Source organism: Columba livia, chromosome 20, assembly GCF_036013475.1.
Source record: "Columba livia isolate bColLiv1 breed racing homer chromosome 20, bColLiv1.pat.W.v2, whole genome shotgun sequence".
Classification (NCBI taxonomy): domain Eukaryota; kingdom Metazoa; phylum Chordata; class Aves; order Columbiformes; family Columbidae; genus Columba; species Columba livia.
This window is the reverse complement of record NC_088621.1, coordinates 46,412-534,811: the sequence shown is the minus strand read 5'-3', so window position 1 is coordinate 534,811 and position 488,400 is coordinate 46,412. Positions and strand designations below refer to the sequence as shown.

Sequence of the window (488,400 nt, the reverse complement as noted above, 5' to 3'; positions counted from 1 at the left end):
TGGTTTTCCGTGCGGTCTGGCCCTCGTTGCCCTGAGTGCTGCTTGTAAGCGGGTCAGGGAGCTGGAAACGTGCGTTTCACGGGTGCAAGGGCGAGGACGGGGCCGTGGCTGTGATGTGGGGCAGCGGAACACGCTGCTGGCAGCCGAGGGCTTGTCCCTGGGAGCAGCGGCAGGCTGGGATGGGCGTCTGCGGGAGATGGACTTTCGTTTGAGAAGAACAATGGAATTGGGTGCTGTGCCGGAGCTGAGGTGCGAGCGGGGTGTCTGGGGGCCAGGCCGGAGCTGTCTCAGGGTGGGGGTTTGGGAGGAAGCCCCGTGCACCCGACAAGTTTGTCGAAGGCAGCGACGAGGGACATGCAAGGCTGGGCAGCTGAGGGGTTTTGTTTTCCCTTCGACTTGACTTGCTGATGGTGCAGCAGGTGCCTTACTGAGAGCAGCTTTCTGAGCGCGGGAATTGAATTCCCAGCAGTTGTTGCCATGTAGCACTGGTAAAACATTTCTCAGCAGAATATGTTGAATATGAAAGAATAGGTTGAATATGGAATTAAGTGTATAGGAATTTTGGCCAGTGTTGGAAGGTGATGTAGTTAGCTGACGGGACTTTGCTCTGAACACTACAAGCACTGAACACAGTTCAGGTTTAACTGGTGGCGTTTTCTTGGAAGGAAGCTGTAGCTTTTATGGTGTGATGTGTGTGATGACATGGAGTGCTGGGATTCCCTGAGTCTGGACAGAACGCAAGGAGGATAAACCCAGTGTATTTCTGTGTGGGGCCTTCAGAATCGCTGGTGTTTCTCATCCTCCCCTGAACTGATGTGCTGCAGTTTTCCTCAGGCAGCAGCAGTTCCCCCGGGAGCAGCCGAGGGCCAGCGCTGCTGCGGGCCTGAGCAGAGGCTGAGCTGCCCCTGGATGGACACGGACAGAGCGAGGGCCTGTCCACGCGGAGCGGTGTGACCTGCGCCGGCTGCACAACCAGGGCCAGGCGCTGTCGGTGCTGGTGAAACCCTGCGGCGTGCGGCCGGTGACGGGCACAGCCGGCAGCACCCGCAGCTGCCGCGGCCCTGCTCCCAACCCCTCGCACCAAACCGTAAAGAAACCAATACATAAAGTACCTAAAATAGTTTAAAAAGCTTTTAATGGACTGAAAGAGACTAGTAAAAGAAGAATCTTGTAGGAAAGATGCACTGTAGTCGTTTATTGATTGCTTTCCAGGAAATTCAGAATTTTTCTAATAGGAGCAAGTTCTTTTGCAGTAAGGACTCCTCCTGCTTTGTCACGGCTCACAACCTGGAGGCTGCTCCCCGCTGTCCCCAGCGAGTTACAGATCCCTGCCATGGCGCACAGGGACAGCTCATTTCTCCCGCAGGTCAGTGAAAGAAGCAACGCGAATTAGCACAGACAGACAACGCGACAGAGGGAGAGACGGTGCCAGCTGCGCACCGGCAGCTCCTCGTTCTACAGCTTGTTCTGCTTGGGAAAAGGACATTCAGCTCTGTCGGCACCCCTGGCCTGGCCCCAACGCCCACCACGGGACCCCGTGACGGGGGGGACACCAGGGTTCATTCAGTGGCATCTGCCATGTCAGTAACGTCCATCACCAGCAATGGAAGCTCCCTGGCAACAACCTCAAAGCCAGTGTGCACAAAGAGTTAAGATACTAGCCACAGGTTTCAGTGCTGTGGGAATTCTTAGTTTTTATTTAAACTCTCTTCCCTCAGCCCAGTAATTTCAGGTTGTGGGAAACTCCTGGCTGAGCTGGCTCAACTTGTCCCTCAGGCTGAAGTCCATCAGCTCGGGGTTACAACTGCTCTTGCCCATGGGATCGAGTCCCTGTTGGTTCTGACTTTCCTCCCCCTCTTTTAACAGGGCCAGGAGTTCCCGCTCAGTATTGCAGGGCAGTTGTGGCGCTCCCAGGCGCTCCCAGGCACTGGGGTTTCCATTGCAATCAAGTTGTGCGCTTTTTAAACAGCAAGCCCTCACTCTTTGGATACAGTATCCTAAGGTACTCTCAGCTGCAAGCAGAGCAGAGAGGTGGAACTGTGAGTATCATTCATATATATATATATATATATATATCTCTATCTATATCTTTACCTTGAAAATTAGAATGTGAACGTTACAAAACCCCACTGAATCACCAAACTGCCAACCAAAAGTAGAAAAATGGTTAAAGGAATCCAATGGCTATATCCTGATGTAGAAAATGCTGTACATCCCCCACTTACACACGGGTTACAGGCTTCAGTCGTCTGAGTGACACAAATATGGCTGCGTGGTTCTCACAAACCGGGATACCGACTGGGGGAAAATCAACCTTTTGGCTTGGAATCCGCATTTCACAAGAACACCGAGCAGTGGATGGGGCTGGTTTTGTACTGTTTTAGCAAAGCAGTGTCCTTAGTCAACATAAAAATGACCTGAGAAATGTTACATACCTCGAGACAGTTCATCTGGAATTCATATGTACAAGGTAGAAATAAGTGATGAGATCGCACGACACGTACACACACACACGCAGGCGCAGCGGCCCCGGTCGCTGCCGCAGCCCGGCCACCTTCCCCTCGCGTGGCACACACAAGCTCAGGCAGACAGATTACATTTCTCAGATTAGTTCTTTGCATTGTGTATTAATTGTACCAGTGCAATAACATTGTCAAAAGAGGAGGAGCTGCTCCAGGGGCACCCGAGGCCCTGGCCCAGGCTCAGAAAAGGGTTTAAACTTTTTTGTTTTTTAAGCGAGGTACACGTTAAGCGGAGCTCTGTGTTAAGGGGATCGCAGCAGAAGGCATGCTTGGCTCAGCCTCTTTCTCCTCCACAGCTTTGTCCTTTGCTTCCAGCTGTTCACCACTTTTTATGCTTTCTTGGAGCTGCTGGCGTCGCTGCACCTCTGCTTTAAGGTTCTCCAAGTCTTTTTGGCTGAAGGGGAAACCAGGAAGGGTAACAAATGTTAGAGCAGCCTGAGGTTGTGTGAAGCACTGGGACAAGGTCGCGTTCAGAAGAACGGGACGTGCTCCCTGAACCAGGCTCGGTGCTTGGTTTGAATCAAGGGGCACCGTGACGTGAGCCAGTGGTGGCCACTGGGGACAGGCAGTGAGGTGACACCGTGTCTGTGGCCAGTCAGCCTCCAGCTGCTGCCGGACAACTTCTACCATCAGGGATTTTTATAGCAAGGGAAGAATACGGTCTCAGCCTCAATAAAATTTTCAACTCTAAGTCTAGGGGCAATTTATAATAAATGAAAAAAATTAAGAGTACTGCTGTTTATAGTGGCCTTGATGATGATCATCAGTGGCTCTTAATGCAATGGGAAGCACAGGGTTATGCTTTCTCAGGAACAAAGGTAATACGAAAAGACTACTTGCTTTCAGGGGCACAGCACACAGGGGTATCACTCTACCTTAGTGGAATGAAGAGAATTCCATTGATAATGTTGAGCTGCTCCAGGACACTGGCCATACTGGGAGCTGTGAACTACAGCACAAGAGAAAACACAGTTCTACAAGTCAAAACCAGAGAGCACAACCCAGAGCTCCGTACCAAATCCAGACACCATATACCAACGGCAGCCACGGGGACACAGCCCGCGGGGACACAGCCCCAGCGCCCGGGCCAGCGCTGCCCCCCTGGCCGTGCCGCTGCCGGGCTGGTGAGATCTGCTGGAGCACAGACCAGAGCAGTGGGGCCGGGCCCAAGAGGTCGCGTCTGCTCCTGCCCCACAGCCGGCAGGGCCGGGCCCCCCCGCGCCGCTCTGCTCCCTGCACACACAATCCTTGGAAGGAGAACAAAGCACCTGGTGCAAGATGATGGCATTTTTTAGTATGAGGAAACTGAAGTACTTTGGGTTGAGCAACCTGCCTGCAGCCAGTGAGTCAGCGGAGCGGCAGGACTGCGCGGGGGTGTCCCCAGCTCCCGCGCCGCCACCTGCCCCCCGCATCCCCACCGCCCTCCCCGGGCCCATTGGCTGCGCTCAACTGCCCGAGCTCAGGAGAAAGAGCCGCCTCCAGAACCGAGGGGAAAACTGTTCAGTCTGCGCCGGGTCAGAGACCTCCTGCATCCCGCACACGCGTGGCCTTCGGGAGCAGCTCGACACAAACCTCCGCCTTCACAGCACACACTCTCCATGGCTCGCGTTGCACAAGGTTACCTTCAGCGGCATGATGTTGGCGTTGGAGCCGTTCTTGTAAATCTCGTTCATTGTGCGTTGAAGAGCGACGGCTTGCTGAGTCAGGTATTTCAAGTACTCAGAGCTCTCTTTGGTCTTTTCATGGTGTTCTCCAAGCTGATTGGAAAAGGAAAGAAAACATGCAACATTACAAAACAGAACAGGACCCAAACCAGGGTGCACTCTGCGTCTCTGCTGGCTCGACATCCCCACTGAAACTCCTCAGAACTGGATTTCACCTGCCTTGGCATCCAAAAAAACAAAGCAAAAAAAAAAATCTCTAAGAGCCTTATTATCAACAGGACACGTTTCCATCAAGTTGGAGCACGTCTGCCGGGTGAGCAGCATCCCCCCAGCAGGCCGTGCGCCCAGCCAGTGCCATGGCTGAATCACCGCGTACGGCGGCAGACGTGCTCAGGCAGAGCCCGGGCCGATGCCGGAGTTTCTCCGTGCGGGAGAACGCATTGCCCACGAACAGCCCAACCGCCAAACTCGTTTGGATCGGGTATTTCACAGACAGGCGGTGGGTGCAAAACGCGGGGAGAAAGAGCAGCTCTCAGTGGCCCGTGGGAACGTGGGGCCACACCACCAACATGAGTTTCTGTCCATGGACAGGAGTCCAGCAAGAACCAACTTTCAGCAAGGCTATTTGAAGACTTTTGGCATAAAATCCAGTCCGTTATTGTACAGGGCAGCAGTTCTGCCCCATCCCTAGAGAGCGGACTCTCCAGCGTCTGCTCGAGCTGTGTGTCACCGCGGCAGCTCCTCACCTGGTTCTTGTAGATGGTGTAGCCCTCCTTCTCGTGCTGCAGCGCCGAGCGGAACTCCGCTTTGCTCTCGTACACTCGGGCTACCAGGTGGTGGCTGAGGGAAGGAAAGGGGTTGAGAGGTACTTGAATGAAGGAGAAACGTTTCTGCACTACAGCAAGCACGACTTCAGCATAACCACGTGTGGGCCGGTGTCTGAGGAGGCGGATCCGGGCTCTGCATACCGCACCCCTATAGCTGCTTCTCCCCACCCCGTTTGGGGATTCATGTCCTACACTGATTTCAGCTGCATTTTTGTTGAAATGCTGAGAAGTGACCTACAGAAATAAAGACTGAACTGGGGATTTTCTCCTCCTGCACCCAGGAAAGCTGAATGGAGCAGCACATCCACGGGCCCATCTTGGGGACAGCTTTGTTAACTGGAGAAGGACACAGCCAGAAACCTTCCCCTTCAAAAAAGGTATTTCTGCTTCTTAGAAAGCAAACGTATGAATTACTTGATTATTCACAGAAAAATTCAAAAGCCTTTCAGCACGGAAACACCCAGCAAACAGTGGCAGAGCGGGGACCCCAGTCGCGCGGGCCCCCTCCAGCTGGGAGAACAGGCTTGGCCTGGGCTTCGCTTCCCTGGTGTTCCTGGAACGGAACGCACGTCTCTGGGGAGGCTGTGAATCTCATCAGGCATCCCAGTGCTGCTAAGGGAAGGCACGATGCTTTCACAGAATGCATATCCATCAAGTGCTGGAAAGCAAATCAGACCCTTGTGGGTGCTTAGTAAGATTTGTTTTCACCCTGCCAAAGCACCGGTGGGTTGCGGTGCGGGAGCAGCGCGGTGCGGGAGCAGCGCTGAGGAGCGAGCCCGGCCTGCAGCGTGTTCGGAGCAGGTCCCACAGGTGCCGACCGCTCCCAGCTCCCTTGGAAACACAAGGGAGCCGCTCAGTATTTTATTCAAATACAAGGCTTTATGGTAAAGGACAAAAGCAAATTATATGCTTCTCAAAGATAGCTCCCTGAGGGCTAGAACAATTACATACGAGTGTTTACATATCGTCCTGGTCTCCCAGTGTAATTACATGGGCCTCACTCTCCAACCTTCGCTTGCCACATGCGTTTTTCACCTGAGAGTCCACAAGAACCAGGGTCACCTTGGTAGATTTTTGGGGCAACCAGCATCACAGCAGATCCCACAATTACCTTTAAGAACAAGGGATCTCTGTCTTTCTTGACTCACACAGCCCAGCAGAGTCCAAGAGCTGGGCCGAGACAGAATCTCTAATGCAACAGGACACAGCTGGACACAGCTGGACGATCCCTCCCAGCGCGGCACTCTGCCCTGCCTCACCTTAGTGCAACTTTCAAAGACTTGGAGCCGTGGTACTTGGAGCTGATGGCCAGCGCGTTCTCCAGGAAGCGCAGGGACAGGTCGTACTCCATCACGCCGTGGAGCACCAAGCCGATGTTGTTCTGCAGGGAGGCGGGCGGTCAGAGAGGCGGGTTCACACCACGCCGTTATGCCGTGTAGCCCCAGGCCCAGGCGGGCGTTCCGGCGGAGGGGCCGCAGCAGCGCTGACGCGGGTCGCGCCGCGGCACACGGCAGGAGCCGGTTCTGCCCCCGCGAGCTCCGCTCAAACGGCCAGACCAGAGAGGGAAGAACTCTCTCCACTTCATGCAAGGGCAACACGAACAGAGTCCGGGAGTTTCTCAGGGATTAGAAACTCTACAAGATTACTCACATCTAAGAGTGCCATTTCTGGGTGATCCTCCCCAAATACCAACAGCATGAGGTAGCGTGCACGGTACAGCAAGTTGAGTGCCGTGGAGAGCTGGCTGTTTGCAAAGCAGTACAGAGCAAGGTGCATCTGTAACAAAAGAAGTAATCCAGCATTAATGGCTTTTACTTGCCACGCTGTAATGCAAACTAATCTCTCCTTTCTACTCTCTTCCTCAGCTTCACACGAATAAAAGGTTTTCCTTTATGGTTAAAAAGGATTTCAGCCCCTCAGGAAACTTCAACTCTGCTGGCTGCTTTACAGCTCCGCCGAGGTATCACACACACACAGTGCTGAGGGAGCTGGTAAGTGTGTCAGTTCAGTTTCTCTCACGCACCTCACGGAACATTTCAAATTCAAACTGTGCTTTTGGAGGGTTTCTTGCTCCTTCATTGTTTTTGACAGGAGCCCATGGCAAAAGCCAGCAAAATTAATTACTATAAATGAACATTCAGCAGACAAACCCCAAAATTCTAAACTAAGGACCAATACTGATCACACAGGATGCTTACAATGCACATGCTTAGGTATCCAGTTCACAAAAATCATGCAATACAGAACCTATGATGTGGAGGATTTTGGGAAGAACGCTGCAGAAGGAAGGAGAGCTGCAACTGTTCTCTAGACGCAGACACGACTCAAAGCTCACAGACTTGGGGTGGACACACGAGGAGCTGCTGCTCCCCAGCACCCTGTACTCACGTATTCTTGAATCGTGTTGGGGTGTTCAATACCCAGGACCCTCTCGCTCATTAGCACCGCTTTCTGCTGATTACTTAAGGCCTAAACAGAACAGAAGACCCAAGAGCAAGTCACACAGTGCTGCACACTTGAGCCAGCAGGCCTGGGGAGGGAACGCAGGGACTCAGCACCTCTGCACGAGCCCCTGCTTACCTCTGAATAATCCCCCATGATGTAGTTGAGACGAGCCAGCAGCCTCAGGCAGGCACAGATTTCTACGTGCATAGCACCATACACATTGTTGAACAAGTTTAAGGCTTCATTGATGAGCTCACAGCCCTCCTTCAAGAAACCTGAAAAAAGTTACATATGTACGTATGTTAAACAGCCCCCAGCGCTACTGGAGAAGCGCGCTGCCTGTGAAGTGTCCAGAGTCGTGGGACACACAGCCACGGTCACTGCCCTGCGTGAGGACAGACGCCCAGGAGCAGGAAAGCGCCGCTCGCACCCAGCCTTGCTCGCGGCTGGGAACAACGGCGGCTGCCGCGGGGTTCTGCCCCGGACCGGGCGGGCGCTGGGCGGGGGGCAGCGGCTGCTGCCACACAACCCGCTCGTCCCTCCGGCAGCGGTCGCCTCGAGAGGCGGAGGCACGCTGGGTCTGTACCTTGCTGAACCTTGGCTTGCCCGCTCTGGAAGAAGTGGAAAGCGTCCGAGGCTTTGGGGTTTACGTGCTTCACCACAGGGAAGATGTTGAGAATATCCTCTTCTGTGAAGGTGGGCTTGTGCCTGCTGTCGAAGTTGTACTCCTTCAGCAGGATCTGGGGAACCAAAAACACCAGAGGTCACGGTCACCACTAGAGCTGCTCCTCTTTGCACAGGAACCGAAGGTGTGAGTTTGGTTCATCACACACAGCAGCCCCCGGGACCTGTCTCGGGCTGGCTGATCTCCCAAGGGAGATGCACAGCAAGTTCACCCTAACAGGGAACTGAGTCGAAATCTCTTTCCCCAGGGTTGGAACCTGTATTCCAACACAAACACCGCCAAGGCCTTTGGGGACTCAGTCCATGGGAAAGGCTGTCCCTGCCAAGCAGTCTGCACTTACTCTTCCTCAGCACAGAACATGACGGGGAAGGGCGGGAAGATGTGGATCTTACCTGGACTCCAGTTTTGAGGGAGATTTCACGAAGCAGAGTGATTTTCTGCAGATTATACTCTTCAGCTGCTTGGTCAGCACTCTCACTGCAAAAAGCACACACAGCTCAGCTCTGGGCGAGGTCTCTGCTCCAGGACAGCCCTGCACGGTTAAGGGTCTCTGCTCCAGGACAGCCCTGCACGGTTAAGGGTCTCTGCTCCAGGACAGCCCTGCACGGTTAAGGGTCTCTGCTCCAGGACAGCCCTGCACGGTTAAGGGTCTCTGCTCCAGGACAGCCCTGCACGGTTAAGGGTCTCTGCTCCAGGACAGCCCTGCACGGTTAAGGGTCTCTGCTCCAGGACAGCCCTGCACGGTTAAGGGTCTCTGCTCCAGGACAGCCCTGCACGGTTAAGCGCCAACCAAGGCCCAGGACCGACATCGCGGTGGTCGCTAACGTGCTAGTAAAGCTCACAGAGATGCACAACAGTACTCGCTACTGAAATGCTGTGTGTTCTCGTCAAAGCTCACTGCAGAGTTTAGGCGAGGGCCTGAATGCCCTCAGCTGTCTCATTTCAGATTTCAGTTGCCCTTCCTCATGCTGCTCTTTGCCTGATTTATTTCCATTATAAGCCTGTAAAACTCCCTCAAGAGTACCAAGTTATATTCAAACAGAAAACAAGTCAAGAACAGCAAGAGCTACAGACACTTGGTGAGTCTGGGTACAAGCGAGGGCAGTTTCCTCCACTTACCATTCAAGACTAAAATCGAAGTAGTTCTTTGCTTCTGAACAAATATTCCTCCAAAGCTCCTGAGGGGTCATGCTGGCCCACGCAGTGTTATCGGCATTCCCAAGGTTCCTGTTTTTCCTTTTCTTGTTCTTTTTCTTGGAGACCAGCTCATCAGCGGGAAGATGGGCAATGGGGTTTGGGAAGGAGCTCAGGAAGCAGTTGAGGAAGTGGCTGATGGCGGCTGACAAACCCGACAGCTCCACGCCCTGCGGCGAGACACCAGCACCAGAGGTGAGACACGGGATCCCACAGGACCGCTCGACCCCCAGCCCCACACAGGTCCAGTCCTGCCAGAAACAGGAAAATCCTCCAGGAGAGGGAGAGGGCGGCAGGATTTGCAAGCGGAACTAGCGCAGACAGATATATAAGTATATACCTACACACATACAAATAGATAGTTCCATTTCGGACAGAGAAACTCGAGAGTGTAAAGAAGATTTTGCCACTGGAATAAAGCCAGGTGTACTGCTATGCTAGGGACGGACAGGTATATGGATACCCTCGTGTTCATGCAATTAAAAAAGCTCCTTAGAAGGGCAAAGGCACATTGCTTAAGAGGAAAAGGTATTACAAGGAAAACAAGCTGTCATTTCACTTTTAAAAGCCTCCAACATAATGAGTGAGAATCTGGGGAAGAAAGGCATGAATGATTACTCCCTGGGAAAGCCGCCTTCAAGTGGGAACTTGTTTTCCCTTACGCACAGGCCTGTACCTATTTTAGCGCTAATGAGATTGTACTTCCTGTTGCTAAGCAACCCCCACGAACTGCTTAATGAGAGAAGAGACTCCAACAGCTCTCCATTTGTGGGAAAAAGTCGTTAGCGAGGACACAAAAGGCAAGAGGTTGGACTGCGGGTCATACCTGGAGGTACGTCTTGAAGATGTGTTTAGCCGATCGAGTGATCAGTTCACTGATTCCTATTTTCTACCCAAAGGAATAAAGAACAGAGAGAGTCAGTTTGCAATAGCAATGAAATACACACTTTGCTTTTGCAACGGGCTTTTCCCAGCCGGGCAGAAGCCGCGTTCTGCGGCCTCGCCCCGCGGCACAGCCCTGGTTTGCGTTTGCCAACGCTCCGGCAGCGCCGTGCGCGGTGCCCGGGGCCACCCGTGCGCCAGCTCGGCTCCAGGGGCTGCCAGCAGCACCAACGCTTCCCAGCTTGACCCAAAGTCCTGACGGATCCTAGAGGCTCAAAAAATGCTTAAAATCCAACTGTGTTGCCTGCTATTACACTTGAGAATCCCTGAAGTGCTTCTCTGTCCCAAAGGACACTCAAACACTATGAAAGCCATTACGGATCTGGGAGCAGAACTCCCCATCCACCACGTACAGGTCCTTTTCCCTTCTCCTCTGTTTTTGAAGCTGTTTATTTTTTACACAAACAGCTGGCCCAGTTGGAAGCCATTCAGGGCGAGCTGTGCCAGAGGCGGTTTTAAGTGACCGTCTGCAGTTAAGCCTGATGCTTACGAAAATGTGATCCAGCTGCGCACGGCCAGGGGTCTTGGCGATGAAGTTGACAACTTTGCCCAGGTAGCGCATGTTGATGCCCCTCTGGTGCATGGCCTCTGCCAGCGTCGCCCCGTCCATGGGCAGCACCGTGTGATCCAGGCAGTCTTTCACCTGCGCAGTACAGACAAATTTCGGTTACTGAGAGCAAGCACGAAAGGAAGAATTAAAGAAAAAACAAGTTATCTGACTGGGGAGGGAAAAGGCGTTGCCTGACGGACACGGCAGTTTCCAGGCATGACGCTGGAGTTACAAGCACAGCAAAAACCGGCACGTACAGAGCCCGGCTCAGGCGGGTAATGAGCTGTAACCCCGAGAGCACCGCGCTGCGCGCAGGGCACACGCACAGTGCGTGCGAGCTCCCGCCATTGTGCTGTTTGGACTCGTGTCTCTGGGGATGAGCAGCACACACCCCCCAACGAGCGCTGGACAGCTGAGGTGCGGGGGGATCAGCCGCCACACCAAACCAGCTCCGGTTCGCCCCATTCCCCGCGCAGAACGAGCAGAGGCCGAGGCCCCACGGAGCAGCGCAGGATTGCGAGCGGGTGCTGAGCGTGCAGCCTCGGGGCCCAGGAGACCAGTGACGGGTTCAGGTAACTCAGCACGACTCTCCATATCTCCACGGACTCCAGCGCTTTGCCAAGGCCGACTCGGGGACTCCTGCGGCTCAACAAGAACCATGTTCCCCTTGGCACGGCTTGTTTAGCGAACGCTTGTGCAACCAGCAGGCTAACCCTTCTCTACGGGCCCCACGGTCACCACTAAAAACATTGCCATTTAAAAGACTACACATAGCTGATAAGGGGAGCTGGGGCTTGCATCTTAAGTTGTGGTGCGGTGCTGATAAAGAGTCACTTAATTCGCGGAGTAACAGCGGTGACTCTCTGATAGGCAGAGCTCGGAGCCCTGCCCGCTCACACAGCTGCTCTGGAACTCGCCCTCGTGTGCTTGCGCAGCATTTGGGTTTATACCCCAGTGTATCACGTACCTTGTAAAACAACAGTCACCAGCTGTAACACATGCGTTGGCGGTCGATTTAGAGCTCTTGCGAAGGGCAAAGCTGGTCTTTCTAATCTAGCCAGGTGCACGGGTAAGCACCAAAATGCTTAAGCCTTACAGAGGGAGTTTTTACAATAGATATTAGTAAGAACAATTTCCCAGTTCGCTCCAAATTGTTAGTCACCAATTGAGTCACAATCAGGGTCAGATAATACAATAAGCTGTGCAGGATGCCCAGGGCTAGGGAGGTGACTTACGTGGTCTTCATTGTCCCAAACTCTTAGCAATAGCTGTTAATTACTAGTGCCACTTTGTTGGAGGTGGGACAATTGCACCATGATGCAAGAAGAGAAACGGAAAAGCCCTCACGCGCTTGCACCAGAGATGCTCACGCTGTTCACCATACGTCCCCTCCGGTGCCAGAGCCCGTCTGGCAGCAGGGGACGCAGCACTGGCGCACCGCGGCACCGCGGCAGCGCAGGCTCAGAGCAGCTCTCTGGGGGACGTTACCGCTGCTCCTCAGTTCCTTACCAAGCCGGGGATCTGGCACGACAGCAGGAACGCGGCCGCATCCTTCAGCAGCTGCTTCTGATCCTGCACCTCCTCTTTGCTGGACTCGGGAAAGCGAACGCCTGGGACAGCGAAAGAGAAAAACATAAAACGTGAACTCAGAGAGAAACAAGGGACGTACAGAAAGGTATAGCAAGAGCACCTAAAACTTTACGGTGATTCTGTCTCCTTGGAATTAAAGATACTTCTTCAAGAAGTCGTGTACGCTACAGCATGTTTCAGTGGGAAGAGCACTGGCTGCTCTGCTTGCTGAGGGGCCGAGCTGCTCCTGCCCGCCCATTCCTTCTCAACGCACAGCTTCACAGTCCAAATGCTGCTCTTCCTCTGGTCCATCCCACCTGCCGCAAAGCGCCGTGCACACTGCCAGTGCAACACGTCCACTGCCTGGGCTGGAGCGGAACGTCTCGGCACACAGACCGGTAAATAACAGTGCTAGAAACTCAGCCTTTTGCTTTGCACACCCAAATTAAGGTTTAACTTCGAGCTGCAAAGTTGGTGCCAAAGCACTAATATTTACCAGCGTTAGGAGATGCTTGGGCGTTTCAAAACTCATTCTCCTTTTGGCACATTTACTCCAAGCTAAATTCAAGTATATGACCATTCCTCTGCAACTTGCACGCATACGGCTTCAGTATTCACCCCCATATACGCTGTGGGAGCTTATTCTGTATTTCCAAATAAAATACAGACTCCAGCCTCAGAAAGCTGCACGCGGTGCCTGTGATGCACACATTTGAAAGGGCACTGTGACCTGCTCACCACGATGTTACTAAAGCAAATCCTGCCCTTCACTGCAGATCCAGCATCAGTTGTTCAACTACAACCGCTGGGCTTGTGTGAACTACTACACCAGGATCTAATTCAATGTTCAAGCGGTCAGGGTGCGGGAGGATCGCAGGCAGACGGTTGGCAGCGGCCTGCAGAGCTCCCCGGGCGCAGCAGCTCGCTGCCGCCTTTGGCATTGCAATCAATTCCGCTTCTTCTGTATCTCTGTGCTTCACAGGGAATCCTGCACCGTGCCCAGCGAGCCAAACGCCAGCAATATTCCTGGCCACAGAACACCATTTTTTGTCCGTAGCTGGCTGGACATGGCGATTCTCTGGAGGAGTAAAACCAGCTCTTTGTACACGTACCTGGTGAGAAAATATCTGGGTTAAACCGAATGTCAAATGATGTGTCACTAATGGAGCCTACAGCCTTGCAAGCGTTCCGAATCACTTCTCTGCTTTTGGGATCCACTGGAGCAGGAAGAAAAACAGAATACAAATGAATGCGGATTTCAGAAAATGACAAGCCTGGCTATTAAATGAAGATAAAAGCTTTGTTACTAAAAGCAGCAATGATGGTACATTCTGCAAAAACCCATTACAAACCCAGTCATTTGGAAGATATCTGGAAAGGAGGATGGCTGCAAAATGCACAGTCTGGACAGGAGCACACGAGACAACCCAGAAAACCCATGGACCACCCTCTGGCCCCCCCGTAGTTAGAAACCCTCCCCTGGGATCCCCGCAGTGCTGCTCCCACTGAGCCGGGCAGCCCGGCCCAGGCTCCGGCTGCTGCGCAGAGCTGCTGGGCTCAGAGCCGCTGGGCTCGCTGCACACACACACACTCACCAGGGTGACTAGTTCATTAGTGTGCAAAGAGCTGAGACAATACCGACAGAGGCAGCTTGTCCTGTTTAACACCAACCGGTCACCCTGAGCCCCCAGTGCCGCAGCCCCAGCCAGGGCAGGCGGCCGGGGCTGCTCCCGGTGCTGCGGACCAAATACCTGCTCCATCATCAGATGCAATGGTCTCAGCCAGCTCCTTCACCTGATCAAGTCCAGTCACGTTATCATCAATTTTACCATCCTCTGACTCGGATTTCTTGCTGTCTGCAGTACCGTTCTCCGGAGAGGAACCATTTTCCAGCACACCTGAGCTCTCCTGCTTGTTGGCTTTCTGCTGCATCAGCTGCAGTGCGGCCAGCTTCATGAATAAGAGATACCTGCAGCAAAGGAGAAGAGGAATTCAGCACAGCAGGAGAATCCAAGAGGATCACCACTGCTCTGCGAGGGAGCACCTCACAGCTAACGTTGTAGACCATACAGTGCACAGGATATCCACAGGGAAAGAGCTTCCAAATGTCTGACAACAGACCTGGAGCCTAAGAAGCAAACCAGCTCTTCCCGCGGCTCCCTGCAGCCCTGTCAGAGTCCCTGCTGCTTTCACCTCTCGTTAATGGAGTTTAATTGCCGCTGCAGGACCAAGCAATGGGGCATCAGCTGCCACTTCTGGGAGCTGTTGGGACGTCCCTGGGACACGGCAGCCTGGTCCTGAGCTGGACCGGTGCCAGAGGCGGGTGGAGGAAGGGGGGAGCTCAGCTCACCTGTGTTCTACAAAGGCATCAACAAGCTCTTGCCGGAGGCAGCAAAGCTTGTGTCTGTGCTGCTTGGGGAACCCCATTTTCTTACATTCCTCTGGCATCTCCTCCCCGTCAACAGGCAGGAAGTTTAGATCTGGAGGGAACGTGCGGAGCAGGTCCAAGATGTAGTGACGCCCGTCGTTGCCAATAATGCCTTTGCACTCCACTGAGGAGCACAGCTCCACCTCCTCGTTCTTGTCGTTGAGGACTTTATGCTTCTGGATCTTGAGCGGCCTGCTGGTCTTCTCCAGCAGCTCCAGGTACTTAGGGTGCGAGACAACTGTCTTGCCAAAGTCTATTGACCCATAGATAACGCTCTGTTCCTGCTCCCGTTCCAAGATGCCAGGAATAATAGACTGAGCTGTCACCCTGTAACCTCTGTAATCCACCACCACGGTCCCCAGCGTGTACAGCCCTTCTACATCCACTGCATTGTAGGTCCGCACACCGTTGAGATCGTTGGTAGGAGCTACATAAGCAGCAACATCTCCACCAAAGTCCTTGTAGTGGTCACGGACGTCAAAGCCCAGGCTGAAGAAGATGTTGTTCCAGATGAACATCTGCATCTTGGTCTCTTCGCTGGGGTTGATGGCCATGACGTTGCCATCAATGACAGCCATGGCACCTCTGGTTGCTGCCGCAGTGAAGTCACTGTGCACCTGGGGGCAGGTGGAGAGAACGCAGGGTAAGGAAGAGTTCCCGCCCTCCCAGCACCTCGCTCCCAAACCTCCCCACAGACGCTTCCTGCCGATGGGACAGCTGGCTTTTACTGTTGTGAGCCCGGCCACCAACTTGGATACAAGCTCCGGGACCCAGAACAGGAGGGCTGAGCACAGCTCAGGCTCCTCAGCTCTCTGCAGAGGCGGGCTCAGGTGTACGCGTGTCCCTCCTCCCCATTCCTCCCACCCGCCGAGGAGGACGGGGTCAGACAGGACAGCGGAGGACGGGGAGGCGGCTGCCGCGGGACTGGGAGCAGGACACGACCCGTTAGCTTACAAATGGGCATCTTCCCCTTGCGCTTGTTAAGGGGTCGCGCAGGTGAAGTGTCCGGATGCGATACAGGCAGCAGAGAAGGGGCTGCAGGGGCTGCCTGCACATCCCGCACTTACCTTGAAAATGGCTCGCTCTCGCAGCAGCCTCTCGGGCAGGTTCTTGCGCGGCAGCTCCCGCGTGGTCTGCAGCTCCTCATTCCAGTCTCTGGTCTGAAAGAGTCAAAGCCTTGTGGGAAGCACCGCACTGAGTAGGAAGGGGCTGGAGAGTCAGCGTTTCTGCTTTACGAGGCATTTTGCGAGAAGGGAGGGGAAGGGGCAAGAACTCGGACTGCCACGGAGTTCAGAGGAAGAGGATTAGCAGCAGGAATGAACACCCCTTGTGAATAGACTTTATTCACCAGTAGCTGGGGACAGATCTTACATTAGCCCAGCTCCTCTCAGACCTTTGTATGCTCAGGGAGCTGCAGCCCGAGCAGCACAGCCCCTGCAGTCAAGGGCACTGACAAGAACAAGGACTCCTGCGAGTCTTCCCTTGACGAGTAAAACCCTTCCAAAGATATCAGAGGTTGCTTGTTACAAGTCACCTGGTTCACAGCACAGCTGGCAGCACAACTCCTGCCAAGCAAGACCAATACCTGTCCAGGTATGTGCTCCTCATAGCCCAGTCTAGAAGTGTACGCGTCTTCTGCCCGAACGCAGTCCATGGCGTGTTCCACCTGTGGAGCCGTCCAGCTGTACACTTGGAAAGGAGTGGCTATCCTTTCAAAAGGGTGTCTCTGAACCCTGGTTTGGGAGTGAAAACAATCAGACATTGTCCAAAGGAAGATTTCTTTCTACACTAAGAGAATTTTCTCTTTGCTGCAACATCAGCTTCTGACAGACAACAGAACAAGACCAGGCCTGAGGAGCAACGCAGTGGACTCTCATTTGGACGCCCCCCCAGCCCTCACACGGCCGTGGGGGCTGCTCCAGACCCAGCACGCACCCCTGGCCACGGGGAACACCAGTCGCACCAAACGGGCTCTCCTGGAACCCGTCTGCTCCCAGCAGCTGCTGCGTCCCAGCTGCACTTCCTTCTGGCCCAAGCGGCAATGCAGTGCATCATTTTCAGGGGCCGACAGCGGCCGTGGGGCTGCAGGCCCCACTGCTCATTTCCAGCCCTGCTCTAGTATCACTTTCATCTTCTTAACAAGAGCAGAAGCAGAGCTCCCAAAAGCCACACAATGTGCCTGTCAACGTGCACCCTGCTGAGCCCCAGCAGTTCATTAAGTGGACTCGAATGAATGACAGGCTTTTACAGAACCTGCTGTCCTGGAGCAGAATAAATGGTCCCTGCAGCAAGGACAGGTGAATAAAACAATACGTTATTTTTTTTGTTGTTATCGGCACTAGAGGAAATTAGAGAAAATGAACATGCACGGACATGTTTAAAATAATTATCCTCTCTGCCACAAGCCTACGCAAAGCCAGGGTGCTGCCGGGACACCATCAGGTGTTCCGTGGTCCCCGCGTGTCCCCGAGCACCGCGCTCCTCACTGCGGCAGCGACCCAGCTCCCCGAACAGCCAAGCACACCACAGACCGCTCAAGGCAACCAGAGCAGAAAAGCGCTGCTACCGTTTCTTCTGCAGAGCGGAGAAGTTTTTTTTGAAGGTAGGGCTGATCTGGTTAAGCAGTTCCACCAAGGAATGACTGAGAAGACTGGGGTTTGCAGGTTTGGGGTTGAAGTTGTAGGCAGTAGACCTGCAAGAAAAAAAGAGACAACAGCTGTTTGTCAGACCTGAGACTTTCCATACCATAGGAACGTGCTATATGAACAAGAGCTTTCCGTATATGTGATGAAAAATCTAGTCCAGTCTGTGCCCAGCTGAGGAAATTCTAACAGGCTGTGCTTTTGCTTTAGGGCAAAGTGAGAGAGCTGCAATGGCCGGGATGGAATTCCCTCCCAACGCAAAATGCTCTAATTAGCTGATGACATTATGTGATGTTTAACTTTCCCTAAAGCATCAGGTATTTATCCACTGCAGAGAAATGGTACCAGGCATAACTAAACAGCCCAATCCAGTAGAGCAAGTCCTACAAACCCATGTGAACAGCCAACTAAAACGGGCTATTTTGCACAAAAAAAAACCCCTGCAGCAATTGCCTGTTGTGGGTTCTTTCCCAGTTGGCTATCACGAGCTCCCCGCTGCGGGGCAGGCAGGAGGACCTCAGTTACTCACTGATTCAAGTAAAATCCTCGAGTGGATGCGGTGATACTGACGTGCCGATCCTCCACCGTGATGACGTACAAATACATGAGGTCTCCGTGCATTTTCCGGTTACCCGGTGGAGGGTTCCAGCCACTCATTGTCAATACCTTTAGGCACTGCAAAGGCTACAGAAGAACACAACAGAAGCAACTCCTGTCAGCAGGAATTAATTCCCTTGAGTTACAGAGCCACCCAATGTACACACCAGACTCCTTCTACCCGCCGCCCTTGGCCGGCTGCAGAACCAGAGCTTCCAAGAAGGGCTGTTCTCAGGAGCACAGCCTTCCTCGGGCCCTTTGCAGCCCACTGGCGCGCCTCAGCCGCTGCCTCTCACACCTAACACACAGGGAACAACAGACACCCCGGGCCTTTGGGCTGCACAAAGCACGGATTTCTTGCTGCACTCTTTTTTTAAACAGCAGCTTCTAAACCAGAATCCAAATGGGACAGTACTGGAAAGCAGAGGGTAATTTGTAGTGATCCTGCCTCCAGGACCTTGCAGAGAAACGCTGCTCTCCCTCCCGGCCACCCCCCAGACCGGCCATTTCACACTCCGCAGACAGCCAGACTGGGTGTCCAGTGGTTTGCACACAAGCTCTTGGACTTTATTCCTTTGGCTAAGCTGTGCTGGTCCCGCACTCATTAAGCATCAAGCAGAGCAAATCCCAAAGTCCACTTCAGCGCAGGTTTCAATCCCTGAACACCAGTTTGCTGCAAGGAATGTGCCGATTGGCGTTGGAATGACCCAGGAGAACTCTACCTTCCAGTCTCTGTTCTGGGGCTGAAGGGCACACAGGGGTCTCTCTTTGCTACCTGGCAGGATATGTTCAGGAGGGGTGCAGTCAATTTGCTCCATTTCAGTACCTTTCTTCTTCCGTTTTCCACTGTCTAGAACAGACAGAGATAGAAAGTCAGTGCTGAGAAATGTAGCATTCCCTCCTTCAGCAGTTACTCGAGGAGGAATGCAGAAGTGCTCCGAGTGTTTCTCTGCACTCCTGAATGATGTGGGACAGCTGATCGTTATGAGGTGCTTTAACGAAGCCGGGAGTCAGGGGAATGAAAACACCAGCCACACCAGAGAGGCCTTTTTGCCCCGTACCTCCCAGGTCTCCTTCGGTGAAGACACTCAGGAAGGACAGGGAATTACAGTCCACACCATTGAAAGCATCTGATGGGTCAAGACTCTTCAGAAGGTCCCGAATGTGACGCACGTGTATCCTGGCTTCTCGCACTGTGTATGGCTCTGATGAGCAAAAAGGGAGGAAAGAAATACGAGTTACATGGTTGCTTACTCCTTTGGCACACAGGTCTCCAAAGGGAGCCACAGGAAAGGGTTGCCAGGTGGCCAAAACCACTCCCTGTGGAAACCCTCCCCATTCCCTCCCAAAGCCTGAGGGAACTTGCCTTCCACCACTTTCAGCAGTGAGCCCTCCTGCAGCCCTTCAATCGTTTTCAGCTCAGCAAAGTTATCGAGGACGTTGCCATCCAGCTGCAGGGAGAAGCAGGTCCGATGGCAGGTATCCTCACGGTCCATCAAAACCTGGTGGATCTCTTGCACCATCTCCTGAGGAGAGACCTTCAGAGGGAAGAACCAGCCAGTCATTCTCAGTCCTCATACGTGTTCTTGCCAAACCCTGTCCCTCTGCTGCAGGATCGAACGCCAGGCTTGCACAGGCAGCTCTGACTGCCCCCCAGATCACCCTGTCCCTGCCGGGAGGGCACTGCCACCCCCGCTGCCCCACGTGTCACCCACGGCACTGCCCCGAGCACTCGGCACGGGACAGAGGAGGCAGTGAAGGAACAGAAGGTGCTGGGGGAACGCGGGGGCTCTTCCCTTATCCATTCACACTGCGCATTTGTGGCGAGGCTTTGAGTGATGCACATGGAAAACAGACTGTTTCCTCCGGCCAAGCTGCCCCGGTACCCGCAGCGCGGCGTGTCCGTGCCAGTGCACATCGCCAGGGCACGTCACCTGCAAGCGCACAGCTCCCGATGCAAAAACTGCCCTGGCTTGCACAGCAGGGCTGTTCCGCTGCCTCCCGCCCCGGCTCCAGCGCCACCGACACTGCGCTCGAGCTGCGAGGACGCAGGGTGGTTTACATAAGCTCCTGTAAACAACATGGCCTGCTATTATTAGCCTATTAAAACTAACAGCCAAGGGGATTTAAAGAAGAAAGCCAGGCTGAGATACAGCTGGTTCCACAGGGGATGCAATTCACTGCACTCCTGGCTGGTCTTGGGGAGATAAGACTTCCCTCTGCATTTATACTCCAGATGCCTCTCCCTGAAATTAGAGATACTTCATTCAAATGGCTTTCAGTGCAGTATCACGCTAAATCAGAGTATCAGCTAGGCATGTCAAAGCCCATCCTGCTCTTGCAGCACATCGCTGTCCACATGACACACGGAGCTCTCTGTGCAGAGGCTGCGCCGTTCCCTGGATCCAGCTGGTGCTGGAGCTCCCTGCGCGGTACCAGCGCCTGTGGCTGGACCCAACCCAGCTTAGCCCGGAGGAGCACCGTGCCGGCACCGCGCGGCCACGGGGCAGGCAGCTCCTCCTGCACCCGCCGTGCTCTGCTGCCTCCTCCCCACTTCACCCCCTCAGGACGGACACGTCGGGGGCCAGGAGCAGCCTGGAGGTGCCGTCCAGAGCGTGGGGGCTCACAGGGGCCTCCCTGGGCACAGTCCCGTCCCTTTATCCCCTTCCCTGCCTGTCTGAAGGGACAGTGCTGTGTGTGCCCTGGCTCAAACGCTTCCACCCCCTCCAGTGCTGTCCCCGTCCCCCCAGCTGGTGACAGAAGGTACCTGCAGGGAAAAGGGCTCTATCCCCGGAGCACAGATCTTGACGGTAAATCCTGTGTCCTGTATGACAATGACCTCCTGGTCGTTCCCGTCTTCTCCTGGCTCAGGCTCCTCGTGGCCATTCTGCCTGGGCTCCTTCTCGCCCTTGAGGCTGTCGTGCGGGCCGCTGCCGTTCATCAGCGCCACGCCAGACGGGTGCTCTGTGCGGGAGGAGAGGGACTGAGACAAGAGCCAGCGGGCGGCCGGGCCCCTCCGCGCGGCTGGACAGGCTGGGCTGGACAACACCAGCGTCCTCTGGCCAACCCACGTGAACCAGGGGTTAAAAGGCAGCCAGCGTTTTATTCTGCACTTGGTATTTACTAGACATAGGTGTGCCAGGCCCTTCCCTCCCTTCACCTCACAGCATGATTAACACGCTCTCACTCGCCTGCAGGGTTTGCATCTTCCACAAACGGTGTGGAGAGGGGAGGGAAGGAAAGCAGGAAGGATAGGCCAGTGTACAACACATCCAACTTTGTCTATGAAGCCTCTTAATTAAAAGGAATGGGTGTGTGGTGCTTTGCGGCCCAGAGGCAGCTGTAACCTCTGCACCAACACGTTACACAGCTCCCAACATCCCTCCCGGTGCGGGGCCGCGCGGGGGGAGGAGACGCAGCGGCACTGCCAAGCCGAGCATCACGTGGCAGCCAGGTTACTGCTCCGGCAGCACACGGCTCCCACGGCCCTGCCTGCGCCGGGCCACCCTCCGCACTGCCAGAACACTCCGCGGAGATGCCATGGTGCCAGGGCGAGGCCTTGCCTGAGCAATTCTATTCAAGAAAAAGGTGATGACATTTTAAGTGCTCTTTTAGACAGATGCGTCACAGGGACGGGAGCTCTGCACCTACTTCACTCCCGCAATGGTTTGTTTTCTTTTCCAGTAAGGCGGATAGTGTCAGAGTGCTGATAAGATCTAGGACGCTGCAGGTCTCCTAGAGCAGCCTGCCCCATCAAACCGGGCTGGGGACCATGCTAAAAGAGGACTGAGGGCAAGCTGGAGTCGTGGAAAGAGCAGCTGACGTCAGGCTTGGAGAGGGAGCAGACCCCGCGTCCCCAGCCCCGCGCTGAGCCCCCAGCCCGGCAGCGAGCGCTGAAGGGAGCGGGTGCCGTGCCCACGGGGCCGGCTCGCAGCTCGGCTGTCCCGTCAGCACAGCGCTGGAGCCAGAGTCACACGCGGCAGCCCCGCTCGCAGGGAGCGCAGACACGGCGGGCTGGGGCACACGGGGTCAGGGGCCCAGCGCCAGGCTGCCGGCCCAGGCTGCCACGCTGCTGTCCCCGCCAGCTCCACCTGGCAGGTCTCCTCCTCCTCACCAGCCCCAAGGCACCAGCCCCAGCTGCACGTCGGGGGAGGCAGCAGCTCAACCTCCATCCCTGCTGCAGCGCAGACCGCCGCTGCGCTCAACACCTACAGCTACCATGGCTGGTTCCTGCCTGGCAGCCCCAGCAGCTCCAGCAGCCCCGAGAAGCCGCCCAGCCTTGGCCGTGGTACGAACAGGGAGGGAAACGCTCTGTCCCCTGCACGCCTCTGGAGCACAACACCAGCGGCAGCAACAAACTGCTCAAGTGTCCCCGGAGCGTCGCACCCTGCTCCAGACTACAGCTGCCAACAGCAGACCGCCCCCCAGACCACTGCCAAGGCTGAACCAGCACGTAGCGAAAGAGCGGGAAGCACAGGGAAGCACACTCGTTCCACACGGCTGCAGGTAACGCAGCTTCCTCGAGCAGCCTCTGCTGCTCTCGGCATTCGGCAGCTGCGGCTCATGTTCCCCGTCACTTCATGGATGTCCCCAACACAAGCCACTCATTTCTTTGACAGACGAACCCAGGGGTGAGCCAGACGAGAGGCCTGGCTCTGGCTCTAGTAGCTGCAGTCATGCTAAAGGCTTGCGCAAGGCTGCTTCCAACCAACCCACTCATCGGCAGCAGCGAGGTGGGCACCAAAGCTACTTCTGTGCCGCAACAGTCGGCAGAACGCTCCCAAAAGGGACATTGTCACCTCTATTTGATTTTGTCTCCTGTATTTTCTCCAAGCTGCTCATCCCCACAGCTCAGACATCTCTTCCCACCCACACGTGGCTGGATGGAGCCAAAGGCTCCGGGCAGACACTGCTCTGGCCCCCTGCTGCAGGCCAGGCCCACAGACCCGCTCCCAGCCGGCACCAGCACCACGTCTGCAGCCACACACAAGAGAAGGACTTGCAGTATCAGTTAAGAAAAAAAAGAAGCAAAACCCCCGTATGTTTGTTTTGCTAACACAGACAAGGCACAGATGGGTCCCTTGCCACATTCCTCCTTTTCCTTCCGCCATTAAGTTAAACATCACCTGCCTCCCCTCTCCCTCGTCCTGCCCCATTCCACGGGCACAGGCGGCCACCCACCCCATTACGGGCAGTGTTTTGGCTACATGAAGCGTGACAGAGCACCGTGCAGCCAGGCACCTGCAAGCGTGAGCTTCTTTTTCTTCCTCCTCTTCTTCTGCTGCTGCTGCTTTGACAGCAGCGCCTGCGCCTGAGAGTCGGGAGCACGGCTGGACCTGCCGCCGGCGCAGGGAGCACGGTCCGTCCCTGCAGAACCACAACCTGCGTCCCGAGCCGCAGGCGACACCTCGCCGGGGCAGAACGGCGGCACAGCTGCCTTTTGGGCCAGCGGGGCTCTCCCTGCGCTCGCTGGCGGAGCTGAGGAGGGGGTCCCAGGGCTCCCTGGGGAGGGAGCAGCGCCTCTACATTTCAGCCCGCTGTCTGGATTTGCTAAGACTGCACCTAAACACAAAGCGGGTTGTCCCTTGCCGTGGCCCTGGCCGGCGGGATGTGCTCCAGGGGCCACATCCTCCCCGTCAGCTGCCGCCACGTGCTCCTGCCGGCGGCAGGATCTGTGGGCTGAGCCGCTGTCCTCAAGTTTCACGCAGCTCTGGCGAGCCCCAAGCGACTGAGCATGATCGAGCAGCCCCGCCAGCCCGGCCCCAAGGTCGGTGGGAAGGACGGTCGCCGCGCGGGATGCCTCTGCCGGCCGCAAACAGCTCTGTGCACACGCCGTCACCAGCCCCTCAGCGCCCTGGGCCTCAGACAGGTCCTGGACGCGTTCCGAGCGTTTCTGCAGGCCTCCAGCCACCGCCTCGCTGGGAACGACGTCTGGGTACGGCCCAGCATGCTGGGCAGCTTCAGGCAGCTCCGGGCACACGGTGCAGCTCGTGGGAGGCTTTGGCAGGAGCGGTGACCTCTCATCGGGAGAGTCAGAGCTGCGCGTCTGGAAGATGAGATCGGTGACATGTCTGCAGCAGTTTGCAAAAAGGCCGTTCCCCATGGTCACAGGCAGCCTGGCTCGTACGGCATCGGGTTAGAAAAGTCAGTTTTGTTTGCAAAGCTCTTGTTTGCGCACATATATAGAAGGCCACACAAGGCAGACTCCCACACAGCAGCCTCGCTCTCCCCAGCTGGGACCTGCTCCCCTTCCCGCACCGCAGCCGCCTTCTCCAGAGAAAATCCCCACTCGGCCCCGGGGCAGCGGGGGCAGCGGGCCGGCAGCTGACTGTGCTGCCCTGCGCGCCCGCGGCTCACGTCCCACGTGCCGCCGGAATCGGACGCCGGGCTCCCAGCGGTTCTCCCAAAGTGCTGCAAAGCGACCTCCGCTCCCCGCACGCCCTGTCCCCAGCCACCACGCTCACGCCACCGTCACATCGCCAAGCCCAAAAGCGGCTCCCGGCAGCTGAAGATCTGCTCTCCCCGCCGCGCCAGAACAGAAGCAGACGTGTATCTAACAGGTTCCTCGGGCGCGTTCGCAGAGGGATGCCGGCCCGATCGCGGTTATAAATAGCCCAATCTCGAGTGCTGCAGCGGTGCAGCCTGGGACGGCTGCTGGAGCGCTCGCGCTGCCAAACCTGCGCGCAAGGGAGATGCATTGAATTACAAGGCGAGGGCAGTTACTATGGCACGCCGGGCCCGGGCACAGCCATCCATACCAAGCAGGCGAGCACAAAACACCCCGGCAGTGAACCAGGGAGTAGTTCCCAGACAAATGTTCTGTCCTGTCTGCCCTGTCGTATCAAACACCAACCACAAAAGCGCACACACAGCCCCCTAACACCACTCTCTCGCCAAGCGTTTAGGAAATCTCAGCCTGAAGCAGGGATTTTGGAGCTGGAGGTCTCTGCAAGCACCAGGGGCCCCGGGGAGGCCGCAGCGTGTCCTACGTGTCCCGGTGAGGCTGCGCTGCCGCCTGCCCCTCGCCTTCCCGGCCACACCAACAGGCGACCTGCGCCGACTGCTTCCCTGGGACACATGACAAGAGCTGCATCTTTCAAACTCACCATGTGATGTGCGAGAGCTGCGGCCCGACCCAACCAGCCCTGGACTCATCTGGGAAAGCTTTTGTGTCTGCTCAGGAAACCTGACAACCCCCCAACCCGGGGCAGCCCGAGCAAGTCTGAGCGCTCAGCACAGCTTCACGCACAGCGAGGGCCCTTCCCACACCGAGCAAACACAAACACGTGCCACAGCCCTAGCACAGACATCCCAAAGCTAGAACAAAGCCTGGAGCACGGAGCTCACGCAATCACTCGCTCAGGGCCAACACACATGTACAGAGGAAGGACAGGGCTGGTGTCAGTATAGCTAATGCAAATTACATTTTAGCTGTATAATAAATTAAACAAAATTAATAGTTTAATGAATGTAAATAAATGGACGAAATGAACACAACATGAGCTCCAGAGGTGGCCCCAGGGGAAATGTTTCTGCAGGACAGCCCGTCCGGGAGGTGCAGGACAGCCGGGAAACCACCGCTTCCCCAAACTGTCAGCGCTCCAGCTGCAACAAGCGCTTCTTTTCATGAGGGCCCACAGTGAAACATCAGAGCTGCTCTCCCGCTGTCATTAAACTCCAGTTGGTTATAACCCACCTGTGGGCAGAGGTACAAGCGCTGTGTTTGTCCCAGCAGCCTCCCCACACAGGGCTGACTGGCGCTGAGTGGCAGCTCGACAAGGCACATCAACCTGCGGCACCAATGATCACGGGCAGCAAGCGGGGAAATTATTCACTCCTGGCTCTTGCGCATCCACACTCAACTCTGGCTGGATAGACCTAAACAACCCAGGCCGCATTCCAGCCTGCTGAGAAGTTTGTGGCTTTTCTGTATTTGTATTGATAGTGGGACACGGGCACTGCAGCTGTGCCCGAGGGCACCCACGGTCCCACAGCTGCCGGCTCAGGCACCGACAGGCCACGGAAATGCCTCGTACTTTGCATTTGGCACCCCGGGCTACCCACACTGTGCTCTCTACACCTGGGAACTACATGGAAGCCCATTTGTAAACTTTCTATCTGGCCAAAACTTTGGAAACTTAGTCCCAAAACTAGCTGGCTGGATGACCCTGCTACAGAATGCAATTCAAACAACACAGAGACCGGGAGCAAAGACTGGGAGCTAAGGCAAAGTGCAAAGAGCAGCACCAACAAAAACATCAACTACGTTAGGAAGAGCGTGTTCCCCAAATCTGAAGGGAAAAGCACTGGATGAAGGAATCACATTTCAAACGGACACTGAGAATCAGTCGATGATTCTCCAAATCCATGTGTTTTACTCTGGCACATACCTTAGTTTCAGAAAGCTACTGAGACAGCGAGAGCCCACGTCAATGACCTCTCCCATTAGACTCCGTGTGCAGAGGGACCAGCGCAACACGAGGCTCGCTCGGCAACAGTCACCATCCTGCGGTCTTCTGTCGTTAGACAGTAACTACATTAAACTCTGAGTCTGCAGCTTCATCAACAGGTTGCAGTAGAGCTTTTCCCTTTAACGTGAAAGAGAATGGCAAACTAAGGAGACACTGTTTCAAAACACGTGCTGTTAATCCTCGGCACCTGTCAAGCGGCTGGTGAGCACCGCGCCAGGTTGAGAACAGAGCTTGCTTCTGCGAGTACAGATCTACTTTTGCACCTGAAGAAGGAAGGTCTGTCACCCGTGTAAGTGCCTCTGCGCCGAATTGTCACGAAAATGCCCAGTAACCACCCGTCCCAGTCTCATCACGCTAGAGGCAGAAGGCAAAAGGAGGCCCAGCTGCCAAACAGGTGCATGCGAGCTCCTCTACATCAGCCACACGCTCACGGGATGCGAGAGCCAAACACTAGCCCTTAGACAGCCTTGTTACTGCTGCTGAGAAACTGACCTGCTCCCGAGGGGCGGCAGCCGCCGCCGCCGCCGCCGCGCTCTGCCTTCCATGTTTCGCGCTGTCCAAGCGCTGCCCCGTGGGCTGGTTTTACTTCTCAAATGCAAATAAAAAAACGCATGGACTTCAGACTTGTAAAGCTTCTAGAAATAACAGCTTTCTAGTACAACCCATAGAGCACGATGCAAGAAAGCTACGCGAGCGCTGGAAAGCTGCGCTGGTGTGGGGTGTGCTGCCAGGTTTAGTCCTTTACAGACAAGGAAGACAAACACAGGACTGCAGCATAATGCTCCTTTTACTGTGCGTGAGGCAGTTCTGCAGGTGGATTTATCCAGGTGCATGTTCCTGACCTACTTACTTTTGCTTCTCAGCTGGGAAACCCATGAGCAAGGCTGTGCCGGCAGAGCAGCGAGCTGCCAGCAGGAGCTCAGCTCCGCGATCCCACCCGCAGAACCACTCCAGATACAACCCCCTCGGGTTCCCAGCCCCAGCCTGCGCACAGATGCTCTGTTATCACACTCCCTTCCTCTTCCTCACCTTGGAGCAGTGATCAGATTTCTCTTGCACTTCTGATTCTCCCCCTGAAGCCTGTTATAACTGCATATTAAAAAACCCTGACTGCCAGCAATTCAGCCCTTTCCCAAACACCAGCAAACCTCCAAGGTCGGGGGACAGACAGCAACAGCAGATCCCAAGATTAAGAATCAGTCTCCTGACGTTGTTACTAATGCACAGCTACGCTTGCTTCCGCAGCAGTTTTCCACTAACACCTGCATCCTCCACTTCTTTAACAGAAGACGTGGCTGAAGATACGAGTGGCCAGGAAGAACAGGGATGCAGAGACCTAGTTAGAAAAAGCAATTCTTTGGGCAAGGCGAGGTTGCAAAGCATTTTATGGTAGCGAGAAGCACTGCTAAACTTGCACCTGAGACAAACTTGTTCGAAGACAGTGGCAACTGTAGGACCAAAAATAATCCAAGAAATGCTGCATGCAACAGCTGTCTCTTCATCTTGTGCTAGCTAACAAGAAAGGTAACTTAACCCGTAACAGCCCCCATCAGAAATCACTGGAAGAACCCCAATTGTTCATGTTTTTGTGTTTCTGCGCTCAGAAGGACAGAGTGGCCCCAACAGTTTTGTCTGGTGTGGAGGCAGACAGAAGCGGTCATCAGCCCTCTCGCACGCAGAGCGGAGCGCAGCAAACAAGCGCCAGGTCCTGATGCCCAGCGCAGCAGAGCGGTGCGATCCTCAGCCAGACACCCGCGTGGCCTGCCCAGCGGTACCGACCGTCTCCCTCGGATGGAGCGGGGTTCACAGCCTGCCCAGCGGTACCGACTGTCTCGCTTGGATGGAGCGGGGTTCACAGCCTGCCCAGCGGTACCGACTGTCTCGCTTGGATGGAGCGGGGTTCACAGCCTGCCCAGCGGTACCGACTGTCTCGCTTGGATGGAGCGGGGTTCACAGCCTGCCCGGTGGTACCCACTGTCTCCCTCGGATGGAGCGGGGTTCACAGCCTGCCCGGCGGTACCGTCTGCCTTGGACAGAGCAGGGTGCCCCGCAAGCGGCACAGGCAGCGGCGGGTACACGCAGCAGAGGCAAATCCTCCCTGGCAGAAGGAGAAGCCTGAGAAGCAGAGCTGCCACGCTGGCAGCGCGGACAGGCTGCCCCGGCCCCGGCCCCGCAGCAGGGAGCCATGCGGGAGGGCACCGCCTCAGCCCCAGGCTGCGGGCAGGACAGGAGCGTCCTCCCCTTCCTCCCCTCCTCCCCAGACCCAGGAGCCACCTGAGCCATTGTGCAGTGCTGAAACCCAGGGAGGATTTTTCCAGCTCCCTGCCTCCCTCAGCAATCAGCCTTCGCCCTGAGAGGCAGGGATTACACGGGGTAACTTTTTAACCCAGTTGCTGGCACTGCCGGCACGACGCCTGCTCCAAAATCCGGCGTGCGGGAGGGAGGGGGAGGCCTTCAGCACCGCGCTCCCCACTCCTGGCCTGCGTCCAGCCTGCTCCAAACCAAACGCTCATGAACTTTGCTTTAGGTGGCAAACTTCAAAAATTCACCTCACCGCCATAAAACCAGGGGAGGGAGGAAGCGGCGGGTCACTCGCTCAGCGGATACAAGTGCCCCAGGACGAAGGCCAGCCACAAACCACGCTGCTCCTGCCCTTCTTCTTGTATGTTAAAGATCAGAGAAAAAGGCTAAAGCCGAGACCAGCGCTCAGGGCTGTAACGTCCTGACGATCCGCAGCACCCAGAGCAGGGGCAGCCCCGCAGGGTCTGTGCCCAGAGCCCTGGAGCAGGCGCTGGGGATGGTCAGGACACGGGACTGCAACACGTCCCTGGCCTGAGCCACCCAGGCTCTAGTTTAAAGCTTGAGCAGCCGGCAAATAACTAGTTAAAACACGTAGTCTTCAGTGGAGAACTCACACAAGCCACCGGCCATTCCCAGGAAAGGCCGGGGTCTCACCTGGAGTATTTCCCATTGTGCCAATGGCTCTCAAAGCCCGAACCTCCAGGGCAGCCCAGCCTCTCTCACCTATCGCGACATGGACAACGCGGGCAGCGCCAGCCCTCCCCGCCCGGACCCTCATGTCCAGCGACCGTGCCCGTGCCCGCCCCCGGAGCGGCCGCTGCAGCGCTCCCGGCAACGGCAGCGGGCTCCTCGCGGCCCGGCACGGGCGGGCCCGGCCCCGCCGCTCCCGCCCCACCCGCCGCTCCGCAGCCCGCGGGCCCGGGCAGAGCGCGGGGCCCCGGAGCGGCCGCTCCCCCCCCGCGGCCGCGCGGTGGTGCGGCCCTGAAGGTGACCTTCACCGGGGCCGGGGCTCCCGCTCCGCCGGGACGGGCCCGCCCTGCCCTGGAGCGCGCACGGCAAGGCCGCTCCCCAGGGCCCCGTCCCCGGGCTCGGCCTCGCCGGCACCGGGCCGAGCGGCGGGAATCGCGCGTCCCGGCCCCGCTGCCAGCGCCTCCCCCGGCCGCGCGGAGCCTCCCCGAGCCGCGGAGCGGGCGGCGGGCCCCGGAACTGCTTCCCACAGGGACCGGGCAGCCCTGGGCCGAGGGGACCCGGGAGCCCGACCCCGCGGCGGGACAGGCGGGCCGAGCCCGGGCCGCTCCGCCGGGCTGTCCCTGCCGGGACCGGCAGCCGAAACTGACAGCGCCGCCCGGCTCCCCGCCGCGGCTCCGCTCCCCCGCCACCTCCCCGGCGGGTCCCGGGCGCCGCGAAGCGGGCAGCGGGCCTGCGCCGCCGGGGCGGGCACCCCGGGACGGGCACCCCGGCCCCGCCGGGCCCGCCCCGCGCTCCCGCCACAGGCCCCGGCCGCGGCGGCCCCCTTACCGGGGCGCTGCTGGGTGTCCGCCGGCCTCCTGCCGCGGGGGCCCGGCTCCTGCTGCTCGCCGCCTTGCGCAGCGGCCGGCACGGCGGCCGGCGGCATCTCGTCCGCTTTACCGACCATGGGCCGCGCCGAGCCCCGCGCCCGCCCGCCCGCCGCGAAGGACAGCGCCGCTCGGCCCCACGTGGTGCCGCGACCCCGCGCCGCTACGGCGCACCGCCTGGGCCCAACCTCCGCGCCCGCCGGCAACGCCTTAAAGGGGCCGCGCCGCGCGGCCGCCTCGGCCCGCGCGATCCGCCCCTGCAGCGGCCCGACGGGGCCGCGTCGTGGGCGCCGCCGCGGGGCTGAGGGGCCGGACTACGGGCTCGGCTCGGCTCGGCTCGGCTCGGCTCGGCTCGGCTCGGCTCGGCTCGGCGCCGGGCGCAGGCACGGCCCGGGGAGGCCCCGCAGGATCCAGCGAAGGTCACCGGCTGCGGGCGACCTTCCCGGAGGCCGCAAGGTCGCCGGCCGGGCCGCACCCGGGGGCGGCAGCGCCTGCTGGGGGACCGGGACGGCCCGGCGGGGAGGGCCCGGCGTGGGGCCTGTGCTGCCCCGGGCCAGCGGGGAACGGTGAGCGCGGACAGAAGCCGTGGGACCCGGCCGCCTGCGCTGAGTGGGGCCCGGGGGCCCAGGAGTCGCAGCCGCACGGGAGCAGCAGCGCGGGCCGGCTCAGGCGTGCGGGGCCGGCTCAGGCGTGCGGGCCGGCTCAGGCGTGCGGGGCCGGCTCAGGCGTGCGGGCCGGCTCAGGCGTGCGGGGCCGGCTCAGGCGTGCGGGCCGGCTCAGGCGTGCGGGGCCGACCGCCCCCGCTCAGGCGCAGCTGGGCACCGCCGCCCCGCCGCTCGCACCGTGCGCCCCGCAGCTCCCAGAACGCAGCACAGGTGGTTCGGGTTGGAATTGGTCACGGTTTGGAGCTGGAGGTCCGGGGGCAGGTCAGGACAGGACAACGCTCTGCAGATTTCAATCTCTTTATTAAGAAAAAGGCGTATTACAACGACTGCTAAAGTACAGCTCCATACTCCAGTCTCTGCGTATTAACACATTTTGAAAAGCACTTGGTTAAAAAGCAAAGTCAACATCATCCTGGCAAATAATGGTGTCATGTTGTAAAATGAACATTCAAATAAAGCAGAGCGCTATCAAACCTTTGGCATCCGTCCCGCCGCAACAGCTCTCCCCAGCACGACGTTATGCTTTTATGTTCCCAGCTGAGCTCCACAAACGCAGCCAAGCAGAGTATTTTTGCTCCAACTAAACCGCAGCTGCTCGGGGAGCGGGGGGGCTGTACCTGGGGCCCTTCGCTCCTGTTCCCCCGCCAGAGCCTCCTCGGTCCCGAGCACAGCTCTGCCCGGGCAGAGGGGGCGTCCCCGCCCCAGCAGGCCTGCCAAAGCCTTGGCGAGGACTGTGGGGACAGTGACCTTCCACGTGACCTTGACGCGCCCAAGCAAATCCCGATGGTGCCCGTGCCCGCAGGGCTGGGGTGCTGAGGCTCAGGTCCTCACCTGCGGCCCAGGGGGAGAAAGGGTTTGGTTTTTGAGACATACAAAGATTTGAGCGATCTCATTCCTCCTGTGATCGCAATGACAGGAAAGGGGATCTCTTCTGGAAGCTACAAGGTGAATGAAATCTCTTGGAAAGAGGCAGGAGGCATTGCCGCACCCCGCGGAGCTCCAGGTGCCCGGGGGGTGCACTGGGTGCCCCTCTCACACCGGCAGCTGTGCGACCCTGTTCCTCCCCAACACCAGGCGGGTCACAACGCCTGTGCTCTGCCTCCGGCACGGCCGCGCTGGGGACAGGCTGTGCCAGCGCCTGCGGCAGCGGGACGGCCCCACAGCCGCCCCAGGGGTCGCGTGGCCGTGCTGCCCCCACCTCGCAGCGGCCCCACGGCGGGATGGGAAGGATGCGGCTGGGAGCACCTGGATTAGCTCCAGCAAACACATTCAGAAAATATGGCTTTTTAATTAACACGGTCAAGAGGGAAAACTTCCCAGCAGTCTGCCCAAGGTTAAAATAAGTCCATGGGAGCGTGCACCAAGCCGTCAGGACGGGCTCCGTCTCCTGCCGCGGCACCGGCACCGCCGCAGTGAGTGGAGCGGGAGCATCTCCCCCGCGTGCCGCTCACCCCGCGCCTGCTGCGAGGCTGTGCAGTTTGAGACGCTGCTTTCTCTGGGAGCATTAGGAGAAATAATGAGGAAAAAGGAAATGAACAAACCCAACTCATCAAATCCATGAGCCGCTGCAGAGGGAAGGGGGTGCGGAGGAGAGTGCCCGGCTGTTAGTGTGTGCACAGAGCTCTCAGCACGTTGTGCTTTATAGACGTAAGACGTTGTTTAACAACCGAGCTTATTGCTATGCATCCATTTCCAGTCTAATCATTAAGCTTTACGAGTCAACATTCAACATTGCCCGTTCCATACAAAGCACGTTGGTGTCTGCGGTGACACTCCCCGGTCTGTGCGTGTCGGGTACACGGCGCAGGGTGACACTGGGCACCCCCGGGTTCCCAGGACTCCAAACACACCTACAGATCCGTGTCACACGGGCCGGGGCTCGTCTGAGCCTGCGCCCGGGGCTGCAGGACCCCGCTCCCTGCGGCGCGCAGCAGCCTGCTCTGTGAAATATAGGAACGCTGTCTGCTTGTTCTTCTTTTTTGAACATTTTGATCTCTTTGATCATTTTATATAAATACAAAGATTAAAATAATTTATCTTGACATAATTCTATTACAATCATACAGTGTTTTCCCTTCAAAACAAGTGCATGTGTGTGTATATATATGTGTATATATATATATATAAGTGTATATATAGCATCTCTAGAGCTTCCCTCCCGCTGAAGAAAAGCAGCAGTGATGGAAGCGGGTACGGTGCGCAGGAGCTGATCCTTCCCGCTCCGAGACAAGGGTGCCCAGGGCAAAGCACAGGGCTCACCCCAACAACTCATCCCGAGCAGGTTACGCTGGCGTGAAGGGGCAGACTGGGGGTCCCGTCCCCGTCCCCTTGGGAGCTCCCCCCTCGCTGAGGACGCTGTCCCAGGGCTGTGGGTCAGGCCTGCCCAGCTGCCCGCAAGCATCGCAAAAGCAGCCGGGGAACTGGAAATCAGATCAACTCCTTCAGCAAGCTGCTAATTAGCGGTGAAGAGGAAAAGATCCTGCAGCTCGACAGGGTTGCTTCATTTACATACTAGGCACTAAAAATGATGATTGCTAGGAAGGTATTTACAGAGAAGAAGGATCATACCTCTTCCTCCCCTTTTCGATGCTCAGGTCAGTCATGAACACCATGATTTTATCAAGGATTTTATGATAAAAATGCAAAATCCTCTGTCCATCAGGATTGTCTGGGAAGGAGAGAGGGAAGAGCTGTGCACCCCACAGCCGAAGGAGCAGCCGCACAGCGCAAACGTGCGCTGCCCTCTCCTGTGTTAGAACAGAGACAAACCCCCAGCAGAACCACTCCGAACCTGAGAGAAACAGCCACTTCCAAAGGCCAAACGGTGCCTCCCCTGCGCGACACCCGGGAACGCCTGCCCGCGACGCTGCGCCTGAGCCACCCTGCTGCCGCTGCAGGGCAGGTGACAGCGGTGACAGCGGTGACAGCAGGGACCTGAGCCCCCTGCCCGCCCAGAGCCAGCACGGGCACAGCCGGCCTGAAACCCCCCGCATGGTGCCGGCCAGGGCTGGGGCTCGGCTGAGCCCGCGGTGCCAAGCCGTGTGCCGCACACACCCCGCCCGGCACATGCCCCTGGCGTTGCACCCTGGGCAGCAGCGGCAGCAGCAGATCTTCTCGTCGCAGAAATCCTATTTTCGTTCATTTTTCTCTCCCTTGGAGGCTCTGCACAGGCACTCAGCAGCTCCCCTCCGCAGCCCCGGCGCTGCGCTGCCCAGCAGCTCAGACCCTGTGAGCCAGGGGATCCTTCCCGGCTGCCCGTGGGCAGGAGTGCGAGCAGGGGACCCACTTTCTGCTGCCCCTTCCCCTCCGAGGGGACGGGGAAAGCCACCTCGGCCGGCGCCCACCCCGGTGCCGCTGGGCTCCAGCCATGCCGGCCGGTCAGGCCGTGCCGTCCCCTCGCCGCCTACTCCCGGGCGCGGGGGGCACTCTGGGGGCCAGGCCCCTGCCGCTTGCTGGGCTCGCCCTTGGTCGACCTGGCCCTGGCTGCTGGCTCCTGCAGGGGCTGCCGGGGCGGCCTCTGTGCCCGGGTGGCCGCGGTGGCACCGGCTGTGCCGTGGGCCAGGGCAGGCGGCTCTGGGCGCTGCGGGCCGTGCGGCCGCACCGTGTAGAGGAACAGGGCCGGGTCAGGCATGGCGTCGTGCTCCTCTGGCGCGGGGTCCCTGGCGCGGGCACCATCCCCGGGTGGGCGCCGGGGATGTGGCCGGTGGCCGCGGCGCCGGGGCCTGCCCTCGGGTGGGGGCTGCTCGGGGGGCGGCCGCCCGCCCGCCCGGGGCCCTGGCAGCCGCTGGGCCGTGGCGTGCAGCTGCAGGGACAGGTAGGCGGCCGCCTCTGTCTGCTTCTGCAGCTCCGTGTCCAGAATGGTGACGCGGTGGCTCCGCCGCTTCAGCTCCTCCAGGAACCGGCGCTCCTTGTTGCGCAGGCTGGAGCGCAGTGCGGCCACCAGCGTCTCCTTGTGCCGCAGCTCCTTGCGCAGCTCCAGGTTGTCCTTCTCCTTCTCCTGCAGCTGGGCCTCCATTGCCCGGCACTTCTCCTCCAGCTCCCGGTCCAGGACGTCTGTGGGGACAAGGCACAGGGGTCAGGGGAGGCAGTGGGGGTTCAGCCTGGCACAACAGACTCAGCCCACAGCTCCCGGGGGTCCCTGCACCATCCCGACATGGCTGTGAGGACACATGGACGCAGCTACTGCCCGCTCCATGGTGCTGCCTTGTTCCAGTGGTGTCACTGAGGCTGCTTGGGTGCTGCTGGGAGCTGGAGCTGCAAGCCCCCTGCCCGTCACCGCGGCCGCAGTGCTGCGGGCACAGCACCGTGTGAGACACCCAAACCGCGGGGCGAGAGCAAAGGCAGTTTCAGCGGAGGATGCCGTTGCCATGGAACCTGCCGCCTCTGCCTCGCTGCAGCCTCGTGCTGCGGTTTTAAGATTTCCCTGGGTAGCTGGTGTTTCACCCTAAAGGTGACCCCGAGTGTACCCAGGGGGCACGGGGGGGACAATACCGCCTGCAAGAGGAAAGGACATGGCAACAGTGAAACTGCCAGGCCAGTTTAGGAGGGGTTGTCAAGCTCAAACCCGAGACCCCACAGCCCAGTTAGCGAGGACAGAGATGCTAATCCTGGATTACAGGGGAGCCAGGCTGTGCACACAGGGAAGGAAGCTCCAGCCCGGGCAGGACGAGTGGACTCAGGGCCACCCCCCACACCCAGACACACGCCCCGGATCTCATCTGGGGTTGTGCCCTTACCTTGCTGGCGGGCTTCCAGCTCCTTCATCTCCAGGTCATGGGTGAGCTCTGGAAGAGAAATCAAAGGGGACTGAAGGAGCATCCCCCGTCCGTCCCACGCTCCCGCCGGGGACACGGGCGCCCAGCACCGCCGCGGCGCTGCCGCTGCCTGCCCTTGGCGTGAGCCACGGGCTGAGACAAAAACACATGATCCTGGCAATTTGTATGTTATTAAGCAGCTTTGAGGTCTGAGATCTGCCACGGCGCTTGCCCCTGCAGTATGGCCAGCGCAGCACCTGCGGGTCCTGCCCAACGGCAAGCGGGACACTCCGTTTCTCTGGCAATGCCATTGCTTGTTCTAAGAGAGTTGCTGAACCATTTTCAGTGCTTTAAATCAGAACAAAGAGCAGAGCAACGGACTGAAAAAAGACCAAAGTGTAAGCTGCCGCCGCAGGTATTTCATAATGTACTGCTTCCAGGCTGATCTCTGCGCGTGACGTGTGTGGACGGGCTCGTCCAGCGCGATGTGCCCACAGAGGGACTTTGTGTTCACTTTAACCTGCGTTCCTTTACACACAATCTCTTCTGAGATAATGATCACAGCCCACCCAACCCCCAGCAGCTCTGAGGGAGGCAGAAAAGGGCAGCAGCAGCGTTCCGCTGTTTTGGGACATTTTTTTCCCTGAAAATGAGTTAAAATGGTTAATCTTTGCCCTACATTTTTCTTTTAATCTGCTTTCATGTTGACTCTAATCCTCACCACTGCCACCCTCCTGAAACGAAACGCTTGGCTCAGGCTTCTCTGCCTGTCTGTCTTGGAGAACAAGCCTGCAGCGAGGAGGCAGAAGTGGCGGAGAACGGACGCAGTCTCTGGAGAGCTGTCAGGCCCCCGGCTGCCCCGCGGGCTGCGGCCGCGGAACCCGGACCTGCACCACGCGGTGCCGCGGGAACGCCGACCGGCCCCGCGCCCCTCTGCACGCACCTTCCACACCGCGGCACCCAGACCGCCTGCAGTCACCTGCACACCAGCCGGCTGCCCCCACCGCTCTGAACGGGCAGGGGCTGCAGAAGCACACACGTCAGCCGAGGCTGCCACCTGTCCCGCCAGGCACGGCTGTCACTCCGCTGCCCTGGGACGGGGAGACCCCTGACCACCAGCCGTGCCCCTGGGACTCCCACCCCCCCGGCTGACTTAGGCACGAGAACTCTGCCATCTCCTATCTGGAGAGGCCACGGATGAAGCCGTTAAAATAACGAAACAGAACAGCAAAAGCTCAGAAAGGATGGAGAGAAACAGACAATTCTACCACTGCAGACGTCTTTGTTTCCCAGGAATCAGGGAGGGCGAGAGGCTGGAAGACAAGGAGTAATTAGCTCTGGCTGAATTATTGATGAGAGCGCTGGCACAAGCGGGAAGGAGGGTTGGTGGCGGGCGGGGGCCGGGGAGCGAGGCTGGCTGAAGGGGAGGGTGACACTGGGTGACACTGGCACCACAGGGCCATGGGCGGGGGGCTGGTGGCTGTGTTTTGAAAGTGGTCTCACATGCCCCCATTGCCTCTTTCCCCTGGCCCACTGGCACCTGAGAGAAATGAAGAACCACTTTCACATCGTAATGATCAAAACACTTTTGTGGGCACAGAATATGGGAGGAAAAGGCAGAGCCATCTTGCTGGCTAATGCCGGGTTTCCCTTGCCTTACACCAGGAACCCCGTGGGGCAGTGACCGCTGCAGCCCAACCCCTGCAAGGGGCAGAACAAGCAGCCGGGAGGGCGCTGAGCCGCCGGGGCTAATCCTGCTTCCGAAGCATGCCCTGAGCATGGCACGCCGGCAAAGGGAGGGCTTTAGTGCTGGATTATCAACACAGACTCCTGTTTTATCACCTGCTTGGCCAGCTGATGCCCGGGAAAAACATCACTCTGGTTCTTCAGAGTTGCAGCTGGAGGAAGCTGCTGGCACCCACCGGCAGAGGAGCGACTCAAGAGGCTTTGTGCCACATTGGACCACGTAGCATGGTCCCGGCAGGGGCTGGTGGCACCTGGCCAGGGGTGCAAGCAGGGGGATGGAAGGGATGGAGATCCCCTGATCCCGCACCGGCAGGATCCCTTGGCTCGATGCTCGCCTCCCCCGCGTCCTGCTGAGCCCCAGCGCCAGCTCCCGTGTGGGCCCGGCCCCGGGTGCCCGCAGGGGCTCGGTGGGCTCGCGGCTCCCCGCGCCGTGGCCGCCCCAGCGCTCACCTGAGCAGTGCTTCTGCAGGCGCAGGATCTCCAGGTGCAGGTCATGGAGCAGCTCCATCTGCTCCTTCTTCAGGAAAGCGATGTGCCGCTGCACGCTCTGGATCTGGTGCTCCAGGGACACGGTCTCCATCGCAACCAAATTCACAGTCCAGGCCTGTGGGGAGCGGAGATGGCTGGTGATCAGATGCACGGCAGCTCAGCGGGCGGGCGAGCCCGGTCCTCGAAGCCTGGCGAGGGGCAGAGGGGGGACTGCTCTCATCTGCCCTTTCCAGGGGCCGTGGCTGTGCGTGATGCAGCTGCACTCAGCAGGTCCCCAGGGAACGGTCCCCAAGCTGCCCCACTGGCCCAGTGCCTCTTGGGACTGGCTCTCGTCCTGCTGCGCTCAGGCTGGAGGCTCATGGGCTGCAGGAGCAGAAAATGCTGCCGCACGGACCCTGACATCAGGATGGCTTGTTTCTATTTTGGATTTGGCCCTAGGACATGTTTTATCGCCAAGCAGGATCGCATCTGGGGCAGGATTGCTCCTGCAGTCCCCAGGTGGGAGTTGCACCAGAGACGATTTTGGCTCTCGCCTGACAAGCCGCATGTTACGAAGCAGTAACTGCAGTGAGAGATCTAACACATGAAAAATACAATATGCTCCGTCTAACCCAATCAGCGTTACATGGCAAGGAGAATCGTGTTGTCTTCCAGAAGAAGAAACATTTTCCCCAGTAATCTGGCCAGCGCAGCAGAGCTGCCGCGAGTCCCGCGCCGGGCAGTGCAGCGCACGTCGGGGTCCCTCACCACGTGAGGCTCCGGCAGAGCAGCGGCGCGAACTGCCCGCCGTGCCAGTGCAACAGGGGAAAAATAACCCTCTGAAAGGACCCGTAATCCTGGGAAATACCATTTCCTGCCAACATGGAATCCATCCTGACTCCCCGCCCGCAGCGCAGGAGGAGGGGCAGCCTCAGCAAACCGCGGTGCCAGCGGGGTGACACCGCACCGGCCAGCAGCGGACACTGTGTGCACTGTCCTGTCCCCGGGGAGCTGCTGCCGTTCCCCCCTTCATTCACAGCTGACTTCAGGTTTCTTTCCATAGAAACTTCAACATGAAGCGAGCACTCTGGCTCACGTCCATGGCACGCACAGCTGGGGAACGCAGCACATTTCAAGACAATTCCTGCAACCTAAATCGAATCAAAGTGCATTTAAGCTCGATTCCACTGTAAGCAATCTTGGCAGTGCCGTGAGTTCAGAGCTTTCCTCTTGCCAAAGCCTCTCCAGATTCATGAAATCCTTAAACTGGGTCTCCTGTTCCATGAGAGGGAGGGGAATTTGTTAAGGGGGGGTAGTTCACTTGTGCCGGTTTCCCGGCACCTGCTGCAGGCTGGAGACACGAACCGCCGCCAGCACGGCCCGTCCTGCCGCCAGCCGCGGGGCTGCAACGCCGGGCCCAGCCGAGCAGCCTCCTGGTGGGAGCCGTGGCACCTCGTTCGGGAACGGCGGAAAGTAGGTTGGACAAAGCCCGGGGGACACATCGTGCTATTTTCAAGCACTTTGTTCTGTCTAGTTGAAACGTCTTTAATAGAAATGGCTGCAAATTTTCCATTGAACTTTCCCTCCTGCCTTTAAGTGGGAAATTACCCTTTTTTACCAATGAAAATGTTTCTCTTTAAAAAGAAATTGTTGATTAAATATCAAGCTGTAAAGAAAGCCAAAGAAAAACAATTCTGGAATTGAGAGCTGTTTGTCATCTCTGATTTGGAAGGTAAAAAGCCTGCATAATTTACGTGACTGTTTTCAGCATTGCTATGAGAAATCCCTAGCGGGTTTGGCTGAGCTGTGTCTGTTCACCCTGACTTTCAGCCATTCCCTTGAGAAACAGCTCTCGGCTCCCGGCAGGAACAGCAGCACTGTTTTCACCGTGCGACTGCAGCCTCTGGGACAGGGCACATGGGGTCCCGATCCCAGCCGGCTGGTCCAGCGCTCGCAGACCTCAGTGAGATTCACAATTCCATGCCAACTTACCAGAACTCGGTTTACAAATCAAAAAGACCGAAGCAACTTCTTGCAGTAGCTACAATGATTTAGCTGCAAGTCTGCTAAGAGCTGCTTTCCATCGCACAGACAGGTTGTTTGAGAATTTGCTTCCAGGGCAAAACTATACTGAAGGCTGTTGTTTCACGCCAATCAGAATCCCAAAACTTCGACCCAAGGGAAAACCTCTGCTCTGATGGTGCATTTGAAAGGCAGATATGGCACATACACATACTCAGCACAACAACTGTCAAACCAAGATCACTTAATCATTTTTCCCCATTAAATGGCAAATCAACCAGGAGTCAGAGGGCGAAAACCAGGTCCGCCAAAACAGGTCGATAATTTATCCTGTTGTGGTTGCCAGCAAACCCCTCTCCATCACATTAAAACATATGCAGAAATAAACACTGATACGTATTAGAAATCTATACTGCTTAGTATTTACGACCTCAAAGAACACAAACGCAAATTAGCAACAATGCCACAGAGCTAGTATGGCTTTAAACGTCAGGAAAACAAGGCAGCAGGAAGCTGAGAAACTTGCAGAAGGTCACAGAGGTAGCAGCAATGCCAGGAATAGAAACTAGAGGTGAAATCCTGGCCTTGTGAAAGTCAGTGGGAAACCTTCCTTGATCTCAGCAGAGGCAGAATTACACTTGGAATCCTATTTGTTATTCACTATCTATCAGTATCTATCTAAAGATAAAATCAATACAAGCGATGGTTATAAATTATTGTGTTTTCTCGCAACTCTCTAAACACCGCTGCGTGACTAACGGCCAAAGCTGAAGCTTGTGATTCAGTTGCAGATGCTGAAAGCAAGGCCGTGTTTTCTCCTGCTGGCTCTGGGGGAATTAACTATGGATTCAGCTCGCTGCCAGGAGCAGAATCTGGCCAACCGTCAACGCTTCGAATCAATCATCACATTAGGTGGGTGATCCCCCCCGTGCCATCCTGCACTTCGGGAATTTCGGAGCGACGCTTTCTGATCCCCAGCGGAGTCCTGCTACGGACACTGAACCGCGCGGCTGCCGGAGCTGAACCCGCTGTGCTCGGAGCTGCCTCCGCAGCGGGTGGGGAACCGGCGGCGGGTCTGGCGGGGCGAAGCAACTTCTAGAACAGGCACAAGCGGGGCTGGAGGCAACTTCTGGAGGGACGGTCCCCACGCCGCGCGTTGACCCTGCCCGGGCCGCTCCCCGCCCGCGGCCCCCGGCTCCCGCGCCCGCATCCCCGCAGCGGCTCCGCGCCGCCGCCGCCCGCCGGGGCCGCTCTCCCCGCCCGGGGCCGACCCCCCGCGCCCAGCCCCGGTCCCTTACCTGGGGGGAACGGCGGGGCCCCGCCGGCCGCCCGCTGGGCGTCATGGGGCGGCGGGGCCGGGGCCGGGGCCGGGCTCCCGCGCTGCCCGCGCTGCCTGCGGCGGCCCCGCCTCGCCCGGCCCGGCCCCGCCGCCAGCCGCGCCGTAAACAGGCGGCAACGTGACCGGAACTGGGGAGCTCCGCCGGGGCGAGGGCGGGGAGCCGGGCCGCGCCGGGAACCGAGGCGGGGGCTCGGGGCGCCGACCCCAGCGCCGGGAACATCCCCTCGCAGCCGGGCCGGGGCTCCGCTCCCCGGGGGGGACGCACTGAGGCCGGGGCTCCGCTCCCCGGGACCCCGCACAGGACCGGGCTCCGCTCCCGGGACGCCCCGCGGCCGCCGGCGGTGCCGCTCCCCGCCGCTGTCCGCGGTGCTGAAGCCGGCGCGTCCCGGAGCCGCCCCCAGCGCAGCCCCGGGGCTGCGGGCGCCAGCGGCAGCGGCCGCGGGCTCGGGGCGGCTGGGAACCCCCAGCGTTCGCGTGTCCTGCGGGGTTTTTAGCGTCAAGGCGACTGAAGGGGGGAATGGAAGTGAGATGTGGGGTGGTCCCCACTCCAGCCGGGAAATCGGTGGGGAGCGCGAGTCAAAAAAGAGCTTCCCAGAAGCTGTGGTCAGAGAGATGGTGAGAAAAGGTGTTTTACTTATGTGGTTACTAATTCTTCATACCCTTTTGTTGTGATATGCAGACCAGCTGGGCTCCACTTTCAAAGATGACTAAATTCATTGTGCCTCTTTTACAGCAGGGGAAGCTCAGATGCAGTGGCCTGTTCCATGTCGCATGGCAGTGAAGGCGCAGAGAAATGGTAGCGTCCTCCCCGTCAGCTGACAGTCTGCTGATTCCCATTCCCTTATTCCCAAATCTGCCACAGAGAGTGCAGTGTTCCTGGTCTGATGCTCAACCAGATTGTGCTGCCATCCTCACATTACAACGGCCACTGTTCTGCGTACTCAGCCTTCAGTGCACTAACAGCATGTGAAGATGTTATAGGGCAGCCCACAGGGTATGGTTTATGGCATCATTTCGTCATCCCACACGTCCTTTCTTCCCCTTGGGTGTTTCAAACCTCTGACCGAGTGCCTGTGCTACACAAAGCAGTCGAGGTTATCCTGTGCTCACTCCTGTGTGGGCCTCCTCTCAACTTGCTTTCTCTGAGAAAAAGAGATCTTCCTGCAATGACAAGTTGTTAAGAGGCGAAGGATTTCTGTGTGAAGAAGGACAGTGCAGACATTCGTACTCAGATAAATGTTGTCTCATCAGGAGCTGCTTATAACCATCAGGCCAGCTCTTGCCAAGGTGTCTTTTGCCCCTCTCTTTGCAGTTTGCTATGTTTAGGGGTGTGTGTGCTGTTTTAATGTCTCACTGTATCTTTCCCTAACTTGTGTGCTAACTTGAGTAGCAGTGAATTACAGATAGGGGGGTTGGAGAAAGAGGGAGGAGTGATTTCTGAGTGCATCATGTTTCACCAGGTTTGTACAATTTTCATTGATTTTCCAGTGAATAAAAGACAAGCCTCCAAACAACCAAGGTCAGGCATTTGGGGAAAGCTGCCTCTGTGAACGAGGTCATGGCTCGGGGACACAGCCGTGCGGGGGAGGCAGCAGGCACAGCGCATCCTCTGACCCAGCGGGGCACGGCGCATCCTCTGGGCTTGCTGGCAGCTTGGATTCAGCCACAGTGCACACAGACTGTCAACATTTCCCATCACCTCTCTTGCTTGTGCTCACCATTCCACAGTGAGCTGGTTTGTGTGGCAGCTTTTTGATCTGAGAGAGCTGCTCTCAGGTTTCTGACTACGACATGGCCTAGCAGCCCCCCAGCTAATGCCTCCTGCAACCACACTGTCCTGCGCTGCAGTTACGCTGCGACTCGCTCCCTGCTCCCACTTTGTTCTGAGAGACAGAAACGGCCTCTCCGATGGGTCTGAGGTGGTTTCTAATCAACACAATGAGTCAAAATTGGCAGGAATGCCTGTTTCAGCCTCAGGAGGAGTTGTGGGGTCCCTGCTGCCAGCCCAGGTGTGTGACAGAGCTCCGCAGGCTGTCGGGCAGAGCCGGGCTGCTCCTGGCCTGCTGGGCACCAGCTGGGAGACGCAGCTGCAGCGCTGCCCGGAGAGGTGCTGGCAGCACCGCTGGCCGGGCCCGTGGGTGGCAGCGGGGCTGGGGGAGCAGCTGCGCAGGGACTCCCCGAGCCCGGGTTTGGCTGCAGAGTCGTGGCTCTGTCCCCCGGCAGCCGCCCTGGAGAGAGGACGCTGGAGGTGGCAGAGCTGCCGGTGCTGCAGCGCCGTGTGGCAGGCGGCAGCTCCGCCGGGCGGGGCCGGCGCTGCCCGCAGCTCCGAACCGACACTGGCCTCTAGCGGCAGCGGCACCGGCAGCGGTGCGGAAAGCGGCGTGGGAAGCTGCAGCGGTGCGGGAAGTGGTGCCGGAAGCGGTGCGGGAAGCGGCAGCGGTGCGGGAAGCAGTGCGAGCAGCGGCGCAGGCTGCCCACGGGTCTGTCTGTGGTGACACACCTTGTGATGGGTGACACCAGTTCCCATCAGAGGTGACAACCAATACGGAGGTAATCCGGCCACTTCCCAAGAGCAGCGCCTGTCTCAGCGTGCACCAAAGTTAAACCCGTGTCCTGTGCCCGGCGGGGCCAGCTGTATGGAGTGCTTTAGAGCACTGCTTTCCCCTCCACACCCCAAGTTATTTATTAGGGGATTTTTTGCATTATTTTAAAAATGAGTTTAACTTTGCCTCAAATATTATTTTGCAACCTAATTGAAAAGTAATGTGTGTATGTCTTCTAATTACTTTGAAGAACCTAATAAGAAGCTCCTTAAAGTGATGGAGGACTAAAAGCTAGAGGGTTTTGATAAATTTAACATTAGCTTAACATTTCCACTGGGATTTGAAAATATCAGACTTGTAAGGATATTTGCTTGAGCTAAGTAATGCAATTTGTCCTTCTTCAAAGCGCTGTTGCTCTGCCCAGCTGACTGCGGGGAGGGCTGCGGTGGTGCTGGGGCAGCGCAGCCGTGCGACACCCGGCTGGACGGGGCACAGCCTGGGGAGAGGAGGCCAAATCTGCCGGGCTGGCTCTGGCGCACCGGCCCAGAGGACGTCCGGCTGGGGTCAGCACTGCGCTGGGGGTGCAGACGGGCACTTGAATTCTGTTGACGTGACCCTGAGGAGGCATTGCCTCTCCAGCTGACCCAGCAAAGCACCGCTCTGCTCCTGACCACTGGGCAGCTGGGGCAGAGCCACTAATGCCTTTCAGATTTGTTGGGGCCCAACAAGACTGGGACTCTAGAGTTGCAAATAACAGGTACTTACTTCAGTAATCAATGTTATTTGATTTAAATGAAGCTGTTGGATTATGGGTGCAGCAGCTGGGGGTGCTGAGTTGGGAAATTATGTTCTTAAAGATTAAAAAAGCAAGGGTTTAGGGCCAGAACATCACTTTTGAGGAGTGGCTTTTAGTGTGATTTGAAGCTTCTTGTGTCCTTGGAGGCTCCGGTGGGCCGGGGCCCCTCACCCGCGCAGCCCCCCCGGGCGCGCTTTGGTTGTCCTGGGGGGAGCGGGCGCTGCACGGGGCTTTACATAACCGAGCTGGGCAATGTGACCCCCCCGCACCTGCCCGGCCCGGTCCCCCGGTGCCGGAGGAGGCGGGAGCGCGCAGAAGCCCGCGCAGCCGCCCCAGCCCCCGCGGGGACGGTGACCGCGCTCCGGCGCTGCAGGAGCGGGGCTTCCCCGGCGGGGTCCCCCCACGTCCCCGGTGGGGCTCCCCCTTCCCGGCGCCCCGCCCGCCCTGCGGCAGCGCTCCGGGCCGGCATGGCCTCGGGCAAGGCGGCGGGGGAGCGGCGCTGGGAGCTGGTGCGCTGGTGAGTGCGGGGGGGCAGCGCAGGGGCCGAGGCAGCTCCGGGCTGGGGGGACCCGGCGGGCGACGGGAGGGGCTCAATTTGCAAGGGGGTCCCGGCTTTACTGTGGGGGGTGCTCCTAGCCCGGGAGAGTCCCGGCTGCTAAGCCAGGTGAATGGGGGAATCCCGGCCGGGGAGGGCTCCGGTGGGGCTGGGGGGGACAGGACGTAGCCCGGGTCCCCGGGGGCACCCCAAGGGTCGCAGTGTAGTCCTGGGTACGGGGCTGTGGTGGGTCCCAGAGGGGCGGTCGCTCCAGCCGGGGGGCACGGGACAGGTCCCCGGACAGGGAGAGGGCAGTGCGGGGCTGCAGCTGCTGCAGGGGGATCTCTGGTGTTTGGACTCCAGTAGAAGAGCTGGATCCCAAAGCAAGAATCCAGTTCTGGGAAATGGCCCTGCCCTGCACGGGATAAGCGTGGTGAGCAGCAGCGTCCTGGTCCCGGGCACGCCTGGGTCCTGTACGTGCAGCGGGAAGTCTCTGGGGCATGCACGGGATGCTTGGGGGATATCTTGGCTGTTGTGGTGGGGGTGAAGGGGTGCTGAGGCTGCTCTGGGCTGGGTGCATGGGGACCTGCTTCTTCCTGCTGGGACTGGGTGATCGCAGTGGCCGGAGCAGCTGGGCTGACATTGGAAACAAGCTTCCTCTGTATTTTTTGATTTTTAATTGTGCGGTTTGTGACGTCCAAAGCTCGTGACTGTTGAGCAGGGCGCTGCAGCGATGCCAGGCTGCGACTGGGGTGACTTCGGTTACAGCGTGGTGCTGCTGATGTAAGAGCTGGAGTGAGCCCAGGGCTCATCCTGCATCCCAGCGCTGGGCTGGGGCTCCCGGCTGTGGGGGGATCCCAGCAAACCTGGGGGAACAGAGTGGAAATTGTCGGATTACTCCACGCTTGTTAAGCTTTTTCTTTCTTTGTCGTAGGACACTATTTCTCTTGCACACTTAGACCCGAACTGTTACAATGACTACTTGGCTGTTCTGCCATCCCCCCTGTCTCACTCCCCTCCCCCTTCCTTCCCAAAAGGCGTCCTGCCTTGCCTGCCGCTACTTTGTGCAATGTTAGCGCATGCAAGAGCCGCAGGGGAACACTGGGACTGTAATGTGCTTGGTTGATTGTACTAAGAAAATCAGCGGGTCAGTCCGTACCGGTGACACTATAAGAACCTCCTGGCTTCCCCTTGGCTGGGAGCAGCAGGTCCCGACCCCCGCGCTGCCGCTGCCCCTGGGCCCGGCAGGACCTCCAGCGCTGCGCTGGGTGAGTGGGGCCGCAGCATCCGCACACGGGGAGGGGCTGCGAGCCCACCCAGCCCGGATGGGCCTTCATGGCTGCCGCAGCTGTGTGTGCATGTGTCTCCAACCAGTACTACAGGGGCTTTAAATAATTAATTGCTTGTTGATGAAATTTCATGTTCAGAGGAGGGTGTGTGAAGTGCAGCTGGTTGTTGGGATGAAAACAGGCAGCAGAATTGGGTTCTAAAATATGGGAACAACTGCGATTACTGACATCTTGCTCATGTAAGAGAGAACCTGTACTTCTCTAATTAAAATAATAAACATCAATTCATCACTTGAATATTATTTAATAAGCCTCAAAATCTGGCCTGACATTTAAAACAATATTAGAAAGCACTGGCTCCCAGACCAGACTAATGCCTGACGCCAGGGCTGGTCGGGAGCTGTGGGAGCAGATGATTCCCCAGGGTGGTGGTGCTGAGCTGGGGGTGCTGTGCTTCTGCCTCCCCGGGTTTTACAGTGAAACATCCCGTTTGGAGATGTTTGCTCTTTTCTGTGCCTGGGGGTCACGGGGGCTCATGGCCTGGCCTGGGGTGTCCCATGTCCTCTGCAAGGCTTTGCACTGCAGCTGCCGGTGCTGGGTGACGGGGACCTCTGCTCTGGTGGCAGTGGTGGTGGGGACACAGTCCCCTCCCCTGGGCACGCCTGGAAGGTATGCCCTGTCCCAGCTGTGGCTTTGTGTCCATGGGAGCATCTGCTGATGGGGACAGTTGGGGCTGTGATGTTTTTGTCCTACCCCCAAAGAGCAGCCGGTGGTGCTGAGCCAGCTGCTCTGCTCGCAGTGTCCTGCCGCTCCCTCACCGCAATCCTGCGCTAATAAATATTTCAGTCTTTCTTGCTGTTATTTTTAGGTACGTGCGAGAGGGCCGCTTTCGGATCGAGGAGAGGACGCTGACGGCTTTCCAGTGGCTGTACTCGCCCCAGCAGCACCGCATCGTCAGCCGGGCGGACCTGGGCTCGCCCAGCAGGTACAGGGGGCCTGGTGGGTGCAGGACTGGGGTCCATGGGGAGTGCTGCTGTGTCCCTGCCGTGCTGCTGACAGCCCGCTGTGCCATGAGCCCTCGTGGCTTTGAGGTGGGTGTCCTGAGCCTCAGCCTGTCTTTGGAGCCCTGTGAATACCTCAGCATCTTGGGCTTCACTTTCAAGTAAGGTTCCAGATGCAGGGGCTGCAGTCGGGAGCTGCAACATCACACAAGTACCCTGGGGTTTACAGTAGGGGGAAGGACAAATCGCTGACTGCCACCCCAAACTTCTGTTTTAAAAGCCTCAGGCTTTTTGTCATCTTTTGGGGACCTGCTTTAAGCATGTAGCACACCTGAGGTTTACTTAGAAAATAAATCAGGAGCCCCGGGCTGCATTATCTCCCAGTCGCAAGCGATCTCTGGAAAGTATTTGTTCTGATCTCCCCGCAAGCAATCTCTGGAAAGTATTTGTTCTGATCTCCCGATTTCACTTGGTGCTTAAACTCCCCCCTTCACAGCTCGTTGAGAACAGTCTGGGAGCCGGGTCCTCGCTGCTGATGCATATGCATCGCTGTCAGTTCGGATCCCAGTGTCTGATGGTAAAACGCTGTTAACATAAAAGCCTCGCGGGCCTCAAGACACACATAGCCCTGTGTCTGTTCTCCTGCCTGTTAAGAGCACTGGAACACCCCGAGCCCCTGGGTGGCTGCACTGCTAAAAGCTTTTCCCTCTTTATTTCAGCAGCAGTTTTGGTCTGAGAGCCCTTAAAGCCCTGAAGTATTTATTTCCCTAGAATCGCCTGTGCCAGAATAACAGTGGGAGGGAGGGGGCGTATATGGAACTTCAATATGTGTAATGCCATTTATAATTAATGTTAAATACCATTGGGGTTAATTCCACTGGATTCATTTGATTTCCAGGTGGGCTTGGGAGTTACCTGGACAAGTCCGGTAGAGCGTGTGGGACATCAGTGAGCACTGGGGGCTGAGCACTCGCTGCTTTTTCTCTGCATAAGGGTGGTGACACAGCTGAGCCAGAGGAGGGCTGATCTGCCGGGAGGTTAATGTAACAGGTGTATTTTATTATTTGCACACATTAATGTACTCATCGGTCCCACCTGAGCGGCACTTACAGAGCGATGAGAGCACAGGTCCTGTTTCCTATGCCTCTTTGCCCGACTGAGTGGCTTTAGCCCTGGATGTCCCCGCAGTGCTGTGTTTGGGAGCAGTTAAACAGGTTTCGGGGCTACCAAAAAAGGGAATTGCATTGGTTTCACTGGGTCTCTTTAGGAAGCAGTGGGACGCAAGCGATGTGGCTTGCAAGGAGCACGCTGAGCTCTGTGCCGCAGGCTGATCCTTGGGGCTCTGCCAGGTGGCAGCAGCGTGGGGCTGGGGGGTGACTGCTGAGCTAGAAAGGATGGGGCCTGTCAGCGGGAATGGAAATTCTGCCTTTGCTCTCAGTGGGTCCAGATTTTGTCCCTGGAAGCTCTTGTTTTGCCTGGTCCAGTCTGTGTCTGTCTCTAGTTTGGCTGTAACACACGAAGGGGCTCACATGCCAGACTGAAGTCAGCTTTCAGAGCTGAATGCGGAAGGAGTAGCTCCATTTCTAGTGATTTTTTCACAAAACAGCCCTTTCACTCTACAAGCCCCTGTCAGGCTTAACAGGCGAGACCCTCAGCTCTCGCTGGTGGCTCCTACTCCAGCAGTGCCCCCGCTGTGACCGGCCCTTGCCCGGGACCGCGGCACATCCCCAGCCCCAAGGGAGCCGGTCCCGATTTCTGGCCGACACGCCAGGGGCGCAACGCTCGCTCCTGTCCCCGCGCGGGGTGCAGCGGGGGCGGCTCTGCCCCGGCAGCCCCCCCGCAGCCCCGCGACCGCCGCCCGGCTCGGAGCCTGCGCGGGGATGCGCTCGCTGCGGGGCGGGGAGCGCGCTGCTCCGCACCCCCGCGGCCGCGGCTGCTGCACCGGGAGCAGCGCAAGCACAGGTAAGGTGCTTTTGAGTCTTGCTAAATCTAAACACCCGTATCTAGCGGTATTTACAGCGCGTGTGGGGACCAGAATATAAATATCCAGGGTAATCCTTCAACAGAAGAGATTTAAGTCCGTATTTGTCCTTGTTTTTACCCTGTATGGGCTTGTCTGAATGCAAATGTAAGGCAGAGCCGAGAGATCTATTGTTGAAATGCTTTGCCATTCTCAGCTTCTCGGTTTGCATTTAAATCTGCGCTAAATACTTCAAGCACGGGGGCTTTGTGTGGGGGCTCGGGGACAGGGAGCTGGGATCTGTGCCCCGGTGTGTCTGCGGTGATTGCCAGCACTTAACTTAAATAATGACAATTCAAAGGAGGCAACTTCAAAAGGGCATTTCAGCGATCTGCTCCCCCGCCTTGGGGGGGTTCTGGCGTCGGAGCCCCCTCGGGTGGCTGCCGGTCACGGTCCAGCCACTCCAGGCGCCTCGTTGCTGAGGAGCCCCAGATTTCTTCCATTTGACAGAAACAGGGCACAGAGATGGTTTTGAGCCTCGCGATGCACCCGGCGCCCTGTTTGCTGGGTGGCACTGCTCCCCTCTCTCTTTGAGCAAGACCACAGCTTATCTCTGCCACAGAAGCAGCGTCATGTCTGCCCGAGGAGAGCAGAGCAGAGCGCTTCTCTGTGTCCCGCTCATCCCCACCGGTGAGCACCGGTGAACCCACCCTGCGAGCATGTCACCTGCATCCCTGGTGCATGTGGGACGCAAGACGGATCCTGCCGGGTCCTGCTGTATTTCCTCATCTTCTGCATACTCCAGGCTTCGCTGTTTTATTTAAGACTGCTTGTTGTTTTAGTAGCACAAGGGACATAATGTCTGTCCACATGGCGCGATTTATTGAAGGTTGGAAACACGCCAAGGAGTCTAAATTCAGATGCAACAAGAAGCGTGACTCCAGGCAGCAGGCTCCCTTTCTGCACACACCAGGTTTAAGAGATATTTCATGCTCCCTCTGCTGCTGATTCCTCCCAAAGGGCAGCTCACAATAACCATAGCAGCAAACCTGTCTTTTTAATTTGCTGATATTTGTTTTAGCATCCTTCCTTCCTCTTCATCCCTGAGCGTATCTGTATGTCAGGGGGTTCTGGGGGCTGCTGGGAGAGTCGCTCTGCTGCCTGTCGTGTACCTGAAGTCAGATACTCGATTGTCATTAGTGGCTGCTGTGGAAACAGGAACAGGACTTCAGTAGCAACAGTAGGAAGAGACATTTTTTCCAGGAGCTAAAAACAGCTTCTTCTCCCCAGACCTCTTTCCAATTTCGTGGGGGTAGATGAATCCCTGCTTAGAGTTAACATCTGCCTCCAAGTTGGATGCCAAACCAGAAAGAGCTGTTTCTCAGTTCTGATTTGAATCTAGCCCAGCTCTTTCAAAAACCTCTTAAAATGGTGGAAAAATACAGGTGACACTGGCAAGATGTAGCAGGGTTTTGAAAAGCTTGAGCCCAAATCCTGCATGTCTTGTTCGCAGTGTTTAGATGGGGCCATGTACAAGTTTGGCCTTGAATCTGAGCCCTGACTGCTGCCTAAATCTAATCCTGCGCCAGCACGTGTTGGCGCTGGGCAGCGACTGGTTCCCATCTGCTGCTGGGGCTGCGAGGGGCGAGGGCAGACGCTGGTCCAGCTCCTGCTTCTGCAGGCACCGTCTCCTGTGGTGTCTCCCTAAACATGGTGAGTGTCAGTTAGGTTTCTATTTTTCCTTCTGTTATTAGGAAACTGTTCCAGAGACTGTTTGTATTAAAGATGAGAAACTTCCTAATTCCCAGCCAAAGCATGTTCAGGTTCACCCATGCTTTCCTTCCTTCTCCACATTTTGCCAGCCCTGTTTTTTAGTTTGAGCAGATCTTTTTCTGTCTCACCACAATTTCTTCATGGGCTGCAGATGCATCCCGCCCGTGTGTGCTGTGTAATCTGGGCCATCTCGGGTTCCTCTGGTCCAGCTCTGTGCCAGCCTGCCCAGCCGGAGCATCCTTCCCTGTGCTGCCCCTGCATGGGAAGGGCTGTGGCTGGGAGAGGTGGGCAAACAGGCACACAAATGTCTGCTTGAACAGGCTCTTCCAAAGGACACAGCCTCCCCTCGCCAGCAAGACAGAGCTCCGAAAGGGGTGGACCTGAGAAAACAGGCGGCTCTGTACATTTAATTCCTACTGGGCTGAGAAGAATTAATGAGCCTGGGAGCCCGCGTGATGACTTTCTGTGCGATCAGACCAGCCCCGTGTCCCTCTGTGGTACAGAGCTGGGTCGTGTCACGCTGGGGAAACCAGTTGCTCACGTGTGTCAGGTTGGGTGCCCAGAGAGCACGTGCGTGTCCAAAACACAAATGCTGGTGATGTTTTTGGTGCCGCAGGGTGCTCAGGAAAGCCGGTTACCCCAGGAGGCCTGAAGGCAGCAGCCGGGGCCCGACGGATTGTGTTGAGCTCCACAATGCTCCGTGCAATGAGTGTGGGAGGGATGGGGAGTCGCTTGCTACGCGTGGCAGGAGTGGGGGATTTGCTTCTGAACATACAGCCTGGATGGGCCTTCCTCACCCTCCCTCTGCACTGCCTGGAAACAACGCAATCAATGCTGCAAAGAAAAGACAAATTAGCATCGATGGACCTCAGACCTAGAAATACTTCAACACATTGATTTCTGTTGGTGTTACCCTCCTGAAGCAGCCCAGGCTTTGCAGTTCAGCCTCACCCGCACAGGGGTCCTGCAAGCGCTGCAGCCCGCGCCGGGCTGGGCACAGCTCTGCTCCCACCCGTGCCAGCATTCCCGGGACAGTGGCTCCGGAACGACCCTCCCTGTGGTCCCAAACCCGGCTGGGTTAGTTTGCCTGTTTCTGCAGGTCCTTGAGCTGCTCCCTGGCTTATGGATGGGTTTGGCCTTAGAGAGCAAGCTGTGTTTTGTGGGAAGCTGCTCTTTAAGGCATGGAGTTACACACTTCTTTTTACTTCAGCAGCACCATGAAGGGGAGAAAATACTGTTAAAAATATTCCATGCACTGAGTCAGAGCTAATTCGGACCCTGCTTTCCTTTGCTTTGTACGTTGAGGCTGATAATATGCACAGCGTGTTCTTCCTGCCAGGACAAAATCTAATATTGCTGGGTGCCCACAACCTTCCTCAGAATCATAATAGCAAGATGAATACCGTCAGCGTGCCGCATGCAATATTAAAGCACTAATGATGCAATCAGTCTCTCTTAGCCTCAGTAACAAAGGAAAGATTACGCTGTCCTTCCTGGGCATAGTTGTGCTCCGTGGCATGGGCTCTGGCTGCCGGGAGACGGCCCGGTGCCCGGCCAGGCACTCCTGTGCCTGTGTCGGCTGCTGGGGTGCGATGGAGCGGCCGAGGCTCGGGCGCTTCTCCTGTGCGCTGCGCCCCGGGATCTGCAGATGCTCCAGGAGAGTTCGGGTTTATTAATGGGCTCGTTAACAGCGTGGCTGCTGCCCCTCTGCTGCTCCCGTCCCGGTGGGGCAGCCCGGTGGGAGCTCCCGGCTCTGGCGGGTGCCCTGAGAACTGTTAATTTTGTCTGGTGCAGATGGTGCCAAGGAGACATCTTCCCCCGGGCCCTTGTTTCTTCACTTTGACTGGTCAGCTGCGCCCGCTCTGAAGGGAGGAGGGTTTATTTTTCCTTTTGTTTCTGAGCCCAACTGTGCAAAATACCCTGAGGGGAAGAGAGAAAGTGAGAAATGTCATTGCAGACAAACTATTTCTGGATGTGCTCCCATGCGGGTGAGGTGGTGCTGAGCGGAGGGAGGCTGGTGGCCTCTGGGAGTTGCAGTTGAGCCCTTGGTGTGTGGTGGGGAGAAGGAGAGCTCCGCTTCAGCCCCCCCAGCCACAGGTGCCCCCGGTGCTGGTCCCACAGGGTGGTGAGGTGGGATTTGTGCTGGGTCTGCCCTGCGCCCCTCCCGGGCGGTGGGACATGGGGACGATGTCCCTATGGCTGAGCAAGGTCCTGCCCTGCTGCGCTCCGAAATCCCAGGGGTGTGTGAATCTGCGCAGTATAGCTGGGCAGAAATCAACTGGTAGAGTGTTAGAAAGATGTGACCTGGGGGCAGATGAAGTGAGAGGATAACGTCACCCTGCTGCTGGTGCAGAGCTTTGACACGGAGCGCGCAGGCCAGAAGCAAATGTTCTCAAAGCAGATGTCTGCTCCAAATATTTCATGGTACCTAAATTATGGCTTTGAAGCCTGCAGCATTTGGGGGATTTTGTTGTTGTTTTTTTTTTTTTTGTTTTTTTTTGTTTTGTTTTTTAAATAATGTCCTTAGGAGCTCTAAACTGCAAAGCATTTCCATCATTTCATGCCTTTCAGGAGAGAGATGGCTGTGGGCCGAAAAGTAGGAGTAGAAATAGCTGGATTTCAATCCAAGCTTTTTCCCTGGAATTGAGTGATTTCTCTCTCCAGCCCCCCGCACCCCCTCCTTCTTTCACACATCAGACAGAATCCAAATGTCTCTCTGTTTGAAGCTGCTGGGTGCTGGGATGGGAGTGTGAGCCCTGCAAGTGCCGCGCGCTGGACTGAGCGCCACCGAGTCCGCGGGGCCGCAGCAGGGGATGTTTGCTGTGTGCACCGGCTGATATTTTCCGTCCTACAGCAGGGGATGTTTGCTGTGTGCACCGGGTGATACTTCAAGTCGCCAGAGCAGGAGGTGAGTGTTGGAGCAGCCAAACCAGTAGGATGGTGGCAGCAGGAGGCTTCCAGCTGATGTGGGAACGGCTGCCACGGGACTCGGTCACTGATGTGAGCTCATACCCAGCTAGAGGTCAGCATTTCCATTTAGATGGGATTGCTGCAGCCCGTCTGTTAAAGGACCGCGGGGTTTTTGCTGTGGTCAGCCGGGGGCAGAGCCACCCCGTGAGGGACACCTCAGCATTGCCACCGGTGACATCTGCACCGGTTGCGGTGGCTGGGCAGATGGGGTGGACGCAGCCCCATGGCACGGTGCTGGTGGGTGGCGCTGTGCCCATGGCTCAGCACGCTGCCCGCACAGCCCGGCCTGTGGCTCCTGCCACTCGCAGAAATACGACATGTGCAGCGCGAGGTTGTGAAAAGCCTCAGGCCACAAAAAAAAGGAAATGACTTTTCTGGTGTTCTATGTGCGTGTGCATGCGCCGGGCGCCGAGCAGGAGGGGCCGGGTCCCCCAGCACAGCGCGGGCAGGAAGCACCCGCCGGGCTGTCCTCGGCACAGCTGGCACGCGGTGCTGCCAGCTCCGTCACCGCGGCTCCCATGGCCGGAGCGCCCTGGCAGCACCGAGCCACCGCCATGTTCCAGAGGAAGCGCAGCGTCTCCTTCGGCGGCTATGGCTGGTGGGTGCCCTTCTTCTCCTCCCTGTCCCCCTCGCTGCGGCACCGCGGTCCTGTGCCAGGAGCTTTTCTGCCCTCCATGGCTCAAAGGAGGAACCACCGCAATGCTGAGCCCTGGTGACTCCTCGTGAGCCCCGGGGGTGCTGAGTTCTGAGGCACCTCCTGGGGCTCGTGGTGGGCTCCCATGGGCACATCCCCTGCGAGAGCATCTTGTGGCTCTGCCCCGACTCCTTTCATTGCTGAGGACCTGCCACCCACTCTCCCTCCGCCCAGGCAGGGATGCTCACAGCCACCTTTGGCACCTTGTGGCATGTGTGGTGAGGTCCCACCTGGTTCATGGCAGGTTCCCGTGCCCATCGGTGCCTCCCTGAGTCAGCCCTGCCCCATCTGTCCTCGGCAGAGCGCTGCGGTGCCGCCGGCACCCTGGGCTCCACGGGACTGTTTGCTGCTGCTGTCCCTGCCCTCCCAGACATGTCCGTCTGTAGGGAAATGGTTTAAGCAAGTGGTACTGTTCTCCCTCTGCCCTTCCTCTGCTTTCCCTCACTCTGAGGTATTTTATGCCCATTCTGAGTCTGTGCTATGTGATTGTGATAAGCTCGTGGGAACTGATGGCCAAATGGGCAATTCTGTACTAATTTTGGCTGTTTGGCACGGGGGCAGAGGGTCCCTGTGCTGTCCCCTCACTGTGTGGCGGGGGCTGGGCAGCCAGGAGCGCTGGGCTTTGGGAAGGGCTTGTGCCCGTGGGCTCGGAGCTGCTTGAAACCTGCTGGGGAAGTGCTGAGTAACCGGGACAGGTGTGGGAGGGCAGCAAACTCATCGAGAGCTTCAGCGAAGTCTCCTGGGAACAGAAGCGCCTCACCGATGCCACGTTTTGTCTGAGCTGGATCTTCTTTCTTTTTGTGAAAATGGGAAGGAAGCACTCTGATAAACTCATGTACATATAAGCTTTGTGAAATATGGGCTCGTTTTGTGGCAGAGAGAGATGGCAGCTCTGGGGCAGCTGCTGTCGGGAGCAGTGGCTCTGGGTCCAAACCGCGCTGGGCACAATCCCGGGAGCTGCGGGTGGGGACAGGAGCGTGGGGCAGGGCTGTCACCCGCCTGCCAGGGGCATTCGGGGCCACCTGGGCTTTGCTCAGTTGTTTTCCTTCTGCACTTCGGCGGTTGCAGGGTAAAGATAACCACGAGCCAGAGTGTTGCGCAGGAAAAGTGTGGTCTGCTGGCTGTTGGGAGGCTGTGCCGCCATTGCAGTCCGGGTGGGGGCTGCGGGCTTCCCTGTAGGTCTGTCAACATGGGCGTCTGCACAGGGAGAGAGACCGGGGTGTGGGGAGGGGAGCCCCGTTCTCCATTCTGTGGGGTAGCTCCCCGGCGGGGCTGCTGCTGGCTGGACAAGTCACCCCTCGCAGTCGTGTGTCACCCAGGGAGCAGTGCACACAGCCAGGAAACGCTTCCCTGGGTGTTTACGGGAAAGGGAGGAACCTGCTGCAGCCCCACACCTGCATCTGCATCTTGTCACAGCCACCCGGCCGCGGTGACACACACCCTTCCTGTGGGGACCGCGCGTGGGGTGCCAGGCACACCCCAGCACCGCCCCGCGCCTGCAGCCGCCGTTCCCAGCCCCGTGCTGGGGTGGACATCGGGTTTTGTTCTGTCTGCCTGCTGCACCTGCTGCCAGCGCGGTCCCAGCAGTGCCCGCTTGTCCCAGGCGCCAGCTGTGGTGCTGCTGCTCTTGGACGTAGGGACACACGTGAGGGTGATGTGGAGGTGTGGGGTGTGCGCCCAGGAGCTGCCCCCCTGCCCGCCCAACGGCTCCGGTGACCGACGTGTGTGCCAGCTGCCCCCTGCCGGGCCATGGGCACCCGGGAGCTGGTGGCGGGGCGGGGTGCCCCCCAGTGCTGTGGGACAGCGCTCAGGAGCCCCAGGGCTGCCCAGGGAGAGGCCGATGGGCGTGGGGTGTTTCACTTCACCCCACCTCGGCAGCGGCTGCAGGGAGGGCCTGACGAAGCGGCTCTAAACTTAGTCATATCGCAGCTGCGGTTTCCCTTGCACAGGGTTTTCTTTCTTGTGTTTCGTTTGTTTGGTTTTTTGTTGTTTGTTTTTTTTTTTTTTTGGTTGTTGTTTTTTTTATTCAATTGCCTCTTTTTTTGATTTTCCCTCCAAGAGGCCAAATAACATCAACGGATTTTTATTCCCTGTGGTTCCAGATGAAGCCACTTCGGTGCCACTCCGCACAGGCAGGAGTGGCCACACCACCCTCTGTCCCTTTGGCTCACTGGCATCTGCCACTGAGCCTGGCAACAGCTATTTACACCAGCACGCTTTAATGTTCAGCTTGATTTAATGATCAACAGGGCCTGTGGACAGGCTTGTTAAGCATTAAGTGACAATAGCAGGTGCCCAGGGTCTATTTTAGGAGCAGCAGCGAGCGGGCGCTCCAGGGGCACAGCACGGAGCTGGTGTTTGGGGCAATGCCTGGGACGGGGCTGCCGGGGCTTTGTGAGCCCATGTCGGTCTGAGGGACCAGGGGCGGGTGATGGCGAGGGCAGAAGGTTGAGCTGGGGACACCCCAGCCATGGGGAGCAGGGACACCCCATGGGGGTTCCTGCCGTGTCTGCCCAGTGCTGGCTCTGCTGGTGGCACGGCGTGCCAGGGATCGTCCCCGCCGTGTCACCGTGAGTACAGCCTGCTCCCGACGGAGAAGTTCAGCCTGGCAGCGTAAAGCTGCGAGTAGAGGGGAAACTGCATTTCTGCAGCCTCGCCGTGGCCTGTGTGATCACGGTGAGAAACAACTCTGTGTGTGGTTTGGGGTTTTTTTGGTATTTGGTTTATTTTTTGAGAGATGTAGCATTTATTCTGTGTGGCAGATAACAGAGCATTTGCAATGACTGCCAAAAGACATAATTTTGTATTTTGAGACATTGCTATGATTTGCATTAATTACATTGATATGACTCTAACCATAATGATTCTGTGGAGGCTGGCACTTATTAATGGTGCCAAATAAACAAGTGAAGTGACTGGGGCTCCTGGCCCCACAGCAGCTGGCCAGCTGAGAGTGATGGGCAGCTCTGTGCTCCCGGTCCAGGGCTCTCGGCACGCGTGTGGGAGCGCATGGTGGGTACGGGGTACGTAACGGGGTAAATCCCTGGTTGCTGCTGCGTGGGGACAGTTTTACTTGCTTCCAGGCTTAAGTTTGGGTTAGATTTTGGTTGGTTTTGTTTTCTGGTCGAGCCTTTCTGTAGCGATCATTGTGTCAGCCAGAGCGACAGCACCTCCGAAGGAGATGCTGGGGGCAGTGCCGGCAGTCCCGGTACCCGTGTTGGGCAGCCAGCCCTCCCGTCTGTGCCCAAGTAACTCGCTCCTCTGCTTCCTCCCCAGGATCGACAAGACAATGCTCGCCAGCCTGAAGATCAAGTGAGTACCCGCACTCTTCTCTCGTTCAGAGCGGTTTCCCCATGAGACGCGAGTGTGAGCGATGGCTCTGTGTGTGTTGGAGTTAGCTGGGCTGTCCCAGTCCCAGCTCCAGCAGCGGTGCTGGGCTGCCCTGAGCTGCTGCCTGTAAATTCTGTGGAGCCTGGGGATTTTCATTTTGGTTTTGAATCTTGCAGTCTGGAAAGGGGGTGGTGTTGGAGGGATAAAGGTGCCTGTGCTGTTACTGAGCTCCTGCTCCCATGCTACACAACCAGGGAACTGATCCCTTCCCTCCCGCACTGGTGGATCCTCCTGCGTCCAGATCAGCTCCCCAGGTCAGAGCTTTTCCACTGCAAACACGTGTGCGGCTCCGGCACTACCAGTGTAAACGTGAGCTAATCTAGAAATATTCTGGCCAAGCCACCCCTGCGCTCAGGTAATGTGCGTGGGTAACGGCTCATGCGCTCTCCCTCTATAATCATCACTTGTGCAAATTATTCATTAATGGAAAAGTATATAGAGAGCCTCAGGGGCACCTGAATGAACCTGCAAGTGCCTGCTGGAAACAGCACAACAGAGACGCTGCTGCTGAGCTCCTTGCTCAGGGTTTTGCTGAACTAATGGGAAGTTTAAATCAACATTTACCACTTTTGGGAGGGGAAGGAAATCTCCATAGACTTTCCTTTTCCTGTGGAGCTGAGAAGGATTTAACTGCTCCTTGTATGCTGCCGTACGCTGTGCCCTGATTTTGTCTCAGGTCCCACGCAGCAATTCTGTGGCAGAAATACCATCTAACCTCCTTTCCCCGCTTTACGGGGCAGTTAGTGCCGCTGCCGTGGGACCCGCTGCCGTGGGACCCGCTGCTGTGGGACCCGCTGCTGTGGGACCTGCTGCCGTGGGACCCGCTGCCGTGGGACCCACTGCTGTGGGTGCGCTGGGGCCAGGATGAGAGTCTGGGGCCGCGTTTCTCGCTCTCCCTCCTGCCTGGCCAGAGGAGGGTTTTGCTCGGGGAGGTCAATGAACATCCACTGGAGCAGCTCCATCCCCACTATTAGCAGCTGATGCTTTCTGCAGCCTCATAACGCTTCTGCTTTGTGGACAGATTGCTTCATTAAATGGTGCTGTAATTGGGGCCCAGCCAGAGCCACATTAGATATTTGTAAAAGCTTTAAAAAAAAAAAAAAGTTTTGGTTTTCTAACACCCTCTTATTATTGCTTATTATTAGCCTTCTGGCTAAGACATCAGGCGTAGGCAATTTACTTTGCCTGTATAACTTGTTAACAAAAAGACAAGCTGCTTTCCTCAAGCCAAAGAGCCCTTCATGAGCCTTGTGCACGCTGCAAACATCAATATTGACTTGCAGAAACATGGCAGGGGAGGAACAGTGCGTGGTGGTGGATGTGGCCCCGAGCTTTTGACTGCACGCGGAGTCCCAGGCACGGGGAGGCTGCAATAGCCCCCACTGGGGTGACCCTTCGTGCCCGGGGCAAGGGCTGTTTGCTGCGGTGGCAGCAAGTGCCCTGTCCCAGGGAGGCGGGAGTGGCGGGCTGTGTGTCCTGGCGGCTGTGTGTCCTGGCGGCTGTGTGTCCTGGCAGGCTGTCTGTCTCGGTGGGCTCTGGGGGGGTGAGAGCAAATACTGGGATCTTGCACAAAGCCGGTGTTTGGGGCGAGCGAGCACGGCAGCCCCAAGGCTGCAGGATGCTCCCCTGCGGCTGCTGCTCTTGTCAGCCTTTGTGATAAACTCACACATGCAGGTGGCACCAGAGGATCAAAGCACTTTTCCCTTTTCTTTTTTAGTTTGGGTTTCATTAGTTCCTATGGTAACCATGAGTGTGTCTGAGGGACTGGGAACCAGGGAGATTGAGTAGATGTTGCAGAGTGGGAGAGTGGCGGGGAGGCGATGGACGGGGAGCCCTGGCATCGCAGCCGGGGTCAGCGCACCCCGTTAGTGAGAGGTGCCCGGGAGGTACCCGGAACGCTGCAGAGGACTGAGCATCCCTGGGCGGCTGCTGCTGCACGGCCGCGTTCTCAGCTCAGTCCCAATGTGCCCAGAAAGCTGCGGTAAGTTTGGGTCGGGCTCTGCCTGTGCCCTGCCTGGCCGGGGAGGCCGAGTTTGGGGTCGTGGGGGTGGCTGTGGGCTGCTTGGGGCGCCGGGGCTGCGCCTGGGGCCTCGCAAAGTGCCCAGAGGCAGCACATAAGGATGGGAAGTTTGTGAGAGGGCTTGGGAATACTCTGCTGACTGTTTTTTGGGGGTGCACGTCCGCAGGGGGGTGGCAGGAGCTGGTGCTGGGGGCTCAGGTGCCAGGAGAGGGGCTGGCGCTGTGACAGGCAGAGAGTCACCTCTCGCTTTAGCCTTATAAAGCAAAACCAGCCATGGAGTGGTCACGTCTCTGTGAAACAGAGGAGCCTTGTACACCAGTTACTGCGAGTCAGTGTGTGTACAGCTAAAACTCGCATGAAAGAGCATGTGATGCTCATCTGATGGTGGGAACGGCGGTGGAAGATAAAGGTGGGAAGAGAAGAGAGAAAAGATTTACTTGACCTTCATAAAATGAGCTGCATCCAGTTTGAGACTCTTTAATATTTGATGGGCCAGAGCTGAGTTAATGGGAAGACGTGGGAATGATTGAGCTTCTTGGCGGCAGCTGCAGGGACTGTTGCAGTAATCTCGGAGGTTTGTGCCGAGGTCCTGTGAAGACAAGGTCCGGAAAGCAGATTGTGTCTAAGTAAATTCCTTTGACTTTATTACCACCTTTTAAAATGGGTAATTACATGCAAATGTGTATTTTGCAGCTATACTTCAGCTGTAGTAGCATATGCGTTGCACTACAAAGAAAACGCTATCAGAAGCGTGGCAGAGCAGCCGCCGGCAGCGTGTGGGGCAGCTGGGCAGGCTTCCCATGGGGTTTGATTCGGAACCGCTTGTCTCGGGGCTGCCGGTGCCCCGCAGCGCCCCAGCCCGTGCTGCTATCCCGGCGCTGGTGTCGCGATGGAAGAGAAGAACTGAGCGTGGGGCCGGGCTGCAAGGGACCCCCGGGGCTTGGAGCAAAGCCCAAAGGTGCCAGCACTCACTGCTCCTGGTGCTGCCGCCGTCCCCCGCCTGGTGCCAGCACCCACCTGCCCCGGGCCGGGGTCACCGTCCCACCGGGGTTTTATTGGTGTGCATGTGGTTCACCTAATCACAGCAAATTCTTCTGTCCTTTTCCTGTGCCGTCTTTCTCTGTCTCCTGGATCTAATATCACCTTATTTTTTTGTGAAGTTCTAATGGGAATTTAGCCTGTCCACGACGGGCCATGAACCAGCTGTCCCCTTGCAGGTGTCAGTGGGTTCCCACAGGGTTTCCCGTGTATCCGTGGCAGTGGGGAGCAAAGGGAACCTTGAAGTGTTACCATCCCTGTAAAACCACAATTCACCTTGTTTAACATCTTCCCTGTAAACCGCTGCTCTGCTTCCTCTCCTGGAGATCCATGTCACGCCGTGTGGGGAGGTGACAACACATGGCTTGACGTGGCATCCCAGGCAGAACCAGTCCTGTGACAGTGGCAGCTCTTGTGCCTGTGTCCCTGCGGTGGCTTGGCCGCTGGCTGGAGTGACAAACCCCTCAGGTGCCGGGAAGGCTGCAGGCGAGTAGCCAGGGACAGTGACAGTCCCTGTTGCTGCTGTGGGCACTGGCTGCCGCCATCCCCGCTCGCCATCTGCTGCCTGAGCGCCACCTCCTGTGGTTGGTGCCAGCACCAGGGAACCGCGGCTGCACAGATGGATATCAGTGCCGGCTTAACGCAGAGCCGAGGTGACAGCTTGGCCTGGCAGGACACTGACAGGGAGGAAGGCAAAGCCCCGGGGCTGTTGCTGCTGCTTGGTACCCGCTGTGCCAGCTGGGACGGGCAGCACCGGCCCCAGCAGCTGCCGGCACACGGTCAGCGGGGGAGCGGGACGGAACGGGGGGGTCAGTCTCTGCTCCCTGGCTCCCAGGGTGCCGGGGAGGGTACTGGACCAAGGGGCCCCCTGAGCAGCATCGCGCGGCTGCTCGCTGTGGGTTGTGTGACAGAACACCCTGCTGCAGGCAGTACTGCTGCAGCCGGGAGGTGACAAACGGGGACACGCTGTGAGCAGAGGGTGGTGGCAGGGATGGGGGTGCAGCCCAGCTGAGGTGCTCACCCGGCAGGGGGCACAGCCAGCCCTGCCTCGGCTGGCCCTGGGGCTGCCAGGGTATTCACCCAGTCCAGCCAGTCCCAACGGCTGCCCCGTATCTCGGGCGCGCAGGCAGGAGCGCGTCCCTCTTCGTGGAAGGGCGGTTACCGCCCCACAGACGCCCAGCCCCGCGCGGTGCCCTGCGGCACGTTCTGCAGCCCGCTGGGACGGAGCTCCCGGGAGGACAAGGTGCTGTGCGGTGAGGACGGGGTGTTCCAGCTGTTCCACCTGGTGAGCCACCACGTTTCGGGGTGGGAACACACACAGCTCCGCTGATGCTCCTGCCACGGGAGGCTTCCCGCACTATTTGGCTGGGCGCTTTCCTCTCCACGGCTTGCTGTGGATATTTGGGGTTATTTGGGGGTTTATTATGGCAGAAGCCCCAGCTACAGAGCGAGGCAGTGGGCTGGGATCCGGCAGTGCAAATGGTGCTTCCTGCTGACACTGGAGGAGCTGCAGCGGCGCTTTCTGCTCCCGTGCTGCCCAGTCCCGTATGTTAAAATGTTGTTGTTGCTGTCAGAACAGCCTTCACATATTTAAAGCTAGATTATCCACAATTACATCTGCCCAGAGGACTTAGCAACCCCACGTGGGTCTATTTTTAGCTCTGTTTCAGAACTAACAAACTGGGCTGGTTTATATATCTCTTTTCTCCTCCCATATTTGTAGCTTGTCAAAATAGGAGCTGTTTGCAGACAATCAGAAGGCAGCTGCTCGGAAGAATAACAGCCTTCTAAAAGCAAATATTGTCATGACAGGGGGAGGGAGCCCTAATGCCTGGTGTGGTGGAGGCACCAGCTGCCAGTGGGTGCCTGCTCCCGAATATTGGGGTGCGCAGGAGGATGGGTTGTGAGCTGGAGCTGGGGCTGTGCTGGGGGCTCAGAGGGGCTGTTTTTGTGCTTGGTTTGCAAACCGCATCAGCACTGAACCTGAGGGGTACCCGAGAGCCCCACGTCTCCCAGGGCCGGAGTGAACCCCCGGCTCGTCCCAGGCTCCCGCCCAGTAGAGCATGTGGGGCCGTGACGGTCCGTGAACGGGTCAGAGCTGTGTCGGGAGGTCTGTGAGAAGACCCAAAGGTCACTTCATGCAGACACCGGCCTGTCTCCTTCCTCTCCAACGTCACGCCAAGGACAGCTCCTTCCTCCAACAAGCAGTTTGGTGCTAATCCTCTTCAATTTGGAGGGCAGAGCTTGATGTTCTCTTCCCTGAGGTGACGCGGGTTCTGTTGCTCAGTGACGAGGGGCCGATAACTGCCCATCCCGCTGCACTAGGGGCCAGAGGGCAGACAGGGCTCCAACCAGGTCTGCACCAGAGCTGCCAAACCCTGCACAGCTGTGTCAGCCCAGCGGTTTATCCTGTGCAGCTGTGTCAGCCCAGCGATTCATCCTGCACAGCTGTGTCAGCCCAGCAGTTCACCTGTGCAGCTGTCTCAGCCCAGCAGTTCATCCTGCACAGCTGTGTCAGCCCAGCTGTTCACCTGCGCAGCTGTTTCAGCCCAGTGGTTCATCCTGCACAGCTGTGTCAGCCCAGCTGTTCACCTGCGCAGCTGTCTCAGCCCAGCGGTTCATCCTGCACAGCTGTGTCAGCCCAGCAGTTTGCCCGCGCTGGCACGTGGAGCTCCAGGGCAGGTTTGCTGCCCGGCAGGAGGGTGAGAACGGCGTGGCAGGAGGACGGGATCAGAGCGGGGATCCGTGTCTGCTCCCTGACCACCAGCGCTCAGGGAAAGACTGAGAAACAGGGTGTGAGTCGTGTCCTTTCATCTCTTGTTCCCCGCTGTTGATGAGGGTGCACAGTGTGAGGTGATTTAATGAGGAAGATGGCAGCTTTCAAGCTAACAACTGCATCATTTTCCATCTTTTTGATCTGGAAGAGGCAAGGAAAAAGCTGTAGAGCAGTAGAAACCCATTTCTGCATGTGATTGACTTCGGCACATTCCATGTTGTAGGGATGTGTCGCTGAGATAATACCTGTGTTTTAGCTCCACAAATTATATGTCTTTACCACTCTCACATCAAACACGGTGTCTGAGGGAGACGGGTGATGGAGGTGGCGGCAGGTCCTGGGGCGCTGCTGGGTCGGGCTGTGCCCCCCACACCGGACGGTTCCTGCGTGAGCTGCCCCTCGGGTTCCCGCCGTCCGGCGCAGGATGTCACTGGGTGCGCTGGGACAGCCGGGCAGGGCTGGCGCTCACAGGGATGGCACTGGAGCGCTGGCTTCCCGCAGCCGCTGGCTTTGGGACATGCCAGCATCGCCTGCTGCTGCAGGAGCAGCACCGGCCCTGTGTCCCTCCAGTGTCCCCTGCCCTCATAAAGCCTGTGATGGGTCGCTGTCTCTAAGGGCTCCTGAGCTGTCCCCAGCAGCCTGATCCTCCTGCCTGACCCACGTGCCCCTGCGTCCCCCGCAGCGTTCTCAGGCAGGGGTAGCACTTAGCTGAGGTTAAGGTTTGGCCAGTTCCTGAGCCACCCAGCTGGATACTGGGGGCGTTTGATTAGAATAACGAGTCCAGGGACGGTGTTTGTTCTGCACGAGGAGCTGGGGAAGGGCCAAGGACTAAGGAGGGTGGCTCTGGAGCGTCAGGAGTGTGGCTGATGTTAGTTTGCTCTGCATCCTGAATCTGACTTTATTAGTGATGTTAATGATAAATGATGGCATTTAGTTCACTGATTTGCTAGTAAAATTCAAAGGATCTGCTCATGCTGTGAAGACTTATTTCCTCTGCTGATTTGATCTAATTTAATTGAATACTGAAATCTTGGAGCTCATCTCTTCAGAAAGCTTGCGTTCACAGGGAAAAATGCCCCCAATTATCAAGAATACAATTTCCATATAATTGTGCTGCTGTCACAGGCACGACTCCCTTGCACTGTGTTTAACCATCAGAAGTGACACAGTCCCCTGGGGGGGCAAACGGAGCAGGGGCTGACGCTGCTGTCCTGCAGGGGTTGTCCTGCCCCCGCTCCCGCCTGCAGCCCCGTTCGGCTCATCCGCTGCCGGGGCCCCGCCACGCGACGGGGAGCCGGAGCCGCTCTGCTGGCGGGGCCGAGCGCTGGGCACCAAAACGCCGCCCTCTGTGCAGTCCTGGGACGTGTGTGATGGGAAGGTACTCGCTGAGAGCTGCTTGGCAAAGCTGTGTCTCTCTAGAGGCTGCTGAAGGAGGAATGGTTCCAAAAATAATATCAGGAGAACCTATAGATAGATGTATAGATGAATGTAGATAGGTGTCTGTGTATCTTCACACATGAAGCAGATCCAGCTCTCTGAGCCCCCTGGGCTATGGCTTTATACAAACACAGGGCAGGGAACTGGGTGTTCTTGTCTGGCCCAGCGTGTTTGATGGGGAAAGGGTTGCAGCAGCAGCCCTGGATGAGCAGCTTTGGCCCCCAGTTATTATTAGATTGTCTTTTCTGATCACTTGACCTACTGAAGTCTCTTCTCTCAAAGCCTCTGACCACAGACGGGGTGCCCACGTGCTCACCCACCACCGCCCAGCCTTGCGGGTGCCGAATCCCCGGCGCCGGAGCCGGGGCTGCTCTGGTGTGGTCGAGCCTGGGCTGCCTTCTGCAGCCAGAGGTCGTTCGCTCCTAATGAGGTTTTGTTCTTTCAGTGCAGCTTTGATTGCTTTCCCCGCTCATTTCCTGGGAAGGCTGATAATTGTGCTGGAGAGATGAAGCTGTGCTCGGCGTGAGGCAGGGAAAAGGTCGATGCTTGTGTGCTCTTGTGACGGGCTCTGGACAGGAACACTGGCTCCCTGTCGAGCCGGGCAGATGGACTCCTTTGTGCACATCACTCCTGGAGCTGTGCGGAGGAGCCCCAGCAGTGGGCATGGGCAGTTGCCGGGTTTGGCACCGCCGCGCGGTGGGGAAGCTGTGCCGGCTGTGCCGGGCCGGCAGCCGGGAAGCTGGGTGTGCCCCGTGCCTCGCACGCACCAGCCCCCTTCCCATCAGCCCAAATTCACGGGTGCTGGGGCTGCTGGTGCCGTATTGCACTTGTCTCGCACTGTTTCAAGAGACAAAACTTGAAATGCCGGGGTGGAGGAGCCGGCTTCGTGCTTTCTTGGTGTTTCGTCTACGTCTTTCTAACTGAAGTCATCAAATAAATCTCTAATCAGACTACTTAGAGCTGGATGTAACAATCTAAAACTCTATTTCTCATGATGCTTCACTTAAAACTGTATGCACTCTTATCCTCTTCCTGCAGCACCGTTTGAAATGCTGTAATCGCTTTCTCCCTGGTTTCCCAGCTCCTAAATCCTTTTCTTTGTATGCCAGGAAAATTGGAATGTGACTGCTCCTTTGCAGAGAACTCGTTACTATTTTTGTCTTTTGGTCGTGCTGCTTCGGCTCCTTTTGTTCCCCTCTGGCTCCTGGTCCCTGGCGCTGGTGCAGCTGCCCCGTCCCAGCGCTCGTGCAGGGCAGCGTGGGCGGGGAAATGCCTGGGGGTCTCTGGGTGAGCTCTGGGGGCGTGGGGAAGGGACCTGGGGCGGTGGGGAAGGTACCCGGGGTGGTGGGGAAGGGACCTGGGGCGGTGGAGAGGGGTCCCGGGCAGAGCTCTGGGCTCCGCACCGGCCGTGGCGGGGACGCGCTGCCCGTGCCCAGCCCGGCCACGGCAGGTGCCCGGCATAGCTGATGTATTTCTGGCTCTGTCCCTCATGAGCCAGGGAACCAGAAATATCTCCTGGAACGGGAGGCACGGGGGGTGCCGGGGATTTATCCTGCACCATCTGACGAGGCTGTGGCTCGAGAGTCCCTGAGTCACCGGAGCCGGGCTCGGCTGCACCCCATGCTCTGGTGTGAGCCGTGGGACCTTCGCGGTGGGAACGTGCCCCCGAGCGGCTCAGGAAGGGCCATGGGCTGCTCTGAGCCCAGGGGTCACTTGATCTCACTGCAGCATTAGCATAAAAGCCAAAGTTATTCCATAAATATATGGCTTCTTAATAATATTAAGTGTCATTCACTCACAGGAGATTCAGTAATATCAGAGATGAAGGCTTGATCTTGTCACAATATGGTATTTTCAGATCCTTCTTCCTTAGCAGAGTGTCCAGAAGAAAATGCCAAGTTTGGCATAAATGAACCAGCCACCCAAGTGATTTATTAATCACGGCGTGTAATTGTCCTAACCTGCTGTGAGCTCTGCCCAGCCCCTCTGGAGCCAGCTTCCTCATGAGCTGCAAAACTCTTCTCTCTGAAGCAAAAACATCAGGGCATTTTTAAAGAGACATTTATTTCTTCATAAAACAGGGGCAGCTGCTTCACTCCTCTGCTCCCCTTGGCATCCCCAGCATCCCGCCCCAGCCCGCCATGGAGCCTTCCTGAGACGGCAGAACGCAGAAATACAGAGCAGCTTTTCCAGTGTCCCGTGGCAGCCGCCAGCAATGTCCTTGGGAGCAGAGTCCCTATGGCCAGCACCCGAGCACCCAGACCCCCAGGAGAGCCCCGGGAAGGTGTCCCCGCCGCCCGATGGAGCTGCCGTGTGCTGGGGACAGGGGGGCTCCGGTGTGTCCCCGCAGCCCGTGCTCTGCGCAGGAGGGACGCGGGTCCTGGCATGGCTGCAGCCTGGGAGCCCAGCTCCCAATCCTGCCCTCCCAGCACCGGCCTCCTGCAGCCGCTCACCATTTATTGTCTTGCCCTTGTCCTATAAATTACACATCAGCTGCTACAGAGTCCAGAAGCAATTGATTACAGTGCAGCCTCATTTGCTGTATTTGGGTGGAGAAGCAAATATGGCTGAGTGTGTCTGCTTAAAGTGATTCTCTATTTCCAAATATGAGAGAATTGAACATCTTTAAAGATCAATACAAAGCCACTTCAGCATAAAACAAGAGGAGATTAATACTTAACTTGTCTGGAAAAGGGGAAGAGAGACAGTGGAAAACGTCTCCAGAGAGAGACTCAATGAAATTTGAAGCTGCCTGTTTAATGTGAGAGGTAAAAGGTTTAAAATTAAAAACTCCTCCCCCTCCGTTAGCTGGAAGCTAATGAGGTGCTGGAGAATTGGTATCACTTGGCATGGAAATAGGCTCGAATTTCTTTCTTTTTTCTCTTTTTCCTATGCCTGAGAAGTTTGTCAGACTGACGATTTCTGTTTGAAAGGAAGCAGACGGTGTTTTCTGCAAGAAAAGAGAGGTTTGTTGGTCCAACAAAAGCTTAGGTAAAAGGCTCCGCGGTGGGAGTTGAGCGCCCGCGATGAAGGCAGCACCCGGTTTAACGCAACTCTTGCCTCTTACCTGCCCGCGTTCTCTCACCACCACGTGTGGTTTGCAATTGTCCGACATCATCCTGAAGAGGCAGAAATGCATTTTGGGGTGTTTTGAGGACGGGTTGGGATTTTCCGTGTGGGGAAGCGGGGCCCTCGACCCTCGTCTGCTGGAATTACTGTACTGGAAAGACCTGCTGCTGCTGCAGCCTTCCCAGGGACCTGCCGGGATCTGCTGAGTTACAACAATACTAATCTTGGGTGTAAGTTCAGGTCTTGACTCTGAAGAGCCACACGTGCTGTGCAGGTCAATACGGATGGTGGCTGAACTGCCATCGGGTTCTTCTGGGGTGAATAATGTGGCATGTTCGCAAAAATAACATTGCACAATTTTTCATCTGACTTACAGTATGATGCGTAAAGAGATTACAGTGATGATGGGTTTTTTGGTTGGATTTCAAGAATAGATCCGATTAGAGATTGTGCTGAAACATTTTGATAGAAACGGAAGAGCTAAGGTCGTGTCAATCACTGTAAGCATGGCACGGAGGCGGCGAGAGCAGCTGCTCCGCGCCAGATGTGATCCACGGCCCGCGCGAGCTGTTCGCTCCTGAGCAAACACATTTATTACGGACTGTGCCGGGAGAGCCCCGAGCACGGTTAATGATTGACCGTCCTGGCCTGGGGTTTCCAGGCCGCTCGCGCTCTGCTGCATGCAAGCCCATGGGCGTTGCTGCTGCCCCGTGTCCCGTTTGGGTGGGATGCTCGTGGTGGGGAGGCCGTGGTTGGCCCTGCAGCCCATGCGTGCCCCCCCAGCCAGCCGCCTGTTTGCAGCGGGGTCCCTGCAGAACCCTGCCCCTTGCAGTGACAATTGCCGCAGGGCCGCTGTGCGGTGCTGCGCGCCGGGAGGCGATGCTCCCTGCTGCCAGGCCAGGCTGGCTGAAGCACACCGGGGGAATGGTTCTGTGGGCTCAGCCAGGCGATGCAGTAGATTTTGATTTCTCTGGGGCTGGCTGTGAAGATGCAGAGCACCAGTGGGGTCTGGACAGACGCTGACGTTTCAGCCCTGTGCATGCTGGAGTTTGGCCTGCGTGTTCTCATACGTGCCTAAAGCACGGACTGCTTGCATCCCTCTAACCAGGAACATGCTCAGAATGCTGTAGCTAGTCCTGTGTCTAATTCCCGTGAAAATTAAACTCGCAGAGGAGGAAGGTGAGATGGGAGGGGTGGGGGGGCAGAGACACCCGGGTGTTTTATCACCATGGCAACAAAGACTTCCAGGGAAAGGTGCTGAGGTTGTGAAGTAGATCATTTACAGTTTGCTTAATTTTATATGTATATATTTCCTGGAACAAGCTGTGTGCCAGCTCCCCTATGGAAGAGCAAGCTGCAGGGCTGGTGCTGTCGCGCTGCTCCCAGTCCTGGCTCCTGCAGCTCTGCAGCGGGAGGAAGGGAGAGCAGGGAGAGAGGGAGAGAGCTCATCTCTGGCACCGGCACAGCGGGCGCCGTGCTCGGCCCGGCTCAGAGCTGTCCTGTACAGGAAGATTTGTGGGTGTCTTGGAAAAGACAGAAGAAAACATTTGCAGGGCAGGAAGAAAACCCTTCCCTCTGTGCAGATTTTAAAGGGGCTGTAATGTAACTTCCCCCATTTAAAGAGCTGGTGTATGGGTGAGGGCACAGGCTGTTTTCATTAAGACGTCGGCATAGTCACCATCCCTGCAGGTATTAAAAAGACGTGTAGATACGGCACTTGGGGACATGGTTTAGTGGCAGTTGGCTGTGCCGGGTCAGTGGTTGGGCTCTTTTCCAACCTAACTGATTCTGTGACCGGGGTAACGCAGCATCAGTGGGGACACCGGAGCTCCGGCACAGCGCATGGGTCCCCGGTCACTCACCATGCCCACGCCGCAGCTCCCTGCGTGACGGACTGCGGGGCACAAGGGACCAGGGGGGCGTCCCCGTTCTCGCGGCCACTTCTGGGGGCTGGCGGCCACGCGCTGCTTCCCGCCTCGCGCATCCCCGCGCATCCCCGCGCGGCGGCGGGAGCGCGCAGGGGGCGCGGGGGCGGGCGCGGCGCGGCCGCAGGTGCGCGGCTTGGGCCGGAGCGGCGGCGGCGATGTCCCGGGCGGGCGGCAGGATGCGGTCCCGGCGGGCGGGGATCCGCGCGGCCGTGGTGCTCATCGGGCTGCTGCACCGCTCCCGCCGGCAGAGCCGGGAGCAGAGGTGAGGCGGCGCCGGTCCCTCTGCCGGACGGGCGGGCAGAGCCCTCCTGCCGCTCGGCAGCCGCGGGGCCGGGGCTGGGGGGAGCCGGCGGGAGCCGGGCTGGGGGTGCGGAGGGTTGGGGCGGGAACGGGGCTGGGGGCTCGGGGAGGGCGGCGGGAGCGGGTTCGCGGCGGCTCTTACCCGGGCGGACCCGGGATGGTCCGAGCCGGCAGCTGCCCCGGGGCCGGAGCGCGGGGTCACCGCGACCCGCGCGGGGTGCGGGGGTGCGGGCAGGGGCTGCTCCTCTGCTCCCCCGGCCGGTCAGCCCCGACCCCCGTTCCTGCTGCTGCAGGGGAGCGAGAAGGACCGTTCTCTGTCAGGGATCGCCTCGCTCACAGGACTGCTTTAACTCAGCTCAACAGCTTTGTCTCTTCGCTCGGGAACAGCTGACAAATGGTTTCATCTTTCATTGACTAAGCCACGGATTGTACTTTATGTTCAACTTTGTGTTTTGAGGAAATAGTGTGTTTGCAATATTGTGTTAGCTGGCATCTGCTCGGCTCCGCTTCCCCCCCATCATTAACAGGAGTTGCTGTTGGCTTCAAAGATTTACCCTGCTCTGATTTATGCTGCGTGTCCTCGGTCAGGGAGTTCTCTCTCCAGAACTGTGCTGCTCTGGCAACTTTGCTGTTAAAAATAGTAAGAAATATGCATCCAAACCTCAGTGGTGTGCACACTTCTGGTTCGAGGTGAAAGCGACATGAGCACTGCTGTGGATTGAGGGTTTGGGGTTTTTTGTTTGTTTGTTTAATTTGTGGATTTGTACCAAAACCATATGAATGAGGAACTGATTGTTTTGAATCTTTATTGTAAAGTATCCCCCAGTCTGTGAGCCTGAAAAATCAAAGTAAGATCAGAGGTCCATATCCTCTCTTTTGGTGCTGCCGCCTTACGTGCTTTGCCTTGAGAGCAGGATTTAGTGATGCTTTTGTGACTTAGTGGTGGCCTTCCTGTACAGTTTGTGTGTTGCTGGTGTTGTTTTGTGACATTTTCTTCTCCTGTGTGGGGTTTTAGGTAGATCGTCAAAGCTGGACAGCTGGTAAAATCAGCCCTCAGGTCCTGATGGTCATGAATTGACGGCAGAGATGGGTGTTCGCGCGGGCTGTGCTGTGGGGTGCAGGGGCTGTGCTGGGGTACCCCAGCAGGCTCTGCCATTCCCATCCCTGCTGTTATCCCTCTGGCTTTTGGCTTGTTGAGCCCAGGCCCATCCCTGCTGTGGCTCTGCCCATGGGCCTGGGCTCCAGCAGGTTTTGGAGGGGCTGGCTGTTTTTTGGGTGGCTGGGTCCCCCATGTTGCCCCAGCGCTCTGTGGTCCTGAGCCTCTTCTCCAGCTCTCGTGTGCTGCGTGTATGGAGCATCCGAGTGCTGGGGGTCTGCGCCACGGGCAGGGGCGTGAATGCCCCTCCGAACATCGTCCCTGCGGAAACTCCTTGGCCATCCCGCGTCCGCTTGCCAGGGAGAGAAGTCCTTCACAGCACACTGAGCAGGGTGTTTCCCAAAGAGTTGTCTTGCCCCTGGGTGCCACATTTCTATGAATGAGCTCTGCGTGACACTTAAGGACTGAGAAGAACGTCTGGCTTTGAACTCTTGCAGAAGTCGAGTCTGCCCGGTGACGTGTGAGTCTGGGTGGGTTTATTTTTTTCCCCACCATCATGTGCTGAGCACAAACCACTCAGTGTGGCTCTTGCTGCAGGGTTTGCTGAGGACAACGAGACCCACACAGCCATCTCAAAGGGAGAACAAGACCCTGAGGAGGGTTTTTCCTGTCTGTTCTGGACTGAGAAGCCTTCATGGGAGTGATTGCAAGAATTCAAGCAGTGCTTTACGATGGCTGCTTCTCCTTACGCAAGCTGCCAGGGCCATCAAAGTGACATAATCTGCAGGAAAAGGAAGGGACTGCTAGCGGCGGCGTCAAAAGGGACTCTGTTCTTCCACCTGCTCCTATTTTCTTTTTTTCCTCCTACATTCGGTCTTTGTTCTGCGTTTGCAGTTGAATTTTGCTTTACATGAGCCATATGCAAGCCTGGCAGGATTGGTGGCAGCTGCGGAGTCCCTGGTGGCCCATGTCCCTTCCTTGTTAGCAACCCAGCAAAGTGCAGCACGACAAACCGACCTCCCCGCGCTCCCCTTGCAGAGCCGGGCGCCACGCGCTCCCCTGCCCGCAGTCGGTCTGTCTGTGCCGGTCCTGTGCGCTGGGGCTGGAGGGGCAGCAGCTGGGGCCTCGGGGGGCTCAGGCTCTTCCTGCCTCTGGTCCCGCTCCAGAAACCTTGGATTTGGAACTGGGTGTTTTCACCTAAATCCATTTTCCTGAATGTCCTGCACACAAGCCAAGTGGTGTGACGGTGGCTGTTGTCTTGGGGGTCAATCTGGTGGGTGCTGTGATGTAGGTACACCCCTCCCTTCGCTTGTTGGTCCCAGCTGTGCTCTGGGCAGTCGGGAATACGGCCAATGTCTGTTGTCACCGCGGTTTGTTCGCTGCTGGGTTCAGTGAGGGGTTCCCACGGATGTCTCCCTGAGCCACCAGTGAAATCTTTGTGCTGTTCAAGTTTTAACCCCCATTGGTTCCAGTTTACCAGAGCAGCATCCTGTGCGTTTTGGGCCTCTCCCCACCTGCCCCCCGCGCGGATGCTCAGGCAGGGACAGTGGCCCCTGGTCGTTCGGAGTCAGTTCTGCCTGTGGCTGGAGCTGCTGGTTTCTGGTTCTCTGCAATTCACACATTACTGAATCAGCTCAGAAGGGGCTGCCGAAGGCTCGCGGGCTCGTGGGCGTCAGGACTTGGATCAGACAAGCTTTTGGTTTTAAAAGGTTCATGAGTGCCCTGGCTGTGTTACCCAAATGCTGTGGGAAATCAGTGTGTCCTCTCTGCTCCTGCAAGGGACATCAGACAACAAAATTTGTAAATGACAAAAATCTCTTTATGCCACTATTTTCATATTGAGCCTCACTTTCCCAGCAGAGCAAGCGGGAGGTCCTTGGCCAGTGGGAAAGAGCCCAGTGTCTGTGGAGGTGCAGGCAAAGCAGGAGCTGCTCCTTGCCATCCCAGAGCAGGATGGGCAACGATCCCCCAGCCAGCACAGGCACCGCTGCCCACATGGGCGCAGGACGCGTCAAACCATTCTCAACAGTACTCTCAGCGCAGAGGAGTAATTAAAGCCAAACTCCTTGGCAGTTAAATGTCACCTTGCTCTGCGCAGGGTCTGGTTCCCGCTGTGGGAGCCGCGTGGCCGGGGAGGCTGTGTGCGCACAGATGTAGGCTGGCAGTTTGCAAACACACAAGTTATTGCAAGGAATCTAGACCGGAAAATGCTGTGCTTGTTCTTCGCTGACTCTCGGGGTTCAGTGCAGGAAAGTGGCACTTCGGGCCGGGCCAGCCTGAGCCCGGGACCTGCCGGTCAGTCAGTCTGTCAGGGAAGCTGCTGCTCAGCAGCTCTGCCCTGCGCCTGGTGGAGCAGCGGCAGCGCTGGGTGTGCATGGCCAGGAGGGTGACGCCGGTCCGTGTGGGGTCTGCGGGGCGCAGGGCTGTGCGGAGGCAGCGGAGCCCTGCGGCAGCGTGTCCTCTGCAGCCTCCTCCGGGACGGCGATGATGCAGCGAGATCTCGCCTGCCTGAGGCCCCGATTGGATGCGGAGCTGTGCAAAGTCAGGGTAAGGTGCCTTGTTCAGGCGCTCGCTGCAGATTTCCAGGTGTAAATTCTCAGCGCGGTGCCCTTGTCTCTGTTGAAAAAAAAAACAACCAAAATGTTTTCGGGCTGTTTTTTTTTTTTTGCAACTTAAGAGCAGCCATCTGGGGGCTCCCGGCGGCCTCGGTGCGGGGTGTCAGCCGGGCTCCCGGCGGCCTCGGTGCGGGGTGTCAGCCGGGCTCCCGGCGGCCTCGGTGCGGGGTGTCAGCCGGGCTCCCGGCGGCCTCGGTGCGGGGTGACAGCTGGGCTCCCGGCGGCCTCGGTGCGGGGTGACAGCTGGGCTCCCGGCGGCCTCGGTGCGGGGTGTCAGCTGGGCTCCTGGTGGCCTCGGTGCGGGGTGTCAGCAGGTCTGGTGTCCAGGGGCTCTGTCCCAGCCCTGAGCCACAGTGTGGGACCTGCCTGTGGGGAGCGGGGATGAGGGACCCCCGGGGGCGGGCGAGCGCCCAGGATCCGATCCCACCGCCCCAGGACTGGGGCTTCACGCGGGCGCTGTGAGGAGGAGCAGCAATACACAGCCCCCCGTGAAAACTTCAGACGCTGGCCATTTAATATTAAATAAACTAAAAAGGGAGCAGCTGGCAAGGTGATGCCCATCAAGGACAAAAAAAATGATGGCTCCAAAAATAGAGGCTGTTAATTTACAGGATAGTCTTTGCTGTCCTTCTCAAGGTTACTGCATCTAGACAGGCAGAACTTGTTGCTGCAGGAGTTTTGCACCTCCTCAGGCCAGGTTGCATCTGCAGAATTAGGTGTAGGCATAAAGGTAACCTGCGATGCTCTGTGTTTAATTTACACAGTGAAACAAAAGGTAGAGCTCACCGCTCACTGCGAAACACTTTGCCGTGTCAGATAATATGTTGACATCTCCCCTTCCCACGCGTAATTTATATGAATGTACCGTGTCAATTTAGAGTCTGTCTGGTAAATCAGACGAATAAAACAAGAAGGTGGGATGCATTACAAGTTTTTCATTAGGCTTTTGACTGAGGAAGCGGGAGGGAGGTGTGTGCCCAGAGGTTTGGCTGGCAAGCTCCGGGCTGCAGGGGTCTTGGTAGCCCTGGCTCTGTGCTGAACAGGGCACTTTAATCACAGTCTCAGTGTGACCGTGGGGTTTGCCAAATTCAGGATATGAATTTCTAGGCGCTTTGGGGATGCTATCAGGGATGCTCTAAAGGCAACAGAATGACTCCACCTGCCCTGGTTGTGTTGGGAACTTGCCAGCATTACAAACCTGGTGCACACACACCCAAATGGGGTAAAGTCTCCATGTGCTCCTTCTTTGGGAGAAGCAGGGAAGCGGCTGCACGGGCTGAGCCTTCCCAGTGCGGAACAGGGTCCCAAGGGCTGATCTCACTGTCTTTGTTAGGAAACCCTGCAGTAGGGCTGCATAACTGCATTAAGGTATTTCCTTAATTAGATTTGCTAAGTGTGTAGGATTCTAATTCTTTCTTTTCCTTCTCTCTTAATTTGCCTAATGAGAAAAACAAAGAAATAGAATTCCGAAAGCGATGCCCGCGTTGCCTTCCGGGAAGGCTGGTGTCCAGCCGCACAGCCCAGGGATGCTCCCGCTCCTGTGTGTCCTGTGGTGCCAGGGAGAGGCGAGTGGGAAGGGACCGCGGAGGCCGTTAATTGGAGCTGTGCCATGCCAAGGCCAGGCTGAAGCTCATCACCCTCTTCCTGCTGTCCCTCCCCACCCCGTCCTCTCCCCTGCTTCCCAGTTACCCTCCTGCACTTCTAATTGCCGTCCTGTACCGCGGCTGCGGTCAGGCTCCTTGGGCAGGAGCCGTGTTTTCTCTCACACCGTCCCGGTGCAGCACGGGGTGGAAGAGCCTTTGTGGAAGCGACTGTGGAGCAGCGGGGCCGTGCCACAGGAGGCCGTCCTGCAGCTGAGCGGTGACACTCACACCCTGCGGGCACCAGCATAACCAGGAAACCCTCGGGGGGCTGAATGTCCCGGGGCTGCTTCTCAGGGTCTCTGCTATGGGTGGGTGCTGGGTCCCAGCACCTCAGGGTGCATCTCCCGCCTGCTGTCCTTGCTGGCGTGACCACCTGGGACCTTTGCTGTGGTTCAGGCTCTGCAGACACTTGTGCCACCGGTGCCGGCCAGGGATGGGGTCTCGGCGTGGGGCTGCTGAGAGCATCTGCTTCTCCGGTGTCATCCTCAGGGAGATCCCCAGGGCTGCCTCTCCATGCAAGCACGCGGTGCGCAGATAACAACGTGCTGATCTTCCTCATGATTCATTTAGCATCCCATGAGGGTAATCTGTTTGGAAATTAGGCTGATGGCCCTTGACCCCCGTAGCTGACGGCAGACTGAATCATCCCAGTTGGTTGTTGCAGTTCAACATAACAGATTTCCAGTGCACGGAGGCTGATTACAAGCGGCGGCTGGTGAATGGATTTGTTTTGCTCTCCCGGAATTGCAGGAGCAGTTCCATCAGTTTGGCCCCAAAGAAGCAATCAGCATGTGACAGAGGAACACGTTGTTAAGTTGTGTGAGTGATTTTATAATACTTAGAATATGATGCTATGGCAACCTGTTACAAATCCCAGATCAAATCATATTATTTGTGCGCATCCCTGTAACTTCAGTCTGATACATTTTGTGCCTTTGAGGCCCCTGTGCAGATCGGTGCCATCAGTCAGCGCTCAGGTTCAGAGCGGGCAGAGCGAAGGGTGAGTGGTTTGCTGCACATCAGGCTGTGCTGCAGGATCCTGGAACGTCAAAGAGCAAACCGTGGAAATCTGTCATCCTCGGCATTTTTTCATCAGGGGAGTCGGGGTGAGTTTGTGAAGAGCAGAAAGGGAAAGAGCCGGGCACACAGAGCAGGTGAGCAGGACGTGAGTTCTGCTATCGCCCATACACAGCCTGAAATGAATTTTAATTAATTTCTTTCACTGGGAAACTGGAAGATACTAAGAGCTTAAATGAGCCGTAATAAAGAAAGGCAAATTTGATGTGCTCTGATTTAAAAAATAGAAAGAAAAAAAAGATGTATATTGGTTTAAAGTCATGTAGGATGTCAGTCCTTGGTCCAGATTCACGTTTGAACACAAACCGCTGGGTGTTTCCCCCAGTGAGTGTGGCCGCGGTTGCGCCGCGCCGTGCCGTCCCAGGGCGGCTGCCATGGGAACCAAACCTCGTTACCGCCAGATAAACAGTTGGGCGTTTTGGCCCGGTTTCTGCAGGACTAACCTGGCAGGGACGGGAGGAAACGAAATTAAATCTCAGATTTTCTGATTCCCAGAGTAGCATCTGGCAGCGCGGCTGCGAGCGGCGGCTTGGTCGTCTGCCCGGGGAGCCGTTGGTGCAGCAGGGATGGGGTATTTTTATCGGGTGGTCGCAGGGGCTGAGGTTGCACCTTTTTGAACCTGTGGGTCTCTTGTGTGATGCTTTCGTGGCCGGGCCATGGCGCGGGGGCCACTCCTGACTTCCTTGGGTTCTCATGTTGTCACGACACCTTTTGCTGCCTCCAAATTCAGCTCCTGTGCCCAGCACCCTGTGGTGGAGGGGCCTTGGCTGCACCCAGCCAAACTGTGCAGAGGTGTCCCTGTGTCCTACAGTGGTGTCCCCAGGCCAGAAGCCTCCTTCACCATCCGTGGCTGCCGGGAGGGCAATTGGCCACAAATCCTGCCCAGACAGGGACTGTGCCAGATGGAGGGAAAGCGTGGGGACAGGTTGTCATGGAAATGAGCCCTGCTGCCCCGCTCCGCTGCCCAGCACCGACAGCACCGCTGGTGCCCGGCCCTGCAGCCGGGAGCCCGGGCGCTCCATGGGGTCCCAGCCTGCCCGGTGCACAGAGCTCCTCAGGTGACTTGTACCGTCTTTTCATGCTGGCTGTCTATTTTATTCTCAGATTCAAGAGACATTATTTTACAGGCAGTCCCACACGCCCGTGGTTTTGCGAAAGGAGATAAGCCCTTATCTGCGCCTGGCGCTCCGCTCAGGGCGCGGGAAGCTGACGTGCCCGCCTTTGGTTTTTCAGGAAGCAGGAGCTGCTGAGCAGCGCAGATGTGCCCGTCGCGGAGCGGCCGCTGTCCCCCCCACTCACTGCCCCGCCGACCATGAAGGTGAGTGCGCGGGGACGCTGTGCCAGCCGTGGACGCGCGCTCTGGCCCAGGGGCCGGTTTTGGGAGCCGAAGCTGGTGAGGAGCGGCGCTGCCAACGCAGTGGCTGCGGGCTGTTCCTGGCAGCAGCCGTGGGTGGTTTCTGGAGCTCAGCCCGCGGTGCGCTCAGAGCCCGTCCTGCGCTGCCGCTCCTGCCGCGCGATGCCGTCAGGGTGCGGAGTCCCAGCGCTGCTCTCCCGCTAATGAACCCCCGGGCACCGCGGCGGGCGGCTGCTGGCCAGCACGGGGCAGACAGCGTGTCCCCACGGGCTGGCGCTGCTGGAGGGGTCTGACCCACTGCTCATACCCCAGGACCACTCTTTGCTGCCTTTGGCCGCACAGGAGCCAGCGTGTCGCAGGACACGACTTCTGCCCCGCTCTGCCCGCGCCAGCCGCCTCTGCAGGGCTCTGCCCCTCTCGGGGTTTTCCCAAACCCAGCGGGAGAGTGTGACGAGTAACCTGGTGAGACCTGGAAGCTGGTCCAGCCTGAGCCAGGGCCAGGGCCGACTGGCCCCTCTGCAGCTGCCAGGTCATTTTTATCTCCCTCAGCCTCCAGCAAGTGGGGAGCGTGCAGCCCTGTGCCACGCAGGGCCGTGCAGAGAGCCGAGGTGGTGACCACGGCAAAGCTTCAGAGCAAGTTCAACTAAACAGGACAAATTGCAACTCAGGTTCACGAAAAGTAACTTCCGTCAGAGTAACCTGAGAAATTTCTGCACTACCAGCTTCCAGGCAGAGGCAGTTGTGGCTCTTCTGCCCAGGTTGCTGCAGAGCGCTCAATATGCTGCCACCTGGGAAATGACTCATTCAGCTGGAGATGAGATGGATGTGAGGATTATGAGGTGGCCAAGAACCTGGTTAAATGGTTGTTAAGAGCAAGGTGGCTTGGAGATAGAGTATTAAGTCGGAGGAGTTTATTAGTGGAGCTTCTGATGTGTTTTGTGTATGACCTGGGCACGGGAAGGAGCTGACACACTTCACTGGTGACACGAGCTGTAGCACCTCGTCAGGCTGCAGAGGAGCAGGTCCTAGGGGGGTTTGTGCATCCCGCCATGGCACTGTGCATCCTGCCGTGGCACTGTGCATCCCGCCGTGGCACTGTGCATCCCGCCGTGGCACTGTGCATCCCACCAGGACACTGTGCATCCCGCCTTGGGGCTGTGCATCCCACTGAGGCACTGTGCATCCCACCGAGGCTCTGTGCACCCCGGCAGGAGCCTGCCCATGCCCTGCACACTGTCACTGGTTCCTGCCCAACCTGTTTCAGGCACTTTGCCTCCTGGGAGCCACCCTGTGCACTAACAAAGCAGCAGCCCTGCCGTGCCCTTGCCTGGAGAAACATTAACACCGGGGTGTGGGGCTGGGAGGGCCGGCGGGGCTGGCGCCCGTGGGACAGTCTGGTGGTGGTGGCTGATCTGTGGGCGACACTGGGGTGACGCCAGGAAGATGGTGGATTTCTTCCGGGGCCTGGTGAGTGCTCGGTGACCCGCGGGGTGCCGGGAGGGGTGCTGGGCAGACCACTGCCCCCCTGTGCTGCCCGAGGCAGCTCCCGCCCGCTGCAGGGTGTTCTCTCTGGGTGTCATTTTCTTTGGAAAGCTCCAAAGCCAGCACTTACCGGCTGTGCTGAAGCCCATGCTCTGGGCACTCCTCATCTGCAGCACCTGCTCGCTAAACTCACCCACGGTGCTGGGATGGCTGAGCAGGAAAGGAGCAGCAACTGCACCATTTCAGGATATTTTGCATTTCAGAGGCCTTCAGGCCAGGCTGGGGGCAGTTTGTCCTGCCGAAGGTGGCTGGGAAGCAGCTGCCCGCTTTGGTGTTGCATTTGAGAAGCAGATGCAGGTTTAGTTTGGAGCAGACAGTCTTGGTGACCCAGGTGTGTGAGTGTCACCCGTCGGGCAGGTGACATCGCTTCCTGCCAGGCAGCACAACGCTGTCATTGTCTCCTCTATAACAACCAAAATATCTGTGGCCCAGTAAAGCTCGGCTTCCCGTGTGCATCAGCCCCGAAGGGCGCAGACGGTCTGCTGGATTCAGCATGCACACGCGCTCGAGCAGGCGGAGCCGGTGCTGCTGTGCTGTTTGCTTCTCTGGTTCTGGTGGCAGCTGGAGTGGGACCTGGAAATCGTTTTAGTTGACTCAAGGAGCATTTGTCTTTCTCAGACACCTGAAGATAAACTGGAATCTAAGCCAAGCTCAAATTAAAGAAGTTTTCTGAAAGAGGTCCCAGCTTAGGGCACAGAGCTCTTCTGAGCCTGGGGTTCATTTTTCCTCCCGTACGTGCAGCAGATAAAAATGGGGCATAGTCTAAAGCTGGAAACGTGGCCAGGGCAGGTTCCGAGCGGGCAGCACGCGAGGGAGCCGACGCGGTCCCTGGCTGCAGGGCTGGGCTGCTCTCCAGAGGAGCCGCACGGGGTTTAATCAGCGCCCAGGCTTCACTAATCTCTTTAGTTCATTTGGCAAGTCGGCTGTTAACCCTGCACGGGCAGCGCAGTGCTGCCAGCAGCGGCATTGCTGCTGTCCCCACAGCACGTGACACGCAGAGCCCAGGGCTCACACCTGGCAAGGTAAGGGACATGGGGAGGCTGCTGCGCGTGTCTCGTTTGCCACAGTATTAATTGCACGGAGAGAGGGTCTGTGCTTCTCGCTCCTGCTACGGGCCCGAGCAGCGTGCCCAGGGCAGGCTGGGGTCCTGTGCCCTGCCTGTGTGTGGCTTGGGCTGGCTCACCTCATCTCTGCTCTAACTGAACAGATTTCCTTCTTTTCTTTTCCAGTCTGCAGAATTCTTCGAAATGCTGGAGAAAATGCAGGTGAGCAGCAGCAGAGCATATGCCGGTAGCGCCGGATGTTCCTGCCCAGCAGCGGCTGCGAGATCCCGCAGCACCGTCTGTGTTTGGCGTGCTGGGTGCTCCCGCACCCAGTGCCAGCAGGGTTTGCCATCTCCGAACTCTGCTGGGCCAGATGCTGTCAGCCGGTGTCACCCAGCCACACGCAGGGCTGTCCCCGCTCCACAGGAAGGCAGCACGGGTATTTCCTTTGGGAGCCCATCCTGGGGAAACTGAGATGAAGCTGGATGGGGATATGGGACGCTTTGTTTGGTGCTGTGCCGGCACCTGGGAAGTGACAGTCCCTGCCTCTCATTTAGACTTCTGCAGTGCGGTGACGCTGTGTCCCAGGTCTTGTCCCACCACACCCCCATCACCCATTTTTGCTGTTACGGTGGAGCCAACAGCTCTGCCTGGCTCGTCCTGGGCACAAACCCCCTCCACTCTCGCCACTCGTGTCGGAGTGATTTCCATGTAGCAAAATACCCTTGTGGTTTCATCTCTGTTGTTGAAAACATCTTAATTTTTCAGTCTACTTGTTTTTTTCTAAACAGGCACCAAAGCTTGAAGAACAGAGGACTGGAAGCCAAAAACATAAGGTTGGTTGAATTTTGTTTCTTGCGTGGCTCTCTTCAAGTGTCCCCCCCTTACCTCAGGGCTTTAATGTGTCTTGTCAAAGGCAGTCACTCAAAGGACTGCAAAGGATTTAAATGTTATCTAAAAACAAGGCACTGATTGAATTGCAAAGATGGAGAGAGTGGTGCCTGTAAATCCCTAATCCAGCTTTATGTCCAAGCCCGTGTGTGTCAGCGGAGCCGTGTGGAGCGGCCGGTTCTGCGCAGAGCTGAGCCCGCGCTGCTGGCAGGGCCCGTTGGGACAGGACCCGCGGTGCTGTGCTGCAGCGCTTCCCTGCAGCCCCAGCGGGATGGTCCGTGCGCCGTGTCCCCAGGCAGTGTGCTGGCACCGCTCCTGGGCCTTGTGCCAGTCACCGCACACGGTGGCCTCATCCAAGAGGAGCATCGGTCCCCGTCACTGCCTGGTGCTTGTGCAGGGCGTGGGGTGGGAAGGGCAGTGCCCGGGCTGGGTGTGCGCGGCTGCAGTCGTAAGGGGTGGCTGGCGGGGAACACATGGTCACGCATGGTGTTTTGGTTCCTTTTTCCAGGAAGACTACATCCCGTACCCCAGCATCGATGAGGTGGGTGCCCTGAGCCGAAAGTGCCTTTCTAGAAGTGCTGATAAAGGGCAGCTGGTGGGGACCCTGCTCAGACACCTTCCCCTCCCACCCCCGCGGCCGTGCTGCTCGCAGGACGTGTCCTTCCAGGGGAGGTTTCGGAGGGGGGCTGGATTTGCCTCCATGGTGTGGGGCAGCACGTGGGGTGGTGAGCCCCTGCCCCCACACCTGCCCCCAGCCCTGCCCGAGCCCTCCCGTGTCCCTGCAGATCCTGGAGAAGGGCAGCCCGTACCCGCTGATCATCCTGCCGCAGTTCGGCGGGTACTGGATTGAGGACCCCGAGAACCTCGGCACACCCACCTCCTCCGACAGCAGCATCTGCGAGGAGGAGGAGGAGAACCTCAGCCCCAGCGCCTACGGCTACCGGCTGGAGTGCAAGGGGGAGGCGCGGGCCTACAGGAAGCATTTTCTGGGGAAGGTGGGTGCCCCCTGTGCGTGTAGCTGGTCAGCTGTGAATTGCACACCCCCTCAAGAAAGAGAGAAGTTCTAAAATTGTGGGCAAGATGGGCAAATTTTACAGCTCCTCTCTTTGCAGGGTGGGGAGGGGACCGGCGGGTGACCAGCCGTGGCAGCAATGGCCATGCACATGGGCTGTGCCCCCATGGCCGCAGGGCCCCCTGGGCCCGATGGGCACAGGGGTGCTGAGCCGGCCCTGTCTGGGCGACCAGCTGTGGCAGCCGCCCGCCCACCCCGTCGCTCACAGCCCGTAATCCTCTTCTCCCTCTCTCAGACCCGGGAGCAGGGTGGTAAAGTCCACGGGCAGAGGGATTAAAGCCTGGTCCCTGCGAGGCGGGGGCGTGGGTGTGTGTCCCTGAGGGGCGGGGGGTGCCGGGGTGGCAGGTGACTCCTGCCATCGTCCTTGCCATCGGCAAGCTGCATCCCCCACTGCTGACACACTGTTTTCTATTTTTAGGATCATTTAAATTTTTATTGTACAGCCAGTAGCCTTGGAAATCTGATCCTTTCTATTAAGTGTGAGGAGACAGATGGCACTGAATATTTGAGGATTATACTCAGGTATGGAAAGAAAAAGCTTTGTTTAACAAAGTGTTTTCTCTTTGGGGGTCCCTTCTCTCGCTCCTGCTGTGGATGTGGGCACCGGGCGGGCAGCGCGGGCTGGCACAGCGGGGGCTCGGGGGGCGGTGGGAACCAGCAGCATCGGCCTCTCACTGGCTGTGCACCGGGACTGCTCGACCTCCCCGATGAACACAATGTTCTACCACTAAACCTGCTGAGAGGAGCGTAAGCCTCTCCGTGCGGCGGGATAACACCAGGCGCATCTGTCACCTTCCCTCTGTGAGCTGACAAGCCCAGCGCATCTGAACCCTTGTAGTCATTTCCATCCAAACTATGAATATTTTAAGAGCTGCAGAGATGAGAAGGCAAACAGAGCCTGTGGTTACTCGGCAGGCCCAACAAGCTCAGCAGAGCGTGGTTTCCCCACAGCCGGCGGAGCGGTGGCTGTGAGCGCGGCTGCAGCCGGCGGCTCTGCCCCGACGCTCCCCAGCGTCTGCTCCTTTCTGCTCCTCTGGCAGGTCCAAAGTGAAGACGCTGCATGAAAGGATCCCCCTGGCAGGGTTCAGCAAGCTCCCCAGCATCCCCCAGATTGCAAAGGTGGGCTGTGACAGTGGCAGCAAAGCCTGTGCTGCTGGTCTCGGGCGGCGTTGGGTGCTGTTGGGCGGCGTTGGGTGCCGTTGGGTGCTGTTGGGTGGCAGAGATATGTGCTGGCCCTGCTGTAGGTTTCCTGCTGTAGGTTTCCTGCTGATCCTGGGCAGGTCACTGGTTGGTGTTGGGCGACAGGTGGGGATGTGGCAAAACCTTTGGCCCAGAGAGGGACCTGGGACTTGTCTTGCTGGGTACCTGCCAGGCCATGGGGCGTCCCAACAAGAGGATGCAAAGAGGGGAGCTCCTGCAGTCAGAGGCTGGAGTCGGCTCCTTGACGGGACATTCACGGCCTCGCTGTGGGGTTTCGGCAGGACAGGGTGTCTGTCCGCGTGCCCAGGGACCTGGCACTGATGGCTCTTTGCCCTTGCCCACAGGCCTTCTGCGATGACGCCTCTGGCCTGAAGTTCAACCCAGTTCTGTACCCCAAGGTGAGGTGACTTACCCCAAGTCGGTCGCATATTCAGCAGAGAGTTCGTTGTGTTTTGAACTACCAAATGAAATAATTCCTATGTTTTTTTACTGTAGGCGTCCCAGATGATAGTGTCTTACGATGAACATGAGGTCAACAACACGTTCAAGTTTGGTGTGATCTACCAGAAGTTCAGGCAGGTGAGTGATCACAAATTCGACCCTGCAGTTCGTGCTGTCACGTACAAGACGCCGTGTTAATGGGTGTCCTCACTAATAATGCGTTTCTTATTGCTCGAATGTTTCCCCGACTCATTAAAAAATGATGTGACTGAAAAAATTCAGTATGGAAATCAGCCCACAAGCCGCTGTGGGGAAAAGCGGATGTGAAAATAGATTTTAGCAGGCATGGTATTTTAATCAGATATATGTTTAGACAGGGAAGCAGTTAGATTTGTCTGGTAGGACTGCGGGCTATGGAGACACACATGTGCTGCAGATGCCGTCATCAGCCAAGGGACTCCGGATGGCGAGCGCGGAGGCAGCCGAGTCCATAACTCACCAAAGATTATTCTGACAGGCGCTCTAATTATCTTTACATATTGCATTTTATTTTGGATTGAGTAACTCATACAAGACCATAATTAAGGTCTCATTGTTTTGAAATGGGATGATTAAGAGTTGGATTTTCCAAGGAGGATTCATTTGTGTTTGGGTATTTCCCATACATTATCCAAAGGTCCCTTGCTGTCAGTCAGAGGTTGGTCTCAGCACCGTCACCTTTGGGTGCCTTGGTGGCCGAATGGCCGTGACTGGCCTGCGCTGGGAGCCGCCTGTGCGGGGTTGTCCCGGCGCGTGGTGGCTGCTGGGGACGGTGGCTTTGGTGACGCTTGGCTCAGGCAGCGCGGGGTCTCTGTGGCTCCGTCAGCCCAGTGCTGTGGTGTCAGGGCCACGGCCGTCCCCAGGGCTGGTGTCCCAGGCACTGGGCTGGCTCTGGGGACAGGCAGGGCTGGGCTCTCCAAAGACGTGCCCCGTGTTTTGTAGACCCAAGAGGAGGAGTTGTTCGGCAATAATGAAGAGAGCGCTGCCTTCAAGAACTTCTTAAGTTTTCTGGGAGACACCATAACACTCCAGGACTTCAAAGGGTAAGCTAAATAAATAGAATGTTTTTACAAATACATTTAACAAGAGACTGTGTCATATGTAAAAATATCTCCCGTGTGAGAACAGAAGTCATCTCGCTCATGAGCGGGATGTACAGACCAGAAGCAAATATAGCTTTGGCTTGTTTCTCAAAACTGGGGGAGTTAAAAAAAAAATGGAGCTGCCAAGAGAGAAAAGGTTCCCTTCCTGGAGTTGGGAGGCTGTGAGAAGATCTGGTTATATTCAACCACAGACGAATAATTTCATAAGGAAACATGCCCTGCCCGCTGTTGCTGGCTCAGCCATGGCACAAGGCGGGACCTGGCTGCAGGGGGCTGGCAGGCGCGGGCAGCGATGCCGCCGGTGCCATGGTGGTGCCATGGTGGTGCCACGGCTGGTGCCACAGCTGCCATCAGCCCCAGCGTCCGGCACCGTTCCGCCACACACGCGGGGTTTCGGAGCGGTGACGGCGATGCTTCGTTACCATACATGACGCACAGTTTGTTCTTTCCAATTTGCTTGCTGCTAGATAAAGATAAATGAGCCGGTTTGCTCTGTCACCATCCCCTGACAGCCGCCGGCAGTCTCTGCTAAGCTTTCAATTAATATTTCTTCCTTTCTGCCTGCCTTTCCCTTCTTCTCCAGTTTTCGAGGAGGTCTGGATGTCAGCCACGGGCAGACGGGGACGGAGTCTGTGTACACGGTGTTCAGGGACAGGGAGATAATGTTTCACGTCTCTACAAAGCTGCCGTTTACTGAAGGAGACACGCAGCAAGTAAGAGATGAGCTCCCTTGTGCAGACGTGTCCGAGGCGGGATGCGCTGCCCTGCTCAGTGCCGCCGGCCCGGCTGGCAGTGACACGGGCAGTGACATGGGTGGTGGCTCCCCGGGCTCCCCGGCACACGCAGGCTCAGTGCCCAGAGCTGGGTTTGCTCCCAGGGAGCAGAGCCACCCGGCTTTACCTACCAAACGTTTCCCTTCCCGCTCAGCTCCAGAGGAAGCGGCACATTGGCAACGACATCGTGGCGATTATCTTCCAAGAAGAGAACACGCCGTTTGTCCCGGACATGATCGCCTCCAACTTCTTGCACGCCTACATCGTGGTGCAGGTGGAGAACCCCGGGGCAGAGAACATCACGTACAAGGTGAGGGACGGACGCTGCCCGTCCGCCCCGTGGTACAGCCAGTGCTACAGCTCACTGGAATGTGTGTGTGTGTGCTAAACATACATATGGATATACGCACATGTATATTTATGTATGCGCTATTACATAGCATGTGTATATACATACATATGTGTATAAAATATGTGCATATGTAATAGCATGCTCATTTGCTAACGATTTTTTATGCTACTCGGTATTTGCATAAACCTCAGAACAGCTCATACCCGTCTAACACATCGCTCAAGTGCAGGTGGCATAAAGCATCTTATCTGTCTGTTTTCTATGATGAGATCCAGTACGACATAATTTTCAAACGAAAAGCTGCTTAGAGCCACAGAGGAACACAGAAATCATAGGAAACAACGTACAAAGCTGCTCTCCCGAGAGCAGGAGAGTGGACCGATGAGGGCTGGGGAGGAGGGGGCTGTGCTGCAGGACGGGGCTTGGGGCGATGCACCTGGGCCCAGGCACTGGGCTGGGCTTTGCTGGGCTGGGCTCTGCTGAGCCGGGCTGGGGAGAGCCTCGCCTGCTCCGTGCCGCTGTCCTGCAGGAGAGGGATGGCTGTGTCGGGGCTGCCCCGCAGCACCTGCAGCAATAACGTTCTCTTGGCTCCACAGGTGTCGGTCACAGCCCGAGAAGATGTTCCCTCCTTCGGCCCCCCCCTGCCCAGCCCGCCCGTGTTCCAGAAGGTAGGGGCTGAGCTGGGAACCACCTTCCCAGCCATAAAAACCATATATCTATGTGTATGTCTGAGATGTTTCTAAGCACGCCTGACTTCTGGAATTTCTGTGCACTTAATTTGATTTGTGGTGCCGCTCCGGGGCTGATGGCGGAGCAGGAGGTGTGCAGCATTGCACAGTGTCACCCTGCAAGGCAGCCGCTGCGGCCCTGCTGCTGCACGCCCGTGTCACTGCGGGGGTGGCGGCTGCTGCAGGAGGGACCCTGAGCCCCACTGGGGTTTTCCACCAGCGCTCCCACCTCTGAAGGGGCTGCAGGTTGCCGGGAGCTTGGGTTGGGTGTGTGCAGCCCCGGTGCCAGAGACAGGCAAAGTCTTTGGCTGGCGTTTGCCACCTGGCCTCTCCCCGCAGAGCCCCGAGTTCCGGGAGTTCCTGCTCACCAAACTCATCAACGCCGAGAACGCCTGCTGCAAGTCAGACAAGTTTGCGAAGCTGGAGGTAACGCGGCCCGCCAGCCCTGCCCGGCACCGCAGCGGGCGCGGGGGAGCTCGGGTTCCCGCTCAGAGCTGCGTGTCCCCAGCCCAGCTTGGTGGCCATGGGGTCCCCTGGAGCCACCGGTGCCCTCAGCGGGGGGACGAGCCAGTGGTCCCCTGGGTCAGCACTGCTGTCCCCTCCCTCGAGGCCGCTGGCTGAGCTCCTCGCTCCCACAGGACCGGACACGGGCAGCCTTGTTGGACAACCTCCACGATGAGCTCCACGGGCACACACAAACCATGCTGGGGCTGGGGCCTGAGGAGGACAAGCTGGAAAACGGGGGTCATGGAGGCTTTCTGGAGTCCTTCAAGGTAAACCCCATTCCTGAGAGGTGTCCCCCGAGAGCAGGGTGGTGGGAGCAAGTGGGGGCTCCCCAGAACCAGCATCCACTCAGCTGGTGGACACCTGAGCTGGTCCCAGCAGGAGCAGCCTGATGTGGTTGTGGTGTTGGCAAGTGCCACCATGGGGGTGACTTCTCCAGAGCCCCTGGGCACCTCCTGTCCCTCCTGCCTGCTCTGGCATCCACTGTGTCCCCAGAGGGTTGTGTTAAATGGGTGACACAACAAGAGCTGCTGGGTGTGGAGAAGGGAGATGGTGCTGGGGCATGGGAGAGAGAAGGGAGAGTGGGTTGGCAGGAAAGAAATGAAATAAAATGATGTGGACGAAACTGAGCAACCAGTGGGGTAGGGACAATGACCAGCTGTGCAGTGGGGGACGTCCCTCAAAATGGAGAGGCAGCCCTTGCGTCTTGGGGGATGAGCGGCTCACAGTCGCTGGTGTCTCCCCTGTGACAACAGCGGGGCGGCTGGAAAGGCTGGCACGTCTGAATCCGGGCTGCACCCGCGAGTGGGTGTTCGATGGAGCCCCCGAGCCAGGGCACTGTGTCCCTGCTGTGGGTGACACCGTGGCCGTGCCTTGGCCCGTGCAGCTCCCCCCACGTCCCGTCCTGCTCTGGCGCGTCAGCTCTGCCCGGCAAAGGCCGGTGCAGCTGCAGCTGAGCAGGCGGGGGTGGCTGTGGGGAGAAAACTGCTGCAGTGACCCTGTGGGCAGAGTTTCCTCTGTGGGGCAGAGAAACAGGCGCTGGAGAGTGAGTCACCTCATCCTGCACCTGGCAGTTGTGGGGGAAGCAGCTCCCTGGCCCCACGGTGGGGGCTGGAGGCTCAGGTGTGCCCTGGTTGGGTACAAGATACGTTGTAGAAATGGAGATGCTGGGCAGTCATATCACAGTGTTCAATTCAGGGTGTGAGACGCGGATGTTGAATGATCAATGTCTGCATGTATTCTGTGCACGAGGGAGCGGACTGTGCTGTCTGGCGTTGCAGGGGGTGCCGGGGCAGGCGGGGAGCTCCGCACTCCGTGTGCCCGGCCGGCTGGTGACCGCGCTGCTGGGCTGTGTCCTGGCGTACGTCCTGCACCACGCGCTGTCACAGTGAGTGGGGACAGGAGAGACGATGAACGAGGGCTGGGGGGACAAGACCTGGTCCCCGCGGTTTCTCTTTGCCCAGTGCCCCTCTCCCAGCACCAGCCCGCAGCCCCCTCCTCCCTGGCCGTGTGATGGGGCCCGGCTGCTCGGAGGGAAGCGGAGCTTGGCTCTGCTGGGCTCTGCGCAAGCCGGTCGTGCCTCCCCCGGCGTGGAGAGGAGCTGCTGGCTGGCCCATGGCAGGGCTGCTGGGGGGCCCTGCAGAGCCCCCCGGGCAGGAGCCCTCCTGCCTGCACAGCACCAGTGCCTGCTGGCGCTGCGGGCAGCGAAGCAAGCAGGCGGTTACTTCTGTTTGCAAACGCTGTCACATTTTGTATAAATTACTGACCCAAATAAATCAGGTCTGATGGACTCTTGCTTGGTGGTTTTTAATGGATGGGCAGTGTGGGGCTGTTGGGGCAGCCATGGTCCCAGCATGGGCTGGGGCTCCATACGGGCTGTGGCTCCCGTGCACCCCAGTGCAACTCTGCCTGCAGCTCTGTGAGCCCTGGAGCCAGCAGCAAAGTAGTGCCCGTGCACCATCGGTACGGTGCTGGACATCTCCGGGCTTGTTGCCTCCAAAATCTCTTTATCTCCAGCTGGGATTCAAAGGTGGAGAGGTAGCCAGACAGGTCACGCTTTGGTGTGTCTGGAGCTGGGAGGGGGGTTGGGGTCAGTGCCCCACAGGGCGGTGATGACCTGCTGTCCCTGTCCCCTCTGGCTGCAGAGAGCCATCCGGGTGCGCAGCCACTCCATGGAGACGATGGTGGGCAGCCAGAAGAAGCACCACGGCGGTGGCATCCCGGGCAGCCTCAGCGGGGGCATCGCACACAACAGCGGCGAGGTGACCAAGACCACCTTCTCGGTGAGCATGGCCGCATGTCCCTCTGTCCAGCTGTCCCTCTGTCCATCCCTCTCCCCAGCCTGGCAGGCACTGCACTGGCACAGTCTGGCTGTTCTGTGCAGGCAGGGACTGGCAGCGTGAGGAGGAGGTTTGGGGAGAGTGTGACTTTATGAGTGCTATTGTGTTCAATTTGGGTGTTTTGTGGAGGAACCAAAGATTATCTTGCTGGAGATTTTCAGCCCCAAAGAACGAAGGAGATATAAAAGAAATTCTGGCATTATGTATTTTCTAGATGCGCAGGCTGAGAATTGCAGGCAGCATAATTCCTCGTAGGATGTTTAGTGTTTTGAGCCTCTAGGAAGGAGCTTTGTTCTCCAACCTGGGCTGTTCTGTGCCCTCAGCCCCCGGTACCAGCAGCTGCCGCCAAGAACCAGTCCCGGAGCCCCATCAAGCGCCGCTCGGGGCTGTTCCCCCGCCTGCACACGGGCTCGGAGAGCCAGGCGGACAGCAGGACGAGGTGGTGAGTTGGACATCGCTCTGGTCACTGTGCTTAAAAGCCCCTGTTGTGCATTGCATGTTAGAGAAGCGGTCGGTGGGTGCTGGAGACCCTGCCCAGGGAGCAGCCCCCCTTTCTACACAAGCCAGCAATGAGCTGCTTTGCTGCATTCAAGGGAATGGTGCCTTGGATGCCTTCCCCCTGATTTAAATCGAAGTGGTAGTATGCAGAGAGCATCTGCTACTCTTAGTTTAGCATTTGCTGTTAGGGAGTATAATTTGACCATCCTTTTTAAGGCTCTTGTGTAATTCATGCAACATGTCTCTTTGTGCCCTCAGTGACAGTGTTTCTGGGGCCCAGAAGACACCGGATTTGGGACATTCGTCTCAGGAAATGAAATCTGAAACCTCGTCCAACCCCAGCTCCCCTGAAATATGCCCCAACAAAGACAGGTGAGCCGGGAGGAGCTCTGTCCCCCCGCCCCCGACCGGAGCTCAAGTCGCCCTGTAGCTGACAGACCATCGGGGACTTCGCCAAACAAAACCGTCTTCAGGTTTTACTATAAATAAGTTTGGTATTAAGGGAGGAAAAAAAAGATTTTGGTGATTCATGAGCACAGCTCCTCTATGGTCTGCAAATAGCTGTCTTTAAAAGGAAGAGCAAAGAGCCGTACTTGACAGAAGTTGCCCAAACCCTCATGGCGGGAGCTGCGGAGGCCCATGGTGTCCGTCTTCCCTCCACCACTGGGCGCTCAGCCTGACCCGGGGGTTTCTGCTGGTGGCCCCGCCAGCTGCTTTGTCCCCTGTTCTTGCACTGGTCACTTATTTAGAGAAACACCCTGCTGGGTCTGTTCTTGCGGCAGCTGCGGGAGGGTTTGTCCCCACTGTCACAGCCCCAAGAACACGGCTTCCCAAGTGACACCGCCTAGCTCTGTTCTGTCTCCTTCCTAGGCCGTTCATTAAGCTGAAAGAAAACGGGAGGTCGAACATCTCCCGCTCCTCCTCCAGCACCAGCAGCTTCAGCAGCACGGCGGGAGAGAGCGAGACGCTGGAGGAATATGACAGTGTGGTGGGTCCCGTGGGCTGGGACCCCTGGCTCCGTGGGGCAGCAGTGTCCTGCTCTCCCAGCCCCGGGGTGGTCTCTACACAGGGGGGACATGTCCTGCAGTCCCCAGGTGCCCCCTCCCACTGACATTGGGGGCTTAATCCCATCCCTGGGTGTGAGGAGGGAGGGGGTGCCTGGTGGGACCCCGTGAGCCGTGGCGTGTCTGGGGACAGCGTGGGGCGCTCCGGCGGAAGGTGGCTCCATGGGGACGCGCTCTCGGGCAGCAGGTGCACCATGGGCTGTGACGAGCAGGACGTCAGCAGGGGCGGGGAGGAGAGCTGGTGGCACCAGAGACAGCCGTGTCCCATCTGTCCCCCGCAGGGCAGCCAGCCATCCACAGCCTCGCCGTTCAAGCAGGACGTGTTTGTCTACGGAGCCTCGCCCGGCAGTGAGAGCCCAAGTGTGGCAGCTGCGGCCACCCCCGTCATCATGAGCAGGAGCCCCACAGGTGGGAGGAGGGGGGCTGGGGGGGTACCAGCTCTCCCTTTGCCCCTGGAAGCCCCCAGGGTCCCTCAGTGGTGGGTCAGGATGGGGTCTGTGGCTTTGGGATGGAGAAGTGCCCGCGGGGTGCGGGACGAGCTCCCACGCTCCCGAAAGCCCTGTCCTGACGGGGCTGCTCTGGAGAGGTGGCCTCGTTTGTTTATTTCTGTATTTCCGTGGGAGTTTATTTCCCTGCCACCTCAGAGGTGGCTTTTGCTGTGGCTTTGTCCCCTGCGCGCGGGCCTGGCAGACATGGGCAGCAGTCGGGGAAACTCGCTGTCTCCACGGACCAGCCGTGACTCACAAATCATTTAATAAACCAGCAGCTTCCCTTGGCCTTGGCTCCACTACCCGGCTGCTAACTCACTCTGCCACCGACCCCGTCCATTGCAGTCAGACAATCTGCAAAGTGAGATGCAATTGAACAGGGGAAAATGGGCAGAAATTGCTCTGTGGTCCATCCAAGGTGACAGCACCAGTGAGGGCGTTGGGGGTGCTGGGCCGGGGTGTCTCTCCCGCAGACCCTGCAGCCGTGACCCCTCATGCAGCAGCTCCATCCCAATGCAAAGGCACATTACGATCTGGGGAGCTGTTGGCAAAACAGCCCCGTCCCGGGAAGGGCTCTGGAGCGGGAGCTGCGGGAGGCCGGGCTGCGGGGCGCGGGCTGGCCGGCGTGTTGCGCCTCAGCGCTGCGCAGGCCCTCCTTATTTCATTAGTGATTTTATGAACTATTAAACCAGCCCCTTTTAACGTTTAAAGTGTTTATTTTGTATTTTTCCTGCCAAGAACATGGAAATCCACCCATACATTATACGGATCAGTCATTCCTTGTAGCCTTTTCAGTGGCATTTCCAGTAGAAAGACTGTGAAATGTAATTAAGCCTCAATTTGTTCCATCAAAAACATTTAATGTACAGATTTTGCCAAACATTTAGCCAAGATAGACTAAATATTGGTAGCACTTGTGGCAGTCTATTGAAGCGGTGCCCGTCAGGCTGGTCGGGCAGCACTCAGCGCTGCAGCTTCAGCAGATATTGTTGCTCACAGGTGATTGTTTTCTCCGTTCTTTTCCCCTCCCTCCAGCAGATGTAAAGAACAGAAACTCTCCAAGGTCAAACCTGAAGTTTCGCTTCGACAAGCTCAGCCACGGCAGCTGCAGCACGGTGGGTGCCGGGGGGTGCTGGGGGTACTGGGGGGTGCCGGTGGGTACTGGGGGATGCTGGTGGGTACCGGGGGGTGCCAAGGGGTGCCGGGGGGTGCCGGCGGCTCTGCCGGCAGAGATGCTGTGTGGGGGCGGAGCGGGGGGCAGAGCCGGGGGCAGCACTGAGGAAGGGGACGGGATTTCACGACTTCTCGCCCTTTATTTGCAACCTAACCCATGTTCTGTTTTTCCTTCAGAGCCACTAGCAGGGAGCAGGGGACATGAACTTGCACACGGTGAGTGTTGGTAATGTGGCAGTGTGCAAAATTACTTGTCTGTGGTTGAGTGTGTGTACCTAACATTGGCTAATTGTGCTGTTTATTATTAAATATGTGCTCAATAATGTATCTTAAAGCATCTCAAATGCTTTTGTAAGATGAAGCAGCACTGAATGAGAACAGCTGCGGAGGTCAGTGTCGGGTCTGTGCCCATCAGTGCCTCTGTAGCTTCACGTGTTCTGTTCTGGAGAACGGGAAATGAGAGGAATTGCCATTTCCGAAAGCTGGATCTCAAAAAGCTGTGATTTGCAGCCCCTCACTGAGTTTCCCCCTCGCTGGGCGCAGGGAGGGCGGGTGGTTCGTGTCCGGAGCACGGGCGCAGCTGCGGCTGCCTCCCTGGGACCGGCCTGTCCAGCCACCGCTGCAGGAGCGGTGACGTTCTCCTTCCGCTCCCTGACACTTCTGTCCTTTGCTTTTGTTGCAGAGAATTTTTATTTCAGCAAAGGGAAACTCTTCAACACCCTGTGGGAAAACGCAGGTCCCGGCCGCGGGCAGCAGGGCGCCCTCCACTCCCGGCAGCACCGCTGCGCCAGGAACAGCTGTCACCTTGTCACCATCGCTGCCCTGGCAGGGACCCAGCCGCCTTCCCCCGGTGACCCCTCGCCAGCCCACACCCCGCACCCCTCCCTCTGCACCGTGGGAGCAGAATGTCCCCAGGCACGCGTGTGGCTGTGGCCACATCCGCTCCATGGTGCCACGTCCCCTCCGTGGTGCCATGTCCCCTCTGCAGTGCTGTGTCACCCATGGGCTGTGGGTGCCGGGGCGGGGGACAGAGGGACAGCAGGACAGGACCCTTGTGCAGTTCGGGTGCCTCCGTGCTTTATCTGGGAAAACAGGGTTTTTGTGTTTGATTTTTGGTAGAGCAGGTGGTCGGTGCAAAACGAGGCGTTTGTCTGGCCCAGGGCAGCTCCCCTGCCCCTCGTTTGCCGTCGCTCTGCTCTGTTTGGAGACAATGGGGCAAAACTCACCCCGCGGAGGGGTGCACAGCTCAGCAGCCGCCCCTGCGCCTCCCCCACCCGCCACCACATCACCAAATTTGTAGGACAGGTGCAGCCTTGTGCTCCGTACTCGGGTTCTGGCACCAGAGGAGGGTGTGTGAACCGGTCCCGGGGGAGCAGAAGCAGCGACTGGGGCCGACCCATCCTTGTCAGCTGTGTCAGAAATGGTTTATAGAGCCTCCCTGCTGTTTCCTTGCCTGAAACTCCAAGCGCAGGCCTGGCAAAGATTAACCAAAGCTGAAGCTGTGGTCTATCTACCTACCAGAGCTGGTGCTTGGACTGAGTTTCCCCTGCAGGCTCAGCTTTACCCAATGGGGTGGATTGCCAGGCAAGCAAATGCATCAAACTCCAGTGATGTGGTTGGCATGAGGCTGCTCCACCCCTTGCAGAATCTGTCCCTCTGCTTTGGAATGTGCTCTTGGTTGTTTTGATGGATGAGGATTATGAATTCTGCAAGGTGACTTCCCTGTAGCGCCCTTTTCCAAAAAATACCTCTCTCACAATGCCAAGAAATCCTTTTGCTCTTTTCTGGAACTTTGTCTGCAGTTTACTCAAGTCTGTCCATGGATTTCGCACTGCTCACAGATTTCCCTTACGAGTTTTTTGCAAGATAGGCTGCAATGCTGCAGAGATGCTCCCTCCCCCTCACCACACGCTGTGACCTTTGCAAACCCCCTGAAATGAGGTTCTCGCTCTCACGTGAAAGCAATTCCTTGAGTTCATTATTCCTATGAAAACAGAACTTTGAGTGCCAAAGTTAACTTTCCGCAGCTGGAGCTGCGAGGGGCACAGAAGTACCTGGGGGCGGTTTGGGGAGCCCCGTGCAGAACCGCTCGCCCAGCGGCCGCGGGGACTCCCGGGGATGCAGCTCTGGGGACCGGCGCTCGCAGCACGAACCGTCGCCCCGTCCCTCCCCGGAGCAGAGCACCCAAACCCACCGCCAAACCCAGCGGCTCCGGCGGCGCCCGCGCTGCTCGGGTCACGCCGGTGCTGCCGCCTGCGCGTGTGATTCACCCACCTGAGCGGAAAAGGCTGCGGCCCTGACGGGAGAGGAACCCGACTGGAGGAGGGAAACGTTGTGGAAAAGGCAGAGAGCAGTTTTGCAGGCGCTGAGCACACTGTAGGACCAGTAAACCCAGTAACCACCAGTGGGGACGATTCCTCCTGCTTGCAGTGAGTTGCATTTAAATAGTTTAAATCTGCAGGTTTTATTTGAGAGAGGAGAAGCACAGTGTGCTCATCCTGCTCCTTAGCTGGCTCTAGATGTCTCAGGTACCACGTACTTTGCTGTTCATCTCTTCTGTCTGACGATGCTTTGGTAGCACTTTCAACCCCCCAGTTCTTTGTAGAAGCTTTTGGTCTATTTTCTTACACCACACGGTGAAACACCGACTGGTGCAACAACGTGCTTGGAGGGTCTGGTCTTGGTTTTGCTTCTTTCCCCCGAGAAATCGCTTGATTCTATAGACGTCGTCAATCGCATGGGTGTTGATCTCCATGAGATCTTGCAGCAGAAGATGCAGTGGCTACTGTCAGCTGGGTTGATCATTTTGTTTCTTTTAACTTGAATCTGTGACTTTCCTTTTTGACCTGGATTGATTTGTGTAATTATTTGAGTGGGACTAGAGGCAGGACAGTGCGAAGGTTCGCGGGGAGAGCTGCGGTGTGCTGGGCTCGTTCCCCTGGGACGGCAGCGGGGCCGGAGCCAGGCTCCGGCGCGAGGTTTGCGGGGGCTCCCGCGTGTTCTGGGACGTTTCCAGCAGCTGGGCTGTAAAACCTGCTGCAACATCCCTAATAGCAACGGGGCTTCCGAAGCTCCTGGCCTCCAAAGCCAGGCTCAGCGTGGGCTCTGCCCGCTGCGCAGCCGCCACCTGCGCTGGGGTCCCTCTGCGCGCCCCCGAATTGTCCCCGACTGTCCCTCAGCAGTGCTGAGGACTTGCCAGCGGTTGTGTTAAACCTCAGAGGCATTTGCACTTCCAGCAGTGGGCGAAGGTGATCCTGTATATATACCGCAAAATGTTTCATGCTTGTAAGCAACACACACACATATACATATATATACAAGGGATTTTTATAGGTAGAAGAGAGAAGCTCCTTAACTGACACTAAAATTGCTGGGCAGTGCATCTTACTTGGCACGTACTTGCACCCTCTTGAAATCCCACAGAGTCAAGCACAGGGTTACACCGAAGCACAACGCGAAAGTGCTTTCATTTCTGAGTGAAAGGGGGAATCCCAAGCACAAACTCCGTTTCTTTCCCAAGTTTTGAGGGTCTTAGGAAGGGCAGGGCAAGGGGCCAGGCTGTGTCGCTGGCACGGATGGGCTCGCTACCCGGGGCGGAGGTTCCTCGGCTCTTTTGGCTTGGCAGCGCGCGGTGCTCAGCGCTGACAGCTGCGTTTGAACCCGGCTGCCGGGCAGGGCCGGGGCCTCCGCACATCCCGCCTCGCGCTCCTGTGGCTTCGCTGACGTTCCAACTCCTGTTCACCAGAGCTGGCAGAGTCCGTCGTTCCCCAGTCCTAGAGCATGCTTTCGTTATGTTTTAATGAATGTAGCACTGCATATATCCTCCAAAGGGAAACGCTGAATTTATATCATTAGAATGTGAAGAGAGTTTATAGAGTGAAAATAAATATTGAAGAAATGTATCTGACAAAGTTTATTTTTTATGTAGAGAAGTGGTGCTTTGTAGTTCCTGGTGGCCTATGTCTGTTGTAAATAATGTACATTTAATTTATTGCTATGGTAGCAGATTGTATTTGTTATGTATAAAACTAAAGGTTCACAAATGTATATTTTGTTGCTTAAATGTGTCTTTGCAAAATTCACAATAAATAACATATTTTGTGTCCATATGTGTACTACGCCGTGTATGTCCGTGATGTGGCTGAGCTTTCAGGAACAGGCGGTGAAGGCTCCGGCATCCCCGTGGAAGCTGCGCAGCGGCACAGCCGGGGCAGAGCTGTCCCTGTGTCACTCTGGGCAATGTCCCCTGAGTCACAGACCCGAGTCGCAGGGATTGGAGCACAAGGAGGTGCAGGTGGGGACACCTCTGCTGCTGTTCCCAGCGCTGGGATGGGGCAGCGGGGGACCCGGCCTCTCTGTTACACAGCACAGCGATTTTAATCAAGCGAACTGCTTGGTTTGAACTAGAATTAGCATCACACAAAGCTCAATGTAAACCGGTCCCTGTGAGCAGCCAGCCCACATGCGGTAAGTAAACAGGCAGCAAGTCAATTTGTCTAAACCAGCTCAGCTTACCTTGGGTCGGCAGCCTCTGGCATCTCGGCTGCCTTTGGGCGTCCTCCGTGCGCTAACTATGAAATTGGATTTTCTCTCTCCAGCTCCTCAGGCTCCTTTCAAATCCCCCTAATTTCCCAGATCTCTTCCTCCCAGGACACTAAGGAAAAAGCTGTTATTGTTTGGAGGCAGCGTGGCTGGTACATTTTCCCCACAGCTCAGGCTGAATGAAGCACAAAGCTATTAGTGTTATTTTTTTAACATTTTGTGACAAGGAGAATGAACCCATTAATTTATACCTGTGAGAATAAAATACTTGCCTTTGCCAGCAAAAATATTCCACCATGAGGAACGTTTTCGCTCTCTATAATGCAGCAGCCCGGCTCAGGTGCCTGGTTCCGGCAGTCCCGGCGTGACCCCCGATCGGCACCGCGGGGAAGCTCTGGCAGGACCGGTCACAGCCCGGGCTGGGGGCTGGGGGCACCTGGGGGCTGTGATGGGTCCCGGGCAGCTGCTGTTCCCCCATGTGCAGCAAAGCCGAGTGCCCCCTGCCCCGGGAAGGCGCTTTGCGGCACCTGCGCTGCTGCCCGTGCCCCCCGAAGAGCCAGGACTGTGCTCCGGCTGCGCCATCCTGCCCCCGAGAGCCCGAGCCACGGGGGCGTGTTCATCGGATACACCGTCACCACCAGGAATGGCAGATGAAGAACAAAACTGAACTGGCAACATTCCATTTCTCCTCATGAATCTTCATTGGTGTAAAAATTCTTCTTGATTACCAAGCCCAGATTCTCCCCTTGTCCACAAGATGATGAGTCAGCACTGAATCTGTGTCACCAAGTCCCATCTCTGGCTAAAGTGAAGTGAGTCAGCCCCAGCTGAAGCCGCGTCCGTCCTCCGGCCACGGTCGGGCGCCGGGTCCCTGAGCACGGCAGAACCCGCCGGGAGCAGCGGCGAGCGCGGCACGGGCGCTGGCACCGCCGGCATGGCTGTCCTGCCGCACAGGGATTAACTGTGGGGCTCTGGCACTCTGCTGGGGATACTGCTCCTCTCTTGGGTTTTTCATTCCTACTTTGCTGTTGTTGTTGTCACAATGAAGCAGAATAAATACATTTGTCTTTGTGTGGCTTTGTTTTTTCTTTGTTGGTTAGAAAAACCATCTGTCACCCCTTTTATACCCAAAGGAGGGTAGAATGGAACAAAACATTAAAATGAACAAACAGCCCCTGGAAAGCCTCCTTCCCAGACTTGGCACCCAATGTTTTTTGCGTACTCTTTGGGGGAGCTCTGCTCCTTGCCTGGCTGGCACCGGCCGTCCCGTCTCTAGGGAGGTTTGGGCTGGAGGGTAAAGCACCAAAGAATTAGCAAAGAGTAGAATGGAAAGCACCAAATGTGCTTCAGGTAATGGAAGATAAACCCCACATCTGACTTGCGGTGCTCCTCACCAGGGTGGGGAAAAGGGAACAAAAAGAGCCCGTGGCTAAATGAAGGCAAAGCACAGCTGCCACCTCCCGTTACCCATCGTGGTGACACGGGTCCTGGGGAGAGGCCACCGCCATGGGGACGGCTGGCACGGCAGAGCCGCCCCAGCCCAGACCTTCCGTCCCCACAGCTGGGGTCGGCACCCGCCATTGTTTTACCTGGTGATGGTACCACAGGGCGCTGGCGAGGATGAGGAGCAGCAGCAGCCAGGGGATGGAGGAGCTTCTGCCCGTGAACAGAAGACCAGCAGCAGAGACATGGGACCCAGCGCTGCTGCCACCGCACAGGGACGGGGACGGAGCCAGAGCCGCTGCTGGCCAGGTCGCTGAAGGGACAGGTGAGACCAGGCCCGGCTGGCAGGAGTGACCCCGCAAACGCCGTGGGGCTGCGGGACGTTTCACTGGAGTCCACTGAGCTAAGGGGCAAATTTAGCTTTGCCCCAAACGCCCTGGCATGAGGTTTCCGCTACACTGGGTCGGAAATGATGTCCTCATTCAATCCCCTCTGCAAAGATTATCTCCTATGCTGCCCAAGACAAAAACCCTCTCACATTTCAAAGCTGTTTTTATGGAGGGGTCTCTGTGACACCGCACGGGCGCTCGGAGCGGAGCAGCAGCTGCGCTGGGGACAGCGGGGACACCAGCGGGGACACCGGGGACCAGCTGCCCTCTAGTGCCCCCAGGCTGAACTGCAGGCCCGAGCGCCCCCGCTCCCACCGCCCCGCCCGGGTCCCCGCGGCCGCCTGCGACACCCGCCACCCGCCCTCCTGGGACAGGCGGAGCAGCTGGTCTTCGGCCGGACAAGGGGACGCTCCGGGACACCTTATCGTGGCCTTTCAATATATAAAGGGAGCTTATGAGAAAGCTGGAGAGAGACTTGTTACCAGGGCCTGAAGTGACAGGAAACGGGGTAATTAAACTGAAAGAGGGGAAATTTAGGTGAGATGTAAGGGATTGTTCCCCAGGAGGGGGAGGCCCTGGCACAGGCTGCCCAGAGCAGCTGGGGATGGACGGGGCTCGGAGCAACCTGGGCTGCTGGGAGGTGTCCCTGCCCATGGTGGGGGAAACGGAATGGTCTTGAAGGTGCTTCTAACCCAAACCAGCCTATAAATCTATAACAGATGTAATAACTTCTTAATAACTCTTATTGCAATAGAAGATTTAATGAAACAGCTTTTCCTTCCCAGCGCACCGAGCGTTGCTTTGGAAGTCATTGCAAACCGGAAAGCTGTGGGGGAACGTGCACAGGCCAAAAGCCTCGGGTGGCAAATTGCACTCAGCTGAGTGGCCCAATTAACCCGCTAACGAGGTGATAAAGGGCAGCTGGAGGGCAGCAGCGAGGTCAGGCAGTGCTGCGTGCACTGGGGCTCAGGGAAGGTATTTAACTTTAAAAAAAGCCTTTCCTGGTTTCTAGGCTGAGTTTTTGCCATATTTTATCTGCTTGGATGTAGTCTGGCTCTACGGTCTCAGTAAAGTGCACCTGAAGCAGTACGTAATCCCTTTAAATCCATTTTCTTTAGGAAGGGATGTGGAGAGGCTGCTGTGGGCCGAGGGGAGGGGGGCCGGGGCAGGGGGTTCGTGGGCAGCAGCGCTGCGCTGTGCGGCGCCCGGCAGCCACGCGCGGGGTTTAGCGCTGCTGGCCGCGCGCTGTGTCGCCGAGCGGGGCACGCTGCGCGGGCCGGGCCGGGCGCCCTGCTGCAGCGCCGGCCCCGCGGCGGGGCTGCCTGGCCTCAGCCCCTTTCCCGCTGCTTTGGGGCGCTGCAGCTGCGTGTCTCGATCAGGTAACACCGGGCCCTGCGGGCGGCGCGTTAAGCAATGCGGGTTTGTGGTCTGGAGACGGACCGGGAGCCCCGCTCTCGTGTTCTCACCCTGACTTGTAGCCCTTTCGCACAGGAACCAGCCTCTTGTTTTCTAAACCCGAAACTTCTCCTTTAGCGGCAGGAGGGCAGCTCACGGCACAGCGCCCGCGCTCCGTGCGAGCGCCGGGAGGGGGCCCTGTCTGCCCAAAAGCTGAGGTGAGGCTTAACGGGCATGGCCGTGTTAAAGCTTCGCTGACAACTGTTGCTGTGAGGGCGTTTAGCAATGATGGCATGGAAGTACATATAAAAAACCCCATGTTTTTGAGAAGCTGTTTTGAAGTCATTAGCTCCTGCAATGTATGTGTAACCCTCAACGGGAGGGAGAACACGTGCTTTGTAATAAACGCGTTTGTCTTGCAGTATGTTAAAAGGCTGGGTTAAGCTATTTGCGAACTCGGGAGGCCTTTACAAGCAGACTGAGGTGCATAATCACGAAGTCCAGAAGCCAAGTGTTGGGATGTGATGTGGAGGTGACAACTGTTTCAATGCATAAAACCAGGATATGAATTTGTAATGCCCCAGCGCAGGTGTGGAGGAAAAGGCAGGTTTAATCTACATCGTCCTGCTGAAAAGGTCTCAAAGTTTTGGGTTTTTTTTAATAATAATTGATGTTGATTTCTCTGACCCATTGCCTGTCATCCCAGAAGCCGTATGGATTTATGGAAAACATGAAGCTGATGTACTTTCCTTGTAAAATTAGAAGCTTTTGGCACATGTGGGTGTCTGAAGCGCACAGCTCAATATGCTGTTGAGCTACTGCAAATGTAAATCTTTCAGTATTTAGTTTCGGTAGGTACTGCGTTCCTGCGGGGGTGGGCAAGAACTTGCCACTCTCGTTCCTTGCAGCTCCCGAAACGGAGGTTTCCTCTTCTGAACAGAAGGTGGCACTGGAAATACAGGAATGAAAGCAAATCCTCAGCTTGCTTCCACAGACCAGGCTGGCACTGGGTAACGCTGGGCGGCGGCCGTTCCAGCTTCACAAGGTGATGGTTCCTCTTTCCCGGTTATTGAGGTTTCCGCTGAGCTGCCCTCAGGACGGACTCACCGGGTGTTTGTGCTGCCCGGGGCGCGGGTGCGCAGCGGGCGCTCCGGGCCCGTCCCGGCACCGCGGCTGGGGCTGTGAGCTGCGCTTTTCCAGCCCGTTGCCCGCAGAGCTCTCGCACAAACCACAGCGGCTGGTGGAAGTTATCACAGAAAACACGATAAGTGTGTCCAGGCTGCGCAGCTGAGTTATCAGCTCATGGAAACTGTCAGAGCCCCCAAAGGTGGGGACGGCCGACACGTGCAGGGGTGCAGTTCACCGGTGCATGCTGACCTGCTTGCATTGTCAGCATTTCAGTGGTAATTTGATGTTTCTCTTGCCATGCATCAGTTGTCTTATTTAAGCAGTGCTTTTCATATGCATTATGCTTTCCAGGTATGAGCCAGGGCTGCTTCTGCAGAACGCTCCTGCAAAATCGGGAATGACAAAGCAATGAGTAGTGTAAGCAATTCAAGGGAAAAAAGAATGGCTTTCTTGTTGCGATATTGCTGGACAATGAGTACAATGGCAACTATACTTAGCTGTAGAATTTTTCACCTTTAATAATCGCAGCGAGGTTTCCACTGCTGTAACACGGCATCCTTACAGGTAGCAACCAGTTTTCAGATGAGCTTTACGGACTTTGGTGCTGTATACTGCAAAAGCAGTCATTGTGCTATTTACATTACTTTATTAGTTTAATGAGTTTGGCTGTATTCCTCCTGGAAATGGTGTTGCCATTTTTTCTGCCTCAGAATGCTGTTAGGATTGAGGTGTGTGGAGAGGTGACGTTGGTCAGCAAGGGGGTTTGGAAATCACGCACTTGGGAACGTCAGGGCACTTTCTGCTGGTGGTGTCAGCCTGAGGACAAACGCCCTTTACCTTAAAACAGGATCAGGTCTTGGCTGCGGGTGGCACAGCCGGCTCTCAGCACGTAGTGTCTTATCCAGGTTTCCAGGAAGGATACTATTGCTGCCCATTGGTTTAGAAACATCGCTTTTGACTGTTTGTTCCAGCTGAATAATTGAAAAGGTTTTTCCGCAGCTGCTTCATTTCCTGCATCACTTGTGCCCAAACCCCGCGTTTTCCGGGAAAGCTCCTGCGGTCGCCATGGAGATGGTGCTCTGGAGCGGGCTCCTCTGTTCCCCGTGGAGCGGCGGAGCCGTTCCTGCCGTCCTGCCCGCAGCGGGACGCGACTCGCGGGGTTTGCAGAAGCGCTTCCATGGCTCGATCTGTGTTACCAGATATGCCTTACGTGGCCCTGCTGTAGTTCATCCCTTAATACGCACTATATGAAAATGATGTGTTTACAGCTACTTTGACGAGCTTTAGAGTTTATTTTGGAAGGCAGGAGAAGCTGTTTGTTCAGATGTCTTCTCTGTAATCTCAGTTTGCTGCTTGAGGATAGGAGGCAGGGAAGAGGAGGGTGGGTGTGCAGCGTTCCGCTCCGGCGAGCGGACACAGGCCCCGGGGCTCGGTGGTGCTGGGGCCGGCTCAGGACCAGCGAGTGGACACAGGCCCCGGGGCTCGGTGGTGCTGGGGCCGGCTCAGGACCAGCGAGTGGACACAGGCCCCAGGGCTCGGTGGTGCTGGGGCCGGCTCAGGACCAGCGAGTGGACACAGGCCCCGGGGCTCGGTGGTGCTGGGGCCGGCTCAGGACACCGGCGCGGGGGCCACGGAGCGGCAGCATCGCCTCGGCAGAGACAGGCTCTGCTGGCCACCCGCCATCGCTCTGCCTCGGAACTCACGTGCTTGACTAAAATGGGAAGATCTTCCTTTTTTTTGCAATGTCGGAGGTGCTGCAAGAGACCTCAAAAACTGCTTCTCTGAAACAGAACAGCTGCTCTCGGGCAAAGTTCAGCACCAACAGCGTGTGGCGAGCTGAAAAAGGCAGGTTTGTTTTCACAGTGTTAATACAGTTTCCTTTACATCTTTACCAAATGCTACAATTTCAAAGATTTTTTTTTTTTTTCCCAACTAGAAGGACCAAATGAGGCTTGTTTGCAATTCTTCCAGCGTTCCCTCACTTCCCACATTGCACACAGGACCACTGCCCTGCCCAGAGCTGCCGGGGGATGGGTGTCCCTGTGGTCACCGTCCCCTCTGCCGGTGGAGGCTGCCGTGAGTGTCCCTGTGGTCACGGTCCCCTCTGCCGGTGGTGACTGCTGCTCAGGTCAGAGCCCTCGCCACGTGCACCCTCTGGGCTGGGTGTCCATGTTGAGATACAGCCCGGGCTGTGAAAGGTCCCGGTTTCCTGACCTGTGCTGCCGGGTGACCGGCTGTGACGGTGCTCAGAGGAGCCCGGCGCGGGACGGCCCCGTGCCCAGCGGAGCTGCCTGTCGTGTTTGCCACTGAAAGATGCAGGGAGGACATCACAGAACAATTGTGTACTTCTGAAAATGACAAACAAAGGTCTGGCTGAGTGTCAAGAGCTGACTAAATGTCTGGCAGTTCCCATCGTCTCACAGCCAGGGCCATGGTCTTTACTTTCCATGGCGTTCCTGGCTGTGTTTCACATGCCCAATAGCGAGGAAAGTTTGTAAAGGAAAACTCATAGATCTGTTTTTCGTGCACGCATGGAGCAGAGACCGGTGAGACACATTGTGTCACTCTGTGAGCGCTGGGCAGTGTGACAAACTGCACTGCTGCGTTACCCTCTGTCCCCAACCCAGCCCCCTTTGATCCCCCCACGCAGTTTCCATCACGCCCTGTCTGGGAAGGACCCACACCTGAGTCACTGCAGAAATGTCGTACTTGAACCTCTCGATGCCAGCTCACCTCTGACACCTGCCGTCAGAAGTCGGTTGTGATTTTGGGTATAGAAATGGCTGCTTTGGGACACTCCAATCACGCCTCTCATTGTCTGTTTAGCAGAGTAGCATTGCTTTGCTTTTAACGGGGATGGTTTTGCTCCACTGCACCTTCTGGAGATGAGGCAGAGAAGCAGAGATTGGGCAGAATTTGGCACGTTCTCCCTCTGTTTGCTTGCTTGATGTCTTCCTGGTGCGTTTTTTATTTAACAAATTAAATTTATTGGAAATAACACACAATTGTTCGTAACTACTGTGTAAAGCCTCAGTTGTGTGCCACTGACACCAGCGGGATTTGACACCAGATGTCACTGAACACAGAATTATCTGAGGCCGCTCTTCTGGAGGTGGTTCCGTTTCCGAAGAAATGGCCACGTTCACTGACAGGCGGGATTAATCTGTTGGGGTTTGTTTGCATGGATTTTGCAGGAGTAAAATCCGGCTTGTTTTCCATTTTTGCACCATGAGAAGTGTATTGATTTTTCTTCACTTCTGATTGTTCACATTACTGGATTGCTTTGAAATGGTTGACAGAGAGATCATTCATTTTCCTGCCTCAACGTATTTCAAGGCGCCTTTCTCATTTTATTTGTGTGTGTGGGTTTCCAGAGTTATCCATCATGCTGCTCAGCTCGTGAACCGCGGTTGGCGCTGGGGCGGTTCTGCCGGGATGGTTCCACCAGGGGCGGTTCTGCCAGGGGCGCAGGGGCAGTTCTGCCGGGACAGTTTTGCTGGGATGGTTCCACCAGGGGCGGTTCTGCCGGGGCGGTTCTGCCAGGGGCGCAGGGGCAGTTCTGCAGGGACAGTTCTGCTGGGATGGTTCCACCAGGGGCGGTTCTGCCGGGGCGGTTCTGCCAGGGGCGCAGGGGCAGTTCTGCTGGGACAGTTCTGCTGGGATGGTTCCACCAGGGGCGGTTCTGCCGGGGCGGTTCTGCCGGGACAGTTCCGCTGGGGGCGCAGGGACGGTTCCACCGGGGGTTCCTCCCCTCTCCCCGCAGCTGCAGCGTTTCAGGTTCCTGGCTCAGGTACTGGACGTGAGGTTCAAACAAGCCTCTGAGCCACAGACCAGCAAATGCCAAAGAAATTAAATGACCGTGGATAGATCTATTCAGCTGCAAGAGGTGGTTGTTGGTGACAGAAACACCGGAGTGGTGGTTGGTGTTTGGTCACTGTGGGGGTGTCAGGTAAGGACTGATGTGCTCTCAGCGGGGTGTGAAGTGTTCTTATGACCCAACAGACTCGATAGGTGAGGAACCTCGGGGCATCTTTTCGGTGCAGAGTCCAGCAGGCTCTGAAATGCTGTCCTAGCCGAACATCAACATCTCACTGCGGTTCGTGCCTTGAGACGCTGCATCTTGCTGCAAACCAGAGCTGGCTGTGGCACAGAAGCAAGGCAGCGAAGGGCTGCAGTGCAGAAGATACTTAGTCTTGTTTTTGTTTGAAGACTAGCGTTAGAAAAAGCCCAGCTGACCCTCAGCAAAGGGTGTGCGGCCGGAGCAGCAGTGCTGGCTGGAGTGCCCTTGCACATTGCACAGATACGTTGATTTCTACAGTTTACCCCTGGGGAGTGGAGAAGTGTAGTTTGTTTATGATTGCAGATAGTGATATTAAAACCCAGGCCTCCTAGAATATGCAAACTTGTCCTGTGTGGAATTGATGTCTGTCTCAGCAGGAACTGCACAGATTGCACAAAGCCTTTGCCTAGAAAGGTTAAAAACATCTCGTCTGTTCAGCAAGATCACGGCTGAGCTGGAAATAGGTGCCTGGGGCAGGGGGTGGCAGGGGAACAGCTAAACACCGAATCAATGCTGGTTTGAACTAAAACTTCTTTCATTATATTGTCTTATTCTTTGATTGGGTTTTTCTGGCCACTTATTTTACCTACCTTTTGCTTTGAGTGTAGGACAGCAAGCTATGTGGAATGGGATATTTATTTCTCATAGCTCTTTACACTGCAAAAATAATGGGGCCTTTTAGTGCTCATATTAAGTGTTATTAATATTGATTAAAGTATCATTACCACTATCAATCAGCAGTGTATGCGATGATGAGAGCGTGCGGCGGGTGCGCGGTGCCCGTCTGCATCGCCGGCTCCGTCGCCCCTCGGCCGCGCTCGCTGTGTATCGCGGCTGCGGCAGCTGCGCGCTCGGTGCCTGCGGATCTGTGGCACAGGTGACCGGGAACGTCACCAGCAGCGTTCCATCTGCCTGATTTGTGCCCCAGGTGTGGCTCTAGGCTAAAAGACATTTTTAAATGGGATTTGTATGTGAGTTGCTCGGCTTCCAGGGCATTTACAATGGGCGTGAAAGGCAGAACAAAACTGACCAGGGTGTGGGTTTGGAAGGAGGAGCGTGCTGGCGGAGGCTCCCCCACCCACGGCAGAAGGGGCTGCTGCTGGGGCATTTGTGGACATCTGTGAATTAAAATAGTTTTCTGGGGGCTAGTAACATCCCTCCCCAGAGAAACAGACAGTTGTTTGGAGACTGTGCTCCTCCACTCTGCCTTTATCAGGTCTCCTCCTGTCAGTCTAAGTGATGTATCTAGCCCTGTCTCACGACACAACTTCACTAGAGGAGTATGGATTGAATTGATGATGATCCCACAGGCTCCATGTGCTTGTAGCTTTGTTTCTAGGGAATTTGCCAGTGGACAAATTCAATTTAGTTCAACAACACCATACAAGAAAGAACTTAAATAAAATTAATGGCTAGTGCAGCGCTCCCCAAGAAGGAAGAGGGTGTGACTGAGGGTGTTTCATCCTGTCAACACTTGCCTGTGCCTTGTCTGGGGACGGGGACTGCATGGCAGTGCTGCTCCCCCCAGGTACCGCTGGCACCCAGAGGGACCCTCTTTAATGTCACCTGCACTGAGCCCTTGAATTGCTCTGAGCCTGACTGCTCCTGAAACACGCTGGTGTAGCGACAGGACAGCAGAAACCGTGCTGCGCTGGAGCTGGTCACTGAGCAGGGATAAACCTCTGAATGTCCTTAGTGCGGGTGCAGAGCTCTGGCTCTAGAACTTCAGCTGTGTTGGTCATGAGGTGGTGGATTTGAGGGAACTGTCTCTGGAAGAGGTGGGAGGGCGGCGGTGGCGTTGTCGGGGGCTGCAGCAGGGCGGCGGTGGCACCTAAAGCAACGGGGTCCTGATTTCAGTGAGGCCTCCAGGCAACAGGACAACAGTGCTAATAATGAGAATTAATAATTCATTTATCACTTCACTCTCAGTGAATAATAGCCAATAATCATGTACAATTTGCTGCTTCAGTGAATACACTGACAATAAACAGGGCTGCTAGGATAAAGTCACAGGAGTGAAAACCCCATGTAGGAGGAGTGAGAAAATGGTCAAGACTAATTAATTTAAGAAACGTTAGTGCACGGCTGCCTGCAGCGTTCACCCCGCTCACTAACGGTGGATGGTGCGGCTCACGGAACACAGACGGAGGAGAGCTGCTCGTGTCTCGCGCTGCTCTGGTCGGGGAGCCCGGACCCAGGTCACCGCTCCACGGGCTGAGCCCTTTTCCGTCCTTAACCTCAGCACAGCGTGAGGAAAGTGCAGCCAGAGAACTGGTCGCCCTGAATCAGGCGGGAGTGAAATATTCACTGGGGCATCCAGGCTGCAGGTCAGAGTCGAGCCGGCAGAGCAAGTTACCTCTTCACCGGGAACTGCGTTCAACGCACTAAGGGGGAGTTTGCGTGTAACCACCCACAATAACTAAATTGCACTTGCTTTCCCCATGTGCTCCTGCCTGTCCTTTCCCGTGACCGCTGGATTCACGGGCTGGGCCAGTTCACACCGAGAAGCCCTGGCCCTTGTTTTCAGTGGTGGTTGCTGGAGGCTGTTTGAGAGGCCGCTGCAGGGAGCCGTGTCGGCTGCGCGTTGTTACTGGAAACGGCGGAAGCCGCGTCCCTGTTACCAAATGTAAATCTCTTTCAGAAACAGATTCCACTTTAATTCTGTTGTTTCATTCGTAGCGTGATGTTTACAGTGCCTGCTCACATTATCCCTCACGGATATATAGTGATGATGCATGTTAGATCTCACAATGCTTAGAAAATTAACGCTTCAGGAGGATTTATCTCCCCCGTTATTAATGTTCTGTCATAGCAGAGCTCTAATATTCTCTCCAGAGAAACAAATGACACTGACAAAAATCACTGGACTTCTGTTATAATCTAAACATCTAGATAAAAGACAACATTCTGCATGTGAGAAGCATTATTTAGTGACAGCAAACTGTTATCCATGTTCCCCTTTGTGAGTTACAGGGTATTTGTTAGGTTTTTCTTTCTGAATCGTGATTTGGCAGGTGCTGTTTACACGTGCTTTGCTCTCTTGCATTTTTTCCACAGAAGCATTTAACTTCCATTTAGGCCACCGATTCCCGTTACTTTCAACCCAAAAGACAGTGTCTGGGTCCGGGAGGGTCAGGTCCCCGTGCCCGTGCCGGCGGAGCCGCGTGGCCGCCCTCCAGCCCCTTGTCTGGAACGGGAGTTGCAGCCCTCCCGAGCTGATGCTTTTGGAGGGATGAAGCACAGTCAAGAGCCAGATGCAGCTGTTATCCAAAAATGGGTTTGGACTTGAGGTGAGACTTTATATTACGTTAAACGCGATCATAACCTGGCTGTGTTTGCAGCTCTGTTCTTCCATCGCACAGTGAGCTGAAGGTCGCATTTTGGGTAAGGTTTTTGGAGGCTTCCTCCTCGCCTGTCCCTGCCGGCAATGGGCCCGTTGTGCTCTCCTGCAGGCACGGGGGTGAGGTGGTTTGCGCTCTGAGGGGTGGGAGTGGAGGATTTTCTCCACATAGTGCACGACTTGCAAACCGGATTCTGCCCCAAGTGGAAGAGCGGACGATTCTGCGGATGAGCACCCTGCTGGTGGTTAAACCGGGGGCTGCCCGGCAAAGCCCATGGCAACAGGATTCAGTCTGTCTTCCTCAGCCATGTTATCGCAGGGTGGAGGGGCCATTTTTGGATGAGTCATTTGATTTCTGCCCATAGTGGTGGACTTCTCAAGCATATTAATGTGTAGAAATGATGGAGACAGCCTCTTGAAAACAGACCATCCTCAACTGAAATGTCAACAGTAATAAACCTCACAGGGGGCATCTGGCAGCTGCTGGTTTAGGCTCATGGTTTACCACAGACAGCCTGGAGCCGATCTCCAGGGAGGGTGATTTCCACCCGTCAGTCTGTCCGTCCATCCTCAGCACAGCTGCTGGTCGGGCTGTTCCGCCGGGTGTTGTCCAGGTGTTCGTTTCTGCAGTGCCCCAAGTCGTGCCAAATGCCGCATTGTGCAAATGGCATTCAGCTGCTCTCTGATTTCATCTCTAATCAGCTCTCTTAAATTAATCCCTCCAAATGAATATTCAGCCTTACATACTCATAAGTTTGTGAATAAAGCCCCATTGGTGGGATGAACTGCTGGCAGCTTTCCTGTGCACAAAAAGCATGTGCATTTCTAGATATAAAAATGAGTATAACATTTTAAAGCAATAAGGAATTGATATATTTAATGTTTTGGACAGCTGATTCAAAAGTGAAAACCCAGGCAGGGATTTACTCATTTTCTCATGAAGCCACCTGAAACAAATCCCGCTGGCTGCGCAGGACGGGGCTGGATGCCAGCGCTGCTCCGAGCGGCACGGGCTGGGGACACGGAGCAGCGCTGGGGACCGGAGCCTTCCTCTGCACCGCCACCACCCGCCTCTTCCTCCTGCTGGGGCGTTCGCAGGCGTTGGGAACGTTCCTCCCTCCCGCGCTGGCGCAGCGGGCGCTCAGGTCCACGGCGCCCGAGCTGAAGCGTCGCCGTCCTCGCCTCCCGAGCCCCGGACCCGCTGCTGCCCACCGCCAAGCAAACGATAAACCTCCATCTTACAGACACGCTGTGAGGCTTAATTAATACTTCTAAAGTACTTTGAAGCCCTTGGATGACAAGCAGGCTAAATTATTGCTGGTCCCCAGGGAGCTTTCCCCTTCAGCGAGGGATTTGTGTGTATTTAGCAAGCGGTGCTGTCTGAGGACGGTCCTGACGGTGATTATTGCTGAGGCAAAGCAGCAAGACACAAGGTGCTGCTGAATTTTAAGTGGATTCTCGTTTACCGTTGAAAGCAGCAGTGGAGCAAATGCTCCCTGTTGTGCCACCGCAGCAAACCTGACCCCAGACTCGGCCTCCGGAGACTGTTCTACCACTCGGTGCACAACAGACACGGGCAGAAACCACAGAGCCCTGTGAACAGGTTCAAGAGGTCTGACCTTGCTCTGCATCTTCAAGTTGGGTGGTGATCTCCTCTTGTACTGTGAGGGGAGGTTTGGGGCAGTTCAAGGCTAATAAACAATGTTAGAAGAAGAACTGTTACATTATCCTATTTCCACGCTACCATGGGAGCAAGCACCCTCTGGTGTGTGAGCAGAACTGAACCCTCTTCCTTTTAAAAAACGCTTTACAAAAGCAGAAATGTCTTAGGAGGTTCACTTGTCTGCTCCCTGACTGGTGGCTGTGAACACAGCACACGTGTGCACAAGCCAAATAACCCTCCAGGGGTTCTTCCTATCAAAATAATTGCCAGGGCAGAGGAACGCTGCAAACAGCTGGGGCTCAGCCTGTGAACATGTTCTCCCTCCTTTTGGAGCTTCAGCTTCCAACTTCTGCCAGAGCCTGTCAGCCGCAGGAGTAGTGGAGCATATTTTCTTTGCAGAAATGAAATGATTACTGTTGAATAAATATGTTATGCATAGACCTGAACTACCCAGTGAGTATTGCATATGCAAAAAGGAAGAAAGTGTCAGTGTTTCACACTGGAATGAGCTGAAGCAACAGTTCATCTGCCAGCGCGATGGCAGCAGAGCTGCCCTGTGTGAGCAGCCGGGCCACGCTGCGTTGGATGAGAAAGGCCCCTGGAATCGGCTGTGCTGTGGCCGGCAGTGCCGGGCTGGGCGCGCGGTGTCAGACCCCGTGCCGGGGCGTTCCCCCGGGAGCCGGTGTCCCCTGCTCCTCCGCAGCGTCGTCACCCGCTGCGCGGGCGCTTTGGGGGCGCCCCCGCTGCCCTGCAGAGCCGCAGCTCCGGCACAGGAGACCCCTGCACAGATTGATTTATTGTTAATGCGCCTTTCTCCCAGAAATGGCCCCAAAACGCAAGCCTGGTCCATCACCTCTGTTGGTGACCTCCCAATTCCCTTCAGAGGGCTGAAGCTTCTTGACCGCCCCATCGGGCCACCAGCAAAGGTGTTCCCTCTGCTTTGGCCAAGCCTGGTGTCCATCAGGCTCCGGCTTGCAGCTGCTTTGTCAGCTTGGTCTGGAATCAGCCAGACCAACACCCCCTGTGGGGTGGCACCCTTGGTGAGGTGGCACCCATGGGGACGGCAGACACCCGGTGACCGCAGTGCTGGGCGGGATGCTTGCTCTCCTGTTTGCTGGAGACCTGGTTATTGTGAGGAAAAGCTATTTCCCAGGTTTTGTTTTACAGTGTTGTGAAAAATAAAACACGAGGCCTGGGGGCTGAGCGGCCCGTCAGCGCCTGGGTTGGAGGAAGGATTACATTTAGATTAAATGCTGGAGCCGGCGGTGCAGCGGGTCTGCGGGGGCAAGTGTCCTCTGACGCTCCTCCAGCCGGGAAGCACAACCGCCACTTGGAAGGCTCAGAAAGTTCCCTCCTCAAAGCGTCACCATCTGAGAAACTACTAAAAACACAGGGGAAATTGAAGCAAGATGGGAGTGTTTGCTCAGAGCAGGTCTGGAGGCTGATCCTGGACCCCACCAGCGCTGCCACAGCTGGGTTTCTGACCCTCCATGTGCGGGAAGGGGACGGTTTGGCAGGAGTGGCGCTCGCCCGCACGCCGGCTCCGCCATCCGCCTGCCGTGCCGCTCAAATAGACCGCGCCGTATTTGCAAAATATTGTTAATCAAGACACACAGTTCAAGGCGTTTGACTGGCACATCCAGTTAAGTGGTAGCAAACACATGTTGTAAAACTACTGTGCTGAGGCCACCTTCCTAATGAATGCAAAGTGGGAGCAATCAATCAGCCTGAGAGCAGGCAGCACTCAGCTCCCTGCATCTGCAAATGCAAATTGAATGAACAATAATGAGTCTTATCTAATTAGTCCACACAGCTGCAATGTTACAGTCCCATATAGGACATACCTTGTTAAATTTCATGGTATACATAATAGAGTGTCTAAGTGAAGATGATTGAGATTCAGCATGTGCACGCCTAGTACGATGCAGATAGGTAGATTCTCAGTGATAAATGCACTATCCTCAGCAGATGGCCTCTGGATTAACTACTGCAAGGATGTCTGTAGCAGGAAGCTAGTTAAAGTGCTAATTAGCCCGTGCAGCGCAGTTTGGTGTGCGGTGCCTTGGCCCAGCATCACTGGGAGCAGAGGGACGTCGCAGCAGGAGCTGGGGCGCTCGGTTTGTCCCGGGGAGGATGGGGCAGGGGCTTTGTCGGGCGGGGCGGTGGGAGCTGCTGCTCTGTGCCCTCCACGCCGGTTCTCTGGAGCCGTCGGTTTTCAGCTGTGGCCCGGTCCCCCGCAGACCCGCCTCCTCGCCGCAGCGCTGCCGGGCTCCGCGTGCGCTCGAGCTCGCGTGTCCCCAAACGCTCCTCGGTGATAACACCTGTCTCCTGGTGTGACCATGCAGAAGATTTTCTTTTGCATCGTCCAGTGATCTTGGTGCTTTGAAGTACCTGGCACGGAGCAATGCTGGGAAGTGAGTGGCGAGTGATGTAGGATCGGCAGCGGAAAGTGCCCTCCAGCAGCGCCGGTGCTCTGGGGCGGTGTCTGACCTGGTGCACGCGCTGGGCGTCAGCGGCACTCAGGAGCCATCTGGTCACTTGTGGCTCAGTCCTGATGATGTTCACGGTGGTTGTTGCTCTGGGTGGTCGGAGCAGCCTCCGCTTCAGGCTCCCAGCGGGTGTCCCTGGAGAAAGGTCGTTCCAGCGCTGACCGCATTGAAACAACACTCAGCCCGGGCTCCGGGGACCTGCCCGGGACGCTTGTCCCAGCACGCACAGCGGGTCCCAGGCTGAGCGTGGCTGCAAATGAGCTCCGTGTTCCTCTGTTGTCACTTGGCCTGCATGGAGACTGGGGACCCGTTTCACAACAGTCTTAACAGGGAGAGGGAGAACATGCGAGTGCAAATTTAGCCCCAAGACAGTTTTATTCAACTTTCCCAAAGCAGCATTTCAGGCTATTCTTGCATCTTTTGTCACCTTCATGTTCAACAATATCTGCTCCTCTGCAAAATCTGTGGTGACACTGTAGGGGATGGTGTTTAAATATTGATGCTTTGGCAGCTTATATTTTTAATACATTTTAAATTATGCCCATTTTTATTGGACTCACAGGTTCATCATCAAATTAGTCTCTTCCCGCTGCGCAGTGGGGTGTTCAGCAGCCCCGTATTGATTTCTGCCTCAGTCTTCCCATTCTTGTGCCCAGACACATCTGAGTGCCCTGGCGAGCTAAACAAAGCCACGGGCCCTTATCTGAGCGCTGCTGGTTGGCAGCCATAAATGTGTAACGAACAACTCGGGATCCTTGCAATTAGATCTTCTTAACAATCGTTAGTTTCATTCCTCATCGTTTTAATACACCTCTTGGTAGCAGGCCAGGGCCAATTATACTTGTGCTTGGAAAACTACAAAACCAGGAGAAAAACTGTGTTACCACAAATCAGTGAAAATTTTAACTGGCCTAAGACTGCGCCAGGCGCGGGGCTCACCTGCTGTCCGTCTGAGGGTGGTGGTTTAGCACTGGAGACGATGCCAAGGGAATCGGTATCTTCAGCTGCACGGATTCCTGCAGCCGGCGCTGCGCTCAAGTGCCCGTGAGCCGTGGCAGCTGCCGCCAAGGCCCGGGCGCGGGAGCTGGGACACGGGTAAGGGTTTCCCTGCACGTGAGCCGTTTACCCTCCAAACACACAGGAGGTGGTGTCGTCCCTCCTCTAAAGGATGAACACTCACGGGTAACCAGGTTCTTCTTTACATTTGCTGGATGGGCTCTGTGCCGTTCACTGGGACTTGGGCAAAGTGCAGCGAGACCATATTTGCAGCAGGTACAACTACTGCGTGGGCTCTTCTACAGGAACATCATTAACAAAAGATCCATTCATTCTTCCCCGGGCGGTTCTTATGCCATCATGCACAAGATATATTTTTTGAGTGGGGTGATAAGTTCCTAGGATGCAATATCAGTTTTGCAGTAGAGCCACTGGCGTTAGTGAGAGGAGAACGGGAACATAAACCATAAACATAACAGATGGAAGGCAGACGTAATAAAATGGAAGCACAGGCAAATTATAAAACCATTCAAACTGTTCATGCAGATAAAACAAGGGAACAAAACCACATCTGAAATTGCAAGGACCGGGTGTCTGCTGGGGAGGGAATGCGGGTTTGTTGTCTGTCGGTGTTTGCAGCGGGGACACGCGGGTTCAAAAGAGCCGGAGGAGGAGCAGAGGGAACTTCTGCGGTGACACTGTGAGTTGTTGCTGAGGATCATTTTCAGTGTGGAGGCTTAATGATAATGTTTTTTCTCAACCCACACTGCGAATGTTAATGTTCAGCTTGTGCCAGTGCAATTACTTTATTACAATAATAAAATATCATCTAAATAATTTAAGAAATAGACAAGGAAGACGAGCCCTCACAAGCCTAAAGGGCGGCCACATCAGAGCATCCAGACCCGTTCCCAGTACTCTGTCTGCAGCAGGAACTGGGCAAGTACCAAGTGATCTGTGCCTACAAATAAGCCTCCCAGTTTATAGTAATTAGCAGATTAGAGACTTCCTGAGCCTGAATTTGCTTTGGGACCAAGGAGCTTAATAGCCACAGATAGGTTTCTCCTTTCAATTAATTGAATCCCTTTTGAACCCGGTTATCCTCCTGGCTGTCACATGTCTCACTGTTTAATTACTCAGTGCCTGGTGATTTATCTGCTGCCCCTTCCCCGTTGTCCTGAGCACAAGGCAGACATTCATAGTCTCACCTTCTTCACACCGCTTTTCCAAAACGCCTATTAATGCCCCACTTTCTGAGGACACTGGGCTGGGAGTTCGTTTTCTTAATGATGTTATCGGTGCATAACAGAGGAAGGACTGAGATCTGAGCGCGTCCTGCAATCTCTACCAGAAGGTGAACAGGAACCCCCAGGCGGATTTCTCCTGTGACCTCTCAGGATTTGTACGCTGATTTTTGGCAAGGGAGGAGCCGGTTCACGGGACGTGGTGTTCAGTGAAGCTGCTGCGGAGCCGGGGCAGGCGATGGGTGGGCTCCGCAGCTCCCGGCGCCACAGCCGGGGCTGTTCTGGTGCCCGGTGCCCCCAGCCCGGGCGCGGCTCCGGGCGCCCCTCCGCTGGCAAAGGGCTGTTCCCAGCGCGCCCGGTTTGTCTGTATTTGGGTGTGAACGGCGCATGAGGAGCACATGAGAAGCAGAAGTGGCTGCGGGGAGGAAGGGGGAGCGCAACCAGCACACAGTTTGGCACCTTCGTTTATTTCCAGGTACCCTCGAGCTCTGTAATTGACTCTTCGTTCCTGAAGAATAGCATTGGTGCTCTAAATTTCATAATTTTCCCAGTATAAAGCTCACTTCAGAATCACAGCATTTGGTGTATTGCTCTGAACCACCTGGATCATCTCAGTGGAGCTGGGTCTTACGTTTCACTCTGCAATGGGTGCACACAGAGGTACAGCTCCCCAGTGCAACGTGGGGGAACGGCGACGGGGGCCGGAAAGGAGAAAAGGAAGAACATTGCGGGCAGCGATTTCCGTGCCCCGTTGCTGCAGTGGCTCCGGGAGGTGCTGGAGCTGCAGCTCACGCTGCTCACGACCTCTCACCGATTTTATGGAACGATGTTCTTATTTGCAACAGCACCAGGTCAGCATGAGGCTTTTCTACCAGAGCTGGTGGTGCTGCTGCAGTTTTGTGAGTCCTTGTGTTGCGGAGCAGTGACTGAGGTTTCCAGAGACCTTGTTGGATCTACCGCTTTCTGCATTTCACTCTGGAAGATCTAAACAAGCCATCGGCCTCTGCGCAATGTCGGGGGAGCTCTTTGTTCATGCTTTATTCCTTTGGCTGGCATTACAAAGCTAATACTTTATCAGAACTCCATAGTTTTCTGTGGTTCTTAAAACATCACAGTGTACTTTACATTTAAATAGAAATGAGGCCTCCTTGAAACAAATTTATTCCGGTTGGCTTTGCACATTGATGATTAAAGAACGTGGTGCAATTTTTTTGTCTCATTCTGAGCAATGTCTCATTAGATTTGCTTTTTATTGCTTTTCATATTCATCATGATTTGTGTCGGCAGAATGATTATATAGACGGACAGCTTATTATCAGCCTTAAGTGAAGAAACAGAACACAAGAATGGCTGCTAAAAAAGGGAAAGGTAATTAACGCTGGGTGCCAGCATATAAATGAAGCTTGACATTTTCACTTTGTAAAGCCAAATTAACCCGTCTTAATGTTACAGGGTGCAGGAGGGAATGCTGCATCTCTGCCCGCGTCTCCATGGTGCTGTGTGTCCCGGTGCAGCATGGCGATGCCCAGTGGTACCGGCGATGGTCAGTGATACCTGGTGATGGTCAGCGATACCCAACAACGCCTGGTGATACCTGGCGATGGTCAGTGATACCTGGTGATGGTCAGCGATACCCAACAACGCCCGGTGATACCTGGCGATGGTCAGTGATACCTGGTGATGGTCAGCGATACCCAGTAATGCCCAGTGGTACCTGGCGATGGTCAGTGATACCCGGTAATGGTCAGTGATACCCAGCAATGCCCGGTGATAGCCGGTGGTGGTCAGTGATGCCCGGTGATGTCTCGCGTGTCTTCAGCTGCTGGTGTGGTGGCATCTGATGGAGACGCGGGGTCCGCAGAGCTCCCACACCCAGGTCTGAGCCGCCCAGGCCCACAGGGAGAGCTCGTGGTCAGTCAGGAATTCGAGCGATTGCTTTTTCAGCGCACTTTGTCGTCTCCCCCCTTAATATTCTCATCCTAATATGATATGTCTTCAAAGTAATTAGGCTTAGTTATTTGATGTATGAAGCGGGAGTGGGAGGGAGGGTCAGGGAGGACAGAGTAAAATGAATTGGGAATCTTTAAGCGATGAGAAAAGAGGACTGGAGGGAGCCATGATAACTCTTTGCAAATACTTAGAGGGACATAATAAAGAGGACAGGGACCAATTACTCTCTTTAGTCAGCGTGAGCTGAACAAGAGGTAGTGCCTCCCGCTGCACAAGTGAAACGTAGATGCTGATGGAAATGTCGGAATGGTAACAGCGCTGCCGGGAAGGCGTCGGTCAGCCTCCATTTTTCCTTTTTAAGCTGTAGCTTATGAAAAACATTTTGCCTTTTTTTTCTGTTCTGTTTTTAAATAATTTCTAAAGCATTCCGATGCAGCTCTGCTGTGGAAATGCAGGTGACAACACAGCGCCCGGGGGCGCGCTGAGCTGGGCCGTCGGGAGCGCCCGCTACACCAAACCAGGGGCTCCAGCGCCGGACGCTTCTCACTCTCTCTTGTGGCTGTTCTTGTCGGTACAGATTTCATTACTTTCATTTAGGGAAAAGAGATGATAAAAACCAAAGGGGAAAGGCAGGAAAACACCATTTAAGAAAGAAGTGCAAAGTTATGATGCCTCTGTCTGCTGGAGAAAGAGATTTTTATGCAGTTTCTGGCATTTACAAATCCTTTGTGAAAAGGTCACCCTGTACTTGGGATCTTATTAATACAGCAGAACGGCCCAGAAAATGTCACGTCTCTTTACCGTGGTATTTGCACAGAAAGAGGCGACTCAGCACACAGGACGCGCTAACGATCCCACACGAACCATCCCGCGCTAACGAGCCCGACGCCGCACAGGTGACACGGGTTCCGGCAGCCACGGCGTCCCAGAGCCGCCGAGACGAGCCCGGCACTGTCACCGCGGGACACGGCGGGCCGTGGGGACACGGGGACGGTCGTGGGGACATGGGGAGGGCCGTGGGGACACGGGGACGGTCGTGGGGACATGGGGAGGGCTGTGGGGACACGGGGCCAGCGGCGCGGCCGCGGCTGCCAGCGAGCGGGGTGTGACCTCACTGACCCCGATGTGTGGAACACGGATGTGTCTGTGTGAAAACATACGTGTACATATGCAGACACGTTCTAGGAACATAACACATGCCGTATAGTTGTGGGTACGTTTCTATGGATATAGTGAGATACAATATCTAATTACATACTATATGTTATATAATATGTGTTATATAATATGTATTATATAGAGGGGATGCACACAGAGAGACAAATGCATGCCGTCACATGCTGAGGGTGATGATATGTGCACACTATACACTCTGTACACACACCCTATGTATCTGTATGTGTGTATATACATGTGCATGTACTCTGGCTGGCTTTCATGCACTATGTATGTAGATAAAACCACATACTATGTATACACTATAAATACATAAGTACACACAATACATATATATGTATATATACTACTATATATATATGTGTATATATATATACAGTTGCATATTCTCATGCTATTTTTCTACCTATATATTTATATATACATACACCCATGTATATATACACTATAAATATACAATACACAGCATATATAACATATATGATTTACAGATATAGATTATACATACACACACATAATATCCACGGATAAGATATAAACAGACACACTATACCTAAACACACATTAGAGTGCACATACTATAAATACATAAACCCAACCCATCACTAGATTTACACTCCCTGTTTCTTTCCCCTCGTCACATCATGAGCTGTACTGTCTGCTGCACATATTCCATGTGCTCCCTGCTCTGTATTTCGCACACACGTGCACACTCAGGGTCCGTCCCCAGAGCACAAATACTGTCCCTACACGTGAACATACAGGAGCGGCCCCCGTGGACACACACACACACACACACACACACACACACACACACACACACACGCACAGTGTCCGTCTGTCTCTGACCACCCACATTCCATCTAACTTCCCCCTGCTTCCCCAGCCCGTCTCTGCGTGTGCCACTGTCACTCACCTGCTCCTCGGGGACAAGGCGCTGGTGGGACCTGCCGCTCCACCCGCGATGGCCGAGGTTCTACCTGGAATCACAGAGGAAACCAAGAGACAAGTGGACCCACAACTTCTGAAGTGACTCCAGAGCCCTAACTGAAGGTGGCCCCACACCTCCATTCACGAGTTACTATCTTTGTAGTTGTATCGTCCTTCAGGAGAGTTGCAAGTGATGAGCAATGACAGCTCGTGTATACACACACACACACACATATATATATATACACCCCCTTACAGCTGAACACTATGCCAAAGAAATTATGTTTCACATCATTTCTAGTGTCATCTTTGATTAATTTGCATCTCTCTCCTCATTATAGCTCATCCCTCATTTCAAAGGTGTCCTTCAACAGGACACTGGGAGAGGGTCGGGAAATGAAAACCAGCACAGAATAATCGCAAGGTGGGCGCTGGGAAAGCAGTTCAGACAGCAGCACCTGCGGCTCAGTGCTCCCAGCCCCACATCGGGGTGCTGCTGGGCTCCCCCAAATCAGCACTCCCAGCCCCCCATCAGGGTGCTGCTGGGCTCCCCCAAATCAGCGCTCCCAGCCCCACATCGGGGTGCTGCTGGGCTCCCCCAAATCAGCGCTCCCAGCCCCACATCGCCTCTGCCCACCCACAATTTCTTCTTTATTGGATTAGCTTTCCCCAGAACTGAGTCATTGCATCCCAATGGCCATAGATTCCCTCTTACATCTTATTAATCAAAGAATAAAGGAGTGAATGCATATGTCTTAGAGAATAACAATGGGGCACTTGACAGCTAAATGGAGCGACAATATGCAGCAGTATAAACATCCGCGTGCAATTTATGCGCTTTGTCCTGTCCCTCCCCTCCCGTCCACCGTGTCCGGGTGACTGGTGACTGTCTCTGGAGGTCTCTGAAGGACGAGTTATCATTCACCGATCAGGCACCAGAACCAAAGTGGCAGTAAAATGCAGGGAAGGTCCCAGCGCCACGGTCCCTCCGCCATTGCCGCATAAACCACAGCCACAGTGTGCTATGATAGCGCTACTAAAATAGCCAGAAAAATAGCCCAGAGCTCACCTGGGGAGATATTTCATCTTCAGGTTTGATGACAAGGTCGGGAGCACCTGAGGTGTCCTCTAGCTCAAGCTCCGCCCTGTCCGCACATCCAGGCTCAAGACCCCCCTAACGCCGGCCTAGGGACGCCGCTCACACCCCTGAAATGCCGGGGGACCCGCTGGTTCGTGTCCCACCTGACAGTCCCACGGGTGACACGGCTGGTACGGCGGCTTTCTGCGCCATGGGGAGCTCGTGGGCACCCTGACCCTGTCCAACCTGCCCGGCACCACCACCACTTATTGACAAGTGTGTCTCACTTTGGTTAGAAAATGGTTTTCCGCACCAAAGAGATGCCTGCTGCAGAGCAATCACCCCGAAAACAGAGCCCAAGACAGACAAGAAAGACAGTGTTTGCTCCTAAGATGCAGCGAGGCTCTGGAGGCCGAGGAGCAGCGCGGGGTCGAGCGCTTCCGAATGCCTCCAGCGCATGCGGCGAAAAAGAGTAATTATATATAAAATTACACGGCTCAGGCTGATTAATTATCAAAGGGAAAAAACAGGACCATGCACAACATTTCCCAGGATTGCTGAAAGCCTTTTAAACCAGGCTGCCTTTCACCAGCCGCTATCAGCCTCTAATTACGCCCAACAGGGGAGCAGGGGAACAGGGTTGCAGGGGAGCAGGCATGGGGCCCACAGCTCCCAGGGACGGCAGCGTTACGCTGCGACAGCGTTATGCTATGGGAGTGTTATGCTATGGGAGTGTTATGTTATAGGAGTGTTATGCTATGGGAGTGTTACGCTATGGGAGTGTTATGCTATAGGAGCGTTATGCTGTAGGGGCTGCTGCAAAGGGAGGCTCTGATTTATGTGTTTCCCTGATATATTGCAATGCTTGCATTTACATTTACAATCCAATGAAAAATTTATGACTGTTAAACTTATCCTGTACGTCATAATTAAACACAAACAATCATTTCCAAATAACTGTTTACCATATTGCATATTCAACCACGCAATTAATCTCAATGACTCTTTCTCCTTGTAAATAAATATAGGCAGCACTGTATTTTGCCATAAGGCACTAACGGCACCGGCGGAAGATGAAGAGTCGATCTGACATTTCAGGAGAGAGCCGTTACCTGCCTAATAGATGGATTGGAAACCCTGTCATTCTCAAATAGATGCCTTGTTCTCCCGCTAACTATTTGTTCTGAGGAAAGCCTCCCAGGGAGATTTATAGGACAAGTGCTGTTTAAACATTCATCTCAATGCAGAGAAGAGGGAAGCGGGCGGCTCGCGGAGCCGAAGGACCCGAGACCCGAGGGGGGACGCGCCACCGGCGACAGCTCCATGGCCAGACCCGGCGGGACCCACAGGGACACCGGCCGGACACTGAGGGACGTGCTGGGCAAGCTCCAGCCAGAACCGGCCCCGGAGAGGCCTCGGCACAACAAGGAGCAGCTCCTGCAAACGGGCCCGTCTCCAGCTGTTCCCATCAAAGCCAACTCGGGCTCCAGTGGCAGGGCCGGGTCACCGGAGAGGGACAGCCCCGCAGCCCGCAAACCGGCATTCTGCCAGGCAAACCGGGGTGCTGCCGGGCAAACCGGGGTGCTGCCGGGCAAACCGGGGTGCTGCTGGGTGCCGCTGGCCACTCCGCACTGAGCCAGCAGCACCGTGAGCCCATACCGTCAGGATTCAGTGCAGTCTGCTTCCTTTCAGGCATAAAAAATGACATAGCGATTTGCTGATGGGTTCCGATCGGTAGATGGCTTCACATGAAACAGCGTTTGTCCAGAGAACAAGGTGAATAAAAGACTTAATGGAGTTCAGCGATGCAATACAAATAACGGTGTCCCTTTACATTACCAACAACACACACTACGCTCTCTCCGGATCCCTGTTCTCTCAAATACTCCACTAGGAAGCTTTTTGTAAATAGGATGTCTCGCGTAATGCCCTCTCCCAAACATCATATTAATCACCCTTAAAGAATGCATGGTCTTGGGGAATAGGGACTGCACCGAGTGCGAGGAAGACATCGCTCCCAATTTCGGCTCTGCAGTGACGCTCCACAATCCCGTGTGCCCAGGGCTGAGGCTCAGGCCGTGCACCCCACGGATGTCCCTGGGGATGCCGCCCGGGAGGGCCGTCACCAGGCGTGCAGGAGCGCCGGTGCCGCCAGCACCGCAGGCCCCGGGGTCCAGCTCTGCAGTGTCACCGCGGAGCTGCAGACAAGGGCCACAAGCCGCTGTAAAGAGCAGGAGCGGACAGAGGGGACAGACGGGACCTTCCATGGAGCCCCGGGGCACACAAGGTCAGGTGTCTGACAATGACCCATCTGGCACAGGGTCAGGTGTGTGACAATGACCCATCTGGCACAGGGTCAGGTGTGTGACGATGACCCATCTGGCACAGGGTCAGGTGTGTGACGATGACCCATCGGGCACGGGGTCAGGTGTGTGACGATGACCCATCGGGCACGGGGTCAGGTGTGTGACAATGACCCATCTGGCACAGGGTCAGGTGTGTGACGATGACCCATCGGGCACGGGGTCAGGTGTGCTGTGGGCAGCAGGGAGCGGAGGATGCTGCAATGGTGCATGCACGTCGCTTGCAGTGGCCAGAAGACTTCAGCTCTGCAGGCTGTCAGCTCGCCAGCTTTCAGAAGCACCAAAGTCCCTAATGAAAGCAAATTCTTTAGAAGTATTTAATTTTGCATATGTTAATTTTTGTCCTAGCACTGTCAGTCTCATATTCGCAGTTGTTTATTTTCAGGGTGTTCACCCAATGTTTGCTGTAAACGCATTTTCACAGCCCAAAGGAAAGCATGAAAATCACCAAAAATATTTGCACCGTGAAGATTTTCAGTTCTACAGTAACTTCAATAAGGGAAAATATTATTAGAGAAAAACAGCAGCTGCAGTAAGGGGCAGCTGAGCCCTGTCCTGGTTGTCCAACATCCTAAAATCTGACCTTGGACAGCCCACAGCCATGTGCATCCACCCCCGCCAGGAGAACACGGGGGCAGTGACCATGGGCACAGCCACCGCGTCCAAGTCCTGCTGGGACAGGAACGGCCGCTGGAACTCAGCACCGAACACCAGCCAGTATTTACCATGAGCAGATTGGAGCCCTGAGCCGCGCGCTGTGTCGGGCTGGGCGGAGGTTGTACACGGGGCGGGAGGTTGTACATGGGATGGGAGGTTGTACACAGGGCGGGAGGTTGTACATGGGACGGGAGGTTGTACACGGGATGGGAGGTTGTACACGGGACTGGAGGTTGTACATGGGGCAGGAGGTTGTACATGGGATGGGAGGTTGTACACAGGGCGGGAGGTTGTACACAGGGCGGGAGGTTGTACACGGGGCGGGAGGTTGTACACGGGATGGGAGGTTGTACATGGGATGGGAGGTTGTACACAGGACGGGAGGTTGTACATGGGACGGGAGGTTGTACATGGGACGGGAGGTCGTACATGGGACGGGAGGTTGTACACGGGATGGGAGGTTGTACACGGGACGGGAGGTTGTACATGGGATGGGAGGTTGTACACGGGACGGGAGGTTGTACACGGGATGGGAGGTTGTACACGGGACGGGAGGTTGTACATGGGATGGGAGGTTGTACACGGGACTGGAGGTTGTACATGGGATGGGAGGACACAGGAGAAGCTCCCGAAAGGCACAGTAACTCGCTTGGATTGCACAGGTTTCAAGTGCTCCCACTGGGGACTCAAAATTGTGTCAAACAAATGCAACTTATTGCCTCTTTCCCTGTCTTGCAGTCTTTACAAAGTTGTTTTCATTATCTGGGAAGCCCTGGTGAAGCGTTAGCATCTTAAGTAACCCTTGTAAGTGGAACCAAATCAGGAAAGCGAGCAGACTACACAGGCAGAGCAAACAGATCTCATTTTCTGTATATCAGTTTCCATTAGTTTCAAAGATAGGTCTCTGTTCCACCCACTGTTTGTCCTCGGTCAGAGTGCATCCAACAAATTGAAATTGAAATGTGTCTGCTGATGGGACTGACGCTGTTATTGGATTTAACTATCACTCACCAGCTGAGCGAGGCACAATGCAATTCATTAGGTACCAGCCCGATAGCCAGCGCAACCGAATGCTGTGAGCGAACCAGAAGCAAAGCTCCCTGTCATGGTAACGCGGTTCACCAGCAGCTTACGGGCGGTAACTCCAGTGTGCATGCAGGTCATATTCCATTTTTCACAAGTCCTGCTTCTCCACACACCTGCACCCACCCGACTCTCCTTCAGCATCTGCAACGCATCTCTGGGTAAACGGCTCAGAAGTCTTAAGAGCCCTGGCAGCAGCTCCCCCAGCTCGGCTCCCGGCTCGGGGAGCTGGACGCGGTGCCCGGGTCTCCCTCTGCGTCCCCGATGACGCGTCTCTGCTCCAGCGCCGCGCGGAGGCCGCAGAGCCCACTCCCTGTGCCGCGTGGGACAGCCCCGCGGCCGCTGCTCCGCACACCCTGGCGCTGCGGGCAGGGACGGGCAGAGCCGCGGGGAGGAAAACGTTCCTCCTGATGGCTAACGAACGACGTCTCTCCTTCCTGGCGTGTAAACAAGGAAATCTGGCTCTCCTGCTGCATTAATGCGGCTTGTGAAAACTAACTTGTAAAGCTGCATGTTTTTCCAGGGTAAGCCAATGTTCCAATTACCACTAAATTGCTAGCACTTAGAATAGCATTGCATATTAATTCAGAGCAAGTAATTGTTCATTGAATTACCCGGAATAGTAAATAGCTCTTTGTGGGGTGTGTAAATAATCCCAGGGTACCTAGGAAATTGGAAGAAGAGATTTTGAAAACTAATGTGCCTGGGCAGAGTAAACATTTTAAAGGAAATGAGTAAAAGAAGGGATGACATGGTTATTCTGGTATTTATGAGCGGGTCCTGTGTTTGTAATTAGAAGCCGCAGCCCCGCTCCTCGCCGACAAGCCGGGACGGACCCCGCACGGGACCCTCCTGCCATGCTGTTCTGGGTCCCTGCACCTCCCCCCGGAGACCAAACTGCCCTGTCCCTCCAGCTCGGTGCCCATTAGAGTCATCGCTAATGAGCTGAGGGCTTAATAAATGCACATGGCTTCGGGGCTTCTTCCACATTCCTTTTTCTTTTTTAATTCAGCTCCCTCATCGCTGAGCTAATGCACTAATGGACACTTACCATTACCTAACTTCCGACCTAATGGGCACAGCAAATAAGTGAAAGGCTCATAAAATCAAATTTACTGAGCATCATTCCTTCTCCTGTCCATTAACTGAAACTATTTATTAGGTTAAACAGATCCAGGGTATGGAGTTCTATCCACCGCGTGTTGATGCTGTTGCACGGACACGTGAGGATCGCAGGGCAGGAGGGAGGGTCGCTCGGCGGCTCTCAGCGCGCGGGCTGAGGGACACGGGACGCGGCATCGCCCACGGGAGCAGCTGTCCTGCCCGGCACAGCTGCCTCGTCCCCCCCGGCACAGCCGCCTCCGGCATATCCACCTCATCCCCCCCGGCACAGCCGTCTCGCCTCCCCCGGCACAGCCGCCTCGTCCCTCCCAGCACAGCCGCCTCGTCCCCCCGGCACAGCCGCCTCGTCCCCCCAGCACAGCCGCCTCGTCCCCCCGGCACAGCCGCCTCGTCACCCCGGCACAGCCGCCTCGTCCCCCCAGCACAGCCGCCTCATCCCTCCCAGCACAGCCGCCTCGTCCCCCCAGCACAGCCGCCTCGTCCCCCCGGCACAGCCGCCTCGTCCCCCCGGCACAGCCGCCTCGTCCCCCCAGCACAGCCGCCTCGTCCCCCCGGCACAGCCGCCTCGTCCCCCCGGCACAGCCGCCTCGTCCCCCCAGCACAGCTGCCTCGTCCCCCCGGCACAGCCGCCTCGTCCCCCCGGCACAGCCGCCTCGTCCCCCCAGCACAGCTGCCTCGTCCCCCCAGCACAGCCGCCTCGTCCCCCCAGCACAGCTGCCTCGTCCCCCCGGCACAGCCGCCTCGTCCCCCCAGCACAGCTGCCTCGTCCCCCCAGCACAGCCGCCTTGTCCCCCCGGCACAGCCACCTCGTCCCCCCAGCACATGCGGGACCCAGGGTGCGCGATGAACAGAACCTCGATCTCCTCTCTGGCCTCCCTGCCTTCCCTTCTCTTCCAGCACTTCTCCAGCGGATAACCTCCCTGCAGCCCATCCCACCCTCCTGCTCCCCATGGGCACCAGGCTGGGGCTCCCTGGCCAGTGACATCCACTCTGCTGCCTTCCTCCTCCTCCTCTTCCTCCTCCTCCTCCTCCTCCCAGCCAGTGCCGGGGCTCATTCCCCACTCGCCGTGGGGTCTGATGCTGAAAACATTGCAAATCACACCAATGCATTTACCAGAGTAATGTACCAGGTGCATTCAGACTTGCACATGCAGAGCTGGAGAGGTACCTGTGTATGTATATCCGCAAATCTATTGATCTATGGCAGGGTCTGCTATAATGTAGGATGAAAATGTGCCAAAGGAGACCAGCACCACCGAAGCCTTCTGTTTTCTGTCGAAAGACAGAAGTTCAGTTTATGTTCTGTTTTTCAGTTCTTTGTAGAAATATAAAGAGCATTTCAATTTAACCAGCTTTCTGAATGGCAAAGAGCGATGTGCTGCCCCAGCGGGTGACAACCTCCGCCATCGCGCTGCCTGCAGCCTTCCCTGTCTTCATAAAGAACAGTTTTACTGGATTATCAATGAGAAGAACAGTTGTAACAAAAGGTGGGTTGACAGCACTTCTTCTCTCCAAGTCTGGCAAACCGAGGCAATCACTTACATGAGGCTCATGTGTCCTTGCTAAAATCAGGAGGGAATTCTGGAGCTTCATCCCCCAAAGAGCGGGCACAGGTGCAAAAGGCAAAACCCCATCCAAACGATGCAGTGACCGCAGGGGCGCAGGGGGTTCACAGCGGGAACCCCGGGCTGGAAGAGGATTTGCTATGTGAAGGTCCCGTGGGAGCCCAGCAGCCCCGGGGCTGCGCCCCCGCTCCCCCGCGGCACCGGGGCCGAGCGGAGCGCCCGGGAACGGAGAGCGCCGTTAACCATAGCGACAACGCCTGGCTTAGAGACCCAAAGCAGAGAGATTAGACGAACTCTGAGAACTTTCACATATATATTTCAAGAGTTCTTGCTTGCTAAGCTATTTTTTTCTTTTCCAAACTCCCAGGACCCTAGTAGAGTCAGTCAATGCGCCATTACAGTCATTTGGGGAACAGTAAAGCTTTAAAAAATAGCATTTGCACTGTGGATTTATAGAAACCACTTGAACTACAGTAAGCCTTGAAGATAACTCTGAGACATATTTTGATTTCTCAATAATTTCTTGAGAATCATTAAAGGAAATGAAAACTTTGCACCCTGGACACACAGGCTGGGAAAGCACCGTGAGGAGGAAAAGCTGTCGATACTTCAGAAAGTACATGAGGAGCGTCCCCCAAGAGGCGGCTCGCTCAGGAGGGCAGCTGCGGCTCCCACGTTTCCAACACCCTCTGCCGCCCACAGCCCAACCGCGCGGGGCCGGCGTGGATCCCGGCGAGCGGACGGTGCCGCGCGGGGCCGGCGTGGATCCCGGCGAGCGGACGGTGCCGCGCGGGGCCGGCGTGGATCCTGGCGAGCGGACAGAGCTGCGCAGGGCCGGCGTGGGGGGGACCATGGGTCCCTCCTCTCTCCCTTCCTTACCTTGGCTATTTTCTAAAGCAAAACTGAAAGCAGCAGCTCCCATTACATCTGAGTAATGACATCTCAGGCTTAAACCCAGCGCTGCACAGTTCACAATGAATCAAATACACTCTTTAATGTTTCCTGACCTACTTTGCAGCTCCTCGAGCACGTCTGCTTAAGAGAAAAGCCTTGCTGGGATTATAGTGTTTGTGGCAAATGTCCAACGGTCAGGAAAGGCCACGCTGGAACCTCAGACGGAGAACACTGCCCCTGGCAATTTCCATGTTGTATTTTACCTCCAGGACAAGAACAAAAACTTTTTAGCAATTACCTTACAGGGCAGTGGGAAGAGCTGGAGCCTGCTGGTGATGGTGACACTAAGGTGAGGAACACAATGCTAGTAGATCTTCAGTTAATTTAGCAGATTATGTCAGCTATATAGTCACAGGCTATTTAACATTATCCGTCATTACCCTGGTTATGAGGAGCTGTACTGCTGCACTTCAGACACCACGCGCCGATCCGCCCGACTCACAGCGACACCACTTAACTTCAATTGTTTCTGCTGGGAGCGGGTCTGAACGCCGCAGCCTGCCCAAAGGGGTTCTTCTTTCTTTCAGGTTCCCCCTAAAATACACATTTTGTTGGAAATATGTTGCCTCAAACACCTGGAGTTACAACAAAGTCATTTTTCCAGTGGAAAATTTGTTGGCTCTAAGTATTCAGGCAGGCACGAGCCAAGTCACCACGGGCGGCTGGCCGGCAGCTCGGGGCTGCGGATGGAAGGGACAAGGGACAGCACAGCGGGTGGAAGGGACAAGGGACAGCACATTTTCCTCCAGATGTGCCGTCCGAGGCCGGTGCCTCCAGCAGTTTCCGAAGCAGGTCCCGAAGCACAGCCCGCGCTGCAGCCAGCGCTGCCCCTGCCCGGCTGGGCACGGCGGAGCTGCCAGGAACAGGCACCGAGTGCGGTGCCCGATCCCCGGCTCTGCCGTCCCCGCAGTCCCCAGCACGGTGACAAACCCACCCGCGAGGAGCCGGGGGAGCGGGACCCCCGCCCGGAGCAGCCCTGCGGGGTCCCGCGGCCCCAGCGCCGCCCGCGTGGCGGCGGCTGCGGCACAGCCGGAGTTAAGCGCTGTGATATGTGGGAAGCCAGCCCGGCCAGATCAGGGCAAGTCATCCCTTATTACTTATTTATGAGAGTTAATTTCTTGTGCTGGCATTTAACACACCATATGGAGCAGAGGCTGCTGCAGCCAAGCTACCAGCAGCTTTCAGCTGCCTTTTTTTAATTCGGGTTAGTCATATTGCCGCTTTACTGAGGAAAAGAACTTGTTGAAACAGCCTCGCTAAGCCCCAACCCCCTCACTCCACGGGCAGGATTGTGCCACGAAGGAAACGGTGTGTCCGGGCGAGGACAGCCCGCTCCACCACAGCACCAGTCCCGACCCACTTGTCCCTGCGCCTGAGCAACATCTCTTCTGCGGGAGATTTCCACGGCTACTGAATCCTACCAAAAACTGTGTGTTTCCTTCATTTGTGAGACAGTCTTTGGCTTTCCTGCAAAGCGCTGTGGATACTGTAACAGAAAACCGTTCTCATTACAGCGTTAAATTAATATTAGAAGAAGATGCACAAAGCAGAATAAACTTTCAATTAAAATATAAACACTGTTACTTCGAAAGAAAACTGGAGGGAGCTCCCAGGCTTCTTTGCATTAGAAATGCCTGAGATTTAATTTTGCAGTGACATCTCCTTGGAATTACCCTGCTAATTGATCAAATTTTGTCTGTCTGTTATTTAAACTTTCAATAAAACTCAGATTAATGGAAGGTGTAATCCTCCCAGGCAGAACAAATATTCCCATTGTTCATGGCAGGTATGGAATAGCAATGCCCCTACTAACAGCTTTCGCATTCAGCCCGTGAACGTGAAGTTAATCATAGAAGTGGAGCGATTCTTTAATTGCTGGAATGAAATTCTCTCTGAGCGTCACCTCTCCCTCCTGTTCTCCCCGCCTCCGATCTGCACTAAATGCTGGTACAGAGCTGTAAAACCATCTAGGTGTCATTTTCAGGACTGATTTGCTTTGCTCGTGATGCAAATAACGAAGCGGTTCATGGTGATCTCCGGGCCAGGACCATCCCTCGCCTCCCCGACACCCCCGCAGAGCCTGTTCTCTCATGGACTGACAACGGAAGCAGCACCAGGACGGGGCGCCCGGCCAGCGCAGAGCGGGGCGAGCGGGCTCTACCCCCACCGCACCCTCCCAGGTACGGGGTCAAAACCCGCGGCAGCTCGACCAGCCGGGTTCCCCGATCTCTGCTGCTTCTCAGCAAATTTACTGTCTGCCAGACTAAGACCTTTTGTAGCACGCAGAATGAAGAACAAAGAAGGGCAACAACAAGGAGGAGGAGGAGGAAGTTACGGACCAACGTCTAGTTAGTATTCCGTCAGTGGTACTGCTTGTTGCGCAGTGCTAAATGAACTCCCATTAATTCCTTGTGAAAACAAGCCTTAGAGAGCAGCGAGGAGCTCAGAGTTTGTCTCCTGAATTCATGTTGTGTGGTAGCACTTTATTTTAAGAAAAATTAATGATAACTCAACAGCGACAAACAATGTCTTTTGATACACCTGAACTGCGTCAAAGGCAGACGGCTGCTGTTGTAGCTGCTGCGGTTCCTATTTAAAATACAGCCAAATGTTTTCATGGCTGTGATTCATTTTTTCATCCTCCTAGGTCTGTGCTGTGTTTATTGCAAATACACTTTTGGGGAGAGAAAGGAAAAGTCCGGTGTATTTGAAACACACCGTGCTCCCGCTGAGCAGCGCGGTGCTGTGAGGGGAGCGGGGAAGGGGGGCGGCTGGGCAGGGACACGAGCGGGCGCAGGGACACGAGCAGGCACGGGGACACGAGCAGGCACGGGGACACGAGCGGGCGCGGGGACACGAGCGGGTGCAGGGACATGAGCAGGCGCAGGGACACGGGGCAGTGGCCAATGGTGCCGCAGGCACTGGTGCCGCGGTGGCCCCGGCCCCGCGCTGGACGGGTTCACGGGTTCACCCACACAGAGCCGAACACGCAGCCAGCCCCGCTCCAGCCCCGCTCCGACACCAGGGACCCTCCTCACATGCCGGAGATGTCTCCAAGGCGTCCTTTTCGCTAGAGGGGCTGGTTCTACTGGTTCTAAATATAGTTCTTCTGACACTACTTTAAACTTCATCATCTCTTCGGTGATTCACACAGGAAGACACGTAGCTAGATGGCTGCTGCACTGGAAATAACAATGACACAAACGCAGTTAACGGCGGTTGCTCTGTTTTTTCACGCCAGCATTTTCTCAGCCAGGTTACGGCTGCCCCGTGGGAGATGATGCACATAGCGCAGCAGCCCGGGCACGGCGCGTGGGACCCCGCGCGGGTGCTTCACCGCTCCGTCGCAACGGCACGCGGCCCCGCGGGCGGACGGGCCAGAGTGAGGGCGCGGACGTGCAGGGACACTGCGGGCCCCGCTGTCCCCGACGTGACCGACAGCAGCGCCAACGCACCCGCGGAGCTGCCAGCCCCTCGGCGCACAGCCGCCGGCCTCCCCACGACCCACGAAGCTGAGACCTTTGGCACCGGCTCCTCTGAGTGGCCCAGACACAGCTCCAAAAATCTGCATAAGTGATTTACACAGGTGAGAGGCACACGCTGTCCTCATTAAAGCATCAGGGTGGCTGGAAATGAAAGAGATTCATATCTGCTGCAGGAGGCTTTCAGGGATCAATATGTTCCAACATATGTTTTAGTACTTCCTAGGTTCTCACATGTGTCTCATGAGATTTCTTTATTTATCTTTTTTCCCAAGGTTATGAAGCCAACTGTTTTCATATGTGCTCTGAAGCTGTGACCTGATTTTCATAAATCATCTCTTCTATAGAGGGGAAAGCGTGAAGCTGTGCTTCTTATTCAGGCAGTCCATGATAACATTGTGTTGTGCACAGAGCCCGAGCTGCTGCTGCTGTGCAGTACCGTATTTAAGTGCTGAGCGCACATTTGGGCAGATGATTTTTCCAGGAAGGGGCTAACCGCCGCTTCTGCTTGCCACTGCTTCTGTTTCATTTTCTCCTCCTTTTCCCAGAGGATGCTGCGTTTTGATGTCTCTGTAACAAACACCGCGCTGAAAGCGATGGGTGAGTGGGCTGCACTGACTGGTATTTGAGAGGAAAGAGCTGTCCTCTCCGGCGCTGGAGGTGGGAGAGCGCGGCCCGTGGAACGAGGCTTGACAGGAAAGAACAACAAGTGAAAGGGCAGGAGCAGGTGCTGGAGGATGCGGGAGATGAGGCTCAGCGCTGGCCCCGCGCCGCAGACACGCTCGCAGCCTCCTCTGCCACTGGGCTGTGGAGGCACACATGCCTGTGCCTAATCTGACTTCATCAAGCCAATTAATTAACAGAGTGAGCCCAAAGGTCCACTTGAAGCCAGCACATGGCGGGATGCAATGAACAGCCTCGGTCCTCACACGCAGAACACAGGACTGGCCAGCTCACGGCCAGCTCTACTCGCTGCACGGGAGCGCGCTGCTCTCTCCCCTGGGCATCCCCATCCCTCCCACAGCAAACTGCACAGCGCCCGCCCGCCACAGGAGCTCGTGCCCGATCGCTGCCGGCAGCTCACCAGTGCCACTGCAAGGGGCCGCCCTGGGGACCGAGCAAGCTCCGCGCTCTCCAGAGCCCTCCTGGCTGTCAGACAGTGCCAGCGCCGCGGCGGGCGGCACCGGGGCCTGGCTGTGCCGAGCCCCGCGGGCAGGACCCGCATCTGCTCGGCACACGTGCCCAACAGCCCTCAGCAGCTACTCCTCACCCTTAACAAGGGCGTCCATCCTGAACTTGGCTCCTCTCTCATTTGCATAGCCAGCGATAACTGGATCTGATGTGATGACACAATAATTTTCACAGCTCATGGGCCCTGGAAACAGGGACTTTTTTTGGCCTTACTGCCTGAGAGACCATTTGAAAATAATTAAAAGATGGAACCTTTTATGTGGTTTATGATGCTTTGATCAAGGTTTTTTAATTAACCTATCTTGCTTTAAGCTATTGCGAGTTCATTTCACCCTCGTCGACAATATCACAATGGAATTTATTACAATACAGCATGAGTAATGCTGCCGCGGGCCGTGGCTGCGCAGCCTCCTCGAGCCCTCGGCGCCTCGTGACAAGGTTCAGGGACATTGGGTGTCCCCACACAGCCAGCCGAGGACGGGACGCAGCGCCAGGCAGGACTCGCTGCCCTGGCCCCGGCTGCGCTGGAGCTGGAGGGGCAGACACCGTGTCCATCACCGCCTCGACAGCCGAACAGACACCGTGTCCGCGGCTGCTCTGTCACCCGAACAGACACTGTGTCTGTCACCCAAACAGACACCCGAACAGACACTGTATCCGTCACCGCCCCGTCACCCGAACAGACACCGTGTCCATGGCCGCTCCAGCAGCCCAGCCCGGCGCTGCTCGGGACTGGGGAACAGGACGGTGTGTGGCCAGGGCTCGTCCCGCTGCCATCGGCCAACCCTGTGCCCACAGAGACGTGGGTCCTTCTAAAGGGCAAACTGCTCCATCAGCCGGGACAGACGCCCAGCCGTTGCCAGGCGAGGCAGACACGGGAGGTGCAGGGAAAGGGCACAGAGATCCGCGTGTTCTGAGCATCCTCCGCTCCCCGTCGTCGCAGAACGCGGAGGCGAAGCCCCTGGGAAGAGACGGGCAGAGCCGCGAGGGCTGCGCAGCAACGGCCCCTCGCCCGGCCCCACCGCCCCAGACGTTCCCGGGCAAACAGCCCCGCGCGCTCTTCCCCGGCTGGATTTGCCAGAAACACCCAGAAGGGACCGGGACTCCCGTCCCACTGGATCTTCACAACACCTGAGCTACTTTAGTGCCAGCAGTCCCAAGGAAAACGGAACGTCGGTGATCAGAAAGCACCTCGTCTTTATATTGAGGATGAGGAGAGGAAAAAAAAAAGACTTGAGAAAAGCAAAGGATACAAGGGAAGGAAAAATTAAGTCACATATCAGGTACTTTCCTTAAAGACTTGAATACCTGCGGAAAATGTAAGAATGAAACAAGAAAAAGATTTATTGAGTCTCCAAGCCTCCAGTTAAAATTAAATGCGGTGAGAAAAGTGGCTTTCCACATTTAATTGTCTTTTCCACAGTAACTCTGTGTCAGTCTCTTCTAAAAGCCCATTAATTCTGTAATTTAGTGCTGGGAGACAGGCAGAGCCAGCACCGGGCTTTTTGAATGCATTGACTAGCTGTCACCGAGCATCAACCACAGGGGGCTTTCTCCTTCAAGGCTCCAAACACCAAAATTAAAAACTTTTTATAGTCTATTTAATAAAAAAAGTGCTGGCACATCAGTTAATAGAATGGATTCTATGACATTGTATGTTAGGATTTTAATTATGGCTAAAAATAACCTGACATGTCAGAAGAGGTACAGAAAGCACATTTTCCCAAGCACAGGGAGGGACTGGCTCATTGACTTCTGCAGCTGGACACTATTTACTGGTTTAGCCACAATTTTAGAGCTTATTCTGAAAGTGGCTAGAGCTGGTAATGCAGTTATTCACGCAGACGGGCTGGTACTGTATTTCTTGACACCTGAGGTTCTATAACAAGTTAACCACCAAAAAACCCATTACCTCAGAGTCAGCAGCAAAACAACGGTCGTGTTTGAGTCTTTACGAATCAATCAATAAGCGGAACCCACCGTGCACGGGTCGCTCGGGCTCGCTGCCGCGGTCCCGCTGCCGACCGGCACCCCGCTGCCTCCTCAGAGCGGGGCGCAGGGGCCCTGGGGTCCCGGGTCCAGAGCCCCAGGCTGGTCCGTCTGTTCTCGTTCCCACTTCAAGCCACCGGGACACCCTTCTGGATATTATAAACCACGGAATTATAACCAGACTCAATGACCAACATGACATTGTGGAGGACACACCAATATTTGTCATCTCTCCAGATGAGTTATTAAGTATTTATAGAAACGTTTTCTCCCTGGCACAGCTTAAACTGAGTACTGTATCTAATTTCCTCTGGAGAAATGTGTTGGAGAAATCACTAAGATAAGTCATCTGTCATCATAAAGAGTAACAAATAACTACTCTGGCATAGTTGCTTATTTAGAAAAGTTATTTGAATATTAATGGTTTTTACAGATACGCCCTCACAGTAAAAACTCACGGTGGTAATATCTCAAAATTAAATACAGGATTGCACAGTATGGATGACGAGGCAGAATTTGGATGAGGTTACTAAAGACAACTATATCTGAAATAACCAAAACCTTCCCTTGAACGCCAGAGACTTCAACGAGAGCTGCTCGCCGGGGGCACCGAACGCCCGTCGCGGGGACACTCGAGCCCCCGGTGCCGCCGGGAGGTGCTCAGAGCAGAGGGTGACGGGGCGGCCACCACAAACACCCGGACCAGCTGAATTAGGCAGAGGAACCTGCCCAAGACTGTTCCGCTGCAGCCCGACCCACTTCGGGGTTTATTTTCAGTCCAATTTGGCACAGAACCAACGCTCAAATGTCTCTGCGTACACGTGCACCTCCCGCTCATATCCGTACCACGGCTCCCAGGCCAATTTCAGCCAAGGGGCTGGGGCGGCAAAGATGTGACGTTCCTGTGAGTTTCATGACAGTGAGTGGCTGGATAGTTCAGAAATCCTTTACTAATATCCCCAGGAACAGGCTCAACTCTTTTTAAACACTGAAGATGTGTCAGCTCAGCCTGGAGACAATTCTGTAGGAAATCGGGTTTCACTGGCGCTACAGCTTATGAAATGACTTGTCAAACTGCCGTAACAAGACACAATAGTCTGGAAACACAAAAGGGCAAAACTTGCATTTGCTACTCAAAACCACCTTGATTTCTGCTTCCAAGTAGACGATGGATTACATGTCCTCCACTCTCGCCGCTCCAGGGTGGAGGAACGCTGGCTGTTTCACACAAACCTCGCCTTTTGTAAACAAAACTGTTGAGAATTTCACCACCGCTTGACAGGTCTGGTTGTTCCCAGCAGCAGTTCACGACCTGAGCTCTGGTACAGAGCACGTGTGCCGCATGAAACCGCACGGCAGGTGCTACACATAAAGCTGTGTGTAGATACACCGATACACAGATAGACACCCACAACCCTCATCTCCGTGTCCCGGCAGCCGGTGCTGCCCCAGGACTGTGCGCGGGCTCAGCGCTGAGACGGGTCGCGGGGACGGCGGGAGGAAGGACCAGTCCTGCAGTGCCCCTGTCCCCCTGTCCTCCCATCCCCCTGTCCCCTGTGCCCCCATCCCCCTGACCCCTGTCCCCCTGTCCTCCTGTCCTCCCATCCCCCTGTCCCCCACCCCCGGGGACGCTCCGGTGCAGCCCCTCCCTCCCGGCACAGCGGTGATGCCTCCGGCTGCTTTGATGTGAGCAGCACCAGACACTACAGCAGCGCCGAGATGCTTATTATCCCCTTGGGCTCTTTTCTTTTATTCCTCATGGATTTCAGCCTGTTGTATAATACACATTTTTCAAGTTAAGCATCAAAACAATGAATACAAATGAGCAAGGAAGTGCTCGCCCACTGAAAGAGGAGAATTACTAAGAGCAACACCGCGCAGTATTATAATGCATTTCTACTACTACACCATTTGTATTAATGTATTAGAGACATCTACAAAGACAAATTGCAGCCCGGTTCAAAGGAAGAACACTCGCATGCCAGCCGCACGCTGCAGGCGGCTGCCAGACAGTCCCCCTGGAGCAACACGTGGGGTTCGGCTCTCTCGGATGTCCTGCCCCCCGCCACCCGGCCCGGCGAGCGCGGGGCCCGCGCGCCAGCGAGGGCACGGCACGGCTGCCGAGCAGAGCGCGGCTGCGCCGGCAGGGCGGGACGGACAGACGGACCCTCGGACAGGGGCTCACACAGCTGCCTGCTCCACAACCCAGCTCTGGCTGAGGACTAAATGCATCTTTTCTTGAAATGCCATTTCCAACCAGCACCAGCGGTCCATGTAGATAAACAGCAGCAGAAGCCCGCTGCGAAAGCAGAGGTCACCACGTGTAATGAGGAATCTGGTGAGATCAGTCAGATAAGCAATTTTCTGGACATTAAGATTGTTTACAAATCCAGGCAATTTTCATTTAGTTTTGAATGAACTTGTGTACATATTTTTTTGTCCTCTGCAAGCACCATCATCCTTTCTTATCTCATTCCATCTCTCCCTGGCATATGGTATTTTCATCTTGCTAACAGGATTACATTTTACCTTGCCAGGCTCTACCAGTCACAGAATTTCATTCCAGATTTCCACTGCTTCTATCGCAGACTCGCTGCTATTAGCAAATGTCAGCGCTGCAGCAGGAAGGTGCGGAAAGGACAAAATAAAACAAGAAAGGGGCAAAAAGAAGCGGGGGGGGGGGGGGGAGAAGAAGAGTGTTAACAGCAGCTGTTGAAAGGCCCAGAGCAGTCGGTGAATCCCTGGGCTGGGGTACAAACCCAGCGGTGTCACCCCCAGCGCTGTTAGTGCCAGTGACAGGGACAGGACGGACGCAGCGTGCTGTGCCTGGACCCCCGTGCCGTGCCCGGCACCCCCACACCGTGCCCGGACCCCCGTGCCCTGCCCGGCAGCCCCACACCATGCCCGGACCCCCGTGCCGTGTCCGGAACCCCCACACCGTGCCCGGGCTGCTCTGCGCTGGCACCCCCAGACGTGCTGGTGCAGGTAATGCCGCCCGGAGACAGGATGGTGTACCAACGCAGACGTGCCCGTCCCTTCCCTGTGAACCTGGCAAGAAGAATTAATTAGCTCAGATAATAAAGCACCACAGGGAAGGAGAATCAAGGTTAATAACATATATTAATAAAATATCAGCAGGGAAAAATGACTAGCTGCATCCCAGCTAAGCCATCTCCACGACCATAATATGTCCCTGCCTTTGAAAGCGGTTATTTCTTGATAGATCAGGAGGGAAAAATAACAGAGCTGACACTGGTGCTGCAAAAGGAGCGAACTTGGTGGCTGACAGCACTAATTAGCCTGGAAGCTGTTCCTGAAATGTGTTTTGAGGGAGGTTCTGGCCTGGTGCAGTATCACCTACAAGAACAGGGCAACTCGCAAGCCATTACTTTTCATGTATTGCGCTGGGCAGCACCCGAGCTCCGACCCGTCTGTGCTGGGGCAGAACGCCCTGCGGGACGAGGGGACACGCGGAACTGGCGCTTCCCGGGGGCTGTTTGGAGCCACCCCGCGCACAGCGGGACAGGACGGTCCCTTGCGGTGACACCGCGGCCCAGCTGTGTCACATCAGTGCCACCACGTCACCACCTGCAAACAGCCACCGAGACCCCCGCCCGGGGACCCTGGAGCCCAGCACAGAAACCACAGCTCTTAAATGGAATCTTAAATAAAACACAGGCTGTAATAAATAATGCACGTGGGAAGATCTTCCCTCCGTTAACGAGCCGTGAGCCCGTTCATTCGCTCACACCGGGCGTTATCCAGGGAACGGGTCTGCGGAGAGGGGACGCAGCCAGATGCCGAGTGCTGCCAGCTGCCATCCTGCCCCAAAACGCGACCCACGCTTTCCTTCCATCCTCCCTAAATACGTCACTTTATCACTCCCAGTAAGTTCCCCGCTCAGTGTTCCCGTCCCAAGCGATGGACGCACACTAGTTTACTTGTTTCATCACCACCCCAAGACGCTTTCTGATCACCGCCCCAAGCGACGCGGCCGTTAGAGAACAGTCACAGGCACGCACCAGAACAAGAGCAAAGCCTCGATCCAGCTTCTTCCTGGAGCCATGGGGAGCAGGGTCCGGGCGCACCCGGCAGCCTGAGACTGCTCATGCTCCACAAAATACAGAGAACATGTGAGAAATGGCAACCCCGCCCCAATACAAACAACGCAAGAATCTACCCTGTTCCATGGCTGCTATTGATTTATGTCACTCCAAAAATCTCTCACCGTACAGTTTTTTAATACCTCAGCTGTAAAATGAAAAGATGCTTTCATGCTATTAAAGGAAGGTTAATGTGATATGAAGAAGAGTGTGCTGCATTTGATGAGTGAACTCTAAAAGCTCTGCTGGCACTTCTGAAGGCTGCCGCGTGGCACCTTGTTCTCCCCGGACGGACCCTGCGCGGATGAGGACCCGGGGTCCCGGTGCCGCCCCCCAGCCCCCGACCACCGGCAGCTGCTGCCAGCGCTCCCCAGCCGGGTAGAGGTTTCCACGGTGATCGGTGCTCCCACTCTTATCTTCTGATATCTGGAAGCAGAGAATTTCAGCGGAAAAGGGCTTTACACTAAGATGACCATAAATCTCAATGTGTTTACAACAGCAGACTGACCAGAAGAGTTTATTAAATCTTTAAAGGATTTGATGTATATCAAACTGTTACATAAAGTCAATACTTTGGAAAGAACCAGACAATAAATACTCTACAAGAGGCAATATTTCTATCACAGAGAAAGCAATCACATAAAGATTAGGAGACCAATTTCAATACTGAATGTCAGTCTGCTGTAAGAAGACATTTATTGTTTTTCTGAGTTATCACAGAGGAGCGAGATAAGCTGTAACAATAGTCTGAGCCAGGCTAATCACGCTATCACAGTCCAAAATACTCCTTCACCTTTTAAAAATCACTTTTGCACTTTGCAAATAAAAAGAACAAGCTCCTGCAGGTGCAAGGGGAGGGAGAGGAGATTTATTATGGCGGGTGGTGAAAAAAGCCGGCGAACGGCTGCCCCTCGGCTACAAACACAGAGGAACGTCCCCCGGGGGCCCTGGGCGGGTCGGGGAGCCCCCAGGGCCCCGGTTCTGCCCGGCCCGGTTCTGCCCGGCCCGGTGCGGGTCCCAATCACCAAAGCCGCGCTGGGTTCGACTCGGCCCCGCACGGGGCTCGGGAATCCATTTTTCTGACAGATGCTGAAGAGCTGTGACAACAACATCAATATTCTCCATGGAAAACGCTTCTTGTTTTATCGCCTCCCCGATCAGCAGAATCTTCCTTTGACGGCTCAGATTAAAACAAAATAAAATCTTAACCAGTTCAATTTGAGCAGAAGCCCAAGAACGGACATTGTGGGGAAAGAGGGCCCCTCCGCAAGTACCGACCAGCTGCTGTTCCACGGGCAACTGCCTTTTCCATTCCATCCCCAGTTTTCCCACCGCAAAGCGCTGCCTCCCACCCCAGAGCCCCCCGGCCGGGGTGCCGGCGCTGCCCCGCAGCCCCCAGACCCGGCGTCTCCCAGAACCCCACGCAGACAGTAACCAGCACGTGCAGCGCAATCCTTACGCTGCAGACCTGCACTGCAGACCTGCACTGCTGCGTGGCGACAGCAGCACCCGTGCAGCGCCGCGGTGAATGCGCCCTGCGCCCGGCAGCGCCCGCGGCAGCACCGGCAGCGCCCGCGGCAGCACCGGCAGCACCGGCAGTGCCTGCGTCAGCACCGGCAGCACCGGCAGTGCCCGCGGCAGCACCGGCAGTGCCCACAGCAGCACCGGCAGCACCGGCAGTGCCCGCGGCAGCACCGGCAGCACCGGCAGTGCCCGCGGCAGCACCAGGAGCACATGTGGCAGCACTGTGGCAGCATCTGTTTCAGCCGCTGATGTCCGATGATCAGCAAGGAGCACAGCAACGAGTGCTCTGCGCGCGAGCAGAAGGATAAGCCCCTTGCAGGAACGATCAGACGACAGACTAAGTGAACACGGCTATTAATAACAAGCCCCAGTCCAGAAGGGAATCACAAATTATACTTATCAGCTTTAACTTGTATTCCTGGAAAGATGAATCTAGCAGATTGTCGTGCATAGAGAAGAAAGGAAATGACACAAAACAGTTGCTCATTATTATCAAGAACTGAAACACAATTAAATTAATTATGAGCAATTTGAACATTGCTGTACCAGATGCATCAATGCTGTACCATCCCATACCAGCAGGTAGGAGATACACGTGGTACCAAATGTTTATCAGCCCAAAGTAAACACCTTTTCTTTCATTAGGATCCGCACACAGGCGCTCGGAGGCCAACGATCTGGAGAAACGGGTGTGCTGGTGGCTCCTCAGCACAGACAGGTGACGATTGGATGGGGACAGCGGCAAAGCAGCCGGGACATGGGGTACGGGCAGCGACGGGGCAAGGGGAGGGGAAGGGGAAGGGAAGGGGGTGATGCTCCTGCCCGGGGAGCTGGGCACAGAACAAGGGTCGGTGTGTTTAGCCATAATTCTGGGGAAAAAACAAAAGGACCCCAAAGGATGAGTACTGGACAGGGGGAATTTCAGAAAGCACGGAGTGGATCCATGCAACACAAAAATCTAAGTTTCCTTGGCTGAAACTCCCTGCTTACGTGGATCAATGTGACAGGGGACATCGGGTCCGAGTCCACACATGAAATGCATCCCAAAATATTTTGTAAATCCTTTTTTTGACATTGAGATGGACTGTAAGACAGAACGGCACCAGAACGTGATGTACAGCAACACTGTCTGCCTGATGGATCGGGAGTTGTGTGACAGCCCGTGACAAACGATCTCCATCTTCTGGCTGCAGATTCATTTTCTAGGTCATTTAATAAATTATAGGAAAAGAAGTTATTTGCGGGGCAAGCGGTGGAATGGAGTTCCAGTGACACGATACCTCTCCCTGACACATTTTTTGTGGGATTAATGAGAGTAGATGGCTCCTTCTCTGCCTCTTTTTGCAAGGTGATTGTAATTCCATGAAGATGGCACTTACATTCTGTCTTGTTTTGTGCAGGGAAATTGAGTTTGATGCGGAAAAATCAAACCTCCCGAGGAAGGATGTGACCACGGCATGAACTCCTCTTTAAGGACACAGAACACTGATTAATTCCCACCAGAATGATACTATAAATACATCCTCCTACCAGCACCACATTTAGACCCGAGCCCCAGGTCAGCGATTGGACTCGGCAGCTCTGGCAGACGCAGGTTTCCAGTTTATGGGGCGCAGACAGCGGCCACAGCGCCGAGCGAGCCCCTCGCCACCCACAGGGTCCCCGAGAGTCGCCTGGAAGGTGTCTGAACAGGATTAGAGATGTCTGGGTAAGGGACTTGCACCTCTCCAACAGCCTTAAGGGAAAGGCAGAACCTACTTGGTGTTACTGGAGAAGTCCCCCTGAACCAGTAACTGCATTTCCAGGCTCAGCGTCCCCGGCGGCGAGCGGGGACGGCAGCACCGGGGCACATCGAGCAGGGATTCATCAGCGGGCTCTGCGGGGCCAGCGAACCGCGCGGGCTGTACAAACCACGGATGGACGTGTCCGCAGGGCCTGACCCGCTGCACCTTTGCGCTCCCGCCGCTCCCGCCGCCCGTTCCCGCCTGCCCCCGCCTCTCCCGCCACCTGTTCCCGCCGCTCCCGCCGCCCATTCCCGCCGCTCCCGCCGCCCGTTCCCGCCGCTCCCACAGCCCGTTCCCGCCCGCTCCCGCCTCTCCCGCCGCCCGCGCCACGGCTGCTGGTTATTCATAGAACAACAGAAGTTAAGAACAAAAAAATGAAGCCTTTCAGGGGAAAAAGCAAAAACTATCTCTGCTTTTGAGCAGGACAACAGCGGCTCCCATGCAGCTACCACGGGGAAGGGAAAAGGGACTTTGAAAAATTAACTCTAAGCCTACAAGAGTGGCATATTAATAAAAGCAACTGGCACAAATAAGCTAAAATTCATTTTCTTGCTTGTCATAGACTGTCTACAGAAGCATTATTATTATCAAATCCCTCTGAAAAGCAAGTAATACCTTCCCCCTTTCTCCTCTCCTTTTGCATTTGGTATCCTGGATTAATTCACAACATTAATCAGGAAACAATTCAGCCCGTCACGGTTTGCTGTAAGAGCTGAGCCAAACAGCACCTGAACGCTCCGGGCGGTCTGAGCCTTCTCCAGGGCCTTTCTGTAGGGACTGGGAGCACCTGACGCGCCCGCCAGCAGAGCCCGTGACACCGGGGGACAGCCCGGGGGGACAGCCTGGAGGGACAGCCCGGGGGGACAGCCCGGGGGGACAGCCCAGGGGGGTCAGCCCGTGGGGACAGCCCGTGGGGGACAGCCCAGGGGGGACAGCCCGTGGGGGACAGCCCAGGGGGACAGCCCGTGGGGGACAGCCCGTGGGGGACAGCCCGGGGGGGACAGCCCGGGGGGGACAGCCCAGGGGGACAGCCCAGGGGGACAGCCTGGAGGGACAGCCCGGGGGGGACAGCCCGGGGGGGACAGCCCGGGGGGACAGCCTGGAGGGGGACAACCCGGGGGGGACAGCCTGGAGGGGGACAGCCCGGGGGGGACAGCGACACTACGAGCAGCCACTGCCTCGACCCTGCAGCCGGCGCCAGGGCGGACGCGTCTGCGCGGTGTCGGGGCGCACACGAACACTTGTAGCCTGGGTTTAAAAGGCCTCAAAATTCATTTGAATAGAACAGTAAGTTCATTTTGCACAGCTAATTTATTCAATAAGCCCTGTATTCTTCCCTTGCCCCATTAAGAATAGCGAGCAGCTTCCCCAGAAGTCAATCTCACAGTCTAATCAAACCTGTTTTCCCTAATTGAAGTTAATCACAGGAAACCGGTCAGAGAAAGATGGTCTGAGTGACTGATGCTGTGCTGGAGTGGTCAATTAATACGGGGTTGGTCCTGCGATTACTGCTCAGCACGTGAAGGGCTCTGAATGCAACTGCAACCGCAGCTGCAGCTCCCGCGCCCCGAAGCCTGGGGAGCAAACCGGGGCGCAGCGAGCCCAGCGCGCTGGACGAGTTCTGGCATCTAAATAAACAACCTGCTGCTCCAACCCGGCCGGCGGGTTACGGGTCCCGGCTCAGCTCTCCCAGGGGAAGGAGGCGGAGGCTGAACCGTGACACCTGCCAGCAGGCGGCTGGGGACCGAGGGACACGCAGAGCAGAAGGGACGACGGGACAAGGGCTGCAGGAGCCGCGCAGGGGACGTCCCCGCACGGCACCGCCAGCACCAGGCTCTGCACAGGGAAACGGCGCTCTCACCGCAGCTGTTCTCCTAAGAACTGCTCTGCCTTACTTCTGATGGAACAATAATCCGCACTCTTACGGGGTTGGAGAAGTTGGATTTCTGAGGGAATTTGACAGCAGCTTTACTAGTTTATGGCAGAAAAGGCACTTAAGGAGATTTTGTTTGTCACTTGAAAATTAGCCCAGAGGAAAGAGAATCTTCAATTCAAATTTAATTAAAAACTGATGAACCGAAAGCCTTGCAGTGGCTCTGTGAAGTCCTATTCTTACAGCGCTTATAAGCAGGAAGAAGAAAATAAACACAAGAGATTTAAAACTAAAACTCACAGAAAAATGGGCCAGACTGTAACCCAGTGGCACCAGACCATCACCGGAGCAGAAACCGTCCCGTTGTGCTCGAACAGCGGTTCGTAGAGAGACACGGAGGAGGCTCCTTAGCTGCCTGCGTACAACTGACAACAGCCCATTACACTTACCGCTATTTAACCATCTCCTAACATCTCAAGGCCAAGCCAGCACAACCTCCAGGAAGGTGCAATTTGTTCAGGCACAAATTCCTTTGGCTGAGGCAGAAGTAACGGGATGAAACTCCCAGCTCCAGCTTCATCCTCCTGCTCCATCCTGTTTTCAGAGACCTTTCCTCTGCTCTCTCTAACCCGCTCACCTCAATTAACTCGCTGGCAAAGGCTAACGAGTCGCGCGGTGCTGTTTCAGCGTTCGACAAGATCCGTCGCTGGCTTTGCGTTCGAGCTCCCGCAGCGGGAGAGGGAGCGCGACCCAGGATGCGCGCACCCCGCGCCTTCACGAACCACAGCGAGCCTGTGCGGCGGCACGCAGCCGCGGCCCCCCGGCCCCCGAACACCAGAGCTTGTTCATACACCGCTAACAACACCTCAAACGAATAACGACTTTGCCCAAGAGAGGTTAGGCAGCACTCGCCATCTCAGTTTGCTCCAGAACGGATCTGAGGGGTGTCACTGGTGTCACCGGAGCTGCTTCACCAGGGCTGAGCCGGGCACGGTGCCCACAGCTCTGAGCCACGCGGCCCGAAAAGCGCCCAGGTGGATGTGAACCCAGCACAGGGACCTCTGAGGGCAGAGTGTGTGGCTTCACATATCCAGACAGACCAATTTAATTAACCGTGGGGACGTAAATTATTGGCTGTTGCTGTTTTTATTTCAGAAAAACCAACTGGCATTTTACCATATCAATATAATGCAAAAGAGCCACTAAACCGGCCTGATCCTGGGCCCTGAACACTTCAGATTGATGATCGTTTCTTTGCAGCTCTTACTGGCAAAGAACAACTTTTAAAATGGCCCGAGTACCGACCGGCCGGCTAGAGGGATCGCATCTCCTCAGACGCTCCAGACCTCCTGTTATCACCCTGCGGGGGATGTGATACACGCTGTTGTAGACTCCCTGTCACAAGTGATTTATGAATCGAGTAAATTGTTCACATGAGCTTCATATATAGAGAACTGAAACCTCCTGTTACCTGAACTTGAGAGAAGGCACAGCAGCTGACTCCCCCAGCACCGCCTGCCCCCCCGCTCCGTTCTGAGAGCAGGAACTGCCGCAGGAGGTCACGGTGCATCTGCTCTGCGCCACCGGCACATCTGCGCCACCATCTGCGCCACTGTCACCTGCACATCTCGCTATCATCTGCACCACTGTCACCTGCACATCAGCGCCACTGTCACCTGCACATCTGTGCTATCATCTGCACCACTGTCACCTGCACATCTGTGCCATCATCTGTGCCACCGGCACCTGCACATCTGCGCCACCATCTGCGGCACTGTCACCTGCACATCTCGCTATCATCTGCACCGTCACCTGCACATCTGCACCACTGTCACCTGCACATCTGTGCTATCATCTGCACCACTGTCACCTGCACATCTGTGCCATCATCTGTGCCACCGGCACCTGCACATCTGTGCCACTGTCACTTGCATCTGCCCATCTGCACCATTAATGTCCCTGTGCAATTCCATTCCTCTTTGTAGCTCTGATACCGCAGTTAAAATGGATCTGTCTGGCCCGGTACAAGTTCTGACTTGCACTGACAGAATCTTCCAGAGAGGAAGGAGAAAACAAAAAGAAACTGGAAAGCTGAGCAAGGCTGTGGTCCTGAAAGAAGGGGGAAGGATGAATCCCCTGCTTGAGCAGCCTCTGTGCAGTATTTGCTCTTGGAAATCAATTGTCCTTGGTTCCCTGTTACTTTTTGCACTGACGGCTATTGCAGATGAAGAACTTGGGTATCAACAGCGTCACCTGCACCCTCCACGTTTCGCCGCACGGACACGCGTGGGTGTGCACGGGGTTTCCCCCGGGCCGGTCGGCTCCTGCTGCCTCTTGTACAAACCGCGACATGGCGCAAACCCGCTTCCCCCAACCACTGCACTTTTCTTTTCATTATTATCTCCTTCGAAAAGGCACAAATTGAAAATGAGATGCAGAGCCAGTGGCCTCTTTTGAGCTATGGTTATTAGCTGTGTTGAGGATGAAAGTGGTATGACTCCCTAGATAAATATATAGTTCATTAAAAGTGTTCTGGATCACTATATTCTACTGATCAAAAGCCTAAATCACAGAGTTAGTGACATTAAGGAGCTATATTATGATTTGAGTTATATCTGGATAAAACCCCACACGAGAATCAAGGGAAGCGCTGGCGCTGCTGCCGGGCTGTGCGGGGCTGGGAGCCCCAGCACCTTTCCTTCCCATCGCACAGCACCCGTCACCTCCCCTTCCCAGCACCCAGCACCTCTCTTCCCCATCAGCTCTCCTTCCCCCCTGGCCCACACCTCGGGCTGTCCTCACACAACTGTTCCGTTCGGGTTTGCTGCTGTTTCAGGTAGGAAAATCCCCCCTAGTGGTACAAACCAGCACGACAAAGCTCTGCCCAGGGCTCTGCGGGCCGGGCGCTGCTGCTCAGGGCTGTATTTTCAATCAATAATTTATCATAAGTATTGTATTTTACGGAACCACTGATTACCGGCTCTTGCCATTGAGAGCAGCACAGTCACATTTACTGCGGTAAGTGATGCCTCTCATATTCACGGACAGCGCGGTCTGCAAGTGCAATAGTTCTGGGGTTAATTCAATCAGCAGTATTTAAATCATGTCTGATGAAATATTAATTCTGGAGAACAACGGCATGCTGATTTACTCTGAGCCACTAACAGTGACTGAAGGTGATTTTCCCGTCTCTCCTGTACTATGGTTTCTTTACAGTGCACAGCTCAATAAAGACCCAGCAATAAGAAACCCAAAAGACCTGTACGTAGAGACTGGTCATCTTCAGAGATCTCTGCAAACCGCAGCCTAACCTGCTCAGCCTTTGCTAGAAATCTGCCACTACCATTTCCGATCATTTCAAATCTGGCTCAATAAAAGCCATCTGAGACAAAGGATATGAATACTGATGACAAGTTTTGCATCCAGATTATGTCTCAATCGGTCGATTTTAAAGAGAGCACGAGCCTCCCGTCCAGCTTCAGGCACCTCCAAGGACAGCGCAAAGCCAGGCGATTCTGGTCCCTGTGCGTCCCCTCCAGCGCCTCAGCCACGGCGAGGACGAGGAGGAGGACGGCGCTGGGTCCCAGCGCTGCCGCCCAGAGCCCCCGCTCGCTCGGCAGGGCCTCGCTCGTCTCCCCGTGCCTCCTCCCTCCCCGGTCGCCCTCCTGCAGCTCACGTTTGTGCCCAATCCCTTTTCAGTGGGATGTTCCTGCTCACCACACCACTTCTCCATGTTCAAGCAGGACAGCCCACAGCTGCACAAACTGCTTCATTTAGCTGTGTTTGCAATTAGACAACAGCATCGCTAATCAAAAGCAGGAAAGCGCCAGTTACAGACTGTTCCCCCCTCTTCCCTCTCCGGGAGTTCTCGTCTGGGCGTTGACAAATTGAAGCAGGCACGTCCTTTGACTAAGATGGATGGCAAGCCTAAATGATACCCACTGAACAAATGGCTGATTTGTGTATTCTTCCATTCAGGATTAGGCTAATAAGATGTTCATTATTGATCTATTACTCAGTCGTTTATCTGCTTGAAATAAGAGGACCGGGAAAATTCCACTATCCAGGTGGACGGCCATCCAGGGACTGATTTCCATGTTTTTAGGCCATGTTTTAGCGGAGGGTTTGCTCAGGTAATTAAGTGGGACATATCAAAACATCCGTTAAGCTGACACGGTGCTTTAAAACACATTAGAAAAACTCGGGGTGTCTGAAGTCTCTGGGTTCAAGGCAGCTGGGGGGCAGGAGGAACCGGAGCCACTGACCCGCTCGTCCATCCCCGCCCAGCCCGTGTTTCAACACCTGCCCAGGTGCTCTCGCCTTCCCGAGCCGGGTCCGCGGCCTCACCCCAGCGCTGAGCACCCGGCTTCGACACGCTCCGCACCGCGAGCTCAGGGACCTGCTCATCGCCCCATATCCTGCAACTGCCGCTGGGCACCAGATGAACTACAGGAGCTACACAATCATCCTCCAGCAGGTACTCACCCAGCACCTTTGTTCTCTCGCCTCACTGAAGCACAACGAGTTCTAAAGGAGCACCCCCCTCTTCCAGACCCTTGGTATCTTCTGCAGACAAAGACCAGGAGGGCAGAGAAGAGTTCTTAATTTATACTTCATCTACTGGGTCTCAGTTAATTTAACAGGTCCCTACATTCATACAACAAATTATCCCTCCAGAAAACTGAGCCAGTGCCAGGACATAACTGTTTCATTTAATATACCCGCTGTGTAATGAAAGCATCTCTCTTTACATGTGCTGTCTTGTACCTTACATTAACAGAAATTCTTATGCATATTAGTGCTCTGTTTCCTCTAAGTAATGTGTCATTTCAGGCAGACAGTTGAGAAGAAAATACAAATGTAGCCTCGAGAAGTGCACTTTCAGCTGGTGAGACGCTTTCTTCCCTGTCTGCCAAGAATAATAGGAGTGATCAGATTTAGCACAGGGTCAGCTGGAGAGAGCAGCCGTGCGGCACTGGCGCCCAGCACACAGCCCGGCCGCGGCAGCGCCGGCGTCTGCGGCCCCGGTGTCCCTGCGGCCCCGGTGTCCCTGCAGCACCGGTGTCCCTGCGGCCCCGGTGTCCCTGCGGCCCCGGTGTCCCTGCAGCACCGGTGTCCCTGCGGCCCCGGTGTCCCTGCGGCCCCGGTGTCCCTGCCGCACCGGTGTCCCTGCAGCAGCGGTGTCCCTGCAGCAGCGGTGTCCCTGCGGCCCCGGTGTCCCTGCGGCACCGGTGTCCCTGCAGCACCGGTGTCCCTGCGGCCCCGGTGTCCCTGCGGCACCGGTGTCCCTGCCGCACCGGTGTCCCTGCAGCAGCGGTGTCCCTGCAGCACCGGTGTCCCTGCCGCACCGGTGTCCCTGCAGTGCTGGCGTCTGCAGCCCGGGGTGTCCCTGCAGCCCTGGGTGTCCCTGCAGTGCTGGTGTCTGCGGCCCTGGGTGCCCCTGCAGCAGGTCCCGGCCAGCCCATGTGTCACATCGCTGGTGGGTGACTGAGCAGGACCCGGACACGATGCTCCAGGCACGGGATGAGCCCATCGGGCTGTCCTGCTGCCCGCAGCACAGGGCTCTGCCGGCCGGCACGGCCACTGCTCACGCTGCAGCGCCCGGGTTCTGCTGGTGGGTCCCTGCTCCTGGTCACTGAGACATCCATCCATCCGTCTGTCTGTCCGTCCACCTGCCAGCCCTCTGTCCCCACCGCCTGGCCGTGTCTGCAGGGACGCCCCGCCGTGCACCCCGTGCTGCACCATTCCCACGCTGGTTTGAATCTTCTCCATCCCACCCCCTTTCAAAAGTCCGTGCAGACCGCTGAGCTGTGACCAAGTAAAAAGCTCAGTCCTAGTTAATTTTACTCTTTTGCATAATGCATTTAGGAGTGTATCTATTTTTTATTGCAGAATAATATGCCTGGTTTATATACTGGCATCTTTTTGATGTCCTGAGATTCAGTGCAAACTCGCTATTCATCACAGGGAAAGCCAAACAAATACTAACACGGCTGTGTTTCACAGGCACAGTTGTGATCTTTTCCAGGTACTTCTTGCTTCATTACCTGAGTGAACAGTTTCATCTCACCCACCAGGCAGACCTCTCGAATGCGCCGGGGCAGGTATAACTTTGGCTACTTAACTCAGTCTAAATGGCACTCCAGTATTGCTCTTAACTGCTGCTCTTCAACAGTTTGCTGCTATAGTTGTTAATCACATTAAAAGGTATTGGATATATAATTTCCTTTAATTATGTGAAAATATTGGTTGCTTCCTTTCTTTGGAGCATTATGTACAGAGCAGCAATGATTAACGCCGAGAGTTTCAGAAGGCAGTCAGAGAAAGGTCCTAATTGTTGATTTACACCTTAATTGGAAGACACCTGCTTTTTCTTTTTCCCTTTTGATTTTTACTTTCTGAGTCCGAAATGATTCTGCATGTGTCATCGTTACATTAATCAATACGTTTTGTCTTCCACAAATCTGCCTAATTGCTTTTCTCGTTCAGACAACCCCGAAGTCATTTGCTAATGAACATCGTCACACACTAATATGGCATGGAGGATTTACGTGTGGCACTCTAAGCAGATTTAGAAGGGGAAAGCCACCAAGCTCGTCACTGCGGGTGCAGGAGCCCCCAGGGGCCGAGGTCCGTCCACCACGTCGCGAGTTCTCCATCCTCTCCATCCTGTCCACCCTCCACCCCGCACGGCAGGCGGCGGGACGCAGCTCCGCTCCCGCACCAGCCGCTTCTGAGAGAAGATGAAAGCTGAGAATATTTCATCTCTCTCCACTCTGGGCTTTTGCTCTCATATTGTCACAGCACATTTAGAACTCTGCCAATCCTCAAGAAGCTGCAAATATTCCACATCTTCCCTTCACACCAGCAGGTCCCTCTGAGATCGCTGCAACACACGTCAACTTCTGCTAATATTTGGTACGAAATATGCAGTATAAAGGATTTCAGACCAAAGCCAGCACTTCTGTTGGACACCGAAATGCTTGGACTCCGAGCGGGGCACTCGCTCTGTCCTGCTCACCTCGAGCCGAACTCGGGGACCGCGGGCTCCAAGCCGGGGTCACTCAGACCCACCCCAAAAAGGGACACGAGGAACTGGGGAGATGCAACAAATAACTGAGACTCTAACGAACTGCTCCGATGTCCGCACCGCCCCGCAGAGGTGACCGAGGGAGGAGCCGCCCGAGTGCCGCCCCAGGACGGCCCCGCGCCCTCGGAACCCACATCGCGCCTTCTGGGCGAACACAGCGGGCAGACCCCAGATCTGTACAGCGGCGGGAAACAGAGAAAAAGCAGTTCAAAAATAAATCATCTTAAATACAGTGCTCGGGTTTTCTGCATCCCATACACAATCATGGGCCTGGGCTTTCCTACCATGGCTCCAGAGGCCTTATTTTTGTTGGAGGCCACAAATGATACTGAGCCTCATAAGATGCTGTAATAGGAAGAGCCTGAAATGACAAATTAAGAGGAGGAGTGTTTGTGACAGTGATAAAGGGAAAGTTTAAGGCTTGTATTTAGATAAATTGGCTGGAAAATTTGATCCACACAGTCTTTCAAATATGATTATACAAACATAATTTGCATAAATATTATAATTAAAATTCTGCCTATGGCATAATAAAAAAGGGGAAATAGTATTAAATGATCAAGGCTTTTGAATGTTTGAAATATCACTGTGTGATGTTTCATGCTATCCATTAAATAAGTAATTTATTGCAAGACCTATCAAAGCAAAAGGAAATTAAGGCAGATAAGGCTGGCTTTTTATTTTGCAGGTTTTTTGCAGAGGATATCATTACTTTCGGAGCACATCAGATTTTCCCAAGGTACCAGCTCGGAGTACCTATAATACCGGGCGTGGTTCAGAGCTGCGATCCCCGGGGTGCGGGACGCGGCGCTGGGAGCAGCTCAGGGGCCGGTCGCCGCCGCGCCCGGGAGGGGGATCTGAGTTAAACCAAAGCTGTAAGTGTGCGCGGAGACCCCGCCGCCCTCCTCCCGCTGCCCGGTGCCCGCTGCCCGTCCGGGGACGACGCTGCGGGCGCAGCCCCCGGGCCGGCCCCGGCCCCAGCACCGCCGGCCCCCGCCGGCCCAGCCCCGCGCTCGCGGCTGCTGCCGGGCACTCAGAGCACGTCCCGATGGCGGTTTGTCCAATTGCCCATCTCAGCCTCCTGCAGACCAAAGGAGGAAAGGCCAAGTAGAAAATGCACTTGGAAATGTGCTGGGAAACCAGCTTACTTATCAGCCGCTGTTTTGTCCTTGCCATGCAAAGAGCTCTTTAAGTAAACTAGAAAGAAAAATAATACAATAAAGGGAAGAAGGCTTAAGAACCGTTTACAGAAGCATTTGGACTAAACTGCTGCAAGGTATGCTGACCCTTTGCTAAAGCAGCTCCTGTAAATCCTCTGCCTTCCTCACCTTCAGGCCTACGAACAACACAGTCTTGCTCCTGGTGTCACTTCCACTGCTGAAAATTTGTGACATCAATAAACTCCTGGTTTGTCAGTACAAATGGAATTTTAAATTGAATTCTTATCAAATTAGCCTTTCATCAAGGTCACGCAATATTGCGTGAACAACCTCTCCAGAAGCTGTGTACATGGCTGCTGCCGGAGGTGGAAACGAGACAAATTCTAATGAGATTACAGAGCCGGGGCACTCAATAACACGCGATGGAGCAGACGGGTGACATTAGGCTCAGCGATAATTTAAGTAAATAGATGTACGGACGCTGGAAGCACAGCGCTTCACCCCACCCCGACTATGAACACCGGCACTCGCGGCACCTCTCGTGATAACTCAGCAGTCAGATCCAAACCATGTTTTCTATATGGAACTGGGATGAACTGTAAAGCATCCCCTCTGCTGGGACACACACTTGGCCCCGCAGAGCCGGGGACACGCACCCGCCCGGCCCCGCAGATCTGGGGACACGAACCCGCCCGGCCCCGCAGAGCTGGGGACACGCACCCCCCTGGCCCCGCAGCCACCGGGAACCGCGGGCGGGCAGGAGCGGCCCGAGGAACCTGCTCCCACATAACACACCGATCCTCGCAAAGCAGCGCGGGCTGCTCTGCGGCCCGTTCGGATCCAGCATCTTGCGATCAAATGCGCAGATCAAATTACACGATCCAGAAACAAAATACACAGCTGTCCAAAGACTCCTTCCCAATAACAAAATAGACACATATTTGACAACTCCAAAAAATATTTCAGCAAACATAATAGAGAAGATAATGATAATTAGGATAGTATTTTATGCCATAACACTCTTGAATGCCCACAAAAATACAATATTTTCAGCAAAAGATAATTGAAAAGATTATTTGGCTTATCTAAAATAAGTTTTTCCAAGCCTCAGCACATCTGTTACAAGAATTCATGCAGACACGTGGCACGACGCTGCAGGCTCCCCACGCCGCTATCACTTTGAGAAAGGCGGACACAACATGGAGAGCTTTGCTCTCGACAGGGTCCCTCCGGCAGGAGATGGACACGATCGCTTTTTATCAGGCCCACGGAAAAGCGGATGGATCGCAGGAGCCCCGGAAAGCAGCGGCGAGCGCAGGAGCCGGCGCAGGAGCCGCCGCGCGGCACAACCGGTGTTCGCCCGCACGGCCCCGCTGACCCGGGGCTCGCGCTCTGGCGCTCCATTGCAAACCCTCCCATTTGCTCTGTGTTGCTAAGTTACGTGTTCCGCTGGCTCCTGAGCCGATGCCTCCAGCACCGCACAGACGGGCATCTTTTGCAGCTCGATACAGACTCTGGCATTCGCTTTTGGCCACTTCTCCAGCTGAGCATTTGTTGTTAGATTGTGTTCTTGCCGTGAGCAGCGGTGGGCTGGCCTGGCAGGACAGACATGCCTAACTGGAAGCCACTTTGTCTGCACTGGGGGTTTGCAGAGAAAATCCAGGCTCAGTTGCAATGGCACGACTGGTGCTGAGTCTGCGGTACGCAGGGGACACGGATACAGCTGAGGGAAGGGCAGTACTTCTGAGAATATTTTGAGATTTCAAAATCGGGTGTTCCAAATCAGAACACGACCGGAGGGTCCACACACTGCCTGTCTTTATCCTTCTCCGCTTGTCCCCCTCCCCAGACGCTCCAGCTCCAGGCAGACCCAGCAACCCCCGCTGCTGCGCTGCGGCATTTCCACCCCGGTCCGTTCAGCTGACAGGGAGGGGACGAAACGTCCTCAGTTCTCATTCTGGGTCCCTGGTTCTCCTCTGGAGCGGCCGTGTCCCCCCGCCCAGCACCGCGTCCCCCTGGCCACAAACGCCCCTGCCCGGCAAACCCCAGCTGGGCATCCACCACGCGGCACCCGCGGCCGTGTCCACCCGCCCAGCGCCGCATCCCCCGGCCGGGCACCCACCACGCGGCACCCGCGGCTGCTTTGTGACGCACAGCGTTTCTAAAAATATTCACCCCCACTCAAGCAGTAATTGCAGCTGACTGCGTAGAATCTGAAAACGAAAGGGTTTTACGGGCCCGCAGCGGGTTTAATCCTCCGCGCTGCTGCAGGAGGCAGCTGCTCACAAAGCACAAGGGCTGCTATGTTTTCTTCATAAGGGATCTGAGCACAGCACAGGAGCCAAACGTCCCGCACTGCAACTCTTCTTCACACGCCAAGTGAAGCAGCACCGCCTGTCCCAGCGCGGGAGCCTGGAGCTGGTGCGGCAGAGCCCGCCCCGCCAGCCGCGCTGCGCGCCCAGCACGGACCCGCTTCACACAGCAGGCGGGGATCTCCGGTGTTCAATATTCAAAATACGCCAAGCGCAACATCTGCGAGAAGCGCCAATGCAGTAACGCGCTCTTGTGCTTAACCGCGGGCTCCCCTTCGCCAGCCCACCGAAAAGGGTTAGAATTAGACCAATTTCCCGCAGTTAAAGAAATGCGTGTTCACAGGCTTATAAAGGCTGGCAGGTGAACAAACCGCGCTACAGGCAACTGCAGATGCTCTCTGTGACACTGTAAAATTCTCACGACTTCTCCATTTGCAGATGAAGGTTGCCTTGCGAAACGACAGGCGAGCCAAGCAGGCTCCCCAGAAACCCGCAACTTCTGTTGAGTTTTAATGGGTTTATTTTCCATCAGAGAACAAATGATCAGTGGTCGGGGAAAAAAGCCTGCTCAGAAATGGATCTGTGCACCTATCCCTTCTTAGCCACGAGTGGAGGGAGAGTTATAGGCCAAGATACAGCACTAATTTTTATTGTAAACTACTCTGGGAACATATTTTGCTCAGAGCCATTAGCAGAGAAAGCAGATTAACTGGAAAAGCTAATGGCACAGTGCAGTATAAATACGTACATAAATGTTTGCCTATATCCCCTATTAACAGGTCACATTTTCTCCACATCTTTTACCTTTAGTTATGAGATTTTTGTATGGATTTATACCTTTCCAGGCTTTAAACACTCGTGAGGGAGGAGGAATGGCTGGAGCTCAGCAAGGGCTGACGAGCTGCCAAGGGCAATATCATGAAATCAAGGAAGAACTACTATAACAAACTATAATGAATTTTCTAATTCTAATCTTCATTTCGCAAATTATCCATTCTTAGACCCTATAAAGAAAAAACCTCCTTACAGTGTTCCTTGCTGGATAACCACTAATTCTGCCCGATGCTCCAAGAGGTCTTTCACCGCTGTTTCCTGGTTCGAAGCGGCCGCCGCTGCCGCGGCGCAGCCGGGTCGCGCTCACCCCGCGGTGTTTGCTCCTGCCCCCGACCCAGGAACGCCAGCCAAGAGCCAGCGCTGCCGCCGCCTCTGCTACACCCGCGTGCAGTTCTGCGCTGGTCTCAGCGGAGCCTACGCAATCAAAGCGATGTATTATTTATGAGACATACATATTAATCACTATCAATATCTATTTACACATGCATAAAAGGAGAACAGCAACAGGTAATGGCCAACGAGGGGCAGTGCGTGTCCTTGCGATCGGGGAACTTGGCAAACTATCAACACACCAGCCAGACATACAATACACTCTGGGACTTGAATATGGGACCAAGTGTAAACGCTCAGTGTTAAATCAGCTCCATGACTTGTTTATAAACCACAGTAAAATAAAGCCTAGTGATCCAGGTGTTCAGGCAGAGGGATTTTAAACCACTGCTTGGATGTGGCAGGGATCCCTGTCACCAGAGATTTACTACAGGGGGGAAATAACAGACCAAGCCGAGGATATGTAGAAAAGCTCAGGGCCAAAGGGAAATCAGGGCTCACAACCACAGCCGGAGCTGCTGGTGACCAGTACGTGCCACCGCGTGTTTGAATAACTGCAGATTCCCGCGTGTCTCTGGGAACCTCGGAGGGGTTTTCACGCTCTTCACTCCGTTTTCAAACTTATGGCTGTTCTCATCAATAAAAGATTTGGTTTATTCACTGTGGCAACCACATAATGAAAAACAGGTGCAGCTATGTAGTATTTCTCTTTAATTACTATTTGTGGCGTGAAAAAGAATTAATTATTCTGCATTGTTAGAACAGAATGAACCACCTACTAATTACAATCTTGATTTAATTCGGGTGCTGTTGCACAACATTCTATTAGTCCAAGTAAATATTAGCAGAGTTTTAATCATTTTTTGTCCTCCTCCCTGCAGGAAACATCCACCTGATGGGACAGACACAGGCAGGTTACAAAGGTGCGTCTGTTTCCTCTCCAACACCGAGTCCAGAGACACACGTTTATTTCCCTGTCCCCAGCACGGACGAGCGCGTCCATTCCCCCCGCCCTCGGAGCTGTTTTCTCTGGCACCAGGTTCGTTCCAGTGACGCACGGGCGAGCTGTGCGAGTCACAGGGAAGCCTAGTTTGCCATTATTTATTCATATCACCCTTCAAGGCGAAGCCACTCAAGCATTCACAAACACTTTTTCACTTTAAATGCGAGTATGTACGAACGGACACGCCTGTTAAGCATCAGCCTCGCTAACAAGCTTCCTGAGGGTCAGTTTTTAGTTCCTGGTAGGGCCTGATGTCCAAATCTTACAAAACCAAAGCACAGAAAGGCACAGCAGCGCCCATCCACACGGGAGCTGTGTTCGCGTTTACTGAGCGCGAGTTCGCGATGAGACGCGCGGGGCTCCCGCACCCCTGCCTTACGCACGGCTGCGCGCTCAGCGGATCCTTCGCCTAACTGGCAAGAGCTCCGCTTGCCGGAGCGCTGCAGGGACGCGGCGGGGCTCCCGTCAACACGCACAGCCAAGGAGGGAGCATCGCACCCCGTCACTGATAACGGTTCTTTATCCTTTTCTTTCTCCCTCTTTCCTGCCTTATCATCCAAATCACCAGAAATCATGAGATGGTATAAAACAGTGCTACATGCTGTACAGATCCCAATATTCATGTAAAATACAGCTGAACGAAGCACTGATTTAGTTGAACAGAGTAACTTTACTGCAGCAAAGCAAAATCATTTAAACACATTAAGAGCCCAGTAAATATGGGTTTTTTTGTTGTTTTGTTCCAAACTGGAACCAAACTTCATGGCTGCCAAATCCCCACATCACCAACTCTGTTTAAGCTGTTTGCTTAAACACTTTTAAAAAGCTAAGTGAATTCCCAGTCACATCCTGAAATTACCATCAGTCAATCCACTCTCTTCAGCACATTCATCAGCTATACGGGATGCTGATCCAGGCTGCCCAAGGAAATAACCAGCTGTTTGAAATCATTTGGAAACCTCTCCACAAAGCTACACCAACCTTCCTAAGAACAGAGTCACAACCTGGCCGCCTCTTCCTGACATCGTTACACTCGAGGGCAAACGGACGCTTCGATGTGCTGGTGAGCGCCGCACAGGGCGCTGGAGCCGGAGCTGCCGGTGCTGGTCCCTGCGCCAGCACGCGGGACGGGACGGGGCGGCCCCAGCGACACCACAGCCACCAGCAGCGAGGTCCTCCCGCCAGGATCCGCTCCACAGCGAGGTGTGAACCTCCGACAGCAGCAGGGGCGGGCGGTTCTCACATCTGCTGCTGCTGTTGTGGATTTTGGAGGGGCGTTTGCCGTTTTCCCCTGGAGCGCACACAGACGGGCCACCGATCGGGCCACCGATCCTCCCACCCCAGCAGGACTGGGCCTGAGCCAGGTCCTGCCTTTGGACCCCGGCGAGCTAATCCTGCGCAGCACAGCGGTGGAAACAGTGGACGATGGGGAAGCCATCAGCTATTTCTCTGCCATTGCTTCTTTACCTCAATTCCTAATACAGATTTGTATGTACAAGGAGCTCAAAGGAGGAGCAATAAAGTAGGGGGAAAACCCAAGTGCTCACTCTGATGGTTTGAAGCACAGTGGAGATTAATTGCAGCTCTCCAGTGCTGGAAACTCTAACCTATGAATACATAATCATCACAGATAACTGCTGAACAAAACAGCTGCTCGAGCACCCCATTACATATATTTATAGTGGCGGCAGCTTGGAAAGAAGATCCCGCTTTACAGAGAGAGTTAAAAAGTGATGCGATTTGCAACACACACACACGCATTAAACAACCATAAAGCTCCCCCACCTCAGCGGCACCGCATCGTAATGTATGTTGGCATTATGTCAGGAAAAGCAGTTTCCTCGATTCAGCCACATTAATGTTCCTCCTAATGAACTCTCTGGAGGAACTGTCATAAATGACAGAATATCATAAAAGAGCTTCGCCTCCAATAAAGGCCGGAGACAGCATACACTGCGATTATATTCAGGGACGAGCTCTCGTCTGATGTTCCGAGGCAAGGCACTGATATTTCTGGGTTATCAGTTCTCCACTGGGTTAAGCTTGTTCCTTTCATCTCTGCAGCAGCATTTGAAGTCGTAGTCACGGAAAGGAACTTTACAGATGTCCTTCAAAGTTATCAGAGATAATAATTGAAATAGTTCTTTGGCCTGACAATAAAGTCAATGACTAAAATTATTCAAGCTTCTAAAAATCAGATATTAAACTAAGTTTCTTCCTTCTGGTAATGAGCTCATTTGGTTGCAAAGATCCTCTTAATAAATTCAGCTTGATTAACTCCAGCCTAGTTAGAGAGGGCTATGTTACGCTGTAGAGATTCATTTTAATTGCAGAGCCACTGGGAGGAGGAGGAACGCCCGCCCGCCCGCGGGCAGCGGCCGCGCCTGCTCCAACGCCGCTGCGCGTCCAAAGGGTTAAAGCGGAGAGGACGGGAAAGGAAGGTTGCGACCCCTCCGGTTCCTTTTGAAAAGAGTGATGTTATATAAATTGCAACTGCAATCTGGTTTCACGAGGAACAGATACTCGGGTTCAGGATTCACATTCCAGCCCCGTGCTGCAGGCCTCTCCTCCCTCGGCAGGGGATACAAGCCCCCGTAACAGAGCACAGGAAGAAGCAGCCAGACACAGAACAACTTCATCGCCCCATGACCAACGAGGGAAAGGCGCCACAGGTGCTGCGCTGCGCACCCCGGCGCTCGGAGCAGCCCCCCGGAGCCAGCGCGCTGGGACCCGTTCACCGCACCGCGAGCCGCGCTTCCCGCCCTCCCCACAAGCGCCGCCGGGCTCTGCTGCCCACCCCCACGGTTCACCCGCTGCCTCCTCCATCCCCGCAAAGGAGTGGCCAGCGTGAGCTCATACAGCCTCCTGTGAGACCAAAGCAACCTCACAAGTAGAAAGTGTCCTCCTCTAACAATCTCACCGTCTCCATCACCCTGACAGCGTGTCTTCAGCAAGCCACTACAGCCTGAACTTCAGTGGGCAGGAGGCAGGGAGCCCCGTCACACCCCCAACGAACCAGCTGCCCCGCTTACCTGCCGGCTGCCATCGGCATCGAGAAACTCCCCTCTGCAGATGTAAAAAACAGACGAAAAATCAATCATCATCACCCTGATGTGAGAGAACTCCCAGTGCTCCAGACACGTCAGGTCACTTTTCACTTCTCATAACAGGTATCGGTCCCCTGCTCCTCATCAAAACCAAAACCACCCAGAACTGAACATGCAGAAGCCAGTCCTGTCTCTGTGGAGCCTTTCCAACCCCTTCCCCTAAAAAACCCCAACAATAATGATCACAAAACAGCCCAGCCCAAGGAATCAAGTATGTTTCTGTCTGTAAAGGAAAATAAATTGGGGTGACAACATAATAATTTAAGCAAGTCTTCTCCTAGAGTTCGGAGCAAGAAAGCTCTGGAGACAGCCCTGGCTGAGCCTTTGCAGAGTCTCCAGAACGGTACAGCCACAGACCCCACCAGCACAGTGCCAGATTCTGGTCACAGTTACCCAAATCTCTGCAGGGGTTCAGACAGCCACAGGAACCCAGGACACAAGGACAGAGGCAGAGTCACCCCCTGCTCTTTATCCACCTCCTGGAGCAAGTCGTTAGAGCCAACTGCCCAGTGACAGGTGTGGGGGGTGACGGGGCCCAGCTGGGCTCAGCCTGGCCCAGAGCTCAGCCCAGCTCTGCTGGGGCAGGGTGGGCCGGCCCGGGACTCAGCTCCCACAGCACCTGCTCAGATCCCGAAGCACAGCGCCGCGCCGCGGGTCCCTTAATTCGCTCTATTGGCTCCTGTAACCGAAAAGCAGAATGGGCTGTGGGGTCTCCCATTTCGAAAAGCAGACTTCCATTGGTTTAGGCTCCCTAAGCAGCAGAAATACGAATGCAGGCAAAGAAAATGTACACACTGCCTTGCCTTTCTCATAGCTTGTTTCCAAGAAATAAACCAAAGATCCCCTTCAAAATCCAAGTCTTTCCAGCTTTTACTCACTGCTCGAGCACATGCCATGCTCCCCGAACACCCTCCCAGCTGCTGAATGTTTCCAGAAATGCTGGGTTGCTCTTCATTTACCATTTAACGAATCGCCCTGAAGCTCACCCTTCACTTCTCACCTTTTGCTTATCAGCTCTTTCCTCCCATATCTGCTAATTATTGCAGACATTTTTGTTTAAGGGAGATTTGCTCCTTTCCTGCCCGCCTTCTCTTTCTACATGACCCCGCAGTAACGTTGCTTATCAAAGTCAACACAATCTGCCTGGTTTGCATGTGTGAGAACAAAGACGGTAAGTGCAAACAAACGGGCAACGTTACAACACCCGGCGTGGCGCTCGCAGGTCGGCACGTCTGCGCTCCTCGAGGGAAGGGGTGTCCGCTAGGAGAACACAGAGCACGTCCCTCCCAGCTGCCCCGTGCTGCACCTAAGTCAGGATGTGTGCCGGGACGCCATTATGTAAAGCAGAGGTGGAATGTGAGCGCTGTTTATGTAAAGCAGCAGATGGTGGAATTACATAATTTGAAATGTTATATGTATACATATATATCCACTTCACTGAGGTAACAGGAAACTACACCTAAGGGACAATGCCTGTTGCTAGCTTTGGTGGGGGCCTATAAACTGTGTGACAACTTACATGTTTTTGGCTGCTACGTCTCAAGAACAAAATATTCGGGTGCAGACTTCGTCTCGGATGGGCTGGGACGTCAGCGGTGCTGGGACGCGGCACGGGCGCAGCACACGGCGGCGCCGGGAGCAGAACGGCAGCGGGTCGTTCCCCACCACGGGAGGCGGCAGAATCACAGCAGAGAGGCCTCAGAGAACGTCACCGTAATTCTCTGCAGCAGCTCCTGCGCTCTTAAACGTCTCCATAGCGCTAGAGCTACAAACCACGTGGGAGCAAAACTTCCAGCACCGACTCTGCTATTGTAATAAAAGTCTGTAAGGCAGCTGGTTAATTCTAAATGCCATTCAAAGGATCAATGTACAGAAATGCTTTGTGTGACCTTCCTTGTGGAGCACTTGAGGCTTTCAAAGCAGGTCAGAGACAGCGCGGTTGCTCCTGCCTCTCCTCTCTGCAGCGAGAGCGGGGGACTGCGCCTGGCCTGGACGCACACAGTTATTCACAATATATAAATAAAGCTCACTCAGAAGTGATCTTGAAGGCACTTAGGATAATCCTAGTGATGAGTACCAAACTGGCTGCTGAGTGTTCGCCAGACTGGGCTGTAAAATAGCATTTGTTTCATTTCTAAGTGTGCTTTGCTGAGTAAATGTCTGGGGCCAGACATAAGGAGTCACTGCCGAATTCAGCTCCTGTGAAAGCGGCGATATAAATAGCCCAATCTGTAACAGAATGTGAAATAGCAGGTATGTGCTGCATGCTGAAATCCTTCGGAGATCTGGCTCGATCGGATGGACGCTGATGGTTGCCTGAAAACGCAGCCTGGAGAGGTGCTGCTGCAGCACACTGTGGGTGCCCAAGACCTGTTACCTGCTCCCCCAACGCCAGACACGCGGTTTATAACCTGCTGCCGCGCGTCCCTGGCCGTGCCGCGCTGGTGAGGGACGAGGCGCCATGCGGGAGGCTCCGCCGAGGACGTGGCCACGTCCCTGTCACACGCTGCCGCCACGAAGGAGCGACGGCGCTCCGTGTATCCCGGTGTCCGTGCTCCGCGGCCACGGCTCGCAGGGCACCCAGCTGGAGTTACTGTCTTCACCTGCACGGGAGAAAGAAACATTGACCAATGTTTCCAGAAAAAATGGCATCCTTCAATGCTGATGTTTGACCCATCTCCCAAAACACAGCAAGCCGAGTATCTCCACCAAAGCTGTATGCATTTTAATGCTTATAATACCTGAAGATTTGCGGAAGAGCTGGACCACGTTACTCAAAAGCCGCAGCCCCAGGAGCTCCCTGGCCCTCAGTGACAAAGCTCCAAGCCTGCTGGAATGCGTTTGCTTCACCTCACGATGAGACGGGTCTGCTCAGCGAGGTGAGAGGCAGAGCTGGTGCGGCGGGAAAGCTCCTTTCCCCCCGGAGACCGCAGTCGCACCCGCGTCCCACGGATCAGCTCCTTGTGTCCGAGTCACGAGGCAGCTCTGGGATGAGCTGCAGCGCTGGGAGGAGACCCGGCCGCGGGACCAGTGTCTCCGTGTGGCCAGCGCCACCAGAAACGGGCTTCCACGGGCCCTCTGCTCCAGCACGTGAGGAGTTACTGCCGCCTATCTTCTGATAACCAGGCGCTTTGGAGAGGAGGATATGGACATCGTCTCTGGAAGCTGGGACTATGCTGGAAATGGCTGTTGGCCTTAAAATGCAGAAAGAAACAAGAGCTGGCTTGGAGTGCACATTAATTTAAAATGTAATTTTCATCCTCTGCCTAGTGCTCACGTGGGATTTATGCTATTAAATATTAAATACCAAGACCTTTATGCAACGAGGCAGCTTTACTGAATAAAATTATATCAAACAATGAAATCACAAGCTTTGCAGATATTAACCATGTAATAGGTTTCAGAAAATGTTGCAGTGAAGGCCCCAAAGGAGAAGCCTCTGGGCATCCCAGGGCATTCCCAGGGCATTCCCAGGGCATTCCCAGGGCATCCCAGGCATCCCGGGCATCCCAGGCCGAGGACACAGCCCGCGCGGGGCAGCGGCTCCGCTGCTCTGACATCCTCCCTCTTCATGCAGGAAAGGCTTTCACGCAGGATACGGTGTTTCTTGCAGGACCATCCCGTGATTCTGTGATTTCAAAACCTTCATGTTTCCCACATTCTGTGGAAAAGCACTGTGTACCTGGAAATCAGCCGTCTCCACCATTTCTGTTGCATCTGCTTATAGCTCAACAACCTGCGAAGGAGACGGCCAGCCAAAGTAGCAATGGAAATAATTCACAAGGTCAAAGGAGCGCATGGTGCTTTGGGCATGAAGGCCTCAGCTTTGCTCTAAGCTGCGCTGATAATCGGCACCAGCCAGCGGGGAGCGCGTCCCAGCAGGGTGTCGCGCTGCTCTGTGGCCATATGGCTGAGTGATGTTTTGCTCAGTTCTATTTTACGGTTGGAGTTTTCCTTGCAGGGCTGGCAGGCGGAGCAGTCAGAACTCCCAAGGGGCTTTTCTGTTCTGGCAGCTCCACGAGAGCCATCCCTGCCGGGGACCAGAGCCGTCCAGAGCAGCGGTGCCGTGCCAGGACACGGAGCCTGGGGACAAACCGCAGAGAAGCGCCGGAGCGGCGGGAGGGAACGGCCGGACAGCCAGCCCTGCCAGCTCTGTCCGGCTGTACCTCCCTGCACAACGGCACCCGCGGCAGCGCCGGCGGCCAGGAGGGACGGTCCTGTGCCTCCAGCACACGGCGAGGTCCCTTCGAGTGCCAGCAGGGAAGAGCCACCAGGCCTCCGGCACAGGCGATTACAGCACACATCATTGGCCGTATGAGCCTCGGACACTTCTGCACACACATCTGCACACAAGGGTTACACAGAAGAACACGTTTTTCAGATGTTTGCCCTGTCCTCAGTGAAAAGGAGAGGCCGAGCAGACAGACAAGGGGGCTGGCGAACTCTGGAAAGCCTTATGTCCCCAAAAATGTGTGGGGGTGTGGGGGCGGCTCCACTGGCCGCTACCCCGGGAGGGAAGCACACGGTCCAACAGGCGCTGCCGCCTGACGCAGCACCACCGGTGACCATCGGCGCCACAAAGGCACACAGACCTCTTAAAACCAGGGGAACCCAGCAAAGTAAGTGTGGCCTGGGAAGCATTAGGACACATAGAAAAGATGTACAAGTAAATATTGCCACATAAATAACGACAGCTTGACACTATGGCTACTATTTTCCTACCGATATTTTGATGTTTTCACTTACGGGCATCACAAATGACTTATTCCTGTCCCTAAACACCAATCAGAGCTACCATTAGTAAGGTTCTGACCACAGGCAGGTGCAATAAAATTGATCAAGATGTTGACACTTAAAGATACAGGCAAATGAACATGATAAACTGCCAGGAGCTGCGAGCAAGAAACACAACGTTCTTTCTTCGTGAAACAGCACCTGGCGAGGACGGTTCTTCTGACTCTGTTTCTTTGTAGACAACAGCGTTCCCAGCCCTCTTCCCTCCCGCGCCTGCACCGCTCCAGGCAGCCGCAGGTTCGCAACGCCGCGCTGCAGAAAATGAGGAAGGTGCTGCTGAGTAACAGTTCTCCTGACAATCCAGTGGCGTGAATTCCCTGGAAAAGTGAAAAACTCTAGTGGGCAGTGAAAAATAATGGATTAACCAAGAGAAGTAGCTTGACAGCAGATGCTCGATTTGAATTCAAAGAGAGAAGTAAAAATGGCTGGGCCCAAACAAACCTGTTGACCATGAAGCAGACTGTGCTGTACCTGAAGTGAAAAGGCTAATTCATCAAGCTGTAATGAGAATCTCATTGCAATTCATCTTTTATGTGAACATTTGCAGGCAACAGTCTGGATGTCAGGGGAAAGGCCTGTAATTAATTTATCTCTGTTGTGTAAAAGGTAACAGATCTGAACGATGGGTTCTGTTCCAACACAGCTGTCTCAGATAAAAATCAAGCAGATTATTTAGGTCTGATTTCTACATTCCTTCAAAGGAGAAATAAATAGCTGCAGAAATTCGGAACCCTGAGAAATAGATGGTTTGGAGGAAGGAAAGAAGCAGAAGCCAACCTCCAGATATCACCTTGGCAGGACGAGTGAGACCTGCGGGGAATGGAAAGAACACGTCGAATTTGTTTGCAGTTGTACAAATAAATGGCACAGGGACAGCTCTTGCCCTTCGGCAGCTTTGGGGGCAGAGCTGCGCTTGCACAGGGCCAGAAGCGGCTCAACACGGGTGTTCTGTGGGAGCGGGGCCGGCGGCGCAGACCTGCCGGGCTGCAGGACCCGCCGGAGCTGCAGGCACGGGCGACGCAGCAGCTCGGGACAGAGAGAGACCGGGTCGCTGTTTGCAGCCAGTGCACTGGGTGGGCTCATTACAGAGACAAGGAGGAAACTACGGTCAGTGGAAAACGAGGCAGCTGACGTCTGCAAAGGAACAACCACCGTGCCAGCCCTGCCGGGCGTCTCTGCGGCAGCGCCGTGCTCTGCACAGCGACCACGCGGGGCCGGCGCGCAGAACCAGCTTTGGGGAGGAGGAAAGAACCGCAAAGCAGAGACAGGAAAGGCGGAGAAACACCGGGGAGCCCTGAAAAACAAAATGTAAGGGCAATCTGGGTATCTTCCTAGAATTGGGGATCTCAGGTTTTTTCTACTTCGCATCACGATGCAACTCTTCACATTGAAACTCCCAGGCAGTAGCCAACTGTGGCGTGATCCACAGAGACGCAGGTCTCCAGTGATTCCTTTTACTTTTTCCCCGGCCTGCGAGGATGTTCCTGCCAGCTGGGAAACCCCGAGGACCTGTCCCTTCCGCTCTTTTGCTGGCAACCACGAGGAAAAATCATCACGAATGACCTCTCTTTTCTGTTCTCCTTTCCCTGTGCACCGGCTGGCTCCAGCAGCCTGGCCCGACATCCCTCTGCAGCATCTACCAAAACAGACTCATTTCCTCCATAAACAGACTTCCCGGGCTTCTCAAGATAATGCTTCATGAAAAAACAGTACAATGGAAATACTTTACACGGGCTTCACTCTTTTAAATGAACTACTTTTTTGTTTAAAGAGCTATTGAAATAAGCAATTTTCCTCCCTTCTGTTATTCCCAGCTCTCTGCACATCAAGACACATCTTTCTAAACTGGCCATACTGAAATCCATTGGATAACCTTCAAACAGCAGAAATGGGGCTCTCTGGGATTTCTCTCATAAAGCAGCTCACCAGAAGAAAAACACTGAATTGGTCTTCCAAGAGTGTGCAGGAAAGAAACCAAACCAGCTCAACCCCCCGATCTTTTCTCGAACAACTTCTGGCTGAATTCTGAGCAGCGTGGGGACCCGCGCGCTTGGGCGACGGTCACGGCAGCGGGACCAGGGCAGCGAGACCGCGGCAGCGGGACCAGGGCAGCGAGACCGGGGCAGCGGGACCAGGACAGAGAGACCGCGGCAGCGGGACCAGGGCAGAGAGACCGCGGCAGCGGGACCAGGACAGAGAGACCGCGGCAGCGGGACCAGGGCAGCGGTGGCTGCGGGCGCTGCACCCGCGGGGTGCGTGACGGCATGCAGCTGCTGACGTTTCTGACGTGACACCTGCGTGAACTGAGGAACCTGTCTGACCTCTGGAGACTCGGACCGACTCACGTTTCAAGCAGAAAAATCGCCCAGACATGGCCCGTAGAGCAGAGCGGACCCGTGGGTTGTGATTTCCTGTTTCTGTATGAAGATCACGGTCGCACAGCGAGCGGCGGGGTGGGACAGCCCCAGCCCTGCTTCAACCGCAGCGCTGCCGCGTTCCACCGGCGCTCGGCACCACGGCTGCAGCACGGACAGCGCGGATCGCGGGAAAGCTGCGGTGGTTCTGCAGAAACTGCTGCTTGGCTCGTGCTCCCCCCATCAATATTTGCTTTTTCACAGTAAGTTTTCTCCATTTTCGGTTGTTCTGGTTTGAGTCCAGTTTGCTCTGTGGGGGATGATAGGTTACTTAGCAACCAAAATTAAAGTTAGATTATTGTATTAATATTGATGCTATCATCGCATGAATCATGATTCCAGTAGGAGGAATAATTTCAGTTTCTTTAAAATATTGATTTTGGAAAGATGCCCCAGTGCGGGCACATGGGGCTGAACTGCGGCTGTCGCGGCCCAGGACGAGCAGCACCGCTCGCGCCAGATCCGCAGAGCGAATTCTACCCCGGCGCTCCGGCAGAGCCGCCCGCAGCTCGGTGCTCAAACCCCAACACAAAACAGCGTCTTCACGTTCTCCCCGTGCACAGGAGCATTTGACAACAAGTTGTCACTGGTACACATCACCGTAACTCACTGGATGAACGTGCTCACCTTCAATCTTATCAATGTTTTCAAAGACAAACTTAGGAAATTAAGTCACAGTTTTATCTCTTTCCACCTTTTTTTTTCATTTGCTAAAGCCTGTCACACATTTCAGTTAAAATGTTTCAGATCGTCTTCTCCGCTTTAATAATGGTTTCACAAATTAGTTCATTTAACTAGAAAATAATAAATAAATAAATAAAACTCCGCCAATCAAACTCACTTCGTATCAGCTTTTCACACGCTCGACCTTTCCTGGAGCTTCCTGGGCTTCACTGGGACCAGTCCTGGGGACAGAAGCTCCCGGCGCACGTCAGGCCATGAAGCTCTGATGGAGTCGCACACGATTTCAAAGCTCAAACGCCTGTAGCGGGGTGTGCACTTAATGTCAACACCCTTCCTGAACACTGACCGCAGCAGCGGTACGACGGGTCCTGGCTGGGACATGGGGCAGCACGGGACAGCACGGCGCAGGGACACGGGGCAGGGACACGGGGCAGGGACACGGGGTAGCACGGGGCAGGGACATGGGGCAGGGACACGGGGCAGCACGGGGCAGGGACACGGGGTAGCACGGGGCAGGGACATGGGGCAGCATGGGGCAGGGACATGGGGCAGGGACATGGGGCAGGGACACGGGGCAGGGACACGGGGCAGGGACATGGGCTGGAAACCTCCCTGGGGTTCCCAGGATAAGGTCAGACACAGAAAGGAGCCATGAACACAGAGTTCTGTTGACTCGCAATACTTGCCACATAAAACACAAAAATTGGGTTACATAAATAACATTCTGCGAAAATGTCTTTAACAGTTGTGCTTTGACCATCTCTAAGATCATAAATTTCACTCTTCGTAATGTTTTTGGTAAGACTTGTAATGAGAAAAGACAATTCTGAAGTCCTGACATTAATAAGCCTATTGTAAAAAGGTCATTTTCCCTTAAGAATGCTTTATTATCAGTGGAACAGAATAGCTCTGAATATGTAATGACTTTTATCTGATGATTGCCCTGTATTCTCCTCTGAAGAAAGAAGGCTTCAGATGTTGATCATTTACATACACGCCTTGAAGTGTTTGGCAGCAGAAAAACAAACTAGTTCAGAGAAATTAACTATAAAGCGACTACAGAAGAGGTGTGAAAATTAACTTCTGATCTTCACGGGTCTCTACGAGGTGCTGGAAAGCACCAGGACTGACCGAACGTCCTCGCTGAGGAAAGCAGCGCTGGAGACCCACGTTCTCTGGCACCCTTGTAAAGGCTGCTTCTCATCTGCACTTGCTTTTCTGCTGCGGGGTAGGAACCCCACCACTCGCACTGAGCGGCACACACAGGGTTGGGAGGAGCGCTGACAGGACAGGTATTAATCTTAGTGACACCAGGAACTCAGATTAACGACCGCGACCAGCAGCCATAAGCGAGACCAGAGGGGCCAGCAGGTGACTGTCCCCAGGATCGCACAGAGCAGGAGAGACCAAGGGGAACCGCGGGGTCGGGATGAGCCCCCAGGGTGGGACGCACGAACCCCAACCAGCCCCACACACGGCACCAGGGTTTGCACTCTGGGGTTTGCACTCCGGGGTTTGCACGCCACGGTTTGCACACACCATGGTCTGCACTCCGGGGTTTGCATGCCACGGTTTGCACGCCACGGTTTGCACGCCACGGTTTGCACACACCATGGTCTGCACTCCGGGGTTTGCATGCCACGGTTTGCACACACCATGGTTTGCACGCCACGGTTTGCACACACCATGGTTTGCACTCCGGGGTTTGCACACCACGGTTTGCACACACCACGGTTTGCACACCACGGTTTGCACGCCACGGTTTGCACACACCATGGTCTGCACTCCGGGGTTTGCATGCCACGGTTTGCACACACCATGGTTTGCACACACCATGGTTTGCACTCCGGGGTTTGCACACCACGGTTTGCACACACCATGGTTTGCACTCTGGGGTTTGCACACCACGGTTTGCACACACCATGGTTTGCACACACCATGGTTTGCACTCCGGGGTTTGCACACCATGGTTTGCACACCATGGTTTGCACACACCATGGTTTGCACACCACGGTTTGCACACACCATGGTTTGCACACACCATGGTTTGCACTCCGGGGTCTGCACACCACGGTTTGCACACGGGGGCACCGGCTCCGCTGCTCGCTGCCGCAGCTCCGGCACCGCGGCCCCTGCTCGCTGCCGCGTTCTGCGATCCTGCTAAATCAGGAGCTTTCCCCAGGAGAGCTGCGTGTTCATAAATAGCTACGCCAAAGCTTGTTTGTTGTTTTGAGTCATTAAATTACATTGCACTTAATTACTCCCAATCTACCACGAATGAAGGTTTTCCAACAGAAGCTGCCTCTGCTAAGAAACCATTTTTATATACTAATGACCTTATCTCAAGAATGCTTTTCAAAGAGCATTTGAACAACATCATGCTCCATTTACCAGGGGGACACCGTGGAAAGCAAGTATATTTCTAAAATAATATTTTTCAAGAAAAAATACTTTTCTAGGAGGCTCTCGGGGGCAAAGGCTTTGCCTTAGTGGGAAGGCCGTTCCTCTGGGGAGCAATCAGCTGCTGAATTTCATCAGCAAGACAACGCTGTGCCAATTCACCGCTACTTCAAAGGAAATGCCATGGATGTATTAAGGGAGCGCGGTACTTCGCTGCAAACCAATGCTCCCGACTCCACACTGAAGTCACGTCACGGTCCCGCAGGGGGCAGGAATACAGGTGTGGCTGGGCTCGGAGAGTCTGCTTCAGTTCAGCCCAGCACTTGGGAAATAACCAATGTACCGCTAGCATATTTCTGCTTATCCCAAGAATACGCATTTCCAAGCCGGCTCAAGCACTCAGAGCGCATTCATGCAGTTCTCTGCTCAGAGAGCGCCCAGAAAGAAGCGGGTTTGACCGGCACGGCGCGGGGCCGAGCGCGCGCTTGGGCTGAGCAGGAGCTTCGGCAGTTTGGCGCCTCTCGTAACCGCGCCGAGTCGTTTCCACGTGCCAGAGCATCACAGGACTAATAGGAACAGTTCTGAGGGAAAGGTGAGAGTGAGAAAGGGCTGCAGAAGAACCAGCGCAGTGGGGGCAGGACGGCAGTGAAGACCATCCAGCTGTCACGCAGCTGGTGAGAGATGAAGGGCAAACGGGACTTGGCCGAACGAGGCGCAGCAAGGACACACACAGCCCGGCCTCAGCAAACAGGACACGCGGCGCTGCCGCCCTGAGTCACGTCGGCTGACGCCAACTCCTCCGGTGCTCCAGGTGTTCCCCTGTCACCTGCACAATGACAGCGCGGCCGTCCAGCCTGCCCTCTGCTTCGGGGACACCGTGGAACGGGAGGAGCCTCAGCAGCTCTGTATCAGGAAATGGGTATTTAACCTCATTTTTCCAAATCCTAATTGCATCCTCATTCTTCCGAATACTCAGCTAATAAATGAGGCAGTTCGGATTTCACCCTGGCATTTCAGCACACCATTAAAAAATACACAGCAGATTAAGCAACCATTAGATATATTGTTTGTTCTCCGCCAATGCAACTCAAGTGCCGCATTTCACAGATGGGCTCAGCGACGGATGTTCTGTGCGGGCGGGAGCAGCAGGGTGGGCTGATTAAGCCAGAATAACATCGCGCGTTGGGGCTGCCTCTCCCGTTTTACTGCGATGGGCCTGGGCTGGTCTGTGATTCTCCTTTCTGTCACCAGCGCATCTTTTCGAATGAAGAAGCCCCGCTACAGGGCCGCATCCCCAGAACAGTTAACTCGTGCGTGAAGCGGTGACGTGAGCACCGGGGTGTCTGTGTTCAACTACAGTCCCTCGTGTCTCCATTAAAGAATGAGCCACTGACAGATGAAAATAGTTATGGTTTCCATAAAGCTTGCTTCGTTTTTCATCCTCTCGTGGCTGAAACATTTGTTTAATGTCTTTTACATCAAGTAAGTAATTTCTTTATGTGGTATCATCCAATCTGCTTTCCATTCCCCATCTCTGTTCCCTTAGAAAGCTGAACGCTAATTGGTATTCAGTGAATAAATTGTCATTACTTCTATTAATTATACCACATTGTTCAACACGCAAGATAAGAGAATTACCGTTCTCCATACCAAACAGAGACGCTGTTCCTGTCGGGAGAGAGGCCCAGAGGAACAGGAGCAGTCCAGCAGTGACGCTTCCCCACTGAAAGGTGCCCTTTCTCAGCACTCGTGGGCTCTGAGCTCTGCTCGGGCCAGCACCGAGCCAGCATGTTCGCACCAGCAGGAGCTGCCGGGACTCCCGCGGTGTCCGCGCGCGCCGGGGCCCGCGGCGCCGCTCCCGCCTCAGCGCTCAGACAGGCGGCCGCCGCGCTGGAGCTCATCTGTGCGCTGCCGTCTGACTCGGGAAAACCAGGACGGGCGGCTGCAGCTCGTGCGCGGGCAGCACGCATCATTTATCATTACATGAAGGGTTTGTTCGGAGGCTGCCGGGACCTTCTCCGCAGCCACGGGAAGGGAGCGGAACGGAGACACCAGGACCCTCCCCGGGCCGGGGTCTGCAGGGGCACACACGGAGTTTGGGAGGGACGCCCAGCAGCAGCACGGCCTGGAGAGCCGAGAACACTGGAGGGGGAGGGGAGAGGGCAGCAAGAGCAACAGAACTTGTAGGTTCCTTTTGTCTTATTTTTTCTTCTTTCGTTAAGAGGAATAGACTCGGAGAAGAAAATGTCTGCACGGCCCAATTCCCAATGGCACATTTCGGTTTGAGTCCCGAGATGAACAGGCTGCAGCAGTGTGAATTGTTACAATAACATTAAAAATTCAGCAGAACTCGTTATCCCTAATTTAATCGCTCTCTCTGAAATTCCGTCAGACTCATTATGTTGGCTCCCTTTTTGACATGGTTTAAGCTCCGCCAGAGAGCAGCTGTACAATCGCAATAATAATTATTAAATTGCTGTCTAAAGCTTCACTGGACATCAAAAATAAGTATACTAAATTCACACTTCCAGCCACTTGCTAAAGAAAATCATCATTGTACCGAACAGCAGAGCCGAGGGCACGTCCTGTGCAGTGAGGGGGGAGCCGCGCCGCGGCCAGCGGGCCTGTGAGCCACCACGGGTTCCACGCGGCGGGCCCTGGAGACACCTCAGACACGGTGTCTGCAAGTCATACTTGACCAGGACTCTTGTATTTCTTGCAGGACTGCACGGTCGGGCAATGTGAAAATGTTATGCATTTAAACGGTCTGCTTTGCAATAACACACCCATTCAAGTTGGCTTTATTACACTTCAATGTACTGTACATATTCAGCTCAACTTTCTTCTCATGACGTTTCATAAATACAGAACCCAATGATGGCGTGTCTCAGTCCTCCTGCCCGAGCACCAGGCGGGAGCGGCCACCGCGGCACAACGCCGGTACGAACGCGTTCCGGCACCGCGGCACAGTCTGCTGGGGCGGACCCCAACCCCCGCCAGCTGCGGTTCCACCGCACAGCAAAGCCCATCAGCACCCCAGCTTCACCAGTAGAACCAGCGCGGGTCGGGCGTTTGAGCTCAAGACCAAAACAGCCCAGTTTTGGTACATCAGTAATGTCTGGAAACCACAGCACCGTGTTTCTCCAAAGGCTGTTTGTGCGCTGGAGGCAGTGAGAGCGGCGCGGGACGGCGGACGGGACACGCGAACCCGCAGCCAGGGAACGGAGCGGCGCTTGTTGGCATCAACAGACAAACTACAACAGACGCTGAACGTCGCCTGGTTAATTTAAAATCGCACTGGGTTGTGCAATAGCTGTTGCTTTCTCTCCCAAGAACAGGGTCGAAACCTGTGCGGCAGCTGCACAACAGAGCGGAACTGTAAGTCACGTAAACACCCTCAGCCCCGGTGCGTTTTTCCTTTCAAGGATAAAGCACGTTCTCAATTAGTGCTTAAAACCAAGCTTGGGTCCTTGATTCATCAACTGAAACAAACCGGAGGACTTCTAAGAAAAACAAACCCCTAGAATAATGTAATATTCAGGGTTAAAAGTGAGGAGAGAGAGAAAAACGGTAAAGGAGAACGGGGCAGAATAACACATCAAAGTGCAATTACGGTCCCAGCGGAACTGCGTCTGTTGCTGAGAACACACATAAAGGCGTTCAGGAGGGCGATGAAGATACAGGACGGTCATATTCCAGGCGGCTAACACATATAAGGACAACAAGATTCATCTCTTAATAAGGGTTTCTCTTTATGTTGTATTGGGAAATGGTTCTGCATAAGTCATTTATACTTTCACAACATATGAATTTTCAGGGGGACTTTTCAGCTGCCTAATCACCATCTTGCTGCTCTAAGATGATCATGTTGTGCTTTCCTTTTCCCCATTCTAATTCTTTTTTTATTCCCTGTGTCCCTGAAACACAGGGAATAAAATCCCGAGTTTTAAAATCTGCTGAATTCTGAAATAATTTTGTGTTAAAGAAAAGCACGAGAGCATGTTATCTTTTATACCACAGATCAGTCTAAACGTACAGGGAAACCAAAGGTTTGATCATGTGCTGTCTGTCGATTCACGCCTTACAGCTGAGTTCATTGAACTCTGCTCTTGGATGCAAAGTACCTTTTTTCCCTCACTCATTTGGACAACACGTCTGCTCCCATGGGGCCGTATCCAGGCGGAGCCTCCTCCCGAGCGCCCGGTGCCAGGAGCCGGGGCTGAGCGCACCCCCGGCGTCCCGCGACACCCGCACCTCTGCTGGATCCGGGGCGCCAGCACCGCCTGGAACCCAACGCGGCACAAAGGACAGTCAAGTCCTCCTAAAGAAAGCAGTAACAGAGCCAAATCCACCTCCAAGCACGCTCCATCAGCGCTGTTGCCACCCCTATTCATCAGGAACAATGAGTGCGGGCATTGAGATTCCACGCTGGTTTTATAAACAGAATGCTGCCTTTTTAGTATGTCGCATTTAGGCAAGAGAACAGATTCTGGCTGTAAAAAAGTACCCTTGGAACCTGCTTTTATAGTTCTTACTTGAAATATTTCCGAGCAGTCCTCTCATCACATGCATTTAAACAACTCCAGCCCCAAGAGTATAATAACCCACAGCAAATATGCTGACTTTTCCAGAGCATAAATGCAAGTCTTGCATGCAGGTCACAATTTAATGAGTTCACAGACAACAAAGTCCCCAAATGAGAGGGGAGTCAATGCTAATTACGATGGGGAGTCCCGGGGGCTCCGGTGCAGCTGTAGCGACACTCCCCCGCATGCACCACTCTCACACGCCGACTGCAAGGTGGGCAGCAGGCGCAGGTCCCGGTGTGAGCTGTGTCCTCCGCCCCCGGCCCGCGCTGACGGGATCTGACACACGACTGCGGAAACACCCCGCGCTCCCCAGGCACAACCGCCACGGAGGAAAACCCGGACTCAGGAATATGCAGCAAGTTGTCACACTCTTATTCACGACAGACGTATTTTGGATGTAAAAAAACTGTCTGTGAAGACCACTCTTATTCACTGCAATTCTCTTGTGCAGCTGGGTCGGTCCCTTTTCTAGGAGCAGCCGGTTTTGTGGCTCCATCCCACGGTCACCTCCCGAGGACCAGCTCGGGGCTGGAACTGCTCAGGGGAGCACGGCATCCACACATCGCTGCTGTCTGGGGACTTTTCAGTTCCATTTAGCTTGCGTCTGAGCTCAAGGATTTCTCGGACACTGCTCCCATTATTTCTTTAAAAGAATTACCAAGACAAAAGAATCATATGCTACCAAAAATATCACCTAAGGAAGAAGAATATCCGTTTGTGTGACCAGACGGGTCCAGGCAGGACAAGTGCTGCTGGCACCAGAGCAGGTGGGCGGTGTGGACGCGGCTGCACGGAGCTGGCACAGCCGGTGCCACAGCTGCAGGGTCCGTTCTCGGGCAGGGAAGGTCAGGTGTGTCCGGCTGGGAGCCTCCCTCACCCCTAGGCCTGGCCATCGCCCCTAGGCCTGGCCCTCACCCCTAGGCCTGGCCCTAACTCCTAAGCCCGGCCCTCACCCGTAGGCCTGGCCCTCACCCCTAACACGATGTCCCGGCACCTCCGCTCGGCCAGCGCCAGGCTCCGAGCCGTCGGGCCGTGCCGGACACACCGTGGCCGTGGGCACCTCGGATGGGCACGGAGCAGCGTGGGGTCCCAGGCCCTGTCCTGAGCCCCGGCCAGCCTGGCTCCCCGCGGCAGGGATGGGGCTCTCGGGGCCGTGGTCAGTGGCCGCTGCCGCGGGGACCCCGTCCCTGCTCCTCCCCGGGGACACGCGGCAGCGAAGCTGCACACGGGACGCAGGTGCGTAAAACGCTCTCTTGGTGAATTTAATGCCTTGTGATAAAATGTTCTATCCCTTCTGGAGGACAATATTTAAACAGATGCTATTAGTGGTTGTATTTCAAAAGTCAGTGGGGCTAAATAAATCTAACATGTACTTCTCCTAAAAACGTTATGAGGCCAAGCTCTTTCTTTTTCTTTAGGTGTTCAATTAAGCAAAAATACATAGATCTCCCGCAGAATTTAAGGCTGCCATGAACAGGAAAGCTTTTTGGTTAAGCTTTCATCTCTTCATGTAAAGAACTAAATAGATGATTTTTAAATAATTTAGATCCCAGAAGTAGTATTAAAAAAATGTCCCAAATGGAGCTAAAAGCATCGTAAATATAATTTCCTGTCAGGTAATATGAAACACTCTGATGAATGAGCAGCTCCTAAAAGGACACTGAGCGTGGACTTGGAAGGGCTGACTCCAGTGTTCTGAAAACGCGGCTGTGAGTCGTGTGCCATTTGACTTCACGTTGCGTGTCTCGAGCGAGCCTCCGCAACACGAGCGTGCACTTCTGCCCTTTCTGATTTATTACATCAGTGCTTGTGTTTTAAAGAGAATGATTCATCTGAGGAGCAAAGGGAAACTAGTCATCAATGCAGAACTGGGGAAGGGGGAATCGTGACTGTGTTTACGGGCCGGATAAAGATCCTTTGGAGCACATCGCCAGCTCGCCAAGGAATGCAAATGTGGGGGGGAGGAGACAGGAGTCGGCGTTACCTCTGCGGTTGTACTGCTGAACTAAGACAACCACCTGCCCATCATCTACTTGCAAATCCTTTTTGCTTTGCAAAGATAACTGACATTTCACAGCCTCCCGTTGCCCATCTTGCTAAAATATTAATGCACCCAAAGGTTCAGATGGCTGCAGCCATCCAGAACGGAGATCAGAAATTAAAAGCAAACAGGCAGAACAAAACCTGATAATGAACGCTTGGTTCTGAACTTGCTGTTAGGAGGAGGTGAGCACGCACTGAGCCCGAGAGCGATCCTTTCCTGTTACCAGTGCAGTGTTCGGTAGCCCTGCCTCCGCTGCCGCGGTTTGCACCAGCTCTGTTCTCACACCATGTTCCCCGTCGCGGTTTCTGGCCCCCGCACGCGGCTGTCGCGGTGCCCACGTCCCGTCCCTCCCGTCCAGCTCGCTCTCTCCCACGGCTGTCGCGGTGCCCACGTCCCGTCCCTCCCGTCCAGCTCGCTCTCTCCCACGGCTGTCGCGGTGCCCACGTCCCGTCCTCCAGCCCGGTTCCCCAAAGCGCTGCAGCACAACACGGCACTTGCTGTAAGCGGGTTTTACACACGCAGCGCTGGAACTCCAAATAAATTCATTCAAGAGATTGTGCTGCATGTCACCTTCCCTTGCCTCAGGAAATAATTCTGACAGATGTTTATAAACGTGAGCAGTGCTTACTTCCGTAATGCAGCACCGCCTTCTGAAGGAATATTGATGTTGCTCGAATTATACCTGTTCTTAATTGTGTTGTGGAACAGCAATCTTGTTTTATGCAGTGGCATTTATTTTGATGCATAGACACTTTTTATAGATTTGTTGTTCATCACAGTGAAGTCCAAAAGAACGGGACAAAGGCAAGGCAACAAACAGAAGATGAACTCTGCTGCCTACGAACAGTGCAGACACCTGACGCACCACGATTCCCACAGCAGAGCCCCGACCCCGGGGCTCCCAAAGGTCACCGGCCCGCGGGCAGCGCTGTCCCTTCGGTAAGGGGGACGGGCGGCCGACAGCAGCTCAGCGTCAGGGCAGTGTCAGGGCAGTTATGGTTTTCTTTGCCTGTGGTCTACAGCTGATGTGACTCTTCAGCGGGACCAAGCCCCTGACCCCGCGCTGGGGACGGAGAGGCCACGGCTGAGCTGGGCCAGCACACCGCGCGGGCACCGGCCCCGCAGGCGGCCAGGAGCACACCGCTGGTCCAGCAGGGACACCGGCAACCACCGTGAGAGACCAGAGCAGACACTGACCACTCCTACCTACCACACCAACCCACCCTCCCCGAGGAGGATGAAACGTGCAATAACTCTTAGAAGAAGCAAGCTATCCGCACAGAGGTAAGACAATGCAGACGTTATGGGAAGGACTCGCAGTTTCCTTCCGCTCTGAGTGCAATTCAGAAACGATAACAGCTGAACCCCGAGGAGAGGAGCATGAAAGGGCTTCGCTCCCGGGCATGTGACAGTGTCCCCCTTGTGGGACCAGATGCGAGGAAAGAGCGCAGAAGAAAAGCAAAGCTGGAACTGAAAGACTCTTTTCCTTTTTTTTTTCTTTTTTCTTTAAGAAAGAACAAAATGAAAATGATCCTGAAAGAACAACTGTTCCTTTCACAGCCATTAGTTTGGGAGCTGGCTGTAAAAGGGTACATTTTTGAAATGTGGCTGCGGTTACCAGGCAACTGCTGAGCCCCTGCTCCGCTGCAGCAGCGCCTCGCATGCGGGAGGGCCGGGGGGGCCGAGCCCGCAGGTACCCCCAGCGCCCCCAGGTACCCCCAGTGTCCCCAGGGCCCCCAGAGCAGGCGGGTGTGGAGCTGGGGATGCTCCAGAACACCCAGCGAGGGTGGAAACCCAGCGATGCATTTCACTGGAGAGACTGATGGAGGAACCGGGAGAAGGGGGAGATCTGAAATGAACCCAGGAACTGCTGCAGCAGAGCAAGAGTTCTATGTGGGTGTAACTAGGAGCATAATTTGATGTATATTACTAAAACTAAGGAAAACAGCAAACAAAACTGTAAATGAAAGTTAACATTTCTCACGTGCACTGGACACACTGAAGTGTTCTGCACGATTTTGTATGGCTCGGGGATCTAGCAATGGAAAGAGGAAAACTAAACCTCCTGGGACCTGAGACTTCCAAACTGGTTCCCACAACTGCGCTGGGTCCAGAGCTCCAGTGTCTCATCCCAGTAACTCCAGACACGGATATCATTACACTTATCTAATCCATGAGCTAGTTTGTTACCTCCCTTACTGTTCTAAACAAGAATTAGGCACAATATGTGCTTGGTTTAGACTCTGAGTTGAGCTGGCAAAAATCTAAGCTTATATCCAAGCTGTACCAAGAGCTGTCCAAGGGGTCTGATCTCCAGGGAACTGGCCCCACGGCTCCACGTCCTGACGCTGCCCCACAGCCCTGGCGGCCGCGTCCCCAGACCCCGCCGCACCGAAACGAGTTCAAACCTCTGGCCTGAAGCCGGTGATTAAATGTCGAACGGGACTGCTGAGGACACCAACACCAAACACACCCATCTACATCTGCTCTGTTCATCATGTGAAAATTAGGAGCGGGGACACAAACCAGCTGTCCACACAGTTCAGCATCCCATCGTCGATGCTGACGACCCGCACAGACCTTCGAAGTGCACAGGAAAACTGTGTTGTGCCTAACTGAGAAAAGAAAGGTTTTGCTGTACCCCTGTTTCATTCTGTTAACTATCACTAATGGGACTGTTATTATTCCTTACATAATGTATTTCACCCCTTTGCATGTCACCAGGCAAATGTGCAAACAGTTTTTGTAAGTCTTGAAACCCAGTTTGAGCGTCACTGGACACCGGCACCTCCGGTTCGCTGTTTCTCTAGCACTGGTGTTCCTGCGTTCCTCTGGGGTGTTGCCCTTGTCCTTCCCCCCTGATCCCCGACCCTTTGGCTTCACCTCTGACCATCTTCCATGTTTGTTGTTTGTGATGCACTTAAAACTGGAGGGAGGGGGCACCTTTCGCCATAGAAGAACTAATTGCTCAGCTCGATAGTGCTGCCAGACAACCAGACAACCACCGAGTCCACGGGCAGGGAAGGCAGCAGACTGATTGCCAGGGCTCCGCTATTTCTCCTTTCGAAGCCGGGAAGGGTGGTGAGCGTTAACCGCAAGGCCAGCTTGCAAAGAGCGCGGTACGGAATCCCGACTCTCATTTACACTCTGAATCAGCGTCATCTTTGCTGTGCTGAGCGTTCAGAGCTCATTAATTGTTGATGTTGGTTCCTGATAATGACTGATTGAGCCAGCATAGGACAACATGATCCAACAACCTCCCTTTTCTCTGAAGGATCTGCAAAGGGAGGCTACAAAGGTTTCTGAGAGGCGCTGGTGCTGCTATTATATTTTATGAAATAGGCAGACATTGGGGACATTCAAATGTTTATGGCTCAGGTGACTTTCTATGTACTCAGGTTTATTATGGTCCACTAAAAATAAATAACAAGACATTATTAACACTTGCCAGCAAAACAAGCCTTCAAGCAGAAAACAAAAGCAGATTTGATTGAAGACTTCAGCTGGTGTTCCTCGGTGATCGCCACAACGCAAGGTCTTACCCACATACTCCCACACGCGGTCTGGCTGAGCAGCTCCCATGAAGCAGCTCATGAAATCCAGCGCTGGGTTGAACACGGGCAGGAGCAGCATCCCCAGCGCCCGGTGCGGGACCCAACAGAGCAGCGATGCGAGGCGCTGCGGACGCCGCGGGTGCTGTGGGCACGGCGGGTGCTGCGGATGCCACGGGTGCTGCTGCGGACGCCGCGGGTGCTGCGGATGCCACGGGTGCTGTGGACACCGCGGGTGCTGCGGATGCCACGGGTGCTGCTGCGGATGCCACAGGTGCTGCGGATGCCATGGGTGCTGTGGACACCGCGGGTGCCGCGGATGCCACGGGTGCTGCGGATGCCACGGGTGCTGCTGCGGACGCTGCGGGTGCTGCGGACGCCGCGGGTGCTGCAGGGCACTTCTCTCCAGCAAACAGCTGCATTTGAAAGATAATACCAGGCGAGAACATCAAAAGGCACCACTCAGAAAAATACCAGTACTTTAAGCTAAATGTGTGTTCTGAGGTTGAAAAACACTCGAATAGGAAGGACAAAGATAGTAAGCTGATTTGGCCACAGACTGTCCATCTCCCTCGAGCTCAGCACAAAGGGACCCCACAGCTCACACACAATACCAGGAAGGAATACACATCCCAGTTACGTTGGAAGGCACTTGAATGGCAGGAAGCACTCTGCCTCACACCGTGGGATTGCAAACACGCTGTTTCTGTGTGCCTTCGCAAGCCTCAGTGCTCGCGCACTCAGGACCAGGCCGCCAACGGGCCGAGCTCCACGTCCTCCACTGCTCTGCTCCTCCGAACACGGTGGGACCGGGGGCCGAGCACGGGGACGCGGCCCGGCCGGGGCCGGACACCCACCGCGGGCAGGCGCCGCGCAACGGGCTACAGCCCTTCGCTGAGCCAAGGAAGGGGACATCAAAACAACAGAACACGTGGGCAGAACCGGGAGGACTACGGGAGATGTGACCACAGGGGCTGAGCAGCTTTTGAGGCCAAAAAGAACCAAGACTATTCAGTCCAGCTCCCTGTAGAACACCGACCAGCTGTGCGCTGTGGTCGCGCTGCACCAGAGACCATCTCTTACAACTAAGGCTGTTGCTCCCCAAATCAGAATCAATTCACCTCAAAGATTACAGGCATATAAAAACAATCCAAAGTGCTACCTTGTTCTTTGGGTTCAAAACTTGCAGTGGTACTTTTAGCCAATTTACCCTCAGCAGCCACTTAGAAACAATCCCTTTGCACCACCACCATCTCGCAAGGGTCGGGTCAGACGATACCCTCAATTTAGTTGCTTTTGCATGAAGCTGCAAGCTCAAAGAGCAGCAGAGATCACAAAAATGTCAGGTTTTACTGCAAAACTAACAATAAATTTCACCCCAGAACTCGTGTTCTCGTCTGCGTGCTCTGCCCAGTGCCTGCGGCTGAGCCCCTTGAGTGCCCTCCTGCTCGCTGACAACACCTGCCTGACCTGTTCCTTGTCGACAGCACAGAACAGTCATGTCATCATCTAAGTTTTGTTCCACCAGTGGCATTTCTTTTCCCAGGGATGCTCACCACAGCACCAGCACTTCCTCATGCAGCAGTATGTGCAGTTGCCATCTGTGTAGCTGGCATTTCTTCAAAAATATTTAAATATCTGTGGAACTTCTAAGAGTGTAAATGAAACATGAGGAAAAATGTCACACAACATAATGTATGCCTGAAGTAAGGGAACATCAACAAGTCTGCAGCGTTGGAAAGGAGGAAAGGCCCCGTGCGGGTGCTGCGGTGCGGATGTCGGCGCTGCCGCCCGGTGACGAGCGCCGAGGCTCTCGGGAGCTGCACAGCGTAACGACACAGCGCCAAGAAACCGCTGGATTCACCTGAGGCTTCCTCTCACCGCTTTATGTGATGTTGTGTTAAAGGTGAGAAACAAAATCTTAATGACCCCAGCGACATCCTGACCAAAACTCTTTATATTTACACATTTCTTTTTCACAGGGTACTTCAGTCTTTAATGAACTGGAAGTTGAGCAGTAGGACCAGCTATAGTTAGAGTAATCCTTATTGATGTCGAGAATCTACCTTCACCCTCCAAATCCCTCCTGAATCTGGCTTTCTTTCATGATGTCTCTCGTATTTTCGAATGTTAGTTCACCTCCACTCAGACAGCGGGAGTGTGTTCGAGGCACCCAGGCATGCTATCCTTTCTGGTCATTCATCGTTTAAGGAGTCGTTTCTTCAGGCGCTCGTTAGTGGGAACAGAATCTGTCCTGTCAGATCCTCAAAAACGGCAGTGGTATCAATTGCTTCCAAACCAGCACCCACCTCAGCAGCAAGGGCAGACGGACAGAGGAGGCTCTGCAGACCAGGCGCTGATTCGTGCGGCACCGTCCGGCAGCAATTCCCCCCGTCCGCACCACGCTCCACCGCTGCCTGGATCAGGGGCACCGGCGCAGCGCGGCGCGTCACACGGCGTCGCTGTACGGATCAGCACCGGCCCAGCACCTGCCTCTCTTTTCAGCAGATTACGAGACATGTCTTAGGAGCAGAAGATTCTTTACTGAACTGCACAATCTTCCACGAGCGCTCCATGCGTGCTATTTGACACATGGGGTGCTCTCAAATCGTTGGGAGTTTTGCCAATAATTGTATTAGACCTGATCATTTTCCCTATGTTACACATAATATGGCATTATGTTACGAGATCAGTCATTCTGAAAAAAGAATGACGTTATCAACCACTGCACTAAACAGCTGTTTTGCTCAATCGTTTCATGAAATAACTGAAAATTGCAGGTAGGCATTACATGAAATGCCTAATCCCTGAGTATTTAGGATTATTAAATGAAAAGGGCCAGAAAACTATTTGCTACTTTACATTCACTTATGAAACCACAGCCTTTCAGATGTTTCTTCTTGAAACCACACTAGTAAAACTGTCACTTCCTGAGCTGATCCTTACTGTTACAACTGAGCCTATTTTCTAAAGTGACTGGAAGTTTGAGTCGTTTAGCGCAAGAACGGCTCCCACAACAGGAGTCTAAAAGTAATGCCACTCGTTTTGTAATTTCTGTGCTGTGTTTTGTGGAACAGCCAAGCAGAACCACCAAGCATGGAAAGAAAAGTGCTCAGGATGTCACTCAGATGCAGAACGCCACCAGCCAGCCCTCACTCCACCAAAAGGCTGGTTTAAAACATTACCATACCACACACATGCTTTATTTTCCTAGTTTTGTCCCTTTTCTCTGGCTGTTATATCATTTTCCCATGTCTGCATCCTGCTCAGCCTTTTCCCTAGTTTTCCTTGTCTTTGCTCAGCCCATTAGCCAGCATGCGCGCAGAGCCTGAAACAACAGCCTGTCCCTCCCCGTCTAACCTGCGCAGAGGTGGGAAGGCCACGTGTCATTTCGGCAGCACGAGCTCGTGTGTCAGGTCCAGACCAGCCGCACGCGCCATCGCCGGCACCGCGGGGCCGGCAGAGCGCCAGGGGCCGGCCGCACAGGGGGACACGGGACCAGTCCCCACGTGGCATCCAATGTCCGTCTGTCCTCTCAGACCCAGGAACACCCGAGCGCGGCATTCGCAGCCAGGCTGTGCTCGGTCTGACGTTACTGACCCGCACTCCTCAGCACAGGGAGTAAACCAGGGTCCCCGCAACTGCATCCAATGTCGAGTCCAAGAGACTGGTTTCATTTAAATATGCAAAGCCAAGGGGTGCTTCAAACCCACATGCAGTTACAAGTGTGCAGCCTGCTCCCATTTAAATGCAGATGCTTGAAAAATAATTATAAACGGATCAATCTCTATGTGAACCAGCAGCAGAAAGAAGCCTGTACGTGCAGCGGAGGCGGCAGAGCAGGCAGACGTAAGCACACCCAGCAAACTGCCTTTCAGCTCTCACATTTATAAATAATTTACTTCTGGCTACCTGTGCCCAGAATAACAATTTGCCGCCTGAAATCTCCGAGTTGGTGCTGGGAGGCTGCGGGGTCTTCCTCCCCCGGGGCCCCCTGGACCTGCTGGGAAGAGTCTGGGTCTCAGAGGGATCTGCCCCTAGTGGGAAGAGGCGCCGCGCACAAACAGGAGCATCCGCTCAGCTGGTCGCGCCGGGTCTGCGCGGTGCTGCCGCCTCCGACACCTGCCTGCGCAGCCCCCCGAGCCTTCCGACCACGCACGCACACACACACACACACGCACACACGCACACACGCACAGCGTGCGCGGGAGCTCTGGAAACGTCTGTATCTGCGGAAGGCTGCAGAGCCCTGCGTGCAGCAGCCGTGCGGCGGCTCCGGCTCCCGACCGGCAGCGTTACGAAACGCGCGCCGCGGCTGAGGATCTCGGCAGCGCGGCGCTGGGGCGGCTGCGACCCAGGCTGCTGGCGCAGGAGGCCATGGAGCGCTGCCCCCCCGCCCGGCCCCGCGCGGCACCGGCGCCCTGAGCCCGGGACCCGGGGGGCCCGCGGAGCAGCGGCGGCGCGGCGGGAGGGGCCGGGAGGAGCCGGGAGGACGCGGCTCCGCCGGCAGCGGGAGCAGCAGCGGATTAGCGGGAAGGGCAGAGGAGCAGGATTTAGAGCTTTCCAGATAGGCATTACGGGTTTTGATAATATTCCGCTGGCTCGTCTCGAACTTTGCCTGGATACAACAGTTCATCGGCCATAAAAGAAAGGTGAGTTTTTTCCTCCTTTTCTTACACAGTTGCGTTATTATCTGTCCCCGCAAGCTGTTTGTCAGCCGGCCTTGACACAAGTAATAACCAGGGAACTTTTTGCAGAGGCTGAGGTATTAACATTCATTGCAGTCTGAATGGTTGTTTGATTTATTAAATTTACCCACGGCATCGAAGCACACGAGCCCGAGCTGCATTATTTATCACAACTGCAGCCGGCTCGAGATGCCCTTCTCTGAGCATCCACAAAACACTGCACTCGAAAAGTGGACGTGAATAACGTGTGTTTGTGTCACGCAGCCTGGGGACACAGACCAGCAAGCTCGGTTCCTCGGAACAGCTTCTGAAGCATCACTGTGCTCAATAAATACTGTAACGATTTTTAATAGGTGGATGTTGCAGGAATTTGCATGTTGAGGGGTTTACGAAAGACACTTTCTAAACACCTATGATTCCGTTACAGATTTGCATGTTATTTTAATTCCAGTAGGTTTCCTTGCACACAGGAAAAAAAAATCTCATCCCTAGCTACTGTGGTATAAGGCAAAATCAATATATGGTACATTTTTTACAACAATCTCTTACAAAACTTCAGCCTATAGCCACAGAACCACATTGTGGATTTATTTGAAATTGCAGATAAAGCATCATTTGCTGGGTGCTTAAGTTCTTAATATCAAGGGATGTACATTATGCATGAATGGTTTATTATTGATCAAGACACTTTCTAGGTTTGAGAATACTGTTTGGCTGACAGATTATCAGTGAAGGGTGAAAGCAGATTCCACGTTATCTTTAGGGTACACGTTCCTCTATGCCCAGAATGCGCACACACACATATAGATGCGTGTGTATGTATACATATGAAATGTACATATGCAAATGTCTGCATCTTGTCCATGCTGGCATGGAATCAGTTCTCCTGATTATTACTTTACCACTGAGCTAGGTAAAAAGTATTGCTAAGGGAACAAAGACCCATGGCCGCGGTGGGCTGCCAGGGCTGGAGCGGAGCACCGGCCGAGCCGGCGCGGTCTCACACCAGCCGCTCCGCGGCTGCTCTGCACCCCGCGCGCTCCCGCGGGCACCGCCAACGCGCGAGCCGCACGCGGCCGCGCTGGAGAACTGCCCCGAGAGGGGAGCGCCTAGTGAGAGCTGCTGCGAGCAGCCGCTCGGCCCGCGCTGCGTCCCAGCCTGCTCAGGCTGCAGCTGCTTGCGACACGGCCTTCGCTTCCAAAGCCGATTACCTCTTAACTGTAAAGTATCTCCCATATTGGAGACAGTGGACATCATGTATATTTTTAACTTGCGTAGTTTCAACTTCATTTGACTGGTTTATGGACTAGAGAGTTTTTCTCCATTTTTCTGCTACATCTGCAAAACCATTTTTTTTCTGGTTTATCACAGTTCAACATTATTTAACAGTTTTAACACAATATCAGCATCGAAGAGAGAACTTTGCAATCTGTTACATCTTGTAGCAAGTGCACTTTGAACACAGTGGGAAGAGAGGAAACAGCTTGCTGGGAAGCCCTCTCAAGCTGCAACATTTGCCACTAGAGCCTGCGGAGAGATTGCGGTGCTGCTACCTCAGCCCTCGTTAGTTGACAGACCTTGTGTTGCGCCTCCAGTGCCGCTCAGAGCAGCGTTGTGGCAGCAAAAAGCTGCTCAGGAGGGCAACACGTGTGTACAGTCAGCACAGATCCATCCGCTACGCAAGTAAAACTTGGTAAGTTGGAAGAAGCGCTTATTGCTTCTGAAAGCCCAGACAGTACGGCCAGATCTTGTGGGAGGGAAGCTGGGAGGACGCATCGGAGATTGAGTGGCCAGGACAGGTCCCTTCGCTTGTGTCTCACTGGTCATCTCATTACTTCATTGAAAACCCCTAGATAATAATCTTGATTTTGATGGGAAACGGGTAGAAGAGTTAGTTTCTATAAATAACTATGTGGCAAATTATTCTCTAAATCAAACAACTGGAGGTGACTTGGGAAGAGATGAGGAAGAAACCCTTGCACTGTATTTCATCAGAAGCCCTCAGCAAGCTCTGCAGCAGCAGAACCGAGGGACGTGGTTCCACGCGGGGTGACGCAGGATGTGCGCGGGCGGAGCGCAGGCACTGCCTCGTGCTCGGCCCCGCGGGCCTCGGCCGCGCGCCTGCCCTGCCGGGCGGACGGAGCTGCGCCCGCAGGAAGGGCGGGGATGGGGAACGCGGAGGAAGCACAGCGGGCGCAGTGCTGGAGCCGGACAGGGCTGTCCCCTGCGCGCCCGCCTCTGCATCCAGGCGCCTCGCAGCGATGGGTGGTTGGGCTCTGCACGGGTCTCGTCCGAGCATTGCACCGGAACTGCCAGACAGATCAGCGATCAGGTTCCGTTCCACAGACCTTCTCTCACAGAGAAGCCCACGTTCAAGTCAGTGAAGGAAAATGCTCTAGTAACTCTTCACAGAAATTTTCCTTTCTTCTTAGTGAAAGGATATCCTGGGAAAGGTGATGGAATTACAATATCACCTCTTTTTCTTTCCTTTGCATAAATTCAGAAATTATAGTGTTAAGTTTGTGAGATGATTCCTCATGACACTTTCTTAAAGAGCTAGAAGAAGTAACGATGGATCTGAGCCAAAATCCATCAGCATCAACCTGTATCTTCATTTGAGTGGATTTTGGCTTAAGACAGTAGAGTACCAGCATGTTTCTCCACTTTTAGCATGTGCTGCTTTCCACACAGATGTGATCCGTGATTTCTTTTTTCTCTCTTATCCTGTGATTTGGAAATGGGGATGGTGGATGGTGTGGATTTCTCACAGCTCAGGGGACTCAGACAGCTCGCCTTTGTCATCTGGTTTGGCTCCTTCTCAAAGCCCAGGAGGCGGCTCTGGCCACGTCCGAAAGCGCAGCCGCGAGAAGACTTGCTGTCGGTCACTGGCACCTACATGGGCACGTCCTCGGGGTTACGCAGGGCGCTTTTAACTATCGCAAGAAAGGGAACTGCAAATATTTGACAGGATCCAAACATCTCATTTGCGGCTTCTCCAGAGTTTTCCTTCCTACGTGAATTCACACAGTATGGTATGTTGGCCTTGACTTCCCAACCAACGTCAAGGAAACAGCAGTGTGTCTCCAGAGGAAAGGCTGCGAGCCAGAATCCCTAGCTAGGTCCTGCCTGCACTGGTCCTCAAGGAAAGCTGACAAAAGGAAGGAGGAATGTGGAAGAGGGATGGATTTTTCTAAAAATAGTGTTCATGAGTCCAATCCCCTTCAGTTTGCAATAGAAAACATAGTCTTGCTTCTGTGCCAAGAACTCTGAATTTGCAAAATCCTGCTGGTCTTTAGACAAGATCAATTATTGATGAGCTGCAGCCGTCAGTGCAGTATTGACCTCAGTTTCTGCATTGAGCAACCTATTAAGGGACAGGCCTCCACCGAGCAGCTCTTCACCTGTGAGCCTGAGGCTGTTCTGCAGCCTTTACCGGCTTTAATAGCATCACTGACAGTATTTACTCTTCCCTTGAATATTCTGTAACTACTCCTTTGGATAGTAGAGTAGAACTGCCAAGAACAAGAACCATTTTTCTTCTATTTCTCTTTACAAATATATTAACGTAGCTGCCTAGTGTGACATCTTCTGTCACACTTTGCAAAATCATTTTGGAAGTAAGGTATTGACCTTTTTCTTACAGCAACTTTTTAACAGCAGTTATAAATCTTGTATTACATATGTAAAGAAAGAAAAATAAGGATTAAAAGAAAACCAGCAATTGAACCTAGAACGCCTGGGGTGTGCAGCTCAGTGCCCCCGGTGCACCCTGCGGCGCGCCGCGCGGAGCTCGCGGTCTGTGCCCCGGCGCTGCCCAACGCCGCGCACAACCGGGCAGCAACGCAGACAGCGGGGACGGGGCGTCTCCGAACCCCGTCCAACTCCCACCCTCGTGACCAGAGACGTGTCCCTTTTGCAGACCCGCGGCCCCCAGACGCGGTGCGAGGGCCCTTTCCCGGCGGCGGGCGCAGCTCCCGGCCGGTCTGGGTGCCGCGCTCACGTCTCCCAAGCTGGTCCAGTGCTCGTTATTTGCCTTTTGTTGTTGCAGCATTAACCCTTTCACTGTTCTCTTCAGCTAGAGCTCTTCTCTGCTGTTTAACAGTTCTCACCGCCCGTCTCAAAGTCCTTTCCATTATCCATCTATGGTGTTACTAATTCAACTCTCAATTAATATGGTCCTAAAACCCCTTGGGCTAGGAGAACTGATAAACAGGAACAGAAGACTCTACTTTTCTTCCAGTTCACTTTGTTCATTTTAAGCAAAATGTCCAAAAAAAGACAAATGATACATTTTCTATTACCAGATACTAGTTCATATCCTCTTTCCTTGTTAATATCATCACAAGTGATGCACTTCAATTCTTTTAGGCATACTTTGATGATATTGCAATATGCAGTTTATGGAACAAGTCAAATGACATTTTTTATGTCAGAAGCACTCTCCACTATTTCCCCACTAGAAAGCAACATTTAATTTTTGAGTTGCACATTTGCAGCAGTTGCTGTGGGCGGAGAGTCTGCTTATTTATTTGGTTGGTTTTTACCACAATGTACTGTCATGGCAACTGTACTGAGGGCGAATGCATCTGGAGGTAATTTATATATGTCACATTGACTGCAGTGAAATGGGCTTGTACCATTTAAACTTTTTCAACCATTGGGCAAAGTTAGTCTTTTGAGACCCAGGAGCAGCTTCTCCCTAGTAAATAAGTAAATAAGCAAACTAGGCAGATCAACAGGAGCTGTGCCAAGCGTTTCCTGGTGCCGGGATGCAAAGCTCGCTGCACACATAATTAGCTGCGGTCTCCTGGGCAGTTACCGCAGGGTTTTCACCTGCTCGTGGGGAGGCAGAGACGGCCCGTGGCCCCGCTGCTGGGCAGGCACCGGCCAACCGCCCTGCACCAGGAGCCATCGCCCCCGCTGCTGGGCAGGCACCGGCCAACCGCCCTGCACCAGGAGCCATCGCCCCCGCTGCTGGGCCCGCACCGGCCAACCCGCCCTGCACCAGGAGCCATCGCCCCCGCTGCTGGGCAGGCACCGGCCAACCGCCCTGCACCAGGAGCCATCGCCCCCGCTGCTGGGCAGGCACCGGCCAACCCGCCCTGCACCAGGAGCCATCGCCCCCGCTGCTGGGCAGGCACCGGCCAACCGCCCTGCACCAGGAGCCATCGCCCCCGCTGCTGGGCAGGCACCGGCCAACCCGCCCTGCACCAGGAGCCATCGCCCCCGCTGCTGGGCAGGCACCGGCCAACCGCCCTGCACCAGGAGCCATCGCCCCCGCTGCTGGGCAGGCACCGGCCAACCCGCCCTGCACCAGGAGCCATCGCCCCCGCTGCTGGGCAGGCACCGGCCAACCCGCCCTGCACCAGGAGCCAGAGCCCCCGCTGCTGGGCCCGCACCGGCCAACCGCCCTGCACCAGGAGCCATCGCCCCCGCTGCTGGGCAGGCACCGGCCAACCGCCCTGCACCAGGAGCCAGAGCCCCACGCAGCCAGTGCACGCGGCACCTTCTTTGGAACAACTAGTGAATCAAGTCACACCTATGCAGATAAGATAGCATTTCTTCAGATAAATTAGCGCAGTAACAATCTGCAGTATCTAATTATGGCTAATTTCCTGTTCATCTGTCTAGGTACTTCTGACCCTTTTACTGTAATTCTCGAGCACTCACAACATTGATCAGAGATTTTCAATAATCTAACTTTAAGGGTCAGCTCTTCAGCTGGCGTAAATCAATGCATTTTCTTTGGCCTCAGAGCTATCGGAAGGGAGCTGCGGTAACTTCGCAGTGGAGAAAGCGGCCTGAACCTCCTACAGCGTGCAAGCGCAGCCTTGCTCTCGGGTTCAGTGCTGCTGCCGGGCCCAGCGGTGCTGCTGCAGAGAGAGCAGCGAGCCCTGGCCGACTGAGCTCCTGCACCACGTCTGGAGATGAACACATAGAAGACTACTGGACATTACGCAGCCCTATACAATTGAGATCACCACACATGAACTTTAACAAACATTTTTAAAAAGCACCTAAAACAGGTCCTCAAGACTACCCGACTTGTAAGATCAAGAGACAGGGACTCCTGCCTTGTGCCAAAGCTGTTTAGCAATTGAGGCTGAAAGGTCACACAAAAGGAACTGAGGCTCAACCTACGAAAGATTCAGCTGAGCTTTAATGTATTTTTGGCCTAGAAGTTCTTGGGCTTTGGTTTTGATTGCCACTTAAGACAGAAGTTGCACAACTAAATGAAAAGGGAATGGGTGGAAAATTAATTGGTAGCATCTATTTAAGAGAGAGGCATAAGTGGATATCCACAAAGCTTTAAATCAGACACCAAACCCAGAAATACAGTGAGCGGATGTTTCTCTGTCAGGACTGTAGATTTGACGAGCACGCCCCAATTGTGAGATAAGCTAAAGCCATAATATTTTCTTTTCTGGAAAACACTGCATGTTTTCTCAGCGCTCGCCGGCTCCGCAGAGGAGGGATTGACTGGGAACACAGACCTTGTGGGAGATGCCAGCTTGTGTTTGCTACCAGAGGTTAAAGGTTCCCTAGAGCACAAAGGAGCTTTTCTTGCCCAGACAATCCCACCGTGGTTACACCCGCACAAGCGAAGCCCGCAGAGCTCAGAAGCAGGCAGCAGAAATCTGGCAAAACTTGAAACGACTTCTTCTCAAACATGCACTAGTTTTTGTCCACAGCATCATCAGTATTTGGCAAGAGAAATCTAGTAAAAAATATCAGGATCTCTGGTTTATTTTAAAGCAACACGCACAGCTCCCTAAGTACAGAACCCCCACGTGCCCTTCCAGCGTAAAGCCTGACTTCATTGTGCTGCAAAGAGATTGATAATTATTGTCTTACCCATTGTGGTTTGATGCAATTTTGGTGTGTTCCCCCACACGCCCACACTGCTGCTTCCTTCTGATCTGCACTTGTAGCTTAGCTACTGTTCAGCTCAAAGGAAGGAATTTGATAATACCTTCCAAAAAAGATGCCTATACTGTGGCTGCCTGCTCCAGCCAGCGACAGAGAATGGAGATGCCAGCTATTAACAAAAGAAAATCAAAAGCTTTTTTTTCTAAACATCCCAAGAGAAATAACCTCATCATAAAGGTATTTCTTGTGATCTGAAGTTAGCTTCTACTTCATCAATTGTCCTCACTGGATTACAGCTTTTAAAGTGCACAGTTATAAACAACAGATGGAGGAATGCTCAGCTGACGGGTGTGGGGGGGGAAAGTCACCCCAATGATGGGTATTTTCCACTGGGATGTGAACTGACCTTCCCCGCTTGGTGTTTCAGCATCGGCGGTGGGGCAGCTCGGCAGAGCACACGATGGCACGGCGCCGGGGCCGGCCCGAGGCCGGCGGCTGAGCTGTGCCGGGCCGCCGCGCCGTGCTGTGCCGGGCTCCCTGTGCCCCGGCCGGCCGGGGACGAGGCCTCGGGTCGGGAGAAGCACCTGAGCGATGGGCTGAACTCACGCGAGGAACCGGCGCTCGGCCAGGCGGGGATTCGGCGGCCTGTCGGGAGGCGTGAAGGGCCCGGCTTCAGCAAGGGCATGGCCAGAGCTTTCTTCAGGCTGCAGAAGTTTCTCCGTCGGACGCAGTTTCTGCTCTTCTTCCTCACCGCAGCGTACCTGATGGCCGGCAGCCTCCTGCTGCTGCAGCGGACCCGCCTGGTTCTCCAGCAAGGCTCCCGCGGCACCGCCGCTAACCAGGCCGTGCCGGAGGCGGCGGGTCGGGCCGGGATGGCGGACACCAGGATGCCGCAGAGCGCCCACGCCACTGCCGCGCGGCAGGAGCCGGCCCTGGGCCCGCGGCACGGCCCGCGGTGGCTCATGCACCGCAACTCGGAGCTCTGGCAGCTGAGAAGAAGGTGGTTCCACAGGTTCATCAGCGAGCAGGAGCCCATGCACGCGGCGGGACTGAAAGCGACGGGGCGCACGGCTGAACACAAAGGTAAGGGACGCAGCCCCAGCCTCCTTCCACACACACAGCCCGCAGCTCCTCCTGGGCCGTCCCGGGCAGCGGCCGCCGAGCGCCGCAGCCTGCGCAGACGCCTTCCCGGCCCACGGCCACCCCTGCACCAGGCCAAAGCGCGGTGCACTGCTGTTAGAAGAACTAGCTTGGAGATGTTTCACTGATAATAAGAAAAGGGATGGGATCTGGATGACTAGACACCACATTACTAAACTGCTCTTTAGTTTGTTGAATAAATTTACCCAAACAAAGGGGTACCTTCTGCAAAAAAACCCACAAAATGGGTGCCACCTCATGACTCCTACTGAGTGAATTGTCAGAAACGCGAACAAGAAGGTGACAGTGATGGTGTATGGGAGATGAGTCACAGCATGAGTGACGCAAACTAACCGCTAGAGTTACCTGGAGCACCAGCCTGGAGCTCCCAAGAGCGCTCCACGGGCGCCGTGCAACAGCGCGCTGCCAGCGGGCTCCGGGGCAGACGAGGCTGCAGAGCGCAGGTGTCCCCCCGAGGAGCCTCCTGCACCTCATGACGTGCCCTGAGCACCAGAGGAGCCCCCTGCACCTCATGATGTGCCCTGAGCACCAGAGGAGCCCCCTGCACCTCATGACGTGCCCTGAGCACCAGAGGAGCCCCCTGCACCTCATGACGTGCCCTGAGCACCAGAGGAGCCCCCTGCACCTCATGACGTGCCCTGAGCACCAGAGGAGCCCCCTGCACCTCACGATGTGCCCTGAGCACCAGAGGAGCCCCCTGCACCTCATGACGTGCCCTGAGCACCAGAGGAGCCCCCTGCACCTCACGATGTGCCCTGAGCACCAGAGGAGCCCCCTGCACCTCACGACGTGCCCCTAGCACACAGCCGGGGTGCCCAGAGCCCAGTGACGGCCCCTGGACCGACACACAACACGAGGCTACAGCCACTCCACCCCGCACAGCAGAGACCAAGCCTGGGGCCCACCAGAGCCCGTCTTTGTGGGTTCCTCCATGTCACCCCAATGCTTCCCGGTGCGGCACGGCCCTGCCCACACCCCAGCCCGTGCTGGGCTCCCAGCGCAGACCCTTCACCCAAGACAAAAGCGGTGGCACCTGCTCCGGCACGTTGTGTAGGCCCCCTGCTCACTTTGCCTTGCTCTGTGTCCACCCAGGGTCACAAAACTCATGTCCTTTTCTTCCCTGCACATCAAGCTATGTTGCCTGCTTACTTTGCAAGTGGCTCAGGGTAGGGACCATATCTTGTCCTGCCAGGGAGATTGGCAAATACTATTAGTACAACAAATCAAACCAGGGATTTGTTAGGTAAAAAATGAGTATTTTCCATTAGGAACGGCTGCAGCAGACGGGGTGTTTGGTGCTGTCTCCCCGGCCTGGCTGTGCCATTGCACAGGATGCAGAGGCGACGGGCCGGGCGGCGGAGTCCCTGGGTGACTCCCCACGGGAGGACGGGGACAGGGAGCGGCTGCGGCAGGCGGGAGGGACGCGGGGGGCAGAGGCTCCTCAGCCCCACACGCTCAGGCTTCTGCTGCCGTGGGTCTGAACCAAGTACCCAGATCAGCAGCCTCCAGTACAACGTGGAGCACCCTCGCGGCGGGTGTACGACCCCCACCTCGTTAACAGTGCGCTGGGGTGTCCAGTCACAGCTTGTGAATTTGCTGATTGCATTTTTGACAATTACCAATGTGCAGGTCCTTGAATCTGCTGTTGTGGTTGTAATACTTAAATTTTTGATTTATTATTTCTAGCTCCAAAATCTCTGTTAGAGTGGCTTGAACTTTTACTTGTGGGTTATTTTCTTGTTAACATAATGCTTTTTAGTTTCATTTTTCATAATTTATTCTCTTCCTGTCCACAGCTCATATTATTTAATTTCCCTGTGTTACCATCACAATACTGCTACTTCTAAAATCAAATTTCCTTTTTTCTTTCATATTTTAATGATAAAATATATACACAGAATTGCTGTATAACAGTGGACTCCCCATCATCCTTCCTATCGTGTATTAAAACATGAGCTGGATTTTTATAGTATTTTGTTCATGACAAGAGGCTCAACACAGGATGCAGTCTAAGAGAAACATTCACCTTTCATATGCTAAGTAAAGGAAGACATATTTTAAGAAATTCATTTGCACAGGAGAGATAGTTTGGTGCGATAGCTAGACACTACTGCCCAGTTAAGACTGAATTACCTTTCCATTATAGCTTTAATATAACTCTATGTACCCAAAGAAAATTGGTTTTCTTAGTATTTCTCTTGCCCCATCTCACGATCAACCAGAGATCTGCAAGAAAACTTGGGAGAAATCCACCGAGATTTCTCCAAGCGTGTATCATTCTGCAGAGTACCTCCTCCGTTACCCTGCAAAGTCCCCATGCTTTGTCACCGAAGGGGGTCGAGCAGGTGGCGGCCGCCCGCGGGACCCGCAGCTCGGGCGGTCGCACGCTCTGGGTCTGCGGAACGGAACCGGCTGCGGGAAAAGTCTCATTGCCATGCTGTTCACTTCACTGGACGCCTGAGCTCGCCCTCCACCAGCAGCTCCAGCGGCTGCGTTCCAGCAGACCGGGCTGCACAACAGCCGGACCCCAGACAAGCTGGGCCCGCTGAACACAGCCCTGCTTGCAACTTACGGCACCGGCTCGCTGCAGAACGTTTGCTCTCTCTCCCATCTCCATCCCACACGCACCGCCTAACTCTGGTCTTGCATGCACACAGGCACCTACATGGGATGCTTCAGCGACGAGTCCAGGGAGAGGACACTGAAGGGAGCTGTGTTTTATGACTTAAGAAAAATGACAGTATCTCACTGTCAGGAAGCTTGTGCTGAGAGGTGAGTGATATTTTTTCACTGCAAGTTTTCTCTCGGCTGACAATAAGTGTAACTGAATTTGAAATGGCAAAAGCATGCATACATTATGCATGTAGCACCTGTGAAAACTGTGATTATCTCATAGCTCCAGTGCCGGAGGCCTCAGCGACCTGGCGCGGGGCGAGCAGCAAACTCCGGCAGCTCAGGAGAGGCAGCGAGCGCTGGGCCGGCTGGCCGAGCAATGGCCTTGCCCGGTCTGAGTGTCTGAAAACTGCCCGACTCGATTCTAAACATTCAGCTTTAAATGCCAGTTAACAGAACTTATGAAAGAGGCTGCTCTTTTCTGTCACTCTAAACCACCCGAACCATTTTTGATCAAAACCTGTGTTGGGGCAGCGTCACCCCAGCAGCGAGGCCACCGTGTCCGCAGCAGCGGCGGGGGACGGCAGCCGGAGATGGGGCTGTCACTCGGACACCTGCGCCGGAGGCACAGCCCAGCTCCCCGTCGCGAGCGCTGCCCTGGGCACGGGGTGTCCGTCCCGACAGCGCCTGGTTCTGTTCCCCGCAGGGCGTACAGCTACGCGGGGCTGGCGTACGGAGCAGAGTGCTACTGCGGGAACACGCTCCCGGCCGCCGCCGCCGCGCCCGAGGACTGCAACAGCGAGTGCAAGGGCGAGAAGGGCTCCGTGTGCGGGGGCGTGAACCGGCTCTCCGTCTACAGGGTGGAGGAGCTGCGGGCAGGCGCCCGGCGAGGTGAGTGCGTGTGCGACCGGGGAGGGACAGCGCGGCCAGGCTGAGCGCAGGGCTGCCCACCAGTTTGAAACAGCAGAGGACGAAGGTGCCCGTGGGGCAAGGTACCAATTTGCTGCTGGTGCGGTCCCCGGCTCCCTCCCGAAATAGCAGCGCTGAGCACCCCCTGGGAGCAAGACGTGCCTGTCGCGGCTGCCTCGGGGCTGCCACATGGAACATTAGTGTCACCAGGGATGAAAGAAAATACCGACCACTGCGACTGCAACAGCAGCAGAATTTCAGCTGAGGAAAAACTACTCCCTTTTGCATCCATGCATGGGGACAATCCCACACGTGTTTAAGAAACTACCCTGAAGGGGGTGCCTTGTAACAGAAGGGCAGAAAAGCACTTATCGGTGCCACCCTGCGCTCAGAAACAATGCTGAACAGAGTGTGCTGTGACTGCAGAGGCGGAGCGGAGAGGCCGGCGTCCTGGCGCAGCGCACGCCCTGCACAGCTGTCCCCCGGGCCTCAGAGGGGAGCCCACCCGGTTCTGCTCTCCCCAGGACTTGTGTTCTAGCCGGGGGCGGGGTTGTTGTTGCGCCTTCGATGACAACACTCACTCTACTTGTCATTCAACTAGCTACCAAGGGAGATACACAGATAAACCTTTGGACCAACGCAAAGCGCATAAAGTATCTAAACAGCTGAGCAGTCTTTACTTTTGGCAAGCTCACAAGACCTTAATGGATGTTATTTGCTGAGAAGCACCAAGACCTTAGGTGGTGCCAGTATTCATGATACTTCATTTCTTCTTCGAGACAAGTCAAGGTTTGTACAGTAATCCGCCCAGCTACATATAAATTATATATCAAAGGTACATAGAGCTAAATTGCTAGTGTCAGGCTGACAGGCACATTGGCATGTTTCCCGGGACATGCATCACTGTTTAAATCTTCAGCATAAAATATACATACATATTTCACAAGAAAAGGCGGTATTTATTTTTTTCTTAAGTATTAATTAGTTAGTCATCAAATTAGTCTAGCCTGCAGCTAGACTTGTATTTTGTTTGCCCTTAGTAATACCTGATATTTGACTGTTTGAAGAATCCCCCTGACACAGGCCAGCTGAGTGGCCAACAGAAGCATTAATCACGATGAACAAGTACATTGGAGAGTAACTCGGAACAGTAACGGCAACCGTGACTCACGCTACCGGACACAGAGGCCCGGCCCGAGGCTGCTCCTCCGCGCAGCGGGCGCCGCCGGGTCCCTGCTGCGCCGCGGGGCCCGCGTCCCCACCTCAGGGAAGCGCAGCCCCGCTCGCGGCCTGAGCTACCGCGCAGAGTTCTGGTTTTACGGCATCTTCACATCTCCAGAGCGATCCCAAAGACAGCACACGGCTTCCAGTAATGGGTTTGAACAGTTACTAGAACACTATTTGAGAAGCTTCTCCTTAGACTGCTCTGGGCTCGTGCTGGGGAATCCGCGCCCTTCAGCCAGGAAATTAATGTAGAACCCAATTCTTCCTTCAAAAGCACAACTCTCCCGTCACCCAACACATGTCCCCCACCAGCTCTGCTGAGCGTTGTTTAAGGTAGCGAGTGGGTACTAGGACTCAGAAGACAAAAATTCATTCACAAACCCACCTTTCTCCCTATTGAGTCATGCTGGGAAACTTCTACCAATAGTTAGTACAGAGCGATGAAGTAAACACATTGTCCGCCTTTGTAAAGCCCACAAAATCATGAGAATTACACAAGTGTTGTACAACATGGAGACTTTTGTTTTCCTAACCAGCCGCACACAGTTACTTGCTCCATGACCACCAGTTCATCTGTGCAAAGGCATTGCCTCCCTGGGCTTCCACGGCAGCGTCGGGGTTTTGTCTGGTTCTTTCAGGGGACGCTTCTCTCTTAAGCAGGAGGGATAATTGTATTGCTGCTTCTAGCAAGTATTTGGGCCAAATCCTGACTTCAGTCGATACAGCAGTTCTGCCTAACTCTGTGGCATCTGTACAGGAGCGGGTGAGACCAGAGGCCGACGCTGAACGCTCCTCCCCGGACGGCTTACAAAAGCGCAGTTCAGATCTCAAGGGCTGCAGCAAAATCCCTTGCCCCGGAAAGAGAGAGGAGCGGGACGCTCAGACGAGCAGTGCAGGCAGGCGGCTCCCTGGGGGGTCTCAGGATTCATCTAAATGCCTTTTCTGGTGCAGATCAGGGGAAGCTTTGTAGATTTTCATCGGGGCTGTTAAGTCTTTCAGGGGAAAGAACGTCTTCAAAAGCAACAATAGCAATGCCCTCCCCGGCGGAACTCAACTCCAGCTCCTTGCTGCAGCCCCACTTGCCCTGGTTTGTACGAGGCTGACGGCTTGTGCTCCTTTCAACACCACAGCATTTGCAACCTATCCTTCTTGTGCATATCATGGTTTCTCTTCTTTCTAGAGCATTTGCAACACACGATTTATTTTATTATTTTTAGCTTCTGAACCTAATATTGTTCTTTGTGAAAGAGACAGGATACTACAATGTTTTCTCAAGAGAAACCTATTTCTTATCCCTGCAGGGAGGAATGTTATCTATCGAGGATGTTTTAGAGCTCCAGAAAATTTAACAGACACCTTTCCAGCCTCTTTGATACAACCCAATTTGACGGTGGAGACGTGCTCTGAATTTTGCTCCAAGAAAGTAAGAACAGTTCTCATTTCACATCCTTTCCTTTTTTTCTTTTGTTATTTTAAATTTTAATCTACTAAGGGAACAGCAGAGCTTAGTGCCTGAGAGCTTTAAACTTGTAAATGAGTTTCTAAAGGACAAAACTCAGAGTAAATACCTAGTGATGCATGTGGCCCGGCGGCTCTCTGGAGCGGGGAAGGCAGGCGGGAAAGCCAGAGCGATGCCCCCTAAACATGACGCACAGAAAAGCCATTCTGTGTGACGAGTATCGACCGCCAGGAGATCGATACCGTGTCCGTGGCACAGCCAAACCCCGGGGAGGTCACGCCTGCGGCTCACGGGGACACGGGCTGCGGGCCGGCAGCTCCTGGACGCGTCCCCGGTGCCCTGCGGGTCGGTGCCCGGGCCGGAGGAGCCGCCGGTGCCCACGGCCGGAGGAGCCGCCGGTGCCCGGGCCCCGCGCAGCACAGCCTCACCTGCTCCCCAGAGCCCTTGGGCGGCATCGCCACAGCGAAACAGAGGAGTCGTTGCTGAGCTACCTGCAGGCAGTTTCTGCTTCGGTGTGGAACTGTGGTGGCTGGGAACATGAGACAATCTTAAGTATTTACGGGAGGGAGGGAACGTTTGGCCCATGGATTTCTCTGGCAATACACTTGTGTTTAACTGAAGCGAAGCATTGCAGATTTGTGTGCGCTGAGCGGGAGGACTACTCCTGCACTTAAACATTACATGGTTGCTTAAAGCCATAACCAGAGCTTGGGGCATGCATAAACACACCGGTGAGCAAAGTGGATGGCTTGTGGGTTTGGTTAAATAGCGAAGGGAAGTCAAGCGTGAGCACGTTTCTTTGCAACGGCTGCGCGCGCTGCGTCAGGCAGATGCAGTTGGAATTACCAGCTGCTGATGAGCGGCGACCCCGCGGGTCCCGCGCCAGAACCACCCCCTGCTCTGCCACCGCTGGTGTTGCCAGCGCCAGCTCGGAACTCCACGGCAGAGCCCACTCCCGGCAATCCCCTCCCTCCCTCCCGGTCCGGCCCGGGGCCAGTACCCCATCCCCACGGCCGGGCAGCCCGACCCCGAACCGCGGGCAGGACGGCTGCGATCGACCGGTGCAGACGCAGAGCTCCGGAGAAGCGTTTGCCGAGGCCTCCTCACAAAACCCCAGCCTTGCAGGAAACTGCACGGCTTGAGGTGCCTCTTGGCATGAGGTACAAGGTACATTTTTATTCCAGGCTGCATCTGAGTGCCAGCACACTTACCGATTTCTTAAACTGAGAAACACTGCTTCATTTTAAAGGAGAAATTCCTGTTTGCACACAGAAACAGAACTATTTTGCCCTTGCATCAAATCTCTAAATAGTTTTTGAGAATGTCATATCTCATTCGCTAAGCAAATGTTGTCTGTTTGGGCACAGAAGGCACACGTGTTGTATTTGACTCCTTATCAGAGGAGGAACACGTGGGGAAAAGCGAGAGATAAGCTGCTCGGCAGTCCTGTCACACACTCCCAGACTCCAAAAGACTTTTAAAAGGCAAAAAGCGTTGATTTGGAATAGCTGGAATTGAACGCTCTGCACTTGAATAACCCCTGAGCCTCCTCCATCTGTCGCGCGGCCGCACCAAGACCCGCGGCGCTGAGCGACCCACGCGGCTCTGGAAACCTGGGAACACAACCCCGTCCCCTGGGAGAGACGGGAGAGTGAGCCTGAGAGGCAGATTCAGCAACGCTTTTCCTGCTGAGCACACAGGCAACTGCTGACTTCTCCAGGAAACAATTAGCACACGTTTCCCTCAAACTCCTCAATTCTCATCAACATTAGCCCAGCTGCACTGCTCTGCCACCACACAGCAACGCTGCTTCGCAGCCTGTTGCCTGTTTGGGTAAGACTGGTACATCAAGACCTGAATTGCTTTTCATCAAACCCGTTTAGAAGAAGTTTATTACAGCCAGAAATTCTCCCTGGAGCTGTCTCCCCGCAGCGCGCTACCCGTGCGCCTCTCCGAGCTGCGGTTCCGCCCTCTGAGCGAGCCGGCGGCCGGGCTGCGTTCCACGTGGGGTTTCCCTTTCTGGAAGCAGCGCGCCATGAAACAAGACGTGTCTGTGCAGAGCCCGAGCCCAGCAGGGCTGCTGCCCCGCAGCCCCCGCCCTCCAAACACACCCGCAAGACCCCCTCGCTGCCCTAGTTCCGAAGTTTTTCCAAGAAGTGTATGCAGTAGCGCTCAAACTCCGTTTCAGCCCATCTACACACATTCATTCTTTGCAGCCGTGAACAAGCCAGATGAAGATGCGTGCTTTATGGCTTGACTCTTTCTATTTTTAAACACGATTGCAGCAGTTAGCGGGTCTAAATCTTCTCTGCACCAATATTTTAAGTTTCAGGGCAAGTTTCCTGTACACAAACTCTGGTAAAACCAACTGAACAATGCGAACGTTTTACCGGCTGACTTCTCAGTTTGGGAGAATAGAAACAGACGTTTAAAAGATGATCCAATTCAAAATGTTAATTTCAGGAGTAAATAAGAACAGTTTTTACCACACCGATATTTTGCAGGTAGAATTACATGCTAAGTGCTGCAGGAATATTATGAAGTTATTTCTATGAATAATGAAAAAAAACCCAGAAGACTGTGAATTTTCAAGCTTTACAAGACTTGCGTCTGAAAATGAGTTTTTAAGAATTGCCACATGAAAGACAGCAGTAGTGCAAGCAGCGTGAGCTTTACACGACATATCAAACACCGCTTTGATGGCTGCGTGCAGACGTACCTCCGGGCCGCGGGCGCCGTGGCCCTCACACGGCTCTGCTTTCTCTCCCACAGGAGTTCCCCTTGGCCGTCGTCCGCGGGCGCGAGTGCCACTGCGGCTTCCCCACGGCGCGCTTCCCGCTGCGGGACGGCGCGGACGGGCGGCTCTGCCGCGGCGCCGGGACGCACTGCCGCGTGTACCAGACACCGGTGCAAGGTACGAGCTCCTGCCCGGGCAGCTTAGCCACAGCGCCTGTAGCACCACACCAGCAAGAGTTCTGGCAATGGCCCTTGACATTACAAGGGTAACTGCAAGGGGGAAAGCAGCATCTTTCCATTCTCTCATTAGGCAGCACAGCCTCCCCTGCCCCGGAAACGTAATTACTTTGCAGAGGGAGGGCGCGCGGCCGAGCCCGGGCGGCGCAGCCCGAGCTTCTGTCACAGCTCGCTGGCAAGTACGATGGTTGGCCACAGCGCTGTCCAGAAAGTGCTGCCTAAGGCAAAGCCACCAAAAACCCTTTCTGAGGATAATCTCTTTGGTGCCTTGTGGCTGAATTAGTTTTGGAAAGTAGCCAACTCACAACTGGACTCAAACTGATATTCTGTATTCATAAGAGAGAAGAAAGCTGCAATAAACCCTGTAATCAAGAGCTATCAGTGGAATTATTAAAAAGGCACATTGCTAATGATGAAATATCTTCTGTACTCGCAGACACCCGCTGCACGGACAGGAAATTCTTAACCACCAAATCCAAAGTGTTTGTTGCTTTGTCGAGCTTTCCGGGGGCTGGGAACACGTGGGCTCGCCATCTGATCGAGCACGCCACCGGCATCTACACGGGGAGCTATTACTTCGACGGAGCCCTCTACAACAAAGGTACCGGTACCCGGAGGCACAGCCACACGCGGTCCAAAAGACCAGGTAGCTAAAATACTGCCTAATCCCTGAGGATGAGACCCTTTGCTAGCACATGAAACACGAGGGTGGAGTATTTGAATGTCACTAACTCTTCGGGAGGACAGTATCCTGAGGGGGTAGGACACTTAGCAAGTGCCCAGCGTGGCCGTTGGCAGCGAGCCGCGGAGGGACGCCCGGCGCAGCGCACGCTGCGGCCACACGGTCCTCGTCCCCACCGCACGAGATACGCACAGGGGATGGTTCCCAGGCCCCGGGGGCGGGTTTAATTGACTGGGCAATTCACAACGGTTTTACACCACTACGGGGAATGATTTGGAGTGTGAAAGAGCACGGACATACCACCAAGTGAACAAACCAACAATCCTGTCTTGTAAAACAGGTTTTAAAGGAGAAAAAGACCACTGGAGAAGTAGAAGGACCATCTGCGTGAAAACACATGAAAGCGGCAAGACAGAAATTGAGATGTTTGACTCTGCGATCCTGTTGATAAGGAACCCATACAAGTCACTGATGGCAGAGTTCAACAGAAAATACGCCGGGCACCTGGGTTATGCCACCGACCGCAACTGGCAGAGCAAAGGTAACAGCCAGCGCAGCGGGGCTGCCATGGGGACAGTTTGAGACGCGTCTCTGGGCAGGCTGGGACGGGGTGACGTGCTGGGACCCCAGTGAGCGCTGCAAACTGAGTGGGACCTGAGTCCCAGCGCAGCCCAGCTCGGCCCCAGAGCACCCACAGCGGCTCTCGGGAGGGCTGGGGTCTCCCCGCGCACCCACCGCAGCCGAGGGGAGCACAGCGCCCGGGCTGCGGCCACGGGCTCGCGGCAACGTTGCTGCCATCGTACAGTTTGGCACAGAAAACACGTCCAGGTTCAACACCCCTGTGTACAGCCCACGTGCCAAGCTATGTGAGGTGAAGAAAATGTACCCCTGCAGCATGTAATAACCGTGAGAAATCTAATTTAAGATTTGGAGGATTCAACAGAGCATGACATTTCCTGAAGGAAATTTTACAGCACTGCACAGGTGCTACTGCACTGCAGATAAATAAGGATAATAGCAATAAGGGGCCTTGAGATTCAGTGTTCCCTGAGCACATGAAACGACTCCAGAACACGTCTGCCACGCTTCATGCGTTTGACTGGCAAGCTGGACGGTGTGACCACCGTTTCCCCACTGGACACACGGCTGCGTCCCGACTCTGCAGCAGGGATCCGGCTTGCGTTTCTCCCCGCGCGTGTTTCAGCTGCAGCTCGGCAAACCACACGGCCCAGGGCTGGGGGAGGCAGCACGCTGCACAGGGTGAGGTTTGGGGAGCGGCTGCAGCACAGGGTGAGGTTTGGGGAGCGGCTGCAGCACAGGGTGAGGTTTGGGGAGCGGCTGCAGCACAGGGTGAGGTTTGGGGAGCGGCTGCAGCACAGGGTGAGGTTTGGGGAGCGGCTGCAGCACAGCTAACGGTGCCTCCTTTCCCGGTTCTCGGTCTCCAGAGTGGCCGGATTTCGTGAACAGCTATGCGTCCTGGTGGGCCTCCCACGTCCTGGACTGGCTGAAGTACGGGAAGCGCCTGCTCGTCGTGCACTACGAGGACCTGAAGCAAAGCCTTATCCCCAAGCTGAAGGAAATGGTGGAGTTCCTGAACGTGACAGTGACAGAGGACAGACTGCTCTGCGTCGAGAACAACAGGGATGGGAATTTCAAGCGATCTGGTGCTAAGCAAAAGGATTTTGAGCCATTCACCCAGGAAATGAAAGATCTTATCAACAGATATATCCTGACAGTGGATGAAGCCCTGAGGGGAAGAAACTTCACAGGGCTGCCCAGCGAGTACGTGCCAAGATGACAGCCTGGTAGCACTCTGTGTTTAAAATAAAAGACCTTTTTTCTTAAAAAAAACAACAAAAAAGAGACCAGATCTTTATAGCGGTTAAAGCAAAGATACCTGTGGAGTCTGCTGAGCAGTGAAATCCCCTCTACTCTTGGGTGTCCTTCAGGGCACTAAGTGCTCCAGAAGGCGAGCAGTGAAGGATGGAAATCAGGTTATAAACCAAGGCAAAAAGCTATTAGTGTCCACCTGCGTGTGCCCCTCTGCACCCACGGCTCAGAGCTTCCCAGCAGAGCAGCCCTGCAGCGGGCGCTCCCCTCCACCGGCTGCCGTCGCAGACCCGCCGGCCTGCCCGGTTCACCAGCGACCGCGCTCAAAACGGACGGATGTGAAGGAGGGGGGGAAAAAATTCTTAATGCTGATCAACAATTTTCAACTGATCATTTAAGAAAAATCTCAGTATTGCCCACGAGCTTCCTTCTCCTGGGTTTGCTGGTCAGGTCACCTGCCACAGCGGTGCAGGGGGAGAAGAGCGGCAGCGGGCGAAGGGGCCTGGGGCGCTGGGCACAGATGCTGCAGGAGTGACCCCAGGGCTCCCCGCGGAGCAGCACGGCCTGGGGCCACGGGAGCCCTGCGGGTGGGCGGCTGCAGATCCCCCCGCCGGGGTGGAAACCCCTGGGTGTCACCAGCCCCAGACAGACCCACGCCTGGCCCCGAGGGCACAGAGGGGACCCAGAGGGCTGGGGGAGGGCGGGCAGCCAGCCAGGCCAGCAGCACAGCTTTCTGTGCCTGGACAGTCACCGTGCGTGCGGGTGGACACCGGGGCCAAATGTCACCGCACCTGGTGCACCCGGTGGCAGCAGCGGCCAGGCCGGGCAGCACTGAGCAGCCAGGGAACGGGACGAGCCCCAGCCCTGCCGGGACCCCACCGGGACCCCACCCGCCCTCCCGCAGCTCTTGCTGCTCTCGGAGCCGTCCCAGCAGCGACGTGCGGTTTGTCTCTAACTCACCGCAGTGCCCTGCGCTCCGCTCCTCCCGTGCTGTGGGACCTGCCGGTTCCGTGGTCCTGCCAGAGCCGCTCAGCGATGGTGCGGCCGCACAGCCCTGCTGTGGGATGCCTCTGCTCACGTGACATAAAGGATTTCTTAAAACCTTGAGTGAAAAAATACTTTTAATAAAATAAGCAATTTACATAAAGAGAGCCGGACTTCCTCTGTGTGTGCATCGCTGGTGCTTAAAACAAAACAGAGGCTGTGGAGCCCTGCAGGGCTTCCCGGGCTGGGGACAGGGAGCAGCCAGGACAGGGCGCACACGGCGCCGCTCCCACCAGGGAGGGGGGAACCCCCCCTGCTCTCTTCCGGCCGGGACTGCCACCCGGACTAGTCTGGTCTTAACGTTCTGTCCACCGGGCCTCAAAAGCAGCTGCAGTGCTTCCACCCCTCACTCTCCTGGGAAGAAGGATGCAGAATGTTCTTCCTCTAATGCTCAGGAACCATCTCCAAAGCAACAGCCTGAACGTACCTGTAGCTCCCACTGCCCTCCCTTTTTGCTTAAATAGCCCTTTTTTATCCGCCCTGACACGGATCGCATCCTCTCTCAAGCTCCATCTCACAAGGGCAAATAATCTGTGGGCAGATGACACAATGGTCAGAGCCCAAAGCCTGGATGGAGGGGACAGGAGGCTCTGAAAAACCAGACTGTTCCATCCCGTAATCCAGTTTTACTGGGACTCCTCTGCTTCGTGCCAGGTCAGGGAGCGACACTAGCAATAAATCTACTGAAAACAGTCAAATTAAGCTGCATTTGGGACTGTCACGCAGCAGAATCCTGTTGGGGAATGTCAGGTTTTATTGCATCTATTTTAACAAAACACGGGGCAGATGAAGAAAACTGCTAAAAACACCCCGAGCAATTTACGGGCAAGGCAGGTTTTCCTGCACTCAACAAGCTCCAGGCTTAGCACATGGAGCTTTAATTAAGTGGGATGTTTTCGTCAAAAAAAAGCTATTATACCATTAAAAGTCATGTTTATGTGCACTCCACATACATCTTTCTTCTTATCTTTTATCTAATAGTAGCACATTAGAAGCAGGAGCACGCATGCAATCCCCTCCAGCTTTCCGCTGCCTTCAGGAAGCTCGGGCTGCGATGAGTCCCAAGCGGGGAACCAGAACAAAACACACGCTACACCTGAGAAAAGAGCTTAACGCTTGAGTGTTTTAAAGTGAACAACTGCCAAAGAACAAGGTGGAATCCAGATGCTCCATTAAACCGCAGCCCTGCCGCACCCCCGGATCCAGGGCACACCCCATTCTCCCGTGGGGCCAAAAACCAGCGAGGCTTCACCAGAGTGGCCCGGAGCCGGGAGCACGGGCCCTCCTGGAAACGCGCAGAGCGGGTGGGTGCCCCAGACCCGCTGCCCCAGCGCTCCCCACCCTCCTAGAGAGGGGCAGGGGAACCAAACAGGCAGATCTTACCAGAACAGGGGACACGGAGACATCAAAAGCATGAACGTCATCGCCAGCCTTCATATGCAGCTCAGCCATTCCGCGCTGCTTTATTGACGTTCCATTAAACCCATTCCTCCTAAAACCTATTACTCACTGCTAAGACCAAGCTACCACTCTACTACAGCAACATTAACCTCCATAAAATAATTAAAGGATGGATTATCAGCATGAGACCTTGCGTGTCACCTCTCTGGGACCTAATGTGTCTTTCAATGGCCTCGAATATAATGAGATGTTCAAATAGAGAAAGTCGAGTTACCGCTTCTCTCAGTTGTGACACTTACCCAGCCAGAAAGATCCAGCTTCTCAGCTGCATTCCTTATAATTTACTTTTGACCCCGGGTAGTTGAGAGTAATCTTTAAGGACGCTATCCCTTTGAATCTCCTTTTTGTATTAGCATTTAATTACTCTAACAAATTTCCAAATGTACAAATTATAATGGACTGTAAATCAGCTCTTCCCCTTTGAACCCCAGTGTCTCAGAGGAAAGCATTTTTTAGCCTTCCTTGCGCTCAGAGCAGCGAATACAGCTCGCCCTCAGCATTTGTTCTCGTTCCTTCCAGCATCCAGTTATTTGCAATTAATGCTTCCCAGGTCAGAAGTTTTTCCTGTCGCAATAATCAGCCCAACACCATGGCCCATTCAATCTGCAGGGCTCTCCGGTGGCACCACTCCGCTATTTTTGTTACAAATACAGCAACTCACATGCATGTCCAAGAAAATGCAAGGAACATGTCAGAAAGTACATGATTTCTGCGCGTGGTCACCGTTAGTGGACGCACGCTCCCAACCAGGGGACCTGTGGGAGCCGCACAGAGAAGAACGGCTGCTCTTGGTCACAGGAAGCGGTGTCAAGCACTCCCAGAGTGCATTATTAAAATGAAAAGATTTATGCAATAGTTTAAATGGTGCAACAGGCCCAAAGATTTTTAAATTAAATCAATTCTAATTAACGCTATTTCATCAAGCCGGTCTCCCCACCCCGCTGTTTCCTGCAGAGCTGCATCTCCGGTTCGGGGACCCCCGTCCCCTCCCCGCCCGCGGAGCCCCCGCGGTGGCTCCCGCTCACCTGGGACCCCAGGCAGGACCTCCCGAGGCCCGGGGCTCAAAGCCTCGGCCAGACCTCCCGCAGGCCCTGCCCGGCGCAACCGGGAACACGCGCCAGCCCGCCCTCCGGCAGGGCCGACGCGCAGCGCGGCCGGGAGAGGCCGTGCCACCGCGGGCTCTTGCCATTACGGAAAAGGAGAACCGTCTCCTCATGCGGGCCGTGGTGGCGAGATCCTTCAAGGTCAGTTCTGCACCACTGGAGCGGGTCAGAAGAAATACTGCGTAGCTGGAGCAGCTCCTGCGTATACGCATTGACTGGATTACAAGCAATTATCATAAAACCACTGCAGAGGCAGAACAAACGATCACAGCCTTTGGTTTTTTAAGATATGTCACAAGTCTGCATTAACCTATAATGCTTCTAAAATAAAGCACTTAGCACGGGCTTAGCAAAATTATACAGCTCATTTCGTAGAAGAAAATTCATGTCACAATGGATAAAATATACAGATAGGGAAATGATTTAAAGGAAACACCTTGCTAATGACAAGAACATTTCTTTGACGAGTAGGGTTATAAAGGAGCGATCTGAAGTAAAACTGCATCCTTCATGAAGCATCAAATATGCTGGAAAATAAACCAAATCTTCCATGCTGCCTTACCCTATTAAAATGATGTTCTGGAAAAACGTCAAACGTGTGCAAGTACGCGCTCGTGCGACGGCAGCGGCTGCCGCGCCCCCGGGCACCGCCGCGCGCCGGCCCCTGCGCCCCCCGCCCCCGGGCACCGCCGCGCCCCGGCCCCTGCGCCCCCGGCCCCTGCGCCCCCCGCCCCCGGGCACCGCCGCGCGCCGGCCCCTGCGCCCCCAGCGCCCGGGCACCGCCGCGCCCCGGCCCCCGTGTCCCCGGCCCCCGCGCCCCGGCCCCCGTGTGCCCTGCCCCCAGGCACCGCCGCGCCCCGGCCCCCGCGCCCCACCGAGTCCTTTTTGTTACAAGACCGCGCAGAACGCTGGTTTTCTCCAAAACTGTATTTCTTTCACAGTCACTCATTTAAACGGATTCCAGCGTGCCTGTTTGATGCCGCTCTCCGTTCCAGCAGAGACTAAATCAAGCTTTGAAGTTTGGTGAGAAATCCCGATGGCATAAGACTTCAACGCTATTTCCTGAATCCTGGGGAACTGCGGGAGCGGGAGAGCAAGAGAAAAGAAACCACTCTTCCCTTTCATTGTTTTGCACAGCCTGATCCTGAAATGGCTGACTTTGAAGAGAACCTTAGCGCCTAACTTTATGCATTATTCATATATACTAAAACATGTAAATACAGTTTTCAAAGGTTAAAAGAAAACTCCTTTTCTAGACAGGTTACAATTATTTAATATTTTGCCACAGCAACTTACATCATTAATATTAAACAGCACATAGTGGAAAAAAGTGACCTAAACCAAGCACGTACTTTTCTCCTCGGTACAGAACATCTACACATAGCCCAGAACCGGCAGACTACAAACGTGCCCGAGGTCTTCCAAAGGAGGGAAGAATTCGGCATTTTGAACTGTGTAGCTGCCACTTTTCCAATGACTAAGTACGTAGCTTGTCAAAACGTCTACTCGCAAGGATTCTCCTGGCATAGTTATAGTCTTAGAGGATCAAGTAGTAGCAGTATTTCAGTTTTTGGGATTAATAACAATTTAGTCCCAAACAGGAGATAAATTAAGGGTTTGTATTTAATGACTACAACAAGCAGGACGCACCTGGAGCGCACACAGCACGCCCGCCCTGTGCCCTGAGCCGCAGGACCCGCGCAGCCGGACCCGGACCCGCGGCACTGCAGACAGACCATCACTTGTTTTACAGCACATCTGCTACGGAGAAGGTCAAGCTGGTATAAATTAGAAAAAAATGTCTTTCCTATTCAGAGCACTGGGAAAGTTAACTTTAAAGGATGAAATTCACTTTCAAACCAAATGGCAGCACTAGCCTCTCCATTTTCCAGTTCGCTCAGGTCAATTTTGAATGTTTAAATTGAGCTGCATTAGTTCAGAAGGCCAATAAAGATCAATTTGCTAGACAGTTTCTCCCACAACACCAGGACCCTCAGTACAGGAGATCCCCTCGCAGCACCTCAGCTGCAAGAGGTTTCACCAGCAGCTCGAGTTGTCCGTGTCCGCCGCTTCAGGGGAGAGGAAAACGCCGTCGCAAGTGGAGTTCAGTCTGCACAACAACGCCAATTCGAAAGCCAAACAGCTCCCAAAGGAAGGGGCAGAGACGTACAAGGTAACCGCGCACCCACCTCCCCGGCGGGGCGTTCAAGGGACCCGGCTGTGCCCGCGAGCGCTCCAGCCCGAGCCCGCGGGAACGAGCCGCAGGATTCCGTTTCTCTACTGAAGGGTGAAACAGGCCCAAGCTTTAAGCACACATTTATTTCTTCTAATGCTCATTCAGAAAGGAGAGAGACAGGAAGTTCTGCCTTTGACAACTCTTTACCAGCCATGAACAGGATTAATCCTAATTGCCAGGGACAGAAATCCTGCTAGGCCACCCAGCCCAGAAGGACGCGCAGGGGACCCCCCGGGGCCCCAGGATGTTACCTAGTGCTTCGGCTGGTCTGTCTGCGAGTTTTGTGCAGGTGGCCATCAGCAGTACCTCAGCACCTCTCCAGTTCACTGCATCGCTAGGAACAATAAACAACCCCTGGGGCCGCTGGGTTCTGCAGCCCTGGCCGCCGAGAAGCACGGGGAAGGTGCCGAAGGAACGTCCCGCACCCTTTCCCGCTCTCGCAGAAACCGCATTTGGAAAAAGGGCACGTTGGAAGCATCCCAAATTGAGACACAGACTTGGAAAAGGCCCTACAGCTGCCAAGGCAGCATTCACTGAAAAACTGCAGTTGAGCTCAGAGGACATCAGCCTTACAATTTCAGTTTATGGTTGGTGGCTTTTTGAGCAACTGAAGGTGAAGCAAGATCCCTCCTGGGCCTGTTTTCTTCCTCAGACTAATCACGGTCACGGACACACGAACTGTCCGCTCCTCTCTCATTTAAAGTAGCAGCAATACGAGAGTAAAGAGGGTAGACAAATTAAAATCTCGAATTTCTTCTGGGACAGGAAACAAAACTTCCTGCTCGTATCTACAGCAGCATTAAGTTCTGAGCTTTTTTAAACATAGAGATTTGTTACAAACACTTATACAACCTCTATCTACTCCCCATGTACAGCAGGCACAAAATTCTTTTCAATGTACTTTCTGCGTTATTTGACCAAGGACTGTTAATCACGTTGTTTGCTAGTGCTGTAATACACGGCCGGTCCGAACTGGACCAGAAGATGCGAAGCGCACACCGACGTTCTCCGGGCTGCGGAGAAGGACTCTCGGCTCTGGGAACGGCCGCAGCCGGCAGCGCACGCTGTGCCGAGCCGGCGCAGCCGAAACACGCCGTTCTGCCCACTGCTCCCTGCGAGACCACGCGCAGTGTAAGCACAGCCGAGCTGGAAACCGCTAAAGCATCAGCGCATGTGCAAAGCACCTCCAGCCAGCATCGTGCAGATGGGACCTCCAAAACAACTTGTTTCCACAGTTTTATGAGAACCGATATCGCTATTTGTACCGACCTCCAAAACCACGCGCAGGCCTGCACCAACAGCGCTCAGAAATGACAGTTACGTAGTGTCAGAACCAAAAATTCTGGTCCATCCTGCCAATTTTATCTGTATTAGAGCACAATAAAACTTAAAAAATAAAAGAGCAGCTTTTATTTAACTAATCTAAGAATTAATTAAAGTAAAGATTTGCTGTCAGTCGCGAGCATCAACAAACCAAAACAACATCATTCTAATAACAGCTTACTACATTATTTTTCTGCTAGAATACAATATTGATTGGAAATCCTTGGGATGGAACAAATTGAATATTTGAGCAAATTTAACAACTGTTTACTTACAAACGCAGACATGTATTGTTTAATTTGAAGTGACTCCATCGGCACGTCCCGGTGCCAGTGGAGGGGCCGGTGCCACTGCGGCACAGGCGCTGGACCGGCGGCTTGGACCCGCCCGGCCTGTCCCACCACGGCTGCCGGGCCCGGTTCCAGCTGCGATCCGGCCCCGCAGAGCCAAGGCTGCTGAGAGCCGGGCTGGCAGCCGCGTCCCGTGGGGCCACCCGGGTCTGTCACCCGGGAACTGTCACCCGGGGCCCGTCCCCACTGGGTCTGTGCGCCAGCCCCGCTGCTTGCAGCGCTGCCTCATGTCGTGTCTTTAATGAGAGAGACACAAACGCTGCTCAGCTGCGACGGTGCCGAGTCGCTATCAAAGAAACACACAGAAATAATCCCAGTATCCAGAGACTAGTGACCCCCATTTGTGGCTATTGAATTCACTGCACGTTGGACTTAAACTTCCAGATTCCACAGCTACAATTTAATCGGTGTCAAGGTCCCAGGGTTACGAGCTTTTATTATCTTAATTCAACAAAACACTTTTCAATCAGCTTGCTGGAAAACAGAAAAAAAAAGGAAAAACAATCACACCCAAGAAGAGACAAAAACTTCGTCTCACTCGGGAGTGCGCAGTGAAACTTCCCGACCCCGACCCCGCGTCCTCTGCCCCACAGCACCGTGTGGCTACGCGTCCGTTCTGATCAGTACCACCAGAGCACAGAGCAGCGCTCCCGCTCCCACAGGGCTGCCCCAGGTCTTCAACAGCCAGGGCACGTATTTAAATCAGAAACAATAGCGCACACACGCTCTATAAATCATTTTCAATGTGTCAGCAACATGCAGAAAGCTCAGAAGGCAGCTAAAGCCTCTGACAGCGCCCACATTCAAATCACGCCTGCTTTCGTAGGTTTTATTTCTGTATTATTTATGCTGATTTAAAATGTACTAATATTACCGAGCCAGATTGCAAACTTCCAAATTAAACAAGTAACTGCAAGGTAAGAGGTGATGGAAATTAACAGAACAACACCACAAAATACCAAATCAGCTTACCCACACGAGCTACGCACAGAACACACGTTTTGTTTTACACACAGCAGAAAGGCCCCGGGATGGGGCGGGAGGGCCGGGGTCCGCGCCGGGGCCGTCTGGGTTGGCAGGCGCCGCAGCGCCCGCCCGCAGGCCGCGCAGGAACTCGACCCGTCACCCACAGCGCCCCAGCCCCGTGTTCCCGCCACAGCCAGGCGGGCAGCCAGCAGCGCGGCTCTACCACTGAGCCTTTGGTCTCACAAGTAAAGACCAAGCACGTTTTCAGTAGCGATTTGTCTTAACACAGGCTTTAAACCCTCAATTTATCCCTGTCGTTGCCAACATTTAGCTTAATCTGTTGCTCTGTCTCTTTCTTATTGCTAAGAATCCCAAAAGGTTAAGGAACTGATATACATAAAGAACTGAACTGCAATTAATACAGGTTCTTGCTAATTTTTCCAACACATAGCTAAAACACTTTAACTCGCTATTTTCTCATCGCTAAGACTCCAGAGAAAATGCTTCCACATATTGATTTTTTCTGCAGGTTGGTGTTTGTCACCCATCACGGCTGTGCCAACGCCCCGAACGACTGCAAGCAATGCCTCCACCTTCCCAGAAGTAAATATTTCAATTAAAATGAGATGCAATTTAAATATTAGCGTGAGGTTTCCAAACAGATTTCAATAGTGCCCCAGCTGCACAGCGCCTTGTTCTTGTTTGGCTCATCTTCTTAAAGGGGAACACAAAAGACCAACCAAACAAATTCACGTTCTCTCAACACAACACCACTATCAGGACCAACAGCAAAGCACGCGGCGGCAGAGCGGCTGCGGGGAAGGGTCCATGCGGGAGGGACCCTCTGCTTCCCCACAGCCAGCGACACCGAGCAAGGACCGGTGTCCTGCCAGCCCGGCGACAGCCGAGACGCCAGGACAGCTGGGTTTCTAGTGCTGGCCCAAGGCAGCTGAACCTCTAAGCACCGTCCTTTTTTAACAAGGTCATTGAAAGGTTTGTTACACTGCCCTAGTGATCTGAGCCTTTGCTCCAGCTCAAAGCTTTCCCAAAACTAAGATCCAAAAAAACGGAAACATTTTACTTACAGAGCATGCAGAGACCCAACACGCCTGCAAGAGCCAGCGGTCCTGTGGTTCTCCAGCATTTCCCACTTCATCAGGAGTTTCCTCAAAGCCTCAGGCACAGCAAAAGCACCATCAGGAGCCCCTGCCCACAGTGGGGCAGAAAGTAGGGGCTGCCCAGCAGCGTCCCCACAGCAGAGCCCACCTACGGCAGGGCAGCAACCCGCTCGGCCACGGGCAGGGTCCTGCGGGCACAGCAGCCAGAGCTCCCAGCCCGGCCAGGGCCCCCAGCAGCCCCTCCACCCCCAGGACCTGCGGGCCCAGCCCCGGCAGCTGGGCCTCGCCAGCACCTCGCTGAGGAGACCGGGCCCAGCTGGGCCTCGCCAGCACCTCGCTCAGGAGACCGGCCCCAGCTGGGCCTCGCCAGCACCTCGCTGAGGAGACCGGGCCCAGCTGGGCCTCGCCAGCACCTCGCTCAGGAGACCGGGCCCAGCTGGGCCTCGCCAGCACCTCGCTCAGGAGACCGGCCCCAGCTGGGCCTCGCCAGCACCTCGCTCAGGAGACCGGCCCCGGCTGTGAACGCCACCGGTCCCTCTCCAGCCCCAGCCTCTTGTTCTCACCTCTGGACTGCGATGTGGGGGAGACATTTCTGAAGTGAGTAAATGCTTAATGCTGATGGGAAGTAAAAGGGCAATATTCCCTTCCTGCGGTGATTGATCAAAGGTGGGAGCAGGAACTTTTGGGCATGGTGTTATTTAGAACAACTCTGGCTGATCCTGTGCTTTGTTAGGGCTGCGTGGCCCTTTCCAGAAGGATCTAACACCAAGCTCGCTGCTAAGGACTGTGAGCCCTGGGGCTGAAAGCAAAGCTGTGTCTGCGGCCCGAACAAAGCCAAGCGACCCAGCCCGTCAGCGCTCCAGTGGAAACCGAACCCCAGGGACGGCTGTGTGGGGCGACGCCACGTCCTGTCCTCGTGGCCGTAGCTCAAGCCCTGTTACTGCCCCACTTTGTGTTCCTGACCTGCCTCCACAGCTGTGACGCATCGTGCCAAGGGACAAGGGGAGACAGGACGGGGCACGCCGGGCAACGGGGGGGCCAGAGCGGGACGGCCCCGTGTGGCTGAACCCCACGCACAGCTCTCAGTGCCCGCCTGTTTCAACAGCAATGTCATCAAAACAGAGCCACGGCCGCAGGAAAGAAAATGCATCGATTTAGTTCATTAGGCCAAGCAGAGCTTTCTCACACTGCCTCATTTTCTCCCAAATTAAAACCAGCCTTTTGAATATTTTTGTCACTGAACAATGTTTTCTTTCTAAGAAGTTACTGTAGAAATAACTGCACTGCTATCTGACAGGCTTAAAGATAAGAGGCCATTTAGTCTCCTTCTGGCACTGGCACATGCTTTGCATTTCCAATTTGTGCTACTAATTCATTAGTCCCCCCTATCTGCGCTCCATTCGGGTTCCTTCCCTGCCGTTTTCCACACCAAGCAGTGCTGTGTATCATCCCAGTGTCTGCTTATTGACTAAAATAAAGAAAACTAGACTCTATAAAAATAAAGTCCACGCTGTCCTCTTCTGCTTCAAAAATAACCATGTTTCTTTCTATCCTGAAACCATAATTCACCACATGGTTGAGAAAGATGCTTTAAAGAAATGATATTTTTCCTTTGTGAAGTCTCTATTTTTATACCTCTTAATTTTGATGTCGATGTGGAAAGAGACAGGAATTATTTTCCCGCCAGCGAGCAGCTCCAGGACAGTTTGTTGTTCTCTTTGGCGAGCGGTGGGGCGGCGCGGGGCGGCGCGGGCGGCGGGACGGGCCGGCTCCGCGGCGCGGGAGCGCTGCCCAGAGAGGGGCTTCTCTCCCCACAAACACTGAGAATGGCTTTCCTGCTAAACGCCAACACAGCAGCCCACGGGCTGTTCACGGGCGCGAGTTACACACAGCTGCAGACCTTTGCTCTTCATCACCAAAGTGCCCGTTGTTCCCTTTCTGTACAGCACTTACACTCGGGGTAGTACTGCCAGGAGCCAGCCTGTCAACACCTGAATTAAATAACTTTTAACAAAAGCCATAAATGGTTTTTAGAAGTCATGAGCATGTCTCCAGCAATCGATAAAACAAGCCTGTTGCAGCGATGGAAGGGCTCCAGCCACAGGAGATGCTCGCGCTGGGTCCCCACGGGCCAGGCACGGGCACGCTGGGCATCCTGCGCTCTGCAAACAGACCCTGGGAAGAAGCCAGCAAGCTTACCCAACGATGGCTCTGTTAGTCCAAAGGTAGCACAAAGGTGCCATGTAGTCCACATTCACCGGGGTACGTTAAAAGGTGCAGCCAACAATTGTTAAAGGGTGAAGAGGGCATGTGGAACTGCGTCTGAAGAATGCTCCTGAGAAAAGAGTCTCTAGCTTGAGGCCTGCACTGAGACACTAATGGAACTCAACTGGCAGAGCGTGTGCTCCATTAGGGCCACGAACACCTGCAGTCACTGGAGACCCAACCGAGTGGGCTTTACCTTATACGCATTATCTCTGTAATATCTGTATCAGATCCATTTAAGGCAAGAGAAGAATTGGCAAACACAACAGGGAATCACAGCAGGAGTTAATAGCCCCTGGGGAAATCTTCTTCCAAATGGCTCCTAGAAGGAGGCGAGACTTGTGAGATAAGGGGCAAATAACCAAGACTATCTTGAATGAAATGAGAGGCTTTGGGAACACCGACCTGGCTCCCTTACGGACTTGTTCTCATGTCTCAGGGTGAGAAGGAAGCGGGGGAACCCTCCCTGGGCAGCTCTGAGAGGTCTCTGTCCTTCCCGGGAGACACATGTGGCGGCATTTCTCTCTGGTCCTGTGCAATGTGCAGTTATTTCTTTGTTTCTTTTACAAGAATTGGAAGTTCAAATTACTGCTGGGAGTCCTACGTAAATACACCCCAGGTTTACCTGTTAGTGCCCGAAGCCCCGCAGAGCCCGAGCAGCAGGCGCGCAGGTCCCAGGGGCTCCCCTGCCTCGGGGCAGGCGAGAGACGCGTTTTTCAGGGCACCCCGCAACACGCCCCCCGCGCTCCGGCTGTCACAACGCGAAACGGGCCTGTTTTCACATTGCCCTCCACGGGTGTAATTCCTAGTGCGTGTTCTCCCTTAACATTCCACATCACTACAGCTCTCAGCTTACCTCTTCCCTCCATGAAAAATGACGTAGTTTTGCTTTGGCAGAGAAGGGTCAGAGCTGCTTCCAGCCATCAGTGCGAAATGTCCTGTGTCCTGCAAAGACACACGTACCAGAGGGATGCTCAGTATGGTCAGGGGCAGCGACCCTTCCAAAGGAGTCAGGAATGCCACCGGCACTGGAAAAGCAACCCGGTATCTAGCATTTTACTCTTTATTGAAAATATTTTGCTTTCCCCTTCTTCCATACAATTAAATTTACTGTAGTGAATTGGCATGCGAAACTGCCCTCTTCATACACATTTTTGTTAGATTACTCTATAATTAGTACTAACATATTGTACTTAGAGCTTTTACTGTGCTTGATGGTTCCATCAACATAACCTTATTGTGATCTACAGCAGTAAGGATAACAATTAAAATGGTATTACTCAGTTTTAAACAGCCACTGACAAGCTCTACCCACATTTATAAGCATCGTTTCAATTGTGTTTAGCCACATCCATAAAGTCTATCAATATTTCTATGCAGGCTTTCAGCAGTGTTTTCCCTGTGTATAGGGCCACCCCCATGGTGGCCAAGGACAGCCAGAGGGACCTGAAAGCCCCGGGCAAACACCGACTGCAGCGTTCTGTTCTCTTCAAACAAGACACACAGCCTGTGCCGTTCACCACTCTGCAAGCTGGCTTTGACCACCAAGGACGTGAAGGGAGCTGTTATATTTGCTAAACACGCCAGCGTTTAAAGCCCATCCCATCAAACCCCACCATAAAGTAATTGTAAAGTTAGCATTCTCCGCAGCTGCTGGAAGCCGCACACAGAACGTGCTTGCGCAGTAGCGAGCAGCTGGCAAGTACGAGCTTTTGTGTCGTGCCTGGCCAGATCTGCATGTCAGCAGGGTGGAATAAATGACAGGCTCTAACAAATGATAGAAACATGGGTTAAGGTTTGCAAAAGCATTTCTCCCTGCACTTCCAGTGAAGCGAAGGGTGGCGTTGAAACACCGAAGCCTCCTCTGAGCAGAGCGGAAAGCAGGAGAGACGCCCGAGCAGGAGGAGCACGCTGCGCCGCCCACAGCTGGACCAGGGCAAGGGCCCCGAGCTGCAGAGCTCCGAGCGCTGCCAGCAACTGCCACAGCCAGAGCGGCCCACGGCCAAGCTTCCAATTACATCATTTTGTGGCCCATGTTGTCTAAAATTAGGTGCAACCTCAGGTCCCTCGGCTGTTGGGTGCCCATGTGGAGACACCGCAGCAGGGACGCTTGGTGCTGCTCCACCTCCCAGTCATCACCGGTGAGGTGTCCGCGGGACCCAGCAGAACACAGAAGCAATTCCTCTGCTGGAACTGCATCCACTCACACGGACCCATCCCTTAGAGCCAGGCCGAGATTTAGCCTTGGGTGGAAAGAGTATTTATACATCTACTTCATGCAAGCTGAGTGCAGGACCCACCATAAATAGGTAGCTTAACACAAAATTACTTTCAGAAATGAAGTGTTCCATTTTTCATACGGAAAAGGAAACCCATTTGAATAGTAACAGCATTCGTCTCTCCCCCAAGCAGCGGTGCAGACGGAGCAGCGCGGGAGGAGGCTGGAACTGACCTCAGTTCTGACAGTCACATCGTTTTGCAGTTCAAAAGTTATTGGAACGTTTCAGAGCATAATGCCCAACAATTTGCATTCCAGATACCTTCCGTACAAACCGAAGTATCGCTAAAGGTTGCACATCTCAGCTTTAATGCTTGTGCCCTTTTCTCAAATTAGCAAAACTGTCAAGCTCTGATGAGATCATATCTTTGACACAGAGCAGAATTATGGTAACATTCATGTGTGATCTTATCCAGTACAACTCCCATTTCCATGGAATTAGAAAAGGAAAGAAAGTCTCATTAAGCTGTATTAAAGAATGTGATACTCACCTGCAGCTATAGGAATATATTTGAGCACTATATATCACATCCTGTGAAAAGAAAGTAGAAAATGAAAATTCGAAAGCAGCAACACGGATCTAAGCAATAGTGTAATACAATCCCAGCCACAATTTAGTGCTGATTATAATTCTAGGTTTGTAGACATAACTGAAGGAAACCAGATGAAGTTTGGGGGACTATTTCCACATCTATAATTTAAAAGGGTGCCTATAGCAGCTGAGGATCTGGCCTCATTTGTGAGAGGCAGTGCCTGAACACGGTATTTTGCCTATAATTTGACAACGTCCACAACACACTGAAATATCCTCCCACTTCCTTGGGGAAGGATGATGGAGAGCGCAGAGGAGCGGCAGGCTCCGCGGGGACGGCAACGCCCCGGTGCGAGGACGGGCAGGCTCCGCGGGGACGGCAGAGCGGCACAGCTTGGCTCCCACTGGTGTTCGTACCAGCCAGGTGCTGATCAGGCCGGTCACTGATCTCGAATAGGCCTGAGATCCCTCTTTAAACGGCCACGCAACTGTCACAAAAGACCTGGCTGCAGAGCAGGGGGATGCGTGGCCCTGCAGAGCCGCCGCCGTGCGGCCACCCCCGCCCCGGGACCCCCGGCCGTGGGGAGCGCGGGAGGGCGAAACATCTGAGCGATGGAACGCTTTCCTCAGCACCTCCCAGCAAAACCCACTTGCCATTCAAGGTTTTTGCAGTTAGAAAGCATGTAATTTCCCACTTCTGGTGCATAAAACCGGGAGGCAGGCTTTCCCGATCCCCTGCATCTTCACTATTAGCCTGCTGTTTTCACACAAACCTCTCCATGCCAAATGAGCCCGGCTGCGTGTTCCCCATGCCCAGATCTGAACTGCCACGCAGTAATTGCAGGGCTGGGAATGAAAACGTTACTCCGCTCACCATGACGGACGCGTGCCCAGGGCGGAGGAACACGAGCCGAGCGCCCGCGCGCGCACGCAGGCGTGCAGACCGTTTGACGCGGGACAGGGACGCTGTCCGGCAGAGCCCACGGTGGCGAGGGGCAGCGGTGGCCGCGGCTGCGCGGAGCAGCTCTGGTGGCGCGAGTTGTGCTCTGACGTCTGCGAACGAATAGCCGGGAAACGAGAAAATGCGCAAACGTGAAACACGATTGAAACATACGCGCACAAAAGGAAAGACAGCAGTTATAGTTTCTTATTTCAACCCCCTTCCAAAAACTGTGGAAGAGAAAGTCGTGTTCTTCTTGTGTGAGCCCGTGGAAAAGGAGAAGTGAAAAAAAATAAAGGAGGATTACAAAGGAAGGGAGAAGAATTTTAGCGGGGAAAAAGCTGTCACAAGATCCAGGGCTATCAAAACCCTGACTGCGCACGGACCGACCCTGGCGCACGGCCAGCGCAGCGGGCAGCCCGCTCTGAGAGTCCCTTAGAAAGGCCAAGTGGCTCTTTTTGAGTGCCTGAGGCAAAACTAATTGCCACTTGTGAAAAGCCAAGGTGGTGCACACAGGCTCACACACACGGCGCTGGCACAAGACTTAAAAGTTATGGAAAACTTGATTCAAAAAAACAACCCCATGCACTTTGGGGAGGAAAAGAGAATTCCGTTAGATACAAGTTCTCGATGATGCCCTGATGCAGCAAACTGTGGAAGTCGGGCCCGCAAACCATCCTGGTGGCTGAAGTTAAAGCTGAGCTCACCTTGCTGGGCCGGGGACAGATTTACTCGCAGGGGGACAGCCAGGTCCCTTGTCACGGCGTGCTGGCGGGGCTCCATAAACGTGGAGCCAGTAGCCCATATATCTGCTGTGCTCCGCGTCAGCCCGCATTGATCCCTGGCTGCTCCAAGGCGGGAGTTTTACATATTCAATTATCAGGAGAGAACATTTAAACAAAAGCCGGAAATAGAGCAGAGACGAGAAAACTGCTGATATATCAGACCAGGGCGGATCGGAAAGCCACTCGCTATAGTTATTCCCAGTTGCTCACTGTGCATTTATACAGATAGCACTTAATATGAAAAGTTGCACTCCGTTGAGAAGACAGCCACCAAAACCTTTGAAGTTCCATGTCTAACAGCCTGTCTAACAGCACACGGCCCGAGCGGTTTTCTGTCAGGAGAATTTTGTCTCAATCAGGACGGCTGTGAAGGCCCCGGCAGGCAGAGGGGTCGAGCTGAGCAGTGGGTGAATACAAAGGAACACAAAGCAGGATTACGGGCAGGTGTCCCCAGAAATAAAAGCGAGAAGTCGTCACTGAACCTGATTCCCTGGGGATGCTTCCCAAAGCCTTTTGGGAGCGGTTGTTAGGGCAAGAAGACTGGAAAACAGATAAAATGCCAATTCACCCAATTTGGGTGAGTTTAATTTCTGGGTTAAGAAGTCTCTCTTCTTAACAGTCACTCCCAGTGACTAACTTGCCTTCTGCTAGTCCCGTAAGGTGCCCAACAGCCACATTACCATCTCTTTATTCTTCAGTAATAGCTGGCCTCTTTCAAAGAAAGACCTCAGTTCAGAGAAGCTCACGGGGAAGTTTAATGGTACATTAAATTATGCTGAATTACACAGGAATTTGCATGGATTTGCATTTTACATTTATATTAATGCCAGATGAGTTCATTATGATTCATCTAACAATAACGAAAGCTAAAGGAATTAGTAATGATCATGATATTACAACTATGCCATAATCCTGGCTCTGCAATTTCAGTCTCCCGTTTTCTACAAAGACACAGAACTGGTTCCTGTCACCGGAAACGTGACATTGTCCTGTAACCATCCTGACTCGCATCTGACTCCTTTGAGACCTTCACGGGTTTTCTGTGCACATACAGCTGGGAGTCCTTCTCAATTAGTATCTTTCCGGAGCTCACGCTATCTGAAAGATCACCCGTGGTCCTTTCTCATTTGCTGATTTTGCTCTTTCCCTTTTCTCCAGGGGATTGCCAGCACCTCGCACCAGCTCGGCCAGCACACCGGGTGAAGAGTGCTCCTCTTGGTGGGAGAGAGAGGAGAGGAGAGAGGAGAGAGGAGAGAGGAGAGAGGAGAGAGGAGAGAGGAGAGAGGAGAGAGGAGAGAGGAGAGAGGAGAGAGGAGAGAGGAGAGAGGAGGAGAGGAGAGGAGAGGAGAGGAGAGGAGAGGAGAGGAGAGGAGAGGAGAGGAGAGGAGAGGAGAGGAGAGGAGAGGAGAGGAGAGGAGAGGAGAGGAGAGGAGAGGAGAGGAGAGGAGAGGAGAGGAGAGGAGAGGAGAGGAGAGGAGAGGAGAGGAGAGGAGAGGAGAGGAGAGGAGAGGAGAGGAGAGGAGAGAGGGAACTGGGGGAGGGAGAACTGGGGGAGGGAGGGGAAGACAAGGGCTTGTCCCTGCTGCGCACCACCTGCCCTGTCCCTGCCGTTCCTCCCCTACTTCTTTCAAGCTCATTGGAAAGAGGGACTGAGGCGCAGAGCAGACTGGAAACTGAAATGATTTTCTAAAAAAAATCTGATTTGCTACTTTTAACAGCAAAATCCAAAATTTGAGACTACGGAGATGTAGAGGGTGGGCACGTATGGAATCGAACCAGACATTCTTTTTCCCGATTCACCTTAAATGAATTTCTCAGATATTGACTCTTTCTTAGAATGTAAATGGCTCTTCTGCCAGTATAAGTGTGACTTAACGTGCTGTCAGTGTTTTATGATCATGTCTTCACTCCCATAGATTTAAAGGATGTGGTCTAAAATTTGCTTTAGGTAGGAACATAGTTTGAAAAAACCTCAGAAAAAGATCCTGTCCTCATAACCCCTGTAATAGCAATTCTGTTCCACATCTTTTGCTACATTATTTTGCTTTCTTAATGCTGCTTTAAACCCTTTTGGCAGGAACAGCTAATAACAGCTTGGAAAAATTAATATGTATGTTAGACGGAAACATTCTATTGTTTCCATGGATACCAGCGCAAAATCCCTTCTGTGATACGTCTTGCTGCAAAACGTTTAATCAGCAGCGAAAGAAGCCAAATACCTGCAAAGTGGAGAAAAAGCTTAAAAAATCCTATTATACCGCGGAGGACCTTTCCCTGGCCCGGGAGCGACGCGCACCGGGCGCCCGGCTGCGCTGCCCTCGGCTTATTCGGGTTTCTTGTTTCGTAGCACCCAAGGCTGCCTCTGGTACAGCGGGCCGGGGAGACGAGGTCCCGTCCCTCGGGGCTGCGCGCGGCGAGTGCTCCACGCACCGCTCGCTCCTGATGAGGCAGAAGATACTCCAAGGGAGCGAGGGGGCTTCGTTACTCTGTAAATGCGACTGAACGGACGCGCTGTGCCGCCCTCCTCTCACAGCCCGCCGCGCGATGTGCTCGTAGCACGGCTGCCCTGCCTCTCCTGTCTCTCCCGCCCAGCCCTCGCCCCCCCACCCCCGGACCTCCCTTCTGCTGCATCGCCCGTATGGACAAAACACTCCGAGATCGGTGCATAGGAACTGTGAGAGACAGATAAGCATTCTCCAGGAGAGAAACTGCCTATTTGGTTGCAGTTATCTCAATTAAATTATGTCCTGGAGTGAGCGCTCAGTTATTCTGACAGTTGTGAATTTCAAAATTAATTTGATTTCCTTTTGCTGGGCAGTATTTCCTCCTGGGCTGGCAGCAGATGCCAAGACACGACCCAGGGAGAGGAGCAGGGCTCTGCGGCTGAACGGGATGCTCTTTCTCCTGGCTGTTATCTCCCCTCTCCTCTGCACCACTAACACGAGCGCAGAGTGTCTGAACAGCAGAGTCTCCTGCGGGCGCCCCCGCACCCGCCGGCAGCCCCGCAGCCTCCCCGGGCCACCGGCCGCGGGGCCGGCTCGCGCTGCCGGGGCCGCACGGCAGCACAGACACCGGCGCTGGTTTGGGGGGCCTGGTGAGGGCTCTGGACAGGTTACTGGCTCGCACCGATACACTTCATTGAAAATCAAGGGCACCAAAGCTCTTCGCTCCTTACTAGAGTGCAGGCTCGTTAGGAATATTTAGTGATAGGAAAATTCTTACAGTATCCAGCAGAAACAGTCTTTCTGAGACATTCAGAATAGCAAAAGGTTAAATTAAACTTCCCTGCTGCAGCATAATCAGGAGATGGCCAGGCAGTCTTCATGTTATCGTGCTGTGCACACTTAAATTAGAACAGCGAAGCGGATTTTATATATATAGCATGAAGATATTATAATACATAGACCTACCACCTCTCTCCAAATGGCCTCCTCTTCCACTTCCGACTGAGTCTGGAACTGTTAGAGCTTGATTCAAAGCTCACTGAAGAAAACGTGCTTTTCCTTTCAGAAAATGGGCTTTGTATGGCCCTGCAGTCCCCTCCGAACGCCGGCAAAATGCTGGTGAACGACCAGTGATCAGGAGAAAAGCCAACCAGGGCCAACCAGGGCCAACCATAACCAGTCTGCGCCGGACACCTCCTGCGCCTGGTAACCGGTACAGCAAACGGCACCTTCAGCAGCAGATGCCAAAACACGACCCAGGGAGAGGAGCAGGGCTCTGCGGCTGCTGCGCGGCCAGAGCAGAGACGCCAGCGAGTTCCCTGTAGGGATGACCGTGACCACAACCACAACCACGACCATGCCTTCCCTCCTCCTTGCAGCCGGGGCCGCTGCGGCTGTAGTCAGGGTCAGCACCGGCCCCGCACAGCACGTGCATCACACACACCGAACAAGTGAACTGGGCCCGGAGCACGTAGCTGGTCATACACTCACCACACGGAGCATTCTCTACACGCTATGCTGTGTCAGCACGGAGCCGGCTGGGCGAGCCCAGCAGCACAGCGAGCGCCGCCGAGCCCCGACGGTGGGCAGCGACGGGGACATCTCCTCGTGGTCTGCAGAGCACACACCCGGCCGACACTTCGGCCTGCGGCGCAGCTCTGCCTGCAGACCTGTCTAACCCCAGCATGGGAGCTAACAGTGTCAATAACAATTAACATGTTCCCAACCAAGCAATTCAATCAATGGCAAGTGGGGAATTCCAGCAGACAATGCAATTACTCTATTAACTACAAAAACCGCTATAAGAAACTACTGCAAGGAAGAAGCAGCAACTAAGCAAAAGCCAGGGCTGTGTGCTTCAAGACTTCTGTCTGTGGGCTGGCATTTCGCGTCTTTCCTCCACACCCCAGCCAAACGAGGGGCTGGGATGAAACTCTCCCACCCTGTTCTGCCGGGGGAGCAGGAGCCGGCAGCCCCGCGGACTCGGCGCCGCGGAGCAGCACAGCCCGCTCCAGCCCGCGGGAACAGCGCCCCGACGCTTCCACGGGCCTCTCGTGCTTCGTTATGAGTCACGTTGCACATCCTGCTTGGACTACTGAGAAGAGCTGCTTAGCTGGGAGAATTCAGAATCCACCCGCTCGTTATGCAAGATAAAATAACTCACTTCAACGGGAGCTGACATGGAGCCCAGAGAAAGAGCAGATCTGTGGAACGGGGGCTGTTTGATCCGCGCCTCGCTGGCTGTTATATCAGCTCCTCTCAGGAGATGAGAAGGAATATTAGCCACGAAATTACTTTCCAGTTAGTTCAAGCTGTGTTTTGCAATGCTGATTGAGGTGGAAGGTGACAGAAACAATTGCTAAATATCAATAATATTATGTACACAATTAAAATGCAGCCAAGAGTCTTTTAATACAAAACAAAATGAGGTTGTGAGCCCGCGCAGGGATTCAGTGATGCTGCTAGGTTAAATCTTCAACTCAGTGGAATATCTGAAAAATGTAATTTTTGCCTCCTCCTCTAAATCCCTTTTAATATTCACAATTGCCTTCTTTGTGAGAGATTTCCAGCTCTGAAAAGTTGTTTGAGCTAAGTAGCTAAGGATTATCTGTAATAAAGCACTGTTATTCGGGACAAATCTCTACAGACATGTTTACTAAATAACTCTGATATTTTACAGAGTAAGTTACACTAATTACAACCACAACAGCAACAAAAATAGGTGGTGAAATGTTTCAGTCATGGCCATCATAAAGGAAGAAAAAAATCAACGTCTTCTAATCCTGCCTGTGAGCAGGGACAGGAGCAGGGGCAGGGACAGGGACAGGAGTAGGGGCAGGGGCAGGGGCAGGAGCAGGAGCAGGGGCAGGGGCAGGGGCAGGGGCAGGGGCAGGGGCAGGAGCAGGAGCAGGAGCAGGAGCAGGGGCAGGGGCAGGGGCAGGGGCAGGAGCAGGAGCAGGAGCAGGGGCAGGAGCAGGGGCAGGGGCAGGGGCAGGGGCAGGGGCAGGAGCAGGAGCAGGGGCAGGGGCAGGGGCAGGGGCAGGGGCAGGGGCAGGGGCAGGGGCAGGGGCAGGGGCAGGGGCAGGGGCAGGAGCAGGAGCAGGAGCAGGGGCAGGGGCAGGAGCAGGAGCAGGAGCAGGGGCAGGAGCAGGGGCAGGGGCAGGGGCAGGGGCAGGGGCAGGAGCAGGAGCAGGGGCAGGGGCAGGGGCAGGAGCAGGAGCAGGAGCAGGGGCAGGAGCAGGAGCAGGAGCAGGGGCAGGGACAGGGGCAGGGGGCAGGGGCAGGAGCAGGAGCAGGAGCAGGGGCAGGGACAGGGGCAGGGGGCAGGGGCAGGAGCAGGAGCAGGGGAAGGGGCAGGGGCGCACACGGCTGCGGGGACTTTGGAGGTCCCAACAAGAGCCAAAACAGCACCTGGTAAAGTAGCACCAGAGCCCAACACCACTGTTTTCACTCTGCCAAAGCGTGCGGCATCGCCCGCCTGCGCCACGCGGCCCCCCTTGGCACACAGGTGGCCATAATGACAAGTTACCGAGGATGCTGTGACTCAACGGAGCCGGGCTTCTTCACTGCTTGTTATTTCCAAAGCAGATGTTTCCTGTGTGTGATTATTACACTGGTAAGCGCAGAACAGAGTAGGGAAGGCAGATGTTATCTTGACCTCTACTTTCAGGAGCCCCATGGCTGATTTTTATTTCTGGTACATAATCTGAATGTATTCATCAAGGAAACGCTGATGGAAAAAAGGACAGCAGCACTGATAGCAGCTGTACCCAAAAAAATGTCTCTTTCTGTTTGCCTGAGTAATGAATACAGAGGAGAACAAGAAATGACCTTGAGCTCCTTCCACCTGCTTTTGTATTTATTTGCTTTATTTCAGTTTTTCCTGTTTTCTCCTGACTTCCCGCCTCGTCTGCACGTTCAGAGCATCTCAGGACACTCCCCTAAGCTCCGATGCCACAACCGACAGCAGGGAGCTGCCTGGGACGTGAGCCACCAGCGCGGGACCTCGGCCAGATCCCACCACGCATCAGCGGGGGATGATTTCCAAATCAGCGAGTCGCTGGGCGCCTCCACGCCGTGACCGAGGGACGCGGTGGCAGGGGAGGCGGAGCAGCCCCGTCCCAGCCCGGCAGCCGCCCCGTCCCCGCTGCCGCGCTGTCCTGCTCGCGCTGTCCTGCCCCCCGCGCCGCTGCCGGCGCTGTCTGACGCAGAACCTGACCGGAGGCACCAGTGCCGCGCGGGGCCGGATCTGAGCTCCTTGCACAGAAGCAGCCTTCACCACAAATGCATAATGACCTTTTTCATCAATACCAGATACTTGCAAAGAGATTTTTTTCAAATCAATTTAATGCTTCACCTGCAATTCAATACCAATGTAATTAGATCTAGATTATGCACATTCAACTATTACTCACTTTGACTGCTGCTGCTTAACCACGTGATATTTGAACAGAAGAAAACAAAACTTCCCTTCAAAATATGAATGTAAATGTTAAATTCTGATGGGTATTTTGTGGAGGACCATTTTAAGCATTTCACATGCGTGTATTCATTTGCAATCAGGCTCATCAGACACTGCGGGGCTGGAGCGTCTGCTCACAGTCCTGACGGTGGGAGCAGGAACTGGAGGAATCGCGGCTCTCTAATCCGCTTCCTTCCCACAGCCACGCCAAGAAAATGTTATTTACCTTGACTTTTAAAGGTCTAGACCATCTGTTGCGGAGCTCTCTGGGCCAAGATGACTTTTCCACAAAGCAAATAAGCATCTGTGCATTCCCTCATAAATACTATTAATTGCTGGTATTACACAGCAGAATAGCTATCACTTCTTGCCTGGCACTTTTTTAGCGATCACTTGATTTGGTGAATCAATATTTGAAAGTAACACATCTTATTAAATAACCGTAATAAAATTGCTTGAAAATAAGGGAAGGAGAGAAGACAAAAGAACACACAAGGTGCCCAATTAGCAAAGACTTTGGGAGGAAGAGATGCGCGCTGGGTCGAGCTATTCACCGGCACTAAGGGCCTGGCTGGCTAGGACAGAAAATAAAGCTGAGAAAAGTGAGCTTCTTATAGTGTAATTAACGATATAGAACTAGTTGTAGCATAGGAGTGTCATGTATTACTTCTATAAGATGCTTGCCGTAGCGATAACGATAGGGAATCAATTAGCCTTTTACGTTTCTTTGACTCCGGTGGGTTCATTCTCTTGGCTTGCTTGCCTCTATTTTAAATTATTCAGCTGAGTTTAGAGTTCCTCAGCAGGATGAAGAGCCCACGGAGCCCACGGACACCCGGCAAACCCACCAGGAGCCTCCCGGCCCAGCGGGGCGTCCCTGGGCCCGCGGGGGCTGCCCGGCCGGGGAACCCGACCCGCGTGCCGGCGGCTCCTCGGGTCACATCGCCCGCTAACGAACGAGCGGTCCGAGCTGCTCCAGAAGAACACACTGACGAGCTCAGGCACTTGGATGATTCTGAAGGTTTCGGATGGGGTGCTCAGGAAGGACGGACGTTTCTGAACCGTCCCCAGCACACACAAGCGGCGGTGGTCTCACTGCAAAGCACAGTGACTTCATTTAGACCTCAGGCAAGTGAAATTTAGTCATATTACTCCAAGCAAGCAAGGATTAGAAAAGAGAATTTTGACCTGAATATGAAAAACATCCAAAGAAAATAGTATTTGTTAAACAGAGAACCATTCAGAATATGACTAGCTCATGTTAACATAAAAAGAACATGCAGAAGGGAAAAGGAGGAGGGAAAGCACGCAAGCGAGAGAGAAAACTTGATATAAATCAAGTCTAAGCACTCCACCAATCATCAGTTCTCTAAATCAAGAAATCTGGCAGATTTTCCAAGTGAGAATCAATCTTCCTGTCTTTGCAGTAAATACTATAATCCTTCTTCCAGCACAGTATGGAAAACATAACTGCCACATTCAAGATTTATTGAAAAATACGCTACCGGACGTTCTGAATGTTGCAGTGCCAAATGTTTTTAAACAAGAGGTCGGAAGAGTTAGCACGGCTCCATCTTCCCCTCCGCACACCTTTACACCTACAGCTCCTGACGCAGCGCGGCCCCTCGGCCCCGCACCCCTGCAGCGGCTGTCACTGCGCCGGGCGAGGGGACGTCCTGTAGGGCCGCGCTGGGACACGGCACAGGGGACAGGCCGCCACACCCCGCACGGTCACATGGACGCTGCTTTGAGGAGGGTCTCGCACAGACCAGGCTGACCCGGGAGCGCTGGGGGCGAGCGGCGTCCCCAGGCTGAGCTGCCCTCCAGCTTTCAGAGCAGGTATTCAAGTAGCTTAAAGGCTGGACCGTGACTCAGAGCGGCAGACATCCCAGCTTTGGCACTGCCCTGAAGGGTTTTTAAGCACAAAGAGGACCAGCAAACCTCAGGACACCATCATCCCAACATGTACTGCGGGGGATGCAGGTGACTTGCCCACAGCCACATGGGGAGCTCATGCCGGTCCCCTATGGGATGTGTGCATGGCCCCCAGCAGAACAGCAGCAAACCGGGACTGTGCCAACACAGACCCATCGCCAGCACCAATCACAAATACAATAAACATACGCCCATATCCTGCATTTTCCCCTGCAGCAGTGAGTGGGACTCAAATTTTCTGCCACTGCAATGTTTTGAGAAGGGCAGCTGTGAGCAGAGCTTCTACAAAAACAAACTTGGCCCAAGATGCCCTCTTTACAAACTTTCCACAACTCAGAGCAGATTCGCGCTTGCTTACCTCGCTCCCCATCTGTCAAGCACTTTGGAGCCCGGCACCTCACACCACAGGAGTGTTTTCTCAGGCCGGCTGGAGAAAGCCTTCTGATGAAAGCAGAGACTGCTACGGCATCAGGACTTTCAGCCTCTAAGGGCTTTTTTCGCTCCTTCCACCTGTGACAAAGGGAGCTCTGAAGAGGCACCGCGCTTTGCGGAGCCCGAGAGGGCAGACCCCCCGGCAGCAGGGGGACCGTCCCTGCCCGCCCACGCCCCCACGCTGGGGCAGAGCTGCAGAGAGCACACAGGGCTCAGGGTGAAGAGAAGTATCAAAAAAGCACGGATGGCAAACCAGACAGAAGCCGAGGCCCAAACCACCTCCCCAGCCCCCGCGCTGCCCCTGCCGTCCCGCTGGTCCAGAGCTGCACATCGAAAGCTCAACCCTCAGAGGACCAAAGTGGGATAGCAGGGGATACCGCCTGCAGCCAGCATCATTGGAGAATTACCCCTTAATTCACAGTACAATCTAGTAAATCAATGCTGCTAGCACTGATATATATTTGTGCGACAAGAAATTCGAGTGATTCTGCAGAAATAACCCTGAGGCAATAGATAAAGGCAGAGGAAAAAGTCTATCAGATTAAGAAACTATTTAAATTAATAGTCACTGAAACAAGGAAGAGAGGTGAAGTTTCACTAGAATATTTAGGGGCACTTTTAAGGCATAATAGCGACTCAACAAAAGGTATGCTTCTCTTCCCCCATCACTTCAAGTCCCTGGGACTTCAGCACGTGCTTCCAACGAGGCCGACGCGCAGGCGTTCCGCCGGTGTTGCACCGCTGCTCCCGGGGGCTCAGTGTCATTTATTCAGCTGTAAAGTTGGCAGAACTGCAGTGTTTTGGGTTTCCCCCAGAATGCTAGTTTTTGACACTTTGTGTTAACATTGGTTTTCTGGCTTAATTCCAGTTTGTTTAATTACACCCCAGCATTCTCAGATCCGCCCGTTGCCAGCTGGGAGGACGATCTCCCTCTGCCTCCGTGACCGTGTCCTCGTGCTCTGCGCCGCGAGCAGCTGCAGCACCCAGCCCGGGGCCGTCGGTGGTGGGTGAAATGACGGCCACACATCATCCCTGTGCCCACAGAGAGCTCGGCGAGGTGCGTGCTTCCAGACAAGAGCTCGGACAGACGGCAGGATTACGGCAGGATTACGCTGTTCACCCGTTCCGCGTACGGAGCGAGGGGAAGGCTCCCGGCAGCAGCGCTGAGGACGCAGCGTGCAGAGCCCAGAACCGGGTCTCCAGCACCCCTCGATGTGGAATGCACGGACAGATGTCCTCTGAGCTGGCCGCGCGGGTCGCTGCAGCGAGAGCAGCTGAGCCTCCTCAGCCGACCCCACGGGCGAGAGCCCACCCGAGCAAAGCCTTATGAAATACACACCACCGCCGGTGAGGAAAAGCAGGAGTGGACAGGTGGTGTCCTTCCTGCTTATCTGTAGTCTCTCTAAAAACTTACAATGAGAGCTCAGTTCAGTTGGGTTTTTAACAAGAAGTAATTTGTATGCCAGCGAGAAAAGCTGAGGTTTGATTTTCCTTCAAAGTACATAGGATACAACAGCAAATGTGTCTGTAAAGCAGTAGAAAGGGACCTTGCGGATCTTTTTTTTCTACATTGGTAAAGATGGTTATTCTTCTTTCCAAAGGGATATATATCTTTGTCTCAGTTTTCTGCACGCACTTTCACTTTCTCAGTGGCCAAAGTAACACAGTTAACGTGAAAATGGCGTGCGAGGCTCCCTGGAGCTGCCGTGCGGACGGTCACCCCCGCGCTCCCCCGCGAGCGCGCTCTGCTCGCGCCGCCCGCCAGGGACGCGCCCCCGCAGGGAGCGGCCTCCTGTAAAGATGGAATCGGAGCTGATGTTCAAAAACCAGCAAGAACAATTTCCTTTAAAAATTAATTACTGCTGACATCTAATACAATCGTAGCATGCAGGCAGACACCAGCAATCAATTTATCAGCAGTTTTCAAAAAAGAGAGTATTGATTTGTTGTCCCTCATAAAACTGGAATATTAGATTGAGAACAAGACAATTACACAAAGCAAGGGAAGAAAATTGGCCTTGATGAATAAGACAAATGGAAGGCAGTCTGGGTGTCTCTGGTTTTCTTACAGATACCCACATCCCCATCACGGTCACCGCATCGTGAAGGCACGTTCAAAACAGCCAGCTCATTTTTCTGAAAATTAAGTCTCTCCAATAAACAAATAAATACATAAATAAACTGAATGAGCCACAGACAATGCTGCCGAAGCGGAGGCTGCGACACAGAGCCGGCAGCCCGCGGCGCCCGGCCGCTCCGGCACCGCCGCTCCCAACACGGCACTCGCTCCCGCGCCGGCGGCAAGTTTGACAAAAGCGGGGTTTGTCACGCCCAGAGGAGTGCCAGAGGCGGGCCGAGGGACGGGGGCTGTGGGGACGAGCAGGCAGCTTCTGCCGCACCTCGGGACACGAAGCAGCTCCGGCGCCAGGAGCACGAGGACGCTTGCCGTTCCGCAGACAGCGATGCCAAGCCCGTGTTAACGCCCGCGTGCTGCGGAGCACGGTCGGCCCCGGCGAGAGCCGTGCAGGAGGAGCGTGCTCGGGTTCACAGCGGCCCTGGCCCGGGGCGGGGGACAATCAGTTGTACAATCCGCCAGTCTCTGGGTCCACATCCAGTGTAATATGGGGGAGATTTTCAAACAAGTCTTTCAAAGTCACTGCACTCCACAGCCTCCATCTGTTCTGCAAACTGTCCTCTGGGGACTGAAAACGTGTCACCTCCCTGATTTACAGGGCAGGCCAGGGAACAGGGGCGTGATCACCTTGCCCCTTCAGCGTTCAGCATGCTGACAAACAACCTGCCGTTACGTTTCAAGGAATTAAAGCCTGACTCGGAAACCCGAGGCTCCATTAGCAGAAGCGGTTTGCTGCTGGCCGGCGCGTGGCCGTGCGCCGCAGGGTTTGCTCGGGGCATCAGCGCGGGCAGCGACGGACACGAGAGGGACGTGCACGTTCTCAATGCTACCAGGCTTTGGCCTGAATTTCTGAGGAAACGATCCTTTTTTAACTGTGCTGGCCAGCGGGTCACCTTGTGGCCTCACCTCTTCATACTCCATCAGAAAATCTTTACCTTGTGCAGCAATAATACGGCTCCAAATAAATACAATTCCAGGCAAGCCAAGTGACCTAATTCCATGCCCTAAGTTAGGCATGCACTTAAATACCCTTGGAATCAGAGCCTCAGTTTCTATATTACGTAATCTTTCTATAATTAACAAACAAATTGAGAAAGAAAAAAAGCCAGCGAGGAAGCAGGACAAAATAAGAATGGCTCTTTTTGCCCTGAATTGCAGTCACATAGCAGAGATAATGAAATGCTCTCACCAGATCCTTATATGCTGTGACAAAGCAATTTCCTCCAGGCTGCTTATTCACTATTCAACTCATGTCTTATTGACTGTATAAATCTGATGTGAAAATAATTCCTTATTTCCCTTAAGATAGCAATAAAATGAGAAAACAGCACAGCCTGTACAACAGCGAGTCTTAGCAAAAGTTTTAAGTGGTGTTTTTGGTGTGTGTATTTTCAGGAACGTGGTACATTGATGCAGACGCTCTCCAAAGCGGCCCCACGCTGCCAGCTGCACAGCACGGCACAGCGCGGCACAGCTCCCAAACGGCACGGCACAGCGCGGCACAGCTCCCAAACGGCACGGCACAGCTCCCGAACGGCACGGCACAGCTCCCGAACGGCACGGCACAGCTCCCGAACGGCACGGCACAGCTCCCGAACGGCACGGCACAGCACGGCACAGCTCGGCAGAGCTCCCGAACAGCACGGCACAGCACGGCACAGCTCGGCAGAGCTCCCGAACAGCACGGCACAGCTCCCAAACGGCACGGCACAGCGCGGCACAGCTCCCGAACAGCACGGCACAGCTCCCGAACGGCACGGCACAGCACGGCACAGCTCGGCACAGCTCCCGAACAGCACGGCACAGCACGGCACAGCTCGGCACAGCTCCCGAACAGCACGGCACAGCCTGGCACAGCTCGGCAGAGCTCCCGAACAGCACGGCACAGCTCCCGAATGGCACGGCACAGCACGGCACAGCACAGCACAGCTCCCGAACAGCACGGCACAGCCTGGCACAGCTCGGCAGAGCTCCCAAACAGCACAGCACAGCTCCCGAACAGCACGGCACATCACGGCACAGCTCCCAAACAGCACAGCACAGCTCCCGAACAGCACGGCACATCACGGCACAGCTCCCACACAGCACGGCGCAGCTCCCGAACAGCACGGCACAGCCCGGGTTTAAGGCTGGGCGGCAGCTCGGGGTGCAGCCCGCGCCCCGGGACGCCCCGTTGTTCCCGTTCTCGCTGTTCTGCCGCCGCTCCGGCCCTTCGCTCCGCAGGGCCCGGGGCAGGAGGCGCTGGCGGCAGCACGGGCGGGCGGTGTCAGCATCTTCTGTCACCCACACGCGGTCACCTCAGGAAGAGCGCGGCGGGGACAGGAGGACGAGCAGCGCGTCCCTGTCAGCTGTGCGGCAGCGAGCCGACGGCGGGGCTGGGCTCAGCTCTCCAAACACCTATTTTCTAATGAAGGCTTTCTTCACACTCTTTACTCAAAACTATTCCCCAGCTTCTCAGAAACAGAGTCCCAGTTCACTGTTATCAGACATGAATTACAATGTACATGTGCAAAGAAAATAAGAAGAGTCAGTTTTTATGGAGAAGCTGCCTTAGGGATTTCATTCAAAATGATCGTCTTCCATTTTATTAAAATCAATAGCAGTTTTTATTACGGTATAAATTAAATGAGAGGCTATTTGCTCCTCAAATACCAGAAGCAATAGTATGAAAATCGCTTCAAGCGATGATATTCATCCAGATGTCTTAGCTAATATTATCTATGCGCAAGTGCGCCGTTTCATTTCTTTTTCTCTCTTATTTTTTCATCCCTTAACCACCAGGCGCAGTTCCCGAAATGTGACTGAGGGTTACGGATGATACCCAGGTATTTTTAAAGGCTCAGAACTACTAATGGTTGAAACACTGGGGGGAGCTCAGGAAGAACCTGAAAAAATTATCATGGTGTGTAGGAAATGCTCTACAGTGAGCGAGTGAAGAGCTCGGTCTGTCTAGTTTATTAAAAAGAAGGCCAAAGGTGACTTGACTACAGCGTATTAATACATTTACAGGGAGAAAAATACAAGGGTCTAAATGGCTTTTAATCTAACAGAGAAAACAGCAAGAGGCTCAGCACGCGCTGCCAGGCCCGTGTTCTGAGCGGGGGGATGCGGCTGGGACGAGCCCCGGCTGTCCCTCACCCCCGGGTGTCCCCGTGGCCAGTGACAACCTCCCTGTGCGTCCGTCGGACGAGCCCCCGAGCGCACCGGCCCGGCCCAGGGGCAGCTCACGGGTTCACGTCTGCGGGGCAGCTTCTGAACACACGGGCAGCGGCCGCCCAGCGACAGCACCGCTTTGAGAAATGAAAACTGGGGTTTTGACCGAAACACTCGGATGCTGGTGGTGCTCCAGGAAAAACCCAAAGTGCTGTATTACAGTAGATGTCAGATAAGCTGTGGTAATAGCCAATATTCTGTCAAATTTGATCTAATAATCACTTAAACTGGACTTAAGTGCTTGAAAGGTTAATGTGGTAACAACTCATTTCACCAAGCTGCGATATATCAGTAGACAAATCATTTAAATAAATATATACACACTCAAAACGGGGTCAGCAGGGCCCTGTAAATGCAGGTCATACCCTGAAATGCTGCCAGTTACTGTCACTCTGAACAGAGAAAGTGAGGATGGGCACAAATCTCACTTGCTGGATCAGGAAATAACACATACCAGGTAAGATTTTGAAGACTTAGGTTGAACAGCAGCACAACAGGTTTGAGCTCCCACCCCAAACAGATTTACATCTCCGCATTTCCTGGCACCTGCTACAGCGTTCTTCCAGCCACACCAAGGAATGACGTTTCAAATCATTCCAGCACCAGCAGCACTACAGGCACAGCTCTGCATTGACCTTTATGTTCATCTTTGGCATATTCATGGGGGTGAGGTGTGTGAAACATGAAAGAATAGTATATGAAATCACATCTGATGCTATAGTTCAGACCTCTGTAAATTTAGATGTATGTGCAATGCACACCTGCGAGCAGCATCATTTCCTACCAAACTAATCGCTAAACTGCAGTCCTGCATAAACACACCTACCTGCGATCCTGGTGCTACAGCTGCTGCGGAACTCGTCTTCACTCTCTTTATCCTTTTAGTCTTGTCTTTTTCCTTTGTTTGCAAATACAGTTCCTACAGAAAGCACCCAAACAATGAAGCACCAGCGGACAGAATTCTTTGCTCCGAGTTGTTAATTCTGCAGAGAGGGTAGAAAAAATATATTTAATATTTTCTCCCAGAAGTTTATCCTAGAATGAGAAGGGCTTGAAGCTCTGAATGCTCACTAAATTCTTGAAATATTTCTAATATTATTTCTGATTTCCCTGTCACATGGTTCATTTTTCTGCTCTTACAAAGTGTGAAGGAAGAAGACCGTGAACCATGAATCCTCGGAGGTGTGACTGCACGCACTGCCTTACCCAGACAACATTATTAATGTCATGAATAAATCAGAACCCGTCAATAACCCCAAGGTGGAATTTCCTGCCCTGTTTAAATGCTAAATCTTCCTTCGACATTCCAGTGCTGTATTTCAAGTCCTGGAGGTAACACATGGGTTGAGGTGGCAGGGATGCCGCACTCACGCTCAGGAGCCCACGCAGCGGTGACAGACCCTGTGCTGATCCGAAGCCGGGGTGCACCCCCCGCAGCAGCGGGGGACGCGCAGCCGCCCAGGCAGCTCAGCAGGTCCCCTCACAACCTGGCTCCAGCGCAGCCGCAGCCCGCGAACCTCCGCGCAGGAGCCCACCCGCGCTCCCACCCGCGCTCCCACCCGTGCTCCCACCAGCGCGCCCACCCGCGCTCCCACCAGCGCGCCCACCCGCGCTCCCACCAGCATGCCCACCAGCGCGCCCACCTGCGCTCCCACCCGCGCTCCCACCCGCGCTCCCACCAGCATGCCCACCAGCGTGCCCACCTGCGCTCCCACCAGCGTGCCCACCTGCACTCCCACCCGCGCTCCCGCCTGCGCTCCCACCAGCACAGACACAGACAGAGGGATCGCTGCTGCAACGCGGGCAGCCGAGCTGCAGCCGGGGCAGAGCTGTACCGGGAAGTACCGGAGTGGCTATGATTTACACGGCGCATTTCCCAGCCCGAATACTACACAACAACCTAAAATGATGAAGACAAACAGTGCGGTTGTTTCCCCTCACTACAAAGTTGCAGTTCTTTGTGAACCCTATAGGGACAGAATGAGCCTGCTTTTCCAAGAATTACTCTTGGGCTTTGTAAAAGCCACACACTGCAATACATTTAATATAATATCATTTTTATAACATAGCACCGTGAGACCTACAGCACTTAGCAATAAACCATAAGTGCTGATTTGCCTTTGCCAGAGTTGTTCCCGTAATAACATTTAAAGTACATACTCAATAAAGCCTTTTCTTCACTATACATTGATTTGTATGATCTCAGAAGAAGCTTTCCTGGCTCCTTGTGTCAGCAGCATAGCACCGAGAAACCCCAGAACACCTGCGCGCTCTCGCCTCTGTTCACCCTGCCGGCGCCCTCCGAGCTTTCAGGAACGACGCTACGAGACGTCCCCAGTCACCCCGATTCCTCCCGCCGCCCTCCTCTGCACCGGGACAGGCCAGCTCCTTCCCTCGGCAGGGCTGGGCAAGACAAACTCCCTGGCGAGGGACGGAAACCCCCGCACCCACCGCGACAGCCGAACCCGACATTTTACATTGCTTTCCACCAGCCTTTTATGTAATAAAAGGATGGAATAACCCAGTTCCTTGAAACGTGATTAAGACGTAGGACCCAATTTCTGCCTGTTGCAGGGTGTCTTGACCAAACCTCTGGGACACGTGTCCATTTCTCAGATCAATGCCTGTTATTAGCCTGCATGGTTAGCTTTGTTCTTCTGCTCAGGAGGGACATCTGATGTGCCCTGACAGCCTTATCCATATTTAGAAGTGACTACTGGCAGACAGATGCATTTAGGGTTACTCCAATTTCACCTACCTTGTCAGCTGCTGAAAATGGATTCAAATACCTACTAATAACCTAAACCAGTGGAAGAAATTATAGTCTTAGGAGAAAAATAGGCAGACCGCAGTTTCATGGGTTCTCCAGAAAATGTTTTTCCTTCACAATTTGAAACTTAGGAAAGTTCTACAGAAAGTGCAGCAGGACACGTGGAAACAAGATGGTCCGAGTGGTTAATTATGGATGTAAGAACTTGACCTGACTGTACCAGGTCATGACCCAGCCTTTCTTTTTCAGCATTGCAGCTCTGGTTCCCTCCTGCGACGGGTTCCGTGGTCACAGGAAAGCAGCTCTGCCTTCTACGAACAGAGACAAGCAAGAGACACAGCTGTACACCTTCCCCAGACGTCTTAGGACAGACAGGTCGGTCTGAGCAGGGAACAAACATATCTTCTTCCTGACCCCACGTTAACCTTCTGATTGATACTGCAGTTATTGTCTGCCTTGTTTGTGGGTTGTGGTTGGCTTTTTTTCCCCCCTCTTATTACTACTATTGGAATAAAGGCGCTTACGGATACTCATATCTCAAATTTTCTGTTCGCTTTTACAAAACAGAGCCTTACATGACTCACTCAGGCTCCAGTTCACCCATGAGCAGCACGTGAAGTTTCCTTACTTCAAATTACCCAAATCTGCCAGCTATGGCCTGACCTCTGACAACGTGCCCTTCCCGATTCCCCACACTAACCACGGGATTTACAGCGGCCCAAGGAACCCGAGTTCCGAGAGCAGCCGGGCCGGGAGAGCCCAAGCGCACGGCGACGCGGTGACCAACGGCCCGCGCCGCAGGGGACGCCCCAGGGAAGACAGACCCTCACGCCGCCCCGGGAACCGGGAGAAGGAAATCCCTACAGAGTGTTTCCATGTGTGCCTTCTCCATGGAAGCAGCTGCACAGTAAGAAAAAATATCAATGGCTTGTAAAAACATCCATAAATCTGCTACAGTATGTTGCCATCTTCTTTATAGTAATGGTCAATACTGAATATTAATTGAAAATCAATGGCACCAATAATACTTCAACAGCTCAAAGTTTTCTTGTATCACCTGTGTGATGCTTTCTCCAACATAATCTCAAACACTTTATTTTCTTGGCTATAATCAAAAACACTATCATGTGCTATCTGAAAACTGACCACAGTCCGCTCACAAAGACCTGCCAGGAAATGTACCATCGCGATCACAGCTCTGCACAGGAACTTCTCCACGCAGCCCCACGGAGCCGCACAGCCACGGGAGATGATCAATTAGCCACTCGAAATACACACAGACTGGATTTGTCCCATTAATGGGTGCAAATGCTGCAGTTTAATTTAGAGAAATTATACCCTTAGTACCTTCCTAGAAGCACAGCTTTGAATGACAAGCATCTTGATTTTGTAGAACAATATCTGAAAAAGAGTGGCACAGAAATGCTGTCTCTAGCATGTCCATAGGGCCATTTCACTGCCTATCGGAGCAAACACCCCGGGGTGCTAAGCAGATTACATTTATAATAATTATGTTAGAACTGCAGTGATGGATTCTGACAGCTGTAACTTCTGCAGGGTTATGACTGGAATGCAAAATTGTGTATTATCTGATCAGACTTGCAGTTTGTTCCTAGGACTTCAGTTTCCTTCAGCAAGACCCAGAGAACCTGAAATCAGCAGCGGCGGCGGCACACCCCCTGCAGACTGAGGGCAAAAACAACGGACCCACGTCAATTAGCTGCCGAATTCATACCCCAATAAAGTGGGCGTTAAGTGCAGTTTGATATGAACTCTGGTAGTACTAGAGAGCAAATTAATCGTGTCATACTGAAGAGATGTGTCTTGCTTTTTTGAAGTAATACATTTCTTTCCATTTCCTGACCCCTCGTCCGGCTCCATTCTCCTCTCCCCTTTTCTGTTTTAATGATCCCTTTGACACAACGCGTGCTACGCAAATATTCTCTCAGCCGTGTTTAAATAGGGTCTTTGTACACTGATCATCTAAGGAACTGCAGACGGAACTGCAAGCGGAGCTGGTTTTGTATCTCGTGCCAGAGGCACGAACTGGCGACGCAGAGCCCCCGCCCCGACGGCTGACGGACGCAGGCAACAAAGGGCTAATCACAGGTCCCACCGGACTCACTCAAAACTGAAATCCTTATCTGGCTGGTATCCTTCACTTCACCACCTCCAAAATACTGTCCCACTAATATTTATCATTCACTAACAGCAGTGAAAGCATTTCAGATCTTTCTGACATACGCTGCGCAGCAGAACGGTGTGCGAGGCCCACGTGCTGAGTTCGCACAACTGAACGGGAAATCTCTAGTAGCCAGCGAGATTTCTTCCAGCTCTCCGTACATTTCTGCTTCTTTCTGAGCCAGGACGTCCCTCGGGAGGACCGCCCGCGCCGCTCCTCTCGGTCACGCAGCCGGGGGCAGCGGGAGCTGCGCAGGAGCCCGCGGGCGCATCCCGGCGGCTCGGGAGAACGCTCCCGTCCCCCGCGACCGCCGCGCCGCGCGGGCACACGCACCGTCCTGCCGCTGCCGCGCCCGCGCCGCCGCCTCTCGACTCGCATCGCTATCCTCCTTGTTCTAAACTGGTATTGCTGTGCCGCATTACTCTCCACGGGTCTCTAAGTTCAAAAGTAGCAGCATATAAAACAAAGATGCACAGAAAACATTGCTTACAACTCTGCGTTCAACTGCCATTCATTTTACATTCACAAAGCAGAAACTTTTAGACCGTTCTGTAGGTTTACCTGGACGGTCGCTATTCTGGCCATCACTGCTTTCCTGACACCGGCGGCGAGAAGCTCGTGCAGCCCCCAGGCAGCTGGATTGCGCCTGACCTGCCCCAGCAGCCCTGCGGGACAACGCAGGAACGCCTCTTCATCGCACTCACCTTCCTCTACGTATCACACATACCCAGTACTAAGTCTTATTTTAAATTATTTGTACTACACTTGTCCATGAATTTAGCAAATAAAAATTGTGTTTCTTTGGATCACCTCCTTTCATTGCGGATATTGTCTTACCAAGGCTTCTAACCATATATTTAAATTTAATGTGATTAGTCCCACTGAATTTAATAGGCTATGAACTTAGGTATGTGTCTGGCTGAATTCAGGAAAATATTCACATGGGGCATCTTGTTATTCCTACTGTCATATTTGGGTAAAAAAAAACAGGAACAGAAAACGAGTGCACTGAAAGGGCCTCTTCTTGTAAGTGCTGTCAAACATGTATTAAAGCTTCAAGGCACCAACCCCTAATCTGTGCCAGTTTTTATTCAAATTGCTCCCTAGCAAGTCAAGTCTGCAACTGACTGATTCAGCACGAGAGAAAGGGAGGAGACTTGTTAAATAAAGCATCTGTAATGGTACCTAACTTGCCAATACTCATCAGTTGTAGTCGCACTCCTGACCTGAGGACTACCGTACAACGTTTTTATTTACACGATGGCATCCTAAAAGAAGCTGATGTAATTGGTAATGTTTTCGCCAGGTCTTCACAAACAAGCTGTGGGAAGGCACAGGAGAAAGAACAAGGATAACACATGGCCTTACTGAAATTACATGTTTTCTGTTGGGACTGCACAGAGTACGCAAGAGGAGGCGTCCCATCACCCCGGGGCCAAGGTAAACCCCGCTGCACTGCATCAGGCAGCTTCAGTTCACTTCAGTCACAACCAGCAATGTACATCTGCCTTTGTCTCCAGCCTCTCGATGAGATATGAGCAGCATTTTTTTTAAAATGCTGTATTTTAAAAGATGACAAGTATTTGCTCAGCCTGTTGCTTGGACATTTCCATTATGAATCACGGCAGCTCAGATAAATGAGGTCACTGGGTTTGAAATGCCAGGCTTCATTATCTCCCCGCACTCAAGCAGTTTGACGGGCTCCTGTGTCAGTAATTGGTTCACCTGATATTAATAACAAGCTCCCTGCCTCTAGAAACAATCTATTCATACAATGCTAATGGGAGAAAGAAGAAGAGAAATGAAAACTATACGGGCAAATAAATTAGGAGGTTATACTGTTCTTGCCTATCAAGTGCTGAAAGGCCATTTACCAAGGATTCCAAGAAAGCAGCTCAAGAAAGTTGGTTTCTGGTGTATAAGGAAGTACAGGAAGCACCCTCAGTTTTATTGGTCACAAGTAGCTGGTTGCTATTGTTTTGGTGAAAAAGAAACACTCTCTGAGTATTCCCGTGTGAATATTTTAGAATAATTATCTATAGCAAGGTGATAAACAAGTCGAGATTTGCTTCTGGGAAAGAAGCGGAGCCAGAGCACTGAGCAATGAATGATAAACCCTGATTACAGGAAAACCACTCAGAGGATTGCCTTTTCTATGAAAAACGCAAGCAATAAAAAGCCTGTGCAGCCATCCCCTGCAGAGCCGAGGGGCGGAAGGGAACTCGCTCCCGACGCTGCCGGGCCGCTTCGTGCGCAGCCTCCGGGTGAAAATCACGCAGCTGGTCCGTGTGCAATCCTCACGTTCCCCTGGAGCCAGCAAAACGCTCGTGAATGGAACTTCTGCAACAGTGAGATATATATATATATATATATATATATATATATATTTGTAAGAGCATTCAACATTGGATTAGCCCTGGTCTCCTTGGAATCAACGGGAGTCCCAATGCTAACTTGGGTACAGAGAAAAGTTCGGCAAAAAATGAAGCTTGAAATCTTTCAAAAAGCTGCTGTGGATAAGCAAGAGCTTATCTTAAGCAAGAGCTTAATCTTTCAAATTAAACACTGAGTTGCTTTGTATTCTCTGTTTGTGGTCATATTCACTGTGAGAGCCATTTGCACCAAGCAGAATCATCAACTGGTGAAGACAAACGCTCCTCCTGCACACATTGATGCGCGAGTTTCCTCCTCTATCAGATAACTGACGCCGGCTCTTTCCGTACACACCCCAGTTACATCCGAGAATTCCAGCCTTGCAGCCATTCCAGGAGGACAGGAACCTGCCCGGGACAGCGCTGGTGCTACGAGAAATGCATCATGTCCCAAACCCCCAACGAGCTCCAAGTCAACTGCGCAGATCCCACTGCTCCCAGCGCAAAGCAGTCGCGTGCACGAGCCCAGCGCACAAACGGCACCGACGACGGCAGACCCACGGCGGCACGGGCTGCGCTTTCTGTGCGTACACGTGCTCAGGATGACGGACCCGACCGCGGCAGCAGCTGCAGCCGCCGCGCGCGTACCGGCGCGTTCCCAGAGTCTCACAGCTCTCGGAGCCGCGCCAGGGGCCGGACAGGAACACACACAACAGCACAGTAGAGCTGTCCCCTCTCCCCACTCCAGCTGCCTAAAGCAATTAGCCTGGCAGCATTTGCATTGCACCCACCGCAAGATGGAATACCTCAAGTCAGCCCTCTGCAAACATTTCAGCCTTAAGATTGAATACTCAGTGAAAACCTGGTGTATTAAAGACACTGTATCAGAACATAATTTCCTATAATTTCGAGTGCTTCCTGAAACACCAATTTATCCTTTAAGGTTCAACACAAAAATTTGGGATGTAATCCAAGGCTGGTGGCTTAATCAGTAAGTAAAATACTATCCCTGCGGCTTGCCACTCCACTTGGTAAAAGGGTCTCAGACTTTTCAGCTGACAGAAACACAGAACAAGGAAAAAGCCTAGCGGAGTACTTAGACGTTAAGAAAAGGAACAAAAACTGCTTTCTGTATGTTGTGACTTATCGAGATGAATAGCAACACCAGATAAAAATACATTTTCTGATGTAGCTCAGGGACACATACAGAAATGCTTAAAATATTTAACCGACCTAAATGCCAGGCTCCTAATACTAAAGGATTCTCTAAAGGATTTTACACAGACCTAGTTTTCTCAGATTAGTTTATCATTTCCCGTTCAGCATTTGTAAAACTCCTACAGAGCAGAGCGCTGTCAGTATTTGCCAACGCACGGGACCTGTGTACCCAAGGCGCGAGGAAGAGCCGCAGTGGAAATGCAGCAGACATTTGTTAGCACAAGGAGCCAGAGAACAAAGTCTGGCACCGTGTTTGATGCTAGTTAGCTCCGCACGAGCGAAGGCAGCCGCGCGTTACAGAAGCTGTTCATGTGGCAGAGGAAGGGAGATGGAGAACCGCAGGGACACCGCCCCGAGCCCCGGTGCCACCGGGGCCGCACGACTCGCTGTACGGCACCAGAGGGGCCCGAGCGGTGCCGCCAGCTGCAGGCCCTGGCAGCAGGAGCTGTGCGGGACACCGCTACAGCCAACTGCTGCCAGCCCACTCGCTCCTGTGTTAACAAGTGATCTCTCTTGCTTGCACCATGGACACGGCAGGGTTCTTTCCTCAAAACCCCCTCATCTGCCCAACAACCGGGCAGAACACCAGCACCTAGTTCTTCTGAGCCTGCACCTACAGTAAGTGCCATACTGTGGATTACATCTAGTTGGGCTATCTAGAATCACCTAAAATTCATTCATAGTTTTGAATCAAGGACTATTCAAGCTGCATTTCAAATTCAACTCCAAGCTGTAACACTTAACAAGTTCTGTACACAGATATAGGAGACAACAAAGAGCAAAAAGAAACAGATTCCTGGCGTTTATTTTATTAATTCCTAACGACACTGCTGAACCAGGATCGTGTGCCACAGCCATGAAATCCAGCAGGGGACGAGGCCCCAGAGTGAAATTGTTCTAGCAGCCCGGTGTTCCAGAGTGCTGAAATCACACCACACTGGATGGCTTTACTAAAATGTTTTCTCATCTAAAGTTTGGATCATTCCACACTTCCCCATCTCGAGTCCAAGAGGGCTCTGGAGCCGACATCAGCGGGGCCACGACGCTGTTCCCCAGGGCCCAGGCGTCCCGGGGGCTGGGAAGGCAGTCAAGGACATTTGCACCTCACCCCCTAGAGGTCCGTGCTGCCGATGGGGCAACGGTCCTTCTTGTTCACCATAATTTGCAAGAAGAAAAACAGAAAGTGAGCAAAGCTGAAACTGGATCAAACGTCTACAGAAAAAAACTGCTACTATTAAATTCATGGAACTGGTAGAAACCACCTTCTGGTTTAACTGTGTTCCTTCACGCTCTTCATTCGCGTCAGAAAAACGATAAAAGCCAAAGCACCACTACAAGTAACTGCTGATGCCCCATCTCTGCTTGAGCTTACCCATGTTTTTTGGTAGCCATTGTTGATACCAGCACGGAGCACTATTATGAATCTCTTCAGTGTCTCCTGAAGTGACACAAAAATCTACCCTCGAAATTAACCCCAAATGATCCTCACAAGAACTGGGGAGCATTCCTTGATTCTGAGCTTCCCTATCGTCTACCCGCTGTTTGCGGAGATAATACTCAAAGGCTTCTTCGTCTTTGAATCTTCAAAAGGAGCCTATCAAACAAAAGGACCGAGCGCTAACATCCCTTCACTCTGGCGTCGGAGAAAGGAGGAAGAATGACATCAAACATGGAGCTAGGAACTTCTCTCACTTTCTCCAGAAACCTACGCGAGAATCTCCGGGCGCAGACATCCATGCAGCTCAAAACCAAAAATTCTATCTTGATAGGCAAATCGAGATGGGAACATCAGAAGGAAGTTCAGTAAGTTCCTCCATGTGCCAACAACCACTGCCAGGGAGCTTCCAAGGTGCCCCGCAATAGAGCACGCTCTGCTTTCTCAGGCACCTCACCACTCCATTGTGGTCTACTACCAAGCGGTATTAGACTCCGCTTGAATAAAGGTGTAAGAATCTGGCTCTACGAGCTAATTTGGGTCCTCACTTACCAGATTGTTCCGATTTTACACCACTACTGTTGAGCTGCTGGCTTTGCAGCATAGGCGGGTGTATTTCCTACCTTTCCCGCGTCAGCCTTTTTCAGTGCCAACAGTCCTGCTGAAATAAAGCTTTTGTTCTGGTTCTGTTCTCGTCCAGCTTTCAACATGAATCCATGACGAACATTTCCTTCTTTACTGCCTTTCTGAAAAACAGGTGGTTCTCCTGGGGTTTGTTCTTCAGCTTCCCCAGCCACCATCAGCTACCGAAACTCAAGCCCACGGTTTGATGAAAAAGAAAGCTGAATGCTATATAGCAGTTAAGAATTAGCATGCTAATGAATTTTCTGAAATAACTGAATTTAACATTACAATCAATGGTGCTGATTGTCTCAGGGATAGGAAATTGCAAAAGGACAATTAGAATCACTTCTGCAAACAAAATCCTTTGTTATTAATTAAGTTAAAGATCAACTGTCAGTCGTGTTTACTACAAGCAAGGTCACGATTTACCCAGTAACGGTCCAATATCTGAGTTCCGTAGCGTGATACCGAGCAGACAGCTTTTGGCTGACCTGCCCCGTCTGAGGCAACCCACAGCAAACACCGAGTCTTTAGCTGACGTTGAGAAAACAAGTCATCCCAATTTTGATTGCTCAGTCAATACAACACGTATAAGTACTTATAAACTCTCTTTTAACCTTACATCTTGCAAAATGCCAGTTTGCAGGAAACAGACTACCTACCACCATGTCTTTTTTTGCTGGCTGAAGTCACAACGTTGTTAGAGCTGATGCTACTCAAGAAGAACCTGCAGGTGAGAGCAGGAGAAACTGAGCAAGTCAGAAACACTTTCCAGCTAACGCTGCATCTCCGTAGTGGTCTCCAGCAGCCCCGTACCCGCTGACCCCGCTCCCGGGGCCCGTGCGCGAGGCAGCGAGGGGCTGGTTCGGAAAGTGCACCTTGTTAGAGCACCTCGCACCGGACTTTGTACGAGCAGCCCTCCTGAGTCAGACCTTAGCACTGCACTCCGGCTAATTAAATCAGTGAGAGAATATTAATAGCAATTCTTACTTCATAACCATTCATTTCCGACCAAAGCTTTAACTCCAGCAATTTATCTGGCTGCCAGCTTTGAACTCGCTGTTCATCACAGTCTGGGCGCATTACGGATGTCTAACAAGCCAAGGCCCAACCCTTTCCATCTCTTTCATAGCAATGCACCTGTTGCCCACTGCAAAGTCAATTCAATACATTACTGTTGGTGACACAGCCTGCAATTCAGCACTTGGTACGTGGGGAGGGCTGGCTGCATTCAGCAATGTGTTCTGCCCAAGGCACCCGAGGCAGCTCAGAGCTCCAGTCTGAAAACGTAACACGCAAGGAAAGAAAACCATTCCTGTTACAGGCAGCCTTTTTCCTTAATGTCTAAAATCCAAACACTTGTAGTAAGTGATGCTATACCCCTTCACTGCTCACAAGACGCAACTTGCAATATGCTATTTTTTGCCAAGATTAGCATTTCGAGATAGTTAGAAGCCAGCCAACACATGGAGACTTCAAGCTATGTGATGTCCCACTGCCCTAGCTGTGCTGTAAGAGCTAGTCCATGCCCTGGACGGCAACAGCGCACAGACGGAGGGAGACCATCCTGCCTCTTATCCCGTGTTGTTCCGCAAGCACAAGAACTGCAGGAGGCACTTAACGAACGAGGCATCTCGCTCGTGGCGTCGTGCTGATCTGGAGCGCAGCCCCTCCAAGGCCCTCCCTGCCTCTCACGCCGTGTTCAGCGAGCACAAGAGCTCAGTGTGGCACCACTTTCTGAACCTTGCAGAATAAACTTGCATGTGAGACTTCAGTCTAGACTTAAAGTCCCAGCAAGGTGTGAATTATTATCCCAGAGTGGCCATCTAAATCTCAGAATGGCACACACTAGGCACTATGTGATGATAATACCTACATTGTAGAGCCTTCTTCCCATAATAAAAAGGACATAATGTTCAAATTAGTAGGTATAAGCCTTATTACTCTCTCAGATAGTTAGGATTTTCAATTTGTGAAACAAAACAGGTCTGGGTACGCCCCTACTAACGGGCTCCTCAGAGCGCAGGACTTCCTGCTACACCTCACGTTTCTAACTCATGCTATGGCCGGAGCAGGTATTGGTTGCCTGGAATATGCACTAACGTATATTCTGTGCCTTTGAACGAGCTTTCTGGAAAATCAGATGCAGCTGCTGGAACCATTCCTTATTCAGATTCACCCAATGATGTGCAGTGTTTCACAGGTTATACCAAAGCCAGAAAAAGAAAAGGAATGAAGAATTTCAACGGATCCAAGGATGCAAAGCGTAGCTGGCTATTAGTGCAAAGAGCTACTAATTTTCTTGGGTAAATTCCAAAAGCACCATTGAACTGTCTCTGTGACAAAAGAAACCTAACAAAAACTCCCTACAAAACCAAACCGTCTCTCAGAAGAAAATGCCATGCTTTGATATAATTGTTCAAAGGCAAATACAGACTTCAGACCATCTGCAGGCTCTGCTGAGTTCAGCGAGAGAGAAAGATTAGTTCATTCAAGGGAGGGTCAGACCTAAGGATCAGCAAGTAGCCACGTGGGAAACAGCAGATAGAAGCAACCTTTGTCCTTGAAACTTTAAAAGTCTGAATCAAAGACCACTAAAATCAATGCAGGTCCAAGGAGCTCGCTGGGCTTTGCTGAGACGCCCAGCTCCATGCAGCTTCTGAACGACAGGTTTCCGCAGGCACAGCCCCAGCCCTGCCTGCCGCGGCCGGAGGAGCAACGGGCGAGCACAACGGAGGGACAGAAGGCGAGCAAGCTTGGCCACAGCCAGTTTTATAAGTATTGCAGGTTGCCACAAATATTCGTATCTGAGACAAATTCACACACTTTCTGCTTATGCTCAGAGCAACCTCAAGTCACTGGTTAGTGGCCTGAAAAGAAAGCCACGGGAAGGACGGAGCCACCTCCGCTTCCCCAGCACCCTCCCGGGCAGGCTCCCCTCCGCACGCACACCAGCTGCTGCTGGTGCAGTTCGCACCGCCCAAACTCGACGGCGAACACCAGCGTCTCCTGCTGACGCAGACACGCACGTTTAAAACGATCTTTGCTCTTTACAAGATGACGCCCACGGGTCAGATGTGTCTCTCAGCGGCAGCATCGGAAGCCGAGCGGTGCCCGTGCTGGCGTGAGCTGTCTTTGCTACCGCTGCACACACGGCTCCAGGACTGCCAAACCAGGGAGGACGACGGTCAGACTCACAGGCCTTCTTGTGATTTTGTGCCCCAGGGCTTCAAAGGGTAAGAGGAAAACTGGGCTTTCAGAACCACTCAATGCCCAGCTGAGCACAAAGCCGAGCCATCATATTTTCAAGTCAATTAACACAGCGGGAAGACAGTGAGCACTTCTGGAAAAGTGTCCCTTATTTGAACACTTCAGTGAAAACGGGGCTGTCTGAAATCAAGTCTGAACTTTGTGCCTCCGTTTACGAGCCGTCTATGAGTTATGCTTCACGCTTAGAAAAACTGGCGTTTTTGTCATCAGTGAAATGTCATATTGCACAACGCTTGCCTAAAGTAACTGGCTGACCCAAATAATTTTCCAAATTCTCATTTTCCAAAGACAAAGTGTTCAGAGAGTGACTGCAAGTACAGTCACAATAGCCAGGCCCTGGTAACACACTAGGAAGGAAGAGGAAGGGCAAGGAAATTACCCATCAACTCCTGCACCGCTCAGTCTGTAGAGCTTTTCACACTCTGTCTTACCCAACAGAGACCTGTTTCATTTGTTTCTTTCCCTAGAAACAAAGCATTTACCATTGATGTAATCCAGAGAACAAAACTGGCAAAAACCACAGCAACTCAGGAAACCTTGTTTCGGGAAATCCGGCGAGCTCCTCAGCCAATATAAACTGCGACGCAGCAATGAAGAGGTGACAATCAGAAACTTTCCAGCACTCTCAGTATCAAGAAACAAGTCTCCACCTTTTCGGGCAGTATTGCTGACCAAGATGAATGACCCGCTATATCCTTTCTCATGGCTGTCTCTTCCAGGGCTGACATTTTGTTAAATTACAGCAACTGACATATCCTCAGGGACATTCGAATGACCAGTTAAATTTGCAAGCTGTGGCTGCTGAAGCTCATCCTGGTAAGACTGGCAGCAGACGAGCACCAAGAAAACAAGGAAAGCAAAGAGAATTTCCAAACGGCAATCTCATTTTATCCTGAGGAAAAGGAGAGCTCTGGTAGTGCACAATCTCTAAACCAGGCAAGATTAACATTCAGAATCGACAGCTGAGTTATTTTCAGTCAGCACGTCCGGCCTGTGGAGCCAGCTTACCTGCTGCACCTGTGATAACTGCGCCTCAAGAGTCTCGGCCTACAATAGGTTCACAGGGGACTCTCAAAACAGGAGGGTTTTTTGATCGCAGTCTTGATAGTTTATCAGAAGATGAAGTGTTTGAGGTGAGACAGCGTTACCTGGCCTGAAATCATGCTGGCAAGCAGGAGCACTGGAGACTACTCAACAGCAGAACAGCGACCAAAAGGTGAGGAAACGCATTAATACATCCATACTCCTGCCCATCATGCCAACCAAGCCGTATGTCACTGATGAGTTTAACGGACTTTGTTTATAACCGAATACAGTTTCTGGGGTAAGTGGCCTCAAAGGCAAAATACAGTTACTTATAATGCTATCTGACCTGGATCCACCAGTTATTAATTATTCATCCAGAGTTCCCAATTTGTAGAATTAGACACAACTGATACATTTAATTACAGAATTGCACCAGCTGTTTGATTTACTAAAGTCACTGCTGCTGCCAGTGAGATTCCCAGGAATCACATTTCTTTCAGGGATGGACTCTTTACAAAAGTGCAGTTGAGCGCTCAAACCACTTACTTCTAAAACATTCCTTGGACCAGCTTTTCTAGCCATGGGCTCACTGCTGTTGTCCCAGTCCTCTGGGGCCGATTTCCTGCACGATATCGCAGAAGAAAAGTCTTCAGCATGAACCAGCATTTCCTGGGAGAAGCATTGATTCTTCTACGGCACCACCGCACCAGTAACATCGCTGGTGAACAATCAGCCTGCTCCTGAGCTTCTTCCAGCTCTCCGACGGAACACCAGCCTCTGAGGCAAAACAAAACCAGTGAGAGCATCCAACACCAACAAGTCCTGTTCCGCTGGGATGCGGGCACTTCCAAGCGCCAGCCCGGCTATCTGCGCTGCGAGCTGTGAGCGCCCACAGGCCCGGCAGAGCCTGCAGCCTCTGTTCCAATGCCGCCTGCCAGCTGTCCCGAACCAGCGTCCTCCTGCTGTGCCCACAGCTCCTCCAGCCCGCACGCACCGCTGCGCTTCCCGAGCAACCATGGTGACGCTGCGTACGTTCCACACAAGCCACGTGTGAGGTTCCAAATCCCAGACCCAACATCACAACAAGTGTACCATCTAAAGCCATCTTATTTAACTTGTCAGACAGTCATTCCTTTTGAACCAGCCTACGTTTCATCTGATTTGTTACACTAATAATGCTAACACTTGAAAATACCAAATGCCACATAGGGAAATTTGGTATGAGTGGCAGGAAGGCCCCTGAGGCAGGGCTTCATCTTCTGGCTGGCGCATGTGCTGACTAACACCATGTAGCCCCATCCTTCCCTGGAGCCCCTTGGTTCTCCTGGACAAATAATACACAATAATTGTAATAAGTAAAGGTTAAACCAGAAGACATGCAATGAGTAAGTGCAGCACAGCTTCTAAACCCCTTTAAAAGTCAATGGGAAGCAGGCTCCCTACATAATTTTTTAACTGTAGGTCTTTGTGCCCAAAAGCATTTTCAAAATTCACGATAAACAGATGACATGCCTAGCTCCCAACTGACTGCTCTCAGAATCCGGCGTCTCACTCATTAGGAGGCCTGGAAATTCCCACTGGTTACCCATCTGCACCTTAAACCAAGCACACAGCTTTGGAGAGCTGGCCCCACATGCTTTATGTCTTAGAAATCCGCAGCCCAACGGTTCTTTAGAATGTCACTCCTCTGGCAATAAAGTTAGCAGCTGAATCAATACTGAGCTGACATTGGGAGCTGTCTTAAACCTGAACTATGGATTTATTGCACAGAGTTCATGATAGATAGAGTGCAACTTCTACAGACAGGCATCTTTGGCCTGTATCCATCTATGCTAACAGCCAGGAAAACTCCGGTTGCTTTCAGATTTCTCAGTTACCCTCTGTATAGCGCACAGAAAAACAGGATCTGCAGCCTACCAAAACACTGCTGAATGTTTACCCCCACGGCACATCACGCCTTGCTCCCGTTCTCCCCTTCCATGGGCAGGAAGAGAGCCACGGAAAAACAAAGAGCCTTCCCAAACCCACTCAGCCTTCCTGGAACAAAACCGAGAGCAGAACAGGAAACCAGGCAGTGCTGCCTCTTCACATCCACGTCAGGAAGACTAAAAGAATGCTGGCTGAATTGCAGTTTCAGATACTCAGATTTGACATTCACACACCCCCTCTGCCATTTAAAGTGCAACGGCCCATGTCTAGAACATTACTCTACAGTAGAACAGAGTCCTTGGTGGGGCAAGAAAACAGTAATACCCTTAGCTGACACCACCACAAGCAGAACGAAAACACAGTAAGGGTGATATTAGAGCCAGGAACATCAAGAAAGAACAGCGTATGATTCAACTTTTTTCAGCAACCTCCTCTTTCAACAGACTTCACCCCACGAGCTGGGGCGCACTAAGACACCAAGAAACTGCAGCTTCATGCTGCTTGTTCAGCATTCTTAAACTTGTTAATCCCATGTAGGCCAAGTTCCCAAAAACCCTGGAAAAAGTCAGGCCAGGATAGCTCCACGAGTATCACCGCCCCACCAATGATGACATTACAAAATAGCGGTGCCGTTTGGTTGCAGGGCTTTATCATCTAAAGCTCTTTGCTGCACTGGGAAAAGAATGAAGCGCCTGTCCCACTACATTATTAAAAGCAAGGAAGCCGCCGTAGTATGTTTCCTTGATCTGCAAACACCATTTTTATGTTAGAAAAAGGCAGTATTTCTACATAGCCTTTTCTCTATGCACTATAACATAGCTGGGGCAGCACTTTAAAATAGCAGCTCGGATGAGTTTCATTTTGTTATCTTCAGCCACATTACAGATGTAGCGAAATGCATGCTGATTAAGGACTGGAAAGAGGACAACTTCAGCACTCACCGACAGCAGAAAACATGACGGGTCCTTATTTCTCACTGCTGAAACCTGCTTGCAGTCTTCTCATTTACCTTCAGCTGCTTTGGCGGCTCTTCTAGAGTCCTGGTACAGATCGCGGGCCTGGAACGCAGCTGCAGGCAGCAAAGCACAAGCGCATAGCATGGAGTTTCGCTTAGCAGGGCACCAGCAACGCCACTCCAGGTAACGACTGTGAAAAACAGACAGACAGACAGAAACCTCGCTTGTGTTTTGTTCTGCTAACAAAATTAGCAAATCTGCATTTTTTTCCTAGAGAAAGACTTCCTGATACCAACAAATACCTAGGCATAGGAAAGAGTCACACAGGACAGCCAAGTGTCTAACAAGCCCAAAGCAAGCCTTCCTGGTTAGAAAGCTGAACGTGAAATCAATTCTGAGCGAATTCGGTGCTCAGAAGTGCCATTCAGAGGATTCCAAAATGTGCATTGGTCAGAATAAAAATGATTCCATTATCTCTTGCACTACTTGACTTGTTTAGATCTTATCAGCTGATGTATGGTCTTGTTTAATTCTTTGAGGTGTATTTAAGGGAAACACTACTAAGCCTCTCACATTTAATAGGCAAATAAACCATAAGGTAGTATGTTAAACATTTTAATGAGAGTTTGCATACTTCTTTGCAGCTATTTCTTAACAGTTAACATTTGAGCAATGTTTGTGTGTGAATTTGAAGAGTAACTGAATTATACTCTGGAGATAAATGTGGTTTAGTACTCAAAACTGAGCAGATCTGTACGGAAGCATGTCTCTTAGATCTGTGAGGTCCAGAGAAATTAGACAATATATACTAACACATCAGCGAAGAAACCACTAGAGAAGTATGTAGTACTGTCTAAAGTCCACTGTAGAGCACAGCAGTTAGTCTGTTAGATATAATTTCTGCTCAAACCTCGACGGCAGCAGCGAAGCCAACACAGACAGCCGAACAGCCCCCGCCACCGGGACCACCGCTCAGGCTGACTGCCGAGGGACCGCAGGCCCGCCGGTGCGCAGCGCCGGTGCCAGCACGCTCGCTGCCTCCGGGTGAGCCAGCGCACCTCTGCACCACCCTGCGCGTTGTTATCCACTCCATTTCATCCGCCTTCACCAAAAGCTCTTTCCCGCCAAGGAACCTCAAGGCAAAGGCGACAGACACCTCGGCCTGTTCACTGCCCCGCTGAGGGCAGGGCCGGACACCGCGTTCTCCAGCCCTGCTGACAAGCCACTCCACCTCCATCCCCTGCCACCACCGCAGGCGGCGCGCTCAGCTCCGCAGCGCTGCCCTCAGCTCCGCAGCGCTGCCCTCTCCCCGGCACGTCCCACCTCCGGACACGGATTTCTTACCGTACCCCCCCGCTACACACAAAGGGCTGTTGTCTGCCCAGGGCCCCGCAGCGCGCCGAGGGGCAGTGGGCCCGCCCGCGCCCTGCCCAAGCCCCCAAGGGCCCTTCCCCTTCTCTCCGCCCAGCGCGCCCCGGGCCCTTCCTCTCTGCCCAGCACACCCCGCGCCCTTCTCTCCGCCCAGCACACCCCGGGCCCTTCCTCTGCTGCCCAGCACACCCCGGGCCCTCCCCTCCTCTCTGCCCAGCACACCCCGGGCCCTTCCTTCTCTCCGCCCAGCACACCCCGGGCCCTTCCTCTGCTGCCCAGGAGCGGGGACCGCCAGCGCCGAAGAGAGGCAGAGGGGCTGAGTTCGGCTGTCGGGACCAGCTGTGCGGGCATGGGCTTGCGCAGTGCGACCAGTCTGGGCCTTGTTTCCCCATACTTTCCACAGCACTTTATACTTTTCTGCCTTTGGAAATCTGTATAAATATCTTGTAATGACAAAATGACTGCAGTGGCTGTGTATTACTCTGGCCTCGATGCATAAATCAACCTTTCTAGCAGACGGCTGTGCTGCTGTCCTGTTTCACGCAGCCCTGCTCACGGGGCTGAGGCACCTGAGGTCAGTGCGCTGCTGCAGTTCAGGCCAGCAATCCGGACAGGAACAATTGCTCGGCACACCGCTCCCCCAGCAGCCTTCAGAGCACAAATAATGCAAATCCTTGTTTAAACTCAAAATAGCAACCCAGGCCGTTATTCTCCTGTGTGATCTCTTCCACACGGTTTATTTTTCTCTCTATTCTTGCCAAGATCAGGACCTAATGCCCAACTGTGCCATGGTCCATGGCCTAACCTGTTCTTTTCCACCCGGTGCAGAGGGATGCCAGGCTCCCAGCAGGTAGGATTGCCACACTCATTTTGCACACGTGAAAACGCTGTCACAGCAGGGGACCCACGCACCCCAGCCTGTCAGCTGTCCTACCACTGCATCTTAACGTCACCAGAGGCATTTTGCTCCAGTAGCAGTGACATCTTCAGTGGTCCTTCTGCTTGTCACAATCAGCCTACCAGGCAAACAGCAATTCAGCTGATTAGCTTTAAAGAAGGTTTGCTTATCACAGTCGATTCCCTGCAAAAGCTGGTGCTGTTACAACTGTAATACACATAGAAATACCTCACAGCACTTCACGAGGGGAAGCAGCTGGCAAGGCTGTTTTCACAGCAAGATTCCAAGCTGCAGGTTTACCTAAAACAAGTCCACTTCTCTGGCACCAGAAAAGGAAAGCTGCTTCCTGAAAAGCAAACCACAAGTGTCGGCTCCTGCCTCCATCAAGGCTGTCATAGGGATGCTGTGACAGAGGAGAAGAGGCGCTTCGCTGCCCCCTGACTTTGCATAACAAACCTACATACAGTAGGACAGTCACATTGCTTACTGCCCCCAAACACAGCAAAGCAGCAATAACCCAGATGTCAGAAGTGCATTATGCACCATTAATTTGCTTACTTTCTTCTAAACTGCTTCATTGCTATGCATTATGCTATATGCAGGACATATATCCTGGGTCTACATTTTTCTGCTTTGCAAACTTAGGGAGATTTGCAATCACGAACTCCGAGAGCTTTTTGTCTGCTTACTGGTGAATCGAAATTGTCAGTTACCCTGGAGAAAGGAACAGTTAGAGCAGATCCCAAACTAGTGGAACCAAGGGAAATCTTTCTATTGATGTCTCAAGCACTTTGGACTAGGCTCTTGTTGAGCTATTTGTGGCATTTGGGTTTTATTCTGCATTACAGATTGAACCTGTTGTTAATCAAAACACCGGTGACACTATCAGAAAGACAATGTGACATTTCCATGCTGTTCTACCAGTTTAAACAAGACTCCATGAAGAAGTTGACCTTTTCTCAGTCAAATTATGAATGCCAAAACTGCAGGAATCCATCTTTCAATTACTGTCACCTTGAAAGTGAAAAATGCTAGAGGGATTACACTTAAAACATTACCAAGCCCAGATATATTTCAAATGCAATCTTCCCTTTCAGGATGGATTCATTTCTGAAATGCAGTGAATCTTACGCACCTTTTCCACAGAACGGTGACAACACTGCAGATTAAGCCTAGCTCTCAAGAGGGGAGCACTGTGAGCATTTGGGGCACCAGCAGGAGCGCGGCCGCCCCCAGGGAGGGCAGCAGGGGCCGGGTTCCCGCGGCGCAGGCTGGGGAGCGGCGGCACCGCGGGACACGGTCCCTCAGCAGGCAGGGCGGACAGGCACAGGTGCCACTGGCAGCCCAGGCGTCACCAGGGCGAGTCAGGGACCGGGCTGGATGTGGCTGTACCTACGGAGCCGCTTCTGTGAGGACTGTGCAGATGTTGCTGCTTGGGGCAATTAATGCCCCTGGCTCTGGCAAACACAGACCAGGCTAAGGGTTAACTGGGAACTCTAAATTAGCAGGATCTTCCCAGCTTAATAGACAAGAAAAGATGCATGTTTTGGTCTAATCCTGTTCTTTTTAAGGGGAAATGCTGCAAGGAATAAATGATGCAGAGCTCTTGCTGCACTTTAAAGACAAGCTGCATTTTTCCTTTTGCTTTCTCTCTCCTTTGAAAAGAACAAAACTGCAAATCCAGCTTGTCAAAAAGTCGCTAATATTTTTGTTCAAAGTACCTGTGCACACCAGGGCTGAAATTCCACAAAAGCTCTACTTCTATTTCAGTTCCACTTTATATTTCAAACCAGGATCTCTCTCTGCAGAGGTGAATGTCAAGTGTTTAATCCATCTATCTGTGTCACTGTACATCTGTCCCACTATCCATACATCCACAAAGTTATAGGATGTTCGCAATCATAGTATCTGAGCACCTGCTCTTTGGGAAAAGGATTGCTGCTTTTAACAGAGTTTTGGCTCAAAAAAGCAATTAAAAAATACATATATACACCAAACAATCTGTGAAGACCCCTAAGTTTCAGTTATTGCATTCCATTTCCCAAGGAAGGCACATACTGCAGTGCCAACTGACAGCACAAAGCCCTTAGATAGACACAGAATCGTTTGTCAGTTACCTCCCTGCAGCCAGAAGCCCTTGGACATACATATCCCACAATGAAACTACTTATGAGTCATTAGCATGGTCTGCAGGTTTTTTGAAAGGACTACTGCATATTAAGAAACAGCTGTATTTTCTCTTCCTGTTCTTGCTTGTTTTATCCCACCTTTTTCATTTCTTATTCTTTCCTCTCATGGTCGCAACGCTGAATACAACAAGACACATACATTTAACCATGCTCAGTCATTTCCATGCTAATTAATTCAGGTTCCAATATCTGTGTTTTGTGCAGGTTTGGTAAATCCCCCTTAAATTGGTAATTTAAGCCCAAATCATCTCCCCCGGCAGAGAGCAGGTTTCTGCTCCTGCCCACCTCTGCCGGCGACGCCAGCGCAGGGATTATTTTAATTAAAACGCCAGGTGAGAAAATCATTAGAAAGATAACAAGCAGGCCAGATCACCCGTTACCCGAGGCTGGTAAATATATGGGATTCTAATCCAATTTATGAAGCTTTCAAGCCAGTAAAACAATTAATTTTAAAATGCATTTCAGTCAAGATGAAAAACTACTTTGTTGTGTGCTTTTTTTTTTTTAAGGTGCAGGATGAATAAGTCACCAAAGACAACAGAAAAGCATTTTCATCTCATTTTCATTTATTACTGACACAAATGCAGTGATTACTCCTAAATGAAATTCATCAGAAGTCTCCTGGCTGTTTACATACAACTAAGTTCAAATCACATCTAGTTTGGAGTCTGATGTCAGCACACCGCACCTCACTGCGCCGCACGAGCCTGGAATGGAGCCGCGGGGCTCCGGGCCGCCCGCAGGGCTCGGGATGGCCCACAGGGGTCCAGATGGCCCACAGGGGTCCAGATGGCCCACAGGGCTCCGGCAGCTCTCGAACCCTTCTGAGACTAGTTACTGACATTGGTCGATATGAGGCCACTGTCCAAGTACATAAATATCAGTACCTTACATTGTGCACTTCACTGAGGTCAAAGTTGTAATTATTATGTTGGGTTATGTTACTATTTAAAAAAAAAGAAAAAAGTAGGAAAAATAGAGTGATGCAGCACAAAACCCTCTTTACTATACAGTATTAAGTGAAAGTATTGAAAAACAGGATAGCCTGTAATTAGACATAAAGTGTATCCAAGCAGATGTTTATGGTCTTCATTACAACTCAGGGCAGTAAGTCACTGAAGGCAAAAAATCTGCTCCAAATACAACAAAAGTCACCATCGATTTTGCAGGCCAGAGGAACCTTTAAAGTGAACAGAAAAAGATCATTTCTTTCTGCAAATGAACTTCATCACAACAGGTTATCCAACTGGGATCTATTCCATTCTTCCGAGCAACTTTGCTCCAGTTTCTCTCTTGGCAGGGAGCGCAGAGGGGAGGAGGAGCGAAAATGGAAACAAGCAAAATTCTCTTTCACTCAGCACGAAAGGTATTTCATGGAAAAGGCAATTAGGAACAAGAGGACGAAAAAAAAAGCTCTATCCTAAAATAATAGTTAAAGAACTCCGTATACTTGTAACCTCAGTTTCAGTACAAATGCTGTATTCATTAAAAAGAAATACAGGGTAGCCGGGCTGGATTTATCACTGGAATTTGCACACTGCCATAAAGAATGTCCTCTATTAATGACAACAGCTGTTGGTTTAACAACCCTAGAAAAGATCATTAAATTCCTTCATGTTTCCCAGAAACAGATGGAAGAAATGCAAAAGCGTTAAAACATACGGGAGAACATATTGAAAGGCAGCGCGGCCCCGAGCAGCCGGATCCCCGGCTCGCGCTGCTCTCCTGGCGGGCGCCCGAGGGCCGCGCTGCGGAGACCACCCAGCGCCCGCCGGGGACAGCAGGGCTCGGAGCTGCCGCGGGCACCGTTTCCCCGATGGTTTATCTCAGAACCCCGGAATGGCTGGGGTTGAGGGGACCTCTGGAGACCACCCGCTCCAAGCCCTGCGCACAGGGTCACAGAGCCGACGGCACAGGGTCGGCCCAGGCGGCCTGAATGTCTCCAGGGAGACTGCACAGCCGCGCGGGGCAGCCTGGGCCAGGCTCTGGCACCCTCAGAGTAAAGAAGCTTTTCCTCATATTCACATGGAACGTCCTGTGTTTCAGTCCCATCCTACCGTTGGGCACCACTGAGCGGAGTCTGGTCCCATCCTCTTGACATCTCTTATCACTTACGCTGTGCTTGCAGGCACAGATTTCCTTTCCTCTCTATTTCCTTGTTAGCTTCAACACAGACATTTCTTTTGACAGAAAAATCAGAGGCATCTTGAGAAGGTCTGATTGTCTCTACAAAATTGGTGGCATAACTGCTTTAATTTTTCCAAAATGCATCATTAAAAAAAATCCAGTAGGGATATTTATACCGGGCCAAATTCCAGAGGCCATGGTCAAGGAACCCCGGATGTCAGGGCTGGAAGGGACCTGGGCAGCTGCTCCAGTCCAACCCCCGGAGCCGGAACACCCAGATGAGCTTACACAGGTTGGTTTGGTTGAACCTGCAGCAGCAATCAGCTCTGTCCTTCATGTTTGCAGCTTTGTTTCTGGATTCAACTGAATGTTATTTAAGCACGTCAGTGGAAAAACTAAACAATTAACATTGGTATTTCTCAACCTATATGCAAATTATCTCCTCTATCTCTGCTCGAAAATGCCAGGAGTTTTTATCTCCTCTACAATTATCTGCTTTATGAAATGTCATAGCAAAGCTATAAGAAAAACTTGGCTCTTTGATGTTTTATTTTTTAAAAAGTCTTCTTGCATTTTCTGGGTAAAGAAGAACACTAAAATACTCAGAGCCAGATTTTCAGCTGAGGCTAGTGAACCAAGCCCCACCGCAATCAACTTCTATCAGTTGCATAGATGGCCAGAAGCTTTCAAAATGCAGTTCCTTGGATTTTGCGCTCCCCTGCCTGCCATGCTTGCCTTCTGATTGCAGATGATCATTTCAAAGGGCCCCACACAATGCTGTGACGCAGCCGCACAAGCAAGGCTGGTGCCCCATGGGCTCGTTCCCAGCGGTTCTCACCACACGGCACCAGCACGAGGACCAGCCCACGACGCGATGGGAGCACAGGGGCTCCGGGCTGTAACGCTCTCCCGGACATCGCTCACCTGCAGCTAAGGCTGATGGGACTTCTGCACTGAAACCCCACGACTATAGGGGCCAAGGACTTGCTGCAGCACTTGAGCAGTAACCCGGCACACAGATGTGCAAGGACACACGTGTGGCGGAGGTGCCGCCCGGCTGCAGCACGGCGTTCACTGCTGCTCGGGATTTCAGCTCCCACCGTCAGTAACATCTCGAACACACCAACATACAGCTGCAGGCTATCAAGGGCTGGCCTGAAAATAACAGTGATGATCATTCATTCGTGCGCAAAATTTAATAATAAAAAAATCAGCAACGTGCCTGGAACCTGTGCAAGGGTTGCACACCAGCCTTGCTAATTCCTGCTTATCAGCTGCCAAAAAAGGAGACTAGTTTAAGAAAATACAAGCATAAAGCCCCTCATAAATTATCGTAGCTTGAGCTAACATCTTTGAGCAATTTTTTAACATCTTCCACATAGAACAAAATGAATACATGAAGGAAAGAAAGATTGCACTGGGTTTATAACTGTGACCTCAAACTGAGAACAGCAAAAATGTTGAGAGCAATGTCCAAGTTTGTTCAAAACCTAAAAGAGGGAATGAGAGGAGGGTGCTTGTCTGCGCAAGAGCCCATCGAACAGCGCCCTGCCCCTGCGGCAGCTGCCGGAGCGCGCCGGCAGACACCGAGACGGCTCAGAGCGGGGAACCGCGCAGGGTGGACCCTGGACTCCAAACGACAGGCCTGAGCTACAGAAAATGCAGAGCCTGCAGGAACCTCCATGCCGTTTTTTGTTGTTTTAGGGGGCTGGTGATGTTGTTTTCCAGCTAATTTGAAGATTACAGTTTGCAACCCAGCAGGCAGCCAGTTGACAGAAGAAAATGAAGTGCAGACTGAAAACCAGCCAGAGCCTCAGTGGTTCTCCTTTCAAGCATAGTCTGGAACGCATCCGTGGGCCAGCAATCCCAGAAAATAGATGATTTCCCCCCCCGCTCTGAACATGGTACAGCAAACAGAGTTTTCCTTAGGGCATGAGAGACAAGCTTCAGAGTTCTGCTGCTGACAGCAGCGTAACTGAGAATTAAGAGCTGATTTTGCCATATTTACCTCAAGGTATGATCAGTGAAACAATTTTTAATGCAAGCAGGTGAAATTAAGATCTGATTAAGTCTGCTTAAAAATCGTTTCCCCCACAATGGTCTATGTCTGGGACAATAACTCTAAAGCCTTAAAGAGGAAGGTAAGTACCAAATCCAGTTAGTTCTCAGAGGCACAGCTGTGCACTGCAGTGCAGCTCAGGCTTGTGAAACAGCCACTTCCTCTGTTAAAGACAAGCACGAACTCAGAGAAATCTGCTGAAAAGAAACAACACTTAGTAGTTCCGTTTCCCTTAGTGCATGATGTGGTGAAACCTTACATGTCACAAGATGCTGTTCTTTTACATTGCTTTCCACTCGCACGTCCCTAAGCTCTGAACAGCTTCAGTATCTCCATTTTGCAGCTGGGGAATGGGCAGGAAAATGCTTTGCCCAAAGTAACCCAGCAGATAGTGATGGAGGACACATTAGAAATCCAAACCATAAACACGGCACAGTCTTCACGCAGACAGAGAAAGGGATTGCTTACGTTTTCAGCTTCTGTGAACAAATGCAAAGGAGCTACAAAAGAATAAAAGTACCCAACACCAAGCCACTACAGAGCGTCTTCCTTCTTTCTTGCACATCTGAAATAAAACTCTCCTTGCTAGCCAATATGAGCTTTTCTGCACTTCTTCACTGGCAAGGTAGAGACAATATTTTTAATTCAAATGGAAGCCAAAACTGCAGCCTGAAATATCAGTATATACTGAATATGTGGGCTGAATGGCAACACAATAAGACAAACAGATTAAATAGATTACGCCTTCAGGTGACACTGTTCTGCGACCCCGGCAGGGACGTTTCCTAGGTGCAGCCTAGGTGCCTCCCTTGCAGAGGAAGGGCCTGTGTCCTCCGCCCCGTGGGCCGCTGGGCTTCCCGGACACCCGAGCCACGCTGCGCGCTGCGCCCACGGCACCGGTAGGAGCTATGGGGCGGTTCATCGGGCTGAGGGAGTTTTAAAGGAGGAACACACGCATAACAGCAGCATTTTCATTGTAAGGGGTACCAAAATACATAAAACAGGCCTTCTATTTGGGATAGAAAACACTACCAACAACACAGAGAAAGGCATTTTCCTCCCTCTGTGTTCCCCAGTAGGTCTAATGTCAGTACACCACAGCCCTCTCAAATGATTCATTTAACCTTCACAGTTTAATCATGACAATATTTGTCCTTTTCTCCCAGCACCTGATGATTGCTGTATTCATTACACTAGAGCCGTACATCCTCTGAAAGGAAGCACTCAGATGCTACTCAACCACAAGGCATATATTTTCTCCCCAGGTGCTAGCCAAGTGTTTGGAAATAACGTTTGTAATATCCAGTAACCACTAGACTGTAACAGCTGTTGTTCAGCTGCCAAGAAAGGTTATAAAGTTTGGCAGGGATTTGTTCTCAGCAGATCCCCCCCAGTTTAAAGGACATTCTCAAAGTCCTTTTTGCTGACTCTTCCCTCCGCAGTGAAGCTCTGAAGCGCCGGGTGCTCAGGACCGGGCTGCGCGCGAGAACGGCACCTGGCACGGCCCATCCTCCCGCGGGTTGCTCCTCAGACAGCGAAGGTGGCCCAGGTGCTTGTGAGATCCCCGGGAGAGAGGGGACTGCAATAAAACTCGCTCTTTGCAACGCGTTCCTGGCCTCTGGCGCTTCTCACGATGCGCCTGCATGTGTCCACGCCACCACAGCCCCCTGTCCTGCGCAGGCCCTCCTCTCCAACACACCTGCTCTGAAATCAACAGCTCTTAGGTAGCACGAGGCAACTTTGAAAAATCTATTTGGCAAGTCTCTGCACACTGAAAGCTTTGAAAATACTGTAAGACCTGACTGCAAGAAAAGTGGCTCATGGCAGAGGAGAGTAAGAGCTGAAGCCAGACCCTGTACCCATCCAGCACCTCCGCAGGCTCCGGTGAGGAGCCCGGGAACTTGGTGTCATCAACGCCCCAAAGCAGCTGCTCAGTCGTTCCCATCCGCAGGGATGTGGAGGCTCCATTTTTCACATTCACAAAGTCCTCCCAAAACAGCACAAATAACCTGCAAGGCCACTCAATTTGTCCTCGGCAAGACCTCTTTTCTAAGGGGCAGCAGTAGGTGACAGGAGATGGGAACTAGCCGAAACTGATGTCTGACACACTGCCCTCTGCAATTACTGCGAATAATAACCTCTCCAAAGATGACATATTCCTAATAACAACGTGGGTGAGGGGGTGACTCAGAGGACCGGGGCACGGAGCTGCAAGCAGCTGTGCCAGCAGCAGCCATGCCGTTGATAAGGCCGCTCAGCGACAGCCGGGTCCCCGGGCCGTTTGGCAGCGCTGCCATGTGCCCAGCAGCGCGTGGCCATGGCAAAGGCCCCACGCAGCCAGAGCACCAGCACGGGACAGGACAGCGTCACCAACAGCCCCGCACCGCGGGCTGCGCCGTCCCCCGGCCACTCCGCTGCGCAGGGCCTCTGAAACACCCTTTTTGGCGCCAGCCGCTGCGCTGTGACCCCGCGTGGAACACGGGTGCCAGGGACACGTGCGCACACGCGTGCCTGGAACCAGCCCTTCAGCAGCCGGGCTGCAGCGTACTGCGCCTCCCGCCTCGGCTCCGCGTGTGCTTACACAGAAGCCTTTATAAATTTTTTACCTAATTTGCAATGGATCTTGTTAAATTTTGTATCTCCCCAGTAAGCTTGGCATTGAATGCGATTCCCACATAAACAGTCTGACAGGCACTTTATAAGCCATCTACAATACACTGTACCTTCTTTGCGTACACAGTTACAAGTTCACTCTTTCAAAAGACTTATTTTTCCTCAGAAAACCCAATTACAATATTAAACCATAAATCTAGGTCTTGTCTCATTGTTTATTTATGGTAATTTCAATAAACAAATTATTCCTGTCGTCTCTAAATTGATAGCACAAAATGAGCAAGTTTATCAAAGTCATCCCAAACTACGTATAAAGTAATTGTGTTTTTGTAAATCCAACTCAGGTATGTAATTATCGCAAATAATATTTCCTGCATTACTCACTTGAGCAGAATGGCTTTTTGGTGAAATTTTGGCTGGTAACTGATTGTTTCGAAAACACATTTCAGTTCGCGAGGATACACGCGAGTTTGCACGTTTTATTTATATACGCACACTTACAGCTGCTCACACGCAGACGTTAGCAAAGCGGTCGCTACACACCACACCGTAGTGACCTGAGTCTTGACCTGTTTAGGAGTTTTATGCAACAACTTTCCTGCAATAATCTAAAAGTTGTGAGAGTAAGAAGAAGAAAATGTAGACATCCAGTCACCATCACCATTAAACTGTTTAATACCCATGTCATCTTGGAGCATTGCCTATTTAATTATGTCCTAATTAAGAGCCCTCCCTGCTCCCTTGCCTCACCATTCCCCGTGCTCAGAGGAGGCACGAGATGAGCTACACGAGCCGTTCTGCTCGCTCACGCGCGGCGGCACCAGGCACCCGCACCCGCCGGGGCCGGGCCGGGGTTACAGCACGAGTTCTGCCACCTCTGCACCAGCTACCGGTGCTTCCAGAGGCCCGGGAGAGCGTCACGTACCACCATGGGTTACACCCGCTCAGGATCTACCCCCAGAGAGGATTAAAAAGCAGAAGCTGTGAGGAAGCAATAGGTTTGCCTCCTTTTTCATTTTAATCCATTCTTGAAGGCTGCAAAATCTGCGGGTTTGAGAATTCCTTTAAACTACAAAGACTTGAAACAGCATTAGAAAAAGGAATTATGAAAGTCTCAGATAACTCTGCAAACTGGAGCTTTAAGAAGAAACATCAAGTATTGCAAGATTTTAATAAAAACGACAAGACATGGCACCACTGCCGCTTCAACGTCTTCCTGTTCTCAGAACTGACCCGAAAGCGCGTCCTTCACCACGCTGTTTACCCCAGGACAAGGAGTCACCACCAGGCACCAGCATCCCAGCTCCTACAGATCGCGTCTGAGTCCTGCCCGCGTCGGTCTCTCCGGAGACAGAAGCCGTCCTTCCAAGAGCAGCCCTGGCCCGTTTCAGTTTATGTTCCCGGGCGGAAACTCTTGCACAGGATTAAAAGTAAAATAAAATAAAAAAATAAAGAAACCCCACAACCAAACTGCTCTAATAAAACCTACATAATACAATTTTCATAGTACATGAAAATAATAAAGATCCGAGCTTTTGTAGAAATCAATGTATCTCCTATTTCAGAAGCTTTTGTGCAAACAATATTTCCTTGAACTTACACAATACATTGAACTGAAAACGTTAACTTTAATATAATTGCATCAATAGAGCAGTTATATCCCTCCAAACAGCTACTCTAAAGATGAGATTTTAAAGCATGGTTCATAAATATAGGGACAGAGAACAAAATAGCTCCTTTTTTGATAATTAAACAGTTAGCAGCTAAATTGCATTGTAATTGATTGGAAAATTGCTTTTTTAATGAGATTTAGTCACTAGGAAATGGCTTTTTTCTTCAATATGCCCGATGTGCATTGGGTCATTTAAACAGCAAATTGCCTTGCTAGCCTCCTATTTAGACCATCTACATTCAACTTTCTGTAAGAAAAGGTGCACCCCCCAGTAGATGAGCCCCAGCCGTCCCGGAGCCGCCGACAGCGCCGGGGAGTGCGGGGTCTGCGCAGCAGGCACCGGGGCAGCGGCCGCAGCCCTGCGGGCCGAGACACGGCAGGTGCTGGAGCGGAGAATCGAACCGGCGGCCCTGAGACCCTGCGGCTGTGAGACCCTCGGCCCCGCCTCACCCCCGGAGCCAGGACCAACAGACCCTACACCGCAGGAACGCAGGATTTCGCGCTGTTTTGCTGCAATATTAGATAAATTCCCTTCCAAAGGCAGCGCTGCAGTCCGCAAAATGAACTCCGCAGCGAGGCGGTGGCGGCAGCTCCCGCGGGCAGGGGACACGACCGTCGCCAGGCCCCTCAGGGCGCCGGACCGGCTTCCTCTCTCCTCCCTCGCTCTCAACTTCTCCGAAGCTCAGCAGGTGATGTTCAACAACCAAAAACTGACGCTACAGTCTGTTAATGCTGTAGCTCACAAAGTTCCTTTATACAAGCACAACACACAGCCCTTCCTCAAAAAGCCTGTGTAACCTAAATTGACGAGACAGACAAAGTGTGGGAGAAAGTACTGAATTATCTTTTTAAAGACCTATTATTTTAGATACTAGAAGACTACTATGACTGGTACAAGGTAAAAAAGAGTAACCTTTCTTTGAAACTAGAAAGGCTGTTAAAATAATTGTTTTCAAGGATATACTCAGGAAACGGGGCAAAAGAAATATTGTTCAGCTGTATGAAGAGCCCTGGGTAAGTATGAATTGAAAATAAATTATAATTTGACAACCCTTTAGTTAAAGGAATTTTCCAAATGTTTCAGAAACAAAATATTTGAATGAATTCTGATTATTGTGAACAATGGGTTATGTACAACAACAAATGCAGTATACAGTTCAGTCAGATTTTTATTGTTTAGGTTCCAAGCTCTCCATTGATGTGACTCAGATTGTAACATAAACAGCAGTGATTGCAATCATCTGCCGCTACCATAGCAACAGACAGAATTAAAAGGGCAAACTACAAAGCTGAAGTGGCATCACACTTGTAGCTTCCAACTGCGCGGCAGCAAGCTGGAGTGCGCCAGCAAGCTGGAGTGCGCCAGCAAGCTGGAGTGCGCCGGGCGGCAGCCGCGCCTGCGCGCGCCCAGGAAGCAGGTTTGCTCGCAGAGATCAAAGCCAGTTAGGTCAGGTTCTGAAATCAAGGACCAACACCACCCCTTATGTTTCTACCAGTCTCCTCTCTCCCTGTCCACAGTTTTAAATATCTGGGGAATGAAAACAGACCTAAAAACAAGACTTCAAAGCAATCTTAGGAGTTTTTGGTTATTTCTCCATCCTCCAAGTTTTCAAATTTGAACTCAGTTATGACTATTATTCGCTAGTTTTGTTCCTGATTTTAGAAGGCAGCAGAGAGCCAATTTCCCTCCTACTTCGCTCTGCCCGCCCCTCCAAAAACAGCAAAGCAAAAGGCAGAAACACGCTGCTCCGGCCTGATGTCGCAGCTGGCCCGTCGGGGCGGTCAGCTCCCGCAGGACAAGGCGCCTGGCCTCGCTAGGTACCAGGAAGCTGCATCTGAGTCCATCATTAATTGTCACACGCGTCCAGCTCTCTGGAACTGGCCAGGGGACCTTCAGCTTTGTGACTTACCACCTCAAAGAAAACCCGACCTGCGAGCACACTTCACTAAAACTTAGTTTAGCTGATATGGGTACATACAGCCTTATCTCAAAAATAAATGGAAGTACTCTCAAATACTTAAAAAGCAATTTTAAGCGGTCACAAAGAAGTTCTGCTTTACCTGCACACCAAAATGGTGCGTTGCTGTGGTCCAGGGGACAGCAAACGTCAAAGCAGCGTCAGTGTCTCATCTGGCCAAGCAAATCATGTTTTCTGCAATTACACTGCAGCAGCTCTAACTTCAGCCCTTTCATTAGCCCTTTGTTAACGATGATAATAAGAGGAAAATAATACCGCCTAAAGGTACCCCAGCCATGAGTGACAGCGACACAGTAATGTGCATAATTACAATATTCATAAGCAAGTTTTCATTATAATTAACAAAGACAACTGTCTTATTTTGTTCTGATTACCTAAAGATATATTAAAAGTAAGTTTGCATAATTAATTACCAAAGGTAAGGTTCCTTACAAAGCCTTGGAGGTTATTTCAGGGAGCTCGTTCGAGAAAGTCATCTCCATAATAAACATGATGTGTCACCTCAGAGCTTATAAATTAATCATGGTGACGCAACGAGAAACCCGCACCTGCCCGGCCCAGCAGAGGCAGCAGCACCCGGGCCGGCGGGCGGAGCGACACGCGCCGCTCCGAAATCACCGCCACTCACCCCACAGGTCACTTGCACATTTACTGAATTTCCTTCGGAATTGCTGGGAGAAAGGTTCATATACTGTAGGGTATCTATCCAATAGTTTGATTAGGTTTTGTGGTTTTTTTTTCTAAATAATAATTCAAAAATAATAGTTGGGCTCAAGTTCCTGACAAGTTTTATCCCGAAGTGACTCAATTCCAGCAACCCAGAAAGCCCTTCGACAGCAAATGAAGAGCTGCCAGTCATAAGGTACTTTGCAAGTTACACAGCTGGGTAAGGTTTGTAAGAACTATGCTGCTTATTCTTTCTCTAAACATGCTGAAGTGGTGGGGGGCCTGGCGCTGGCTCTCAGCTGGTGACTTTTACCCTCCGGATAATTGAAAATCCAGACCCCATAAAAGCCAGCATTAAGTACCGAGATCCCACGTTGCCCTTTGCAACAGAACCACCGAGAAACAGCAGTGGGCAAATCCAGAAACTGGTCGCTCAGCTTCTCCCCGTCAGCTCACCGCAGGCTGTACTGGCAGTTCAACTTCTTCACTAAGGTCCTTCTGCTTCCCGTAAGAATCACAACAGTATTTCGGAGCAGGTTCGTACACACAAAACTCTGCCTTCAAATGAGATTAACCTTCAAGCAAAATGAAGATACACACAGCCCCAGTGTAGCGGAAGAGAAGCCACAAACACACAGCACCTGGGAAAAGGACAAATACGAGGAGTGCTTCACCCTAGCGTCCCATAGATTGGTATTAAAGTTTTCACTATGACAAAAGATCGCTTAAAACTAAGTGCACGCAGAGGCACGTAGGTAAGCACTTACCAGGGAAGCAGGGTCATCCAGATTTGGATTGCCTCCTGATCACGCTAAACAATAAAAATGTATCCTAAGACTCAGGGTAATACACTGAAACCCCAGTGTAGTGAAACGTCAGTACTCCGAGTACCCGCGCTAGCAAGGCTGAGCTTCCTCTTCTTACTCAGAATTACACTTTTAATTTGATCGTCCTTTTCTGCTTGATAAATCCAACCTATCTGATTTTTTTTAAGAAACAGACAATAACAACACAAATCCCAATTGCCAAGCAGAATGATTGCATACTTATTTTCATGGTTTCTCTAGTATCTTCCAGGTCTTTCTCCCAGGGCAAATCTAGGCCAAGCTCCTACAAACTTTCCCTGTTGAACAGGAAAGCCCTTATCGATTCTTTATCGCCATCTAGCGACCACAGCTCTTTCCACTTTATTGTGGTGCAGCCCAGCAGGCAGCCGAATACCACACGGCCGTTCGGCCCCCGCCTGGCCCTGCGGCGAGGAACGCACAGCACGACTGCTCCCCGCCGGCCCCCCGCCGGCTCCCGAGCGCGGCCCGGGGCACGGCCCCCCCCCGCCCGGGCACGGCGCCCCCCGGCCCGGGCACGGCCCCCCCCAGCCCGGGCACGGCCCCCCCCAGCCCGGGCACCATGCCGTGGGGTCTGCAGCGTCCCTCGGGCAGCGCGGCGCAGCTGTCCCGGCCGTGTCCCCTGCCCGCCCCTCGCTGCAGGGCGCTGGGAGAGCCGGAGAGCCCTGGCCTGGCTGCAAACCATCGGTGTGGTATCCGTGTCATTCTCATCTTAAATCCAAACCACCGCACTATACCAGCTACCAGAAAAAAGTCAACTGTCCCAGATGAAACCAGGACACACTTTCACACCAAATGGGATTACAAATCTGGGGAATTTTGAAATCAACATGAGGAAAAGAGAAAGGAAGCTTGCGTCTCACCCCTGACTTCGCGCCGCCCTGTCCACATCCCTCATGGCCCCTCAGACCTGCAGCGAGCGCAGGCCACTGCTGCTTTCATACAGTCCTGTGCAAGTTAATAAGTCCATTACCCTCTAGAGCTCAGCAATTTAGAAAGAGATCATTCTGCAGACAAGAACAGCTTTGTTTTCTCCCTGAAGAGCTGGTGGAGCTGGGAGCAGGGCTCACCTTGCCGGAAGGGCGAGCACAGCACTGCCAGGACCAGCCGCCGTCCCGTGGAGCTGCAGCAGCGCCTTCCTCAGCCCTGGAGGAGCCATATTGTTCCCAGCTGTTTTCAAGAGACTTCAGAGAGGTATTTTAACTTGGCTGGTATTTTCTGGGTGCCCACAAGTGGCTCTTGTCTTGCTGAGACAAACTCTCCCCAGCTGCCTCTCCTGCCTGCTCACAGGTGCCCAAGCAGCCCAGGAAAACCTGAGGAGCACCCCAGCCCTTGGGCACTTGCTGCTCCCTTTATCCAGATGCTGTTGCCTTCAACCCAGCTGGGAGCCTCCGGTGGTTAATGCCTGGACGGTGACAGTGTGGCGGGCGGTGCGGCCTGGAGCGCCGGAGCGGGCCCGGGCGCAGGGACGGCCCGGCCGCAGCGCGGCGCCGCTTCCCGCCATGGCGCGGCTGGGTCCGGCCGCGGCCGCACGGGGGCGCTGCAGCACACGCTGCCCACGGCGGTTCCGCAGCACGGCCCGGCCCCAAGGGCTGCGGGGGGAGCGCTGGACTTCCGCTCTGGTGCGAGTTTTGTGACACTTTCTGCTTAACAAGGCAGAAAGATCAACAGTTCACAGCTTGCAGCCCAAGTAAACTTAATTACTTATGCCAAGAAGGTGTGCTAAGCGAGTTCTCTGAGAAGCAGTATAACAGGTAATTCAATAAGCTAAGGCAGTCTGTTCCTTAAGGTGCATGAGAGGAAAATGGCACCTTGTAGTAAAACTGTTAACATGTTGTAGTGTTTATCAATGTAAGAGCCAAGCAGCAAAGGCTGCTTCACGAACGGTCACGGGCGTTGGCACAACGCTTCCAGCCCTCTGCGCGTTTCACTCTTCCGCTGCGCTCCACCAGCTCCGTTAGGATGTGCAGCCTGTTATCCCCGGATGCGTCTGCAGTCTCCCAAGGCCACGCTGTTTGTGCTAGCCCTAGTTTCACAGGGTCACTGAAGTGAAGGAGAGCAGGATTTCATGGTTTTTTATTTAACTGAGCCATGCCCTGAAAAACACTAAGGCCTCAGCTCTCAGTGAGAGCAGGGGGAATTGGTGGCACTCGACATGACAAGGAATACTGAATTCCTAATTTCCTTGTCTCCCTCAGAACAAACATTTTAAAATATGCTGCTCTCCTTGCTGAAACAGGTGAAAAAATACATTCCTATGGCAAGCTTGCTCAGAAATATTTCAAATAACAGCTGTTGAGTCCCCATCACTTTTACAGTGATGACTTTTTCTGGTAAAACCTTTTAAATGCCTCTCTTGATAAAGAATAAAAGTCTGAGTCACTCTGTGTTCTTGATCCAGAGTAGCAAGTCACTTTTATTTGTCGATAAAGCTATTGCACTTTCAGTGCCTTTTGCTAACGCTGAGTTGAAGCTTCAATCTGAAGACGTGCCTTAACTTCCCGATTTCCAGGGTTAACGCTGAGTGCTGCAGAGTCTTCTGTAAAACAAGCCAAGCCCAGTTATGAGCATTTTTAAAGTTTCAGTTTTACAGCCTTCTCATGTCATCACTCAGTTGAACAATATAAAAAGACCACAACGCAATCCAAATAATCCACGTAATTACCATGTGCTTACTTTTATTTCAAGACACGAGTCCTGTAATTCAAAACTAGACAACCCCCCTATTTATCACTTTGGTGCTTTCTCTCTTTAATTTACCAGGAGAAGAAGGTTTTACAGGCAGAAGTAATAACTTATTTACTGAAACAAGCAGGAAAAGGAAAGATTGAGAACAACTGCTTTTAGTTTAATTTAATTAATTGGATGGGGCAGAAATGATGCTGCTTAGGAACTGAAAAGCGGAGGGGGATGTGAGCAAAGAAATAGTGTGAAGATTCACAGCCTGTTTGGGACAGGCTGAGGAAACGAGTTTACGTACTGCCTATGGATCGGCGTAAGCTCAACTGAAGGTATTGTCTGGCATAATTACATCAATGTTTCTTCTAACATGCAATTTTTACTATGGAGAAAAAATAATTGTACTTCTTGTCTTCTGAAATTATTCTTTAAGACTCCATTCGGTGCTGGGCCAGACAGACCGGGACACATCACCTGTTCTGTGAAACCTCCCGTGCTGATCTCTGCTCCCAGCAGGGACGGCACTGAGTCAGGAGAGCGAAACGCCTACAGCAACGCCTGCCTAGTGCAACCTCACCAACAACCGCGTGCTGGAATGTAAGTGCTTTGTGATATTCTGAGTATTAGCTTTTCCAGACACACTTCCTCTGCAACATATCCCATTGTTTCTATTAACCCAATGTCGAATAATCCTGAATGACGAATTCTGTTCTAAATTTCTGAAATTCTGCAGTACCTTTTTCTCCATGGCTCTATTTTTTTTTCATCCCAGCATTTTTCAAAGATGTCAAATGTAGGCATTTGATCTAGAAAAATAAGAAAAAGTCATATCAGAGGAGAATTTAACATTATATTCAATATGTAATTATATTCAGTAGGGAGGCAACTGAGCCCCTCTATTAGAATGGTAAAGTATGTAGAACTCCATCTGTGCAGCTGAGTGATGATCATACTACTCGCTTGGCAGGAACAGCATCAGCCTTCAGCAAATGACAGTTGCTAAAGACTTTTCAGGATTTGAGCTTAAAATGAATAGCTTGAATTATGGTTATTATTTTCCTAAAACTCAAGCAGCCCATAGGCAATGGATCTTGTTTGTATAGATGTGAGCATAAATAGTCAATGGAATTAATACATTCCATGCTTTAGAGAGAAAGTGTCCCTGTGGCCAGTATTTCAAGCAGCTATGAAATCCAGACACGGGCAGCGGGACCCCAGGCAGCCTGGGGACAGGTACTGACTCTGTGGGCACGGCCCTTCGCGGGCAGGAGCCCAAGTCCAACCTGTCATTCTCACCTCGTGTTTCTGAAGGGTTGGAAGTGGCAGAAGAATGTTGCAATGGGCACAGGCCACCAGCATGTCAAAAGACTGGGTGTCCTTGAGAGCTTGAGGTGGTGTGGAAAGTCCGCCTCTTGTGGGAGAGGGAAAGCCAACCTTTTTGTTCTTTTTGGGTTTGAGCAAGGTTTTGGAGGTCAGTGGCTGGTCCCTTTTCCCTTTGGGACGGACATCTGTCCACGCCGTCGCATTCTTGGAGCAGGAAGAGGCAGCCAGGGAGGAAGACGACTCTGGTGGATCACTGCTGAATTTTGAAGTTGACTGGTCAGCAAGAACTTCTGTCAGCTGATGGGCTGCACTGCATTTATTCTGTTAAAAGAGAGCACGCATATTTGAGGTGAAGATTGGCATTACAGCCAACTGTGTAGGATGTTGTGATTTGCAACAGACCTGAGTCACGGGGACGGACAGTGGACACCACCTCACAGTGATGCTTCAGCTGGGTAAATTGTATCACAAAACTATAGTTTGAAGACCCAAGACATACAGTCCTTTCTTACCTAATATACAGCTTTTCAGAGAAATAACCTGGCTGGAAATCAAGCACAGGCCATTCTCTTGTCCAGTTTCAAATGTGCTTACCAGATGTTGGGAGTACTGGTCATCTGAGAAGGACTTATTGCACTTCTGACAAAGATTGCCACCAGTACCTTTGGAAAGAAAGAGAGAGAGAGAGAAACACAATCCTGATGCACAGACACATGTCATCTAGACAGGCTGTCAGATCTACATCTGACCACTGGTTCTGCAGAAACAAAGAACGCTGATTGCACTGGCCAAGAAGGAATTAGAGCTGCGACTACGTTTTGCTTTTGGCACCACTCAAAGCCAATCCACCATCCCTTCTCTCAGACTTCAGGATATTTGAAATTCCACTCCAGCCCTATGTTTTGTGGCTCGAGATGCTTCCCTCGTGCCCTGGCCTAGCAGTGCGGTTTGGTTTGGGTTCTGCTCTCTGTCGTTTATTTTGCCAGTCACTGCACCTACTGACGCCCGCTCTTCTCTGGAATCAGTGACAGGATTTATGAATTTTTTGCCTTCTGTCCAATACTTTAGGCCTAATAAAGCTGCGCTCAACTTCAAGAAATCAAGGTATGCTTCACTGCCCTTATATATGAAGTAGCTGGAAATTCTAAATAATAGTTTCTCCTGTGTAACAAATAGAAAGAAGTTACACTCATTTTCTGACAGAAGGAGTTTCACTTCCAGGATACAGGAGGCATAAAAGAACATGGCAAATGATCTACCTACCAGTCAGTGGAACCACTCTGGCTTTACAATAACCAGGATAATATAAAGCAACACTTGGACCTCTCACTGTGTTTGGTTAAAGAAAAACCCCCTCTAGCCTGGATTACTTGGAGTTGTAAAGCAGGCAGGAGAATTTTCACTGAGATTTAACAGAGCTGATGCAGTCCATGACAATGAGGAATTTTGCTTACCTGTGGGGCAAATAAATGTTGCATTAGTGGATGTGCCACTGGTTTGAAAGTCCACATCCTTACGGTAGGACAGACCACCGTTCTGACAAATATCTTTGTGTTTGTTCTGGTCTTTGTACATGATGTATTTGTTACACTCCCAACACCACTCGGTGCGGCTGGCGCAGGCGTTCAAGTGTTCCTGCAGCTTGTTGAAGGGCATTTCAAGCTCACAGATCTCACACTTCATTGCCCGCTCGTGGCATTCCTCGGTCTGCACGTGAATAGGAGAAATGATTACACATTTTCTACCAATACTAAAAGAGGGCATTGGGCGACAGCAATGAGTGGCTGTTTAAGAATGCTCTCGTTAAGGGATATCCACACAACCAAATGCAGGCTTAGCTGTATGAGGAGTTTGCCTGTCTTGGCCATCTTTAATTTAGGATAATTCTGGCAATATAAGGCAAAATGGAAATCGATAGCAGTGAAGATGTTCTGCATCAGGACAGGTTAGCAACAGAGCACAAGCCCGCCTAGAATATTCCAATACCTCAGCTACCACCACGAGGGAAGCCTGCTGTGTCTTCACTGCTTTGGTTCCTTGAAATGGTCAGACTACAGCTACCATGGACAGGCTGCTCTCGCTTCCCAGCCTCTGCCAATTCTTTTCTGTATCTCCTCCTACGCTGCTTCCTTGATTCTCGTTTTGTATAACCACTCCTTTGGAAAATACGGTAATATGAGTGTGGGGACAGGATGGAAATGTCTTCAAGAAGCCTCAAAGAACATCAGCTTGAGGCACCAAGGATGAGAAAGTAATAGATTAGTACCTAGAACAAACTGCCTCATCACAACTGGATGGGCAACCACCATCGGATATACTTATTTACGAAGAAGAAAAGGTATTCCAAAACACTGCAGCTGTTGAGAGGTTTAAGTTTCTTCATGGTCCAGGACAAGTCAGAGAATTACCCGTTTTTAGTGGTGAATCCATTAGAGTGACTCTTGGTTGCTGGCCAAAGGCATCAGCCTAGCAAGCTGAAAGTACCGCACTCCATACGTACCTCATGGTGCTCCAACTGGCACTGCTGCATGCTTTGGTGACAAAGATTACACCTGACCTGCAAGCAAAACATACAGCAGTTCATCAGGATCACAGGAGGATGGTTAGTGCTTTCGTATGTCGACACAACTTCAAGCTGCTGAGATGATCTTCCTGTCATTTTCATCCCAATCACTGACAAGCTGTTGGTAAATTTTTGTTTCTCTGTCGGGCCTGAGCTGTGTTGATGAGATTTTGAGAACAGATACCTGACGATTCTGCAGGAAGCTCTCACTCGGTGCAAGGATCCAGCTGTCAAGGGTGCCCATGTGAAATGCAAGGTGTGATGTGAAATAAAGAGCATGTATTCAAAATTTTGACTGAGGTTTAACCTAAAATTATAGGTCTGATATTCAGCTAGTCTAAATGATAATAGCCCCTCTGGAGACATAGGAGGCATGCTAGTTCTCTGTGGGTTTGCCACGAGAGCTCCTTGTGTTGTGTTAAGTAACTGAAATCAATGGCATTGCTAAAATAATAAAGCTAGTAAGACAAAATAAAAAGCCATGCCTGTGTATCCATGCTTCAACATAGTAAGTACCTCTAGCTACAGGGTTCTTAATGCTATAGCAAAAATGCTATTGCCTCGCTATATGAAGAGCTGATAAATTTACTCTGCCAGTTCAGTTTTGTTAGAAGAGTGCATTGATGTCATAGGTTTGTACAAGCAATGCTTATGTCAGATCAGGTACTGTCTGTCTTTTTCTAATCAAATAATGTAACTTGCATTCCCTGGCTAATTCACAAGCACCAGGAGCATGCATCCACACCTGATCTGTAATTTGTAGTGCTGGGGAAACCACAGTGGAAGCTTTGTTCTCTTAACTTGAGTGTGCAACAAGATCAAAAGGTGCTGTAACAAGGCCCAAAGGGCCATATCAGACCCTTATAGATTTTCTGGTCAGACAATTACAGAAGTTCAAATGTAGTTAGTATAGAGCACAGTACCACTAACATACTACTTCAGGGTTGAACAAACCTTTTGCTATTTGCAAAAAGATCATGTAGCACTCCTCACCTGCTTGTGTGCTTCTGTTTGATGCTCTTGCATATCCTTTTGGGCAACTGGTTCCTCACATTCTGGACAGAGACTGAGAAATCGCAAGCAGTGGGCCTCATGGAGGGAGAAATTGGCAGCAGACACATCTCGTTTACTACCAAGGGCACAAACGGGAAAGAGAGAAGAGCAGATGAACTGGTGTGGTGGGCTGACTGGCCAGCAGCCACACGCACAGCGGGACAACGGCGGGAACAGGAGAACCAAAGTGAGAAAATGTGTAGGTTGACATACAGACAGTTTAATTCTTGAAGGAAAGAGGGACGGGGAAAAACAAGTGAAGCAAATAACACGACTCATGACCTCCCACAGACATACCTATGCCCAACCAGTCTTTGAACAACAGCCACTTCAGAAGAAAACAAACAAACAAAAAAGCACAAACAAAAAATAAAAGAACACCGCACAAAAAACCCCTCAACCCTGCTCCTCTTCCTCTGATGCAGTCTTTATTCCTGAGCATGAAGTTACACAGCACGGAGCATCGCTTTGGGCAGCCTGGGCTCACTCTCCCGGCCTTGTTTCCTCACAGCTTCTTGTGCACCCTCAGCCTTCGGGCTGAAAAGTCCTTGACTCGGTGTAAACATGCTTGGCAGCAACCACAACATCAGTGGAGTATCAACATTCTCACACTAAGGCCACAACACTGCGCTGGATCAGTCACTAGGAAGAAAATCAGCTCTATCCCACGCGAAACCCAGACATGCAACTAGTTTGTCCCTAAAAACTAGAAATAGGGGCATTTTTGATTCATCTTAATGAGACATTTAGAGACCAGATTCTATTACTCATTCTGTTGTGCCATGTTACCAGGAATACTTCTGAAAGGGACAGGGTAGCTGCTGGAGGCGCCTGGTATATTCCTCCAACAGTTGTTCAGGAGAAGCTCCAGCTCTCGTTTACATTGTTTACAGATGTGGCAAGAAAAGGACGGTCCCTCTTCTGGGTGTCATCTAAGGCGCCACCAAATTTCCAGCTCGGGCTCCTGGCAGAGCAATTTAAGGCAGCCCAGCTGAGCAGCCGCTCTGCTCAGACAAAGGCTTCCCGCGAGCAGAGATACACAGATGGCACCGCGCTCGCTGGATTCAGGAACAACACTTACGTTTATCTGGGAAATCACTTATTTGATTTTAATAATGGATGTGTTCACAACATTAGTGACAAGAACTGAGATACAGTTCAACAGGAATGGGTTTATTGTGGGAAGGTGTCATCTCTATCACCAGAGGTTTTAAGCATTGGTTAGAGGCATCTAACAGAAGTTTTCGGCAAAGCAGGTCTGCCAAGGGGTCTGATCAGTGTGCAGAAACCGCTTTGTTCGAAGCATCCCCTGCAACCTTCTAGAACGTAACGCACAGGCTCTCTGTGCAAGGCTAAGCACGGGTTTTCCTTTGCGACCAAATCAAACTGAGGCTGAGCTCATGTTCAACCTTTCTACGTCTGACACTTTTTTAATTGCAGTGCTTCACCGTCTTCATGTAACTTGCCCAATGGCTTAGCTACTAGTTGAGACACAGCAAGCAATGCTATCCTCATGGCCCCTCTAGGCCTATTCTATGAGAAATGGCCAATTACCCTGAAAAAATGAATATATTATCACTTAACTGCAAATATAGCAACAGAAACATCAGCCATGGTGTGGTCCATACACTGACTCCTCTGCCAGATACTGCAAAATTATCCACCATAGTGTTATGTAGGAAGAGAACATACAGCACAGGGCTATGGAAGAAATCCCTCCACAGCAAAGTAGCAAGAAAGCAACAACCTGGAAATGTGAAAATGCATCCAAAATAGTATTTTTGTTTCCAACTAGCATACACCCCTCCTGTCCTGTGGTTCTTCCTCTTCTCCCCCTGCTACAGGAGACCCAGATAACATTAAGGAAAATCCTAGAAAACTCTCAAAATCCCCACACTTGGTAGGGGTGGAGAGGAAGAAAGATCTCTTACCAGTTTGTGCAGAACCTGCTCTCTTCCGTCATTATTTTTCTTTTTATTTTCCTTGATATATTTTCTGCTAAAAGTAGAGAGAGAAAAAAAAACGAAACTGAAAGCCTCTGTTGCAGTAACTCCACCCCAAACAGCTGCTTGGCCAAAAATTCTTTAAAGGAGAAACAGCAGCATTGCCAGACAAGTATGTGCTTGTAGTGTGAGTTTCACATACACATTAGTTCACTAGTCCTTAGAGGAACTGCGGGGTGTCCGTTTCCTTCTTGCCCAGGCAAGCTAATCTGCAGCGGGCAGGTTTCTGCCCCCAGCTGCCTGCAGCTGCCCGGGGCAGGCTGTCCCTCTGCCCCTGCGGCAGGGCTGCCTGACCCGCCGGCCTCTGCCCCCAGCACCCGGGCACGCAGGGCTGGATGGGGCTCCGAGCAACCTGTTTTAGTTGAAGATACCCCTGCTAATCGCTGGGGCCTTGCACTAGGTGACCTTTAAAGGTCCCTTCCAACCCAACCCAACCCAACCCATTCTATCATTCCATGATTCTCTGTCCGCACTCTCCCACTGCAGATGCTGCCAAGGAGCCGGGTGAGCCCCTGGATCCCTGAGGGAGGCAGCATGCCATGGCAGGGGGGCAGCACGCCGCGGCAGGGAGAGGGGGGCAGCACGCCATGGCAGGGGGGCAGCACGCCGCGGCAGGGAGAGGGGGGCAGCACGCCATGGCAGAGGGGCAGCACGCCATGGCAGGGAGAGGGAGGCAGCACGCCATGGCAGGGGGGCAGCACGCCATGGCAGGGAGAGGGAGGCAGCACGCCATGGCAGAGAGAGGGAGGCAGCACGCCGCGGCAGGGAGAGGGAGGCAGCATGCCATGGTGGGCCGGCCGCCAGCACGCCTGGCACGGGAGAGCCAGCAGGACACCATCCTTGTCAGCGCTTCCCCGAGAGGGCAGGAGCCCTCCAGCCACCATCTGCCCTCCATGCCTGGAGCCGCAGTGGCTCAGGGAGCCCTCAGGCCCGTCCTGCCCAGCATCTGTGCTGTGTTGTACAGGTGTAGCACCAGCACCTACCCACAGAGGAACCCGCAGGGAGCATGACAGCCCACCTGTGAACTCACCTTTAATGGGATTTTACTGTTAACCATAACATTGCAGTCTACCAGATCACAGTCTGGGCAGGAGCCAGCGGAGAGGGAGAGGCAGCACCATGAAACGAGCCCCCAGGTGCTGCGGTCCGAACCCAGGAGGCTGCCTGCGGGCAGCGGGCTCTGCTGGCGGCTGCCCCGTGCGCCACTGCGGCTGGTGCCCGCGCGGCTGCAGCCCTGCCCGGCTGATGTCACCACAGCCATTGTTGTCTCAGCCTGCGCAGGCTGACATGCCGCAGGGCTGGTTTGCAGTCAGCAGGGAGGGTGGTAAGTGGTGAAGTGGTGGTCATGGTCATATCTAGCCCCACAAACCCACCTTGGCATCCCTGGGGCAACGCTGTCACACTCAGACACAAACAGCCAGCTGGTGCTGAGGAAATATCTGCCTGCCGTCACCATGGGTGAGAAACCCAGCATCAGTCCTCCGGCCACCTCACCAAGGCCCAGAGCGCGGCTGCTCCGCCTTGCCGCAGCAGACTCCCAGGCCCCGCTGTTCCCCAGCGGCCCTCGGGCCGTTTCAGTGTATCTGAGGACGGGCAAGGTGACATCTCCGGTGCGCATTAACCAGCTCTCCCTTCTCCCCTGGTGACGTTCTCTCGTGGTTGGCACTGGTGGGCAGCACTAGAGGCCCCGCGTGCAGCACGTCCTGCCTGTCGCTGGACCTCAGCTGGGGGTCACACAGCTCTACGTTTCTACACAGGCAACTTTAGAAGAAATAGAACTTGGAGAGAAAAAGGAACAGAACTTTACCTTTTCATTTCAATGCTAATACCAGTGTCTTCAGGATTTTCTGATGGAAGGCCTTGCATTTCTTGTACCAGTATGATGGACCAGCCATCAGTGTTGGTCATTTTTTAAGTACCACGTACTAAAAGCACAGGACCAGGCAATGCCAAAAAGCCCATTCTGTCTCCCATTTTTCTCTGTGAAAAAATGAAGAAAAATAAGAAAAAGGAAGCCCTGTAGGCCATTATTTAGACCTGGGAATAATGAGTGTTTATCTGGATTTTGTAACACAAATTATGTAATGAAGCAGAGAAAAGGCTTTTGAACAAATATGTTAATGAGATGGCAGCTAAGAGAGAGGTTACAGAGTTGCCAATTCCGAATCAAATTTTTTAACGTTATTTTCTTCTTTTTTTTTCCCCCTCTTTTGTAGTCATTAGCCTGCATAGCATTCAAATGTACTTCAGGGCTTCTTGCAAACTAGACAGGAAATACCAATTCTAGGTCAAGAAATCCTGATCAGCAACACACACTGAGAAAACTCCACGGACTCAAAATTCATAATGAGGGCTTTTATGTAGAAAGTTGTTGGGCTGAAAGGACTGTTGGTTCAGCATCTCAAAAGCATTTCTTGGAAAAATATCAGATGCTCCACTGGGAACTTAGCGGCAAGATACTCCTGAAGCTACGGAGGGGACTGGCACTGGTTGGAAAGTACTTACTGGGGGGAAAGAGAAAGTAATGAAACAGTGATTTTCTCTGAATGCCGGTAATAACTCTTTCCATTTAAATTCTGTGTGAACCTTCCAGTGCACAACGTGATTGTACGAGAGCTCTCCTATGCATCTTTTTAAGTCAAGCATCACACAGAGGTAAGTTCTGAGAAGGCTGTTTTTTAAATGTGGTTTTCAGAAGCCTGGGTAGAAGACACTCCTTTTTCTGCCAAGTCCTACAATGTGTCAGGGTCAGTTTTTTCATTTTTGTTTCTCATTGTCAAGTATGATAGGTCTTACAGTCCTTGTTTGATACAACTTCATTAAAAGGTTTGTACCTCTGGGTGTTGCATGGAACCTGCAACATAAAAGAACTTTAAAAAGAATGCGAGGAGAGATTTTGTCTTGAGAGGTAATAGCAGTTATCTAGGTCAAATGGACTGCTTTTAACAGGCAAAATGTACTTGTGCGTTTGGACAGCATTTGAATTAGAGGCAGAACGTATGTATATCTACCAAGAAGAACAAGAGGAGCTTATTATTCAACATTAGGGTATCAAAATTCAGCCCAAAGGCTGCTACAATCTCCTGCTTCTAAATGGTGTCTGCAAGCAAAAGCTAATTTTACCTATTTGTCCTGTGTCATCTGGGAAAGAGTCAATTTTCTTCCAGCAGCTGGTCTAGTGCTGCGCTCGGGAACTGGCTGGGCATCCGGCAGCGGGTGGTTAGCAGTTGCACTGTGCACCACTTGCTTCGCATTATCATCATCGTCATCATATTATCATTAGTATTATTACTTTCCCTTCCTTTTCTGTCCTATTAAACCGTCTTTATCTAAACCCACAAATTTTACCTTTTTTTTTCATTCTCTCCCCCATCCCACAGCCAGGAGGGGAGGGAGTGAATGGCTGTGTGGTCTTTGGCTGCCTGCTTGGTTAAACCACACTACTCCTGTCTTTAAAGCAGTAGTTAAAGACCATGAAGCCACAAATCTCCCACACATATTTGTAAATCCTGCTCTGGTGTCTGCGGTGTTCAGATCCGACTGGAGGAAAGGATGCTTTCTTCTCGAAGGCCTGCAGTTAGTGCTCAAACAGGATGAGCTGAATTTCATGCTGAGGGAGGTTTTTGTTTGAATGCTCTCTCTGAAGCATCTAAAACTTCTCTTGCTGGAGGTTTTGCAAGCACGGTGGGCTCTATGCAGCTTCTTTTTGTCCGGCTGTCAGACTAGTTCTGTAAAAACAGCCAAAGCTTTGTCCACCTTCTTTTTGGCACAATGAAGAGGAAGCTCAGGGGCAAATTATGTGAAAGAGCTGTCATTCCTGTAGCACTCTCATATCCAGGCAGTACCAAATGTGTCTGAGTTGTAAGCATAGACTGAGGGAGACAGGGAACAGCTGTAAAACTTGCCAAATCGAACATGCTCCTCTGCGCTTCTCTCTGGTGGTACGTGCTGACCCTTTGAGAGCGGCGCCCAGCCTTGGCACGCACTGTGAACTGATTTCGTCCAGTCGTGCTCTCCTCTTCCTGCATCTTGACTATGCATTGCACAGCTTTTCCACGCTCTATCTGAATGCAGGTGTCTTCCCTCTTGTCCTCACTGTTACTGTTCCTGCCTGTGATGTTGCTGGTTGTGATGGTATGTGAATATGCAGTTCTAACATCTGGATTCAGTCAACTTCTCAGCCTCACGATTCCTACGGTAAAGCATGAATTGACGTGTAAACCTCCAATTGTTCATAAAATAGTGATGGAAATATCTTAAATATGAAGTGTGCAGCGGCAGGATGGCTTGAGCAAGGGGGTGGCACACTCAGAATTTACCTTTCAAGATGACAGGTTCAGATCTGTGCAGGACTTTGTCCTTGCTGCTTTGCAACAACCATCTGCTTTCCCTGTTTTTTCCATTGGAGACAGTCCGTAGGAATGCAAGTTCTGGCTGATTCCCCACTTTCTGCTAGGCTTTGCTCCGGTGTGAAGTTTCCTCTGTGTTGGTAAGTTACCCAGAGGGACAGCTACTAAAGACTTGGAGATTTGGAATCTGTACAGATCCGGTTGGCTGCTATTTTTCTTAGTGGGCATTCACAGCTTTTGCAAACAGAACACTAACATTGGAGTGTCTTGTTTTGTACTTTTGTCACTGAAGTTCCTCTGGTCAGCAGAGGACAAATAGTGCAAGCTGTAGTCAGAGTTCCCTCATTACTTGCTGTGGAATCTGAAATTCTTTATTTCTGTGAGTAACTGCTTGGTAAGACTGTCCTAAGAGACTACAGGATCAAATTTTCAAGATACAATTTATGCTGCCTTCAGTTTCAGGTGGCTGTTGACATCCCAGAAGCAGAACATAAAGTACCAACAAATTATTTGTCTTCAGTTTAGCTTCTGCCATTTTGATGGTGCTTGCCACGCTTTCAGTAGTGCCATCACTCTAACCCTGATTCTGCAGCTACACTGTAGACCAAATTGCTGAAGTGAATGACATTACAAACACCCTTTCAAGTTAACCTTTCTGGGTTGTTTTTAACCCAGGTTGCAGACACAAAATGCCTCACAAAGTAACAGGCAGTGAAACACGGCCACGCGTGCCTGCGCAGACCTTTGTTGTGGGGAGAGCCCCGCTGTGGTTTTAACTCTCCATCTCCCTGGAGAAGCTCGGTCCTTCCTCACCAGCGCGCGGATGAACGGCCGTCCCTGGGCCCCAGCAGCGCCTCCCGAGCCCAGCGCCCGGGAGAAGCCGCGTGGGCACGGTGGTCCCTGCACGCAGCGTGTGAGGAGAATCTGTGCTTACCGGCAACCTTCTGCAGGCACTATGAGCATGGAGATTTTTCTAAACATTCTCACAGCCGGTGTGACAGCGTGACACAGAGCCACCGGGCAGCCTTCCCTGTCCACGGCGGGTCTGCAGGAGCACAGAGGTGGCCGTAAGGACTGGGGAGACGGGAAACGCCGGAGTTACGTGCCAGTGCCCACTCGAGGGAGCAGGCCGGCGGACTCTTCCCGGGACAGGGCCAGGCTCGGGGCGGCTCCCGGTGCCACTCGGGTGCGGGGCACCGCGGCCCGGGCGGGACGGACACCGCCCAGCGCGCGGCAGCTCGCGCGCTCCTGATCCGCGGCTGCGCCGCCACCCGGGGGCGCGGCCCCGGCAGGGCGGGAGCGCCGGTGCCCGGCAGGGCGGGAGCGCCCGGCCCCCGGCAGGGAGCGGGCGGGCCGGTGCCCCGGCAGGGCGCGGGCGGGTCATGTCGCCCCCCGCCATGTCCCTCCCGCCGCGGCCCCGCCGCCCTGTACTTAAGGCGGCAACAGCCGGCGCTGCTCTTGCTCGCGCCCTGACCGTTTGTCCCCACAGGACATGGCCTCGACGTGCCTGCGGCCGCTGCTGAGGTACCGGTCCTTCGCCACCCTCTTCCTCACACCGCTGCTGCTGCTGCCGCTGCCGATCGCCGTGCCGACGCGGGTAAGTGGTCGCGGGCCCAGCCGGGGAGCAGGCCCCGCCGGTGCAGCCGCTGCTGCCCCCAGCGCCCACCCCCTGGCCCCCGGTCCCGCTGCTGCTGCCCAAGAGCCCCTGTCCCGGCAGCCACGCTGGGCCCCGCCGGGGCTTCCTGCCCCCGCCGCCCGTTTGCCCACCTCGCCGCAGACACTGGCCACCCGGCGCGTCCTCGCCACAGCATCTCGTTGGCCACCTGGGCGAGCGGTGCCTCATCCCAGCGGGCAGTTCCCCCTTCCGCCCCTCGACCTGGAGCACTGTCAGCTCCGTTGGCCGCTCCGTTGGCCGCTCCGTTGGCCGCTCCGTTGGCCGCTCCGTTGGCCGCTCCGTTGGCCGCTCGGTCCCGCGCCGCAGGAGCACGTGCTGCAGGGTCCGCTCCCAGGTGATCCCCAGGCACTGGTGCTGGGCAGCTCTGTGCCAGGCTCTGCTCGTCCTGGGGGCTGTGCCACTGCTGGAACCCGGGGCTCCAGCGGACCAAACGTCTTGTAAATGAGATGCATTTCATTTGGAGTCAAAGATAAACGTATGCATAACTGGCCTGCACCGTTATAACTCAGTAATGGTGGCAGTGGACTGAAAGACAGGACTTCTGGGTTCTCCAGCTCATTCTGCTGCTAAGGCTCTGAGATACTCCACGAACACTAGCTGCGTGGCGTTCTTCATCAGCGGCGCAGTCGGAAGCTGTGTATTGTGTGTTATGCCGTGATCGGAACAGGGTTTCAAATCCGGTATCCTCCAATTCACATCCATCTGACTCCGGCGATGGCACAACTCCTTTGCTTTCAATGGAGTTATACCAGCATTTATCAGGAATAACACAGTGAAGAGTTTGATCTTTAATGTCTTGTAGCCTTTTTGACAAAATGTGAAAGCTCAGTTTACAGTATTTTAGCCTACTAGAGCTTTAAAGTCTATTCTAATGCTAAAAACTGTCTTTCTTCTGAGTGACCTGTATTGCTCCATGTATTTTAAAGTGCAGGAAGATTTCATGCATATTTATAAAGAAAATTGCCAGCCCTTCTCGTTTACTTGTCTGAGTAATATCAGCCCTGCCTTTCAGCTGAATGCTGATGCTTTATAGAAAGAGAAATTCCTGACTGTTAGGCACTACTTTGATCAATACTAAGAATGGTAATTTCCTTTAAAAAATAAGTATGTCTTCATTTTCCAGTATTTGTAGGAATATCGTGTCATCACTCTAATCTGGGAAATTACGGTGTTTCACAATGGGAGAGTAACGTTTCCGTCTGTCCCAGCTTTTTCAACAGATCACTGTGTTTTCTGTCAGCTGTCCAGAGACACCAAAGAAACGTTTTGTGACTGTTCCCATGAGTCACAGATAGATACACATGTAGATGAAGACATATATTTAATTCTTTGGTAGTTGTTGGAGTTAATTTATAAGTGTGCTTGTGTTTTTGAACTCCACAAAGCCGGTGCTTCTTCTGGATTGTGTATTTTGTTCACTTAGGGTTGTTTATCTATCTATCTGCCGTATTTGCAGCAGGTTAACCACAGTCAGTTCCAGCACTTAGTTGCTGTGGTACAGCATTAATTGCATCATGAGCTCACCTCATCTTTATTAAGGGAAGAGACTTAAACAATATTAAATAAATGTAATAATATTTGTCTGATATCTCTTAGTCTCTGAAGAAATATTGTTTTCAAAACTTGTGCTGTTATTAATCTCCTGGAAACCTAAAGAAAAAGAAATCAAATTACTTACAAAGGCTGTTTTCTGGTTCTTAAGCTTCTCAACAAAATTAAGGAAAACACACCCCTATTTATAAATATCACCTTACAGCAATTTTTAAATGTCACTGTAGCACCATTTATTTTTGCAATAAAGTCACATTTGTATTAGAATAAAATCCTATAAACACATACTCTAAATATGAGCAAATTCTGGACTACAGAACACTGACTTAAGCTTTAAACCACTGTTTACTGTTGGCTAATGAATGCTTGCTTCTCCTGACGGTTTTGAAAGTACAAACCAAGGAACGCTGGGTTACAGAAATGCCTGATCAACAGTGTAAAAAGACGTGTTGCAACACTTCTAATCTAGAGAAGCCCCCTAGTAGGTAAGCACAGTATTATTATTGGTAAAAGTAACTAAATACCTGTAACGAGCTTAGTCACACACACACACACAAAGCCAAGAAACCAACAGTAGAAGGGTTTTACTTTACGAATTACTTTTAAAAGTTAAGAATATTTGAATTATTCAGTTATATAGTTTCTGGGCTCACGTATGTTACTGGACACACCTCTAAGACCTGTGAGTATCAGAGGGACTAGTCCACACTGGGAAATTTGGCCATCCATTTTAAAATAATTAACTCAAAATACAAATGCCAAAATCTACAAACATTATTAAAATTCTTGGCTCCTAGCTGGGAAATCTGCTTCGCTCAGCGGCCAGGAGGTATTTGCACAATGCAAACCCTGTACTTACCTGTTTGTGGAAGGTTTGTTTTTCTCACACCCTACGTTTTGGGGGGTGCATTAGAAAAAACACTGTGGTCAAAAAAGGTCTTTCTATGCAAGTGACTTCAGAACAAGGTTTAAAAGTAGCAGTTCAAAGCCTCATGTCTCTGCTACCTATTTCAGCACAACTTGTTCAACCACAGGCAATGAAGTGCTCGGGTCCCTTATAAGAGCGACCAATATGTTTCTTATCTTTAATAACAGCTTTCTGTGCTTGAATATGTCTTCCATTATGTTGCAGGAGGCCAAATGTGCATATATCATCATCATCATGGCTGTGTACTGGTGCACTGAGGTGATCCCACTGGCTGTTACCTCCCTCATGCCTGTGGTATTTTTCCCGCTGCTTGGAGTTCGGAGCTCTAAATCAGTAAGGAACTTGCTCAGGGATGCAGTGATATCCTTTACTCTGATCCCCCATCAATATCTTGCAAACAAGTCTGACAGGATAGCGCTCCAGTTCAGTGGTGCTGGTTTTGAACATGTTGAGCAATGTTCAGGGTCCCTGTCTGGGAAGATTCTGAGCTGAATACACATTAGCCCAAAACGTTAAGGGTGTGTTGTGGGGCTTGCGGTGGCAGAGGGGAAGATCCATTTCTGGACGTAGGTCCTGCTAGAGAGCATCCCACTGGTGCCAGCAGCGTGCATGTTCACAACCCGTCCCATGAGAGTGCGGGGCTGACACTTCCACTGTGAGATTTCAAAATGCGGGGGACAAACTTGTGACAGGATGGACAGCATGGTGCCAGGGAGCACGCCGCGTCCCCTCCAGGGCTCATTCTGGCTGTTTGCGTGAGCGCTTCAGTCCGAGGGCAGAGGCTGTATTCAGGTACAGCTTCACTGCCGGCCAACAAGCTGGTAAGGCCAGGTGTAGTTGCTAAAGGTGCTGAGAAATCAGTTTTGGAGCTCAGCATTTCTAGTACCTACACAATACTTTGCACCTTTGTTTTAGGTAATTGCTGTCATTTTGTACTTTATTACCTTCCAAAAAGAAGGTTCGTGATGCACAAAGAGCCCCTGCGCTGGACAGTTCAGCACTTAAACGGGGGATCAAGGGCTCAGAAGCCTGCAGGGAGCTCTGAGGCTGCGGCTGCCCCTCTGCCAGTGCTGGGATGGGCGCTGGTGCAGTAAATGGCTTTGGGAGGATGGAAGGCAAAATGTGCTGGTGCAGCCAGCATGAGGCAACATTTAGGGCCCTGACCTACTGTCTGTCTTTCAGGTGTGCTTGCAGTACCTAAATGACACAACCATGCTCTTCTTTGGAGGGCTGATCGTTGCAATTTCTGTTGAACAGTGGAATCTTCACAAGAGGATTGCTCTGAGGGTCCTGCTGATTCTTGGGGTGAAACCTGCACTGTAAGAGTGTTACATTACTTCTTTGCCTGTGTCAGTTTAGCAGAGGCCTAGGGCTGGTGTTTAACAGTCAGCAGAGAAGGGAACCTTCAAAAAATCTCTTTAGCTGCACTTATACAGATTTTCCAGAGGTGAAGTCTGGCAGCAGGAACAGTTTATTTATCCTTTAGCCAAAAAAAGCAGCTGGCTAAATTTTAGATGCTTGCTGGGGACAAAATGATGACCAACTTAGTCATGTGCAGACTAAGGAGCTGAAGGACTTTCTGGGATTCCTCAGTGAAGGTGGTAGAGCTGTCCTAGAAGGGAACGTGGCTCTGCTTTTTATTACTGGATGCTACACACATCCCTGTCTGGGCTCTACTCTCTGAGTTACAGTGACTATGAAGTCTGTCAGCATCTGCTTTCTTTCCTCTTTCTCCTCTGCCCGTTTCTCTCTTTTCAGCCTCATGCTGGGATTTATGGTAGTCACTGCCTTCCTGTCCATGTGGATCAGTAACACAGCCACCACTGCCATGATGGTTCCCATTGTCCAGGCTGTCCTGGATCAAATGGACAACACAGAGCATGATGTGACCATGATGGAACAAGCAGCCGGGCAAACAAATACAGTGATTGAGCTGGAGGAAAAGAACGCATCAGATCCCACTTCAGTGCATGGTAAGGGCCTACTCAGCAGTGAGTTGATTCTACTGAACTTGCTATGCTCTGAGCTCCCTGACCTAGGAGGACTCTGTACCTTTTCCAAGGAAAGAGGATGGTAACCTGACTGGAAATCCCTCAATGCATGGCATTTAGGTTTTACAAAATGCCTTCCAGTTTTGGGGGCTGCCATTGTGTTGTGCTTAGTGGTAGATCCCATGCAGATTCTTATGTTCTTTCCTTCAAGCTTGGGTCATCCTCCCATAGTTTCCCTAGACTTAACTGCCTGCTCAGAGAAGTGGAAAGCATATCCTGTGGGAAATACCATCCAAACCCCAGCATCCTGCTTTCTAAATCTTGTCATTATCAGTGGGGATTCAGCTTCTAAGCCATGTAGGAATGTTTGAAAAATTTTGAACCAACGCAAACTATTTTGGTTCTGTGGCAATAAATATCTCTTTATTGACCAGGAGGTAGGGAGAAGAAAGAGGGATACTTTAAAAGCTACTTGGAAAATAGGAGCTGGTGTCACTTGACTCACAGTAGACAAACTACTCTTTGGCACGCTTTAAAGTGTGATCTTACCCGATGCTTGGCACCACAAGGTCCTTCTGTCAGTACTTCTGCAGTAGGTGGACCAAGCAGCAAAATTTCATGGTTGATATAAACTGACAAAACATATTGGTCTTAACAGTTATGCCAGGCAGGAATTTGGCTTTGGGTGGGGTTTTTTTCTGCCCGTGTTCATAGCTGTTGGGTTCTTGCTGCGGTATTGTGATGTTTCCGGTGACTACGATATCTTGCTTGTGGCAACCTCTCTGTGAAACAGGAATTACTGCTGAGAAACTGTGGCCGTGGTGTGGACAGCAGCATCCCTGGATCGTGTAGGCCCAGGCTGTCAGCCTCTCTCTTCAGCTTCTCATGGACATGAGTCTAAAGTATTTAGGGACTGTCTGTGTTTTGTTGAATTAAAATAAATGGCATACACAGACTGGAAGCGCGAAGCCTGCCGACCCCATCCTGAACTCTCTGCCTCCCTGGCTTTACCTGAGGCAAGTCTTGTTCTTTGTTTCTAGTCATAAGCAATGGACAAGTCCCTGATGACCCCAGATCATCTGAGGAAAAGAAAATGAGGAAGCGTATATGTAAGGGAATGACACTTTGTATATGCTATGCTGCCAGCATTGGAGGAACCGCAACACTCACCGGAACAGGACCGAACATGGTACTGAAAGGCCAGATGAATCAGTAGGTCATCCGCGCTGTTTCTTTTACTTACACTGTCACTGTTGCTGAGACCAGCCGACAAGTCTTAGATGACAGTTTCAGTTGCAAACTATAGGCAATAACCAGTTGATGAACTGAGAGTGAGGGAGGTATATGAAGTGATGGGCCTCATTTTCCTGCTTCAGCCTTTTTTTAGGCAGCTATGCACTGGGATTATAGGTCTTCTGAGAAACTTGGAAATAGTTGCTGGTAATGGGCAGATGGCTGGTTGATCATGAGATACTGGTTCTTCTGCCCCCTCTTTTTCAGCTGAAATGCAGCGCATCAGCAAAGGAACTGCAATGAAGAGCACCAGAAGAGTGTATGATTAACTCTTCTTATAAGCACACTTAAGAGAGCTAAAAATAGCTTAGCCTCTCCTATAATATTATTCTTCTGTGCTGTGGAAACTGTATAGATACTGTTGTAAAGGAAAAGAGTTATCCACAAAATACTGTCTTGCTAAACTGAGTTTGGGAATTGATTTAAATAAAACCTGATGTAACAGTGGAAATTTTACAGGCTCCACCACAGTCCCTCTACGTTGCTCCCTTCTGTTGGGAGTCCAGCTGCCACACTGCCTGTTGGTTGTAACACACAGCTGAAAATTTGCTATTGATATTTTTCCTGCGGTCACTATTGTTGGATGTGGGGAGGAACAAAAATTGCTGTTCTTAAAACACTGGCTTCATTCTTTTAAGCCAACTAGCAACTTTGTCTTCTGTTGATGTGGGCAGAGGTACGGGTATAATTTCAGGAAAGACGATTCTTCCTCTCTTATTAGAGCATGTTGGAAGTGAAGGGTACCTGGAATGTCTGGGAGATCTTTCGGCAGTGCTTGACTTAATGAGACCTAAAATATCAACATGAGCTCCTATAGGCATTGAAGTAAAACACAGGGGAACGGAGGATCATTTAAGTTCTGCTCTGAAATCCAGGCTGCTTTCCTGTTGACTTCAGTTAGGCTATGGATGTTGCTTAGGATTACTTGTAATGGTTGTCCTAGATTTACAGGTATTATTGTCACTAGCACACGTTAAAGAGAGAGTAGATCACTAAATGTTGTGACATTCATACAGAAAGCATTTTTCTTTTCAGGTTATATCCCAACAACAATGATATTGTGAATTTTGCTTCCTGGTTTGGGTTTGCATTCCCAAACATGATTCTGATGTTGGTGCTAACTTGGCTTTGGCTACAGTGCTCCTTCATGGGACTGAAGTGAGTATTTAACTACATGATATTGTGTAAACCCCTCAGCTAATGCAGAACAGCTTGTTGAGAAATCTGGTTAAAACAAATGCACTGACCAGTTATCAGTTTTGTAGCAGAGAGCAGTTCCATTTCATAGCAACTTTTCAGGTCTGGAAACCTTTTGTGTTCATGGGAGTTGCAGTAAGGCGAAAGCTTTATTGATTCTTAATGTTCAGACAGAATTGCCTTTTTATTTTTCAATTTCTCATCTGAAAATTTCAGCCCTAGGAGAGCTGGCATATCTGGTTTGCTACCCTTGATTCAAAACTGGAGTTTTCATCCCAGATTGCTCCAAATTGGACAGAGACTTACATCCATTCATTGACCCCATTCTTCCGTGAGAACTGGCACGCCCCCATGAAATACTTTGACACTGTTGTCGTTTCTTTGTTCCTGGCCTCTGCTGTAGTCTGCGTCTGTCCCTGGGAGCAGCAGCTCCCGATGGGCAAGTATGTTAAATCCTTCTAGGATGTTAATATTTACAGTCTTTCCTTCTCCCTTTTTCTTAAAGCTTTAAAAAAAGCTGGGGCTGTGGGACAGAGAGAACTGCTAAAGAAAAAGCTGCATACAACGTGTTGAAGGCAGAAATGAAGAAATTAGGCCCTATCTCTTATGCTGAATCCAATGTCCTCCTAATGTTTGTTTTGCTGGTCCTCTTGTGGTTTTCCAGAAACCCAGGCTTTGTAAAAGGCTGGGCCTCCATGCTCTTCCCAGGAGGAGAAAAGTAAGTTTTTAGGGTTTTTTTCATCCTGTACCCTCTTATTTGTGAAGCAGGTTCTCTTTCTCTTACATTCCATTTTGAGTGCGGGGTAATTCATTCCAGCCTTATCTGAATTCCCGTGTGCTGGGTTTGGTCCTGTTGCTGGTGCAGGAGATCACCAACAGGTCTGTCGTTTGACAGTTTGGACTCTGAGACACGGAGCAAGCTGAACCTCCCAGAGGAACAGCAAGGTCCGCAGTGCTCGTCCCAGTCGCACGGACCTGCACCTTAGTGTTTTGTTTGTACGAGCTCCTATCAGTTGCAGTGTTATTTGAATATTTGGTAGCATCACCCCTAAACAATAGCTTAGAACTCACTGGGAAATTGATTTGGTGCTTTGCATGGCTTTTTCACATAATGTCAGTGGCACATTAACATAAAATGCACAATGGGAAGATAATTTAGGCCCTTTCTTTACACGTCTTTCTTTGAGATAAACCTGTCGAATCTTGGTGTCACCACAGAGAAGGAACCCTGCTCCCAGGAGCCATGGTCACCTGTGGCTGGTTACTAACGTGTAGAGCAGCTGGTTTCTTTTATTCCTGTGTTTGTGTTGTGGCGGGACTGAGAGACCTCAGTCGTGAACGAATGTCCCATTTCACTAATATACAAACCCCCATAGGGTGACAAAGAGCAGTGACTGCAATGCTGGAAGGCAGCCATCTTCCAGGAGAACGATGTCTGTTTTCTAAGCTATATTCTCTTTTCTTCTGTAGGTATATCACTGACTCTGCTCCTGCTGTGCTTATTGCCCTGCTGCTGTTTATCCTTCCTGCCAATAAACCCAAATTCAAAGGCTGGAACCCAAGCATGTCTGACCCTGGACAGGCTGAAGAAGGTATTTAAGAGGGGAATTGTAACGCTGTGGAACAGTTAGTCAGCTCCAGCTAACGTGGCAGAAATGTGTACTGGGTTTGGATGCAGCTCTTCGGGATTGCTCACCTCCCCCGTTCCTTCCGCAGGGCTGGGCCGTGGTCCCTGCTGCGTGCTTCACCCTTACCCTGGGCAGCTTTCTCAGTAATAGGCACCTGTCTGTTGGGTTTTTCCCTGGTATCTTATAGAACAGGAGACAAAATGTGTTCACTCTCCTAAAATATGTTCTGCTTTTCATTTCTTCCTTCAGATATAAAAAAGCCATTTTTATCAGCCCCGCTGCTAGACTGGAACATGGTTCAGCGGAAGATGCCCTGGAGCATCGTGCTGCTGCTGGGAGGAGGTTTTGCTCTGGCTGATGCAAGCGCAGTATGTCCTGACATCTGTTGTTTTCTGACTCAAAGGCGAACTTCCCTGGTTTGTTATCTAGTCTTGTGTTACTGGGCGTGCACCCCAAGCCAACCCCAGCACAGATGTTGAGATCTAAAGGCACATCCAAATTAGCAAAAGTTAGGAGGAGAGGTGAACGTTTGTGCATCTTTTTCAGGAATTTGTGTGCTCTGACCAAGTTTCTTCAATTTATCTCACCTCTTGGAGGCTGCCGAGTAGTTTGAGACCTTCACTGGCTGGAACACCAGAAAACCAGCCTTTCTTATTTCTGTTACCATCCCAGTGCTGGCCCTGACTAGGAAAACAGAAATACAGATAATACGTGCAAGATCTTCAGAACCTCTTGAGATGTGTTTAAAGAATATTTATCGTTAGATTGAAACCAAACTGCTACTGAAGTGGTCAGGAAGAAAGTAATTGTGGGTAGATATCTTCCACAATTGTGTACAGTGGGCTTTCTTGAACTTCTTGTCAGTGGCTGTTGCCAGGCAATGTGCTGCGTTCCATAAGCCCATGGTCTGATCCCATGTTCATAAATGCACAGAAAAGGCAGCTGAATTCCCCAAACAGGAAAGAATCTCAAACCATATTGTTTCCTTCATCACAGCTAAGATGCATCTAAATCGAAGCAAGCCTTAGTTATCAACAGTGCCATGCTGTGGGGAAATTCATATTAGATCTAAGTTTTGTGGCTAGGTAGTTTGAAACCATGGGGCAAATGAAAGCTCTAGGGCCTTAGGTTCATCTACATACATTGTACATACATTATTAAAGCTCCGGAGCATCAGAAGCCATCAAGTCAAAGGTTTTGTAAGTTGTTTTGAGTCAATCACTGCTTATGTTCCTACAATAGGGCATTCATGCAGCATCAGTATCTTCAGAAACGTTATAAAACACACCAGAAAACTTCTGAGTGGTACATTAGTTATTTGCCATAGTCTCAGCAATAATTGTTTCTGTTTAGCCAAAAAGTATTATTTTGTAACCAAAGTCTGAGCAAGTACTTGAGTTCCAGAAAGATCAGGAAAGTAAGACTCAGTGTTGTGTCTAGTAGGCAAGGAGCGTCTTGTGGTGATTGTGACATGTCATTGTACTTTCCTGGATAGTATTCATATAATTCGGGAGTCGTTTAGAGTTACTTGGTAGGATACACGAGTTCCCTGTTTGTGAACCATGGGTTCTAAGCCTCACTGGAAAACACTGTTTTTTTTCTCGTCAGAGCTCTGGGCTCTCGGCTTGGCTGGGTCGTCAAATGACCCCATTAGGATCTATCCCACCGTGGGCCATTGCAACAATCATTTCGCTGATTATAGCTGTCTTCACTGAATGCACCAGTAATGTTGCCACAGCCACCCTCTTCATACCTGTCTTTTCTACCTTGGTAAGGTTACTTCCATCCTGTTATCCTATCAGCTGGGAAATCAGAGTTAAACTGACAGTCTCTAGTGGCAAAGCAATATGGTATTTATTGTCTTGAATGTTGCTCCAGTGTTAATCTGGAAGGCAGTGACGTAAGAGTCCATCTGACAGTATGCCGTAATGGATAGTGACTATGGCTGGTGTTCACTGCTATGTTTGTAGCATCACATGGAGATAGAAAGGGGGGATGCAGACTTTCTCCAGTCTGCCGTACCTGTATGCCTGAGCCTCGAGAACCAGCTTCTTAGGGAAAGAAGCTGATTCAGGATGCCTTCCCTGCGGCACCCTCACGGAACAGGCCCGTGCAGGTCCTCTGTGAGGTGTGTCCCTGGGCCCTGGAGAAAGTGAGGTGAGGTCTGGGTTTTTAATATAGATCAACAAACATCAGTTACTTCTGGTCATTCTGTATTTGAACCACCAGCCAGGAACTGGAAAAACACAGAAACCCCAAAACAAAACCCAGCACGTTTTAGTCGTCCCCTTGAATGGTTCCTTCATGGTTTTATGCTAGTATACAGAAGGTTGCAGGCCTGATTATTAGAAATGTTTAATTTTCCATAGGAAACCAGAACCAGAAACTTACTGAGGAAAACCTAGTAAGTTTTGCTGCCTTTTCTGAGCAGAACTGAAATTGTAGCATAAAGGAAAAAATAGATCACTTTGTTCTTTAATTTGGAAAGCACAACCACTTTATTCTAGACCATTTCATCAAAGTAAAATTATCCCAGTCAAGGTGCTGCATTATTAGTGACTTAAATTTGCACTTAAGTTCTGAGTCCCACGGAGTTTGTGTAATGTCTAAGAGAGTTAGGCCACATGCCTAGTAATTATAATCCCATCCCTGTGTTACCCTGCAAAAGTGTGGTCCGGGGTCAAAGAAAAGATCGTTGGATAAACTTGCCCAGAACTCCAAATTATACCATAGAGCAAACCAAGGAAAGAATCAAGCATTTTTTTTTAAGGATTGTGGGATAGGAAACAAGAGCAAAGTTATCTTTAAGCACATGTGGATTTTGGAATAAAACGCCAGTAAATTACCCTGGTGATACAGTACCAGGATGCAAAATGAGTCGGTGTGTCTCGGTGGTCTGGTAAATGCTCCTTATGCTTTTCTTTCAGAACACCTCCAGTGTGATACTCTCTCCGTTCCATTGCAGGCCGCATCTGTCAGGATCCATCCCTTGTATGTTATGCTGCCCGGTACTCTCAGCGCTTCCTTCGCGTTCATGCTGCCTGTTGCAACGCCACCAAATGCGATAGTGTTTTCCTATGGCCACATCCGTGTTTTGGATATGGTAAGATGATAATTGCCTGGTCTCTGATCTGGAGCTCTCCATTGCCTTTATCCTGAAATATGATGAGAGTTTATTAGCCAAGTATTTGCAAGTACTAGAAAGCTCCTATGGGCTGTAACTAGCACCCTGTGCCCCTCTCTTTTGCTGTGCTAATATTGCAGTGAAGGTTTGCATCTCGCAGGCTTTGGCAGGCAGACAACCCAACCCAGTTGAAATTAAAAACTGACAGGCCATAAGTCTCTTAGGCACTGAAGGGTTAAAGTCGAGTCAGTGCTCTCCAGCGTTGTGGGGGTTGCGAGTGGAGCTGGGGCCCCGTTCCCAGCGGAGCGGAAGGCAGAAGGTAACGATCAGTGGCCCGGGCTCTGGTGCTCGGATTGCCTGCCAGGCCACACAGTGCCAGGCTCTGTGCCGAACACCCAAACGTTACCGGTTTTCTAACTGGAGACCTGAACGAGGCAGAAGCTGTTCTTTAACTAATAAGAGCAACTTGTTGTGCATGCCTTAAAGCTCCCACACTAGTTACAGAGCAAAGTATTCAAAGGCTTCGCACAGTGTGTTCCCTGGTATTTCTATCTAAGCAAGAACATAGGGCAGTAGGTACAATGGCTGTTTATGTGATTTATTTGACCACGTGTCTTTCTTGCGTGTATACAAATAGGCCTTGCTGCAGTTCACTGTGCTGATGCTTGGTTATTGTTGTTGGTTTGGACTTTTGTCCCCACAGGTTAAAACTGGAATAGTGTTGAACATCATTGGAGTCTTCTGTGTCACACTGGCCATCAACACATGGGGAAAGCTGTTGTTTGAGCTGGACACATTCCCGACCTGGGCAAACAGCACAACTAGCCAGTGATCAGTGAAGAATTCATGTGTTAAACAAATAAAGGACCTTAATACCACTCCCTATTGCCTGAATCCCTATGTAGAGTCTCATCATTTCAGATCAAGTGTCAGGGGTTTGTTGCCTTCCAGGAGTTGCACATCAGGCACGAACCAACTTACATTTATTCTGGTTGTGCTGGAGCCAAAAGTCCTTTGTAATTATGGAACCCTAAGGGGCGTGTGTGTGGATCATAAGTATGATCAAGTGATCTGTTGTACCTTCAGTCAAGATCAAGATTTAGATTTTATAGAACTTTAAATAAAGAGAAGGTGGGCTGTTTTCTGAAATGGTGTGAACGTTCATATCACTGGTATGTACTTGTAAATCATTAACATTGAACACTGCATTCAGGTAGGGGCTGAAAATTCATCAGCAATTACTTATATCCACAAGTCAGCAACTGTACGGAGAAATCCCTGTTGTCACTTGGCTAGCGAAGGAAGGGGTGTGCTGCGGTACCTGACGTGGCATTACATTCCTTTACATTCTGTTATGTTTTAGTCGGGCCGTAGCCATGTGGTGGAATCCTTCCAAGTCGACATCCAACACATTTTCCATTGCCGTGTTTTCACTCCCAAATTCTGTGCTGGTCATGATTCAGCTGGTGTCTTGGGCAATGATGAGTTAAGGCTGGCTCTGTGTTTCCCGCCCTGTGGCACTGGCAGGGCTGGGAGCCGTTCCCTCTGTTGGCCGCAGGATGTGGTTTCACATGCCAAGCAGTGTTTCGTTAGTGCCAGCCTGGAAATGACCAGTGGCCTATAGGACTTCACACCTATTGTGAAAGTTCCTGGCTAGCCCCTGATGTGCCTTATTAATTAACTCTGGAATTCTGGAGTGGAGACAAGGCATGAGAAAGGCTCTAATTGAAGGTCGTGTAAAAATTCAAGGGCCCGGATATCAGGGCTTGTGCTGGCTGACAGCAGCGGGAGTTGTCCTGTGTCCTGTGGAATACAGGTCCTGCAAGGAAAGTGTTCGTAGCACCTGTGTGTGTCAGCTCTGAAGCAGGAGGAGCCTGCAGAAAGATGGATGTTGGACCAGGTGCGTGTTGTCAGTGGCACACAGGGGCTTTGCATTTAGCTCTGGAGATAAGCGGGGTTAGAGGTGAGGCAGCGCGTTACAGTGGAGACGTGTGGGCACGACCCAGATTCTGCTCCCAGACTTGCTGTGCAGTCTCATGCTAGTCAGTTCACCTCTTTTTGCCTCAGTTTCCCCTTCTGAAGAAGATGTCAAGGTACCTATCTACCTCACAAGGGTGCTGTGAGAACCGAAGGGTCTAATTCTGCATCCATGGTGATTCCCCGCCTCATGATGAGGGGTGCAAAGTAGAAGTTTCAAAACATAGAATGAGGGACTTCCAGTCAGATGATCTGTCCTCTAGCATAGTAGTGTGTGTAGGATATTTAACAGGTTTTATATTAATGTGAATGTTCTTTATAGAACTGAAAAAATATTCGCACTTTTGCCAGTTATTTATCCACAAAATGACAAGGTGCTTTTCTGAGCAGAAAACTACTTCAAGAATGATTTTTCACGCCTTTGTCTTCTGTGCTCTTTCAGAGTGCTGGGCACCGTGAACTCTCACTGACTGTTCCAGGTGCCTCCAACAGCCCGCGCGCCCAGCCGGCTGCGCGCGGTGCAGCGTCGCTCCTCCGCCGTGGGGCGGCGGGCGCGCGGGCGGCCCCGTTCCGCCTGCAGAGGCTGCTCAGCAAGAGGTGAGTTCTAGCGCCAAGAAGTGTCTGGGTCAGACGTTTGTCACCACCTGAAGCTCATCACAGTATTTGAAGAAACTGAAAGCAGGAACAATTAAGCACCCTCTGTGCTCTCGCAGTCACCTGATGCTGATTTGCATCTGTAAGTACCTAAATGCATTTGAGAAAGGGACTTCTTCTGCCTTCTGATGGACTTCACAGTACGAGGACACTTCACCCCTGCCAGGTACTTCACGGTGCTTGCTTTTCACTATTGCGAATAACGGAGAGCAGAGCCGCCGTGGATGGGCAGCACAGAGCTGGCCTGTCTGGGTTCACGCAGATCAGAACTCCTCTAACAGCCGTCTCGGCTGCAAGCTGTAGGACAGACGCTTCCCTGTCCCGCTCGCAGAAAGGAATGTTCTGAAAAAGCGCCTTCCTCTCGGCTAGGGAAGAGCTCGGCTCTGCTACGGTGCACGCAGAAAACAAATGTCACCTTCATCAGTGGTCACACAGGGTGATTTATTGACTGGAGGCCCAAGGCGGGGGGAACGAACATACGGGGTAATAAAGAACACTGGTTTTATTACAACTGTGGTACCTTTGATTTGTCATCTCTCTGTCCTTTTAATAGCAAATATTTCTTTCTGAGACACTTTTATGACATCCTGTCATTGATTTGTATTTAATTTAAATGGTGAGTTGTAGAATTAGAGCCTGGCAAATAAAAAATTACTACAAGTCCTCTGCTCTGGCGTGGGTTGTTTCCCGTGTAACATGGCAGGCCGTTCCTGCATTAGCTGCCACTGTAGCAGGGTATTGCTCCCGTAAGGTCCAGGAGGGTACGCACCACGGGGATCAGTGCAAAGCAGAGGTTTGGATACCACTTGAAGTTCTTTCAGATCTACATATCAGTTCCTCTTTCCTCAGCTAAGTGATAACTCAAGTTTCCACCTTCACAAATGCTCAGGTGGGACCCCATCTGGTGGCACACCCTACAAGCTGCCCCATTCGTTTCAGAGTAAAAGCTTCTAAGACTCCAAGAAACACAACTGGTTTTTAAGAATCAGTCTTGTTCAAACTGTCCAGTATAACAGGCACAAACAAGCTTTTCTTCAGCACCAAGCATGCACATTGTCCTGTTCCCGTGTCCTAAGTAAATACACGCATTCTTCACAATGGGTAATGCAAGGACTATCGCCTCGCTACTGCGGCTGGGTTACCTCCCCTTCCAGCAGCGCAGGACAAGCATCATGATAGATTCTCCACTTGCATGGCATTTATTTTTCTTCCCATCGAAGGGGTTTAGTTTGAGATGCAGAAGTTTTGCGGGTCCGAAGGCAGCGGCACAAAGGAATCCCTCTGACCCCACTTCAAAACAGGCGCCACCAGAGCCACCAGAGCGGAGACGTCGGTGTGGACTTTGTCAGGACGGGTTGCTGGGCCACACTGAACCAACAAGCAGCTGCTGGTTTACCGTCTGTGGGCAGCGCGTGAACCCGAGCGGTTAATGGCTATGCCAGCTGGGCAGCGGCAGGCAGAGCTGCCTCCGAGGAGCTCAGCTGGTGCTTTCCCATTTTCTCTTCACTCTGCAGCGTGTCCTTAACTTCACCCTTCTCCTCGCAGAACACCAAGTTGCTAATACCGCGAACACTGAGTATTTCAAACCTGCAGAATCGTGGTACGGGCTGCTGTCACACGGGGCTCCTGTGTGCCTGAGGTTGTGAATGACCAAGCTAAGGAAAACATACGAAAGGAGGACAAAAGCTTTTCCTGCCGATGTGTTGAAGATCTGTGGAACAGGGGAGAAAAACCTTTCATTTCAGCATTCTCTACATGATCTCGAAGACAAAGCTGAAATGATTTGCCTAACTACTGAATAAACGACGACGCGAAAGTCTGTGGAATGTGTGTGAAATTGGCTGCGAGTCCCGCGGTTCTCGCTCGCTGAGCGTGGGAGCCCCACGCGTGGGAGCCCCGGCTCCTCGGGAGCAGCAAGCCGGCCCGGAGCCGCCACAGCGTGGGAGCAAAGTCCTCGAATGGCAGCTCTGAAGCCTCAAAAACCAGAAGATAAGTGATAGGAACTCCCTGTTGCAGTTTTGAATTGCTGAGTTTTAGATGCAGACCAGCAATTTTGAGGGTGTGGCTTGTGATTTTGTGCAACAATTCCCAGCGCGCAGCAACACCGAGTCCATGCGGGCACAACGCAGCATTTGTTTTCTGTCTGCTGTTCCCCGCTTTTCCCCTTGTCATCGATCCCTGTGCCACTTGATGTACAGGAATGTAAGCCTAAGAAGTAATATATCAACAGGCAGTTTCTTGATCTCTTTGTGGCAGATTTCCCCAGATTTGTGGTGTAGCATCTCAGTGCAGCAACCGTGAACTCCATATGCTGGCAGTGATGTTCTAGTTTATGCCGTGCTTTCGCACGGCTGGTTAGCACTCGTGGCTTCCCGCGGCGTTTTCCGGCGGGGAACCCTGGGGAAGGCGTGTCCCGCGTGCCCCCGGCGGCCCGGCCCGGGCGCACCCGCAGCGCTGGGCGGCCCCGCGGGACCCTCCGCGGCTCCGTCAAACAGAGCTGGCTGTACCGGAACTATTTCTGGCCGTTTAGCTTTCCCTGGGCCACTGTGTCAACAGTTGCCCATTCATTATGGCGTAAATGTGGACTGGGAATTCTGGTCATAAGAAAGACTATTTCTTCTGTAAGAAAAAAGGTGTTATCCTCCCCGTGTTTACTTCAGTACTTTATTTACCCACGTGAAATTACTCTCTAGCCTTATTTGGCACAAAGGTCTTCAATTAATGTTCATAAGCTGTTTCAGGTCAGAAAGTGAGCCTCATTACAGGGCTCATAAAACATCGCTTTTATAGACAAACCATGCTCTTAAAAGAACTGAATGTTTCAGACACTGAAACGAGTTTGTTGTAGTTTCATTTGTTCTTTGTGAACAATAACATGGGTTGGGTCTTAGCAAATATTTTAGCAAGCCAGTTGAAGATCAAATTTTCCACCAGAAACAAAGTTAACAAAATCTGCCAGTTAAACAAAGGTTATTTCCGTTTCGCTGCACTGTTTTGTCTCGCCTGTACAGGGGAGGCGTGTGACTTAAGTTGGTAACGACCAGCACTCTGGGAGTTAATGAGGCGCAGGTGTCCTGAAGGACCCTCAGGCGTTCGCGTGCTGGGGTATCGCTCAGGGCTGCTCTCAAACAGAGCTCCTGTGCAGACAACGAGGCCGAGGCCTCAGGTCTTTCCAGAAGCTTTCCGCTTATGTTCGGAAATAGGAAAATAAAAAAGCAGCAGCCCAGCATTAACTTTGTGCCAATTACAAAAGGGGCCGACCTGGCGTCTGGTATGGACAGCGCTCAGCCAGCTGAACCTCGGCATCCAAAAGGTGCGCTCGCTCGCCGTAGCTCTGCGCGCGGCTCGCCGGGCTCCGCCGGAGGATCGGGCCGTTCCCAGGCCCCGTTCTCAGCCGCACCGGCAGCAGACTTCCCTGGTTTTTAATTAAAACCAAACACACCAGCCCAGAACAGCCTGCTGGAAGGAATGCGCTGCCATGCCGGCTGGCAGAGCTGCTGGTCTGCTCTCATGATTCCCAAGAAAAACGTCCTCACCTGTAGGCTATGTGAGTACCCGGTAGTTCCAGGGGTACACAGTCACGGTCCGGCAATGGCACTAAGTGGCAGCCTTTTAGGTGTTTTCACACCACTGGACCCGGTGTACGGCTCGTCACCTGGTGTTCACGGGGAAGATGGCTCTCCTGCGACTGCCAGGGGCTCCGAAGCGCACGGCACCTGCAGCTTCCCCGCCTCAGAAAATAGAACTCGGTGAACAGTTAAGCCTTTAATTAAATATGTTCTGACAACTGTTTCAGTCTCTGATAACTATGATCTTGTTTCTATTTAATTACAATTATAACATTGGAGTAAAAAAATTGCAGACTTTGTACCGGCTTGTTATAAATATAACATAATGCATACTTTGTTCTCTGTTATTTAACCATATTTGAAGCAGGATGCTCTCCAGCCTGCAGAATTCTGTCTTGCGTTCTATGGGTAGAATCCTTTAAGGTGTCATTATCCATGTCAGTACAAGGTTGCAGTCTATTCTAAAGCAGATGGGTAAATGTATGAACAAAAAGGGATGTCTTGGGTTCCAATCATTGGGTATAGAATACTGTTTCTCTTGATCAGTTTTCCGTTGTGGAGCCTTGCTGGGTCTCCTCCTCCCTCTGAGGCAAATGCAGCGCACCCCGATGCCACGGACAGACCCTTTGCCACGTGTCACCGCCTCGGGGTCCGCCCTGGGGTCTACGAGCACTTAGACAAGACTTTGCCTTCTCCTGTGTCCCGACGCCTTCGCACCGCAGCCGCGTCTCTGCGCCACTGGAGATGTTGGTTTGTATTTTCACCATAAACCATCCCATTGTCTGAAAAGCATCTCGGTCAGCGCAGTACTGATCAGCATAACTAAACACGCCAGAACCTGGCCTATAGCTTCTCATGTTCTCTGAAACCCACGGGTGTAAATTTTAAGCTTAAATAAGTGGAAGGCATATCTAGCTAAAGTTTCATTTCTGGCAGTGACAAGTGGGCAGTGTGGCCAGCGCTGCAGGTGACCGAGAATGACAAGGCTCGCCAGAAGATAATGGTTTCCACCCTCAAGCCCTCAGGAGCAACTCTGAATGAAGTCACAGAGTGAACATGCAAGATCTTTATCTACCTGAGACACCTTCAGATCCGTTTGAAATGGAATCTCCAAGGCCTCCAAAGAATCAAGTGCGTTTATGATATCTCATCTATTGAAGGAGAGACCTTTTTTGGAAAGATGGGGAATGCTTCATTGAATATTAAAAAGAGTCCAAAGTTCTGTGTGGCAGCTGGAAACAGAGATTTGCTTAAGGTAGTATATATCTCATCTATTTCTATTAGTTAGATAAGTTTTCTCTTTTATATATAAATCTGCTATAATTTTAGCAAACTTCTCAAAATGTCTCAGGAAAATAAGGTCCCAGACACAGTTACTTGACCAACACGACGCCGTTGGGCCCCTGCGGGGGAAAGCGGGTTTCACCGCGCGCACGGCGGTTCCTGCTGGGCCGGGTGTGCCGGCGCACGCTCCGGAGTTGGACAACCCACAGCTGAAACCAGGAAAGAATCCCCCTGTTCCTAGAGACTGTGCTTAGTTATTATAATATGACCCTGACCTTCAATTTTGTTCCTAGTTTTGATGGCCAAGGATTGAGATGTTTGACTTAACTCCAGCAAACCTACATAGTAATTTATTCCTTTCTTAGGATTCGCTCTCTGAATTCAGTCTTGGGATGGAAATCGCATTCCAGAATAGCAACGCGGACACGCGGAGCTGTTTGATCTCCGCTTTTAGCCCCAACTCTGTGTTTACTGGGGAGGGACTTGTGTTTTGGTGCAGCAGTGGTAGTATTCCACAACCACTAAACCTCGTCTAAAAAAAACCAACCCTATTTTATTAAGGAAAAGTATGCATAAATCCTTTTTAGATGGTTTTTATAACCCAATTTCCAGGAAGAAAAAAATCACACTGCATAGGAAAAAATAGTATTATATTACACAAAATTGCTAACTAAGATGCGGAAAATAGTTCAAGTGAAAATAGTAAATCACTTAAAAAAAAAAAGTGGGGGGGAAGAAAGGGAAAACAACAAGGGAAAACATCAGTGGCGTTTCGGGTGGGTCTGTGTGCGGTGCCGCACGAGTGACACGGCCGCACGAGTGACACGGCCGCACGAGTGCCTGGGACACAGCTGCTGTAGCGGTGAACCCAAACTGCCTTGACAGAGCTGAACCGGCGGGGCTGTCATTTCAGCCCAGTTTTGAAGATCTAGCGTGTGACACAGGGCAGAACTGCAGCTTGTGGCGCAGCCTCACGGCCCCAGAAGCTCCGCTCCAGCCCGCCGACGCAACCGCGCGGTTCTGCTCCGCTGCGCCGAGCGTGCGTTTGTTCACCGCGTCCGCTCTCACACAACTCTTCCATGGACCAGGAATTCAGTGCGGACGTTGACTGGAATCTACTGGGCTCATTGTGCAGTTGCTGTGAAAAACAGAACAAAGTCCAAGCTCAAATCTCCGTCCAATATGTGGAAAGGAAAAAACCAAAACCAACCAAACACACACAAGAAACCCAACCAAAGCAAACAAAAAACCCCACAACCAACATAGTTTAGTGTTTTGGAGCTGAATCTCTCAGTTTCCTCCTGCTCTGGAAGTGATCGACGGTGGCTTGCCCCATAGAAGGTTAAAATGAATGTTCTGGAAACACAAACACAAGATCATACATTTTTATCCTTCACAGTTCAAGCTTTTATCGATCTGGGGAAAAACCATGACTAGAACATTGATGCTAAAGGTACCTTCTAATGGCTTTGGGAACAAATTGCCTATAGAGTGAAAGCTTCCTCACATGACAGAACAAACAATTACTCCAACATTAATTTTCTTCAAAAGGCTGTTTACTCACATTGTGCATCACTAAATCTGCGATGTTAAAGCATGAACAGTTCAGACCTGGACCATAAGGTCTCCCTGCAAAACCTGGAGGACTGATGGTTCACTAGTGGCAGAAATGGCAAAAGCGTAAACGCCAAGATCTGCAGCAGCAGCAGCGAGCCCCCCGAGCCGCGCCACGGCGCCCAGGGCGGCAGCACCAGCGGCGCACCGAGGAGTCCCGGCGCGGGGACGCGCCCCGGGGGCTGCGGAGAGGCGCTCCAGCGGGGCCCCCGGGCCTCGCACGCGGCACAAACCTCCACAGGAAGGCAAATTTCATAAGTTCTGCGGTTCAGGGGCTTACTTGGCTTATTTTCATTTCTGCTGGCACAGCCTAGCTCTAATAAAGCGATTTTAAAATCACTTACATTGAATTCTAAACTAAAATATTTCGTAGTTAGAAAAGCAGTAGCCTCTTACTATGGATCAGACAGAGATCAAAATGTCAAATAACCATTTTTGTCTGATTTTTAAGTACAGAGCGCTTGTTTTATATGAAATTAGTAGTTCTTAGAGCTTTTCTTCCAACCAACTTTGCAATGTCTCAGTGCTAAACGTATGATGAATGTTGCAGTTGAAATCCAAATTCCTGTGTATCTTATCGAGACTTTTCTGTTTAATATTGTTATGGGGAAAAAACCCCTGAGCAGTGTACACTTCCCTCGTGAAATAATCAGCGTTCGTCCAAGGGATTAACACCAGTGTGTAAAACTGATGACAAATCCTGTCAGAACGCTGAACGGGAATGTTCACGGAGCTCTCGCTACCGAGGGAAAGCGGCCGCTCCTCAGCAGGGGGCGGCACGGCCCGCGCCCGCGCTCTGCGGACGGAGTGCGGGCCCCGCCCCGCCCCGGCTCCTCCTCCCCGCGGCTCCTCCCCCCCCGCGGCTCCTCCCCCCGAGGCTCCGCCCCCCAGCAGCTCCCCCCTCCGAGGCTCCTCCCCCCTGCGGCTCCTCCCCCCCTCCGAGGCTCCTCCCCTTCCCCGCGCCCGGTGGCCCCGAGCGAGGAGCCGCGGCCCGGCCTGTTGCCGGGCAACCTCCGCCTTCCCAGCGTGCCTCGGAGCCGCGCCCCGCCGGTTTCCGTCCGCCGCCATCTTGCCCCGGGCGCTGGCGCCGCCGCGGCCGCCATGGACGCAGGTGAGCGGTGGCGCGGCCCCCGGGCGCTCGGGTCGCTGGGTCCGGCGGGCCCGCGCGAGAGGCCGCCGGTCTGCCGCACAGGGCCGGGCGTCCTTCCCTTCTTTGCGTTGCCTGGCTTAGAAAAAGCCGACAGAACCACCCCGAACCGAACAAAAAACCACGCGCCGCGGTGTTTATTAACGCAGGCCCGATGCTGGTTCGTGTGATGAAGGCTTTGCTAAATGAGTCTGTATTTATTATGGAGAGGTACTGCTTTTTCTCCTATTTAGACATGTTCTCTCTCTTTGTCTGGCGCAAACCGAGAAAATTACTTTCCGATCTGTTGTGTGAGTCCAACTCTTACTAATTCTTTCATGTGTCAGATGACACAGGAAATCGACTTCGGTTCCAGCTGGAGTTGGAGTTTGTGCAGTGTCTGGCAAATCCAAATTACCTCAACTGTGAGTACTTTAAACATCACGATCCTGAGGATTAAATGTGGATTGATGGTGTTTGTTACGGGTGACGTTGGAAAGGGAGGGGGCCGGGTGTGCCGGGCCCTGGGAAGAAACGCGTGCAAGTCTGTAGTTTAATGTCAAGTTAACGGTATTTGTTTACCTGAAAACAGAATTTTACTAATGTTCAGAGTAGTTTCAGGTATTTAATTCCCTGCCAATTTGGATGCTACAGTCAAAATTTCATATTTAAGCAGCTGTTTTCTTCTTCGCGGTTGAATGAAAGACACCCGCTGTAAGGGAGAGGAGACCAGCCTATTATGCCTAACATCTTGACATAGTATATTCTGCTGTGTTTTTTTCATTTTGAATTATCAAAACTGGATTGCAGTGATCGCTTTAACTGAACAGTCTTTGACAATTCCTTTGTGATTTTATTTCAGTTCTTGCGCAAAGAGGCTACTTCAAAGACAAAGCTTTTGTAAATTATCTTAAATATTTACTTTATTGGAAAGAACCTGAATATGCAAAATACCTGAAGTAAGTGTTAAATCACTTAGTTTTCTGCATGTTAACGATTTGATGTTCACCTTCTCTAGTGCATTGTACTGCAGCCTGTCTGCATTTGGCTCCTGCCTGGACCCTCACCTTTGTCCTCCCCGCTGTGCGTCTGCAACACACATTGTCCTGTTTGCAGATTGTCCTGTTTCCAGTGCCAGTGTAGCAAGAACAGAAAAAGTTCTAGAACTTGTCTTTCATGAGTTGTGCATGGCATCTTCCTTTTGCAGCCTGTATCTGCGCTTCAGCATTTGTTTAAAATAAAGCTATTGAACATCATGGTACAAAACTGCTTCAGTTAGGCCCAGGGAGTACATTGTTAGAGTGACTTTGCATGTTTGTGAGTGGGCAAACTCCTTCAAATTTTAGGAAAACAGTTCTTGGTTATGCTCTTCAAATGAGCTCTCAAACAGGTATTGTTATGTATTTGTTTTAGTAAAATCTAGCCATTAGAAAAGCTACTCCAAGCAAGCGTGCATATCCATTTATAGACTGCTGTTGGCTCCGTGTTTCCTAGCCTAACACTGAAGCTGTTAAGGTACAGCCTGTGCAATGCGTACAGCCCACATGATTCAGTACTTGGGTAAAACACATACATGACAAAACTAAAATAAAACTGAAGAATTATTGAAGACTCCAGTTTTAGTGTACCTTTTAAAGTATGTTCATTTCTAATCCAGGTATCCTCAATGTTTGCATATGCTAGAGCTGCTCCAGTATGAACATTTCCGCAAAGAGCTGGTAAATGCTCAGTGTGCTAAATTTATTGACGAGCAGCAGATTCTTCACTGGCAGCACTATTCACGGAAGAGAATGCGCCTCCAGCAAGCACTCGCAGAGCAGCAGCAACAGAACAACGCCTCTGTGAAATGAAGAGCGTTTGCAGGGGGCCGCTAAGGTGTCCTTTGCGCCTGCTGAAGTGTTTACGGGGGGGGCGGGAGCTCTTGCAGGTTCCACTCCGCGTGTGTGTACATGTAATTTCGGTCAGGTGATGGGTGGGCTTTTTTTCTTTCATCAGCTTTTTTAAAGAGACAAGACTGATAAACACCCACTTCTGCAATTGATTTTGTAGCGTGGAAAATCTTGTAAGAGGATTACTTACTGTACTTATTGGTTCATCTTTGATTTTGAAAACAAAACATAGTTTTGAGGACACTGCCATTTAGGTATCTAACAAAATGTGTAGCTCTGAAGTCTGTTTTTAGGAGGCATTTTCCCTGGAGAATAAATGTGTTAAAGTGCAGCCAAGAGCTCCCTCCTGTACTGCCTCTGCAACCGCAGGATGAGCGAAGTCAGAGTGATGATATTGTACAAAATCTAAAATGTGGATTTTTGCCTTGAAACCAAGCTGTGTTATTATCATTTCTGTTCACCTGGTAATGGTTGTTGCTGGGAGCCTCACGCAGTTGTCCTTATGGCATGCTTTAGAGATGGGAATCGGTGTGAGCAGACAAGGATGCAGGAGTGGAGCAGAGATAAGCAGTAATGAATTTGCAGATACTCAACAGAAGGAAAGAGGCTGTAGCCGTATCTATCCCATTGAAGTGAGCTTACTTTAATGTTGGTTTTCTGCCAGTGAAATAGTGGCTCTTCGGCTTCTCTAAAGTACATGTACTGGAAACAATTTGTGGTACAAAAAAGGTGTAAATGCTTGCAGTATTGGAGAAGCATTTGACATTTATTCCTGTATAGTTTTTATTGTAAGAACACTGATTTCCAGCTGCCAGGGATTTAATTCTCATATTTTGGATTGTATTTGTGCTGCATTCAGCAGCTGTCAGGGGTTTAATTTTCATATTTTAGATTGTATTTATGCAGCACTCTTGTTATATTTATCCTTGTAGGAGCAGGTACTGCAACTGTCAACCCTTAACGTGATCAGTGACACCAGGACCGTCAGCATTTACCATACTCAGAGTGAACAGATAAACCATTAAACATCTCTGGTGCTGAAATTTTATCTCAACGGATTCAGTAGCTATGGAAAGTCAGATGTAGGAAGAACAAGCAGGTCTTTCTGTATCTCCTGCTCTCACACCCCCCTTTCTCACTATTAAAGATATAATTTAGCACTTAAGTCTTACTCCTCAGTAACTGTAGGGTGCGCTCTCAGTTCAGAACATGAGCTCAGCATCTTCCAAACGAGACTGTTTGCAAAGTTAAGTTTATTTGAACATGGAAGGAAAGATACCGTTTTTTTTGTTGGAGGATTTTACTGGAAGGTTTGGACCTAGAATTTAATAACATCTTGACTAGTCTGAAGTAATTAACCATTAAAGTTTTTAAAAGGTTTAGGATTCCTTGAAAGGACATTGCAAATTACTTGAGTTTAAGGTCTTCGTAAATGATTGACTGCTGGAGGATTTAGTCTTCAGTAAACAACATGCGCACCAGCTCTGCTTTGAAACATTCTTCTTCAACCAGCTTCTGAGGCTGAAAGAGAAGTTAAAGTGTTTCAGAGGCGATTCAAGAAGCGTCCCCGGCCGCGCTGGCACACCAGCGTGAGCCATGGCGACGTTGTTTGTGCGGGGAGCGCGGGGTGGGGCAGACACGCGTAAGGGTAATTCAAAAGTGCCTGGGGCTCTTCTGGCCTTGGAAGAGGCATTGCAAAGAAAGTAACGGCTAATTTAAATAGTATCCACAGGTTAGAACTTGAGCTGTAGTCTGAGTCAAGAGAACACTGCATATAACCGTATTTCACTCCCATAATTCAGCATTTGGATTTTTTAAAATTTGAGGAGCTGCAAGTCAGGGACGTAACAACATGTTAAGTATCTTCTCTACTCCTTGACCGCTATGTGCTAAGGGTACACATTTTCTTTATTATAGACAACGTTATACAGAAAGCAGAGTGATTCTCTCTGAGCCAGAGAGCACGTGGGTGGGAGCAGAACAGCTGTTCCAGTTGTCTGCTCTTGTTAAAGGAGAGGGTATCGGAAAACATGCATGAGTGATTAATGAGTTCCTGCTGCTTTCCCATCTGAATGCCTGTAGATCCAGAACAAAATAAACCACTTACTGTTCCATATTTAAGTAGTGTAGGCACTCCTGTTAATTTCAGGTTCTTCCTGAATTCATTGTTGGGATCTTTCCAGCTGTTCAGGAGGAAGGAGTTTAGTACAGGTCCTAGGGGTGCGGTTTGAAGTTAGCCTGTTAAAATTCCTTCAAAAGGATAATTCCTTTCAAAAGGATAATTCAAAGGTCTTTGCTCACACTTGCCCAACTCGCTTCTCCGAACAAGCATGCATGCAGGTAGCTCACGTTAGGGATAGTATCACAGTATCGCAGTATGTTTGGGACGGGAAGGGACCTCAAAAGATCATCCAGTCCAATCCCCCCATGGAGCAGGAACGCCCAGGTGAGGTCGCACAGGAGCATGTCCAGGCGGGTTTTGAATGTCTCCAGAGAAGGAGGCTCCACAACCTCCCTGGGCAGCCTGTTCCAGCGCTCTGCCACCCTCACCGAGAAGAAGTTTCTTCTCAAATTTAAGCGGAACCTCTTGTGTTCCAGCTTGATCCCATTACCCCTTGTCCTATCATTGTTTGCCACCGAGAAGAGCCTGGCTCCGTCCTCGTGGCACTCACCCTTTATATATTTATAAACATTAATGAGGTCCCCCCTTAGTCTCCTCCAAACTAAAGAGCCCCAGCTCCCTCAGCCTTTCTTCATAAGGGAGGTGCTCCACTCCCTTAATCATCTTCGTTGCCCTACGCTGGACCCTCTCCAGCAGTTCCCTGTCCTTCTGGAACTGAGGGGCCACAACTGGACACAATATTCCAGATGTGGTCTCACCAGGGCGGAGCAGAGGGGAAGGAGAACCTCTCTCGATCTACTGACCACCCCCCTTCTAATACACCCCAGGATGCCATTGGCCTTCCTGGCCACAAGGGCACAGGGCTGGCTCATGGTCATCCTGTTGTCCACCAGGACCCCCAGGTCCCTTTCCCCTAGTAGTGTAGACCTCAAAACTCAAAAATTTGCTTCATTCCTTGCAGAAAAGGGCAGTTCAGCAAGTTGTTCTGACAGTTTACATAACTTCCAGTCCATGAATAGCAAAGTTATATCAGCTGTTGCTATTAGAGCAGTTACTTACTAGGCTCTGTCTCCTACTAGGCAGTAGATAAATACGGACTCATCAGGCATGTTGTGAAGTTCCTTCCTCACAACTGGTTCAGCTGGGGAGTAATTTTAAAAACCTGTTAGTAGTTAGTACTGTTACTGTGCTACAGAATCACAGGGATCTACTTCGACCAGCAAGATCGACAATTAACGTTTCGTCTGCTTCAGGTAGAGATCTGTATCTTGTTCCATCTGGTTATCCAAAAGCTTTCTCCGTGTTCAATGTTGAAGAGCCTGGCCTTTGAGTAAAGGTCAATTTCTGTTTTAACAAGTAAGAAAAAACCGAATCCCCTATTTGTATGAAAGCCCACCAGAACAGCGGCACGCGGCCGCCATACATGCTCGGGCATATATGACCAGGAAGGCTCAGTGCAGTGTTTTCTGAGGAACCGCCTTCACAGCCCGCTGCCCGATACCGGCTGGCAGGTCACTTCTGCCTCTTGACACATAACGCAGAGGCGAAGGGACCGATCCTGAGATCCACATCCGATTGTTTGCCTTGCGCTACGTGCCGTTCAGTGAACGCGGCGGGCAGACCAAGCGCGGCACGGGCTGGGGCGGCAGCCAGCACCCGGTCACCCGCGATCCCCGGTACCGGAGGCGGGATGCTGTGCGGCCGCTCTGCCCCAGGAGAGCATCCCGGCGTTCCAGGGAGCGCACCGGGCCCTCTCAAGCTTCCTCCGGCAAGCGGGAAAGCGGCAGCACGTACCCGCGGGCAGGGCCGCCCGGCCGGGCCGAGCGGCGCTGGATGTCCAGGGCCACCGAGCCCGCCCCGCCAGGGCGCAGGGAGAAGGGCGCTCTCCGCTGCGGGAGGGGGCGTCCCGCGGCACTCACCGGTCACGCAGTCCGGGCACCAGCTCCTGCCCGCGGCATCCTTGTCGCCGCAGAAGAGCGCGAAGATGGGCCGGCCATGGTAGCGCTGCGCCGTCTGCACGAATTCGGGGTACCCGCGGACCTGCTTCTCCTCCCAGCCCATGGCGGCGGCGGCGGCGGGAAGGGGCGGGCTCCGCCCGGGCACCGTAGTTCCGCGGCGCCGCGGCCGCCTCGCCGCTTCCCGGCGGCCCCTGCGGCGGCGGTTGCCAGGAGCAGGTTTGAACCGCGTCCCGGGAGGCGCCGGCCCAGGCCCAGGCCCCCCGCCGCTCCTCAGCGGGCCGCTGGTGCCGGTGCCGCCCGCCCGGGGTGCCGTGAGGCCGAGGCGGAGCGGGAGCAGCCGCCGCGGGCTGTCGCCCACAGCGCCGAGGCGAGGCTGGCCGCAGGGAGGCGGCGCGGGGCGGCCCCCTCGTCTGCCCAGCGCCCGCCGGCAGACACGGCCGAGCGGGCGTCCGGCCCCCGAGCCGCGCGGGACCCGCAGGAGGTACAAGCAGCGGAGACAACGGCGCGGTAGGGAGCTGTAACAGCTGTGTTGGAGCCTGCTCATTTTTTAAGTCTCAGAGGCAGATGAAGGAGACATAAGTTTCTGTCAGTCCCCACACATCGTATTTTAAATCCTTCTCTGTGAAGAAGTTTGGGTGTGAGCATGTCCCTGATTTCCTTTGGCACCAGCGTTTTCCGTGCAGGCCCGGGTGCCTTCGGCACGGCCCTAGGCCATCTCGCGCTCTGTTTTCTTACCGTGGCACTGCACTACTTTCCTTTTAGGTCACTAATAGCTACAGAAGTTCTGCGTCAGTCTTCTCATGGTCCACAGTGTAACCTCATAGTCTGAGTATTTTACCACCCTCACTGTAAAAGATTTCTTCCTCATGTCTTGCCTGAATCTCCGCTTCTTATGTTCATAGTTGTAAGCAAAGGACAAATAACTGCATTTTCAGCATCGAGCCAATGTGGTGGGACCCAGCGAGCCAACTATGTCTGATGCTACATTTGCATTCACTACCCAGCTATACAGGAATGAAGCAAAAGCTTTACAAACACAGGTATTGTTTGACTTCTGCAGTGATGCTGAATTGCTTTTCATTTGAGATTGTTACAAAAAGGTTATTATGACCAACTTCTTGGGACAGCCAACTAGTGAGTATCAAATCTTCATACTTGCTTTCATGATGCTGTCATGCATAATCTTGACACTGCCCTTTTGTAAGGGTATAGACCAGAAACTGCACCTGTAAATATTATTTACCTGAAGAAATTTACTGTGAAGAAATATAACTCTATCCCAGTCTAAACCATTACACGTTCTTAACCTCTTACTTTACTACATGGAAGCTGAACCTAGAAACTTCGTTCTGGTACCATGTTTCAGCTTTCCATTTCTTCTTCATCATGCATCTTCATAATTTCTCCTCAGTTACCTTTGTAAATCTAGTAATGCCTTACTAAATCACTATGATATCATCATACCCAATTAGCCAACTGTTAATTGTTGTTATAACTCATTAAATTTATTGTTAGAACTCTTAAAAAAAATATTTGTGAGGGCATTCATTGTCCATCGCCCGGTCGCTTTGGAGCAGATTTTTCAGTGTGTGTACCCACCCTAAGCTGCAGATAAGTGCGTTATGTTATTTACAGGGTGATCTAAAAGCTCAATTCAAAATAATGTTGAGCACTGGCGTTTGTCTGAGTGGATGGGGTGCCTTGCGTGCATTGAGGAAGTACCAGCATGACAGGATGTAGAGGTACATCACCTGTGTAAGGTGCTCCATGTAACATCGGCTTTCTTTGCACTTCGGAACAGCTCCAGTTTAACAGAAATGTTCCTGCGCTTCCAGAGAACTTGGCTCTCAGATTCTCCAACCCCCGCCCAATTATAATAGAAAAACTGAAGGCATCCAACGCCCAGAGAACTCTGGCTGGCAGTGAGGACCCCGCCACAAGAAGCACTGGCATGTTTTCAGTGGTATCTGAAGAGAGACTAAAATTGGCTATTCAGCTTGCCAAAAGGGACATAAAACGAAGACATCTTGAAGAGCAAGTGAAACGGCAAGTGTTTGGAGGTGCCGTCGGTAAACCATTGTTGGCCCAGAAGTCACAGCAGCAGAAGACTGAAGTATTTGAAAGCCCAGAAAATAAAAATGCACTGAAGTCCCAAACTTGCTTGAAATATCAGCAGAACCTCAGTCAGCCTTCCCAAATGGAGAGCGCCACCTCTGGCGCGGAGGTTTCTCTCGGCACACCAGGTGCGGGGAAGCCCGTGCCGGCTGGTTTGGGTGCTCCCCCCACCCGTGCCACAGGACCGGACCCCAGGCCAAACGGGAGCAAAAAGGAAGATGGAAATCTGCAGGAAGTCCGACGGCTGCAAAGGGAATTGAGGAGCTATGTCCAGAAAATTGAAGAACTGACTAAAAAAGGTGTAAGATTGAGCAATAATAATGTTATAAAAGTCTACAGCAGTTTGTTGATTTGTTTTCCTTTCTGTTTTTTTTTTTGGCTTAGATTAGAATCTGTGCTTAGTTCTGGATTTTTGAGAACTATCTGCTTTTTTCAAAAGTAGATTAAAGCTAGAATGCGTAGCCAGTTTAGGCAATAGCAGGGTTTAATATCTCTGTTTGTGGGGAGTTCCAATCCACCCTGCAATACAGGATATTAGTGGTAGGCTATTTAATGTGGGTGAAAAAGTATCTGTGTGTGTAGGCCTATTGGCCATGTAGAGTTAAAATCTCTACCGCGCGTCGCTGCCCGGGGCAGCCCTGCAAATGTATATTGTGTGTTGGTTCTGCACGAAGGAGGCTTATAGCTAAATTATGTTTGTTATTGTGGCTTAAATGGGACTTTCACACATCAAATTAAGACATAGAACTTTACATTTAATGCTTTTTAGGGGGAGAGAGAGAAATTTTAGATCCTGATAAAGAGCAACAGCTTTGTGCTAGGAGACAGAAACAAGCTGCACGATCAGCTCGGATGCTGTATGTACTCCGGCAACAGGTAGGAAACAGCATTTTAAAGTGGGATGTATAGTAGCGAGTTTATTGTGATGAATTTGACAGAAATGAATTGAAACAAGAAATTTGATCAGGTCATCTCTGAACTTGCATGGCATTCTAGTTTAGATGTGAATGGTGTGACTGGACAGAGAGATAAGCATTACTGTTGGAAAATTTGGACTTTCACTCAGATGTTACAGTGAAGAGAAATTGTTCATTTGTAGATATAGAGCTAATTCTGACTGACTTTCTCCTCTCTCCCTCCTTTCTTGATAAACAGGTAAAAGAAATTCACGATGATTTAGAGAAACTGAGTCCTCATAAAATCAAACATACTAAAAAGGTAAGATGTAGTTATTCTTCAGGCTGTGAGTAACTTGTTGACAGCAAGTTCTCTAGCAAATGAATTAGGTTGTGTAGGGCACACCTGAGCCCTGCCCAGAAGGGAGATTTTCTTTGCATCTTGCACCGTTCCTCTCATCCTCGCAGGAGCATGTCTCGCGCGGTCCGATACTGCCTCTGCTGCTTCCCTTTCTCCTCAGCTCTCATCGGGCACAGAAGCTGTAGCTGTTGAGCGTTTATGTTTCATTTTTCCAGTCCCGAGCAGCATCCAGGTTGGCAGCAGCACACAGAGGAGCTGTACGAGCCTTGCAGGCCTTTGCCAGTCAGTTCACGGACCAAACAGAGCAGCGGGCTCCTGCCCACTACAGGGAGCTGGGCAGTCTCATTCGGCAACTGTCTCTCTGTTCCGCCAAACTAGAAGTGGATTCTTCTGTTTCTGACATTATCATAGATATTTTGCTGCAAGTTGAGGTAGGAAAAAACACTTTGTTTTTGCTAAGGCAGAAAAGATGTAGTGAAATATGAGACTGCAGACTGTATCATGTGCTCCTGAAATGGCAGAATATCTTACTGTTGGTTTTGTGGTGTGGGTTTGTTTTCTAATGTATAAATATGCTTCCAATGTTCCCAAGTAATGGTGGTCTAAAATAGAGTTGTGTCCTAAACACTGAAGCTACTCGCTGCTGTTCTTGTTGATGCTGTTCCTATCTTTCTTGGCCCTTCTGGTAGAATGAGGACTGGTAATGATGGTGGTAACACAAATACCAGCTCCTGATTTGTTGGCCATTTTCAGGACTGAAATAACCGCACTTTATACACTGGTGTAAGTTAAGGTGATTATTGTTTTGCAGTGCATGCTTTAGTCATCAGGACCGGTGATGAGCGTCTGGGCGGTGGTGGGTGCAGAATTGTTCTGGCAGAAGATAAAGTTGTAGCTACAAGAGTTACTTAAGCTCTGTGCCCTTCCGGTGGTTCTTGTTGGTGGTATCTGATGTCTTAAAACGTGTTGTTGGTATAATAGACAAGTTCTGCTTTACATTTCCTGCTGCAGTTCCTATTTACAGGATTATTTCTTTTAAGTAAGAACCTATGTAACCTGAACTATTACGAAACCAGTATTCAATTAATTTGACTATAAGCAGCCGATACAATAGTCATAAGATAATTTATTTTCCTTAAAATACTGTTCTAACTGTAAGAGCTGTGTTTTCATTTTTACTGTTCTGAACAGTATGAGAACAGTAGCAGCGCTGGCTGCCCGGCAACAGGGAAGGAGGTAGAACTGTTTAATTTTGGACTTGGCACTGGAAGAAGTTTCTGTCTGTCTTACCATAGTCTGGTTGGCTTTTTTTTTAATGTCTGTGGCCTTTGTGTCCATTTCTTTTTGAACATGCTGTAAGCAGATAATTTGCTGGAGTCAATTGTAAATACAAAATGCAAGCCTTTTCTGTAAGATTTAAGTTAATAATCTGAAGAAACTTGTGCATGAGCAAGCTATCAGGAATAATCACTACCACAAAAACCAAAACCACACCAAAAAAGTTCCAACTATTTAGAATCTCTTGAATTTGCTTCTCATTATTACATTGGGTTTTTGAGAGAGTAATTACAATTCTAAATACTTGGTGCAGGATCTGGATTCACTGCTGGAAAAGAAACAAGCACCCCAAAAAGTGAAGAAGTGTATTTCAGCCTCTCAGGGCAAATCTCCAAGGAACAGTGACACATTTGCACCCCTAAAGGAGCTTATACCTCCAAAAAGAGAAAATAAACCTCTCATCTTAAAGGGACAGCATGGACCAGAACCTAGAAAGCTTCCAGCCGCCAGGGGTCTCCTGACTGGTTTGTATTTTGAATTATTCAATACGCATTTGACACAGTCTGCCCCAGTGTGAGGAGGATGGAGCCAGACTCTCCTCGGTGACAACCAGTGACAGGACAAGGGGCAATGGGTGCAAACTGGAACACAGGAGGTTCCACTTAAATTTGAGAAGCAACTTGTTCCCGGTGAGGGTGGCAGAGCCTGGCCCAGGCTGCCCAGGGAGGTTGTGGAGTCTCCTTCTGTGCAGACATTCCAACCCGCCTGGACACCTTCCTGTGTAACCTCATCTGGGTGTTCCTGCTCCATGGGGGGATTGCACTGGATGAGCTTGCCAGGTCCCTTCCAGCCCCTCACATTCTGGGGTTCTGTGATTATTATTGCCTAGATGTCCCAAGGCAATTACTACCAAAAGGCTTTCCCTTTATTTTCATATATGTGTGTATTTTCAAATATACATATAAAAATATGTATATGCATACAAACCCCCAAATCTTCTGTTCATTAAAACAGTGTGATAAAGCCTATTTAATAGTTGTCAGGAAATACAAGGGGTTTAAAAATTATTGTCTTTGATTTTTTTAAATTATGCTAGAGCTTAAAAGTTCATGATTTGCTTTACCTAGCATAACCGAGCTATCAAATGTAGAAATGAAGATGATTTTTGCCTCTTTCAGCTTACAGTTGAAAGTTCATTTACTATTTTTGATACAGATACACGTCGGTACGTTACAGGTGTTTCAGCAGTTCAAAAGGCAAACAGCTGTGCTCATATATTGCACAACGAATTCAGAGAAGAAAGCGACCCGCCCGCTCCGGAGCGAAGCGCCGCTCTGCGAGGAAGCGCGGGAGCACTGGTGAGAGCCAGAGCTGCAGAAAGAGATCCCGTCCTTGAAAGTGGCCCTTTGAAGAAGAAAGGTGTGTTATTACCTGCAAAATCACAGGTATGGGAGTGATAAAAGGATTAATGCTTGCTTCCACTTGTCCTCTGGGATTTGTTATATAATGTAAGACACTGTCAAGATTTGCACTTCCTCATAATTTTTTTATTTTGAGCTAGGAGGCATAGGGGATAAACTATGTCATCTACTACATGATTTCTTGTGGTTATGACTGTTTTATCAAATGTTTTTGGAAAGTAGTGTTATTATTCCTGTACAACTTGAAACAATGAATAACAGAATTAGCAAGGAGAGCTTTCACCTAACCTAGTTTCATGTTTGAAATTAGCATGGTTATTTATGAACTTGAAATCAAAGCTGAAATATCTTCCTCTTATTGGTCATCTTCTGCCATGAAGAATGCATTCAGCAGTCATATTGTGCTAATGCTAATCATTGGTAGGAGGGTTTGTTAAGCGTCTTCGTGTTAGGATGTGTTCATTGATTACAGAAATTGTCAAACTTCACAATACCAATTCTGGCTTCTGATTAAGTCCTTCTTGCAACCAGCAAGAGGCTTCTGTCTTGCAAACAAATGAGTTCTTTAAAGAGTATTTCAAACTGCTAAATTTTACAGATAGTTGGCATTTATATTAAATGCCTTTTTAAAAAAATCTTCCACAGAGTATCACTCTCAACTTGAAAAATCAGATCTGATACAGTAACACAGATGTACACATGTGTAACTTTTACTGCTTCCCATATCTATCTGTCAGCCAGATTTTGGGCTGGAAGGTTAAGCATTTCAGTAATTCATGCTGAGGGGACTAGTCGAAGTGTCTGTGTAGCAAATACAGATGTGGCAATAGTAGTTTCATGGCTGAATAAAATGTTACCTTGGCAACCTTCTAGATTTCAAAATAAGTTTTTCCCCAGGAAGCGCGACATTGGACAAATTTGAACTGTTTACAAAGCAATAGCTGCGGGATTAAGCATATGTTCTGTTCGGGCAGAGCTGTGCTTCCTTTTAGATCAGCTGTACAACCTCCACATATGCTGGCTGTGCAACAAAGCCAGCCGGCACGACTTCAAGACAAATTCTGAAGCAGAATGCTTCAGAATACTTGAAAAATTCAACAACTGGAATATATGTTTTTAATGTGATTGTGTTAATTTTGAGGGAATGCAGAAATCTCTAAAATCAAGGCGGGTGCGGCCTCACGGAAAGCATGCCCGATTTCAAGAGACAACTATAGCCTTCCAGCTAAAAGAGAACAAACGCCTTGTTAAGGAGAGCAGAACAGCCTACACGCCTCCAAACCCTCCGTCTGCACGTGCTCCACCTAAACGGTACGTTCACAGCCTGGTGGAACCTCGCTCTCCCCGAACGCGGCAGTGTCTGTACTGGTGAACAGGATGGATTTGCCTGGCTGTCAGACCGTGAGGGCAGGTGGCGCAGCACAGCTTACTGCTGGCTGGTTGTGTTCCTTTCCCACTCAGCACAAAGTGGCCTTGTTTGTACAGCGTCGCTTTGTGCTTCTTCCTGGGTCAGGTCCAAGTACTGTCTGGGAGTCAGAGGCTAAACTGTGCTGGGCAAGGCATTGACAAAACACACAGCATGTAGAACGGATGTTCACTGCACTGCATTAAGAGGGTAAATAATTATTTCCCTGTTCCAGAAACACAAAATATATATCTTTGTCCTAGCCAGTAACAGTGCAGGTTTGTCTATTTTAAACTATATTCAGCATCCGGTAGACCAGGGCTCCCCAAATTTAGTTTGCTTTGGGACTGCTGTCTGTGGCAGTTGAAGCAGGAGATGCAGCTGCTGATCCGCTGCAGGATCGGTAGTATGCAGCGTGCACGGTAAGATACGGAGCCTGTCTCTGCGCACCGTTTGTGGGTAGCCATGAAGTTGCTTGTTTGCCAGTAGCAGAAACATAATTGAAGATCCATGGCTCCCAACAGCATTTCTTGGCTTATATGGTCTTAACATCAGTATTAGTTTTCTTTGTGAAGTTTTCTGCAAGTTTTCTAAACTAATACTCAGAATCATGGGCCCAGAGAGTGCTGGTGAATGGGGCCGCATCCAGCTGGCGGCCAGTCACCAGTGGTGTCCCCAGGGGTCAGTGTTGGGTCCAGTCCTGTTGAACACCTTTACTGATGATTTACGTGAGGGGATTGAGACCATCATCAGCAAATTTGCTGCTGACACCAAGTTGGGAGGGAGTGTGGAGCTGCTGGAAGGCAGGAGGGCTCTGCAGAGGGATCTGGATAGACTGGAAAAATGGGCTGATTCCAATGGGATGAAGTTCAATAAGGCCAAGTGCCGGGTGCTGCACTTTGGCCACAACAACCCCCTGCAGCGCTCCAGGCTGGGCACAGAGTGGCTGGAGAGCAGTCAGACAGAAAGGGACCTGGGGGACTAATGGACAGGAAGCTCAACATGAGCCAACAGTGTGCCCAGGTGGCCAAGAAGGCCAATGGTGTCCTGTCCTGTATCCAAACCAGCGTGGTCAGCAGGACAAGGGCAGTGATCCTTCCCCTGTGCTCTGCATTGGGGAGGCCACACCTGGAGTGTTGTGTTCAGTTCTGGGCCCCTCAGCTCAGGAAAGAGATTGAAGTGCTGGAGCGGGTCCAGAGAAGAGCAACACGACTGGGGAAGGGACTTGAACACAAGCCCTATGGGGAGAGGCTGAGGGAGCTGGGCTTGTTTAGTCTGGAGGAGAGGAGGCTTAGAGCTGAGCTCAGCACTCTCTAGAACTACCTGAAGGGCAGTTCTAGCCAGGTGGGGATTGGTCTCTTCTCCCAGGCATTCAGCAATAGGACAAGGGGCCATGGGCTTCAACTCTACCAGGGGAAATTGAGGCTGGAGATTAGAAAGCAATTATTTGCAGAGAGAGTGGTCAGGCATTGGAATGGCTGCCCAGGGAGGTGCTGGACTCGCCGGCCCTGGAGGTTTTTAAACTGAGATTGGACATGGCACTTAGTGCCATGATCTAGTCAATGGACTGGAGTTGGACCAAGGGTTGGACTGGATGATCTCTGAGGGCTTTTCCAACCCAGTCGATTCTGTGATTCTGTGTGATTCCATTCTTCAGTTGTTAGAATGTGCATTTTGTAACCCTCTATGTTACTGTTTTATTTTTGAAGACTAGTGTGGCCTGAAGCAGAAGCTTCAAGAAGAGCGAAGGTTCTAACTGACCTTAGCAGAGGAGAAATGAAAAAAACACAAAAGTTAAGGTAATGGCTTTCAGCAACTAATAAATGGTGTCAGATCTGATAGGGTTTTCTCCCCACTCCCACCAGCCCCCTAAAAAGTACATTTATTTGTTTGGTTTTTTGAAATTATTGTAGTCACGCCAGGTTTAAGAATGGCATTTTCATTTGTTCTTTTTTGTGTAGGTCTCGAAGTGCTTCTCCGCCCCTGTGTGCAGACAACGTTGAGAAGGCAGCACGGGAGCGCTCAGAACCGCTGCTAGATGGGACACAGGTAGTACGGTCAGGTTCATGCCACTGTCTGAATGATGCCGTTGGGGCTGTAAAACATTTGTGAATGGGCAACACACAGCTTCTTTTCAACTTAATGCAAGTCATATTTATGTAGTCAGCCCAGTTTTGGGTGTTTGGAGAGTGCATTTCCATTTCAGTAGGTGGGTCTTGAATGATTGTGATTAACTTTGGCAAAGCTGCATTTTTTTTTGTTAGCTTCTTGTCAAGCAGATGCATTTTTAAGTTGTTGAATGGTCATAACAGTTCCACGCTGATCGTGGCTGGACTTGACAAGATTATTTTAATAATTCTTATAATACCAGTAATATTAATGACTAATAATACAGAAAGCTTGATTATTATGAGAGGATTTAAATTTTATTTATAAGATCAGTCTCTCCTTGGAAAACAAACTGTCGTTTGAAGAATTCTTCATTTATACCCTACCTTTTAACTCATGCTGCTGAGAAGGTATATTCTATCTGTGTGTCATAGAGTAAAGCTGTTTGACATTTAAGATGAATTTTTATCTTTGCCATGTAGCAGAATGCATCTGCAAAAGTAGTACTGATTTCATGAACTTAGCAGTTTCAACTTACATAAGCCACATCATTAAAACGGTGTCACTGAATGGGGATGTGTGCCTCTAAAGCACGGTTCTGTAACCAACAGGAAAAAATGAGGAAGCTCTTTCTAACATCATCTCTTTTGTATATTTTTTTCTTGATGTGACCATGAACATATGAAATTGCTTAAGGGGAAAAATGTTTTAATATAAAATAATACAGGTAAATAAACAGTGATATTGTACAGTGGCTAACTGGTAAAACTGGACACAACTGAAAGCTACAGGTGTGGCCTGGATCCTATTATTTACTCATCAGCACCTGGAGCAGCTGTGGGACAGTGCCTGGATAAGTTAAATGTGTGTGATGTTTTGTAAGGTGGGAGCTGTCACTTGAATTCCTGGGTGATCTCTGAACCGGTGACAATTTGTCTTCAGCTTGGGAACACGGTTGTGTAGCAAGCTTTTTCCATATTCACTGGTTTGACTGGTGGGAACACACTAAGCTGTTTTTATTGATTTGGCCTATTGTGTGGGTGGAAGGACAACAGGAATTTATTTGCATTTTCATTGAAGGGAAAAGTTGAAATGACAGTTGGATTATTCCGTGTCAGAAATGTTTGATTTGTAAGCGTTCTTCCCCCGGTTGTTTGGTTTGTTTTCTTGCATTGGCTGTGTGGTGGGGGGATTTTTGTTTATTTTCTGATTTTTTTAAAACAGCACGTTGCGGCAAGTGCAGATACTCTGAGTGGAAAGCTATTGGATGATCTTTTGGAAGATACTGCTGGGGAGCTGTGGAGCACGGAGCAGCGTGGGAGACTCCAGGCCAAGGCTCTGCCCCTGGCTGGCGCCTGCACTCTGGAGTCCATGTTGCAAAGAATGGAAGAAATTGAAGTAAGATTTTCTTTGTTGGCTGGTCTCATTAGTGCCAGTTTCCTGTTTACTGCCCATACCCTCTAATATCTGTAAGTATCTACATTCTTAAATGAAGCAAGGTCTGACTGGACCAGTGTGCGAATTAAGGACTTGGATGGAGTTTGCACTTCAGGCAAAACATAGTGTAAGAATGGAAGAATGTTTGCCCTGGCGGTTTTGCTGCTAATGTTAGACTCGGTAGACCTGAGTTTGCTTCCCACTTCAAGACTTTGTGGCTTATGTCATCATATGTCAATGGGACAATCAGTATGGCGATTATGTTGATTGTCTCACAGATTTTGAAGTATTTGAATATTTATGATTTTTTTTTTCCTTTTTTAAAATACAGAATCCTGGATTCTAGTAGCATGAGCATCTCAAGGAAATGTGCACTTGCAGTCCAAAACATTTTACAGGGCAACATGAAGAAGTCAGACAAATACATGGTTGTCTGTCCCTGTATTTATCCATCTTTCTCTGTAAATGTCAGTGAGATGGGTTCACAAGTTGGAAGTGTAAGGCTCGCGCTGTGCGGTGTCCTTGTCCCTGTGAGGTTCTTCAGCCCGCGTTTGAGTTCACTGTGGTGCGGCAGGAGCAGCAGCGCGAGGGCTCCGCGGTTGCTCCGCTACCTGCTGTTGGTCTGCAACGGGAGGAGCTGACGTGCTGCTGACAACTTGCTGAGTCTTTAAGTGTGGCATTTGAACAAGATGATTAGCATTATTTCACCTCCCTGCCCCTTTTCTGTGTTAACTAGGCAAAATGAGCCTCCTTTGACCAAAGAGCATCATGACCTGCTTTCTTATTGAGTGATAACTGGTACAGCTGAACAGCTGGGCATGTGTTGATTAATTGATTTTATATGTTCAAAACCAGAAATACCAGGAGGCTGTACGCAGGAGATTTACCCAGGTCGTGTACTGTGATTCGGAGTTCTGGGCCCAGGAAGGCAGAATGGGTAACTGTCTTTTTGAAGCAATTTGTTTCTCCTGTAATCTGTGTCTTCAAATTCAGATATTTTGAAATCAAAATAATTTTAAATGTTATTTTCTTCCTTCTAGAACAACAAATTGAATCAATAGCTAGGCGGCCTACATCTCCTCATCCAATTCAGATAACCAAACTAATTGGACGCACAGAGCCAGAAATGGACATTTTGTCTGAAAAACGTTTTGATGGCAAGTAAGTAGAATATTCAGCCTTACGCTGAACTGTAGTGCATGTGAGGTGTGTGTCTTCATTATAGGGTTTTAATTACAGAAAAGTATGAGTACTATTTGAAGAAATTTTCTGATCCTTCAAAAAGATACTTGAAAATCACGTTCTGGCTTAATGACGATGTTATGTTTCCAGTGATATTGATGAAAACAAAGAAGCAGAGGAGAAATTGCAGCCTGGAAAGGACATTCCGCAGCCCTTGGCTCAGAACCCTCTACAAAAAGAGTGCTGTGTGTGTCTCTCTGTGCCGAAGCATATGCTCCAGAGCATCTTGGATTACAACAGCAGATACGAGCATCACTTAAGGCTCATTTCCCATGAGGCGGTAGGCAGTTTCGATCCATGGCAGATCGCTGAGAGGTATACAAACTCTTCTTGTGGTTTTGAAGTGAGTGTGTCAGCTGATGAGCAGGTTTTTCTGTCTTTATTCGGGAAAGGAGTGGGGAAGGGGACATTGAAATTCCAAATGAAAAGCCAGAAGCAGTCTGTGAGGGATTGCCCACAATTGCCTGGAAATATGATGTACTTCAGAAATCACCTCTTGGTCTTGTAAAGTCCCAGCCCCCCAAAAAGCCTGGAAATACAGGCTGAACTTGAGCCTTGCTAGTCCTGTTCTTTCAGAATTAAAGAAATACGGGCACAACATGAGTTGACATAGAGGGGACATTAATTCCCTGCAGGGTGGAAATCAGAAGAATTCTGAGTATCGGAGGAGATAAATGGAAGTAGAAAACTCTGGCGTATTAAGAATTACAAAATCTAACTTCAGTGGTTGTAGATGGAGTGGTTTGCCATAATTGTCCGTATTGGCAGATTGGACATCAGGCTTAATTGCCAAGAGTTTTCCAACTTCTGCTCACATTTTTAATGCCGTAGCATCGAAATCAGTGATACAGCTCATTTGAGTAACATTGGGCATCTGCATCAGAGTTTCCAGGAACAGGTCCTGCAATATTTGAGATGACTTGCATGTATGAAATTAATCGTGTCTTGACGGTTTGCCCAACTCTGGATAAGTAGGCACATTTTCAATAAGTGTGGTTACACGACTGTATTTGAATCTGCTGAACTGAACCACTGAAATATGCCTTGTCCGTCCCCAGCGCTCCCGTCCGGCGCCCCGGGCCGCGCTCCCGTCCGGCGCCCCGGGCCGCGCTCCCGTCCGGCGCCCCGGGCCGCGCTGCGCTGCGTGGCCGCCGTGACCGCGCAGGTCGGGTCGGCGCCCTCCAGGGCCGGCGGCAGCGAGCTGCTCCTCCTAACCGCCGAGCTCCACTGCTGCCCTTTCCTGATTCGGGTTGTTATCCCAAACCAAACCACAAAGCAATCCGATATCCAGCATGCCTCCTTGACTTACTCTTACCACCAGAGGGCATTAGAAATAGTTTTATATAGCATAGTATCACAATGTTGAAAAGAAACACTCCCATCCTGCGCTCAAAAGGTCTTAGAAAGACTAACTTTATGATATTTTAGAACATATGCAAAACTGGGAAGTTTTCAAGAGGCCAGTAAACAACCGTGTTCTTACACTAAATAGTTTTCCCTTCTGTAACGTCTGCTGCGGTCTAGAGATCAATGAAAACTGAAAATTCTGGTCTCGCTTTTCCTTGAAGGCCACGGCGCTCGGTAGGGCTTGATTCGGTGGCAGCTAAATCGAGATGGTGCTTCCCATTTACTTCAGCGGCCTTTGGATGAGCACCATGCTGTGGCACCTCCTGTTCCAAAGGCAGGATTAGTATCTAAGAGTTTGAAACAAGGAAGCAACTGGGATCTCTCAGCACTTTTGAGCCTCAAGTATGTTCTTTGCTATGAAGCAGACTGAGGAAGGGATTTCTGATATCTTATTGAACACATATCAGACCTTTTCTTGGGCTAAGCAGTAAAAATAATGGAAAAACATGAGTATTGGCCTTTTAAAATCAGGTCATTGATATCAATGGAATGAATGACTGGAATTTGAAATCTGACTTTGTGAACTTTCTCCCTGTCTCGATCTCCCGCCCTGCCCGCCAGCCTTGCGGAGCAGCTCGCGGAAGCAGCGCTGCGTGACGTGGCCGCCGAGCTGCAGGACGCCTGCGAGGAGTACGCAGAGGCCGTGTTTACGTCAGAGTTTTTGCAGCCGGTGCAGTGAACGCCCTCAAACCTGCCCCATTGTCAAACGCAACGTCAGCCGCAGTCCAACAGACTGTCAGATGATCTCATTTTCATGTTTTTTTAAAAGTCTGTGAGATTCTGTTCATCAAATAAATTAAGTCAATCAAGGATTCATCTCAGATTTTTATAAAACCATTATCACAATGTTTTCCTTTTCGGACTTTATTACACTATGCTTATGAGGATTTTTTTTTTTGTAGCCAGTGTTTCAAATAGAATGAACTGTTACAGGTAAAGTTTATATATTTTGGTAGAAATGCTGATTCATTTGTGTACCTGTATAACTTCGTTTGTTTGTACGTGTGATCTTCTTGCTAGAATAACATGCTGAGAGGAGGACTGCGTTCAAACAGTGCCGTGGACTCAGCTGGACTGTGCCTCAGTTTTCTGCTTAAAAATTGAGAGAATCTGACTTATCTACCTCATAACAGAGCTATGGGTTTTAGTTTATTCTTCTTGGTAAAATGCATTTAATATATGTGATAGTTGTGTCAGAAGAAGGAAGCATTTCTAAAGCCGAGATGGAACAATCTAGAGTAAAATCTGTTTTGTTTGCTGTATAGCACTTTCAGTGTCACGGAAGACAGACGTTGCCTGCCCTCCGTGCCTGGCAGGCGCGCTCGGGTGGGTTCTTTCGGGGTGGCTGTCCGAAGGAAGGATTCTGGCGGCGCAGCGCTCAGCAGCTGTGAGCGCAGCACGGCAGAGCCTCCGGGCGCCCTGCGGCCCGCCCCTGCCCGCGGGGCCCCTGCCCGCTGCCTGCCTGGCCTGTCTGCGTCCGGTGACCCGTTTCTCCAGTGGAGCTCAACTTATAACACAAGAATTTTTAACCTAAGGTTTATTTAATTTCCTCCAACTGGAACATGCATTTTAAAACTAATTTTGTTTTTAGTGAAACCTGGTTTACTGGTTTGTTCCTCTTGAAATTTACACTAAATGTAATGATGTAAACGATGTGAGCCTGGTTTTAAGTCCAAAAGGTTAGAGTCATAGTGTCTCTATGTGTGCGTATATATGCCTGTGAATGTATTTTCAAGACATTTTAATTTTTAATAAACAACACTTGTTTCTTAGGACAGAACATAGTTTAATGTAAGATGACTTCCATCTGAACCCATTTGGAATAGCCAGCGCCCAGCGCTGTCATGCATCTGCGTCCGTACTTCTTTAAAGCTAAGTCAGGGGGGACTACCAGAAGCAGCTTCAGATTTACAAGTATTTTTTGGCATAGATAGTGAAGAATACATTTTCTTGGAGACTGTTTCTTATTGCTGAAAGTCTTTAGGAACAGGTTAGATAACCAAAACAAGTATCGACCTGGTATTGCGGAGGATCCTCTTGCGTGGGTCTGGAATAGATTTCATTGTAAGATCTTTGCAGGCCTGGTTTTTCCTTGATTGTTTATGTGCAAGTTTCTTCGTTGTCATAGCTGTGAGAGGGATGAAGCAAAAACAGGATGAAAGACTTCAGTGGTTCTGTAGATGTGTGGATGACTCCAACAAATAGAAATCATAGTGATGTACAGCTGAAGTAGAATTAAAGTTCAGTGGTTTGGAGCGATGTAGGGCGTGGCTGTAGAAGCATGTCAGAGCAGTCTGGTGCAAGGGCAGTGCCATATCCTGGGTGCACCAGCAGGCTTTGATTGCCCTGACTTGGCCTGTCCGGGACCTCTGCCCGTGGCCAAGAGCGCGCGAGTCCCTGGTCCCCGCTGCTCCGCAGGTGCAGCCGCGTGTCCCCTGCTCGTCCAGACCCGCTGCGGCTCGCCCTGGTGACGCCTGGGCTGCCAGTGGCACCTGTGCCTGTCCGCCCTGCCTGCTGAGGGACCGTGTCCCGCGGTGCCGCCGCTCCCCAGCCTGCGCCGCGGGAACCCGGCCCCTGCTGCCCTCCCTGGGGGCGGCCGCGCTCCTCCCTCCTCATGGGTGACTCTGGGAATCTGTCAGAACCCTGACGACAGGACTTCGCATTTGCATTCTATGAGCAGCTCCTGCAACTCCCAAAAACATGCAATCCGCTCTGTAAATATTTAACTGTAGAAATTAAATCAACGTGCTGCTGGGAGTGAGGTAGTTATGGCAACAGTGTTTTTTCTACCAGTGCTTTGGAGCTACTTTTTTGTATTAATGCTGGACCTAGTTCAACTTCCATTAGTGTCAACGTAAGAGCATAATTGAACTCATTTCTTCTCTTTATCTTGCTTTGTTTCTGGGTTACTCCTGGAGGCTAACTTTCTGCATATCCTGCTTCGCTATGGAGTACTTTCCTTCCACTAGGAAAAGAAGTGCGGGTTTTCTGGTTTGGTTTGGATTGGGGTTTTTTTTGGTTTTTTTTTGTATGTCATGTCAGTCAGTTATCAGCCAAATAGAAGAACTGCTTCAGTATATCTGCTCAAGGTATGTTCTGGAAGAACATAATAGTTTTCAAGCATATTCTTCCTCAGAAGACTCCGCATTCTCTCTTGCAGCATGCTTGAAGTACTAGATTACACTTCTGTTCTAGGATGGTAGTGTGGTGTGAGAGAAGAGAAGCAGGCTGAAGGACAGTGGTCCCAACTGGTCATTTATCATCAGTTGCCTTGTGCCTCACCTGTGTGTTTGCACCTGCCTCGACCCTTGCGACACTGCTTTACAAATCAGAGCACCCCGAGCCCGAGTTCTGCAGCCAGAGCCTGGGCTTCGTCCAGCCCCCAGCCTGGACTTCTAGGGAACTTTCTGATTAACGTTGAGATTTTTCCCTCTCCTTTACACAGGTAGAGATTTTTTTTCACTCCTCTTATTAGGGACAGAGTGGATATTGAAATAGACAATGCGGTCTCTGTGTGCATCACAAGGACAATGATAACTGTTAATTGACAGGAAGCTCTGAATACCTTATTATAGAACTGTAAACAGTGCAGAGAAAAAAAACAATCTTCATAAATTTACTCATGAAATCTTGCTTAAATCCTGTGATGTTAATTCTTACCCGCTTTCTTTCCATCTGTTTTTATTCCCTATGCTTCCTCCTCGTGTAGCTATCAGCACTGGAGAGCACTGCAGTTAAAACAGCAAGTACCGTTTTTCCTTGCCTGCATTTAAGAAGGCCTCAGCCTGGCCATATTGATCAGTACAAGTCTTCTGCTCTCATAGACCTTTAGTTCGGCAGCCTCTAGCTACTGAGAAGCCTGGAGGCAGGAGGAAACGTGTCTCTCAGGTCAGAGCCAACGAAGAAGTCAAGCAGAGGAGGCCAGCTGGTTCAGGACTCAGCAGTTCTTGCTTCTGCAGCTATTGACAGCTGTTTGACCATGAGTTAGACCCTGCTTCTCTACAGAGCAAGACCTGTGATATTGTTAGGAACATTTTCATTGCCAGGCACAGGTTTGTCTGGCTGCCTTGTGTCTTCTGTGGACTTTTTACAGCCACACGTCCAGCTTCAGCCACAAAGCCGAGTAACCCTCATGTCAGGCAGCGCGGCCTTAGCAACAAGAGGCCTTTCTGGTGTCCGGGATTAACTAGAAGTAGCAGCAATCTGGCAACATCGTAGCCTCCCCGCCAAGCCGTGAACTCCCGTGCTGGCCACCGGCCTGTGCCTGTGGGGAGCGTGAAGTCTGTGTTGGGACGACTTGCCCATCCATTGCTGTCTTCTGTTATGCCTCTGTGGATTATGCTTTTGTTCCCTTTGTTTTTCGGCAGAACGCTGCTCTAAAGGGTTGGCCTCTGACACATCCTGGCTATTTATTTATTTATTATTTTGGCTGTGGGTGACATATAAACTATTTGAAGTTGTGTTGCCAAGAGTTGCCATCTCAAGGCTTGTTTCTGGATCCTGAACAGCTTCTTTGGCAGGTGGCTGCTGCCAGAGAATTTCGCAGCCCTTCCTTGTAAAGCAGCATAGTGCAACCCATTTCTGGCGGGCGGCTCGTGTGCGGTGCCGGGCTGTGAGCTGCTCCGCCGCCTGCTGTTTCCTCTGACTCAATGTGGTGTCTGCTCCCTGCGGTGACTTCAGGCAGGATATAGGAACTGAGCCTAAAGGGTTCTTCTGGCCATCGTTGCAGCCTCATGAGCCGTTTCCCCTGCGTCCCACGCTGCTCTATCACTGCAGTTCCACAACTGCTGATGGAACTGCACTCAGCATCAACCCCTTCTTGAATTAAGCAATTATCTTCTGACTTTGGACAAATGATGTTGGCTCTAGAGCGCAGATTCTCCATTTCTCTTACATCCTCAACAGTCCTTGTTTGGGCACCAAGGGCTGCTTAAGCCAGACTGAACCGAGTGTCGGCTGGCAGAACTCAATAGAATCCGGCCTTGAATTCAGCCCTGGAGATATTAACCAACGAACCAACCAACCAACCAACCCTCGTCTTTGCTGCCTTGCACCTTCAGAGCGACTTTCCCTGCCCAGTACAGGCAGGTGTGGATCTTTAGGTGGGCAGATGGTTTCAGTGAGGAGGCACCGTTGTCAGTGGGTCACATTCCTCTCTGAGCTCCCATCCTTGAGCAGTCTGTACTGCCTCTAACAGATGGCATTGCCAATTGTGTTGATCGTTTTCTTGATGAATTAGCATGCAGACCATGTTTTGTACACGGTTTGATTTCTATAATTAGACGTCTCGCCCACGACAGCTCCCCGGGGCGCGCGCCGCGGGGCCGTGGAGTCAAATCCGCGCTGGGGGGTCGCGGCCCCGCGCCGGCCCGGTCACGAGCAGCGCCACGCCGCTCGCGGCGCCTTTAACGACGGCGGCTGCGCGGCGGCGCGCGGGCTGCGCGGCGGCGTCTCCCGGCCGCGTCTCCCAGCGCCGCAGGCGGGTGGGCGGTGTGGGGCTGCCGCGGGAGCAGATGGGGCGGGGGGCCCGCGGGCGAGCGGCTGAGGCGGCCGGCGGCGGCCGGCGGGCAGCCTGAAATGGCGAAGGCTCCGCGCCCAGGTGAGTGCTGAGCCCGCGCGGCGCGGCGCGGCGGGACGGGACAGCCCTGAGGGAGCGCGGGGTTGCGGCCCTCGCGGGCGATCCCGGCGCCGCGTCCGCCGGCCCCCCGGAGCGGTAAATGCAAACTTCGGTGAACGAGGCGTAGGTGCGTTTGCCCTCCTCATCTTTTCCGAGCGGGGTCCGCTCGGTCTTCGGTGCCCGCGGTGGCGCCGCGCGGGACTGCAGCCGCATCACGGGCGCCCGCCCCGGCCGCCGCCGTCTGGCCGCCTCCCGCTTTTGCTGCCCGGTGCTGGGCCGGAAAGGGTCTCTCCGTGTCTGTGGAGCTCTGTGGCTGCCGCCTGGTGGAGCCGGTGCTCGCTGCCGCCTGCTCGGGAGAAACAGCCTGGGACGCAGCAGCCATGGGCTGGTCTGCAGGCGGGAAGGCGCGCTCGTGCCTTGCCGCAGGGAGCGGGCGGGTGCAGCCTCTCCGGTGCTTGCAGGGTCACACGCTGTGACTCGTGCGGCCTCCAGATCCTGAGCAGTTGGGAGGTCGCTTGGCTGGGGCTGAGGCCAAAGGGCTTGGGATACTCAGAAGCAGCGCCCTGATGCCCGTGCCTGGCGGCAGGGCCAGCCCCGCCTCAGGTGGCCTGTGCTGTGTGTCAGCTCGCAGGAGGGCCGGGAAACCTCTCGCAGAAGGGTTTTCTGCTAGGCTGCACACAGAGCCCGTTGCTGTTTTAGGTGGAGGCCTAACTGCATGCCTGCTCGTCTGTACCTGCGCCTTGCCTGGTGTTTGGTGTCAGTTCTCGCACAGCTTTACAGCAGCATGGTAATATCAAAGCTAAATCCAAAGTTTTTGCTCAGCAGTGTTTGTTGTTTGTTCGTTAGTTTTTTATTATTGTTCCATGAAAATACACAGGGGTTGGTGGCAGCCTAGAGACATAGTGCTCAGGAATACGAGAACATCAATAATTTTGGAAGATGCAAATGAAGTATTGAACTAAATGGTTGTTTCCATGTTTGGAAAATGAAGAAATAATCAAGTGAGGAAAAAGTCTCATTGTTTTTTCTTTGGCATTGCTTTGTAGACCTTTTAACTTTACTTGGAAGATGAGGGAGCATTGCTTTCACTGTCAGTGGTACTTGAATAACGTAGCTTGCTCAAATCCAACTTTGCACAGGAATTTTAGGAATTTTAAAGGATGGTACTTGTCTTAGATGCGATTCCACCTCACTTCAGTAGACAAAATAGGATTTTTGATGGTAGCTTCATGATGTGGTCACGACTTCTTATTGTAAAGAAAAGCAGGAACTGCTGACCATTCACCGCGTAGTTCTGGCAGAACGTGTCTGAGTTAGGAGCAGGGGAAGTGTGCAGCTTTTATAGATTTAGCCTACCGAGTTTTTCACAAATATGCACCAATATGTTGTGGTCCTTGCTTGTATGTACGCTGCCTTGGAGCCCCTGCCAATACTGTAACCTTATGACAAATAGAAAGACCATCATTTTAGTAGCCATTAAATCTGCTGCTTGATCACAGTTGAATGACACGTGTGGTTATAAAGGGCTTTTAGAGGTGGCTGACTTGACTTGTTTGAGTAGCCAGATCTCACCTAGAGGATTCCAGATCTTAAGCATTTGGAATAGTCCCCACACAAAAAATTACTGGGCATTTGCAGGGTTGTAGGTTGCAAAATCCTATAGCAGCCGCTGCAGGTCACTACCTGACACGTCCCTCTGGGGGTGGTGTGGTATCCGCTCTTCATCTCCTACTTCATTTTCTAACAGGCAGCAGTGACTCAAAAATGCCTCCTCAGAAAGCCCAAATCTCTGCACTGTGAAAGCAGAGCCCTTCAGATGTGATGCAGGCAGTCCACCTACAGTCCGTGCAGGAAAAGGTTAGAGACTATTCATATCTTCTCTGGTTTTGGGGAGTGAGTTTGTAGGAGGTGATGATACTGCTGAGAGGGAGGGTGAAGTTAATTTCTGCGGTGGGGAAGCCGGCATGCGCAGCGTCAAGAAGCGGCTCTAAGAGATGCACCACGTTCACAAGAAAGCCTGATCTAGGATTTGGAGATTGAACAGTCGTGTTAAACCTCCTCTCTGTCTTCCTCCCATTTCGCCAATAATCCCATAAGGTGCAAGACTGGAAATGTCACTGGTACCTTAAAATAGGGGCTTAAAAGGCTGCATGGCTTAGTTTCTTGATTTGTTTCCTGTGCTCAGTAAGCAAATACGTTCCTGTCCTTACCATCTGCTGCAGAACTGCCAGCTGAAGGATATACAGAGTAGGTAACCAGGGACTTATAGTTACTGAATTGGTATGAGGTGAAAGGCACTGAGTGAGGAATGGGAGAGAGGAGCTGGTTATATTGGCTGCTTCTGACCATCGTGGTGTCTGGACTTTTCCTGTAGGTAGCTCTTTCACTTCTTGACAATGGAACCTGCATTTTGTGTGGACTTCTGCCTGTAACTATGTCACTGGTTTTGTCAGCTGTGCTCTTTGCTCTCCTTTTGATTTTAATTTAGGGACTGATGCAGCCACAGTGAGAATAAAGGGAGTTCCTGACACTCCTGTCTAACATTTCTTGGTATCTGGTCAGTCTTACTGCCTCTCTTCTCCTTTTTCTGTCCCGAGCTGCTTTCTTTCCAAAACTGACCACTTTATTCTTCCCTTAACGCTTCCCTTCACCTTCCCGCTTTTCGTTTGTACCTGTCAGCCCTGCTCTCGCCTCTCGGAAGGGCAGCGAGCGCCGCCGTCCGCCCCGCGCTGCTCTGGGGGAGCGCTGCAGCGTCTCTTGCCCGGGCTGCGGCTTCGCTGACACACTTGCTGACTTTGTTCACGCCGAGACGCCAAGACTCTACTTGTTTATTGCCCTTTAAGGATTACCTTTCTTCTCCTTTTCTCCCACTTACATGCTTGTGACTTTTTGCCTTTCATCTTGCTGCCTCTTAAACCAGGAAGTTTCTCCTGGTGCTTGTCCCACTTCTGTCCCTTTTAATTCTTCCTCTTCTGTCCTCTTTCTGAAGTGCCAGCAAAGCTGCTGAGTCTGCAATTCGTGAGGCTGTAAGTGTACACGGATTTCAGCAGGGCAGGACTTGGCCGGTGCTTGGAGCGCTGCAGGTTCATGAATGGACGGTATGGTTTGATCTGGCGGCGCGCCGCAAACAGTGAGATAAATCGTGCATGTTTCCACTGCTTTCCCATGTCAGCTCCTAATTTTCCTCAGCTTGTCTGCAGACTAGTTCTGGAAACCAAGCAGATGGAAAACTCTTCGTTGTCTTAAATGTTTAGGAAGTTTGTTTGCTGCTGGTTTCACAGCCCGTAGCTGCTCACCCGCGGGGCCAGGTGACTGCCCTGCTGGAGGGAAGAAGGAAACGGGGTCACCAGTCAGGCGGGTTGGACGCCGCTCGCCCCTGCATTGGCCTCCCTCTCCTTTATTTGCCTCCCCCTCTCTGGCTCCCTATATTCCTCCCCCCAGCCATTACTCTTTTATTCTCCCCACCTTTACATCCCTCTGTTGGGGCCCCCCGCTCTGGCTCCCCATCTTCCTCTGGCCTTGCGCACTCTCCCCCTGGGCCTCTCTTGCCGGCAGCCACCAGCCCCAGCTCCGGATGCCCCTCGGCCCCCGGCCTCCTGCCGTCTTCCCCTCGCTCCGCTCCTCTCCCTCCCTCTCACTCTCAGCCTCCGTCTCTTCCGATGGGTTTCCCTTTATTTCCCTCCTTCTCTGCTCCACCTGCCTGGCCTCCCACTTTGTCCTCTGAGCACTCTCCCCCTTGACCTTCCGCTTCTTACTTCTCTGTCCACCTTGGCCGTGCTCTCTCTGACCTCCCTCTAGCTGCCCACCTTTACTTTTCCCTCCCTCTCTCCCCCTTTGGCCTCACCCTTCCATCGGCCTCCGGTAGGCCTCCCGTTGCACCCCCAGCCCCTTCCACAGGCAGTGGATTGCATGTTGGTTTCAGCTGATTTCATTTCAGTTCCAGTCTCTGCTACGGATTCATTGTGTGACTTTGGGTGAATTCTGCATGGCCTTGCTAACAACAATGGTGTACGTGGCCTTTCTTTTCTGGCAGTCTGCGCGCAGGTGAGGGATTAGGCTGAGTGAGCTGTGGTTTTCCCTCTGGAGCAGTTGGAGGGAGGATCGGCGTCTCCCTCTGTCTTACCTGAGCTCCCGAGTCCGAGGACTGTCTCTGGTAGTAGTCAAATTCACATATTTCTAAAGTACATCTTCAGTTCTATGTTTACCAAAGAAGAAATAAAACAAAACTAGAAAATAACAGTAGGTGATTTTGGCCCCTGGTAAGTCTCACCTGCAGAGTCACCAAATAACACTATGTGGGTAGCTCAGTTAAATCACTTAATGGGTAGGCAGGAAGACCCTGACACCAGCAGAAGAGAAAGCAGCAGTATTATGTAACAGCAAAGGTTATTTCTTCTACCCCGCATCTCTTTCCAAATGGAAAAATGATGTGTGCTTTTAAAATTTTATTAGGAAGACCTTCCCTGAATTCAGATGGTAACAATTCCAAACCAACTCTTGGCAAGTGGAAATGTTTTAATCTGTGCAACAGAGTCTAGTTTTGATTATTTTATAATTGAGATTAATTCAGTCTTCAGCACTTTATGTAAAAGACTGAGTTTTCAGTAGCTCTGAGCATGTTGCATGCTATTTTGTCTCTGCTAAGTAGGCTGGTTTGGCAGTATTCAGGAGTGCTTTTTTTATGATTGCCTGACTGTGGCATGTGCTTGTGTCTGGGCTTGATCAGCAAATGCTTATTACCAAGCAAAATATGTAGCAAACTGCTGGGCCTGCTGCAAAGCTTGAAATCTGTGCTGTTGTGACAGTGACGTGAATCGCGTTGGATTGGTTTCACAGGAAAGCCTGCTGCTGTAATCGCATCGGCTGACATTGCTGCTCGTGTCCCAGGCTGCTGGAGTGCGTCTTCCTGGGAGGTCTGGGTGCTGGGCTGGACTGGGCTGGTACGTTAGCGGTGCTGCCCCAGCAGGTGAGGGGCTGCCCAGGCTGGCATCCAGGCCAGACTGCTTTCTTTCCATCTGTCCTGTTGGCCTGACAAGGCAAACGTTGATTCATGCGTTGTAGAGGAGAAGAGGCCCTTTAGGAGCCGCTGGGGTGATTCTTAAACGGACTCTCCTGGCCTGTGTCTGCTGCTCTGCTTACTCTGTCCCCTCACATAAACAGTGATGACTCAAGTCATGGTTTCATTTTCAGCTGCAGGCAGTGTTTGTAAAAGCTAATTCAAACGGAGGAGAAAGCAGAACCAGCGCAGACAGGTAATGTGGCTGTGATTTCACACCAAGGCTAGGCTTACTTCCCATAGCTTTTGTAAAATGACTTTTCGACTCATTAGATCCAATGGCAGAGCCATGTATCTTGGTAAAGTGTGCTGTCCACTAGAGGACATAATTTCCACAGGCAACCATTCCTTCTGTTTTATAGAAGGTATTACTATGCTCTGCGCACATTTCATCTCCAGATGTATTGCACCTAAAGAGATTGGGCCTACCATGTATGGTATTGGTTTATTGTAAATCAGAGGTAATGTCAGGTACTGGAATGGAGCAAGTAGATGCCTTTTCTTTCTCCCGACTTGATAGGCATTTTAAATATGATCTTCGCGTAACAAGTAATATTGAAACAGCATTTGGTACTAGTAGCAGAACATGTGGAATTATCGAGTGATAGTGGGGGTCAGCTATTTTACTGCCTATCACAAGAGGATGCAACTGCCTGTGTCTGCTGCTCTTGCACTTATGGAAGCTGCTGTACAGGGTATAGGTTTCAACTGTGATACTTATTTATAGGTCTTAGTGTTAAGAAAATCAATATCTAACATGGGTAAATGCGATAATGAGCATATTATGAATCTAAAAATATTACCTTAAAGGATTCTTTTTCAACAACATTAAGAGGTGACTTTGCTTTTAGTTAGCAATGTATGAGAGCTACTGGGAGTTTGAGGTGTATGGTGGGTTGCAAACCCAGATCTAGTATAGCCATGATGGGGAAAATTGTTTTCTGTGGGTCCTGCAAGAGTTGTGTTCACCCAGATATGTGGTAGTGTCAGCCGCAGAAGAATTAAAATGTGGCATGATTTAGTTCAGGGAAAATCGGGAGAGTGCTTTTCAAAGTTGCATTTTACTCATGCATCACATCACCTCATCTCATGTCACCAGATCACAGATGCAGTAAAGCACCAATGGAATTCCAGCTGTTTTTGCAGAAAAAAAGCAAGACTTTTTCAACAGAAAAAATATCACTGATTGCAATCTTAATTATAATTACAATTAATTTTAATTAGTGTTAGCCTAACTAGGGAATGCAGCTTCTGTGTATGGTGCTGCATGATAGCTCTGCTTTTGTCGTGTCCCCCGCTGCCGTTGTGGGTGCACCCAGGGCAGGCCCCTCCCGGCTCCCTCTGGAACAGCCCAGGTTAGCAACCTGCAGTACTACGCAAAAACAACCAGCTGAGGTAGGAAACTTGGCTTCTGCTTCTCCTGGAAGAAAAGCACCCGTACATCTCTGTGAACCCTCCTTCTGCCGCTTGGAAATGTTCCCCTTGGATCCTACTGTCAGTTTGTCCTGCTGCCTCAACAGCCTGTGGGAGTACGTGTGCTTCTAGTTCAACTACTGTGATTGGAAAATTAGTGATGTGTCACGTTTCTGTTAAAGGCATTGCATTTCTACATGGTTTCCCCTTCTGTGCTTAGGTATTGTGATACCGAAGAACTGAAATGAAATCTAAGTTGCTACCCTGCTTGCAAAAATTGCTGAAATATGGCTGTTAAGAATTAGTCAAAAATCTGATAAAGTTTGCTGAGTTAGAAGCATCAAGTGTCATGACCAAGGAGTTAACCTGTATTTGAAGTTAAGACTTGTCTTCTTCTCTGAAAAAAAGTAATAAAATAAAACATGCAGCAGTTGACACTGTAAATCAAATCAGCGAGTCAAGGCAATGCCGGTGTCTAATGCAATCAAGAAATGTTAATAGAGTCCTATTAAGGTGGCTAATGCTAATCTGCTGGCACAGAAGGAAGCAGACTCAATAAGACTAATGTATTAGGGCGATGCAACGCAGTCCAGCCAGCAAATGAATGTAGATGTGATGAGCTGCTGCAGTGAGCTTACACAGACTTGTGCTGCTGACTGTTGCTATGTTTAAACTGCTTTTAAATCTAGAAGCATTCCTAGTGCAATGTAATAAAACTGATGCTCCCAGGGGCTTTTCTCGTAGCCAGAATTTATGCCTGGAGATGTGTGACACTTTTCTCTGCCCTCCCGTCACAGTCTGCACGAAACCCCAAGGTCACTGGAACCATGCGTGGGCTCTTCTCCATGAGGCCACAGGTCCTGCCAGGAGCTTGCTCCAGCACCAGCTCGCCATGGGCTCTCAGCCTCCGTTGGGGCACGTCTGCGTGCTCCGGCGCGGGGTTCTCCACGCGCTGCAGGTTGATATCCGCTCCATCGTGACCCTCCACGGCTGCCGGGGACAGCCGGCCCCACTGTGGTCTGCACTATGGGCTGCAGGGCCTGGAGCCTCTCCTCCCTTCTTCACCGACCGCGCTGTCTGCAGGGCTGTTCCTCTTGCATATTCTCTCTCCTCTTTCTGGCTGATGTTGCACAGCAACTTTTCCCCCTTCCGAAATACGTTACGACAGAGGCACTGCCAGCATTGCTGATGGGCTCAGCCTTGGCCAGCGGCGGTTGTCTTGCAGCGGGCTGGAACTGGCTCTGTTGAACGTTGCGGAGGCTTCTGGCATCTTCTCACAGAAGCCACCCCTGTAGCCCTTTTGCTGCCAAAACCTTGCCATGTTAACCCCATACAACTTCAAAGCTTTCTCTGGTGCAAATGTGGATAAATTCTTTGACCTTGGACTTTGGGATCAGAGCTTAGACAGCGGCACATAAAGGGCAGGAGTCCCTAGAGCAGTTACTACCATCAAACAGAGTAGAAAAACCTGATTCTGACAAACTCTGCAAAACTCAGATGTGTTCTGCATCCCATCAAGTTAGCAATGGAATTTGGCGGAGCTGCAGGGCAGAACAGGGCTCTACTCACAGTCGAGGTAAGTAGTGATCTTTGGTGGGACTTCAAGGGTACTTAAGTACTTAGGCATCTTTCTTTACTTTTCTTTATATCTGGGCCTTGTACAGATTATGTAAAACTCTGCATGTGCTCATTGCTGCGTTACATTGCTGTGCCTTGAGATTCACATTCTTTTTGTCTGGCTGGGCTTATTTTAAGGCTATTGCTAAGAAGCAGGACTGTTTTGCAGAAGCGTTTTGAAATTGCCATGCTTGAAATCAGTTTTCTTTGTCTTTCCCTGCTTTGAAAAACCAACACAACCTCTGTAAGCCTAAAAATGAACACATCAGAAGATATTCTCCCCTACTGCCAAAGAGTAAAGAAAACAAGAAAACAAAAGAACTTGGGAATCAGAAGATGAGACAGAACCCAAGCAAATTGGATAGGTTCTGGTAAGAAATGTACAGGAAAGAACAGTTACTAGTACAAGTAGATGCTGCACAGACATTGTGCATTGCTTGTCATTTATAGGTATGCTTTGATTTAGAGCCAAGACAGTGAATTTGTGCAGTATCAGTGAGCTTTCCTGAGCAGCCGTGTGGCTGAGCGGGTGTGGATTGACTTAACAGAATCCGCTTTGCTTGCACCCGGAGGTCTCGGCTTCGTTCTACATTTAAATCTCATATCTGCCACCACGTTGCTCCTGGGCTGCATTGTCTGACCTGGCCAAAAAAACGCAGACCTTTTCATACACAGGTCCTTACACGTCCTCGCTGTCCTTCATCTCCAGTGCCTTTTTACCCCACCAGTCTATCTTCTCTTGCTTATGCTTCTTCCACCACCATCGCCGTTACAGGGTTTGTGGATTGCTCCCTTTCCAATATAGTTCTGTGCCCTTTTGTGCCATTTGTGCAATTACGCAGCGTGAGCTTGAGACACACAGTTCAATGTCTCTCTGGGATGCTTCACGCCACAGAGTTTCTTATGAGCATCCTTGCAAACACCTGCTTGCGCGCAATTGTATTCTTTAGGTTTTTTACTCCGTAGTTTGGTCTGCAAACAGCTTAAGGCGAGAATCTTCTTTTTCTTAAAGTGAGTACAAATTTATCTATATTTTTAAGGGAACTGGGAATTAAGGAAAAGTAGTGGCTGTTATGAGGTCTTTAAACAGTTGTTCTGCTGTATCAATGAATCATAGCAAATGAATGACAGTCATAATGAGGAACGAGTCTTCAGTGAATCATACTGACTGGATCAGGTGAATGCATAATTGGAGAGTTTTTCAAGTGGATGCTTGACTGAAAAAAAGTACAGTACCAAATGTGATCCCAGGACCTGGTGGTGTCTTGTGTGGGCTTTGTTTTGTTTTCTTTTTTCCTCAGCGTAGCCAATCAGCATGGCTTCGGTCATAACCACAGGTAATAAAAGCAGAACTGCTGTTTTGTTAATCTGCCTGTACATTGTTTTTTACGTAGTCTGTGGGGTTTCTGTTCTTTGATTTGTTGTAATAACCAGGAACTTCAGTCCTAGACTGAGATCACATTATGTGAAGTGGTGGGAAACACAGAATACATAGAACAGTCTCTGCGTTGGAGGAGGTCCTCTGTATTACTGTACATGCTGCAATATAAAACCACTGTAATTGTTTATTTTCCTAGTAACGATCATGTACGATCAATCCAATCCAAGCCTGGATACGTGCAAGCCAGATGTCGAGAAAGAGGTACCTTTGTGAGGTGTGCTGGTGTTCCACCGCTGTCCCTGCTGCCAGGGAGCACTGGAGCCCTGGCTTGTGCCGGAGGCCGAGGCGGAGGAGTCGGAGGTCTCAGGTTGACTTCTGCGATGGTGGCACTTTGGTGTAATTGCAGTGGACAGTGTATATCGCTGTGGAAGCGACTTGGAGCATCTTGTGCAAATACTTGTTAAATACCTTTCGACAGAAACTCGTCTTCTGTGTATCAGTCTGGTAACTTGCAAACCATACTTTTGCAGTGGTATTTTTTAACAAACAACCTGAATATGCACATTACTGTGTTAAGTAAAAGCCTGAAATATCTCTTCAGTATTTGTGCGATGGTTTAAAAAATGGTAGCCTTTAAAAACATTGCATATTGTTACTAGGAATTTCTTAAACAGAAATAAAAACAGAGGCTAAAAAAGGTGCTGCTTCCCATTCTCATGCTTTAAAATGTTGGAATTCTTGGTCTTCCCAGCACTGGCCAAACACAGACTTTTCTTGATTACAAGTTCAGACTAGTGTTCTTTCTCCCACTGTTTCGACAGCTGCAGTGATAAGTTCTAGCAAATAGATATTTGAATGGAGAGACAGCAGGGTGGTGTTTGGTAAGGAACAGCTCACTCTGCTCTTCCCTGTCATTAGTAAAAAGTTCCAGAAATCCGTAACAGTAAATGTGATCTGTGTGCATTCTCCGGAGCTGCCGGGTATCACTGGACGCATTCCCGACACACACTGTATTCCTGTAATGAACAATGCCTCCTTAATAAACAATTATTTTGTTTTTGTTTGTTTTTTTTTTTTTTTTTTTTTTTTAGCTAATAAAATGCTGTTAACTGATTATTTTTTTTACTTCATTTTTGGACAGCTAAAATCTGCTTCCGCCTACCACCTTTCATTCATATTTCTAGTTAGTTCATCTATAGATGGAGTGAAAGTAGAACAAAAGCCTGTGACCCAGAATGGGTCATGTTTTCCCCAGAATAACGTGGAAGGATGCTTCTCCTGCCCGAGCTGCTGAGAGAGGGAGATGGCTTTTGTGGACAGGGCCACAGGATGTTAGATTTCAGGTCTGATGTCATCATTTAGAGAACTTAATAAAGCCAGGAACATTCTTCTGTTTGGCAAGGAGAGTCCTTTCTCCAACAGCTGCAGTGTTGTTATGGATATGGGGAATTTGATCCCTGGTTCCCCACTGATATGAGGGGGGACTTTGTTAATATAAATAATACATTTTACTACTACTTTCTAGTGTTGAATTGCTGTAGATCGGAGGAGAACTGATATAGTTAGGCAGGTCTGGTTTACTAATTACAGATTAGTTTGAATATGACAGTCCATTGGGACCATCTGAGCTGTCATGACTGCATCTGGTACTGTACTTATTCTAATGTGGTTTCACCTTGCTGCCTTCGAGTGGCAGGCGCCAAATGAGAGCCCCAGGCTCCAGCAAAACAAAGCTGTCTAATGGAACCAGCTCGGTGAGTGAGAATGCAGTAGCTTGTCTCTAAATCTGTGAGCCAAATAGGATGGCATTTCTTATGGAAGTGAAGCGGAATTTAAATGGGAGCTACTGCCATGTCCCGGGGAAATGCTACTTAATAAACAATGTACAGTTTGAGTGTTGGAATTGAACAGCCTTGTGAATTCAACAGAATTTATCTTTTCAAGTCACTGCGTTAGCTGAAAGTGATGCAGGGTGATCTTTAACAAGAACTTGTTTTAATTGCTTTTGTTAGGTGAAAGTGAGAGGTGTAGTTTTTGTGCCATCTTGGGAACTTTGGCTGCCTGTCGAGATTAAAGCACGTGCTCCGACCACAACACTCTCTTGAGCCATCTACACGAGCTGTTTGTGACCGTTGTTCTCGTTAAGCCTGAGCAGAGGTGAGATTCCCCGGGGTTAACGTGAGTCTCTCTGTGTTTCCAGCTGGCCCACGCCGATTCAGTGCTGCTCAGTGGCACATGCAGAACGTCCTCAAAGACTCTGTGGAGAGCTCCGATGATGAATTCTTTGATGCGCGAGGTCAGTACATGGTTCTAGTCTTCCCCTCCCTGTTATCTCCCCAGTTTTGCAGCAAGTAACCAAGCTCCTTTGGGGCTGAACTGACAACATGCGTTATCTTCAGACTGAGATCTGAAAAAAGAACATCGGATCTTCTCTCAAGGATTTGTGAACGGGCCTAAATTTTCTGGAGGTGGGTGCTGGCGTGGGTGAGCGAGCTGCCATGGACTGGATCCGGTGTTAGGAGCAGCGTGACTGAACAGTCCCGAGCGTCGCGGGGTCTCTGGGGCGCAGCCCCGTTGCTGCAGCTGGAGCGCTCGCTCGCGGTTCCCGAGGAGGCTGCGGGGGCTGGCGCTGGTGGCCCGCTCTCACAACCGGTGGCCTGGGTTTTCCATTCTGGCAAAACTGTCACTGAAGTGGCTGGAACCTCTGCTTGAAAGGACATCCTATAGTAGGTTTGTTTGTTTTGTTTAAAATACCCCCACTCTTAAATATATTCCGGGGAACCAACTTCCCTCATCTGTTGCCTGTGTTAATAAGGTGTGCATTCAATTCAGGGCCTTTTTGAAGCGCGAGACATGAGGTATGCATCAAATATCAGTTTCCTTCCCTGTTCCCATACAGCTAGGCCTACAGTAATACCTACTTGTCTGGTGTAGTGGGTTCTATATCTGAGAATCAAGAAGCAATCAAAGGAAGAGTAAGGAAATAAGTGACTCAGGTAAATAAATGAGAGCATTTTAAAAAATATTTATGGGTGGGCTGAGGCACAAAGTCCAACTGTCTGTTGTCTGATGTCACAGTGCCAGCTCGTGCCCAGCCAGAAGCTGGCTCAGATCTGCACTTCTGCGCTGGGATTCAGCAACCCATCTCTATTTGAAACGGGATGTGAGCGCTCTGAGTGCAGATTCAGAGCTCGGTGTGCGTGCATGCGCCAGTGCGTGCTGCAGAAAATACATGGCTGAATGCTGTTTTGGATTTTTATACCTGTTCTGAACCAAATGGCTTTCTTACCTGAAAGAGACTTTTAGCGCAGGGGTGTTCCAGCTGTCTGCACAGGGAGAGAAAAGCAGTATAGCTGTGGTGAGCCGATTTGTCCCTTGTAATCGCCGGTGCCGCGGGCTCCGCAGCCGCTGCGCCGATCGTCCTGGCACCGAGGTGATTTTTTTTTCTTTCCCCAGATGGATACTTCATTATTATGGGAATTTAACATCATGTTATGAGTGCTGTAAATTGTCATAGGTACAAAGCTGATATGGATGCATAACTAAGATTTTGGGGGAGAGACTGCGTGTGGCATATGTGTGTAGGTACATATTTGTTTACTTTTTTAACCACAGGAATGGTAGCTAGTAGTCTTGTGGTTTAGAAGCAAAAGCAAAGTCTCAAGGTATTTGTGTTCTGTCTCATGAGAATCCATGCCCTTGAAATCCATCTCAGTCTATGGAAGTCCTTCAGGGGATCGCAGAAACGTGCATCGTCCAGGGGATCGCAGATCCCGGCAGTGGAGAGTAGGCAGGATGAAATACAATGTCCAGGGCTTTTGGTGAGGAAATAGTAGTCTCTCTTCTTTCCATGGGGCTGTTTATGGCTAGGTTTCATGAAATGAATGGACTGAAATATTCATGGTAAGATAATTGTGGACAGTATCAAATTCCACGCAGTAAGAACAGCTGGAAGGATTCACCAGGACACTTGAGTTATTTGCCATCCAGAACTGTTTTAAGCTCTTTCAGTCTTTCTTGGCACTTTGCTACTGTGATATTGCTGCCCCGTGTACAGTGAGTCCTGCTAAGGGACATGGCTCTGCTTATCCTACGTGCTTCGTGGTCTGAAAACCTGCAGTTAATGCTGCTTTGCCTCTTGGCTGGAAAGCGGGAGGAGGGCTTCAGCTGCTGGAAACTGCTGCTGAATTCACAGCACAGGGCAAGTAGACGAGTGCTGCCCAGCGTGACAGGTGAAGGCTGTTCAGTGTGGGTGTGCGGTTTTGGGGGTTTGTTTGGTTTTGTCTTTGGGTAGGAGAACTGTGTGCTGAGTAAACAAGTGGTTTTTCCTCGTGTATATTTACAACTTGGGTAAATCCTGCAATAGGTGCACAGAGGCTACTTTGAGCTTCGGAAGGGGCCTGTAAGCCTGTGAGCTGCGACAAGCTGTCACGAGCAGCGGTCGCCCGCCAGCTGCTGGCGGGTGGGCTGTGAAAGGACTCGCCAGCGCTCACGAGCTGTTGATGCGAATGGGAGGTTTTGTGCTTTCTTGAGAAGGGATGGCCTGTAGGCTTTTTTGTGGGGTGCTGCTCCTAATGGGGCCCGTAATGGGAAACTGTAATTGCATCATGTTTCTAGGACTATGACTGTTCTAGAAAATTAAGGTGAAGAAGAGCAAAGCTGAGGGAAGTCCTGTGTATACAAATGTGTATTTTCCAATGTGTGAGTAAATAATAATAAAGCCCTCTAGCCTCCCTCTCCGTGGGTGCACCCAGGTAGCTGGCGCTCGAGAGCGTGCAGCAGAAGCCGGTGCTGAGGAGGGGCCTCGGCAGCGGCGCTCACCGCGCGGCCAGGCGGCTTTGCTCGCTGGAACGCGGCGCGTCCACCGCTCCCGGTCCCTGGTGGTGTAGGGAGCAGCCACACGTCAGCCAGAGTTCCAAGAGCAAAATGAGAGCAGGAAACTGGCCAATGTTAATCCCAGTCTGGGGCCATATCCAAAGCGGCTAATTGTGAAAGCTGTTATTTTTTGTTGAAGTCAGTGAATAAGTGCAGAAGTCTAGAGGGAGGATGTGTGTGAGTTCAGCATAGAAACAGTTGTGTGCTCGGTGAGGCAGGGTGTGTGTGCTGGAGCACTGCTGGGAAGCCTTTCGGTTGGTTTGGTTTCCACGTGTGGTGCAGGAGCCGGGGGCGCTTGTTTTGACAACCGGCGTGGCTCTCCCCGCCCTGGTCAGTGTGCTGCTTCCCAAACAGGCATTTATTTTAACAGGTGCTGTGTAACTCTTCTCTTTGAGTCCATGTACTGCAAACTGTGTTGCATTCATGCTCCTTAGTAAACACTTCCAATTCTTCTTTTTTATAAGCTAGACTCCAACCACTAGTATGAAGACAAATCTAAGATTCTTCTTGTTCTGGCCCTGTTACCTTGATTAATTTTGTTCTTGGTATATTGACTTTCTGCTCAAAAAATGCACTCCTTATTTCCCTGCCTATTTTGGGGAGTTTATGCACTGTTGACAAGTTTAGCAACTTCCATGTCTAATTTCAGCACAAAGCACGCTGGCTGCAGCAGCTGGCAGAGCAAAGCACAAAGAGCAATCCATACATTTGGGAGCTAAAACAAAGCGAGTGTATGTAAGCTTCCACCTACATACTTACTGTGACCCTTTTATCCATGCCCTGTGGAGTGACAGAAACGTTCCCTACGGCATTTGAGCTCTGTTACAAGTTCTCATTCAGAAAACACTTTCCTTCATACCCCCTCACAAAGTTAGCAAGATGTCCTTTCCAGGAAGACTTTAAATGTACGACTCGGGAATAATGTGGAGAAGACGTGGCAAAACTGACCATGTCGGATCATGCTGTATAACAGAAAGGAGTGACGGTGTCACTTAAAGACTGGTCCTGTTTGGGCATTGGACTCTTCACGGGGGGCACAATGAGGTAGTGGGTAAACAGAGGTGGACTGTGAGTACATATGGTCTATTTTAGGTTTTCATTTTTCCAGTTGTAAACTATGAGAAATCTTTTCCGGCAGGTGGCTGGAAATCAGAGTGGTATTTAAGAGGAAGCTGTTGGTGGTTGTTATTAAAGCACCTGGGAGGTGATTTCAGGCTTTTGTGGACTCCGTCAGAAGCAGCAAAGTTAACTGTTGCTGGCGTGTCTGTGAGAAGATGCAAATGGTAGTATTGCCATTCACAGGGGATCCTATAGCCACTCTTTGACCTCCTTTAAATTCAAATGAACTCCGCCGTAAACGGTTATTCTGGATTTAAACTAGTCCAGCGGGTGAGAACCGGACCTGTCAGAAACATAAGTCACTACTCATCATTTCTCTACCTGTGCACTGGGCTTTTGGTTTGGAATGTGAGGGCTCTTTTTTCCTTGCCTCGCGAGTGAGCAGCTGCAGCAGATGTTGGGCTAAGAGCCTGCTGGCGGCTTTGCTAAGGATTGAAAAGGTTGTTGGAATACAGCCGCCTCGTTTCTCCAGCTAGGTTTATTGAGTCTGCCTAAAAACTTTTGTCATTAGTTTTGCCTTATTCAGATGAGCCTATGGCACTGTCTTCTGTATTACTTCGCTTTATATAAAGTTGAAGCGAATAGATACATGGTATATATTTCAAGACAGGCTCTCTGTGTGCTTTCTCAGTATTCTTATTCATGGAAGAGGCCATGGCAGCTCTTTGCTAATTAAGAGCTGCCCTTAATTTGCTGCACCTTCCTCTCCTGCAAATAGATCCACTAGTCTCATTTATATGATTTTAAAATGCTGTGCTGAGCGACTTGAATATTATTTGGAGATGCTGTCGAGGAAGCAGAGTGGCAGTTTGGGAGGCCTGAGCGCTCCTTGGTGTGCCTGTGCTCCGAGCAGCAGTGTGATGGAAAATTCTGCTGTGCTTAGCAAAAAGCCTCAAGCTGTGGGAATGCTGATCCTCATTCACCCAGGTACGGTAATTTTAAGAAAGGCTGTGTTGCAAAGATGGCTTGTGAATGTCTTAATGTAAGGATGTGTATCTTGCCTCAGTTTTTAGTGGGTGTCATTCCCCCTGCCTCAAGTTCAAACGTCCATGGGAAGCACTTCTGTGTATTATTTTCCATGTGACACGTTAATTGCTGATGAGACGTGGTTGACCGTTCATTTGGAAGAGCCCCAAGTGCCTGATGTTGACAGTGCTACTGGTGCATCTGTGGCGTTGGAGTGGCTCTTTCTGTCTGGTGTTTGTAGTATATTATATCCATGGAGTCCACTCATGGTCTTTTGTCACCTCCTCTGCTTACAAGACTTTACAAGAGACGAATATAAGTATGAGAGTTTCCAGATATTTCTGTGCAAACTGTATGCAACAGTCTTCTAAACCTCCCTGCTCATAAATATTTTGAAGCTGCTGCCTGAAGCAGATACATAGATGGTGTCTATTCGTGATGACAGATACTTTCTCCCAAACAGTCAGCTATAACAAAGTGTTTAAATGTCAGGAAAATAAATATACACAAAAGCATAGATACTAGCAAAAGAGGCAGAAGGCGTTTCTGTGCTCAGAAGCTCTCTGGGTGATGAGGGAGCTTGTATGTTTGGTAGAGGAAAGCATGTGTGGGCTGCGGTAATTGGCATTATCAGTGGGTTAAACAGAGCACCAGAGAAGCTGCAGGAGTTTGTCTGTGCTGCGCTGAGGAGAACCTGTCCAGGAGACAGACTGTAGCTTTCACCTCCTAGAAATGAAGTAGCTTGATATCCTGACTCTATCTACAGCATTACAGTTTCCTGTAATGTTTCCTACCTGTATTTCTCACCCATTCTCGGTTATTTATACAGACCACTTTGTCCACGTTTGATACTCGTGCAGCTGAAAGGACCTTCTGCGCAGTGCTGCTGGAGTTCAGTACCGTGTTTCTGTATGGGAGAATTTGGGAGCTGTCCCAGGCTTTGCATCTGCCCATGTGTAATTTGCACTTCAGAGACAGCCTGAAGTAAGAGGCAGAGGGCACAGCAGCGGGCACAGTTAAAACAGCACTCCGGTGAGCTGCTTTTACGTTCTGAAAAACAGCTGGGGCCAAATGAATTTCCGGCTGACAGCCTCGTGAACGGGGAGTCGAGCACCTGTGTTTGAGATGGAGCAGCTGTACGTTTTATCGCTGTTGATTCATCTGCCCTGGCTAGCTACTTCATTTAGTGAAATCCGTGGAGAGGGGGAGAAGGAACATTCTACTGTTTCCTTTTGCCCAGCTTTGCTTTGTTTCTTGCTTTCCATGTGGCATGCAGAAAGTTCTCCGTTCTGTAGACTTCAGGGTGTTGTGCTGCCAGCAGCTCAGCAGCAGAGGGCTGGGGATAAGCAAACGCGTGAAGAGAGGAGGGGGAAATCTTTTGCTTAGATGCGTATAGTTGCATTCTTTGTGGACTAACTGCATTTCAGAAACAGTGTGGTATGGTAAAGGTTTAAATGGGCACAAAAACTCAAGCCCAAATTTATGTATTCAGTAAGGGTAATTGGGGAAACAACTCACTTTGAATTTTGTTATGACTTTCAATCTCAAGCAAGCATCATCAATAAAAGGGGAAAAAAATATTACAGATAAAAGGTATTCTCTCTCCTTACCAGACTGCCCACAAAAATGTCAAGGCTCCACTTTACTTTTCCTAGCGCAAAATAGATGAGCACATCTCTGTAGTCAGTCACTTGAAGAGGCACAGAGTGGCGGCAGCAGGCAGGACGTGCTGCGCCCGCCGCCGCGGTGGCGCGGGGACCGAGCGCCGCGCCTGCCTGCGGGGCAGCGGCAGACCGTTGCTCCTCATGCAGACCTAGGCGGGCCCCAGGGGGTTCCTGTTGCACAGGCAGGCTTGACCTTCATAACCAATCTACATTTTCAAATACAGTTTCACTTCACAGCATTGGAGTCTGTTCTTGTTATTTGCCTCCTTTGGTAAGTTAAAGCACCAGATGCAGTTGATCCTTACAAAAGTTACTTTGTCTTACAACTTCGTTATGAGAAGACAAAGGGAAACAAATACTCCTGTTTTCCTTAGAAGGGCACAATTTATTCTGTGCTTGTTCCTCCTTACTTCCCACTTGCCTTGAACTTGGATTCATTTATGCCCTGAACTGGTCTGTGTGTCCATTCTTCCCTCTGCTTTGCAAAAATGCAGGCAGTCCTCTCTTCTCCATGGTTTTCCGGCAGTTTGAAGCATGTGGGGATGCTGTAGGGTGCATCAGTAAGCCAGCAGTTTTCCTCGGAGTCCTGCGTATGCTAACCTGTTTTGTATGCCCATCAGGGACCATGATGAGTGTTTATTTCTCTCTCAATTACTAGTTCTCACTCTGTCTTTTTTCTCTTGTCCGTCACTGCAATTTATTATTTTCTCCTTTTTCCTCCTACAGAAGAGATGGTGGAAGGAAAAAGTGCCATTCTCATAGGGATGAGCCAGTGGAACTCAAACGACCTTGTTGAACAGATAGAAACAATTGGGAAGCTGGAAGAAAATCAAGGTAATGTTTAGCTTGCCTTGCGTGTTAAAGTTAACAAGAAAATCTGGCTACTGAAGCAATTAGTTGTCAGATATTATGTAAATACTCGGCAGAAATATCATTTACAGTATCTCACAGTTAGAAGGTCTACACAGCCATGTGAGCAGTATTTTAGGGCTGTCAGGTGAACTGCAATGATCTCTTTCAGGAGAAAACTTCTGCTCTGGCAGGCCAGGTAATACAAGTTTATTGACTTCAGTGGGAGGTCGGTGTTGGACTCGCTCCACAACTGTGAGATAGACTACGAGACCGCAAGGTATATAAGAGCCTTGTTGGTCATTGTCACAGGGTTATTTTGCTCCTTAAAGTCAACAAATCATTATCTGTAATTTTTGAGGGCACGCGTACTTTCAGGAGTATTTGGGGCCAGTTTTAGGTAAATGTTTAGGTAACTATGTGCCTCTGAAATGAATGGGAAATGGGCATTCATACACCAGTAAGAATATGGGACCTAGGACAAAAGCCTAAGCAGTCTTCCTTTAATTGTTACTTTGGCTCTTAAATTACCTAGTCATTTGGAAATTAAAGTTACCTCATTGACTTTAGGGAGAGAGGAGGACCTAACTTCCTTATCTATCAGTGGTATAGGGCTCGTGCAGAATGGTGCTTGCTAATTAATCTAGCTTTTTAAAGAACTTGATGAATTTGTCCATTTTTAGAGCCTTTTCAGGAGGCTTTTCTTTATGGATTTGCTGCATGTTGTCAATCTTGAAGATAGCTGTGAACAGGTCTGTTAGAGTGTGCAGGTATATGAAAGTAATATTTGAGTCACAAACTTCTTGATTACCTACCATAAGAATGATTTATTTTTATAGTACTTAGTTGACAGGTAGACACAATACACAGAGTGTATTTACAATTGTGAAACAGATTGTTAGAGAAGAATAAAGTTCTTTGTTCTGCATTTGCTTTTAACAATGATATCAAGGCCTCACGTTGCTTGGAAACTTCATTTGGAGTCAGAGATTCAATGGCAATTTTTAGGACAACCTATATGTTTTGTAAATATGCCATTTTCTCCGCTACAAAGTAGTGACAAAAATTAATACAGTATTGCATCAAATATGAGTTAGTCTTCTAAATAACTTGCCACGAACCAGCTGTCCTTCCATTCTTGCAGATATTTCTCTGTTTCTTCCAGGGCTGGCAAAGATTCAGAATGCTTGTTTTCATTTGAGCTCCCGTGACACGAGGACGGTTTTCTTTGGCGCTGCTGTGCGTGTGCGTGCGCGTGCGTGCGCGTGTGTGTGCGCGCAGTGTTCTGTGTGTTTTTCCTGTAGTGTCATTTGTGTTGTGCGCTAAGGAAAGAGCTGTAAGAGACTGTTTTTAAAGGTTTCTACTGTTAAGAAACAAGGCTGATAGAAAGATTATTGAGAGCAGAGCACTGGTCCTTTTTCATGGTTTAATAAATTGGTTAATAAAGCACATAATTATGGGCTCTTTCGACAAATGAAGATGTATGAGAATATGCAGTATGCTCTAGGCAGACCTGGAGACCCACTGCATTCTGCGCAAGTAACGCTGCAGTTCCACTGCGGGACAGACAAGGTTCTCAGAAAACTTTGTAAATGGCAAGTACCTAATTTAATTTAGCCATTGATTCTCAGTAAGTACAGCTGAGAGCACTTGACCAGCACAACCTTTCTCATCAGAGGGAGGAATAAGTTTGGTGGAAACCTGGCAGCAGCATTTAAATGTATTAAGTTTTCATTAGAGAAAATAACAGAAACAGCAATCAAGCTGAATTAAAAACTTGTAGAGCCGCATAAATTACGTTGATGCGGATGCCTTCCCTGTTGTGGTTCTCCAGCATCTATGCAATGGTCCAAACACTCGATGTTAAAAGTAGCAGCTCTGTACGCCCTCGTGCCTCCGCGCTCAGCGCCGTGATTTGAGCCCGCGCCGGCGCTCCCGTCTCCTCGGAGCCCGCCTGGCCTCTGTCCACAGGGGCTGCTGCGGAACCAGCTGCTCTCTTCCTTCCCCAGGCACTTGTGATCTCCCGCTCCTTGTCGTGTCCTCCTGGAGCCCTGTGGTTAGTTAAAGGGTGTTTGTGCGCAGCCGGCTGTTGTGTTTGCGCTGCTACTGAATTTATTGCAGTAGCATCTGCCACTGCCTAATAATGGGGAGAATGGCAAACAGAAGATTTGGCTTACTGAACAGTGGAAGGGAAGGCTGGAAACTAGAATAGTCAACAGCTTTCTAGAACACATCAGATGGCTCGTGTAAAGAAGAGTTTCCTTCTAGCAGCAGGTTTTGAGAGAAGTAGTGAATTTGATTTCTGCAAATCATCATGGCAGCAGTTTATACTAGGGCGGGTTACTCTTGTTCTGCAACTACCGTCATTTAATTTTGTGATGTTGTATGTTCCAGAATACAGCTCAGCAAATACACACATAAGGGAGGAAGTTTAAACTGAGGGCTAAAGTATTTTTTAGCCGAGAGCTGGGTCCTGCTGCAGGGAGCATTGCTTCCTCTTTGCTTTCTCAGGCCGGACTGAGATCTGGTCCACGTGCTGACATCGGCGTGCGTTCTCGCCTGGGCGCCGTGCCGCGGTCCTGCCGTCTGGAGGCACATCATCTCCTTTTCTCTGCCCTCCTTTCCCAAGTTTGACATAATTGTTCTCACACCAGTGATGACGATTGTATGCCACTTGGTATCTGAAAACAAGCGTTTCCTTTCTGATGTTTTTGTTTTGCCTTCATGTTTTCGTGTAATTTTTCCTCCCGCTCTCTTCTTGGTGTTCTCTTGTAACAACGACCAATGTGGAGAGACACAGTAACGCATACCAAAAGACCTGAATCTAGATGCTACAAACTTACATTCAGAGTTGCAATTTGTTAGTAAAGCTTCAAAATGAGGTAATTATCTGTTTTTTGAAACCTACCAAATAAAAATGAATTTCAGTTCTGTAGTGAAATTGACTTCACTTTCCATCAGAAGTTCTTCTTTTGAGATGGAGGATTTCTGTCTGCGGGCCATCGAAAGCTGTCGTGGGAAGGACTTCTCATGAAACCCGTTTTCCGGTTGCGTTGGGGTTGGTAGAATCGCGTGTGTAAGCCCTTGGGAAGGCTGCGCTGTGCTCGTCACAGGAGACCCGCGCTTCACTTTCAGCTCTCGCCTTCCTCAGAGCTCCGCGGGTTCTTCCGGGGCAGTGGCTGGCGCAGCTTTGCCTCCGCAGGTACTTTTCCTGTGAGCTGTTGCAGATAATACTTGTTCCGTAACAGCCGAAAGCAGATAATGGTGGTGACCCAGGCTCTTTGGCAGGACAACAGTCTGTGAATGTCTGTGGTGAGGAACTGAAAATGAAAGAGGTTGTATGTGGAGTTTGGAAAGTGGTTCATTCAAATAATTTTCATTCCTCAAAGGTCAGGTCCCAAGGTGGGCTCTTTGCTTGCAGTTTCAGCACAAAGAACGGAGAAGAGTAGATTTCTATGCTGTAGATTGAAGAGGCTGTCGTTTTTAACTTTCTTTTTACTCCCTTTAAAAGCCAAGTGGTCAGTTGTGAGTAGCTGGGGCATCTGAAGAAGAAGAGAACTGTGGCGGAGCTCTTACTCTGTACTGCCGCATCCATCAGAGGAGGAAAATTATTGCTCACTACGTATAAACCCTAATGGGGTTTAGCGTAACAGCATTTTGAATTCCCGAGGTGAGGAACAGTGCGTCCAGGTTCTGTAGTGCTCTTGAGGCATCGAGCAGAAGCTTCCACTAAACTGAAAAATCAGGGGGCAGGCCGCTGCAAATGGGCAGTGTTCATTCCCATAGCGTGGAGTGCCACCACCTGTTCCTTGTCATTCCACCAGTCTGGTTTTTATTTCCAAATACACAGAATATAGCATTGCCTCTGTTGTTTAGTCAGACTGTGTCTCAGCAGAAAAGTAACATCTCTATTGCATGTTTGAATATGTTCAAGTAGTGGGTAGGCTCCAGGAAAGAGTGAGTTTTGCCTGGGCAGAAGGAATCTGCAATAGAGAAGGGATGGAGCAGCCTGTGTTTCCGTCCCGGCTCCGGCAGCAGCTGTGGGCTGGTACCGCTGGGCTTTCATTTCTGTAGCAGCAGAATGTGGCAAAGGTGTTTACTCTCCAGGGCAGAAACGGCCTGAGTGCTGTAGGAGACCTTTATCTATATGCACAAACTAAATGAAAGGCCCCTCTATTCCTGTATCCTAATGTGTCTGTATTTTAGGTTTTTCTATTTGCATCTGAGGAAATCCCTTTGTACTTGCAACTTTCCTTGGACAAGTGGACTGGGATGGAAGGAATGGAAGGACAGAGACATGATTAAAAGCACTGCTAATTAAATATTTGAACTAAGCATCTGTTTTGTGTAGCTAGATAAGCTATGCTAATTCTTAGTTATCTAGAGATTCAGTGGCTAATGCTACAGGCAATCAAATGAACTCCTAGCTACATTTTCATTGCTTATGATGCGTTTCTTGAAATGAAGAGTAAAATCTGGCTTCTGGACTAACCATTTTGATGAATAGATTAGAGCAGTTGTCAAGTGTGCCATGTGCTGAGCTATTCCCACTGAAGCAAATCAGAATATTTACTGCAATACCATAAAAAAAAGCAAAGAGATTGATATTCGTGTAAAGCAATCCTGTTTCACATCGCGTGTTTTGGTTTCTGTGTTTTTTCCTTTTGCAGGTGAAGAGTCTGCATTTTGCTCATCTGGCTTTCTACAGGAAAAACAACGTGAGCTGAAGTTCTTCTCATTTTTCTTTGTAGCAAGACTGTACAACAACTAAAGAGAATAGAATAGAAATGTTAACCAGCACAGGTCTGGTGTTATGTTGGGAAGGGAGATGGGTGTGGATGGACTAGGATTAGGATTCCTTTGAGTTTTGTTTTGAATGTATTTATTTTAAATGTGGACTATGAAAGTGTATCAAGCAAGTGCCTGTAACATTATTTAAGGCATTAGTGCCTTATAGCATTGGCTGGAGTGGCAGAGATGTGGCCTTGGAGGGTGGGGCTGCTGGGACACACAATAGCTCACGCAGAACAGTGCAATGTGGCTCCGTTTGGAGCATAGAAGCCTTCGGTGCTTTGTGCTCCAGAGTTCCTGCTTCCAGCTGCGATTGAAGAGGTGCAAGAGGTGTTGTTGTTAACGTTTCCGAGTGCTGTAGGAATGAAAAGCAGTGCCATGCCTGGCACTGGTAGGGTTCCCTTGCCGCTGCTGCGCCACTTTGAGGAGCGTATTCCCCTGGCATTGTGCTGTTGATCTTCCTGTGCTGCTTTGTGCATTGCTTGTGAAAGAGAGCAAGTTGGCTTACAGAAATGAGAGGCGTTTTCTGTCACCACAGTTGTCTCGGACCGTTGTTGGTTGTGCTCCTGTATGCAGTGGGGTGTCTGTGGGCTGTTGCTGCCCTGTGCCTGTGCTTGGGCCAGCCCCTCCCCGTTTGGAAGTTGTGCCCGGCCCGCGCTGAGGTCCGGAGCGGAGGAGCCCTCGGGGCTGGGTCCTCGGCGGAACCCCGCGCGTCGCTTCTGCCCCAGTGCTCTGCGGGGATCTGTGCGGGATCTGGTCACGCGTGCGTGCGAGAGTGACTCAGGAAGAGCCAGCGTGGAAGTTAACGCAGGCTCTCTGCTGTGTTCCGACGTCCAGAACAGGGTTGGGCTCCGTGACACGCGCTATCGTTTTCTTCTGAACAGTGCAGTTTGTGAGACTGCATCTGCAGTGTATCACAGTATTCTTCATCATTTGTTAATAGAAAGCATATGTTACAGCCGTTGTGTGAACATATTTCTCATGATGGACTTGTCATTATAAATGGCTGGTAACAGCACAGCAGATGGCAAAAAACAGCGTATTTTCTCATGGGGGCATGAAAATGGAAATAGCAATTTTCTTTGGGAATTGTCACCACCTTGTGCTTTGTACCTAAAGCAAGTTCTCTTGTTTTTATTCTGAATTCCACCCTAATTAACAGCGCACACGTAGTCTGGGGAAGCGTTTTGTCCGCTGCGATGCGCTGTATACGTAACTGAAGAGGTTTGGGAGCAGGTGTTGAGGAGCCTGAGTTCCCTGTCTCAGCAATCCCTTGAACACAAACACCGTGGTTCACTGTAAGGTGGTGCCCCGTGGCCCGGAATAATCCTTTTTCGTGACACAAAGATAATGTTTCTGTGGTGCTGGTTCCGTTGTGAGCTGAGGGGTTAAAAACCTGCCAGGTTTTCAAAGACGACCTCCAGAAAAAATAAGTGTTCTGGACAGGCTCTTGGAAACAACTCTAAGTAGAAGCAGCTTTAAATTGCAGAGACTTCAGAAAGCAGTTGCATTTGGTGGAAGTTCAGGGTTTATGGGTGTGTGGTGTTACTGTTGGGTTTGTTTTCTGGTGCTTTGGTTTTGTTGTTTTGTTTTGTTTTATACAAATATTAAATGACTAAACCTTTAGATCCTTGCCTCCCGGGAAAGCAAGAGTAGTTACCTTGCTTTTAAATACAGAGAAACGTAGGCACAGAGGTTAAATAAATTTCTAGTGGCTCTAAGGAATGATCGTGGTAGAATCTGCTGTAGAATTAGCCCTCAACCCTGGTGCAGAAGAGTAGGGAGTGTTCAGAAAGTGCTTAGGACTAGATTCAGTACTTTTAGGTGGAAATTACAGCCTGGTCAGTTGGGGTCTGGCAGGCTGCCTGTAAACACCCATCAGACGGAGCGGAGCCGCAAGCAGGCTGGGAACTCAGGACGCCCGGAAAACAGTAAATGGAGTGATCTATAGTGTTATGTGATGGGTTTATTTTCTTCTGACATGTTGGAAGATACAGAGGAAGACGTGTTCAACTCGAGAGAGCTGTCAGTGACCTACTCTGATATTTCCATTAGTACAGCCCTTTCCCGTTGGCTCCTGAGGTGTGTGTGTGTGTGTCTGGCGGGAGGAGGGCCTGACAGTTTTTCTCAGAACTGCTGGCCCTGGGGAGTCAAGTTGAATTTTCCGGCTGCGACGCTTGAGTGAGCTGAAGTTTTGAAATACAGCCCCTGTCTGTTGGGCTGTTTGTCCACGGGATTCCCGTGAACAGATCTTTCTGTCTTGAAACTAGAGATGTGCCTTGCCTGCACAGGTGTCTGTAAAAGATGGGCCAGCCGAATATTTATGTGGTCTATGTCTCTTTTCCTTTCAGGTGAATTATATAGAGCCTCTTTAAGAAAACAAAGGTTCCCGGCACAGAGCAGTGTTGAAATACAGGAGGACAGTGAGGTGAGATTGTTTCCCATAACAAGCTGTGCTGATTTCCAAGTCATGTGGAAATACTGTCATGTCATCACAAGCTTTGTAGACGTTGCATCATTAACGTAGGTGGAAGTATGAGCTAGTTACAAATACAATACATGTTACTGTTATTTTTATTTTGTGTTCATATTTGGTTAGGAACTGGAAGTCTCCAGGAGCCGTGTGATCCACAGTGAAGCAGAATTCCGAATCTCTAATGTGTTAGTGAGTTCTTACTGGAGCGCGTGTAACTCTCCAGGCGTAAAGAAGGAAAAAAGTGGAGTTGAGACATTCAAAATGTTTTTCCAGTCTCAAGTTCATAACATCTTGTTCATTCTGTGGAGCACACTGATTACTGTCTGTGTATGCCTGTGTTCACATATTCATAAATGTATTTGTGAGGTTTATGGATATCAGCAATGATATGGTTTTTCACACTTTCAGTAAATGTGTGGGTAAGTTAGCCCCGTTTTTCACGTTGATAAAACGTTGCCAGTCTCAAAAGGCGGGGAGAGCTGCATCACCTGCTGTTACAGGGCGTGTGTTTGGCAGAAAACATTTATCTTTCTAGAACCTGTGATGCTTTGAGTTAGAAGCTTTTCAGTAAATGCAGCGACCTTGTTCGCAATCCCTAGACAGACGTTCGCTTGGGCTGTCTGTGGATGCTGGAATTCTTCCCCAGTCTCAATATATTTTAAATAGCTTTTGATGTACACGAACTGGTTTATAGTCTTTGTTGATAGGAAACCCACCTCTGTGCTGCAAGGGTTTCCTGGCGGAGCACAGCGTGCTCTACCTGGTTTAGACAGAACTGGATTAACTGTGGCACGGCGTGCGCACACACACACCGCCAGGGAAGGCAAATGCCACAAGAACATCCAGCGGAGGTGGGAGGAAAAAAGTCACTGCTATCTGCTTGTGAACACGGACACCGGGTGTAGCAACGCTGCCCGTAGAAACGCCTCCTCCCTTCATGTTCCCTGTTTTTCTCACAGGAAGGAGTTCAACGCCAGAACTGCAAAACTCATGTGCTAATTTTGATCCTGCATGGGGGGAACATCTTGGACACTGGAGGCGGGGACCTCAGCAGCAAGCTGGCAGACATCAACACCTTCAGTTCTGTGTTTGAGAAGGTGACCCAAGCCCATTTCCCTGCTGCTTTGGGCCACATCTTAATCAGACTTGTTCCCTGCCCAGCAATCTGCTCAGCAGCTTTCTCTCTTGTTTCCAAGTAAGTTGATTTGCATATTCTAATGTTTGACTTTACAGTGTGGTTTCGAGTGGCTCTCTGTGACCTGTCCTTTTCATAATGAAATGTTGTGAATCCTTCTTAATCTTTTGCTTACTGCGAGGCTCCACAGTGTTGTAATGATAATCGATTATATTCTGTCAGTTCTGGTAGTGCGGTTCCGATCGTGTGGTTCTGGTACTAGCCCAAGCAGCATTCTACAGGATAGCTGAGCAGATACAGAATACTCAGTAGGGGAAAGGATTAACATCTTAAAATATTTTTGATGTTATTTGTCCCTGTGGCTCTAGTGAAATTCATTTAGAAATAACAAATAGAAATTTCCATTGGACATATCCGCTTCAGTAGCTACTCTTTCTCACCCACTTTTTCAGTCTTGAAATTCACTCGTTAAATGAGAGAACCTTTTCAGGTAACATTTTTTTCCTTAGTGATATTTTTCTTGACATAAATATTTTAAATGACATGATAGATAAAGGAGAAAGAAACACACGCTCTTGGGCCCGCTTCAGCTCTTCTGCAGGTCTAAACCAGGACTATCTAGTGAATTCTGTACTAATGGGGAGAAGAGAATCAGGTTTGCTTGATTTCTTCTTTTCTAAGCAAGGAGAAACTCCTGTCAGCTTTTTCTGGGGCTTCCCCTAAGTGATGGTCGCTTTTATACTTTTTGTTGCAGTATAGTGCCCAAGGTTACGTTTGAACCTCACCTGAGCAGAAAACCCTGCAGAAGAGTTGAGGTTGAAGAGGTCTACAACCATATTTTGGACCGTAACGTGCAGGAAAGGTGACGTCTGCTTTCCAGGTCGCAGAGTTAGAGAGGAGACATGGGGAATACGTGAATGTTCTGAAGTACTAGCTGGACTTAAAGCTGTGGCAGGCATATAGGAAGAAGAGTTAGCAGAACTGGAAGGAAGGAAGGAAGGTGTGTCTGACTGTTCACAGCAAGGGGAAAGGACACTGAAACAACCAGGAAAACAGGTGTGTGTGTGTATGTCCAAGTCACTGCCCTGTAAAGCAGAGGACTGATGTTAGAAGAGGAGGTGAAGCATCAAAGAGTGTTTGGGAGGTCATCCTTGCTCATCGAGGCCATTGATTGACACAGGGCTCAGTAGTGTCTTTTGGGTATCCCATAATTGAGTGCCTGCAGGTTTCAGCTGTCTGGAAGAAGAGCTGGTAGAGTGAAAGGACGAGTGTGTGATGGCAGCCCAAATGAGTGGAGCTTCCACTTTCTTTCTCTGTTTTTCGATTTCCTCGTGTTGCAGCACATAGTATTCAACCAGGCTGACAAGAGCAGAGCTGGATGTTTGCACGTCCTGTAGAATCATTGCCAGCACTGACATAAGATTGGTATTGCTTTGGTGTGTTCTTGCGTGGAGCTGCTTGTGACGCATCCGTTTGGGGTGACAAAAGGAGAGATGATTCTGTGCTCTCGCGTTTCTGCAGCTTCATGCCAGCAGCTTTCACAGCCAGAACTCCAGGATGCAGCCGTGGAGCATAAACTTGTGTTAAACATTTCATGTAGCAAACTGGGGCGGAGGAAGTGTGTGTTCTTAATTACTGTAACGTTTCATCGAGGGTGAGCCACATGACTGACTAAGCAGCAGCACAAGATTTCTTGTTTGGTTGGAATGTACGCTCCGTCTTCTGAATGCGCAGGCGTGGTGCACGCCAGGTGAGCACAGCCCCTTGCGCCCTGGCGCGGGTGCCGAGTTGTGCCGCGTCTGCGTGCTGAGCCTGCCCAGGCCTGCCCAGGGGGCTTCCCCTGGGACTTTTCGTCTGAATGCACCTGTGTGCTTCTCCTCCTGCTTACAGAGCGGCTCGAAGGAAAGGGATCTTTCAAGGCAAAATCACTCCATCTAGTAAACGTTTGATTGTTTAATCCGGCCTGTTCCCATCTATTCCTATGACACTCAGTTGCCTGTATTTCTCATATAAATCAGAAAGACACTGTTTATGCAGCCTATGTACATTTATGATGTAAGAATGATCTTCTGTGACACTTGGCTCTGTTTCTGCTGCTAAGGATAGATAAGGGTTAAAACTAAGGCACATTCTAGTTCCAGCTAGATGACTCTAAGAGAACCATCTCTTCCTTTTTCAGGGAGAAAAAATATGCCAGAGTGGATCAACTGTTACGCTTTTTATAGCATATGATTTGATGAGCACACACCGATTCACACTTAGACTGGAGCTCCTGAATTACAGTATTAGCCACACTGGAGAACAGTAACTGCAGATGTGGGGGGAAGGTCGGGGGAGGAGACGGAAGGAAAAAAAGGCCAAAAAAAAAGTTAAATTTAGGAGGCAAACACTGAAGTAGGAAAACAAACAGATGAACAATGGAATGAGATTGTTTTGTTGGATGAGTTTTGGAGTGCTCAGCCCCTTACATACCTCTTGCACAGAGGTTGGTCCTGCCGTGTAGGCTCTTAGTGTTGCATTTTCCTAATTGATTTTTTTAAAATACTTTTATAATTCAATTAGAAAGTATATGGAGAATTCCAGTCATTGTGATTTGAGTATTTCCCTTTACTTGTTTTTCTTTTATCCTGAAACCGGAGGAAGTAAATGCGTATTCTGGCATTCAGAGACAGAAATAGCAAGTCCCTAGGACTGTCAGCATGGAGTGCAGATAGCCAAATCATAAACCTAAAAAAAACTGCTGTGTTATCCAGACAAGTATTAACATACGGATGATTTCCCCCTCTGCTTTCTCCTCCCACCTCTGCCGTGGTCAAGGACTGCTGATCTGAGGAAGTTTTGAGGAGGGACTGGTATTTTGTTTTGATCTGCATCTAGCCAGATGCCTTCTGCATTCAGAATAGACTTTTGTTCACTTGTGCCTCCTTTCCTCCTCAGCGCCTCCCGCCAAGGTCACATAGCCCTCAGCCGCATCTCCCCGGAGCGGTCCCAGCGGGCGGGCGCCGCTGTGCCAGCGTCCCCTCTCCCCGGGGCCAGGCGCGCTCTCGCCGCCGGGCAGGCTGGTCGCGTCTTGCCGCTTGTCTTTGCTGCCTTTGGTCAGGGAGGTGTTTGGTTCTAGCACTGGTGACTCGATTATCTGTCACTCAGTGATTCCAGCTGCTTCCTTGTGGTTTCCCTCTCCAGCCGTTGGGAAAGTGTGGAATTTCCAAGTGTGTGCTTTGGAAGGACCTCCTGCGGTGTCTTGCCACTGCATCAAGATGACAAGGCTTGTGTTCCTCTTGGCTCCAGTGCTGATGTTTCGCCACATTTTCAGTGGTCTGGATCTTTCTTGCCTGTGTCTAAGTCTATGATAATAACAGAGGTCTATGTGGCTGCCACCTTTACAATAAAATAAATGGAAATTAAGAAACCTAAGGCCTCATTTCTGAGCCAGTCAGCAGTGATTAATGGTCTAGACGAAAATTGCTCCGTTTCAGTTTAATCTATATTCCTTTAGTCACAAAAAAAAAAAAAAAATTGCCAGCTATTTATTCAGCCACTGACTCTGGTTTTTGTAGTTCTCTTGTGAATATTGTTTGCATTTTACTTCTATTATGGAAACATGCACAAGGTATTTTTTGTCCATTTCAAACATTCATTTAACTTTTTTTTCCTTCTGTGTTCCTCCCTTTTGCTTTCTGGGGTGTTATCTACCAATTGTTATAGTAAATGAGGCCTTTTAATGTAGGTTTTTAAGGTTCGTTTTTCATTTTTAGAGGTAGTATTCGTAACTGTATGTCTGCTGTGCACTTGGATGATCTAGTCAGCTGGCAAAATGAAGCTGTGTTAGTTACTGAATTGACACAGCTTGGCAGAGCAGCCGAGCTCCAGGACATGGAAACTGTTACACCGCTTTGGATGGAAAACACGCCAGCGTTGGAGGGCTTCAGCGAGCGGGAAGCGTGGAGATGTCCAGTGGGCTCAGGACTCAACACAGACCAGCTTCCATACCTGAGCATGGCAAGTCTTCTGTTCTTCTTCCATTACCCTCGTAATAGACTCAAGCATGCAGGTTTTAGAAAAGACATAGATTCATTCTGTTTCAGGCAGCTTGCTTTTTAATATTGGGATAGCCCACCAACTTCCTGAAGAGCATGAATACAAAACAGTGTTGAAGTCGCCCGCTTGCAGTTTTGGATGAACTTTGGATGAGCTGAATTATCCAAAGTACTTCTGAGTTGGAGCTCCAAGGGACAGCCAGTGAACCGCGGCAGAACCTGGCACACGCGCGCGTGCTCGCGGCCGGGGCGCCCTGTGACCTCGTCCCACTCGTCAGTAAAAATCCGTCAAGACACGACTGGCGGATTTGCTGAGAAACGTACAAGGTGCACGTCCAAGCGAAAATAAAGTTGACATCCTATCAAATTTAAGCTTGTGTTTTCAGTCTAGTCACCTCCTTTTGGTGAAATGTTAGTAGGGAGACATTTAAGTATGATTTCAGAATGTGTACAGCATTGCTCAAGCTTGTTGAAAGGATGGGACACTTGGAGAGATGTTTATATATGCGTACATGTGTCACACTTGTGTTCTAGGAAACAATATTCCATTATGATGGTTGGATCCCATTATTTGATGTAGTAAGTTGTTACATGGGGAAAAAAAAATGCCAAAATGGAATAATCTCTCTGTTGTTCTAGATTGTCTACTTGTATGTGGAAAAATTGTACCAAGTATGTTTAACTACAGAAGTGCCTTCTAGCATGATCCCATTCGCATAAAGCAGTAACTCCTTCATTTTTTTAAGCAGTTGAATTCTGTGAGAAAATGATCCTTCCTGTATTCTGTCATTGTGAACTGCAATAGCCCAACCCGTTTCTGTTAGTAAGTAACTGTTCATTCTCTAATGCTGTGTGCTGCCTCTTGCATTTTTCCTGATGATAGCCTGTCCTTCTCTAGCCTCAGTCCCTACAGCTATGATGAGAGCTGTCTCAGCAGCAGTGAAGACCACATCCCACTGGCTGCCTTGCCCTTGCTGGCTGTTTCATCCCCTCAGTACCAGGAGGCAGTTGCCATGGTGATCAGTAGAGCCAATCAAGTTTACAATGAATTTCTCAAATCTACAGATGGGGCTGGTTTTAATGGACAGGTAGGACTATTTTCTCTTACATCAAAGTAAAATTTATTTGGAGCAAGGCTGTTTCTTCTTAAGCCATTGTGTTCAGGGTATTGAGTTGTGGAACAATGCTGTGAATACGATGAATGAGTGTTAGCGTGGCATTACCTATGCAAAATGCCTTCGCAGTGCCCACCATGAGAAAGACACTTCTGGAACCCTGTGCAGTATCTAACCTGGACCTACTCAGGTGGTAGGAGATACCGTGCCTTCTCCCACAAGCATTTTGACCCCCAAGCTCTTACTTACTGTGAATTCTGCTGATGTATAAGAGCCTTAGTTGTGTGGTGTGTTCAGCAGCGAACAAGCGTGCCAGCCCACGACAGATGATAACCTGTGTTACTGAGTTCTCACACACCTGCTATAGCTGATAGAAAAGCTGGGGTCTTTCTCACTAAGAGCAAAAGGAATCCAACATTTAGCTATTGCTGTTTTCTTTTGCGTCCATCACAGTAGTTATAAAACAATTGACAGTAAAGAAACTTAAAAGACAAGCGCTCGGCGGCCAGCAGCGCTGCGGCCTTCCCGTGTCACCTGGGGGAGTTGGGTGATTTTTCCGCTGTGACTCACCTGCAGATTTCTCCTGGCTGACACGTCACAGTTACTGCTCCTGCTTCTCCATCTTTAGGCTACAAACCCCGCTGCTTTCCTGCTTCACCTAGAATAAACACGGTACTTCTGCCCTGTGTGAGTTACTGAAATTATTCTGTGATGAGGCCCTCTATGTAGCTGGAAACGTGCACTTCCTTAAAGTGCGGTGACCTCCAGGCTTCAGAAAAAGAAAAAAGACATTTAATGTAGAATACAGGGTTACCTTCATGTATTTTTATATTTTATTTTATTTTTTAAAATGTTTTTATCCCAAGAAATGTGCTATTTTAAGAGTGTGGTATGTGGGGATGCACTGAGAGGTTTGAGGTTTTTCCCTATCTGCATCTTGAAGCACTTGCTTTTCCTTACACACTTTACAATGAAGAAATCATGTACAACATCCTGTTACCCAAAATTTGTAGTTTAGTGTTGTAGGTAAGCTGAATTAAGGCTAGAAGCAAGTTAAGTTTTCCAAGGAGAGGTAGTGTGTTCTGTTAAACTAATTGAGGTGGGAACAAAGGACTGGATGTTTGCTTCAGTCTGAGAACTGGAGAGAGGTGGTTGCTACAGCCTGTGGAACCGTGGGGTTGTTACCCAGGAGAAAGGTGACGCAGCCGTTAGCGTCCTCGGGCACAGGCGGAGGGGCAGGGAGGAGTCACCTCCGGCGGGGTGGAGAGGGGTTCCGTGGGACTGACCGGGGAGGTGGATTCCAGCGTGATTACCCCAACTATTGAATTATCAATTTTAGTACTGTGTGTATCTTAATTCACAGATCTACACTTTGAATGTAGTTTGTGTGTTTACATTAAATATGAAGCAAGAATGAATCGCTCTGCTTAATACCTCATTTAAAAGTTCTGTTCCCTCGTCCTGCCAGGGGAGTCCCAGTCTGTGGTTGATCTGGCTTGATGCTCTTCCCTGTATGACTCTGAAGGAAATGTTAAGTGGCTTAAAGTCTTTGTGAGACCAGTTGTCTGGTGATCTGAGCTGCAAGCAGCTGGAAGAATTTTAACCCATTTGGCAGAACTCCCAGCTGGTCAAAATAGTCCCTGAGACAAATATTCTTGGCATTGGGCATATGTCTGGAGATAAAAGGAAGTGGGAGAAAGTGGCTCCACATTTTCAGCTGCAATAGGACCTAAGGTGTGAAAACCAGAAACACGGGTGTAAAGTGAGACAGCAGCTCCTCTGCAGTGCTGTGGTGCTTTTTTAAAGAACAAAACCCACGCTACATCTCCCCCAAAAAATTCTTTCTGTTTCCTCAGGTGTATCTCATTGGTGACTGCATTGGAGGAATTTTGGGCTTTGATGCCATCTGCTATAATTCTAATACGGCTGATGAGAGTCGGAACAGTAGCAGGAGAGGAAGCATCAGCAGCATCCAGGTGAAGAGAAAACTCCGCACAGCTGAAACCCTATAGATTAATTTCCTGGAGGAAATCGTCTCCATATAAACCACAGAAAATTTAAGTATTTGGTAAATTGCCACGATATCATGGGATTTTGCTCATGTATCAAAAAATTGCTGTCTGAAATGAAGTTTGCAGCTTCAGTTTTACAATATATAGCAATCACTAGGGAAGGCTTTATCTGTAAAACTTTAAAGCAGGATTACTGAGTGCCCTTTATTTTATCCCTGTCTGTCGTGCAAACGTGTCCTCTCTCAGTCTCTGGTAGACTCCTGTTTTTGCCAAAATCTTTTCTCTTTATAATTTATTTCTTCACATAGGGTCTGGAATTCCTTATGCTACTGCCTGGAGGTCGTCTAGCATTAAAATGTGTTCGTTAATAAGTTTTAGTGGCTGGTGAAAGAATGCCTCCTGCCTGATGAGGAACACAAGTCGCCCGAGGATCTGTGAATGTGGCTGTTTGAGTGCTATGTTTGCAGAGGAGGGAGGATTAATTCTAATTGTGATCCAGGAAAGATTTTATGAAAGTAAAAGCACAATTTTTTAAAGTAATGCTGGCATGTAAGCTTCATTATTGTGTTCAACACTTAAAGAAAATGGAAGTTCAACTGATCTTAAGTACTTCAGACTCAGATGGATATGGAGAGGAGGTGTGATGTGTTAGAGCTGACACTGAATGAGGTGCCCACGCTCCGTTCTTTGATGGTTTTGTGACCCTGGCCACATTGTTTCATCTCTTGACTCTTGCCTAACTCCTGCAAAATGGGCTCAGTGATACCGGCCTGCTTGGTTCGGTTGGGAGTTGTGTGACGGGAGTACTCCCGAGACCCCTCTGAGCGGTTCCAGGAGGAACTGCTCGCCATTCATGACACGGCTCTGCACTCTCGGCAGCCGGCCTTGGGCGGTACCAGCGCTGAGGACAGTGCATTGCAAGCAAACTAAATGGAGAAACGGTCCTCCTGCATCCCAGTCCTGCTCTGGGGTTGATTGTGCCAGGGCTGATGACGAATATGAGGGTGAGGATCAGGCTTTGGGCAGTATAGGTTCTTTTGACTTCACTGCTCTTATAGTTCCAACTTTCCTGTATTCCTCTCTTTCCTGAAACCACAGAGCTTCCCTTTTCATTCCTGTTTGCATTTTTTCCCTTTTCTTCTCCTGGTTTCATCTCTACTACTCGTTGTGTTCAGTGTTCTTGTCCTTCCTTGTCTTTCTGTCCGTTGTTCTCAGCTTGCTCCTGTGAAGCACATACAGGAGGACTATATATTTTTTAAGAAACCTTTTTGTTTGTTTGTTGTTGTTTGGTTTGCTTTGTTTTACGTCCACCCGCAGTGTCTCCAGTAGAAATGGATCTCACTGGAAGAGTTTGAGATGCAGAAATGTAGAATTTGTTACTTTACCATTTCACAAATGTCAGGGGCATTTGTGAAATGAAACTAGTTGGAAATAAGGATGAGACTGAGGTACTCTCAACCGTTGCATTTTATATTCTATTTATAAACCGTGAAAATAGAGTAAATTTGGTTTATATAGTTCCCTTCTCTTTATTTCAAAGTAGTCTATAATAAGCCAGATTGGTGATGCAGTGACTGTTACATTCTCCGAATAGTTCACAGATTTAGGAGATTTACAGACAATTGGATTACATAGTTGTAAGAAAGAACCAGATCTTGTGTGCCTCGTGCACCCACATCTTGTGCATGAACGGGGGTGTTCAGGCTAACGGCTTTTGTGTTGAGAAGCAGCATTTGTATTGGCTACTGAAATGGGTGCAGGAATAAAAGTCTGAGGATAATAGGAATGTGCCAGGGAGGATGCTGGTGCAAGCTGCAGACCTGCTGGGGGAAATGAACAATAAATAAATATATTTCCTATTTTAAGGGGTACCTTAAAGACATGGTACCACCAGTCTCCTCTTGAATCCCGCAGAAGTTCACATTCTTAAAAAAATCAGGTCCCACATCCATGGAACATGATGAGCAAGACCATTAATGTTGTAATGGGCATTTTGTGCACGCAGGTAAGACCCTTTCTGATTAGCTTATGATATTTATAGATCTCTAAGGATGAGGAAGTCATGAGGGATAAAGCTGTTGTGTGACACTTCCCTCTCTTACTATTCCTGATTCTCCTTCCAGCTTTTAGGCTATACATCTTAGAGGGAAATTTAGTTTTCATCTCTTTCCTTATCTTACAGAGAAAAAGCCTAACCCATCCCACCCTTTCTTGGATAAAGTGAAGCGAAACGAATACCATTTCGTATAAGCTCTGTCGTATTTTGGTCACTGTCCAAATCTTCCATTTGCTCTGTTTGTTCTCTGAAGGATAATCCCCTCTTAGCAGAGGACCCCGGTCTGGGTGGCAGCAAACGCCTGAGCAAGAGCAACATTGACATCTTGGGAATCACGGCGGATGAGAAGCCAAGGCAGCCGTTGTCTAGGAAACAGAGTGACTCATCCACCTATGACTGTGATACTATAGCCCAGCATCATGCTTTCCTGTCTAGGTAACTCGTGTTTGATGACTGACTAAAAGAAATAGACTTGCCATTGAATGGAGCCTATCAGCACGTTACCTTATTGATGTATATGGCATATAAAGTAAATGAAAGTGTTAAAATCACTTAAAAGATTAAAAGCTGTGTATAAACATCATTAATTTTAACCTCTAATAAGTAGTTGAAAAGCAGAGAAGTTCTAGTTCACAGCTCGGGGAACAGATTAGAACAATGCTTTTTGTGTACCTATGTAACATACTTTGTCTGTAACTTTTTAATACTGTTGTTCTTATACAACTTGAGTAGATCAGAATTTGTAGCAGAAGTTTCAGAATAAACTTAGATACCTCTATACTACTAAAAGGGAGGTGAGTTAAACATCAGTCTCACTTACCAGTGGGTATTCTGTAGAATAACTGTAGAAAACTCTTACATATTGGAGGCAGTAAATTTACTGAATAGCTGCACTGAAAATAATAAGTGGCTACTATACTGCAATGTCTGTCTGCAGCCGAAGGCATATTGCCTGGATCTGGATACAGATGCTAGAGCTTTCTAAGAAGTCTACTTTGGTAACTTTTTTTTTCCTCTGGATGCTCTCTTCGTTACTGTTGAATCAGCGCATTTTCTTTCACCAGCATCCACTCAAGTGTGTTGAAAGATGGTGCAGAATTTCCTCCTGTGAATTCCAGTCTCTCAGAAGTAAACCTGGGCCGATTTGAATTTGAGGTGTCTGATTTCTTCCTCTTTGGATCGCCGCTTGGTTTGGTGCTGGCCATGAGGAGTATTGTTCTGCCTGGCCTGGATGGTAAGCTCTTTCCGGGGTTAGAGTACAGGCTGCTTGATTACCTTAATGACCAGCCTCATTCCTATACATTAACTTCCATAAGGTGACTTCAGAAACGGCAGTGCTTTCTGTCATCTACCTGCTCCTGTTGTCACTTAAGTCATCTGGATGTAACAGGCCCATCAAACCACTTTGCTCATAAATATTTGAAGTGCTGAACATCATAACTGTAATGTTCAATAATACAATTACAAGATTTTTAAACTTCTTTTTCCATCCTGTTTCTCTGGCTGGCCTTCGTGTCTGTGACGTGCCTGCATCTCAGCTTATGATGTCTCTGTAAACTAACTTACAGTGAAGTGTTTTTTATATATGAAATAGCAAACAACTTGGTTAAGTTTCTTGTGGCCAGGTGTGTGCTAGTCTGGAGTTTGCAGAAGACCATATTAACCCTGTTTCTGTGTAGACTATTTGAAAGTTATAAAAGAACAATCCTGAACTCTCCGTCTCATTCTCATTCAAGTGTGCCAGGTCCGCCCAGCCTGCAGCCAGGTGTACAGTTTCTTTCACTCTGCCGACCCCTCTGCCTGCAGACTTGAACCATTGCTGGAGAGAAGGTTCCATCTCCTGCCTCCGTTCAGCGTCCCGCGGTACCAGAGATACCCGCTGGGGGACGGCAGATCTCACCACCTCGGTACGGTGCCTGTTTTCGTTGCTCTCCTCACCTGTTGTTCTTCTAAGCATTCTCTCATTACACAGCTCCAGAGGTTTTGAAATACCAGTGTGCTAAGATGTTAAAAACAATCTGGGATAGAATGGCACAGACGTATTTAGGAAGTGCGGAACCAAAGAAGATTACCAAGGAGAAACTGTTCTTGTGTATGAGCTTTGTGAAACATGTTATTCGTCCCACTGTGGCTTTTTAAATTTGGTTTGTTTGTTTCTGTAACTTGCAGGTGATGCTATCCACAACCACAGTGCTCTGTTCCTTGAGAACAGCTCTTTGAACATACCTTTCTCTCAGGAGAGTCCTGGGTCTCCAAATGCATCTGATCGACCACAAGGAAAAACAAGAAAGCTGAGCTTGGCCAGCACGAACAGTGAAAACTCAGGGTCAGCAGAAAGCTTGCCATCAGCATACCTCAGCAGCAGTGAGTGAAGTCGTGCGCCGTCTGCCCTCCGCGTCCTTTCTGTGCAAAAGTTTATTGTGAAAAGGAAAACTACCTGCTTGGAAATTTGGGGAGAATGAGAACAGCCTAAGTTTCTGCTATTTTAAATAACACAATTTAGCTTCCTCTTCTGTTAGTAATTAAGTAGATAAAGTAATACAAGTGAAGTCACAGTTTTATTTTATGGTGTGACTCATAGTCATTAAGGGTTTCATACTAACAGGGGTTTAGAAACGTGTTCCAGCATTAAGAAATATAGATAAGATTTGTTGTCCATCATTAAAAGTGCTTTAAGTTACTATAGTGTCCTGTTATGGACTGTAGTCATGTATCAATATTCTGTTCACTATTTGAGAAGCATTTGCAATTCTTACTCTATAACATGATCACAAAAGTAGTAGTCTTTCATGGTACGTTTCCTGTGGATCAGAAAACAATGGGAATCAAGGTGACGTGACTTCTGCTTCCCAAAAGTTGGACTCAGTAGAACTGTTTAGACTGCAGACATTTAAGTAATGACGCAGTCAGTGAAAACAGTACTTTTGTGTTTGATAGATACCTTTAACAGTTTCTAAATGTCAAGATCAAAAGAGCAGAAGTCTTAGTTCAATTATCCACCTTATACATAAAGGCAGCAAGAGATTTATTGAGAACATACCTTACAGAAATGTGATGCTATTTTGTTTGGGGTTTTTCTGTAGTTACTGCAAAGTGGTGGGGAACAAAACGGATAGATTATGCCTTGTATTGTCCAGATGTGCTGACAGCCTTTCCAACTGTGGCCCTGCCACATCTCTTCCATGCCAGCTACTGGGAATCGACAGACGTTGTGGCCTTCATTTTAAGACAGGTCATTTATCTCTTCAGTTTCTTTACTCTGCAATGAATAACCTTGTGATTGTTAATTGCATCTTCCGAGGCTATCAGTCTTTTAATCTTCAGTTCAGTTAGATGGCTAACCGCCTTAAGCTCCTTTACTGACTTTACAGACTGTGAGTAGACAATGTGGCTGTCACTTGATACCACCCTAATGTTTCACCATCTTCTCTGGAAGAATGTTCAAGCTCTGTTGTGAATAGAAAAGCCATTCAATAAGTATTTGAGACTGAGTGTTGGCCAACAGAGTCTGTACAATTAACATGAACGTATAGCCTGTACCTTTTTACTGCCATTGTGCTTTTGGCTCTGCAGTGTCACTCAGCTGGCGCAGCAGTGTACTTGACCTTTCTTTGGCAAGTACCAGGACTACCCAGGACACACACTGTTTATTTAAAATATGAATATAATTTCAGGTGATGAGGTATGAAAATGTGAATTTCAAGGAAAATGACAACCTGGATCCAGCAACACTAAGTCCATCCAATCCACGAGAAAAATGGCTGCGCAAAAGGACACATGTCAAATTGAGAGTAAGTATAAATCTGAATATATATGGCAGCTCTAGAACTTGGGTTTGGCAGCAATTTAAATGGAGTTTGATCTCCCAAAGCATGAGTTTACATGACTTAATATTACTAAAGAGCTGAAAACTGCTAAACTAATCCAGAGGCAAACAAATTAACAGTTAGGGAATAGGATCTATTTATTCTTGCTTTATCTCCACATGTTGGGAGAAAGTATATTTCTTACTTTAAGTAACAGAGGGGCCTTGGGTTTCAGTTAAGCAAAGAGGTGGTTCTATTCTCTTGTATGCTAGATGAATCTGTAACTCATGAAAAAAATATTATCTTCTTCAGATGCCACTTCAGTTAGAAATGTCAATTAAGATGCATCTGTCTTGCATATAATTGTGTGAATTTGTGGCACCACTTGAAGATAATTGGCATTCCCTTTTACGTTCTCTCTTGCTTGGTCATCTCGAGCACTCTCCCTGGCCTCCTGGCTCCGGCTGGAACAGGAGCGCAGTGTCGTTAGGTGCTCTGAGGTGTGCTGTGACGTACCTCAGGCGCGCTGTCCAGGACTGTGTTCCTGTGCCACCATTCATAGAAACGGAGACAGGAGCCTCATTACAGAAGCCAACACCACCCTTCCCACTGTCTGCTCTTGTTTCAGAATGTGACTGCTAATCACCGGGCTAATGACGTCATTGCAGCAGAAGATGGTCCTCAGGTACTGGTTGGGCGCTTTATGTATGGACCTCTGGACATGGTGGCTTTAACAGGTGAAAAGGTGAAGTCCGAGTAATCAATTTCCCGGTTTTTCTAAAGCAGCTTTTACTAGAAACAGTCATGGAATGTAGCACACGTTTCCCAGCTCTCATCCATCTTTACACGATGCTGGCCACCTCCTCTGGTTAATGACAAGTGTGGTGTGCCATGATTTCTGAACCTGCCAACCTGCTGGAGACAATTAACTTTATGAGCAAGGAGGAAAAAGAATTTTATAGTGGTGGGCAAATCACTAAAACAAAAATGTATAACCTCCTACCCAAGTAAGACAACTAGTTAAGGTAACAGGGATTCTAGAGGCTAGGTGGCTGCTGTTTCTCTTAGACATGGAAGAGTAAATATTAGTTTTAGAATTTAAGTAGTAATGTGACATGGATTGGAACTGTCACTCCTAAGGGTGCCTGTAGTAGCCAGGCACTTGCATGTTGTCCCTCCAAGAATCTTGTCTAACTTTACATAAAAGGCTGTTTTTCGTAATCTCTTGATGTAAAGAGGGAAAAGTGAGACAGAACAGTTAAATGACCACAGTCGGCAGAATGCTGTTCTAGTAGCTTTCACATTGATATTGAAAAAAGAATACACTGATATTCTAATGAAGGGTTCCTGCCAAATTTCTGAGCTCTGTACCCTTGTTTGACACCGGCAGTGCTAAGCTGAGTGCTTTAAACTATGAAGGCAATAAACTCTTGTATTGTGTGTTAGGAAGCATTTTCTAATTGAGAGGACCCTCTGTGAAGTTTTTACTGAGTTTTGAAGTTCCTTCAAACTGCCTTGTAAGCTTTTAGTAGAAGCCATAGTTGGAGATACTAATGTGATGTAGGTTGGGCAGGCCTCGTAAATAGGGGGTGTGTTGCCTGCTGTCACACCAGATGGCCATTTTGTTGTTTTTGCAGGTTGATATCTTCATAATGACTGAGCCATCTTCGGGTAGGTGGGTGTACTTTGACACAGAGATATCCAACAGCAGTGGACGGATATCCTACAACATACCCACACAGAAGAGACTGAGAGTTGGTGTGTATCCCATCAAAATGGTGGTCAGGTAATAGCTCCAAGCTGGACCTACAGCTGTGGTGGGTTGTTGTGTTCAGGAAGAGAGCGAGATGCGTAAGATTGAAGAAGGCGTGGAGGGAGATTTTGGTCAGTTACCTCTTCTTGGTCTTGTCACTGTGGTGTCAGCTTCGACTTGAAGCAGTGATAATCTGTTTACCGGCTGGTTTGGAGGTGCCCAGGCCAATGGGTTTATCCCTACTGCAGCACAAGTCCTCAGTGCAATTCTGTTTAGGAGCACTTGGTCTTGCAAAATATGGGGACTGGATGACTGTAATTGGTCTTCTTGTGGGAAGATGCATGACTGGGGATATTTTGTGGCATGTTCATTAGAGAAAAGACTGCTGGAGGGTATAGCTTTGTATTCGTCAGACTGATAAGAAGCTTTTAATATTGAAATTAGCAGCAGAGGAGGTACTGCCCTGCTCTCAGCCTCCTGTTTAACTGTTGATATCAGGGTGATCAAGAAAGTTGCCTTAGTTTTGTACTCAGGACCGTGCTTGTTTTAAATTGGGAAAAACAACACCACCAAAACCATCACTTGAAAATACCAATTCACTGAAGCAAAATCAGGCTGCTCTCCCAGCACTCCAGCATTTCTTAAAAAAAATCTCATTGCTAAGTAAAACATGAAGAATGAAGATGTGTGAAATAAAACTTGTTGGCCTAGGTAGGTGCGGGCCTGGTGTAGCCGTGGTTTAAAAAAAGTCTTAAGTTTAATAAAAGCCCAGTCTGATTTCATACAGAGTTTTAGTTTAATATTGCACTTCAAATTAAAATGCCTAGTCCCTTAGGAAGTAGCTTTATAGCTTCCTTTGACCCCTACTTCAGAGGCTGATCAGTGAGATGAATTTAGCTCAAACAGTTTGTGTTGTTACTGACCAGTTAACCAAGTCCAAAGTCAATTTACAATCTAATGTAGTGCTAATTGAGGAGGAAGAAACGTTTTACATCAGTGTAATAAAAGAGACAATTCAAGAAAAGAGAGTTACTGAAAAATGAAATCAGGTGTTTTCAGAAGTCAAGCTTCCATGGACTTTCAGACGGCAGGAATGAAAGGAATTGTCTTGTCTTTCCTGCATAAGCTGTTCACATGTACAGCAAGAATCTTCATCACCAGATAGGAAATTCTAGGTCATACAATAATCATCTTTCGAACGGAAAGAAGATGTGGTCTTCAGATTATGTTTTTTGGGAGCATGGGGTCATGGAGTGGTGAGAGCTTTGGATCCCTTTGTGCTTTATTAGTGTCGTAAAGTCCAGACCTCTTGGTGAAAATGCATCATGAGGAGAGGATTGCATTTTGCATGCCTTTCCATGAGAAAGGCCACCTGTGATTGCATTTCTGTTGGTTTATGTTCGTTTTGGGGTGGGCTGGGTTTTGTTTTGTTTTGTTTTTAAGAAAGCTTTTCTGGATTGGCATTCCCATTGTAATTTGCAAGGACGGAGGGGTGGGCGGTGCTTGTATTACCAACGCTTTATGTAATGGAGAAAAGCTAATTTGTGCAAGTACATGCCAATAAAAGCTGCATGTCAGTTCTTCCCTTGTAATTTCTAATAATTTTCCAGTAGCTGTAGACTGCTGGGGAAGAACAAACAAACCAAGCCAACAAAACAGAAGAGCCACACAAAACCAAAACTCAAACCAAACAACAACGAACTAGCTAATTTATGTGTGTAGGTACGTGTGTTTGTGCACACATGTAGACGTGTATATATACATATATAGACAACATGTTTGAGTAGTAGTTGGAGTACTTCAGGTTGTTTTGAGGTTTTTCTCGTAATTCTTTTAGGCATTTATACACATGTGATTTCTTATTAAAGTCAGATTCCGAATTTTTCTTTGGAACGCTATTTCCTAAAAGCAAGTTTTACTTGCTCCACGTAGGACTGAAATCAGAAGCCCTATGTGACAATGATTTTTTTGAAGATGTAGATCCAGACAGATGTAATTTTGGGTCTTAACTGGAATGCACAAAAAATATGTTCTGACATTTTGCTTTTTAAATGTGTTTATTGCTTTGACTCTGCAGGGGGGACCAGAGCAGTGCTGCAAGTTACCTGACTGTGCTTCCCCGAGGAATGGAATGTGTTGTCTTCAGCATTGATGGCTCATTTGCAGCAAGCGTTTCAATTATGGGCAGTGACCCCAAAGTCCGAGCTGGGGCTGTTGATGTGGTCAGGTAAGTGAAATTTGTGCACTTTTTGTATCTCTGCCTTTCCTGTTTGAACACCATAGGAAGGAAGAGGGCTGAATTTGGGGTTTTTTTACTAAATAAACAATTCTTTAAAGGCCAGGATTCTTTACAGATATATTTCTATATTTACTTGGACATAAGTCTGCCTGATTTCCAGGGGAATCTTAGAATACTGTGGTTTACTTTGAAATATGTAGTTTAAGTTGCCTAAAGATGAAAGGTTGCTTCTTGGGAATATGGGCTTGAAGCATGTGCAGTGAATTAATAATGATTCCATGTGTTACCGCTATTAGCAAAAAGTCTATTTTGTGTTTCATTAACTTCAAATAAAGACATACTTCTATTTCAGAAATACCAAGTGCCATGAATGCAAGAGCATCTTTTGGAGGAGGAATTAAAAGGCCCTTTAATCCACTCTTGCAAATCCATTAATGTCGCACCAAACGGGGATATACAGCTCTCATTTTGGAACTTGCACGGGAATGGAGGGATGTCAGTTTTCAAGGGTTTCCACTCCTTAGAGCTAAAATGGCAGGAAATCTCCTTAAAGGTTTCAAATGTAGCAGGACTTGATATGTAGCAAGGTCTATTGTAAATACATTTTTAAATAGCTCTCGTATTTTATATAACATAGTGCGTAAGAATCTCTCTTGCTTCCCTCTATCTTCCTCAGGATGTGACATTATTACTTGATTTCTCAATAGGAGCAGAGACCTAGGCATGCTGCTTTCCACTTGTTGACGGATAACGTCTGACTTCTAACTGGGTCTGTGCTGAGCGAAGAAGTGTTGACCTGACCTGTGAGTGTTGTTTCTCTTTCTGCGCCTACATAATTTACCCACTGTTTCTGACAGGCATTGGCAGGACCTGGGATATCTGATTATCTATATTACTGGCCGTCCAGATATGCAAAAACAGCGTGTGGTTTCATGGTTGTCTCAACACAACTTCCCACAAGGGATGATCTTCTTCTCAGATGGACTTGTTCATGATCCACTGCGACAAAAGACCATTTTTCTCCGGAATCTCATGCAAGAGGTACTAGAAACCTGTTTATAGCCTTGAAACATTTTTCCAGAGAATGTCATTCAGTGAAGTTAGAGATCTCCCTGTCTTTTGAACAGTGAATCTCACTGGCCATCACAAAGTCTTTTTGCCATTCCTCATTTCTTTCCTCACTTTTTAAAGAGCAAGGAAGGCTGATAAAACATCCGAAGGGGCCTGACAAATAAGTAAATGAACTGCATGTTCTTTCCAGCATGCATATCTGTAGTTCTTGCTGGCATGCAGGTAGACAGATTTAGCTTTCTGTGGTTTACAGAATGAGGTTGTTAACAATGAACTCATCTGCTGCTTCATTGCAAAACAAGTGCCATCCTTGTAGTGCATGGTGTTCAATAGAGCGTTCACTTTGGAAGTAATATTTGTTTCAGTGCCACATCAAAATCTGTGCCGCATATGGTTCGATGAAGGATATTTCTGTGTACAATGTCTTGGCTCTGTCGCCATCCCAGATCTACATAGTTGGACGATCAACAAAGAAGTACCAGGCACAGTGTCAAGTAAGTAACTCTTGCCACTCAATCAGGAGGCCCCAGGGGGAGCAAGGAGATGCATGCATGTGAATGCGTGCGTGCACTCATACGCACGCACGCGAGCAGAGACGATGTTTCAGAGAAAGAAGGGCAGTTTTGGTTTCAGATGAGCCATTTTCTGGCAGGGTAAATAGTAAAGAGAATGGAGTGATCATAGGTTGTGTCTGCAAGTGCATGTATTGCATATTGCTGAATAACGAAATGGAACAGTGAGGGGAGAGGAGTATTAGTACCACGTAGGTATCTAACTGGGGTGCCCAAAATAGGAACTTAATTCCCATAGAGCTCATAGGTTGAGGCAGCAGTAATTTGTCACTCCCTTTCTTTCCTTCCTATTTCAGTTCCTCAGTGAAGGTTATGCAGCCCATTTGGCATCGTTGGAGTTCAGTCTCCATTCACGACCCAAAAAGAACAACTCTCGGATGATCTTGAGAAAAGGCAGCTTTGGCCTCCACTCCCAACCCGAGTTCTTGCGCAAGAGAAACCATCTCCGCAGGACTATGTCTGTACAGCAACCCGACCCACCTTCTTTGAACCCCAAGCCAGAGCGTGCCCAGAGCCAGCCCGAATCAGACAAAGATCACGACAGGCATTTGCCCTCCATTGCTTGGGTTCGAGGTGGAGTTCACAAATTTGAATCTGTCCCCTAGGAAGCTTGGGAATATAGATCTTGGGTGCACCTCATTAAACTTGTAGGCATGCCTCAATGATAATTAGGCAGCTTCAAACTAAGAGATGTAGAGGGGAACCTGTACCTCAGAGTCTTCCCTGTTCTGGAATTTGCCTTCTTACACCAACCGGGGAACTTCCAGTCTGTTCCTCTTGACATGTTTATTAGGAAATTTTAAAACAATCTGAAACTATCGCAAGTGCTTCTAACATCAAAGCAACATGAAATATCTTTGGCTATTTTTACAACAGATAATAACAAATGTGCAATAAGAGAAAAAGCTGTAACAGGCTGATTTTACTCAGAAGGATTGAGGTATCAGCTAACTAGCTGTGCCCAAACCAGTATAAACAGTAGGTCCCATAGGTTACAGAGAAAGTTTACACTTTAAACAGTTATATCTGTTTCCACTTGACTTTTGGTACACTTGGAAGGGAAGCAGAAGTGGGAACTACAATAATGGGTGGTCAGGATTTGTACAGCAAGATGCTTTTTGGGTGCCTTAAACCCAAGATTTCCTTTCAGCTTACAGTGTTGGTCAACAGGCCCCAACATGGGCACTCGTGTTTGTGTGAAGTGCTGGACATCAAGTAAATGGGAGAACTCCACTTATGAACCAAATCATAAAAATTTCATGTTAGAAATAAATGTGTCTGCCACAGTTTTGAAGCAGTTAGTGTTGCTGTATACAAAGTAATGTGCAAGTGTACTAAGATCACATTGTTTTGTGGAACTTGGTGACTGTGTAAAATGTGTGGACTACTCCGAGTAAGGAGATGGCTCTGACCATCTCTGTTCGAGAGGCAGATCCTGAGGTGGTGAGCTAACGGGAGCCTTTTTACTAAGGGATCTGCAAACTTCAGAGCAGTCGCTTTTTTTCATTATTCTAACTAGAATCTTTACACCAGAGGAGAAAAAAAAGTAATGGAATTCCTGTGGGTAAATTGTTTTCCTTCTTGTGGTTTATAGCAACTACTGTTTAGGACAATCTGTAGTATTCAGAATTACAGCACTTGAGCTTCAAAGAATGGGCATACCAAATTACAGGTGCCAAATAGACATTTTCCTACTGATTTAAATTTCTCTCTGATCTCTTAGTGAACTCATTAGAAGTAAAATGTGTGAAATCTTCCCCAGGTGGTAATATTTCTGAAGCGTTTTAGTTAGTTTAACATAGTAGCAGTTTGTTCATGTACATACTTCTGCACTAAATTCACACAGAGAACTTCTATGACTGAACTGGAGCATGTTTTAAAACCTGCAATGAAATTACAAGTGCACATAAACCCCCCTTTTCTTTAAAAGTTAAAACCAGACTATTGACACTGAGAAAGCTTTAAGTCAAAAGGAGATTTCTTCTTCAGGTTGATTTGTTTGTTTTTGGTTTCAGGGGGTCGGGGCGGACAGGGTGTTGTGCCCACCCCAACCCCTGACGTTCAGGTTTGCCTGGCCTGTAGCTGTATCAGAAAGTCTTTCAACGAGCCTCGTTAATGATTTTGAAAGTTGACATGTAAAGCAAACAGGAAATGCAATGAAAAACTATTAAGGCAGTGCAGGAGTAAACCTAGGTCTATACTCTTCATTTACTCAAACGTTTCAGTGTGCTTTTTGAATGGCATAGTAATGTGACTTTTGCCTTAAAAGGCAGCAAAGTAGCTTATAGATGGAGATATTTGATTTTTTTTTAGGCGTTACATGTCTAAAAATTGTCAGTTACGTATTTCAAACTACCTGAAAGATCTCTGGTACATCAGTGATTTGTTTTTGATAATGCTTTCTTTGAGGGAAGGGGTAATCTTTGCTGAAGAGTTAGGAGACATATTAAACGTTTGGTAGCTCACACTAATTGGGAGCAGGTAACAACTGCATTACAGGGGGCTGGGATTTTATGGTCTGTTGCCAAGTCAGGCAGCTACAAAAGCTAAATGAAAGGTATCCACAAACTACATTGAGACAGTCTTCAGGTTTACAAATTCTTTCCCAGTAAGATCATACCTAGTTCTTTAACCTACAAACCTGGAGGAATTATTCTGTGTTCTGTCGTGGCTTACTGTGTGTATTAATTCTAATCACGTGGTGTTTCCTCTCCTGTCCTCTGCGGCCGGGAGCAGGTGGCACAGGTACACCTGACTCCTCCCTCAGTCAGTTCCTGCTTGCTGGTTTTAAACAGACGTGGGAATCCAAGGCCTCTGGGGAAGGCACTCGCCAGGCAAATTTTAAATGTGCTGAGGGGACCTAAAAGCAGCGTTGATTGCAAAGTTCTCTTTAAGCACTGGGTGTTGTGTAGCATGTCTCCTGACAGTAAATACTGTTCCTGCTGCAAAGTTCAAAGCTCATGTTGCTTTAGCCATCTATCTCTATCATTCAAAAGACTCCAAAATCTGTTTTTTAAGTTGCCGTAGTAGAAGGGCCTACTGTCTTTCAAAAGGGGCATCCTGTGTGTAATTTTGTGACTGTATTAAAGGAACTAGCATCTGAGCACAAGGTCACAGAAATCACCTAGGTTGTTAAGGTCTGTCTTTTACTCCTGCAGACACAATGTCATTTATTAGTATCTGGGTCACCTTTACAGTAGTCACTGTGCTGGCTTCTCTTAAGAATATCATGAGCTAATAGTAGTAAAACAAACACTAGTGTGTGTGCATGATCTAGAGTGGTAGCAATTACAGAGTTTCTACACATGGTATTGAAATCAAGCTGGAAATATTCTCCCTATGTTTCCTATCATATACGAGGGCTCATATGGCCTTTGCAGAATTCCAACACGACTTATTGCTCAGGGATAGAATGGTTTATCTCCTGACCACTTGCCTCCAGCTGAGCACTTTGGCAAACAGTGATACAGGCATCAGCTTGGAGGTTAAGGCTTCATGTTAATCAGGAGCTGATCTTCTGAAACATCAGGTGCCAGACGCACTTGTTTTGAAATCACTAGCCAGCTGCCACTAAAACGGTCAACAACAACAACTTCGGTTGAAGCTGAGGGTACGTACCAGTGTGATTTTTAGACATCTCTAGCTAGGCTGGCAGTTGAACACGCACTCTGGGGCAGTGGCTGGGAACCTTACACATGTTGAACTAGCAGCTTTTTTTTTTCCTAGGGTGATCCCTGAGGTTTTCTCCATGAAACACTAGTTTTAGAGCATAATTTTTTCGATCGTATTTTCTCTTAAAACACTTCCTTCTGGTTAGAATTTTAGTTATACACTTTGTCCACATGAAACTGCATGCAGTGGTTCATGGGTATTCAGTTTGCAATTGGATTTCAGTTTTAATTGTGCTTTCACAGAAGGATTATCAATCCTGCTAAGCAGGACATTTGCTAAGGATAAGATTGGTCCTACAAGTGTTCTTACTCTCTGATTGCAAGTCTTCATTGCTGCAGTTTCTTTGCAGTCAACATTTACTCAAACTTTTTAGGCTATGGAAGTGTTAAAGATACACAAAGGGAAAGGTCCGAGAAGTCAGGTGGGAACGGTGGCTGCAGGTTGGACTCATCACTAGTTTCAGCACCTTTAGTGCCTCCTGTTACAGAAAAGCACATTCTTTTACCTGCTAAGTGGAGGGAGCATAAGCGAAACTGTAAAACACAAGCTTGTCATTCCAGTGGGTGCTGAGGCAGCAGTACAGCTCAGCACAAAGCAGGCCACAGCTGGAAGCGTTCACTTCGTTGCCTGTTGATATGGATCCTGTTTTAAATTATGTAAAAAAATGGCTACGACTAATAGCAGTGGTAGATTTATCCAAGATATTTTTAAAACATCCCTTCACAACTGTGGTGTTTTGGTTTTGTGTGTATGTGTGTGTATCTACTGGAAGACACCTTAAGGGAAGTTTTGGTTCTGTTGTCACAGCAAATTTGTAACCAATATACTTTTTAAGAAACAAACAAACAAAACACAACACCACAAAAAAACCCCCAACCAAACACTAACCACACAGCGCTGGTTGTATTCGGTTTTGTTGTCTAGTTAAGTAAGTTTGAAAAAAGGTGTCGTTGTATAAAGAGTGCAGAATATTCCATAGACCTGAATAGTGATGTTGATCCAAATCTGCTTATTTTGAATAACTTTCTTAAAGTGTTTGCATACACTAGTGCTCTTGGAACAGAATCTTGCTTGACCAAAGTACTCCTGTTTAGTTTTGTGGCATGATTTATCTCTATTCAGCATAAAATTTTGTTAGGTGTAAAAATGACATGGTATTGGTAATTGTTCTTGTTTATTGGGGTTCATGAGAACTGCCATTTTGATTTATTTCCATGAGAACGGAGTCTAAATTCTTACAGATTATTTCACCTGTTCCTTTAGTACTTAGGGAAGTCACTTCTAAATAGAGTTAAAACTTGAACTGGTTATGTAGAAGTGGAACTATCAGTAAACTGGTGGAAAAAAAATGACCGTATCTTAATCTACTATTAAAGTAAGCAGAACAATGACACTTTATCTGGGAGCTCCACCATTCTGCAAGATAGCCTTTGTTTGCCATTATCCGTGAACAAGTTGTCCCACTTATACATTGCAGTCTTTAGTGCAGGGCACTACTAATGTGTGTGTTTAAGCAAATCCCCAATACTTAGATATATAGTATCATAATGTACTTCACATAATAGATTCGGAAGATAAAACAAGAGTTTTTTCCTTCTTTCCTTACTGTTTCCTGTCTCAAATTTGCTAAAAACTTTGTTTATAAGCATTTTTATAATACCCAAAATCAATAGGTATTTTTGGGTTTTAAAATTTGTAAGTACAACAATTGTTACTGAACAAACAGGATTTTGCCCAGGTTTTTTTTCCCCCTCTTGCCTCTAAGCCACAGAAAGGTGAGTACATCATAAACATACTAGATGATTAGAGTATGGGCACCTTTTTAATAAGCTCATTAGCTTAATAATGGAGAGAAGAGATCGTACACTGCAATGTCATCATTTTTCTGGTTAGAGCTAAAAATGTGGGATCTGAACTCAAGATTGCTGCATTGAATTGTTCATTTCAGGCATGCAGGGGAGAAAGTGGCACTTTCCATCCTCATCTGGAGCTGGTATAGGATAGAATTCCCATAAACACAAAACTTTACAACATACTTCCTCAGCTTCTCTAAGAGCAGTGATTCCTCATGATCCGTGTTCGTAGCTTCAGCAGAAGTTGTGGGGTTAACAAGGTAATCTGACTTCGTGATGTTTAATCACTCAAGTGTAAATACAGGTTCCTACAGCTGATCCTAAATTCAGCCCCCCTTAAAAAATTGAGGTAATAACACGTTTTTTTTTTTCTGGATGAAAAGAGCTCTTTTTTTCAGAAATAAGAAATGGCCTGGAGCAGCTTAGAATCCTGTGCCATGGACTCTGGAATTGAAGTCAGGTGTCGGTATTTCCTCTCTCCCTCATTTTAGTTCAAGCCAAAGGTAAGGGGATTACAGTTTACCATCTACTTGTATTTCTCTCAATAAGATGCCTTTGAAACTGGATATAATTGTGGTGGGTGGGGGAATGTGGAACAAATTTGCCAGTTCATTTCTAACTTGTAAGGATGTACAGAACTCATGGGCGGGGAAGAGAGAGCGGCAGGTTTACTCTGACTTGCTTGGAGCTGATAACACCAGAGATCACAACGTACGCGCCGTTTTAGATTGCGAGCTTTAAATACAGAGCTACGCCGGGAGGACTGGTGTGGGGCCCAGAATGGCAGTCCTTTCACAGAACCCTTTCTGTTTGTGGGGCAGGGAAGGGGCCGGTCCACTTACAGCTGAATTAATACAAGGAAACTTGAAATTATACATGTTCTTTCAGTCTATAGTTTTATTAAGTGCATACTTTTAAATATTGTTTGTCAGTGAGAAGGTTCTATCTGGTGACAAATGTTTATATTTCTTATGGCTGCCTTGTAAAGATTCAAAAATGTACAATAATGAATTTCTTAATATGAAATAAGGAGTAAGATTTCTACAACTGGTATAGATTTTGATGTGAGATGGTTTTTAAAGTCTTATAACAGATTAGTCACTTAAATAAAGCCTTCCTTGCCTTTAAACAAACAGTGTCACTGATGTTTCCTACCAGAGGTGCGGTTGGATCTCATTGCGTGCGTCCTGGGGGGCAGTCAGGCACCGTAAACAGAGGCTGTTTAATACATCTGACTGTCGGGAATAAAACTTAAATTAGAGGCTGCGTTTTCACAGAACTCCAACCCCCCTTCCTTTTGGGAAGTCATGTAAGAAAATATTTCAGTAATGAGACACCGTCTTTGTGAAAGTGGTTCAGTATGCGCAAAGAATAACGCCAAGCTGCTGTTCCATAGAGAAAGGTGCTTTAAAAAACACAGACGGCTGAGTCAGGAAGAAGCACGAGCGCAGCCTCGCGGTCCCGGGAAAGGCTGAAGCGAGGGCTGTTCGTGTGTCCAGGCACCGTTCCCTACTCCAGCGGTTTAAAACGGTCTCGTCTGACGTGGGGAAAGAAACAGCAGCAGCGAGTGTAAAGTCACCACCCGCCCGCGGATCAGAGCTGAACGTGACTGCTGCCCACGTTCCTACTGACTGCCATTAAAAATGTAATGGTTCCCGTTTTACTGAATTACATTTGCATCTGAAACTCTCGAGTAGAGCAAAGTTTCCCAAATCAGTTTTATGTTTGAAGGTTCATGTGAGCGTGAGTTTAACCCGAGGCACCTGCGCAAAGCTGCTGCCGCAAAGCAGCTCTGCAAGCCCGAGAACTAGACCAAACTCTGTTAAACCGAATCACCTACCAAAAAAGGCTTGTCAAGTGAACATTACTTTTAAATAAAAGTAATTGGAAGCAACATACAGATATCAAATGCTATCAAATTCATCAAATAAAATACCTCTGCTGTGGTACAGGAGTTTTAAGAGGTCACATTCGTTGCAGTCACTAACTTCAGCGCCTCACTGACGGGAAGGCGCCCCGGGCCCGCCCACAGAAAACGCGCGCAGAACAAAATGGCGGCCGGAAGCTCCGTTACCGAAGCCTAGAGCTTCCGGCATGCTGCGCGGAACATGACAGGCCGGAAGTCAGGCGCCGGCAGACCACGCCCATGGTGTTCTGCGCCCTCCAGGCGCGGGAGCCGCTTCCAGAACGTTCCCGCGCCGCCTCGCCTGCCCCCCGCCGTGAGCGCCCGGGGTTCCCCGCGACTCTCCGCCTCGGCACGGCCCCGGCCCAGGGCCGCGTCCGGCCGGCCCACGGCTACTGGCTCCTCAGTAAGCTCCCGCCGTCGGCCCCGCATCGCTTCCGTGCGCGCCCCCCCCCCCCCCCGATTCCGGCCAGCGCCGCGCACCGCCCTGCTGCGCGCCCGGGACCGCGGCCTGCCCCGGCGCTGAGCCCCGGCTTCCCCGCGCTCGCTGTGGCCGGGACCTGCGCCGCTCTTGCCAAGTTGCCGGGACGTTCTCGACCACCCCGCCCTGAACTGGGCGAAACCCGCTGCCCGAGCACAGAACTGCGCTGCTGCCGCCCGGTTCACGCAGCAGCCGCAGCGCTGGTCCCAGCCGGGAAGACCCCGGCGCACGACTGGCCCGGGGCGTCGCACCCGGTACCTCCGCCCGCAGCTGCGCCGCAGCGCGCCGGCCCCTGCGCCACAGCTGCCGGAGGCGTCGCCCGAGCCGCACCGGGGTCAGCCCGGGTGTGCCCCAGCTCCTGAAAGCCAAATAGATGTGGATTGTGCAAGGAGAAGTAGTATTAAGAGGACAAGAGAACTTTGCAGCGCAACAACAGGAAAAAAGAAACACCAGAGGGTGACACAGGAATGGATGGCTCTGGGAGCACAGAAAGGTGAGAGGATGGCCTGATAGTCGGCAAAAAGGAAATCGGAAAATGCCACAATACAGTAAAAAGCACCTGGAAAAGACTGAGACAGAAAAGAAGGCTCAACAGAAAACTTTGTTGCACCTTGCAGGACAGCTGGCAGGTCTTGGCACGCGCCAGTGCTTGCAGTGGGGCTCAGTGAGCCTGCCAGAAGTCATCTGTCCCTGCCACTGAAGGCTCCAGCCCTTGCGCCAGACACACCAGGAATGTCTCAGGGTGCTGAAGGATAATCCAGGAGTGGTTTTCAGGACCTTGTGCAGCATTGGAAGGGACCATGGCTGCCCCCAGAATGATGCAAACAGTTCCTAACAGTCAAATGTCTATGGCAATTCAAGAGAAATTCTCTGTAGCCCTGTGAACAGCACAAGGGTTGAGCTAGAACCTTAAGGAACCTTAAAATGGTCCAAGGGTCCTTAGGACTGGTGTGCATCTCCGCTGGCACGATGTGTGATGTCCTCCCTGGAGCTCCGTGTTGAAACATTTTTTTACTGATTGCAGAGGGACGCGGATTTGACTGGCCCCCACAGAAGCTGCTGCTGGGCACAGCCTCAGTGGCACACCCGAGAACCAAGCCTGCAGGAGCTGCGCTTGTGCATGATGACATGGTGTGTCTGGCAGCACCTGTGGTGTTGAGGCCAGGGGACACTGGGTGCGGCCCCAGGGGGTGGTGGTGACGCTGGGCAGTGTGTGAGTCCAGCCCCACAGAATGGAGGCAGGCGGCCCGCGTCTTGTTCACTTGGGCACACTGCGGCCATGTCTTTGGAGTGCCTCTGGGGAGGCTCCTTGCTGAGGGCTGTTTGTGCCATCTGAGAAGGGCCCAATGAGATCTAGTGCTTGCAAGCAGAAATGAAGCACACTCAGACTGTACAAACAAATTTGTTTTTTCCTCCGTGGGACGAATCAACTGTTGGAACAACTTTTCCAATGAGGTACTGGATTTGCTAGTGCTTGGAGCTTTGTGATCAAGATTATATATCTGTATAAAATCAAAAGTGCTGTATTTTAGGATGGTGAGGCAGTTTGGTTACTCTGTGTTTTGTCTTAAGCTTAGTTAGCTGAATGTACTCAAGGGCAGTAGGAGTTTACATCTTTCTAGCATGGCTGACGTGCCTGCTCTACTTAGTTGCATGGGCAAGGGACCTTTCCCGCAGAGGCTTTTCTGCATTGCGTATTTACTTAGCCTGTCTCCTCTCTGGAGAGAAAGCAGGGCTTCTAGACTGTTAATAACTTTCATTTGGACCTAGTTATTGCCTCTCTTAGGAAAACTGTGACATGTTCGAAGGCTGAGCCTACCCTTGGAAACACAGCATGACTGATGAGGCAATCTGTGGAGCATGTGCCATCTCCAGAGAGGATTCAGTGACAATTCCTTGGGATGTAGGAAGACAGCTGGTGACAGCTAGCGAGTTTATTCTTTTAGCGTTGTGGCTGTCAATGCTGCTCTTTGTCCCTTAGTTCTATTTCCCTGCATGTCAGTGCTGCAGCTGTGCTGCTTGAGTGCAGAGGATGAATTAACTTGCTTGTTCTTTAAGACTCTTATAGATCCAGATCACATTAATGTGTCTAGCTGGCAGAGGCAAGAGGAGAGTTTGTTTGGGTTTTTTTTTGTTTTATTTTGTTTTTTTTTTCCCCCCTCACCCTTTGGTAATTTGATTGACGAGAGGTAATTCTACAGCTCCGTTTTCACTCCTGCTGAAGCGATAGTTTCGTGCTTAGCAGGGAAAGCTGCAGGTGAATGAATGCACATTTCGTTCAGCTCTCTCAGTGTCCAGTGTCACAAAAGCCTCAGCTTTTGAATACCAGCCATTGGTTGAAGAACCAAACTCTGTATGTGCCCAGCCAGGTAACTTAAGGCACAGTTGTGGGTAAGCAGTGGCCATGGCATGTTCTTTTTCTGTCTACACAAATGCACCCACCCACCACCCCCAAAATAACTTCCCATTTAATTTGGTCTGCCGGTTAACCAGCCAGCATTCCAGCAGCTGGCTGAAGACCGTCTGGACACCAATTGCCTCTCCGCATTCCAGATCATAATTTTTGAAGTGTCTAGTATTATGGTACTCTGACCAAAACACTGATGTGGAAGCTCTCTCACAGTTACTTGATTAGGAGCTTCAGATCATTCCTTCCATTATGCTTAATGCAAATATGCAAGGTCTGGGTTCTGTCTTTGCTAGAAGACTTGCCCAATCTTTCAGACATTGTATTGTAAGCATTACATGGCTGCCCCTGGTAAATGTCTGACTCTGTTGCCGTTTGCTGGTGCAGTGGGTGATTAGTGAACGTTAGCCGTGTCACCTGTGTCACACAGACTGAAATGCCACAGTAGCTAAGGGCTAAATTCTCCTGTTGAAAGAAGAGAGCTGTTTGCTTTTGGGACTGTGTCAAATTTTTACAAGTTTGCATAGGCTGTGAGCATGTTTTAACACTCGCAGTCTCCCTCCAGGAGGAGACATAATAAAATCAATTCACTGTAGAACAAGAAGGAGAGAGACAATCATAGCAAGCTGGGAGGGATAACAAGCCAGAAAAACAAGCAAAGCATTCGGGAAGGAGAGAACCCCTGTCAGGAAAAGAGACAAGTCAGCATACTGGTCAGGCCGCTCTCCAGACGGTGGGAATTTTATGTGGGACACAGGAATGTGTTGAAGGTTTTGTGAAGGATGCCTGAGGAACTCATCAGCCAGCATTATCAGACAGGAAAGCCACTGCACCACTGATAAATAGTCAAAGAGCCCTGAAGAATTCCGTAATGGAAGCTGGAGTAGTTTATGAAGTGTCTGGGGAATGCAGAGTGAGATAGTGGGGTGCTAGCAGTAGATTACACCCGAGGTATGAGCAGGGACAGCATGCTACTGGTCTTTTTACATTCCTGAAACTCTCCAGATACTTGGCAAAGGTGTTTTTTAGAATGGAAATAAAACCAGACTACAATTAGCTGATTTGGGAACTAAGCACTAGCCATTTTAGCTGGAGTTCTACATGTCTTTTGGTAGGTCCCCAGGGGGAGCTCCCCAGCCATGGGTGCATGCAGCAGTGTCCCAGCCAGACAGGGTGTCAGCCATGGAGCTGCCTCCTTCCTGTAGCGTTGGGCAACCCTGTTCCTTTCAAATGCCAAATCCAAAGGTCAGTTACTACATTAGCAAGTTTTTATCCTCCCTCCCAGCAATTTGCTTGTGAGACCCTTGGCCTGGGTGGCTCTCGCAGCAGACCAGAGCCCTGTAAGACTCACAGCTCCTTCTCCCTTTTGCCCACTTGTGCCCTGGTCTTGGAATTTCCAGTGGTGTCAGCGCTGTGTTCTAAGCACAGACTGTGTAAGCTGAGTGCTGTGGAAAGTAATGGCTAATAATAAGTCACATTGTAAGATGCTGTGCATGATGAAGCAGGTGCTGAGGAGGAGATGTGATTAAGGACCTGGCACTGGTGAAGCGACTGGAGATTTTTTCCGCTTCTTCTGTAACAGAGCGCTTTGAGACAGCTGCCGACAAAACATGTCCCATCGCTGAGGCCTTCCTCTCAGCTGGCAGTCCTGTGCCAGCTGGAGCTGGGCCAGAGTGTTAGGTTGCCTTCTGCCGTGAAAAGCTAGAACTCTGATCTGGAAAGAATTGGAACCGCCCATGGAACTGTCAGACACACGATCGGATAGCAATTTGCTGAGGAGAGGATGGCCAGGCCTCAGTGTTACCTGAGATGAGTATTGAGAAAACAGAGTTTGCAGCCATGGCAGCAACTGCTGTCTCTTAAATGTTACCCTTTACACAGCTTGGCACCCTCAAGTGTAACAGAGACTGTTAGTCCTTCTTGTGGGTGAGCAGGGCCAAAGGAGATGAAAGACCTTGCACAAATTGGGAAATGGCTGCTCCTTTTGCTGCCTGTGGATATATGCGGTTGCATGTATGTCTGCCGGCACGTGCCTTGTGCGTGCGCTCTGTTCCCTTCTGCCACCATCATTTCAGTGTTACGATAATTCCTGGTGCCAAGCAAGGATGACACAGAAGGGTTGCCTGTCAGTTATGTTAAACAACTGATGGCTCGTGGCTAGTAGCCCACACAAAGTGATTGGTATCTTCAGCTGTTTTCAAATAAGTACTAGGTTTTTATGATTATTCTATGGTTGCTGAGTCTGCAAACAACAAAAGAATTTGTTTTTCTTGGCTCTGTGAGACCCTGCTGAAAGTGGGTTGAAAATTTTCTTCCAAAACATCTGTTCTCAGAAGACTGAACTTTCAACTAGATTAATATTATATGAAAAAGCAGAAGCTTTCCTTAGTAATTTAAAAATATTTTAAAAATTGAAATCTTTACCATGGGGGGAGGAATATTTTCTAGGCATGCTTGTAAATGTGTGTGAGTTTTGCATGTGAATGCAGCGTTCCTGAGAGAAAGGCAATGAGTGGTAAATGTTGTATGGTACCAAAAAGAGTCGTAGCTACCTGATAAAAAGGCTAGATATATATAGGCTCAGTCTGGTGTAAATTGGCTTAAAATACTTCCAGATTTCCTGAGAGGCTTTATACCTGAGTTACTGTTTTGTGCTGCAGCAGGCGATACAGAGTAAACCCGAGAGCATTCCCTACAGCGGCTCTGTCTAGTTTGACGGGAGCGTGGATCTCGCGCCCACGTGCACACACATCGGGTCTGCTGGATGATTTGGCAGCTTAGTATTGCCCAACGAATTGCAGCCCACGGGGGGAAAACTCATGAGCGTGGGTGTGGTGGGTGTGTATGCAAGTTCGTGTGCGTGAAGGGACATACGAGCGTTCAGCATGTTTGTGCATTTCTGTCTCGCTTGTCCCAGAGGCAGCTCTCCTCTCCGCCTGCCTCAGTGCTCCCCCGGAAGAGATAAGCTGTGCTTACTTTGGCATCATCTCCAAGCAACCCGGGAAAAACTGGATAACACCCCTCCTTTCTCTGCCTCTGCGCCATTCCGCCCCGACCCGCGCCTCCCGCTCCTTCCTCTCCCTTCTCCGCACCGGGCCGCTTCGGGCCGTCTCGCTCGCCCAGCCCCCTCGGGCCTCCACAGCCCGCGGCAGTCGCCCACGAGCCCGCCCCTCTCCCTGTCCCACCGCTGCCTCCTGAAATTACATCTCCCCGGTTGACGAGCACCCCGAGCGCCGCAGACCGCGGCTCCCCGCCCCCCGCCGCGGCGCGGCCCTGCGGGCCTGTGCCTTGGCAGCATGGGAGCGGGCCGGGGGCCGGCCTCGCGGGGGCAGGGCTTGGGGCCGCCGCGAGCAGAGCGCGCCCTCCGAGGGGAGAGACGGCGGCGGCAGGGGAGGCGGCCGGACGCCTGCCGGGAGCGGCTCCCGAGCCCCCCGCCTCCCTGGCCGCGCGGCCCGCCGACGCCATGGCCAGCGGGACCGAGGATCCGGACAGCCGGGAGGCGCAGGCCGTCTGCGAGGCCCTGGGGCGCTACGAGGACGCGCTGCGCGGCGCCGTCCGGGAGATCCAGGCGGACATACAGGTGTTCAAGCAGGGGGTAGGCCGGCAGGTGGAGGAGGTGCTGCGCCTCGCCAGCCCCTTGGCACACACCGTCTCTGAGCTGCAGCAGGAGAACCGGCGCCTGCGGGCGCAGCTGGAGCGCCTGACCCGGCAGGTGGACGCCCTCGGCCGGTCGGCGGGGCTGCCGCAGGAGCGGGCGGACGAGGAGGCGGGGAGCGCCCCGGCCGCGGGGCCCGGTTCTCCGGGGCAGGGCTCGGCCGGCGGCAGGTTCTCTAGCCAGGCCAAGCTAGCGGTCACCGGTCGGAGCCAAGTAAGTGCTGGCGGTGGGAGGGAGCGCCAAGAGAGTGCATGAGCAGATGCTTCACGGGTGTTGCCAAGATCTGCGCTGGCATGGGGAACGTTTAGGGGCACGGGGCTCCACTTTTGCAGTGCAGGGTCAAATGGGGTTTGGGGAGGTGCTCTGAGAGATGGTCTTGGCCCTCATACTATCTGGCGATGTTCCTGTTTATGGCATTGCTTGGTCAAACTGGGATATTGGTTAGAGTAGTGGCAACATGTCAGTTCAGTATGGTTAGAAGTAAGAAGAGAAGCTGAGGCAGCCTCAGCTATCAATATACGTACATATGTGAATATCTGTGTATCCTTTCTGGACTCGATTCAGGGGATCTGTGTGCCAGCAATGCTGTTTGCCAGCTGGCAGGCTTACAAAGGAGAACAGCTCAGCGTATAGCAGGCAGTAGCATGTTTTCCTAAGATAGTGACTTAGCATCCTGCAGTGAGAGTTTTGCTGTGCAACCACTGTCCCACACTGTTGCAGCACTTTGCTGAGACGTGGGCCTTACACAAGCTGTGGTGTTCTGCATGACCTGTACTATGACAAGCACACACATTCCTCTTGGTGATAAAACTCTTTGTGCAACATAGCCTTGTAGCTCGGTGCATGGAAACCTCAGTTAGTGGGAAGCTCATCTGGCACGGAGATGTTTTGTGTAATACTTTTTTTTTATGTGTCCGACTATGGAAAGAGCTGAGAGCTCTGTACAATCTTTGACGCTGGAAGGTGGCAGCCAGACAGTACGCTGTGATTCAGTCCCATAAAACTATGTGATACTAGAGACTTGGCTTTCACAGCTGACAGCCTATTTTGGGTAATGTTGACTAAGCCGTGTCTTTGGCAGTCTTTAAGGCTGTTGGAGCATAGAAAGATGGTCTGTGTTCTATCCATGCTTTGGGGATGGAAAAGAAAAGCTTGGAAATGAAATTCACTCAAGGCTAAATCATGAGGAGTGAACAGAGTCTGTATTGCATTCCAGCCCTTTTTATTCCTGTTGACAGAAGAATGGGGGCATTAGGTCTTGCCACAGCCAGGATGAGTCCAAAGGTAGGGCTGCTGCTCGATGCATTGTTCCAGCATAGTCGTGGCAACTGCTGCCTTCTCCCCCACATGACAAGGGTAAGCAGCGTACACGTGACTTTTAGAACCGTTCCTTTTTGTTCCATGGAGCCATCCACACATGTTCGTATTGCAAGGAACAGGAGTGAGCTGAGTGACACGGAATGGGTGGGGTTGTGGGGTCCCTCACACGATGTCACCTGCTCCATCACCACTGCCTACATTGAAGCATGTACTTCACACTCTGTGAAGTCTTGCATAGAGGTTATGGCAATATCCAACTTTAAGTATCAGTCTGCAGTAAAACACAAAATGAGCTTTTGTTTGGGTCGGTACCTTCCCGCTTTGCTTTGAGGGTTCAGGGAAGATCACTTAAGTACTGATAGTTCTTCAGTGCCCTCCCTCAGTTTTCCCTGGAAGGCTGGACAACTTTCTGAATTAGCATGGCTGATTGAGAAGGAATTTCAGTACTGAGAACCACGGGAGATGCAGCTAGAGCTACACACAGCAAATGCATGTGGTGAAAACATGATTTTGTGGGTAAGGCTCAGATGTAGCTGTGCTCAAATGGCTATAGAACAAGCATTCGTTCATGTGCTGGTCACCCAGATTCTCTGTAATGAAAAAAGTGTTCCCGCAGATTCTGTGAAAAGTACTGCTTCTATTTTTCTTCAGTGATTATTCCATGTGCAAAAGCTTTCCTAATATGCTCAGGGCATTGAAGGGTTCTTGAAGCTGCAGGGTTGGTTGCGGATAAAGAATACTTGTGTTATCTGACAGGCAATGGATTACTAGTAGGAGAATTAAGGGGTAAATGTGGTGCCGTTCTTGCTGATGTCTAGCAGCCTTGTTTGGATTTCTTCACGCGTTTCATCATTCCCCATTTTTGATGTGTCAATGATCTCTTCATGTGCAAGGAACAGTGTCAAGTCTTGCACTGCGTAAGACTGGTGGTGCTGCTGTTCACCAAAGTGAAGCATCTATTTCATCCAGCATGAGTAACAAGAGAGGGAAGTTTCTCTTGCAGATAAACAGCATTTCTAAATCCAGTGATTTTTATCGTGACCCTCTTGATAATTGGTGCTTTTATGAAAGACTTTGGATGACTATTGTATCTCATTTGCGAGAGAGGAATCTCATTTGTCTGTCATTCTTCTACAGTTTGACCTTGTTGTGGGCAAAAGCTTGAAGACAGATGAGCACCTTAGAGGCTCAGAAAGGAAGTTAAGATTGTGTTTCTTTTCTTTATAATCTCATGACCCGGTGCTTACTTTTTCTGAATGTATGGAATTTTCACTACTGGGTTATGATATTTGCCTGTTGTATAGCAACTTCCAGTTATGGATCTGCAAGGTCTAACTTCTTTGCAGTGGAGGAGGAATTCCATTAGCCATACAGCTGTGGGAAGTATTATCACCCTACATTACCCAGAAACTTCTGAGCTAGAGAGAGGTTAGTTCTAAGAGCAAGCCTAAGACGCGCAAAACATTAGCGTTAACTCTCTTTTCTCCAGCTTCACCAGTTCCTCGTCATGTTGTTGTTGTCGTTGCACAAGTTGTACAAATGAGTACTTCTCATCATTAAGCACAGGTGTAGGTACCTGTCCTGCTGTTTGCAATCTGTGTGGCTGGCATTGACACGGGAAGTACTGTTGCACACACGGGTTTGTCAGGAGCTGGGCGTCTCCAAACAAAGTGGATTTTAAAGTACTTTAGCCTGACACTACTAAGTGCACAGTAGAATCTGATCCCAGATCGTCCTGGCATTCTGTTAGCACATTGGCCTTCCCCTCCTCCAGCCTGGTATCAGGTTCTTCCCCAGCGCTGTTAGCGTTAGCCAAAATGTGGTAATCAGATTTGCATAAAATAAATTAATGCAGCACCTGTCACTTCATTAGGAAACCAGTTCAGTGTTCAGGATACTACATGATCTTTGCAATGACCATCTCATTTGACTGTTTTGCTCACCCCCACTCCCCAGCATATAAAGTAGATTCATGTTTACAGTCTGCACAGGTATTTGACATGTTCAGATCGTGATGGTTGACACGAAAGGCTAAACAGTTCTAACTATATGCCATGAGTACATTCTAGTGAGCTGCATTGGCTGTGCTTTCCATTTCAGTTCTGGAAATGGTCAGTCGTTGTTGACTAGGGTCTCAATTACACTAAATACAGCAATAAAAGTTGAGAACCCCTGATTCTGCATGGTTTGTACGATTAATATTTGGTGTACTTTTCTCAAGTTAATCCTGGCAGCTAGTGATAACTAAGCCTAGTACCTTCTTGACAGATATAAAAGTTTCAAAATAATTTTATTTTCACAGGTCAAAAGACCTGGATACAATGACGCAGGTCTATTTTAGCGGCAGTAAGTCAGACTATGTGCATATGGAAGCATTCTCTGTGGGAACAGCAGATGGTATAAAAATGAAAAACATTTTTAATTATCGGGAGAGACAAATGCTCTTTTAAAGAAGTTGTTCTGGTGATGCATTGTGAAAAAAGTTTGCAGCCTAGTTTTGCAAAAGAACTCGATCACTCCTTTTGGGCCTAAGCTGAGTAACTGTTGAAAGAGTGTACCTCGTTGATGTGAGGTCTTCTGAAGACCTGTCAGTAGTGAAGCCTCTAAATGGGAGAGATCCCATGACAATCAGTGGATCCCAGATAGCCGAATTGTAGTGCTTTTGCTTGTGAGAAAGGTTTAAGTGCTGGGAAAGGGTGAGAAGTTCTGAACATTCCAACTTCCTCAATCTAGTTTATTCTCCTTTCTTTTCAAATAAGAAAGAGAGACAGAAAATAAGATTAAACAGAAGTTCTTCTCATTTGGGTTGATATACTGAACTTCATTACGGATTTGATTTGTGGAACTTGCAGTGTTATCTTAAAGCAGGCTAACGTAACCTGTTTGTGGAATGGACGTTCTAATTCCCCGCCGTGCTGGGTGAACCTGAGCCTTCGGGTGTCGGTGGAGATCCTCGGCTGGCCAGCAGTGCCGCAGGCAGCGCTGCGCTAAAGCACGCGGGAGCGTGGTTGGTTGAGCGGTGGTGGTGGTTGTTGCGGGTGTTCTGGTTTGTGGTTGTTGGGTTTTTTTGTCTGCTTTTTGTGTGTGCGCACTTTGTTTTGTTTTAAGCATCCTCTCTTATGCGTTTTAGTGGTAAACAGACTAAGGAATGTTTTGGCTTATCATGTACCTTCTGGGCTCTTATCTAGCAGAGCACCTAAGTGCACATATGACACCAGGAAGGTCACTGACTTAGAAATTAGACAAGAGAATTAAATGAAAGCTCCTGGCTGAGAAACCTTTAAAAGTCTTCCGAGAGTACATCTTCCACATTTTTGGGAAGTCTCCAGTCCTCTTCTGAACTTTGTGTTGTGTTGTATGAAAATCATATCCAGGTGATCCCATCTCTTTTCCATGCGTAGTGTAGAAAATCATTGACACGAGAATCTGAGCCGAAGTGAAACAATAGTATGCAACCTAATATAACAAAATGCAGCATCCAAGCTGAACTTTAAAGAGCATTCACAGTATCTCAGTGTCTTGTTGCCATTCCTTTCTGTGTTTTATTGTAATATATATTTGTATATACAAGGCAGTAGGTCCTCATTTTGAAGTCAAGTCAATGAGGTTTTACCACACTTGAATGGTTTCTCCAAATTATGCTCTAGTCTTTAAAAGCCTGGATACCAATTGTGATCTGAGGATGTGGGGCCCAGCCTTAAAGTCAAGAGAAGGATTTTCCTCGACTTTAGTTGTGTCAGCTTGTAACTCAAATTCTGCTGCGCACACCTGTGTTCCGTTCAGGTCAGCTGGAGGTTGACACTTAAATTTCTAGGAGGATCAAAATCTAAGCCCACAACTGCACACTCTCTGACAAAATTGTGTTTAGGCTGCCTTACTGTAATCTAATACTAGTTAAAAAATTCTTAGCAAGATCTCGGATCACAGTTCCCAGGAGTTGACTGGTATTTGTACTTGAGGTGACGAAGGTTCTAGTATCTCAAGTAATGGATATTAAAACAGTGCGTGCACTCTGCATCATCTAACAAGAGAAAATGCTTTTAAAGAATCTCCAGGGTCTGTTGACATTGTTGTCTGGTGTTAAGTGTGGGTGACTGTAGACAGATGCATGGTAAACAGCAGACAAGTTCCAATAAACTATTTTTGTTGATTTATCTTAAATTGATTGTATGGTTTCTGTATTTTACATGAGATATATTTTTTCACCCTGTAAATAAATTATTCTAATAATTTGTGATGAAGCTATGGAATAAATAAGTAAAATTAAACCACCAGTTTGCTCTGTATTTCGTGTGTATGAAGAGCAGACACAAATTAAGTTACTACTTGTATACACCATGCCTCTTTTCTGTTGTGTTCTGTTGTTCTTATACTTACCTGTAGCATAAGATCTTCTTCAGTGTCTGTCTTCAGTCTGTCTGTCTGTAAAAAAGAAAAAAAAACTTGCTTGGATTGAGTTTATAAGAATTCTGGATTATGTTTATAATGGCACATTTTTGGACAATCTGGTAGTTATATATCTGTCTAGAATAACAACTTTTTGTGTGGACTTTGTGTGGGAAATTCCAGTCTGCTGGTTGTATGTGCCGGCTCTTGGAAGCTGCATTTTTAAACGGAAGTAGTTGTGTGTCCGTGACGCAGTTTCTTCTTTCTTTAGTTCTGCAGCCAAAATTAATGTAGTTTCTTGTGATTTTTCACACAGCCCCCACCCCACCAAAACAACAACAACAACAACAACCACCACCTCCGGAAGAAAATATTGGCTGATGATTCTGGAATTATATTGGCAAACATAATAAGAAAAAATTTTGCTTTTTCCAGAAAATACTGTCCTTGCAGATGTTGCAGATTATAATGCAGCTGTAAAGTGCTAAGGATCATCCTTACTTTATGTAATGCTTTTACGATACATTATCAGTGTCCTTTCTTCTGTAGCAAACAGAAGAAAAACCTGCAGAGCATTTAGCATTTTATGCAATCTCAACCAGTCTCTCTATTATTGTGCAAAGTCTTCTGTTATCACCTTCACAGTGGCTGGTGGTACCTTTATCTAACCAAAGCGGAAGACCCCTCCTAGGCTCACTAGCACAAGGAAGACATGTTCTTGGCAGGTATCGCTGGATATTCCTCTAACTTTTGCTTCTGTTTGAAATTTAGCTGTCATTTCTGTTGTCTGTTCTGACAGAGTGTAGAGCTGGATGGCCACCACAAACCTGAGTATAGAAGAGTTTTTAGTTCTTCCATTGTTGAAAATGGGCATCAGTGTTCATCAGGTAGGAACAAGGAATGAAATGAAGTAGCATTACTTGTGAAATACCTGATCCTGGCAGTCACAGAGCAACTCTTACATGTTGGAAGCATTAGAATCTGCTATGGGTATCGTACTGTGTCACTGATACCATTTAACTTTATCTCCTAATCAGGAGTTCAGCTTTTAAACCTTAACTTTATTGTTAAGCATCTTAAAGGAGAGACTACGACTGTCACATTATCTGGAGGCACTAGTGGTTATAAGGCCTGGTATTCTGGGTGTCATTGTAGCCTCGCATCCAAAAACATTTTGCAAATTACCTGTCCACTTCCATCGTCATTCAGTGGAGGATGGACGTAATGTCTCGATTTTCTCGAAAACCCCGAGGCACGCAGCATTTCATAAAACCATGAAAAGCGCAAGAATGCTGACTCCTGACCCATCGCAGGAGATCGGGCATGGGGGCTGCACAGAGCAAGCGGAGGAGCTTACGAGCTGCTGATGCTAGTGGATTAATCATGGAGTGATAGAATGGTTTAGGTTGGAAGGGACCTTTCCAACCCCCCTGCCGTGAGCAGAGACATCTTCACCAGCTCAGGGTGCTCAGAGCCCCGTCCAGCCTGGCCTGGGATGTCTCCAGGGATGGTTCATCCACCACCTCTCTGGCCAACCTGGGACAGGCTCTCACCACCCTCAGGGCCAACAATTCCTCTCCCTCCTTTAGTGTAAAACCATCACCGCCATGTCCTATCATAACAGGCCCTGCTAAAAAGTCTGCCCCCATCTTTCTCACTGGCTTCTTTTAAGTACAGAAAGGCCACAGTAAGGTTTCCCCAGAGAAGCTGTTCTTGCTGAGATTGCTGCAAGGATCAGTTACACTAGGGTTGTTTCTGCAGTGTGCTGTAAATGGTATAATGGCCCACAGAGAGAACTGGGGGAATAATTCCAATGACATGTGAAGTCGTTGCATAGAAATTGGTTTGTAACTCCGTTACAAATCTGCAAATAATCTTCTCTCCTTTTCTTTTTATTCACTAGGTCAGGCAAAATTCTGCCACGAACTGACCCCTTTTCAAAGGTCAGGCTCTTTGCCGGAAGCCCATGCCCCTGCAGTCACCTTGCAGATGCCCCACCTTCCCGTTACTGCAGTGACCAGGGTTTCAGAGAAGCTCTCCGGAGAGGCTGGCTGTGCGGCCGGAGCAGCGAGCGCGCCTGCTGGCCTGCTGGGGCAGAGCAGGAGCAGACCCGCGCCGGCAGCCAAAACCTCTGACCAGTCGGGTAAGAGAGACAGAAATAATTCATTTGCCAAAGCTGCGTCCCATGTCTTAACTTCCAGAAGCTGGTGCTCTGGGAATTGTCCTGTGACCTAGTGGTGATTATGAAACCTCACTTCTCTGTCTACATATCCCATGGTGGGACACTGATTTAGAATATCATGGGTCCTAGTAGGAGCTTTGGGCTATAATGTCACAGCTGCTGAGAATTTTTGCTGCTTAATATAGCTGAGTTCATAGTATAGCTTATCTTCTAGCACAGTTACTGAATAGTATCTCTTCAATGTGGCCAGCTATTTTAGTGCAATTTGGAGGAGCTTTTACTGTTTTGAGACCTGAGGCCTCTTGAGAAGTTAAGCAGACATTTGGCTAACAGGTTCAACGTTAATTTGGAGGGAGGAATGACTGACAGCAGACTGACACACATACGCAAGTAAGAGTGATTGCAGAATCTTGTTTATATCTAAGTTGAGTTAAAACTAAAGGCAAAAAGGAAGAAATCTCATTCATATTGAAGTCATTCACTTACACATCAGACTATATATATGGGTCAGAAATTACAGACAGAGACCAGATGGAATTGCCAGCAAGAGACGGGGATTATTTGTGGATTATTCTTTCAACTTTTATCTTTATTAAAGCTAACAGTGTAGCAAAGCCTGCCTTTTTTGTCTTTTCTGCTTTTTCAGCCAGGGCCTGGAGCTCAAGTATGGTGAGAACAATGGAGTCACCTGCCACTGGAGGTGAGTGTTCCCATCAGTATGACCTTATGCAATACAAATTGAGAGTGATGATCCACATCTGGGGGATTCAGATTAGAGCATGTAGTTCCGATTAGTTGGTAGGTGTATGGTAATATTAAAATTGCTAACAAGACTGCGTGCCGGTTCAGTTTTCCAGGTACCATGGAAACTTGTTCTTCTGTATCAGATTCTCAGTCAGTTCAAAGTGAGGGGTGTGGATCTTTACCTGCACGGTGGTGTACATGTATACTGTTAGTCAATCTGTGCAGTGGAAACAAAAGGGGCCAGAAAAGTGTGGCAGAACAGACAGTTTGAACAGTGAAGATTTCAGCTGGTAGGTAATAGCAGATGGGAAGTCATGGGCCCACCCTATGGATATTGAAGCAAATCGCTTTGAGCAAAATAGCAGTAGGTAATTTCCTTCATATATGAATGTGTTAAAGGACAAAATGCCTTGAGGGTTTTTAATTTCAGTAAAAACAGCTGGGTTCTATCCAAAAGTACGTCTGATTGATTTCACCCAGCTGTCTACACAGTGTACTGGCATTTCGCACTGGTCTCAAGTGTCAGTATAGGAAAGATGTAGCTCATCTATAATAGGGATCGTACTCTTCTTCATCTTAAAACCTCTGAGATTTGCACAAATATCTGACAATCGTTTGGTCCCAATTTTGTCACGTGTGTTTGGTGGTATTTACCAGAGTGTTTTACGTGAGAAGTGTAGTTGATCTGGATCCTTTCTATAAGCAGTGGGGAAAGTTCAGCATTTTCAGAGAGTGATTTGAACAGTGATCAGGTTGGATTGCTTCTAAGATGCTAGTCTTTCTTCTTTGTATGTGTAGAAGGAGCCTTCAATAAATCAGTTGCTGGATTATGCAACAATTTTTGGCTTTACTGTGTTAAAACTGGGCAATCCACTCAATTGTTCTGCATTTACAGAGCATAGCTGTAGTCTGGAGCTGGGCTCTAAAAGGCAAAGTACAAAAGGTAGAACCTCAGATGTGGGGGTAGGAAGATGCAAAGGTGAATTAAAGCAGAACAGACTTCAAAGGTGGCTTAAAAACTAAAGTGTTTCCTGGTAGAAATTAGGTAATTTAAATTATGCTCTCAATCATGGCAGACTTCCCAGGACTCCTTATGGCTGCCAGAATGACTGTTAGAAGCGGAGCTGTAGCACCATTTCTTCCTCTGACTGAGATGTCCCTGGCGGCGTGCCCTCCTCTGGGGTCGGCAAGAAGGCCCTGAACTGATCCAGCCTTTGTTTCCGGTAGATGTAGGGCAGCACTTCTGCAGAGGGACTGCGCCCTTGGGGAAGGTCCCTCCCCAGCTTGTTAGCTCACACCGGGAGCGAGGCAGAGGCCTGCAGCCTTTCACCGTGGGGAGTGAAAATCAGCGCACGGCTCTCTATCAGGAAATGGTTTAAAGACATATGAGGAAAAGAGATAAAATGAATTTCCGCCCTGATGCATCTTGTTTTTCTTGCCTTTATACAGAGAATACTACTTCTGTTGCTAAGTCTGTCTCAACTGTGAGCTATGGGACAAGTAGTGGAAGCAAAACTGGCGAAAGGTATGCATTTTTCTTGATATTTTGTTAGGCCGTTGTGGTCAATATAGTCTGAAGGGACAGGTGTTCTGCTGGCTTGGAGAACATGTGCTGTATTTTAAGCCCATTAAAGGTTGTGAGCTTTCATGAGGGCTAAGTGGAAGAGAGCTGGAAAGGGACAAAAACGGTTTGTAGAGCAGTTTGAAGCGGATCTGATTGCAGATTTCAGCATTTTTACAGTGTTAGGAAAACTCGCAGTGCCAGCAGTGGGTTTTTGTTAGGAGGAGCACATTGTCAGGCCCTTTGAAAACACTTTTAAAAATACTTAGCTGTGTTGATATTTGTAGTTTGGGCTTATTTTTGGAAACCAATATATGGCTGCTGTCAAATATCCTTAGTTTGGCTAGCGTGGAGTTGATTGTGTAAATAAATGCCTTGCTGAGGACTACTACACTTTCTTGATTGACTCGGAGTTGCAGTTGCTTGGTATAGGATTACATGGTATCACAATTACTACTGGCATATCAAGGCATCCTCAGCATGCAAAATATCCATCAAGAAAAAGCAGAGGGCAGCCACTTTAAATCTCTTAAATGTGGCTTGCATCTGCCTTGAAAATTATCCCAAATTGGGCTTTACATTTCTTCTGAGATAACCCAAAGTGCTGCTTTTGGAACTATGATACACTGAGCACCCTAGAGACTTGCTGTCGGATCTGACCTCCATCTGTACCAGAAATGAATGTGTGGCACCTATATCATAGCCCTTTGCCTCAGTTTCCCCATCTCTGTCGTGGGAAATATTTTCAAATGCAATGTGTGGCTTACTTCATTAGTGATGATGAAGTGGCTTATGGCTCAAATGAACACAAATCAGAATATAATCCTGTATTTCTCAATCAAATTATCAGCTTATGGTCAGTGAAGTAACACTGACATGAGCTCAGGATTCTGTGTACTGCAAGTAAAAGTTTCAAAACTACTTCCTGAATTACTCTTCAAGTTCCATTTTTCAAACGTGACTTGCCCTCCAGGACCTCTGAAGTTGGACATTAAAGGGATTTAGTGCTCCTATGTGGCCATAACTTTTTTTTTCCTTTTCTTTTTTCTTAAAGGTATTTAATTGTGCTACAAAGCATTTGTGACTTGTCCAGCTGTGTCTCATCTGTAGAAGTACCATAGACTCTTCTATAGTTACGTGCTGTTTTCTGTCAATGGAACTTTGACTTTTACTGAAGTTGCTTTTGATTGAATCAGGTACTCTCGAAACAGCTGTTTTGAGAGGTCTGCAGTAGGCAGCAGCTGGACCTTTATGCTGACTCCCAGCGCTGGAGAGAGTTACTTTTTGTTTAACCACATACTTTTTCTGTGAACGTTTCTCTAGCGCCGCTGACAGTTGCCGTGATGTGACCCCCAGCTCTCGCTCCTCTCCCCCCGCCGCACGGCGCCAGGTTGACAGGAGGCGGGAACTGGTGCGGTCTCAGACGCTCCCACGGACTACAGGAGCACAGGCCAGGAAAGCGCTTTTCGAGAAATTTGAACACGATGGTGGAAAGTATGTCGCACCCCTTGTTTCCAGAATGGGCTTGTTAATGGGAAACTAATTTGTCAATTGTTTCCAGAGGACAGCTGGGTGGGAGGACACTCTCAAGGTAGGGTTTTGAGCTAAGGGACAATGTGAGGTCACATATACCTTCGCTGACTTCACAGACTGAGCCCTGGTTATTCACAACTGCAGATTCCTCTGGCTTTGGAGTTGTTCAGCTAAGAAGCAGCTGCCCTTTTTCAGGAGTGCTGTGAAAGCTACCTTCTCTGCCATTATAAGAGGCTGGGAACATAGTGACTTTCTGTTGCCATTCATTAAGGAACAAAAGCACGAACTGTTGTTTGTGCACCATGATGGAGGGCATGATTTAAAGAGAAGAGGTTTTGGAATCCTGGCTTTAGTGAAATGAAAAGGAGTTTTTCTTGCTGGACCAACAGGTCGAGATTTCAGCAATGTGTTTGTCAAATATCACCTGGACAGAAGGGGCTGACCTGGGCAGGGATGCATAGATGTTGCTGACAAGTAGGTTTAAGTTTTTCTAGAATGCAATTTAATTTGGTCTCTGTTAATTTTGCAGAGGAAAAGGAGAATCCAGAGCTAAGCTGAAGAGATCACAGAGTTTTGGAGTTGCCAGCGCTAGCAGCATTAAACAAATTCTGTTAGACTGGTGTCGCTCAAAAACCATCGGATACAAGGTGAAGACATGCTAGCACTTTCACCTCTGTGTTTTTCTGAAGAATTTTCAAAAAAAGCCTACTCAAAGAAATGAATGTAAAACGTGCTAGAAAATGCATTAACTTCCGCAAGGTCCAGTTTTGTGCGGGTAACACAAACACGGTTTGCATGGCAGCAACTCAAGACAGTCAGTGATTGCATGAGTGAGAGTCTGTGTGTCTGTCAAAGTAGTGCGTTACTGTTTGTGTGAAAGCCTACATGTTTATGCTTATGAATATAGACTTCAGTATACACTCACACTTTTTTTCTTAGTTGCAGACCATAATTTTTGCATTTGCATTATATGTGGCAAGATCTGAGTAACATTTCGCTAGTATACGGAGACTATGGCCCTTTTGTCACACAGCAGACCAAAGTACTCTCTCCTGGTATTAGATAAGTGAATTTGTAGTAAATGGTTGAGGTTGAATCACACGCTGTTAGTGAGCTAATATTTATGAGGTAACTTCGGTGTAGCTAAAAGAACGCAGCGGTTAAAATTTTGGTAATTTTACCTGGCCTTAAACTGTAATTGCCAAAGCAATTCCCAGCAGAAATAACTTTTTTGGCTACGTGTTTTGTGTGTGTGTGTAATATGTTTTTTCAATATTATTGTAAAACATGCATTTTTGGTTGCTGGACTCTAAATTGTAGCATACGTAAGCAGAACTAGCAAAAATTACTGTTAGTTGCTTACCGGAAAAGGTGGGGCTTGAATTTTGTGTGATGGGAAAGCAACCTGAGACAAGAAGCCAAATACGTTTCTCTTCACTTTGAAAGCGACAATACGCAATTGTTCTAAAAACCAGGTTTTGCAGTAGACATAATTCTTCCTGTATTTCTTCCGATGTTTCTACTTAGCTGTGTGTAAACAGGCATTGAACTGGGCCTTACTGAAAAGCAAAGCAAGTAAGCATGGTCTTTAGTGTTATTCACAGCCACAAAATGAACTGTTCTTCAATTATAAATACTTCACAGGGACAAGCACTGTACTTAGTTTCTGCAGATACTGAGCTGGTGCATCGGGCGTGCTGCAGAGCTCACTGATGTTGACAAGATTTTTCCCAGTATTTCCAGTGGACTTTGGATCAGGGATCTTGACTGTGTCTCTGCTTTGCGTCTGGGCATTTCGAGCAAAAGGCTTTAGTTGCTGAACTTGCCATTGTATCTCTGAATACAAATAATGTAATGGATATACACCAAGGGGAGGAGCAACATAAAGTCTCTGCTCTGTTGCTTTGATTAGCGGGAGAGGACAGAAAACTGCAGTGAGCAAAAGCAGCTGCTCTTCCCTGTTCCCCTGTGTTTCATTAACGTGCATGCTTTTTTCATCATGGCAGCACATTGATCTCCAGAACTTCTCCTCAAGCTGGAATGATGGGATGGCATTCTGTGCTCTTGTGCATTCTTTCTTTCCTGAAGCTTTTGATTATAATAAGCTTGACCCAGCTAATCGCAAACAGAACTTTGAGCTGGCCTTCACCATGGCTGAGTGAGTATCACGTTAGATCTCTGCGAAGTGCTTACAGTTCAAGTCTAATGTAGCTGGGCAGCAGTGAAGAGTTTGGTCATTGTTCTTGTAGATTCTGTTTCACTAGCTTACATGTGTTGTGCAAAAAAAAAAGGTAATACAGCTCTGCATAGAGAATGCAGAAACAGGAGACTCAACAGGCTAAAATCAGAGGTGGTTTTACCAGGCACAGGGTAATTCAGTGGAGTCCCACGTTCAGGTCTTTCACAGTGATTCAGGCAGTAGCTGAATTCTGCTTTCTCACTTCTGTGGTTCTCACCAGCCTTAGCCCTGACACACTGAACTTGAGACGTCAGCCTCGTGAGTCACGCTTGGACGGAAGAGGGAAAAAACTCCTGTGTGTGTGTGTGGTTTATAGTTGCTTGTTTGGGGTTTTTTTAATTACTTTATTCTTGGAGTAATGAATGATTCTCAATGAATTTGCTGTTATCAATCGTAAAAGAAGGAATTTGAATTCATAGAACATAAGGCAGCCATTGTTTACTGACAGTCCACAGAAACTGGAAATACATACAACTTGTAGTTTCTTAGCCAGTCCCACCTGTTTGATATCTGATTTGAATTTGAGGCATGTTCGTATATCCATCCAGCCTCTCTGGAAAAACTGTGGCCCCTGAATGGCAGGGAGCAAGTAGATTCCTTTCTGAAATCGCGTTTTGCAGAAGGGTTCACCTCTGTCTGCATGTTGCTTTGGTTGAACAAGTATGAGTGTTGAATTCAGTCTATGTAGAATTAGATCAAGGCTGAGAGTTTCTCAGTATCTCACCCTGGTAATTGCATGTTTGTAAAATGGACAGAGCTGATACCCTCAGTCACATTATCCTGATCCTTTTAGATGCAGTCTACCTGGCAATTATATAACTTGTTTGTTAAAGTCATTATGCGTGTGAACTTGTCAGCTAGAAATAGTAACTTTTTTGACCCAGTAACAAAGTGATTCTTACTTGCTGTTTTGTTTGGCCCATGCAAAAGGAAGAACACTCTGTGTGGTGTACAGGTGGGTTTAGTGCATTCTTTCAGAATACTAACAGGGTGTGGGAATACATGGCTAGAGTTTCCTGCAGCTTTTGATACAGATTGAAACACCAGTACCAGCACATTGAAGCTCCGGGGTTGTTTCAGAGCATGTTTTCTTGGTTGGTTGTTTTTTTAAATTCAAGTGATCATTTACAGGACTGGATTTGCCATTCCAGAGAAAATGTTTGGAAATTCGTAGCATAATTTTGGCTCCCCTTATTACAGACCCTAGCAAAGGAATTCATTTGGGAATGACAAGGTTTTTATACACACACATATATGTATATATAAAAAAGTTTGTTGCTCGTGATTTGGAAGAGATTCTATGGCACTTTTAGGTGGTTTATCTCTAAAGTTAAAATTATCTGCCACTCTCAAAGGAAAGTTGCAGTGTTTTTTCTGTCTCATATAGTGGAGAACAGAAAGCAACATACACACAACAGTAAGAATCATTAGATAAGAGGTACAGAAATGACTACTTCATAGCCGTGATTGTCTTTAAACTAATGGTTCTCTTCTGGTGCCAGAAAAGGCTCGTCTCTCAGTTATTGCTGTTCAGCCCAGTATGAGTTCTGCTGATCAAATTGCTTCATGTCCTTGTGATTTTTCATCTTGGGCCTGAGCTGATGTGCTCCTTTCTGCTGGTCCAGATCTCAGTCAGGTCTCTGCTCTCCAGCCTGATCGTCTGACATCGTTTTGTCCAAGTCACTCACATCTTAAAGATGTGGGGGTGGTGGAGAACAGTCCACAGCCACATGGGCCTTCATTGGCACATCTAATTTTCCTATATAATAACCAGAAAAACTCGTGATTTGCAAACTTGCATGACCCTGCTTACTGAGACTTGGGCAGAGGAATGTGAGATTGGGCTGCATGCTACAGATATCAGGGATGTGAGTGGGAGAAAACAAACAGAAGAAAAACACGCACAAACCACAAACAAACAACAACAAACACCTTTCCCCCCCATCCCCCCAACCTACAGCATTTTGGATCAAATACGGGTATAGAGGAAGAGAGGGAAAGAACAGGAGTATTCCACTGTCAGAAAATAATCCCTGACCTGAACCTGACCATTTAATTGTAAAACGAAATGTAGCTGATAAATCGTGGGACATCTTAAGTGCCTCAGTGATGCTCAAATCAGAGCAGCAAATGAATCCTGGAAATAGTTACAGGCCTTCAGTTTAACTCTTTGCTGTGTGTGTTTTATTATTACTACAGGAAAATGGCTCATTGTGATCGTCTGATAGAAGTGGATGACATGATGGTGATGGGTCACAAGCCAGATCCCATGTGTGTCTTCACCTACGTCCAGTCTCTGTACAATCATCTACGACACTTTGAATGAGACCATCGACATCTCTCCAGCCAGAAGGGTCAAGTACAGTACGCTAATGCGAAGAGGGACTCTATGCAAATGGAACGCAGTGTTATTTCTTGCTTTTTACTGTCCCTTTTCTTACATTCAACTGTGTGGCTGGCTGACTGTGCTGTTGCTGGGCAGTGCCCCAAAGTGTTGATTGCATCAGCATGGCAATAATACAGAAATGTGTTTGAAAAAGACAAAAGAAAATAGGGAAAGGCAAATTCTGTCACTTTGATGCTAGTACTAGGTTGGATTTTTAATATTCTTGTGATTAAAGATCACAGAAAACTAATTTGCTGCTCCTTTCTCTGTTAGGCTGGGGACAGAGTTTTACGCAGTGACAGGTAACTCTGCTCAAAGGTGCTCCTTCTTAAAATGCAGGTAAAACTCCAGAAGATAGCACCTTCAATTCCAGTGCTTAATTTAGTGTAACACAAAAGAAACAGCAGATGGACAAGAAGAATTCAGTTTAGCAAATAACCTGGAGTACTCAACCACGAGGGCAATATGGCCTCTCCTCCCGCCCTGCCCACGGCATTGCTCTGTTCTCTTAAAGTAGAAAGAGAGCATAGCCTCTTACCTGCTGCAATGACAGGTAACTACCATGTTACACAACAGTGTTTGTCTGTAAAAGTCAAATCTAAAGTGATTTGCGTAGAGGCTTGCTAAAGCCACTGCTGGCAGTTGTGGATTAACTCCTTGATCATGAAGAACAGCAACTGCTGGGGCTGTCCTGTGTATGAGATCATATGTTTGCATGATTTAGGATTACGGGAGAGGGCGGAGCTAGCAAGGTACAAAATCCTCTGAACAGTTGTAATAAAAGCAAGACTGTAGTCCACTTTGACCTGGACTCTAGGGGAGAGCAGCTCTGCAGTGTCTCCACGGCTTGCTCAGTCCTCGTGGTGACGCTGAGGTGGACAGGCAGTGTGCCAAAAGAAGTATGAACAATGTGGGACTTTTGAAATGCCTTGAACTAGTTTCCGTTTGCAGTTAAATTAGTGTTAAAACCACAATACAGTGGGATTATTCCAGATTTACAAAAAGATCTTGTGTCACCCTTTCTGGTTTTCTCTTTGGTAAATCAGTAGAACTTTGTTTTCACAATCAATTTTAAAAACAAAACCACTAAAAAAGCATACTTTAAACAAAGAAAGAAGCCTTTTCAAATTATTTCTTTCCTAAGAACTGGCTCATAGAAAGTAAAAACTGAAAGCTGTGAGCCCTCTGCTCATGCTAGAGAATGTTTTCTAATCTGCATTTGTGCTTTTCATAGCTATATTTATAAAGATGACTTTGGTTCTGTATTGGTGACCATTTATAATAAAATACGTCAAACACTCTTCAGATTTACTGCTTCTTGTTAGAATGAAGTGACAAGTAACAAAATCAGTGAAAAGAACACAGAGTGTTTCTTAGAAGATTTTTGTCCTAGTCATAATGCTGTGTGCTCTGAATTTCAGTTTTAAAAAGTACGGAAGTTCAGTGGCATTTGCAATAGGATTTTAGTTCAGCCTCTCTAGTGAAGTTTACTTAAGAAACCATGAATGAAGCAACCGCTTTGTTACCAGTCTCGGGAGAAAAAAAAACAGGTATACAAAGGTAAAGTATAAGTTAACTGCTGAAGGTCTGGATCGTCAGGTTCTGTTAAAAGTGTAGCTGGGCGGTTGCTATGACACTATGGAAACAGTGTGAAAGACTTCCAAATACACGTCTTAATAGCAGTATCTGAAAGATACTTGGTCAAACTGCCGAGATCCTCGGTATTGCTAATCTCACAGCTTCAATGCGAGTAGACAGAGGGTGGGTGGGCTGTTTGTATTTGTCATATGACTGCCATCGTCTTCAGTTTTTTACTTTGTCTTGAATGACCATGATTCTGAGGAGTAACTGCGCATCTGTTGCTCCACAAAATGCACTGTAAGAATCAGCACTCTGTGCTTGTGTTGTGAAGAATTAGAGTAACCATGAAGAGAAATCTGTCTACAACTGGCAGATGCAATACACACATTTACATTCTTACAGTAGAATACTTGTCCTTGACTAGCAGAGCCAAGTTCCATCGTAGCTACAGGAGGAGTAGTAGTGGCCTTATACATTACATTCCTTCACAGTCCCAAGTCATGGATGATTTTCCTGTGTGATGCAAGTTCTAAAGACACAGGTAAGTCCTTGGCCAATTTAGACCTAGTAGCAAATAATTATATAAAAGGGAGTTTTAGACAGTAAAATTATTGCCAATCCACCTGGGAGAGTTTACATCCTTTCTATAATTTGGCTTGTTTTCACAGCTACCCAGAAGCTGCACAGTTTTCTAAAGTCTTCCCATTTCAGAGAGATGATGGTAAAAGTACTTGGTGCTTACCAGCAGGCTGCAGGGCAGTGGAAGACTGAGCTGATTTTAACTGCTGGTGGTTCATGTGTAAGGAAATGGGGAAGATGGTGCTATGACGTAATTTTAGAAAAACCTACAGCTTTGTGCATGAAGCGAGGTCTGATCTGTATGAGTAACCTTGACTGTAAGATTGCACAATTAAATTGAAATCAAAGCGTGTAATGTATGCCTGCTGCTGGGTTTTTTTAGTATTTTTAGTTCAAAAAATATGCAGAGTGTGTGCCAGTAAATGTGTTTTGCATGAGTGATCAAGAGAATGATATATTAAGTCAGCGTAATATATATTTTACAGAGATGGAATGTTTCCTGGCTTTTCTAGTGCTTCTGCACTGTATCTAAAATTCGGTGCTGTTTAAGGTGGCTATTGGCAACTTGATCCTACTTTTAAGGGCTAGATCAATTTGCTCTGTGCAAGGTTTTCAAAATAATCTCAGCAGAGATATCACCTACTTTTAAAAATTATGTTTGCATATAGCTTACCACAACAGGGAATTATTCTTCCTTGGAAGTACAATTGTTGGATGGATGCCTTTCATCAGTTGTCTCTGTGTGTGACATTTCCAGTAAAGCGTTTAAACATGTTCTCAAACCAGTGCAGTGCAGAACTCCTAGATACATGTAATTAAGCGTAAAACTAGCCCTCATGGTTCAACCTCTGTCATTAATTTAAACCTGCCCTGGTTTACAGAAATAGTTTTAAAGCGTCCAAAATATTAACAACAGTTGGCATTCCTTTAAGGTGCATTTAAAAGCCACTTTTGGTTATGCTAAAATAGCTTTATGTCTAGATAAAGGCCAGGGAGGGTGCCATCCACCACCAGTGTTTACCACCCTCCGTGTTAAACATTTATTCCTTGTATGTACTCTGCTCTCCTCTTTAAAGCCGTTACCCCTTGTCCTGTTGCTACAGGCCCTACTGAACAGTTCGTCCACATCTTTATTATAAGCTCCCTTTAAGTACTGAAAGGCCGCAATAAGGTCTCCCCAGGGTGTTTTCTTCACTGGGCTGAACAACCCCCAACTTTCTCTCAGCCTTTCCTCATGGGAGATTATTCCAGACACTTGGTGGAACACCGGGATCCAGACTCGTTACGTTAGCCTGCTTTGCAAGTTCAGCAACCCTGAAAGCGAGCAGTTAACGCTGCAGCATCAGCTCGGCCTGGAGGATTCTCCCACTCCAACTCACAGCAGTCTGGATGAGTTTCATCCTCTGAAGAATGAGGCTGTGGTGTTTTTAATACACAATAAGGAACGTGGCAACACATTTAGATCTAGCCTCATTAATGCTGGTTAGACTGCTCCCCAGAAAATGTATTTTTCCAGACTCTGAGGACTTTGACCACTTCTTGACAAATAATGAACCCAGTTTCTACATCCAGACACAATTCACCAAGGTGAGGAACTGCTCCTTTGTAAAATCCTTTATAAAGGCCTTTGAATGGGATGCGGTATGTGAACAGTATTTCAGCAGCACAGCAGTGTTAGCTTGCCAGCACTTCTGCACCAAGAAGGATTTGCCTTTTCATCCAGTGTGTGGTGTGGGAAAGACGATGCGGATTTCAGCAGCCCCAGCGGCCCCCGCGGCACGGGCCGCAGCGCGAGCTCGGCGCGGGGAGTTCGGCGCTGCTGCCGCCACGCGCGGCCCTGCGGGCGTTAGTGAGGAGCGCGCGGGCAGCGGCTGCTGAGACACACGGTGCTGAGGGGCGCTGCGGGGGCGATGGGGGCGCTGCGGGGGCGATGGCGGCGCTGCGGGGGCGATGGGGGCGCTGCGGGGGCGATGGCGGCGCTGCGGGGGCGATGGGGGCGCTGCGGGGGCGATGGCGGCGCTGCGGGGGCGATGGGGGCGCTGAGGGGGCGATGGCGGCGCTGAGGGCGCGATGGGGGCGCTGCGGGGGCGATGGCGGCGCTGCGGGGGCGATGGCGGCGCTGAGGGCGCGATGGGGGCGCTGAGGGCGCGATGGCGGCGCTGAGGGGGCGATAGCGGCGCTGAGGGCGCGATGGGGGCGCTGAGGGCGCGATGGGGGCGCTGCGGGGGCGATGGCGGCGCTGCGGGGGCGATGGCGGCGCTGAGGGCGCGATGGGGGCGCTGCGGGGGCGATGGCGGCGCTGAGGGGGCGATAGCGGCGCTGAGGGCGCGATGGGGGCGCTGAGGGCGCGATGGCGGCGCTGAGGGGGCGATGGGGGCGCTGAGGGCGCGATGGCGGCGCTGAGGGGGCGATGGGGGCGCTGAGGGCGCGATGGGGGCGCTGAGGGCGCGATGGCGGCGCTGAGGGCGCGATGGGGGCGCTGAGGGGGCGATGGGGGCGCTGAGGGCGCGATGGCGGCGCTGAGGGGGCGATGTGGGACCTGCGTCGGGGTCACTTTCTCCCCTTCTAAATTGCTAGAGGGTTTCAGGTATTAACAAGCGTTTTCATTTTCATTCTTTTCTAAGCGGTTCTAGCTGCTGAGCTGATCTTGCCTGTGTTGTTTGATGAACAGTGCACAGTTGTCAACTTCAGAAAGTCTACAATGATGTAACCCCTGAAAACCATCAAAGGTAAAACTTTCTTATGTTGTATAATTCATATTAAAGGAGCAGTTGTAAACTTTGTATTAACAGTTTAAAAGGAAATAATATTTTCTGGTCAGCTAACAATGAATAACAGATTTAGAGTTGGTAGCTACAGATGAATTATTTCATTATTTTGTCCTTCACAAGTTGGGTCAGTCCAGCATAGGATACTAGGATTTCAGATCAAAACCGCATGAAGTCTTACAATAGTGCCTTTGAGGACCATCAGTTGTGGATTCCTCGGCTTTCAAAGTGACTGAGCTCATTTTCAGAAACATAAGACATTTGTGGTTCTCAACCACTGTTCAGATATCTGAGCATTTCAGTTTATTATGAATAATTTTGCCATCCATCTTTAATTTGCTCATATTTTCAAAAGCCTTGCCATGTTACTGAGAGTACAGATAATAAATACTTGTGGAAGATGACTAATATGCAGCCTGCTACATATTCTGTGACTCTCACTGGCCAAAGTAAAACTTTGTTCAAACTTGCTTTGAGTTCAGATCTACTTAAGTCATTAGAAACCTTTCAGTCACTTAGTGGCTCCAGTTCCTGCTCCAGCTGTTCACATGACAAAAATTACTGCTTTTAACCAATTCATTTTAGCATGCTAAGACTCTGCTAAAAAAATATTCATTAGGGAATCTAGACCAAGGGCAGCCAGAATGTACAAATCAAGGGACAGCACACAGAAGCATCACTTTCCTGTACAAATAGTTGCAGACTTTATGTGTGCAGTACCATATAAACTGGTTTACAGGACCACCTCAGTAGTGGTCTTTATCATTCTGATCAGTGTTCAGCCTAGTCATAGGTTTGCTTTGCCTTGTGGATCAGGAGCATTCTGAGTGTCTGTGACCACAGCTTTCCACCCTCCTGCATCAGTTAGCATATATTGTTCATTTTCCTTGCTGGCCTTGCACCCCATTCTCTGCTGCTTCTTGAATCTCTAGGTCCTTCTCTCAGGCTAGTGGCTTCAGTTCTAATGTCAACCCTCTCTCTTCCGAAGACTGTATTTTTCTTTGGCTAACTCTGAAATACCTGCTTTTTTATGTAAGACAGCGTTTCTTCAGCTAGCCCCCTTTTTTTTGCTCTTCTGGTGTACATGCAGATTTCTGTTTACATGGCAGCTACCATGAGAGGCACTGTAGTTAACAGTTTTAATGATCACTGACAGAATTTAGCTACTGTTTGAAATTAAAGATCAGCAGAAGCTTTCTAGCTGTCATCAATGCACTGTATTTGAAGCCAACAATTCCAGTTGCTTCCCACTTTTCTGTCTTGAACCAGCTCAACTTCTTTTGACCAATGTTACCTGCTTCTTTATCACTTTGCAATCTCTTTGAACTTTGTTGGGAGCTCTAAGAAACCTTGATCTGATCTAAGTTGCATCAAGGTTGTATAGAGGGGGCATAACCGACGTAATACTCTTCTGTTAATTTCTTATGTCTGGCTTCTGATCACTTTTGTTCCAGGAAAGAATATAGTTGCCACAAAGAGCATATTGCTAAAGATATTTTATGACTGACATTTTAGATAGTAAATACTTCATATGCTTTCACAGTCTTTATGCATTTCTGCGATAAATTGATCAAAAATTACTGTCTGAAGCTGTAGGAACTATCTCAATTAATGTACAAATAATAGATTTTTATTTCTAGACAGATCTTAACTGGGAATGGGTGAAAGTACCACTGGCTTGTGTGTGCTGCACGGCTTCCACCTGGTGCTACAGCAGAAGGTTGCTAGAGGCAGTGTTGGTGTTCCCATGGCAACTGGTTTGTTTACCTTCCGTGCTGTTCTGAGCCACCTCCTGGAATATTTAGTGGCACATTTTAAAAGCAACTATGTGCTGCTGCTGTGGAAATTAAGGCTGGAAGACAGTTAAGAGCAAACCCCTGCCCACTGAAGGGGAACTGAGGACATGGCACTTAGCCAGGGTTTGTTTGACCTTGGGAGCAGTCCAGGCTAGAAGCAGCGTCAGCCAAGAGGTGTGTGAGGGAGAATGGTGATTGGCTTAAGGGTACCTGTGCTGGGCTGTGGGCAAAGCTGTGTGTTGCTAAGGAGCAGCTGTGCGCATTTGGGGTGAGGAGTTGTCTCAGGAACACTGGATGAGTATAGTGTAAGAACAGGAAAATTGAAAATCTAACTGCTGTGACTTGGCATGTATTTTTGGCATTGGTTTCACCCTACCATGAACCAGTGCCCTCACTATGCTTTGTTCTCTTTTAGCCCTTCCTAGACGTTTCTTCCATTTCCTCATTTACTTGCTGCATTTCCTCCTTCAGCTTTTCTGGTCCTGTTTTCCTAATGACTGTTACTTTTTGTTTTTTTTTTTTACAACCTAGAGTTCGTGCACCTTTTCTTCATGTTTATTTCTCTAATCTGTGGGAGACAATTTATCTTTTATATTTGTTCATTTTTTCTCAGTTTTCTGTGATTGTTCATTTAGTAGAGCATCCATTCCCCAGTTCTTATGTTTCTTCATTCTCCCACTCTGGACTTTCTCCCCACACCTTAGCAAAGTCTTGGGGAGCCTTGAGCAATAAGTCTTTTCATACCTATGTCATTTTGCAGGCAAAAGAGGCAAGAATTTTTCTCAGCCTCATGGACCTGTCTTCTCCTCTACTTGCTTCTGTATCCAAATATTATGCTATTCTTGTTTTCAGGTTAAACATTCCAAGAACTGACCTGCGTTATAGCCAGAAACTTTCCAAAAAAAAATGGCCAGACTGTTGCAAGCTCCACCCAAGTTTAATCCCTCAGAATGGAACATTGCAAACAAGATGCAGTGTGCCAGTACGGAGTCTCAGAAATCCAGGTCAGAACGCACAATAGCTGAGAGTCAGAGGCTGCTGGATGAAGTAGAAAAGACGACTCGGAAAACCCAGAGTGACATCAACAAGAAAATAGGTAATCCTACGTGTTCTGCAAGTGTCACAATGTGTTATTTGAGCTATACGTTTAATATGGACTCAGAAAATTAGTTGATATCAAATAGGAATATATATCAATGCCATGCTCTCTGAACTCATGGAAAAAGTCAAAATGTGTTAAAAAATATTTTGAGGCAGATTCTTAATTTTATAACAAATAAATTACCTCTCCAAAAAACACAGCCACTCCAACCAAACTTCCTGACACAGGGTTGCAAAACTGTCTCCACGCATCAGCCTACAGCACTATGTGCACTCCACTATGGCATAAGTCTATTTTTAGCCATATCTAAGGTCTGATCCACAGATCTGGCTATATAGGGTGGGCTTGTATTAATACCTGTTGGCGATTTTCATTCTGCAGAACAGAGACGGGAAGAAATAAAATTCTGGAAGCAAGAATTAGATAACAAACTTGAACAAATTGTCCGTGAGACAGAGGTACTGCTGAGTTTCAAGACAAGGCTGGAGAAATCTTTGGAGAGCTGTGAAGAGCCACTCATCATTGCCCAAAAGTGTCTCCTGAATAGGTGAGATGATTAAGAAGAAAAGCATTCAGGGAGAGAAAAAAAACCTAGGTAATGAATCTTTAACAAATAATAAAAATGCCTGCAAACTAAGGTCCTGCCTCTCTTTGGCTGTGGTGTCACAGTCTGATTTAGGTGCTATAACACTTGGTAACCAAGGCCATAAAGGAAAAACTTCCCATCTGGCAAGGAAAAGCCTTCAGTTTGGAAAGCTAGGCTTCATCGTCATCTGTTAGCTGCAGGTATTTGAAAAATGTGGCTGATGGCTTTTCCTCTTTTTGTTTAGGCAGAGGCGAGCTGGGATTGACTTGGTCCATGATGAAGTGGAACAGGAACTGGTAAAGGAAGTTGAAGTCCTCCAGGGGGTTATTGCTTTGCTTGGACGTACATTGGAACAAACCAATGAGCAAATCAGGTGCAGAGGCAAAGAGCATAACAGAACACTGATTAGCTGAATTGTAGGACAGCCATTATCCTGAGAAGTTGTAGGGTCAGGCTGAGTATGGGTCCAAAGTTATCTTCAATGCTAAACAGTTACAGGAAATCAGTCCTAATTCATACTATTTGATCAGCCATGGTGAGAAGTTCTGTTTGTTAGAACTCAGAGTACTTGCACATGATCCCTGGTCTTCTCATGATACAGTCCTGTGCCTCTAATTCCAATGGCAGTTGTACCGTCAGTTTATATGAAGGCAGCTTCATTATCTAGATTCTGGGACTTTGCAACTAACAGTTCATACATGAATCATTTCATAATGGCATTTGTATTACCCGATGCACGTAAGCATGCATGTTAGGGACGCCTTTGAGTGCCTGCACTTTGGCTTAGAGTCTGGTTGTTTGTCCTCCTAGACTAAACCGTTCAGCAAAATACAACCTGGAAATGGATCTCAAGGACAAGTTCACAGCTTTGATGATTGACGATTACTGTGCTAGCTTGACAAACAACACTCCTGATATCAAATATGCTGATGATGCAGTGAAAATAGAAGGAAAGTAAGTGGTTATGTAGTTCAATGAACATGTAATTATACAGCTAGTATGAGCTGTTCCAGTATTAGCAAGATGAAAGTAATTTTGCGTAAAACAGACTATATCTGGCCATTATCTGTCTGCTATAGATTGTTTTTTATACTTCTGTCCATCACTTTAGTATCTGTGTAATATGTCAGTGAAACAAGCCACAGTAAACATTGTCCCAGTAAAATGCAGTTTACTAAAAGTTTTTGAGGCTCACAGTTAGCTAAGGAAAAAATTTGCACGTTGCTTAAACGCAGAATAGATTTACTAATCTAACTTCCTCTCCCACAGCATCCTGGTTGGGAGAATGCTGGGCTGGGACACATGAGGTGTGGAGTCAGTTTCTGACTCAGTCATTAAACTTGTCAAATGTGCCCTTTCTGTGTGGGCACTGGCATTCGTTGGGTCATGCAGTGAATAGTACTGCTTTGTTCTCAGTTTTGTGGGGTAGTTATAGATTTATGAGGTCACAGAGGGCCTGATGCTGCCAGTTGATGACCTTTAATTTTGAATCTCTTTCAGTTTTGTTAGCCCTGAAGACTGGATAGATTTCTCAAACATAAATGTTGAAAAGGCTGAAAAGCAGAAAAACAATTCTTTGGCACTGAGGGCACTGATTGATGGCATCCTCTCACAGACAGCAAATGACATGCGCAAGCAATGTGAGGTGGTGAATGTCGCATTTAGAAGTCGTGTGAAGGAAGTCAAGGATGCCAAGCACAAACTTCAGACACTCCTTGCAATGGTAAGTGGTAAGGGACAGTCAGCAAAAGAGTGGAAACAATGGGCTTGGCTTATCTACCAGTTTTCTCAATCCAGTGGCTTGAGCTACTTTGCTTTAAGAATTTTATCTTTGCAATATTGGCAGCCCCTGCCACATTTACCTTCTCACCTCCAGTCCCCCAAAAGTCACCTTACATTTTATTTTCTCAGCCATTACAGAGGTGAATTTCTGGATATAAATGTTGCTGTAGACATCAGTAAAGTCAGAATATCCCTGGTGATTTTGAATTACATGGGGCTCCTATAGAATCTTCACGATTGTGATATAAAAGCCTGATAAGTTGTGAAATCAGGGTCATTGTGCTCGAAATTTGATACATGAAAACTGTGTTGTTAAAAATTAATTGCTGAGCATAAATCAACAGTTTCACTCAGAACAGTGTCACCTGCTTTTCAATGAAGGAATCATAATCCTGGCTGACCTTTGTAAAATGTCTTTTGATCTTAGTGAGTGTTACCATGATTTTTATAACTATTAAAGAAGATGTTGATGATTTCATCCACTGTAAGAGATAGTGTGCAACACATCCTTCCATTTGCTTTGTTAAGGTGATGGATGAGATTGCCTCACAGGAGAAGAACGTTGCAGCCTTAAAGAAAGCAATTGCTGATAAAGAAGGACCTGTTAAGGTGGCTCAAACCCGCTTGGAAGCAAGAAACCATCGTCCCAGTGTGGAATTGTGTTATGACACAGTGCAATACAAGCTGATTAGTGAAGTTCAAGAGATTACAAAAAATATTCAAAGGCAAGTGGAAATGCTGAAAGGGGAAAATCTGTGGTATAGATTACTGTGTTAATTTTATGAGTGAAAGTAACGTTGGTTTCCAGCTATTCTCCCTGAAAGGTTGGGAATTGCTTTTCCCTTAAAGGCAGGACAGTTTAAGGAAAGCTGCATGGAAACTGTCGCTCTGTGAATCCCCTTCCATCTTTTTTTTCACTTAGAATTAATTATTTTCCCATATGGAAAACAAACAAACAAGAACGTATCTCTGTGTTTTCAACTAATGTCTGTCTGTATTTGCCCTCTTAGATTAAAGGACACTCTGGCACAGGCTGAGACAGAGCTGAAAGGTCTGAGCCGCCGACAGCTCTCCTTGGAGGAGGAGATCCAGGTCAAGGAGAATACATTGTACGTTGATGAAGTGCTCTGCATGCAAATGAGAGAGTCTGTTTACATTAAAAACTTCTGAAGCCATTATACTGGGAGATTGTGTTCCAAAGAGCCAGCTCCTGCTGAAATTTTATTGACAACCTCCACGTTTATTGGTTTGGCTCAATGCTGTCCCGGTTCCAGTTGTGTAAGGTAATTAAAACAGACCTAGTACTTATAGCTACCTCTTTCACAGCTATCTATGCTCTAGAACACCTGATGAAATCTCCCACTTTTAGCAATAAAATTCCAGAATAAGTGGAAATGTGCCTTCTTCCATGTTATTTATCTCATGTGCAACCAATGATATATTTTGCCATTGACAGGTCTAGAAGCTGTGTAAGCTAGAGCAGGAGTCTCCTCCTAAGTCCTAGTTTTCCTAGTTGGAGAACTAGGAAAAGGGAAAGGGTGACTCAGGACTAGCTATGGTGTGTTTTGTTCTCAACATCTGTTGTTAACTAGGCACAGGGTGTATATCAAACTTAATGGGAGCTAAGGACTGGTGATACACTGCAGAGTGCATCTGACTGCATGTGAGCAAAGATCAAGCCAAAGCTGACTTTGGGCTAATCACTTCCTCACCCTGTGTCTCATTTTCCATTTTAGTAAAATGGAAACAATGCGATGGGCTTCACTGGTAAGGTGTTTGAAGCTCTACAGTGAGACATGCTGAAAAAAAGAGGATGGCCTTATTTTAACTAGAGATGCCTGTAAGGGTGAAAAAGGGCTCATTGCCTCCTTTGTTCTGGAGAAGAAAAACTAAGCAAGGACAAGAACAGATGATGCTGGAGACACAGGAGGCTGGTTCCCAAGTCCAAGATTTTAATGCATGGAGTGTAAAATTGTCCCTTGCCTCTCTCTTGCTGTAATGCTATCTTCCTTTCAGAGGCACTGCTGTCAAGATTCAAATCCCTTACTAATGCCCTCCAGAGGATCCGTTCATTGCTTGCAGATGTCACTGGGTGTTCTTCTCTCTCCCTGTGGTTTACGCCATTGGGTAGGCGATGACAAAATAATTAAGCTCTGAGTCAATCAGGTTTTTGAACTTCCTGTAAATATCACACAACAGCCGATCCTCCTCACTGGTCTCTTGCTGAGCTGTGTAAATCCTGACCTGTATGCGTGAATGGCAGTCATGTCTCTCAGATACATGTAGAAGGCTCAGTCGTTAAAGCTCACAAAAAGAAGCCTCTGCGACTAATGAGGAATCTAGAGAAGCTGATTCCTTGATTTTGAGTAAACTCTTGAGGCTTGGTTCTGTTTTCACTCCAAACTGACTGAACACATAATCTCCTGCCAAATAATTTTTGGAAGGAGCAAGATTCCTTTTAACCCCAGAACTGATGCATCCCTGGGATCTGCACAGATCTGGGAGGATCTACTGAATTCAGAATCTAACACGCACAACAGCATGGTTTACACCAGCTCCAGTTCAACACAGCATGCCTAAAGAATGAGAGTTGTTTGTATTTGTTTGCAGTTTAGTGGGATTCACCTGCCTCAGTATAAGCATAGATGTAAGCACTGGGCCTGGGAAGTGACTGAGAATGCCTAGCTTGAACTAGGGGTGACAGAAAGAACCCTAGCCTAGGAAGGACTTGTGGAATTGTTGGGGCTTGTTATTATTCTGTACCTGGCTAAGCAGGCTGGAAAGCATAATTTCTGTGAGTGGTTCCCCAGGTTTGTTATAATGCTAAAACATAATATAGGGAAGGTAGTTAACATTTCTGTAAGTGACCTTTCTATGGGCATGGGGACCTCACCTTTCTCTGGGTAGTGGAGAGAGGAAGGGAAAAGGAGTTTTAGAGCACGAAGGCTTACCTTTATGGTAGTCAAAACGCATTTCCTTTCTGCACGGTTTTGTAGCAGGCTCTCCATAAAGGTGACACTTAGAAATGCCCAAACTTTCAGAAATAACAACCTCTTGCATGACAAGATGAGCTGTAGCAGCTCATCATCCAGCAGCTCATGGCAATTGTCTAATTCAAGTGTTAATTTCTTGAAAAAGAATGAACACTGTTAATACTACTGAACAGAGCTTATGAGCACAATAACTAGAATGCAACAGAGTTTCCCAATTTTACCAACAGAAGTGACTGTCAACAAATCAGTTTTGTATCTTGACATCAGCAGAGAATCATTTCTGTATTATTACAATAGTATAGTCTACAGTAATCTCCACTCCTGTTAAGATGGGGGGACATCCCTAGTGCATTATATACCATGCTGAGAGACAGACAACTTATATTACCGTTAGAAGATGCTACACCCACAGCTCATGCCATTACTGTATTTGACATATTGGAAAATATCCCAGATACAGAGTAGATCCAAAGACATTTTCCTGAATGCTTTACAGATCTTTGGTGTTTATTGGAAACTCTGCAGCACAACAGAACTTAAAGAAAGCTATCAGCAACCGTCAGATATAAGTCCATGTGCTTCCCTCAGGTATGCAAAGACCTGATGTTTATTTACAGGGGGCAGCTCTTTCACACCTTTGGTGACACATTCTTGGTGACACCACAGTGCTTTGACATGAGCATCAGTTAATCTACATGTGCTATAAGACATTTGTGCATTGTCAAAATGGAGCAAAACCTTCAGTGTAGGTTGATGCAGGCTACAGGTCTGTATGCAAAGAAGGCATACTGATTTCCTCAGGTGCAGGTTTCCCTGCAAAAGGGTGGGGTTCAGAAAAATATGAAATGACAGGAAAGTTACCAGTTACTGAACATGAAGACAGATTGAGAGAGTTGGGGTTGTTCAGCCTGGAGAAGGCTCCAGGGACACCTTATAGCAGCCTTCCAGTACCCAAAGGGGACCTACAAGAAAGCTGGAGAGGGACTTTTTACGAGGTCGTGTAGTCATATCTTTAAACTGAAAGGGGAGATTTAGGTTAGATATTAGGCAGAAATTCTGCCCCACGAGGGTGGTGAGGCACTGGAACAGGCTGCCCAGAGAAGCTGTGGATGCCCCATCTCTAGAAGTGCTCAAGGCCAGGCGGGATGGGGCTTTGAGCAACCTGGTCTACTGGAAGGTGTCCTTGGCCACAGTAGCGGGGTTGGACTATGTGATCTTTAGGGTCCCTACCAACCCAAACCATTCTATGATTCTACAATTCTGTGGTGTCTAACCAGAATAAGCCTAAAGCTATTTTACAAAAAATGTTTTCTTGCCTGAAAGTTTTTGTCTGCTCACAGCTGACCTTACAACCACCAGTATTTTGGGTGTTTTAGCTTTTTATGAAGGCAACCTGACATCAGCCTGACAGCAAAGACTACCATAATGGGCATTGTAACTGGACAAGGATAATTACCTGAACTAGACTACAGCTGGAAGGGCTCACTTAGGAGAATTACTCCCTGAACAGGACTTCCTATTGATTTGCTGTTCTGCAGAAGGCCTATATGATTATTTTGCCTAACTTTGTGCTACTGCAGTAAGATGTCACTATTGTTTCCCTTACCTGCAGAATATGCCAGTAGACTGGGAGGAGGTTGGTGAGGGTAGGTCTCATTATCCAGTCTCGGTCACTGGAATAGCAGCTCCGTAGACTGATGCTCCTGACTGGAATCTCTGCTAGCAGGATCCTGGCTAGGTGATCATGCCTCACGACTCTTTCAAAGAAGAAGTTCACATTCAGTTTTGGGGCTCTCTTGGCCAGGTTTGCCCATGACATTCCCCAGACCACTTGCCCATGAGGGTCATGGATATGACATTTGATATTCAAGGTGCACAGGGAATGAGCGCTGTGCTCCCGCAGGATGTCCAGCAGTTCATCAGAGATGCAGTTATAATTGAAAGTCAGGATAACCAGGCTGTGGAACTTGGACATAGTCTGGTGGAACAAGGTGCTGCTGTAGACCGGAAGGTGAAGACCGAAGAAATCCTCAATATTGATTTCAGATATAAAGCTTCTATTTGTCAAGCAGGTCAGAGAATTCAGAAGTTCACAGCCGTCTTCCAAGGTTACTCTTGCTCCTTTTAGGTTGAGATAATCAAGTTGCTTGCTCATTCTTTTCAGGAAGGTAGCTAAGTTCTTGATAAACTGAGCCCTGACCACGTTTTTCCAGATCAAGCGGTCTAATTCCAGGTACTTGATGCTCAGGGATACTAGGCGACTGTTGCGCTTACCCAGATGTGAAAGAAGACCTCTCATCGTCATTTGAAATTTTTGAGTAAAGGCAGTATTGTAAGGATTCGATAACTTGATCTCGAGGTGCTCCAAATACTTGCCAAACTTCTTGACATACCATAATGCACTTTGAAACTCCATTGTGCGTGCCCTTGATGGCCGGCCGTAGAATATGATGGTTCTGCTCCTCCAGAGGGATCCTGAGTACATGGCCCAACTCCATTTCTTACAGACCAAGGCAGCCTGAGATCTGTCCCTGTCATCTAACCAATGGAAGACATGCCTCAGACAGACATCAGGTAGATAAGCCCAGGAGCTCTGCTCAGTTTCACTGTCATCTTCCATTGAGAAGACAGTTTTTCACTTCTCTTCTGGGTCTTGAGCCAAACCTAGATGAAGAAAGCTGTGCGTAGATTTCTTGACATTCCCAACAGAATAGGCTTCTTAGAAAACAGTTGAAAGTTTGCTTCTTCACATTCAAAACCAACAATCTTTTCTTTGCCTGTGTACTCAAGCTGTCAGGGTCAAACAAGCTCTTTTGTCTAAACTATGGTCAAACCTAAATCGAAAATAACCCACACACACACAAAATAAACAAAAAAACACAAAACAAAAATTAAGAACAATCACAGTACAAGCACAAGACACATTTTTAAACTTTTTTGCCTTCAGTCTAGCTGAACAGTGAAATGGTATCAACTGCTGATAGAGCAGCCACAGCCTCCAGAAACCTTTGGTTAGCTTCAGCTGTAATTGATAATGGTTTATGGCCTGGTGCCTAGTGTCTAGAGGTATCCAGTGCTTTGGGCTGTACACATTTGAACAGTACTGTCGGTGCAAAACTAGTGCAAATGACTGTTCTTATCCTAGGTGTGCTGTTCCATGACAATCGTCTAAGCTAGTGCCCTGCCATAGATTAAGGTACAATCCCTGTAGACAGTAGTAAGCAATATAAACTGTTCCATTGTTCGGTTCAAGCAGGATGTTCAGTCATTGTGTTCCAACAGGCAGGGAGAAGGCTCGTGAGTTGGAAGACCACTGAGCATTGGTAAAACATATAAGTAAACAACCACAATGCAAGAAGTTACCAGTTCCACTCTCAAGACAGGACTGTGTCAGTAGTCAACTCTTCACGCACTTTTCCAGCTCTCACAGTTTCCCTCCAGAGTTCAAGATCTGTCTTCTCTACCTGTGACCCCTCTCCCTGTGAAGCTCAGCTATTGCCATGGAGCAAAGAAGTAATGTTTGTGATGTCATGACAACTGAATTTATGTAAGGGCGAACAGTGAACAAAGCCAACTTAAGCTAAGTCATTTTGGCTAAGGTGAAGACAGTGAAAAGGAAAGGCAGCCTTGTTTGGTGGTCCCTTAGGAAGTGAGAAATACAGGCCACAATCGACAAGCCAGGAGAAGGCCGTATGTCTTATGTCACTTTGCAATGACCAGATAAATGGATCAAGAGCCTGAGCAATAAACAGTTGAGAAGGGAAGCGATGCGTCCATTCAAGCTTCAGCTGTGAAATGCAGAGTACATCCCACTGCCCTGTTAGGTGCTTGTTTTCATGAGACCTTTTACAGATCAGGCTATTCGCTCTGCAAGCAGACAAAGGGCATGGAAACCTAGTGTTTTGTTAGTACCTTTGCAGAGGGGCAAAAATTCAGAATGTATTTATTTTCCACATCTATAGTGCATGCGCCTCATAGTGTCCACTGGGTAAATCACTCCTTAGTGCTCTTGGGGATGAAACTGGAAGAAAATTTAGTGATGCTTTCTTATGGTATACCCTAAAATCAAGGCTTATTGGCTGACATGATTACAAGAAGATGCAACTCAAAAGTACATGATGACAATCTCCAAACAATCTACCCTTCCTCCTTTGCATATGCTGTTCTGTTGGGTAACCAAGTTGAATTGGATGGAAACAACAGAGGCACTATAAGATGATGAAGAAAATATTCAGATCCCTGAGAGTCTGTTTACAACTACAAACACTCAGATATTTCTATTTTAACTTTCTAAACAGGCACAAAAGGACAGGCTGACTGCCCAGTTCAGCTCCAGCCTGCTGCTTCCCTTTTGGCCTACAGTTCTTCCATCACACCGTGTCTCCCAGCCTGTCCATTGGCACGATGTCCATTCTTGGGGATTCCTCCTCCCCTCTTCCCATCCAAAATGCCAATCCAAACCCCCAGCTCTCAAGATAACCCTTAGAAACTGAGCATGAGGATCTTCATCTCTTGTATTTAGTACCCTCCTCTCCATGCCCCCACAAGAGCTCTTCATTTTGCAGAACTGTCAGTCATTTATTTAGAAGGTCTTTAGGTTAATAACCCCATTTTGCCTGTCCAGACAAAGATCCAAGACAAGTTTTAAAATACGGTGGCTCAAGCTGCAGGTTGCTAGTGAGAAGAGCCTGAAACTTTCCCTATGGAGACTGGGGTTTGGGGAAGGAGGAGGGATGGGGAAAGAGGCGTAACATCTGCAGCTATCTGGAAACCATAAAGCCAATGGGCTGAGGAAAGCAGAACAGCATCTAGGGCTGTAATCACAGAAACAAACGTTAGTAAGGGATACTTATTGAGCTATATTCACCCATGCTATAGTGTGTGAGTACAAAGGGGTACACACGCCATCACATAGAACTTTTTAAAAACCATATGTCTTAGGAACTTACAGAAAGTATGCTTATACACCACAGGTGGGACTCGATAGGAATCCTGCAGTGTTAGTGGATTGGCTTCCCCATAGCTCTAAGCCACAACTATAGAAGTGTCTCTAGCTGTCAGCTCCGAGTTTGACTTGGTGGGGGGAAACCAAACCAAACCTTTGGAAAAGATAAGCTGCTACCGCTATTTCAGGTAGAAGTGTTTTAAAGATAAATGCTTTATATATCTTGTTTTCTTTTAAGGTAGGATACTAAAAACGACCAAACCACATTCTCTGCACATGGCCTTTCTTTCCTGGCCAATACGCTACAGAGCACATCCTAGATTGTTTCCAGTACAATACAATGTAGTCACAGCAGCTGTCTCCTCCAACAAGAGCTGCAGAAGCCGGTGGTGAAAAAGCAAGCAAACAAAAATTTTTTAAGACACTGGCTCATAATTAACTACCAGAAGCACCAGGAGCCATGGCTTGGATACCCAAACGGGTGCAACCCAGCCTCTGACTCCTTTTGCTACTCGTGCTGACCTGGATCTCTAGGCCACAGCGCCCCTGCAGCGCCCCCGCCGAGGGGCCGGGGCACCTGGGACTCAGCGGGACCCGCAGCCGCCGCCTCCTCCCGCGCTTTACGCCCCATCCTCGCGGGCGCGCAGCCCCCGGGCGCCCCGCGGAGCAGCCGCAGCTAATGCGCAGGCGCCGAGCCGTGTAACGGCCGCCGCGCGTGCGAGGGTCGCAGCCAATGGGGGCGGGCGGCGCCGGCGCCAATCCGAGGAGCCAGAGTGGGCGGGGCGCCGTTCAAACGCGTTCGAAGAGGTTCCCGGTGTGTGGTGGACCCGCTCCGGTCTCTCTCGTCGCTGTGAGTACGGCCCCGAGCGGCTGCCGGGTGGGCCGGCCGCCGTTCGTGTTTGTTGCTGTGCGCCTCTCGCACGGCCTGAGCCGGTCTCCTCCGGCCTCGGCATCGCCCTTAACGCTCACTTCAGCCGTCCCTGGCGGGCGAAGTAACGGTGTCGGCCGGGCTCGCTGTGTGTCAGCTCCCGCGGTACGGACCCGGTTCGGTTAGCCAGGCCACGGCTGTCAGTAGCGGGCACGGGGAATGCCAGCCCCGAGAGCGAGGTCCTGCAGGGGCAGCGCCAGCCGCCCGGCGCGCCCCGGGCCCGGCCGAGCCGCCCCCACCGCCCCGGGCCCGGCCGAGCCGCCCCCACCGCCCCGCCCCGGGCCATTTCTCGTTTTTCACACTGCTCTGCAGGTTGTTTTGGCTAATTCTTGCACTCATTCTGATTGTTTTCGAAATAAGGTTGAGCAAGAACTGGAACAAGATGGTATCTGTGCTCCAAAATGTCAAGGCAACAATGGCTTGGAGGAAACACCAGCTCCTGGCTGACTTGGATGAGAATGAGAGCCCTGTACCTGATAAACTCAAGAGAAGGGCTTCTTTGAGTTCCCTCAATACCATCCGCATGTCTCTAAGGAAGCGAGTACCGTTAAAGCAAGTAGAGCTGAATTTTCATAAGACCACAACTTGGGAAAGTCTGGAAGCAAGACAGAAGAGCCAGCCTCTTCAGAGTATTAAAAGAACAGCAAAAAATGCTTTTGGAACGATGTCCCAGGTACTTTGCAGTGGAGTGTGGATAGTTTTTGCTTCAGCTTCAGTGCTTAGGTTACTGGACTCTGTATGCAATGCTGCACTCCAGAGACTCTACCCCGTACGCTCGCACACCATAGTGGTTGTCTCATAGCTACTAACTAGTAAAATCTGCAAATTATGAATCTGCCAGAATAGGGAGAAAGGTGAAAAGAAGAAATATGAGATGTAGTTTCATCAAAACTTTTATTTTATTACTAAATAAATGCTTTTACTCTACTGTATTTCATCATGTACGGCAGAGCAGCCTTCATAAGGAGGAAAGTGGGTAAGGACTGCCATTGCTTGCAAAGAATTATTTCTAAGAAATGTAGTGCCTGGGATTTTTTTTTGTTTACTCCTTTTCCTGTACCTATACTATTTGTTAGCATGTTCTTTGTTATGGTCAATCAATCTTAATTTGGACCGACAAATACCACTAGATAGTAGCAGAGTAGAAAACTTGGGCTTGCGTTTCCCTTTGGTGGATTTTTAACTGCATTGATTTTATATTAGGGACCCTGTCTCTTTCCTGCATAAAAGCAGCAGGCACTCTGTTCCAGTGCCTACTGAAGTGCTTGACAAGTTGTAAGGGTTGGGAAAGCAAATGACTTCACCAATGCAAATGGAGGGCTGGGAAGCATTTGTGCTATGCTAAACCTGATAAGGAAATGGAAGCTAGAGATTCAGCTCAAATGTTCCTTGTCATTCTGGTTCCAAACTCTAGGCTGACTGAGTTAATTTAGCATAACATGTGTGTATAATGCTTCTTTCAGAAAATACAGAAGTCTTGCCAAAGCCCAGTACACTCAATGGCGACCTTTCCAGCTGAATCCATCAGCAGAAGCTGTGCAACCAGTTCTACCAAAACCAGAAATACTGCACCTCAAACCCCTTGCCGTAGGAAGAGTGTTACTTCAGCAGCCGGTTCCAAAGGCACCCCAAGGTCCAGCAGAAGAGCTTTGCTTGGGCCAGCAAGGGCGTCAGAACACAGAGTGTGGAGGGGTTTCTCATCCTGGCTTGGTAAAGATGCCATTGCTCCCCAGAGATCAAGAAGAACAGCAGCACTGAAGAGCCCTTATTTATCACCTGCTTTTACCAGCAGAAGGATGTAAGCCACATTCTTTTGTAAACCCTATTCCTCTTTTTTTTTTAATTTTTAATTACTGTGATTAGAGTATCTTGTAAGGTGAAAGGCAGGATATGAAGGTTGCTATCCTATTCCCCTGAAAGGGTGTGCTGAATAGTTGAATAGTTAAGAAATAGTTGAATAGTTAGGAAATGTTTCAAAATAAGTTTAATCAAACTAACTTTAAAATTGTATTCTGTTCTTTTAGCTATATTCTTTTGTTTGAATAACCTATTTTAGCATGAGTAGCTAAACTTAGCATGAGTGGACAAGCTAACTGGAATTCCAGGCTGCATATTGTGAACCTGGGTGCTTGGTGGTGGGGGCTTTGAAGACCAGTGCCAGGAGGTAAAGAGACAACACTGTCAGCAGAGGCTGCAGACCACCAAGATGGGAACAGTACAAACACTGCCCAGAGGATGGAGAAAGAGAATCCAATAAGAGACAAATAAACCCCCAGACCCGAATTACTGTTGGACTAAAGGCATGTGCGCAGTGCGTGAAGGACCGTGTGAAGGGTGGGTGTATAGATTGTGAGGGTGTAAAAGCCCAAGCCTCTTTTGTCTCAGGATTCCTCCCCTTGCGAGGCACCCAGTCTGGACTTTTTCTTTGCTGTACCTTGCAATTTATTTTTTCATTTTATCTTTTGATTTTTTTTTTTCCCCTTGGGTCTTCCCCCACCCCCGTGAGTCCTCTCTGCCCCTCTGCTGCCTTCTCCCTCCTCCCCTCATATTCTGCGCTGCCTCCCTCTGCCTCTGAACCCCTGAGGCGCTGCCTGCGCCCCCCACCCAAACTCTGACACTCCCCCACTTCCCTGCATCTGCTCCCACCCTGGTCTCCTCCTCCTCCCATGATTTGGGTTTGTGCTGGAAACACAGGGCTGTGTCAGTTACTGCTGAGCAGCACTTGCATCAAGGGCTGGTCTGCTCCTCACCCTGCCGGCAAGCCGGCTGGGGGACACAGGTGGGACAGCTGGCCCAAACTGACCAAAGGGTGTTCCAGATCATGGGATGTCATTCTCTGTGATAAAACTGGCGATGGAGTTTGGTGGGAGGTGCTGCTTGGGGATTGGCTGGACATGGTCAGTTGATGGCAAACTTTGCATTATTTGAGCAGAACAGAGCCTTCTGCACTTTGCTGGGAGGAAAAGGATTCATTCAGGCAAAATGGCACGTTCAAGGCTGTGGACTATAAACGATATCTACAGTTAAACAGAACAAAGGCCCACCTGATATCAGTGAAAAATATCCAGTGAGAACCAAGGAGATCCCAGACTCAAATATTGCTATTGGACTGAATCATTATATGAATGATCTGGAAAGATATAAAAATCTAGGGATTTCTGAAAGTGCTTGGCTGAGACCTCTGCGCAGGCACCCAGCTTAAGCCAACCCTCGTGCTATGGTACTCGGGAAGTGGGAGGTCGGTGCGGGCATGGCAAGAGTGACGTGATGGGTGGAACAGGATGGGGTGGCGAGGTGAGGGGGCTGTTATTGTGGTTTGGCAGTTTTTTATCTGAGCTTGTTAGGAGCTTGGCCTTTCTCACGGAGGAGGTGGGTGAAGCAGTTCATTCTGGACCTGTGTCTCCAGTTGAGCCGTGGTTCCTCGTATTGCAGCAGTACCTCTGGGAGCCATGCAGCGCTCCCCAGGTGGGCTGTATAAAAACACCGCCAAGGTGCTGTAGCCGGCTGCAGAGAGCTGTGTGCTGCTTCGGTGGTCAGGGTTAGACCCAGGGCTCTGCCTGGGCCGGCCCCGGCCTCTGCCCTGCGCTGACTGCGGTGCCACTTGCTACAACCGGATTCTCGCCCCAGCCGTGGGCGCCAGGCGCCCTGCTGGTGGCCGGGGCCACGGCATTCATGACTGCCATGTGCTGGAAGTGCGGGGCCTGTCTAGATTGGCCATCTTGGGCTGGGGCTCAAGGTGGGTACTGGGACCTATGACCCCGTTGACCCCTGGCAGCCACCTTACAGGATTTATTTCTGGTTCGTCCTTCACTCCTCCCCAGACCGCAGCGCTGGTCCGAGTTCCCCAGCACACGTGTGTGTGTCCAGCCGGGTACGCCTGGGGGAGCGCGTCAGGGCGGGCAGACGGCTGAATGGACGCGCTGTCAGCGACTGCGGAACGAGCTGGGGCTGCTTTGATCGTGTCCAGCCTTGTGCGTGTGGTTTGTTTTCACTTGCAGGCTGAAACAGCAGTTTCCTTAATTAAAAACACCCCAACATGTCCCCCGGCCCCCAACAAAAATAACGCCAAAAATGCCACTGAAAGAAACACAGGGAGTTTTTAAAAAATTTCCTTTAGCTTTCTCCCCCGCCAGCCCGCCCTGCTGCGTTCAGTGCAGTGAATGACCGTGAGGAGATGGCTGTGGGTCTGGCTGTTGAAGGGTGTGTGAAGGAGAAGGAGGTGTGTGTAGAGCAGGATTGGTGGTGGAGGTGAGTGCAGCTGGTTTGGGTGTGGGGCTGTAAATTCTTTTTGGAGGCTTCCTAGTTTCTGGTGTCACCTGCGGGGTGAAGTGTGACTGTGTGTGCAGGTTTGAAAGGTGCAACGTGCAGAGCTCCCTCATTTGCCACCAGATCTCCCAATCACAGAGACAGCGTCGCTGTGCAGCTGCTAAGGACAGCGCGTCTCGTGCAGAAGAGCATCCTTTGTGCTCCGTGTGCGTGTTCCTCCTTTGAAATGAAGTTGGGCCGCCCGGTGTTCCACGTTACGTGTGGTACCTGCTGGGCTGAGTCTCCTCCCCGCGCTCCGGTCGGTTCCGTCGCGCTGCCGCAGCCCCGGCAGCACCGCGGCGTTCGCTGGACGCGTTGTTGGCGGAGCCGGCACCGACAATCTTGACACGTCGAGGTGCTGCGGTGGGTTTGCCTGGAAATTCCAAGGTCCTGGTGTTCTATTATTTGAACTACTTACTTACTGTAAGATGTTTAGAATTAAAACTTAAATAAGAGCAACCAGAAGAGTCTTTGGGAGTGAATAATGCCTGTCATCTACTCTAGCTGTTACTCAAAACTCTGCAGACAGTAATTATCCCCAATTTATGTAGTAAAATTTAAGAGAGTGGAATATAAATACTGGAGCACTAATTGGAAGTAATACCTGTAGAGAAAAAAACCTCTAGTTTGTATCTGTAATAAAAAATAATGTGTGGTAGTTAATCCGCCTGGTAGTAATGTAATGATAAAAACGTTAAAGTGTAAATAAATGAATTTATTTAGGCGTGAGCAATAACTAAATTTAATTTCAGCTATTTCTTGGTGAACTAGGCAGCAGTTATTCCCAATCTGAATCCTAGTTTAAAAAACACGTTGTTTGGAATTCCCAATCAATATAGTAATATACTACTATAAATGATATAATATGATGAATAGTAGAAATATATATAATATATAATCTGATATAATTAACTGATCAACTAATATTGATATTATTTAATGTAATGATGATAATATAATGATGATATCTATAACATACTATTGTAATAATGATATTCATTAAATATTAATATATATTATATATATTAATGTGTATAATTACTATGTAATGTATCTAATCTATTTTTACATATATATCTTATTATATAAAGCTGTGAGGGACCATATTTGGGCCGGTTTTTGAGATTTTTAAGGCTGTTTGGTCTCAAATTCAATTTACTTCATTTTGGGGCTGTTTTTAGGATAATTTGTGCTCAAAGAAGCTTTCAAGATCCATTTTTTTGGCAGTTAATTTGCTCACTCGGTTAATGTTGAAGCGGGGGGATTTGGGGCTGTTTCCCAGGACTGTGACACAAATAACGGCCCTTTCCTTCCCTTTCCCACTGCAGCTCCTGCGCAGAGAACAGCGAAGGCAGCCTGGCCACGCCCCCTCCGGCTGACCGCGCCCCCCGCTCCGGCTGACCGCGCGTGCCCCCCCCCCCCCCCGCCGCAACTCGGCTGACCGCGCCCCCCCCCCCCCCCCGCTTCTCCGCCTGACGGCGCCCCCCAACTCCGGCTGATGGCCCGCCGCCCCCCCCTCCGGCTGACCGCGCCTCCACTGCACACCATGGCGGGGATGGGGTGGGGGGGATCACAAGGGTCTATGGGGCGGTGTGGGGGTCAGGGCGGCTGTGGGGTCAATGGGGTTGTTGTGGGGTGAAACACCCCTGAAGAGGCTGAACACCCTGCAGGTGAGTGAACTACACAGTGCCCCACAGTGCCCCATAGCACCTCCACTTTGCCCTATGGATCCACAACACTGCCCCACAGCACCCTATAGCTCCTGCTTGCTATCCCACAGCACCCCATGGCTTCTCCACTCTGCCCCATATGTCTACAGCAGTGCCACAGAGTACCTCATATGTCTTCCACTCTGCCCCATGGGTGCAGAGTGCTGGCCTACAGCACCCTATAGCTCCTGTACTCTGCCCCATAGATCTACAGTGCTGTCCCACAGCACCCTATAGCTCATCTGGCCTATAGACCCACTGTACTGCCCCACAATGCCCCATAGCTCCTACACTCTGCCCCATAGACCCACAACACTGCCTCACAACACCCCATTGCTCCTGCACTCTGCTCTGTAGATGTCCAGTACTGCCCCACAGCACCATATAGCTCCTGTACTCTGCCCCATACATCCACAGGAGTGCCCCCCAGCACCCCATAGTGACTCTACCCCATAGACCCACAGTGCTGCCCCACAGGACTCTACTCTGCCCCTTAGACCCAGAGAGCTGCCCCACAGCAGCCTGTAGGTGCTGCGTTCTGCCCCATTGGTGCAAAGTGCTGCCCCACAGCGCCCCACACCTCTGTCCACCTGACCACCCTTCCCTCCTGACTGCGCCTGCACTGCCCACTATGGGTGGGTCACAAGGGTCTATGGGGCTGTGTGGGGGTTGGGGGGCTATGAGGTCAATGGGGTGGTTGTGGTGTGAAACACCCCTGAAGAGGGTGAACCCCCTACAGGTGAGTGACCCACACAGTGACCCACAGCAGCCCATAGCCCCTCTGCCCTATAGAGTCACTGCACCCCATAGCTGCTTTTACTCTGCACCATAAATGACAGCAGTGCTCCACAGCACCCTATATCTCCACTGTGCCCCATAGACACACAGTGCTGTCCCACAGCACCCCATATCTTGTTCACTCTGCCCTATAGACCCACAGTGTAACCCTAGAGCACCCCATAGTTCCTCTGCCCTATAGATCAACAGCACTGTCCCAGAAAACACCATAGCTTCTTCCCACTAGCCCATAGGCCAGCAGTTCTGCCCTACAGCACACTGTAGCTCCTGCACCCTGCCCCATAGACCCACAGCAGTGCCCCACAGTGCCCCACACAGCTGGTCTGCCCTATACATCCACAGCACTGCTCTGCAGCACCATATACTTCCAGCACTCTGCCCCATTGATATGTAGCACCCCACAGCTTCTGCATTCCACCCATAGATCGACATTCCTGGGTCCCCTCACCCCACCAGCTGTCCTGGGTTGCGATGCTGCACGGGGCCCTGTGCACAACAAAATGAGGACAGCATGGCTGCTGGGCGCCACCCTGCTTGGAATCCAAGATGGCTGGGGGGGAGGGCTGGCAGCCATGCTGGCACTGCCGGAGGGGCTGTTGGTCTGTGCCGTGCTCAGGCGGCAGCTCCCGGCTGTATCGGCTGCTCCTGTAGCCCTGCACCCTGCCCATGGGAACAAGGTGGCTGCCCTGATGGGCGTGGCCATCTCGGCTGCTGTGTCCCTGCTGGTGGGCGGGGCCATGACTGTCATGGCTGCCAAGCCTGTGCTGGAAGGGTGGGGCTGAGGTGGGCGGGGCCTGCCTAGGGTGGCCATTTTGGGGTGGGGCCCAAGGTGGGAGGTGGGGCCTGTGGCTCTGTTTGCCCCTGACGGCCATCTTGGAAAAGGGCAGCGCTGTGCCGCTGCCATCCTGACGTTGCTCCCCCAGGGCCATGTTGGGGGATTTTTAACCTGGTTTTGGGGCCAATTCTCACCCAATAAAATTAAATAATGTAAAAAAACCTTAAGCATGTGGTTTGTTCCATTTCCAGTGAAGGATTTGGGGGTGGGGTTTAGGGTTGAGGGTGGGGCTGAAGGTGTGGGCGGGGCCAATGGCAACCCCACCCCCCTCCCAAGCTCTCCCCAATGTGCCTTCCCGGAGGGATGTGCCCCAACCAGGCCCCACCCCCTTTCCAGGCACACCGCCTTCCCAGCTGGGCTCCTCCCCCTTGACCCACACTTCCACCCCCATTGGTAAGCTCCCTGCAGGGGGTGTGGCCTACAGACCTACAACTCCTTCCCCTCCCCTGCTGAGCCATGTACCTGACAGGGCATGACAGGGGCAGACAAAGCTCAAGAAAGACCAACAGAGCCAGGCAGGGCCCGAGAGAGCTTGAGAAAGTCCGACAGAGCCGGACAGGGCCCGAGAGAGTTTAACGGATCCTCACAGAGCCTGACAAAGCTTGGCAGAGCCCAACAGGACCCGTCAGGGCCTGACAAATGTTGTCAGTTCCTGATAGAGCCTCAATGTGTATGACAGAGCCCTGGGGGTCTCAACAGAGCCTGAGAAATCTTGACAGGGCTCAGCAGACCCCAACAGGTCTCGACAGAGCCCTACAGAGCCCATCAAAGCCTGACAGAGCCTGACAGACCCCAAGAGGTCTCGACAGGGCTTCACAAAAACTGACGGTGTCTGACAGAGCCCGGCAGGAGTGCAGGTGCTGTCACTTCCAGTGAGGGTCCAGGTGATTTGATAAGGTGGTGGGTGGCGCCTGGGGTGATTGACCCCTCCCCTTACCCAGGGGATTGTGGGAAGAGGTGGGTGGGGCTCAGGTTTAGATTTAGAATTAGGATTAGGCCTAGGTTAGGGTTAGGTTGAGGGTTGTGGTTAAACTTAAGTTAGGTTTAGGGCTAGGATTAAGATTGGTTTAGGGTTAGACTTAGCGTTAGGCTTGGTCTTAGGTTACGGGTATGCTGAGGTTTAGGGTTATGGTTATACATATGTTAGGGATATGGTGAGTGTTATGGTCAGGGTCACGGTCCTGTTAGGGTTAGGGTTATGGTTAAGATTAGGATTTGGGTTGTTTTAGAGTTAGATATAGCATTAGGTTTAGGCTTAAGTTACGGGTATGCTGAGGTTTAGGGTTATGGTTAAACTTAAGGTAGTTTTTGGGTCAGGGTTAGGGGTAGGGTTAGGGTTAGGATTACGGTTAGGGTTAGGATTAAGGTTGGTTTAGGTTTAGAGTTAGCGTTAGGGTTAGGCTTAGGTTACGGGTATGCTGAGGTTTAGGGTTATGGTTAAACTTAGTTATGTTTTGAATCAAGGTTAGGGTCGGGGTCAGGACTAGGTTAGGGTTATGGTTAGGATTACAGTTAGGGTTAGGATTAAGGTTGGTTTAGGTTTAGACTTAGTGTTAGGGTAAGGTTTAGGTTATGGTTATGGTGAGCTTTAGGGTTATGGTTAAACATATGTTAGGGTTATGGTGAGTGTTATGGTCAGGGTCAGGTTAGGGTTAGGATCACGGTTAGGGTTAGGATTAGGGTTTGTTTATGGTTAGAAGTAGCGTTAGCATTAGGCTTAGGTTACGGGTATGCTGAGGTTTAGGGTTATGGTTAAACTTAAGTTAGGTTCTGGGTCACGGTTACGTTCAGTGTCAGGACTACGTTAGGGTTAGGGTTAGGTTTAGGGTTAGGATTATGGTTAGGGTTAGGATTAAGGTTGGTTTAGGTTTAGACTTATTGTTAGGGTTAGGCTTAGGTTAAGGTTATGGTGAGATTTAGGGTTCTGGTTAAACATATGTTAGGGTTATGGTGAGTGTTACGGTCAGGGTCAGTTTAGGGTTAGGGTTAGGATTAGGGTTAGGATCATGATTAGGGTTAGTATCACGCGAACGAGGCAATGGGAAACGTGCCTAGAAAACCATCTTAGTAGTGTATACAGGGTACAGACAAGAGCAGCTGGACGAGGCGCGCCTCGGTGCTGCCGCCCTGTGGCGAAACCCGGGTACTGCAGCGCACGGCAAGGGGGGGGGCAGAGACGCCGATCGAGCCGCGAGGGTTCGCAGTCGGGTCTGTGCGTGTCAGTGTCCGTCCCCACGACGGGGGTCAGGTCCCCATTGGTGTGCAAACGACATCCCTCCCTCGATGCCTCCTTAAACGTTTAATGACGTAAATATTGCTCCTACTGACGTTGTCGGCGCGGCTTCTTTCCTCAGTGGATCCGTCTGGCAGTCAGTGGCCCACGGTTGCTCGGCAACAGCAGAAGCGGATTGAAGGGACCGGCCGCTGGAGGATGCCGAAGACTCCCGGGTCAGCGATGGGAGCAGCTTTGCGTAAAGCGAGGGGTACGTGAAGCCGGGCGTGCGGTGCCGACCGCCCAGCAGGTAAGGGAAGCTAAAGCTTTACCTCCAGGGACTTCTGCCCAGAAAGCTGAAGAAATTGCTCTCGCGTGAGCTGTAGAGTTATGCAAAGAGAAGAAGATTAATAGCTGCACTGATTCTAAGCAGGTTTCTTGAATGGTGCATGCAATTGAAGCCATTTGAAAAGAATAGAGTATATTAACGGCACAAGGAAGGCAGATTAAACGTGATGCTCCAGTTGCTGGAAGCTGTGCTGTTGCTAGAAGAGTTGCCGTCACGCGTTGCAAAAGGCCTCAGAAGGGAAACGCTGATCAGGAAACTGGAAATAAATTGGCAGGCGCCGCTGTAAAACCAGCCACCGAAAGGACAGAGACCGGTACAGAAGCCACGTCTCTGAGCCCAGGTGGCCGTGTCCTCCAACCAATGTCAGGAAACTGTAACAAAGAGGATAAGCAATCAATAGGAGATTTATAGCCCAATCAGAATTAGGGTCCAAAGGAGCCGTCACCGGCGACAGGAGAGCAGTGGCGCCTCGCGGCGCGAGTATCGCAGTATGTTTGGGATGGGAAGGGACCTCAAAAGATCATCCAGTCCAATCCCCCCACGGAGCAGGAACGCCCAGGTGAGGTCGCACAGGAGCATGTCCAGGCGGGTTTTGAATGTCTCCAGAGAAGGAGGCTCCACAACCTCCCTGGGCAGCCTGTTCCAGTGCTCTGCCACCCTCACTGAGAAGAAGTTTCTTCTCAAATTTAAGCGGAACCTCTTGTGTTCCAGCTTGATCCCATTACCCCTTGTCCTATCGTTGTTTGCCACCGAGAAGAGCCTGGCTCCATCCTCATGGCACTCACCCTTTATATATTTATAAACATTAATAAGGTCCCCCCTTAGTCTCCTCTTCTCCAAACTAAAGAGACCCAGCTCCCTCAGCCTTTCTTCATAAGGGAGGTGCTCCACTCCCTTAATCATCTTCGTTGCCCTACGCTGGACCCTCTCCAGCAGTTCCCTGTCCTTCTGGAACTGAGGGGCCCACAACTGGACACAATATTCCAGATGTGGTCTCACCAGTGCAGAGTAGAGGGGAAGGAGAACCTCTCTGCATCTACTAACTACCCCCCTTCTAATACACCCCAGGATGCCATTGGCCTTCCTGGCCACAAGGGCACAGGGCTGGCTCATGGTCATGCTGTTGTCCACCAGGACCCCCAGGTCCCTTTCCCCTACGCTGCTCTCTAATATGTAATTTCCCAACCTATACTGGAACCTGGGGTTGTTCCTGCCCAGATGCAGGACTCTACACTTGCCCTTGTCAGATTTCATCAGGTTATTCCCTGCCCAACTCTCCAGCCTGTCCAGGTCCCGCTGGATGGCAGCACAGCCTTCTGGCGTGTCAGCCACCCCTCCCAGCTTGGTGTCATCAGCAAACTTGCTGATAGTGCACTCTATTCCCTCGTCCAAATCGTTAATGAATATATTGAATAATATTGGCCCCAGTGCTGACCCCTGAGGCACTCCACTGGATACTGGCCTCCAGCTGGACTCCTCACCATTGACTACCACTCTCTGGCTTCTCTCCTTAAGCCAGTTTGCAACCCACCTCACTACTCTATTGTCCAGACCACACCTCCTCAACTTAGCTGTGAGGATGCTGTGGGAGACTGTGTCAAAGGCTTTGCTGAAGTCAAGGTATAGACCACATCCACCGCTCTGCCATCGCCCATCCACCTTGTTACATTCTCATAAAAGGCTATGAGGTTGGTCAAGCACGACTTACCCTTGGTAAAGCCATGCTGACTGCCCCTAATAACCCTCTTATCCTTGATATGCCTTGAGATGGCACCAAGGAGAAGCTGTTCCATTACTTTCCCAGGGACAGAGGTGAGGCTGACCGGTCTGTAATTACCCGGGTCCTCCTTCTTGCCCTTTTTGAAGACTGCAGTGACATTTGCTTTCCTCCAATCCTCGGGCACCTCCCCCGTTTCCCAAGACTTGGCAAAGATGATGGAGAGCGGTCCAGCAGTGACTTCAGCCGGCTCCCTCAGCACCCGCGGGTGCATCCCGTCTGGACCCGTGGATTTATGGATGTCCAGACTATTTAATTGCTCCCTAACCCAGTCCTCATCGACTGAAGCAAACTCCTCCATTGACCTGGCTTCATCCGGGGTCTCAGGGGTACAGGGCTCCCCAGGACGGCCTCCGGCAGAGTAGACAGAGACAAAGAAGGCATTCAGGAATTCTGCCTCCTCTGTATCTTCTGCCACCAGGGCACCCACCCTGTTCATCAGTGGGCCTACATCAGCGAGGAGCTGATGCGCTCTATCGAGATCAGACGAACAGGTGAGAGCAAATTTAGAAACTCTGTGTGAACGAGGCAATGGGAAACGTGCCTAGAAAACCATCTTGATAGTGCACACGGGGTACAGACAAGAGCAGCCGGACGAGGGAAACGTACCAGGACAACACTGGCAAAGAGATTTCTCCGAGCTGCCTGGAAAAGGGGGGTGTCGATACCGGCCGGCACGAACGGCTCCCTTCTCGGGTCGGCCGGAAGCGTTGCCGTGCCGGGGGGCGGCTGCCGGCCTGCGGGCCGGGGCTGCGGCTGTTTGGGGCGCTGCCCCCGCTTTGTTTTCCTCGGGGAGCCCCCCCACGTTCGGGGGCTTGTGGGACGTGCACGTGCAAATGACACGGTGTTCCCAGCTGCTCTGTTCTCTGCCTTGTTTTTCCAGACGCCTGTCCCTGTTTTCTCTTCCCGCTTTCGAAGAGAAGCTGCCGAGTTAGCGTATGCTGCGGTGAAGTTCTACAAGATGCAGCCCTCAGCAACCGGTTGACGTGAGGGAAATGCTTTCTGACCGCCTGCGCGGTGAGGGGACGTTTTTCACCTTTTAGCTCCTTCTGCACGACAAGAGGGAGACGGAAGGTTAAGTAACACGTTGTTTAGGAGCTGAGAGCTTGGTTTGTATTTAACTAATAATTAAGAGATGTGTTGTCAGCGAGAAACTAAACGATTATAACTAACCTCATCAAATGGAAGTCAGGAATGCGGCTTAGCAGCGCTGCTGACTCTGCCGTCCCGTTTCCTTCCCCGTTTCAGCCGGCGAGGCGGCCGGAGGACCCTCTCTGTGCGGCCGCGGGGCCCGCGGAGTCGAGGGCTCTGTCGGCGCGCCCCGGGGGTTTCTCTGGAGAAACTCCTCGTCTCGGTCGCGTCGCGGCAGGGACGGACGAGGACCTCTGGCGAGGGGTCTTTCTGCGCTGGGAGCCGGGACCGGGCACGCGCTCGCGAGGCGTCCGTAAGTCGCGGTACGGAATTTAGGCAGGATAGCGCACACGGGCTTGCGAGCGCCTTACAGGCGTACGGTAGTTGCTGTGGGGTTGCTCGTGCGGCCAGCTTTTGGTGTCGGTTGTTCCGGCGCTCCGTCGCGGTGTAGAGCCGGCTCCGTACGTAGCGGTGAGGCGTACCGCAGTTCGGTTTAATTCTCGGATAGGCCTCGGTTCTGACTGTGCACTCGCACGCCAAAACCTACAGCAGAAGCTGCGGTGGCTTTAGCGTGCAAGGGGCGCGAGCGCCGTGAAGCCGCCCGTGTCTCCGAGCGTCCCGATCGCGGCGCTGAGCGTTAGACGGACTTGAGCCGCATGCCGGAATTGTTTTGTTTTGGAGAGGGCGGGATAAACGTGGAGCACAACTTGTGAGGGCGGTACGTCGTGGGTAGGTTTTAGTATTGCCTGTGGAGTGCCGCTAGAAGCGTTCGTAGTTCTTGCTTGTCTCTGTTACAAGATGAGCCGTGTCGTCCTGCGTGACGCGTAACGGGAGGACGGCGTAGTAGCGGTCCTCTGCAAAAGAGCCTGTTAGGGGGTATTTTAGCTCGCGGGAAAGGGATTGGGGAACCACCTGGTGGTAATGCGAGTAGAGCAGCCCTGGCGGAATCTGATGGGCAGAGGCCGTTGTATAAATTGGACAAGGAAGGAAAGGCTGCGGGCAAAGCGCGGTGCTGCACCCGGCCGCCCCAACGCGGTGCCGCGGCGCGCCTCGGTGCTGCCGCCCTGTGGCGAAACTCGGGTACTGCAGCGCACGGCCGGGGGCAGAGACGCCGATCGAGCCGCGGGGGTTCGCGGTCGGGTCTGTGCGTGCCGGTGTCCGTCCCCCCGACTGGGGTCAGGTCCCCATTGGTGTGCAAACGACATCCCTCCCTCGATGGCTCCTTAGAAGGGTTAATCCCAATCCTCGTTCTTTTGGCAGCGGTGGATCTGTGACCTCGCGGGAAGCCCAGGCTGCTGCACAGAGCTCGCCGGGAGCGGGAGCCGCAGAGGCGGGGGGCCTCGACGAGCCAGAGCTGCGGCAGACGGAGGGGGCGCGCGCGCGCTGCCCGGGGGCCGCGTCAGGCGGAGCCGGAGTGACCTGCGGCGGCAACGAGCGGGAGCCGCTCGGAGCTGGAGCGGCCGTTGGCCGCGCTTTCCCTGGGGAGGTGAGCGCGGGGAGCCCGGCCTCTCTCTCCCTCGGGGATTAAACCCGCGCCTGTCCGCGCCCTTCCCGGGGGCAGCGGCGAGGCGGGGTCCCCCGGCTCTCCCGGGGCGGCCCCACTGCCGGGGGGCGCGGGCGAGGAGGCGGCAGCGCCTCCTCGGTGCCGGGGGGCGGAGGGGAGAGAGACCTGCCGGCCGGAGCCGCGGGGCGCGCGGCCCCTCGGGCAGGGTGCTCCCGGTCTCTGGGCCGCAGGCCGGGGGCGGCAGACGGGTTCAGGTGCTCTGGCCTGCTTTTTAGCCAGCGTGGCCTTCTCCGCGCCGTGAAGAAAATCCCGCGCGGTTGATTCCGCTCGCCGCTCAGGAGATGCCGCGTCTCTGGGGCCGTGGACTGGGAAGAACGTTTGCGAGTTGGAGGGCGCTACAAGATATTCCACGGGGAAGCCGGAGAAGAGGCAAATTGGCTGCCAGTGGAGTTGCGTTCCGTGCAGTCTTCGGTTTAGGACGTTCAGCTTGTCCTTCCAGAGAAGGAGCAGTCGTTGGTAGGGCCGAGAGAGGCTTTTAAGCGCGTGATCAGAATTGAAGCCAAATGGCACTTGACGTTGCCGCTGTGGGTCTTGGCTTTCAGTGGTTTCCCCGCGGCTGCCTGGTGTTTGGGAGCTCGGAGTGGGCATTTTTTTTCCCCCAAGGAGAGGCTGTGCTTAAAAAAGAACTTGCTTAAAAAAGACAGACGAGGCGGGTGAGGATGCAGAGCGGGCCAATCAGATCGCTCGGGAGGGCTGGAGGGGCGGAGCGCCGATAGGCGGGGAGAATGGCAATTGATGTGCATAGGCAGCCAATGAGGTTGCCGGAGAGGCGGGCGTTGCGGTCTGCTTACTACACATGCCCAACTTGCGCAGTCCTCAGTCAGGTCCGACGCTGAGGCGGGCACCTGGGGGCGGAGCTCGGAAAGGAGCATCCAATAGGAGGACGGCGCGGCGGAGTGGAAAGCAGCCAATCAGAGCGCGCCGTCTCAATCCCGTTTGAACAGCTGCCTCCCTGGCAAACGCGTCCGTGGGGTCCCGGGGCGGGTACCGGGAGTTAACGGGGAAACGGGGGTCGGGGCGAGGGAGGGGAGGCTGTGGAGCGCTCATTTTGGCCTCTCCGTCCCTTTTGCCTCTCTCTCCCTCTCTCTGTGTCACCTTGTCTTGCTCCCTGTCCCTGTCTTTCTCTGGTAAGCTGACCTGCTCTTTGCCCTTCTGTTTTTGTGGAATCACAGGCTCCTTCTGCTTGGAAAAGACACGTGCAGTTTTAAATTTGGGTTTGAATTCTAGGTTTTTTTTTCCCCATTAGTGTAAATGGACGGCACGTTGTCCTGTGGCTCAATCCCCGTTCTGTTCCGTGGAGCCTTCAGTTTAGGATGTTCAGGTAAGAAAGTTTGTCCTTCCAGAAAAGGAGCAGTCACCGGTAGGACCGAGAGAGGCTTTTAAGCGCGTGATCAGAATTGAAGCCAAATGGCACTTGACGTTGCCGCTGTGGGTCTTGGCTTTCACTGGTTTCCCCGCGGCTGCCTGGTGTTGGGGAGCTCGGAGCGGGCACGTTTTTTCCCCGAGGGGAGGCTGTGCTTAAAAAAAGAATGTGTTTCCTCAGAGAAGTGCAAGTCCGTGTGCGTAAGACAGACAAAAACCCCAGCCTAGTCAAGTTCTGAGCGTGCGTCTGTCAGGCGGCTGCTTTACGTTGACGAGCGCACAGCCGTGCAATGGTAAGGGCGAAGGGCAACGCAAGACAGAAGGGTTTTTCCTGCTGCGGGTGACCAGCCGCCCCCCTTTTCCGCGTGAAGCAGAGGAGCGCGGTTCGTTGTCGCCTTTTAAACGCGGCGGCGGCGGCGGCAAGCCGCGCGGCCGAAGGGCGCGGGGGGGCGGTCCCGGCAGGGCGGCGAGCCGGGGGTGAGGATGCAGAGCGGGCCAATCAGATGGCGCGGGAGGGCTGGAGGAGCGGAGCGCTGGTTGGCTGCCTAGGCACGTCAGTTGCCATTCTGTCTGCCTATCAGATTGCCGAAGGGGCGGGCGTCGAGGGCTGGGTACTGCGCATGCCCCAAAGGGCGAGCGCTGATAGGCGGAGAGATGCTGATTGGCGTGCCGCCCGCAGCCAATGATGTTGCGGAAGAGGCGGGCGTTGCGATGTCCCTAGTGCGCATGCTCTAGTCGCGAGCGCTGATAGGCGGAGAGGGAGATGATTGACGTGACCCGGGGAGCCAACCGGGATGCGGCAAGGGGCGGGTGCTGCGGTTTCCCTACTGCGCATGCCCCAATCGCGAGCTCTGATAGGCGGCGAAAGAGGTGATTGACGTGTCCCGGGGAGCCAACCGGGATGCGGCAAGGGGCGGGTGCTGCGGTCTCCCTAGTGCGCATGCCCAAAGCGCGAGCGCTGATAGGTCCGCGGTGTCTCGGGGCCGGGGCCGGGGGGGGAGACCGGGAGCGAACGGGAACGGGGGTCGGGGCGGCTGCGGAGCGCTCGCTGCGGCCGGCGCCCGGGCATCGGGAGGCGGGCGGCTCAGGGCCGCCCTTCGTGAGGTTCCCCGGAGGCGGCAGAAGGGCGGAGGGGAAGGAGGCGACAGCCGGGGACCTCCCGCCGCGGGCGTCTCCGGGGCGCGGCGGCTGTCGGTGCCCGCGGAGCCCGGCGGGACGGCGGGGGAGCGCGAGGGGAACGGAGCGGCGAAAGAGGCGGCAGGTGAGTGCGGCAGCGGCGAGGGTGACCGTGCCGTTGGAACGGGGGGAGCGGGAGGGGCCGGCGCGGCGCTGCGCGGAGGCGTTCGGTTCCGTTTCCCCCCCCCGCCCTTACGGCCGAGCTGGCGAAGCTGCTGGGAGGCGTGCGGTCCGGAGCCGCGTCTCCCTCCGGCGCAGCGCCCGTGCCCGGTGCGGCAGCCCCGCCGGGAGCGGCGCAGCCCCCGTCGGTCGCGGGGACGGTTAAAAGCAGAGCTAAGGCACGGTTGCGGGCGGGCTGGGTGGCGTGGCGAGCGGGGCGCCGCTTCGGCGGGAGCTCGGGGCGAGGCCCGGCGGGTTCCGTGTCCTGCGGGCGCGGCTTTCGCTCCGCGGCTCTCTCTGTGTGCTTTTTTGTTTCGTCGCGTTTGTTTTTTGGGGTTTTTTTGGCGGAATTCCCGCGAACGCGGCACGACCGCTCGCCCGGGGCTGCCGCGGCGGGTCTCAGTGGCGCCGTCCTGTGGGCAAAGCGTGGTACTGCACCCGGCCGCCCCAACGCGGTGCCGCGGCGCGCCTCGGTGCTGCCGCCCTGTGGCGAAACCCGGGTACTGCAGCGCACGGCAAGGGGGGGGGCAGAGACGCCGATCGAGCCGCGGGGGTTCGCGGTCGGGTCTGTGCGTGCCGGTGTCCGTCCCCCCCGACGGGGGTCAGGTCCCCATTGGTGTGCAAACGACATCCCTCCCTCGATGCCTCCTTAAACGTTTAATGACGTAAATATTGCTCCTGCTAACGTTTTCGGCGCGGCTTCTTTCCTCAGTGGATCCGTCTGGCAGTCGGTGGCCCACGGTTGCTCGGCAACAGCAGAAGCGGATTGAAGGGACCGGCCGCTGGAGGATGCCGAAGCCTCCCGGGTCAGCGATGGGAGCAGCTTTGCGTAAAGCGAGGGGTACGTGAAGCCGGGCGTGCGGTGCCGACCGCCCAGCAGGTAAGGGAAGCTAAAGCTTTACCTCCAGGGACTTCTGCCCAGAAAGCTGAAGAAATTGCTCTCGCGTGAGCTTTAGAGTTAGGCAAAGAGAAGAAGATTAATAGCTGCACTGATTCTAAGCAGGTTTCTTGAACAGTGCAGGACCTTGAAGCCGTTTGAGAAGAATAAAGTGTATTAACGGCACAAGGGAGGCAGATTAAACGTGATGCTCCGGTTGCTGGAAGCTGTGCTGTTGCTAGAAGAGTTGCCGTCACACGTTGCAAAAGGCCTCAGAAGGGAAACGCTGATCAGGAAACTGGAAATAAATTGGCAGGCGCTGCTGTAAAACCAGCCACCGAAAGGACAGAGACCGGTACAGAAGCCACGTCTCTGAGCCCAGGTGGCCGTGTCCTCCAACCAATGTCAGGAAACTGTAACAAAGAGGATAAGCAATCAATAGGAGATTTATAGCTGAATCAGAATTAGGGTCCAAAGGAGCCGTCACCGGCGACGGGAGAGCAGCGGCGCCTCGCGGCGCGAGGAGCTGACGCGCTCTGTCGAGATCGGATGAACAGGTAAGAGCGAATTTAGAAACTCTGTGCGAACGAGGCAATGGGAAATGTGCCTAGAAAACCATCTTGATAGTGCACACGGGGTACAGACAAGAGCAGCCGGACGAGGGAAACGTACCAGGACAACACTGGCGAATAGAGTTCTCCGAGCTGCCTGGAAAAGGGGGGTGTCGATACCGGCCGGCACGAACGGCTCCCTTCTCGGGTCGGCCGGAAGCGTTGCCGTGCCGGGGGGCGGCTGCCGGCCTGCGGGCCGGGGCTGCGGCTGTTTGGGGCGCTGCCCCCGCTTTGTTTTCCTCGGGGAGCCCCCCCACGTTCGGGGGCTTGTGGGACGTGCACGTGCAAATGACACGGTGTTCCCAGCTGCTCTGTTCTCTGCCTTGTTTTTCCAGACGCCTGTCCCTGTTTTCTCTTCCCGCTTTCGAAGAGAAGCTGCCGAGTTAGCGTACGCTGCGGTGAAGTTCTACAAGATGCAGCCCTCAGGAACCGGTTGACGTGAGGGAAATGCTTTCTAACCGCCTGCGCGGTGAGGGGACGTTTTTCACCTTTTAGCTCCTTCTGCACGACAAGAGGGAGATGGAAGGTTAAGTAACACGTTGTTTAGGAGCTGAGAGCTTGGTTTGTATTTAACTAATAATTAAGAGATGTGTTGTCAGCGAGAAACAAAGCGATTACAGCTAACCTCATCAAATGAAGTAAAGACAGGCCATCCAGGCGTGGTGGTGGAGTTGTTCTCTATGTGAGAGAGCAGCTACAATGTACTAAATTCTGCCCAGGAGCGGATGAGGAGCGAGTTGAGAGTGTATGGGTCAGGATCAAGGGGCAGGCTGGCAGGGGTGACACTGCTGTGGGCGTCTGTTACAGGCCACCAGATCAGGCTGAGGAAGTTGATGAGGCCTTCTATGGGCAGCTGAGAGCGGCCTCACGGTCACAGGCCCTGGTTGTTGTGGGGGATTTTAAGTTCCCTGATGTTTGCTGGAGGGACCATTCAGCCAGCCAGCCACAGTCCAGGAGGTTCCTGCCGTGCATCGGTGAGAACCGCCTCATGCAGGTGGTGGAGGAGCCGACTGGGAGAGGTGCACTGCTGGATCTCATCCTCGCTAGCAAGGAGGGTCTGGTCGAAGCAGTAAAGGTTGAGGGCTGCCTGGGCTGCAGTGACCACGAGAAGGTGGAGTTCAGCATCTTGTGTGGCAGGAACAGAATAGCAAGTAGAATTGCAACCCTGGACTTTAGCAGGGCTAACTTTGGCCTTCTCAAGCAATTGCTGGGGGAAATCCCATGGGCAAGACTGCTTGAAGGAAAAGGGGCCCAAGATAGCTGGGTTGCATTCAGAGATTGCTTCTTCCATGCTCAGGATCAGAGCATCCCCACACGAAGGGAGTCAAGGAAGGGAGCCAGGAGGCCTGTGTGGTTGAATAGGGATCTGTTGGGTATGCTCAAGCAGAAGAGGAGAGTTTACAGGTCATGGAAGCAGGGGCTGGCCACTTGGGAAGAATATAAGGCTGCTGTTAGAGGATGCAGGAAGGCAGCTAGGATAGCCAAGGCCCCCTAGAATTACAGCTGGCGAGAGGGGTCGAGGACAGCAAAAAGAAATTTTTCAAATACACAGCAGATAAAACTAATACCAGAGGCAATGTAGGCCCACTGATGAACGGGGTGGGTGCCCTGGTGGCAGAAGATACAGAGGAGGCAGAATTCCTGAATGCCTTCTTTGTCTCTGTCTACTCTGCTGGAGGCCGTCCTGGGGAGCCCTGTACCCCTGAGACCCCGGATGAAGCCAGGTCAATGGAGGAGTTTGCTTTAGTTGATGAGGACTGGGTTAGGGAGCAGTTAAATAGTCTGGACATCCATAAATCCACGGGTCCAGACGGGATGCACCCGCGGGTGCTGAGGGAGCCGGCTGAAGTCACTGCTGGACCGCTCTCCATCATCTTTGCCAAGTCTTGGGAAACGGGGGAGGTGCCCGAGGACTGGAGGAAAGCAAATGTCAAAAAGGGCAAGAAGGAGGACCCGGGTAGTTATAGACCGGTCAGCCTCACCTCTGTCCCTTGGAAAGTAATGGAACAGCTTCTCCTTGGTGCCATCTCAAGGCATATCAAGGATAAGGGGGTTATTAGGGGCAGTCAGCATGGCTTTACCAAGGGTAAGTCGTGCTTGACCAACCTCATAGCCTTTTATGAGAATGTAACAAGGTGGATGGGCGATGGCAGAGCGGTGGATGTGGTCTACCTTGACTTCAGCAAAGCCTTTGACACAGTCTCCCACAGCATCCTCACAGCTAAGTTGAGGAGGTGTGGTCTGGACAATAGAGTAGTGATGTGGGTTGCAAACTGGCTTAAGGAGAGAAGCCAGAGAGCGGTAGTCAATGGTGCGGAGTCCAGTTGGAGGCCAGTATCCAGTGCAGTGCCTCAGGGGGCAGCACTGGGGCCAATGTTATTCAATCTATTCATTAACGGTTTGGACGAGGGAATAGAGTGCACTATCAGCAAGTTTGCTGATGACACCAAGCTGGGAGGGGTGGCTGACACGCCAGAAGGCTGTGCTGCCATCCAGCGGGACCTGGACAGGCTGGAGAGTTGGGCGGGGAATAACCTGATGAAATTTGACAAGGGCAAGTGTAGAGTCCTGCACCTGGGCAGGAACAACCCCAGGTTCCAGTATAGGTTGGGAAATTACACATTAGAGAGCAGTGGAGGGGAAAGGGACCTGGGGGTCCTGGTGGACAGCAGGATGACCATGAGCCAGCCCTGTGCCCTTGTGGCCAGGAAGGCCAATGGCATCCTGGGGTGTGTTCCAAGGGGGGTAGTTAGTAGGTGGAGAGAGGTTCTCCTTCCCCTCTACTCCGCCCTGGTGAGACCACATCTGGAATATTGTGTCCAGTTGTGGCCCCTCAGTTCCAGAAGGACAGGGAACTGCTGGAGAGGGTCCAGCGTAGGGCAACGAAGATGATTAAGGGAGTGGAGCACCTCCCTTATGAAGAAAGGCTGAGGGAGCTGGGTCTCTTTAGTTTGGAGAAGAGGAGACTAAGGGGGGACCTCATTAATGTTTATAAATATATAAAGGGTGAGTGCCATGAGGATGGAGCCAGGCTCTTCTCGGTGGCCAACAATGATAGGACAAGGGGTAAAGGGATCAAGCTGGAACACAAGAGGTTCCGCTTAAATTTGAGAAGAAACTTCTTCTCGGTGAGGGTGGCAGAGCGCTGGAACAGGCTGCCCAGGGAGGTTGTGGAGCCTCCTTCTCTGGAGACATTCAAAACCCGCCTGGACATGCTCCTGTGCGACCTCACCTGGGCGTTCCTGCTCCATGGGGGGATTGGACTGGATGATCTTTTGAGGTCCCTTCCCGTCCCAAACATACTGTGATATTGTGAAGAATGTGGCTTAGCAGCGCTGCTGACTCTGCCGTCCCGTTTCCTTCCCCGTTTCAGCCGGCGAGGCGGCCGGAGGACCCGCTCTGTGCGGCCGCGGGGCCCGCGGAGTCGAGGGCTCTGTCGGCGCACCCCGGGGGTTTCTCTGGAGAGACTCCTCGTCTCGGTCGCGTCGCGGCGGGGACGGACGAGGACCTCTGGCGAGGGGTCTTTCTGCGCTGGGAGCCGGGACCGGGCACGCGCTCGCGAGGCGTCCGTAAGTTGCGGTACGGAATTTAGGCAGGATAGCGCGCACGGGCTTGCGGGCGCCTTACAGGCGTACGGTAGTTGCTGTGGGGTTGCTCGTGCGGCCAGCTTTTGGTGTCGGTTGTTCCGGCGCTCCGTCGCGGTGTAGAGCCGGCCCCGTACGTAGCGGTGAGGCGTACCGCAGTTCGGTTTGATTCTCGGATAGGCCTCGGCTCTGACTGTGCACTCGAACGCCAAAACCTACAGCAGAAGCTGCGGTGGCTTTAGCGTGCAAGGGGCGCGAGCGCCGTGAAGCCGCCCGTGTGGCCGAGCGTCCCGATCGCGGCGCTGAGCGTTAGACGGACTTGAGCCGCGTGCCGGAATTGTTTTGTTTTGGAGAGGGCGGGATAAACGTGGAGCACAACTTGTGAGGGCGGTACGTCGTGGGTAGGTTTTAGTATTGCCTGTGGAGTGCCGCTAGAAGCGTTCATAGTTCTTGCTTGTCTCTGTTACAAGATGAGCCGTGTCGTCCTGCGTGACGCGTAACGGGAGGACGGCGTAGTAGCGGTCCTCTGCAAAAGAGCCTGTTAGGGGGTATTTTAGCTCGCGGGAAAGGGATTGGGGAACCACCTGGTGGTAATGCGAGTAGAGCAGCCCTGGCGGAATCTGATGGGCAGAGGCCGTTGTATAAATTGGACAAGGAAGGAAAGGCTGCGGGCAAAGCGCGGTGCTGCACCCGGCCGCCCCAACGCGGTGCCGCGGCGCGCCTCGGTGCTGCCGCCCTGTGGCGAAACTCGGGTACTGCAGCGCACGGCCGGGGGCAGAGACGCCGATCGAGCCGCGGGGGTTCGCGGTCGGGTCTGTGCGTGCCGGTGTCCGTCCCCCCGACTGGGGTCAGGTCCCCATTGGTGTGCAAACGACATCCCTCCCTCGATGGCTCCTTAGAATGGTTAATCCCAATCCTCGTTCTTTTGGCAGCGGTGGATCTGTGACCTCGCGGGAAGCCCAGGCTGCTGCACAGAGCTCGCCGGGAGCGGGAGCCGCAGAGGCGGGGGGCCTCGACGAGCCAGAGCTGCGGCAGACGGAGGGGGCGCGCGCGCGCTGCCCGGGGGCCGCGTCAGGCGGAGCCGGAGTGACCTGCGGCGGCAACGAGCGGGAGCCGCTCGGAGCTGGAGCGGCCGTTGGCCGCGCTTTCCCTGGGGAGGTGAGCGCGGGGAGCCCGGCCTCTCTCTCCCTCGGGGATTAAACCCGCGCCTGTCCGCGCCCTTCCCGGGGGCAGCGGCGAGGCGGGGTCCCCCGGCTCTCCCGGGGCGGCCCCACTGCCGGGGGGCGCGGGCGAGGAGGCGGCAGCGCCTCCTCGGTGCCTGGGGGCGGAGGGGAGAGAGACCTGCCGGCCGGAGCCGCGGGGCGCGCGGCCCCTCGGGCAGGGTGCTCCCGGTCTCTGGGCCGCAGGCCGGGGGCGGCAGACGGGTTCAGGTGCTCTGGCCTGCTTTTTAGCCAGCGTGGCCTTCTCCGCGCCGTGAAGAAAATCCCGCGCGGTTGATTCCGCTCGCCGCTCAGGAGATGCCGCGTCTCTGGGGCCGTGGACTGGGAAGAACGTTTGCGAGTTGGAGGGCGCTACAAGATATTCCACGGGGAAGCCGGAGAAGAGGCAAATTGGCTGCCAGTGGAGTTGCGTTCCGTGCAGTCTTCGGTTTAGGACGTTCAGCTTGTCCTTCCAGAGAAGGAGCAGTCGTTGGTAGGGCCGAGAGAGGCTTTTAAGCGCGTGATCAGAATTGAAGCCAAATGGCACTTGACGTTGCCGCTGTGGGTCTTGGCTTTCAGTGGTTTCCCCGCGGCTGCCTGGTGTTTGGGAGCTCGGAGTGGGCATTTTTTTTCCCCCAAGGAGAGGCTGTGCTTAAAAAAGAACTTGCTTAAAAAAGACAGACGAGGCGGGTGAGGATGCAGAGCGGGCCAATCAGATCGCTCGGGAGGGCTGGAGGGGCGGAGCGCCGATAGGCGGGGAGAATGGCAATTGATGTGCATAGGCAGCCAATGAGGTTGCCGGAGAGGCGGGCGTTGCGGTCTGCTTACTACACATGCCCAACTTGCGCAGTCCTCAGTCAGGTCCGACGCTGAGGCGGGCACCTGGGGGCGGAGCTCGGAAAGGAGCATCCAATAGGAGGACGGCGCGGCGGAGTGGAAAGCAGCCAATCAGAGCGCGCCGTCTCAATCCCGTTTGAACAGCTGCCTCCCTGGCAAACGCGTCCGTGGGGTCCCGGGGCGGGTACCGGGAGTTAACGGGGAAACGGGGGTCGGGGCGAGGGAGGGGAGGCTGTGGAGCGCTCATTTTGGCCTCTCCGTCCCTTTTGCCTCTCTCTCCCTCTCTCTGTGTCACCTTGTCTTGCTCCCTGTCCCTGTCTTTCTCTGGTAAGCTGACCTGCTCTTTGCCCTTCTGTTTTTGTGGAATCACAGGCTCCTTCTGCTTGGAAAAGACACGTGCAGTTTTAAATTTGGGTTTGAATTCTAGGTTTTTTTTTCCCCATTAGTGTAAATGGACGGCACGTTGTCCTGTGGCTCAATCCCCGTTCTGTTCCGTGGAGCCTTCAGTTTAGGATGTTCAGGTAAGAAAGTTTGTCCTTCCAGAAAAGGAGCAGTCACCGGTAGGACCGAGAGAGGCTTTTAAGCGCGTGATCAGAATTGAAGCCAAATGGCACTTGACGTTGCCGCTGTGGGTCTTGGCTTTCACTGGTTTCCCCGCGGCTGCCTGGTGTTGGGGAGCTCGGAGCGGGCACGTTTTTTCCCCGAGGGGAGGCTGTGCTTAAAAAAAGAATGTGTTTCCTCAGAGAAGTGCAAGTCCGTGTGCGTAAGACAGACAAAAACCCCAGCCTAGTCAAGTTCTGAGCGTGCGTCTGTCAGGCGGCTGCTTTACGTTGACGAGCGCACAGCCGTGCAATGGTAAGGGCGAAGGGCAACGCAAGACAGAAGGGTTTTTCCTGCTGCGGGTGACCAGCCGCCCCCCTTTTCCGCGTGAAGCAGAGGAGCGCGGTTCGTTGTCGCCTTTTAAACGCGGCGGCGGCGGCGGCAAGCCGCGCGGCCGAAGGGCGCGGGGGGGCGGTCCCGGCAGGGCGGCGAGCCGGGGGTGAGGATGCAGAGCGGGCCAATCAGATGGCGCGGGAGGGCTGGAGGAGCGGAGCGCTGGTTGGCTGCCTAGGCACGTCAGTTGCCATTCTGTCTGCCTATCAGATTGCCGAAGGGGCGGGCGTCGAGGGCTGGGTACTGCGCATGCCCCAAAGGGCGAGCGCTGATAGGCGGAGAGATGCTGATTGGCGTGCCGCCCGCAGCCAATGATGTTGCGGAAGAGGCGGGCGTTGCGATGTCCCTAGTGCGCATGCTCTAGTCGCGAGCGCTGATAGGCGGAGAGGGAGATGATTGACGTGACCCGGGGAGCCAACCGGGATGCGGCAAGGGGCGGGTGCTGCGGTTTCCCTACTGCGCATGCCCCAATCGCGAGCTCTGATAGGCGGCGAAAGAGGTGATTGACGTGTCCCGGGGAGCCAACCGGGATGCGGCAAGGGGCGGGTGCTGCGGTCTCCCTAGTGCGCATGCCCAAAGCGCGAGCGCTGATAGGTCCGCGGTGTCTCGGGGCCGGGGCCGGGGGGGGAGACCGGGAGCGAACAGGAACGGGGGTCGGGGCGGCTGCGGAGCGCTCGCTGCGGCCGGCGCCCGGGCATCGGGAGGCGGGCGGCTCAGGGCCGCCCTTCGTGAGGTTCCCCGGAGGCGGCAGAAGGGCGGAGGGGAAGGAGGCGACAGCCGGGGACCTCCCGCCGCGGGCGTCTCCGGGGCGCGGCGGCTGTCGGTGCCCGCGGAGCCCGGCGGGACGGCGGGGGAGCGCGAGGGGAACGGAGCGGCGAAAGAGGCGGCAGGTGAGTGCGGCAGCGGCGAGGGTGACCGTGCCGTTGGAACGGGGGGAGCGGGAGGGGCCGGCGCGGCGCTGCGCGGAGGCGTTCGGTTCCGTTTCCCCCCCCCGCCCTTACGGCCGAGCTGGCGAAGCTGCTGGGAGGCGTGCGGTCCGGAGCCGCGTCTCCCTCCGGCGCAGCGCCCGTGCCCGGTGCGGCAGCCCCGCCGGGAGCGGCGCAGCCCCCGTCGGTCGCGGGGACGGTTAAAAGCAGAGCTAAGGCACGGTTGCGGGCGGGCTGGGTGGCGTGGCGAGCGGGGCGCCGCTTCGGCGGGAGCTCGGGGCGAGGCCCGGCGGGTTCCGTGTCCTGCGGGCGCGGCTTTCGCTCCGCGGCTCTCTCTGTGTGCTTTTTTGTTTCGTCGCGTTTGTTTTTTGGGGTTTTTTTGGCGGAATTCCCGCGAACGCGGCACGACCGCTCGCCCGGGGCTGCCGCGGCGGGTCTCAGTGGCGCCGTCCTGTGGGCAAAGCGTGGTACTGCACCCGGCCGCCCCAACGCGGTGCCGCGGCGCGCCTCGGTGCTGCCGCCCTGTGGCGAAACCCGGGTACTGCAGCGCACGGCAAGGGGGGGGGCAGAGACGCCGATCGAGCCGCGGGGGTTCGCGGTCGGGTCTGTGCGTGCCGGTGTCCGTCCCCCCCGACGGGGGTCAGGTCCCCATTGGTGTGCAAACGACATCCCTCCCTCGATGCCTCCTTAAACGTTTAATGACGTAAATATTGCTCCTGCTAACGTTTTCGGCGCGGCTTCTTTCCTCAGTGGATCCGTCTGGCAGTCGGTGGCCCACGGTTGCTCGGCAACAGCAGAAGCGGATTGAAGGGACCGGCCGCTGGAGGATGCCGAAGCCTCCCGGGTCAGCGATGGGAGCAGCTTTGCGTAAAGCGAGGGGTACGTGAAGCCGGGCGTGCGGTGCCGACCGCCCAGCAGGTAAGGGAAGCTAAAGCTTTACCTCCAGGGACTTCTGCCCAGAAAGCTGAAGAAATTGCTCTCGCGTGAGCTTTAGAGTTAGGCAAAGAGAAGAAGATTAATAGCTGCACTGATTCTAAGCAGGTTTCTTGAACAGTGCAGGACCTTGAAGCCGTTTGAGAAGAATAAAGTGTATTAACGGCACAAGGGAGGCAGATTAAACGTGATGCTCCGGTTGCTGGAAGCTGTGCTGTTGCTAGAAGAGTTGCCGTCACACGTTGCAAAAGGCCTCAGAAGGGAAACGCTGATCAGGAAACTGGAAATAAATTGGCAGGCGCTGCTGTAAAACCAGCCACCGAAAGGACAGAGACCGGTACAGAAGCCACGTCTCTGAGCCCAGGTGGCCGTGTCCTCCAACCAATGTCAGGAAACTGTAACAAAGAGGATAAGCAATCAATAGGAGATTTATAGCTGAATCAGAATTAGGGTCCAAAGGAGCCGTCACCGGCGACGGGAGAGCAGCGGCGCCTCGCGGCGCGAGGAGCTGACGCGCTCTGTCGAGATCGGATGAACAGGTAAGAGCGAATTTAGAAACTCTGTGCGAACGAGGCAATGGGAAATGTGCCTAGAAAACCATCTTGATAGTGCACACGGGGTACAGACAAGAGCAGCCGGACGAGGGAAACGTACCAGGACAACACTGGCGAATAGAGTTCTCCGAGCTGCCTGGAAAAGGGGGGTGTCGATACCGGCCGGCACGAACGGCTCCCTTCTCGGGTCGGCCGGAAGCGTTGCCGTGCCGGGGGGCGGCTGCCGGCCTGCGGGCCGGGGCTGCGGCTGTTTGGGGCGCTGCCCCCGCTTTGTTTTCCTCGGGGAGCCCCCCCACGTTCGGGGGCTTGTGGGACGTGCACGTGCAAATGACACGGTGTTCCCAGCTGCTCTGTTCTCTGCCTTGTTTTTCCAGACGCCTGTCCCTGTTTTCTCTTCCCGCTTTCGAAGAGAAGCTGCCGAGTCAGCGTACGCTGCGGTGAAGTTCTACAAGATGCGGCCCTCAGGAACCGGTTGACGTGAGGGAAATGCTTTCTAACCGCCTGCGCGGTGAGGGGACGTTTTTCACCTTTTAGCTCCTTCTGCACGACAAGAGGGAGATGGAAGGTTAAGTAACACGTTGTTTAGGAGCTGAGAGCTTGGTTTGTATTTAACTAATAATTAAGAGATGTGTTGTCAGCGAGAAACAAAGCGATTACAGCTAACCTCATCAAATGAAGTAAAGACAGGCCATCCAGGCGTGGTGGTGGAGTTGTTCTCTATGTGAGAGAGCAGCTACAATGTACTAAATTCTGCCCAGGAGCGGATGAGGAGCGAGTTGAGAGTGTATGGGTCAGGATCAAGGGGCAGGCTGGCAGGGGTGACACTGCTGTGGGCGTCTGTTACAGGCCACCAGATCAGGCTGAGGAAGTTGATGAGGCCTTCTATGGGCAGCTGAGAGCGGCCTCACGGTCACAGGCCCTGGTTGTTGTGGGGGATTTTAAGTTCCCTGATGTTTGCTGGAGGGACCATTCAGCCAGCCAGCCACAGTCCAGGAGGTTCCTGCCGTGCATCGGTGAGAACCGCCTCATGCAGGTGGTGGAGGAGCCGACTGGGAGAGGTGCACTGCTGGATCTCATCCTCGCTAGCAAGGAGGGTCTGGTCGAAGCAGTAAAGGTTGAGGGCTGCCTGGGCTGCAGTGACCACGAGAAGGTGGAGTTCAGCATCTTGTGTGGCAGGAACAGAATAGCAAGTAGAATTGCAACCCTGGACTTTAGCAGGGCTAACTTTGGCCTTCTCAAGCAATTGCTGGGGGAAATCCCATGGGCAAGACTGCTTGAAGGAAAAGGGGCCCAAGATAGCTGGGTTGCATTCAGAGATTGCTTCTTCCATGCTCAGGATCAGAGCATCCCCACACGAAGGGAGTCAAGGAAGGGAGCCAGGAGGCCTGTGTGGTTGAATAGGGATCTGTTGGGTATGCTCAAGCAGAAGAGGAGAGTTTACAGGTCATGGAAGCAGGGGCTGGCCACTTGGGAAGAATATAAGGCTGCTGTTAGAGGATGCAGGAAGGCAGCTAGGATAGCCAAGGCCCCCTAGAATTACAGCTGGCGAGAGGGGTCGAGGACAGCAAAAAGAAATTTTTCAAATACACAGCAGATAAAACTAATACCAGAGGCAATGTAGGCCCACTGATGAACGGGGTGGGTGCCCTGGTGGCAGAAGATACAGAGGAGGCAGAATTCCTGAATGCCTTCTTTGTCTCTGTCTACTCTGCTGGAGGCCGTCCTGGGGAGCCCTGTACCCCTGAGACCCCGGATGAAGCCAGGTCAATGGAGGAGTTTGCTTTAGTTGATGAGGACTGGGTTAGGGAGCAGTTAAATAGTCTGGACATCCATAAATCCACGGGTCCAGACGGGATGCACCCGCGGGTGCTGAGGGAGCCGGCTGAAGTCACTGCTGGACCGCTCTCCATCATCTTTGCCAAGTCTTGGGAAACGGGGGAGGTGCCCGAGGACTGGAGGAAAGCAAATGTCAAAAAGGGCAAGAAGGAGGACCCGGGTAGTTATAGACCGGTCAGCCTCACCTCTGTCCCTTGGAAAGTAATGGAACAGCTTCTCCTTGGTGCCATCTCAAGGCATATCAAGGATAAGGGGGTTATTAGGGGCAGTCAGCATGGCTTTACCAAGGGTAAGTCGTGCTTGACCAACCTCATAGCCTTTTATGAGAATGTAACAAGGTGGATGGGCGATGGCAGAGCGGTGGATGTGGTCTACCTTGACTTCAGCAAAGCCTTTGACACAGTCTCCCACAGCATCCTCACAGCTAAGTTGAGGAGGTGTGGTCTGGACAATAGAGTAGTGATGTGGGTTGCAAACTGGCTTAAGGAGAGAAGCCAGAGAGCGGTAGTCAATGGTGCGGAGTCCAGTTGGAGGCCAGTATCCAGTGCAGTGCCTCAGGGGGCAGCACTGGGGCCAATGTTATTCAATCTATTCATTAACGGTTTGGACGAGGGAATAGAGTGCACTATCAGCAAGTTTGCTGATGACACCAAGCTGGGAGGGGTGGCTGACACGCCAGAAGGCTGTGCTGCCATCCAGCGGGACCTGGACAGGCTGGAGAGTTGGGCGGGGAATAACCTGATGAAATTTGACAAGGGCAAGTGTAGAGTCCTGCACCTGGGCAGGAACAACCCCAGGTTCCAGTATAGGTTGGGAAATTACACATTAGAGAGCAGTGGAGGGGAAAGGGACCTGGGGGTCCTGGTGGACAGCAGGATGACCATGAGCCAGCCCTGTGCCCTTGTGGCCAGGAAGGCCAATGGCATCCTGGGGTGTGTTCCAAGGGGGGTAGTTAGTAGGTGGAGAGAGGTTCTCCTTCCCCTCTACTCCGCCCTGGTGAGACCACATCTGGAATATTGTGTCCAGTTGTGGCCCCTCAGTTCCAGAAGGACAGGGAACTGCTGGAGAGGGTCCAGCGTAGGGCAACGAAGATGATTAAGGGAGTGGAGCACCTCCCTTATGAAGAAAGGCTGAGGGAGCTGGGTCTCTTTAGTTTGGAGAAGAGGAGACTAAGGGGGGACCTCATTAATGTTTATAAATATATAAAGGGTGAGTGCCATGAGGATGGAGCCAGGCTCTTCTCGGTGGCCAACAATGATAGGACAAGGGGTAAAGGGATCAAGCTGGAACACAAGAGGTTCCGCTTAAATTTGAGAAGAAACTTCTTCTCGGTGAGGGTGGCAGAGCGCTGGAACAGGCTGCCCAGGGAGGTTGTGGAGCCTCCTTCTCTGGAGACATTCAAAACCCGCCTGGACATGCTCCTGTGCGACCTCACCTGGGCGTTCCTGCTCCATGGGGGGATTGGACTGGATGATCTTTTGAGGTCCCTTCCCGTCCCAAACATACTGTGATATTGTGAAGAATGTGGCTTAGCAGCGCTGCTGACTCTGCCGTCCCGTTTCCTTCCCCGTTTCAGCCGGCGAGGCGGCCGGAGGACCCGCTCTGTGCGGCCGCGGGGCCCGCGGAGTCGAGGGCTCTGTCGGCGCACCCCGGGGGTTTCTCTGGAGAGACTCCTCGTCTCGGTCGCGTCGCGGCGGGGACGGACGAGGACCTCTGGCGAGGGGTCTTTCTGCGCTGGGAGCCGGGACCGGGCACGCGCTCGCGAGGCGTCCGTAAGTTGCGGTACGGAATTTAGGCAGGATAGCGCGCACGGGCTTGCGGGCGCCTTACAGGCGTACGGTAGTTGCTGTGGGGTTGCTCGTGCGGCCAGCTTTTGGTGTCGGTTGTTCCGGCGCTCCGTCGCGGTGTAGAGCCGGCCCCGTACGTAGCGGTGAGGCGTACCGCAGTTCGGTTTGATTCTCGGATAGGCCTCGGCTCTGACTGTGCACTCGAACGCCAAAACCTACAGCAGAAGCTGCGGTGGCTTTAGCGTGCAAGGGGCGCGAGCGCCGTGAAGCCGCCCGTGTGGCCGAGCGTCCCGATCGCGGCGCTGAGCGTTAGACGGACTTGAGCCGCGTGCCGGAATTGTTTTGTTTTGGAGAGGGCGGGATAAACGTGGAGCACAACTTGTGAGGGCGGTACGTCGTGGGTAGGTTTTAGTATTGCCTGTGGAGTGCCGCTAGAAGCGTTCATAGTTCTTGCTTGTCTCTGTTACAAGATGAGCCGTGTCGTCCTGCGTGACGCGTAACGGGAGGACGGCGTAGTAGCGGTCCTCTGCAAAAGAGCCTGTTAGGGGGTATTTTAGCTCGCGGGAAAGGGATTGGGGAACCACCTGGTGGTAATGCGAGGAGAGCAGCCCTGGCGGAATCTGAGGAGCCGAGGCCGTTGTATAAATTGGACAAGGAAGGAAAGGCTGCGGGCAAAGCGCGGTGCTGCACCCGGCCGCCCCAATGCGGAACTCTAATGTGGAATTCCTGTGTTTCAGAGGGGGAGCTGTGACCGCCCCGTGCTCAGCAGACCCCCCAGCCCGGGTGGGGGGAGCAGCGCCGGAGCGGGAGACGCGGCTCCGTCCTCCGTCCCCAGCGTGCCGGGGGGCGGCTGCCGGCCTGTGGGACGTGGCTGCGGCTGTTCGGGGCGCTGCCCCCCGATTTTTGGGCGCTCTGGTATGTACATAGGTAAATGTCGTTTTAAAGTTATGTGCTGCCCGCTGGGGCTGTTTTCCTTTTCTACCTTTTTTTTTTTTGAGTGAATAAATGGGGGGACTCGGGGGGTGACGATGATGTTACTGGAGGAGCAGGCCAGTGAGAGATGGGGGCTTTCAGCCCCAAAATGCCTGAACAATCATGGGTGGGGTGTTTAGTGGTACTGTGGGGAGGAGAAATTTCTCCCTTTCCATTGCAGAGAAAACAGAACAATCCCACATCAAAGCTGTCCTAGAGAAATACTTGCTGTTTGTCATTCCGGTTCTAGAGCAGCCCAATGTGCTGTTAAAGGTTGTGGTGGTGCGGGTCAGGGATCCCCAGGCGGTGCCGAGACCGCAGGACAGCTGCTGGTGGAACAAAGTCAAGGACAACTTCTCAGAGTAAGAACCTCTCTATTTGTTCTCCTCAGGACACATCCTTTTGCCTCTGGACCCCTCACAAGCTTACTCGCCACCTTGTTCCCTCAGAAACCCGTTCCCTCCCAGTTCCTCTGCGATTACCCTGCCTGCCTTTGGGTCCCTGCAGGCTCGTTGGTGGCATCACGGTGCCTGTTTGACCTTTTGCGCCATTAAATTCCCCTCTTTTCTCTCTTCCCCTCAAAACTTCCCCAGTTGCTCTTGTCACATCCCAGAGGCCTCATTTTTCCCTCTTGTCTCCTCTCAGGACCCCCCATCTGTTGGCCCCTGTCGAGGGTTTAGATTGCGGGGTGACAGTAAAACCCTGGCAGATGTATTGTTAACCCTGTCTCCCCCCCACTTCCCCATTTTGCCCCTTCCTCTCCCCCCTTCCCACTCAGGACAGGCGATCCGGAGGGAAAGAAGGACAGAGAGAAGAGAGTTGGAAAAATTGACAATGTTTTACTAATGCTATATTAAGACTAGAGAAAATAATACAAAACCAATCTTGAAAGTCTCAGCAACTGCAGAGCCGGCACCTGAAGTCCTGGACTGGACTCTGCAGCCAACCGGAGCTGGATTCAGTCTCTCAGTAGGCCTCAGTTTGCAGGGACGACTAGCAAGGTCCTCTCCTAATGTCACCATAAGCAGAAGGGACGAAAAGGGGCAAAGAGGACAAGATCCTCATGATCTCCCACTTCTATATGAAGTATTCATGTGAATGGGATGTTATACACAGTTGGTCAGTTTGTTGGTCACCTGTTTCTTGTTGCTCCTCTTGCAAGATGTGAATCTGTCCTTATCAACAAGTAAGCATTCCATTGCAATGTTTACCAAAACATGTATCTGGTTCTCCAGGAAAATGCAGCTAATATGAAGCTTTAGCTGACAGGCAAATTCACTGAAAGAGAAACTTGTTTTTTAACGAAACCAGGACAGCCCCCCACCCCAGTCCCCTCAGGACTCCTCTGATTCCCATCTGCTCCTCTCAGAACAGCTGAGCTTGTCTTTTGGGGCCCCTGAGAGCCCCCATTTACCTTCTTTTACCTACCTTTGTTGTTGTTCCCAGCCTATCCTGGTGTTTTCCATCCTTCAGGACTTACTTATTACTGTTGTGAGAGTCCGAGAGAAAATGAGGAGTGTCTGTGACTTACAACTGTCGTTGTTGATCTACAGTGTTTTAGAGATGGATTCTTGCAGGATTTATTTCTGGTTCGTCCTTCACTCCTCCCCAGACCGCAGCGCTGGTCCGAGTTCCCCAGCACACGTGTGTGTGTCCAGCCGGGTACGCCCGGGGGAGCGCGTCAGGGAGGGCAGATGGCTGAATGGACGCGCTGTCAGCGACTGCGGAACGAGCTGGGGCTGCTTTGACCGTGTCCAGCCTTGTGCATGTGGTTTGTTTTCACTTGCAGGCTGAAACAGCAGTTTCCTTAATTAAAAACACCCCAACATGTCCCCCGGCCCCCAACAAAAATAACGCCAAAAATGCCACTGAAAGAAACACAGGGAGTTTTTAAAAAATTTCCTTTAGCTTTCTCCCCCGCCAGCCCGCCCTGCTGCGTTCAGTGCAGTGAATGACCGTGAGGAGATGGCTGTGGATCTGGCTGTTGAAGGGTGTGTGAAGGAGAAGGAGGTGTGTGTAGAGCAGGATTGGTGGTGGAGGTGAGTGCAGCTGGTTCGGGTGTGGGGCTGTAAATTCTTTTTGGAGGCTTCCTAGTTTCTGGTGTCACCTGCGGGGTGAAGTGTGACTCTGTGTGCAGGTTTGAAAGGTGCAACGTGCAGAGCTCCCTCATTTGCCACCAGATCTCCCAATCACAGAGACAGCGTCGCTGTGCAGCTGCTAAGGACAGCGCGTCTCGTGCAGAAGAGCATCCTTTGTGCTCCGTGTGCGTGTTCCTCCTTTGAAATGAAGTTGGGCCGCCCGGTGTTCCACGTTACGTGTGGTACCTGCTGGGCTGAGTCTCCTCCCCGCGCTCCGGTCGGTTCCGTCGCGCTGCCGCAGCCCCGGCAGCACCGCGGCGTTCGCTGGACGCGTTGTTGGCGGAGCCGGCACCGACAATCTTGACACGTCGAGGTGCTGCGGTGGGTTTGCCTGGAAATTCCAAGGTCCTGGTGTTTTATTATTTGAACTACTTACTTACTGTAAGACGTTTAGAATTAAAACTTAAATAAGAGCAACCAGAAGAGTCTTTGGGAGTGAATAATGCCTGTCATCTACTCTAGCTGTTACTCAAAACTCTGCAGACAGTAATTATCCCCAATTTATGTAGTAAAATTTAAGAGAGTGGAATATAAATACTGGAGCACTAATTGGAAGTAATACCTGTAGAGAAAAAAACTTCTAGTTTATATCTATAATAAAAAATAATGTGTGGTAGTTAATCCGCCTGGTAGTAATGTAATGATAAAAATGTTAAAGTGTAAATAGATGAAATTATATAGGCATGAGCAAGAAGTAAATTTAATTTCAGCTATTACTTGGTGAAGTAGGCAGCAGTTGTTCCCAATCTGAATGCTAGTTTAAAAAACACATTGTTTGGAATTCCTTTTAAATGATAAAGGCAGAAAACTAATGTGGAGTCATTGGTAGCTTCATTTGAACAACGGTTATGAAACAAACCGCAGACACGAATGACTGCATAGGAAACAAAGTGAGGAAGCTTTAGATTTTAAACAGCATTGGAAAGTGATCGGGAGTGTTTAGTATTTAAATTATAACAGAGCCACGAGATGGGAGGCAACAAAGCTCAGAACCAAACAGAGTCAAAACGTTACATTTCTTTTTTTAAAGAGAAGTATAAAGGAACCACTAAGTAGTGGCTGTTTATAAACAGAGGTATTAAAAAGTTCCCAGGCAGTAATGATTCCCAACAGAACACTAAAAGATATTTAGATGTAAAATAATATTAGAAAACAGTTATGACAGTCTGAATTTAACCACAGCTTTTTTGGGGTTGTGCAAAAACATGACCGCTATTAATTACCTCTGAGTTAAAATAAAAAGACATCAAACTAGATGTGATTAACAACAGCTAATTTTAATTTTTCAGTGTGCTATCCAGTCTGGCTTCCCGCTCCAAGGGCGTGGTCTGAGAAAGCCACACCCCCAACTCCCCCCCGTCCAAGCTCCGCCCCTGCCAGTCTGTGCCCTCCCCGAGGCGCGTGTCCCTTACAGACCCCTCCCAGCAGCATGATGCATCGAAGCCCCGCCCGCGGCTCCACCCCTAAACTCAGCCCCTGCTAAACCACGCCCCCTCAGAGCACGTGCTGTACAGAGCCCACCCTACTCTCGGCTCCACCCCTCCCTTCCTAAGCTACGCCCTCTTTGGGCGTGTCCTTCTCCCTACCCCAAGCGGCTCCTCCTATGGGGGTGTGACACACGGAGGCCCCACCCCCTGCCCAGTTCACCCAGGTGAGCCTCCCAATGGGCGTGTCCTCCCAGTCCCCGCCCCTCAGCACGGATCCCACCCCCGTGGGTGGGGCTACACTCAGCTGCGCGCGCGGTCCCCCCACCCATACGTGACCCTCAGTAACCCCATGGCAGCCCTATGGCTGCCCCACAGGTACCGCTACAGCAGCCCTGCTCCTGCCCCGCAAGAGCTCCAGACACGCCTCTGCAGAGCCCCCACAGCAGCCACTTCAGTGCCCCACAGCTATCACCGCAGCCGCCCCATCCCGCCCCACGGCAGCCGCTGCGGGACCCCTGGAGCCCCCGGCCCCACACCCGCCCCGCAGCCCCACAGCGCGCGGTCTCGCGGCCGCGGTGCCGGTGAAGCCACGTGCCGCCCGCGGCCGGAGGAGCCGCCGGTTTTCCCCCCCCACATCCCCCGATCGCTGCTGCTGCCGCGGCCGGAGGAGCCGCCGGTTTCCCCCCCCCACATCCCCCGATCGCTGCTGCTGTCGCGGCCGGAGGAGCCGCCGGTTTTCCCCCCCACATCCCCCGATCGCTGCTGCTGCCGCGGCCGGAGGAGCCGCCGGTTTCCCGCCCCCACACCCCTCGATCGCTGCTGCTGCCGCGGCCGGAGGAGCCGACGGTTTTCCGCCCAGCCCTGACTCTCCTCCTTCCTCCTCAATCGCCGCTGCATGCCGCCACGATTTCTTCTCTTCCGCCATCTTGTTTCCCCCTTCTGCTCTCATTCACTATTTTATACCGAGGGAGGGAGGGAGGAGGCGCTCGCTGATTGGCTGACAGTGTCAGCCTCGGAAGTCGTCCATTGGCTCATCCCCACGAGGGGTTCTCCGAGGGGGTGGGAGAAAGGCGCTGATTGGTCACCGTGTCGCTGAGGGGAGGAAGGCACTGATTGGTCACTTTCCGCCGAAGTTCGCCCTCCCAGTAACAGGCGCTGATTCGCTAGCGCCCCTGAGGTAGAAAAGGCGCTGATTGGTCGGCGTTTCCTCGCCGACGTTAGCCCACAGCAACGAAGCGCTGATTGGGCAGGGCGGCTGACGGGGCGGCTCGGCCATTGGCAGGAGGGCGGGCGGGGGGCGGGACCGGGCGGGACAACGAGGTGATAAATGGGGCGGCGCAGACCGCGCGAAGGACCAGAAAGGCGGAGGCGGTAGCGGCAGCGTGAGCTTATCGGCCCCCCCCCCTCATCGGCTCCCCCCCCTCCCCGCCGCGGGAAACCCGAGAACGGCAGGAACGGCGGCCGGAATCAGTTAACGGGGCGGGTCAGGGCGGTAATTATCGTGCGGGTGTTAATTGGGGCTCGGCGGGTTAATGAGTGACTGGCGGGCTGGGGTGTATCTGGGGGTTTTGATCGGAACTGGGGTTTTAAAGCCGCGGGTTTGGGGGGGGGGGGGGGGGGGGGGGGCGATTAAGGCTCCCGGAGCCGCTTTAGCGGCTTAAATCGTTGTGTTGAACGCGGGAGGAGCCGGTTCGGGGCTTTTCTCAGCAATCGGGGCTGGTTTGGGTCCAATTCGGCTTTTAAAAGATGTTTTTACGTAATTTTTGGGTGCCGATTTGTGCCAGAAGGCGCCTTTAAAATCTGTTTATTGAGGGTTTATCAGGAGAATTAAAGTTTAAAGCTCGGGGAGATTTGGGGCTTTTCCCCGGGATTTTGAGTCCAAATCGGTTTTTTTAGATCCCTTATTAATTTAAATTGTTATGTTTAAAGGGTTTATTTGAGGTTTTATTTGGAACATTTTGGGCGGGTTTGAGGCTCCTAAGATTTAATTGTTGGTTTATTATTTGATTTATTATTTCACTGCGGTGCGGGGCTCCTGAAGACGCTGAGTTGTTTCAATTATTTAGCGCTGTGAGGAGCCGTTTTGGGGCCGTTTGCGTCTAAATCGGCTTTTTAAAAGGTTTATTTAACGCGTTTAAAGTTTGAGGGGCCGATTTGCGACTTTAAAGCTTTTTGAATCTCCTTATGGATAAGAATTTATAAAATAGATTAATGTTTAAAGCCCGGGGGGAGATTTGGGGCTGTTTCCCAGGATTGCGAGTCCAAATGCGTTTTTTTCTGTTAACCGCTTATTAATTTAAATTATTATATTTAAACGGGGCTTTTTGAGGTTTTATGAGGGTTTTTTTGAGCATTTTGGGCGGTTCTGAGGCTCCTAAAGCCGCTTAATTGTTTAAATTATTAATTGTTAAAATAATGTAAGTAGTTGTTGAAATAAGTGTGTTAAGTTATTGTATTTAAAGCCGGGAGGGGCATTTCGTTGCTTTTTGGGGGGGGTTTAGGGCTGAATTCACTTCATTGAACGTGTCTAGAGCTGGGGGTCCCAGATCTGGTGCTGATTTGGCCCCAAAAAAAGCTTTAAAAATCTATTTATTTATAATTTACTGAATTAATATTTAAGCGGGAACATGTTCGGCTTTTTTAACCCGCCGCCATTTTGTCTCCCCCGTCCCGCTCTCCCTCACGCTGAGGGGGCCGAGGAGACGCTCGCTGATTGGCCGGTGCCGTCTGGCGGGAAAGCCTCCCCCGGCTCAGCCCCGCTCGGCTGTCTCCGAGGGAGAGAAAGGCGCTGATTGGTCGCTGCCTCTGAGGAGAGAAAGGCGCTGATTGGTCGCCGCCTCCCTAAACCCACGTAATTGTTCACATTGTATTTTAAAATTTATTTCTATATTTTAATTTAATTTAACTTATTTTTAATTTAATTTAAATTTAAATTATTAAAGTTAATTTTAATTTAATAGTAAATATATAGATTAAATCAATATAGTAATATACTACTATAAACGATATAATATGATGAATAGTAGAAATATATAATATATAATCTGATATAATTAACTGATCAACTAATACTCATTGATACTATGTAATGAAATTTATAATTAATATATAATGGCATAATATAATGATATCTATAATATACTATTGTAATGATATTCATTAAATATTAATATATATTACATATATAATGTATAATTACTATGTAATGTATCTAATCTATTTTTACATATATATCTTATTATATAAAGCTGTGAGGGACCATATTTGGGCGGGTTTTTGAGATTTTTAAGGCTGTTTGGTCTCAAATTCAATTTACTTCATTTTGGGGCTGTTTTTAGGATAATTTGTGCTCAAAGAAGCTTTCAAGATCCATTTTTTTGGCAGTTAATTTGCTCACTCGGTTAATGTTGAAGCGGGGGGATTTGGGGCTGTTTCCCAGGACTGTGACACAAATAACGGCCCTTTCCTTCCCTTTCCCACTGCAGCTCCTGCGCAGAGAACAGTGAAGGCAGCCTGGCCACGCCCCCTCCGGCTGACCGCGCCCCCCGCTCCGGCTGACCGCGCGTGCCCCCCCCAACTCCGGCTGACTGTGCCCCCCCGCCCCCCCCCCCCGGCTGACCGTGTGCCCCCCCACTGCACTTCTGCTGACTGTGCGCCCCCCCCACCTCCTCCGGCTGGCCACATCTCCACTGCACACCATGGCGGGGATGGGGCGGGGGGGGATCACAAGGGTCTATGGGGCGGTGTGGGGGTCAGGGCGGCTGTGGGGTCAATGGGGTTGTTGTGGGGTGAAACACCCTTGAAGAGGCTGAACCCCCTACAGGTGAGTGACCCACACAGTGCCCCACAGTGCCCCATAGCACCTCCATTCTGCCCTATGGATCCACAACACTGCCCCACAGCACCCTATAGCTCCTGCTTGCTATCCCACAGCACCCCATGGCTTCTCCACTCTGCCCCATATGTCTACAGCAGTGCCACAGAGTACCTCATATGTCTTCCACTCTGCCCCATGGGTGCAGAGTGCTGGCCTACAGCACCCTATAGCTCCTGTACTCTGCCCCATAGATCTACAGTGCTGTCCCACAGCACCCTATAGCTCATCTGGCCTATAGACCCACTGTACTGCCCCACAATGCCCCATAGCTCCTACACTCTGCCCCATAGACCCACAACACTGCCTCACAACACCCCATTGCTCCTGCACTCTGCTCTGTAGATGTCCAGTACTGCCCCACAGCACCATATAACTCCTGTACTCTGCCCCATACATCCACAGGAGTGCCCCCCAGCACCCCATAGTGACTCTACCCCATAGACCCACAGTGCTGCCCCACAGGACTCTACTCTGCCCCTTAGACCCAGAGAGCTGCCCCACAGCAGCCTGTAGGTGCTGCGTTCTGCCCCATTGGTGCAAAGTGCTGCCCCACAGCGCCCCACACCTCTGTCCACCTGACCACCCTTCCCTCCTGACTACGCCTGCACTGCCCACTATGGGTGGGTCACAAGGGTCTATGGGGCTGTGTGGGGGTTGGGGGGGCTATGAGGTCAATGGGGTGGTTGTGGTGTGAAACACCCCTGAAGAGGGTGAACCCCCTACAGGTGAGTGACCCACACAGTGACCCACAGCAGCCCATAGCCCCTCTGCCCTATAGAGTCACTGCACCCCATAGCTGCTTTTACTCTGCACCATAAATGGACAGCAGTGCTCCACAGCACCCTATATCTCCACTGTGCCCCATAGACACACAGTGCTGTCCCACAGCACCCCATATCTTGTTCACTCTGCCCTATAGACCCACAGTGTAACCCTAGAGCACCCCATAGTTCCTCTGCCCTATAGATCAACAGCACTGTCCCAGAAAACACCATAGCTTCTTCCCACTAGCCCATAGGCCAGCAGTTCTGCCCTACAGCACACTGTAGCTCCTGCACCCTGCCCCATAGACACACAGCAGTGCCCCACAGTGCCCCACACAGCTGGTCTGCCCTATACATCCACAGCACTGCTCTGCAGTACCATATACTTCCAGCACTCTGCCCCACTGATATGTAGCACCCCACAGCTTCTGCATTCCACCCATAGATCGACATTCCTGGGTCCCCTCACCCCACCAGCTGTCCTGGGTTGCGATGCTGCACGGGGCCCTGTGCACAACAAAATGAGGACAGCATGGCTGCTGGGCGCCACCCTGCTTGGAATCCAAGATGGCTGGGGGGGAGGGCTGGCAGCCATGCTGGCACTGCCAGAGGGGCTGTTGGTCTGTGCCGTGCTCAGGTGGCAGCTCCCGGCTGTATCGGCTGCTCCTGTAGCCCTGCACCCTGCCCATGGGAACAAGGTGGCTGCCCTGATGGGGGTGGCCATCTCGGCTGCTGTGTCCCTGCTGGTGGGCGGGGCCATGACTGTCATGGCTGCCAAGCCTGTGCTGGAAGGGTGGGGCTGAGGTGGGCGGGGCCTGCCTAGGGTGGCCATTTTGGGGTGGGGCCCAAGGTGGGTGGTGGGGCCTGTGGCTCTGTTTGCCCCTGACGGCCATCTTGGAAAAGGGCAGTGCTGTGCCGCTGCCATCCTGACATTGCTCCCCCAGGGCCATGTTGGGGGATTTTTAACCTGGTTTTGGGGCCAATTCTCACCCAATAAAATTAAATAATGTAAAAAAACCTTAAGCATGTGGTTTGTTCCATTTCCAGTGAAGGATTTGGGGGTGGGGTTTAGGGTTGAGGGTGGGGCTGAAGGTGTGGGCGGGGCACTGCCAACCCCACCTCCCTCCCAAGGTCTCCCCAATGTGCCTTCCCAAAGGGGTGTGCCCTAACCAGGCCCCACCCCCTTTCCAAGCACCTCACCCTCCCAGCTGGGCTCCTCCCCCTTGACCCACACTTCCACCCCCATTGGTGGGCTCCCTGCAGGGGGTGTGGCCTACAGACCTACAACTCCTTCCCCTCCCCTGCTGAGCCATGTACCTGACAGGGCATGACAGGGGCAGACAAAGCTCAAGAAAGACCAACAGAGCCAGGCAGGGCCTGAGAGAGCTTGAGAAAGTCCGACAGAGCCTGACAGGCCCCGAGAGAGTTTGACGGATCCTCGCAGAGCCCAACAGGACCCATCAGGGCCTGACAAATCTTGTCAGTTCCTGATAGAGCCTCAATGTGTATGACAGAGCCCTGGGGGTCTCAACAGAGCCTGAGAAATCTTGACAGGGCTCAGCAGACCCCAAGAGGTCTCGACAGAGCCCTACAGAGCCCATCAAAGCCTGACAGAGCCTGACAGACCCCAAGAGGTCTCGACAAGGCTTCACAAAAACCAACAATGTCTGACAGAGCCCGACAGGAGTGCAGGTGCTGTCACTTCCAGTGAGGGTCCAGGTGATTTGATAAGGGTGGTGGGTGGGGCCTGGGGTGATTGACCCCTCCCCTTTCCCAGGGGATTGTGGGAAGGGGTGGGCGGGGCTCAGGGTATTTGAGCCCCAGTCCCCAGGTGGGGAGCTCATTCTGCTTCTGGGTTGCTTGAGTGCTGGTTCTCTGCTGCTCCTTTAGCAGTCGGCAGCTTTTGAGCTGTTTAAGCTACACGGGCAGATGTGTTTGGAGAAGTGGAGATGTCTGCTTGAGGTAGGACCTTCAGGAGCAGAGAAGTTTCAATAGCAGCTGTAGTTGAAAGTATGTTTCTAACTATTTTTCTTCTATTGAATCAATTCCTGGTACTTTGCGTTTTCCCTAAATTCCTAATAGCAATGGAGATGGGGTGTTAATTCTTGGTTTGTATTGGTGTGTAACAAGTTGCTGATATAATCTCTCCTCCTAGGATGCTCAGGTTATCTACCAGGGGTTAGGATGAGCATCTCGTATCTGTAGGTGGAGTTTTAGCATTTCTGAAGGAAGCAGCAGGACCATAAGGCAGAGTGTCTTTCAAGCTACGGGGTGGCTCATCGCCTCCCTGATCACCCACAGAACAGTGTGTTGTCCACAGACCCTTTGCAGTGTGTGGTGGACCCTGGTAGATCATTCAAATGTAACTCCCAGAACTCCGTCAAGGCGAGCAGTAGCGAGGGAACTAGTACGGACAACCATGATCTGAGTGCTCATTATTGTGTATGTGTTTTCGTATTGTGGGTGATGAAGGGGAAAGTGGCAACTTTCTGGTATGTCCCAAGCAATACAGTTTTTTGCTTTTCGCCGTCTTAGGTGTCACCAGCGCTGAGGGTTTGTGACCGCGCCAGCGCCACGACACGCCGACCGGACCGCCCTGGAGCTCAGCAGGAGGTGGGTGTCGCAGACGGGGTCGGCGTTTGCCCCGCGGCGCCGTGTGCCGGCACGGCTAAGCGAGCGCGTGCTTTCTCGTGCTCCTGCAGGCGCTGAAGAGGAACCCGGCGACGTGGGAAGACGGCCGTTGGCGCACGTGGCGTTTTCCTCTGCCGAAGATGGGTTCGGTCCCTCGGCCCTCTGAAAGCTAAGTGGAGGCGCGAGGGCTGGGAAGGGGCCGGGAATGGCAGGGACGGGGGGGTTAGCTCTGCTAAGGGCAAGGGCCGTCCAGGAACCGCGCCCTTGGCGCGGGTGAAGGGCCCGGGGACCTTTACCATGCGATGCCAGCGTGTGCCGGGCAGGGCAGCTCCAGCCTGCGTCTGCGTTGTGGTGTAGTTCGGGAAGCCTGCCTTGCGCCTGTCAGCCGATCCTGGGGTCTCGTTGCGTTCGAGGGGCACGAAAGGCATCTCGGGTGCCATCCCGGCATCTGGAACGCCGGTGCCGATTGGGCGCCGGTTTTCTGGTGTCGGCAGCCGAAAGCGTGGCGGGTTCTTGCCTTTTGGCCGCTTCTGTTCAGGGGTGTTTGCGGCGTTGTCCCGGGCTGTGCCGGCAGCCGTGGTCTCTACCCATCCAGTCTAAGGGACTGGCACTTCTTCCCAGCATCTTGAAGGTTTTAGGTCTCGTAGCAGCTTCTCGTATTTGCGCCGTCTCTGCGTGTTTGCGCCAGAGCTGCCGTCTCATAAGGGGCCGTGACGTTCGGCTCTCATTTTTCTGGGGTTGCAGTAGAGGCTCCTCGCCTCACCACTGCCTCCCCGCAGGTTATTTTTATCGTTGCCGTCTCTGGTTCGGAATCATTTTTGTTGCGGAGCATTTTTGGTGTTATTGCTGTCGGGTCGTCTATAATGTTGCGTGGAGCATCTGTCTAAGCACGTGCGCGCTTGGCTCGGAGCTGCTCTGCCCGGAGGTGTAGAGTCAGGAGCGGGCGGACTGAGTTTAGGAGTCCACGATTGATCTGCGGACCTGTTATCCTGCGTGGGCAGAGGTTGTGCGGTCATCTGGGACGGAGTAGCCGTGGGCAGGGGAGCGGACAGTCCGTTCCCCAGTGGTCTTTGGGACTCAATTAGACCTTCTTGTGGGATTCCTGAATAGAAAGCAGACCTGTGGAACGGTCAAGCTGTTGATGAGCTCCTGGGTAACTTGTTGAATACCTTGATTTCAGATGCAGAGGGACAACTTGGCACGAAAGAGTGACGGAGGAGGCGAGCCGAGCGCCGTAAGCAAGCGGGTCTGTGCGTGGTGGGAGCAGGAAGCTGTGCCGTGTGGCTCTAGCCAAGTGTGGTCGTTTCTCTCTTTTCTAGGCGTGAAGCAGAGTGGAAAGCTGGGTATCGGCAGCGCAGCTCCTCTGGCAAGGTGAGCACGGAGCCGTGGTAGGGGCGAGCAGGAGCGTGGGGCCAGGGTTTCGTTCAAAGAGCTACAGTTCTTTGTTTCTCGCCGTCTTAGGCGTCACCAGCGCTGAGGGTTTGTGACCGCGCCCGCGGCACGACGCGCCGACCGGACCGCCCTGGAACTCAGCAGGAGGTGGGTGTCGCGGACGGGGTCGGCGTTTGCCCCGCGACGCCGCGTGCCGGCGCGGCTTAGCGAGCGCGTGCTTTCTCGTGCTCCTGCAGGCGCTGAAGAGGAACCCGGCGACGCGGGAAGACGGCCGTTGGCGCACGTGGCGTTTTCCTCTGCCGAAGATGGGTTCGGTCCCTCGGCCCTCTGAAAGCTAAGTGGAGGCGCGAGGGCTGGGAAGGGGCCGGAAATGGCAGGGACGGGGGGTTTAGCTCTGCTAAGGGCAAGGGCCGTCCAGGAACCGCGCCCTTGGCGCGGGTCAAGGGCCCGGCGACCTTTACCGTGCGATGCCAGCGTGTGCCGGGCAGGGCAGCTCCAGCCTGCGTCTGCGTTGTGGTGTAGTTCGGGAAGCCTGCCTTGCGCCCGTCAGCCGATCCTGGGGTCTCGTTGCGTTCGAGGGGCACGAAAGGCATCTCGGGTGCCATCCCGGCATCTGGAACGCCGGTGCCGATTGGGCGCCGGTTTTCTGGTGTCGGCAGCCGAAAGCGTGGCGGGTTCTTGCCTTTCGGCCGCTTCTGTTCAGGGGTGTTTGCGGCGTTGTCCCGGGCTGTGCCGGCAGCCGTGGTCTCTACCCATCCAGTCTAAGGGACTGGCACTTCTTCCCAGCATCTTGAAGGTTTTAGGTCTCGTAGCAGCTTCTCGTATTTGCGCCGTCTCTGCGTGTTTGCGCCAGAGCTGCCGTCTCATAAGGGGCCGTGACGTTCGGCTCTCATTTTTCTGGGGTTGCAGTAGAGGCTCCTCGCCTCACCACTGCCTCCCCGCAGGTTATTTTTATCGTTGCCGTCTCTGGTTCGGAATCATTTTTGTTGCGGAGCATTTTTGGTGTTATTGCTGTCGGGTCGTCTATAATGTTGCGTGGAGCATCTGTCTAAGCACGTGCGCGCTTGGCTCGGAGCTGCTCTGCCCGGAGGTGTAGAGTCAGGAGCGGGCGGACTGAGTTTAGGAGTCCACGATTGATCTGCGGACCTGTTATCCTGCGTGGGCAGAGGTTGTGCGGTCATCTGGGACGGAGTAGCCGTGGGCAGGGGAGCGGACAGTCCGTTCCCCAGTGGTCTTTGGGACTCAATTAGACCTTCTTGTGGGATTCCTGAATAGAAAGCAGACCTGTGGAACGGTCAAGCTGTTGATGAGCTCCTGGGTAACTTGTTGAATACCTTGATTTCAGATGCAGAGGGACAACTTGGCACGAAAGAGTGACGGAGGAGGCGAGCCGAGCGCCGTAAGCAAGCGGGTCTGTGCGTGGTGGGAGCAGGAAGCTGTGCCGTGTGGCTCTAGCTAAGTGTGGTCGTTTCTCTCTTTTCTAGGCGTGAAGCAGAGTGGAAAGCTGGGTATCGGCAGCGCAGCTCCTCTGGCAAGGTGAGCACGGAGCCGTGGTAGGGGCGAGCAGGAGCGTGGGGCCAGGGTTTCGTTCAAAGAGCTACAGTTCTTTGTTTCTCGCCGTCTTAGGCGTCACCAGCGCTGAGGGTTTGTGACCGCGCCCGCGGCACGACGCGCCGACCGGACCGCCCTGGAACTCAGCAGGAGGTGGGTGTCGCGGACGGGGTCGGCGTTTGCCCCGCGACGCCGCGTGCCGGCGCGGCTTAGCGAGCGCGTGCTTTCTCGTGCTCCTGCAGGCGCTGAAGAGGAACCCGGCGACGCGGGAAGACGGCCGTTGGCGCACGTGGCGTTTTCCTCTGCCGAAGATGGGTTCGGTCCCTCGGCCCTCTGAAAGCTAAGTGGAGGCGCGAGGGCTGGGAAGGGGCCAGGAATGGCAGGGACGGGGGGTTTAGCTCTGCTAAGGGCAAGGGCCGTCCAGGAACCGCGCCCTTGGCGCGGGTCAAGGGCCCGGCGACCTTTACCGTGCGATGCCAGCGTGTGCCGGGCAGGGCAGCTCCAGCCTGCGTCTGCGTTGTGGTGTAGTTCGGGAAGCCTGCCTTGCGCCCGTCAGCCGATCCTGGGGTCTCGTTGCGTTCGAGGGGCACGAAAGGCATCTCGGGTGCCATCCCGGCATCTGGAACGCCGGTGCCGATTGGGCGCCGGTTTTCTGGTGTCGGCAGCCGAAAGCGTGGCGGGTTCTTGCCTTTCAGCCGCTTCTGTTCAGGGGTGTTTGCGGCGTTGTCCCGGGCTGTGCCGGCAGCCGTGGTCTCTACCCATCCAGTCTAAGGGACTGGCACTTCTTCCCAGCATCTTGAAGGTTTTAGGTCTCGTAGCAGCTTCTCGTATTTGCGCCGTCTCTGCGTGTTTGCGCCAGAGCTGCCGTCTCATAAGGGGCCGTGACGTTCGGCTCTCATTTTTCTGGGGTTGCAGTAGAGGCTCCTCGCCTCACCACTGCCTCCCCGCAGGTTATTTTTATCGTTGCCGTCTCTGGTTCGGAATCATTTTTGTTGCGGAGCATTTTTGGTGTTATTGCTGTCGGGTCGTCTATAATGTTGCGTGGAGCATCTGTCTAAGCACGTGCGCGCTTGGCTCGGAGCTGCTCTGCCCGGAGGTGTAGAGTCAGGAGCGGGCGGACTGAGTTTAGGAGTCCACGATTGATCTGCGGACCTGTTATCCTGCGTGGGCAGAGGTTGTGCGGTCATCTGGGACGGAGTAGCCGTGGGCAGGGGAGCGGACAGTCCGTTCCCCAGTGGTCTTTGGGACTCAATTAGACCTTCTTGTGGGATTCCTGAATAGAAAGCAGACCTGTGGAACGGTCAAGCTGTTGATGAGCTCCTGGGTAACTTGTTGAATACCTTGATTTCAGATGCAGAGGGACAACTTGGCACGAAAGAGTGACGGAGGAGGCGAGCCGAGCGCCGTAAGCAAGCGGGTCTGTGCGTGGTGGGAGCAGGAAGCTGTGCCGTGTGGCTCTAGCCAAGTGTGGTCGTTTCTCTCTTTTCTAGGCGTGAAGCAGAGTGGAAAGCTGGGTATCGGCAGCGCAGCTCCTCTGGCAAGGTGAGCACGGAGCCGTGGTAGGGGCGAGCAGGAGCGTGGGGCCAGGGTTTCGTTCAAAGAGCTACAGTTCTTTGTTTCTCGCCGTCTTAGGCGTCACCAGCGCTGAGGGTTTGTGACCGCGCCCGCGGCACGACGCGCCGACCGGACCGCCCTGGAACTCAGCAGGAGGTGGGTGTCGCGGACGGGGTCGGCGTTTGCCCCGCGACGCCGCGTGCCGGCGCGGCTTAGCGAGCGCGTGCTTTCTCGTGCTCCTGCAGGCGCTGAAGAGGAACCCGGCGACGCGGGAAGACGGCCGTTGGCGCACGTGGCGTTTTCCTCTGCCGAAGATGGGTTCGGTCCCTCGGCCCTCTGAAAGCTAAGTGGAGGCGCGAGGGCTGGGAAGGGGCCGGAAATGGCAGGGACGGGGGGTTTAGCTCTGCTAAGGGCAAGGGCCGTCCAGGAACCGCGCCCTTGGCGCGGGTCAAGGGCCCGGCGACCTTTACCGTGCGATGCCAGCGTGTGCCGGGCAGGGCAGCTCCAGCCTGCGTCTGCGTTGTGGTGTAGTTCGGGAAGCCTGCCTTGCGCCCGTCAGCCGATCCTGGGGTCTCGTTGCGTTCGAGGGGCACGAAAGGCATCTCGGGTGCCATCCCGGCATCTGGAACGCCGGTGCCGATTGGGCGCCGGTTTTCTGGTGTCGGCAGCCGAAAGCGTGGCGGGTTCTTGCCTTTCGGCCGCTTCTGTTCAGGGGTGTTTGCGGCGTTGTCCCGGGCTGTGCCGGCAGCCGTGGTCTCTACCCATCCAGTCTAAGGGACTGGCACTTCTTCCCAGCATCTTGAAGGTTTTAGGTCTCGTAGCAGCTTCTCGTATTTGCGCCGTCTCTGCGTGTTTGCGCCAGAGCTGCCGTCTCATAAGGGGCCGTGACGTTCGGCTCTCATTTTTCTGGGGTTGCAGTAGAGGCTCCTCGCCTCACCACTGCCTCCCCGCAGGTTATTTTTATCGTTGCCGTCTCTGGTTCGGAATCATTTTTGTTGCGGAGCATTTTTGGTGTTATTGCTGTCGGGTCGTCTATAATGTTGCGTGGAGCATCTGTCTAAGCACGTGCGCGCTTGGCTCGGAGCTGCTCTGCCCGGAGGTGTAGAGTCAGGAGCTTGCGGACTGAGTTTAGGAGTCCACGATTGATCTGCGGACCTGTTATCCTGCGTGGGCAGAGGTTGTGCGGTCATCTGGGACGGAGTAGCCGTGGGCAGGGGAGCGGACAGTCCGTTCCCCAGTGGTCTTTGGGACTCAATTAGACCTTCTTGTGGGATTCCTGAATAGAAAGCAGACCTGTGGAACGGTCAAGCTGTTGATGAGCTCCTGGGTAACTTGTTGAATACCTTGATTTCAGATGCAGAGGGACAACTTGGCACGAAAGAGTGACGGAGGAGGCGAGCCGAGCGCCGTAAGCAAGCGGGTCTGTGCGTGGTGGGAGCAGGAAGCTGTGCCGTGTGGCTCTAGCCAAGTGTGGTCGTTTCTCTCTTTTCTAGGCGTGAAGCAGAGTGGAAAGCTGGGTATCGGCAGCGCAGCTCCTCTGGCAAGGTGAGCACGGAGCCGTGGTAGGGGCGAGCAGGAGCGTGGGGCCAGGGTTTCGTTCAAAGAGCTACAGTTCTTTGTTTCTCGCCGTCTTAGGCGTCACCAGCGCTGAGGGTTTGTGACCGCGCCCGCGGCACGACGCGCCGACCGGACCGCCCTGGAACTCAGCAGGAGGTGGGTGTCGCGGACGGGGTCGGCGTTTGCCCCGCGACGCCGCGTGCCGGCGCGGCTTAGCGAGCGCGTGCTTTCTCGTGCTCCTGCAGGCGCTGAAGAGGAACCCGGCGACGCGGGAAGACGGCCGTTGGCGCACGTGGCGTTTTCCTCTGCCGAAGATGGGTTCGGTCCCTCGGCCCTCTGAAAGCTAAGTGGAGGCGCGAGGGCTGGGAAGGGGCCGGAAATGGCAGGGACGGGGGGTTTAGCTCTGCTAAGGGCAAGGGCCGTCCAGGAACCGCGCCCTTGGCGCGGGTCAAGGGCCCGGCGACCTTTACCGTGCGATGCCAGCGTGTGCCGGGCAGGGCAGCTCCAGCCTGCGTCTGCGTTGTGGTGTAGTTCGGGAAGCCTGCCTTGCGCCCGTCAGCCGATCCTGGGGTCTCGTTGCGTTCGAGGGGCACGAAAGGCATCTCGGGTGCCATCCCGGCATCTGGAACGCCGGTGCCGATTGGGCGCCGGTTTTCTGGTGTCGGCAGCCGAAAGCGTGGCGGGTTCTTGCCTTTCGGCCGCTTCTGTTCAGGGGTGTTTGCGGCGTTGTCCCGGGCTGTGCCGGCAGCCGTGGTCTCTACCCATCCAGTCTAAGGGACTGGCACTTCTTCCCAGCATCTTGAAGGTTTTAGGTCTCGTAGCAGCTTCTCGTATTTGCGCCGTCTCTGCGTGTTTGCGCCAGAGCTGCCGTCTCATAAGGGGCCGTGACGTTCGGCTCTCATTTTTCTGGGGTTGCAGTAGAGGCTCCTCGCCTCACCACTGCCTCCCCGCAGGTTATTTTTATCGTTGCCGTCTCTGGTTCGGAATCATTTTTGTTGCGGAGCATTTTTGGTGTTATTGCTGTCGGGTCGTCTATAATGTTGCGTGGAGCATCTGTCTAAGCACGTGCGCGCTTGGCTCGGAGCTGCTCTGCCCGGAGGTGTAGAGTCAGGAGCGGGCGGACTGAGTTTAGGAGTCCACGATTGATCTGCGGACCTGTTATCCTGCGTGGGCAGAGGTTGTGCGGTCATCTGGGACGGAGTAGCCGTGGGCAGGGGAGCGGACAGTCCGTTCCCCAGTGGTCTTTGGGACTCAATTAGACCTTCTTGTGGGATTCCTGAATAGAAAGCAGACCTGTGGAACGGTCAAGCTGTTGATGAGCTCCTGGGTAACTTGTTGAATACCTTGATTTCAGATGCAGAGGGACAACTTGGCACGAAAGAGTGACGGAGGAGGCGAGCCGAGCGCCGTAAGCAAGCGGGTCTGTGCGTGGTGGGAGCAGGAAGCTGTGCCGTGTGGCTCTAGCCAAGTGTGGTCGTTTCTCTCTTTTCTAGGCGTGAAGCAGAGTGGAAAGCTGGGTATCGGCAGCGCAGCTCCTCTGGCAAGGTGAGCACGGAGCCGTGGTAGGGGCGAGCAGGAGCGTGGGGCCAGGGTTTCGTTCAAAGAGCTACAGTTCTTTGTTTCTCGCCGTCTTAGGCGTCACCAGCGCTGAGGGTTTGTGACCGCGCCCGCGGCACGACGCGCCGACCGGACCGCCCTGGAACTCAGCAGGAGGTGGGTGTCGCGGACGGGGTCGGCGTTTGCCCCGCGACGCCGCGTGCCGGCGCGGCTTAGCGAGCGCGTGCTTTCTCGTGCTCCTGCAGGCGCTGAAGAGGAACCCGGCGACGCGGGAAGACGGCCGTTGGCGCACGTGGCGTTTTCCTCTGCCGAAGATGGGTTCGGTCCCTCGGCCCTCTGAAAGCTAAGTGGAGGCGCGAGGGCTGGGAAGGGGCCGGAAATGGCAGGGACGGGGGGTTTAGCTCTGCTAAGGGCAAGGGCCGTCCAGGAACCGCGCCCTTGGCGCGGGTCAAGGGCCCGGCGACCTTTACCGTGCGATGCCAGCGTGTGCCGGGCAGGGCAGCTCCAGCCTGCGTCTGCGTTGTGGTGTAGTTCGGGAAGCCTGCCTTGCGCCCGTCAGCCGATCCTGGGGTCTCGTTGCGTTCGAGGGGCACGAAAGGCATCTCGGGTGCCATCCCGGCATCTGGAACGCCGGTGCCGATTGGGCGCCGGTTTTCTGGTGTCGGCAGCCGAAAGCGTGGCGGGTTCTTGCCTTTCGGCCGCTTCTGTTCAGGGGTGTTTGCGGCGTTGTCCCGGGCTGTGCCGGCAGCCGTGGTCTCTACCCATCCAGTCTAAGGGACTGGCACTTCTTCCCAGCATCTTGAAGGTTTTAGGTCTCGTAGCAGCTTCTCGTATTTGCGCCGTCTCTGCGTGTTTGCGCCAGAGCTGCCGTCTCATAAGGGGCCGTGACGTTCGGCTCTCATTTTTCTGGGGTTGCAGTAGAGGCTCCTCGCCTCACCACTGCCTCCCCGCAGGTTATTTTTATCGTTGCCGTCTCTGGTTCGGAATCATTTTTGTTGCGGAGCATTTTTGGTGTTATTGCTGTCGGGTCGTCTATAATGTTGCGTGGAGCATCTGTCTAAGCACGTGCGCGCTTGGCTCGGAGCTGCTCTGCCCGGAGGTGTAGAGTCAGGAGCGGGCGGACTGAGTTTAGGAGTCCACGATTGATCTGCGGACCTGTTATCCTGCGTGGGCAGAGGTTGTGCGGTCATCTGGGACGGAGTAGCCGTGGGCAGGGGAGCGGACAGTCCGTTCCCCAGTGGTCTTTGGGACTCAATTAGACCTTCTTGTGGGATTCCTGAATAGAAAGCAGACCTGTGGAACGGTCAAGCTGTTGATGAGCTCCTGGGTAACTTGTTGAATACCTTGATTTCAGATGCAGAGGGACAACTTGGCACGAAAGAGTGACGGAGGAGGCGAGCCGAGCGCCGTAAGCAAGCGGGTCTGTGCGTGGTGGGAGCAGGAAGCTGTGCCGTGTGGCTCTAGCCAAGTGTGGTCGTTTCTCTCTTTTCTAGGCGTGAAGCAGAGTGGAAAGCTGGGTATCGGCAGCGCAGCTCCTCTGGCAAGGTGAGCACGGAGCCGTGGTAGGGGCGAGCAGGAGCGTGGGGCCAGGGTTTCGTTCAAAGAGCTACAGTTCTTTGTTTCTCGCCGTCTTAGGCGTCACCAGCGCTGAGGGTTTGTGACCGCGCCCGCGGCACGACGCGCCGACCGGACCGCCCTGGAACTCAGCAGGAGGTGGGTGTCGCGGACGGGGTCGGCGTTTGCCCCGCGACGCCGCGTGCCGGCGCGGCTTAGCGAGCGCGTGCTTTCTCGTGCTCCTGCAGGCGCTGAAGAGGAACCCGGCGACGCGGGAAGACGGCCGTTGGCGCACGTGGCGTTTTCCTCTGCCGAAGATGGGTTCGGTCCCTCGGCCCTCTGAAAGCTAAGTGGAGGCGCGAGGGCTGGGAAGGGGCCGGAAATGGCAGGGACGGGGGGTTTAGCTCTGCTAAGGGCAAGGGCCGTCCAGGAACCGCGCCCTTGGCGCGGGTCAAGGGCCCGGCGACCTTTACCGTGCGATGCCAGCGTGTGCCGGGCAGGGCAGCTCCAGCCTGCGTCTGCGTTGTGGTGTAGTTCGGGAAGCCTGCCTTGCGCCCGTCAGCCGATCCTGGGGTCTCGTTGCGTTCGAGGGGCACGAAAGGCATCTCGGGTGCCATCCCGGCATCTGGAACGCCGGTGCCGATTGGGCGCCGGTTTTCTGGTGTCGGCAGCCGAAAGCGTGGCGGGTTCTTGCCTTTCGGCCGCTTCTGTTCAGGGGTGTTTGCGGCGTTGTCCCGGGCTGTGCCGGCAGCCGTGGTCTCTACCCATCCAGTCTAAGGGACTGGCACTTCTTCCCAGCATCTTGAAGGTTTTAGGTCTCGTAGCAGCTTCTCGTATTTGCGCCGTCTCTGCGTGTTTGCGCCAGAGCTGCCGTCTCATAAGGGGCCGTGACGTTCGGCTCTCATTTTTCTGGGGTTGCAGTAGAGGCTCCTCGCCTCACCACTGCCTCCCCGCAGGTTATTTTTATCGTTGCCGTCTCTGGTTCGGAATCATTTTTGTTGCGGAGCATTTTTGGTGTTATTGCTGTCGGGTCGTCTATAATGTTGCGTGGAGCATCTGTCTAAGCACGTGCGCGCTTGGCTCGGAGCTGCTCTGCCCGGAGGTGTAGAGTCAGGAGCGGGCGGACTGAGTTTAGGAGTCCACGATTGATCTGCGGACCTGTTATCCTGCGTGGGCAGAGGTTGTGCGGTCATCTGGGACGGAGTAGCCGTGGGCAGGGGAGCGGACAGTCCGTTCCCCAGTGGTCTTTGGGACTCAATTAGACCTTCTTGTGGGATTCCTGAATAGAAAGCAGACCTGTGGAACGGTCAAGCTGTTGATGAGCTCCTGGGTAACTTGTTGAATACCTTGATTTCAGATGCAGAGGGACAACTTGGCACGAAAGAGTGACGGAGGAGGCGAGCCGAGCGCCGTAAGCAAGCGGGTCTGTGCGTGGTGGGAGCAGGAAGCTGTGCCGTGTGGCTCTAGCCAAGTGTGGTCGTTTCTCTCTTTTCTAGGCGTGAAGCAGAGTGGAAAGCTGGGTATCGGCAGCGCAGCTCCTCTGGCAAGGTGAGCACGGAGCCGTGGTAGGGGCGAGCAGGAGCGTGGGGCCAGGGTTTCGTTCAAAGAGCTACAGTTCTTTGTTTCTCGCCGTCTTAGGCGTCACCAGCGCTGAGGGTTTGTGACCGCGCCCGCGGCACGACGCGCCGACCGGACCGCCCTGGAACTCAGCAGGAGGTGGGTGTCGCGGACGGGGTCGGCGTTTGCCCCGCGACGCCGCGTGCCGGCGCGGCTTAGCGAGCGCGTGCTTTCTCGTGCTCCTGCAGGCGCTGAAGAGGAACCCGGCGACGCGGGAAGACGGCCGTTGGCGCACGTGGCGTTTTCCTCTGCCGAAGATGGGTTCGGTCCCTCGGCCCTCTGAAAGCTAAGTGGAGGCGCGAGGGCTGGGAAGGGGCCGGAAATGGCAGGGACGGGGGGTTTAGCTCTGCTAAGGGCAAGGGCCGTCCAGGAACCGCGCCCTTGGCGCGGGTCAAGGGCCCGGCGACCTTTACCGTGCGATGCCAGCGTGTGCCGGGCAGGGCAGCTCCAGCCTGCGTCTGCGTTGTGGTGTAGTTCGGGAAGCCTGCCTTGCGCCCGTCAGCCGATCCTGGGGTCTCGTTGCGTTCGAGGGGCACGAAAGGCATCTCGGGTGCCATCCCGGCATCTGGAACGCCGGTGCCGATTGGGCGCCGGTTTTCTGGTGTCGGCAGCCGAAAGCGTGGCGGGTTCTTGCCTTTCGGCCGCTTCTGTTCAGGGGTGTTTGCGGCGTTGTCCCGGGCTGTGCCGGCAGCCGTGGTCTCTACCCATCCAGTCTAAGGGACTGGCACTTCTTCCCAGCATCTTGAAGGTTTTAGGTCTCGTAGCAGCTTCTCGTATTTGCGCCGTCTCTGCGTGTTTGCGCCAGAGCTGCCGTCTCATAAGGGGCCGTGACGTTCGGCTCTCATTTTTCTGGGGTTGCAGTAGAGGCTCCTCGCCTCACCACTGCCTCCCCGCAGGTTATTTTTATCGTTGCCGTCTCTGGTTCGGAATCATTTTTGTTGCGGAGCATTTTTGGTGTTATTGCTGTCGGGTCGTCTATAATGTTGCGTGGAGCATCTGTCTAAGCACGTGCGCGCTTGGCTCGGAGCTGCTCTGCCCGGAGGTGTAGAGTCAGGAGCGGGCGGACTGAGTTTAGGAGTCCACGATTGATCTGCGGACCTGTTATCCTGCGTGGGCAGAGGTTGTGCGGTCATCTGGGACGGAGTAGCCGTGGGCAGGGGAGCGGACAGTCCGTTCCCCAGTGGTCTTTGGGACTCAATTAGACCTTCTTGTGGGATTCCTGAATAGAAAGCAGACCTGTGGAACGGTCAAGCTGTTGATGAGCTCCTGGGTAACTTGTTGAATACCTTGATTTCAGATGCAGAGGGACAACTTGGCACGAAAGAGTGACGGAGGAGGCGAGCCGAGCGCCGTAAGCAAGCGGGTCTGTGCGTGGTGGGAGCAGGAAGCTGTGCCGTGTGGCTCTAGCTAAGTGTGGTCGTTTCTCTCTTTTCTAGGCGTGAAGCAGAGTGGAAAGCTGGGTATCGGCAGCGCAGCTCCTCTGGCAAGGTGAGCACGGAGCCGTGGTAGGGGCGAGCAGGAGCGTGGGGCCAGGGTTTCGTTCAAAGAGCTACAGTTCTTTGTTTCTCGCCGTCTTAGGCGTCACCAGCGCTGAGGGTTTGTGACCGCGCCCGCGGCACGACGCGCCGACCGGACCGCCCTGGAACTCAGCAGGAGGTGGGTGTCGCGGACGGGGTCGGCGTTTGCCCCGCGACGCCGCGTGCCGGCGCGGCTTAGCGAGCGCGTGCTTTCTCGTGCTCCTGCAGGCGCTGAAGAGGAACCCGGCGACGCGGGAAGACGGCCGTTGGCGCACGTGGCGTTTTCCTCTGCCGAAGATGGGTTCGGTCCCTCGGCCCTCTGAAAGCTAAGTGGAGGCGCGAGGGCTGGGAAGGGGCCAGGAATGGCAGGGACGGGGGGTTTAGCTCTGCTAAGGGCAAGGGCCGTCCAGGAACCGCGCCCTTGGCGCGGGTCAAGGGCCCGGCGACCTTTACCGTGCGATGCCAGCGTGTGCCGGGCAGGGCAGCTCCAGCCTGCGTCTGCGTTGTGGTGTAGTTCGGGAAGCCTGCCTTGCGCCCGTCAGCCGATCCTGGGGTCTCGTTGCGTTCGAGGGGCACGAAAGGCATCTCGGGTGCCATCCCGGCATCTGGAACGCCGGTGCCGATTGGGCGCCGGTTTTCTGGTGTCGGCAGCCGAAAGCGTGGCGGGTTCTTGCCTTTCGGCCGCTTCTGTTCAGGGGTGTTTGCGGCGTTGTCCCGGGCTGTGCCGGCAGCCGTGGTCTCTACCCATCCAGTCTAAGGGACTGGCACTTCTTCCCAGCATCTTGAAGGTTTTAGGTCTCGTAGCAGCTTCTCGTATTTGCGCCGTCTCTGCGTGTTTGCGCCAGAGCTGCCGTCTCATAAGGGGCCGTGACGTTCGGCTCTCATTTTTCTGGGGTTGCAGTAGAGGCTCCTCGCCTCACCACTGCCTCCCCGCAGGTTATTTTTATCGTTGCCGTCTCTGGTTCGGAATCATTTTTGTTGCGGAGCATTTTTGGTGTTATTGCTGTCGGGTCGTCTATAATGTTGCGTGGAGCATCTGTCTAAGCACGTGCGCGCTTGGCTCGGAGCTGCTCTGCCCGGAGGTGTAGAGTCAGGAGCGGGCGGACTGAGTTTAGGAGTCCACGATTGATCTGCGGACCTGTTATCCTGCGTGGGCAGAGGTTGTGCGGTCATCTGGGACGGAGTAGCCGTGGGCAGGGGAGCGGACAGTCCGTTCCCCAGTGGTCTTTGGGACTCAATTAGACCTTCTTGTGGGATTCCTGAATAGAAAGCAGACCTGTGGAACGGTCAAGCTGTTGATGAGCTCCTGGGTAACTTGTTGAATACCTTGATTTCAGATGCAGAGGGACAACTTGGCACGAAAGAGTGACGGAGGAGGCGAGCCGAGCGCCGTAAGCAAGCGGGTCTGTGCGTGGTGGGAGCAGGAAGCTGTGCCGTGTGGCTCTAGCCAAGTGTGGTCGTTTCTCTCTTTTCTAGGCGTGAAGCAGAGTGGAAAGCTGGGTATCGGCAGCGCAGCTCCTCTGGCAAGGTGAGCACGGAGCCGTGGTAGGGGCGAGCAGGAGCGTGGGGCCAGGGTTTCGTTCAAAGAGCTACAGTTCTTTGTTTCTCGCCGTCTTAGGCGTCACCAGCGCTGAGGGTTTGTGACCGCGCCCGCGGCACGACGCGCCGACCGGACCGCCCTGGAACTCAGCAGGAGGTGGGTGTCGCGGACGGGGTCGGCGTTTGCCCCGCGACGCCGCGTGCCGGCGCGGCTTAGCGAGCGCGTGCTTTCTCGTGCTCCTGCAGGCGCTGAAGAGGAACCCGGCGACGCGGGAAGACGGCCGTTGGCGCACGTGGCGTTTTCCTCTGCCGAAGATGGGTTCGGTCCCTCGGCCCTCTGAAAGCTAAGTGGAGGCGCGAGGGCTGGGAAGGGGCCGGAAATGGCAGGGACGGGGGGTTTAGCTCTGCTAAGGGCAAGGGCCGTCCAGGAACCGCGCCCTTGGCGCGGGTCAAGGGCCCGGCGACCTTTACCGTGCGATGCCAGCGTGTGCCGGGCAGGGCAGCTCCAGCCTGCGTCTGCGTTGTGGTGTAGTTCGGGAAGCCTGCCTTGCGCCCGTCAGCCGATCCTGGGGTCTCGTTGCGTTCGAGGGGCACGAAAGGCATCTCGGGTGCCATCCCGGCATCTGGAACGCCGGTGCCGATTGGGCGCCGGTTTTCTGGTGTCGGCAGCCGAAAGCGTGGCGGGTTCTTGCCTTTCGGCCGCTTCTGTTCAGGGGTGTTTGCGGCGTTGTCCCGGGCTGTGCCGGCAGCCGTGGTCTCTACCCATCCAGTCTAAGGGACTGGCACTTCTTCCCAGCATCTTGAAGGTTTTAGGTCTCGTAGCAGCTTCTCGTATTTGCGCCGTCTCTGCGTGTTTGCGCCAGAGCTGCCGTCTCATAAGGGGCCGTGACGTTCGGCTCTCATTTTTCTGGGGTTGCAGTAGAGGCTCCTCGCCTCACCACTGCCTCCCCGCAGGTTATTTTTATCGTTGCCGTCTCTGGTTCGGAATCATTTTTGTTGCGGAGCATTTTTGGTGTTATTGCTGTCGGGTCGTCTATAATGTTGCGTGGAGCATCTGTCTAAGCACGTGCGCGCTTGGCTCGGAGCTGCTCTGCCCGGAGGTGTAGAGTCAGGAGCGGGCGGACTGAGTTTAGGAGTCCACGATTGATCTGCGGACCTGTTATCCTGCGTGGGCAGAGGTTGTGCGGTCATCTGGGACGGAGTAGCCGTGGGCAGGGGAGCGGACAGTCCGTTCCCCAGTGGTCTTTGGGACTCAATTAGACCTTCTTGTGGGATTCCTGAATAGAAAGCAGACCTGTGGAACGGTCAAGCTGTTGATGAGCTCCTGGGTAACTTGTTGAATACCTTGATTTCAGATGCAGAGGGACAACTTGGCACGAAAGAGTGACGGAGGAGGCGAGCCGAGCGCCGTAAGCAAGCGGGTCTGTGCGTGGTGGGAGCAGGAAGCTGTGCCGTGTGGCTCTAGCCAAGTGTGGTCGTTTCTCTCTTTTCTAGGCGTGAAGCAGAGTGGAAAGCTGGGTATCGGCAGCGCAGCTCCTCTGGCAAGGTGAGCACGGAGCCGTGGTAGGGGCGAGCAGGAGCGTGGGGCCAGGGTTTCGTTCAAAGAGCTACAGTTCTTTGTTTCTCGCCGTCTTAGGCGTCACCAGCGCTGAGGGTTTGTGACCGCGCCCGCGGCACGA

The 488,400-nt window shown here is 51.8% G+C and overlaps 14 protein-coding genes and 2 long non-coding RNA genes across 96 annotated transcripts; 9 read left to right on the top strand and 7 right to left on the bottom strand.

Annotated features, from left to right (window-relative positions):
- Positions 1-1,118: 1,118 nt before the first annotated feature.
- CLUH (clustered mitochondria homolog) lies at positions 1,119-30,565 on the bottom strand. Of its 3 annotated transcripts, none has more exons than XM_065036547.1 (26): positions 30,356-30,565; positions 20,833-21,029; positions 19,432-19,603; positions 19,127-19,270; positions 18,788-18,915; positions 17,998-18,152; positions 17,393-17,518; positions 16,412-16,559; positions 15,894-15,986; positions 14,749-15,443; positions 14,150-14,367; positions 13,511-13,615; positions 12,339-12,439; positions 10,770-10,922; positions 10,164-10,226; positions 9,263-9,507; positions 8,536-8,620; positions 8,045-8,198; positions 7,594-7,733; positions 7,402-7,482; positions 6,664-6,789; positions 6,273-6,394; positions 4,933-5,026; positions 4,145-4,279; positions 3,398-3,471; positions 1,119-2,916 (listed from the first exon to the last, which is right to left on the bottom strand). In XM_065036547.1, the coding sequence occupies exons 1-26, from the start codon at positions 30,471-30,473 to the stop codon at positions 2,748-2,750; spliced, it is 4,041 nt and encodes a 1,346-aa protein (XP_064892619.1). In that variant the 5' UTR covers positions 30,474-30,565; the 3' UTR covers positions 1,119-2,747. The 3 variants fall into 3 exon arrangements, with proteins under 3 accessions (XP_064892619.1, XP_064892618.1, XP_064892617.1); XM_065036546.1 differs by lacking the exon at positions 30,356-30,565 and adding an exon at positions 29,492-29,522; XM_065036545.1 differs by lacking the exon at positions 30,356-30,565 and adding an exon at positions 23,307-29,379.
- Positions 30,566-31,339: 774 nt separating this feature from the next.
- On the bottom strand, positions 31,340-41,836 carry CCDC92B (coiled-coil domain containing 92B). Its single transcript, XM_065036590.1, has 4 exons — positions 41,347-41,836; positions 38,009-38,162; positions 35,795-35,842; positions 31,340-35,111 (listed from the first exon to the last, which is right to left on the bottom strand). Exons 1-4 carry the CDS (start codon positions 41,605-41,607, stop codon positions 34,462-34,464), a joined length of 1,113 nt encoding a protein of 370 aa, XP_064892662.1. The 5' UTR covers positions 41,608-41,836; the 3' UTR covers positions 31,340-34,461.
- RAP1GAP2 (RAP1 GTPase activating protein 2) lies at positions 40,819-98,046 on the top strand. 24 transcript variants are annotated; one of them, XM_065036571.1, is made up of 26 exons: positions 40,819-40,960; positions 47,419-47,535; positions 58,225-58,260; positions 78,571-78,655; positions 81,463-81,498; positions 82,068-82,112; positions 82,676-82,708; positions 82,953-83,162; positions 83,658-83,761; positions 84,280-84,358; positions 84,784-84,837; positions 84,935-85,018; positions 85,862-85,962; positions 86,606-86,735; positions 86,950-87,105; positions 87,744-87,815; positions 88,215-88,301; positions 88,514-88,648; positions 90,524-90,661; positions 91,042-91,160; positions 91,475-91,588; positions 92,087-92,204; positions 92,562-92,688; positions 93,804-93,883; positions 94,119-94,157; positions 94,624-98,046. In XM_065036571.1, the coding sequence occupies exons 3-25, from the start codon at positions 58,238-58,240 to the stop codon at positions 94,125-94,127; spliced, it is 2,139 nt and encodes a 712-aa protein (XP_064892643.1). In that variant the 5' UTR covers positions 40,819-40,960; positions 47,419-47,535; positions 58,225-58,237; the 3' UTR covers positions 94,128-94,157; positions 94,624-98,046. The 24 variants fall into 24 exon arrangements, with proteins under 24 accessions (XP_064892643.1, XP_064892623.1, XP_064892622.1 ...); XM_065036551.1 differs by lacking the exon at positions 40,819-40,960 and adding an exon at positions 44,614-44,687 and having other exon boundaries at positions 93,807-93,883; XM_065036550.1 differs by lacking the exon at positions 40,819-40,960 and adding an exon at positions 44,614-44,687.
- On the bottom strand, positions 97,840-272,399 carry LOC102087512 (uncharacterized). Of its 2 annotated transcripts, XR_010467301.1 has the most exons (9): positions 271,320-271,821; positions 256,323-271,193; positions 254,964-255,168; positions 238,023-238,179; positions 220,811-220,851; positions 218,898-218,986; positions 164,032-164,484; positions 162,810-163,893; positions 97,840-120,736 (listed from the first exon to the last, which is right to left on the bottom strand). It is a non-coding gene; the product is annotated as an uncharacterized LOC102087512 (long non-coding RNA). The 2 variants fall into 2 exon arrangements; XR_010467302.1 differs by lacking the exons at positions 256,323-271,193; positions 271,320-271,821 and adding an exon at positions 272,261-272,399.
- On the top strand, positions 185,948-207,326 carry WSCD1 (WSC domain containing 1). Its single transcript, XM_065036584.1, has 9 exons — positions 185,948-186,418; positions 193,752-194,407; positions 197,143-197,257; positions 197,805-197,989; positions 200,533-200,654; positions 203,463-203,604; positions 204,100-204,264; positions 204,686-204,886; positions 205,791-207,326. Exons 2-9 carry the CDS (start codon positions 194,008-194,010, stop codon positions 206,141-206,143), a joined length of 1,683 nt encoding a protein of 560 aa, XP_064892656.1. The 5' UTR covers positions 185,948-186,418; positions 193,752-194,007; the 3' UTR covers positions 206,144-207,326.
- A 1,385-nt stretch (positions 272,400-273,784) lies between the features above and the next one.
- Positions 273,785-285,475, bottom strand: XAF1 (XIAP associated factor 1). Of its 7 annotated transcripts, none has more exons than XM_065036592.1 (9): positions 284,142-285,475; positions 282,826-282,998; positions 280,947-281,013; positions 277,900-277,956; positions 276,854-277,106; positions 275,994-276,061; positions 275,373-275,720; positions 274,813-274,882; positions 273,785-273,936 (listed from the first exon to the last, which is right to left on the bottom strand). In XM_065036592.1, the coding sequence occupies exons 2-8, from the start codon at positions 282,924-282,926 to the stop codon at positions 274,829-274,831; spliced, it is 948 nt and encodes a 315-aa protein (XP_064892664.1). In that variant the 5' UTR covers positions 282,927-282,998; positions 284,142-285,475; the 3' UTR covers positions 273,785-273,936; positions 274,813-274,828. The 7 variants fall into 7 exon arrangements, with proteins under 7 accessions (XP_064892664.1, XP_064892666.1, XP_021144451.1 ...); XM_065036594.1 differs by having other exon boundaries at positions 280,947-281,010; XM_021288776.2 differs by lacking the exon at positions 284,142-285,475 and adding an exon at positions 278,956-279,091 and having other exon boundaries at positions 282,826-282,880.
- Positions 282,326-302,045, top strand: SLC13A5 (solute carrier family 13 member 5). 12 transcript variants are annotated; one of them, XM_065036574.1, is made up of 14 exons: positions 282,326-282,342; positions 283,612-283,673; positions 286,857-286,964; positions 289,726-289,854; positions 290,704-290,840; positions 291,280-291,494; positions 292,553-292,724; positions 293,841-293,963; positions 294,508-294,720; positions 295,473-295,594; positions 295,880-295,998; positions 297,239-297,400; positions 298,596-298,733; positions 301,174-302,045. In XM_065036574.1, exons 3-14 carry the CDS (start codon positions 286,860-286,862, stop codon positions 301,330-301,332), a joined length of 1,794 nt encoding a protein of 597 aa, XP_064892646.1. In that variant the 5' UTR covers positions 282,326-282,342; positions 283,612-283,673; positions 286,857-286,859; the 3' UTR covers positions 301,333-302,045. The 12 variants fall into 12 exon arrangements, with proteins under 12 accessions (XP_064892646.1, XP_064892654.1, XP_064892653.1 ...); XM_065036573.1 differs by lacking the exon at positions 282,326-282,342 and adding an exon at positions 283,419-283,515; XM_065036581.1 differs by lacking the exon at positions 282,326-282,342 and having other exon boundaries at positions 283,385-283,673; positions 298,558-298,733.
- Positions 302,046-308,784: 6,739 nt separating this feature from the next.
- On the top strand, positions 308,785-312,983 carry MED31 (mediator complex subunit 31). Of its 2 annotated transcripts, none has more exons than XM_065036544.1 (4): positions 308,785-308,963; positions 309,326-309,403; positions 309,841-309,937; positions 310,636-312,983. In XM_065036544.1, the coding sequence occupies exons 1-4, from the start codon at positions 308,954-308,956 to the stop codon at positions 310,826-310,828; spliced, it is 378 nt and encodes a 125-aa protein (XP_064892616.1). In that variant the 5' UTR covers positions 308,785-308,953; the 3' UTR covers positions 310,829-312,983. The 2 variants fall into 2 exon arrangements, with proteins under 2 accessions (XP_064892616.1, XP_005503320.1); XM_005503263.4 differs by lacking the exon at positions 308,785-308,963 and adding an exon at positions 308,970-309,209.
- On the bottom strand, positions 312,104-315,491 carry TXNDC17 (thioredoxin domain containing 17). Of its 3 annotated transcripts, none has more exons than XR_010467280.1 (4): positions 314,909-315,491; positions 314,049-314,130; positions 312,975-313,117; positions 312,104-312,388 (listed from the first exon to the last, which is right to left on the bottom strand). XR_010467280.1 is itself a non-coding variant. In XM_065036543.1 (4 exons), the coding sequence occupies exons 1-4, from the start codon at positions 315,489-315,491 to the stop codon at positions 312,320-312,322; spliced, it is 810 nt and encodes a 269-aa protein (XP_064892615.1). In that variant the 3' UTR covers positions 312,104-312,319. The 3 variants fall into 3 exon arrangements, 1 of the variants encoding a protein (XP_064892615.1); XR_010467281.1 differs by having other exon boundaries at positions 312,975-313,081; XM_065036543.1 differs by having other exon boundaries at positions 312,975-313,050.
- KIAA0753 (KIAA0753 ortholog) lies at positions 315,216-330,398 on the top strand. 6 transcript variants are annotated; one of them, XM_065036526.1, is made up of 15 exons: positions 315,216-315,454; positions 315,850-315,987; positions 316,749-317,361; positions 317,832-317,938; positions 318,218-318,280; positions 318,535-318,750; positions 319,911-320,121; positions 320,813-321,042; positions 322,169-322,329; positions 324,133-324,222; positions 324,385-324,472; positions 325,757-325,930; positions 326,825-326,906; positions 327,010-327,130; positions 327,302-330,398. In XM_065036526.1, the coding sequence occupies exons 2-15, from the start codon at positions 315,919-315,921 to the stop codon at positions 327,717-327,719; spliced, it is 2,643 nt and encodes an 880-aa protein (XP_064892598.1). In that variant the 5' UTR covers positions 315,216-315,454; positions 315,850-315,918; the 3' UTR covers positions 327,720-330,398. The 6 variants fall into 6 exon arrangements, with proteins under 6 accessions (XP_064892598.1, XP_021144453.1, XP_021144454.1 ...); XM_021288778.2 differs by having other exon boundaries at positions 322,160-322,329; XM_021288779.2 differs by having other exon boundaries at positions 315,289-315,428; positions 322,160-322,329.
- Positions 330,399-334,056: 3,658 nt separating this feature from the next.
- Positions 334,057-386,896, top strand: PITPNM3 (PITPNM family member 3). 6 transcript variants are annotated; one of them, XM_065036522.1, is made up of 21 exons: positions 334,084-334,217; positions 335,983-336,092; positions 345,903-345,998; positions 353,053-353,160; positions 357,846-357,893; positions 360,318-360,394; positions 361,402-361,637; positions 366,513-366,702; positions 368,586-368,705; positions 371,051-371,232; positions 371,862-372,031; positions 372,534-372,704; positions 372,967-373,161; positions 373,881-374,029; positions 374,472-374,588; positions 375,232-375,348; positions 376,241-376,389; positions 378,434-378,583; positions 379,453-379,636; positions 380,032-380,160; positions 380,535-386,896. In XM_065036522.1, exons 3-21 carry the CDS (start codon positions 345,938-345,940, stop codon positions 380,841-380,843), a joined length of 2,862 nt encoding a protein of 953 aa, XP_064892594.1. In that variant the 5' UTR covers positions 334,084-334,217; positions 335,983-336,092; positions 345,903-345,937; the 3' UTR covers positions 380,844-386,896. The 6 variants fall into 6 exon arrangements, with proteins under 6 accessions (XP_064892591.1, XP_064892595.1, XP_064892593.1 ...); XM_065036519.1 differs by lacking the exon at positions 335,983-336,092 and having other exon boundaries at positions 334,057-334,217; XM_065036520.1 differs by lacking the exons at positions 334,084-334,217; positions 335,983-336,092 and adding an exon at positions 337,285-337,333.
- Positions 370,191-387,849, bottom strand: LOC102088366 (uncharacterized). 13 transcript variants are annotated; one of them, XR_010467287.1, is made up of 4 exons: positions 387,700-387,839; positions 386,886-386,998; positions 370,980-375,515; positions 370,191-370,564 (listed from the first exon to the last, which is right to left on the bottom strand). It is a non-coding gene; the product is annotated as an uncharacterized LOC102088366 (long non-coding RNA). The 13 variants fall into 13 exon arrangements; XR_010467286.1 differs by having other exon boundaries at positions 370,191-370,561; XR_010467283.1 differs by having other exon boundaries at positions 370,191-373,234; positions 373,838-375,515; positions 387,700-387,830.
- A 7-nt stretch (positions 387,850-387,856) lies between these two features.
- On the top strand, positions 387,857-411,861 carry SMTNL2 (smoothelin like 2). Of its 2 annotated transcripts, none has more exons than XM_065036529.1 (9): positions 387,857-388,072; positions 400,715-400,802; positions 401,819-402,058; positions 402,744-402,797; positions 404,291-404,366; positions 405,726-405,896; positions 406,465-406,582; positions 407,942-408,093; positions 410,374-411,861. In XM_065036529.1, exons 1-9 carry the CDS (start codon positions 387,872-387,874, stop codon positions 410,498-410,500), a joined length of 1,227 nt encoding a protein of 408 aa, XP_064892601.1. In that variant the 5' UTR covers positions 387,857-387,871; the 3' UTR covers positions 410,501-411,861. The 2 variants fall into 2 exon arrangements, with proteins under 2 accessions (XP_064892601.1, XP_005503351.3); XM_005503294.4 differs by lacking the exon at positions 387,857-388,072 and adding an exon at positions 393,472-394,422.
- A 1,207-nt stretch (positions 411,862-413,068) lies between these two features.
- On the top strand, positions 413,069-422,149 carry TEKT1 (tektin 1). 6 transcript variants are annotated; one of them, XM_065036536.1, is made up of 9 exons: positions 413,069-414,307; positions 415,345-415,449; positions 418,137-418,380; positions 418,768-418,933; positions 419,217-419,345; positions 419,783-419,926; positions 420,473-420,695; positions 421,283-421,479; positions 421,765-422,149. In XM_065036536.1, the coding sequence occupies exons 3-9, from the start codon at positions 418,191-418,193 to the stop codon at positions 421,922-421,924; spliced, it is 1,209 nt and encodes a 402-aa protein (XP_064892608.1). In that variant the 5' UTR covers positions 413,069-414,307; positions 415,345-415,449; positions 418,137-418,190; the 3' UTR covers positions 421,925-422,149. The 6 variants fall into 6 exon arrangements, with proteins under 6 accessions (XP_064892608.1, XP_064892612.1, XP_064892607.1 ...); XM_065036535.1 differs by lacking the exon at positions 413,069-414,307 and adding an exon at positions 414,447-414,606; XM_065036540.1 differs by lacking the exons at positions 413,069-414,307; positions 419,783-419,926 and adding an exon at positions 414,446-414,606.
- Positions 422,150-422,306: 157 nt separating this feature from the next.
- On the bottom strand, positions 422,307-427,408 carry FBXO39 (F-box protein 39). Of its 6 annotated transcripts, none has more exons than XM_021288793.2 (4): positions 427,111-427,408; positions 425,354-426,581; positions 423,706-423,882; positions 422,681-422,862 (listed from the first exon to the last, which is right to left on the bottom strand). In XM_021288793.2, exons 2-4 carry the CDS (start codon positions 426,365-426,367, stop codon positions 422,824-422,826), a joined length of 1,230 nt encoding a protein of 409 aa, XP_021144468.1. In that variant the 5' UTR covers positions 426,368-426,581; positions 427,111-427,408; the 3' UTR covers positions 422,681-422,823. The 6 variants fall into 6 exon arrangements, with proteins under 6 accessions (XP_064892603.1, XP_064892605.1, XP_064892604.1 ...); XM_021288790.2 differs by having other exon boundaries at positions 422,691-422,998; XM_065036531.1 differs by having other exon boundaries at positions 422,307-423,882.
- A 1,084-nt stretch (positions 427,409-428,492) lies between these two features.
- On the top strand, positions 428,493-437,434 carry PIMREG (PICALM interacting mitotic regulator). Of its 2 annotated transcripts, none has more exons than XM_065036542.1 (4): positions 428,493-429,542; positions 429,981-430,293; positions 431,084-431,418; positions 435,254-437,434. In XM_065036542.1, the coding sequence occupies exons 2-4, from the start codon at positions 430,003-430,005 to the stop codon at positions 435,324-435,326; spliced, it is 699 nt and encodes a 232-aa protein (XP_064892614.1). In that variant the 5' UTR covers positions 428,493-429,542; positions 429,981-430,002; the 3' UTR covers positions 435,327-437,434. The 2 variants fall into 2 exon arrangements, with proteins under 2 accessions (XP_064892614.1, XP_064892613.1); XM_065036541.1 differs by lacking the exon at positions 435,254-437,434 and adding an exon at positions 434,010-434,588 and having other exon boundaries at positions 428,496-429,542.
- The last annotated feature ends 50,966 nt before the right edge of the window (positions 437,435-488,400 follow it).

Excerpts from the sequence above, each read along its gene's own strand:
- CLUH (XM_065036545.1), bottom strand. The coding sequence starts at position 24,168 with ATGGGGAACGGCCTTTTTGCAAACTGCTGCAGACATGTCACCGATCTC. Across the intron at positions 21,030-23,306 it reads AAAGAAGCTCACGCTTGCAG|AGCACCCGTCTGGCGTGGCG; the intron begins GTGCCTGGCTGC and ends CCTCCCGCACAG. Across the intron at positions 17,519-17,997 it reads CGAGGATTTTACTTGAATCA|GTCTACTGCCTACAACTTCA; the intron begins GTGAGTAACTGA and ends TTTTTCTTGCAG.
- CCDC92B (XM_065036590.1), bottom strand. The coding sequence starts at position 41,607 with ATGTTCCCGGCGCTGGGGTCGGCGCCCCGAGCCCCCGCCTCGGTTCCC. Across the intron at positions 38,163-41,346 it reads GGCCCCGCCGTTCCCCCCAG|GCCTGGACTGTGAATTTGGT; the intron begins GTAAGGGACCGG and ends CGCTCCCCACAG. Across the intron at positions 35,112-35,794 it reads GCTGGAAGCCCGCCAGCAAG|ACGTCCTGGACCGGGAGCTG; the intron begins GTAAGGGCACAA and ends TTGTCCCCACAG.
- RAP1GAP2 (XM_065036548.1), top strand. The coding sequence starts at position 54,478 with ATGGCACGGTGCTGGTGGGTGGCGCTGTGCCCATGGCTCAGCACGCTG. Across the intron at positions 85,019-85,861 it reads TCTACCAGAAGTTCAGGCAG|ACCCAAGAGGAGGAGTTGTT; the intron begins GTGAGTGATCAC and ends CGTGTTTTGTAG. Across the intron at positions 88,302-88,513 it reads ACAAGTTTGCGAAGCTGGAG|GACCGGACACGGGCAGCCTT; the intron begins GTAACGCGGCCC and ends TCGCTCCCACAG.
- WSCD1 (XM_065036584.1), top strand. The coding sequence starts at position 194,008 with ATGGCCAGAGCTTTCTTCAGGCTGCAGAAGTTTCTCCGTCGGACGCAG. Across the intron at positions 197,258-197,804 it reads CAGGAAGCTTGTGCTGAGAG|GGCGTACAGCTACGCGGGGC; the intron begins GTGAGTGATATT and ends TGTTCCCCGCAG. Across the intron at positions 204,887-205,790 it reads CCGCAACTGGCAGAGCAAAG|AGTGGCCGGATTTCGTGAAC; the intron begins GTAACAGCCAGC and ends CTCGGTCTCCAG.
- XAF1 (XM_065036592.1), bottom strand. The coding sequence starts at position 282,926 with ATGACCAACACTGATGGCTGGTCCATCATACTGGTACAAGAAATGCAA. Across the intron at positions 281,014-282,825 it reads ATTAGCATTGAAATGAAAAG|CAGAAAATATATCAAGGAAA; the intron begins GTAAAGTTCTGT and ends CTCTACTTTTAG. Across the intron at positions 277,957-280,946 it reads AGCAGGTTCTGCACAAACTG|GTCAGGTGTAATCTTTGTCA; the intron begins GTAAGAGATCTT and ends TTTTGCTTGCAG.
- SLC13A5 (XM_065036574.1), top strand. The coding sequence starts at position 286,860 with ATGGCCTCGACGTGCCTGCGGCCGCTGCTGAGGTACCGGTCCTTCGCC. Across the intron at positions 294,721-295,472 it reads CTCTTCCCAGGAGGAGAAAA|GTATATCACTGACTCTGCTC; the intron begins GTAAGTTTTTAG and ends TTTCTTCTGTAG. Across the intron at positions 295,999-297,238 it reads CTCTGGCTGATGCAAGCGCA|AGCTCTGGGCTCTCGGCTTG; the intron begins GTATGTCCTGAC and ends TTTTCTCGTCAG.
- MED31 (XM_005503263.4), top strand. The coding sequence starts at position 309,185 with ATGAGTCTGTATTTATTATGGAGAG. Across the intron at positions 309,210-309,325 it reads TCTGTATTTATTATGGAGAG|ATGACACAGGAAATCGACTT; the intron begins GTACTGCTTTTT and ends TTCATGTGTCAG. Across the intron at positions 309,404-309,840 it reads AAATCCAAATTACCTCAACT|TTCTTGCGCAAAGAGGCTAC; the intron begins GTGAGTACTTTA and ends ATTTTATTTCAG.
- TXNDC17 (XM_065036543.1), bottom strand. The coding sequence starts at position 315,491 with ATGAGCAGGCTCCAACACAGCTGTTACAGCTCCCTACCGCGCCGTTGT. Across the intron at positions 314,131-314,908 it reads GTGCCCGGACTGCGTGACCG|CTGAACCAGTTGTGAGGAAG; the intron begins GTGAGTGCCGCG and ends ATTACTCCCCAG. Across the intron at positions 313,051-314,048 it reads CTAGTAGGAGACAGAGCCTA|CTGGAAAGATCCCAACAATG; the intron begins GTAAGTAACTGC and ends CCTCCTGAACAG.
- KIAA0753 (XM_021288778.2), top strand. The coding sequence starts at position 315,919 with ATGTCTGATGCTACATTTGCATTCACTACCCAGCTATACAGGAATGAA. Across the intron at positions 317,362-317,831 it reads TGAAGAACTGACTAAAAAAG|GGGGAGAGAGAGAAATTTTA; the intron begins GTGTAAGATTGA and ends AATGCTTTTTAG. Across the intron at positions 320,122-320,812 it reads CGCCAGGGGTCTCCTGACTG|ATACACGTCGGTACGTTACA; the intron begins GTTTGTATTTTG and ends TTTTTGATACAG.
- PITPNM3 (XM_065036519.1), top strand. The coding sequence starts at position 334,196 with ATGGCGAAGGCTCCGCGCCCAG. Across the intron at positions 345,999-353,052 it reads TGAATTCTTTGATGCGCGAG|AAGAGATGGTGGAAGGAAAA; the intron begins GTCAGTACATGG and ends TTCCTCCTACAG. Across the intron at positions 360,395-361,401 it reads AAATACAGGAGGACAGTGAG|GAAGGAGTTCAACGCCAGAA; the intron begins GTGAGATTGTTT and ends TTTTTCTCACAG.
- SMTNL2 (XM_005503294.4), top strand. The coding sequence starts at position 394,018 with ATGGCCAGCGGGACCGAGGATCCGGACAGCCGGGAGGCGCAGGCCGTC. Across the intron at positions 405,897-406,464 it reads TTTGAACACGATGGTGGAAA|AGGAAAAGGAGAATCCAGAG; the intron begins GTATGTCGCACC and ends TTAATTTTGCAG. Across the intron at positions 408,094-410,373 it reads CTGGCCTTCACCATGGCTGA|GAAAATGGCTCATTGTGATC; the intron begins GTGAGTATCACG and ends TTATTACTACAG.
- TEKT1 (XM_065036536.1), top strand. The coding sequence starts at position 418,191 with ATGGCCAGACTGTTGCAAGCTCCACCCAAGTTTAATCCCTCAGAATGG. Across the intron at positions 419,927-420,472 it reads GCAGTGAAAATAGAAGGAAA|TTTTGTTAGCCCTGAAGACT; the intron begins GTAAGTGGTTAT and ends AATCTCTTTCAG. Across the intron at positions 421,480-421,764 it reads ATTACAAAAAATATTCAAAG|ATTAAAGGACACTCTGGCAC; the intron begins GCAAGTGGAAAT and ends TTGCCCTCTTAG.
- FBXO39 (XM_065036531.1), bottom strand. The coding sequence starts at position 426,367 with ATGGAAGATGACAGTGAAACTGAGCAGAGCTCCTGGGCTTATCTACCT. Across the intron at positions 423,883-425,353 it reads TCTACTGGCATATTCTGCAG|AAATTAACACTTGAATTAGA; the intron begins GTAAGGGAAACA and ends TTCTTTTTCAAG.
- PIMREG (XM_065036541.1), top strand. The coding sequence starts at position 430,003 with ATGGTATCTGTGCTCCAAAATGTCAAGGCAACAATGGCTTGGAGGAAA. Across the intron at positions 430,294-431,083 it reads CTTTTGGAACGATGTCCCAG|AAAATACAGAAGTCTTGCCA; the intron begins GTACTTTGCAGT and ends TGCTTCTTTCAG. Across the intron at positions 431,419-434,009 it reads GCTTTTACCAGCAGAAGGAT|ATCTCCCAATCACAGAGACA; the intron begins GTAAGCCACATT and ends ATTTGCCACCAG.